General features: G+C 36.7%; 6 protein-coding genes across 15 annotated transcripts; 3 read left to right on the plus strand and 3 right to left on the minus strand.

The window, feature by feature from the left end:
- The first annotated feature begins 5,403 nt into the window (after window positions 1–5,403).
- LOC131437831 (ubiquitin carboxyl-terminal hydrolase 46) lies at window positions 5,404–7,450 on the plus strand. Its single transcript, XM_058607443.1, has 5 exons — window positions 5,404–5,610; window positions 5,704–5,784; window positions 5,844–6,620; window positions 6,687–6,830; window positions 6,891–7,450. The coding sequence occupies exons 1-5, from the start codon at window positions 5,608–5,610 to the stop codon at window positions 6,999–7,001; spliced, it is 1,116 nt and encodes a 371-aa protein (XP_058463426.1). The 5' UTR covers window positions 5,404–5,607; the 3' UTR covers window positions 7,002–7,450.
- A 456-nt stretch (window positions 7,451–7,906) lies between these two features.
- On the minus strand, window positions 7,907–8,997 carry LOC131437957 (large ribosomal subunit protein eL21). Of its 2 annotated transcripts, none has more exons than XM_058607661.1 (3): window positions 8,909–8,997; window positions 8,523–8,687; window positions 7,907–8,309 (listed from the first exon to the last, which is right to left on the minus strand). In XM_058607661.1, exons 2-3 carry the CDS (start codon window positions 8,649–8,651, stop codon window positions 7,953–7,955), a joined length of 486 nt encoding a protein of 161 aa, XP_058463644.1. In that variant the 5' UTR covers window positions 8,652–8,687; window positions 8,909–8,997; the 3' UTR covers window positions 7,907–7,952. The 2 variants fall into 2 exon arrangements, with proteins under 2 accessions (XP_058463644.1, XP_058463646.1); XM_058607663.1 differs by having other exon boundaries at window positions 8,915–8,978.
- Window positions 8,998–13,973: 4,976 nt separating this feature from the next.
- LOC131437596 (uncharacterized) lies at window positions 13,974–22,064 on the minus strand. Of its 5 annotated transcripts, none has more exons than XR_009230796.1 (3): window positions 21,653–22,064; window positions 14,680–21,513; window positions 13,974–14,540 (listed from the first exon to the last, which is right to left on the minus strand). XR_009230796.1 is itself a non-coding variant. In XM_058607051.1 (3 exons), exon 3 carries the CDS (start codon window positions 21,356–21,358, stop codon window positions 15,146–15,148), a length of 6,213 nt encoding a protein of 2,070 aa, XP_058463034.1. In that variant the 5' UTR covers window positions 21,359–21,513; window positions 21,653–21,787; window positions 21,848–22,064; the 3' UTR covers window positions 14,547–15,145. The 5 variants fall into 5 exon arrangements, 2 of the variants coding, with proteins under 2 accessions (XP_058463034.1, XP_058463035.1); XR_009230795.1 differs by lacking the exon at window positions 13,974–14,540 and having other exon boundaries at window positions 14,547–14,814; window positions 14,875–21,513; XR_009230797.1 differs by lacking the exon at window positions 13,974–14,540 and having other exon boundaries at window positions 14,547–14,814; window positions 14,867–21,513.
- Window positions 22,065–24,957: 2,893 nt separating this feature from the next.
- LOC131437763 (uncharacterized) lies at window positions 24,958–28,576 on the plus strand. 2 transcript variants are annotated; one of them, XM_058607321.1, is made up of 3 exons: window positions 25,414–25,647; window positions 25,727–26,864; window positions 26,971–28,575. In XM_058607321.1, exons 1-3 carry the CDS (start codon window positions 25,543–25,545, stop codon window positions 28,449–28,451), a joined length of 2,724 nt encoding a protein of 907 aa, XP_058463304.1. In that variant the 5' UTR covers window positions 25,414–25,542; the 3' UTR covers window positions 28,452–28,575. The 2 variants fall into 2 exon arrangements, with proteins under 2 accessions (XP_058463303.1, XP_058463304.1); XM_058607320.1 differs by having other exon boundaries at window positions 24,958–26,864; window positions 26,971–28,576.
- Window positions 28,577–47,340: 18,764 nt separating this feature from the next.
- Window positions 47,341–71,459, plus strand: LOC131437166 (calumenin). 2 transcript variants are annotated; one of them, XM_058606336.1, is made up of 4 exons: window positions 47,341–47,502; window positions 69,479–69,690; window positions 69,876–70,394; window positions 70,991–71,459. In XM_058606336.1, exons 2-4 carry the CDS (start codon window positions 69,506–69,508, stop codon window positions 71,214–71,216), a joined length of 930 nt encoding a protein of 309 aa, XP_058462319.1. In that variant the 5' UTR covers window positions 47,341–47,502; window positions 69,479–69,505; the 3' UTR covers window positions 71,217–71,459. The 2 variants fall into 2 exon arrangements, with proteins under 2 accessions (XP_058462319.1, XP_058462320.1); XM_058606337.1 differs by lacking the exon at window positions 47,341–47,502 and adding an exon at window positions 65,280–65,434.
- Window positions 71,460–73,514: 2,055 nt separating this feature from the next.
- Window positions 73,515–374,645, minus strand: LOC131437165 (LIM/homeobox protein Lhx9-like). 3 transcript variants are annotated; one of them, XM_058606334.1, is made up of 7 exons: window positions 374,114–374,642; window positions 348,605–349,397; window positions 348,259–348,544; window positions 232,368–232,492; window positions 139,843–140,305; window positions 122,846–122,987; window positions 73,515–78,796 (listed from the first exon to the last, which is right to left on the minus strand). In XM_058606334.1, exons 4-7 carry the CDS (start codon window positions 232,390–232,392, stop codon window positions 78,446–78,448), a joined length of 981 nt encoding a protein of 326 aa, XP_058462317.1. In that variant the 5' UTR covers window positions 232,393–232,492; window positions 348,259–348,544; window positions 348,605–349,397; window positions 374,114–374,642; the 3' UTR covers window positions 73,515–78,445. The 3 variants fall into 3 exon arrangements, with proteins under 3 accessions (XP_058462317.1, XP_058462318.1, XP_058462316.1); XM_058606335.1 differs by having other exon boundaries at window positions 122,861–122,987; window positions 348,259–349,397; window positions 374,114–374,645; XM_058606333.1 differs by having other exon boundaries at window positions 348,259–349,397.
- Window positions 374,646–576,716: the final 202,071 nt, after the last annotated feature.

Raw genomic sequence — 576,716 nt, forward strand, 5'->3', positions numbered from 1 at the left:
AAATTCAAATTCATGGATGTTGATTTAAATTTTTCGTCCTTGAATAAATGCCAGAGATTATTGATTCTAAAATATTTTCATTGAATCAAACATTTGTACTAGTTGATTTTGTGATTGTTATTGTTGTGTTATTTGATAATAGATAAAAATCTAAATAAAATTAGTCCAAAGATGACTTTGAAAATTAGTTTGAAAGAAATTTTTCCCCCTAATGACTAACAAATATGTATGATTTTAACAAACAAAGCGAATGTTGAAATACTAATCATTTTAGCTTTATATCTTACCATTCATTTCAACTGTCAATTTTATAAATTCAAATCACTGTAATTAATCTAGAGGTAGTTTATTTAGAAATAATTTATAAGTTAAATTTATTATGAAATTTTTTTGATAAGAAATTGACAGGAACGCACAAATAAAATATTTGTTATTTTTATGAAAATGATTATTGAAACAAAAATATAGTCCACTGTGAAAAATCAAATATTTAGTTTTATAATTGTAATAATCTCAATAAGTTGTAGTATGAAACCAAAATTTAGTAACTAACAAAAATTTTTTCTGCTTGTACGACCACATTGTAATATATAAATAAATCTTGGTTGATTTTTCAGAAGGCCGTAAGAGCAAGTATCTCTTTGTTTACCTTATCTTTCGATTACTGTGACGTGGTTATAAAGATTTTCCTAGTTATCACAGTTCTGTTTGATAGTCGAAAGTTTCGGGTATCATTTCAAGCAGAGTTGAGTCGACGACACGACCAGGCACTCCGAAGAAAAAATGGAATAAAAAGTGTCTGTGAGTGATTCTCCGTCAGTTACCACAAATATAGCGACCCCTTGATAATGATAAAATTAATCTTTTTATGCAACACTGTTTTCATTGTCAGATGCCACAGAAATTCAAGAAAAAAAGGATTAAGTTCGGAATAAAGCGACCTGTCATGTATTTCCAAATCTGTTGCAATAAAATGGACACAAAACGAAACTGAATTTACAATCATGTGTATTTGCTAATAATCATAATGGAGCAGGATGTTTATTTCGTCTATTATGCATTCAATTGAGACCTAAAACTTTATTTCGTAACAATGATTTAAACTTCTGTGTAAACTGCTGCGTTCTGTGATGTCGACTTGAAACATGTCATACTAAAACTATTCTAGGGTTAGCAAAAGTCATAAAACAAAAGTTTGTCTCAATGACGTGAAAAAATAATAATGCTGATGATACGATTTTAGAAGAAATTCTTAGTCGCATAATTTGAATATTTTATGGAAACTATGCAATAGTTTCAATTCACTATTGAATTTTTCTAATGGTGCGAGATGCTGATGTAGTTGATTGGTAACTGCTATGCTATCAAATTTCCGGTGCATACAATTACTGGTGGTGCAAATAAAATAATATAACATATACGTATCGCAAAAACATAGCGCTTCACAAAACTTGTAAGAGTCGATTCTTGTTATTACGCACAGTGGTAAAATGCGCGACTGGTATATCGATTCGAAGTTTGTTTTGTTTATCAACATAAACATGTCTTTGAATAACAGTGTCCAAGGTATCTGTTATTCGAAATCAGTCATTTATCAAATCGAGTTGCCAGTTTTAAACAATTTTCAAGCAATTTCGTTCTGACATTTCAAGTTACTGAGGGGTAATCAGATTTGCGACACAGTTTTAATAGACGAGTGGCAGGTCGTGTCGTCGATTGAGTGATAAACGTGGAGACCGCTTGGTAAATGATAGAAGAGAAAGTAAGCAAAGAGAAACTGTCACTTGCTTTTCTGACAAATCAACCGAGAAATGGAACAGGTTTTCTGAAAAATCAACCACTCAAAACTATACGAAAATTCATCCACTACCAGTCTCGAACCCACATATAGAAAAATAACATTAATTATTTTAGAAGATAATTGGTAAATTTGAGTGCTTTCGTTGGTTCTTATTTGCAGAGTAGACTCAATTTAAGAGCTGGAAAACTTATCTCGAAAGTGTCCCATCAGTAATTTTCCGAGAAGTGATATCACCGTGGTGCACAATGCTCATATCTGCTAAGTTAATCGATATGAACGCTGAAATGCATTTAGTCACTTTCGTTTACACTGTTCCGATTCAGTGTTGCATGGTTGTTCAAAAGTATTATCGCTGTTATTTCAAAAGCTTATACTCTTAAATTCAATTGTTTCAAAATCAGAAAAACATTCAACTGTAAATTTTTACACTTATTTTAAAAGTTTTTATGGTTGAAATTATGATTTTTTGAAGCCTTTAAAAGCAAAATCGTGCATTTTTATTGGCACAATAATATTTTTTGTTTGTATTGATTCTTCGACATACTTTATCATCTTCGAACGCATGAAAACAGCAATATTCCAATATTTTCAGTATTTATTCATTTCTGTAAAAGCACGTCGTAAACAGAGCAAGAAAACGTGTGTTACATCAAATCACACACGTTAATCGATTACCTGTTTGTTTATCTTTAAAAGGTATGTAAATCCGTCATTTTGCAAGATCACCCAACACGTTCTGTAAATCATAAATCTCTGGCCTTAAATAAAACCAATGATCGAATGACAGTATTTTCACGGTAGTTACTATACATCCAAACAAACGCTTGCTGTGATGATGTACGGATTAATAGCGGTCATCGAAGGTGTATGAATGAAGTTACGCCATCGCGCATATTTCGTGAAATTGGCTGGTTTCCGCGACTAAGACAAACCTGCTGGTAATTTTATCTCAATCTCAAATTTTATGGTACCTTTTCCTTTTTCCAGTAGAAATAGTTCGGAAACCATCTAAAATAACGAAAATAAACAGTTTCGTTCTTCCTTTCTAGTAATTGAAGTATCGCTCTGTTTATTGGCATGGAACAGAAAGGGTAAAACTTACTTATACCGTTTTCGTTTATTGATCAGAGCAGTCCGAATGCTGACCAACGTTTGATATGTTTGTTTTAGCAATCTGAGGTCGCGCTAGATCGAACTCCAATCGCGTAGTTTCGCTCTGAAAATTTTCTCTTTTTTTCTGAAACGCATCCAGCCGAATTTGTTTATTTTATCTTCTTTTCATGAGTTGTTGTTTAGGGCGCGTACGACGTGTTCGTTTTACTCGGAGTCAGAGTCGCCCGCGTCTAGGTTCAAAAACGAAAACGGTATTAAACAAATGAAATGATAGTTTGGCCTTGTATAGTTTTTTTAAAGAGGACGTATATTTTTTGTAAAATCCAGTGGCTTATCTACGGCAGGGGAGAAAGGGGGCATTCGCACAGGGCGCAACAATTTTAGGGGGGCGGCCAAGTAATCCTTTTTTTCTTGCTCGCCCAAGTCATCTTTCCGGAGATGGAGTTCAGTTTTGTTTGTTTTTTCCTCGGTACGCCACTGGTAGAATCCGAGGGGGATGACAGTAATTCATTTCCTAATTACCAATGAAAAATTTACTCCGCTTCGCATTGCTTGAGGCTCATATGTGTCATTTTCCTTCACTTAATGAGAATATGAAAAGTAAGCTTCACTTTTTAGATCAACGTGGGTTTATCATCAATTTATCTAGATTTTACAAGAATATTCATGAATAATTTGCTTGTGTTGCATAGTTACTGCTATGACAACACATACAACAATATCATTGATGACAAGCGGTGAAATAAATTCATGTTCGAAAGAATTGAATACGTGCAAGAAGACTGAATTTGTAAGTAATAAATGTAATGAGTGAATTGAATGCATATTAAATAAGGAAATATATTTCCAGCTTCAAGCTGCTAGTGCAGTTGCTCTAAAAATTTTTCGAATTAGTTCAATCCTAACAATCGTATTACTTCTTATGATAATGGTAGGTATAATAAAATTACGTAAGGATTACACAATACAAGTAGGTTTAGAATTTTCCCTACACAAAAATCTCAGAATTGCGGAAGCAAATAATGTCCTCATGGTATTAACCAAATCATATATATAATAGGGCTGAAAAGTCACCACTTGTGGCTGAACACCCAATGTAAATCTTAATAATTTAATTTTAACTCATATTCCAATAAAAAGTTATTAAAAAGAAAAAGTAAGGATTTAGAGATTTGGCGCACCGTCAACATGCAAACATTATCAATGCGCTTATTACTTTATTTTGTAATTAAAGTGAGCCGTTATATTTTTCTTTTCCATCTATTACCAATGCTATAATCTACTCCAACATTTTATTAATCGGTGCTAGAAATTTAACATCAATTCTTCGAGCTGGAGCCCCGAAAAATGGAAGAATTGTGTGTAACAATGCTTTATTTTATAGGAAAGATTTTGGATTGAAATGACTAAAATGACCGGTCCGATATCATTTAGAAAAGCCATCCATTTTTAATAGCTCACAAGTTTATGTTTATGATTGCAATTCAGCAAAGTACATTAATAAATTTGTTAGTAATAAGAAATAGTTCGATAAGCAACATTATGTAAATTAAAATTAACTGCGTTATAATGAAAAAAAATATATATATGATATGTTCTGTCCGATAAATAGTTTCTCTTATATATATATATATATATATATATATATATATATATATATATATATATATATATATATATATATATATATATATATATATATATATATATATATATATATATATATATATATATATATATATATATATATATCTGAATCTTGTGAGGTTTCAAGTTACTCATGATCGAAAACCTAATCGGTTAAAGCTGGTAACCATCTGGGAAAATTATTCGCGCTTTGAATTACCATCATCAATTATCGGTTGAATATGACCAATTATTTATAAACAACCATACTAGTCAGAATAACTTGTTTTTATCATAAATTGTTGATGTTGGTAGAAAGATACGTTTGTACATAAAAAATATTAAATTAGACAAATTATACTCTGTTACTGAACTGTCAATCATTTCTTTTAGCTAAGATGTGTGCTACTAACAAGTAGATGCATGTGGATATGTCGTCTCTTGTTTGCAATAATAAAGAATAAAAAGCATTTCGAAGAATTTCGACGCTATAGTAGTCCTTTGAAGTGAATTTCTCGTTGCTAGACTAACTTCTACTTCGAAATCAGAATTAATTCAATACTGTCATCCCCCTCGGTAGAATCCGAAGTTTTAGGTAAAACTGTAGAATTTGGAAACATCTATTCGTAAGAGAGAGGAACTCGAGTTGTTTATTTTTATAAGATTCGTCCTCCTTTCAAAATCAAGTGAGTGATCGAGGAAAATAAAACCAAAATATGAAGTTTACCTAAAACGACAAAACCGGTATTATAAAAAAAAACGCGACGATTCATCCGATGGGCGAAACTACTCGATTGGGGTATATCAATCTGAGCGTGTACATCTCCCGGTATCGTGTTTCACGTACTTTACACATATGTCAAACAACGGCCAATAAAAACTTCCCATCATAACACCATCAGGAAGTTGAGTGAAAATTTATTATCAGCTGTGGAGAAAATTCAGTCAAAAATGAATCAGACATTGGGCATACCATTGTTTTTGTATCGAACATTAGCCGATAGTCTTTAAGTTATTTATTAATTGTGATTAAATGGTTGGAATAATCTGTTGAATGCTACGGCGTAATGGTAGGGACAACTCGATGCATGTTTTGATGGCATAATGTTCTTTCATTATTTCTTTTATGCTAATTGAATGGTAATTATTAACTTCTATTTCAGGGTGCAAATATCTCTCAGCTTGAGCGTGACATTGGTGCTGATCAGTTTCCCCCAAATGAACACTACTTTGGTCTAGTTAATGTAGATTTTTTTTATTAGTATTAAATATTGATCCTAATATAAACATGTTTTTTTTCTAGTTCGGGAATACTTGCTACAGTAATTCAGTACTCCAAGCGCTTTACTTTTGTCGGCCTTTTCGAGAAAAAGTCCTCGAATATAAGGCCAAGAACAAACGCACTAAAGAAACATTGCTTTCTTGTTTGGCCGATTTGTTTTACAGCATCGCGACACAAAAGAAAAAAGTTGGCTCGATAGCACCGAAAAAATTTATAGCTCGGTTACGAAAAGAAAAGGAAGAATTCGACAACTACATGCAGCAAGACGCGCATGAATTTCTCAATTTTTTGATTAATCACATAAACGAAATCATTTTGGCGGAACGGAATCAAACGAAAGGAGGAAGTGGGACGAGTGCAAATAAAAATGGAACCTGTACTGGAACGGGACCTGGAAATAGCCTTAATGGAGACAATGCCCAACAGCCACAGGAACCGACCTGGGTACATGAAATATTCCAGGGTATTCTAACCAGTGAAACGAGATGTCTGAATTGCGAGACAGTTAGCAGCAAGGATGAGAATTTTTTCGACTTGCAAGTAGATGTCGACCAGAACACCAGCATCACGCACTGTTTGCGATGTTTCAGTAACACGGAAACCTTGTGTAGTGACAATAAGTTCAAGTGCGACAATTGCTGCAGCTACCAGGAAGCCCAGAAACGAATGCGAGTCAAAAAGCTACCGATGATTCTGGCGTTGCATTTGAAGAGATTCAAATATATGGAACAGTACAACAGGCATATAAAAGTGTCACATCGGGTTGTATTTCCATTGGAATTGAGGCTGTTCAATACGGTTATATATAGTTTTTTTTATTTTGTTGAATGAATTATATAGCTTTAACGAAAATTTTTCTTATAGTCCGACGATGCAGTGAATCCTGATAGACTGTACGATCTGATGGCCGTAGTTATCCATTGTGGTTCTGGGCCGAACCGAGGACACTACATTAGCATAGTGAAAAGTCATGGATTTTGGTTACTTTTCGACGATGACATGGTTGATGTATGCTTAGCTATTATTTGTTTACAGCAAGTTTATTAAAATTAATCCTGAATATTGCAGAAAATTGAGGCATCTACCATTGAAGACTTTTACGGACTTACCTCGGATATTCAAAAGTCGTCCGAAACGGGATACATTCTATTTTATCAGTCACGAGACGCCACGACCTAAGGCACGAAGTACAGTACTAAAGTATGCTAATTCAGTTGATGCTGAGATGGGAAATGATTGTAAAAATGCCCCTGCCCATTCCATCAATATGCAAAAAATGAATAGTTATCGTTGAACTTATTTATTTTCTGTTGAGCTTAAGCATTAGTGATAAAACTTGAACTATTTTAAGCATGCGTACGGCAGAGGCGCAGTCAATGTTTAGTTTTCAAACAGTATCAACCAACTGCAATGTTTTACTTCATATATAGTTGACTTTTGCAGATACGCCTTAAATGATTGCGTTAGTTTGTCCAAACATCCGCTATGGTTAGCTTACATACATGAATATGCATGCATTGTATAAAAGGTATAACTGGAGTTGTGAGACATTACTATTACTAGCAAATAGTATAGCCGTCATTTCGCCGAATGTAGAGAAATATGATAATAAAAACTGGTTTAAAAAATCGTTTTATTTTTAAATTTAGCTGACCATACCCATGACCAATATGGTTAGCCCAAATGAGAGGGTGGATCTAACTCTATTGGTTTTGGCATATGAGATGTATAAGAGTACCGTTACTCTTTTTATAAATATTATTACCGTGAAAAACAGTCGATTCTTGTCAAGATCGAAAAATCGATGGAAAACTTTTGAGACGTTGCAGCCGATTTTTGCCATTTTTTTCGTTCGAGGTCATTTACATACGATTGGTTTCTAACTAAGAACAGGACCTTGCGCTTCGAAAAATGTAGTCCTTCAACAAAACTGGGTAGTTATTGGATTACGAAAAGAACCAAAACATAAGCGAAGCTGAATAAATGTTTCTAAATGTTAATGAAATCAAAGTGTGTTGAAAATCTTTGCTTGTTATTTGAATTTCAAAAATTTTCGGGATAATTCACAGTAATGACAAGTCATATTATTTCCACTTGTTTTTGTATTAGCTTATAAAACTTTATTGTTTCTTATGCAATGAACTCGTACGGGATCGGAGCTAAGAAGACCGGTTCAGGAGGATTCACAATAACCTGCTCTCCTCGTGGGGGCGCTGGTTTACGTTTCAGGCAAATTTTGGCCTTTGGGTTCTTACTTTTCACTTCGTGACGAGCTTTGTCATTCTCCTTGACACGACGAAGGAAGTCTTCCCGGCAGCGTGATGGCTTGACGTGTTCCACGCGTACATTGATTCGCTTGGCCAGAATCTTTCCACGAACGCGTTTGTTTACAATGACACCCAGAGCATGTTTGGTCACATTGTACACACGACCAGTTTTACCGTGGTATGCCTTGTAGGGCATACCCTTGTGAACTGCACCATGACCCTAAAAATGCAAAAATCTATTAATAAATACATCCACTAGAAACACTGTTGTTTGTAATCCAAGTTATCCTGTTCGGAAAATAAAACCGAAGAGAAATCAACTCAGAAAACATTTTTTTCTGTTGGAAAACAAATAAGAGGTAAACAGAATTTGTCTGTCAACCCCTCCTGAATATTTCCGTGAAAACCGGCTTAGTGGAACAAAAATAAATACCTTAATATCGACGTAGTCTCCGGCTTTGTACACTTTCAAGTACGTTGACAGTGGAATTGTGCCATGTTTACGGAAGGGCCGAGAGAACATATCCCTGGTGCCGCGACGGTAGCCCTTGGAGTTGGTCATTTTGATGACTTGATAAGAATTTGAAAACTAACGTGACTGAAAAAGATAAAACAATAAGATCAATGCCACACAATTGCTATCCTGCATGCTAATTGAAATTTTTTTTTGTATGTCTAATTTCAGCAGTAGCACTTCTATTCTATTACACTACACTGCTATACAGAAAAATACGATATATTTTGATTGCAGTAATAATAATGTATCTCTAAAATATTGTAAAAATGAATTGTTTTACTGTAAACTACAAAAATACATACTGATACCTTCACGTATGATGTGAAAAAGGTTATTCCTAACTATAGTTGTCAAAACGAACGGTTGGTAACAATGATATCCGGACAACTGTCAAGCATGTACACTGGAACAAAAACCTATTCGCAATTCATACTTAGTTTTCATTCATAGAGAGCGTTCATGTGTGATTTAAAGCTTATTCATCAAAACAGACCACACGCATGGCTGCCAGATGGCTGACTAAACGCTGCCAGCTGGAAAAATATGGCTGGTAGACATTCTGGTGACCGACTGCCTCACCGCTGCCAGATATACAACTCAAACGATACTACCGTATCCACCAGGATTTTTCCACATTGAAATCTTTGACATTTTCAGCGAAGGTGAGAAGATGAAAACGCTCGGCTAACTTAGACACAGGCGACTTTGTTTTGTCAAATTGGATTTGACAACCGTCACTGAATCAATTTTGGTAGCCGTCTGGTGGCCATGGCTGCCCAGGTAACCAAAACGCTATCCGGGTTATACTTGATTAGACCCCTTCGAAAAAAATTATTTGCGCATTCCGTTTCCCGCAGTACATATATGCAAATAAGCCCAGTATATGAAAACTAGTGATGCCACATATGCAGATTTATCTCTAAATTTACAGATTTCTGATTAACGCTGCCAAAATTTAGAGATTATATTCACTATGTTGAATGGGGCTCTTTGAAATTTACATCCTTACAGCATTTGACTACGCAAAGTTAATACAACGTTTTCGTTCGGTACATTAGGAAAGACGTGGTACCACATACAAATATATATATATATATATATATATATATATATATATATATATATATATATATATATATATATATATATATATATATATATATATATATATATATATATATATATATATATTCTAGTTTTTCGGATATACAACACTACTAAATAACCAGTACTCATTAGAACTCCACCTTAAACTGTTGAAATGCGCTGGAAATAAACAAAAAGTGCTACCTTAGTCAACATCCATTCCTCTAGCTGGAGCATAATAAAATGGCGTAAGCTACCTAACTTTTACACTAACACATTCGTAAAATGAGCGAAAACTCAATGACATTTATACTGTCACTGTCAAAAAAGTCCTGGCATTACATTCCTTTCGTGGAATTTGGCCTTTCTGTTTCAACAGACTTCGCAGCCGAAATAACCAGTTCTTCTTACAATTCCAGCATAAACTGTTGAAACTCGTTGGAAATTAACAAAAAGGTCTATCTTAATCAGCATAATCCATTCCTCTAGCTAGAGGGTAATCAAGTGGCGTAAGGCGCTTAACTTTTACACTAACACATTCATAAAATGAGCGAAATATCAATGATATTTATAATGTCACTGTCAATCGGGTTGATCGAGCACCCAGAAACGAGCAATCGATTAAGAATTCATTACTCATTCCGTCAGTTCGATAGTGTGGGATCTTATTCGGAATCCATTTGTGAATACAGAATTCCGGGGGAGTTGACTGGTTGGTATCGCCAGAATCGCTACCTTTACACTATAATTATTAATGTCATTTTGAATGATTACTACCCTCTTAGATAAAAACGCTCGACAGTGGTCCAATACGTTGGATCGTTGGTCCAATGAAAGTCCAATCAATTGTTCAACGAGAGACCAACACGGGACCTTCGTTTGCCGATTTTGAAACAGACCGTTGAACCGAATGCCATTTTTTTCGTTCAACAATCCCGTTAGACAGAGGTCCATCGTTGAGCCATTTTTAATATGGGGAGTTCGAGCCCCGTTAGACTCGTTGTCTTTGACCGATACATACACTCAGAAAAATGTTATGGTACCAGTTACTATATCAGGGATCATTTTGACCATGCGAGTGGTTTTCAACCGACAATTCAATCAGGTGATTTCAACAATGGTCAAGTTCATTTTTACTATAAAAGGCTTTACCTCTTGTGCAGTAATATTGAACAGTATATTGTCTGAATAACTTTTACGAATGTGATGGTTAGCGTAACCACGATTGCATTTTTTTCATTATTCTTTTTGTTATAACCAGAGCCATGGTATGTTTGACTTTTCGTTTCTAGTTATTTTGAAACTAACAATAATGGTTGATTCGACAATATTGAATGTCGGAAAAATATGCGCCATGTTTAAAACTTAAATGAATTTAAAATCCTACTAAGTACTAGAAAAATAAGAAAATTTGTTAATGATCTGTTTTATTTTCGAATCAAATTTTATAATATTGTCCATGCTGAAGTAACGTGTTACTGCTTACGTGGACGCATCGGAGTGACATCGAGCATCGTAGTAGTCATGTTGAGGTGTGGATCGGAACGGATCGTCGTACCGCCACCGCACCGCTACTGATTCCACTGATAATGTTTTCCCAGTTCAGATAGCAAACTTCCAACGGGAATGGCGATATTTGACTCAGGGTCCTCATCAGGAAGGAATTCTCATGCTGCGATGGCAGGTACATCGAGTCGTAGTCGGAAACGGTGCGTTTTTACGTCCGCTGGTCGACATAAACCGTCTGGAACTGGGAACTATCACTTCAGCTCATGTGGTGACATCAGTTCAATGCTGCATCACTCATTACGCCGTTGTCTGTTGAAAGGTTGATGATTGACTAGAAGCATTACTGGTTGCAGTTTCTGATCCAGGAATCTGGACCACTATCCGGTGAAGTATTTCCCGGAACAAGAATGTGCACCTAGAACGAAATCAACAGCTGAGTCAACAAGTAAACCTCAACACCTGTTAGAATACCGCACTGAGATATCTTGCTACTTTTCCCGTCATAAAGAGCTTATGTTGTTCCCCGCGACTAATTTTTCGTATACAAGACGTACATTTACATAACGATTCGACTTGACTGAAAATAAGTCGAAAAGTTCAATTTCAACGACGGAAACGAGTATGACTATAAAACTTACCTTAATTAGCTTCAAGACAATCACAAAATACAAAAACTTTGCATCTATCACTCCAGTTATGTTATACACGTACGAAATTTTCAACCAAACCGAAACTTATTTATGCCCAATGAAAAGATATATGCGTTTATTGACAATTTGTATAGCCAGCCTCAATAAAATACATAGTCGGTTGAAGATACGATCATGTAGTTATTAAATGGATTCTGTTTATAAGAACAATATGAATACTGTTTTCAAACTTCACACTCTTCTAACTACCTACATATGAACTCATGGTAACATTTGTACATTGTAAAGAAGAACATACTGATATGGTAGCAATAACTATTTCGCTTCTCAAATTTATCATGAGCGATTTCACCTTCCTTGTGATGGTTATTTGTTCTTAGTTTTGAAATGACAACTATTGTTAGAATGACCATACCAGAAAAAGTCATAAATACAAATAGTCTTCCCAAGTTATACTCTTTGTTATCTAGTACTTTACAATACAGATTGTGAATAATCTCATATCATGGTCGTTGTAACTATTTAAGCATATAGTTGAAAAGATCATGACAAACAGGTTACGGCTACTAGAGTATTTTTCTCAGTGTAGTTGTTGATGCTTTTATTTAACAAACAAGTAATTCTTGCTGCTAGGTAATATTACCTTTTAAATCTTCAGTTGCCTTTAATCCATCAGACGATTTATTTCTCTATTCGCTCTAATTCTTGATATAAAAACCTGTTTTAATCCACCTAGTGGTGTAGTGATGCCTTTCTCATGTACATATAATATTGTGGTATTCCATTCAAAATTTATCTCTTCGATTTTTGAAACAAACCAAGAGATTGTTTGTGCATTAACTAGTATAACATACAGAATAAAACAATACTTTGATTACGTGAGTCATTCACATTTTCACAAACCAAAGTCGGTTCGTGCGGCCACCAACTAACATGACACACAAACTCTTCTAGTACGCACTCTTAATTACGATTTAAATGTTTGTTGTATCCGAAAATATTTTAAGTGACGCTGTACAATATTGAACACACTTTACCCTATACCTCCGGAACCGGAAGTCGGATCCGGATGAAATTCAGGAATTCCGTATGGGACCACGAGACCTTTCATTTGAATCTAAGTTTGTGGAAATCGGTCAAACCATCGCTGAGAAAAGTGAGTGAGATCTATTTTGGTATATATGACCACTATTTCCGGTACTTCCGGAACCGGATACCGGGAACCAGGATAGCCGAAATCGGTTTGTTTAGTTGCCTACTGATAATGACTTTCGATTTGTGTGGTTTTGAGACCAGTTTAGAAATTTTTTTACGTTTTTTGTTTCGCCGGTTTTCATTTGAATCCAAGTTTGTGGAAATCGGTCAAACCATCGCTGAGAAAAGTGAGTGAGATCTATTTTGGTATATATGACCACTATTTCCGGTACTTCCGGAACCGGATACCAGGAATCAGGATAGCCGGAATCGGTTTGTTTAGTTGCTCACTGATAATGACTTTCGATTTGTGTGGTTTTGAGACCAGTTTAGAAATTTTTTCACGTTTTTTGTTTCGCCGATTTAAGTGACGGTGTACAATATTGAACACACTTTACCCTATAATTCCGGAACCGGAAGTCGGATCCGGATGAAATTCAGGAATTTCGTATGGGACCACGAGACCTTTCATTTGAATACAAGTTTGTCAAAATCGGTTCAGCCATCTCCGAGAAAACTTAGTGAGATTATTTGACACATACACACACACACACACACACACACACACACACACACACAGACATTGCTCAGCTCGATGAACTGAGTCGAATGGTATATGAAACTTGGCCCTCCGGGCCAATTTTCACTAGTCGGTTTTCCAAGGGATTGCATAACCTTTCTATATGAGAAAGGCAAAACACTGCAAACTTCCCCACTTGTACGCGGTGGGGAGATTTCCCCCCAGACGGCTTACTATGTCTGTCAGTCAGCCTGGCAGAATTCCGGCAAAAGTCTGGCAACAATTCAACAACCGTTTCCGGCAGAGAATTTCGCTTAGCGGTTATTAACGGTTTTTTTCTGTCGGATTCATGTCATACAAGATAGGCAAAACCGTTTTGAATCGGTTCTACATTTTAAGCGTCTTGGTTTTATTTTTGTATTAAAAAGTTCATATGAAAGGCAATAAGTTATTGCCCTTCATATATACTAATCATGGAAAATGTTATTGCCAATAACATTGCTTTCTCACTACCAAACATACTCATAGTTCAATCTCATTTACCTCGTCTCAAGATTCGTTTTTTTTTGTATGTACATGCGGGGTTTTTTTGTATGTACATGCGGGGTCACTTTCTCTTTTGATTATTGTGATGTGACTAAAAAGTTATTCTTTGATATCACTATTCTGTTTGAAAGTCGAAAGTTTTGGGTATCATTTCATGCAGAGTTGAGTGATAAATGTGGAAACCGCTTGGTAATTAATAGAAGAGAAAGTAAACAAAGAGAAACCGACGACACGACCAGGCACTCCGAATAAAAATCGGAATAAAAAGTGTCCGTGAGTGATTTACCACCAGTTACCACAAATACAGTGACCCTGTTGCCTTTGGTCAACGGTTGGTGACAGCAATGGGTCAACGGTTTGACAGGATGTTTCCGGAAATTTAATCTCCAATAAAACGCAGGTGTTTCTTAACGGGAGATTATAATTTTCCTAATGAGAGAAATGATATAATATTATATTCACAATTCAATTCAATTCCAATTACTTCTACTTGAATAACGTGTAGTTTAGCTCTCATAATCAGTAATATTGAGATATATATTTTAGGTTCAATTCAGTGTTTACTCACGTTTAGTTCCTATTCTGTTTTCGCTTTCCGCTTAAAATGCAAAATTCTATTGCGATATAGTGGGGTTCGGGTTCCTGTAGGCGATATCGGCTCTAGTAAAGGGTTCCCGCTTGTGGGTGAGCTACTATTACTGACCTAATATTGAGAGTTGTTTTTAAGATACATTCTATTATTAAACTCTAGTTACCTTCGTACCAATCTAAGGTAGATATTTATTAGTAATGAGCACTATAATAGTTCGTTTTATGGCGGCTATTTAAAGGATTTAGTTTTAATAATATGTATTTGATACGCACTGTGAAACTGTGTTTTATTTGTTTACTCCCTGCGTTAAACTGTCACTCTCGTCTGTACCCTAGCTGACTGCATTCGTGTGCGTGGGCCAAGATATTGGATGAGAGGTGCGCGTGGTCCGAATAGGTTCGGACAACACTCCCCCCGGTACGCCAACCTGCGAGTTGGCTTACTATCTATCGCGGTGAACGTCCAATACCGCCAGCTTCGATACCGGTCGCTCGTAGACACCGACGGCTGTGCGTACTGTTGCAGATCGGATTTGGCCGTCCTTGCTAATGTGGGTATGGATGATTTTTCCCAACGGCCACAAATTCCGGGGTAACTTGTTGTCAGCGATGACAACTACGTCTCCAGTAGTTATTGGTCTAGTGTGGTCGAACCATTTCGATCTTCTGGTGATCTCAGGCAGGTAGTCGGAAAGCCATCTTCTCCAAAATTGATTTGCGAGAATCTGTGATGCACGCCAGTTTTGGCGGAGTATAGCCCCACTGTCGTTCGAGAAACAAAGCGGTTTTATTCCGTTCGACGAACCCAACAGAAAGTGATTGGGTGTGAGAGCCGGTGCGGAGTCATCATCGATCGGAACATGTGTTAAAGGGCGAGAGTTAATAATATGTTCAATTTCAGTGAGCAGGTTCCGGAAAACTTCATCGGTTGGCCTTCGAGATGGTCGTATGGCGAACAAATTGTTTTTCACTGTGCGTATAAGCCGTTCCCAACTACCACCCATGTGTGGTGCGGACGGCGGATTGAAAACCCACTCTGTGTCTGAACTCACGAACTCTCTCATAATAGTTACTTGGTCGATCTCTTGATATAGCTCCTTCAGCTTTTTGTTGGCACCAATAAAGTTAGTACCACGGTCGCTGTAGATTTTTCTCGGACAACCACGTCGTGCAAAGCAATTTCGAAGAGCCATAATGCATGAATCGGTCGTAAGAGAGTGCACAACTTCAAGGTGCACCGCACGAATGGTCATACAGGTAGCCAGCATGACCCATCTTTTTTCCACTCGCCGCCCGACGACGACTTCCATCGGTCCAAAGTAGTCAACACCTACGTGTGTGAAAGGTCGCGAAAATGCAGCTAGTCTAGCTGCTGGGAGCTCGGCCATGATCGGGATATGCGGTAACGAGGTTTCATTCTTGCAACGTTGGCATGTGTTGCGTACTTTTCGATAATTAACACGAATACGGGGAACATAGTACTTCTGCCGTATCTCATTGATTACAGTTTCGTGGTTTTGGTGATGATATTTGTGGTGGTAGTGTTTTAAGATTAGGGTGGTTAAATGGTGCTCACGCGGTAAAATTATGGGATATTTTGCATCCTCGGTGGCGAATGCGCAAGCTGCAATTCTACTACGCATCCGCATTATGCCTCGATTGTCCAGCCATGGAGTTAGCTGGCGAAGTTTGCTGGTCTTTGGCAGCACGTTGTGTGACTCTTGCTGTTGATGTGAGGAGTTCCTCAATAAATTGATTTCCTCTGGAAATGCTTCACGTTGAGCAAGACGCACGAGATAATCTTCGGCTCCACGTTGTTCTTCCATAGATAAGGTTTCGGTGAGAATTTGTTCGTGCTTGAGTTTTCGACGACAATTCGCTGGGAAGCGTTGAACACGTGCAACCAGATGTATCAACCGCTTCCAACACGAGAAGTTTGTAACGTCTACGATAGGAGAAGGCATCATGACATGGAATGACAATCGATGACGTAACTCAGTAGCCGTCGGATTTACTTTGACGGATGACTGTGGCCATTTAGCTTCTTGCATTTTCAAGAACTCTGGGCCACTGAACCATCTTGCTCTAGAAGTTAAGTCGGGTAGTCTTGTCCACTTCGTGCCATCATCTGCCACGTTAGACTTTGATGGAACCCAACGCCATTCATTAGTTTCCGTCGTTTCGAGAATCTCACTCACTCGACAGGCCACGAATTGAGTGTATTTACGATGGTCGGAGTTTATCCAGCACAATACGTCTCTGGAGTCCGACCAGAATATTTGCCGATGAACTGGAATAGAGAGTGTTTCTTGTACTGTTCGCGCTAGTCTAGATCCAATCACAGCAGCTTGAAGTTCTAGTCTGGGAATCGATTGGTGTTTCAGTGGGGCTACCTTTGTTTTCGCTGCGACAAGGATGCATTCTATTTCCCCAACATGCATGAAACGAATGTATACTGCGGCTGCCATGCCATTCTCGCTAGCGTCAACGAAGGTGTGGAGTTCTACATCGCTCTGTTTAGGTCGGGAGAAATAACTGTCAATTTTGATTGGACAACCAATTTTCAAAACTTGATTCGGATCACACGGTTCTAAGGGTTGGATAAGTGAAGTTGAAGAATCAATACGATTTATTGGTGGCGTCAATGATTGATAACAACGTGGGATCATAACTAACTCCACTTGCGGGAGAACTGTGAGCCACATTCTCCATTTATCATACAGCTCCTCGTTGATCTTCTCATCCCACTCAATTCCAGATCGCCAGATATCCTGTAGAAGAACTTTAAGGTGCATGAGGTAGTGAGCTATCAATCCGAGAGGGTCAAATATCGTCATGAGAACACGTAGAACCTCTCGTTTCGTTGGGCGTCGCAGGCCTTTGAGAAGAGCGTGGTCGTATCGATTCCAGCCAACTTTATACGTGAAGACATCCTTTTGTGTACACCACCACATTCCCAAAACTTTCTCGGTAGCCAGCTCAGTGGCTAGATCTAGATCTTTATCGTCGGTACTATCTTGACCCAGAGTGGTCAGAACGTATCTGGAATTACTAATCCAGTTACGAATTTCAAATCCGCCTTGAGAATGTATGTATTGCACGTCCTTTGCGAGACGAATCGCAGCCTGTTCAGAGTTTGTACTGAGCAGCATGTCGTCAACATAATGCAGCTTCAAGATTACTCTCGTTGCAGCTGGAAACTCTTTAGCGAAACGTTCGGCATTTAGGTTTTTGACATACTGTGCGCTACTTGGGGAGCAGCAAGCTCCAAAGGTCATGACGTTCATTACGTACACTGACAATTTCCCATCCTTGTCGGTCCAAAAAAAGCGTTGGCATTGCTGATCTTCATCACGGATGAGTATTTGATGAAACATCTCACGCACGTCTCCAGTTAGTCCTATCCGTCCTTCGCGAAATTGCAGCAAGATAGCAAACAGCGAACACAGTTGGTCTGGTCCCTTGAGTAGAGCAGAATTTAACGAGATACCGTGCGATTTTGCCGCTGCATCCCACACTAACCTCACTTTCCCAGGTTTGTTCGAGTTCATCACAGGGAATACGGGAAGGTACCAGACGCGCTGAAACGTTTGATTAAGCTCATCGTCATTGAGCTTTCTTGCGTAACCCTTTCGAATGTAGTCCGAAAGCTTTTGATGGAGTATCTCCGCCAACAATGGGTTCTTCTCCAATCGCTTAACAAGACTCAGGTGCCGTTGAAGGGCCATTTCACGGCTGTCTGGTAGACGAAAATCATCGTGACGCCATAGGAGTCCGGTTTCATAGCGATTTCCTCTCAGGTATGTACCAGACTTCAAAAGATCATGCGCACGTTGGTCCTCAGAGGAAAGAACGTTTTCAGATTTCGTTATGCCTTGGCTATCCAGCGCGAAGTAAGCCTTCACGATTTGGTGTAAATTCTCATCCGATTTCTCGGGAATCACACACACGTGGAACGAACATTGTCCAACCCCTTGCATTTTTTCCGCTTTCCACCCACCGCATACGGTCCATCCTAGTCGTGTTTTTACAGCTATCGGATCATCATATTTACCCTCTTTGGTTTTCAGAGCTACACTGACACCTACATGTTTCATTCCGATCAGGATACGTGGTCTAGCTTGGTAATATGATTCAATAGGCAGCCCACGAAGATGCGGGTAGAGCTGCGTCAGTTCATCTGTGTCGAGCGTTTGATCAGGAAGAAGCAGACTTTCCACGGTTCTTACGGTATTGAGTTTAAATCTCTTTGCGGTTTGCTGTATCCCCGATACATCCAGACTAACAATTCGTGAATTAGTTTCATTGCGCTGAGTGCCTCCGGTCCATCTGAGACACAACGGTTGTAAGGTTCCTTCTAACATCAATTGATCTGACAATTCCTTATCCAGTAATGTTAATTCTGATCCTTCGTCGAAAAAGGCATACGTGCGCACCGACCTATCTTTTCCATGCAATATGACTGGTAGATAACGGAACAGTACAGCACTGGAGCTGGAATGATGTAAGTTGTATCCATGAAGTTGCTGCGTTTGTGTATGGGAAGGTAATACGTCTTCCGTCAATGAGTCTGTGGGATTAACCTCGGTGTTCCGATCGTTATGTAGTAGTACATGATGCAGACGAGTGCAGCCGTCTTTCCCGCAAGGTTTGGTCCTGCAACTGTTGTTGATATGTTTACGAAGACATCTGCGACACAGTTCGAACTCTCGCACAGCAGCCCACCGTGAGTCTCTTGAGAGTTCGTGGAAACGTTTGCACTTCTCGACTGCTTTGCAGCTGCCTTTACAGATGGGACAGTTAACATCATCCACTTGCCTTATATTTGTCTCTAAATAAGGCGCGCTCGAGGGCATATAATCTAGTTGTTGTATTTCGGAGTGGGCGTTGAGAAAAGCATTTCCCTTCTTGACACCTTTAGTTTCGAACCGTACAGGCTTGGATTCTATCACTACCGGAGGGATGGTTATGGCGCTTGCTGCCTCAGCTAATGAATATACCCAATCCCCGAATGTCGCGAGATTAGTTGTCGAAAGGGTTTGTCGATATCTTGCCCAATCGAGCTTAATGATCGGCGGAAGTTTGCTAACAAGCTGATGCAGCAAAGAAATGTTGTACATATAATCCTCGATTCCACATGCATCGATCGTTGCACAAAAATTCTGTACTTGTACTGCAAAATCAACTATTGTCTCCAGCTTATCCTCTCGTAGTGGGGGAAGGGCGTTGATCTTTCCTACCAACGAGCTTATAATGGCTTCCGGTTGACCGTAGAGCATGCGAAGTGTTGAAATTATACCTGGGGCATTCGAAGGATACATCAGGCGGCTTTGTACCGCTTCGTATGCCTTTCCTTTCAGGCATCTCTGAAGCCGGATAATATTCTCTTCGTCTGAGAATCCGCACATGGCTGTCGTACTGTTGTAGACTGATAGAAAAATTGGCCATTCTTCCGGTTTCCCCGTAAAAGCTGGTAGGTCTGTCGAAATCGCTTGACGAGCAGCCAATTGCTTTCGACTAAACTGGCAGGGTTCATTATCAACCTCTTCCTCAGATGTACGTTGACGATTTTGTTGCGTCGTTCTTCTGAAAGGTGTATGCAGTTGATCATTGCTGGAGACTGCTGGAGCGGTATTAGAATGGATGCGGTCTGCCGGTGGCCTTGGAACATATTGAGACCTGAATTTGTTCTCGAACGTAGAATTTACGACCTGATTCTGAGTAGAATGCCGTTGAGGATTGAATTTAGCTTTGTTCTGAGGTACAAGCACTTCACTATGTTGTTGAGAATTCACATCACTGATCCAATCATCAACTCTACTTGACGCCTCGCTACGACTTGATCGAGATCGATTGGACATCTCCTCTAGTAAAGCATATTTCTTCTTGAGATAATCACGATGCTTCTCTGCCTCCAGCAATTCGAAATTACGTCGTCTTTCTGCTTCCTGTTTCTCGAAGGTTCGTTCTTCTTCTAGTTTCTGAAGTTCTAGTTTCAAAAGTGACTTTATCGAGCACGACTGTGAAGTTACTGAACGAGCTCTCGGTCCTACTGGAGTAATCTTCACGATTGGATCGGAATTTACCGGCAAATTAATAGACTGACTTGATTTGGTCTGCTTCAGTTCTAGTGCGGCAACCATTTTTGACACCGATTTGATGTTTGGGGCGAGGTTTTGTGCATCCAAAGCATCTTGAGTGTTTATTGCGGAATCTGAGACTGACGGTATTTTAATCAGTGGAATTTGAGTTACGGTTGAGACAATGTTAGTTCGATTTAGTTCACTCTGCATATCATTGAAATCTGCTGGATTTCCAGACGTTTTTGGTTTACGGATCACCAACTTCTCCGGTAAACAGTTTGGACATCTCCAACTCCGATTTGCAATATCATCTGTTACGCCCACACATTCATAATGGTGCCACTTGTCACACTTATCGCATTGCACCATGTCCTCAGTATCCGCATTCTGGCAGCTTTTGCACGACCATCCTGGAACGGTGCTCTCCAGATGCTTCTTAGTTTGGTGTCTATACATAACCGACTTACGATATTCACCACTACCACGCACATCATCACTTTCTAACACCCCACGTGATCTTGTTTTTGGCCGCGCGCCGTTTTCGAATTGTTTCGATTTACTCCGTCCCGACATACCCGAGAATGCAATAATCCGCGTAAACGAAAATTATAATGTTGCCTTTGGTCAACGGTTGGTGACAGCAATGGGTCAACGGTTTGACAGGATGTTTCCGGAAATTTAATCTCCAATAAAACGCAGGTGTTTCTTAACGGGAGATTATAATTTTCCTAATGAGAGAAATGATATAATATTATATTCACAATTCAATTCAATTCCAATTACTTCTACTTGAATAACGTGTAGTTTAGCTCTCATAATCAGTAATATTGAGATATATATTTTAGGTTCAATTCAGTGTTTACTCACGTTTAGTTCCTATTCTGTTTTCGCTTTCCGCTTAAAATGCAAAATTCTATTGCGATATAGTGGGGTTCGGGTTCCTGTAGGCGATATCGGCTCTAGTAAAGGGTTCCCGCTTGTGGGTGAGCTACTATTACTGACCTAATATTGAGAGTTGTTTTTAAGATACATTCTATTATTAAACTCTAGTTACCTTCGTACCAATCTAAGGTAGATATTTATTAGTAATGAGCACTATAATAGTTCGTTTTATGGCGGCTATTTAAAGGATTTAGTTTTAATAATATGTATTTGATACGCACTGTGAAACTGTGTTTTATTTGTTTACTCCCTGCGTTAAACTGTCACTCTCGTCTGTACCCTAGCTGACTGCATTCGTGTGCGTGGGCCAAGATATTGGATGAGAGGTGCGCGTGGTCCGAATAGGTTCGGACAACAGACCCCTTATTATTGATATAAATAAAATTCTTAAGCAACACTGTTTTGGTTGCTAATAAATAGTTACCGAGGTACCCCAGCAATATAAATAAACAAACAAATTGAAAAAGTTCGTCTAAATTAGGATATCTCAAGATTACTTCTGGGAAGTTTGAAGGATTTCTTGGATATTTTTCGCAACAGACTTATAATTCTCTGCTTCTAGCATATTTCTTTACGAGCGAAAACGAAACTGGAAGGTTTGTAACAATTCCAACGTATTTGAGTTTAACAAGAAGGTGGGTAACAGCATATGTTTTCGAAGAGCCAGCAAGTTCTTTAATTTGGTAAGCTTTTCAAATTGTATTGTCCAGGAGTTGGTTTTACTATTAATCTGTTCGAATACTTGGCGAAGTTATCAACTTGATAGTTGTTTCCTGGTGAGAAATGAAAAAAATGTGTGGAACGACACAAGGTAATTATCGATCCTACCATGATACGAGCGACCGCGGCAAAATGCCTGTTTCATTTCTTTCTCAATTATTGCAGCAATCGCCATCGGTAGGGCATTTCGCTAGACATCCTGTTCCTGAATGTTCTGAATGTAAATTTGTTAAAATACGGATGGATTATCTTAAGTATGACTCGCGAAACTTTTAGACCGCTGTGAAGCTATTATACGAAGACAAGAAGGAGTATGAAAATTATTTGTAGGAATATACAGATGATATAAGAAAGACCTTGTTATATTAACAAATACTTCATCACTAAGAATCTATCTTAGTGAAGTTTACCTAAGTTGTCTTAATCGTTTTTTTCCTCTTATTTTCTCCTACAAGTTGTTATTAATATTTTATCGAATCGTTATCCATATTCGATAGTATCAATTTCGATGATTTGTTTTAGTCTTGGTTTATCCTATAGTTGCATTTGCATGTCATTTTTCAAATCTGTTTTCTCCTTTTGATGCTGATCAAATTTATCATCTTCGAGTTTAGTGATCTCAATGGCTGGTTTCGGATGGCTTCAACATTTTTTTATTTACATTGTTTTTTGTATACTTGATCAGAATTTGCCAGTGGTACGAATTGAGATACTCTAACATGCTCAGCAGAATTTATGGTCTTAGTCTTTTTTTAAAAGAAGATTTTTTTTGTTTTAGTCGAACTAACTTATTGTTTATCTCCTTTTGTTGCTTTTACTATCTTAAAGGCCGTCCACTGGTTCATCATTCACTTAGATTCTTAAGCATTTGAATTGAAGTTAACCGAATTCTCATCAACATTTGAGGCCAAAACCTAAACCAATACGTCTTTATGTAGAATAAGGATGATCAGCAATTGCACACAAATTTGAAAACTCTAAAAAATTGTTAGGCGTTATATGAGCTAACCATTTCAACTATACCTATAATACATTTATACTTGAAATCTTTGCGACCTACGATAGAAGCGTGCTGAAATACTTATTACATATTGGTTCGTTTTGTTCTATTTACATTTTTCAATTGAACAACAAACGTAACCAAGGATATGGTAACCGTTTTCTAAAAACAACAGTTTATCAACCTGGGTTGCCAATTCCATATATATTTCGTACACGCTTAAAAATAGTTACTCAAAAATGAGTAAGATCTCACTCATCTACAAAAAAAGTGGAACAACTCTAATTTAGAGTAACTCCGAAGTTACTCAAATTTGAGTTCTTCTACTGGAAACGATATTTGGGTAAAATCTACTCATTTACTGAGTAATACTTTATTTGTACATGTACCAAAAATAGAGTAACTATCACTCAAATTTTGAGTGAAATTTGATTTCACATATACCAAATTTGCAAAAAAAATTGCTCCTTTTCTGAGTGTATTGTATTAAAATATTAAGTAATTGAACTCAATACTATATCAAGTGGTGGTTGCTTGGAGTAGTGTGTCAATCGCAAATTAACATACATGTCAGTTATGCTCAGGCACCAATCATACACTTATTCCTCAGAAATGACATTTGAGCATATTCGGTTTCATGCTAAAGCACAACACGGAGTTTATCATTCCGGTTTTTGCAGACACAACACCTTTTGTGTTGAGCGACTAACCCTCGAAATACGCGATCTCACTAACAAAATATACAACCTGTTGCTACAAATGGTTATTACAACTTTTAGACTGATCTTGCGAATAGTAACAAAGAAAACGAGTTATTGCGTTAAACTCAAATTTAGAGTAGGAGTTACTCAATATCATTGATGATAACTACTCAATTTTTGACGTTTCCATGTATCATTTTAAAATGAGTAACTAGTACTCAAACTTTGAGTAACTTTTTCTAAGCGTGTAGGATCTCATTTTGACATTACGAGTTACTGAGGGGTAGTTAAATTTACGATACAGTTTTTAAAGCGAGTGGCAGGTCGTGTCGTCGAAGAAACCGTCACTTGCTTATACGCCTTTTTGAAAAATTAACCGAGGTTTGTGCAACTGCGTCCAACTCGTGGGCAGAGATGCCAGGTAAAATTTTAACGTCTGCATTTTTACGCAGTTTTATAAGTCAGTGGACGACTGTATAATATAATATAATATAATATAATATAATATTATAATATTATTATAATTATATTATAATATATATAATATTATTATAATTATATTATAATATATATAATATTATTATATATATAATATATATAATATTATTATAATTATATTATAATATATATAATATAATATTATAAAAGTTTCAAAAACCTCTAAAAAGTCTGAAAAATTGCAGAGTCTGTTTACAAAAGAAATCGGCAAATTTACATGCAAATCCGCAACCTGGCACCTGTAATTCTGGCGCTAATTTTTTTGTTATTCTGCGGCGATTCCGTCGCATTCTATGCCACGCTGAAAACCACAATAGGACCATTTCTAATGTTTGTTTTAATTTCTGCCGGTTCCCGCGTAATCTGTTTTGTTATTATTTTGAAAGTACTACGTTATTTTTTTAAAAATGTTGTTTTAGTCGTTTATTCGTGATGTTACAGTGTAACAGAACATCTGCCTTAATTTCTCGTTTTGTGAAACAGGATATTATTGATTTTATACAAGTGGACAGATATATAGAGAATTGTTCTCAGTCTATATCGATAGATGAAGATGCCCCAGGCCGGTTGTTCGGAATTGAGTTCTATTATTTGGATGATGACTTGTTGCAGTGTTTGATATTGGCAGCAAGAGATGGAGTTGGAAAACTGGCCTTGGAAGAAGTTCGTCGAGATCTTGGCGATACGGAATGTAGCAAAATGCGGACTGAGATAAACCACATGTTTCGCTTAATTCTAGGGCAGTTCGACCAGTTTCGTAATGTACACGTTCTTGATGAAATATCCATTATCGACGATTGTCTACCGGATTTGGTTGAGGTGGCTGAAGACACAGGATCATACACAGCAGCGAATATGAGTTCGGTAGCGTACGAATATTTTCATGCTGTTTTAGAATGGCGATGGTTTGGATTGGTGCTGAATTTTGCAATTCAAAACAATACTATGAACAATTCAGCGTTCTGTACGTTATACCAGCGATTGCTAGAGAGTCTTGTTCGGTTAGCACTTTTCAAATACAACAAAATTGGAAAGAATAATTTGCCATATGAAACTCAATTTTTTTGTCCTTGTATACAGAAAATATGGATTGGATTGATGGCGTTTTCTGCGAATAAGGGCATTGACGTGGACTTTTGGAATTGTTTGCAAAAGGCTCTTGAGAAAATAGAGATAGAAGTACAAGATACTGGCAAACGATCAATGAGAGCAGTTTTGGCTGGAGCTAATGATTGTCTGTTTCAAACGTGGCTCATGAACGGAATTATATCGTTATATCAATTCAAAATAATGGATCCCAATTCACTCATGGAATCTCCCGTGATAACGTTAGATGCAGATCTGATGCTATTGAATCGAGCTAGTAAAAATGCTGTTTCAGGTGAAAAATCTGAAGAGCAAATGCGAATATTTTTACTCCTACTCAAACCGATATATACTGAATGGCTGTCAATCAGGCATGATTACCTTGTTCTTCTGTGGGAGTACTTTAGTAAAAGATTGAGTTCGCCATTTCAATTAGCGTCTGAGTCACTGAGCAATTTAGCATGCGTCAATCGTACTCTAAATGGGTTTATGGAGCAAGCACGAAATCGTGCAGGAGTAGAATCGTTTAAAAAGCTCAACGTTAAAGATTCCAGTTTCAAATGTTATCTGTCGCTTATTGGCTATGTATTGCGACAATATTCTGACACTGGTCAGAAAACTAAAGTATTAATACTTTTTAACCGAACAATATTGAAAATCACTCCACAAAAACTAGAAACAATGAATGAACAATCGATCTATAATTTTTCCCTCTTGATGTTCACCATGATTGAGGCAACTAGTTTTCAGGACGACTACTCGAGGCTTTCAAAACAGTTACTTCATTTCAAATTGGATCAACTGACACCTACATCGACAGTAGAAAGCTCAGTCCAGCGCATCACTATTATTACACTGGTTAACATGGCCTTGATTCTCATCTTCAATGAACGGGACTACGATAAAACTAACCATCTACATCAATTTCTAGACAGTTTAGAAAAAGCACGTCAAAAGTTCGGAGAAAGACTGCAGCCAACATTGCAGGTCCTAGCGGAAGGAATGTGTGCTGCACTCGGTAGGGCGATATCCAAAAGGTGTTTTGAGGAAGCAGATTCAGCTTTTTTTGGCGATTGGTTAGAGAAGTATCTGAAAGGATGCTCCGAATGTGAACGCGAAGGTGTTCTTGAAAGTAAGTTTTTGATTAGAAAATGTCAATAGGTGTATTTAGTGCCCTGCTGATGATTCTCTGTTTTGAAGGCTGATTTGTTTTTACATTTGAAAAAATTTTTTTACAGCAATTTGTGGAATCTTCGACTGTCTGCGTCAAAACTCCAAAAACAGCATGATCATTTTGCAGCCATTATATACGATTGTATTGCCATTCATCAAAGATATTTTCAGTAATGATACTGGGAATTCGAGGTTTGTCGCAGAATTGTCCGCACATTTCACGAATTATTCAACCGGTCAACCGTATGCTCCACCATTTTTGGCATTGTTTAGTTTTTTCACCGACAACCCCACAGCAAACATACACCTTCGATTACAGTATATCAAACTGATGGTCAATAGCGACCGATTAAATGAAATCGATGAAAAACTCATTATTCGTAGTTGGTTAAAATTCGCACTCTTGTATAGCCACGAACAGCTAGGAGATCTTTCTCGAGTGGTGTGTCGTATGCGAGAGTTTAATGCTCTATGCGAAATTCCAGAGTACGATTTATGCAATGGAGATGAAGAGCCAATCGGTTTATTTTTTAAATCTGTAGGTAAAAAGTACAAACAATACGAAGGAAAGGACAGTCGAGCGCAATACGAATTGACTATTAAAGTGCATGCGTTGTTCCAACACTTCGATAAATGGATTTTAAATCCAGGTGTAGTTGTACTAAGAAGAATAATGACAATTCTGGCATTAGCATTGAAAGAGTGTGGTGCAGTCATCTATATCAAGAGCAATTCAACGTGTTTGTACCACGTTGCTTTTAATCAATATTTTCTACCAATCAGTGTATTGACCGATAGAAACGTTCCGAACGATGCAATCCTATCTATGGGCAAAGTTTGGAGTCGGATTATGGATGCAATGGGTCTAATGAATTACACGACCGATCCGGTAATAAGTGATCACGTTACGAACATGATGGTTAAATGGGCACCGCAGTTTCTAAAATTCAAAGATAAAAACGACGCAGCAAGACCTTTCGTGAACTTTTTTTCGTCGCAAAATGAATCACTAGTTACATTCGCGTTCAACAGATATTTATATGCTTACGTTGAATTGCAAGGAACTACTCCCAAAGCTGGATCTGAACACGGCATGAAAATTCTTTTATATCTATTGGACACGCTTTGTAGCTCACAGGATAACAGCAAAATTGCACTATTCATACGATTGGCGGCCTCCTCGATTTTGGACCATGCCATGTTGGCCAACGAAGCGTTTCCCAGCAAAACGGTTGCTAACGAATTAGTTCAAAAATTGCTCCAATGCACCCGCAACAACTCTAACCTAATCAAGATGGAACTCAAGTTATGCCTGTCAACATTTACCAAGAAAAATCTGTCAATGGAATCAGCTATCTATTTTCGTTTTTTATACAAATTGGCAGACCGAGAACCTGAGTTTATTAAATCAACGATTTCAACAATCCAAATGGAATTGACTGAAACTGAACGACTTCGTGGTGGAGGAGAAGATAAACACCTCAGGCGACTACTGATGCAACTTGAAGGAGCTGTAGAAGCAAGTTTGAAAAAACATGTAAATTAGGAACCCAATAAAAATGTTTGTTTTATAAATTACACGTTTTTAATCAGGTTAAAACATTCGACTGATGCTTCCTATTTTTAATTTATAATACATTTGTCTCATTTTTTTTAAATAAAATTGTTTATTCAGGTCAATTCGCGTACAAGCTTTACGTGGCCGATTGATCCATGTTTTTGTTAGATAAAATAATTTTATAGAATAGCTTCCATTTTCATCCTGCGAAAATTGAGGGACACTCCGTCATCCATGGCCGCATCGGTGGTTTCCGTCTTCGTTTTCCTTGTAATTCGCAGTCTTTGGCTCGTTGCTAATTCATGTAGATGCGCCTTGTTGTACATTGATTGAAGTTGTTGATTGGTTTGATGGTGAACAGTTGATTGGTTTGATGTTGAAACGCTCACTACTTTCCGTTGTTGAACGGTTGACCTTGTCTTTGGTTGAAGATGTCCTTTTCGCAGTTCCTGTGCAAGGTTTGCTGTAGTGTGCAGCAGAGATGTCCATCTCCTCTGTGTGACGAAGAGCAAGCAAAATTTCTCCCCTCGCACTGACAACTTCAACGAGAGCTCTTCTCTTTCACATATATACACCACTGTTGTATAAAGTGTGCACGCATCATGAGTGCGTTTGTTTATTTCCTTTTACCTCTTCCACTGAATCGCACCAAAGTGCTAGAGCATTAGCCTAGGACCAGACCTGTCAACTGGCATCTTTTTCCAGAAAAAAACATTTTTTTCTTCATGAAAAGTTATGTGAATATTTCCCGCCCTACTTTGTTTATAACATATTTAATAAGACACACTGCTTTAGCTCTATCCCGCATACGCATGGCTGCCAGATGGCTGACTAAACGCTGCCAGCTGGAAAAATATGGCTGGCAGACATTCTGGTGACCGACTGCCTCACCGCTGCCAGGAATACAACTCAAACGATACAACCGTATCCACCAGAATTTTTCCACATTGAAATCTTTGACATTTTCAGCGAAGGTGAGAAGATGAAAACGCTCGGCTAACTTGGATACAGGCGACTTTGTTTGTCAAATTGGATTTGACAACCGTCACTGAATCAATTTTGGTAGCCTTCTGGTGGCCATGGCAGTCCAGGTAGCCAAAACGCTATGCGGGATGATGTTGCGGTCGGAATCTACTTTTCACGTAGGTTTTAATGGACTGCCATTTTAAAGCTGTTTAATGCACAATCCAGTAAAAATTATTTGATTCATATACTGCCCATACTCGCATATCAGTCTCATATCGATTTTCACCAATTTTGAGTTAGCTTGAGGAATGGAGTCTTTCCTCAATATACTCTCAGAAATTGCAATGAAAGTTGAGAGTTTGTTCAGTAAAATATAAAAAAATATCAACTCATTTCCCATATGCTAAAGTACCCGCATATCAGTCCCATTCGGTGCAAAATTTCAATAATTTCATTTGTTGCAATATTGGAACAGCAAAGGTGTATTACCGATATTTCATGTAATAATACCAAGATTTAGCATTAGGGAGCAAAGCAAAGTCTTGGCATTACATTCCTTTCGTGGAATTTGGCCTTTCTGTTTCAACGGACTTCGCAGCCGATTCTTAGCGTACAGAATCATTGCATGGCTAGTACTATGGATCCTACTGACACTAAGAATCCTTCCAGGTCGGGGCTCGAACATACGACAGCTGGCTTGTAAGACCAGCGTCCTATGCATTGAATCGCCAACCCGGGACCAGCATTAGGGAGCACAATAAATAAAAAAAATCGGAAATAAACTTTCTCAACATGCCGATTTGCCATATGGGACTGATATGCAAGTATGGGCAGTATATAAAATGTAGTATAGTACTCATATCACATTCAGATACCAGAAAACTGTTATTTTAAACATTTATTTCAGAAAATCTGCATAGAAGTTCTTCTTATTCTGCACTTCTGGGTGGTGTCACCAAATACAAATTATAATACGGAGTACTTCGACAAATTTTCAAGGACACATTTTGCATCGTGCGGTACACTGTCATGATACACTGTCAGAGTGACAATGTACTTTAACGAGTTTTCTTTAAAACTAGCAACACTGAAGGGTAAGAACAAGTTCACCATAGTTACTGTTTATTGTAGTGAAAAATAAACTTGAACTATGTTGTTGTTTATGAGATATGGTTATTCCATTTCGGATTTTGTTTTTTGTCCTCCTTGGCTTTTCAGAAATTTGCTCCTTGGCTTTTCGGAAATTGCTCAGTATTATATGTTAGAATGTCTCGGCACTGTTCACCGAATCGTTATGGTAGCCATCCGTTCTTCACATTGCAAATCACTCCCGTCAGAGGAGTAGGATTTTTTCCAACATCTGCTAAATGCGGGGAACCTTTACGTCATAGTACTAATAGAAAATAATTCAATTAATAAGTTTATCCATCATGAAAGAAAAACTGTTGTGTCTGCCACCGTTCGGGCTATAATCAATTTGTCTGGGTCACGCATATATGAGTGACTATTGGGAAAACGCATACACAGCTTGCATTTGTTTCTCTTTTAACTTTTATTTTATCGTGTAGAGCGCTAATCGCTGTTTCCGTGGTACGTATACGAATCGTACCCATGTTCCACACCAAGGCCCGTCAATGAAATAAAGTCCCATCACTGCCAAAAAATATCGCAATTCTTCATTCATCGATTAGCTGGAGTGTATCTTTGAATTTGTTGCAATACAACAACGGAAAACATAAACAAACAAACTTGTTTTGCGCCGTAGCAACTAGCATAAAGCGTTGCCAGAAACGATCTCCTTCCACATTTTCAAACTATCGCAACGAAAGGGAGTAATTTGCTAGGCTTACTTGTTCAGGCTGTGAACCAAACATTGGCGGTTCGTTTGTATGGGACTTAGGGGTATTATTATTTGTATTTGGTGTCACCTCACTTTAAATGACACCGATTGATGGCACAGCAAGTTGGGCTATATTGCCAGTTAATATTCGATGCATGACAACGTGGAGTCCCAAAAAAACGGGTGAAAATCTTTTCTCGCGAAATACTCAAATTTTTACCGGGTTCACTCGTTGAGGGTTCCACCGGTTCAATGGCTGTAAAAACCATCAGCTACACTCAAAATAATGATCATATTATAGTTACGTGAAAAGTTATGTGAATATTTTCCACCCTACTTTTCACGTAGGTTTTAATGAACTGGCATTTAAAAGCTGTTTAATGCATAATCCAGTAAAAGTTACGTGTTTCATAGGTCAAATGTAATGTACTGTTCATATCACATTTATCTATCAGTTCATATCAAATTTAGATACCAGAAATTTACTATTTTATATATTGGTTGAAGTCGAAAAGGAGATTCCAGATTTTGATATAAATCTGTGAAATGAAAAATGCCATGAAATATAAAACATTTATTTCAGGAAGTTGTCATATAATTCCAATGGCTTAAAAAGCAACTAATAACGTCGTGGTATCTCAAATCGACAAGCCTCCAGAAATCGTTTATGTTGTCACTGTCATCCAACCGAAGCCGAAGTCGAGATCCAAGAACTCCCACAACACTACCGATGCAGGTTGAAGTCGCATTACATGGTTCCAGTGTCTCTAGCTTCATACCGACGGCCTGTTTGAAGCATTCGGCAGGAGCGGGTAAACTTCCGGACTCACTCAGGCACTCGGTCCAGTTGAACACATGGAAACTTTCATACTGGAATGGTCCGGTCGATGGAGTAAAACATTGTAATTAAATAACTTTTTTCGCAAATATTTACACTACTTAAACTTCGAGGGCCACTGCTCGCCATTTTCAAAATCGAGTTTTTCACACTGGAAATTCACGTAGATTGTTTGACGTTTGGTCAATTCACGTAAACCTTATGTGATGACTATATTCATTTTAGGGGATGTTCGTATAACATTCATTTTCGTCACGTAAAATATTCAATTTGACATTTGAAACCATTCTACGTGATTTTTCAAGTGAATCGAACGTAAATTTTTATTTGAGTGTACCGATAACATCGTGGGTGTGGATTTGTGAGGCTTACAAAACGGGCATAGTTGTCAGATTAATTAAAATCAAAATCATAATTAATTTTGCTTTGTAGTAAAAAATTGGGTCTTTTTTCTTAGAAAATGAGGCAGGAGCCGCCGCCACGGTCAATGGCGAGCGGTACCGCGTCATCATTAGCGATTGGTTCTTCCCGTTACTTTAAGAGGAAGACTTGACCTTTTGATTCCAACAAGACGGCGCTCCGTGCCACACAGCCAATGCTACGATCGATCATCTGTGCACAGTCTTCGAAGATCGAATTATCAGTCGAAATTCTGATGTCGTTTGGCCGCCTCGGAGCTGTGATTTGACACCGTTAGACTATTATCTTTGAGCGACTGTCAAAGATAAGTGTTATGTGGACAAGCCAGAGACAATTCAAGCCTTGGAGGATAACATTCGTGCATCCATAGCTGAAATAAAGCTGCATACAATCGAAAATGTATTAAAAAGCTGGACCAACCGTATGGCGTACTGCAAGGCCAGCCGAGGCAGCCATTTGAATGAAATTATATTCCACAATTACCCGGAAGGATTGTACCTTAATATGAAAAAATAAATTTTGAATTCGGATGAACCGTTTGTTTTTTTTGTGCATGTTTAAAAAAAAGTTACATTACATTATTCATGCTTCACAGTGTATTTATATGTTTAAAAGTAAACAAGCATTTTAATGTATTTTTCTTACCAACTAGAGCCTGATACGGCTCGATATCTAAAACACTTTATTTTTTCCATACTGAATTTTGGTAAAATTTTTACTACTCATTCGGGTCGGGTACGGGTACAGGTAATTTTTAATCGGGTACGGGTCGGGTACGGGTAAAATTTTTTATTTTTGTTCGGGTACGAGTAATTTTTTTTTATTATTGATCGGGTACGGGTAATTTTTTAAATTTTCGATCGGGTACGGGTCGGGTACGGGTAAATTTTTTTGCTGATCACTCGGGTACGGGTCGGGCACAGACTAACAGACAGGACACTCAAATTTGATTCTTCAATCATTTTAACGGTCATTTCGAATATTCCATTATTTGGGACAGTACTCACATGTGTCATGATGGCGCCACGTTACCCTATCAAAAACATCATGTCTGTCATCTAGACCGTCTTTATTTTTTTCATTTACCAACAGAGTTGCCATTCATACAGAATTACCTGTAATGTATTGTTTTGTATACGTCCATGCGAATTTCATGCAGGATACAGATTTAATACATATTGCCAAAGATAAACTGAAGATTACAATGTTCCATACGTTTCATTGAAAAATGTTGGGTCAGTAATCGTGAACCAGTTGGTTCAGTAATAATGTAATTTTATTGACCCTCCGTTAACAAGCGTCGACTAGTTCCGACAAAATGCCATGGAAACAATACAAGTTAGAAAGGAAGCACACATATGTTTACATTCAGCATATAATGATTTCTTGCCACAACTGATGCTTCATGGGATGAGGCTATAACAAACTAAATAAATTCTAGACAATGGTTCTAAGTAGTTTTCACTTTCTTATTCTAAGAATCACTGATATAAAGCGAAATTTCTCAATATCGTTCATACTGTAACTTGATATTTTTCCAAACATAAACAATCATTGTCATAGTTACGACGCATCTAGTGATCAGACACTTGTTGTTTTGCTTCAAAATACTCAAATTGACAGTGAACCGAGCTCATCGAGGGGTCCTATTCAAATGATACCTAAGAAATCGCAGACTACTCTATCTTGAGTTTATCTTTGATATTGCCTAAACTATATACATAATTGCGCCTACTTCTCATCCTCCAACTCAATAAAAAATCGAACCCGTTTTGTTACAATATTTACTTGCTTCTGGTCTGCCGCCACTTAATTTCGGGTGAAAACTACCAACACAATAAAAAATAGTCTAGATGAACAAATTTGAGTCGAATAAATGGTTACCCTCCAACATCAAGAAAAAGTTAAATATATTATCAACGTAATCCAATAAATCATTGTGACGATTCATTTTCAAATATTTTGATGAAATCAGGCATCCCTGCAAGCAGCTGATCGGTGTTGACAAACGAGGGGAAACCAACTAGTAAAAAAACTTTTACATAACACAAGGGGTGTACAGATAGTAAATAGTTCGCGCAGTACAATATAGGTGGAACTAGTGCATCACGAAAAATAATTTTTATTAGAATTTACTCATACTGTCATGTCTGTTAGTCTGTGGGTCGGGTTCGGGTATAAGAATTTCTATACCCGACCATCTCTACACGCCGGTGAGCACTCTGGTGTATGGTTTGCGTAGAAGAAGCGTGGGGCACGCAAAATCAGCAAAATAAAACCATTTATCGTTAAATTTTTAGTTTTCATTGCAAATTTTTCATAGCAAGGCCAGATCTACTCTATATTAACTGAAGTTCACAGAAGTGTTCGTTCAACATCACGCGCCAGTGATCACTTGGGTGTATTTAGGCGAGAGCACGTGAGTGTGATTCGTGCGAAGAGAATGTTATTCTCTCGCACCAGCTTCTTATTGTACTATACCTTATGATCAAAAAAGAACCGGAATTTTATTAAAAAACGCAAAATTTCAATTTTTAATAAATTTCTTTATTATCGCCTTCAAAGTACTCTCCTCCTGCGGCAATACATGCATGCCAACGCTTGATCCAATTTTCCATACAAGTTTTATAGGCCGCCGAAGGTATGGCGTCGTCGGTATGGCCTTTAGTTCACGCAGCGAATTTTCTTTTATGGTCTCTATGGTCTCAATACGCGTTCCCCGCAATGGCAATTTGAGTCTGGGGAAGAGGAAAAAGTCACACGGGGCCATATCTGGAGAGTACGGTGCTTGGTTGATGATATTGGTTGAGTTTTTGGCCAAAAACTGCGACACAATCAACGCTGTGTGAGCCGGCGCATTATTATTTTTTGGCACCAGCCGAGAAGCGACGCGTTTCAAACCTAAAACATCAGTTAAAATGTATTCGGCTGATCCATAAGAGATGCCCAACAACATAGCAATCTCTCTAATCGGTACAGAACAATTTTGCAACACGATTTGCTTCGCAGATTCAATATTTTCTTCAGTAACAGATGTTGTTGGGCGGCCAGGGATCATCATCATGATCCAAGCCTGTACGACCACCTTTGAAGCGTTTATACCACTCGTATGCCTGTGTTTTTCCTAGACACGATTCACCAAAGGCCTTTTCTAACATTTCAACGTTTCGGAACACTTAAATCCATTTGCAACACAAAATTTGATGCACGCACGTTGTTCTAAATTTTCATCCATTATAAAAATCGCCACACGAAAATTTTTCAACTTCTTTGTATAGACGCCAAACAAAAACTAATCGTACGATATGCGTCAAAATTTGACAGAATGTGTATAAAAGTGTTGCCAGCGTTGAGAGAATAAAAGTTTACCGATTGGACAAGCGCGGGAATTTTAAAATGAAAATTCCGGTTCTTTTTTGATCATAAGGTATGTTGACTTAACCTTAGAAAGCTCTCTTGACTTTTGACGTGAATACGTTTTGCTTCTCTATGGGCTCCTTTTCAAAATTTGCGTTGTGGAAGAATGCATAGAACTGAATATCTCGAGTTGTTCTTAACGCAGCAACGTAAATTCTTCTCAATGCCATCAGAAATATGATAAAATTTTTCACACACTCAAATAAAAATTCACGTTCGATTCACTTGAAAAATCACGTAGAATGGTTTCAAATGTCAAATTGGATATTTTACGTGACGAAAATGAATGTTATACGAACATCCCCTAAAATGAATAGAGTCATCACATAAGGTTTACGTGAATTGACCAAACGTCAAACAATCTACGTGAATTTCCAGTGTGAAAAACTCGATTTTGAAAATGGCGAGCAGTGGCCCTCGAAGTGTAAGTAGTGTAAATATTTGCGGGAAAAGTTATTTAATTACAATTTTTTACTCCACCGACCGGACCATTGCAGTATGAAAGTTTCCATGTGTTCAACTGGACCGAGTGCCTGCGTGAGTCCGGAAGTTTCCCCGTTCCTGCCGAATGCTTCAAACAGGTCGTCGGTATGAAGTTAGAGACACTGGAACCATGTAATGCGACTTCAACCTGCATCGGTAGTGTTGTGGGAGTTCTTGGATCTCGACTTCGGCTTCGGTTGGATGGCAGTGACAACATAAACGATTTCTGGAGGCTTGTCGATTTGAGATACCACGTCGTTATTAGTTGCTTTTTAAGCCATTGGAATTATATGACAATTTTCTGAAATAAATATTTTATATTTCATGGCATTTTTCATTTCATAGATTTATATCAAAATCTGGAATCTCCCTTTTGACTCCAACCAATATAAAAAATAGTAGTTTTCTGCTATCTAAATTTGATATGAACTGATAGATAAATGTGATATGAACAGTACATTACATTTTACCTATGAAACACTTAACTTTTACTGGATTATGCATTAAACAGCTTTTAAATGCCAGTTCATTAAAACCTACGTGAAAAGTAGGGTGGAAAATATTTACATAACTTTTCACGTAACTATAATATGATTATTATTTTGAGTGCAGTTTGAGATAATTATAAACAAATCAAAAATTTAGTTTTCAGCACATTTTTTTTTTAACAAGGATGAAAAATCATCATGCTTGCTTGCCGACATTTTCGCAATCGGACGACGGTTTTGGGGTAGTCAGGCACATATCAGACCCGAAGTGTAATTGGAAGAGTATAAAAGATAAACCAAAGTCAAAAATCGATCATTTCTTTCAGACACCGTGAGGACCACCAACAGCAACAACAACAGACTTTCTGCGCTTCTGGAACTGGAATAAAGTTGAAGATACAAATTCTAGATCCAAGAGTGGCAAAAACTCGATCATGAGGCTCGATTTTTTCTATTCATCTGCTCACCTCATGATTACGGATGTCGTAATATCGGTCGATTAATCGAGTAATCGATTAATAACCCTGATAATCGAGTGATTATTATTTGATTAGTTTGAAACTAATATTCGATTACTAGACTAATCGAATAGTTTGAAAAAATCAATAACAATAATCGAATAATTATTCGAGTAATCGTTTAATAACTCAGATAATCGATTAAAATTTAATCGAATAGTTTGAAAAACATACTCGATCATTAAATAACCGAGTAATTCAAAAAATCTCTACTCATGATTTACGATGCAATCTATAAAATCATTTTATTAAAATGATGGTAAAGATGAAACTCATCGCTGATCTAAACAAACACATTCACCTATACAGAGCACCGCTGACATCAAATTATGATGGGATTGATGGTTCTCAGTTTTGATTTCATAGCATCTAACTCTCATTCCTAGTTTTAAAAAGTGAGTACTGAGTTTGGCATCACCGTACTGAGCTACACCGGTGAGTGTACACCCAGAAAAATAAGATGGTAACAGCTACCATATGGGAGGTTAGTTTAACAATACGAGTATAGTGGTTTTCAGCACAAAATAAAATCAGATGATGTTAACAATATGCAAGCTCACTTTTACTATGAATGGTTTTGGCTCTAGAATAGTAATATTGAACTGTATATAGTATGAATAACTACTACAATTGAAATGTTTAGCATAACCATGATAGCATCTTATTTTTACATTGTACTTATTGTTTTAACTAGTTCCATGGTATGTTTGACATTTCACTTCTTTCAAATTTACCTGCACTTGTTAGCGCTAGAGCTTGTTTATTAATCGCTTGTTGGTATTCAAAATCACCAACTCGTTGCTCTCTTTAACGTTTTAATGTTTCCTTTTTATTTCTGTTATAAAATCGATCATAAAGCTTCCATATCCGCTAGATACTTCAGTGATACGACGTCATGCCGAAAAACTTGACATATTTGAAGGATTTGCAATATTCTTCACATATCAAATGATTTGTTACATACGAACAATTTTGCTTCTAACGCAGAAGGCGAAAGGCACACATTCGACGCCGTTTTATTGACCAAATGCCATCATAGACACATGGGGAGGATTGAGATAGGAACTTGTGAGCACTCAGTCATCTCATCAGTTACTCAGAACTGAAATCTCTCTAAAATTATTAAATTTAATGCAAATGAATGGTACTGTTTTATTCCAAAACCTTTTGAGAAACAACTATAATAATATTTGAGTGTGATCAATTTTACTTCAACAAATTTACTAACTTTTATCTCCTCAAATTAACCAACGTTATTTTTTGTGTGTACAGAGAGCGTACCCGGTGGATGTTGTCGACCCGCATCGGCCCGATCATCGGGCCGATTATCGGACCGATTGAGCACGATATAGGGCCGATTGCAGCGCTTCGATCGGCCCGTCATCGGACAATTCTGCACCATTTGCATCAACCGCGTCTACCTAAGAAAGCTTTATGTTTACATTATGTATCGCTAGAGAAACAGAGCGAAGGAATATCAAACAAGGCATTTTCGAGCCGACGTCTCCCCGATAGGGTGTGAAAGAGTGTTAAAAAATCTTTTGATTCGATCATAGAGGCTTTAACCTTAAGGTCATTCGCCTCTTAGGGCCAGAAAGACTATGGCCCTATGTTCGGGGTTGGAAATCCAACCCCGATATATCCCATCCCCTGAGTATCAGACATCCGCTCTCTGCTTTGGTATATCTTCACTCTTTTGTTCTACCGATACACTATGTAAGCTCGAAACGCAATCAAAAGCTTTCGTGCACGATGCGTCCGATGTTCGGTTTTACTGGGTAAGAATCCGCTTGTGAGAAATTCTGACAGCCGGCAGAAGTCGGGCACCCCACTGCTATAGTCCAATCCACGTGCGAATGTGTTGGTGTGGCTATTCTCAGCAGTTGAAAGGTTAATGCTAGTGTGAGTGTGTCGAAATAACCCAGTGAATTTTGTCGAGCCGCATCGTGCCAATTATTGAAGATTTATATGCAATAAAAAACACTGCAATGCCAAGAGAACAGTTGAGAAAGACATAAAATCGTTCATGAAACTCTATATCACGTAATGGTACTGTCTTATACTTGGTTCATTAGTCCATAGCTTACGAAATTCTATATGCATTTTTCGCAGTGTATGATTATGAGTCAAAAATGTTTTTCCTCAGTGTAAAATTGAACCCACAACAAACTTTGACTTCGGCTCGCACACATTCCAATTTCGTATATGAATAGATCTGCGCACTCTGCATCGGTGTGAGTAACAGAGACGTCAAATTGCTCAATGGAAGCTGTTTCCTGAAACCAATATGTTAAGCAATGTTCATACCATACAATCAAACCAAACTTGTTTCAAAAGTTAATTTCTTCAAACCCAATATAAATATAACTCTAGTATTCTCTATAAAGTAATTTGACCTCTTTTTGAATAAGAAAAAGAAATTGTGGTTTATTACAGTTTGATTATATTCCATCGAAATCGTTTTCTTATGTTGGTACAACCGCATGAAGAAAAATGTGAACGTGTGAGCATTGCTTAAACACAGCATTTGACAGCGAACTAGAACCAAAGAACTAAAATTTTCGGCTTCAAGCCAATTGTATGCAGATGACAATCGTGCCACCGGGGTGGATTCCAGCAACTGTTAAAATTTTGCAGGCGAAATTGTGTCATTCACTTGACACGCACGTCTTGTAAGATAGCTCTTCTTTCTTTTTCTCTGTTTGACTTCAGTTGATATTTGTCAATCCTGCATGTACATCTAAATATGAGAATGAGTATTGTGACCAGGTAAATGAAACGAAAATACTGGTATATTGAGAGAAAAGGCATTGCATTCTGCCAGTTTTGTATGGAAAATATCCGGCAGAAACAGAACCGTAGTAATCGCTAGGCGAAATTCTCTGCCGGAAACGGTTGTTGCATTGTTGCCAGAAAACAAAATCTGCCAGGTACATGCAAGCGGGAAGAACTTAGAGAAGAACTTACTTCGTTTGACAATGTATTGAAACTTTTTATTGGGGAATTTTCTTAAAAAGTTCAAAAAGAAATTACACCGAAGAAAATTTTTACTAAAAGCGGCCCTTACACGAGAATTATTGTCATTTTTAATGATCACTAAGTGATGATATTCCAAATGTGCATGGAGAACTCGTCATTACTGTACCGTACACGTTCATCAAAATGGTATTATTTTTAGTAATCATGTAGGTCCGCTAAAGATCTGAAATTAGAATTATTTTCGCGAATTTGTTTTTCAGTGTCGGAAAACAACTGTCAAAAATAACCATGCTTTCGAGCAGGGTTATTTTTGACAACAACAAAACAACTGCTCGACTGTCAAATTTTAACTAAAAGCACAGAGAAGAGACATCCAAGCTCATACAAACTTTTTCAAAAAACCTGTGTAAAAGTAAAAATTCGTGGAAAATCATGGTTTATGATTTTGTACGTATGAATGATCAGTGTATGTAAGTTCGAACTCAAGAGCCCATAAGCGATTTGTTGGCTGATCAAACGCCTTATAGGCGAATTGCTACTTGATCATTTATCAAATAATCGTTATAACTTTATCAAATAATCGTTAAATTTCGTTTACACATTGAGATCTCTACGTGGATGTCTGTTCTCTGTGCTAAAAGAAAAATAATTCATGAGATGGGCCACAGCCTTAATTTATAACTTAATCTCAAAATCCAACCATTAGAACAAAGGTTGTCCCAGACATGCAAACAGTACCCAACCTCACTTCTTCGAATTCGATATTTCTTCTTACATTCCACGGAAAGTTACTGAATCTTTAATGATCGATTTTTGTTACCAAATTTTCACACGTTTTAAAATGTTAGTATTCGATTCAAAAGAAAAAAAAGTTCAAAGCTCGCCACTCGAGCAGCGCAGCGATCGCTGAAGAGTTGGTTTGATTCTTCAATAAAGATACACATAATTAAGTGTCGAGTTTTGTCAGTGTGTGAGAATATCTTTTTTTTTATAATTGCACTATTTATGTACCATTTAATTCCACTATTTCACTGTCACGTTATTACATTTTCACAAAGTCACTATACTTTAATGAAGCAAAGTCACTATACTTTAATGAAGCATAAAACCGATACACTGAAGAAGGATGTAAATAACATTCCGAAATACGCGTATCTGTATTGTAACGTTTGTTATGCTTCATTAAAGTATAGTGACTTTGTGTAAGTGTAATAACGTGACAGTGAAATAGTAGAATTAAATGGTACATAAATAGTGCAACTATTGAATATATTCCGCTAACAGTTCCAGGCAAGGGGCAAATCACTCTAAACTCTAGACAATCTCATACTAATAAACTCGTCATTCCAAAATAATTTTCTCTAATTTCATTTAATCCCAACTAGTCTAGATAAGTTTGGGTAATTTAAAACTAATCCAACCTAGTTTTGCCTAATCTTGTTTGAAGTGTATCTGTCATTCGAGCTCCCACGCAGAGATGCCATTTATACAGATTTATCTGCATTATAAAGATTTTTACATGCGCATACAGATTTAATACAGATTTCTCAAATTAAATACAGATTTATACAGATACCACAGAAAGTAAGAAAGAAATAATGAAACTTTTCCGTCTGAGCGTGTTTGATTGCCAATATTAAAATGAAATTTTTTTCGTGCAGCTGTTTAATGATGAACGCTGAAATACATTTATATCATAATTTGAAACCAATTTGAACTGATGTTCAAGGAAGTCATGGCGTCATGAAATTTTATTGTCAGACTGAAAAGTTGTATGACCTGACTTGACGTTCCGTATTGGGCGTTTGAATTCCATGTTCGAATTCCAAGTCATCATTTTCAAACGAAAAAAGTATATGGATTTGCAATTCAATTGTGATTGATAAGAAAAAAAATTAAATTTCGTCGTTGAATGTTCTTGTCAGTGCGGCAAGGACTTACGATATAAAGGAATGCTCCTTGCATCTGCCATTCTATAACAATAATCTAATGGAATAACATCTTTAAACATCATTTTATTTCCGAAATTTCCTTTCATTAGTGAATACAGATAAATACAGATTTTTTATACAAAGCAATATAGATTTTCTATGAAAATATCTGGCATCTCTGCTTCCACGTTTACAGATTCTTATGTCAAAATAATGCTTTTCCCGATCTCGGCTAAACCTAAGACAAGACCTGACAACTGGCTTCTTATTCTTCCTTCCGAATCATCCTTCTCGTCATTTTCGCCCTGTGGAATAAATACCAACGTATCGGCTACAGTGTAGCCACAGATAACAGATATACAGGCTCACATATGAACTGTGTGTAAAATTTGTTCAATCAGCGTGGCGAACACTTGCAGATGTCACCACGATCGACACGAGGTGTCACCACTATTTGGGTGCCGCTTTCACATGAGCAGAGATGGCATTTCACCAGAGAGATACACGCTAGAGTCAGAATTGTGCCACACCGATGATGAAAAAAACGAAGCACCGCACAAAGCGGAAAGCGCACTTCTTCTCAGTGTCAAATAGACAGCATTTGAGTGTGTGCTTGCGGTTAAAGCAGCTGGCGCGAGTGAAACACATTCTCTTCGCATGAATCGCTCACACGCGCTCTCGTCTAAATACACCCAAGTGACCACTGGCGCGTGATGTTGAGCGAACACTTCTGTGAACTTCAATTAATAGAGAGTAGACCTGGCCTTGCTATGAAAAATTTGCAAGGGAAACCGAAAATTTTACGATAAATTGTTTTCTTTTGCTGATTTTGCGTGTCCACGCTTCATCTACGCAAACCATACAGCAGAGTGCTCACCGGCGTGTACACCTCTGTGAAAGTATCTGCATCCACCTCAGATAATTTATTAGCTAATGCTCTAGCTCTTTGGTGCGATTCAGTGGAAGAGGTAAAAGGAAATAAACAAACGCACTCATGATGCGTGTACACTTTACACCAGGGATGCAAACTGCCTCCCCTTCTTTATTACTGTAGTCTGTTAACCCACATTTACATTTTTTATTATTCGTACTGTACCACGCTGCTGCATCCAAACTAAAATTCTATTACAGTAGGCATGCGAAGCAGTATCGCGTTAAAAACTACCGCCGAAATCACCGCCGCTTGATGTAGGTAGAAATTCTATCTTTCTAAATTTTACTGTCTCCTTGTTCGCGCTACTGTAGCACAAAAAATGTAGCTCGCTACGGTAGAAAAATGTACTCTGCGCTGTAGAAAAAAAGTACATTAGTGCGATAGAAAAATGTACTTTACCACGGTAGTTGACAGTTGTATCGAAGAACAGTAAGCGCCTATATTCTTCGCTATTTCAAAGATTTTCGCTTATTCAGAATGTTTATAAAGTAGTATTGCTAATATAATTTATTTAAACCCGGTTTTAAGCTTTTGATCGTTGCCAGGAGGTATTAATGGTTGGTTTTGCCAAAGGGTATTAATGAATTATTTTCCTCGAACAAAAAATGTTTTGAAGTAAAATTATTAAGTTGCAGAATTATTTATGTATTTCAAATAAATGAATTATGTAATCGCTGTGAGAATCAACTTTTGAATAGAGGCTCGTAGGGCCGAGAATCTTATACTGTTTGAATCAATTCACTTAGTTCGCACAGTGACTGTGTGATTAGTTCAATAAATTATTCATGTTTTCTGGACTTGTTAATTGATGGACAAGTAAACTCAATTCGACTTTACTGGTTCCGGAAAGTAGTGGGTGAAAGATATTTTTGAAATAGTTTGATCGATTCTCACTAACTTCGTATAAAATTTAAAGACTAGTTCCGAAATGACATATTTATACGTGTAAAATAATTCAAACCGTGATATGAACAAAACAATAAAATCAATTAGTATTTCGATCGAAATGAATGAAAAACTCACTCAGAATGGAAATACTCGAAACTGTCTGCCTGTTAGAAGATTTCGTTATTTTAAACACAGTACTAAAGAAACAAATTAGAATAGTAACTTAAACTGCCATAGTTAGATTCATTATACTCTATTTGTACTACCGTCAATCATATGTATTAAAAGAAGTTTTGTACTGTGTTATAATATGCAGATCATCCAAATTTATTTCCATTGGTATGATCACTGTCTTGCTATCCTCGTCAGCTGATTATTCATTTATATTATTTTTCCAAAGGTGTCGCATTAGAAAGAGAAAAGTTGGTGCTTCGTATATCGCGTTCTCTCTGACAGCAACCTAAGGACCACCTGAAAAGTGTTGACTTATGACCACTACCGTTTTTTACACTTTTCAATCTGTTACGCACTAAACACAGAATTGAGTCAAAATCGGTTATATCAATCGAAAGCTTCCCAAGAAACAAATGCACCTAGTGTTATGAAATATCTGTATATTTACATGCCTAGGGCCACTTCAGTAAACACGAAGAAAATTAAATCTCTGATACACAAATAATTTCAACTGCACTGACTCTGTCAAACGGAAACCTTTATGATAATTGTTAGTTTAGGTTAGGTAGAGCTAACACCCACGCTATATCTGAGAAACGCTAGAATGGCGACTTAGCCCACAGTGGGAAGTTTGGGCCACTCTCCTCTAATAAGAAAAAATATTGCTGACTTTCGAACAGCTCAACAATAAGATCAGTGAAAAGTATCATTTACCGATCGATCGGTAGAGCTGAGCTGAGACTTATTTCTTCATAATTTTATACTGAATTATTTTTCGCTCCATACTGAAGTTTGAGGACATTAACATAAAAATTGTAAATACACGAGATTGGTAAGCTATAGAGCATTACTGCTATTTTGGTCGGTTTGGATTGAAACCTGGTAAAATATCATCTTTGGTCCCACAAAATCGATTTATTCAAGTGTGCTCGAAAAAACATTAGACTTACTGCTCAAAATATGGAAAATATTCAGATTTCGAAGACTATATGTTTCTGAAATCATTATTAGCTTTTCAATTTCAGTAAATTATGCAATTATCCGAAATTTAATTTGTGCTGATGATGATCGCTAGAAAGCATTAAATTAGTATATTAGTAAAACAAAAGTTTACCATTTGTATTTTTTATCCTCATGTTTACCGGAATCAATTAAAATTCAACGCAGCTTCTATAGATTTTACGATGAATTATTCTTTTGCTTGGGATTAACCAAAAAAAAAATTTCTGACTAAAAATGATTTCCACTTCGAGTCACTAAAAGTCTAAACGTAGCGAAATACATTTCTTTAAATTCGACATTTGATTTTTCTAGTTGGGAAAGAGTTGTACAAGCAATTCTGATCGTTCAATAAAAATACATCTTCAAAGATAGTAACATCGACAAAAGGTTCGTAGAAGAATTCAAATTTCTTTTTGTCCTCATTTGATTAGCTTCTATTGGGTTGTAAACACAGCCTAAATATATTGTATGCATGGCTAGATTACAAGAAAAGGCACCTGTGTGTCCGTTCAAGAGACTTAAAAAAGTTCTTTGAAGAATCCCTTAGAAATGCATACGTTTGAAATAAAGATATAACTAGAAATAAAAATGCAAGGAAAAAATGAAATTGCCCGCTTCAGAAAACTTGATTTTTTTCTGAGTAGGGTAACGGTACCTTCATTCATTTCAGCTTCGTATCTCAATAAGCTGAAATATGGTGCATTCTGAGTGCATTCGTAATGATAATAACACCAGTATTATGCGCAATTATGCCGTAATCTGATTTTTCAGAGCCGAAACAAAGATATTTCATCCGATTTTCTCATAATTTGCATCGTTCAAAAAGATTAAAGAATAATATCAACGAATTCCTAGTTCAATAGAATATAATCAGTTGTTCAAATAGATGAATGTTCGACTTTACGCAAAAATAATACTTATGCATGTGAAAGATTAATTCAATCAACGCTTCACTACACACCTACTGAGCAAACACCGTAAAGTACAGCGGTAGAATACGTTTTCGTCCGCAGCTGTAAAGTACTTTTTCATCCGCAGTAGAAGTACATTTTTGTCCGCAGTAGAATACTTTTTTTTTGTTAGCGGTAGGAAGCTACAGTACATTTTTGAAATCTACGGGAGTTTCAAGCAGCAGTACAAGGCCGTACCATCAAGAAAAGGTAGAATGAAGTAGAGCAAAATGTGTTTCTACCTGTACCGTTCTGATCGTCGCTGGTACTCTCTCTGCGGTAAATGTAGCATCAAGCAGTTGTAGCAGGCTGTAGAATTTTGAATGTGTAGAATGTACAAGGATAAATGTATTCTACCGCTACCGTTTGCATCCCTGCTTTACACAACAGTGGTGTATAAATGTAAAAAAGAAGAGCTCTCGTTGAAGTTGTCAGTGCGAGGGGAGAAATTTTGCTTGCTCTTCGTCACACAGAGGAGATAGACATCTCTGCACATGAGCCACAATTTTGGGTGCAACATTCACTTTACGCTAGATTTTTGTTTTGCTGTTGGTTAAAATGACAAGTTTATTTTTGTTTGATTCCGATCGAATTCTCGTGTGATTTATGCGACATGGAAATAAAATTGTCTTCAACACGTAGGGAAATCGTGTGATAAGTGTTAAAATTGTTATAGTTGGAATTTTTCTACAACATGCAGGAGGATTTTGTTATCGTTCCGGAACGCAGTGGAACGTTTTGAAAGATCGCGGCGAACAGTCGAGTAGGTGGCAGTAGTGTTTCCAACGTACAGCAAATTTGAAATTTACACAGGATTTTGAAAAATTTTGTTCGAGCCTGTATATCTGTTATCTGTGATGGTACTTTTAATAATTCATTGAAGTTCGATTTTTTCCCGTCATGTCAATGCAGTTAGAACTACCGTGACATTCTTTTCAGTGTAGCAATAATAAACTTTTATTTTTCACATAGAGGTGGAGAGCTCTTGAAAAGAATTGTTTTAATTTTCTGGAGTAGTGAACTGGACGAGAAATTCACAGCAGTCTGTTAAACGGGAAGTTGATTTTTGTTTTGTTTGGTTATTTATTTGTCAAAATATCTAGAAACTTGCCGGTACGACAGTTTTGTTGAAATTTTTATCATGAAAATGTTTTCTTGAGTACTACAAAGAGTTACTCGTCAACTTTATATTCACTGACAACTCACGAAAGGTAAGGAAATTTTGTATTCGAATTTTAACCGTGTGGTAAACTATATCATTCTATGGTCTTAGCCAGTCTGAACGAAAGACAAGTACAAAAAAACTAACCTTTCCTATAGTTCAAATAAATATAAGGCCGTAGTAGTAATTATTTTGAATGATTTGATTTATTTGCTACATTTTTATACGCTAGAACTGTCCAACCAATTTAAAATAGTCTATTTGATTCTAGTTTTTCTCATATCATTCTCCGTATATTGTAAACAAACCAGCCTACACAAAACAAGAAAAAATGCTTCAAGACAGCTCAATTTCCAGTATGTTTCATTTAATTGATTACACCGATTCTGTATTTTGTTCCGATCGGATTATTTCGATCGATTACATTTTGAAATATGTATCTCGATCGAGTTTGGCACACAGAAACATGTATACAAAATCATCACAGAATGCAAATTTTCACATTCGATTGAAATAAACCGATTCGATTAAAGTACAGAATAGGTGTGAATTTGTCGGTAATAGCTGATGACCATATGATTGCACTACATTCTAAGAAATTACCTGTTTGCTACTTAGCAAACCAGCCATCTGGTTTATTAATAGAATGGCAGTTATAATTCTGATTCTATTGGATCTATTGGACCAATAACTGTCGTGCTTTCAGTTAGTTATAATTAGAACTGTGCTACGATTCTAATGTACAATTAATAGGGTAGAGAAAAGCATTAAAATTACCATTACTGAGTAATGACATTCCAATTTCACATGTAGATCTCATTATTACTGTCTGTGTAATTATACGAACCACAGAATCACCCAGCGCATTTAGTGAAAGACGATATGCTTTTAGCTTGACCGATAAATAAATGATCTTCAATCTCCCGCATTATGGATGCTGTGATGGAGATATACTGATTACGAGCTTTAATTAGACATTTGTTAAGCAACTGTCTTCGATCACCACCGAGTTCATATCTGATCCTCCAACGGAATTAGCTACAATTTTACTACAATCCAACGGAATGAGCTACATATTTTGCGGCCATTTTCCAATCAGAACAGCATCTTGGCCGTATCTGCGAACTATGGGATTTCAGTGCGCTATGAAGGCCATAGAAAGTCCTATTAGCAACCGCCAGACATCTTTATCTCGCGACTAACATCGTTATCACGTCACTAGTGTTCCGAAATGTATGAACTGGTGGACAACTTTGTATAGTATCTTACTTTTCCTTGAATTGTTGCACCACGTTCCGTCTTATTATTTATTAAAGTTATTATTAAGCAAACGAATACGAAGTCTTTAGTCTGCTCCTATTTCTGTCTGTATCATACAACTAATTAGGGATCAAAGCTAATCGAGTCGACAAATTGGAGAATCGAAATAGTTCAAATTCCACCAATTTGATTTGTAGAAGCAATCTTGGACTCAACTCAACGGATACCGGTTTCGGAAAAGGAAACGTACAAGTGACGTATCCAACAGATCACACTTTTGTTATAATCTCATTGTTCAAGCTCCGATCACTTACTGTTCTGGCGATATAATTTTAGGGGAAAGTTCGAACCACACTTTGATAATGACTTTTTACGTTTTTTGCATTATCGCTCTATATGACAGATTGCAATTTCATTTCCGGAACCGGAAGTCAGATCTGAATAAAACTCCACATCAACTTATGAAAACATAACATAATACCTTTAATTTACATCTGAGTTTGTCGTTTTTGAGAATAGTGATTTCCGGTTTGGAGCACTCGAATACTTCCTCATATTTGGTCATCAACTAACCATACCTACCTAATTGAAGAATTACAAGGCTATTTAAACGTATATGGCTTGATTTTCCCGTTTCATGTATAAAAACAAGCTCCTGAAAATGAATTTTTATACATATCAGCTTTGACTACCGAAACCGGTTGTCATATCCGGCAGAAATTCGGTAGAATTATGTGGGGTTGTAAGACGTTTCATTTGGATCTAAGCTTGTAAAAATTGGATGAGCGGTCACAGAGAAAATCGAGTCCCCTTTTTAGTTCATTTTGCACATTTCACACTGTAACTTCGGAACCGGAGGTCGGATCCAGATGAAATTCAATAGGAGGCTGTGGGACTATAAGGCCTTCAATTTGATCTAAATTGAAAAAAATCGGTTGCGCGGTCTCTGAGAAAATAGAATGCACTTTTTTATTTTCATGCATATTACTCTCTAACCGGAAGTTTGATCCGGGTAAAATTCAATAAAAATTTATGGAACCAAGAAACCTTTCCATTGAATCAAAGGTTTTGAAAATCGGTCTTGCCATCTCCGAGAAAATCGAGTCCTTACACATATACATACGCACACAGGCACGTACATACATTTTGAGTACTCGACGAACTCAGTCGAATGGTATAGAGATCTCCGAGGCTTCGTTCGAAGGGCGGTTTTCACAGTGATTTTATAAAAAAATAAAAAAAAATGAAAAAAGTAAATAAATATAAAATAAAATAAATTAAAAAAAGGGTAACAATGAGGTCCAGTAATATAAACAAATAGCCTTTCTATATAAGAAAGGTAAAAACCTCATGTTTTGCCTTTCTCTATAGAAAGGTATTAGAAATGCTGGAAACCGACTTTCGAATGGAGCCTCGGAGACCCATAGTGTTATATACCATTCGAATCAGTTCGACGAAATCGGAAATGTATGTGTGTGTGTTAGAGATGGTCGGGTATCGGGTATTTTAACCGAAACCCGACCCGTACCCCGTACCCGTACCCGACGGGTTTTTGGTCGGGTACGGGTAAAAAATTTTCTTTTCGTTCGGGTACGGGTCGGGTACGGGTAAAAAAAATTACTGCTCACTCGGATACGGGTAATATTTTTTTCTGATCGATTACCCGACCATTTGTACTTCACATAAATATGTTTACACGTTGACGAGTATTTTTGTCGTGAATACGACTTACTTTACTATGGGGCGCCTTTTCAAAATTATCCATATGGAAGAATGGGCAGAACTTAATCGTGAATATCTCGACTTGTATTAATGGCAGCAACATAATTCTTTCACTATTTCATCAAAAATATGATCAGGAATTTAGTATAATATTTTGAACAGTGTGAGATAACCACAAACAACTCAAAAATTATGTTTTCTGAAAATTTTAAAACAACGCGGAAAACTTCACTTTTGCTTGGGTTTTTCGTGCAAGGACGACGATTTTGAGGTAGTCAGGCACATATCTTCAACTTAACGTGCTGAACTATCAATTCGAATTCGAAAGTGTAAAGAAATCGTGTCAGTTTTATTCGTATTCACGACATATTCGTATTCACGACAGTTATGTCTCTGACATTACACAACCGTACTTTTTTATTGCAAAACAGTTCTTCCGAAAAATAAACAATTTGATTCAAGGGGTTTCCAGAAAAAAAACATTTCCTTTCTTCATTTAAAAAAACGATCAATCATAGTTACGTGAAAAGTTATGTGAATATTTTCCACCCTACTTTTTTGTAACATATTTAATAAGACTTAACATATTTAATAAGACCTTAGCTCTAAGATGTTGCGGTCAGACCCTATTTTTCACGTAAGTTTTAATGGACTGCCATTTTAAAGCTGTTTAATGCACAATCCAGTAAAAATTATTTGATTCATATATAAAATGTGTAGTACTCATATCACATTCAGATACCAGAAAACTGTTATATTAAATATTGGTTGGGGATTTTCAAAATTTTCATATAAATCATTAGGATTCTAACCATAAAAACATGAACATTTATTTCAGAAAATCTGCATAGAAGTTCTTCTTATTCTTCACTTCTGGGTGGTGTCACCTCACTTGAAATGACACCAATTGATGGCACAGCAAGTTGGGCTATATTGCCAGTTAATATTCGATGCATGACAACGTGGAGTCACAAAAAAACGGGTGAAAATTTTTTCTCGCGAAATACTCAGGTGGCAGGTGGAGGTGGCACAGAAGTTCATTGGCTGTAAAAACCACCAGCTACTGTTAACATCGTGGGTGTGGGTTTGTGAGGCTTATAAAACGGGCATATTTGACAGATTAGTTTAAATCAAAATCATAATCCATTTTTGCTTTGTAGTAAAAAATTCTAACCAAAAAAATTAAACTACTTACACTTGAAGGACTCACTGTTCACCATTTTCAAAATTGAATTTTTCACACCGGGAATACACGTACATTATTTGATGTTTGGTCAATCCACGTAAACGAACTGATGATACTCTATTCATTTTAGGGGATGTTCGCATTAACATTCATTTTCGTCACGTATAATATTCAATTTGACAATTGGAACCATCATTGTACGTGATTATTCAAGTAATTCGAATGTGAATTTTTATTTGTGTGTCAAGATAATGAGTACGCTTACTTGTGGTTCTAAAGAATTGAATCAAAAGTCGCACTATTTCGTAAAAATCATACCTACCCAAAATTGAAATTGGTATTACGGCATTTTGGGTAAATATGCTTCTCGAAAAATTTGAGTAGATGTTACCCCCTGTTGTTGACATTTGTAAATGAGTATAAAGTACCAAAGACATTGGAAATCTATTCCTGCTTCACAGTGTATTTATATGTTTAAATGTAAACAAGCATTTTAATGTATTTTACTTGCCAACTAGAGCCTGATACGGCTCGCTATTTAAAACACTTTATGTTTTCCATCCTGAATTTTGGTAAAATTTGTACTACTCATTCGTGTCGGGTACGGGTACAGGTAATTTTTAATCGGGTACGGGTCGGGTACGGGTAATTTTTTTTATTTTCCATCGGGTACGGGTAATTTTTTTATTATTGATCGGGTACGGGTCGGGTAAGGGTAATTTTTTAAATTTTTAATGGGGTACGGGTCGGGTACGGGTAAATTTTTTTGCTGATCACTCGGGTACGGGTCGGGTTCGGGTATAAGAATTTCTATACCCGACCATCTCTAGTGTGTGTGTGTGTGTTTTCGTTCCGAAGATATGATGAAATAAGTGGTGCAAGTTACTCGGAGATGGCTGAACCGATTTTAACAAGTCGTTTGAAAGCTACTTTTAGGCCATTCATCGATTTCGAAGACTTTTGGTTCCGGAGATATGATGATGTAAGTGACGTAACCGACCAAACGCGTTATTTTTTTCCGCGCAATTTTCTCAGAAATAGCTGAACCGATTATAACAAGCTTAGGGTCGTCTGAAAGCTACTTTTAGGCCATTGAACAAGTTCGAAGATCAAATGACTGCGACTTATGGTTCCGGAGATATGATGGTATAAGTGACGTAACCGACAAAACACGTTGTTTTTTACCGATCTAATATATAGAAGTGTGCCAATATTTTGGGATCACCTCTAATTTCGTAAAGCGGTAGTGCTCAAAAGTTTAAGCACCTCGAAAAAAGTCCCTATGCAAAATTTGAGCTAATCGGATATGGGTAATGGGTGCTGCCCGGCGATTGTTTGAAAATTTTCGATCTTGATTACAAATATTTTAGTTGAAATAACTGGTGTTGTTATTGAAACAAAATTCTCTTAGTTGAAAAATAAATCGGTTTTATTTGTTTTAGACATTGCAATAACATCAAACAATGTTATTGATTTGCGAAAATAATCAAAATATACTTACTGATACACGTCATGATCTATTTGAAATAAGTTCGGTATGTTGAGATTCATGAAATAAATATCGTTGTTAAAATATAAACAGTTTTTTATATTGACATGTAATATCATTAGGGCTAAGTGATTTTGATTTTTGTATGATCATGATTATGTCAAGTCAAGATCAGTAAAGGTCTAAATTCTAAAAAAATACTTCTGATTCGATTGGAAATGATTGATGTAGAAAAACGTTTTTAATCAGCAAAAGTGCCCAGAGGGGCGAGTAAATTAGCGAAATTATTAAATTTACCTGAAATGAGTATTGAAAGATGATGCCTGGAAGTAAATCAATGATCGAATTTGAACCATAAAATTTTTGCGCATACCTGAAAGATTACGAGATGATCATTCATTAATATTTTCTAATTTGTCACCAAATCTTTTTCATCTTAAACAAGGTTAACTTTATTACAACACCGCTGTTAGATAAACACTTGTTATGGAATCATAAATTTCTCAAATCGAATGAACACAATTTTACCAAACGCTTTAACCATCGATGTTGTTTTCATTGACATTTTGAAGCGACGCGAACAGATTTCAACGAAAAAAGTTGTTGATTTTGCATTGCGATTATTGTTTTGCTTTCAACTGTCTCCGGCATTTGACAGCATTCAAAACAACATATTTTTCAACTACTTGAATATATGCAAATCAAAAATCGTATTGGTTGAATCAAAAAGAAATTAGTTAAATCAACTATCCCAAAAATCAAAAACTGCGATATCGCAATTTTATGATCGAAGGGTTCTCCGTGCAGATGTCATACCAACCGAAAAAAAATTAGGCTCGCACTCACCAAATGCACCATTTATATCCTTACGCTCACTTCATACCGGTATATTTGGAAACTTCAGAAATTTTCCTAAAAATATCATAACCTTAAACATTCGCCTAAACAAACCGAAATCGAAAAAAAAAGATTTTTGTTGTGCTGATGACTTAGAAAAGCAGGAATCGTCAAGAATCGTGGAATCTGGGACATACAAATTGTCCAAGTTCCAGGAGTCGCAAAAAGTATATAATAAAAAGTCTCAGAGGTGTTTTTTTTGACATTTTTTTTTCGAGAAAACACAAAATCTTGACAAAAAACCTTTTCATCTTCTAATGGAAAATGAGAAATAAAACGACAACAGAAGTTTCGTATGCATCGATGTCTGATAACGATAAAAGGAATCCGTAGTCGGATTTTAATAAAATACATTTTCAGTTATTATACTACCCATATACTCTTTTTTATTTGTTTGCTGAAAAATTGTGTAATAGGAAAATTTGTTATTTCGTTTTGTAAAAGATAGCATAACCGTTCCCTTAACTCAACGATTTTCTCCATTTTCGAAGACTACACAGAAAAAAGTATGAAATTTACCGGTGACACAATTCCTAAGATCGTATTTCGTAAAAGGGGTAAATTTTACAAGAATATTTTAAATGTACAGTCTGTTACATACGAGCCTGGTCACGATTACTCGCGATCGGTAAAGTGGAATGGTTGTGATTTTTTTAACACAGAGAGCAGTAGCAATGCGAGAATAAATCTTCTGACTATTGTTAACAATTCGATATCAGCATTTTTCCAAAATGAATAGGGTAACATAGGTATTTTGGTCCCTTCATATATTTTGGCCCACCTAACAAACTTTATGGATTTAACCGATGTTAAGTAACCCATATTGCATCAATTTTGAAAGATATTAAAACATCTGATGGATATTTTCACAAAGTGAGCAGAAAAAAAATCCTAAAGTGGGCCAAAATACCTCTGTTACCCTACCGCGTAAGCTTCGTGCTTCGAAGTAATTTTTTTGTGCTCGCACCCGAAAGGTCCCAAAATGAACCAAGTTGGCGTGGCGAAATACATGCAAAAATCGAAACAGTTTGTGATTACAGTTTAGAGTACGATGGCAAAATCGTATAAAATCTTCAAAATTTCAATAAAAACTATTTGAGTTTGTACGTCATGTTAGTTGGTGGTCGTAAGAACCGACTTCGATTATACCGGTTCTCGGGTTCCGGTGCTGGAAGTAAATATAGTAGTGAACCCACTTCGTTTGCTTAAGGTTGACCTACGCGAGCAAAGCACTGTTTCATTCTGTATGCTATACTAGTTAATGCACAAACAATCCCTTGGTTTCTTTTAAAAATCGAAGAGAAACATTTTGAATAGAATACCACAGTATTATATATGAGAAAGGCATCATTACACCACTAGGTGAATTAAAACAGGTTTTTGTGCTTTTTTTGAAAGTCAAATTTTATACCTCTTAAAAATCACCCTCTATTATTAAATAAAGAAAACATTTGTGATCTCTCGCTACTCCAGGTCAGAAACTTTCTTGAATTTTGAATTAGGAATCGAACCCAGGTGGGCTGCGTGAAAGACGATGGTCCTACTCTTCACGATAGGGTTGACCCGAATCAATATTTGATTCGTGCATGCAGTAAAATTTAATAGCCAATTTTGAACAAGTAAGTTTTATCTTTAAATACTGTTTTGAATTTTTGAAACTCATAAACCTGTATTTCAGGACCAAATCTCACCAAAGGCCGATTGAACCATATAAACAGCAATATTTGGTAAAATCGGTCTATGTGAGTTCTATTTCGGAGTTATTTATATATAAAATAGTTAATATAATTTATATATGAAGTCAATGCAACCAATTGGTTTGTGGTTGGTTATATTTCGTCAAAACTTGCAAATCGAAACGATTACAGTACTTTGCGCCACCTTCTTTGCGTTGTTATTTATGGGGTTATTTTATATTTCGTCGTATTCAACAACCCGCCATTGCGGAACTGAAAATAGAATTGGAATAAAATGCAATGGCGTTCTATGATGCAGATTGTATGTTTGATTTTAAATCTTAAACAATAAGTGCACATTTTCGTGACCAAAACACACGGGCAGATTCCGTCACACACACTTTTTGCAAAATTTATTTTATTTTTTCTTGTCACCATCGCAAACTAAACTTGCTGATATGATGATAGTTAATATTAATTCAGCTTGGGTTATTGGATAGTTCTTCATAAAATATGTCATATATGGCTTCGATTCAATAACAATAACGATTCGCTATATTTATGCTTCATTTTTCATACTGAGAAACTACTGTCCTATAATGCAGCGCTATTCGTAGAGAGTAACTATACGAATTCCAGAATTTGTTTGAAAAAAATTCCATACATTCAAATTATATCTGTTGAATCAGAGAAAATAAATTAAATTTTTAGGTAATCTTAAGAAAAATTATTTATGAAAAATAAATATAATATATTTAACACTGCCTTAGCTCCTAAAATTGATTTAGATTCTATCCCGTTCGATATTCAAAGTGGACAAACGTTTAAATAATGCGTGATTACTGTAGCCAAAATGTATTTCCGACACGGGTTTAGAGTGTCGTAAATGATAAAAAACTTGTTTTGAGAAAACGTTAATTCCGAATGCAAATCCAATAGTGATTCGTCGAATGGTAGTTTATATTGTAGGAAACATCTGTTTAAATGTTATTCATCTGTAATTCAACATTATTTTATTATTAGCATTAGCATTAGAGACCGCCCGTGTGTTGCTACTCCGTTATTGATCTGGACCAATTGAGATTGCAAAATGATTTTTTGAAGTAACATGTTTGGGAATAACACATTGTTTCACACTGTGCAAACTGTATTGAACCATGCATGCTGATCAATACCGACACCGGCCACGTCCGAATGCAGATCTACTTGGGAGGGAAAGGATTGTTAGTTCGATGCATGTTGCTACTAGAAACCGAGGAATCCTCTGCATTCCCACATGCATCACAGGAGAGGATACTTTGTTAGTAAATGTTTTAATAATATTATCATGTGTTTATTGCTCTGGGTAGCCGGCTACCAAGAATGTTTTAAAGTATTATCGTTTTATGTGTTACTTTGTGCTGGGAATATAATGCACGAAACAGTCAATCTCCGAAATTGACAAAACTCCAGACAGCCGGCTGTCGAGTATGCAGTCACTCGTTTATGCATCTACCTTTCGCGTTTTTTTAGTCATGCAAAAAAAACACATTCGGATTGATAAAAAAAGGTATCATCTCACTGCTAGGTGGATTAAGCACGTTTTTATAAATGAAACTACGTGATACAAAATAAACGAGCGAATAGGATTTAGACAAAAAAGTTGATTCATTGCATTGAAATATTCTAAACAGTTATTATAAAATCATTTTAAATCACCAAACAAAGGTCAACAGATTTCACACGCGTCTTGATTCTTTATTATTTCCGCTTTATTATTTTAATTATTTATTAAAATTATTAATTGGTTATATTAGTTGATCTGGGCAGCCGGCTACCGAGAAAAATATTAATTTACTGTTTGAAATATTAATATCAAGTGTTTTTTACTATGTATTCAATATACCGATACATGTCATCTCTGTTATTAACTTTGTAATATAAACGGATTTGCGCAATGGTTGATTTTTATCATTCATTTTATAATCCTGAAAGACAATCAATAACATGGAAGAAGAAATCATTCCTAATAAAACTTTTCTACGAAGCTAGACGGAAATTGATAGGTTGAATAAAGAGATGATTTAGTAAAATAGAGTAATCAGAAGTAAAACATTGAAAATATCTGATAACTGAAAGGAAAAAGAAACTCCTGCAATTGTCGCCTTTTACGACATGGAAGCAGGAACCCAGTGGATCTATTCTTGGTTCATTTTTTTCCGCCGGATTCCACACGGCATCTAGGCTGGTATAGTCCGGAGAGAGCTAATAGGTACTATCAATCTCCTAGTGGACCCCAGCCCCTTGTAATTCAACATTATTTTATTATCATAATATACTAAACTCAGAATATGAAAAAAAAAAAAACTGCTCTTTTACCCTATATGTAACGTATTTGACGAATCACACTTTTTTACCCATTCAATTTTTTCGGATATAACTGAACTCTTCAATGCTCACAGATCACATTCAAATAGTTCTTGATGTTCCTCTCTCGTTTCAAAGAAATAATCTTTTAAGAGACGTAACCGCCAAGGCGTATTTTTCTATATCTGCACAATTTTCTCGATAGTAACACAACCGATTTAGACAATCCTTGGAAGCTACAATGTGACTACGTATCAAATGTAAATGGATCATGGCGGACACTGCCGGTTCCGGAGTAAGAATTGAATAAGGGACGTAACCGTCGATCCGCATTTTTTCTTTCCGCATCATTTCCTTGAAGATGGCTCAACCGATTTCGGCATATTTGAGCTCATTTGGAAGCTGCAGAAAGATCAATGAACGAGTTAAAATGTATTGTTGCTGATGCTTTCGGTTCCGGAGATGTTACCGAATAAGCGCTCAATCAGCTTACAATTACCCGAATCGATCCGGACAATATTGGATCCACCTATATTTGTGCCAAAAATTAACTCAATGAAGATAATGTTATTTGAACGATAAGGGAAAAAATCTCAGGTCTGGGTAAATTAACGAGCGATCATTTAAACTCCATTTTTAATTAGTTTTACGGCCATCCATGGAAGTTGATCATCAATGTTAACTTCCCTCTCTGAGCAGCCTAGATAGCCGTGTAGTGTCGGTAGCGGTTTCCCAACTGCTAAGAATAACGCTACGGTCCACCTGTACCGGTGGTATAAGTCCACCAAACAGGTAAGCCGTGTGGCATCCGGCGGAATTATTTTTTACCAAGAATTGATCCACTGGTTTCCTATTCCATGTCGTAAAAGGCCACAAAAATAGGAACTCCTAAGTCAAGGTGTATTTCCGTGCCGATGGCTGAATGGCTGCAGGAGGTTAAACATTGCAGTCGTGAACGGAATATCTTGGGTTTTTCCCTTACTGGATACACGCAATGCTTAGCAATCGACTTCTTTGTTCTTCGCTTCGGCAAGCAGAGATTAGAAAGCTGAGTGTCTGTGGGTGTCCTCAAGGTGGTGTACTATCCCCTCTTTTATGGAACCTAGTCGCTGATGGTTTGTTAAGGAAACTTAGTAACCTTGGATTTCCGACTTATGGTTTTGCCGACGACTATCATATATTGATGACCGGAATAAGCATTAACACTCTCTTTGATTTAATGCAGCAAGCCCTGCGATCTGTTGCACAATGGTGTTGTCAGGTTGGATTATCTGTGAATCCGGGCAAAACATCAATGGTGCTTTTCACTCATCGTAGGATAATTACAGGAGCTCGTCCGTTGCAGTTCTTTGGTTCAGAGGTCACTGTGGTCGATCAAGTTAAATACGTCGGGGTTATTCTTGACTCAAAACTGAATTGGTCTGCTCACATTGACTTCAGGATTGAAGGAGCTTGCATGGCTTTCGGCCAATGCAGACGAGCTTTTAGAAAATCATGGGGACTCAAACCCAGATATATTCATTGGATCTACACAACTATTGTTAGACCAATTTTAGCATATGGTTGTCTTGTATGGTGGCAGAAAGGAGAAGTCGCGACAGTTCAGTCAAAGCTAAATCATCTCCAAAGGATGGTCCTAATGGCGATGACAGGAGCATTCACGACAACTCCTACTGCTGCTCTAGAGGCGCTACTGTGCATTAAACCACTACATGTGTTCCTAAAACAAGAAGCATTATCTTGTGCATACTGTCTTAGGGTTACAGGGCTTTGGAACAGTAACCCATTAGATTATGCTACCAGCCACACTCGCTTGTGGTCTCAAATGGTTACATGGGATGAGTATTTACTCGCTCCTAGTGACCTAACTCTCACATGCAGTTTTCCTTTTAAAACATTCAAAGTGAGCTATCCTCTTCGTTAGGAATGATTGTCTGGTTGTCTGGAACGACAACTTGATGAACACATAGTTTGTTTTACGGACGGTTCTCTGTTGAATGGTCGTGCTGGTGCTGGTATCTACTGTCGTGAAATAGGCTGGAGCAGTCTCATTCACTTGGTAGATACTGTACTGTGTTCCAAGCAGAAATCTACGCAATTCTGTGTGGAGTACAATCGGCACTTCAGCAGAGGATCTGTGGTAAACGTATTTATTTTTGTTCCGACAGTCAGGCAGCCTTAAAAGCACTCAGTTCGAATGACTCACGGTCGAATCTAGTGATCGCATGTCGAACTCAAATTGAAGACCTCAGCATTTCAAATGCTGTTTACTTCTTATGGGTACCCGGCCATTCTGGTATTACTGGAAATGAATGGGCTGATGAGTTGGCTAGAGCTGGTGCAACGAATGATTTCGTTGGTCCTGAACCAGCTTTACCACTTTCAACTAGTAGGATAAAGCACAAGATACGTTCTTGGGCTGCATCCAAACATGCCAGCTACTGGCGCAGCTTGCAAACTTGCGCTCAGACAAAAGCATTTCTACCAGATTTAGATCTGAAAATGTCAAAGTGTCTACTGCATTTCTCCAAGTATCATTGAAGTGTTCTGGTCAGAGCTCTGACTGGACATTGCAAACTCAATTATCACATGGCTACTATTCAACGTGCTGAGTATTATTCGTGTGATTTGTGTGAATGCGATTGTGGTACTTCATATCATCTGATATGTAACTGTCCCGCATTGACGCAGCTACGTATCCGGGTTTTTGGTTCTCCATACTTGGTTGAGTCTGTGTATGCGGAGCTAAAATTGAAGGATATTCTCTCGTTTCTCACCCAATGTGGTAAGGAGCTATAGTCAGAAGAGTTCATCGTTCTTCCTGGAGTGAATGAATCCCTTCTGTATTCACCTTAAATAGGGTTTGGCAGATTGTTTGGCATCCTCTGGGGGGTACCGAATTTACTTCTGCTCGTACATACTGCGAGTCGTTCTGCATTCTTCCGGGAGTGCAGAATGGTGTCGCTTTTGTAAGATCTCTAAATCCTCTCGGGGGTTGGAGGTTTTATTAACAGCAGACTGTTCGGGACCTCGTAGAGGTTCAGAATTTCCTTCTGCTTCCACTAAATGTGATCCTCAGCAGATTGTTCAGCATCCCTTATGGGTGCAGAATTTACTTCTGCTTTTATGTGTTTTTGTGTCGTCAATTTTTCCCATCCTCCTAGTCCAACCCTTACCATTTCCTTTCAATCCTTCCCTCTTATATATCGGGAAAATGATGTTAAAAACAAATTGATGGCAAGGCACAAATCTCCAAATATCAAGGGGAACGTGCCATTTGAGCCAATTTGTTCTGATTCATGATTCCTGATTGTGCCAAAAATTAACTCAATGAAGATAATGTTATTTGAACGATAAGGGAAAAAATCTCAGGTCTGGGTGAATTAACGAGCGATCATTTAAACTCCATTTTTAATTAGTTTTACGTTTCGTCTTTGACTCATCAGTGCAGAGCAGTTCAAATTGAACTGCTTAGTGCTAAACTCGGCAGTTCAATTTGAACCGCTAAGCAGACGTAAAGTTTCTGCTACTTACAGAACACTTTGTTTTGCAACGGAGTGCAATGTCTTTTCTGACGTGCCGAACGAAAACGTGTTTTCGACTATTTCTGGCCGATGCAGGTATGGTCATTTAGGGGTTAGCCAAATTTTGTGCTAGGGCACATAACCGTTTTTATTAGTTTTACGTTTCGTCTTTGACTCATCAGTGCAGAGCAGTTCAAATTGAACTGCTTAGTGCTAAACTCGGCAGTTCAATTTGAACCGCTAAGCAGACGTAAAGTTTCTGCTACTTACAGAACACTTTTTGTTTTGCAACGGAGTGCAATGTCTTTTCTGACGTGCCGAACGAAAACGTGTTTTCGACTATTTCTGGCCGATGCAGGTATGGTCATTTAGGGGTTAGCCAAATTTTGTGCTAGGGCACATAACCGTTTTTATTAGTTTTACGTTTCGTCTTTGACTCATCAGTGCAGAGCAGTTCAAATTGAACTGCTTAGTGCTAAACTCGGCAGTTCAATTTGAACCGCTAAGCAGACGTAAAGTTTCTGCTACTTACAGAACACTTTTTGTTTTGCAACGGAGTGCAATGTCTTTTCTGACGTGCCGAACGAAAACGTGTTTTCGACTATTTCTGGCCGATGCAGGTAAGGTCATTTAGGGGTTAGCCAAATTTTGTGCTAGGGCACATAACCGTTTTTATTAGTTTTACGTTTCGTCTTTGACTCATCAGTGCAGAGCAGTTCAAATTGAACTGCTTAGTGCTAAACTCGGCAGTTCAATTTGAACCGCTAAGCAGACGTAAAGTTTCTGCTACTTACAGAACACTTTTTGTTTTGCAACGGAGTGCAATGTCTTTTCTGACGTGCCGAACGAAAACGTGTTTTCGACTATTTCTGGCCGATGCAGGTATGGTCATTTAGGGGTTAGCCAAATTTTGTGCTAGGGCACATAACCGTTTTTATTAGTTTTACGTTTCGTCTTTGACTCATCAGTGCAGAGCAGTTCAAATTGAACTGCTTAGTGCTAAACTCGGCAGTTCAATTTGAACCGCTAAGCAGACGTAAAGTTTCTGCTACTTACAGAACACTTTTTGTTTTGCAACGGAGTGCAATGTCTTTTCTGACGTGCCGAACGAAAACGTGTTTTCGACTATTTCTGGCCGATGCAGGTATGGTCATTTAGGGGTTAGCCAAATTTTGTGCTAGGGCACATAACCGTTTTTATTAGTTTTACGTTTCGTCTTTGACTCATCAGTGCAGAGCAGTTCAAATTGAACTGCTTAGTGCTAAACTCGGCAGTTCAATTTGAACCGCTAAGCAGACGTAAAGTTTCTGCTACTTACAGAACACTTTTTGTTTTGCAACGGAGTGCAATGTCTTTTCTGACGTGCCGAACGAAAACGTGTTTTCGACTATTTCTGGCCGATGCAGGTAAGGTCATTTAGGGGTTAGCCAAATTTTGTGCTAGGGCACATAACCGTTTTTATTAGTTTTACGTTTCGTCTTTGACTCATCAGTGCAGAGCAGTTCAAATTGAACTGCTTAGTGCTAAACTCGGCAGTTCAATTTGAACCGCTAAGCAGACGTAAAGTTTCTGCTACTTACAGAACACTTTTTGTTTTGCAACGGAGTGCAATGTCTTTTCTGACGTGCCGAACGAAAACGTGTTTTCGACTATTTCTGGCCGATGCAGGTATGGTCATTTAGGGGTTAGCCAAATTTTGTGCTAGGGCACATAACCGTTTTTATTAGTTTTACGTTTCGTCTTTGACTCATCAGTGCAGAGCAGTTCAAATTGAACTGCTTAGTGCTAAACTCGGCAGTTCAATTTGAACCGCTAAGCAGACGTAAAGTTTCTGCTACTTACAGAACACTTTTTGTTTTGCAACGGAGTGCAATGTCTTTTCTGACGTGCCGAACGAAAACGTGTTTTCGACTATTTCTGGCCGATGCAGGTAAGGTCATTTAGGGGTTAGCCAAATTTTGTGCTAGGGCACATAACCGTTTTTATTAGTTTTACGTTTCGTCTTTGACTCATCAGTGCAGAGCAGTTCAAATTGAACTGCTTAGTGCTAAACTCGGCAGTTCAATTTGAACCGCTAAGCAGACGTAAAGTTTCTGCTACTTACAGAACACTTTTTGTTTTGCAACGGAGTGCAATATCTTTTCTGACGTGCCGAACGAAAACGTGTTTTCGACTATTTCTGGCCGATGCAGGTAAGGTCATTTAGGGGTTAGCCAAATTTTGTGCTAGGGCACATAACCGTTTTTATTAGTTTTACGTTTCGTCTTTGACTCATCAGTGCAGAGCAGTTCAAATTGAACTGCTTAGTGCTAAACTCGGCAGTTCAATTTGAACCGCTAAGCAGACGTAAAGTTTCTGCTACTTACAGAACACTTTTTGTTTTGCAACGGAGTGCAATGTCTTTTCTGACGTGCCGAACGAAAACGTGTTTTCGACTATTTCTGGCCGATGCAGGTATGGTCATTTAGGGGTTAGCCAAATTTTGTGCTAGGGCACATAACCGTTTTTATTAGTTTTACGTTTCGTCTTTGACTCATCAGTGCAGAGCAGTTCAAATTGAACTGCTTAGTGCTAAACTCGGCAGTTCAATTTGAACCGCTAAGCAGACGTAAAGTTTCTGCTACTTACAGAACACTTTTTGTTTTGCAACGGAGTGCAATGTCTTTTCTGACGTGCCGAACGAAAACGTGTTTTCGACTATTTCTGGCCGATGCAGGTATGGTCATTTAGGGGTTAGCCAAATTTTGTGCTAGGGCACATAACCGTTTTTATTAGTTTTACGTTTCGTCTTTGACTCATCAGTGCAGAGCAGTTCAAATTGAACTGCTTAGTGCTAAACTCGGCAGTTCAATTTGAACCGCTAAGCAGACGTAAAGTTTCTGCTACTTACAGAACACTTTTTGTTTTGCAACGGAGTGCAATGTCTTTTCTGACGTGCCGAACGAAAACGTGTTTTCGACTATTTCTGGCCGATGCAGGTATGGTCATTTAAATTTTTAAATTTTTCAATTGATAATATTGAAATATGTAATAATGCGTTAATATTTGTGAAACATGATTTGCCTTCCCAAGCAGATAACTTATAAATATAGGATCATCCTGTTGAAATAAGGTAAAATTAATTAATTCATCTATTTGGCTTCTACTCAAAAGAAGTAGATTTTGGTAGGTCATTATACCGCAGAGTAAGTGTATCGTACATAAGTTTTCCATATGCCCCATAGTGCGCGGGATGAAAACTACAAATGCACATGTCGTTTATGTGACCGTATGTCTATAGGATGCAGAGCATAGCTGTTCATAGGAGATGCTGGAATTCTTATCTGTGGCAATTGTTTGTTTACTTTTCGGATGCAACTTCAAATACGCACATTTGTGTGTGAGTGTGTGTGTGTTCAGAAAACGGGATGAAAAAATAAAATAAAAATAACTTGTTGATGAAAGTGGTACATTTGGTAAACACGCACAGGAAGACTATGCTACTACAGTGCAATATATATAACTCGATTTCCCGATGATGGCATTGGCCTATATACACATATGGATGGTATAATCGACCCTTTATTTCTATACTTCATTCCTAACAAACATATTTGTTGCATACATAAACTCTTATTCTGACTTCGAGGAAGGAACGAGAGACTGTGCGATGCTTTCTTTATACATATCCCATTTTCTATGCGAACTAAATTGTGTGTGCACATTTTCTCCACTGTTTAGTTTAAATCTGAACGCCGGGTGGATTGTGTCGTTTGACATGATTTCGAAGTAAAATTGTTTTTGTTCTATGATCGTTCGAGCTGACGTGGCTTGAGAAACGTGGTGAATTGCGAATTGCTGGAATATTTAGTGTTGGCTGATGAAGTGTAGCAACAGTTAATGTGAGTTTAGCCGCATCATGACAGTACAGTTTGTTGATAATGTAGTTGATCATCCGACGCGTTCGATAATGTATAATCTTTCTATTAATTGATTCTGTGGCATATGTTTCTTTTGAACTGTCTCGATGGTAAATGACTTGTATTCATTACACTATGTATTGTTTTGTAAAGTGGTTTTATAGCAGTTACTAAACTTTAACCACAAAGAATAAATTCCCTGCTAAGATCATTATCGGTGGTCACTAGTTAGCCCAAATAGGAAAGTAAGCAAACTCGTCATCCATCTCGATATCGTCACCATCCATCAATATTCGAGGTGGGAGGCGCAGTGTTTCTTCTTTAGAGCCTCTTTCTCTCACGTATTTTGTTGTTGAGTCATTTATAACCCATCCGATGCGCCTAGCTACGGCATTCAGTCCTATGTATGTTTTCATTATCTTCCCAAAGTTACGTGTTCCAATATCAACGTCGTAGGCGAAGCCAAAAAGGTGCACGGGCTTTCGGAAGATCGTTCCACACGTGTCGATCCTAGCTTTTCGAATCACGCCTTCTACAGCAATATTAAACAAAAGACAAAGGAGTCCATCACCTTTCCGTAGCCCTCTCCGAGATTCGAAGATATACTCGGACGTAGTACATCTTTCCAACGTTGCTTTGGCAAATCGCGTCAGTTCTACATGATAGTTTCCGTTTTGCTATAAACATTTATTTAGACCCAATACACTTATAGCAATACGTGAATACAAGTACGAATAAAACTGACATGCTTCTTTCACACTTTCGAATATCGATAATCGTTTCTATAAGTTGATTGATTGCGTAAATTTTGACAGAATTACGGCATGCTATGATTGGATTTTTCAATGGTGTATCAAAGATAAATGTCCGGGTTGGCGGTTCAATGCATACGACACTGGTCTTACAAACCAGCTGTCGTATGTTCGAGCCCCGACCTGGAAGGATTCGTAGTGTCAATAGAATCATAGCACCAGCCATGCAATGGTTCTGTACACTCTGAATCGGCTGCGAAGTCTGTTGAAACAGAAGGTCAAATTCCACTACAGGAATGTAATGCTTTGCTTACCAAAGATAAATAATAGTGGCCTTAATATGACGGAGAACATTTGAAATAAATCTTGTACATTGTTGAGTGTAGCCGGAACTTTCTATAATGACAGAACTCACCACTAGGCGGTGCACGCGATTTGCTGAATTATGGTTTCGAATGTATTGTGAGTGCCGAAAACAAACGTCAATGCTGGGAAGCCAGATTTCTACATTCGGCAAGTATGCTTAACGATTTGTTGAAATGCACAGACTTTGAAAATACTTTTTTTCTGTGTTAACGAATTATAAATCATCTGTCAATTACTATTACTTGGTACACCAAATAATCAATTTCATCAGTTTATTAATCTATTCAGTTTCAACAAAGGAAAGTAAGCGAACATGATTCAAACTGGCAACATTAATCAATGTTGCCTTGGTAATAATAGTGTTATATTTGTTTTGTTTTGTGTGACTGTTTCTGCTGTACTTGCTATCGGTAGTTAAAAAAATGCAAGTCGCATAAATTGCCTGAAAAATATCGTAAAAGGTAGTGATAAGAAAGATAAATAATACATAATTTTCACTACTAAAATTTTGAACGATTTTTGACGTCGATTATATCAATTCGGATTTGCATATTTCATTGAAAGAAACTATCAAGATGCTGTACAGGATTCATTTCTGCCTTTTAGAAGGACCAAATTGTGAAATTCTCTACACGGGCAAAATTCCGATTCTAGAAATGAGCAAAATGAGTCATGATTTGGGGAAAATAATATATTTTCATGTTATGATAATACACCATGATTAAAATTTCTCGGATCATGATCCATTCGGACTGATTTCGATGAAATTTAAACGTAACGCACTTGAAGTTGTTGGGTATAACATCAGGCGTGTTTCTGGTACGATGGTAATTTTTGCAACATAAATTCAGGCGTTATGTGTGATTTTTCCAATGTCATTTTTGTAATATATATTCAGTGAAAATCACGACGAACTTCTTTTAAAATGAAAATATTCTGTTTTTGAAAAACGACGACGCAAGAGATAACGTGTTTACTTGCGTTCATTACTTCAGTTTTGATTTTGTGTTTCAGAATTTAAACACTTAAACGAACTGCATGAAAAACACGAATGAATCAAACCTCTTACAAAAAAAAACTGTATTTCGAATTCTTGCAAAAAGAATCGTCTTATTCATAATATTTAGGTGCTTGTGTGGTTATATCTATGAAACAAATTAATCAAAGTGGTCGAACAAAATATATTTCTGATTTTCGTTAGATGGTGTTCCAAATTCACAATCGAATTAAACGCTAGCTCTCGGAATATTATTCTAGCAACAACGATCACATCAAATATGTAAGAATACATTCGAACAAAATGTAACATTGATGTTTTTCAAATGAAAAATGTAGCCGTGGTTAGTCTCTTATGATGTCAATTTTCGGTTCATTATCTTTATTTTTATGTTATGTTTCATTCTCTACAGGCGGTGGGTAAAACAACCTCACCTCACTTGAGATGACGCCGATCGATGGCACAGCAACTTAGGTTATATTGCCAGTAACCAGTAAATTTTCGTTTATAGTCCAATCGATTTTGTTTTCACTGGACTGCAAGCGAAAATCTCGCTGTGTGGCTACGTCGAGTCGCCAAAGTATGAATAAAAATTCTTTCTTTCTTGCGAAATACTCGAATTTTCTTCGCACTAACACGACACAACGTGCTCACCCGTTGAGAGATTCCATTTCAAGAACTGCTAGTTCGGAAGCAGAGATGCCATGTAAAATTTTAAATATCTTCAGACAGAGTGGGAAAAGTCTATATCCGAAAAAAAATCTGCAGTCAATTTCTCTATAAAGTATGATAAGCTAAACTGATTTGGCGAGCAAAAAAAAAAGGTCGCAGTAATTTTTCAAAAGTCTGTAGTGGAAAAGCTCGGTTTTCAAAAGTCTGCAAAAGTCTTCTGCAGATCTGGCATTTCTGTTCGGAAGACCATCTTTTAGATCAACACCAGTTGTTTCATTTGACGTTTAGTAAATATTGTGGTGGGGACCAGCGTTGCCAGGTCATTTTTCCAAAAATCTCTATTCGGCACAAAAATCTATCTGTACCATATCGGTATCAGAATCCCGTAACATAAGTACCAGGAAAATGTTACCAAAGCTCATTTTGGCGAGCAAAAAAAAAGGTCTCACAGCAACCTTTTCTCATGTCTATCCAAACTAAAAACGAAAATCGGTATTTATCTGTATACGATCCGTGAATTATCGGTATTTTGGGAGTACATATCTGTATTGCGGTATAGAAGTCAGATATCTGTATAAATACCGAGAAATCGGTATACCTGGCAACGTTGGTGGGGACTGCCAGTTTTACATCACTGTTGCCAGTTTAACGGAGGACCGCGATGTGACTAAAAAAACTTCGTTACTGTCTAGTCTATATATTTGTTTGTGGGTGTACTATTGAAATACTAGAGCGACGTTGCATTATGGTTTTAAGTTGAAGATTTCCCAATTTATTGATAGTTGAATTATATAAATCTATCGAGAAACACTGAGTTATAGGTGCTCAAAATAAAATGACGATAGAAAAAGGCAAACACGCGTCATGAGTTCTCTTCTTTGACGCTCGTTCATACCAAACATGATAGAAAACGTTAATTTTGCGTTAATCATTATTATACTACTGAAAATCATAAATTGCTGAACATGTTTCCGATGGTGTGGAGAAAAGTTATGTTGCGTTAAGTACAACAAGAGATATTTACGTTTAAGTTCTACCTATTCTTGTACAGAATAAAGTAAGACGTATTCAAAAAGGGTTGCAATGTTTTATTTAAACTTTTGTCTATCAGAAACTACAACTTTTTTTCTATATTTCTGTTAATTTTAAACATGCTTTATATATTATCAAAATATTAGTAATTTCAATTAAAAGACAGGAATGTTTTAACATTTCATATTCTCTCTTTTCGTTTTGTAGCATATATAGATACATTCACCTTCTAAAATGTTCCTTCTGCTGGTAACATCCATAATTTGTTTGCTGTTCAATTGTGCAGCTTCGGCTATTCCTAAGACGGATCATTATCCGAAAGATGAGCACAACAAACAATACGACCACGAAGCTTTCCTCGGAGAAGATGCCAAATCTTTTGACCAGTTAGAACCGGAAGAAAGTAGACGGAGATTAGGGTGAGTAATTGTTTATATTTTCTAGGTTGACATGAGGCTCAACATCTCGAAAGTTGTTGATTATGCCTCAGTAACATAGTTTGAAACGGGAGCTAATTGCGGATGTCTCGGATTCAGTTTAGATTATCTGTGGTATTTACATTGCATCTCTTGGTTTATTATATGTGTTCTTGTTTTTTTTTCAGAATAATCGTAGATAAAATTGATACAGACAAAGATGGTTTTGTCAATTTAGCTGAACTGAAAGCGTGGGTTCAATATACGCAGCGGCGATACATAGACGATGACGTGGGTCGTCAATGGAAGCAGCATAATCCGAATAGTTCGGAGCGCATCCACTGGGACACCTACCGGAAAAATGTGTACGGTTTCTTGGATGAAATGGATTCAAAGGAATTGGAACAAGGCGACGAGCACTTTTCATACAAGTCTATGCTAACTAGAGATCGACGTCGGTGGAGTGTTGCGGATCGAGATGGGGATGATGAATTAACCAAAACAGAATTCACCGAGTTTCTGCACCCTGAGGAAAGTCCCTATATGCGAGATATTGTGGTACAGGAAACGATTGAAGACATAGACAAGGATCATGATGGTAAAGTGTCGGTAGAGGAATATATTGGTGACATGTATCGAAGCGCGGATGATAATGAAGAAGAACCAGAGTGGATAAGGCAGGAACGGGAAACGTTTGAACAATTTCGGTAAGATCGTATCCCATCAGTAAAAAAAAAGAAAGGTTTCACAATGTGAAAATAATGCCAAACGATTAGTACGTGCGTACGATAGTTTTGTTTAAAGATTTGTTATTAGCGGACCTTACACTATCATTAAAAGTGTCATTACTAAAAAATAATGTCATTTTTATGAACGTGTAATGGTGAAGTAATGACGAGATTTCTATCAAATTTGAAATACATCATTACTTAGACATCATTAAAAATGACAATAATAATGCTCGTGTAAGGGCCGCTATTGATTACACAAGACAAATATTAGAAATATCAACTTGCAATCAACATTACGAAACGTATAAAAACGCAACTAAATGTATTTCATTACGTGGGTATTAAGTTCAGCTTTTGAAGACTTCTGTAAATATAAGCTAGAACTGAAGTACAGTCATAACTTTATCAAAATGTCATTGAAATTAATACAGATTGTGATGCTATTAGTAAACCGACGGAAGTATCATGGACTAGATTCATTCCAATGAATGAAGCTGTAAAAGCAAATTGTTTAGGAGTTCATCGCTTTCGTAGCAAGCAACAAAGTATAACTTCAATCATTTTCGTTTCAGTGACCGAAATAAAGACGGATTCATGGACCATCAAGAGGTAAAAGATTGGATCGTGCCTGCCGATTTTGATCACGCAGAAGCAGAAGCTCACCATCTGATCTACGAAGCAGATTCGGATGCTGATGAAAAACTAACCAAAGAAGAAATTATCAACAAGTACGATTTGTTTGTGGGATCGCAAGCGACTGACTTTGGAGAAGCTTTAACCCGCCACGATGAATTTTAGGCCTAGTTTCGCTCGACTGACGATACATTCGAATAATTGATGACTTTAAGCTTATTTCATTGTATTTCAAGTAATACTCTAAAAATGGATCAAGAATGATATATTTTACTTTCGAATGTATTTTGTTTATAAAGCTAGTAACACAACTGTATTGTTCTGTTTGGATGTAATAAAAACTAGCAATTGTTTGATACACTATTTCTAGGAACAGTATTGCATTTAATAAAAAGTATACTATTTTCATCTCCATTTTTCATTATCCGAGGCTTTTTTCGCCATGTAACGTATACTCAAAATTGGCAAACTTACATGCAAGATGTAAAAGTGAGAAGAACTGAAAAACCTATTTGTTGTAGGATGAACAAAAACTAATCAAACGGAACCAATAGCAATTTTAATAAGTCGTCATTCTTTTGCGTCCGAAACGTCAGAAAGGATATTGTGCTCTGGTGCAATATATTTAAAGTGTTACATAATTAGTGTAAACCTTGCGTATGCTTAGCGGTTTAAATTGAACTGCTAGGCGGAGATGGCAGTTCAATTTAAAATGCTTTGTGCACTGATAAACCGGAGGCGAAATGTGAAGAAATGAGGTCAATGTTTTTGCTAAGGAATGTAAAATTGATGCTGAAAAATTTGAAATAATAATTGAAAAACGTATTCGTGACATCAGACATCAGGAACCTCAGCGTACAGTATTGGCTTTCGGATAGCTAAAATTTCTAACACTGTTAAGATTCAATATTGGTTTACTTTGCGTCAGCTTTTTTCAAGAAATTTATCATATTTACAAAGTTGTTCACGTACTAGTTATTGTATCCACAAATAATGTGTATTCGATTGTTTATATCCTCATGTTCGAGGCTAGACGAACACTCTTCGCAGCAAATGTGTCGATGTTTACTTCACCAAGCGAAACATTCGATAACATATGTTTAGGACGAGTGCAACATGCATTGGTACTCAACGAAAACGCGAATATGACAAAATGTATAACATAAAAGTGTCCTTTAAAGACTCGAATTGCTTGTGTCATTGACTAACCAAATCATTGACTTGTAATACATATGTTTCATAGCCAGTAGCTTACGCTTAGACTAGAATGTGTTTCTGTTTTGTAAAATGCAGTGAAACATAGATATGTCTTCGAAAATGTAGTTCTTTTTTATATAAAAAACGATTTCTGCTAGTAATTTTATCTTACAATACAGTAGCTAATACTTATATTCTACCGATTAATTACATTAATTCGTTTCTCTTGTTCGCCATTTCATTGTTTTTGGAGAATCCTAATGAATATTTCTGTTTCAATAAATTTGTCTATTGATGGCATTAATAGGTTATCCATTTATCTTCTCATTTGGTGCCGGTATTTACAGTGCGACAATAGAAATAAATCAACAACTTTCTCACTTAAATACTACAAGATAAACAGTAATTCGTTCATTTATTTGATTTTGGTACCATTATATACCAGATTTTTTCGACCTAGCCTAATGTAGTTTTGTTCCATTTCCTGTGGGCTTTGCGTTGCTGGAATTCAAATGAAATAATTGAGTCAATGTAAGTCACTTGAGAGATTCTTCGATGTATACGCTTCTGAACAATAAAATTTTTAATCGAAACATAACATAAACCAATTTCTCGTTTTATGCATCTTAAATTTCTATTTTATTTCTGACGTATTTAGTATGGCTTGCGATTAGGACAGATTAGTGCCTGACAGCCATTATTCATGGAAAGTTCAACTGTTTTTCATTTTACCCAGAAACAATCAAATTGAACAAATTATAAACGATAGAGAGCGGTTCCAATTGGACGGTATCACACTCGACACATTTTGTTACACATTGAAGTGTAACAAAATGAGCCAAAATTTTACCGCCAGTAAGTATTAAAATAAAAAAAGGAAATCATCTACAAAAAGTAAATCGCTGGAATTGATTTTTTTGAACGAAACAGAAATTTCATTTTGTATATGTGTTTTTAACTTATTCAAAACAATGCTCAAAAGTCATCATTTAAAATTGTCAAATTCTAAATATTTTTATTCTTTTCACACTTCGATTGTCAAGATAAGCCATTTTAGTTGAGAGCACGTAACTATTTTCGGTTTTCCTCAGTAGGGTAGGTCTCCTGTGCGATTCATTCTGAACTGCTATGGAGCGATTCTAGTTCCATTTGAACTGCTATAAGTGGGTAAAAAGAAAAAGACTTTTTTCTAGGTTGGTATGATCGTCAGTGACATCTGTGCCAAGTGTCAAGTCAAAATATTAATTAGTGTTTAGTATACGTCTGTCTTTCTGAAGTATTATATAAAAGCGGAATCGGCGATTTTTACAATGAATGAAATTATTGAACAAAGAAGTTCCACTAAATTTTGTGTGCGGAATCAAATTTCTGGTGCCGAAACGTTCAGAATGTTGCAAAAGGCCTTCAGTGAGAATTGTATGTAGCGAGCAAGTGTTTTTGATTGGGACAAGTTGTACAAAGAGGGTCGCGAACGCACCACGTCCAGGATGTAAAAAATCAAGGTAATGTTGACAGTTTTCTTTGATTGTCGATGTGTCGAGCACTCCGAATTCCTTCCGACCGGCCAAACTGTCAACAAGGAATACTATTTGTGTGTTATGCGTCATTTGCGCGAAGCTATTGGAAAAAAGAGATCAGAATTATGGGCCGACAACTCTTGGTTTTTGCACCACAATAATGCACCGTCGCATACTGCATTGATTCTTTGTGATTTTTTCACCAAAAATTCAACTAATATCGTTCCGCATCCACCGTATTCGCTCGATTTAGCTCCGTGTGACTTCTGGCTATTCAAACTGGAATATCCTTTAATTATCTCATCAATATTTAATATAATCGTATGCTCTTCTTTCCTTATATGCCCTCATATAAGGAGTGTATCGAAAATAAGCTATCCACATATATTTATGTTGTACGCATGTATTTGTGATGGTTTTTATGCTCAGATCACAGCATGCTGTGCGTTTGGCTGTCAGCTTTCGTTTGTTTACTTGTTTGTGCGGTTAAAATTCTGCATTTTCAAAATGTCGCGTATTGAAAAGGAAGTGAAAATTAAGGTTCTGGACACGTGGCTAAGTGAGAAGGGTATTACTATGCGAAAATTGGCGAAGCAGTTTGGAATTCATCATGCCGGTGTTAAAACCTTCATTAATAAGTTTGGGAACACTATTCTTTAGATGAGCTACCAGGAAGAGGCAGAAAACCCGGTTCTTCCAACCCGAAACTGGACCAGAAAGTGGTATCTCTAATCACGAAGAACAAATCAATGTCAATACGTGATTTGGCCAAAAAATCAGGAACGAGAGTCGGTCCAGAGTCCAGCGTATCAAGAGGCGAAATCACCTGAAGACCTACAAGAAGCAGAAAATTTCGAAATAAAGTGTAGAACAGAAGAAGCGAGCTGCAACAAGGGCCCGGAAATTGCCTTCGCGTCTTTTGCAGTGTACGGATGCATGCCTTTTGATGGACGATAAAAGGAGGACTCAAAAACCCTTCCAGGTCCACAATACTTTACTGTCGTCGTTGGGGAGGATATGAGCGATGCGGGCAGGTCGATTCAAATGAAGAACTTCGGTCGAAAGGTACTGGCATGGCAAGCAATATGTTCCTGTGGTTTGAAGTCAACCATTTTTTACACTATTGGAACTATAAATGCCGAAATCTATCGATCTGAGTGTCTCCAGAAGAGATTGCTGCCTTTATATAAGAATCATAGTACACCTTCACTGCTTTGGCCGGATTTAGTGTCGGCTCACTATGCCAAAACCACTCTCAATTGGCCTGCGGAAAAGGGTATAAATTTCGTTGAGAAAAATATTAATCCACCAAATTGCCCTCAGCTTCGACCCATCGAACGTTACTGGGCAATCGTGAAGAGAATTTTCAAGACGACTGGCAAGGCAGCTGGGAACATGCAGGAGTTCAAAAAAAATTTGGACTCAAGCGTCCAAAAAATGCGATGCAACACTTGTCCGGAACTAGATGAAGAGCGTTCGATTAAAAGTTCGATTATTCGTGAAGGATTAACTTAAATTTCATCCGGTTTTCATTATTCTCAAGTTTAACCTGGTACAATAAAGGATCAATTTTTAGTTTGAATAAAATATCGTTTTTTATCATAATTTGAGAGAAAAATTTGTGGATAGCTTATTTTCGATACACTCCTTACCCAATGAATTATATATCTTCGTTTTTAACGTTATTCCGATAGAAATATAGGACATAGTGAAATATGTATTACCTTATATTCGTATTGTATAATCGTACGAATTGCTAAGACAAGGTCGGTTCCATCATAAGAAATTTTGTTCACTATGAACCGAGCGCCTCTCAACTTCACATAAAAATGGTTTTCAATCTTCCTTGTATTACATTACACAACTGAACAATATATGACATTTAGCACGGTTTAAACCACGAATATCGAATTTGCTTCGAATAATCAGAAAAACAAGATTCGAGAATTCGTTAGTATCGCTAAAAATAGTACATAACAATTCAATATTCCAATTTATAATTTGAAACAAAACTAAAGTTTTACTTTCCATTTAAATTTCCTTAAAATGGAGTACTTCTGCTTTCATTCATATGATTAATTTGTCGATCTTTCTGCCCTAGAATCTATTGTCGTTTTCGTTTTTAAATTGCACTACACCGGTGTAGCGAAAGGTGCACTGAATCCGTTCGTTTTTGCCAATTGCACTACACCAGTGCTACACTTTTTCTGCACCGATACCACTGGTGTAGCACTCATCAAAAGTTTGGTGTAGCTCTGTGCAATGGAATCGTTTATTGTAGTCAATGGTTACTGTTTATGTTTTCGTCAGTTTTGTTCGTTTATTCATGCCTCAGTGTAGCACTGCACCGGTGTAGTGCAAATTAAAAACGAAAACGCCATATGGCATGCTGTGCACCAGAGCACTTCTTACAGTCTTTCTAGTAGGCCTCATAAAGTTGAAATTGAAAAGGTGTAAGACAAAAACGATTGGCATAAAACTGACTTCATTTGATTTTACCCTTGTAGCTAAGTCTGAAGTGCAAATATGACACAACCACCAGTGATGTTCCTCCATTGAAATTTCATCTGGTGGAAAATGCGTTTAAAAGGTGACAACATTTTGTTAGTTCCAACATTTGCAGCAACTCACTTCTAAGAAAATACGATGATGTACAGAGCATATAGAACAAAGTTTTAGAATTTAGTAGATATTCTAAAAATGTTTTTATCATTATGATTTTAACATAATTTTATTTTGATCAAGATATTTTGATTTTTCAAGGCATGTTGAAATAAACATTATTGAAATGAAGTACAACATACTGGCACAGACTAACAGACAGGAAACTCAAATTTGATTCTTCAATCATTTTAACGGTCATTTCGAATATTCCATTATTTGGGACAGTACTCACATGTGTCATGATGGCGCCACGTTACCCTATCAAAAACATCATGTCTGTCATCTAGACTGTCTTTATTTTTTTCATTTACCAACAGAGTTGCCATTCATACAGAATTACCTGTAATGTATTGATTTGTATACGTCCATGCGAATTTCATGCAGGATACAGATTTAATACATATTGCCAAAGATAAACTGAAGATTACAATGTTCCATACGTTTCATTGAAAAATGTTGGGTCAGTAATCGTGAACCAGTTGGTTCAGTAATAATGTAATTTTATTGACCCTCCGTTAACAAGCGTCGACTAGTTCCGACAAAATGCCATGGAAACAATACAAGTTAGAAAGGAAGCACACATATGTTTACATTCAACATATAATGATTTCTTGCCACAACTGATGCTTCATGGGATGAGGCTATAACAAACTAAATAAATTCTAGACAATGGTTCTAAGTAGTTTTCACTTTCTTATTCTAAGAATCACTGATATAAAGCGAAATTTCTCAATATCGTTCATACTGTAACTTGATATTTTTCCAAACATAAACAATCATTGTCATAGTTACGACGCATCTAGTGATCAGACACTTGTTGTTTTGCTTCAAAATACTCAAATTGACAGTGAACCGAGCTCATCGAGGGGTCCTATTCAAATGATACCTAAGAAATCGCAGACTACTCTATCTTGAGTTTATCTTTGATATTGCCTAAACTATATACATAATTGCGCCTACTTCTCATCCTCCAACTCAATAAAAAATCGAACCCGTTTTGTTACAATATTTACTTGCTTCTGGTCTGCCGCCACTTAATTTCGGGTGAAAACTACCAACACAATAAAAAATAGTCTAGATGAACAAATTTGAGTCGAATAAATGGTTACCCTCCAACATCAAGAAAAAGTTAAATATATTATCAACGTAATCCAATAAATCATTGTGACGATTCATTTTCAAATATTTTGATGAAATCAGGCATCCCTGCAAGCAGCTGATCGGTGTTGACAAACGAGGGGAAACCAACTAGTAAAAAAACTTTTACATAACACAAGGGGTGTACAGATAGTAAATAGTTCGCGCAGTACAATATAGGTGGAACTAGTGCATCACGAAAAATAATTTTTATTAGAATTTACTCATACTGTCATGTCTGTTAGTCTGTGATACTGGTTCACATTTAGGTTTCCTGGTTTGAAACATTCTGTCAATATTGCTATACATAGCAAATTATGTAAAACTTCCGACCTGATGAGAAATCAGAAATTCAAGGCCTAAATGTCTTCACTAAGCAGATTACCCTTCGCATGAATTTTATTTGCTAAGATCAGAATTAATCCACTAGAATCTGTTTTATTTTGTGAGCATTTGTTTGTGAGTATCCAAAATTCAGATGCACAACAACATCGTTCATAAAAATATACATTAGAATCTCCCCACATATTTGCGAAACCTATGAATTATTTGTGAATTGAAATGAAGTTTTACGTTGAAACGACGAGATTTCTTTTTTGTGAAAACTGGTTTGAATTTCACAATTCAAAATGATCATTGTGAATGATTCTAACGGTTGTTATGTTTAACGTCGATTTTGATCAAATATTCATCCGATACCATTGATTATAATATGCGAATTGATAATATTGAAGAATTGTTTCTGAGGATTGCAATTGTAAAAAATAAGTTTGTTTCAGGTTAGGTGCATCTCTCATCTGTCTGTTTTAATCAAGTGAAATAATGAAAAACGCGCAGCAAACGCTATTAGGTGGCCTCACAGAATCATGGTGCTGGGCGTCATTGGGAGGATGGGGTTTCAAATGTTTCGGAGTCGGGACTTCCGTAGCCGCTAGAGCCATCGTCTCTGTGGGGACCTAGATTACTGGGATGATGCTGTTGCTGTGCTGAATTTTGCGGATGGTTGGCGCTTGCAGGTTGCTGAGAATGTTGCGGTGATTGCTGGGGTTGTGGCTGATGGTGTGATTGGTGATTGGTTGGTGCTGATGGAGTCTGCGGCTGCGGGGGACCCTGTGGTAGTTGTTGCTGCTGTTGCCCGAGTCCCAATTTGTCTGCTACGTATGCAGATCGATTAATGGCTGGCGGCAGACGTCCGCTGCCAGTAGTACTGATGAGACTTTCTCCGGCTGGCTGCAGGGAAATGGATAGAAGAGAGAAAAAAAGAAAGAGAGTTAGATTAATTAATTGTGAAAAATGTCCCCAGCGGACAAGGGCGTGAAAGACAAGGAAAGCAACATGATTCAGAGGAAGAAGGTTGGATCGTAGGATGTTCAGAGTGAGTGAGCTTCAAACGAACAAGCAGGAAAAAAAGTTGAATATCTTTTTTCGCAAAAAATTAATTAACTTTAGCTAATTAAACATCGTAGAGGAGAAAAGTTTTTGTTTTTTAATTCGCAACTCGCTCTCGATGCTGCATGATGTCAGTGCGAGAGGATGTAGAGCCTTTCTTTCGGCGAGCACTTCTTTGCTTTTTTCGCGACCTCGAGTACACTCGGTTCGGTTTCATCTTGGACCCAGCCATAGTTTTTATGCCATCCTGCTACGGAAGGCTGTATTTTACGCGTTGTTGCAGATTTCATCAACTGGTCTAGAAATGAAAAATGAAAATAAGACCTTCCAATTATATCAAACCCTCGCCGAAACTGACGAGTCTGCGATCACGCTGAAAGTAAGACGGAAGTGCAAAAAAGCATATACGTGAAATTCACTCCTGTTGTTTTCGTTGCTTACTCCCGCGCTGCTATTTGCCGTGCCTCTAATTATAATTTTTTAATTATCTGGAAAAGATTAAAGATGCGGAGGCAAAGTTATTATCCTTTTTATAATTAATTTTCTTTGTTCCAGGCTTGATATTTTTCTTGACTTGTAGTGACTGTGCCTTGCGGATGCCGGCTGATGGACCGTGCTTGTTGCAACGAAATAAAAAAAGGTCTAATTAAATTTAACGCTATGCCGCGAATTACTCCCACGACCTCTGATGAACCATTTATCATTCACGCATGCTGGCGAAGTTTGTATCAGACAAATTAGTAAAATTTAAATGTGTTTTGTGACTTTTATTAAAATTTTGATTTTCGCATTTCTCATCCGAAGAAAAGTTTTTCAAATCTGTCACTTGGCACTTTTTTACAGTATATGGATTGTATGTGTCTGTATACGTGGAATAACTTCACTTATGTTGCTAAGACAAAAAAAAAGAAATCCGCAGATGTTTAGTCAATGACAATATGTATTCGAATTTCTGTGTAAGCTTTCTCTTGGCAAACGGTGTATTTTACTACAATCTTGCTTTCCTAGCTGCTTACTAGCACTAAAGACTGTCCCAGAAAGTATGGACGCACTTTGATTTCGCTGTAAATAATTCACAAGTGTTAATTTTCAAATTTTATTCGATATACTGATAATATTAGACTACAACAACAGAATATTATTCTCAACATTTGCTACTTAGCCATTGTAGACTAGCTGGCGCACCTTCTTGCGAACGTTCCTCATTAAATTCCGTACAGACTTCTTGGCGACAAGTGTTGACACTTTTTTCCAATCTTTTTCGAACTGTTGAATGGTTTCGGCTGCCGAGACATGTTTCCTAAGATGTGCCTTTGTTAATGCCCAAAATTCCTCAATTGGTCGAAGTTGTGGACAATTTGGTGAATTCATGTCTTTTGGGACGAAAGTGACATTTTTCGAGTAGCGGCAAGAAGCAAGATCTGATCAGAAGACAACAGGATCCTTGTGGCTTCGAATCATAGGTAGAAGTCGTTTTTGTAAACATTCCTTGATGTATATTTCGCTGTTCATTGAAGCAGTGGTGATGAAGGGTTTCGAAATCTTACCGCAGCTACAAATTGCTTGCCAGACCATAGCTTTCTTACCAAATTTATCGACTTCAATCGATGTCTCGGACTGGTTTAACACTTGCCCTTCTCGCACCGTATAATGTTGTGGTCCCGGCAAGGATTTGTAATCGAGTTTCACGTAGGTTTCGTCGTGCATGATTATGCAGTTCAAATTTCCAGTAAGAATCGTATTGTACAGCTTTCGAACCCTCGGCCTGATCGATGCTTCTTGTTTCGGACTACGTTTTGGTTGTTTCTGCTTCTTATAGGTTCGAAGATTCAAACGTTCTTTAACACGAAGAACATTTGACTTCGAAGTGCCCACTTTTTTGGCCACATCCCGAACTGAAACCTCCTTCTTTTGCTCGAACGCCTTCAGTATACGTTTATCCAGCTCACCGAACTTTATGATTGGCTTTTTCACTTACTCCTTCCATTTTTGCTATCTTTCTCAGTGATACTCCGCGTTCTGTGTACCATTTGTACACAATTTTTCTGCTGAAAGTCCATGCATTTCGAAACAAACTAATGAAAACGAATAAACAACTGCACAAGAGGTTAGAGAAGAGTGTAAACAACAGGACGCAGCCATAAAAATTGACAGATTCTGAACAAATGTGAAATGGCAGAGGTTTTTGGTTGCGTCCATACTTTCAAAGACAGTCTTTAAGAATCCATCCACGTCAGGACTCGAAGATACGACGACTGGCTTGCAAGTTCTGCGTCCTTCAAGGAAGACCGGGGCTGGCTGGCCGAGTTTCGAGTTTTACTTTCGAAATTTCTGTACTCATTTTGCTTAGACTTTTTGCCTTTCTCTAATAGAAAGGTTATGCAATCACTATGATAACCGACTTTTTAATCGTGGCCCGGAGGGCCCAGTGTCGTATATCATTCGACTCAGTTCGTCGAGTATTCAAAACGTCTGTGTGTGCGCACGCACGATTGTGTGTACGTAACGTGTTTTTGCACTAACTTTTCTCAGAGATGGATGAACTGATTTTCACAAACTTAGATTGAAATGAATGGTCTTGTGGTGTCATACAAAATTCCTGAATATTGTTTGAATCCGAATTCCGGAAAATGAAAATATGTGTATTAACTTTTCTCGGAGATGGCCTAATCGATTTCCACAAAATAAGATTGAAATGAAAGTTTCATAGACAATTCTTGATTATTTACTCATTTTTCTTGAAGATGGCGTAACCGATTTTTACAAACTTAGGTTCAAATGAATGGTCTCATGGTTCCATACAAAAATATGAATTTTAGCTGAATCCGAATTCCGGTTCCGGAATTACAGAACTAAGAGTGTTAAACATTTAAAGCGCAGTTATATAGATCAGTGATGCAAAACATGACACATGATAACTTGATGGGGGCTCAAATTAGTTCCGATCGATATGCTTTGTGAGTTGACGGCCAAACGTATCCCATCCGGCTATACCAGTCCCCAGCTTCCATGAGATGTGGAAGTGAGTTTCTCTTCAAAGTTTTTGTTATTAATTATGGTAATTCGGTATTCAGTGACCAGCATAACCAAAAATAATTCGTATGTCTATGGATTAGTATGCCGAATAAATTGAAATTGTTTTGAGCCCAACGTTGAAGATTTTTTGGTATCGTCATCTTCTATGACGGTTTGAATTTTGAAAACTCATCCCCCTGTAATTTCAAAATTAGAAGTCGGAATCAGTTAAAATTTACCAATTTTGTAAGGAACCACATGTTTATTTTAATTTGATTTTTTGTTTATTAAATGCGTTTTAGTCTTCTTTTGTTCATTTAATTTCATTATATATATCATTATGTAGTTCCGGAACCAGAAGTCGGATACAAATGAAATTCAGACACTTTATAAGGGAGCATAGGACTGTTTATATGAGTCTGAGTTTGTAGAAATTAGTTAGGCCATCTCTGAGAAAAAGAATGAATTTATATTTCGCACACAAATTTGCTTATCTCACCCAAATTAACTTCTTCGAATGGTATAAGGGTGTAAGAAGCTGTGTTATCTCAGCAATTATTGCTGCAAGCCTGGTCTTGTCTGTAGCTTTGGTTCCGGAGCTAGATGTTAGTTGAACGACCACATAAAATGTTTCTATTACATTATTATCCTAATGTTTCGTCTTCCACTTGTCAGTGCATAACAGATTCCGTTAAACTGTTTTGCCACCTAACAGTTCATGATAAACCGTAAAGACGTGAAGTTACTGTTACTTGCAGCACTCTTTTGGTGCTTGTACCGAACTGCAATGTTTTCGCAGATGTACCGAATGATCCCAAAATTCACAAATCTGTAGCATATGGTTTCATTTTAATGTTTCGTCTTCGATACCTTAATGCATAACAGTTTAAATTGAGTTTCCCCGCATAAAAATAACTTGAATGGATATTATTCTCACGGCATAGAAATAGTTTTTTTTAAATAACTATTTATTGGGATATGAGTTAAAATTAAATTATTAAGATTTAAATTGGGTGTTCAGCCACAAGTGATGACTTTTCAGCCCTATATATATATATATATATATATATATATATATATATATATATATATATATATATATATATATATATATATATATATATATATACAAGGTGAGATGAAAAAACTGCAACCAACTTCAGACTGCTGTCATTTCTAAACCGCTCGTCCCACAGCTGTCAGATTTATTCTAGTGACAGCTCATTATATTATTTACAAGCGCACAAAAGCATTTTGGTGGGAATTTTTCAGAAAAAAAGTTATTTGTGATGGAATTCAAGTGTGATAGTGTGATTGCTTTGCATTTGGCTGGAAAACCACAAGTGGCTATCGTTAGAGCCCTCCAGCATTTAAAAGTGAATAAATCTTTTGTGTCTCGTACCATCGCTCGTTACCGTGATACTGGTAGCGTAGCCCGACGTCAAGGAAGTGGACGAAAAAAAACAGCAACATCGGCAGAAATGGTTCGAAAAGTGAAGAAGCGAATTGAACGAAATCCGCGTCGCAGTGGACGAAAAATGGCTCGTGAGCTGAACATATCGCAATATGCCATTCGGCAAATATTGAAAAATGAGCTTGGACTAAAGCCATTGAAGTTCCAAAAAGTGCAAGATCTTACTGATGCGCAAAAAAAAGTTAGACTCGAAAAAGCTAAAGAGTTGCTTCGCTTGGCCGAAAGTGGTGAACTGCCGAATTTGGTTTTCTCCGATGAGAAACCATTCGTTATCCAGCAGTTTGTAAACAAACAAAATGATCGTGTTTACTTGCCAGAGAGGTCAGCTGAAAATTTGCAACTTCGGTTGGCCACCAGAACTCAAAAGCCGGCCATGGTGATGGTGTGGGCCGCCATAACAGCCGATGGTCGCTCGCCGCTCGTATTCATCGACCGTGGGGTCAAAATAAATGCGCAAATCTATCGCGAAAATATTTTGGAGGGAGTTCTGAAGCCCTGGGCACGCAAACATTTCGGCCGCAGACCTTGGACATTCCAACAGGACTCAGCACCATCGCACTCAGCACGCGCCACCCAAGAATGGTTAAGAAATGAGGTTCCTCGCTTCATTTCCACCGCACAATGGCCACCAAAATCTCCGGATGCCAATCCGTTGGACTATTGTGCCTGGGGTATTTTGGAAAGCAAGGTTGGCACTAAAAAATACCAAAGTGTCGATCATCTCAAGCAAGCGCTTCGCCGAGAATGGGACAAAATACCGCAGAGCCACTTTCGGGCAGCGTGTGACGGTTTCATTGGCCGTTTGAAGGCCATAGTTCGTGCCAAAGGTGGCCAATTCGAACAAATCTAAACCGATTCTCAAATTTGATGTTATTTCCGACATTTTTTGCTTTCATTCAATAAAATTTAAAAAAAAAATGAAAAAATTATGGCGTTTTACTTTGTTGCAGTTTTTTCATCTCACCTTGTATATATATATATATATATATATATATATATATATATATATATATATATATATATATATATATATATATATATATATATATATATATGTATATATATATATATGATTTGGTTGTTACCATGAGGACATCATTTGCTTCCGCATAGAAATAGTTAAACCTATCGTTACATTGGCATATTTATTATTTCAATGACTTTTCGGAGTGTTTGTTCTGATTACTATACCCTTGAGGGACATGGTGGTCACGTAAATAGAAGGAAAAAGCCGTAGTAACATTGGCGTAGTTCCATTTAAAATTTTAATGAAGTTTTCTTTTTATTCCTCAAACATTTTTTTGTTGGAGAAGAACAGTTCACCATTAAATTTGTCATGCTTGGCAATGCCTAGCAACTATGTGTCAGCTCTGATGCAAGTTAATTCAGTGTTTTCGCTATATCCGGATGGAATTTACATTGTTTCTGTTAGTACTTAAATGAGTGAATGTTTATATGACCTGTTTCAGTTTAATTATTATTCAGATCTTATCGCTACAAAGCCATTTATTCTTACATCCTCTTCTCAGTGTAACTGATTGGACTGGTTAAAACAACATTTTAATATTCTACAATTTGGAAGGAATTGGCTTTGACAGCATGATTAACAATGCAATGCCTTTTCTCATCAAAATGCTCAACATGGTGAGAATTGGGTACTATTAAATCTCTTGCTCTGGCCGGTGGTGTGGAAGGCATCAACAAAAGAATTTGTAATTAAATTTTTGGGTCAAGTAATTTCCCGTTTAAATTTTTATTGTCACTCGGGGTGAGAAGAGGATTGCGAAAGCTCTACGCATAGCAGTAGCACGAGTAGTCCCTTCGCAGTGGTAGTAAATCATTTCCAGCTGGTGACTTCTTGAATGGACCATTCTTCTACACTGTTTCACATATTTTTGGAGCCCGCAAGAAGTTTGACGCAAGAAACATTGAAACAAATTGAATGGCGTCGTCTCGCTTTCGTATCCAATCATGCTTCGGTTGTTCCACTGCTTCTTCCTTATTCAGCCTTCACCCACGACCCGTGTGCTTTGCCTGAGTTCCGTCTGGTGTAATGGAAGGATACGGCGAGTCGTAACGAGTGAAAATTCAACAACTTTCCTACACGTATAATAAAAAGAATGATTTCATGAACCCATTTTCTTGGAGCATAATGTTTGCTCCCTGTCGAGGTGGGTGGTAAACTGTTGATTTGCTTTATTGTAATTGATCTCGTGAATGGATTTAGTTAAAAAAAACTTATAGCAAACTTATGTATTATGAAATAATATGTTTTGAAACGAAATTGATAATGATGTAACATACTAGTACTCGAACTACTTGCTAATTGAAACGCATCATTTAAGTATAATATAGTAATTTCGAAAGCTAGTTATATCTATTGGTGATATTCTAGCCATTTTCGCATTTATTTTTACTAACTGATCATTCTAAGGTCATCTAAGGATTCGCTCTGGTTAATCCGCACATTATTAACGTGCCAAATCTTATTCTATTTCTTTAAAACTGTTGATGCATGTAGCGTAGAAGTTCCCTTTTCTGTACAGCATATTTTTCCAGAGATAAACTGATTTAATTTTACGCTTCATCTGCTCACAATCCTTAAAAATACTAATCAATAACAAATAATCTGGTCTCGATGAATGAACAGTCAAATCAATTTATTTTTCAAGACCCTTTTATGGTTATTCGGTGGGGCGGTATGGTATACGCACCCTTCCATCGCGAGTGGCCAGATGCTACAGGGAAAGCCTACTTCAGTATGCATTACTCTTTCTTTTGACTGCACAATATTGTATTCTCTGAAACTATAGGAGAGCTGTGTTTAATGTATTATAATGTACTCGCATTCCCGTGTAAATCTGATTTGTATAAATAATACAAAATGTTGTAGATAAGTGTTTTACCTTTCTCATAATGAGAGACTATAAAATCACTGTGAAAACCGACTTTTGAATCGTGACCCGGAAGGCTGAGTGTTATCATAAATAAAATAAACCTAGATTCCCCAGTGTAATAGTACTGTAGTTGAGCAACTCTTGACACCAAAAGCGCCGTCTAGTGTAGAATGGGTGCGTAAAGTTGCCTGCGCATTTAACACAACCGCAGTAGCTAATGGAAAAAAGTACACCCGTTTCTCACTTGAAGCGCTGTCAGTGTCACCGTACAGTAGGAAATCTATGTTTACTTAATTTATGGTGTTATATACCGTCGACATCAGCAAATGTCAGTGAGTGTGATAAATATTCGATTTCCGGTTCCAGAATTACAGGGTGATACAGGGTCCGCCATCTAACTTTTTTATTGAAATAGCGGTTATTTCGACATTGGTAACCTTAATGTCACTTCTGATTTGACAGCAACTTAGTATTATCCTTCCGCTGAACGAAAATGGTTGTGTATACGCTTGAGTAACGCGTGAAAATAGTGCAGTTTTACTTTGAAAATCAGCTTGAAGAAGACGCCGATTTTTGCCAAAAAATCATCTTCTCGGATGAGTCACATTTTCATCTCGGCGGGTATGTTAATGAGCAAAATTGTCGCATCTGGGGGACGGCAAACCCGCAAGTTATCATGGAGAAGCCGATGCATCCTCAGATAGTGACGGTTTGATGCGGATTTTGGTCTGGCGGCATCATTGGGCCATCTTCGAAAATGAGGGAAGACTTGGACAACATTTGGTTCCAACAAGACGGCGCTCCGTGCCACACAGCCAACGCTACGATCGATCTTCTGCGCACAGTCTTCGAAGATCGAATTATCAGTCGAAATTCGGATGCCGTTTGGCCGCCTCGGAGCTGTCTATTATCTTTGGGAGGCTGCCAAAGATAAGTGCTATGTGGACAAGCCAGAGACAATTCAAGCCTCGAATGACAACATTCGTGCAGCCATAGCTGAAATAAAGCTGCATACAATCGAAAATGTACTAAAAAACTGGACCGACCGTATGGCGTACTGTAAGGCCAGCCGAGGCAGCGTTTGAATGAAATTATATTCCACAATTAACCGGAAGGATTGTACTTTAATATGAAAAAATAAATTTTGAAATCGAATGAACCGTTTGTGTTTTATTGCATGTTTAAAAAGAGTTACATGGCGGACCCTGTATGTGTTAAATAATGAAAATGATGTCACACACTTTTCTTTAAGATGGCTGAACCGATTCCCACAATCTTAGATTAAACTAAAAGGCCCTAAGGTTTGTTTGTTTGTTTTATTTTATTATCGGCTTTGATCGTTTACGGTCATTCACTGCACAGTATGTCTTAAGGTAATTAGCATAAAAATGTCAATTTCAAGAGTTTTTTTTCTCATAAGTGACCAACTGATGAGTAGAGAATTTTTTTAAACTGGCCAACAAATTTCTGTTGTTTGCAGATCAAGACAGTCGACAGTCAAACAAACTCATATCAGTAACACCGGTACACTGAAACCTCAATTTACGCGCTAAGTCGTAAATTTTATTTCGCGTAAACTAAATAAAACTGATTCGAATGGTCATTGATCGCATTAGGTTTTAATAAATAAGGTCTCATAAATCAGAGTATGTTTAGTCTGATGAAGTTTCCTTCTGAAGCTTTCTGACCCTATGTGTGGGGTTGGGAATCGAACCCAGGCGGGCTGCGTGAAAGGCATCGACTTACCCATCACACTATACCCGTCCCCAGTTGTTTATTCGTTTTCATCAGTTTGTTTCGAAATGCGTAGACTTTCAGCAGAACAACGTCGAAAAATTGTGTAGAAATGGTGCACAGAACGCGGACTGTCACTGAGAAAGATAGCAAAAATGGAAGGAGTAAATAAAAAAGCTGTGCGAAATTCAATCAGGAAGTTCGGTGAGGATAACACCATTGAGGATAAACAGAAAACGGATCGAAAAAAAGGTTCTGCAAACCCTGAGTTGGATAAACGTATACTTAAGGCGTTCGAGCAAAGGAAGAAAGTTTCATTTCGGGATGTGGCCAAAAAAGTGGGCACTACGAAGTCAAATATTCTTCGTGCTAAAAAATGTTTGAATCTTCGAACCTATAAGAAGCAGAAACAACCAAAACGTAGTCCGAAACAATAAGCATCGATCAGGCCGAGGGTTCGAAAGCTGTACAATACGATGCTCGCTTGAAATTTGAACTGCATAATCATGGACGACGAAACCTCTGGCAAGCAATTTGTAGCTACGGTAAGAATTCGAAACCCTTCATCACCACTGCTTCAACGAACAGCGAAATATACATCAAGTAATATTTACAAAAACGACTTCTACCCAACTTATAACATTCGAAGCCACAAGGATCCTGTTGTCTTTTGGCCAGATCTTGCTTCTTGCCAGTACTCGAAATCAACGGTAGAATGGTATACTACCAAAATGTCACTTTCGTCCAAAAGACATGAATCCACCAAATTGCCCACAACTTCGACCAATTGAGGAATTTTGGGCATTAACGAAGGCACATCTTAGGAGACATGTCTCGGCAGCCAAAACCATTCAACAGTTCGAAAAAGATTGGAAAAAAATGTCAAAACCTGTCGCCAAGAAGTCTGTACGGAATTTAATGAGGAACGTTCGCAAGAAGGTGCGCCAGCTAGTCTACAATGGCTAAGTAGCAAATGTTGAGAATAATATTCTGTTGTTGTAGTCTAATATTATCAGTATATCGAATAAAATCTGAATATCTAACACTTGTGAATTATTTACAGCGAAATCAAAGTGCGTCCATACTTACTGGGACAGTATTTAAATAACATAAAAAATTTAACTATGCTGAAACGCAAAAGCATCTAGGACCATCTGAGTATATTCTGAGACTATGGAAATCTGTAAGCGATATTACAAGATCCAAGAACTTGTCCTTACGAACTACATTGTGCCACAGCAAAAACTACAACGACTAATGTCTATTTTTTGTTTTCTGTTCATATGTTTAGAGCTACACATTGCTTACTTGTCTGTTTAGAGCTATCCCAAGTAGCACATGTAACTTGTCCATAAAAAATAAAAATGAAACAGATGCTGCATAATGGTCGCATGACAAACACGACGAAACAAGTCGTATTATGATTGTTACAATGGAGTCGAAATGGTGTTACGAATTAACATCTCATCATACTAAGTTACTATAAGTTCCAACGTAACTAACTCTCACGACGTGCTCGCATTGACTGTTTTTAGTCGCCAAATGGTCACCGTAACAAAATGTGACCATGAAAAAGCGACACACTATAAGACAAAGTTAAGTAATGATTTCATATCGGTTACCGTATTCGTTGTGATGCAACAAAGAAATACAATTACAGTGTCGGTTGAAAGCTTTCGTACATTATCCCGGACAATAATATTAAAACAATAAGTAGAATAAGTAGAAAATTCCTTTAGTTAAAAAAATTGGCTAATGTTAAATCTGCGCTTACACGCAAATTTTTTGCCGGTACATGTGCGAAGCAAACTTGTTTCATTTTGGGAAGTACAATCGCACTAGCAGAGAGAATATTTCTACACTTTGTCACGGCAGAGTATGCATGGAAAAACTTATGCCAATGGCTACCATTATGACTAGGGAATGAAATATTCATTAAATTTGAAAAAAAGTGCAATTTTTAATTATTGCGATTGGTCAACTGGTTTAACTTTGGTATATGGAAAACTAATATTAATCACATAAAAGTTCTCACTGAACACAGCTGTAAATTACATATGACGAGAATAAAAATGTGAATATTATTTTGTAAGTCGATGTTCTGAAACCCAAAATATCGAAGGCGCGTACGTTTTCAATCAGTATAATGATCAACTTCACCATAAATATCGAATAGCACTAAGATTTTGAGTAGATACAGTGAGTTTAAAGAATATTGAATTCTATATTTTAGCTCTCATTATAGGATGCCAATTTTTGGTCGTAAATGTTGAATGGGAAAAACATCAACAAATTGTAACTTGACACAAACTTATATTTTCTGTTTCATTGTGACTGATGTGCGCGCTGAATCAAATCAAATATTCTCTAGTGAGAAGTTGTTTGGCAACCCTTGGTAAGTCGCACAAGCTCCGCCTCTTACGCTTTTCTGGTTACATAGCAGTTATAATGCACGCTGCAAAGTCTTCAACTTGTTCCATGAATTTGTGTCATATAAGTTACTGTCATTGAAGTGTAATAACGTGTGCTACTTGGGATATCCCAGGTATGTTCTCATCAGTGAAAAAGATCTTAATATCTACACGAGCAATCAGTAGATTATGAATAATTTTTCCAAGCAGTTTTCAGTCGTTCAAGAACTTCTGTGTAAACAGATTATAAGATGTGTAAGAGGTATACGCGGCTCCAGGAATATTTCAGTCATCCAAGGACTTCAGTGAATCACCATAGTTGTTCGTTAATACACATTTTGTTATTCTGGTATATTTTAAGGTCTGAACACCAGCAGGTTTTTGTATGGTGTAGATCAGGGGTTCCCAAACTATTTTGGGTCATGGACCCCTTTACTGAAATTAACTCAGACCTCAGACCCCCATCAACAAATTACATTGAAAATTCATTTTCTTGCTTTTTTAATATTGATGTAAAATACTTACCAATTTCTGCGAATGGTAAAAACATGGTGGTACTTTTTAGTGTCAATATTTCAAATAACAACTTATATCAAACAATAGGGGGTCAATTTCTAAACCTCGTCGACCCACATAGTCAGTTTTCGTTTACGTCGACCCCCGCAAAAAGGATATCGACCCCAAGGGGTCTATATCGACCACTTTGGGAGCCCCTGGTGTAGATCATTCATAATAAGCCTACTAATTGCATGTGGAATCACCAGTATGGACCGAAGACAATAAGTTTATTATGATGGTTTTTACACCAGTAGATCGTAAAGCTTAGAACATTCACAACAAGTTAATGATTTGCATGTGGTATCACGAGGATGGACCGTGTACAATGATCTTTTTAGTTCACTTGGGTACAGTGGTAGATCTTGAGGCCTTTACTCTAGGTAGTTTTTGGGTGAACAAGCACTTCTTCATAATTCCTCACAATGATCCCATTAATCGAATGTGATACCACAAGTGTGGAACACAAAAAAGAAACTCACTACTGTCATCGGTTACGTTGGTGGACCTTAAGGCCTATATTCAAAGGAGATTTCGGATCGGCAAGAACTTCCACAGACATCATCACAGTATGTCAATTTGCTGGATACCGCACTCAAAAGTCATGCAAAAGTCATCAGTCACGCGTTTAGAAACAGGTTTTTCTTTTCCAGAGAATTATTGGATACCCACGATCCTAACTAGTTTCTTTGAAATAAAACAATTCTGTAATGTACATTTCCTAATATTTAATTCCCTGAAGCATGTTGGATTTTTTGTTATTCGTAAAAATAAAATTTTTACGCGATTAGTAAGCTACTAGCTAGTCACATACTCCAAAATGGAGCTCACTCATTTTTCTCAGAGATTTTAACAAACTCAAATTCAAATATTCCTATACAAAATTGCTGAATTTTATCCGAGTACGGCTTTCAGCTCTGGATTTACATGGTGAAGAGTTTTTAAAATTTCAATGATGATTCCAAAAACCTATTTTTATCTATCTAGTGGGATAAAGACTCCTTTCTCATAATACTCATGAATATTACTAGAGGGATTTTTGAAAAAACCTTTTCCTTAAATTTTGAATATAAACAGAAAAGTTTGTTTGGGCATAAAATCTTTTTCAGTTTGTAATCATTTTTTTACATTGTCACGCTAAATGAAAGTTTGAAATTTCAACCACACTTCACTCTGTCGGTCCGAATTCGGAAATCGGATCCGAACAATATTCAACAGCAGCTTATGATACCATAAGACCTTTCATTTGAGTCTAAGTTTGCGAAAATCAGTTTAGGCGTCTTTGAGACAATTAAGAGAGTTCCGATTTTTTATGCTTTGGCCACTATTCTCGGTTCTTTCGTAACCGGGTACTAGGAACCGGTATAGCCGAAATCGGTTCTTTTGGCAAGCAACTAATAAAAACTATAATTTGAAACATCGGTACTGAACGAAATCTAATTGCAATCTGGCAAAACGAGACTGTAAGCCTTTTCATTTGAGCCTAACTTTGTGAAAAATTTGACCATCATTTTCGGTACTTCCGTAATCAGGAACTGGGAACTGATCCGAAATCATTTTTTTGGTCATCAACGAATAAAACACGATCAATTTAAGAAACATACGGCTAGTTCAAAGGGTCATTGTAGGTTTTACTTGTATGGAATCATACTCTTGAAATCAAAAGCGTTGTATGGAATTATGAGCTCCTTAATTTGAATCTGAGTTTGTTAAAATTGATAATTCTGGAACTTCTATGGGAAAGTAAGACCATTAATATAATTCTAAGTTGGAAAAAATTGATCCAACCATCTCCGAGAAAATCCAGTGCGTATTTTTTGCACTTACTCACTTAGACATTTTTCGATCTCGACGAACTGAATAGAATGGTACTCGATCGCATTATTGACAGTTGAAGGCTTGACAAAATAAATTTAAAATATTTGCGAGCCGTTTTTCTCAGTTTCATTCTATCTGTTAATTTTTTATGTTTCCAAAAGCACCATCTCAATTTTCGTATGACTGCGATATACACCGATTTGAGGAAAGTGCATACAGAAATAGATTCACTGTATTTAAAAACAAATAGGGCTTTAGTCGAATTCGTCGAAGTCTGATAACCCATGAATGGAATAGATCCAAAATCACTTACATTTTGGTTGGTTTGAGACCGCGGGGGTTTTTCTGCATCTGTTTGAAAGCTTAACTAATATTTTTGAGAATGTAGAAATACTTCGCTGGATAAATTGTACAACAAACATTTTTAATTCCATTTTTGGTATGTTGCTGATAAAACTACCGATAGTATGTTCACTTAAAACTGTATATTTGCTTAAAAAATCGAAATATTAGCAATTCACTTCAGCAGTAACCGAGTATCAAATGTTTTCATTTACATATGTTAGTTTTTAATTATCCGAATTTCTCTATTGGCAGCTTTTTATGCGACTTTTTATGCAAACTTTCCAAGTTTTGTGGCTTTTCTAATGCAAATTTCCAAAGTTATGCAGATTTTTTATGCGAATTTTCTAAATTAGGCGGTTTTCTTCTCTTGTCCCGAAATCTGATGTAATTTTGCAAAAAAAAAAATGTTGACTCTGGAGTTTTTGTTTCAAATAAAAATCTTTTCACGAGATAATACAGATTAACTCATAAGTCGTTGTGTACCTCACGAAGGTATATTTGAGTTTGAATTGAGTTCATTAGATATTTTTATAATAGGTGTATAAATAAGTCCGTACTGTTTTCTAACAGATGGTGTAACTTGAGTTTTATTCCAGTGATTTACCTTTCCAAATATGTATTAAAAAGCTACTGTCATACAGTTTCAGAACCAGTATGTTTCATTTAACTGAAGCGAATAAAGTTTTTTTTGCGGAGAGTTCATCCTCATTCTTTCAATATGAAGAAAACAACTGGTGAAAGTCATCGTATTTAAATGAAAGTGTATGCTCTAGCTGTCCGAATGTATCGGAAGTCGATTTAGAAGTGGCAACTTTGATTTGGAAGACGAAAGACAAGCCGAAGCGCCACCAAAGTTTAAGAGTGAAGAATTGCTGCGCAAGTCGTTTGCCAACATTTTAAAACAATGAGAATGACCCGGGTGGGGAATTGGGTGCCATATGAATTGAATACAATGGACGTCGAACGCCGTTTTTTCACGTGCGAACAACGATACAAAATAGACGGAATTTTTTGCATCGAATCGTTACTGGCAATGAAAAGCGGATCCATTACGGTAATCCAGACCGACGGACAACGTGTGGATACCCCGGCCATGCATCATCATCGACGGCGCACAGTGGTCCAAAACTGGAAAAATACGGTCAAAAGTCTGTACTGACTATCACTGATTTTTAAGAACTAACGTGTCTTCGAAGAATTTTTACAAGATTATATTACGCTTCTTTTGAAAGTGGCACCTTAATTTTTGTTAAGGGGGTAGCACCAATTTCGAAGAAAAATATTCTTTTTTCACATTTTTTTCTATCTCATTTTGAAGAAAAAAACATTTGAAATATTTTTGCTGAAGATATAAATAGTGTAAAAAAATTATTTATTGAGATATATTCACTTTATTTTAAAAACTATTTTTATGGATTTATCTACGTAGAATATTCCTCTATTACCTAAGTATCTACTACAAAGTGCGCGTAAACACGCATAAACATGCTTATGCTTGCACGCGAAACTTAAGCAAATTGTTGGAATTTTTATTTTGTTTACTTTTTGACAATTAACAATATTATAAAAAATCTAAGTGGAACTCGATGCAATTTTTTCAGGCCTTTTCAAAGTGATTTTTAAATATTGAAAATCCGAAAAATTATCAAAAGTTCAACACATATTAAAAAAATGGAAAAATGTTTTCCAATCAAAATATGAAAAAATATTGCAAAAGTACAAACCTTTACGAAGAGATTTCATTTTTAAACGTGTAAATAAATTGAGTTATCGTGAAGCGACACGTTTTTTAAGATGATACATTGATCGTGCGACGCTCACTTAGAGATGTGCGAAGCAGCTCATACCGGTGAGCAGCTCCGAACCGATCAGCTCACTAAAGGGAATCGATTCATTTAAACTGAACTGAAGGTTTGTTTTGAGAGCCGTTTTCTGCGCCGTTTTTCTTTCATATGCATGATCGAAATCATTGATGCACAAAGAACAATGCTATGCGAACTAACTTGTCTGCGAATTATTATTATTATGTCATATTTGAGAATATCTGCAAAAGTGGCATCCCTGAATGTACCTTAGCCTACTGAGTGAGATCTAAGATTTCTTATTGTCAATGGCTCATTCAATCTGTCAATAAATACACATTTGGAAAAACGAACAAAAGCTCATGCACACATTTCTTCTCATTTATAACTCGCTCTTCAAGAGCCGAAAATCCGTTCAGCTTGTAGCTTGTTTCCACCTTACCAGCAGGGATGCGAGGTCATTTTTAAAAAAATTCTGTGATCAAGCCAAAAACCTGTCTGTGCAAAATCTGTGCACGTTTACCCGTTTCCATAATAACTAATCGGAATCATTTTGGTAAGCAAAAAAAAGGTCTCACTATTTCCTAACGCTCTGTTTTTTTTGGTGCTAAACTGTGATCAATTGCAAAAATCTGTGATCGATTTCAGAATCTGTGTAAATCTGTGACCATTTTCAGAAATCTGTGAAAATCTGTGCCTTTTTTTAAATCTGTGCAAAAGGTTGAAAATCTGTGAAACACAAATTAATACGCTCACTGCAAAAGTGAGTTACAGAAATAGCAGACGCGTGACACCCTCCGTTTCTTAATCATGCATGGTTTCAGTACGGCCATATAGAAAATGAGTCACATGAATAGTACGCAGGATATTCTTATTATAAAATAAATTGGATTATAATTTCCTAAAAGCATTGTAAAAGTTTGCTGCATTAAGTTGCATATTTCGCTTCGGTACAAGGTTTCCTAGGTAAAAATAGGTAAAATGATGTATAACTTTTTCAGAAAAGAATAAACCTATGCATTATCTTCTACAAAATTATAGGATTTTATATTTTCTACAATTATTCCAAACAAAATATGTAAAAAAAATAAAAATGAATTATGATTAGAAAACTAGTTTTAAGGGGGTTGTCATAATTCAATAACTAAAACTAACTTTGGAATGTCCTAAAAAAAGTTCCATCGAGTTCCACTTAGATTTTTTTTATAGTATTGGGCATATGTTTTCCTATAAATTTTGTAAAAACAGCTGCATAAAGTTGCATATTTCGCTTCGGTGTAAGGTTTTATCATTGGTAAAAAAGGTAAAATGTTGTATAACTTTGCCAGGAAACAACAAACCTATGCACTATCTTCAACAAAAATGTGGGATTTTTTATTTTCTTCAATTATTCCAAACAAAGTATGCATAAAAAAATAACTTGAAACAGGTTATGAATAAAAAATTGATTTTAAGGGGGTTGCCACAAAAACGCTTTGTATATCCGAAACGGTGCGACCTACACTTTTGGTATGTTTGACAAAGTAAATTATTTTGAATAGTTCTAACAGTTTGTTGAAGAAAAAAATTTTCTTCAGAAAAAACAGTTATGGTTATATTTTTTGTCAAAGTAGGCCATGAACAATTAGGGATAGAATAAAATTACGCGGTATATATTTGTAAATAATTTCTTAAAAGCAACTATATGCATTTAAAGAACAGTTTGGCAGCAACTGATTTATGTCCACGTTTTGGTCGTCAAATGGTGAGATAACTAAGTCCTCACAAGTCCCTATCTCATGCCTCCCCGAGCGTCTATGATGACATTTGGTCAATAGAACGGCGTCGACTGGGTGCTATCGCCTTCTGCGTTAGTAGCAGAATGAGAGGGTGCGAAATGGCTTGTAGGTTGAAGCCCATCCTAAAGTGCAGTGTTTATCATAGTATATTACAACATATAATTGTGTTGTTTATTACATCATGTATTAATATTATTATTTTTATTATTATTATTATTATTAGAAGAGCGTAACTTACACTGCGACATTACCTGTTTTATTGTATCATAGCATATTATTTCATATATTATCGTCTTACACTATTTTATGTTATTATATACTATGTTGTATGGTATTATACTGCATTGCATTATATCATATTATATTGTATTATATTGTATTATATTTTATTATATTATATAATATTATATTATATTGTATTCTATTGTATTATGTTATATTGTATTGCATTATGTTGTATTATATTATATTATATTATAGGGTTTATTATGAGTAGTACTACGTACCTCTGCGCAAAATATGAATTTGTTTTCCTTGTAAGTTATCATTTTTAAAGTAATCTTTTAACTAAATATCAAGGTAGTCACAAGGTGAGCTTGGTCCTCACTGGTTCCTGTTTCATGCCTACACGTGTGTCTGTGGTGACAAATGGTCGATGGAATGCGTTGATGGCAGAATGAGAGGATGAGAAATGACATATAAATTCAAGTAATATAATATCATAGCATATCGCAACATATCATTTTATTCATTCTATTATTTATTATATAATTCATTGTACTATATTATGTTGTTTTTTATTATTATTTTCATTATTATATTTATTGTTATTATTATTAATTTGTCATCAATAATAATAACATATATTATTTTTATAGATGTGGATATTATTTTTATTATTAGAAGAGAAATATTCTACTTCGTGCAGTATTGCGAAGATAGAAGAGCATAACTGACACTACATTAACTGTTATTTTATATCATTGTATTATGTTATATTAAATTAAAATATATTATATTATATTATGTTATATTATATTATTTTGTAATCTATTATATCATTTTATGTTATATTAATTTCATTACACTATGTTTCATTGTATTTATCAATATAAAACATTTTGCACGGGGGCGTAAAGGGGAGGGAGCATCAGGGCATCGGACGAATTGATGACTGGACGAGGGATTGTGGATAGCCAGCCCAAGTCACTTGAAGGAAACTTGTTTCCTTCTGAAGGTTTGAAATGAGTCTGACGCGCCCTTCTCAAACAAACCATCAGGCGGGTTCAAGCATGTATAGCGAAATGCTTCATCCATGCACTGGATATTATGGTTGGAAGAGCATCTTTTATTCCCGCGGAATACGAGAAAGTGACTCTACTTACGTATCCGCCCAACCCTTTTTGTTCGCTTTTCGGTAACAGCTATAGTAAGAAGGTGAATGGATGAGTCATATCGGGGCTACTGTAAGTCTACCCGCATCCACTGGCAAGTCCTTGAACTGATGGTGGCTTCACTTCACATCACACAACTGATTTATGTCCACGTTTTTATTGATTCGAACCACTGTGCGGCGGTTCAGAATATTTATGGTCTAAAGGTTATGCTCTGGTTATGGTTATATATGGTGAAACCAGCTCAGTGTGGTGTACTATAAGCTACTGCATTTGAGTGAAAGGGTCGCGAGGGAGGTCTATCGACGACAATTGATGCATTTGTGCAAGACATTGCAAGAAAGACAGCCTCAATACACCGATAGGCACGACAAATTAATCTTACAACATGAAAATGTTCGCCTACATGTTGCAAAGCCGGTAAAAATATACTTGGAAACGCTCAAATGGGAAGTCCTACCTCATCCGCCATATTGTACAGATATTGTTCCTTCCTTTTAGTATTTGTTCCGGTCTTTGCTGCATGGCCTGGCTGGACAGCACTTCACCAATTGTGATTAAGTAAAAAAAATGGATCGATTAATGGATTGCGGCCAAACTGGTTGATTTGTTCAAAAAAGGTATCAGCGGATTTGTGACAATTTTTTGTCAACAAAGTTCCGAATTTCGAAAAATATGACACGAATTCATTTATACACCTAATATAAGAATACACACTTAGGAAAAATCCTATAAAAGTACGTCTTTTGAAACCGACATATTTACACACAAGATTCATGCATTTTAATTCATTTTCAAGTGATTTTTTTTTCATAAATACGTTTATTTCATAGGCAAATAAACATAAGTTTTTCTTCGCCGTGGCATCTACAATACATAGTACTTTAAACCTAATACATTTCGAATATCCTATTAGTATGTTGGTATTCATTAGTTAATCTAAACACTGTTTTTATCAAGAGAGTTGCTATTATAAATTACATTAAATGAAATACATTTATTTTGTACATGATCTTATAACTATTTCAGGTTTGTTTGTATCAGTTCATCACTTTTATTTAATATAAGATAGCTGGCTATTGGTTGAACTCATGGAAGAGAAAACAATCTAACATAAAATAAAATTTAAATTGGAACTCCAATGGACTTAATGAAATAATAAAGAAGTTTCATGTGAGGAACGTCACGACAAGCAAGAATGTCGCGAACTGGGACATTGGATAGTCTACCTTGGGTACGCAAGGAATTTATTAGTTGAGATCTGACATCACGATACTCCACGCATGTCCAAACAACATGGTTAATATCGCGGTAGCCTTCGCCACAAGCACAATGATTAGTCTCGGAAAGTCCAATTCGAAGGAGATGTGCATCTAACGTGTAGTGATTGGACATGAGTCTGGACATCACACGAATGAAATCTCTACTCACATTCAATCCCCTGAACCATGCCTTTGTCGATATTTTAGGAATAATTGAGTGCATCCACCGACCCAGATCATCTTTATCCCAAGAAGCTTGCCAACTGGCAAGTGTTCTTTGGCGAGACGCGCTATAGAATTCATTGAAAGCAATTGGTCTCTCATAAATTTCACCCTCAATAGCACCACGTTTGGCTAAAATATCGGCTCTTTCATTGCCTGGAATGGAGCAATGAGCCGGGACCCAAACTATTGTGATTTGATAATTTTTATTCAATTTGACGTTCAGGCACTGTTTTATTTTGCCCAAGAAAAAAGGTTCATTTTTGCCAGCAGCCTTTGAGCGAATGGCTTCAATTGCACTCAGACTATCTGTGAAAAGAAAATAATGGTTTGGAGATAATGTGACGATTATACTCAAACTATAATGAACTGCTGCTAACTCTGCTATATAAACAGATGCAGGTTCTTGAAGCCTAAAGGAGACCGAAACATTATTGTTGAACATACCAAACCCTGTCGCTTCTTCAATTCGCGATCCGTCCGTGTAAAACATTTTCTCAGAGTCGATATGCCTGAACTTACTTGTAAATATTTTTGGGATTTCCAACGAGCGTAGGTGTTCCGGAATTCCACGCACTTCGCGCTGCATGGATGTGTCGAAAAATAAAGTTGAGTCAGGGACATTTAGGAGGCTGACACGGATAGGAATATATCTTGAAGGGTTGATTTCCTGTGACATATGGTTAAAATATACAGTCATGAATCTTGTTTGAGATTGAAGCTCAACTAGCCTTTCGAAGTTATTAATAACTAGGGGATTCAGTACCTCGCATCTTATTAGCAGTCGCGACGAAAGCTCCCAAAAACGATCCTTCAATGGAAGAACTCCCGCCAGAACTTCAAGACTCATTGTATGTGTCGAATGCATGCACCCTAAAGCAATTCGCAAACAACGATATTGAATTCGCTCTAATTTGATAATATGAGAGTTTGCAGCGGAACGAAAGCAAACGCATCCATATTCCATCACTGAAAGTATCGTTGTCTGATACAATTTTATTAGATCTTCCGGATGAGCACCCCACCAAGATCCGGTTATTGTTCGAAGAAAATTTACTCTTTGTTGGCATTTTGTTATCAGAAACCTAATGTGTCCTCCCCACGTGCATTTGGAATCAAACCACACCCCGAGGTATTTGAAAGTCAAAACCTGTTGGATCATTCTTCCCATCATATGAAGCTGAAGCTGCGCGGGATCATGCTTTCTTGAAAAGACGACCAGCTCTGTTTTCTCCTCAGAGAATTCGATACCCAGATGGACAGCCCAAACGGACAAGTTATCTAAGGTATCTTGCAATGGTTTTTGCAGATCAATAGCTTTGGGTCCAGTAACTGAAACTACGCCATCATCTGCCAATTGTCTTAGTGTACATGGGGATACTAGACAGCTGTCAATGTCATTCACCTAAAAATTATAGAGGAGCGGACTGAGGCAAGAGCCTTGCGGTAGACCCATGTAGCTAATTCTGAATGTTACCGAATCGCCATGTGAAAAATGCATGCGTTTCTCTGACAAAAGGTTGTGCAAATAATTATTTATAACCGCTGGGAGTCCATGTTGGTGAAGCTTGTCTGAAAGAACATCAATGGAAACTGAATCAAATGCTCCTTTAATGTCTAAAAATACAGATGCCATTTGTTGCTTTTGAGCGAAGGCAATTTGGATGTCAGACGAAAGTAATGCAAGGCAATCATTCGTCCCTTTATTTCTACGGAAGCCAAACTGAGTATCTGACAACAAACCGTTCGTCTCGACCCAAGTGTCGAGACGTCGTAGAATAATTTTTTCGAACAATTTTCTGATGCAGGACAACATCGCGATGGGTCTATATGAGTTGTGATTGGAAGCTGGTTTCCCCGGCTTTTGAATGGCGATAACTTTCACTTGCCTCCAGTCAGGTGGAACAATATTTTGCTCAAGAAGCTTGATGAACAATTCCAACAAACGTCTTTTTGCGAGGTCGGGCAGATTCTTCACCAAGTTGAATTTAATTCTGTCCAACCCAGGAGCGTTATTGTTACAAGACATGAGTGCTATGGAAAATTCCATCATTGAAAAGGGGCTATCAATGGAACCATTATTTGAAAAAGATTCCCTAATAATGCTATGCGTAGGAACAGAATCTGGACAAACTTTCCTCGCAAAATCAAATATCCATCGGTTCGAGTATTCCTCACTCTCATTTCCTACGTTACGATTCCTCATTCGTCTGGCCGTATTCCAAAGAGTGCTCATTGAGGTTTCTCTTGACAAACCTTCGACAAAATGTCTCCAATAGCTACATTTCTTGGCCCGAAGTATGCTCTTGTACTTGGTTTCTAAAGTCAAGAATTTTTCAAAATTCTGAGGAGTTCCTCCTCCTCGTTTTAAAAACGTCTTGAAGGCATTTTGTTTCGCGTGCTTAGCATCTGAGCACTCTTTGTCCCACCATGGGTTTGGAGGCCTTCTGTTGGACGATGGACCAAGAAATCGTTTGGTTTGGGCTTGTTCTGCGGCCTCCAGAATCGCACAAACGAGGAAGTCATATTCTTCAAGTGGGGGGAGCTCTTCCATTGAAGTTAAGGCCCTTGAAATATTACTTTGGTATTTAATCCAGTCAATATTTTTTGTCAAATCATATGGAATATTAACTCAATTAGCAATGCCTTTGTTACTGCTAATTGAGATGATGATTGGTAAATGATCGCTACCGTGTAAATCAGGAAATACTTTCCAGGTGCAATCTAGTCGAATTGAAGTCGAGCAAAGAGATAAATCTAATGCACTTGGACGTGCAGGAGGTCTTGGGATCCGTGTCATGCTACCCATATTTAGTACCGTCATGCTAAAATTGTCGCAAATATTATATATTAAGGATGATCTGCTATCATTGTAAACGGAACCCCACATCATTCCGTGCGAATTGAAATCTCCTAAAATCAAACGTGGAGCAGGAAGGGCTTCGACAATTTCATTAAGCTGTCGTTGTCCAACTTGAGCTCTTGGAGGAATATATACTGAAGCAATGCAAATGTCCTTTCCTTTAATGTTTATTTGACAAGCAACAACTTCTATACTAGAAGTCGAAGGAATATTTAATCTATAAAAGGAATAACATTTCTTAATTCCTAAAAGCACTCCACCATACGGAGAGTCTCTATCGAGACGTATAATGTTAAAGTCATTAAAATTTAAGGCTATGTTTGATGTAAGCCATGTTTCGCACAAAGTAAATACATCACATTTTTGACTATGCAACAAAACTTTAAATGAATCAAGTTTTGGCATGATGCTTCGACAATTCCACTGCAGAACAGTGATTGAATCATTTGCGGCGGATGATAAATTATCCATCAAATGATACAAAACCTGAAAGAACTGGCCATTGAGCTGATAACTGTTTCAAAAAAGTTCTAGCTATTGGAAGGAATGCTGTTATGATGGTCTTTAGAGGTTCAGAAATATTGAATGCAGCGAAAATCCATTCTACAATTTCCGAAAATTTCAGTAATCCTGTTGGTGAATGTGAAATAGAGCCCACTGGATTATTGTCTTTTCTTGAGCTAGTTTCTGGATTGGTTTGTGAATTTGACAAACCAGGAGGCACAGTTTTTGGTTTTAAATTTGGCTTTTTAGCTTTAACACGGGGATCTTTTTTTGAAGATGTAATTTTAGGTGTCTTTTTAGGTATTTTGTGGTTTGTTAATCTCCTCTTAACAGACCCTTGAGGAGTGACAAACGAGGTATCTTCACTATTTCCGTCGGAGTCAGATTCCTCTGGCTCCATAAGATTTGAAAAACCGTTTTCGGTTTCCAAGGGGGAGACATGTATGACTGTTTTAAGCATTTCTGCATATGTGCGCTTAGACCGTGCTTTTAAAGAAAGCTTCATTTTGTCTTTACGCAACTTAAATGCAGCGCATACTGAAAGATCATCATGAGGTCTCTCCCCACAATAAACACATTTTTCAACATCTTTATCGCAAAGGTTATCCTTATGAGGCCCTTGACATTTGATACATTTGGACTTATTACTACAGTAAGTAGCTGTATGCCCGAATTTTTTACAGTTCGTGCAATTCTTAACATGCGGTACGAAAAGCCGAACAGGAAGACGAATTTTATCGATGTAGACATGGCTAGGCAACGCAGATCCGGCAAATGTTACACGAAACGAATCTGAGGGACGATACGACTTTTTTCCATCGACAATAGATGCTGAGTACAATTGTTTGCACTCGAGTATCTTAACTCCCTCAAGCATGGAGTTTTTAAAACGACCAACTCCATTTTTAAGTAAATCATCGGCCGTCAGACTTGCTTCAGTCACAACACCGTCAATTTCCACCTTCTTCGATGGAATGTAAACTCGATATTCAACAGAAAATAATTTACAGGTTACAATTTCGTTCGCCTGTTTCAAGTCATTGACAACAACTCGAATTTTATCTCTATTAACTTTACATATTTCTTTAACTTCAGAGAAATGTGATGTCAAATCCTTGGTAATTTGCATCAAATTTAAAATCTTTTCTTTTTTTTCGAAGATAGACTATCCATGGCCCAGTGGTACCCTGTGGATAATGTTTAGCCCTCGGAGTATTTAAACTCTTACTAGTATCCGGAATCGGATTCGGATGATCTTCCATGAGATCATCCATTACATTAAATTTTTTTGTAAATTAATAATACCAAAATAAAAACTTATGTTTAGTAAAATTTCAGATATAAGAAATAAAAAATAAATTAAATTAAATCTACCTTGTAGCTGATGTCTCTGTTCCTTTATCGTGAAGAACGACGTGAAGCTCTTCCAACGATTTCCAATTGGCAGTCTTCTGCTGTTTCCAATTGGCAGTCTCCTGTCGTTTACTGCTATCTCAGTTGCTCTGCCGTCGTTGTGAACACCACTGCACTTGCTGTGCTGCCTGTACCTGACCCCAGGTACAGTGCTTTTGCTCTTGGTGGCGATCAAATGCGATGCTTGCAGTGTAGCACCTCGCGATATATGCCGTCTCTTTTGATCCTACGCAGCGTACAAATTCTGGTACCTGGTAGATCAGCACTGGGTTGCTTTAGCACCTTTGTGCCTTTGCACCCCTTCGTCTTCGCACCTTTATGCGATGGCACCTCTGTGACTCGTCACTTCTATGCTCTCGCACCTCTGTGTTTCTACACCTCTGTGCGTATGAACGGGATGGCCTTCGTTGCTAGCTTTCCAGTCGGGAAACGCCCCGAATATTGCGTTTGCTATGGGCAGTTTAACTACCTGAAGCTTAGAATTGTCTCGGTAGCAGCCGTTAACTCACGAGCCAGTACAATCGAAACACAACCTCTTCGCTTGAATGGTTTTTACTGATTGAGTTTTTCAAGTGATGAAATATGTAATTTTATGTGTCTGCATGAAAGGCGGGGTGTATATGCCCCATATTTAAGTATTTCTTGTGTATTTTGGTCGTTTGATGAATTACGGAATGAATGTGATGCATCGTATGCTGATTTGCGTCACCTGCAAGTTTCTTAATTTTATGCTGTGTAATTTTATAAAATAGCGGGAGAAGAAAACAAGAAACTTTAAACTACGTATAAAAGTAACGTTTATGTTTCATATCATAGTATAGGCTTGAAAAGTTTTTAGAACAACCAAAAAATGTTCGTGTTTTGTTATTTTTATTCTCAACCGACTGACAGCATTGGACAACAACAATTTTGTAATTCAGTTGGTTATGAGAAAATTAACAGATATATAAGTTTTATCAATTATTCATAATATAAACAGTCAGAAACTATTGCACTTGTGGAATTGTGGATGTTCTACGAGAAGCACATAAAATTCTCCGATTTTATTAAAATAAGAACAAACTCATCGAATTTGCTTTGTACATGTCATCCATTATTCGAAAACATATGGAAACGAAATTGTTGGAAGTAGTAGATCATTAAAATGAAATAAAAACCTTTTATATTAGTCCAATAGAAATTAATTTAGGTACTGCACCAATAAGGATTTTGGTACCTAAGTCAATCTACAGTAATGCTGATAATGTATAAAATACTGACTTATTTTACTACAGCTTGTATCCTGGAAGGGATGTTTGGCCTCAGAGAAGACAGTTAATTTGAGTATCACATCATTTCAAGGTGTGCTGCATCGTGAAAGCCATCCACGTTCATTCAGTACAAGTTATCTATCCCGTTTAGAATATAAATTTGGAATATATCGACGTCTATTCCGTACCGTGAAAGCAATGAACAAAGCAAAAAAGAAAATAGTACTATTTTGCGCATTCTAAAGATAAATCAGAACAGACGAGCTCTCAGCACAACGTGTACTTAGTCGCGATGCACTGCTGCAACGCATCCAGCGATGATTTTATTTATCACATCCCCAAACAAAGTTTGTAATAACCGTCCTTTTTGGGAAGCGCAAACGTATTATGAAATCCTTAGGGTAATCGTATATCTTGCTGCAGTGATACGTTCTAGCTTTGCAGATATGCCGGAAAGAGTGGTACTAGTGACACATCCTTTTGCCTGTCGTCGGCTACAAATCGTCCTTTTTAGAGCTTTTGCGCTATTATCCAGTCACTTGCCTTCTGCATAAATGCTTGCGTCGACCCGAAACTATACTGTATGAAATAGTGTTTGATGATGGAAAGACTTATGCATGCCGCATTGTATTGCACTGCAGCCGTGAAAATCGTGAAAGACCCATGTGCGATGAAATCTCGAGCCAAATGGATAGCCAAGAGACGCTTCCTCTCTATACCCGCTGTCATATTGAATCTAGTAAATTTATTAAAATAACATCGCGACACTTTGTTTCGTTATCCATCGTCAACTTGGTGGTTCTGGTCGTAGTCGTTGCCGTCGTACTCGTCGTCCTCATCATTATCATCAAGCGAGCAAACGAGTGCGACTGACTATCGAACGCTAACGGAGAACGCATACTGGAAACTCTGGCTGGATTAGCTTTGGTAGCTGCCTGCCTTGCTGTTGACTTCATAGTGTGGCGTGCGGTGTAATGTTGAAGTTATTATCGTTATTATTATAAACAATCACGTTCAGCCAAAAAACTAATTTAGCATATTGTTTTTGCTCGCTGGCAGAATCTTCATCGTTTGCTACCACGTGGTTGCCGCTTAGCGGATGTTGGCGACAATCTGCTGTGGGCAAACACACATGCACACACTTACACTTGGTACACTGGCTAAAACTGGACCGCGGTAGATTACTTCCCAGTCAATTTTCATATGGCGTAGAAATAATGGACATCCGCAACTAAATCTAGATTCGGTGCGTGCGGAAAATTGAAATATCGAATATTAAAATGTGTTATTTTTTTTTGAGTTTCGAGAACGGACTAAAGGTTACGCGTAACATAGCAGTTGTTGAAAGAAATTGGAAGAGTGAACGATAAATTTGTTTTCATAACTCATTGAAAGGATATTTGACAGGGTTAGAAGAAACAATTCAATTTAATAAATACCAATACTTCGATCGTCTCATGGACAAAAGTAAGTATCATGAGCGAACCTTGGTTGCTGTCCTAAATGCGTGTTTTGGATGATCTGGCATCATCATTGAGCCAGTCAATAAAGTTTCATTAAGGTTCAGTTTCGTAATAGGGAATCTAAACAGAGATGTCCATCTCCTCTGTGTAAAGAAGAGCAAGCAAAATTTCTCCCCTCGCACTGACAACTTCAACGAGAGCTCTTCTCTTTCACATATATACACCACTGTTGTATAAAGTTTGCACGCATCATGAGTGCGTTTGTTTATTTCATTTTACCTCTTCCACTGAATCGCACCAAAGTGCTAGAGCATTAGCTAATAAATTCTCTGAGGTGGATGCAGATACTTTCACAGAGGTGTACACGCCGGTGAGCACTCTGCTGTATGGTTTGCGTAGAAAAAGCGTGGACACGCAAAATCAGCAAAAGAAAACAATTTATCGTAAAATTTTCGGTTTTCCTTGCAAATTTTTCATAGCAAGGCCAGATCTACTCTCTATTAATTGAAGTTCACAGAAGTGTTCGCTCACCATCACGCGCCAGTGGTCACTTGGGTGTATTTAGACGAGAGCGCGTGAGAGCGATTTATGCGAAGAGAATGTGTTTCACTCGCGCCAGCTGCTTTAACCACAAGCACACACTCAAATGCTGTCTATTCGACACTGAGAAGAAGTGCGCTTTCCTCTTTGTGCGATGCTTCGTTTTTTGCATCCTCGGTGTGGACAAGAATCTGACGCCAGCGTGTATCACTCTAGTGAAATGCCATCTCTGAATCTAAATGCTAAGAATTTCTCATAGAATAACCGGCAAAGTAAACAAAATGATCCACTACTTCATGATCAACTCTCTGTTTTTAATTTTCTGTTTCAGTTATTTCCAAATAGCCCAATTAGTTTTATTTCTGTAAATGTCACATTTGTATGGAACTGATTATTCATATAGGCTTTGACTTAAATCATCATCAAATAACATTTATATTTTCAAACAGAGCAAATTAACTGGCATCACTGCCGAGTTTTGCTTGAAGATTTTTAAAGCTCCTGTTTTACTGAATTTTAATTTGTTTTTGCATTGTGACGATTCTGAAATATTGTGCGTTTATTAGTTCATAACCGCCTGTTCCTGTATAAACCGTTTTCGCTACCGAGTTACTGATTCAACCGTGTATTAGACTATTTTTCGGGTATCGCATTTCTCACTTCGAGGGCCTATTGTGTGCTAACACTAAACAATAACATCTATCGCATTTGCGCTGTGCTATCAAATCGGCTGCTATCATGCAATCATCATGGAAAAGAATTGTGCCAAATGCAGCCAATCAATTACTGGCATTGAATATATCGCTTGTCGTGGTTACTGCGGAGGTTTTTTCCATATGACTTGCTCTGGTGTCTCGCGCGCTCTTATGGGCTATTTCACAACCCATCGTAAAAATTTGTTTTGGATGTGTGACAACTGTGCCGACTTATTTGATAATTCGCATCTCCGCTCTATAACCAAAATAGCTGATGAAAAGTCACCTCTAACTATGCTAACGGCTGCTATAAACAACCTACAAACTGAACTGAAACAGTTATCGAAACCAGATGCTCCTGATTCTACACCTGTTAACAATCGATGGCCTCGACTTATACCGCGCCGCGCTGCTAAGCGACCCCGCGGTCCTGAATCAGATAACAAAGTTGAAGAGTGTCTGACCGGCATGAAGCACTTGGGGACAAACGTAGTATCTGTTCCCAGCGTCAAACCGTCAAACAAATTTTGGCTGTACCTTTCGAGAATTCGCCCCGATGTATCCAATGAACAAATCTCTGCGATGGTTCGTGCCAATCTTGCGATGACCCAGGATCCTGATGTTGTAAAGTTGGTGGCAAAAGGAACCGATTTTAGCAATATGAGCTACATATCGTTTAAAGTCGGCCTAGATCCGGCTTCAAAATCGACTTGGCCTGAAGGGATTATGTTTCGCGAATTTCTCGATTACTCTATTCCAAAATTTCGAAAACGGACGGATGCCTCATCTCTAAGTACACCAATGCTTCAATAGACGACGTGGACCTAGAATCAACGAGCTCTTTAATGGACAGTGGGAACCATTTGGTTCCCATCACAGGCGAGTATTGTTCAACTATTTCGACAACCTCATCATTCCATCGTCCTGTATTGCAGCCTGATAGTCGCATTGCTTACCACAGTAGGCATTCTCATGATGATGACGTGGTTGCCCCCGTCGCTAGCACTGAGTATTTGAGATTGTACTACCAAAACGTTAGAGGAATAAACTCAAAAATCGACGATGTATATTTAGCTGCTATTGACGGTGACTACGATATATTTGTTCTCACCGAGACTTGGTTGGACTCTAGAACATCTTCGTTGCAACTTTTTGGAGCTGCTTTCTCGGTTTATCGTGCTGATCGCAATTCTACCAATAGCTCTCGCAGTCGTGGTGGTGGAGTTTTAATAGCTGCTTCCGCTACACTTACCTCTAGTGAGGTCATTCTGGACTGCTTAACGATTGAGTCTGTCTGGACTAAGATATCTGCACCAACTAAGAATTACTTCATTGGAGTTGTTTACATCCCTCCGGAAAAGCGTCATGATTGTGGTATTATGCAACAACTTCTCGATGCTATCGAACGTGTTTCGTCTCAGTCAAATGGTAACGATGTGATTATTGTTCTTGGGGATTTCAATCAACCCGGTCTCAGCTGGATATCGTCGGATTATGGTTACGCTTACCCTGACCCTATGGCCTCGACAACGACCACCGCCAGCCGAATTCTCTTAGATGGACTTGCCTTTAATGGACTTCATCAAATTAGTACGGTTTCGAATCACCAATCACGATTTCTTGATCTGGTGTTTGTTAACAACGATGGTTTACCCGAATGCACTGTCTCAGAAGCTTTGAATGCTATGGTTCCGTGTGATGCCTATCATCCGGCGCTAGATATCGATATTTCGATCAAAGGTTCGATACTATACGATGAATCGATTTCATTTGATCGCTTAAATTTTCGCAAAACAAATTTGTCTACATTGCGTGACTTGTTGCTGCAAATCGATTGGAGAACGTTACATGATTACGACGATATTGATGCTGCTGTCTTATACTACAATCGTTTGTTAAATAATTGTGTCGAGAGCTCAGTCCCTAAGTCTCAGCCACCGAGGAAACCGCCATGGACTAACGCTTTATTACGGAATCTTAAGCGTATTCGTGCTAAAGCCCTACGTAGTTATACAAATAGGCGATGTCCTATTTCTAAACGTCACTTTACAATAGCCAGCAACGAATACCGCAACTACAATAAGTTCTTATACAATCGCTATGTTAACCGTATGCAACATAACTTAAGGCGAAATCCGAAGAGCTTCTGGTCATTTGTCAATACGAAGAGGAAGGAAACTGGTCTCCCATCTACGATTTTCTACAACGGCGATCAAGCTACGACTGTAGTTGACAAATGTGGACTGTTTGCTAGATATTTCGCCAGTGTTTTTTCATCTCACTCACCATCTGCTATTGAGCTTGAAAACGCTGTCCGTGATGTTCCTGCTGATGTCATCGATATGGATGTTTTTGTTATCTCAGAACAAATGGTACTTTCTGCCATCCGGAATGTGAAATCCGTATTTACACCAGGTCGAAGCGCAATGCCTTCTGCAATTTTGAAAAAATGTTCGGATATTTTAGCAGTCCCACTAACATATATATTCAATTTGTCGCTTCAGCACCAAACATTCCCTACTGATTGGAAAAATTCCGTTATGTTCCCGGTTTATAAGAAAGGTGACAAGTGTAACGTTGTCAATTACCGAGGAATCACGTCGCTGTGCGTTGAATCTAAGATCTTTGAATCACTTATCAATGCAAATCTTTTGTCAACTTGTCGCCATTATATAAGCAATTGCCAGCATGGATTCTTTCCCGGTCGATCGGTTGAGACTAATCTAGTTAGTTTCACGTCTTATTGCACCGAGCAAATGTCTAAAAAATACCAGATTGATGTGATTTACACAGACCTTAAGGCTGCCTTCGACTTAGTTAACCACGAAATTTTACTTACTAAGCTTACTAAGCTAGGTTGCTCGATTCGATTTTGTCAATGGCTTCGATCATATCTCGTCAACCGTCAAGTTGTAGTACAAATTGGAAGCACGGTATCTAATTCATTTACCAACAGCTCCGGAGTTCCTCAAGGAAGCACACTTGGACCACTTCTTTTTTCGCTGTTTATTAACGATGTTGTCTTTGTCTTACGGCATGGTGAAAAGCTATTGTTCGCCGATGATTTGAAAATATTCCTCGTTATTCGCAAAGAAGCTGATTGCCAAGAATTGCAGCATCTTGTTGATATGTTTTTTGAATGGTGTATACGAAACATGATGGTTCTCTGTGTTACAAAAAGTTATGTTATCAGCTATTATCGTACGAGAAACAAACTTAGTTTCAATTATACTGTGGCTGGCACTGAACTGCAACGTGTGGACCACATCAAGGATTTAGGTGTTATTCTGGATGAGAAACTAACATATACTCGTCATCTTGCGGCTACGATTGACAAAGCAAATCGGTTACTCGGATTTATATTCAAAATCTCAAGAGAATTTCGTGATCCACTCTGTTTAAAGGCGCTATATTGTTCCTTGGTACGATCGCAGCTAGAATTTGCTAATGTTGTTTGGTGCCCTTACCACGTCACGTGGATTCAAAGACTTGAAGCTGTTCAACGAAAATTTGTACGTTATGCATTACGTGAACTGCCCTGGAGCAACCCGTTGAGTTTACCGCCGTACGAGGATCGTCGTCAATTATTAGGACTTAAATCTTTAGCCGATCGACGACATGCATCACAAGCGATTTTCATATCTAAGCTACTACTGGCTGAATATGATGCTCCTAATCTTTTATCCCAAGTGAGCTTGTATGCTCCTACACGTATTCTTCGACCGCGACCTTTACTACATACTGATCTACGCAATACCAGCTACGCTTCAAACAGCCCGATTTTGGCAATGATCCGCCGCTTTAACGAGTTCAGCGATTTGTTTGACTTCGTCACAACGTCATCTCAGCTTCGTCACCGGTTACTATGGCACTAAGTTGTTCATAATTATTTTTATTCCGTTAAGATAACTTGTTAGGTAGCTTTTAGTAGCTCATTAAGACTTATTGTCAGATGAGCATTATCAAATAATAAATAAATAAATAAATAAATAAATAAATTAATCCAACTAGGTCTATACTCAACCCCCATAGAGCTAACTTGTTGAGATACAGACCTCAAGTATCCGTTGTTTACCTTTTTACCTTTCTTTATAAATATAATAAATAGATATAGAATTCGCTCTGACTTTAGAAAAAAATTCCGAGGCCCGGAGTGTCGAGTGTTATATACATACCAATCGATTAAGCTCGACGAATTGAGAAAATTTCCGTGTGTGTTGTCAACAAAGAGGTCGGGATCTCAGAGATGACTGGACTGATTTTGATCAAACTAGTCGCAAATGATCTTCTTCTGATCTTTGAAACTAGTCGCAAAGGTCTTCTCGTTACGTCACCCTGAACGCTATTCAATGGTTTTGAGATTCGTAAATTTACAAGTCAATCGTGTAATTCAAGTGTGATTGGTTTGCAGCTAACCCATCCGCGAGTGTTTATTTTAATATTCAGTAGTGGTGTGTCATCTCGCGACATTTACAGCAATGCGAATAGGAGAGGCAGGATACTGGTGAGATCGTTCCTTAAAGATATTTCACATTTTTCGTTTTTACAATGTCTTATTATATTGCTCCCTACTAAAAATCGGACTAAACTAAACGCCGTCGATTATTCGGGGAACGTTTTAGCAATGAATCTATTTTTCTTCGGGTTAAACGATAAGTTTAAGACGCGCGCGTGAAGTTGCACCTTGCAGATATTTCTTGATACCGTGCTTAGATAGGACGTATGTAAATACAGTTTAGATTGCGATGAGGATCCATTTGATATTTTATTATTTTGGTTAGGAATTAGATATATTACTTCGTATTGCGTAAGACGTTGTTGTTCGATTGATGATGATCGAGTGATATCTTTTTTTTTTGTTTCGATTATAGAGGTTTTAACCTTGAGGTCATTCACCTCTTCGGGCCAGAAAAAGCTCCTGGCCCTATGTGCGGGGTTGGGAATCGAACCCAGGCGGACTGCGTGAAAGGCATCGAATTACCCATCACGCTATACCCGTCCCCCTAGTGAGTGGGACGTGAGTGAGTGACCTTATGATCAAAAAAGAACCGGAATTTTCATTTTAAAATTCCCGCGCTTGTCCAATCGGTAAACTTTTATTCTCTCAACGTTGGCAACACTTTTATACACATTCTGTCAAATTTTGACGCATATCGTACGATTAGTTTTTGTTTGGCGTCTATACAAAGAAGTTGAAAATTTTTCGTGTGGCGATTTTTATAATGGATGAAAATTTAGAACAACGTGCGTGCATCAAATTTTGTGTTGCAAATGGATTTAAGTGTTCCGAAACGTTGAAAATGTTAGAAAAGGCCTTTGGTGAATCGTGTCTAGGAAAAACACAGGCATACGAGTGGTATAAACGCTTCAAAGGTGGTCGTACAAGCTTGGATCATGATAAGATCCCTGGCCGCCCAACAACATCTGTTACTGAAGAAAACATGAAATCGGCGAAGCAAATCGTGTTGCAAAATCGTTCTGTATCGATTAGAGAGATTGCTGTGTTGTTGGGCATCTCTTATGGATCAGCCGAACACATTTTAACTGATGTTTTGAGTTTGAAACGCGTCGCTTCTCGGCTGGTGCCAAAAAACTGAATTTCACGATAATGCGCCGGCTCACACAGCGTTGGTTGTGTCGCAGTTTTTGGCCAAAAACTCAACCAATATCATCAACCAAGCACCCTACTCTCCAGATATGGCCCCGTGTGACTTTTTCCTCTTCCCCAGACTCAAATAGCCATGGGGGATGCGGGGAAATGCGTTTTGAGACCATAGAGACCATAAAAGAGAATTCGCTGCCTATAAAACTTGTATGGAAAATTGGATCGAACGTTGGCATGCATGTATTGCCGCAGGAGGAGAGTACTTGGAAGGCGATAATAAAGACATTTATTAAAAAATGAAATTTTGCGTTTTACCTTTTTTTTTATGTATATAAAAAATAGGTATAGAATTCGCTCAAACTTTAGAAAAATTTTCCGAGGCCCAGAGGGCCGAATGACATATACCAATCGATTCAGCTCGACGAACTGAGCAAATGTCCGTGTGTGTGTGTATGTGTGTGTCCGTGTGTGTGTGTGTGTGTGTGTGTGTGTGTGTGTGTGTGTGTGTGTGTGTGTGTGTGTGTGTGTGTGTGTGTGTGTGTGTGTGTGTGTGTATGTGTGTTGTCAACTAAGAGGTTGAGATCTCAGAGATGGCTGGACCGATTTTGATTAAACTAGTCGCAAATGAAAGGTCTCACCGTCACCCAAAACGCTATTGAATAGTTTTGAGATCGGTTGTTTACTTTTTGAGTTATACGAAGTTTTATGTCAAAATGTTCAGTTTTTTGACAGTATTTGTCACAATTGACCTTGAAAACAGAATATGTTTTCAGACTTAGATTTCGCACGGTAATAGCTTTCCAACAAGCCATAGATTGTTAAAATCCGTCCATTTTTAACAGAGATATCGAAATTTCTGTGTAAACGACTTTTCCCCCTATTCCAGCAGTAGAAGTTTTGAGCGCTGTTTGGCATAGAAATGCTTGGGAGCAACATAAAACACGATTTTTTATACTGTTACATACAATTGTTTCTAAGTACAGAAAAGACCGTGTACAGCATCGTTTTTCGTGACATTTAGCCTCGGACCGATTTTAGCACGGCTCGGTTTTGGCAACATAATCGTTCGAATATGACATACATAAACCAGATGATGGCAGATTTTTTTTAAATTATATTGTGTTAAGATACTTACAGCAATAAATGCTGGAAGAACATAACATCCATATACCATTCGAATCAGTTCGTCGAGATCAGCAAATGCGTGTGTGACAAATAATTTCACTCAATTTTCTCGGAAAATTTCTTTTCTACAAATTCAGATTCATGTGAAAAGTCGTATGCTCCCAAACAAAGTTCCTGAATTATGTTTGGTTCCGACCTCTGGTTCTGGCACTACAGGATGATATGTGAAACGAAATCAAAATTGTGTAACTCATTTTTCTCGTAAATGGCTGAACCGATCTAAGATTCAAATGAATTCTAAGAATCATCTAAGATTCAAATGAAAAGTTTCAAGATTCTATAAAACATCTTGCTTTTCAGTCAGATCCAACTCTGGTTTCGGAGATACAGGGTGATTATACTAATGTCTATTTAACATAAATTAATCAGGTTTATCGGGTTAGCAGATTTAGATAGTCGATAAAAAATAAACTTTTTTCAGTTTTAGTGGTATTCAGTTTTCGATTCAAAAGGCACATAGAAGTTTAATTCGTGCTATGATTTCTTAAAGATGTCTACACTGATTTTCATTGACATTTTGAAACAAATGTAAACTATACAGCTACACATGTGAATTCATCTGACTTCGACCATACCGATTTTTAAATTACGGTTCCAACTCAAAAATGTTGTAATTTATTCGTCATATGGCCATACGAATCGGTTTGGGTTATGCTGGTTCCTGAATACCGGCTCTGGAAGTACCTTAAATTACCGTAAATTCTAAAGTGGAACTTACTTCGACATATCACGGCATGTTTAATCGATTATCACACTTTTAGATTCAAATTTGATCCGATTTGCAGTTTCGACATTACAGAGTAATGAGTTATTAAAATCTCAAATTGTCGCTAAAAACGACGGTCATTAAAATAATGTCATGAAAACTTAAACATCGAAGAATATTCATGCAAAAAACACATGCGGATAGATAAAAATAAGGTATCATCTCACTGCTAGGTGGATTAAACACGTTTTTTAATAAAATTCCGGTTCTTTTTTTATCATAAGGTATGAATTAATAGCGAACCTTCAGTCGGCTGTCCGGAGTTTTACGAGTTTCAGAATCTTCGTATTCTACTAAATAGGAGGCACATATTAATACAAAACGCGATAAAATTGCAACGTAGTATCAGTAGCCGGCTACCCAAAGCAATAAACACATATCATATATTATGATAAATTTACTAACAAACAAGCTCTTCCTGTCATGCATGTGGAAATGCAGAGGATTCCTCGGTTTCTAGAAGGAACATGCATTGAACTAACAATCCTTCCTTCCCAAGAAGATCTGCATTCAGACGTGGCCGACGTCGGTATTGATCAGCATGTAGAGATCAATGCAGTTTACATAATGTGAAACTACGTTCTATTCCCAAGCAAGTTGTTTCAGAGAAACATTTCGCTGACTCAATTGGTTCTGATCAATAACGGAGTAGCAACACACGGGCGGTGTCTAGTGCTAATGCTATACGAAGTTTTATGTCATAATTTTCAGTTTTTTTACAATATCTGTATTTTGGCTATTATACAACTGAAGCATATTATGAATAAGTTGCCATTTCCATTTTTGTAGATTTTTCTTATAATTGTTCTTGATATTGCGCTTCGCGGTAGATTAGGGATTCGGTTGGCTGCAAATCGATTGAATACCGTTCTGAGAATTTGAATTGTATCTGATGCATGTTACTTCTAAATGAAAACATTACATAATTAAAATATCGCGAAGTTAGGTGCCGTCGTGAATCAGTATTTTTATTTTGACAAATAATTTATATATTTTATTCGTATATAAAAGAGATGATATTTTTAAATTTTTTTGTGAAATTTTAATTCTAGAAAAATATAGAAACTTTTTTTTTAGTGTTTTGTCTTTCTCACATAGAAAGGATATGAAAATAACGGTTAGAACCGACTTTTGAACCGAGGATCGGAGAGCCGAGTGTCATATACTATTCGATTGAGTTCGTCGAGCTCGCAAAATGTCTGTAGGGGGGCGAGTATAGCGTGATGATTATGTCTGTAGGAAGGCGAGTATAGCGTGATGATTGGATTCGATTCCCAACTCCGCACATAGGGTCAGAAAGTTTTTCTGGTCCGAAGCGGTGAATGACCTTAAGTTAAAAACTAAAAAAAAAAAATTCTGTGAGTATTTTCGTAAAGATGGCTGAGTCGATTTCACTAACTTCATATTCAAGTGCTTATGATCCCATACAACGATGTAAAATTTTATCCGGATCCAACTTCAGGTTCCGGAACTATAGGGTAAAGAGTGTTTAAAGTGTTTAAACCGTCATTAAGAGCGACGATGCGTAAAGGAAAAAAAATCTGCTAAATTCTGTTCAAAACTGATTCAATTTGTACGTTATGATAGTTGCTTACTAAACGAACATACTTCGGTTATACCGGCTCTTAGTTCAAAATTCCGGAAGTACCGGAAATAGAGGTCGAAACCCCCAAAACGAAACTCACGTGATTTTGCTGGGATGAAAAAACCGATTTTCTCATAATTGGGCTTAAATGAAAGGTTATTTTTTTAGAGGGCCCGCTTGATTTTATGAAACTTCTTCTAAGAAATCATTCTGAATAGAATTAATAATTAAGATACAGTGATTTGAAGAAAGCCCATATAAAACACATACGCTCTTTTTTAAAAATTAGTTTTAAGTCGAATCGGTTTCTATCTCCGAGAAAAAAAAACAACCACGGGCAAAATTCTGATTCTAGAAATGAGCAAAACGAGTAATGATTTGGGGAAAAAATATATTTTCATGTTATGATAATACACCATGATTAAGGGGAAACACTCCTTGCAAGCGTGTAGGTAACGTCAATAATATGTGCGTAAAAACAAGTGCATCATCTTTTTTCCGGATTTTATCAGATAAAACTATCATAGTTAAAAATGAAACAAATCAGTCGTTTCTGCTTCTAATGGCAATTCAAGAAATGTAAAACCTCTTTTTTATTTTACAGAAAACTGCTAGTGAATTGAATAATTTGGTTTCAGTTTCCTTGCACTAGCACACATTCCATCAGTAACTAACACATTTCTATATGGATTCTCGCTCGCAGATTTTGCTTCAAAATGAAGATGTATATATCTTTCATAAAAATTCCAGCGAAATAGAAACCTTTGCTCGAAGAAGCCGAAAGCAATATATACACGGAGAACCCGCAGATCACAAAATTACAATATTGCAATTGTTGTTTCACGCCCTGGTTGTTTCAACTAAAATGTTGTTGATTTAACTAACATAGCTGTTGATTTTGTCATAACCATTCAGGTAATCGAAATTGTTGTATTCAAAAAACAAAAAACCTCTTCATTTTACCAGAAGCGTTTCATATTGAAAATTTTCAATGGTAAATGAACGTCATTCATGTTAGTTACGTAGTGGTCGTTTTATGTAAGTGAAAGTATGCAGAAGAATATAACAGTTAATTGTAAAACAAGTTTTCCATGTGTTAAATAGATATTCCTACAGTATAAATGTTTTAATTTCATCTGAGAGTAATGTTTTCTAGGACTGTTCATGTCAATGTTATTAAAATCGCTTAACGCTTAAAAATTTGCTGCTAAAGTGAAGTGGTACTATTTGTATTTTCTTGAAAGTGTATCTGTAGCATTAGGTTTACCAGCGATCCATTCTGCAAGTGAAGGAAAAATTTCCTAATTTCCTGTGACCATTTTTGTGGTGAGTTTTTCTTTTGAGAATTGTAATCTTTTGGTTCATTTCTATATCCTTTGTGAGTTTAGTGATAAAGAGCAGTTAATTAGGTAAAACTTCGTTGTTCAAGCAGTGAACGATTAGCTGCCCCCCGAAGAGGCTAACAGAAAAAAATATTTATTGCAATTGGCGTCTTAAGTTCAAATAACTGAATAATTGGTTGAAACAACTGAGACATTTTTTTGCTTTCATGCATACAAGTAACTTTACTGGGATTGTGTCTTTGCTCTATTGCACGAGTGACATCTCATTGAAACGTTTCATTGTTCGCTCAGGGTGTTTGGCAATGCTCAACTGAAACGTTTCATTACTTGTTTGTGGTGCGTGTCTTTGTTGGGTGTCGTTGCTAAGCTGCCAGCACGATAAATCAAAAATGAAAGATTAGTTAAAATAACTGTCGGTTAGTTGTACCCGGCATGGCTCATTTAACATAGAATCGACACCAGTGCGAGAGCGAATTTCTCTCGATGACATTTCTGAGAATCAAAGGTTAGCATGCTGCTGTGGGGATCCTCTCTGAAGCAACAAATGGTCGCTTATTCTCGTTTCGCGATCTGATTCTATACAGGCAGTTGTTAGTTACGATAGAATCATTTTACTATTGCCGCTTATTATTAACTATGTGCATATAACCTTTGTATAAGTTGTGTCTATGAAAATGTATGTGAATGCTCCACACAAGGGTTTTGAAATATTGCAACCTAGTATGATAATCATCAAGTTGAATCATCGACTCGATTTTCTGCGATAAATATCAACTTGCGATTCTCTCTTGGGAAATTCCACACAGCAACGATCATTATCAGACTGTAATTATTTTTAAGGGCCGTGAAATACTCAGAGTATGAAGTGGAGCCAAGGAATGTAGAAAAATTCTCTCGCGGTTCAAGCATTGAGAGACTCGAGTTCTTGTAGCATCTTCTACCGGATTGAACATGTTGTATACAATATAGATAGCAATATAGCAGCTTCTGTCAAATTTTCGGCAATCACCAACACTGGTTGCAGCTAAACTTTCTAATATGTAACAACAAATCATATTTCCTGATTTTTGTTTTTCTTTTTCTGATATTCGTTAGATGATTTTTTTCTGATTTTCGTTAGATGGTGTTCCAAATTCACAATCGAGTTCCTTTTTTGGTTTACACTAGCTCTCGGAATATTAATCTAGCAACAACGGTCACATCAAATATGTAAAAATACATTCATACAAAATGTAAAGTTGATGTTTTGTCAAACGAAAAGCGTAGCCATGCTTAGTATTTTATGATGTAAATTTTCGGTTAATTATTTTTATGTTGTCAATTCTATATCAGCCGGTGGGTAAAACAACACTAATATTAAATGAATATGCTTCAGGATCAAGTAAACTTTTTCAGTAATTCTTGCTTTTCAATGTCTGCTTTTTGTCTTACCATTAATCTATAAAGCAACCTTGAGGTAGAGGGTTAAAAGCTTCAAAGCGAACTTTGAAAGAAATATATTCCTCAAGTAACGCATTTTCACCATGAATAATTTTCATTGGAGAAGAGTTATTGCTCATAATTTCATGAGAAGTGAAAATGATTGGTTTCATGATTTTCTAATCATGACAGCAGTAACGGATTTCTTTCCGTGTTGCTATACTGAAAAAGTGTGCGAAGTTCCAACCATAACGTAATATGAAAAATCTGATGACTTTTTATTAATTTCTGGAATTACGCAAAACTATAAATTGTAATAGAATCTACCTAAAATAAACACCGTCGGTCAATTAGCAAGTTATACTGGAACGTCGTTCAGCATGTTTATGAACTTCATTTTATGTTGTACGGAATGTTCTATACTTTCGTCTTTCGTTTTGCTTGTACTATAGTTTACTTATGGATGAAGTTCAACAACTCATAGTGAATAGGGATAGTGACTAAACGAGGCCTGAAGCGGGTGTCATTTTAGTGTGAAAATACCTTAGAAATGGGCTAAAATATATGATAAAATTTGATGTCTTAATAACATATGCCACATTGCCTACCATTGAAGAATTTAAAGATTCTGGGGAACATCTTGTTATATTGATATATGTTAAGTCTATTAATGACCAATGGAAGTTATCGATTTCGAAAACCAGGTGGAAAGGTTAACTTAAGAGAATCTATCGTATATTGATGTACCAAGATGACTAATGTCTAGTAAAAATCAACAACGGCATATATTATCGTCACCTGAAAGAAGTTGATCTCCTGGACATATTTTACACGGGCCAAAATCCAAACAAAATTTACGTCGACTTATTGAAGATAACTGAATCGATTTTTTATAACTGACTCTCAGCCTCATAATCTTTTTATTCGATACTTTCCACCGAGCAAGTAAATGTTGCCGGATTTTCAAATCGAGTATCCCTAATACGCAAATTCACGTGTAGCCTACCGAAAAACGTTGCGCGAGAAATCGGCGGGCGAACTGAAAAATATTTAAAATGTGTAACTGCAGCGTAATCTATGATTGGGATCAGTACGTACAGCGCTAAGCGAAAAAAAACACGCTAGAAACTTAGAACGGCAGTGATGGAGCTAGAAAAATAGCAGCATACCGACCCAGCCGGAGAATCTGCGCACCGCATAACCCAATATCATACATGGTCGCCATAATTTAATAGCTTCAATTTGTGCTTTGCATCGACCGTGAATGAATGCGGGCTTTCGGGGGAAAAGATATTTGTGCAATGATAACAAGTATCGAAACTTAATTTAATGGCGTTTGCCTCTACATCGTGTAATAAAGCGAGTGTTGGTAACTTAGAACGAAGTGAGAAAAGTAAGACTTGGTGCGATGATTTACTACATACGCTCTGTTTGATCAATATGGTACCTAAATTTGTGTGTTTCGTTCAAGATGAAGTTGTTATTACTCTTCGAACAGATTATATCTGTTTGTTAAAAGTAAGTTGTCCTGTATAATATAATTTACGAAAACTGTAATCCGATAGTCATTGTAGTCCTATCTAGTTATTTTTAATAATTTGATCCTTCTATCCTGTTAGATTATTGCTCAATATTATACAAAATATATATTTTGGTTAGAGGAAACATAATTTAATATTTCTAACTAATGATTTACCATATACCGGCTCAACTGCTCGATCTGAGTAAAATATCATTAGCTCTAGGAGTAGAATCATTTACGTACACTTAGATTTCTTTTCTCTAATAGCTCTTACATTTATTGTGAAAAAAAAAAACTCCTACAGTTGGTACTTATTTCACAGAAAAAGAAGCTCGTTATTTATATTCGCGATGCGTCATTTAATGTCACATGCGTGAGATTGAAGCTAACTGGATTTGAACGGTGCATTGACGAAGAATGTGTTTGTGTGCATGCTATTTTGCCACTCAGCGCGGGTGACCTACTGAAAAAGGACCGTCACCGACACGTTTAAAAGCATTCGCTACCCTTAAAAGCCACTGTCGGAATCATAAGCTGGAAGCGAGGGTGGCTAAACGGAGGCCGAAAGTCTGTTCCTTTTGTGTCAAGTTTACATGTATCCCTGGAACGTAAAACGATGATACGCGAGTACCAAAGAGGTGCGACTTTTTTCAATAAAAGGATCTTGATTGGATTTTCGTGCTTAGTAAAAAAGTGTTAATATACGCACATAAAAATGTGCTGCGTATCAATATTCCGCATAACCAATATATTTTATGGTGCTAAATGCATGATTTGATATTTATTTATCTATGTTTACTACCTTCAAGATCTGCCGAGGTTGGCGCATCTTTACGGTAAGGTTTCAATAAATGGCGAGCAAATATATTGATATGTAGGGTCATATAGCAAATATAGAACGCAGTATTGAGTGAGATTTTAGTGCATATAATTCAGATGATAGAAGCTAACAAGTGTCTTATGCTGCAACTAAAGTGATAGGATGGGTACTCGTGAAACAGAAAGCAAGATTCTAGGGACATGGTTTTACCTGTAAATTACTAACTTGCCTCCGTATATGAGCTAAACTAGATGGATTGCACGCCATACTAGCGAACACTAACCGTTCCTCGTAGTCGTATTCACATAAAATCTTATTATCACATAGATAGAATCGATCACCAACACAAAACCTGCAAAAGAAGAGAAAAGCAATAGTTTAGTGTATGTATAGACATGTCCATTAGTTATCAATATGAAATACCCGTAATCTCAAATAACATGATACTTTCGGTTTACTATAGATCATACTTGAAAAACATTAAACTCTTCAACGATTTGTTTTTTAGTCTTTGTTAGGACGTAGAGCCGTCTTGAGCTAGTTTTTATATGATCAGTATCTAACGGGGAAAACAGATTGAAAAATTTATCAAAACAGATTTAAAAAAAAAACCGCGAAAATATTACCGCAGAGACGGGGCTCGAACCCATAGCTAACTTTAACCGGGGAAATTGTTTTACCGAATAAACTACCCTGCATATGAAAACACATAAAGAGAAATTCAATTGACTAGACGAAACTAAGCATGTTTCGTTGTACTTAGTCACCACTGTATTCATTTACAGCCCCTACCAATTCCTACCTTTAAATGCGCAGTAGTAGTCGTTGGTGATATTTATTCCACGAAAAGTATGCCATGACAATCCCTTCAAACTGATGCAAAATTCTATCTAACCCATTGAGCCTCCATAGGACGCTTAGGTAAATTCGTGTCAGCTTCATGAAGTATTGCGTTCGGTGTAATTAAATCGTAGTAAATCGCACACTGGCACTCGTAACGTACTCTTCGGTGACAGGTAAGTAAATTGAATTTGGTAAGCTTTTTATTTCAGCGACGTGCACTTTTTATGGTTAAACTATAATGAGTTTACCTCTATAACTTTCCTGGATCACCCAGCAGAAAATTACGGTAGTAGTAGTGTGCAACGAAACAAAACAAATTCGAACGGGGTTACAGGTTAAACTCCACACTATAATTTCCATTAGGGAGTAATTCGCCCTATATGTTTGATAATTCTGCATCAGTATGACGAAACTAAAAGTATTGATATCGGTCAATCTATATACAAGAAAATTGAGCAGTAATGAGTTTTGACGTTTCTGTCACTTATGCCACCACCGGAACCGTAAGTGACAGCCATTCGAACTTCAAACCTGCTTAATGAACTAATAGTAGTTTCCAAATAAGCCTAACTTTGTTGAAACCGGTTCAGCCACCACGAGAAAATTGAGAGGAGAGAAAAAGCGCGTTTAGTCGGATACGTCACTTCGGCATTCTATATCCGGAATCAGAAGTGACAGCCATTTGATCTTCAAACTTGATCATTGACCCAAAACGAGCCTAAATTTCTTAAAATCAAACCATCTCTAAGAAAATGGAGTGGTAAGAAATAAAGTGTGTTTTGTCGGTTACGTCACTTATACCATTCTATATCCGGAATCGAAATTCACAGCCATTTGATCTTTGAATTTGATCAATGAATTAAAAGTAGATTTCAAACAAACCTAAGTTTTTAAAATCGCTAATTGCCTTTCTCTACAGAAAGGTATTAGAATTACTGGAAAAACTGACTTTCGAACGGAGCCTCGGAGACCCATAGTGTTATATACCATTCGACTCAGTTCGACGAGGAAAATGTCTGTGTGTGTATGTGTGTGCACTTTTCGAAGATATTTGAACGCGCTCAGTTTTTTCAGAGATGGCTGAACCGATTTTAACAAATTTGGACTCGTTTGAAAGCTACTGTCGGGTCATTGATCAAGTTCAAAGATCAAATGGCTGTGACTTATGGTTCCGGAGATATGATGGTATAAGTGACGTAACCGACAAAACACGTTGATTTTTACCGCTCTTATATATAAGGGTACCAATATTTTGGGATTACCTCTAATTTCGTAAAGCGTTAGTGCTCAAAAGTTTAAGCACCTCGAAAAATGTCCTCATGCAAAATTTGAGCTAAACCGGACATGCGTAAGGGCGGTTTGGGTTTGAAAATTTTCGATCTGAAAAAGCACCGTAGGGGGAGTACATGACCCAAGTAGCAAATGTAACTTATTGAAATTTCAAGAGGTTCTACAATTGTTTTAGAATTGTTTTTTATGTTAGATATGTTCAGAAAGATTTTTAAATATATTAAAATCGGTTGGGAAACTTATACCTGTTACGTTCTACGATAATACCGAAAAAAATCACTATAGAACAATTTTAAGTACATCTAACACAATTGTGCAGCAAATCACCAACTTGCTCACGTTGCACTAGTAGTTATATAAGCTCTGCAAAAATTTTCACATCGTCATGTAAAAACGAAGTAACTAAAACAATTGTTCAACTTATCAAAAAATTTCCAAATGGCTGTTATAATTGTATCGGACTCAATATATGCCGAAATGGCTGTATATCTCTTGTGAAGAAAAAAATAGTAAAATTATGCTCTCCGCAAGACAAAAACTGATAAGCCGAATTAAAAAACCTCGCAGTAAAAACTATTTTGCTGCCGAGTCCGCATTGTCTTGACTGCCTCATGAAATTTTAGGTAAGTGTGTGCAGTTTTCTTCATTTTTAGAAAAACAATTCGAAACTTGCAAATAAGTTGTACCAGATTTATCTGCTTGAAATAACCGTAAAACTTGCCGACAAGAGAATATTATCGTAAAAGTTTCAGAAATACAGCATTACATACGCAATGAAAACAAAAATCGAATCAGATAATTTGTATTCGGTTTTCATCTCGCGATAAAATGAACAGACCTGACATCACTTTTCAAAGATATTGAACGAAAAGTTTAGTTCATCATAGTTACTCTCATAGTTATGTATTATCGCTTGAGCAACTTGTTTTTGCAAGTAAAGCAAAAAAAAATACCTACAGTGCGTATCACAAACATCGGGTTCACTAAGATGAATGACTAAACTGTATTGTTGTTTAAGTCAACTAGTTTGATAAAAATAAAAACAAAAATTTCTGTTTTCAATATTTACATGTTTATATTCCCTTTTATTTAGGTAAAATAAATCATTATGTTACGTTGGGTGAACCATTTTCTTTTCAACACACTGTTATCCTCGATGCCATATTGGAAAATATTGAAGAAAAATTCATTTCAAGATTAATTGAAACATCAATATTATTAAAATCGTCTGAAAAGGTGTATGAATGTTTGATAACTTTCTCATACATATTTAAAACACTCTTCTGATCATATCCATTGAAAAGAATAGATTGTTATTTTTATAGAAATTGATGTGCAATCATCAAAACACGTACATTCAAAGGCGCTTGAAAATTTCAGGCGTACCAGGACATGTTTCACCATAAAAATGCAGTTCGTTGTCGATTTTCTATTTACTAAAACATAAAAAATCAATTCTGCAATATGTAGAATTACCATTTATTTTTGTTCAGAATATTTTTTAAGTTCCCTGTTTGTGTTTCGAGCAGTTGTATTGAAAATCACATGTGAAACTTATTCATTAGAAATTATGTTTGCTATGGTTTTGTAAACATCAATTCAATTCTTGTTTACATCACGTACTTCTACTACTACTTCACTACGTACTTCTACTACTACTTCAACTACTTCTACGAGTTTCACAATTGCTTTTTCGCCGATTTATTTGCTGCATTTGTAATTGGATCGATGCATGAGTTTTTGTATCAGTTGCCCAATAATTGTGAATAAATGTTCGTGACAACGGAGGAACTTAAAGATATGTTGCACAACACAGAAAACGCTTTTTCCATAACACAACAGTTACTACAATAGTAATATGAACTAATTTGATAAATGGCACAATCTGTATAAAAATACAGGACAGCAACCTAACGTGCTACTTGATTTTTTTTTATGCCGAAACTCTTAAAACTACATGAAACGTCGAGATTTAGTCTTATCTCAAAAAATTTTTTTTTGAAAAAATCAACTTTCTGGGACTTGAATTGTGATATTTCTCCTAAGTCCCAAAAAGTCGATTTTTTCAAAAAAATTTTTTTCGAGATGACACTAAATCTCGACATTTCATGCAATTCTAAGGATTTTGGCATCAAAATTTTTTTTCGATTTCGGAAATTCCATGGTGATTTTTCAAGATATATGAAAATTCCACTAAAGGGACTAAGAAGGGTTTTTTTATTTTTAGATTAACATAATTCTTCTCATGCAAATAAGCAACGCAAATGTAAGCACTAGTTTGGAAAAATGAAGCTGACTGTGTGATATAAACACTGAAGTATGCTTTTGTGAACTACTCGAATCAATATGAATCAATTGGTGTCAAAATTAGTATCTAAAATTATTTAGTAAAAGCATGAAATATATTTTCATGAGACTGTCACGATAGAAGATAAAGGCATTATCACACCACTAGGTGGATTAAGAAGGGTTTTTAATGTTGCAATCGGTTCACCCGAGGAAATTGAGCGCGACATACTTGCACACACATATTTAAATCAAGCAAGAACGAAGATTTTGATTGAGTGTATTCTTTCTTATTACCGGAGATATTTAAAGAAACATTGTTGTGACGCGCTCTGAACAAGAATAAACAATGATGATGAAAAGGACAGAAAGAGATAAATCTATTTGACATTTCCATTCATGTCATGTACAACTCACCGTTTGCATGTATTCATACATATTCGCTACATGTTGCCACTCTGACGGTTCGTATTGCGGCCTGTCGAAATTCGAGAAGTCAAAAATTTAAAATTTTATATTTATTTTCCGATGTGAAAACCACAGTTCATTTCAATGGAAGAAAACAGTAGGTGGTCCCATCTCGAACCTCCGATGTTTCTCAACTCACGTGTTACCATACTATATCAGCGAAAATTTGGACAATTTTTTCTCTCGTTTTAATATAACTTATGCTTTCCTAGCATTTTCAGTTTTGAAAGTCGCGAAATTCGAAGGTTTTTCCAATTTGTTATACCTTTGGCTTTGAAACGTGGCAATGCATTCAAGTGGCTTGCATCATTCTAAGTAAACGGCGAGTCATTTTTCTAAATACACATGATGATCCGAAGCCGACCCCTACGATTTCACACTTTGAAGATTTTCCATCGTGTCTAATATTTGATAATTTTTGATTGACTTCCAACACATCAATTTTCACATCGAACGCAGAGTTCCAAAGAATCAAGACGGAATGATCCCGGGTAGGCGGTTCAATGCATACGACACTGGTCTCACAGTTATCGTATGTTCGAGTCCCGACCTGGAATGATTCTTAGTGTAAGTCGGATCTTAGTGGTATCCATTAAATGATTCTGTACGCTAAGAATCGGCTGAGAAGTCTGTTGAAACCGAAATGACGAATTCCACAAAAGAAATGTAATGCCATGAGTTTGCTTTAAAGACGGAATGAAAGCGAAACAAGACAAACTAATGTCGTTTTCGCTTGATGATAAACTTAACCCAGTGTCCACCCTAACTGCTGTCAAGCCGTTTGTTTGAAGCCAGTTCCGATTCTAGTTTCACCGTTATTGAACTGAAAATCGAGTCAGTTTTGAACCTGATTTTTATATTAGGTTTATTCAAACTCCCGTTTCTAAGTGCGAACCCAAAACAGTTTCGTGAAAAGTATTTGTGTGATGAAACTACCCTGGCTCGGTTTCAGTTTTCTCAAGCGAGAACTACATAAGGGTCATTCAGTAAAAACCATTCAAGCGAAGAGGTTGTGTTTCGATTGTACTGGCTCGTGAGTTAACGGCTGCTACCGAGACAATTCTAAGCTTCAGGTAGTTAAACTGCCCATAGCAAACGCAATATTCGGGGCGTTTCCCGACTGGAAAGCTAGCAACGAAGGCCATCCCGTTCATACGCACAGAGGTGTAGAGACACAGAGGTGCGAGAGCATAGAAGTGACGAGTCACAGAGGTGCCATCGCATAAAGGTGCGAAGACGAAGGGGTGCAAAGGCACAGAGGTGCTAAAGCAACCCAGTGCTGATCTACCAGGTACCAGAATTTGTACGCTGCGTAGGATCAAAAGAGACGGCATATATCGCGAGGTGCTACACTGCAAGCATCGCATTTGATCGCCACCAAGAGCAAAAGCACTGTACCTGGGGTCAGGTACAGCAAGTGCAGTGGTGTTCACAACGACGGCAGAGCAACTGAGATAGCAGTAAACGACAGAAGACTGCCAATTGGAAACAGCAAAAGACTGCCAATTGGAAATCGTTGGAAGAGCTTCACGTCGTTCTTCACGATAAAGGAACAGAGACATCAGCTACAAGGTAGATTTAATTTAATTTATTTTTTATTTCTTATATCTGAAATTTTACTAAACATAAGTTTTTATTTTGGTATTATTAATTTACAAAAAAAATTTAATGTAATGGATGATCTCATGGAAGATCATCCGAATCCGATTCCGGATACTAGTAAAAGTTTAAATACTCCGAGGGCTAAACATTATCCACAGGGTACCACTGGGCCATGGATAGTCTATCTTCGAAAAAAAGAAAAGATTTTAAACTTGATGCAAATTACAAAGGATTTGACATCACATTTCTCTGAAGTTAAAGAAATCTGTAAGGTTAATAGAGATAAAATTCGAGTTGTAGTTAACGACTTGAAACAGGCAAACGATATTGTAACCTGTAAATTATTTGCTATTGAATATCGAGTTTACATTCCATCGAAGGAGGTAGAAATTGACGGTGTTGTGACTGAAGCAAGTCTGACAGCAGATGATTTACTTAAAAATGGAGTTGGCCGTTTTAAAAACTCCATGCTTGAGGGAGTTAAGATACTCGAGTGCAAACAATTGTACTCAGCATCTATTGTCGATGGAAAAAAGTCTTATCGTCCCTCAGATTCGTTTCGCGTAACATTTGCCGGATCTGCATTGCCTAGCCATGTCTATATCGATAAAATTCGTCTTCCTGTTCGGCTTTTCGTACCGCATGTTATGAATTGCACGAACTGTAAAAAATTCGGACATACAGCTACTTACTGTAGTAATAAGTCCAAATGTATCAAATGTCAAGGGCCTCATAAGGATAATCTTTGCGATAAAGATGTTGAAAAATGTGTTTATTGTGGGGAAAGCCCTCATGATGATCTTTCAGTGTGCGCTGCATTTAAGCTGCGTAAAGACAAAATGAAGCTTTCTTTAAAAGCACGGTCTAAGCGCACATATGCAGAAATGCTCAAAACGGTCATACATGTCTCCCCTTTGGAAACCGAAAACGGTTTTTCAAATCTTGCGGAGCCAGAGGAATCTGACTCTGACGGAAATAGTGAAGATACCTCGTTTGTCACTCCTCAAGGGTCTGTTAAGAGGAGATTAACAAACCACAAAATACCAAAAAAGACACCTAAAATTATACCTTCAAAAAAAGATCCCCGTGTTAAAGCTAAAAAGCCAAATTTAAAACCAAAAACTGTGCCTCCTGGTTTGTCAAATTCACAAACCAATCCAGGAACTAGCTCAAGAAAAGACAATAATCCAGTGGGCTCCATTTCACATTCACCAACAGGATTACTGAAATTTTCGGAAATTGTAGAATGGATTTTCGCTGCATTCAATATTTCTGAACCTCTAAAGACCATCATAACAGCATTCCTTCCAATAGCTAGAACTTTTTTGAAACAGTTATCAGCTCAATGGCCAGCTCTTTCAGGTTTTGTATCATTTGATGGATAATTTATCATCCGCCGCAAATGATTCAATCACTGTCCTGCAGTGGAATTGTCGAAGCATCATGCCAAAACTTGATTCATTTAAAGTTTTGTTGCATAGTCAAAAATGTGATGTATTTGCTTTGTGCGAAACATGGCTTACATCAAACATAGCCTTAAATTTTAATGACTTTAACATTATACGTCTCGACAGAGACTCCCCGTATGGTGGAGTGCTTTTAGGAATTAAGAAATGTTATTCCTTTTATAGATTAAACATTCCTTCGACTTCTAGTATAGAAGTTGTTGCTTGTCAAATAAACATTAAAGGAAAGGACATTTGCATTGCTTCGGTATATATTCCTCCAAGAGCTCAAGTTGGACAACGACAGCTTAATGAAATTGTCGAAGCCCTTCCTGCTCCACGTTTGATTTTAGGAGATTTCAATTCGCACGGAATGATGTGGGGTTCCGTTTACAATGATAGCAGATCATCTCTAATATATAATATTTGCGACAATTTTAGCATGACGGTACTAAATATGGGTAGCATGACACGGATCCCAAGACCTCCTGCACGTCCAAGTGCATTAGATTTATCTCTTTGTTCGACTTCAATTCGACTAGATTGCACCTGGAAAGTATTTCCTGATTTACATGGTAGCGATCATTTACCAATCATCATCTCAATTAGCAGTAACAAAGGCATTGCTAATTCAGTTAATATTCCATATGATTTGACAAAAAATATTGACTGGATTAAATACCAAAGTAATATTTCAAGTGTCTTAACTTCAATGGAAGAGCTTCCCCCACTTGAAGAATATGACTTCCTCGTTTGTTCGATTCTGGAGGCCGCAGAACAAGCCCAAACCAAACGATTTCTTGGTCCATCGTCTAACAGAAGACCTCCAAATCCTTGGTGGGACAAAGAGTGCTCAGATGCTAAACACGCGAAACAAAATGCTTTCAAGACGTTTTTAAAACGAGGAGGAGGAACTCCTCAGAATTTTGAAAAATTCTTGGTTTTAGAAACCAAGTACAAGAACATACTTCGGGTTAAGAAATGCAGCTATTGGAGACATTTTGTGGAAGGTTTGTCAAGAGAAACCTCAATGAGCACTCTTTGGAATACGGCCAGACGAATGAGGAATCGTAACGTAGGAAATGAGAGTGAGGAGTACTCGAATCGATGGATATTTGATTTTGCGAGGAAAGTTTGTCCAGATTCCGTTCCTACGCATAGCATTGTTAGGGAGTCTTCTTCAAATGATGATTCCATTGATAGCCCCTTTTCAATGATGGAATTTTCCATAGCACTCATGTCTTGTAACAATAACGCTCCTGGATTGGACAGAATTAAATTCAACTTGGTGAAGAATCTGCCCGACCTCGCAAAAAGACGTTTGTTGGAATTGTTCAACAAGTTTCTTGAGCAAAATATTGTTCCACCTGACTGGAGACAAGTGAAAGTTATCGCCATTCAAAAGCCGGGGAAACCAGCTTCCAATCACAACTCATATAGACCCATTGCGATGTTGTCCTGCATCAGAAAATTGTTCGAAAAAATTATTCTACGACGTCTCGACACTTGGGTCGAGACGAACGGTTTGTTGTCAGATACTCAGTTTGGCTTCCGTAGAAATAAAGGGACGAATGATTGCCTTGCATTACTTTCGTCTGACATCCAAATTGCCTTCGCTCAAAAGCAACAAATGGCATCTGTATTTTTAGACATTAAAGGAGCATTTGATTCAGTTTCCATTGATGTTCTTTCAGACAAGCTCCACCAACATGGACTCCCAGCGGTTATAAATAATTATTTGCACAACCTTTTGTCAGAGAAACGCATGCATTTTTCACATGGCGATTTGGCAACAATCAGAATTAGCTACATTGGTCTCCCGCAAGGCTTATGCCTCAGTCCGCTCCTCTATAATTTTTACGTGAATGACATTGACAGCTGTCTAGTAACCCCATGTACACTAAGACAATTGGCAGATGATGGCGTGGTTTCAGTTACTGGATCCAAAGCTATTGATCTGCAAAAACCATTGCAAGATACCTTAGATAAATTGTCCGTTTGGGCTGTTCATCTTGGTATCGAATTCTCTGCGGAGAAAACAGAGCTGGTCGTCTTTTCAAAAAAGCATGATCCCGCGCAGGCTTCCCAAATGTACCGCCGCGCGACATTATTATTGAGGATGTCATGCTACTCTTTCCATGACAGCCTTGTGATAGGTTTCATCACGACAGCCCTTAGACAAATAGTTCTGTACAGCCAACGTTGCCGTCATTCACTTCGTTCGACAGTTCATTCCATCGTAAGACATTTTGTCATGGTCCACGACAGCCGAAGAAGCATGAAGTTCTCGCTGTTGCGACAGTAAGCTTCGGGTATCAGTCACTGCGTTGTTTCTGTCGAGAGCAAAATATTACTCTCCCTTGACCAGGTCTGCGACAGTAACCGGTGCGGTTCAAATTTGTTGCTCTTGGTTTGCTATGAAGATTCGAGGCAAGCATGTGGGTTTTAGTTTTGCCTTTGGTGATTGCTTTGCGCAGCGGTTGATCATTGCGCATAGCAATCACCGTTGGTAGGGCATTGATAACAATATAATTGATAATTAATAATATACGAAACTCCTAATACGAAACGGATTGAAGAACGGACTTTGGTTTTAATGAAAGTTAATTTTTATATTTTGGTCGATCTTCTATGAATTGATAGATCGATTAATTAAAGAGCAATGTTTTTTAATAGCTGAGTCAGTTCGGCGTGCTCCTTTCAGGCAGTTTGCGGTCGGTTTGTGGGCTGTAACATTCATAGTGTATGCGCGTACTGATGTGCGTGGAGCATTATTTTCATCCTCTTTATCTCTTCCTTCAGGATAGTAAAGGCGCAATCGTTCCTTATATAAGAGTGTAAAAGCCAATTGAATCAGATTTTAGATTTATATGTTAACGGTAAATAAATGTTCGTAGCGAAAGATATGTTCAAATCAAAGATTCCGTATTCGATACTCGTTAGCGTTAGCTTTGCAGTCGACTTGTAAGTCTACGGGATTTTTGCATGGCCAGTGCTGCAATACTACGGACACTAAGAATTCTTTCAAGTCAGGAATGAAACATACAAAACCTGGCTCGTTAAGTTCGTTATACGTTGAACCACCAATCGAATAAAAACCTTGAGTGAAAAATTTGGAGTCGGAATTTGCAAGGCAAAAATCATCCAGAAACATCTTATTTTCAGGTACCGTACAACAAAGCTTTGAATGCAAAAACTGAATGAAAAATTCCGGTTCTTCAAAAAAATATGTTTCCAAGCGTGGAATGCAGCATGGTTGCCCGTAACAGATTCGAATGTTTATTTTGTTTTATTTAGAAAAAAAGTTTTAATTCCCCAAGTTATGTAATAATGTCTTTCTTGAGTAATGTGGTCTCAAGCTTTCCATACATATCAAGTTCTCTTCTATATATGAATAGTATGGTGTTTCTATTACCCTGGAATATATTCCAAAAAAAAATCGGATATAGTACGGTTACTTATATGATATAGGGTTGTGCTGATAATCTGCTGAATCATTTTCTTCCTGTTATGCATAGAATTATCTTATTTCCAGAAACAGCATATTAACTATTACATTATTTTGGTCATAGCTACCAGAAGTTCGCGACTTTTACACACGTTGAAACTGTCACTTTACATTGTAAAATTTAAAACTCGGTTAAAGCGTATCTTTCATCAAGTAGAAGCTTGTGTCAGTATATTTTGAATTCTTTAACTTAATGTCGTTGTTTACCACAAAACTTGCTATAAAAGTAACTGAGGCCCAAATTTATATCTACAGTTAAAAGGACAATTTCATGTAAACTTCTAGAAGTATCTCAATCATTTCCTTTATGTGCTTTTACGCTCAATCCAATTTTGGAAATGTAGATGTTGCAATCACGAGCCGCACGCAGAAGAAGATGCGGTGCATTGAAATTTCAAACAGCACATCCAGTTTATATGCGCTCGCTACAATTCTCGTACACATTTTTCGTTTTCTGTTTGAGTCGACTCTCACGCCCTCACGGAAAAGGAAAGTTATTCGTGAATAGCAAAGCGAACTATTGAATTTAATTCGGATCCGACTTCCGCAGTTAAAAGTCTAATAATGTCGAAAATTTTCTAAAATCTAATTGCCTTAGTAGCTTGTGTCTGCATTTAAAAAAAATCAAACGTTTGGAACTATAAATATTGTAACTAAATAGTCAAACTTTCTGAGAGCCGAGTTCTTTGCACATATTTAACAGTTTTCTTTCTAAAAAGAAATTATGTTCTGAAAAATGTAGGTGTAAATCCCCGGTGAACAATTAAGTTTGAAACCGGGAATAAATAAAAGATATAATGAAAATAATAATAATAATAATAATAATAATAATAATAATAATAATAATAATAATAATAATAATAATAATAATAATAATAATAATAATAATAATAATAATAATAATAATAATAATAATAATAATAATAATAATAATAATAATAATAATAATAATAATAATAATGATAATAATAATAATAATATTGTAGCAGTCATTTCCGACCCTAAGAAACTCATTGTTTTAGTTATCCTAGGAGAAACAGAATTTAAGAGCTGTATATGACACGAATTTGTCTTTCATTTATTTAAAATTCAAAAATTAAATTTTTAAATTCCCAGTTTTGGTACTGATCATCCCTTAATTTCGAAACAAGAAGTCGAATATGGATGAAACTAAATGGAAGGCTTTTAATTAAATGATTTGCGATGATTAAATGATTTGCGATGAAAATTTCTTCTTAACTTTTCTTCACATAAACAACCATCTGTTGAACTACTTTTTATCTGAGAGCTCCCCCAATCAACTTCATGGTTGCGGACCCTGTATTTGTGTAGATGGTACTAAAAGATCTACCACCTCAACGAAAAAGAGCTCAATTACAAGGTCCGGGGAGTACTTAGAAACTTGCAATGAGAGCAAAGGGAAAGTCAATTTAAGCCGCAATGAAGCTATATTAATAGGCACTGAATTCCATAAAAAAACTTATAAACTTATTTTTCTAGTTTTGTGATATTTATGAAAACAAAAGAGGTTTATTGAAGATCTGTTCTCAAAGGTAGTAACAAATTAAGAACTCAACGTTTTTTATATTCTCATTCCTTCAACTGCTGGCAAAACCTATGTGAATGTTAAATGAACAACTAAATTTAAGCTATTTTAAATAAATTTAAGCTATTAGTTGATTGATTCCTATGTGGAAAAGAACAATTGAGAATACTAAATTTGTAACAAAGTTTGGGGTAAACCAAAAAATTTGATGCTTTTGGGAAAAATAATGGTTTCATTATATTTTTCTTTTTAAAACACTTTTAGCGAAAATCTGAAAGCACATGTTCACATATAAACATAAAAGTTGCCCATTCAATTTTATGGTCGAAAACTATTCAAAGTGCACCAAACATCTTATTTGGGTTCAGAGTATCATATTCTATAGTTTCAACGAAATCGGTGAGGCACGGGTACCAAAGTGTGCCGACTATTGGTGGAGTAACGTTAAATACACTACATAATTAATTAGTTGTGAAAAGTAGCTACGATTCGATCCAAAAATCAAACGTCATTATTCAGAATAAGGGTGCATAAGACATTTTCGGAGTATTGTTAATGAATGGAAGTGTATCTGTTTCTTTAGGAATAAGAAGGAAGCAGTAAGGATCAATACTTTAGAAATTCATATATACATATGAGCCGTTACACAAAACTCAGTGTTTATCTTTTAATATTCGTTAGTTATTAAAATTCATTGCCTTCGCCGACAGTATATATAAATCTAAAACAATTTCTTTATTTCACAATGGTATTGTAATGAAACGTTACTAAAGTTTCCTGCAAAGGTAATCCCAACAACGCAATCGTATGTACTAGTACCATTTCATTGAGGCAGCCGAAATAGTGCGAGCGCACTATGACCCACGGCTCGTCTCCAGAAACAGCCGGTTCATTGCTTCAAGAGACATTGATGAGACAGCCGGCTTGCGACAGCCCTTCGTAACAGTAATGCCCTTAAAATCAAAGGATGTCTTCGATTTTCAAAGGCTGTCTCCGTAACATTTTATGCGAATGAGCGAACAGAAAGAAACAGGATACAAACAGCCCGTTCGGTTTGACTACTCTCCGGATAGAATACTCTCATCAATCTGGCGAGTACAAACTGTCTCAGTGACAGCATTCATTTAGGCATGCGAGCGCTGTTGCCATTACAGTTCGGCGTATGCTTCACACATATTGTAGACTGGGCTTTCGACTTTGCGCTCCGACAGTTCATGCTATCTCGTGGCGGATGTCATTGAAAAGCAGTACTGCTGGGAAGCCTGATCCCGCGCAACTTCAGCTTCATATGATGGGAAGAATAATCGAACAGGTTTTGACTTTCAAATACCTCGGGGTGTGGTTTGATTCCAAATGCACGTGGGGAGGACACATTAGGTATCTGATAACGAAATGCCAACAAAGAGTAAATTTTCTTCGAACAATAACAGGGTCTTGGTGGGGTGCTCATCCGCAAGATCTAATAAAATTGTATCAGACAACGATACTTTCAGTGATGGAATATGGATGCGTTTGTTTTCGTTCCGCTGCAAATTCTCATATTATCAAACTTGAGCGAATTCAGTACCGTTGTTTGCGAATTGCTTTAGGCTGCATGCATTCGACACATACAATGAGTCTTGAAGTTCTGGCGGGAGTTCTTCCATTAAAAGATCGATTTTGGGAGCTTTCATCACGCCTGCTAATAAGATGTGATGTGCTGAATCCCATGGTAATTAATAATTTCGAACGACTAGTCGAGCTTCGATCTCAAACAAAATTCATGACAGTATATTTTAACCATATGTCACAGGAAATCAACCCTTCAAGATATATTCCTATCCGTGTCAGCCTCCTAAATGTACCTGACTCAACTTTATTTTTCGACACATCCATGCAGCGCGAAGTGCGTGGAATCCCGGACCACCTACGCTCTATGGAAATCCCAAAAATATTTTCAAGTAAGTTCAGGCATATTAACTCTGAGAAAATGTTTTACACGGACGGATCGCGAATGGAAGAAGCGACAGGGTTTGGTATGTTCAACAATAATGTTTCGGCCTCATTCAAGCTTCAAGAACCTGCATCTGTTTATATAGCAGAGTTAGCAGCAGTTCATTATAGCTTGAATGTAATCGTCACATTATCTCCAAACCATTATTTCCTCTTCACAGATAGTCTGAGTGCAATTGAAGCCATTCGCTCAAACGCTGCTGGCAAAAATGAACCGTTTTTCTTGGGTAAAATAAAACAGTGTCTGAACGACATATTGAATAATAATTATCTAATCACAATAGTTTGGGTTCCGGCTCATTGCTCCATTCCAGGCAATGAAAGAGCCGATATTTTAGCCAAACGTGGTGCTATTGAGGGTGAAATTTATGAGAGACCGATTGCTTTCAACGAATTCTATAGCGCGTCTCGCCAAAGAACACTTGCCAGCTGGCAAGCTTCTTGGGATAAAGATGATCTGGGTCGGTGGATGCACTCAATTATTCCTAAAATATCGACAAAGGCATGGTTCAGGGGACTGGATGTGAGTAGAGATTTCATTCGTGTGATGTCCAGACTCATGTCCAATCACTACACGTTAGATGCACATCTCCTTCGAATTGGACTTTCCGAGACTAATCATTGTGCTTGCGGCGAAGGTTACCGCGATATTGACCATGTTGTTTGGACATGCGTGGAGTTTCGTGATGTCAGATCTCAACTAATAAATTCCTTGCGTACCCAAGGTAGACTATCCAATGTCCCAGTTCGCGACATTCTTGCTTGTCGTGACCTTCCATACATGAAACTTCTTTATCATTTCATTAAATCCATTGGAGTTCCAATTTAAATTTTATTTTATGTTAAACTGTTTTCTCTTCCATGAGTTCAACCAATAGCCAACTATAGGATATTGAATATAAGTGGTGAACTGATACAAACAATCCTGAAATAGTTATAAGATCATGTACAAAATAAATGTATTTTATTTAATGTAATTTAAAATAGCAACTCGCTTGATAAAAACAGTGTTTAGATTAACTAATGAGTACCAACATACTAATATGATATTCGAAATGTATTAGGTTTAAACTACTATGTATTGTGGATGCCACGGCGAAGAAAAACTTATGTATATTGCCTATGAAATAAACGTATTTATGAAAAAAAAAAACTACATAAGGGAAACCTAAGAAAAAGCGGAACAGGAAAAAACAAGAAAAACGAAGACATTAAGACATCCCGTCGATTATGTAGAAAGTCGACACCCGGCGAACAACCGAAAAGGTTGAAGCCGGAGATAAATGAACGACAATAATAATAATAATAATAATAATAATAATAATAATAATAATAATAATAATAATAATAATAATAATAATAATAATAATAATAATAATAATAATAATAATAATAATAATAATAATAAATTCAGTCCAAACTATAGATATAAAATTACAATTACTGTGTATACTTCAAACACGCAGGATGTCTTCAAAATTCAGGTTTGAATTGTAATTATTTTCATGGGAATAAATTAAAGGAAATTAATGAGTAAACTCTAATAATCAATTATTTAAAATTAAATTTTAAATTTTGTCTTCTTAGAAATCAGTGGAATACTAATCAAAACGAATATATAGGGTACAACAAATAGGTATACAATCAGGGGCGGTAAGTTCCATGAAATATTGGAGGGGCACAAAAAATTATTACTGCAGATCATTAAATTTTTTAATATATTAAACATTTTTATAAAGGGAACGGAGAGGTTAGAGCAAATAAAAAACAACCAAGTTTAGTTTCTCTTCAGAATGTTGTGATTCGATCACAAACATTTTGTTTACTATTCTACATAGTAATAACAAATATTCGAAAGTGGTAAAATATAGCACATTTCACATTGTAGTAAATAATTTTAAAAATTTTAGTAACTTAGTTAAGAAATATGAGCGATTACGAAGACGAATTTCTAACGGGATAACAGAAAAAGGGTTACATCAAAAGATATTTCTAGCAAATTTCCAAATATTTATTCCAGTTACTGAAATATTGGGAGGGCTCTCTAATAAATCTTTTGGAGGGGTAAAAAGTGCTTGGTCTCCCTCCCCCATAGTTGCCGCCCCTGTAAACAATGATTCAGAACACAGACAACATTATTCAGTAAACAATCACTCATTGTAGTGCGGTCACGACAATGGAACCAGATTTCTCTTCTAATTGAAACTAATTTAGCATTGATACCTACCGATGATTGCACTGCTGACAGGCAAAGCATTCCAAATGATACACGTTGTTTTTGGCACGCATCACCATCTCGAACGCCGGTATCACTTTGTTGCACGCTGCACAGTATCCGGTGGTTCCGAACAGTCTCAGATAGTCTCGCTTACACAGTATTAGGTTCGCTTTAGTATACAGGGTTGAGCCGACTTCGCCGAGCCGGCAATCACAGCAGCCGCACTTGAGGCAATCCTCGTGCCAGAATAGGTCCAGGGCTTTCAGCAGGAAGCGCTCGGTAATGCGTTTCCCGCAACCGGCGCAATCCTTGGCAAGGCCGGTATTGCCCATGAGGTTTGGGGCGGACGAAACCGATGATTGGATTGCCGGTGCGTTCGGTGTAACTGTCGTGTGTCCCATAGTTGTAACACTGGCGGTGTTGAGGGTTCGATTTGGTTGCACATTGATTGGGTGATCGTTGATCGGTTCCACTGGAAAAGATATAATTTGTTTGTAGATTACTTCTTTGTACTGTCGCTAGTGTATGCATCATATAACTTTCTGAGTGTTTACTAAGAATCCGACCGGTCAACATTAGTTGCGTTAGAGTCTGTAGTTTGTCCACAAAAAAAAAAACAACCTTCCTTCATATTCCTTCTGCAAAGCTCCCCTCTACATCCCACGCAAAAGATTTATCCACAATTTCAATCAACCAATTCTATTATTATTTGAATCATCCTAGTTACCCTTTCCCGTTAGACCGGTCATTCTCCAGCTGTGCTCTATGTTCTCGCTCGCCGTCAGTAAACTACATCAGCAAACTCATGCAAACGGAGCGGCGAGTCAGAAATAAATGTTTGGTTAATAATTATCGGGTCTGATTGTTCTCAAGTATTACAGTTATTTGTACCCTTCATGAAATCATTTATATTGACCCAAACTATAGGAAGATGCACACTAGGCAATCCCTAGAGAAAACAACAAATTTGTAGCTTCTATTTAGTGGTCTCAGGCTAGATTTTTTATAAATCTAGATTGGAAGTTTTGGCCAAATCATGTGGATGGGGATGTAGATATAGAACCCAATAATTTTTTTGTGAATTGTAGAAGTTAATGTAACTCAACTTTTAGACCAAAACCATTGACATCAATGCTTGATTAAAAATGATAATGACAGGTTCTTTGAAGAAAAATCCTGTGCTTTCAGACTAGAATTTTGTACCGATATTAAGGTTTACATTTAGCACATATATTGCTAGCACTCCAATATAAGCTGGTAGTAGTCAGTTTTCCTCACACTAATGCGTTTAGTTCTACAAATAATTTTTGTGGTACCAAATTTCATACCTCAAATACGTGCAAAGTTTTAATTGTTTTTACCAAACCGTACCCAGTCTTGATCTGCCGTGGACAGACGACCACATATCACGTCGCCGGCACATCCTTTTTTTGCTTTCTTCATTTCCGACTTTCAACTTCTTCCTCTTGTAGCTGATTGGGCTGTGTACAATTTTCCCTCACTTTCAATTTTCTCCATCATGTGTCGGCACATATGTGTACGCTGGCTGAGAAAAAAAAAATGCTTGGATTGGCTAGTCCTAGCATTTCTTTTTGTGTCCATTTTAGAATTGAGCATCATAAAGTGTTCGAAAATAGAAATATTCTCTTGATCTGGCAACCTGAGGATTTCGGTTTGACCATCGCCTCTAATAAACGGTAAAGCCATGGGTGTGGGTAAATATAGTGTTTGGGGTGGAGATGAAATTTTTTTTTGTTTCATAGATTTGAAAGAATATAGAATGTCAGTCATCAATTTTATAAATGATAGCTTCTTGAGACAATTTTCAGTGAGAGTATGTATAACAGCATAGATTTTTTGGAACTGATAATATTATTATTCTGCACCATCAAAAGATTATTCTACCTCATCCAAGAAAATGGAACTGGCTTATGACACCGTTTTAGTTTGGGTATGATTCATATCATTTAGTATCTTCGTACCGATGGTTGAATGGCTACAGGAGCTTGAACAGGGCAATCGTGCGCGGAATATTTTGGGTTTTGCAATTGCTTCGTTTTAGAAGGTTTTTTTTATCATTCCTCTTCTAATGTGACAAGGACTCAGAGGAATTCATCATTCTTCTTGGAGTGAATGAATCAATGCTGTACTTGACATCAAGGATGGCTTTTATCGTATCAAAGAACTCACTGGCAACTCTTCACACGATTGAATCAGTGCCATCAAAGAGAGACGGATATCATCGCAACAACAAAAACCCGGCATGGCTCATTTAACATAGAATCGACACCAGTGCGAGAGTGAATTTCTCTCGATGACATTTCTGAGAATCAAAGGTTAGCACGCTGCTGTGGGGATCCTCTCTGAAGCAACAGACGGTCGCTTATTCTCGTTTGGCGATCCGATTCTATACAGGCAGTTGATAATTGCGATAGAATCATTTTACTATTGCCGCTTATTCTAACTATGTGCATATAACCTTTGTATAAGTTTTGTCTATGAAAATTTCTGTGAATGCTCCACACAAGGGTTATGAAATATTGCAACCTAGTATGAGAATCATCAAGTTGAATCATCGATTCGATTTTCTGCGATAATTGTCAACTTGCGTTTCTCTTTTGGGAAATTCCACACAGCAACGATCATTATCAGACAGTAATTTTTTTTAAGGGCGTGAAACACTCAGAGTATGAAGTGGAGCAAAGAAATGTAGAAAAATTCTCTCACGGTTTATGCATTGAGAGACTCGAGTTCTTGTAGCATCTACTACCGGATTGAAAATGTTGTATACAATACAGATAGCAATATAGCAGCTTCTGTCAAATTTTCGGCAATCACCAACATAGCTTGACATTAAAAGGTTATTGCAGAAGGTTCAGTAACGCTTACAGGGTACCGTATTTACCGAACTTGCTGATTTGAATTTTCTTTACGTAACCTAACCTATAAATCTAAATCACTTTGTTGTAAAATCTATAAATCATTTCAGGAATGGTCAAACTAGTTGTCAGTACATTTAAACACACCGGTGCGGAATAGTTTTGTTCGTTTGTACTGTGATGTCTTCTCTTGTCACTCGTTTCACAGTTTTCTTCCAAATCCCTTTCTTTTGTTCATTTGGCAGAGCATCAATCTGACCATTTTTTTCTTTCTTGCGTATAGAAATTACATCCAACAGAGAACCGAACGTCCGAATATGACTTGGTTGTTACAAGCTGAGATTCAAATGAGGCCATTTATCGGTTGCTATTGAGTTTATTCAGTTTGCAAAATGTTCAGATTGTAGATGACTTTTCTCCTATACTGTTTCCTGGATCCATATTCAGAGAATTCTAGGATTTAGTCAACAAAAGACGCTAAAATATAGTTCCCAACGTTTATGTCTTTCTCATATAGAAAAGATATGCTATCACTGTGAAACCTGATTTTTGAACAGTGTCATATACTATTCGAATCAATTCGTCGAGATCGTACAATTTTTGTGAGGGTAATGCAAAAGTGCATTGAAATTCCTTGGAGATGACTGTACAAAATCTGAAAATTATTACCATTGCTTTGTTCAAAGTTCGCCACTTGAGCAGCGCAGCGATCGCAGATGAGTTGGCTGGATTCTTCAATTGACTCAGTAGAGAACTAAGCTAGAATTTCCACAAAGTGAAAATGTTGTGGTCAAAATCTCAGTGCATGTAAGGTATGCGCACAGTAAAATCTAGCCATAGAAAAAGTCGCAGTACATCTTAACATTCCTTGGATCTGACTCACAGATGGCGCTATCATTGTCAAATCCATATGACGTTTATGAAGTACCAAGTTTTCAAAAGACTATTTGTGGATTTTTATTATATTACGATTAATTAGAAAAAAGTGGCAGCCACTTCAGTTAAGCTACTTTTGTCATTTTCAAAACAATGGATTCAGAATAATTTCGTGTGTTAATATGCCATTACTTCTTGATGTAAAACAAAAACTTTCAAGCTCGGTAATGGACTTAAAAGTTTTATCCAGACTCTAAGTTTTATCCAGCAATGGATTGTCATTGGTTTGCTGAATTTAAACACGGTCGTATGGACATCGATGATCACGGGCGCTGAGAGGGAGAAGGAAAGGGGGAAATCCCTACGGTTCAGGACTTTTTCAGGTTGCCCGGAAATGCAAAGAATAAAATTGTTTCTTATTCTTCATAATTGAAAATAATATTAAAAATAAAAGCAGAAAACATAAATAAGTTGTTTATATTTAATTGTAAATTGAAATTGCGTGAGACAGCTGAGGCCGTAAAGATATCAGAAAGCAGTTCGTTTACGATTTTGCAGGAACATTTGACCATGAGAAAGCTCTTTTCAAAGTGGGTGTCGCGTTTACTCACAGTGGATCAAAAACATCAACATGTTGATGATTCAGAGCAGTGTTTGGCCCTGTTTACAAGTAATAAATCCGATTTTTTTGAGTCGACATGTGACAATGAACATAGGTCGCCGGAATCAAAACGATCACCATCTGAGTGGACTGCAGCCGGTGAACCACGTTCAAAGTATCCAAATGAACAACAGTCAGTTGGAAAGGTTATGTAGGTTCAGTATTTGGGATGCTCATGGGATAATCGTCATCGACTATTTTGAGAATTGAAAAACCCTCAATAGCGTTGTTAAATCGTTTTAATACATAAATCATGGAAAATATCCCTTATATGTCGGAGAAACAACTACTGACAATGAACCGATTCAATAGTCGATAGCAACGTTGATTGAATTGAACGAAGATCCATATCTGGTCCAGATCTGGCCCCCAGTGACTACGATTTTTTTTTCATTTTAAACGGGTACGGGTCGGGTTTGGGCTCAACAATTTTGTCGAGTTTCAGGTATTCGAACCCGAAGACCTGATTTTTTCCCGGTTCGGGTTGAGTATGGGTAAAGGTTTTAATTTTTTATCGGGTCCGAGTCTGGTTTTGGTTTAGAAAAAAAATTATTCTCGGGTTCGTGTCGGGTACGGATAAAAGTTTTTTACCTTCGATCGGGTACGGGTCGGTACACGACCACCTCTAATATCCACATGTCATTTACCTACTACTAAAGCTTGAGTCATTTAAAATCTGGACCAGAGTTGCAAATTGTCAGTCATGTCAAATGACCTTGACAGACTGATTAAAATCATCGTCAACTGTAATCGGTACGGTCAAAGTGCCTGTCGGATGAAATGAGATACTCGACAGTTCTATGACCAAGCAGAAGTATATTCAGTCAAAGACAGGTGACTTTTTTGTTCTTCTATCTCATTCTCCTATTCCCTGTTGAAGTAAAAAAAATCAATGAGAGTACTAACATAAACATAAATTGATAAAGTTCATTGTTCTTTGCAAAAAATCATCGGACTTCGGAGTTTATTGGTGTAAATAAATATAATTCAATGTTTATGCTGCTTGATTGATATTTAGTCACATCGTAATCAAGCAGTGACAGGAGAAATGAAGATAATATCAATCGCATCGGCAATCAATGAGCGTCCTTGTGACTGTAATATCAAGAGAATTTAAGTCATGACAGATCGGCTCTCAGACGCTCAATATATGATGATTGGTAAAGCCTGGTAGGCAGCAGTCCAGTGATATAAGCTTTCCAATCTGCATCGTGCAAAGTTGCTAGTTGATAGTGACATATAGCAGCTCTGATCTGGGCACACTATTTATTTCACTGTAGCACTCTTAGTTGCCGGATTTGGGATGTTTTCACCGCAGTTTGTTTTGAAAAGTTTCCTGTTTCAGTACAGAAAAATTTGGTTGCTATTTATTTTGTTTCAGCGGAGTTGTGCTTAATTAATACCGCGAAATTAAAATTAAAAACTCACTTAGAAACTCCGACTTAGTATGATTAAAAAATCTTGAAGTCGACCGTGTACAGTGTTCTCCGTGACCGACATACTGTCGATCGGCAGGATCACAACAAACATCGTAGTGGAACTAAGAATCTGAAGCTCTATCTGTAGGTTTTGGCAACGTTTGGAGTAAATCCTGGGCACTAGGATTAAGATATGGTAAAAAAAATCAATGCAAGCCAATTTACCGTCAAAAGGATTCGTCTGCGAGAAGGATTTCACCCTGTTTTAGCCCTAAAGACTGTCCCAGAAAGTATGGACGCCAGGCACGTACCCAGAGGAGGGGCCCTGGCCCCTCCCGAAATCAAAATAATAATGAATGACACGAAGAGAACAGTGTCAAAACTAAATGAACTGGATGTTAAATCCAGGGCACAATATACGACAATTATAAAAAGACACTAAATTGTACTGGGTGACCGGAAAGAGAAAGTTCGCGAGCTTACCATAGTTTTGCAAGATTCTGCAGATAAGGAAGTTATCCTGCAGCTGGATGCCGCATGTGCTTATTTAGGACTTAAAAGACGAACGCAAGTGCACTTCTAGTACATGTTTGGATGGATTCATTATTATACGCTAGAGAACAAAATGATTACTCGACAATGGACTAAAGTCGTGCTTCGAAGCGGCACGAGTGCATGGGTCGGAAAGATTACGATGCTGGGTTTCTGGGATTGTCATAGTATACTTTTGGAGGATTACCTCAACACAAGTATTAGCGTGTATTAAGGGGGCGATTAAAGACCGAAATTCTTCGAGCTATTATCTGTTCCAAAACCTCAAGTCAACTCTGAGAAATCGATGTGAGTTTCGTTTTGGAATTTTAGACCGTTACTTCCTCGACCTGATACCGAAACCTGTATAACCAGAGTAAGTTTCCCGTTCTCCACGAATCTGAGTAAGGGAGCAATCTCGGATCAATTCCCGAAATCTTTCACAAGTCTTGTGGATTTTTGTGCTCTAGAAATGGATATTTAGAAGATCTTATGTACATGATAACATGTGCGACTGAAATGGCATGATAGTAGATGTTAAGAAATGTAACACAACAACCTTCTCTCGGTCACAGTTACAAATTTAATTTAAATACTTAATAATGATAGTTCCAGTGTCTGTTGGAAACACCGGCACAAGGCGCACCGAAAATTATGTACATAAGCAATCCTCAGTAACATAATTATTTTATCTTTGGGCCTCTCCCGAAATGAAATCCTGGGTACGGGCCTGATGGACGCACTTTGATTTTGCTGTAAATAATTCACAAGTGTTAGATATTCAAATTTTATTTGATATACTGATGATATTAGACTACAACAACAGAATATTATTTTCAATATTTGCTACTTAGCCATTGTAGACTAGCTGGCGCACCTTCTTGCGAACGTTCCTCATTAAATTCCGTACAGACTTCTTGGCGACAAGTGTTGACACTTTTTTCCAATCTTTTTCGAACTGTTGAATGGTTTCGGCTGCCGAGACATGTTTCCTAAGATGTGCCTTCGTTAATGCCCAAAATTCCTCAATTGGTCGAAGTTGTGGGCAATTTGGTGGATTCATGAGTTTTGCGACGAAAGTGACATTTTTGGTAGTATACCATTCTACTGTTGATTCCGAGTAGTGGCAAGAAGCAAGATCTGGCCAGAATATTGTGGCTTCGAATCATGGGTAGAAGTCGTTTTTGTAAACATTCCTTGATGTATATTTCTCTGTTCATTGAAGCAGTGGTGATGAAGGGTTTCGAAATCTTACCGCAGCTACAAATTGCTTGCCAGACCATAGCTTCAAATTTTTCGACTTCAATCGATGTCTCGGACTGGTTTAACACTTGTCCTTCTCGCACCGTATAATATTGTGGTCCCGGCAAGGATTTGTAATCGAGTTTCATGTAGGTTTCGTCGTCCATGATTATGCAGTTCAAATTTCCAGGAAGAATCGTATTGTACAGCTTTCGAACCCTCGGCCTGATCGATGCTTCTTGTTTCGGACTACGTTTTGGTTGTTTCTGCTTGTTATAGGTTCGAAGATTCAAACGTTCTTTAGCACGAAGAACATTTGACTTCGTAGTGCCCACTTTTTTGGTCACATCCCGAACTGAAACCTCCTTCTTTTACTCGAACGCCTTCAGTATACGTTTATCCAACTGAGGGTTAGCAGGGTGAAGATTGATTGTGGATAGCTTCCTGGACAAAAGTTGAATAAAACTATGAGACGAGGTAATGTCCCTGGCAAGTTCAAACTCTTTTGGCCTTAAATTTGTTCGAAAGCTTCTGATCTGGCAAGATATTTGCAACTGTGAAAAAAACAGGTTCTCGTGACAAACAAAACTATGGAAACCAAAAACACAAGCCGAAGTGCATGGAAAATCATATTCTTCCGAACATTGCATCTCCCAATGGGCCTGGAATGTTTCGGCATGATTTGGCTAGATGCCACTAACGCAAAGAAGTGCTGAGGTGGAATCGAGATAACGGAGTGGATTTCTTCGATAAGGGCAATACATCCGTCTGCCCTCAATGTTTGTCAAGAAGAAGCTGATTAAAAGTGTAAATGTGACCTGGGATGCGATAGTGATGGTTGAACAAAATGTTCGCTCAGGTTAGCCAATAGAGTGTACAAATTTCGGTAATTTGTATTCGAAGAAAAGTTGAAGATTTAATCAAAACCATTGTACGTTTCGTTTGAGATGTATCCTCACAGCAGCGTGCCCTTGATGACCGCCAAATGATCTTTCGCTTCCTCGGTGATGCAGTGATGGTAATAATGGATTCCTTGCGATGGCATCCGTGGAGAATGCGCTTCCATGCGGTATTCGATAATCAAACACGAACTAGCATTTCACATTAAACACACATTTTATTCTTATCTAAATTAACACCACTTGAATTTTATTACTTAACTATATTTGATCTTAATCTAACAATTAAACTTCATGCACAGGGCATTGCCCTTACTCGACTGTCTCTGATCACGATTGCTTGGTAACTGTCGTTCAATCCAAAGATGATATGGTTGATAAGAGATGGCTGTTGATCTTCTCCCTCATCAATCCGAAGCTATGAGATAAAGCCGATCGCGGTACTCCGACAAATTGACAAGATTCTTCGTAGAATGGTTGCGTGCTCAGTTGATAGATCGGCGTGATCGTAGACAACCATTATATTTTTTTGTTCAATGAATGACTTTCATTTGAAGTACTTTACATTACTAGTTTATTAACATTGTTCCGCGAATAATCAGATTTTTTGCGTCCAGATATTAAATTTTAAAAATAATTTTTATAAAATTCCAAAAGTGTCATACCGCGTCTGCTTTTCCAGATTCCATGTCTGGCTCAAGCAGTCATTGGCTAATGTGACCCGATGCCGGAGGTAGTGCAGCGCTGGTTGATTTCTGTATACTCCCTGCTTGTCACTGGTTGAGGGTACTCTTAATTACAAAATTTGTTCTTCGCCGCTCTGCGTCTTGAGCTTGCACTCTTGCACTCAAAATTATTTAATTAAAATCGCGTCATGCAGATGTTGATTTTAGGATAATTCTTATTGAGCAAAGTAATTAGCATTAATTGCATCACGAGCAATGAATAAGTAATTAGATAGAGAATACCGTGGATTTATTCGTTAACATCTTGTATGATGATGCGGAAATTCGAACGTTGCTTGCTGTTTCGTTCAGTACAATGTTGGAAATTGCAGTTTTTTTGCTACTAAATTAATCTGCCGATTAGTGTCTAATACGAATCGCCTTTAGTCAAGGGTGAAATGAAATGATTTGCACACAGCGTTGTTGAATTTGAATGCATTAAAACTTAGTCTAGTCTAATCTCCATGTCAATTTTTCATTGAATCATTTCATTGACATTATAAATGACAGAAATGAATAGTTTATAACAATTTTGATTATTATAATAAAAATAGTATTAGTTAGAAAATGAAATTCAAACTTGAAAAATATGGTTCGACGATATTGATTCACCGATTGAGCAAAAAAAAATCAATGTGTAATCGAATAGAATCCAAAAGAAAAATTTCTCATATTGATAGTGTGGGTATATGTATTATCACTAAACCCAACACAATATCGCTCAACTAAGAAAAGTGTTCACCGAACGTGTATAGATGCCATCGTCAAATCGACTGTCCAGTTCATCATAACTTCTATCCAATCAGTTCCGGTTTGTTCAACTTTTCTGCTGACTGCATTGCTTCAATTTAGACGCGCTAGTTAGCTTTTATGACACCGACGAATAGCATCGATTTTCCTCACACATTTCCTCGGAAAGCGGCTGGAGGTAGCACGTCTATAATATGCACTTAACCCCTCTGCTCTTTCTCAGCGGTGACCAGAAGAAGAAAGCGGAAAAAGTCGCCAAAATAGAGTTGCCAACATTTCATCTAAAACAATATTAAATCATAAATTTTACAGCTGTACGTTAGTCTTATTGCTACTCTGCGGATCTTCGCCCATCCGTGGTGTATGTAGTGTAAATACTAAATAGAAATATGTCTGGATTTTGGCTTCAATTTGTTTCCTTCGGTGGTGAGCATTTTTTTATATCGATTCAGCAGATGTGGCAGCGGAACAGCTCCCAGTTCGGATGGATAGCGAGGCGGCAGTTTTGTGTTTTTTCAGCTGATTTGAGCTAACACATGATATCGCTTCTGCACGGGCGAAATCATGCTGCTGTACACAAGGATAATAAAAAGAGAGAAATAAATCAAACCAATATTTAATTTTATTTATTAAATTTTGTTGGACCAGAGCGTCATTTCCCCCGCCGGTTTCCTCCTCGTCGCACGAATCAGCATTCATATCTCACGTCACACATGGATCGCTGATTACAGTTCTCATCATTTGGTTTTTTCCTCGTTAGGTTCGATGATGTTTTTTATGATCTTTCCGGTCCATCAAGCTCTTTGGCCTGACTGCGGCTTTTGCAAACGACGTAAATAAAGTTCAAATAATATCTAGAAAATATATATATTAAAATCAAATAACGTATGTCATGCAGAAAAAAGTAAATTTAATAAATGAAGTACACTGCAAGTTCTGATTGCCATTGAGCATGCCGTTGTAACTTATTTCCGATACCTAAATGTCTGCTGGTAATATGAAATCCAAAATTGATGAATTAGTTTGCGGGATTTCGGTTCCATACACGTTTATTATTTTGCTACGAGTAATAAACAAATCATTGGGAGAGCAAATATGATATCTATGATAAAATGGTATTCTATATCGATGTTTGTTTATTTCTCTGGCTTCCAAAGTATCCAACTCTGTATAATTCCGATTTTGAATGCAGTCCGCCGTTTTGTCGATTGCTTTTTTGAGTCTTCTAGTATTAATGGGATGCAGTTTCTTGAGATTCTATAAATGGTAGTGAACATTTCATAAGAAAACTCTCTTCTAGGGATCAACAATTTTGACGTAGGACTACGTTTCTCCCTTTTTGCCTTTCTCGTATAAAAAGGCTATAATTTGTGTTGTATGCATGTATTTGTGATGGTTTTTATGCTCAGATCACAGCATGCTGTGCGTTTGGCTGTCAGCTTTCGTTTGTTTACTTGTTTGTGCGGTTGAAATTCTGCGTTTTCAAAATGTCGCGTATTGAAAGGAAGTGAAAATTAAGGTTCTGGACACATGGCTAAGTGAGAAGGGTATTACTATGCGAAAATAGGCGAAGCGGTTTGGAATTCATCATGCCAGTGTGAAAACCATCATTAACAAGTTTGGGGAACACTATTCTTGGCTGAGCTACCAGGAAGAGGTAGAAAATCCAGTTCTTCCAACCCGACTGGACCAGAAAGAGGTATCTCTAACCATGAAGAACAAATCAATTTCAATACGTGATTTGGCCAAAAAAGCAGGAACGAGTCTTGGAATGATCCAGCGTATCAAGAGGCGAAATCCCCTGAAGACCTACAAGAAGCAGAAAATCTCGAAACAAAGTGTAGAGCAGTAACAAGGGCCCGGAAATTGTGTTTGCGTCTTTTGCAGTGTCCGGATGCATGCGTTTTGATGGACGATGAGACTTATAAAGGGTGATTTTTTAAGAGCTTGAGAACTTTTTTAAACAATAAAACGCATAAAATTTGCAAAATCTCATCGGTTCTTTATTTTAAACGTTAGATTGGTACATGACATTTACTTTTTGAAGATAATTTCATTTAAATGTTGACCGCGGCTGCGTCTTAGGTGGTCCATTCGGAAAATCCGCTTTTTTATCGACAAATCTTGTTCAGCGATGAGGCTCATTTCTGGTTGAATGGCTACGTAAATAAGCAAAATTGCCGCATTTGGAGTGAAGAGCAACCAGAAGCCGTTCAAGAACTGCCCATGCATCCCAAAAAATGCACTGTTTGGTGTGGTTTGTACGCTGGTGGAATCGTTGGACCGTATTTTTTCAAAGATGCTGTTGGACGCAACGTTACAGTGAATGGCGATCGCTATCGTTCGATGCTAACAAACTTTTTGTTGCCAAAAATGGAAGAACTGAACTTGGTAGACATGTGGTTTCAACAAGATGGCGCTACATGCCACACAGCTCGCGATTCTATGGCCATTTTGAGGGAAAACTTCGGAGAACAATTCATCTCAAGAAATGGACCGGTAAGTTGGCCACCAAGATCATGCGATTTGACGCCTTTAGACTATTTTTTGTGGGGCTACGTCAAGTCTAAAGTCTACAGAAATAAGCCAGTAACTATTCCAGCTTTGGAAGACAACATTTCCGAAGAAATTCGGGCTATTCCGGCCGAAATGCTCGAAAAAGTTGCCCAAAATTGGACTTTCCGAATGGACCACCTAAGACGCAGCCGCGGTCAACATTTAAATGAAATTATCTTCAAAAAGTAAATGTCATGTACCAATCTAACGTTTAAAATAAAGAACCGATGAGATTTTGCAAATTTTATGCGTTTTATTGTTTAAAAAAGTTCTCAAGCTCTTAAAAAATCACCCTTTATAAAGAAGATTTAAAAACCCTTCCAGGCCCACAATACTTTACTGTCGTCGATGAGGAGGATGTGAGCGATGCAGCCAGGTAGATTCAAGTGGAGAAATTCGGTCGAAAGGTACTGGTATGGCAAGCAATATGTTCCTGTGGTTTGAAGTCAACCATTTTTTACACTACCAGAACTATAAATGCAGAAATCTATCGATCTGAGTGTCTCCAGAAGAGATTGCTGCCTTTATGTAAGAAGCATAGTATATCTTCACTGTTTTGGCCGTATTTAGCGTCGGCTAACTATGCCAAAACCACTCTTAATTGGCTTGCGAAAAAGGGGATAAATTTCGTTGAGAAAAATATCAATCCACCAAATTGCCCTCAGCGTCGACCCATCAAACGTTACTGGGCATTCGTGAAGAGGGTCTTTAAGAAGACTGGTAAGGCAGCTGGGAACATGCAGGAGTTCAAAAAAATTGGGGCTCAAGCGTCCAAAAAATGCGATGCAACACTTGTCCTGAGCTTGATGAAGAGCGTTCGATCAAAAGTTCGAAAATTCGTGAAGGAACAACTTAAATTTAATCCGGTTTTCATTATACTCAAGTTTAACCTCGTGCAATAAAGGATCAATTTTTAGTTTGCATAAAATATCGTTTTTTATCATAATTTGAAACAAAAATTTGTGGATAGCTTATTTTCGATACACTCCTTACAATCACTGCAAAAACCGACTTTTGAACCGAGGCCCGGAGGGCCGAGTGTCATATACCATTCGACTCAGCTCAACGAGCTGAGCAAATGTCTGTGTGTGTGACAAATATTGTCATTCACTTTTATTGGAGATGGCTGAACCGATTTTCACAAATTTGAATTCATATGAAAGGCCCTATGGTCCCATATAAAATTCCTGAATTTCATTTGGATCCGACTTCCGGTTCCGGAACTACAGGGTGATAGGCACCAAAAATGTGAAAATAATGTCACTCACTTTTCTCGGTGATGGCAGAACCGATATTCACAAACTTGAATTCATATGGAAGGTTTTATATAAAGTTCCTGAATTTCATTTGGATCCCACTTCCGGTTCCGGAACTACAGGGCGATAGGCACCAAAAATGTGAAAATAATGTCACTCACTTTTCTCGGTGATGGTAGAACCGATTTTCAAAAACTTAGATTCAAATGAAAGGTCTTGTGGTCACATACAAAGTTCCCGAATATCATTTGCATCCGACTTCCGCTTTCGGAATCACAGGATGATATGCACCAAAAATGTGAAATTAATGCAATAAAAATATGAAAAAATGTCACTCACTTTTCTCGAAGATGGCTAAACCGATTTTTACAAACTTAGATTCAAATAAAATTCATTATGGTCTCTACAAAGTTCCGGATCTTCGTTTGGTCCGACTTCCGGTTCCGGAATTACAGGGTGATGTGCACAAAAATGTGAAAATAGTGTTACTCACTTTTCTCGGAGATGGCTGAGCAGATTTTTATAAACTTAGATTCAAATCAAAGGCTTCGTGGTCTCATACAAAGTTCCGGAGTTTCATTTGGATCCGACTTCCAGTTTCGTAGTTACAGGGTGATATGCAACAAAATTGTGGAAATATTGCACCGAAACTGTGAAAATAATGCCACTCACTTTCCCAGGAGATAGCTGAATCTCAAACAAACTCAAATTCAAATGCAAGGCTTTACGGTCCCATACAAAGTTGCTGAATTTCAATTGAATCCGACTTCCGGTTCTAAAATAACAGATTGATATGCACCAAAAATGTGAAATAATGTCACTCACTTTTCTCGAAGATGGAAGAACCGATTTTCACAAACTTATATTCAAATGAAAGGTCTAATGGTCTTATACAAAGCTCCTGAATTTCATTTGATTCCGAATTCCGGTTCCGGAGCTGCACAAAAAATGTGAAATAATGTAACTCAAATTTCTCGAAAATGGCAGAACCGATTTTCACAAATTTCGATTTAAATTAAAGGTCTCAGGACCATAACAATATTTCAATTTTAATTCGGCTGAAACCCCTGCTTCCGGATTGAGGGTGCTTAGTGTAAAAATGCCAGTTTCCAGAATTTTTTTTTCATAAGCTAGCTTTTTATATTTGCTTCTTTGTTTTCTCTTGTTTGCAGACCATGAGAGTCTGTAATAAACCATTGATAATCCCATAAAAGATCTGCTGAATTTTATTCAAGTTAGACTACCGGGTCATTTTTTTTACAAAATTCAAACCTTCATAGAGAATCGTAAAAAAAATTGTAGGTTATATTAATGTATGGTTGAATGATCCGAATGTCACTATGCCGATATCCAGCATTTGGTTGCGAAATTACCAACAATAGTAATCAAATGTAATAGAGTAACAGATATTTTGGCCACTCCATATATTTTGGCCCACCTAACAATCTTAATAGATGTAAACGATGTTAAGTAACCCATGTGGCATTAGCGATGTTGAGTAACCCATGGAAGCTAATCACATGAAATTACCTATTGCGGAAGTGTTTTTCGAAGGTATTACAACATGTGATGGATAATTTTACAAAGTGGGCCAAAATACCTCTTATAATCAAATCGAGCGTATCCGTGGAAACCGATAAATACGGATACGAACATGTTTACGATTTGTTGATACGATGAATTGTTAATTCTATTCATTCTACAAACGAAGCTTACTTAGAACAGACATGTCTTCTCTAGACATGTCTGTCCTAAGTTGGGTTACGACAGTTAGGAATTCCCCGGTGTCAGGGATCATAAAACGGAACGCCTGCCTGTTGATCAAGTGGGAAGATCAAAATATCAATTCGCCAGGTCAATTAAAACGCTCTCAAACGTATAATTTGGGTCTTTCAACGGACTCCGAACGCCTAATTTCGAGATGTGGCTAAAAGTTGCTTAAGAGCATGATTTTGTACAGAATGCCAAACCGCGAAAGACGGGAAAATTTCCTGTCATGCTCAAAAAGCCGTGCTAGGAAGTTGCTCGACTAGAAGTTTACGAAACCACACTGCTGCGTAATGGATGACGAGACATGTGAAGGTGGTTTCCAAGAAACCTGTATGTTACCGCCAAGTATGAGTGTGATGTTCCCGAGAACCTTCGGACACAGAAGATGTTGAAGTTCACCAATTTGACAATCGATTTGTGCTTGCGTAAAGTGGACTGCACCTTTCGGTTTGTTTGCAAGTGTCTTCAAAAGCGGCTCATCCGTATCTAGAAGTAGCATGATGGTAGGACATTTTTTCTGGCTGGATTTGGCATCATACCTCTGCACAAAGGACTTTCAAGAGTGGCGAATGATTTAGATTTCGTGCTGGAAGATCTGTACACCCAAACACTTCAAAACTGCGTCTAATTGACAAATACTAGGAGCACCTTCTTCATAAACCTAAAGTAGTGAAGAATGTAGAAGAAATGAAGAAAGCATGGGATAATATACAAAAACAACCTTTAATTCTGATGTCGCGCCTGACTTTCTGACTGAGATTGAGGCAAGGTTTGTGCATTCTAATATAAAGGCGAAATAAATCAAGTGAATGGTACCGAGACTAGCTTTAAGTTTTAAGCTGGGTAATGTCAGAGACATAACCGGATTGACGATAATAATAATAATAATAAGTTCAATATCAAATATGATAACACACAACGAAAGTATAGGAAATATTATAAACAGTTCTTCACAATATCGCATGCACTATCCAATATAATAAAAAAATAAACTAGAGTTGTTTTACGAAGCAGTAGAAACGTTCTGTGAAGAATATTATTTTCTGTAACTAGAATCTACAATCGTGACCTCTACCGTTATTGCAATCGGATTAAGATGATCGCTTGGTGGATGTTAGCATCCTTCAGCATCTTATACATTAAAATTCGAAGCACGCAGGGTAGTTTCTATATTTCTATATAGATTATGTTGATCCGCGAGGTAGCATAAAGGGGCTGTCCATAAAAGACGTTACGCTATTTTGATGATTTTTGACTCCCCATCACCCCTTTGTCACAAATTGTCACAGAAGCAAAGATCCCCCCCCCCCCTATTTCACATGTCACGAATTCAAAATAAATAAAATTCATCTCAATATGTATGACAAACCAATATAAGGGAAAAATCGATTTATTACATGCTGTCATTAGATTAAAAAAATATCCCTAAAACTACAAAATCATCGGAATTATTTTATTAATATCAATTATATAAATTAACAAAAGTATTTGGTCGGAATTGATGAAACATTTAAATAATCTGTTTTATTCCTCCTAGGGATACACAGATAAATTATTGTTTTAGGTAAGGAATAATATTTCCTTAGTGTAGCATACAGAGCTGAGAAAATCAAGACCAAAACCTCATCAAAACGAGATCACTGCCGACGAATCTTTTCAAGATCAGTTGATCAGTGAATTTTAAATCACATCGATCAATATCGGTACTGATCTTCCGTCACACAATGGGTAGTGATTTTGAGCTAAAATTATTCTTGATTTATGTAAGTTCAATCATTGGATGATTCGATAAGCTTTGATGTTGGTGGAGGAAAATCACATATGATCAAGATAAGACATAACATGATCTACGTCTGAAATCGTTGATCTTCCGCCCTTTTTCAAATGGAGTACAATTGAATAAATTGCATCAGAATCAGATAAGAGAAATTCTTATGATATACTATTATCAATGCAAGAAAATCAAATTCCTGAAAAAATTGTCAGTGCATAACTTAAGTTAAACCGTTTGAAGGCATCTTTTTCTTTTTTACTCATATTAGGCAAAATTTATTAATTTCGCTAATTTATTCGCTCCTCCGTGCACTTTTGCTGATCACAACAGAAATGATTTCCTGCATCATTCATTCCCGAATGTATAAGACGAAGCTTTTACGTCAACAAATACACGGTTTCCTATAGAATATAAACGTTTATTGTGGAGATTTTTTCAGGAAATAGGGCGAAGCAGTAATATAATTAGGTATTTCAAAAATGCGCTTATTGAAAACATTGGACGTCACATTCCAAAAACCTCCCCCCCTTCCCCCTGTCACAAAAGGTCACGTTTTATGAAACACCCCCCTCCACCTTGCAGCGTGACGTCTTTTATGGACAGCCCCTAAGCAGTCCAACATAATTTTTTTTTCCAAATAAAATTTTTATTAGGCTCATTTGCTTTAGCTTAACGTGGCCGATTGTCTTGTTGTTAGGGAGAGAGGAAGGGATGCCGTATTACGGGGCGGCATACTCCCCAGTTAGTAAGGGGACATAGGGAGGGTGGGACCTACACAGTATTGAATTGAAATTTGAATACATCATTGGTTTGTGGCATACATCTTTTAGACACATTTTGAGTTCGATGAATCTTCATGTTTTTCAGCTTGTAGCAATGAAGAGATTATTCTGGATTGGGATGCTTCGTTGGTGTGTTCTGACGTTGATGTGACGTTTTTGGGTAGCTTCCAGCAACTCAGTCAGTTCAAGGCAGGTGCATGCTCCGAAGCATCGTTTACACAGGCCATACTTCCAGCAACGTAAAGAAGAGTGCGGTAGAGCTGTAGACGAGAAAGAGATAGGGAGAGCACTAAATTTGAGCATTGATAGTTTTCAAGAAGTTATAGATGAGAGTCATATAAGGAAGATTTCGAGTTGCCAAGACGTCGCGGACTGGTACGAAGGGTGGTATACCTCGGGCCCGAAGGGAACCTATGAGTTGGGACCTGGCATCACAATACTCGACACATGTCCAAACAACATGTTCGATGTCATGATAACCCTCACCGCAAACGCAGACACCACTCTCAGCGAGCCCCACACGACGGAGATGCGCGCTGAACATATAATGATTAGACATGAGCCTTGACATTACACGAATAAAGTCTCGGCTCACGTCTAACCCCCGGAACCAAGCTTTCGTCGATACCTGTGGGATTATTGAGTGTAACCATCGTCCCAGAGTTCCACTATTCCATGTATTCTGCCAGCTAGCTAGAGTTTTCTGACGACAGCAACTGAAAAATTCATTGAAGCAGATTGGTCTTTCATAGATATCACCTTCTAGTGCGCCCACCTTGGCTAACGAGTCCGCCCTCTCATTGCCCCGTATGGAACAATGTGAGGGGACCCAAACCAAGGTATGTGTTGATACATTCATCAATGTTATTTACGTAAAAGTTGTATAAAAGGGGGCTTAAGCATGAGCCCTGAGGAAGACCCATGTAACTGAATCGCTTTGTCGTCAAATCACCATGCTCAAAATGCATGTGTTTCTCGGACAATAGATTATATAAAAAGTTGTTCAAAACTGGTGAAAGACCATGCTGATGCAACTTCTCAGATAGAACGTTAATGGAAACTGAATCGAATGCCCCCTTGATGTCGAGGAAAACTGATGCCATTTGTTCTTTACGAGCAAATGCCATTTGAATTTCTGTTGAGAGCAACGCTAGACAATCGTTCGTTCCTTTGCCCCTGCGGAACCCAAATTGTGTACCTGAAAGCAATCCATTTGTTTCGACCCAATTGTCTAGACGGAAGAGAATCATTTTCTCCAACAATTTCCGAATACAGGAAAGCATAGCAATCGGCCGATACGAATTGTGATCGGAGGCTGGTTTTCCAGGTTTTTGAATAGTAATAACTCTCACTTCTCTCCATTCGTGTGGGACAATATTACCCTCGAGGAACTTGTTGAATAAATTCAACAAGCGCCTTTTGGCAGAGTCGGGCAGATTTTTCAACAAGTTGAATTTAATTCTGTCTAACCCCGGGGCTCTATTGTTACACGACAAGAGCGCAAGTGAGAACTCTACCATCGAAAACGGTGTTTTGTTTGTATTCAATGTCGCGACGCGGGATATCTTCCGTTCCGGAACAGAATCAGGACATACTTTCTTAGCGAAATCAAATATCCAGCGGTTAGAATATTCCTCGCTTTCGTTCGCGTGATTTCGATTGCGCATGCGACGGGCCGTATTCCAAAGAGTGCTCATTGCTGTTTCTCTCGTTAATCCGTCAACAAACCTTCGCCAGTAACCGCGTTTCTTAGCTTTAATCAGACTTTTCATTTGAAATTCTAACGCCGCGTATTTCCGATAATTATCTGGAGTTCCGTTCCTTCTAAACGAGATGAAGGCTGAAGCTTTTTTCGTTTTCAGCTCTGAGCACTCTTTGTCCCACCATGGGTTGGGAGAACGCATACTAGTTTGCGCGCTAGGTACTCGTTTCGTCTGAGCTTGAATTGCGGTGTCAAGAATCAAGCCAGCCAAAAATGTATACTCTTCCTCCGGAGGAAGCTCCTGTGATGTTTCTAGTTTCTCAGATATCGAGCTCGCGTAACGTTTCCAATCAATGTTTCGTGTGAAATCGTACGAAACATTGATTGTTTCCGATGGTCTTCCACGGTTGGTGATAGAAACTATGATCGGCAAGTGATCGCTACCGCGAGGATCACAGATTACCTTCCACTTGCAATCTAACTGTAGCGAAGTCGAGCAAAGGGATAAATCCAGCGCACTTGGTTGTGCTGGCGGTCTAGGGTTCCGTGTCATTTCTCCCGTGTTTAGAATTGTCAAATTGAAGTTGTCACACAGATCTTGGATTAACGAAGAACGATTATCATCATATAAGCAGCCCCATCCTGTACCATGCGAGTTAAAGTCCCCTAAAACCAGCCGCGGTGAAGGAAGAAGTTCTATGATGTCTGCAAGCCGACGATGCCCTATCGAGACTCTGGGAGGAATGTAGATAGAAGCTATACATAGATCTTTGCCTTTAATATTAATTTGGCAAGCAACAACTTCAATTCCCGGTGTCGAGGGGAGGTTAATACGATAAAATGAATAGCACTTTTTAATCCCTAAAAGTACCCCTCCATAAGAGTCTTCTCGGTCCAGGCGGATTATGTTAAAATTATGGAAGTCGAGGTTGATGTTAGAAGTAAGCCAAGTTTCACTCAAGGAGAATACATCGCAATTATGAGTATGTATTAAGTGTTTGAAAGAATCAAGTATTGGGATGATACTTCTGCAATTCCACTGAAGCACAATGATCATATCTTCGATTCTCAGTGGTAAATTATCCATCAAAAGATACGATCGCTGCAAGGAGGGGCCATTGTTCAGTCAACTGTTTTAAAAATGTCGTTACTGTTGGCAGTAGAGCAGTTAGGAAGCTTTTCAGAGGATCAGTAATATTGAAGGCTGTTAATATCCAGTCCACGATATCAGAAAATTTCAATAATCCAGCGTTTGTTGGATTTTCTGGTTGTGCTTTGGGGTCATTCGGGTTTTTTGATGCCCCAGGAAGTGCTGGGTACTCCTTATCATCCCTAAGTTTTTTGAACCCAGGAGGTGTTTGCTTCGGTTTTGAGTCAGCACTTTTTGTTTCCGTTTGGTTCTTTTGTGACGAAGAGGACAGTCTGAGGCCTTTACGAGGAAGCTTGGGAGAAGCCAGATTTTGTCTTTTCCTGCTTCCTTCAACCTGTGTGTAGGAAGGTCCTTCGCCTGGGTCGTCAGAGGTATCCTCTTCAACTGGCAAGATTGCAAACGGGTTCTCAGGGGTCGATGGAGTGGTTCTTTTTAAGATTTCCGCATAAAAACGTTTGGAACGTTCTTTCACGGATCGCTTCAATTTCTCCGCACGCTGTATGTACGTAGGGCACACCGAAAGATCATGAGGATTCTCCCCGCAGTAGCAACACTTTTCCACTGCTCTTCTGCAGAGATCGTCCTCATGGGCCTCTCCGCATTTGCCGCATCGCAGTTTGTTGCAACAATAGGTTGCCGTATGACCTAGCTGTTTGCAGCTTGTACAATGCATTACCCGCGGTACATACAGCCGAACAGGTAGACGAACTCCACTCACTACCAAATAATTTGAAAGTGCAGATCCGGAAAAAGTCACGCGAAATGAGTCCGATTGGTAAAATTTACCATCTATCGATTTGGAGTGCAATTGCTTGCACTCCAAAATTTTCACTGGTTGAAGGTCGGGGTTTTTGAAACGGCCTACCCCGTCCTTCATCAGATCTTCGATTGTCAGACTTTCGTCACGGACCACACCGTCGATCTCCACCACATGAGACGGGACGTACACGCGGTACTCCTTCGTGAACAACTCGCTGGTAGCAATCCCGTTTGCTTGCTTCAGGTCGGACACAACAACGCGTAACTTGTTTGGCGAAACCTTATCTATTGTTTTTATTGCCGAGTAATGTTTTTCCAGGTCCCGAGCAATATTTAAAACTCTGAGAGACTTTAATTTGGGCCGGAAGTATACCACCCACGGACCCCCCGAGCCATCGTCTTGGTAAACTTTTTGGCGAGCAGGCAATATCTTAGAGGGAGATGGAGGCATCGGAGAGGGAGATGGCATCGGAGAGGGAGATGGTATCGAAGGGGGAGATGGTATCGGAGGGGGAGATGGTATAGGAGGGGTAGATGGCATCTCGGAAGCAAACTCAGCCTCTAAATGTTCTTCGTTCATTCGTTCAGCTTCGCCCTCCTCCGAGACACCCCCACTGTCATCAATATTCATATTTAAAGTGCGGGAGTAAAGAAGTCTCCCGCACTTGAAATGAGAAAGAAAGAAATAAAATGAAAAGAAAATATATGAATAGTAAAAGTTGAAAGAAAAAGTTTGAGAAAATACTTAACAGTATGTCACGGTAAGCTGTTAGGTGAGTTGCTCCTTCACTCCTTCGTTGTGCTTCAGCGTGACCTTGACTCAGGATTTGGCTGCTGCGATGCGGGTAGCAAACAATAGAAATAACTGCTGCCCGAGGATAGCACAATAGCGTCTACTGTCGATACCGATACAAAACCGGTGCACAGACAGAACTCACTTGCGGGGATGCTACTTTTTATCACTTTTATTTAATGCCTATACTACAGCCTCTGCTGTGATAGGCACCTTCGTCTTACCGATGTCGATTGTTAAAAAAACGCGTGTGCTCACTTTGAACATTCGGTTACGAATGAGTTCAATTTCATGAAATTTACTGCTCTTTACATGATCCTTTAAATCGCTAAACTCTGGAATCCAGGAGGAAGTGACGATTTGATTCCAACTTATTCGTCCCTTTATTGCACACTTCACTTTTCGATAAATTATCTTAGTTGAACGTTGCAATTGAGTACAGTTTCAGCTGCTGAAAATATGACTGCTGTCCAACATAATCTGCTAATGCACTGATGAACTGAATGCGAAACGTAAAACAATCAAAGCTAACGAAGCCACTGTACATATACTAAAGAAACTGTATAAGTTTGAGCAGAATCAGTCAAATAATTTTCAAGATATCATGGCAGCAGTTTAAAAAACTCGTGTCTTGAGATAAACGTGTTTGAAAGTGAAACGGGCTTAGCACGCTCCGTCTAATGGCACGTATTCTAGCGCGTGTAATTTTTCAACCGTTTCAAATTTCAAAAAATCCTCTCACCCACGTCTTCTATACATATTTTAGATGTGATTTATGAAAAAATAAAAAATGCAATTTCTTTATCTGACACACTAGCTGACCCCCTTAATCGGTTTCGACAGTCTTAGGCTCGTTTGAAAGATACTAAAGGATCATTGATCAAGTTTGAAGGGTTAAAGGTGGACACTTCCGGTGTTAGAGATATTCGGACAGGTCGCAACTTTTTTTATTCGTTCAAATTTTTCGGACATGTCTGAACCGATTTCGAAACTTTTAGGCTCGGTTATTTTAACAGTTTAAATGGCTCATAACAAACACTTCTAGTTTCGTAAATACAATCGTAACACTTGAATAATTTAGTATCTGGGCACAAAAGGAATTGATTTATCTCTGAATGTTGATGAAATAACAATGAGAAGTACTCAAAATAAAGGTCATTTTTTGCACTTTAATGGAAAATGGACAACAAATTATTGCGAGTTTGCAATTATTAAATCTCGAATTTATTTTCGAACTAATACTCATCATATTTTGAACACTCTGTTGGTTAATCTGAGCGGTCATGTCCCGAGTAATCTTTTTACTCTTCTTCAACCTCTGTTTGCCAACTGTCCAACATTTCTCGATTGGGTGGAATCGAGAACGGACCAAATCAAGCCCTAACTTCATAGCACTTTTGTGAGCTTTAATGTATGGAAGAATACGCCTTTTGACACTCCTGGTTGAAGATTGGGTGAATCCTTGCCAAATCATAAAATTGATGCCCTTAAGTCCCTTCGAGTCACGGAGAGGTCTACGGAAAGGTGATGGACTCTCATGTCTTTTGAAGAAAATTGATTTGGAAGGACCGAATCGATAACTGAGCTCTATACAGCTATACTCTAATGACATATATTGTGACACGCAAGTTTGAGATGAAAAATACACCGGACGAAAAGCTGAAGCAGACTAACTATCAGAGATGCCAGGTCTGCAGATTAGTCTGTAAATCTTCAGATTTCGCATATAGTTTGTTTTTGTTTGACATTGTTTGTTTCCGACTTTTTTTGCAGACTTTTGAAAATCGAGTGCAAATCGAGTCGCAGACTTTCGTAAAAATTTGCAGACTTGAAATTTTCGCGTTTTATTTTTGTTCGCCAAGTCAGTTTAGTGTATCTTACTTTCTAGAGAAATTGAAGCCTGCAGCCATTTTTTTCGGATTTACTGACTTTGAGATATTTGATATTATTACCTGGCATCTCTACTGACTATTGATGTGTTGAAATCAAAATACAATCAAAAGAAATTTAATTTGTTAATTGGCCAAAATATTCCTACTCGCCAAGATAAATGAGCCTTTACTAAAAGCAGCAGTGAGGCTTCTAGTAATTTTTCTAAGGTATATTTTTTTCTAAAAATAGTAGATCTACGATCACATAAACTAGTAAACGTGCAAACTTCTCACGGTAATTAATTGAAACATTTTTCATAAATGAAAGCTTTTCTTCTGGAAGATGATCAATAGACTTGACGAAAGCGGTCATCACATCAATATTAGTAAACAAACACAGAAATGTAATATTTTTTATAGTTCCTATAAAAAAGATCACAGTTTTGTTTTTTGACTATTCAGGCATAATCCCAATCGAGTATTTTCCGTAGTCCATCGGTTGATTCGTTTTTATCATGTCAACATTAGAAGAATTCTCGCTGGAGCAACTCTCGCCATTTGCGACCTAACAGCTTTTATTTCACATATGCTAATTTAGAGACTCAGCTCGATAGTCAACCTCCTGTGTTGTTGGTTTCTGGTCCGAAAGAGCGTGTTGGTTAACAAATTGTGTTAATTAGGGATGTTTCGAGTACGACCGTGTACTTATGAAAACGTGAAGAAGTGCGACGCAGTGTGTTTTAATTGGCAAGAAAATGCGGTCCTTGGGAAGCAAAGTAACACCGAAGCGGTACGTACACTTCGGTATATGTGAATATATCAAGAAAAATAAATTAAGTCTACAAGGTCCCAGCTGACGGTGACTGTAATGAATGCTGATTATTTGAGTGGTATGTACTAATAAAGTTTTAATTAGACTAGAAAGAAAGATGATACATGACTGTTGGCAAGTAGTTTAGAAACGAGTCAATTCCACCAAAAATGTTGTTTAGAAAGTTAACCTGATTTAGGCTGAGCATTGCGTAAAATTCTAACGATTTTAATTTTTATGGAATACTCAAAGGAAACACTCTTGGAGACATTAGAATTGTAGGCTGTGCTTGATAAAGTTCTTATAATCATATGACCAAACATAGGTACCAAGCGATTTGATATGAAGTTACAGCGAGCCTTTAATGACAATAAAGCTACAAATGTGTAAAACGAGTAATTGTAATTCCGAATTAAAATACGAGAAAGTAAGGCATAATTTGCCTAAAACTGCAGAGGAGGTATTTTGAAGGCGTAAGAGAGAATGTAGATTACATCTGAGTAAAGGGAATGATTTTCTCTCTTGAATGATAGACTGGGACTTGAATGTGGAAAGTGGAAGATCATAAAGTTTTTCGCATTTCTAACATTTGAAAAGCCTTAAGGGCTGACAGTACGTTTAGGGTGGGTGTTAGTTTTTTTTAATTTTCCCGGTTCAAATCAAATTTTCTTTCCACCTGATGAAATTTAATTAAGAATATTTTGTGAATTTTCAGAATGATTCATGGAGTTCACAGTTCGAGTTATATATTTTAGCGACTGAAGAATCATTGAAAACTGCAGCGCTTGAAATGGTATAACTTCAATTGTTTATCAAATATCTCGATAATTCCATCCGTTTTAAAGCCATGTAATTTTCAGAACACACAAGTTTACATGTTCTTGAATATAAATTTGTGTGAAATATGACGCACCATTTATGTGCATCTGATAAGATCTAAAATCACAAGAATTTTTCGAACTGTGTATTAATTTCACATTTTTGTTGCATATAATCCTGTAATTCTGGAACCAGAATTCGGATCTAAATTATATTCAGGAACTTTATATGGGACCATAAGACCTTTCATTTGAATCGAAGTTTGAGAAAATCGGTTTAGTCATTTCCGAGAAAAGTGAGTGACATTATTTTCACATTTTTAATGCATTATTTTCACATTTTTGGTGCATATCACCCTGTGACTCCGGAACCGAAAATCGGTTCCAAATAAAATTCAGGAACTTTGTATAGGACCGTAAGTCCTTTCATTTGAATCCAATTTTGTGAAAATCGGTTTAGCCATCTCTGAAAAAAGTGAGTGACATTATTTTCACATTTTAATGCATAATTTCACATTTTTGGTGCATATCACCCGATAATTCCGGAACCGGAAGTTGGATCCAAATGAAATTCAGAAACTTCGTATGGGACCGTGAGACCTTTGAATTGAATCTAAGTTTGTGAAAATCGGTACAGCCATCTTCGAGAAAAGTGAGTGAAATCATTCTCACATTTTTGGTGCATATCACCCTGTAATTCGGGAACCGGAAGCCAGATCCAAATGAAATTCAGGAACTTTGTATGGAACCATGAGACCTTTCATTTGAAATTAAGTTTGTGGAAATCGGTTGAGCCATTTCCGAGAAAAGTGAGTGACATTATTTTCACATTTTTTATGCATATCATCCAGTAATTCCGGAACAGGAAGTTGGATCCAAATGAAATTCAGGAACTTTGTATGGGACCATGAGACCTTTTATTTGAAACTAAGTTTGTGAAATTCGGTTAAGCCATCTCCGAGAAAAGTGAGTGACATTATTTTCACATTTTTGGTGCATATCATCCAGTAATTCCGAAACTGGAAGTTGGATCCACATGAAATTCAGAAACTTTGTACCGTGAGACCTTTGAATTGAATCTATGTTTGTGAAAATCGGTACAGCCATCTCAGAGAAAAGTGAGTGAAATAATGTTCACAGTTTTGGTGCATATCACCCTGTATGAATGAAATGAAATTCAGGAACTTTGTATGGGACCATGAGACCTTTAATTTGAAACTAAGTTTGTGAAAATCGGTTAAGCAATCTTCGAGAAAAGTGAGTGAATATATGTTAGATACAAACACACACACACTCACACACACACACACACACACACACACACACACACACACACACACACACACAACAATCCATATGAGAAAGGCTATAAAAAGAAAATGGAAGACCCCGAATTGCTAGTAATATTGGGCGAAGATGATACTACTTGTCAAACGCTACAACAAACATTGTCTGGCCACTTAATAGCTATGGGGAAAGTCCAAAAGTTCAGAGAATGGGTGCTACATTAATTGCAACGAATTGTTACTGGTGCTGAAAAATGAATTTATTTCAAGAATTTTAAACGGAAAAAATCATAACATCGACTGCAAAACAAGATCGATTTGGTAAGAAGGTTATGTTTAGTGGGATAGGCGAAAGCTGATATTTCAAAATACATGAACTTTATATCGTTCTAAGTCGCGGTTAGATGAATAAATTAAGAAAATCTGGTATTTTAGTTTATTAGTAGTTCAACTTCAAAATATTCAAGAAACATGCTGTAATACAAATATGAACTATAATACTGTTATAATGTTAATTGAATTTGTTTTTTTAAAGAGAATTCCACTGCAGTACAGCCAGAATTCATTAGCTGCAACTTTGCATTTTTTTCATCGAAAAAGTTTTTTTATTCAAACTTATTCATGTACAATACGTTTGACAACAAACACAACAACACCGACGATGAAGCAAAGGATGATAAGACGAGCCACTAACAAAATGCCCCCCAATCCTCACTAGATGAAAATTGAATCTTCTCTCCCCCAAGAACAAGGGTGACAATTCTGTTTAACCATTGGTTGGTCGGTTGAGCCATTTTTGTTTTGTTTTTGTTGTCAAACGTATTGTTGTTGGTGGTTTCCGTTTTCTTTTCGTTTTCGTTGTGGTTAGTAGTCTTTTGCTCGTTGTTGGTTGCTGTAGATGCGTCTTGTTATACATTAATTGCAGTTGCTAGTTGCTTTGATGGTTAAGGCATTTTTGAAATAGAAATAATGGGTTCACAGGTTGTCGTTGTCTTTGGTTGAAGAAGTGCTTTCCAGTGCATGGTTTACCGTAGTGAGAGAATTATGCACAAAATGAACATTTAACCAATTGGTTCTCGTAAGTAACCAGCGATTAACAAAGATGCCTTTTGCCCTGACCTCTAGTTACGTAAGATGGAATTGCCGTATGTAGTCGTATACGTAACATTTGCAAATCATTCCGAATGGAAAAACCTGTTTTAATCCACCTAGTGGTGTAATGATGCTTTTCTCATATCAATCATACTATCATATATAATACTGTGATATTCTTCAAAATTATTTTTCTTCGATTCTTCAAAGAATAACCGAAAATGATTTGTTTGACCGTCTACTGATAAAAACTATCAATTGGAAAAGATTTGAGGTCGATTTAGAAAACTTTTTACGGTTTTTCGCTCTTTTCTGTGATGGTATAAAATTTTTAACACACTTTACCCTATATTTCCGCATCCGGAAGTCGGATCCTGATTAAATTCAGGAATTACGTATGGGACCACAGGACCATTCATTTGAACCTAACTTTGTGAAAATCGGTCACGCCATCTATGAGAAAAGTTAGAACACATATTTTCATTTTTTTTGCACATTTTACCCCATAACTCCGGAACTGGAAGTCACATACACACATACGCACATACACACACATACACACAGACATTTTGCGTACTCGACGAACTGAGTCGAATGGTATATGACACTCGGCCATCCGGGCCTCGGTTCAACAGTCAGTTTTCACCGGCCCCCTGTCACGACGCCATCTTGATGAGATCAAAATCGGAACTTCAAAATCAGCTGATTGCAACGTAAACAAACAAACAGTAATACATTTGTTTTACGCGTTTACCTTGTTTAGTGCACGAAAATTAGTGAATTTTTGGTCGATTCTCTCACAATAACTTGTCGGTTTACCTAAAATACAGCAGACAGTGTTTTGGGACATCAAGTGGAGATAATTTTCACAATTTGAGAGTCGCGATGAGTATCAAAACATCGCAGTGTTTGGGGCTCGAAACGCGAGGGGCTCAACGTAATCGGTATACTTTCAAATGGCTGGTGCTCACATACCGGTGTCAGATGGGTGGTTTTCACAGTGATTGCATAACCTTTCTTGTTATGAGAAAGGCAAAAAGGGTGTAATGATCGCTGACGTGCGGGGAAGGTCCTGTATGCACTCTTCTGTGACGCCGTCTATCACACAAGGATTTTGTATATATCGTTGTCATGCTATTTCTTTTATTTTTTTAGTATTCAACAAAAATCAGGCAGGAATAGGTTGATTAATGAAATAGCTGAAGTGGAAATCAGTGAACAAATTTCCTCAAAGGATTTTTGCAGATCCGAGGAAACTGATCTGCCAATTGAACTACTCTGAAAGAGTGCAAAACCACAATTCAGCAAGCAACGCAAATATGCAGAACTCCGTACATGTTAAGTAGCAAGACTCTTTGCAAGCGTATGAGTAATGTCAACAATGTGCTCGTAAAAACAAATTCTGGCGCTTCTCTTTTTGATTTTAATCAATAAATCTTCCATATGGTTGAAAAATGAACCAATCAGTTCATTATGCTTAAAATTGCAATTCAAGAAAAGCAAAAATCTTAGTAAAAAACTCTTCCGTTTTCATTAAATCAGCTCGAGAAAAATTATTTCAGTTTCAGCTTGCTTCCACTAACATATTTGATTAGCAACAAACACATTCCTATATGAATTTCCACTTGAAATTATTGCGATATACGTACCTTCTATAAGTAAACCCGTAAAATAGAAACCTTTAATTTTACACGCGAAAGGCAATGGATATGGAATGTTGTCGTAAAACTATTTATTTTTTTTCGAAAAATTACTTTTGTAACTCGTTCCCGGTACGGAAGTACCGAAAAAAAGATCGTGTACTCAAACCAAAAATCACTGTAATTTCTCAGAAACGGCTGGACCGATTTTCTCAAACATAGATTCAAATGAAAAGTATTATGTTCTCATAAGTAAATGTAGAATTTTGTCCGGATCCGACTTCTGGTTCCGCAACCACAGGGTAGAGTGTGTATGAAATTGAAACCCGTCATTTAGAGTGATAATGCAAAAAACGAAAAAAAAAATCTTCTAAAATTGGCTCGAAATCGTTTCAATTTGTAGGTTGAGTTGGTTGCTGGTCAAATGAACCGATTTCAGCTATGTCGGTTCCCAGTTCCCGGTTACGGAAGTGTGGTCGAGAACTCATTTTCTCATTGACGGCTGAGAAGATTTTCACAAATTTAGACTGCTTCTGACTTTTGTTCGGATGAGAATTCCAGTTCCAGAACAACAGGATGAAGTGTGTCATGTTGAGCACAAATGTAAATAAAAACGAAAAATTGTTATAAACTTGGCTTGGCACTTTTTATAAATTGGAAAGGTGATGCTAGTGTATGCTCAAACAATCTTTTTTGTTCCTTTTCAAGACACAAATAAAAGTTTTTTGGTTAATCACCATTACACCGCTAGGTTGATTAACAGGGTTTTTAACATCAATTCTGAAAATTATTTTCTTGGGGCTAGATTAATATGGGAAATCGTTTGTCACTTTTCTGTATTTCAGTGAATTTTTAAAAAATATGAACAATGAGGTATCAGAATACAGTGTGTTTACTTAAATTTGTACCAATTTTCCAACAAAGTAAGGCAATGAATTCCAAGGTTTCGAAAAGCATGACATGATATGTCCTTTCTTTTATCTTCTGGTGTATTTTGATGGTTAAATAAACCTGTAAACACTAAAAATGGCTGTAAAATAGACTAATATTCTCATAACTCTACATCTGCAATCTGAAATCTCATCTATTGTAACTCAATGAGAATTCAGCTATCTGAATGCACACTTAACTGGGTAATCATTATTAGAGTCTTTGACTAATCTATGCAATCAAACTCCGTTGTTGAGAAGTCTTGGATTTTTAATCAAAATTTTAATGAAAGTTTGCAATCGCGTGATTTTTGACCGGATTTAAAGGTTTCACTTTACTGCTCCTGTCATAGAATTACTGTTTCCAAAGATAAGTGTTTCTTAATATTATTAACAATATTTCAAGCGTTTCGCTTTGAAAACATTAATATCTTAGAATCTTTTACGTTGTAAATATGCTATGCAATTTCTTTGGATTCTTTCAGGTTTTTAATGCCTATGTATTTGACCCATACGTAGATCGAACTCATCTCTCTTTGATGGTTTCATCTCTGATAGCAGACAAATTCTAAGTATTTAATTAATTTATACCTGTGTAATAGCAGAATTGTGCAGAACTTATATTGCAAATGTTTGCTAAAATCTCTGTGCCTCAGCGTCCGAGGCAGCATCCCGCTCCCTTGTCTTACCTACAGGAAAGTTGATGACACATTCAAAGAAAATGCTTCGGGCCGGCCTCGATTGTTGTAGTAGTAGCTTGTAGTAGAAAGGATACAATCATGATAAAATTGTAAAGCTAGGCTGCATGGGAACACACCAGGTGTGCATGTGGCATAGTTGGTGGTACGAATGAAACCTTTTGCGTAGGAACTGGACAGGGGTGAAACGAAATAGCTCATCAAATGATTCATGGGACCATGCATAAACAAGCAAACTTCATTTAGAGACTGTCTGCAACGGAATGGAGCATACTTTATGCTAGAAGATTGGTGTGAGGTTTTCGTAACTTTATTAGAGCTTCCACAAATAGAGACAGCAAGGGAAAACTCTTAACAGAAGAACTCGGATTGTGATTGTGATATTAAGTCATATTTTCGATAGGCAATTTTCAAACTATTCCTTTCTTTTGTGATTGATACGAACGGACAGAGCGAAAACAGTGTGATTCAGTAAGTATAAAATGTTGTAACATATTTTTTATTTTAAATACAAAAAATTCAATTGCAAAAGCGTTTTTAAGTGACATTGAAAACTGAATCGAATTCTTCAAAACTGGTTCGCAAAATCTTCTATTTTGTCGATCTTGTTAGTTGATGGCCAAACAAACTCTTTTCTGTCATATTGGTTTACAGTTCCCGGTTATAAAAGTACCGAAATTACTGAATAAAAGTTCCAAAATGAAAGTGTTAGAAATTGCCAACCATCATTTGAGTGACTATGTGAAGAACGCACAAAATTTGCGAGGATGTGCTTAAAACTATTCCAAAATGTAGGTCTTGTTAGCTAATAGTCAAATGAGTCACAGACATTTTGTGATCTCGACGAAATGAGTCGAATGGTGTGGGTGTGTATGTGTGTGTGTTTATGTATATGTGTCAAATAATCTCACTAGGTTTTCTCGGAGATGACTGAACCGATTTTGACAAACTTAGATTCAAGGTATCATGGTCTCATGGTCCCATAAGGAATTCCCATACTTAGAAAGGTCTCATGGTCCCATACGGAATTCCTGAATTTCATCCGGATCCGACTTCCGGTTCCGGAGTTATAGGATGAAGTGTGTTCAATATTGTATACCATCACTTAAACCGGCGAATCAAAAAAACGTAAAAAAAAATCTAAACTGGTTTCAAAACTACACAAATCGATAGTCGTTATCAGTAGGGAACTAAACAAACCGATTCCGGCTATCCTGGTTTCCGGAATCCGGTTCCGGAAGCACCGGAAATAGTAGTGTAGTAGTATACACCAAAATGGATCTCACTCACTTTTCTCAGTGATGGTTTGACTGATTTCCACAACCTTAGGTTCAAATGAAAGGTCTCACGGTCCCATACGGAATTCCTGAATTTCATCTGGATTCGACTTCCGGTTCAGAAGTTATAGGGTAAAGTGTGTTTAATATTACACACCGTCACTTAAACTGGCCTCCAATCTTATGGTCAAATGAAAGGTCTTATGGTCCTACCAAAATTACTGCATATTTTCTTATTTATATTTTTGTTGTTCGGTTGGTTTTCAATTTTTTTCAAGGTGTATATTTTTTCAGAGTTCCCAATTGGTTTCCTACAACTTCTTGGACACCATTTTTGTTCAATTGACAGTTTCCGAGTTATCACGATTTGAAGAAAGTTAAAAAAAAAATTTAAAAACTGCGAAAAATAAATGTTTTGCCATACTGAAAACGTGTGCAAAGTTTCATCTGAATCAAAGGATGTAAATTTTAATGACTTGCTAATCATTTCTGGAATTGCTCATGTGGTAATTAAATTCAGCAAAATTTTTTTGGTCTCTTTGTATTATTGTGAAAGAGTTGAGTGGAAATTAAAGAGAAATGATTAGAAGCATGATGGTTCACACGACAACCGACACCAAAAAAAATCTCGAAATAAAAAATATGTTGCTTATCTGGTTGAGGTATCCGGGGAGAGCGTTTTGCAACTTTAAATAAGAGACATTTTGTGTGTACACTTCTTCAGAAATCGTTTCAACTTTCTGAAAAAAAATCGATATCAGAATGAAGAAACACTTAATTCAGGAAAGTTCGAAATCCAAAAATGCTCTTTAGCTATGACAAATTAAATCGACCGCTCCACGACAAAAGGGTTTAACTATAAATGAGCATTTCTCTTTGTTTACTTGTTCTTTCGCGAATTACTAGTTTGTTTTGTTTTTTTTTTTATTCATTTAACACTTAACTATTTGCATAACTTCCAAGTCACAAGCTTCCGATTGATATTGGATGTTTTTACAGGGAAAATTTTTCAACGGCTTCGTAATAATCGAAAGAAATAGCAAATGAAGAGAAGATTGCAGTTAGGCCCTTTTGTTGTGGGATTATTGAAATCTCCTAATTTGATTTTTAGAATACTTGGCAAATATGGGTAACCATTGCTAGAATATGAACTTATTTTATACTACACCTAAAGTTAGGGTATAATCCGATTTCTCAGTTATGATCTTGTCGGATAATCAGCGAAATATTGCGTCCCATCTGGCAAAGCAACATCTCGAACCGTTTCGGTATAGTTCTCTAGTAAACAGGAGATTTATTTTAATTTCATTCGGTTTACATTCGTAAGAAAATTGGTTTGTCTTCTAATGAAAATCCCCCCATTGCTGTAGCTTTTGTTCGGGGATCGCCGCCGGAGAAAGCAACGGTTGTTGGAGTATGAGAGTGCATAATCTACATCCATCTTCATTTTGCATATTTGTTCTTGAAAGTACTCTCGTGCTCTTTTCTTTCCCGTCGACGCCACTACTAAGGTTGTGTTCGTAGCGGCAGGTCCTTCCGGACAAACCGTGCGAGAGTGGTTCTTGCGGACGTGAATCAACCCCACACATGAGTTTGAGCTGGAAAGCGAAAAGGGCATTTTTAGATCCACTCAGAGTGCGGAGCGGGCTCGCATAATGTACTTTTCGTCTTCACCCACCGTGTTGTGCCGACTTAAACCGTCCTAGCACGAGAAAGATTTGGAAGCAAAGAGCGAAGTACATGGCCTTAGAGGTGGCATCCAGCTTCCAAATTAAAGACGAAATAATGAAGGAAGATGATGATGTGAGCGGATGCCGGTTCGCCTTCTGATGCAGGGACGAGCCAAGAGTGTTAGTCGTTGGTTGGTTGGCTGTATCTTGACATACATCCTAGCAGCGTCGCACGTGTGCCCGGTAGTTCCGGTTCGAGGTTAACGTGCTGGAAGGGGACCTGCTGTCATGTGTACCATTCTGGAACAGCATTCCCACCGACTGGTAGTGCCGGTTCAAACAGTCGTTGGGTACGTTGCTCAGGGTCGAGTTCTCTCGTGCATATAAGACATAGAAACTGGGAGAGCTGTTGCTAGTTCTGCGAAGCTCTGGAGCAGAAGTAAACAATTTTAATTAAAACAACGGATAATTAAACTAGACAAATTTTCTCTGGTAGCTTTTATGAAAATGATTTTATTTAGTTCTTTGCATCCCCCTGTGGGGGTGGTTGCCGAAGCGGCAGTCAGTAAATGAGCTTTTTGCGTTTTGGTACTCGTCTTGTGCAACTTCTTGATTTTCTTGGGAGAAATGGATGCACTAAATAAGGAAGGCGGCTGAATTGTAATGATGGACTCTGGACCGTAAGCTCATTGTTCTACTTCACTCTGTATATATGGTTCCGGCAGCAAATAGGATTTGTTTGGTTTGCAGAGGGATGTGTATTTTTCATTAAAATGTTAATCTCAGAGGTTTGAATGGCGTTCGTGTATCCTCGGTGTGTTCCACTTTAGAATGGTTTTAATTGTCTATTGGATATTTTCATATAAATTCATGAGCTAAGAACTTGTTGTGAAGTGAACGTTGGGTAGCCAATTAAAGATTTGAAATTCTCATGCAATTGTGATATTAATTGTATATCTTTGCACAATTTCGGGATATAATGCGGTCATGTTTTTCTGAACAGTTAAACATTTTTCAAAATTACTTTCGAACGGGCAACGAGAAAAATGTGTGAACTGCAATTTTAATTTGTGCATTTACTCGTCATCAAAACTTATAGCATTTCCATTTAGCGTTTCCAGTTTTTATACACCTAGTGATGTATTGGGACATTTATAATTTTCTTTATTTTCAGAAATTGATGTATTATTTTTGCCAATAATTCCGGGTATTCCGTACTTGCATGCACTGTATTGCAATGGTATCCATCGTATAGGCCAGAGTTGCCATTTTAAAACCTGTGTTTCAATTCGAAAAATCTTTGTACCATCCGCGTAGTATATTTTCGATCATAATCTGTGAAAATCTGTAAAAAACATTTTGAAAATTTGCCATTTTTATGAAATATTTTTAAAAATCTGTAGAAATCTGTGAGTTTTGATAAAATCTGTGTTCTGTGACACAGAATCTGTGTGGAAAAGTAGGAAAAAAATCTGTGGTTTTACAGAAAAATCTGTGAATATGGTAACTCTGGTATAGGCCGTGTGAACGAATACTTTACGTCATATCTTTATTTACAACAATTACTATTATTTATATCCGACTTCAACCTTTTCGGTTATTCACCGGGTGCTATCGATAACAAGATTGGACAACAGTGCACTTGTATCAGTAGTCTTTTCACTTGCCGCGCCACACCATTATTTAAGAGTTAGTGAATAAATGCATTGATTTTCACTTTCATCTATCTGCAGGTTGAAAATGGTTGGAAAATTTTGAGGATTTTCCGAGTGTTAGCAAAACTGCCATTGAAAAATGAATGTTTTTGTGATCCTTCATCATTATTTGGAATAATATTGCAATGATATGAAACGTTTTTTCAAATTAACCTTATGCTGGCTACAAGGATTACATTCAGACACATTTTTGGGAAAGCTTTTCACGCTTTTCAAGGAAAATCAACGCATTTCTTATAACCGATTTCGTTGTATCTTGACGATTTGGAAGTAGTAAATGAAATACAAATTATTTTGCAACGATGCGGATTTGGTTCAGTTATTTGGAAAATTGGTCTAATTCTGTGGCAAACTTAGAAAACTTTACAAAACTAACATTACTCCGTTTAAGGATTGAATTAGCATTGTTGTAAAATAATATGTATTTCCTTTAGTACTTCCAAATCGTGAAAATACTACGAAATCGGTTATATGAAATGCGTGACAAGTGTTTCCAAAAATGTGTGTAATCCTTGTAGCCAGCATAAGGTTTAATTGAAATAAAAATCATATCATCGCAATATTTTTCCAAATAATTATGAAGGATCACAAAAACACCCATTTTTCAGAGCTACTTTTGCTAACACTCGAAAAATCCTTCGGATTTTCCAGCCATTTTCACCCTGCAGATAGATAAAAGTTTTTCAAAGGTCTGTATAGTTTGGTTTTGGAAAATACTTCAAATTTTCCATTTCCTAAAACCACTCGCGCGCATGGTACTTGGACGATGGTCTTAAGGAGTAAATGCATCTTGATATTAAACGTGTACATTTACTTCAATATAACAAGACAAATAATGTTGTTTTCAACCAGTTCTATAAAGAGTTGGATGCAATTCAATTCGCTAAATACACTAAGAATGTGCACTATGTGGAGCATGAAAACATCAAGTACAACATACCAGTATATATGGAAGCAGTGGCGTACCGTGGAATCTTGGCGCCCGGGACAAAATAAGCGATTTGCCGCCCCCATCGTTAGTTTAATGAGCAAAAAAAGATGACTTGGGCGAGCAAAAAAAAGGTCCAAGGATTAGTTTGCCGCCCCCCTGAAAACGTTGCACCCGGGGCGAGTGCCTCTTCTCTTAGGAAAAAGATGACAACTAGATCCAGCCATAAGAAAAAATATTGTTTTTATTAGTGTTAAGAGGCCACGTTAAGCTTAGTGCATATGAACCGAAATAAAAAATCTCAATGACAAAAAAGCCTACCAATTCGTATAATGTTGAGAGCAGTTTTCCAAACTTCGTACCTGATTTAACATTTTGTAATTCCGGAACAGGAAGTCAAATTCGAATGAAATTCAATAGGAGTTGTTCAACAAAATACATTTCATTTGAACTAATTGTTGAGAAAATCGGTCCAGCCATCTCAGAAATTTGGTATACATTTCGTTTTGAAATTTTTGACTGCCATTTCTGGAGCTCCCGGAAGCAAATACCGGGTAAAGCCAGAAAGAGTTAAGAACAGAAAGGCTATGAAATTATTGTGAAAGCAAACTGTTCTACCTCGCTCAAGAAATCGTGTTTTGCTCAATTAACATTTTAAATAGTAATAGTAATATTAGTAATAATAATAATAATAATGGTAATAATAATAATAATAATAATAATAATAATAATAATAATAATAATAATAATAATAATAATAATAATAATAATAATAATAATAATAATAATAATAATAATAATAATAATAATAATAATAATAATAATAATAATAATAATAATAATAATAATAATATTCCCTGAAGGAAAAATCATGACCAGAAAAAGTTCATTTCATTATCACTTGTGAAAAAATCAGTTCAAGAGATTTTCTAAAAAACTCAGTGAATGAAAAAATCGCTTCCAATCGTGTACAAGTGATTTTTTGCGTCGGTGAAGTTTGATGACGAATTTGCTAAAGAAAGGAATATTGCTAATTTTCTACTGAATAAATTTGTAACTTAATTGCATCTGAGAAATAATGACTGCGATACTTTCGATGCACGTTGGGTGGTCAATATGAAAACAATATATTTTTGACACATTCCAAATGGCGATTATTGCGACCAAAGTATCGACGACGATGTTTTAATTCCAGCTGGTTAATTGAGCTGCTTTACATATTTAGATTGAACCCACTATTTAACATGAATTTGATTTATAAAAGTAACAGGAGTGCAGAATTGTGTCTGTCTCACATTCACAGCTGTCACAAATGGCGCGTTTGAATTGGCGTAGCGATAGCATGCGCTCCTGTTACTTCTGCATATGATATTCAAGCTAAATTGGTTAATTTGGCTTCGGGATGTTTTTATAATCATTATAACTATTATTCATCACAGCACTTGCTGCTTTTATTAATGATATTACTCCACCACCATGGTATTGCCAAGTAAATCCAAATACATCCTCACGATTGACGCACTTATCAACCACCCTACGCACACTGAACATTTTTCAGAAAGGTTCGGTTTTTGTTCGTCGACGAATTTATTCATCATGTATTGTATTTTGCAAAGAGTTGAGATATAACGGCCGTGAAAAATCCCAAAAATCTTCTGTTCGAGAATCATATCAAATATATTCAATGTGCGAACTCTTTGCTTGCGAAGAATTTTCGCTAGTGAACTTTTCACAACTGATTTTTTGCTGATAGAATCACGTTTGCACAAAATCAGTACTGAACTATTCTGCAGTGATTTTTCTGATCGATGAATTTTTTGTCGGAAAACCACTTGTGAAAAATTTCAGTCATGATTTTCGAATTGTTGATTTATTCCCAACACTGAATTAATAATAATTACTCAATTGTAGTGTTTTTCGTGAGCTTATTACATTGCACCATTTATCGATCTGTCGTATTCATAGTCATTAGCAGCTATAGTTTTTTCGTGGAGGGTTTGACTTGCGGAAATGACTTCTAGGAAGACTGTTAGTGTATTGCAATACAACGATTCTTCTCTCCATCACGTCGCTACTAACAATCATTAGCTAATGAAAAATAGATTTAGATGAAACTAGGGATCGTTGCACGGTTTTGAATAAATGGAAATAATTCGAATCGAATGATTTGAAATCGAAAACTTAAAAAAGATTTAATTCATTACATAAGTGAACCAGTATTAGAATGTTATAAAAATATAATTCCCGTAGCGTTTTCTGTCTTCCTGAATGATTGATCGGTTGATACGCGAGTGCGGTATTATACCAATCATCAATATTATCATCGCCATCATCACCACCGTCATTGTACATTAAACATGATAGTGGAGCAAGTCTGTGAAACCATAGTGAAAGCATCTCTGCCATTTATCCTGGAACATGCAGGGGGAACCTTTTCGAGCAAAATAAAAAAAAACTGAAAGTAAGGAGTGTTCAGCTGGCTGTTATGTTTCGTTTGAGTGGAATTGAGGCAAACTCGAGTGTCTGTGGAGAGGAAACTGCGGGATCTGGTAATAGTGCAAGAGGATATAAACGATGCCTGGGGTAGTACACGGAAGTACACTTTCTAAATTAGCGCACTCGAGTGCTAATGAGAAATGTATCCCTGGAGGAAAATGAAAGGATTATCTTTAATTAGTCAGATTATCATTTTCCATTAATTACTTCGATTGATTGTGAGTAAGCATTTTGTGGTATTGCAAGGATATGGGAGAGGTCTTCGCGGTGAGACGATGTTCAATTGACGCGCGATTAAACCTCTTATTGTAAAAGGTTTTATTCAATTGCTTGCTTTCATGGTTTAATCAGTGGCAATAACTAAAGATTTGTGACAAACTGGGAAACTTCACGGCTATGAAATTAATTCTACAAATTCCAATATTGTATCGCGAGAAATGCTTCAAATGGGCGTGTGATACGAGCAGCGCCAGTTGAGCTCGTTGTTCGACTAAACAATCAGATAGCTCCTGGCAGATCGTAGCGACTTCGGGGCATCCCAAGGGTCAAGCTCATTAGAAGACTTACTCACTGACGGCAGTGCAGAGTCATAATCCGAACGAACAACGAGGAATACATGGTAGTCACTACAAACATGCGAAGAGGTCGAGGCAGAAATCGGGGAGAAAAAAAAAAAAAAAAGAATTGCCAGAAGCACACTACTAATGAAGGCGCTGGCTGTTTCTGCCAGTCGGTGGTGCTGCAGCATGGGCCATTACACATATGCTACTGTTTGGTCTGGTCTTGATATCCTGATTGCACTAACTATCTCGAGTTCACCATTCTTTAGCACCCCGATACATGCCTTCATTAGGAAGTTGTATTTTATTTATGCACGCCTTCTTACCACCACCGGAGGACGTTCTTGATACTATGTCAATAAAAGTGTCGCGTTATGCTCAAAAGCGGAAAACTTCGTGGACTATCAGTCCACGTAGCGCAAAGACTGTGTGGCGTGCGTTTGGAGTTGGATGTTGAATGAATGTTTGGGCTAGCTGTGAGACATTTTTTAATTATTATTTATAAACGCCTTGCCATATTGAAATGCAATTTCAATAAACTATTACAACTAGGATAAAACTTACACATAAAATTGAAATATAATTCAGAGAGAGTTGAATAAAAAAGAAAAACTTATATTAACAAAAGGCCTAGGTTTTTTCATTAAGTGTGGAAAATTTCGTTACAATTTATGCACACAGTCAAACGTTATTAACAATAAAACGCGAAAGATGAGGAATAATTCATTACAATCACGTTAAAAATCCAACATGGTCAGGAGAAAAGATCGAAAATTTCTAAAATCGACAGTAAACACAATGTTAAAACGTTACCGTAAAACCGTAAACAATGGATCGGACAAAAGACCGCAACCGTAGAATGCGACATATGACCTGAAACTACGAATGAAGATTATTAGAACAAAAAACTAAACGAACCACACAATAGTCTCGTGAAGTTCGTGCCTGATTTAGCTAGCTGCCACTACAGTCGGGGTACCAACAAATGGTGTAAGTGGATTTTTTTTTATTCATAAAATTGTTTATATTCCAGTTCATTCGCTTTTCGGCTTGATGGGGCCGTTAAAAAAAATAAATTATTTTTTTATTTCTGGATCTTGAAGTCTTTTTCTTTTTTGGTGGAGAGGCGTTTTCATGGCTATCCAGCGAATGAAGGGGGACCAGTGGCTCGCTATTCACGCTCCCGTCCATTGGTTCGGTGTCACTGTTGTTGGCGGCATCGTCGTTATTGCTTACATTTGTCCATGCGTTGAGTGCGTTTTTAGTTGTAGTTGGGGTACCTTGTCCTACATAGGGTACAACTGGTTTCATAGAGGAGCAAACTCCATTGTCTCCGATGTGCTGGATGTGCATAGTTAACGGCTTTTTGGCAATATTGACATGTGGCCATCTGATTGTCATAGGAAACAAGTGATTTGCACGGAATTCTTGTATCTTGGCCGAAATTCACATAAGAAGGTATAGCCTTCTTCAAGCGCATGAGTAACAAACGTACGCCATTTAGAATACTTGGGGAAAAGTTTTTCCAGTTTTTCGAAAACATTTTTACGCGCTCAATTTTCGCTGGCTGAACCGACTTTAACAAACTTATGCTCGTTTGAAAGCTACTGGCGGGTCATTGATCAAGTTCAAAGATCAAATGGTTGTGACGTAACCGACAAAACGCGTTGTATTTTTACCGCGCAAGTTTCTCGGAGATTACCAAACAGATTTTAACAAGCTTAGGCCCGTTTGAAAACTATTGTTAGGCCATTGTTCAAGATCGAATACAAAATGCCTGTGATTTTTGATTCCGGATATATAATGGTATAAGTGATGTAACCGACAAAACACGTTGCTTTTTACCTCTTTAATGTATATAAAGGTGCCAATATTTTGGGATCACCTCTAATTTCGTAAAGCGCTATTGTTCAAAAGTTCAAGAGCACTTAGAAAAAAGTCCTCATGCAAAATTTGAGCTAAATTGGACATGGGTAAGGGGTGCTGCCCAGCGGTTAAAGTTTGAAAATTTTCGATCTTGAAAAAGCACCATAGGGGGGAGTACATGGAATTTCCGAAACGAAAACCAAAAATATCGATATCTCCGTTAAAAATGGACGGATTTTAACAATCTATGTCTTGTTGGATAGCTATCATTGTGCGGAATCTAGATCAAAAAACATATTCTGTTTTCAAGGTCAGTTGTGACAGATATTGTCAAAAAACTAAAATTTTTGACATAAAACTAAACACATACAGGCACACGCACACATACACACACACGGACATTTGCTCAGTTTGTCGAGCTAAATCGATTGGTATATGACATTCGGCCCTCCGGGCCTCGGCGAATTCTATACCTATTTTTTATATTTTTAAAAAAGGTAAAAATGAAGAAATGTGGAGAAACAATAAAAAATGGTAAAAAATATCTTCTACATAAGTAGACATTAACACTGTGCAAAAATGAAGGAAGGTATTTGTCGCAAAGTTTACCAATTTATCCAAAAAGCTGACTTGCTGGAAATTGCGAACAATTACGTTCGAAACAACCGGAATGCGATTGAACTAACACCTACCTAAGCCCAGGTTTGAAATTATTTACATGTATAAACAATACACGTGTACTGCTGAGTGGGGCTTGAGATACGATAAAAGTTCTAAAACTTTGTCGAAGACATCGTTTTTCTATCTCTTAAGGGAAAAAAGTTGTTGAAATGAACTTTTATCGTAGTAGGCTTTGCACATTTTTTACCTTTTTTTATATATAAAAAAATAGGTATAGAATTCGCTCAAACTTTCGAAAATTTTTCCGAGGCCCGGAGGGCCGAATGACATATACCAATCGATTCAGCTCGACGAACTGAGCAAATGTCTGTGTGTGTGTCTGTATATGTGTTGTCAACTAAGAGGTCGAGATCTCAGAGATGGCTGGGCCGATTTTGATCAAACTAGTTGTAAATGAAAGGTCTCCCAAAACGGTATTGAATGGTTTTGAGATAGGATGTTTACTTTTTGAGTTATACGAAGTTTTATGTCAAAATTTTCAGTTTTTTGACAGTATCTGTCACAATTGACCTTGAAAACTCCAACAAGCCATAGATTGTTAAAATCCGTCCATTTTTAACGGAGATATCGAAATTTTTGTGTAAACGACTTTTCCCCCTATTCCAGCAGTAGGAGTTTTGAGCGCTGTATGACAAAGCAATGCACAGTGGGGAAAAAACGATCAAAAACGCGACTTTGCTTAATAATTTCATAAAAACATAAGCAAATATTTTCAAAATGAGTATTTCTCATGCAAATTTTTCTGTAGAATCGATTTATGATTGTTAGAAGATCCGCAAAATTCACTATCATGCCCGTTTTGCTCCAATTCCTCTTTTTTCTGACTTTACTTTGAAAACTAACTGTGAAACTCAGGAAAAAATTCAATTCAACCAATCGGAAGGTATTCCTGACATGCTCATAAGTTAGATAAATGGATTGTTTTTAATAAGATTGACCGCAAACAACTGTATTCTGTTTTACCCCCAGTCATCTTTTTCCATGAATTTACAGAAAAATATGTTTTACTGATCGGTGTTTGGACCAATTTTGGTTCAACAAGACAGTTCTATGTTTCGCATATAACCTCAAATAATAATTCACAGATGATGTTCATGATCGCATGCTACGTGCTACATCGTTTTACCCCAATTTTCCCACTAATATAATTTTATGTTAAATTCAGATTTAAAATCCCGAAGCAGATCCAATATGACCTACCAATATTGGTTCATATTACGTGCAAAACATCTGTTATCCAATTCAACACAAAGGAAAGACAGTACTAGCCTGTTTAACCCGTTTTACCCCAATTTATTTCATAAGTCGTATTTCTGGTTAAACTTTCTTTCGCATACCGAAAGCAGGTTGATGAAAATCGATTGATATTCAGAAGAAAGACCTGAAAATAGGATTACAAATGAATTCATTGACCGCACGAATCTTGCTATACCGTTTTACCCCAATTTATTTCATAAGTCGTATTTCTGGTTAAACTTTCTTTCGCATACCGAAAGCAGGCTGATTGCGGTTGATGAAATACGATTGATATTACGAAGAAAGACCTTTCGAAAGAAGCTTTCGGTATGCGAAAGAAAGTTTAACCAGAAATACGACTTATGAAATAAATTGGGGTAAAACGGTATAGCAAGATTCGTGCGGTCATTGAACTCATTTGTAATCCTATTTTCACGTCTTTCTTAGTAATATCAATCGATTTTCATCAAACGCAATCAGCCTGCTTTCGGTATGCGAAAGAAATAAATAAATTGGGGTAAAACGGTATAGCAAGATTCGTGCGGTCATTGAATTCATTTGTAATCCTATTTTCAGGTCTTTCTTCGTAATATCAATTGATTTTCATCAACCGCAATCAGCCTGCTTTCGGTATGCGAAAGAAAGTTTAACCAGAAATACAACTTATGAAATAAATTGGGGTAAAACGGTATAGCAAGATTCGTGCGGTCATTGAATTCATTTGTAATCCTATTTTCAGGTCTTTCTTCGTAATATCAATTGATTTTTATCAACCGCAATCAGCCTGCTTTCGGTATGCGAAAGAAAGTTTAACCAGAAATACGACTTATGAAATAAATTGGGGTAAAACGGTATAGCAAGATTCGTGCGGTCATTGAATTCATTTGTAATCCTATTTTCAGGTCTTTCTTCGTAATATCAATTGATTTTCATCAACCGCAATCAGCCTGCTTTCGGTATGCGAAAGAAAGTTTAACCAGAAATACGACTTATGAAATAAATTGGGGTAAAACGGTATAGCAAGATTCGTGCGGTCATTGAATTCTTTTGTAATCCTATTTTCAGGTCTTTCTTCGTAATATCAATTGATTTTCATCAACCGCAATCAGCCTGCTTTCGGTATGCGAAAGAAAGTTTAACCAGAAATACAACTTATGAAATAAATTGGGGTAAAACGGTATAGCAAGATTCGTGCGGTCATTGAATTCATTTGTAATCCTATTTTCAGGTCTTTCTTCGTAATATCAATTGATTTTTATCAACCGCAATCAGCCTGCTTTCGGTATGCGAAAGAAAGTTTAACCAGAAATACGACTTATGAAATAAATTGGGGTAAAACGGTATAGCAAGATTCGTGCGGTCATTGAATTCATTTGTAATCCTATTTTCAGGTCTTTCTTCGTAATATCAATTGATTTTCATCAACCGCAATCAGCCTGCTTTCGGTATGCGAAAGAAAGTTTAACCAGAAATACGACTTATGAAATAAATTGGGGTAAAACGGTATAGCAAGATTCGTGCGGTCATTGAATTCTTTTGTAATCCTATTTTCAGGTCTTTCTTCGTAATATCAATTGATTTTCATCAACCGCAATCAGCCTGCTTTCGGTATGCGAGAGAAAGTTTAACCAGAAATACGACTTATGAAATAAATTGGGGTAAAACGGGTTAAACGGACTAGTACTGTCATTCCCATTGTGTTTTATTGGATCACAGATGTTTTGCACGTATTATGAATCAATATTGATAGATCGCATTGGATCTGCTTTTGGATTGTAGATCATAATTCAACTGAATATTATAACTAGAAAAGAAATGGGGTAAAACGGTGCAACGAGTTTTCTGCTGTCAATAAAACTATATGCAATCGATTTGTTAGACTTTTTTACATCGGAAACTCTCTATTCGCTCTTATACAAGTTCTTCGGTTTCATGTTATATAGTTAAGCTTGAATACAATGCAGTATCAAAAGGGAACTTGGGGTAACATGAACATGATAGCGTTTCGTGCGGTCCTTCTAAATACATGGAATCGATTTTACTGACCATTTTACACCAAAAAAGGGCTTTGTGGTCAGCTGTATCATGCCTCCAAAAAAATCGTCGCGTTTTTGGTCCATTTTTCCCCACTGTGCAATGCTTGGGAGCAACGGAAAGCACGATTTTTATACTGTGACATACAATTGTTTCTAAGTGCCCAAAAGACGGTGTACAGCATCCTTTTTCATGACAATTTGCCTTGGACCGATTTTAGCACGGTTCGTTTTTGGCAACATAATCGTTCGAATATGGCATTTATAAACCAGATGATATCAGCATTTTCGAGTTGAAAGTAATTCCATAATTATATTGATTTAAACTACTTACAGCAATAAAAGCTGGAAGAACATAACTTCCATATACCATACGACTCAGTTCGTCGAGATCAGCAAATGCGTGTGTGACAAATAATTTCACTCAATTTGGCTAAACCGTTTTCTACAAACTCAGATTCATATGAAAACTAGTATACTTAAAAATTTGGATCCGACCTCTGATTTCGGAACCACAGGATGACATGTGAAACGAAATTAAAATAATGCAATTCATTTTTCTCGTAGATGGCTGAACCGATCTAAGATTCAAATGAAATCTAAGAATCATCTATGATTCAAATGAGAGGTCTTAAAATCCTATAAAAATTAGTCAGATCCGATTTCTGGTTTAGGAGATACAGGTTGATTAGTATAAAAATGTCCATTTCACATCAATTAATCAGGTTTATCGGGTTTGCAAATTTGGATAGTCGATTACCAAATAAATTTATTTCAGTTTAAGCGGTATTCTTTTTTGGATTCGGAATGTACCCCCAAATTTTAATTCGCACTACAATTTCTCAAAGATCTACACACTCCTCAGGTGAATTTATCTGATTTCGGCTACACCGATCTTAGAACTCCGGATCCAGTTTCGAATCGTTTCTCAAAGTTTAATTATTTTTTCAAAAAGGCCAAATCGAACTTCAAAAACAAAAATTCAAATTAAAGGACTTAAGGTCCCATACAAAATTGGTGAATTTTATCCGATTCTGGAATTACAGATGATGAATTTTTAAAATTCATACCGATATAGAAGATGTAAATTGTTTGGCGTATTAATTTATGGCCATTCGAATCATTTTGGGTTATGCTAGTTCCTGAATACCAGCTCTGGAAGTACCATGAATAATGACGAAAAACTCTAAAGTGGAACTTACTTCGACATCTCATGGAATGTTCAATCGAATGTCACACGTTAAGATTGAAATTCGATACGATTTGCAGATTCGAAATTACAGGGTAATGAGTGATTAACATCTCAATTTGCCGTTTGAAACGACGATAATTAAAATAATGTCATGAGAACTAAAACACCTAAGAATATCCATACAAAAAAAAACACATGCGGATTGATAAAAAAGGTATCATCTCACTGCTAGGTGGATTAATCACGTTTTATTGTGATCAAATCACGAGGTATATTTTTGTAAATGAGTTCTTTAAAGAAACTATGTATATCAGATCAACGGTTTAGCAGCTAGAGAATTAAGTTCACGTTTTTGTCGATTCAAACCACTGTGCATTCGTGGCATTTGTTGTGCAGTATTCTTCATTGCAATACAAGACCCAATGTTTCGAAAATCGTGAAAATAAAATAGGAAATTTTTCCCCATCCGACATCCTTTCTGAACATTCGATCCATCCGATTACTATTTGTTCCGATCTATGGCACATGGTTTGGATCGATTCATTCATCGAATCAAAAGAAAAAAACAGCTTTCATCCACCTACAGTTGTAATGATGCCTTACTCATATCAATCATATTCTCTTATATAATACTGTGATTCAAAATGCTTTACATCGATTCTCGAAAGAAATGAAGGGATTGTTTGTGCATTAACTAGCATAACCTTCGGAATGAAACACGAGAGAAAGGAGTGACTTCCACTATTGTAGTTACTTCTGGCACCGGAGCCCGAGAACTGATATAATCGATGCCGGTTCGTATGGCCATCAACTAACATGACGTACAAACTCCACTAGTTTTACTTCAAGTTTTGAAGACTTTATACGATTTTGACATCGTACTCTAAACGACGGTGTAAAGTTTTGTTGTATCCAAAAATATGCAGTAGTTTTAGGACCATTGGCCCTACCATTTTACCCTAAGATTGGGAAGTGAGTAAGATCCATTTTTTGGCATACCTATTACCTTCGCCGTTAATAAAAAACCGGGAACCAGGATAACCGGAATTGATTTGCTTAGCTGCTTACTGATAATAGCTACCGACTGGTGTAGTTTAGAGTCCAGTTTAGAATTTTTTTACGGTTTTTGTTTCACTGCTTCACGACCACGAGACCTTTCATTTGAATCCTAGTTTGTCGATTAATCAGAGATGAGATTATTTGACACATACACACACATACATGCACACACAGCCGCGACCGCTAGCCGCATGCAACCGTAGTAGGCTCAAGAGGGACAGCGAATAAACGTCGGTCCGGGAGAACCTTCTTCGCCGGGAAGCTCTTCGTCGGAGTAGTCTAGATCCATCGTCGGGGACTAGACGAGTAGTACGTAAAACTGCTAGGATCGTCGGGGCGCCAGTGAACCGGAAGCTATCATCCAACCGGAATCACTGGATCGCCCCAGGCATCCTCTCGGTCGGGCGTTGACGGGTATCGAAAGCGTCGGTTTCGGGAGGGCCTCCTTCGTCGGGGAACTCTCCGTCGGTGTAGGCTAGATCCTTCGGCGGGGGCTAGTCGAGTAACCGCCACAACACCGATTCGAGTCGTCGAGGCGCCAGCGAACTGGAAGCCATGCTCCAACCGGAATCGCGGGACCGACCTCGGCACTCCATCGGGTGTCCCGTGTGGTGTAAGAGACTCGGTATCGGGAGATTCTCCTTCGCCGGGGAACTCTCCGTCGGAGTAGTCTGGATCCTTTGTCGGGGACTAGATGAGTAGATCGTCGCGTGGTTCCGCTAGGATCGTCTGAGCGCCAGTGAACCGGAAGTCACGCTCCAACCGGAATCATTGGATTAGGCATCCTTTCGGTCGGGTCCTAGACGCGTACCTTAAGCGTCGGTTCGGGAGGACTTCCCTCGTCGGGGAACCCTCCGTCGGTGTAGACTAGATCTTTTGGCGGAGACTAGTCGAATAGTTCCGCGACGTAGCATCAGTTTTGGGTCGTCGAGGCCCCAGTGAACCGGAAGTTACCCTCCAGCCGGCATCACTGGACCGACCTCGTCATCCAACTGATCGATCCCTCGAGAGCAGGATGCTGATCCTCATTCTGCATAAATCTGGGGAGGGTGCTGTGAGCACCAATAGCCTTCCACCCCGAAGTAATACCTAGCGGTGGTGCCGGGGAGGTAGGGTTGGAGATCCAAGGTGTTTTAGTGGGTAGTTCCAATCAACAGTTGGGTAGTCCTGTGGAGAGTCCCACACTCCGTGCGTAAATGCATTTCACCTTGTAAAAAAAAACATACATGCACACACACACAGCTCGACAAAAAAACCGAGTCGAATGGTATATGAGTTTTTTCAAATTTTTTGCAAAAATATGCTACGAATTAATTCTAATATACATTTTCCATGTTTTGCACATCTTACTGCATCACTATGAAACAGAAAATCGGATTGGGATAAAACTTAATATCAGGTTTTATTAGTGGAATATCTTTCATTCGAATATAATAATGTTGAAATCGGGTTGCATATTCGGCAATAAATTGATTGTTCTTCCTAATTTTTTATACATTAACCTCGCTGTTTCGGAGAATCTGGACACTGGCTAGAGCTCTACGGTCGCGAGATATGGACTATGCTCGTGAAGGACCGACGCGTCGTTGGTGTTTTGGAACGGACGGCTTGGCGTACCACCAGGAGGGGAGTGCAGATGGAAGATGGAACGTGGGGCATCGTGTCTACCGCAAAATTGCACGTTTGCGAGATGCAGGACACATCGTAAGGGTGTCCGATGACCATACGGTGAAGATGTTTCTTGAGAACGACTCTGCAGGAACAACCAAACGATGTACACAGCGAACACGATAGATTGATCAATTAGAGAGCGACCTGTGGACTAGAGATGGTCGGGTAACCAAATTCTTGAACCCGAACTTGACCCGTACCCGAACCGAACCAAAGAATAATTTTTATTCCAAACCCGAAACTTCGATAAAAAATAAATTTCTTAACCCGTACCCGATCTGCACCCCTTTTGAAATTAAAAAATCGTTACTCGAACACCCGTACCCATTGGACTTCGAGTTCGAGTGTACCGGCCACCTCTGAAGCAGCTTTTGACTGAGTGGAATAGAGACGGCTTCTACCTAAAACATGGGATAAAAGGGATCTAGTCTGACCGGTAAGCTAAGTAAGCATTAAACTGGTTTCCTTAAAAACGTTAAGGCGTCCAGAACGAAATAAATATTTTGAAATGCATCATTCGACCAAGAAACATCTTTCAATACAATCGGAAGTGGCCGTACTGAATTTCTTACACCAAGAACTAGTTTGAAATAATTTGAATAAATTGATAATTCTAAGTGATTTTGTCATTAATAAAATATTAGAACACATTTTACTCTCACTCAATGAGAACCACCCCAATTCCAACACAATGAAACTAAACCGGAAATTTTAAATATCTAAAACTAATGATTAGAACGAAAACATAGGTATCTTCCGAAACATTGCTCCGGTAGCATCATCGGATGCTGTTAGATGTAAATCTTGTGCATCTTGACAAACTGTATCGATTTGAGTGCAGTTTTCCGCACACCGATGTTTAACGAGATTTCGCTGGTGGGTGGAATAATTATAACGACTTAGGGAAACAATAACAATTACGAGACTTTAGCTTTTCCGGAGTCATAGGCAAGAAAACTGGACGAAGAAAAAAAAACAATGCAAATCATAATGAGCAAATGCAAAGAGTTTTAATAAATGAAATGAATAACTGCTGGAAGCATCTGAGGTATGTCGGGTTAAATCTCCTACTACTATTTTAACGTTGCGGTTTTATGTTCGGAGCTTTGGCTGAGAGGACTGTCTTTAAAAGTGAGATCTCGTAGTATAATTTGAACCCTCAATTAAAACCTATGATACATCAATACAGAGAAGAACAAATCCTCCCTGAATAACACAAACAATAACAAACAACTTAATCCCTTATAGAAGTAAGTTGTGTGCTACAAGCTTTCGCAGTTGTTTGCCGAAAAAGAGAATGAAAAGTGAGCATATTTAGTGTGCAAGTTTAGGATTAATTATAACATTGTGCAGTAGCGATAGAGACTTATGTTTCAGTGTGATGAAATTTAATTTGAAAAGTTGCTAATTAAAAAGTTGAAACACTATTCCGCTATCAATAGTGATTGAAATGACACAGAAAACGCTCTGTCTCCAATACTATGCTAGGTATAGATTTTATAGCATATTCATTCGACATCATTCTTGCTTTTCCGGTAAAAGTTTCGCTAACGACCACGAAATAATTGGGATACCCCAGCGGATGCGCCATAATTACTGAAAGTATACCTGAGCCGAGTCACGTGGTCCAGCTAGTCACACCAGGTTCTGGGAAGGGGGGTAAGGGGGATAAGGGGGGGGGGGGGTGGTGGATATACTGGAGGAGTCAGTTCCACGTCTACGATTCCAACATTCATCTCGTTAATTAAAATCCACCCTTTTTGCACAGAGCCAAACACTCGCACCCAATCAAGAGCACCCCAAATGTACGCAAACCCACGCCCAACGACTGATCCACCCAGGATTCTTATTTTTCCATTTTCCGAGTTCCATCGTCAGCGATGTCGGTGCTGTCATCGTTGCCTTTGCCGTCGTTGTCAGCGCTATTCCCATCGTGGCAGCTTGTAAACGAATTGCACACACATATCAATAATGATCTTCCACACAAATGACGCAAATTGCTAATTAATTTAATTAACTTCGTCTTCTAATTTTCAATCCAATTCGCTTGTTTCCAGCTCTCCCCTTCTTCGATTTGCGGTTGTTCCACGCAACGAGAAATGATACGACAACCGCAAGCAATCATGTAGGCTACCATTTGCTTCGGAACAGTCCTGCGACAATAATTTTTCAGGTTCGTATAATTTACTCTGGCGGGAAAAACAGTTTAGCTCCCGACACAAGTCACTTCAGATGCCAACGTTACAAGTCTATCTATTACTAATTTCAAATCACTCGAAATTCGCTGTTCATAACTTTTACATTGACGCAGTCTCTCTTTGCTACTCCTGGATGCTACCATCAGCGAAAATCCAATTAAAAGTATTGTGCCAGACTTGGTTAATTAGCTTTTATACCCCAAACCATAATTTAATTCATTAGTGGAAATTTTTGTGATACTTATTCCTCTGCTCCACGATGATCCACTAGCCTGTGGCGGCCGTCGTATTCCGATGTCGCAGTCCATCATCGTTATCATCACCATCATTGCGTCGGATGAAAGTCTGTAGAGATGTCTTATAGTACAACAGGATGTTCCAGAAGAAAGATTTTAGTCACTGGAATAATTTCAATAAAAAAGTAGACAAGGACCACAAAACATAATGAACCACGTAAGTTCTTCATTTATGTATAAAACTATACATTTTTAAACAGATTTCGATTGATACACCCTGTTTACCTTGCTTGGGTGACATGAAGGAAAATTGTGCCGTTGGTTTTTGCTGGAAAAGATGAAGTTCCAACAGTAAGCTCGTGCCAGTAAACAGCCAATGTCTTGAATCTGAATAGATAGGCAGCGAGAAGATTAAATATGACAATGGAAAATAGTATGCGGAGAGATAGTAATCGTTTCCTGAAAAAATAAGTCGAGTGGTCACCAATAACTCATGTAATTATTTCAATATGTGTACATAATAAGGTCAATAATTTCTCTTGATGTTTTAGTGGCATAATAGATTGTACATATTTGGTCGTCAAAAGTGAAGATAACTAAGTACTCACAAGTTCCTATCAAATGCCTCCTCGTAGGTCTAAGGATTGTTCGCGACAAAATTGGAACAGTAATAAATACTCATATCTCTAAATATATTTCATCATTGCGAAAAAATGTAAATTGATTGGAGTGGCCATGTACCCCCAAAATTTTGGCAACTGGAATACATATTTGACAATTTGCTAGAAATATCTTATTATATAACACTTTTTCTGTTATCCCCGTAGTTCGTATCCGTAATCGTTCATATTTCTCAGCGAAGTTACTATAATTTTCAAACAAATTTACTACAATGTGAAATGTGCTATTCTCTAACACTTTCGAATATTGCTTATTACTGGAATAGTAGGGAACATGTTTGTGATCGTGTCAAAACATTCAGAAGAGAATTGCTTTTTATTTTCTCTAACCTCTCCGCTTCCTTTATAAAAATGTTTTGTATATTGAAAAGTCGATCATAACAGCCGAACAAAAGCGGATCTCAGAAGTCACCAGAAGGCCGTGAAGGTGAAGCAAATATTGTAGAAGAGACCAGATCTTACGGTACGTTTTGTGACTAGAAAAATAAAAATTTTCCGCGTGATAATAGACGATAAAACTTATGTGCTGGAGGACTTTAAGCAGCTTCCTGGAATGTCTTTTTTCATCTGCCATGCAATAGAACGGCGTAGAGTAGCATTTCAGGAAAGGGTCAAATTTCCCAAAAAAATATTTGGTTTGGCAGGCAATTTGTAGTCGTGGTCGAGCAGACCAAAGCTTCATCACTACCGGAATGATTAGCTATGAATTCTACCGAGAAGAATGTCTAATGAAGCGTCTGGTACCATTCCTACGCAGCTATTAAGCTCACTCGCTATTCTGGCTTGCTTTGGTATCTTGTCACTAAGTCAAAGATGTTTGAATCCACCGAAAAGAGACTCTCGTGAAGAGAGATCTCTCGCAATATAAGCAACATGCTACAAATATAGAAAAAATTCGAATTTTTTGGCAAAAGCAGTTAAATCAGTTGAAGAGGTTGCTAATTTGGCTGATCCTAATAGTTTACTTAAAAGTTCTTAATTAAGTAACTGTAATTAGTTTTAAGATTACCAATAATGCAAATTTGATGTATTCTCAATTTAACCTGTCCAGATTTTGTCTTCTTCGTGTGTTATGTACAACTTTTGGGGCCCTCATTGTGTTCGGAGATAGCTGAATCGATTTTCACAAACTCAAATGAAAGATCTTGAAATCTCATAGAAAATTCTCAACTATATTTGGATCTGACTTCCAGCATTAAAGGGCATTAAAGGGTGATTAGTGTGAAAAATCTAGCGTATTTTTTCTAGAATAAGTATTCATGTCAAGAGAGGAAATTTCATTAAAATGGGTGATACATTTTTCTAGTTCGAGTTTGTAGTTTTTTTCTCAAAAGATAACTAAATAACCTCATTTAAAATGATGATTCAAAGTCGTCAGGGAAGTGCATGGGATGACGTGAATACAACTAGTATAAACACGCATAATTCACACGGCTGAATATCGAGAGCCGTTGTCATTAATTCAATGATTGTGTGAATTGGGTACATTTTCACATCTTCGCTTTCCGAATTGCAACGGCGCACATACGACTTACTCACATAACGTAACAATCATATTCTAACATAACATTAAATAAGGTGGAGCAAAGATCATGCACGAATACGGTTTCCCGGATAAACTGACGCGATGGATAGAGTGATGTGCTACGTCCGAGTATCTGGGACGCTCTCGAGTCCCTTTGAATCTCGAAGAGGGCTACGGCAAGGTGATGAACTCTCTTGTATCTTGTTCAATATTGCCTTGGAAGGTGTGATTCGAAGAGCGAGGATCGATACGAGTGGCACGATCTTCCAAAAGTCCGTACAAATTTTTGGTTTCGCTGACGATATTGATATTGTAACACGTAACCTTCAGAAGATGACGGAAACCTACATCGGACTGAAAGCTGAAGCTAGGCGTTTCGGACTGGCCATAAATGCGTCGAAAACAAAATACATGAGAGGAAGAGGCTCTAGAGAAGAAACACTACGCCTCCCACCACGAATATTGATAGACGGTGACGACATCGAGGTGGTTGACGAGTTTGTGTATTTGGGCTCACTGATGACCGCCGACAATGACACCAGCAGAGAAATACAGAGACGTATTTTGGCAGGGAATCGTGCTTACTTTGGACTCAGAAAAACACTCCGATCGAGAAAAGTACGCCACCGCACGAAATTGACCATCTACAAAACGCTCATTAGACCGGTTGTTCTCTATGGACACGAGACCTGGACTATGTTGGCAAAGGACCAACGCGTCCTTAGTGTTTTTGGAGGAAAGGTGCTGGCGGAAGGCAGATGGAAGACGGAACGTGGAGACGGCGTATGAATCACGAATTGCAACAGCTGCTAGTGGAACCACCCATCGTACGGACAGCTAAAATCGGACGTATACGATGAGCTGGGCATGTCATAAGGATGTCGGACGACAGCCCAGTGAAAATGGTTCTTGAATCTAATCCGACTGGAAGAAGAGAAGCGCAGTGAGCAAGATGGATCGATCAAGTGGAGGGTGATCTCAGAAGCGTCCGTGCCTTGAGTGGCTGTTAGGTAAGGTAAGGTAAAAGTCTTCTTGTTCGATTTAAGGCTCTTAGAAGAACCAAATTGATGTTTTACTTCTATTCGAAACGAAGTCCAATTTCATTTTTCTTGAATGCAAAACTTCTGCAGCTGAATATTCTTCATTTAGAGGTTACCCAAATCACATGACCGATTTTGATATCTTTACGTTTCGTCTTTGACTCATCAGTGCATAGTAACTCAAATTGGACTGCCTCATGCACAAACTCACTAGTTCAGTTAGCTAAGTAAACTACCCAAGTAGCAAACATTGTTCTTGTATTGTATTTCTTAACTGTTCTCGCAACGATTGTTAAATTGGAAAAGCGCACTTTTTTTTGTATGATGTGCAACAAGTTTCTTGTTTGATATGTTTCACTGCAGTAATATTTGTTAGGAGAATGAAACTGTTCAAATGAACATAGTGTACAGTCAGTTAATAAAACCGAGTTAAAACATAATCCTTACAGGTTTTTGAGTTGGTTTCACAAGCAGTAATACGAATGATTTTCACATTTGGTACAAAAATCACGTGAAATCTCTTGTGAACTAGTATTAATTTATTGTTTAAGAAACCAGGTAAAAATAGGAAAACCGGGAATTATAAATCAGAACGATCTCATTTAAAATTCGTTATTATAAGCCGTATTGTGAGATGCTGATTCTAAACTTGACAATTCAGTGAAATTTTGTTTTATCGTAAAAGGTGAATCGAAAAATAGTTAGGAACATCCAAACAGTAATTACTTACAGAAAGCATAAGACTTCTCATCATTTCAGGTCGGATTCGGCTTCTGGCCACTACGCCAAGTCGATTCTACAGTGGTTGGTAAACAATAATGTACAAATCGTAAAAAAAACCTTTTTTAATCCACCTATTGTTGTAATGATGTGTCATCCCGGGTTAGCGGTTCAATGCATAGTGCACTGGTTTTACAAACCAGTTGTCCTATGTTCGAGCCCCGAGCTGGAAGGGTTCGTAGTGTCAGTAGAATTGTAGCACCAGCCATGCAATGGTTCAGTACACTCTGAATCGGCTGCGAAGTCTGTTGAAACAGAAGGTCAAATTCCACTACAGGAATGTAATACCAAGGCTTTGCTTTGGTGTAATGATGCTATTCTCGTATTACTTATGTTTTCAAAAACATCACTAGAAGATTCTGTCAAGATTTTTTTACAAACTTGAATAAAATCAAAAACTTTCTTTGGTAGAAACTACCACCACCTTTTCGATTTGTAAACAGCTATGTCAAGTTGATATAGATTTAAATGTGACAGCCCTGCACGCTATACAAAATTGAACAAAGCACACTGTGTGCTAGGCAAGTGTGTTTTCTTCTTCTTCCGTACCAGCACGTACCGATGCATACCGATTTTGCATAATTTTGTATGACAGTTTGAAAGTTTTGATACTCATTGCTCCATAATTTCGGAACCGGAAGTCGGATCTGGATGAAATTGCACAGTGTTTTTTAAGACACTGAGAACTTTTATTTGAACCATGATTTGTGAAAATCGTTTTAACCGTTGCGAAGAAATTGAAGTGAGTTGCGGTTTTGGAGCTTTACTTCACTTACCGGTGCGTTTGGAAGCAGAAACCGGGTACTAGTAGTCCCGAAGTAGATTTATATATCCACCAACTGATGAATTTACTAGTAAATTTTATAAAAAATGTGCACATTGTTTCACCATCGCTTGTGAAAAAATACACATGAAATTGAACATTTTTATTAATCGCACTGTAATTCCGGAACCGGAAGTCGGATCTGGATAAACTTTCCGGGAACTTTTTAAAGAATTTTAAGACCTTTCATTTACATCTTAGTTTATAAAAATCGGTTACGAAATTTTCGAGAAAATTGAATGCGCATTTACTCATAGATTTGCATATATTGCCTTGTAATTCCGGAACCGGAGGTCGGATCGGAATAAAATTCAATACCGATCTATGCGACCATAAGACCTTTCGTTTAAATCTTAGTTTGTGGAAATCGATCACGCTATCTCTGAGAAAAGTAAGTGACAGTTTTTTTCATTTTTTTTGGTGCATATCACCCTGTAATTCCGGAACCGGAAGTTGGATCGGGATAAAATTCAATAGCAATCTACACACACATACATTTTCTCTGTTCGTCGAGCTGAGTCGAATGGTATATGACATTAGGCCCTTCGGGCCTCGGTTCAAAAGTCGGTTTTCACAGTGATTGTATAGCCTTTCTATATGAGAAAGGCAAAAAGGACATCAATCCAACGAACTGTCCATATCTTCTGCCAATTGAACGGTATTGAACGAATGTTAAGCGGGATTTTTTGTAAGGAGTGTACAGTGTCCCAAAATAGTTAGTTTTCTGTCGGCCGAAGGGTGATTCGTTTTTTTGGTCTCAAAATAGAACAAAAGATTATTTTACTTCAATGAATCGAAAACAGAAATCAAAATATGGTTTTCCACTCTTTTATTCAAAAAACAGTGCTGATGACTACATCTCGGTACACTATTTGTTGTTCTGACGTTGATGCAACTCCATCCTCCCAGACAAGAGCTAATAATGTGAATCCATTGAACTACTCGTATTGAAGATTCTTTCTAACTATCACCCTAACAAAAATGATCGAGCGTTTCTAATTAAACAATCAATTTCAGCATTGATTTGCACATTTTTTGCAAAAAATGCTTTGTGTATCATATTTTGGTGTCAATATTTGAAAAAAAGGCGTATAAAAGGCTGGGGTCCACCAGCCTAGAGGCCGTGTAGGTGGCAAAAAATGTACCCAAAGTAGATCCACTGGGTATCTGCTTCCATGTTGTGAAAGGCCACAATTGTTGGAGTTTATATTTTCCTACTTGCAGTTACCAGAACACTTTTTTACTTTACTATCACTTCGTTCAACAAAGGGCTTTTATTTCTTCTATGTTTCTATTCCTTAGAGCTTTTAAGAAGTGTTTTGCTTCTTTCGTGTTATTTCTCGTTTTTCAAAACTGTAGATTGTGGTGAGCTCAATTCATACTCTTTTCTCATCGCTTATTCTTATGCAGTGATTCGTTAGGGATTCTTTCATTGAAGGTGTTTCGCTTAGTTATTTGTAGTTTTCTCTATTTCACACGCTTCTTTCACTAACTTAAATTTTGTATTTAGTTTTCTAATGCTAAGCCGATCTAGACTATCTAGATGGTGGTGTGCCAAATTTGTCCGCGTTCTTTGTCTCTTTTTCGAATATGGCGATTCGTACGCAAAAGAATTGTTCTTCTAGAACAGTATGCGTAATTAGATTGATCCAGTACACATATCTTTTTACTAAACATGCTGTTTTAATTCTTAGTTAAATGTTATTATGACCAACTAGTAATCTGCCTGGGAGAAATACGAATTATATAGTCCGAGTAGGTCTCAGATCCTTCGAACGGCCAAGTCAAAATTCTTCTTGTTTCAGACTATTGGTTGTTAAAGTTTTTTTTCAATTTAATAACATATTTTAAGGCACACTGCGTAAAGTTATAAGATCCGAGGGCATCTTTTTTAAATACTAAAATTTAGAGTAATTTCTTCAATTTCATTATCTGATTTCGAGGAGATCAGCATTGGGAGATACAATCTCCAACTAGTCGGCGGAAGTGGCTGGTCGGTTGGAACTTGTATGTTGAATAAACTTGGTGACGTTGGCACGCATCGATGGTGTTCGTATTGGAACTGTTAGGATGAGAGTTGCTTAAGAGCATAATTAAATGGCACAACAATCAGATATAAACCCAAATAAGCTAACTATTGTTTCATTTTATTATTATCGCAGCACATCGGCTTAGGACTAATTTACTTTCAATTAAAATAACTGCATATTTTTCTCTCGGTAGCCGACTGCCTAGAGATTGAGGAATAAAAATTATGAGTTTTTAAAAACTAACATTTTGTTAGAAACTTACCAATGCAATTCGACTAGTTCAAATCATACGCCTATGTTATTATAAATGAATTGTCATTTACGTTTTTATAGATTGTTGTCCTTGATATCGCGTGTCGAGGTACGATTGAGAATTCGGTTGGTTTCAAATCGATTGACTACCGGCTTGATAATTTGAATTTTACCCCATGCTTTTAAATGGAAATATTACATCAATAAATACAAAATATCACGAAGCATAAATTAGGCGTCGTCGTAAAATGGTATCGCATGTAGGTTTTCAAATAATTAGATCATATCACGCCTTTTTTTTGAGAACGGCCAATAAGCCATCCATCAACATTCACTTTGAAGAGTTATTTCGAATGACTCGGCACTCGCTGAGAGTAAGTCATAATAGTAAACGGCAGAGAAAAGTTTTCTCTTTCGTCTGGTGTTAAATTTAATACTCTATCTTTCATAGCTCGCTTGCAATTTCTTTCGAAAGTGGAAGTTGACAGGTGGCTTATTGGGCGTTCTCAAAAATAACGCGTGATATTATCTATCGAGATAAATCCTAATTATTTCATCACCCGCGTGACATGACGCTTGTGATGATGCAGACACTTGTGGTGATACAGAAAATGCAAGAGTGTTGCACCAACCTTCCCTTTCTGCAGTAACTTGCATGGGCGTATGTTATTGATCATTTCATGCTCTAAGTCGGTTTAAGTTGCACGTTGAGCTTGATCGACTACTGCCAAGTGTCGTGCACTTGGTTCAATATGCAATTTCAACTGTATTTTTTTTATAAATCGCGGGAAACTTACGGGCGTGCAACGAAGCTGAGCTAAAGCTATTTCGGTGGTAACATTTTGAAAAGACTTATCGTGCGATAGGCCCTTTGAAAGTTACAAAAAGCTATGCTCATTACTCGGGTTTTTGGCATTGAATTCAAGCAAATTGTATATAATTTCGGAGATTGGGTTTCCATCTACGAGATCGTATCGATTATTGTGTACTTTCAGTTATAGAGTTATAGAGCAATGAAGCTTATATTTGGACCATTCACTAGTGTAAATAATGTAGCGCAAGGTCGATTTGTCGGTTACGTCACTTGTACCATTATATCTCAGATATTCGAACTGGCTGCCAATCAAATGATCTTCGAACTCGATCCACAATCCAATATAAGTCACGCAAAAGCAAAGCCTTGGTATTATTTTTTTTCGTAAAATTTGTCGTCTAAGTCACTTATACAATTTTATCTCCGGAACCGGAAGTGACAGTAAATTTTTCTTCGAACTTGATTCACAACCCAAAAGTAGCTTTCAAACGGGCCTAAGCTTGTTGAAATCGGTAACTTTCTATAGAGAAAGGCAAAAACTCTTCGTAATATACCTAGTGATGTAATAATGTCTTTATCTTGTCATGCAAACAGTCTCATCAAACATCTTTTCCGTAAAGATAATTTATGGTTCGATTTTAGGCTAATTTTGACATAAATTTAATCAGATATATTAGGTTAGTTCACAAAAGCTTGATTCTGCTCTTACGTCGTATACTCGATCACATTTCTTAAACCAAAAGTGAAACCAATAACACATTTGGTCTTGATCGTAGGTCACTTTCAGAATAATAAATGTGCGGATAGAAAAAAAAAAAGCGTTTTGTCGGTTACGTCATTTGTACCTTAATATCTACGGAACCAAAAGTTACAGCCATTTGATCTTCGAACTTGATTTATAACCCAAAAGTAACTTTCAAACGAGCCTAAGCTTGTTGAGATCGATTCAACCATCTCCAAGAAAATAGAAAATTAGGCGAAGAACAATTTTTTTTAAATTTTCACGCATATACAAACACATACAATTCCCGATCCCGTCGAGCTGAGCTTTCTATAGAGAAATGCAAAAATAAAAAAAAACTGAAATGTGAAGTCATCAACTGAAACAAACTGTGGAATTATGCAAAGATAAAGTGTAGCAAACGAAGCCTCAGTTTTACGGCATAGACACACGCATGACGCAGATAAATATAGCAACTAAAGTTATCAGTCTCTTTACTAGAAATTGTCGAGATTGCAGATGCGTACAGCTATTTTGGAAACAATTTACCACATCGTTCAGAATTCAATTTGACATCGAATCCGTCGGTCTGGGTTCAGCAACAAGCGAATTGACTGCACTTCCTTTCGATTACCACCGTCGTTTTACCTCACCCAACCGTGATCCTGCTTGCTTCGGATTATTGAAACAGCCACTAAATTTTCCAATACCGCTTGACAAAGTTATTTGCATCGGAAAAGTGAAGAAAAAGAAATTTCATTAAGCTCATTTATCGTTCATTTTCCGCTTGCCCACGCCCTTCCTCTTAGTGCTGAATTTAATTAAATATCAGTTTTCACAAGTTGGACAGGTGTTTGCTCGTGTGGCCAAATGAATGTGTGCGGTTTGTGTACACTGACAATAAGAGGGTGATGGGTGGAATGGTGATTCGTACATATGTATGTACGTTCGGATAATTCTTGTAACTGGACGGCAACTGGAAAGAACTTTCAAGACGTTTGTGGAAGAAGGCAAAAAACATTTACTGTTGTGTGGAGCTTGCGGTACAAAGAAAAGTTCTGCCGGACTGAGGAGTGTGTATTATTTATATACACCACTCATTGAGCTAGAGTCCAAGTTTAGTTAGTTCAAAAGTTGTTAAATGAAATCTGTACCCCGACCCGACGGACGTTTCTCGTGCTCTCGGAGATGGAAGCACCAGATTATAAGCCAAAGCAACTAAGATTTTTGAACTTTGCCATCAGAGGTTTATTTCTATGGATTCGTTGGATGCCTTCTATGAAGACCACCGGAGGACGACTGGAGAATAATCGCTAGTCTAATAGTGAAATTTTTAATCTTTGGATCTTTCGATTTAGCTTTCTCGTTCGCGGTTGAGAAGTTCATCCTGATATCGTGATTTTTTCAATGATTTATTGGTTGTAATGTTACCTACTGAACCTTACCTAAATTCATATACACACATTCTTTATTAGTGCAGATGATTTACACTGATGTCAACATTCAAATTTTTTCAGTTCGCTTTCACATCTCATCCAAGTCAGTGATAAAACAAAACCACTTACGTTCGGGACAGAAGAAACCAAGTATAGTATTGTGTAGTGAACAATAGAACGACCTCGAAATGAGTGAACCAAACGAACAAAAGCTACCGCCGACACGAAAGTATACAATTGTTGTTGACTTCAGACAGTGCAAAATTCGAGATTCTCTCTATCGAAAAAGAAAAGTGGAAGAACTTTTTCCCCGGTATTCAAAATGGCGTACATTTGTTACGCATGCGCTTGAAGAGGCCTATACTTTCTTATGTGACTTTCGGTCAAGATACAAGAATTCCGTGCAAATCACTTGTTACCTATGACAATCAGATGACCACATGTCACTATTGCCAAAAAGCTGTTCACAACGGTAAGCCATGTGATAAACTGGACAAGGAGATAACTAAAGGACCAAATGACAACGGTGCTTCCTTCACACCAACCCCAAGCAACCCCAGTACACCAGTGACAGCCACCAACAACAACGAAGCCTCCCCTTCAACGAATCCATCATCATCCCCTATAGAACAAAGTACACCAGCTGCAGTTAATAACTTACCCTCCAACCAACCAGCAATTGCTACCAATGTACACCAAGGTGCATCTACAGCAACTAGCAACGAAAAGAAGACGGAAATTGACAACAATACCATCGATGCGGCAATGGATGACGAGACGAACGAAGTGCCCCTCAATCCTCGCAGGAGGGAAATGGAAGCTCCTCTTGGCCTAGAAAAAGGGTGGCAACGAGATCCAACTAAAAAAAAATTATATAAAACATCGACTCAATCGACCACGTAAAGCTTGAATGCCAATAGGCCTAAATAAAAATATCTTTTAAATAAAAAAACCATTCAAATTTCATGACTTGAATATAGTTGAAAATTATGCCTTGCTGTTGAATGCGTGAAAACTAAAAATCAATTGGAGCAAGAGCACACGGATATTAGGGAATCGACGAACTTATGAAATGACGTATATGTCTAGTAATAAAATATGTTTTCGTATATTATATTATAATATATTATATTATATTATATTATATTACATTATATTATATTATGTTATATTATATAATATTATATTATATTATATTATATTATATTATATTATATTATATTATATTATATTATATTATATTATATTATATTATATTATACTGCTACTTATATTATTGAACTGCTTATTGCAAACTTAAACAGCTCAATTTGAACCGCTAAGCAGACATAAAGTTAATGCTATTTTCAAAACACTTATATATTTGGTACCATGTCTTTCCTGACGTGCCGAACGAAAACGTTGTTTTCGGCTTATTCTGACCGATACAGGTATGGTCATTTAGGGGTTAGCCTATGTTTGTGCTTAGGGCACATAACCGTTTTTACTGTTCTTTACGTTTCGTCTTAGACTCGTCAGTGCAGAGCAGTTCAAATACAAGTTCAAATATCATTAATTTAGATACAAATGAAAGGTCCTATTGGATCCGACTTCCGGTTCTGGAATTACAGAGTGATATGCACCAAAATTGTGCAAATTTTGCCACTTTTGTCGGAGATGGCTGAACGAATTTTCACAAAGTTAGATTCGAATTTTCACAAAGTTAGATTAGTGCCATAAAAATATCCTAATTTTCATTCGGATCAAACTCCTGGTTCCGTAAAAATTCGTGTAAAATGTCAATTTCAAGAATATTGTTTTCATTAGCTTCCTCTTTATATCGGCTAGTGAATTTTTCTAGTTTGCAGACCATGTAACCATGTAACCAAATAGACCATTGATAGTCCCATAAATGATTTGCTGAATTTTATCCAAGTCCGACTACCGGTACATTTTTTCCAAAATTCAAATCAGCATAGGGAATTTGTACGTAGGCCGCTAATTATATTTCGAGCTTAAAATCTGGCAACTCCAAAATGAAGTTTGACATTTTTCAACATAAACGTACTCAGAACGTTTCGATGTACAAGCAGCGTTGCCAGGTCCAGATTTGTATGCCAAATGCCAGATTTTTCTCGTTTCGCCAGACACTCAAACTAACCAGATCTTTTGCCAGATTTTCCAATTTTTCCTAGATTTTGTAGATTTTGTCAGATCTCGCAAGATCTTTACGGTTTTGGCCTCTATACGATAGGTGGAGAGACCTTTTTATTTTCGTTTTTTTGCTCACTGAAAATGAAGCCCGGCAAAAATTTCCTTGTATATAGTAGACCCAGAAAAATCCAAATAAAATTTTGAGCTTTGACAGAATTTTGAAAAAATAACCTGGCAACTCGGTGTACAAGTGCTGTTTGTGTTGTTTACAGTGAGGTAAAAAAATTAATTTGGCTAAAAAATGAAAATTTCAAGGGAAGGATTTCGTTGGATTATTTGGATTTGTGTGTCGATGAACTTAGTTCTTTGTATGGTGATGAAGCACCATAAAAAACACTGTAACAAATCGGCTGAAAAGTTCTTATCGTTTCTATGAGAGGGCGCCACTAGAATTAAATCCATACCATTTTCAGTTAGTACCAACCTTTAAAAGATACGTGTATAAATTTGACAGCTGTCTGATTATTAGTTTGTGAGATATTGCATTTTGAGTGAAGCTACTTGTGTTATTGTGAAAAAAATGGAAAAAAAGGAATTTCGTGTGTTGATGAAACACTACTTTTTGATGAAAAAAAGTGCCGCCGATACCAAAAAATGGCTTGATGAGTGTTATCCAGACTCTGCACCGGGCGAAGCAACAATTCGTAAGTGGTTTGCAAAATTTCGTACTGGTCATATGAGCACCGAAGACGATGAACGCAGTGGACGTCCAAAAGAGGCTGTTACCGATGAAAACGTGAAAAAATCCACAAAATGATTTTTAATGACCGTAAAGTGAAGTTGATCGAGATAGCTGACACCCTAAAGATATCAAAGGAACGTGTTAGACATATTATTCACGAATATTTGGATATGAGAAAGCTTTGTGCAAAATGGGTGCCGCGTGAGCTCACAATCGATCAAAAACAACAACGAAAAACCATGCTGAAATTGAACGAATTGGGCTTCGAATTGCTCCCTCATCCACCGTATTCTCCAGATTTGGCCCCCAGTGACTTTTCCTGTTCTCAGACCTCAAGAGAATGCTCGCTGGTAAAAAATTTAGAAGCAATGAAGAGGTAATCGCTGAAACTGAGGCCTATTTTGAGGCAAAGAACAAATAGTACTACAAAAATGGTATCGAAAAGTTGGAAGATCGCTATAATCGCTGTATCGCCTCTGATGGCAATTAGGTTGAATAATAAAAACGAATTTTGGTAAAAAAATGTGTGTTTCTATTAAACGATACGAACTTTTCAGCCGAACTGTTATATCGCGGATATAGTGAATTCGATCGTGGTCGTAGTTCGGTCGCCGACGAATTTCGAGAAGGTTGTCAAAAATCTGTTGTTTTGCCAAAACCATCGATGCTATGCTTGAACTGATAATGCAAGATCGTCATGTGACCTACCGTGAGATAGAGGCATCCTTGGGCATTAGTTCCACACGCGTGCATTCAATATTGCATGAACACCTGGCCGTAAAAAAGGGTTGTTCGCGGCCAGAAGATGCTGTTGAAGCACTCAAAAACCATGTTTTTGAGGTAAAAAGGTTTTTCTGATTGGTGGTAAAAAGGTTTTTCTGATTGGTTCGAACACATGCAAAAGTATATTGATCATCAAAGAATACTTTGAAAAGCAATGAAGCCATTTTCACTGGAAAATTTTTGTTCTTATTCGCTATTCCCGAAATATTAGTAGTGGCCCTCGTAGGTCATATTAGTGTATGGTTAAATGAACCGAATGTCACTATGGCGATATCCAGCTTTCCGGAAGTACCGCAATAGTAATCAAATGCAGTAAAATGGAGCTCATTTCACTTTCTCACAGATGATTGAATAGATTTTTACTAACTTAAATTCAAATATAGTATATCAATGTGGAAGTACTATGCAACAGAAACCATCGAAACTCTTTTCTAACCATTTTTGAATTGTAGTTATTCTGCTGTAGTATATAGGAGAAAAAGAATAATTTGAGAAAGGTATTATTACACCACTATGTGGATTAAAACAGGTTTTTACTAAGTAAATTCCAAAGGACGTAATTTTTTTCACGAACTGTTTTGATTAATAAACCCCACACTTTAGTTACAAACTAAAATTAAAAGTAAATCACTCACATCAACTGTTATTTTTATTCATTCATATTCAAGTTTCGGTTTTTGAGTAAGGGATAATTAGTGCGATTGCTTATGAAGTTTTCTTGTGCTACGATTCGTAAAAGGCACAAAATATAGGAAAAAAAATCTAATATTTCACTCATAGGACGAGCATCATATATCATTCGACTTCGACTGATTGAAATCATAAGATTTTTATTAGTGGCATTGAAATCATAGATTTAGTTTCGGAAAATCAGTGACAGTGACAGTATGATTATAGCTAAACTGAAGGAATTTGCATAAATATGATAAGCCATAAAAGCCCTGGAAAGTATTTATACCTAACCTTGGTGTTTTTTTTATATTAATTTAAACAAATTTAAGCTAACATCAAAATGAGCACATATATTGCCGCAACAGCAAACCACCGGACTGGATGGTTCCAACAATTCTTTAAGGTCCGCTTTGCTTCTTTCACTTTTCCGGCCTTATAACGTTTTGGCCGGAAATAAACTGGTGCTCGAATTGGCATGCCGCTACGTCCAAAGTACGTGGTGAGGATGTGGGTATCTCAAACGTCACTGTTCGGATGGTCGGTCTGCGTTATACGTACATAAATTAAGTTAGATTTTCAGCACCGGCATAGCCGTTGTAGCCAAAGTCACCATCCGACAGCGAAGAACGGGAAGAACGTGTCGGATGTGCTGGGCGCGAGAATCGAAAGCTTTAGTGTGTAAGAAATTAATTAAGAAAATTTTCTTGATTGCGGTGCTCCATTCCACTCTGCTTTGTCGAGTGGTGGAGCTTTTCGCCTCACTGAATGGCAGCACTGTTGGATGGAAGGGGATTCTTTGGAACACATGTAGCAACAGAGGGAAACTCGTTTCCAGTCGAACGTTGTATGCGTCTAGAGGTAACATATTTGGACCGAGCCACTATTCCGTGGCTGCTTGTTGTGAGTTGGAACGGGTAGAAATGGAACTGCATAGTCTTGAGATTGTGGGTGGTTGCGCGATTATTATTGAATAGTTCATTATAAAGCAGTTGCGGATCGAGTGGGACAAACGAGGTTGCTTATGTGGACTCCTGTTTGAGTTCAGGGCAGTGAGCCGAGGAGGCAGTAATTGAGTTTCAACGCAGCCCTACTGTGACGAGAAGTTTTTAATTGGAATTTTCGGGTGATATGTTGCCACGGTACTGCAGCCAGAGGCTTTTTGGTTCAGCACAGTGTATTTGTTTTCGGCGGGCGACGTGTTTTGGCAGCGTCTAAAGTTTTGTATTTTTCAAGGTGAGCATTACTTTGACACATCTGATCCAGTTCGAAGTGGTTGTGGTGTAAATATCCGACTTTGTGGCGAATCGAGCGAAATGTTCTAATGAATTCTCTTTCCCAAAATTGTTACCAAAATGGTGGATAAACAAACCTTCAGAAATTATATAAGGGAACGTCTCGCTAGGTCGAGGTAGCTAGTTGGGCAAGTTCGATCAATGTACAAGCAGTGCTAAGATTATTACCAGTAGTGTTACTTATATGTAGGTTTAATGATAATGATACAATATTCCAGTTAATTTTTGTTTTATAATTGGAATAAATTACGCTTGTTTTTCTCTTGTATGCTCGCTTCATATTGAGTCTGTAAATTTGAATACACAAAAAAATCTATTCTGTTTATATATCATTTATATGAAGTGAAAAATCGATAACTTGATACATCACATTACATTATGTATTGAAAAATTAAACTACACAAATAAACAGTCCAACTGCCAGTAATTCCACTCTCCGTTTGGCTGTTTTGAGATTTTGTTTTTGTTTCTTTTGCTGCCTCTGGATCCCCGGATAGGAGCTAGCTGCGGAACGAAAACGATCGGCACGTTAGTAGAGATTCAGGAATGGTGATTTAGGGGTTATCCTTTGTTTGTGCATAGGTTTCCAAATTCTTGCACAGAGTTGAAGCAATCTATACACGAAGCTTTTTATCAACATACTAGTGCAGGGTCATTGATTATGTGAATATCAAGCAGTCAAGTTATGAATATTTCCCCGATTTCCAATATTATCTAAGAATGATTGTTCGACTGGAGGAAAATCTTGAAATTCGCTTCGAATTTCTTATCAAACAGCTTCAAAAACGAAGATATTAACATATCTGAAAACGTTTTAAACATAGTACTATTCAAAACAGAACGTCTAAAAAAGTTGTTTTGGTATACAGTTTTGGTTTTGGTATACAGTCAATAATTCTAAGAAATCGATTCCAACCTTCATCAATGGTCACTTCTGTTTGACACCAATATAAAAAAGAAAAATTCAACTCGCTGTTGTTTCAACTCGCTATGTATTTAGTGAAATGTACAGAGCTGGCAAAAAGGAAATCGCGTTGTACGAGACCCCACAGTGCAAATTTAACCATTTCATGAAACACTATCGAATTCTGTGCAGTCACTTTTGAAACTGTAACGAAATTTTTCTTCTTTCTTTCATTATTCTTTCATTACGTCCATCAGCAACACGTAAAAAACTGACACCCGCTCTAGTTCTGGACTGCCGTAACCGAATTTCATATGTGTGATACTCGCGACGTTCATATATTACTACCATTCATATATGAACCACATACCAGTAAGTTCTTACTTTGTAGCTCCCTAGGTTGTACCCGTATGTATTATCGTGTATGTATTATGCAATGGTAGAAATCCATTTTCTCCTTTTCGTTACTTTGATTTCTAAGCCCTGCGCTTGAGTTGCATAAACTACTGCAACAAAGCACCATGCCTTTTCTTTCTAACAGAACTTGATGGGAACGCATGGTTGACTACTACTAGAAACTGCTGGAATAAAGCACCATGCGTTTCCTTCTCTTAGAATTTGATGGGGACGCATGGTCGACTGTTATTTATTTTTTTAGAAAAAATCTAATATTTTTGTCGTCCACATTTTTTTTAAATATGAAAACATATCACTTTAACATGTCCAAAAATTCTTTATTTATCACTAAAAAATCCGGGGTGGTGCAAAAATTGGAAGAGAGCAAAAATATGTTTCAAAACTTTCAAGTATTTTTTAATGGAAGAAATACATATTCAAAAAATTTGAAAAACAATGTAAACCTTTCCCATAATGCCTTAAATACACCTGTTTTTTTCAAATTTTTCGGAGGAGCGGTTTCTTCAAAAATCAAATAAAATAAAAATCATTAGAACCACCCTAGCTCCGTCAATATGACAGTTAAAGGGTTGAAACTTTGAGAAAATTGTTTTCATTTATGACCGTTTGAATGTAATATAACAATATGAATTCCCTATGGGGGCAGATTTCACATGCTTATCCTGCTATAGCCGTTGCGGAAATTTAGGATTCAATCCAATATCTATAGCCGCTTTACCAATCAACCTAAAGTGTTGCAACAATTACCCATTAGCCATACATTACTATCGTATTCTTTGAATTGATTCTTGTAATAAATCTAACAAAAACTGTTTTTTATTCCCACCACCCGCTTTCACACCAAAGAGCTTAAATTTCGAGCCTCCGGGTAGTCAATGTAACTAGTTCCAGTTACAAAATAAATAAAGGTAATAATCTAGTCAGAGTAATTTCGCCGGAAGCCATTTTGTCGAAAGGGTCATCTCACCGACAGCCGTTTTGCTGAAAGGGTCATTTCGCCGAAATAGTCATTTCGGTTAATCATACATTTGTGTTAATATTGTATTGAAATCGGTATGAATTAATCTGAACATGCGAAATTTTACCTTCTTGGGATAATGAATGTAATCATTTTCCCAAGTGAAAATATGATTTCTCCGCATTGTAGTCCGTTCGGACCTTCGCTATATAAAAAAAACTAGCTTTGAGTAGACCGATCAAACGAAGTGGTTACAGGTCTTTGTGCAAGTGGCACTTTGACTTCGATCATGGGACTGCTTCAAATGACGGTTTGAATTGTAATTTCGGAACCGGAAGTCGAAAATGGATAAAATTCAATAGCTTTCTATGGGACCATGAGATCTTTTATATAAGTCTAAGTTTGTGAAAAATGGTTCCGACATCTCCGAGAATATGAAGTCCATATTCCCGTCACATACATACACACACACACACACACACATATATATATATATATATATATATATATATATATATATATATATATATATATATATATATATATATATATATATATATATATATATATATATATATATATATATATGTATATATATATATATATATATATATATATATATATATATATATATATATATATATATATATATATATATATATATATATATATATATATATATATATATATACATTATATATACATACATACAGATATTTAGCGATCTCGTGATTCGGATGGTACATGGCACTCGACTCGCTGAGATTCGGTTCGATATGTGGTTCTCACAGTGATTGTATTGTCCTTCGTCATCAGCCATATTTATGCTGTGTTAGATATGTTCGGTTTAGACAATGAATTCGGCGAATCAGATTTCGATGAAACAACTTTCGGCGATCGGACCCGATCCCCAATAAACTATATATTTATTTGAATCAAGTTAAGAAGCGTCCCAGTGGAAAAAGATTTCTGTTTAGAGATTCATCAATTTATACGATATTTAATTATACTGAACTGATGGAATTATATTCGACAAAACTTAAAAATAAAGCAGGAAGCATAAAAAGGTTGCACGTTTTTCAAATCAATCGTAGAAATAAACCATTTTTTGTACACGTATATGAAGACCAATATTTATACATGACATATTTTCTTTTTTCACTTTATTAGAAGGCAAAATGTAATTGAAAAAAAAATTGAATCTAAGTCCCCATTATAAGTTTTAAGTATTGCAAAATTGAAAGACGAATGCTAGATGCTTTGGAGAAAATATTGTCCCTTAGAAATCACGAAGAAATTGTTGTGGTAGGATTGATTTATAGCAAAAGGAGTGAAATTGTGCCGAAGAATGACTTCAATCAAACATATCATTAATACAGAGATAATATATCTTTCTCATGAAGCACATAAATCGTATCGAATATTCTCTCTGAAGATGCTAACAGATGGTAATCCTGGCTTTATCCGAACTGTTGGCAATCCATACACTAGCATTTATAGTTTTGCAGCTATAAACAACAAAATTGTGCTCGAGTTTACATACATCTCAGCTCACGTTTACTTAGATATCAGAGAAGTCATTTTGCACCGGCATCCGCAGCAAACAGTTCTCGACTGCTAGAAGCTTGAACAGCTTCAATCATCGTCACGAAGAGCTATCGTTTTTCCCGGAAAATAAAATTAATTTAATAAATCTGAAATGTAAACATCGTCATAATAATGTTTTTCCGGAGCTCGAAAGAGAGAATAATTAAATGAAAACTTAATTAAATAATTTGTAGGAGTGCGGCGAGGCGAAACGCAACATGAGAAGTGCCGACGAACGAAATAACGCCGTTGTCGTTGTCGAAAGGCTCATAGAAAATGCTAAACTGCCAGGAGGATCAATCTCGTGGCTCTTTGTCTGTCTTGTGATCCGAATTTTCGTACAGTTGAGGAATGAATAAGACGGCATTATTTTTCTCATAGACAGTTCGGTACTTGAATTTTTTTTATATGCAATGCATTTCGGACATGATTTTTGATAAGGATTGTGTGGAATTTTTAGCATGCTATACAATTTGTCGCTTTTTCGAAGCAGCAGTGCATTGTAACGGAAACGAAAACATTAATTTAAATGTTCAATGTGGTCAACCGAAACCCGAAAAGAATTGTTATAATAATGACCCAATTTAATGCTCTCATGGAGGGGTAATATTCCGTTTAATATTTTTATTGGCTAATTGCAATCTCTTTGTTGTTCATATTGTGCATTCAAGTATGAGTTAATTAAATGTTGCAAAAGTATTTTTTAAATCAGAAGATACAGGGTTGCGCAAAGGAACCTGACACATTTTGTTCTTCGGTTACACTGGAACCAAACAAAGTCAAAGTCAAAGTCTTGGCATTACATTCCTTTTGTGGAATTTAGCCTTCTGTTACAACAGATTTCGCAGCCGATTCAAAGCGTACAGAATGCATAATATTGTGAAGCTTTGGATGATTTTTTTTTGTAAAAACAGGTTCTATGCCCAAAATAAAACCTTCGGGCCACGTCCGGACACCAAAGAATGTTTAACGAGTTCGATCTGCTCGAAAAGTTCATAAAGAAACAGAATGATTACAGAAATTTACATAAGAAAACTTGCTCTGATTTCGATGAAACTTTGCACACGTCTTGAGTATGGAAAACAAATGGTTTTGCACGAATTAAGCGACGAATTTGACTCAATACTAATTTTCTAAAAAGGTGAATGTATTTTGAGGATGTACTTTTGTCAAATCTTTGTTACTCGGATACTGTTGATTGTATGGAAATGGAGATCAAGAAGAAGTTGTAGGAAGTCACTAAAAATAAAAAGTTGAACTGAATATAAAGGTTGAATACTTTTTCAATAATCTGTTTTTTCTACTTCTTGTAGTGGTCTTTCATTAACTCCCATGCGAAATACCGATTTTTTTTAGCAATAGTGCGGTGCGGGAATCGTTAACGGAGAATTTTTGACATATCGTATCATTTTCGTGTTGTTGTTGAGAAAACGGTTTGAAATTGTAATGCCGGAAATAGTGTTCCAACGAAATTCAGCAGTAGTCGATCGGACAAAAAAAACTTCTATCTGAATTTCATTTTTTAAAAATCAGTGCACCCACATCTGGGATATCGATATTAGTTCCATTCCCGCGTCTGGTGCAACCAATGTGAGTTTATCTGGTCGTCAAATAACATGACTCACAAATCGGAAATCGGACTCAGATAAAATTCAATAACAATTATAATAACATATGAGCTTTGGCATGAGGCTAAGTTTACTATATACAAATCGGTTTTGTAATTGCTAAGAAATCGATATGAATTCAATTCCGGAATTTGTTGGAATGACGCAATATTCCATTCTTGCAGAATTTTACAGGCTCCAAGTGTAATTTGCACTCTGCTACCACGTGCCGCTGTATGGATTTATATGTATCAATTATTCATTAAGCACATATGTGCTTCTGTGGATTAGTCGATTTACTGACGTGCTTTGTGATCTAATGTTTCTCGAATCGAATCGCGCTCTTGCTATCGATCATTTGCTTTTTATTTCATTCGATTTGAAGTCACAATTTTACATGTTCTTGAATATAAATTTGTGTGAAATACGCTCCATTTATGTGCATTTTATAGGATGTAAAATTACAAGATTTTTTCGAGCTGTGCAGTTATTTATGAAAATACACTTTTGATAATGGCATTTTTTCCTCATATCATTATGTAAATCCTGATCCGAAATATGAGAACGTGCGTCTGTGACTGAATATCGATACCTACATTGAAGCATTTGCTTTCTTCGCTGACTGCTACTGTTCATAAAATTGAACGTAATTATGCAAAGAAAAATAAAATGTCCCATGCGAAATCCGGGGAACCTTTCATTTGAATCTGATTTTGTGAAAATTCCTTCTGCCTAATTCGAGCAAAATGGATGACACTATTTGTCACATACACACATACATTTTGTGATCTCGACGAACTGATTCGAACGATATGCAACACTCGCCCCTCCGTATCTTAGTTCAAAACTCGATTTTCACCGTGATTGCCTTTCTATACGAGAAAGACAGAAAACGCAACTTTAATTTTATTTGCAATATACCATTTGAACCAGGTAATAAAATCAACATTAAACGGTACTTTGATATATTCAAAATTTACAACTAAAATAATTAGAAAGATTTTCTAAAGTTCTTGATTAAAAATAGTCATTTTGACACAGTTATACAGATCAATAGAAAAACATTTGATCATCATCATTTTGTTGAATTGGGCAATTTTAACAAGTTGTTGGTAGCTCGATCAGATGTGATTATCAAAATTGTAGAAATGGTAAAATTTTGTCACGACCCCCTCGATTTACACAAAACTTTGAATGTGTCAGTGTGTTCGTTATAGCAAATGAAGTATTTTTCACTAGTCTAGAGATTTTTTCCCTCAAGACTAATTTTTGAAAAGGGCGTATGTGTTTTGAGACGCATTATTTCCAAACAATCATAACTAGAAATCTATAGCTTCTACAAAAAAAATATGTCTAAGCAGAAGTTGAAGGTAATCAATTGAACTTTAGAAAAAAAAATACACTGAAAAACAAAATCTTCCAATGTTTCGTGAAATCAAAAATAAAGTTCATTTATAATTAAAATATTATTTGCGAAAAATAATAAGACAATTGTCATTTTGCAAACCATTTTTATTATTTCCCATCGGCACCAATACTCATTATAGTTTTCACATTTTGAATATCTTAATAATAATAGACTTTAACTTTAACTAACCGTTAAGCTTGCAGATTTATATATAATATGATGATTTATATATAATATGATAGCTTTTCTCAAGAATTGAAGAGGTGGAGCATTTCTTACACTCGCGGGGATAACAATCATTTGTTCTTAAAAGTTTTTCCTCGGAAAACTTTTGTATTTTCATCTCTCCAACTTTTTATAACATTCATTAGTTTCTTTGTAATTTGACGTTTTTTGTGATATAAAATTTTAAAAAATCGTGCAGTAAAATACCTGAGAATTTCGAAAAATAAATTTTGTTTTCGATTAAACGAAAAATTGGAAGATATTTTTTGAATGAATATTTTATTATAAGTTCAATTGATTACCTTCAACTTCTTCTTCGCCATATTTTTTGTAGAAGCTATAGATTTCTAGTTATAATTGTTTAAAAATAATGTGGCTGAAACCCATACGCCATTTTCATAAATTAATCTTGAGTGAAAAAATATCTAGACCAGTGACAAATACTTCATTTGCTATAACGAACGTACATGCAAAGTTTCATGTAAATCGAAGGGAATCGTGCCAACACTTAGCCGATTCCGCATGGAAATGCTCTATTATAAAAAACATAAAACTTATCTGATTTTGCTATAAATTCACTATGAATACTTGTTAAAAAATCAATATGTTATGTCAAACATTTCATTGTATCTGATTATATCTAAAGTTATTTTTATGTAAAATAATATTGTCGCATTCTAATTTGTATAAAATTGTGTATTGTAAATTGTAGTCCATTTGCCTTTTCTTTCATTAAGGGAAAAACAATCATAATAATCATAGCGAATGATGTTTGAAACACAAAAATGTTTGATCAGAGTTTTAAATACCACTACTGATAAATAAAATTTTGGTACAATTTACATAGAATTATATCTGGACTGGAAAACCCTACATTTTGATTATATGTCTTTTTTTGGTATAAATATTAAAACGAGATACAATTTTAATGTAATTTTCATATGGTTTTTTGACCGGAAATTTCAAGCAACAATTTTTGTTACGGTAACTTATTTGTTAGTTTACAACAAGTAAATTTATTGCATCATGAAAATAACTTATTTTCAAGTAATTTTATTACAACTTGTCACCAACAAGAATGTAAATAATAGATTATTTAAACATGTTTTTCTAACCATGAAAGTAGCATGCTTTTCAAAATTACTAATATTTGTTATGGCTTCAAATCCCACCATGAAGAAAATATTTATGTTGTTGTGATCGATTTTCAATCCATATATTGCTGTCATTGGTATTATGTTCAGGAAAAATGAATATAAAGATTGTCCCAGAAAGTATGGACGTAACTAAAAACCGCTGCCATTTCGCAATGGTTCAGAATCTGTTAATTTTTATGGCTGCGTCCTGTTTTTTACACACTTCTCTAACCACTTGTGCAGTTTTTTATTCGCTTTCATTAGTTTGCATGCATGGACTTTCAGCAGAACAACGTCGAAAAATTGTGTACAAATGGTGCACAGAACGCGGACTGTCACTCAGAAAGATAGCAAAAATAGAAGGAGTAAGTGAAAAAGCCGTGCAAAATGCAATCAGGAAGTTCGGTGAGGATAACACCTTTGAGGATAAACCGAAAACGGGTCGAAAAAAGGTCCTGCTAACCCTCAGTTGGATAAACGTATACTGAAGGCGTTCGAGCAAAAGAAGGAGGTTTCAGTTTGGGATGTGGCCAAAAAAGTGGGAACTTCGAAGTCAAATGTTCTTCGTGCTAAAGAACGTTTGAATCTTCGAACCTATAAAAAGCAGAAACAACCAAAACGTAGTCCGAAACAAGAAGCATCGATCAGCCCGAGGGTTCGAAAGCTGTACAATACGATTCTTGCTGGAAATTTGAACTGCATAATCATGGACGACGAAAGTAACGTGAAACTCGATTACAAATCCTTGCCGGGACCACAATATTGTACGGTGCGAGAAGGGCAAGTGTTAAACCAGTCCGAGACATCGATTGAAGTCGAAAAATTTGGTAAGAAATCTATGGTCTGGCAAGCAATTTGTAGCTGCGGCAAGATTTCGAAACCCTTCATCACCACTGCTTCAATGAACAGCGAAATATACATCAAGGAATGTTTACAAAAACGACTTCTACCCATGATTCGAAGCCACAAGGATCATGTTGTCTTCTATTTATTTTTATTTATTTATTTTATTTCGTCAAGCAAATGTAGACTACATATAAATTGTTTACAATGTTCACTTACATACTACGCATTATTTCTACGACAAAGCTGAGATTTGATTTGATTTTTAGACATAGTAAGGTCAAGATGTTCGCAGTATTGATTGTAATGGCGCATTATTCGATTGACTGGACTGTATTTTGCATAATTTGTTCTAGCTTGTTTTTCTAAAAATAATTTCCTGGAACGTAATTGACGGCTAGGTATATAAAAATTTAATTGCGATAATAATGGAGCTGATTGAATGCGTTGAGAAATAATGTCGCTGATAAAATAAAGCATTGCAAAGTCGCGGCGTTCTTTAAGTGTTTGTATATTGATGAGCATGCAGCGTGCTTCATATGATGGTAGAGGAAATGCTGTCCAGTTTAATTTACGAAGTGCATGTAAAAGAAATTGTTTTTGAATAGATTCGATGCGTTCTTCGTGAATAATATTGTATGGATTCCATACTAGGCTGCAATATTCCAAAATAGGTCTGACATATGTAGTGTATAATAATTTAATTGTGTATGGGTCCTGAAAGTTATGACTGAAGCGTTTAATAAAGCCCAGCATGCTATTTGCTTTATTGATTATGGTATTGTAGTGTTCCACAAAAGTGAGCTTGGAGTCTAAGATTACGCCTAAATCTCTTACAATTTTACATTTTTCTACAAGTTGATTTCCTAGATGTATGTTTATAGGTATAGTTTCATTTTTCCTACTGAAAGTTATTGAGTTACATTTTTTACATTGAGTTGGAGTAGACTTTTGCAGCACCAAATGTGGAATAGATTGATTTCGTTCTGGAATATTACAGCGTCGTTAATATTTTTAATTTCCATGAAGAGTTTCATGTCGTCTGCATATATAAGCACTTTCAGATTTTTGAGTATGAAGGAAATGTCGTTTATATGTAAAATGAAAAGGAGAGGCCCTAAGTGAGAACCCTGAGGTACGCCAGAAGTTACATTAATTGGTTCAGACAGAATGTTTTGGAAGCGGACTACCTGTACACGATTCGTTAAGTATGATTTGAGCCATTCCAGAAGAGTATGTTTTATGCCATATTTTTGTAGTTTGTGAAGAAGTAATGGTATGTCAATACGGTCGAAGGCGTTGCTAAAGTCAGTGTAAAGAGTTTCTACGTAGTTTCCGGCGTCCATTGCATTCAGAGTGAATGTCATAAATTCTAAGAGATTTGTTGTAGTTGAGCGCCTTTAAAAAAGCCATGTTGTTTGTTTGTTATTACATTTTTAAGTTGATGAAAAAGTTTTTCATTTACAATTTTTTCAAATAATTTTGGAATGCATGAGATAATGGCTATTCCACGGTAGTTCCGAATGTTAGATTTTGCACCAGATTTAAATATTGGTACAAGAAAGGAAGATTTCCATGCTTTAGGAAAAGTACATTTATTAAGTGATAGGTTAAAAAGTAGTTGTAGTGGTAGTGTAAGTTCTTCAGCAAGATTTTTTAAAAATATTGGTGGTATACTGTCAGGTCCAGGCCCTTTTGAGGCGTCTAAGTTTTTCAGTGCTGTCGAAATGTCATGTTCTGATAGATAGTTTACAGAGATGGAGTTGGAAAATGCAGGTATGAAAGAGAAGTATTCACGGTACCGGTCAGTTTCTGAATAAGATGTATACACTTCTTGGAAAAAATTTGCAAAGTGATTGCAGATTCCTGTACTATTTTTCCCTACATGTTCGTCGAGGTGCATTTGAGATGGAAAATTGTTGCTTTTTAGTTTAGTTTTTGTGTAGTTAAAAAAGTTTTTAGGGCATGTCTTTATTTCGTTTTCAATTTTGCGGTTATATTCTTCATGTGCTGTGTTAATGGCTATTTTAAGTTGATTGCATAGATTTAAGTAATTTTGAAGATGAGCGTCACTTTTTTCTTGTTTGTAAGTTTTGTGTGCTTTTTGTTTCCTATTTTTCAAATGTTTTAGTTGTGAATTGAACCATACAGGTAATTTGCTGTTATGATTTTTTCTTCTTCTTTTCATAGGCAAAGTTTCGGCTAATATTTTGTTTATAATGTGATAAAATTTGTTTACTTCGACGTCGACATTTCCTTCTGTACTCAGTATGTTCCGCCAATTTATTATACTTAGTCTACACTTGACTACTTCAAAGTCAATTTTATTGTATTACGGCACTTCCTCATATTCCAAGTCGTAGGGAAGGGATGCATTGTGTGTAAATAATGAATATTCAATTGCGGTGTGAAATGTTTCATTTTTCCATAATGGCAGGTTTGATGCATTCACACAAAAGTCTTCTGTGCAATTTGTGAAAAGAAGGTCTAAATATGCGTTTTGTGGATTTTTTACGGAGTTTACTTGATGTAGGCCAAAATTAGAAATTTTGTCGAAAAAGTAGTGCAATGTTTCGTTTTCTCCTACGACTGGAAGTTAGATTGATTCATTTTCAATGTCAGAAATGAAGTCCGCATTACGTTGATTGAAGTCGCCAAAAATATGAAGCTTTACTTCAGGTTCCATATTCGAAATAATTGTGTCTAAAGATTGAAAGAATAATTCAAAGGAGAATTTGTTCGCATTTTCGGGTGGGAAGTAGACAGAGCAGTAAATATGTTCTTCTCCCAATATTGAGACTTTGGCCCATACATGCTCAAATTCTTTATATTTAGGAGTAATAATTTCTTCAGAAGTAAGGCAAGAGTTTATGGCTATGAGGACTCCACCTCCAGATTTTTTCTGACAGAGAGATAAATTTCGGTCGTGCCGGAATACGTTAAAATTATTTCCAAAAACTTCTTCGCTTCTAACACTTTCATCCCAGCTGCTTTCAGTTCCAAGGATTACGTCGAAAGATGAGGTTATTAAATTTTGATGAATTTCTTTCATTTTGGCCGGGCTTTTCATGCGGTTGAAATTTTGGCAATAGACCAAAATTTCAGTCACATTTTGTCTATGAAGCGAAGAAGTTTTTGAGAATTCTGGAATACTTACATTACTAATTCCTGTTTCTATTCCTTCGTCAAAGGGCGTCGTCATTTCCGAAAATCCGGCCTTGTAAAATTGTGTTCGGCTTCCCGGATTAGTTGGAGTCGGCGGGTACGTTCACTTGTCAAAAATTTCCCATAAGAGTCCAGGTCGGCCAGCGCTTCCTTAGGTTTAATTCCATATTCCTGATGCACTTCGATGAAGATTCGTAGGAGGTGGTCAGGTGTTGTTGGAAGGTCTTCTGATGCTAAAGCATTTTTATACTAGTTGGTGTCATACCCTCGATGCATACTGTAGGTTGTTGATTTTTCATGTATGACAAATACAGACGGACGACGTGCATTATTTTCGGGTCACGAAGCCTTGCTTTTAAGAAGCGTTCGTCGCCATTTGCAGATTGTGAAGTAAGACGTACAATTGGAGGACGCATTGGATCTTCTGGCAAGATCTTGCTTCTTGCCACTACTCGAAATCAACGGTAGAATGGTATACTACCAAAAATGTCACTTTCGTCCCAAAAGACATGAATCCACCAAATTGCCTACAACTTCGACCAATTGAGGAATTTTGGGCATAAACGAAGGCACATCTTAAAAAACATGTCTCGGCAGCCGAAACCATTCAACAGTTCGAAATGATTGGAAAAAGTGTCAAAACTTGTCGCCAAGAAGTCTGTACGGAATTTAATGAGGAACGTTCGCAAGAAGGTGCGCCAGCTAGTCTACAATGGCTAAGTAGCAAATGTTAAGAGTAATATTCTGTAGTTGTTGTCTAATATTATTTGTATATCGAATAAAATTTGAATATCTAACACTTGTGAATTATTTACAGCGAAATCAAAGTGTGTCCAAACTTTCTGGGACAGTCTTTATAATAACATATTATATTTTCAAAAGAACACATTAGAAGAAATGTTTAAAGGAACATGTGAGAAAAAATGTTTCATATTATATTTATGTCACATACACTTCTTGCGATGCCAGCGAATTTTATCTCTATTCAAACCAGCCTACTAGCCGTAACAAAAATTTGTTTAGAGTGCAAATTCAGATTAAATTTTCTATCTACAACTAGTTCCGAACATAATCAAACTTGTTATGAATGGTTACATAACCAACTATGTACAGTACTAACAGTACTTGTTATGATAAAGGTTTGATGTTACGTATTTCTAACCAGTGCAACAACACTAACTTGTTTGCGCTGTAGATTCAACAAAACCCATACAAATACTGATTGCTACTGGTCTTTCTCATAATTTTTCGTTTAGTGTAGCTGTTCTCGTATATGTAGATTTGTGAAAACGACGCGATTCAACAAAAAACTTAGTTGTTTGAATTTCATATCTAAATATCTCGAAAATAATTACTTCTAACTGACACGTGACTATGAGTAAATTGTGTTTATATGACTATTTTTCGTCAAGAACTTAATGATTTGCAAATGTCTATAGATTGCCTTCAAACTGTAGTTTTTTATTAGTTTTCTAATCCTTCGAAAAGCATTAAATTCATTTTTAGTGTTTGTGCCTCATAGTTTTAATCAAAAGATGTTGGCTTCCTTTCTTGGACCGGAAAGCATATAAAGGCTTAAATGATTGAAGCACATGAAATCTAAAAAACAAAAAACATGAAAAAGAGTTTCAATAATTTGGATACGTTAGGAATTTGGCCTCTGGACATGAATTATGGGAAAACTGAATGAGTGAACGCCGAACTGCAGATAAATCTATTTTAAATATGTGAACTTTCCCATTCGTTCGCAAGTAACAAATAACCACTGTGTCATCGCTGGTATTGAAGAAACGAGCGGAACAAAAAGTTAACGAAAGGAGACAGCAATCGCATAAGGATTGCATTTCCCACTTTTGTCCTGCGTCGTATGTGGTGTGCTTCATACCCAGAAATCCAGACGGTGCTGTTTCCTGTTCTGTCTTCACGTTCTCGCCAAGCGTCGTCGCTCTGGAAAGCGGAACTTCGGATGATTGAAAACAAAGTGCATGCAGGAAATTGGAGCAGGGGGCGTAAAACGATTGCATGTTTGTGTGCTGAGAGTGGAACGGAAATGGAAATTGGATCCGAAATGTACTTAACGAAACAATTCGTCGCTCTGTTCGAACGCTGGCCGTTGACCAGAGTAGTGGCGTGGTTAACCGAATACTGATTATAATATATTAATAAAAAAACTTGAATTTAGCTTAGGTCTGCTCGTACTGGTATTGCAATAAATTTTTTTTCGAAGAAAAACTTACACTAATTCAATTAGCTTTTACGTAGCGCTCATTTGTTGTCGAAGAGTAAAAGACAGAATTTTTGTGAATTTTTCTCAGAGTTTTCTATTAGAGCACATATTTTCGAAAGTGTGCTGAACTTTTTTCACGCTGGACATAAATTTACCAAATTTGGCAGGGTTTCTTTTAAAAAAAGTAGTATTCCCATTCTGTCAATTGCTTGGATGTGGGATTTGTTTTGACAAAGATTAAGGTGAATCGAGCGTAAAAATATATTGTACGATAAATTAGAAAATTTGTTATTTGGTAAATGAATTTACATATGTATTATTCATTCACAGAATTCAGTTCGCTTTTATACCTCGTCCAAGACAGTGGACAAAATAAACCTTTTGCGACCGTGATGTCAGAAACAAGGATCAGTATCGTGAACAATAAAGCGAAAGAAATTAGTAAAGCTATTTGTTCATTCACCGGTAATAATATGAGAAAATACTATATTATATTGACTTCAAAGCGCTCGTTCTTCTGTACAACAAGTTGAAGTTTTGTTTAGGAAACAAATTCATCTCGATCTGAATGGCATATATTGGCTACAATTGGATAGAATGAATAGTGTTATTAATGTACAAAATAATCTAGCGGTATTCACTATTACAACAGCAAAGCGCACAACGTGGAGTACTATAACGTCAAATTCTACATTCCAGGTTACATGAAGGGGACGGGTAAGTCAATGTCTTCCATGCAGTCAACCTGTGTTTGTTTCCCAAACCCGCAAATATGGTCCGTAAGTCCAACAGGGGAATGAAATTAAAACCTTTATAATCAAAAACAGATGTTCTTTTCATCGAAAGAGAAGTGTGTAAAAATTTTGCTCTTCGGCATTCTGAATGGCGTACGTTAGTTACGCATGCGTTATTCTATCAAATATGACTTTGGTTCGTCACCAACGAACATCAGCTAACCCCTTACAAATATTATCTGAAACCTGTTCGCTATGGTAAGCCATACGTTTCAGGTTTTTTGTTTCGTTTCTGACAACAATAGCGACACCGAATCAATGGACGAAAGCGAGAGTAGTGAACCAGTAGTAACAACTCCTATTCAATTCGCTGAATAGAAAAAGAACGCCTCTTCTTGAAGATAAAGGATGGAAACAAGATCCTGTAAAAAATATTAGCAAGATTTTCTCAATTTTTTGTTTTCAACAGAGTAAAATTGTCAGCGTTGAGTTTATCAGCAGATGAGCCGGAATAAAAACTTCTTTAAAAAATATGACATCGATTTGGTTGAAGGTTCGGTTTTATTGCTTTTCTAAACTTAATGCAGATGATCAATTGACCATTTACGTTGTGATAGAGCATCATTGGATTGACAGAATTATTTATTGGTGACAGCAAATAAAAGCAGGAAATAAGAAAATCAAAAATAAAACTCTAACGTGTCGGAATAACTATAACAGGATAAAACTTCAAGGGAGCTGTTCAGAGAACAGTATTGTACGATGTCGGTAGCTGGAGAAAACGATGTAAACCGCTAAAAATTATTTACGTTAGCTCATTGACTGTGCACTCGAATTTGAAAAAAATTTATAAATAACATGTTTCCCTTCATGGTAGCTTGCCTTGCTTAGAGTGAATCCCATACCTTATACCCATTTGTAACACCAACTACGCGAAACCCATGGAAGAAACTGAAGAGTCATCGTCCTTCCGTAAAGTAGGTGAACTATCAACACTTTCTCTCCTCATTATTCTTTATCCTTACCTGTGAACGATGGAGATGAGGATGACCGCCAATGTTGGCTATCATGCTGTCGAGTTATTCTGATTTAGTTGGAATAGTATATTAATTCCAAAATTCACTCGGCAGGAAACATCGTCACCGCGCATTGCAACGCATTTCATTTTAAACATATCTGTGCATAATGGATTTTAGGTGCTGAAGTTAGTATGTAACTTGTGTAAAATTTGGTAGTTTTTTAAACAATAATAGCATTCATTAGTTTTGCGCAAAAAAAAAAAACACTGGCAAAAATATGTGAGACCTATTTAGCCAGTGTCTAAAAAAATGCAAAGCACAAACTCATTTGCTGTCCTTTAATCCAAAAATAACTGAAAGCAGATCTACATATTTCTTTTTTAATCAATTTTTTGTGGACGATATTTCAGTCTTATACTCTCACATATAAATGAACACTAAAAAGCTTTCTGCGAACTTCCTTTTCGCCATCCAAACTGTCAGATCGCGTTTATATCCAAAAACAGACAGACCATTTTAATGGGATAAATTTCCTTTCTTTTCAATTCATACTGTATCGCATTCTTTTAGCTTTTTCCAGCATTTTTTTCTCTTCATTCACTTAGCTCCTTGGTAATGGCCTTTGACTAGGGGTCTATTTTCCGCATCCACTTCAGTGAGTGTTGTTTGTCCCCGACCAGCTCATTTTCAGATGTTGAAAACCGCAATCTATTCCATTCATTCGCCGGTGTCTTGCCTTCTCCTCTATGGCCGAATGTTTGGTCGGAACTGGACACATTATGCTAGACAAAGGAAAGAAAGGCGTCCTGAGACCGAGGCTTCCTTGCAGTCAAGCGTTATCTGGTAGTATCTAGTGGTATGAAAAGTGGTCCCTAATGATGGTTTGAAAGGGAGAAGAGTGATGGCCTGCAATTTCACTGAATGATTGCAATTAAAAGCTCTTTGTCTGTGACGGAGTAGTCCGAGAACGAACGTTGTTGTGTTTAGTGAGTTTTTTACGGTTAACATCAAAATCAAATCAAGGGATTATCTGCAGAGTCATTGGTCTCCTCAAGTGGCGAAAAACAATTACTGTTAATAAATCTTGAACTCTGAACCACAGACAAACAGACACTTTTGGCGAGAAATAAATCAACCAAATCTGGCTTCTCATGCCTTCAATATTTACTGACGATAGTGAATAAATAAAAAGAATAGTTTTTCGAAAAGCTATTATTTTTATTCATCCACTATTGTTTCCCTGATTGGAGTAGGATTTAAGAGCCCAAATTTAGGCAATTATCAGTATTCATTTGACTCAAATCATAATGGTTCTGAAGTAAACTTTTTTTTGTATAAACGTCAGCGAAAAATACGTCGAATATCCGTTTATCAGTGCCTGAGTCATTATTAGGCAAACTTGTGTGATATACGACCATCAGGTTAGAGAAACACAATCGAATTCTATCGCTAGCAGTGATTCTATCGAGTCGGAAAATTCAATTTGATATTGTAATTACACGGCTCATTTACTATGACAAAGGAAGAGAAATAAATGGCGATCCATTTCTTGGAATGTAGCTCAATAGCGTTACTTTAGCTTGTTTTTCGCAGAAACTCTGGCACCTGGTACTGGTTATTAATATACTAGAGTAGATTTTAAAGATTCCCATAGCGCGATTTCATTGCTAGAATTGCAAGTTTCAATCAATGTTTTCAATTATAAGGTTACATAAAGAATGTACTCGATGAAACAAAGAAATCAAAGCGAAAACAGATGAACGTTGATGTGGAAAACAATCACTAGCTATTATCCAATCTGGCAATACTTCAACAAACTAAGAATCTTCCAATATAATTCACTTTTCCGGTTCGGTGACAGTTTTGAATTGACTTTTCTTTTCCATCAGCACGCGTACCAGTCTGTCTCTGTTTCCACCCGAAACCGCTCATTCTCTACCGGATTCATCCGTCGGGCAGTCTGTCGAATGGAGCGAATCAGTTTGTACCGCCTGTCATTTGCCTCCGCCCCTCAAGCCATCAGCTCCTCCCTACCATTCGGGTTTTTTTCTACCCTGTGCGTTCATAGTTTTACCTTTCTCTCCGTACAGTAGCAGAAAAAAAGGCTAGACTTGTAAATTGACTCTGAAATAGATGGAAGACCACTTTTCTTCACAGTAACCCTTCCATTGCTGGACCGCTGGAAGAGCTAGCTGCCTATGGCTACCGTGAAGGCTACGAAAAAGAGTTGAAAACAATATCCAGTAGAATTCTCGAAGAGATAGATTGCTTGACAAACAATGATGAAGTATCAAAAAAGATTTCAATAAATAAAACAACATTTTTCAATATCCATTAGTCCTTCTTCGGAGATGTCGCTTTTCATGATTCTCTGTTAGCTGATATTCATTTTCTTGTCGAACTGATGGATGACAGGGTGAGCACATACTTTGAGAAAATGAAAGGTAATACATGTAAAAATAAAACTTTCATTGCAACATGAATGCTAGATGAAATTCCAAAGATTTTATAAGTGTTATGATTAATTCCATATCATTGTCCCTGAAACATGTCAATCAATAGGTTTCCGGTCAGACAGGCAGATGGTGACACTAATTAATAATCTCGTTCAAACTTCCATCAACATTACGGGACATTCGATTCATTGTAGAGTTAGTTATTGTGCTAGCTGTTAATCCGCAAATCAGACGATAGTTAACATCGTAAAGATAAAAAAAGAAAGTCACAAAGTCAGAAATTGCAAGATTTTTACAAACTTATGGTCGAATGAATGATCTTCTGGTCCTATACAATGCTTCTGAATTTCATCCAGATCCAACTTTTGGTTCTGGAATTACAGGATTATGAGTATTGAACATTTCAAGCAGTTATACAGAGCAGTGATGCGAAACACGGAAACACGTTTCATTATTTTCTTATAGTAAAACATTCCAATCAAAAATTTTCAAGCCGATGGGAACAAATCTCAATAAGTTATTGGTATTTATCTTTGCTTATCTCATACTGCGAAGAAGTAACAGCTCGGCGCACAGGCCCAAAGAAAAGTCTTTTTGAATCCACCTAGTGGTGTAATGATGCCTTTCTCATATAACTTATATTTTCAAAAATATCACTAGAAGATTCTGTGAAGAAATTTTTTTTCAATCTTGAATAAAATAATTAACTTTCCTTGGCTATAAACTTACATAACCTTTTCAATTTGTAAACAGTTATGTCAAAGTAATAAGAATTTTTCTTTATCTTGCATCGTCGCACTAAATGATTAAACACTCTTTACCCTATGACACTATAGGAACTTTTATTTGAGCCCAAGTTTGAGCCTGTTTGTGGAAATCGATCAAATCATCTCTGAGAAAATTGAGTTAGTTAGTAAGTAACTAATATAGCCTTCAAATTGAATCAGTTTTAAGCCAAATCTAGAAAAATTTTACCCTCTTTGGCATCGTCGCTCTAAATGACGGTGTGAAATTCAATAGCAACCTATGGGACTATGATATTTTTTACTTTATGAGTGACATTATTTGATACATACGCACACACACATACACGCACAGAAACATACATTGCTCTGCTTGATGAACTGTGCTTATTGGTAAAGAGCACTTAGCCCTCTGGCCAATTTACACTAGCCATAAACTTATGATCTTTTATAGAAAAGCATCGTTATCATGATTTTTAATAACACTAACGAGTAGGTACAAATTGAATAAAAGAATTAGAAATTTACATTTTTTTCACCTGATTTTTTTTTTAATATGGCAACCCTGTACGCTATACGAAAATGAACAAAGCACGCTGCGAACGGAGCAAAGCCGCACGTATCGTCGCGTACTAGTTGTGCGTCGTCATTTTGAATGACGATTTGAATGTTTTAACACTCATCGCTCTATAGTTTTGGAACCAGAAGTGGTATCAGGATGAAATTGCTCAGTATATTTCAAGATAATGAGAGCTTTAATTTGAATCATTGAATCGTGAAAATCGGCTTAACCGTTGCTGAGAAATCGAAGCGAGTTTCGTTTTGGGAGATTTTCTTCACTATTATCGGTGCTTTCGCAAGCGGAAACCGGAGACTAGTAGTTCCAAAGTAGTTTTATAGATTCACTAACTAACGAGATCTACCAACTAAATGAATTTAGCAGTAAGTTTTATGAAAATGTGCACCTCGTTTTGCTATCGCTACTAATGAAATTGAAAATTTTCACTAATCGCACTGTAATACCGAAATCGAAAGCCGGATCTGGATGAACTTTTCAGGGACTTTTTAAAGAATTTTAAGACCTTTCATTTGCTTCTTAGTTTGTGAAAATCGGTTAAGAAATTTCAGAGAAAATTGAGTCCCTATTTTTTAATAAGGTTGCACATGTTTCCTTGTAATTTCAGAACCGGAAGTCGGATCCAAATGAAACTGAAGAAAATTGTATAAGGTCATAAGACTTTTCATTTGAATCTTAGTTTGTGAAAATCGGTCACGCCATCTCTGAGAAACGTGTGTGACAATTTTTTCCTTGTTTTGGTGTTTATCACCTTGTAATTCCGGAACCGGAATTCGGATCCAAATGAAATTAAGAAACTTTGCATGAGCTCTTAAGACCTTTCATTTGAATCTAAGTTCGTGAAAATCAGAGTTTTCGAAATCGAAAAAAAAAATTTTGTTTTTTAAATATCGACTTTCTGGGACTTCAAAATAAAAAAATATCAAGAAAGTCAATTTTTTTCTAAAAAAAATTGTTTTGAGATAACACTAAATCTCGACGATGAAATGAAAATTTTAAGATTTTTGACACAAACAAAATTTTTCGATTTCGGAAATTTCATGTACTCCCCCCTATGGTGCTTTTTCAAACCTTAACCGCCGGACAGCACCCCTTACGCATGTCCGATTTAGCTCAAATTTTGCATGAGGACATTTTTCGAGGTGCTTAAACTTTTGAGCACTAGCGCTTTACGAAATTGGAGGTTATCCCAAAATAAGAGCGGTAAAAATCAACGTTTTTTGTCGGTTACGTCACTTATACCATCATATCTATGGAACCAAAAGTCACAGCCATTTGATTTTTGAACTTGATCAATGGCCCGACAGTAGCTTTCAAAAGAGCCCTAGTTTGTTAAGATCGGTTCAGCCATTTCTGAGAAAATTGAGCGCGTATAAATACACCGCGTTTTGTCGGTTACGTCACTTATACAATCATATCTCCGGAACCAAAAGTCACAGCCATTTGATCTTTGAACTTAATCAATGGCCCGACAGTAGCTTTCAAACGAGCCCAAGTTTGTTAAAGTCGGTTCAGCCATCTCTGAGAAAATTGATCGCGTAAAAATACAACGCGTTTTGTCGGTTACGTCACTTATACAATCATATCAGTAGCTTTCAAACGAGCCCAAGTTTGTTAAAGTCGGTTCAGCCATCTCTGAGAAAATTGAGCGCGTATAAAAGTGCACACACACACACACAAACACACACACATACATTTTCCGATCTCGTCGAACTGAGTCGAATGGTATATTACACTATGGGTCTCCGATGCTCCGTTCGAAAGTCGGTTTTTCCAGCAATTCTAATGCCTTTCTATAGAGAAAGGCAAAAACGTTACACGCGTTTTTCTCGAATGCAGGTTTTAAAATTCCGTGTCCTTTGCCATTCAAATTTTTTTTTAAATTTTGCACACATTTGATTATAGAGCTTTTAACTTTAAGGCAATTCGCCTCTTCGGGCCAGAAAAACTTTCTGATCATATGAGCGGAGTTGAGAATCGAACCCAGGAGGGCTGCGTGAAAACCATCGACTTATCCATCATGCTATACCCGTCCCCATGATGAAAGCTAAAAATGTCTAGCTTTCATATAACAGGTGTTCGCGGACCCACACGGACCGAAGAATGCGGCCAACATGAATATTCACCAACGCCATATGGAAGACTCTCATGAAATATTCAGATCACCGGCCGATCACCACATGAAGGCTGGATCTGCCAAAGTCAACCACTGCGACCCAAATATGACATTACTTAATGATACAACCCTAGTTTTAAGTTAGTCGTAAATTTTAAATTAGTAAAAGCCCTTGGCATCTTAGAGCTTAAGCAGTGTGCCTTAAACATTATATTCTTGAATAAAAAAAAAAAAATATAACAGGTGTTTTTCAGGAGGTTTGTTTTTTCAATAGGGATTACTCTATTGTCTGAAATTTGTTTTGACAGTGTAAAGTGACGTCTTTACTCAGTATTGTTTGGCAAATCATCATGGAAATTTATTTTCAAAATCAGTGATCAATTAAAACTGTTTATAGTGCAAAATTCTCTTCAGTGATTAGGCGCATGTCAATAAGAAAAACTATCATATTTGGAGCAAAGATAATCCCCACGCTGTTCAAGAATTACCGAAGCATCCCGATAAATATACTGTTTGGTGCGGTCTATGGGCTGAGGAAGGACGAAGCGTTACCGTGAATGGACATCGATACAGAACCAAGATCAATGATATTTTGTTGTCAAATCTTCAATATATGGATGTGGAAAAAATGTGGTTTCAAAAGGATGGTGCTATTTGTCATACTGCGGCCGAAACAATCGACTTTTTGGAGGAACATTCAACAACAATATTATTTCGACCGGTGAATTGGCCTCCGCGTTCGTGTGATTTGACGCCACTCGATTTTTTTTGTAGGGATACGTGAAGTCATTGATTTATGTGGATAAACTAGCAACGAGTGATGCTTTGGAAACCAATATTTGACATGTCATTGTTGAAATACACCCTCAAATGGTTGTGGTCAAAAATTGGACCTCCAGAATGACCTTTGTGAAAAATCATAATTAAATGTTAAATGCCAACAAATCGTCCACAAAAAAAAATTGTCATTTCATAATTTGGCATAAACACCGTTAGAACAATTGTATTGCTCTTCGAAAGGAATACATTGATGAATAAAATCTAAATATGCACAAAAAGTGTTATTTTCTCTCTCGAACCAAGGATTTTTTGACCGACGTATTTTTCAGATAATATTATATGGTGTTTTCGTATGACACAGATCTGTATTGGTTTAAATTTTATTGAACCTTATTATAGAATATACGCTTGTAAACTTCAAAAATCATTTTGAAATATCAGTGACTGAAGACGATCTTTTATCGAAAAATTATTCAAAAACCTAAATTTCTTGTATAGATCAAATTGCGCCATCTGAATATGAACGATGTTCGATTTGATACTGTGTTTTGTTGAGGCAACTGATGAGGAAGTACAAGTTTTAGCAATTTAACGTGATATAATTTGTGTATCACTCCTATTGTATGAAACGAATCCTTCGTAAATTTCACTCTCTATTCATTTGCGAATGAACAAAATGGATATTCTATCTATTCTTGGTGGCCTCTAATACAATTAAGCTCAGGTATCAAGTTTTCTCCATTACAGCAATACATCACCATATTTATCCGTTAAAATGTATCATCGATTACAAACATACTGCATGAAAATGCTTTTAAGAATATTACGAATATATGTAAGTGTGTGTGTGTGCGAACAGATAGCATGGGAAGAATCAGTGGTGCGGTGAGAAGCAGAAAAGTCCATGTGCAACTTTTTTTTGGGACATACCTGAGGGAAAACTATCGTAACGGATGGGTTGCTGTTACACCGGATAGAAGGTGATTTAGGAAAGGAATTTAGATGGTATGGACAGCTTTTCCACTCAATCTCGTACTTGGCCAACTCTTCCGTTAATGCAATTGTGGTTGCTTTCATGAATATGTATTCTCAGGGCAAAGTCCAATCCTAATGCTATCGATTCATCATTCGGTCTCTGGTAGATTACTTTTTGTTTGATTTGTTTGATTAACTGGCTGTTGCAGTTGGTTGTTGGTGAAGGGTTGATTCACAGGTGAGTAGAAAGATTCCAAACCAGTGGTTGGAGAGATTTGTGGATATATGATCCGACCAGCAATTAATAACAAGTTTATAATAGCAAGTTGTAGTATGAGTCTGGTCGCGTTAGAAGTCAAAGTAACAAAAAAAATCAATAAATATCAAAAATACATTACAACGCAATGCATGCATGTCACAACGCAAATTTCTACTCCATTCTACTTACCAGCAACATTTTCAGTGCTGTGCATTCCTGACACCGGACGCTTGACGTCACCGAAGGTTAAGGTTTTCACTGGATGCTCATGTCCAGCCCCTCGGCGTTTCGGTGTCCCATGGGTGCCCAGTTTGCTGAAAATAATGACACAAAAACAACACAATTTATTATTTGCTCGATGGATAATTGGAGCCGAAAAGCTCAACCCTCTTCCCGATTCGTTCGCTAATAGCGGTTCGCAAATATATATATTTTCATTGACCAATTAATGCTTGATGGGAGTGAAAATATGGTCGAGAAAGCATCAAATTAACATGTCGCTACCGATCTTTGGAATCTGGTGGAACAAAATTAATTAAAAATAATTATGACTTTTGTATCCATCGTATTGAATTAACAGCATTCCCGAAAAAGCCACATGATCGTGGCGAAATAATGCTTTTCTTTCGGGCGCGGTTAAGCATATTAATTTATACTTAGTGTGTGTGGGTTTTTTTATGTCGCATTCTTTCAGTACTTTGGTTTTTAACCAGGTTTAATTCGATCATAATATTTAACAGGGTTGTGTTTTATTCCTATCAATTGCTTTGTATAAAAGTGGTTTGTCCAACTTTGTCAATGTCAAGCATGACGTTTACAACAGTGCCGTTATGAGGGTGTGGTGATCCAATGTACACTTGGACCTACCAAAGATCTAATTCTTAGAGAGAATCTGCGAACCTCTTGTTAAAGAGCAAAAATTAGATTTTATAAAAGCCATTGGGAAGGTTTCCCTTCCTCTCAGAAAGGGATTACCATTCCCGAAAATTGGCTATTGAAAGACCCAAATTTAATCAAATATGCAAGTGTGTAGACATCTGTACTGCTATTCACTGCACTGATATCGCACGTTTTGACGACTACTATTTTAATTCTATATAGGAATGCGAATTTAAAATACGAAAAAAAGAATCATGCAAACAGTGGTCAGGTTGCATCGATTCGAGTAGATAAAACTATATATATATATATGAACCGTTTTTGAAAAACAAAAATATTTGAGATAATCTCATTGCATTGCGCATAGAATGGATGCGACTATTTAAACTGAGGTTCTTCACACAGTCGAAATCAGCTTACTCTCTGCCCTATCCAAGCTGTTTGAAAAGTCAATACAAAGGCGAATTCTTGCTTTCGCTGATGAACAGGATATATTACTGGAAGCACAGTTTGGGTTCCGGAAAGGAAGATCCACCATCCACCAACTCACAAGGGTTAACAACATCATCCAGCAAAACAAATCAGTGTCCAAAACAACTGCCATGGCAATATTGGATATTGAAAAGGCATTCGATAATGTATGGCACGATGGCCTGGTGTTCAAACTGCATCGGTATAATTTTCCCATGTATCTTATTAAAATTATCAAAAATTATCTTGCAGATAGAGCATTCCAGGTTTCTCTGAATAATGCACTTTCAGAAAGATTTACTATTCCCAGGGAAGTATCCTAGGTCCCATTCTATACAACATTTTTACATCAGACATCCCACCTCTGCCGGGTGGTGGTGTTCTGTCACAATTTGCTGATGATACTGCCATTCTTTACAAAGGTCGTGTCATTAATGCTTTGAAGAATAAACTACAGACAGGTCTGGGCGCTTTAACGGAATATTTTACAAGCTGGAAAATTGTGATCAATGCAGCAAAAACTCAGGTCATCTTGTTTCCACATTCAAGATCTCCAAAACTTGTTCCATCAGACGAATGCCGAATACGATTCGGTGATGAGGTCATTCAATGGTCCGATGAAGTTATCTATCTAGGACTCACCTTTGACAGACATCTGATATTCAGGTCACATGTTGACAAAATCGTTCAAAAATGCAGCATACTCATTAGGTCTCTGTATCCGCTGATTTGTAGAACATCTAAACTATGCCTGAAGAATCAGATGGCTGTCTATAAACAAATCATCTACCCCGCAATTGAATACGCAGTCCCTGTTTGGCGAGGCTGTGCACGAACACACAAACTTAGGCTTCAGCGCATTCAAAGTAAGATCTTAAAGATGATTCTAAATCTACCCCCTTGGACAAGGACTAGTGAAGTACATGAGATGGCTTCCCTGGATATACTAGAACAAAAATTCGAACAATACTGCACGAAATTTGAAGAGAGGTGCTCAATCTCTGAAATACAAATAATTCAAAATTTGTACGTATTAGGTTAGGCATAGTTATAAGTAGGTAGATATTTTATAAATAATTAAAATAAATATTATGATTTAACATTAGTATGTAAAACAAGAGTAACTAAAACACCTAATATTAATAACGAATCGTATGAACAACAAAGATGAAAGGCCAAAGGGTCAAAACACTTGTAATGTAAAATGTTGATGTAATACACAAAAAAATAAGATTCATAAACAGATATTTATGCAAAAAAAAATGTACACAGTCGAAATTAGTATTGAATCGACTTGCATTCTGTGCGGTTCGTTTGAGCCGTGGAAAAGGATTCTATACCCAACAGCCTTCTGTGGATTTTTATGTGCCGTTCGCCTTGCAAGAGAGGCAAAAGAGGATTTATCGGAGTTCTGCTGGTTTTTCACATTCGAGATACTGAACGACCTTGATCACTCGAGTGCTGGATGATTTTATCAGAAGTAACATTATGCATCCAATCGATTTGTCCGTACAAAGCAAAGCAAAAAGTCTTGGCATTAAATTCCTTTTGTGGAATTTGGCCTTTCTGTTTCAACTTCGCAGCCGATTCTTAGCGTTCAGAATCATTGCATGACAAGTACTACGATCTTACTGATACTTACTGAATCCTTCCAGGTCGGGTCTCAAACATACGACAGCTGGCTTGTAACACAAGCGCTCTATACATTGAACCGCCAACCCTTGTCCGTACAAGGACTCGTACAAAATGTGTTTCGTTTTTAATTGAATAATGTTGACACAACACCTCTCATCACCAACATAATCAAACTAACGGTACCCTTAAGGAAATTCAAAGTTCTGCAAAAATATCGAAAGTACATTGCACCGTGATATTAATAAGGATATGAGGAACCTAAAAGATAACTGCTTCCGAAATGTTCAAAACAGAAACTAACATTTGGCATCAAACATTTTATTTCGATATCGGAAATTTTAATGGACCCCCTCCTATGGTTTCATGACAGCTCTTTTTACAAGTAATATAATAGTTTTAGGTTCGTTTTTGAAGTTTTCATAAACAGTTGTTGGAAAGAAGTCACTCAGGGGCTATGGTTGAAACTTCAAATCACCATGTTACTACTTCTTACATTTCGTCTTCGAGTTGTTGAAGAATTATTGATCTGGCAGTCGTAGTAGTAACCTAATCTTATAAATGGTCTCTATCTGATGAAGACCAATAAGTTGCGACTTTGTTTCGTCCGAGACGTTAGTGAAGAAGCAGTATTTCAGCAAAAAAATAAAGTCAAAATCAGGTTACTACATTCCGATGCGGAACTTGACCTGGATAGACTGACCGCTTCGGCACAATTATTTAAACTATAATACTAAAAGTAGAGTAAGCTGCTTAGTGGTTTATTTTCAATTTGCAATTTGCAACTACTAAACGGAATCGGCCTAACATTATACATGTTGTATAATATGTATTTCTAATTAATTTTCGATTGTTTTTGGAAATAACAAAACATTTTTTCAATCGAAATATGGATGAGCCATTTTCGCAAAATTCAGAAAGAATCGAAGCACTGCGAAGTGTGTGACCCAACAATTGGTAGTCGGAAGGGGCCAGATATGGTGAGTAAGTCACATGATCAACTACCTGCTGGAGACTTTCTAGTGTATCGCGAACTCTTTTCGACTTGTTCGGTGGTGCATTATCGTGGAGCGAAATATCTCCTTTAGGGTTTCTCTATATAATTTTTCTGGTTGTTTTTTGCGCAATTACTCGGTTAAAATCGTCCATTTGTTGATGGTAGCAAACGCCGTTGACAGTTTAACCAGGTTCCAGAAGCTCGAAGCAGATCACACCGGTCTGATCCTTCTACACAACCAGCATGACTTTCGAGCAATACAGTTCTCCATTTGTATCTCGGTCAGTTCATACGGCACCTACTTTTCACACTTCTGAATCTTTCCCATGGATTGTAGATGTCTGGAAATTACTTGCTGTTGAACTCCTCGTGCTTATGCAAGGTGTCGTTGCGTTTTTGTGTCGTCTTCGTGCAATAATCCTTGCAATTCGGTGTCATCAAACATCTTTCGCATACTAGGATTCAAATGGAAGGTTCTATGATCCCATAGCATGCTTTTTTAAATAACTATTTATTGGAATATGAGTTAAAATTAAATTATTAAGATTTAAATTGGGTGTTCAGCCACAAGTGGTGACTTTTCAGCCCTATACATGATTTGGTTATTACAATGAAGACATCATTTGCTTCAGCAATTCTGTGGTTTTTGTGAAATTGAACAAAGCACGCTGTGAACGGATCAAGGCCGCACGTGCTGACGCGTACCAGTTCTGCATTGTCATTGTAAACCACTTGAACTTTTCAGTGACTTTAAAAAAAAATCAAATTCTCTTATTTGCCTCTAAGTTTGTGAAAATCGGTTAAGAAATTTCCTTGTATTTCCGAAACCGGAAGTCGGATCGAGATAAAATTCAATAGCGATCTATGGGACCATAAGACCTCTCGTTTGAATCTAAGTTTGTGAAAATCGGTCACGCCATCTTTGAGAAACGTGTTTTTTAAATTTTTTTGGTGCATATCACCCTATAATTCCCGAACTGGAAGTTAGATCGGGATAAAATTCAATCTATGGATCCATAAGACCTTTCAGTTCGTGAAAATAGGTTCAGTCATCTCTGAGAAAATCGAGTGACTTTATTTGTCACATACACACATACTTACACACACACACACACACACACACACACACACACACACACACACACACACACACACACACACACACACACACACACACACACACACACACACACACACACACACACACACACACACACACAAATAAATACATGCACATTTTGTGATCTCGACGAACTCTGTCGAATGGTATATGACACTCATACAGTGTGCACAAGAAGTTGAAATTATTGCATTATGTACTAATAAAAGATTTCGTGTTTTATTGTTCTCGATATGTTCTTCATTATATAATTTTCTATATCTTCAGATTTTACGAATTTTGAGACTGTTTTTTTTTTTACATTAGACAAAATTTAGTGGTATTCAAGTTATCTGTGAGTTTTAGTTAGGGTTAGTTTGTTCAAATTACTTATTGACAATACTTTTTGTATATGGAGCTGTATCCAATATCTTACATAAGATGCTTTCATCGGACCCTAAAAAGACGCGAAAATAGATTGTATGTTTCACAAAAGAACACATATACCACAAACATACATCATATTGATTTCAGGCATTTAAACGGAACCAGACACGCATAAAATGATCAGAAATGGTTATTGAAACCTTTCTCATTAATATATTTCCCTCCAGTCTGCTTACAGTCCTACTCTCACTAGCTAAGGGTCCTTTTGGTCAACCGTATCGGTGAACCGCTCACCTGTTCCCATATCACGTATCGACCATTGCTTAATTATTGCCTGGGTTACTCGCTATTCAAACACATCCAGGTGGTATTTTTCCCATCGGTTGCCATGTGCACAGTAACCAGATCCTTTTCCCACCCACGATACCAAGGGTACATCGACAAAAACCGCATCGAGTGTATAATCATCACTACACTCATCATTGCTATTATTATGGTTATTACTATTATTAAAAGTATTATTATTATTATTTTAATATATGCACGACACAACGGTAGTCATGTGGGAGGTACATGGACTGCATTTGCGCGGGTTAATTAATTTATGTTATAATTGCTTGTAAAATGTAATTAATATAATCACGTGCATACCTCGGTTCGAACTTCGCTCGAATTGATTTCTACTCGTTCGTCAGACTAGGCTGAAAAAAATGATCGAATGAGAAAATCTTTGCTCTGGTAGACGTCTGCTTCGAGAAGAAGTATAAACTAGTTGAAATCTCAACTGAATTGATTTAGGTTATAGAAAAAGTTGAGTATCATGTAAGTGGTGTGATTCGATGGAATTCGATAGAGGAAGACGAAAAAGAAGAAGAAGAAGAAGAAGAAGAAGAAGAAGAAGAAGACGAAGAAGAAAAAGAAGAAGAAGCGGAAGAAGAAGAAGAAGAAGTAGAAGAGGAGTAGATGTTTATAGTGTCAATAACTTAGATTTTCTTTCAAGGAAACGTAGGGTAACTGTACCCTTAATCATTTCAGCATCTTCATTCATCTCATATTTCAAAATCAGTGACTAGAGTGAGATTTGCTATCTTTGATCAATACATTAGTAATTTGAGATTTTTGACAGCTGTACTGATGAGATAACTTTTGCCACATTCACCTTATAAAGAAAGTATCCAGAAGCTGACCGGAAAAGACTGATGATGGCAATAGCATAAATGAAAATTTGGGAAAATATCACCGCATAGACGGAACTCAAACCCGTAACTTTTCCCTTCTGGGAGATCGTGTCAAGTTATTCTGAATGTGAAACACAACTCAGAAATCAGTCGAGGTAATCAGAATTATTTATTAAAATGTACAGAACCATTGCATGGCTGGTACTATGATCCTATTGATATTTCAAGACATTTTAAATAGTTCACAACTTCAGTTGGAACTTCACATTTTTTTTCCTAACGTATATCTTACTTTATACTTAAAGTATAAAGAGATTATCATGACTTAGGCAAATGTCAACACATTTTATATGAAGTGTAGAACTGTTCATACAGAATGTTTTGTATATAAGATGAAAGTATGTCACTTTATGACAAAGATCTTTTTGAAGCGTCGCCATATTGATGCATATGAGTCTTCTTAGAAATCTTTATATTCCTTTCCAATTGCGGTAATATTAAGTGTCAACCATAAACATATTCAAATAGTTTTGAACAGTATGGTGACATGAATCTTTGTGGAGCTGAATGAAGCAGGTTTTTGAACAACATATTTGAGAGTTTGTTGACAGTAAGTATAATCAAGTAAATTGTTGATGACTTAAAGAAAACGTATTAGCCAGCGGCAGTTCTTTTTGTGGGAACGGATATAGCGTGATGGGTAAATCGAAGCCTTTCGCGCAGCCTACCTAGGTTCGATTTCTAATCCCGAACATAGGGTCAGGAAGTTTTTCTGACCCAAAGAGGCGAATGACCTCAAGGTTAAAACCTAAAAAAAAAGTTCTTTGTTTACTGAACTATTACTTGCTATTGCATACTTTTGTGAAACTCTCCAAGGAAAATTTCAATTATGTTAAAATGATGATGTTTTTGTTTTCAGACAATGAAATCGTGGATCGCAAAATAACATCATTGCACGAAGACCAACGAAAGATTCCCCAGCCTGTATCATTGAGATTCTAATGTTTGAGTGTGTCAAATAACGTCACTCAATCAAAGCGACGGACAATGGTCGGAATCTGGAAAAAGGCGGTCAGAAGTGTGCACTGCTTTTCCGTGTATTATCACAGGATTATATTAACACATGTATCAATAAGTCCCGAGACTAACAATGAAAACAACATTTTTTTTGCAAAATTTTTTTTATTCATCAACATAATCACCTTTTAGGGTGATACAATGGTTCCAACGTTTTTTTTTTCTCGATAAACAGCTTTTTGAATCATCGACTCGTTGCTGTTTTTGTTCCATCGAAAGCAATCGCGGCACCCACTTGGAAAAAACCTTTTTCATGCTCAATTTTTCATGAAGGATAGTAAATACACTTCCATATGATATCTGTGTCATCTCAGCAATCTCACGGAGCTTCACTTTACGATCTTTCATTATAATTTTTGTCACTTCACTCACATTTTCCGGTGTAACGGCTTCCACAGGTCTACCCGAGCGTTCCGCGTCATTTGTGTCGGTACGACCACGTTTAAACTCGGCGAACCACCGACAAATCGTTGCTTTTGATGGACAAGAGTCCGGATAACATTTTTCAATCCATTGTTTCGCTTGCACGGTGTTTTTATCAATTTAAAAGCAGTGTTTTATCAAAACACGAAACTCGTTTTTTTCATTTTTTAAACAAACTACAAAACGACTTTACTCCAACCTCGATAACTCAGCTGTTTCTGGTCGGATCGACTAAAAATTTTGACCCGTTTCAAGCAAAGGTTAGTACTCTAGAAAGACGTGGTTACTGGTTTACTACGAGCGCCATCTCTGCTGTAGTCTCGGGACTTATTGATCCATGTGTTACACTGCAGTCGAAAGAGGTTCCTAAATTTTTGTTAAGGGGTAGTACAAATGTTGAACAAAAAAGATGAATAAATGTTTTAAGATTTCTATAGAATTTGATTTTTTAAGTATTTTTTTTTCTGAAGACATCATTTGTGCACAAATATTTTTTCCGAGAAACACTGTTTTATTGTAACAGTTTTATAAATTTCTCTTCAAAAATTTACTCGAATTAATAAATAAACCCAGCAAGCATGTGTTTTTCAAGATGAAAATGTGATAACTATTTTAAGCTCGCGAAAACGTCATACGAATCGTTCGGAAATATGAAAAACCTGTTTTAATTCACCTAGTGGTGTAGTGATACCTTTCTCATTTTCATTTTCTCCCGTATATTACAGCAGAAATTCCTCGAAATACTACAATTTAATAAGCTTAGAAAATAGTTTTGAAGACTTCTGCCATATCCGAGAAAAGGGAGTAACATGATTTTCACATGTTTGATGCATATCACCCTGTAATTCCATAACCAGAAGTCGGATCCAAATGAAATTCAGGTCCTTTATATGGGACTATAAGTCCTTTCATTTGAATTCAAGTTTGTGAATCGGCTCAGCCATCTCCGAGGAAAATGAATGACATTATTTTCACATTGTTGTTGCATATCATATTGTATATCCGGAACCGGTAGTCGGATTCAAATAAAATTCAGGAACTTTGTATGGGGCCATGAAGCCTTTCATTTGAATATAAGTTTGTGAATCGGCTCAGCGATCTCCGAGGAAAATGAGGGACATTATTTTTACATATTTGGTGCATATCACTCTGTAATTTCGGAACCGGAAGTCGGATTCAAATGAAATTCAGAAACTTTGTATAAGATGACTATACCTTTTATTTGAATTCAAGTTTGTGAAAATCGATTCAATCATCTCCGAGGAAAATGGGTGACATTATTTTCACAGTTGCGGTGCATTATTTTCACATTTTTTGTTGCATATCACCCTGTATATCCGGAACCGGAAGTCGGATTCAAATGAAATTCAAGAACGTTGTATGGGACCATAAGAACTTTCATTTGAACATAAGTTTGTGAACTTTGTATGGGACAAAAAATCGAGAAAAGTGAGTGACATTTGTCACACACATACGCACACACACAGACATTTGATCAGTTCGTCGAGCTGATTCGAATGATAGATGACATTCGGACCTCCGGGCCTCGGTTTAAAAGTCGGTTTTTGCAGTGATTGTATAGCCTTTCTACATGAGAAAGGCAAAAAAAGGTTTTTTTCATTCCTATTTTTTACTCCTTGGGGTAGTGCAGCCGAAAAGTACAGTAAAGTTGCCATTTATGCAGTGCAGTAAATTTATCCATCTGTGCAATGCGATGTTTTTCCCGTGAAACTGGCCATAATCAACCAAAACTTACTGTATTGAAAAATCTGAACAATCGATTGTTGAATCAATTCATAGTCATTAAGCGGCTTTGGTATCGGTTAATGCTAAGTGCACCTACTATTTTCTATTCGATTCTTCGACTAATCAGTTCGTTAACAGATTATAGTGAACTACTAACGCCACTCAACGGTTCATTTTTATTGACCTTGTAAAAGGAATTAGCTTTACCTAAATAGAAGGAAAATTAAGAAAGTTAAAGGCACATAAATTAAATCTAGAGATTTAAGTTTTCGGGTAGAATAAATATTAATATTTCTCGACTCACTCAGCAACAGACTAAATACTGTGAAAAATCAAAGACTAGTCCAAAAACTCGTTTCACGGTGCTATACACGCAAGATAGCAGCTGTTCATACTCTGTATTGAAACTCCCCATCTCATCTTCAATACGACTAATCAATATCGCGAATTATACATAACCTTGAGCATTTGCAAAATTTATAAAATTGCGTTCTGCATTTTCAGTTAATTTGATTTAATTTCGTCGAATCAAACTCGTGACAGCCGTAATTATGATCAGTCCCAGTTGTATTCATGACAAACCGGATCCTGCCGTCTGCCCCCGTCTCATGCAATTTGGCAAATTGTGAGCAGTGGACCTAATAATATAAATAACCAACGAAATGTGGACATGACTGATCGGGTGTGCATTGTAAAGTATTATGATATTTGAAAATCTATTCAATATGCACCACTTCATTTACGAAACAATCACGATCCAAAATGGTTTTAACTGTTGCATTCAACAAGCACATTATAAGCGTGGGTTGAGGTCTGGGCGACGTGTGTATTCAAACTGGCTACAAACTAAACGGCATTCCGAGGTGCTGTCTGTTTTCAAGTATTGTAGCGGGAAAACGATTCGTTTTGGAACACCGCGACGGCGAAGGGTAGGTGGCAATTTGGCTTTGATACGGATTCTCCCGTTTACTATTGTTTGGAAACTGGCCGAGGGCATCAATTTTCTGCGATGTACCGTTATGTCGGGAATCTCTCCGGGCAGGGATTGGGAAATTGCTGGATGAAGTAATCATGATATGGATTTTCCGCATAAACGCTTGTTCATCGACCGCGTCGAGATCATCATCCACATGAGTGGCTTGGCAACGGAGTCTGCCCACATACCGCGACGGTGGAACTGACGAAGGATACTCATCAAATGGTCAGATGAATAGGATACTGCTCGGACTGGGAGTTGAATGGAAACTTGCGTTATTTAATTTGTGTGCTGAAATAACCCAATTCGCAACGTGTCATGTGATGGTTTGCATTTTATGTGCGTAATGTGAAAATTATGTTCCATTTAATGTGAGTTTCGCGGGCTAATGTCAGTTGTTTTGGCCTGGTAGTTGAATGGTAAATTGAATTAAATTGGAGCGAGGAAGCATAATCTCTTTTTCTGGTTTCGAAACGAGGTAAAATTTCACCTAATTAGGAAAACTTTGGTTAGATAAACACTTTTACAACAACATTCGAGTGAATTGATTTGATTTTAAATAAATCAAGATTCTTGCACTACGTTACTTTTGCTTCAACTGATTTTGCAACCACTTGTTAGTGTGCAGCATTAATTGCGTGGCATAACATAACAAATGTGATGCCGTTGCTTACAAAACTTCTTTCCGGTCAGGGCGTGACGTGAAGTTAAAGCTGACTTATGACTCACGCGACTTACGTTCTAAACTATCAATCTAGGACGAGTTAACTAACATTCAAATTTGTACTTTGAAATTAATTATAACAGAATTCCTATGGCATTTCTCATAATAATTGAATTTCATGTGTAATAGAAACAATAAGGCTTGTTTTGCGACAAAATCTGGACCCACTTCAAATACATATATCTCTGGGAAATGTGTAAAAATTGTATAAAATCAATTTTTAGTGATACTACAAGGTTTCAGATCAAAGATGGCGTTAAAAGTAGAATAAGTGCAAAAAGCATTTGTGTGCGGCCGCCAAAATAATAATAACACATTTTACATTAATCAAGAAATTGTACAATATCTGTTTAGCATAAACATCAGTTATTATATCTTATGTCGTTATTGATGAGTTATTCCAATTTCATTATGTTTAATTGATCCAGTAGTTCTATCTTCAAATAAAATACTATTGAATAAACTTCATCAGAATCAGATGAAATATATGCCAATGATATTATTCTTTTCTGAATGCTACAATGTCAAATAATTTTAAAATTCGCCTTCTATAAATATTTTGTTGTTGCTTTAACATGACAGAATTTTACATTTTGTTGTTATTTTCTCACGCAGACTTTATAATTTTTTATATTTTAACTCTTATTTCAAACAAAATAATGTTCATTTCCGGTTTTATTAATACAATACAATAACGTTCTTAAGGGGTTACAAAACTTTAAGTTCGAGATTGGAATGAGTTTTACTTCGAAAATAATAATACATCGATGAATTAAAAAGCATCCAAAAGTACATGTTTTATTAGGTTTGTGAATTTTTCTTATTGTTATAGGTGCAAGATTGTGGCTTGTACGGCCCCTGTAGTAAACGCTTTTGCGCACGGAGAACCCGCAGATCACAAAATTACAATATTGCAATTGTTGTTTCACGCTCTGGTTGTTTCAACTAAAATGTTGTTGATTTAACTAACATATCTGTTCATTTTGTCATAACCATTCAGGTAATCGAAATTGTTGTATTCGAATGCTGTCACTTGGCGGAGAATGAAGACAGCAAAACGCAGAACAAAAAACCTGTTCATTTCACCAGAAGCGTTTCATATTGAAAATTTTCAATGGTAAATGAACGTCATTTATGTTAGTTACGTATTGGCCCTTTTATGTAAGTGAAAGTATGCAGAAGAATATAACAGTTAATTGTAAAACAAGTTTTCCATGTGTTAAATAGATATTCCTACAGTATAAATGTTTTAATTTCATCTGAGAGTAATGTTTTCTAGGGCAGTTCATGTCAATGTTATTAAAACCGCTTAACGCTTAAAAATTTGCTGCTAAAGTTAAGTGGTACTATTTGTATTTTCTTGAAAGTGTATCTGTAGCATTAGATTTACCAGCGATCCATTCTGTAAGTGAAGGAAAAATTTCCTAATTCCCTATGACAATTTTTGTGGTGAGTTTTCTTTTGAGAATTGTAATCTTTTGGTTCATTTCTATATCCTTTGTGAGTTTAGTGATAAAGAGCAGTTAATTAGGTTGCTAAGCTGCTAGCACGATAAATAAAAAACGACAGATTAGTTAAAACAACAGTCGATTAGTTGTACCAAATTTTAACCAATCAAAATCAGAAAAACAATCAATATTTTAGTTGTTTTGCGATCGCTGGCTTTTCCGTGCGGTCAGCACGATATCTCAAAAACTAATCAATCGATTCATTCCAAACTTTCAGGTATTGTTTCTATATTACTGTAGCTAGTACGAGAACGAAGGGTTTGATTTTTTCGCATGATTAGTAATGTTTTTCTCTTCAAATAAAAAGATAAATATCGATTTTTCTCTGAGAAAACCTTGCCAACACATTTTTTTCGAGAAACCCTTCGTTCACGAACTAGATATAGCAATTAGAAACAACACTTGAATATTTGAGATATCGCAGAAAAAAGTAAATAACTCATTTTTTTGTTTGGCAGGCAATACACAGCTGTGGTCGAGCAAGTCAAAGCTTCATCAGTACCGGAACGAGAAACAAGGAAACATATCGCGAAGAATGCCTATAGAAGCGATTGTTACCATTCATACGCAGCCATGACGCTTCCTAGCCATCGCGGCCTGATTTGATATCTTGATACCACGACAAAGATGTTTTGGAATGATATAAAGCGAATGGAGTTCACCGAAAGAAGCGGATTCACCTAACTGCTCGGAGATGCGACCTATCGAGCGATATTGAGCTCTCGTCAAGAGAGAACTCTCTCAATATAAACAACAACAAGCTACAATTATACAACAATTCGAAAGTATTGGACGAAAGCAGCTAAATCGGTTTCAGAGATGTCTGCACAGATCCCAATGGCTGACGTGAACTCGAAAGCTCGTAGTTTCTGCATGCAGCCTAATTAAGGAACTGTAATTAGTTCTAAGATGACTAATAATGCACAATTGAATGAATGAAAAATGCGACAAATGTGTTCTATTCCAAATTCAATCTTTCAGATTTCATCGCGAACAAACTTTACAATGTAATTAACAATACATAGCAATTAAAAATAAGACGATCTCGAGATGTGCAAACCTAAAGAACAAAAGCACCGATTACACGACCAAGATCGATTGTCATTGTCTTCAGGAACAGCAATATTCAGCACGTGAAATTGAAATCATGTTGAGAAGGACTGCGTTTCGGCATATAAAAAGTATTGGAGATGCAGTTGAACAAATCGGATACTGCAATAGACATACAGTTTTTTGCGAAACATGAACCAAAGGAATCCAAATATCCGGGGGGAAAACATTAACACTGCATTGAGCAGTTGTCAAGTATAACATACCCGTGTAGAGTCGGTGTTGAACAGTCGTTCGCACCGCACGCGTATAGCTCTTGGCTCCTGGAATTTTTTTCTGACTACCTAGAGTTTCATTGATTCAAGGCTTCAGTCTTTTTCAAGGCTACCTGAATCACTAACTAAGTGACTAAGTGATACAAAGAGTGATATTAGAGTGACTAAGTGATACAAAGAGTGATATTAGAGTGACTAAGAAATTAATCAGCCTTTTTTAAGGCTAGCTAGGAGTCTAATCGAAGACTAATTTAGCCTAGTTAATTTAATTTAAAATTTCATTAATTTCAAAAATGCCTGCGTCCAACCGGAAAGGCAACAAGCCTAAGGCTAAAAATAATTCTATACGGAATAAATCACAATCCGTTATTCAACATTTTTCTAATAACATTCACGATCTTATAGAATCTGAATGTAAAAATAAAAGACAACGGACGGATTTCCCTTCCGTTGATCCTATGCCGTCTAACAATATTTACGAGATTCTTCCTGAATCCGATTGTAGCGACATATAAGAAAATTTTTCAAAAATTCCCAAAATGGACGCTTGTCGTTCTGGGAAGAAACATCAATCTATGCCACCAGTGACGGTGATGATTTCCGACTTCAAAGGATTCCGTACTGAGCTTTCTACTTTTCTCCCGGAAGTAGTCTCATTTCAAATCGGACGAAGAGGAGAATGTCGAGTCTTGGTGGATGGATTGGAAGATTACGAACGTCTTATTCGATATTTGTCCGAGAAACTTCATAAATTTTATTCATATGATATAAAATCAGACAGACCCTTCAAGGCTGTCTTGAAAGGATTATCAAATGATCAAAGTATTGATGAAATTAAAAATGAATTAAAAGAATTGCTTGGTTTTGCCCCTTACCAAGTAATACTTATGAAAAAAGAGCCAATGGTACTTCTAAACCACGCTCTGGAATTTCTCATGAACTTTACCTAATACACTTCAATGGAAGTGATGTAAACAATTTGAAAACTTTAGAAAAAGTACGTTTCATTTCCCACATTAAAATTCATTGGGAACATTATAAACGGCATAATCGTATTGCAAACTTAACGCAATGTCGTCGTTGCCAAGGCTTCGGTCATGGAACCAAAAATTGTCATATGGATATACGGTGTTTGAATTGTGGTAAATCGCATTCGAAAGACGTTTGTCCAATGAATGAAACCACTGATAAATTTTCATGTTCAAATTGCAATGGAAATCATAAATCCAATTATTTGAAATGTCCTGTCAGGGAAAAAATTTTAAACGCTCGTTCGCTTCGACAACAAGTCAAATCAACGACCTTAAATTTACAGAACATACATGAAAATAAAAAAACCGTTACAAATGCCACGCCTAATTCTTTTAAGGCACTGATTTCTTCCAAACAAAAAACAGGTACGCCTGCCAATTCGTCTTCTAACGAAAACAATTTATTGACAGGTAGATCGACCTCGTCATCATCTTCTTCTAATGTCAGTTATGCTGGTATATTAGGTAGAAATCTACCACCTATTTCTTCTAATGTAAATAATCAAAACACAGGACCGCCTTGCAGTTCTTCTTTTAATGAAAACAATTTATTAATAGGTAGACCGGCCAAATCATCTTCTTCTAATGGCAGTCTACCTACAAATATTCCTTCAATGCCATTCGCTTCTTTAAATGTAGTCGATTTAGGCGATATAACTGAAAATAAAATGATCTACCTACAAGATCAACTTTTTCAAATGATCATCCAAATGAATTCGACTTCATCACTTTTTGAAGCATTTCAAATCGGATGGAAATTTGCAAATAATATTATAATGAATTTAAAATTTAACAGTGATGTTAAATAATTATTTGAATATTTTAAATTGGAATGCTCGATCTTTGAAATCGAGTGAAGATGAATTTTATAATTTTCTCAAAGTTCACAAAATTCATATTGCCATTGTGACAGAAACTTTTCTTAAACCAAATGTAAAATTGAAAAGTAATCCACATTATGTGGTTCATCGATTTGACAGGTTTACTGGAATGGGTGGTGGAGTTGCCATTTTTGTCCAACGGCAAATTAAACATCGAATTTTACCTTCTTTCAATACTAAAGTTATTGAAAGCTTGGGAATCGAAGTTGAAACCATTCATGGAATTTATTTCATCGCTGGAGCATATTTGCCATTCCAATGCACCGGCGAACAATTAAATTTCTTTAAAGGCGATTTGCAAAAACTTACAAGATATCGATCGAAATTTTTCGTAATAGGGAACTTAAATGCTAAGCATGTCCAGTGGAATTGTAGGCAAAATAACAGTAATGGTAAAATACTTCATAATCAACTCTCAGCTGGTTACTTCACAGTTCTTCATCCCAGTAATCCTACTTGTTTCTCTTCCGTGAAAAACCCGTCTACAATTGATCTGGTTCTAACAGATCAAAGTCACATTTGTAGTGAACCGATTACTCATGCTGACTTTGACTCAGATCATCTTCCTGTAACATTCAGACTTTCCAACGAAGCTATAATTAATCCAATTAGTTCTATTTTCAACTATCATAGAGCTAATTGGTTGGATTACAGATCTCACATTGAAAATCATGTGGATCATGAAACTATTTTAGAAAATTCTGCGGACATCGACACAGCAATTGATAATTTGAATCATTATATTATCGAAGCTAGAAATCTTTCAGTTCCCAAAGCTCAAACTAAATTAAATTCTCCTATCATCGATGACAATCTTCAACTGCTCATTCGGTTGAAGAATGTTCGTCGACGACAATATCAACGTTCTCGTGATCCTGCTTTGAAAAACATAGTTAAGGATTTACAAAAAGAAATTAAACATAGATTTACTCTTTTGCGAAATGAAAATTTCGCTAAAGAAGTTGAACAAATTAAACCATATTCTAAACCTTTCTGGAAACTTTCTAAGGTTCTTAAGAAACCTCAGAAACCAATTCCTGCTCTCAAGGAAGGAAATCAAATACTTCTTACAAATGGTGAAAAAGCTCAAAAACTTGCTCAGCAGTTCGAGAGTGTCCACAATTTTAATTTAAACGTTGTGAGTCCTATTGAAAATGAAGTCTCACTGAAATATGATCATATTTCAACCCAAGTGTTATCACACGATGAAATTATTGAGACGAATTTTGATGAAATTAAATCAATTATTAGGAAACTCAAAAACATGAAGGCTCCTGGTAATGATGGAATTTTTAATATTCTTATTAAAAATCTTCCCGATGTTGCCTTGAGACTCCTGGTTAAAATTTTCAACAAGTGTTTTTCATTAGCTTACTTCCCAAAAGGATGGAAAAACGCTAAAGTAATTCCTATCCTAAAACCTGATAAAAACCCAGCAGAAACATCAAGTTATCGCCCAATTAGCTTACTTTCTTCTATCAGTAAACTTTTTGAAAAAATTATCTTGTTGAGAATGATGACTCATATAAATGAGAATTCAATTTTTTTACCAGAGCAGTTTGGATTTCGTCATGAACATTCAACTACTCATCAACTTGTCAGAGTAACGAACATGATAAAATCAAATAAATCTTCTGGGTTATCCACTGGAGTTGCTCTTCTAGACATAGGAAAAGCATTCGACAGTGTTTGGCACAAAGGTTTAATAGCAAAAATGTCTGATTTCCAGTTTCCTATTTATTTGATCAAAATGATTCAAAATTATTTAACTGATCGTACTCTTCAGGTTAGCTATCAGAATTGTAAATCTGAATTGCTACCCGTACGAGCCGGTGTTCCGCAGGGTTCGAGTGTAGCTCCAATATTGTATAATATTTTCACTTCTGATCTTCCAAATCTACCCGTTGGTTGTCAGAAATCGCTATTCTGTGACGACACAAGTCTGTTAGCCACAGGTAGAAATCTAAGAGTGATCTGCAGTCGCCTACAAAGAAGTTTAAATATTTTCAGTGATTATCTGTCAAAATGGAAAATTAAACCAAATGCAGCAAAAACGCAATTAATTATCTTTCCTCACAAGCCAAGAGCTTCTTTTCTTAAACCAAACAATAATCACATTCTCAAATTGAATGGCTTGGAATTGACATGGTCTGATCAAGCTAAATACTTAGGTTTAACGTATGACAAAAAACTCACTTTCAAGGATCACATTGAAGGAATCCAGGCAAAGTGTAATAAATATATTAAATGTTTATATCCTCTTATAAACAGAAATTCTAAGCTCTGTCTAAAAAACAAATTGTTAATTTATAAACAAATTTTCAGACCAGCCATGCTTTATGCGGTACCAATTTGGTCAAGCTGTTGTTCCACCAGGAAGAAAACGCTTCAAAGGATTCAGAATAAAATTCTGAAAATGATTCTGAAGCGTCCTCCCTGGTTTAGTACAAATGAGTTACACAGACTCACAAATATAGAACCATTAGATGTAATGTCACATAATATTATAAGCAAATTCCGACAAAAATCGATGCAATCTTCAATTGAATCGATTCGCTCTCTGTATTAGTTAGTAAGTTAGTATATAAGTTCCTTTTCCCCATTACACAATACAAGTAGGTTTAGAATTTTCCCTACACAAAAATCTCAGAATTGCGGAAGCAAATGATGTCTTCATGGTAATAACCAAATCATATATATAACAGGGCTGAAAAGTCACCACTTGTGGCTGAACACCCAATTTAAATCTTAATAATTTAATTTTAACTCATATTCCAATAAATAGTTATTAAAAAAAAAAAAAAAAAAAAAAAAAAAACATACCCGTGTATGTTGAGAACAATGCCATTGAAGTGAGTGTGCATGAATTATTAATAAACAGTTGTAAAGAGTGATTTTTTTCTGGAATCTTTTTGGCAACACTAGTTTTGACAGATCACGTGTGAATCGTGTCTTGTGTCATTGTCAAACTTGTTCAGTTTGGTCTATAATTTAATCATGAATCGTCGTTATGTCTATAACTTGATCATGATAGGGCGCTGACAAAGGTGGAGGAAGATTCACTTTTTTATCGAAAAATTGTGTTTAGCGACGAAGCTCATTTCTGGTTGAATGGATACGTCAACAAGCAAAATTGTCGCATCTGGAGAGAAGACCAGCCAGAAGCATGGCAAGAGTTACCAATGCATCCCAAAAAAGTCACCTTTTGGTGTGGATTATGGACTGAATTATTCGTGAAATACCGGCCGATATGTTGGAGAGAGTGTGCCAAAATTGGATCGATGATCGCCTACGAGAACCAAAAAGTCAGTGCTTTCAAAAACCAACCCACTTTAATGAGTTTTACGAAAAATCTAGAGATAAACCTATACCGAAAAGCACAAAAAACTTTTCCATATCGGCTCTAAGTATTCCTAGCGCTTCTGAGACAAGAATTGACGTCCATAAAATACTTCAACAATGTATGCTACGGCTAACAACGATGCTGATTGTTAAAAAATAAGAAGAAAATAATACAAGAAAAATCTGTTTTAATCCACCTAGTGGTGTAATGATGCCTTTCTTATATTACTGATAACATCATAAATATTACTAAGGAATTCGCAAAAACAACTGTTCATTGAAGTTCGGACTTAATCTAATAAACTCTACAAATCCTGTTTACCCTGTAGTTCCGGAACCGGAAGCAGTATCCCCAACAGTAATAGCAGTAATACCGTATGAAACTGTAAGACTTTTCCTTTGAAGTTTGTGAAATTCGATTTGGCCATCTTAATGAAAAGTGAGTGAGATCCTTTTTTAATCACCGTTTCCAATTCTTCCGAAACCGGATTCAGATGAACGGAATAGCCGAAGTTGGTTCGTTTGCCAGTAAAGTAAATTATTTCACCCCGGATTTACATTCTTTTATTCTCTCGATCGCACTTATCATAGAATAGCTAGAATTTTTATCAACCGCAGCACCGTCTTTTACCAATATCACACACTAGCAGCAGACATCCGTAACCGTTTCGTTTTCTTTATAGCGTGTACGAAATAGAATAAAAACGCATCGTTCGTTTGTGTCTTTTTCTTCCACCGTACCACCACGTACCGATGTTGCATATATTGTCATTGTACATAGCGATTCGAAAACTTTGACACTCGTTGCCCTGTAACTGCGGAAGCTTTAAAAATAATATGAGCTTTATTTGAAGTCAAGATTTGTGAAAATCGATTCAAGCATCGCATTTCTTCATTACTTTCCGTGCTTCCGGAACAGAAAAAGGGGAACCAGTCGTACCGAATTAAGTTTTTAGGCCCACGAACTAACAAGCTCTGCAAACTAGAAGAATTTATCAGATAGTTTTTATGGGACTTGTACCTGTTTTTGACCATTGTTCGTGAAAAAATACTAATGAAATTGATAATTTTCCACTTATCACGCTTTAGTTCCGGAACCGGAAGTCGGATCCAAATGTCTTACGAATTTTCAGAAAACTATAAGACCTTTCATTTGAATCTTACGAAAATCGGTTGAGCTGTTTCAGAGATAATTAAGTGCAAACTTTTTCTCAAATTTTCACATATTACCATGTAATTCCGGAACCGGAAGTCGGATCCAAATGAAATTCAATAGCAGGTCATGGGACCATAAGAGCTTTTATTTGAATCTTAGATTGTGAAAACGGTTTAGCCATCTTCGGGAAAAGTGAGTGCATATTTTTTCCATTTTTTTGGTACATATCATCCTATATCTCCGGAACCGGAAGTCGGATCGGAATGAAATTCAATAGCAGACTATGGGACCATGAGACCTTTCATTTGAATCTTAGTTTGTGAAAATCGATAATGCCATCTCCGAAAAAAGTAAGAGCATATTTTTGTTACATACATACACACACAGCCTCAATTCGTCGAGCTGAGTCGAATGGTATATGACATTCGGCCCTCCGGGCTTCGGTTAAAAAGTCGGTTTTCACAGTGATTGCATAGCCTTTATGTATGAGAAAGGCACAAATAAAAAAAACGATGCTTCCAAACACCAACGATAACAACATCAATAACGAATGCAGCAACATTGACAACGAATCAATGGACACAAGTGTGATTAGCAAACCAATATTGCGTCTAGTCTCGTTAGATGGTAGAAAATTTGCCACAGTAGTTTTTTTTCAGTGCGCAATCGATGTCTTACAAATTATTCTTGGACACCATATTCGGAGCTTCCAAATTACAACGATTTGAAGAAAGTTCATCTCCAAAATAGATCTTCAAACCAACTTTACGTCGAATCTGTTGCGTAATCCCTGCCCTGCAAAATATATAACTTCTCATGCAGAAGACGTGTGCAAATTTTCGTACAAATCATTACTATCCAGCAAAAAATCGGAGGGCAGTTGGCTGACAAATCGCATTTTCGTCCATTTCTCCGTTTTCGTCATGTAATTATTGTTGTTTTTCGCATTGTCTCTTTAGTACTACTTGGAATATTAAAATCGATGTTGATTGTAGCGAGTTTTCTATGTTTTATATTAATTGCGAATAATGCTTTAGTAAATGAAGTCTGATCTAGATACCAGGGAAAAATTCTGCCACACTTCCCTGTAGACGGAGAAAATCTCTCTGTACATGTTTCTTCGAATGTAACAATAAGCTTTTCAACTAAACTGTCTTCTACGTTCACAGGGATTGGGATTGAACGTTATCATTTTCGATACTAGACAAATCAATGTTAACCAAAGCGAGTGTTATTGCATTATGTTCATGTATAAACTGGACACACTTTGAGCTACAAGATTTGTTGAATTGAGTAATCTATTAAAGTATCTCTAATACTTTAATTATTTTAATAAGATTTCAATTTCATTCACTGAAGGTCCAAAACTACAGCACTTGAGATCAATGCAGATTAAATTTTGTCGTGGAGGCTTTAGTCCAAAAGTCACCTTGTAAAAAATAAGCACAAATAAAAAAAAATCGATGGTAGTCATTGATTGATGCAAATTAAAGTCTTAAAGACGAGCAGGAATATAAAATGACAGAAAGAATTTTTCAAGATCAAACAATAGAAAAGTAAGAATTCTTTCGAAAAATTAAGAATACATATAAAAACAAAAATGGTTGGTTTAATGAAGTGATAGTTTAGAAAAAAGTGTCTCTAGATTTGAAACATTGAAATAATAATCTGATAATTGAAAGTAGGAAAAGAGTAGTGAATCTGTTTTTGGCTTTTTTCGTCTGATTACACACTGCCTCTAGGCTCATCTAGCTCAGAGACAGATAACAGGTACTATCAATCTCCAAAAGAACCTCAACCCCTTGTAGATTTGTTCAATAAAACTCTAAAACACTAACTAACTAACTAAGCAAAGTATTTCCATATCAGTCCCATTCAGTACCAATTTCTATAATTCAATGTATTGAAACATTAATAGTGTATCATAAATATTTCGTGAGCGTTTTGTAGCACAACAATTTTTTTTCCATAAATACGTTTATTTCTTAAGGCAGTTTACATAAGTTTTTCTTCGCCGTAGCATCACTTTTACATAATATTCTTATCCTAATTTAATTCTAACATAGTCACAACGTTTTGAATTTATTAAAACATATTCTCTTATAGCTTAAATATCATCTTAGGTAACTCGTCATTAATTATGAAATCTACTCGGAAATATTATTTGAACCAAACGATTAACTTCTATAAATTATAAAATAAGCTGTTATTTTCAGACATTTTGTTGATATTTTCATAAACTGTTTCGAGTTTGTTTGTATCATTACATAATTTTTATTCTAATTTAGCTATTGGTTGAACTCATGGACGCAGCTGGGATCAGAACTAAGTCTTAAAAGGGGCCTTTATTAAATTGAAACTCCAATTTTCTTTATGAAATGATAAATAAGTTTCATGTATGAAATGTCACGACAAGCAAGAATGTCTCGAACTGGGATATTGGATAGTTTACCTTGGGTACGCAAAGAATTTATTAGTTGAGATCTGACATCACGATACTCCACGCATGTCCAAACGACATGATCAATATCCCGATAACCTTCTCCGCAAGCACAATGATTAGTCTCGGAGAGCCCAATTCGAAGGAGATGTGCATCTAACGTGTAGTGATTGGACATGAGTCTGGACATCACACAACAACAATTTTAAGAAAACGGAAAAAAAGTTTAAATCGTCTTCTCCTCGACATACCGATTTTCCACATGGGACCGGAATATGGAAATTTTCCTCAATATTTTCCTACAGTGCACATACATGTTGGAATCAACCGTACGTTCAAATCACACTTACTTCCGGCTTCGATGCCGGTGCACGAGGACGAGCAAATTAGACATGGAGTACGTTTATAATTGGCAAAGTTTATTACGGAATCAGAAAATTAAATTAAACTCTGTGCATCATACGTGTTCTAACAATCATCACCGTACCTCATGGCTAGTTTCTACGATGATTTGACTTTATTCTCACACCTATTCGATTGGATGCATAATGCATCTACGTTGGAGAAGAGCGGATGACGTTCTGTGTGTGCACGAGGATTTTATTTCTGACTATTTGGTTTAGTTTACATTAGCATCACTTGTACGTAGTTCCGATTCATCTACAATTTACTCATGTAAACTTTTTGGGTGAGTAAAAGGAGCAAGCAACATGAAAATATATCTGGGAAGATTCGACCAATTAGGTAAACTTCAGTTATCTGTTAAGCAAGTAGGAGTGGTGCATCAAATGTTAGATTGTGGGATTGAAACACACAGTAATATGATACACAGACCATGTTTAACATTTAGGATCATGAGCCGTTTCCTAGAAATAAATATATAAAAAAAAAGTTTCCTATTGTCGACTTGAGGATGTCTCTTTACTCTCAAATAAACTGTTAAAATTGGTATGAAACATTTGAGGCAAGTAACTTTTGATCTTGGAAAACTCACATTCAGGAAACACTTTCTACTATTTAGGATCGTTCATAAGCCACTTGATTCGAAGTTTGGCCCTTTAAATCTACCTTGCTAGACTTTCTAAATGACCTGCCTTCTTCGCTTTTATGGACTTCTAATTTTTACTAATCTATACTTCGGAATAAGTATTATATAACAACTAGTGTAGTTATAGTTCAAAATAAGCGTTGGAAAGCTGCTGTCATAATGTTTCTTAATTAGAATGAGTCATTTAGATGTGGCGTCTAGTTGAGCGTACGTGTCGAAAGGGGGGTACACGGTTAGAAGTGGAAATTTTGATTTGAGAGACGAATAACGAGCCTGCTAAGTTTGAAGATGAAAAATTTGAGGGAGACCCTTCACAAGCGCAAGAAGAACTTGCAAAATCACTCGGAGTTACTTATCCAGCCATTTGCCAACGTCTAACAGTAATGGGAATGATCCGAAAGTGAACAATTGGGTACCGTATGAATTGAAGCCAAGAGACGTCGTACGCCGTTTCTTCATGTGCGAACCACTGCTTCAATGGCACAACAGCCGAGCATTGCAAGAGAAACGACCACGATCCTCCGATAGACACGACAAAGTAATTTTGCAACATGACAATGTTCGTCCATATATTTTTTCATTAAATAATATAATATAAGATAATTTTAGGAACACTGCTTAAGCTCTAAGATGCCAAGGATATTTTCTAATCTTAATTAACGACTATCTTAAAACTAGAATAGTATCATTAGGTAATGTCGTATCAGGGTCGCGGATTCTAGAGAATCCAGCTTTCAGCTGGCGATCGGCAGTGACCGGTGAATTGAATGTAGCATGAGAGTCTTCCAGAAGACGTTGGTAATGTTTGCCGCATCCTTTGGTCCGTGTGGGTCGGAGATCAAGAACACGCCGTTAAGCCCAGACAAAACAATCGCACAATTTGAAAAAAATAGTCCTTAAATAAATTCGACTCAAGGCTGTTTTTTTTAAATTGTGTGTTGTAACTCTAATAATTTTATAATTATTATAAAAATAGGTTCTAAAAAAGTTACAGGAAACTATTCGGGCACGATAACACAACATGCACTGCACAAAATTTTAACGATTTTTTAATCAAATAATACACCGAGGAAAAGACTTAATAATTAGGTTTCTTCCACATTTAAGGGATTCATGGTTTGTACGATAGGTACATATTTCGTTTAGATTTCTTCACATCTCATCTTCGGCTCATCAGCGCTTAAAACAGTTCCAATTGAACTGCCACATCCACCTAGCAGTTCAATTTAAACCACTAAGCAGACGCGAAATTTACACTGTATATAAAACACTTCAGGGCAGGATTTAAAACTTTTGAAAAATAATTATTTTTGTTTGTGTTTTATTATAGTAAAACAATTTGTTTTGCCAAACTTCCAAATCAATTTATCTCCTCTTATTTCATACTGCAAAGAGGCAATAACTCGATGCCAAGTTCCTGGAGCATGATATCGTGACGAAGAAAGAGAAAGAAAATAAGACAAAAAAACTTGAAAAAAAGGAGTGAAAGACAACGAAGTTGCTGCAGGGAATGTTCTTCATGGAACAGGAATCAATGACTCAGTGGGAGTTAAATAGATCAATTGTTTCCTTCGACTCGCGTTTTTCTCGAAAGCACGTTTTATCGTTCATTTAAAAACTATGCATCAATTCTTTTAAAGTTTCGTACACACTTTCTACATATAAAATACCCAACCCCAACGTTTACGGCGGATTTTTTTTCGTGAAAAATGGCTGTTTCAACTTGAAAAAAGCACCGAAAATTAGAAAAAATCAAAAAAAGATGAAATAGAAACATAGGGGTTTAAAGAAATCATTACTATGGGAGCGGGTCATTTCGCCGAAAGCCATTTCGCCGAAAGTCGTTTCGCCGAATGCCATTCCGCCGAAAGTCGTTTCGCCAAATAGGTCATTTCGCCGAAAAGGTCATTTCGCCGAAAGTCGTTTCGCCGAAAGGGTCATTTCGCCGAAAGGGTAATTTCGAATGCATCAAATTATTTTTTTGTGTGTGTTATTATGCCTCCTGTATAACTGAGCCACATAACCGACACCAAGATGGCTCGGCGGCATAAAGCTTGCATACAAACCTGTAACCGCCTCTTTTGCCCGGTCTACTCAAAGCTAGGTTTCTTTGCTTTAGTTAGGTCCGAACGAGCGGTAGCGAGGTCGGACAGCACACGAATCAAATCGATGTGGCGAAGCCGCATTAGATATTTTTTATGAAGTAAACGGAAAATACCACATACATTTGCTTGGTAGATACCTATGGACTTGCTTTGATGATTAAAGGGTAATAGTCAACAAGTTTCTTTGGGAACTCCGTTCTGAGGTTCACGAATCAATCTTTATTCAAGAAGTACAATTGTAGGTCAACAAAACGGGCGTTAACGTTATCATCTTCAATTTGTCTTTATTTTAAAACGATTCTCATTACGATTTTAAGACAATTGCAGGAATCGGCGAAATGACCCTTTCGGCGAAATGGCTTTCGGCGAAATGACATTCGGCGAAGTGGCCCATTCGGCGAAATGACATTCGGCGAAATGACCCTTTCGGCGAAATGACTTTCGGCGAAACGGCATTCGGCGAAATGGCTTTCGGCGAGATGACCCTGATCCCATTACTATAACTATATTCTTTACTGATAACAGATCATCAGCAGTTTGGTTTGCAGGTTTCGGTAAAGCATACAAATATATAGTCTGGCGCAATTCACACGGTAAGTATTCTACTTTCTTTTCCTATGCTTTCTTCCTATCCTATTTCTATTCTTTATCTCTTTTCCTTTCAGGTGTAGCTACAGGTAAGTTGGGAAGCGAATGTAATTGCAACGTATTTCCACTAATAAATATTTCATTTTTACTTACAGATATCAACTTTGCGTCTTTTCATCAATGCTTCGACTCAAATAACAACTTAATAATTCAATCTACTAAACTTCTTCTACCATCACGTAATAATATAATTGACACCGGCTAGCTTTACTGTTTATTCTTGTTTTTTTTTATTGTTTTTTCTCCACCTATCAACGAAGCATAAATGTCAGTCGCGATTAGCGTTTGGGCCAAAATACCTGCAAGTCACATTCGGCCAAACGAAGCAACTCCTTCGCTCTCTCAAGTCATCAAGTCAAGGCAAAAGGTGGTCATATCGAGCAAAAGTGAATTGATTCTGAATTTTGCATTATTTTTACACATTTTGTACTTTGAATTAGGTAAAAGTAATTTTCCAAACTGAATTTATGGCCTTTTTAATTGGTTACACTTCGAGTGCCGGACCCTGTATATAACTTTTGAATCGAAAAATAGCGCTAAAAATTGCAAAAATTGTATTTTTTTCATTTGTTAAACCTTACCGAGCCCTTTATGGATATTGCACTGATGTGGAATATCTTTTCTAATTTGTTGGACGTCAACGAGTCACGACTGACTACTGGTCGCCACATAATTTGAACATTTAGGGGATTCAAATTAAACTGCCATTTCGTTTTCGCTTGAGACTTGACCGAGGGTAATTTCATCAAACAAACGCTATTCACGAAACTGTGTTGGGTTGTTGTTGTAGGAGCTCGATGGGCACTTTAAAAACATAAACATATACTGAGAAAAAAAGTTGAAAGATCTGATGCTATCTCGACGTTTCAGGCAATTCTATAAAATAATCGGCAACAAAAATAAATTTTCGATTTCGGAAATCCCGGGTTCCTCGAGAATCGTTTTATTTTTCATAAAAAAAAAATTCGAGTTTGTTCACTTTGAACCTCCCGTATAAAGTGACTCAATAATGTAATCAATTGATGGGTACAATGGCAGACATTGGAATAAAAGTACTACTGAAATTGTGCACTTTATTCTGAGGAGGAATAAACAAATAACAGTTTAGAGAACCAAGTGAAAATGATTCAAAATATATGAATTCAAATTAATCTTTAGAAGAGACTCTCTACTTGGCTATTCGAAAGGATAGCATTCATAGCATTATTAAAGCCAAGATTTCTGGAAAAATTGGTCGAATGAAAAAATCGGTTAAGTTAAACTTAGTTTGGAAAACCCGTTTAAGTACTTTTGAATGCAAAAACCAGATAAAAACATTTGAAATCAAAAACCGGATGAAAACATTTGTTTTTGGAAGAACCGGCATTATTCGGTTTTTACAGTCAATATTGTTTTTTTCTCTAAACCCACACTTGATAAAAAATAAAAGTCTTTACCCAAGCCCGACCCGTCGCGCAGTGAAAAAAAAAACGATTAAAAACGCGACTTTGCACAATAATTTTATAAAAATCTAAGCAAATATTTTTAAAGTTAGTATTTCGTATGCAAATTTTTCCATAGAATCGATTTATGGTAGTTAGAAGATCCGAAATATTCACTATCATGCCCGTTTTGCTCCAATTCCTGTTTTTTCTGACTTTACTTCGAAAGCTAACTGTCAAACTCTGGAAAAAATTGAATTCGACCAATCGGAAGGTATCCCTGACATGTTCATAAGTAAGATAAATGGATTTTTTTTAAATAAAATTGATTGCAAATAACTGTATTCTGCTTTACCCCCAGTCACCTTCTTCCATTAATTTACAGAAAAAAATAGTTCCACTGATCGGTGTTTGGAAACATTAAGGTTAAACAAGACAGTTCTATGTTTCGCATATAACCTCAAAAAATAATTAACAGATAGTCTCCATGATCGCATGCTTCGCGCTACATCGTTTTACCCCAATTTTCCCACAAATATAATTTTATGTTGAATTCAGATTTACAATCTCGAATCAGATCCAACATGACCTACCATTATTGGTTCATATTACGTAGAAAACTTCAGTGATCCAAGTACACATAAGGGGAATGACAGTACTAGTCCGTTTAACCCTCTTTACCCCAATGTATGTCATAAGTTGTATCTATGGGTGAACTGTCTCTCGTATTTCGAAAGCAGGCTGATTTCGGTTGATGAAAAGCGATTGATATTACGAAGAAAGACCTAAAAATAAGATTACAAATGAATTTAATGACCGCACGAATCTTGTTATACTGTTTTACCCCAATTTATTTCGTAAGTCTTATTTCTGGCTAAACTTTCTTTGGCATACCGGAAGCAGGCAGATTACGGTTGATGAAAATCGATTGATATTACGAAGAAAGACAGAACATAAGATTACAAATGAATTTAATGACCGCACGAATCTTGTTATACCGTTTTACCCCATTTTTTTAAATTGAGCCTTAATATTTTTTTAATTCAGCCTTTTGATGTACCATTCGGAAGCAGATACAATACAAACTGTAAATATTAGTCCATATTAAGTAAAAAACTTCAACGATCCAAATACATTTTATAGTTTATAACTGTCATTGAAGGTTTTATAACAGTTTTGAGGTAAAATTTTTTATGAATCCTGAAAGGAGTCTGGTCGAATCGATTATTGATAAAACAGATTGGTTATATTATACTAACATTTTGTTAAAAACACGCATTGGCTTAAGCAGCTCTTTGAACATTTTCGCAGTAACATGATCAATGTACGTTGATTTGAAAAATTATTGGTAAAAATTAAAATTGCTTTTGGATTGTAGATCATATTTCAACTGAATATTATAACTAGAAAAGGAATGGGGTAAAATGGTGCAACGAGTTTGCTGCTGTCATTAAAACTATATGCAATCGATTTGTTAGACTTTTTTTTACATCAGAAAAACTCTTCGCTCTTCTGCAAGTTCTTCGGTTTTATGTCATATAGTTAAGGTTGAATACAAAGTAGTATAAAATAGGAATTTGGGGTAAAATGAACATTGTAGCGTTTCGTGCGCTCCTTCTAAATACATAGAAGCGATTTTACTGACCATTTTTCACCAAAAAAGTGCTTTGTGGTCAGCTGTATCATGCTTTAAAAATAATCGTCGCGTTTTTTGATCCATTTTTTCCCACTGTGCGTCGGATTCGAGTTCTGTTTTGAAACGAGTACGGGTTATGGTTCAAAAATTTGCATTTAGAGTCGTTTGGGTTCTGAGTAAACGGACCCAAAAACGAAGCCGATTGGTCTTTTTATCGGTTTCGGATCGGGTAAGGATTTTTTTTATTTTCAATGTTCATGAGATTGCATACCCGATCATCTCTACTGACTGGGTCTGACTAAACAAATAATTTTGATTGAAATAACTAATCACTTTTACGGCTAGATGAATGGTATGCGAAATAAACAGAAATCGGTTTACTTTTCGCATCGATGGTAATAACAATTATAAACTCAAAAACGAACATCAACTTCGCTAGGACAAAATAACTCTGAATCCAATAATGCCAAGGACACCATTTCACCTCACATTTTTGCCCGCCGGTTTAGCTCATTATTTTTCAATTTAATTTAATTTGATTTTTATTGTTAGTCGACGCATTCTAAAAAGTGATGCCATTTGGAGCATGACGCTGGTACCGGAGTGATGGCAATCAGTGGAAGGGTTCTGTGGCGACGACCGACTGGCGATGGAAGTATGTTCACATCGTTTGCCTGCTGTTCTCTTCACTGTGTTGCCGAGAGCAGCATTATGATAGAAAAAGAAGGGTTGAGGGTGGGTCGAGCACCAACACAAACGCAGTTTCCCGCCACCCAAGCCAGGCAGTAGAATAGCATTTTCCTCGCTATGGTTTTTATGGAAACGGGCGCGTTTTCAATTAATTTAATGAAATAAAATATTGATTCGATATTGGCTTTTAGATAAATGACACGAAGCCATGCTTGTTTTTATGAAAATCGAGAAATTAAAATTGGTTTTGGATGTTCGGTTGAGCAAAACTGAGTATTTTTTTTTGGTTTCATGTCTGTAACATGATAGCTATTCGAATATTATATCTTACACGGTTGGAAGGTGGAGTGAATTGCTAAGTAATTATTACAATGTCCTATGATTGAGTGCATGACTACAATCCTATTATGGGGATCCACCTACTCGGAAACTACATCACATGACATCCTTCCTCATCATGCTCGAGGATCGCTCGCCTCGTCATATTCAACCCTGAAAGGTTTATGAAGAGAAATTACCGCTTCTCTGTCACTTGGCTCGTATTTTTCGTCCATTTTTCCATCCATCCAGTCACTAGCTCGAACTCGCTCTTCTGCAGAATTTCTGCTCCACCACCACCATACCAGTAAGGAGCTACGTATATATTCGAAAACATTAAAATGCTCTTTAAAACATTTATATCGGCTACAAGCAAAACCCATTCTCCGTTAAAAGCATTGTTGTCGTTCTGCTTGTTAGGATATGCGGTATGGTAGAGCTTTCGCTATCCACTTGCAGTCGGACGTATGTGTGTTAGTGGGCTATTTTGATGCTTGAAATCACTTTGTATTAGCTAGTTTGAACTGAACATTCGCTATCACTCTACTCGATCGATGTTGACAAGCTTAACAAGACCGAACACATTGACCAAATTATGAGTATAGTGTCATTTTGGAACTATGTATTTCATTATTTTTTAACAAGCCGGATTTGAACATGTTTTTGAGTATATAGGTGGATGAAGAGAGGTTACAATAAAAAAACAAAAGAATACACTCCTCAGACACCGCTGGATTAATTTTCACAAACTTAGATTCAAATGAAAGGTATTTCAATACTAAAGTTATAGTTACAGGTTGATAGGCAAAAAAAAATCAATGTCTAAAGTGTGTCTATGCATGACACTACAAAATTAAGCGAAATTCCAATTCTACAAATGAGCATAACGAGTCATGATTTCGTTTTCGAAGAAAGAAAGTATTTTCATGCTATAATAAGATAATACTCCATGTTTAAAAGTTCTCGTATCACGAAGTATTTTACCTAATTTCGCTGAAATTTAAATGTATCGCAACCTACATTAATTGGTATAACTTTAGGCGTGTTTCTGTTACTGTGGTGATCTTTGCATCATGAACTCAGCGTTATGTTTTAAAATACAATAATTTCAAATATAAAAGGAATGCAATGGTTTTTACACGAATCTTATATTTTTACATTTTGTGACTCTAACGAATGTTTCGAATGATAGGCCTCCGAAAACCATACAGTTAAAAGCACATAACGAATCTCTCAAACATTAATTTCAATTCTATTGATCTGCATCTTTTTATTTTTATATTAGAACATTGCGATTTTCAACAACGATGCTTAAAATAACGTGTCCTCGAAACAGTTTTGCGTTCACTGATCCGGGTTTGACTTCGTATTTGAGAACTCACTCAAACGAACGGCGTGAAAAAACGTGTGAATCGATCGTCATAAAAACCAAATTCATAAATCGTTTGAAAAAAACATTATTTAGAATAATCAGGTGCGTCAATAAGGCCTAACTTAAACGAAGTGGTTAAATAAGGTAATTTTTATGACTTTCGTTAGATGGTGTTCCAAATATGTATTCAAATTTGACTTTCGCTTTACACTGGTTATCGGAATGTTATTCTAACAACAATAACATAATCAAGTATTAAAGAAACCATTCAGATGTAATCATACAAAACCTTACTTTGATATTTGACAAATGAAAAGAGTGACTGTGCCAGGTCCGTCCATTATCATTTTTAATATCAATTCTCCGTCAGTCGGTGGATAAAAAAGCACATTGATTTCTAATTATAAAATAAATATTTTTCAGATTCAAGGAAACATTTGAAGTAGATTTAATTTTTCAATGTCTGCCTTTTGCATTCTAATTATTCTATTACACAATCAATCACATTATCACTTGATTCATGATGTTCAATGTGATATCCGTGTAGAAAAAGTCATAAGTTTTGAATGAAACATATATTCCTCAAGTAGGGGAGACCGGGGTTAGTCCGGATAAGGGGCTAAATCGGACAGCTTAAATATCTTCTAAGCCAGTAATTATTTCGATCCATGGAATGACTTTGTAAACGCGCTTTTTTGTGACAAACAGACGTCAGTTAGTTGGATGACGCTAAGTCAACTCAGTTTGGCGTCAATCGTCCTCGTGTCAAAAGGTCTGAAATTCTTAACGGATTGTTGAAACATACCTGAATATTGATATCAATATTAAAATTTTACTTCCTGTCACTTATTAAAACTAGATTTACCATAAATTCAATCAAAACGTTCATTTTATGTAACGAAGCAATCAAATAGAAAATTCAAGAAAGACTCCAAAGTCAGTTTCAACATCAATAATTTGGTACTGCAGGGCGTGAAGTTTCGAGACAATACCTATATTCTGAGCGAGCAGGATTATGTCTTACGTACATTCTTTTGCACTCATTAAGTTATCTTGAATTTTGGCGCCCTACAGTATTTGTTCTTCATTTTTGTCTGAAACAATAAAGTCCTATAAACTATCACACTGAAGAAGAATATAAATTGTATTCGAAATGTGCATATGTGATGTGACGTTTATTATACAAGATTTATAGTGTCGTGAGATACATAGTGAATTTGTATAGTGACGTGATATACTTATAACAGAATTAAATGGTAATATTTAAAAATTTCTCCTTGTAAAATCATTCCGTTCAAACACTCAAACGAAAAGTTAATTAATAAATAAAGTCCGGTTTAGCCCCAATCGGGTTGGTCATTTCATGGTAACTTGGTTAAAAAACTAATGCTTGTTTTTCCAAGTCACAAATTGAAAATTATACTTAAAAATTGAAGCTACACAACTGTATACATAAATGGGTAAAAATCTAAATTTTTTAAATTTCCAAGAAATGACCGGTTTTGTCTCAAAGAGTGTCCGGTCTAATCCCGTAGCTTTTGAAATTTTTAATTTATGGTTGGTCACTTCACCACAAACCAATGCATATTTTGTTACACCACAAGTTGGGAATTGTAGTTTCAGGTTGAATCTACACAACGGTATAATTATTTTAACTTGGGTAAAAACCTAGTTGTAATGGATGCTTTCTGCAATTTTCTCAAAGGGTACGGCTTAGCCCCTCCAAACCAGAATTCATTTCACAGAAACTTCTAGATCGATTCTTACAAACTTAGATTCGAAGAAAGGGGTTTTGGTCCCATAAGTTTATGTAGAATTTCGTTCGGATTCGGCTTCCGGTTTTGGAATGAGAGGGTGAAGTGTGCATGAAACTGTTACCTGACATTTAAAGTGACGTTGCATAAAACGGAAAAAATCTTCTAAATTTGGTTATTGGCCAAACGAAGCGATTTCAGATATACCAGCTCCAATTTTCCGATTCCGGAAATAGTGGCCCAAAACCCGAGCACGGAATTCTCTTCGATTTCTTAGAGACGGCAGATTCAAATGGAAGGATCCGGTTTTCGATTCCGGAAGAACAGGGTGAGGTGCGTTTAAGATAAGAGCGAAAATACAAAAAACCGAAGAATTTTTCTAAACTTGGCTAAAAACTGTTAACAAAATGAAAAGATTATGCTAGTTTATGCCCCAATAACATTTCTTGTTCTTACTCAAGATTCAAAGCAAAGTTTTTTAAAAGAATCTTCTAGCAATATTTGTCAAAATATGAGTTATTTGAGAGAGGCTTCATTACTCGACTAGATGGACTGCAACAGTTTTTTTTATTACGCAGTTGTTTTAAATAAGTATTTGATTAAATTGTCTAAATTTGCACAGTGGTTCGAAACTCCGCGCTATTTTTAAAATGACGAAGGTGAGTATTTTTTTTCAAATTTTTAAATTCGTCAATCCTAATTCGTGGCATTTTGGTTCTAGTATAACCTTCGTTTTTCCAATTTGAAAAATAACGAAACTTTGCCCACGTTTTCAGAATGAGGCTAGTAGTAGAATAAATCGATAGGAAGAAATGATAATTATTTTGAGAATTGCAAAAAAAAATGCTTGTGGAGTTGAAGACTGACTAAAATTAAACTGTTACGCGCTAAAAGACCTGCATCAATAAGATGTAACTACATTTCTCTAGTTCAAACGAAATCCCGAGCATTTCTGAAACCCATCAGCTCCCGCACAGTGAAAACGGGAGGGCACGTTTTGCATAAAGTCGTTTGGCATAATACCGTTTGGCATAACGCTGTTTGGCATAATGGTTATTTGGCATAATGGTTGTTTGGCATAATGGTCATTTGGCATAATGGTCATTTGGCATAACAGATGAACATGCTGCTCAATAGAAATTGTTATAATTTAGTGCAATTTGGAAAGGTCTAATGCGGCTACGCCGCATCGTTTTTAATGACCTGCTGTCCGACCTCGCTGCCGCTCGTTCGCACTTAACTAAAGGAAAGCTCCTAGCTTTGGGTAATCCGGGCAAACGCCCGCAACTAGACAGAGGTGATTTCTGCGGGGGCGCTGCCCCCCCGCAGTGGCCGGCGCTTCCGACGGCGGATCGCCGGGGCACTCGCGGCCTTCGGCCGTCTCGACTTGAATCATCTATGACGAACAGAATATTGTGCTAGCACTAAGTGAGTTGCTTGTATAAAATGATAGGGTGCTATTTACCACAGAATTTTAAAAATAAAAAATAATAATGCTATTTCACCTAATATTATCGAAATATTTGGACCGGATATAAAATTCACACATTTTGTTCGAGTTTTCCTTGCACAACATCAATAGATCGAAACACAAACGAAAATTTTCATTAAATTAAATTATTGCAAATCCAATTATTACTATGCCAAATGGCATTATGCCAAATGGGATTATGCTAAATGACCATTACGTCAAAAGACCATTATGCCAAATAACCATTATGCCAAACAGCGTTATGCCAAACGGTATTATGCCAAATGACCTTATGCCAAACGGGCCGCCTCCGAAAACGGGCACGGAATCAGTGCATTTCTTCTATTTGCTCGAATTTGCTGAACGTCCTGTTTCGCCACTTCGTTGAAGTCGCTGCTTTGAAATTGCCTAGTATTTTTTTGATTGGTCGAAATTCCAAGCAATTCGGAGGATCAATTAGTTCTGGCACAAAATCGAAAAAAAAGAATAAAATGTTGACACTCCAGGATCACCTTAAAGATGTGGTGGCTGGCCGAATCGGACCAACGACGACTTGACACTTATGCTTGCGGATAAACGGCAATACACGCTTTTTCAGGCATACATCGAAGCGAATTTGGTATATTATCGTCAAGGACGTGACAAATGGTTCGGTTTTTAGGCCACAGCTATAAATTGCTTGCTAAACCATGGCCTTATTTTCAAATATGTCGGCCAACGCGAACTTGAATCTTTCCGGCACATCCCCACGTCCAGTCGCGATGTAAAACTTTTGACCGGGAAGCTACTTATAATTCAGTTTGAAAAATGTTTCCTCATCGATCAAAGAGTAGCCCCTTTTTTCGTCAAATCGCGATCGTACAAGAGCCTAGCACGTAAAAAGATTCATAACACACATCCATAGATGTCGCGTAGTTCAGATCATGATTTTTCTTTAAAAAACATTGTTTATCACACAATTTTTTTTTGTAAAATCTCTCGTTCACGAACTACCTATAGCAATTAGAAACAATACCTGCAAGTTTCTACACGCAAAGACCAAAATCAGTTTTTTGGTAAAAAAATTAGTTGATTTACTGATTTTAATTAGTTATTTCTTAGGACAGCTAAAAATTCTTACTATTTCTATTTTGGATTTGTTATTCTCTTTCCCTTGAAAAACTAGGATATTACTAGAAATGGCTGATTTTTAGTTGAACCGGCTATTAAAATGTTGTTTCAACCAATGTGAATGGTTGAATGCAATAGAAAGTATTCATAAATACAATAATATTTTTATTGATTTCCATGGATATTGACGGTTGATTCCAGCAAAAATATTTGTTGATTTTAGTCATTACACTCAATACAAAATGTTGAGTGTAACTAAAATCGTTATTGATTCCAACAAAAAATACCACAATTTGAACTAATATTGAAAGCTGACCAGCAATCACAATACTAGTTAATTACTGAAATCGCCTGGTAAAGGCTCAGTACAACTAATCAGTTGTTACTTTTCCTGCGCTGTCAGTTTTGTTTCTACATTAACCCAAATGATGGCTGAAACAACATATAATTTAGTTCAAACGCAATGCCGACAGTTTTTTTTTATTAATATAGACACATACAAATAGATTTAACAATAGTAATCATAGATGCAACCAACGTTATCATTAACAGCTGATGTCGATAGTTTCAAGAGGTTAGACATCTATCATTAATATTCAGTTCATATTGCTTCGAGTTTTTTTTCGAAAAACCTTTTTTTTTACTGTGGTAATTATTAGAAATTTTGTGTTAACTGAGCCGCATTTCCGGGAAATTTTAGAAAAATCGAGTCAAATGCAAGAAGAGCTTGCGGAATCATTGAAAGTGATTCGACAAGCAGTTTCTGTGCGATTAAAATCCATGAGCTGAAACCGAGAGACATTAAAAGTTGATTTTTAACTTGCGAGTAGCTGATTCAAAAGCAACAAAGAAAGGATTTTCTACATCGAATTGCTACTGGGATTACTCGAACCGATGGATATCTGACTTTGCTAGGAAAGTTTGTCCAGATTCTGTTCCTACGCAGAGCATTATTCGGGAGTCTACCCCAAATAATGGTTCCATTGATAGCCCCTTTTCAATGATGGAATTTTCTATAGCACTCTTGTCTTGTAACAATAACGCACCTGGGTTGGACAGAATTAAATTCAACTTGGTTAGAATTGTTCAACAAGCAAAATATTGTTCCACCTGACTGGAGGCAAGTGAAAGTTATCGCCATCCAAAAGCCGGGGAAACCAGCTTCCAACCACAACCCATTGAAATGTTGTCCTGCATCAGAAAATTTAAAAAAAAATTATTCTTCGACGTCTCGATATTTGGGTCGAGACGAACGTGCGTTTAAATTGCACTACACCGGCATTTTTTTTGCATAAATATCTGTTTATTAATCTTATTTTTGTGTATTACATCAACATTTTACAGTACAAGTGTTTTGACCCTTTGGCCTTTCATCTTTGTTGTTCGTACGATTCGTTATTAATAATAGGTGTTTTAGTTATTCTTGTTTTACATACTAAAGTTTAATCATAATATTTATTTTTGCACTACACCGGTGTAGCGAAAGCTGCACTGAATCAGATCGTTTTTACCAATTGCACTACACCAGTGCTATACTTTTTCTGCACCGATACCACTGGTGTAGCACTCATCAAAAGTTTGGAGTAGCTCTGTGCAATGGAATTTGTATTTATTGTAGTTTATTGTAGTCAAGGGTTACTGTTTATGTTCTCATTATTTTCGTTCGTTTATTCATGCCATGGTGTAGCACTGCACCGGTGTAGTGCAGTTTAAAAAAGAAAATGACATAAGATACCTTAAATAACTTGTCCGTTTTATGCTGTTAATCTGGGTATCGAATTCTCTACGGAGAAAACAGAGCTGGTCGTCTTTTCAAAAAAGCACGATCCCGCGCAGCTTCAGCTTCCTATGATGGGAAGAATTATTGCGCAGGTTTTGACTTTCAAATACCTCGGGGTGTGGTTTAATTCCAAATGCACGTGGGGAGGACACATTAGGTATCTGATAACAAAATGCCAACAAAGAGTAAATTTTCTTCGAACAATAACAGGATCTTGGTGGGGTGCTCACCCAAAAGATCGGATAAAATTGTATCAGACAACGATACTTTCAGTGATGGAATATGGATGCGTTTGTTTTCGTTACGCTGCAAACTCCCATATTATCAAATTAAAGCCAATTCAGTATCGTTGTTTGCGAATTCCCTTAGGCTGCATGCATTCGACACATACAATTAGTCTTGAAGTTCTGGCAGGAGTTCTCCCATTGAAAGACCACTTTTGGGAGCTTTCATCACGAATGCTAATAAGATGTCAAGTACTTAATTGGGATAGAGATGATCTGGGTCGGTGGATGCACTCCATTATTTCTAAAATATCGACAAAGGCATGGTTCAGGGGACTGGATGTGAGATTTCATTCGTGTGATGTCCAGACTCATGTCCAATCAATACACGTTAGATGCACATCTCCTTCGAATTTTACTTTCCGAGACTAATCATTGTGTTTGTGGCGAAGGTTTTCGCGACATTGATCATGTCGTTTGGACTTGCGTGGAGTATCGTGATGCCAGATCTCAACTAAAAAATTCCTTGCGTATACAAGGTAGATTATCCAATGTCCCAGTTCACGATATTCTTGCTTGTCGTGACCTTCCTTACATGAAACTTCTTTATCATTTCATTTAGTCCCTTGGAGTTCCAATTTAATTTTTATTTTATTTTTAGACTCCTTTCCCATGAGTTCAACCGCTAGCCAGCTATATTATATTCAATAAAAGAAATACAAACAAACCTGAAACAGTTATAAGATCGTGTACAAAATAAATGTATTTTATTTAATGTAATTTATAATAGCAAATCGTTTGATAAAAACAGTGTTTAGATTAACTAATGAATACCAACATACTAATATGATATTCGAAATGTATTAGGTTTAAATTATTGTGGATGCCACGGCTAAGAAAAACTTATGTATATTGCCTATGAAATAAAATGGATTTTTTTTATGACCCCAAGAAGCATAAATATTATGCTATGCTCGGTCAATTGTCCCGGGTTGGCGGTTCAATACATAGGACGCTGGTCTTACAAGCCAGTTGTCGTATGTTCGAGCCCCGACCTGGAAGGATTCTTAGTGTCAGTAGGATCCATAGTACTAGCCATGCAATGATTCTGTACACTAAGAATCGGCTGCGAAGTCTGTTGAAACCTTGGTTGAAACAGAAAGGCCAAATTTCACAAAAGGAGTGTAATGCCAAGACATTGCATCGGTCAATTGTTGCCATCAAACTCAATATCAACACCAAAGGCGAATATTCATGGTTCGAAGTTCATGTTGTGCATCTGGTGGGACCAAAAGGGTATTGTGTACAAAGAGCTGTCACAACCAGTCGATACTATCGATACGGGCGATCGGTATAGGTTGCAATTGATGCGTTTGAGCCGTGCATTACGAGAGGAATGGACGGAATACTAGCAAAGACATGATAAAGTTATTCTACTGCGTGACACCATACGGCATCGTGTCACAAATATCGTAAAAAAATATTTGGAAATGCATAAGTTGTCATTTTGCCACTACTGCCGTATTCTCTTGGCATTGCTCCTTCTGATTACTGGTTGTTCCAACGGATGCAGCACGATCTGGAAAGTCATCAGTTTACTTCTTCCGAAGAAATCGAAAATTGATTACAATCTCACCTGGATCACTTCAAAAGACGAGACATTTTTTGAGATGGAATTCGAAAATTGCCTGAGAGTTGGGAAAAAGTTACTAGTGACTGACGATACTTTGAATAATCTTCAAATTCCTTATATTTTGAAATAAATGCATTTTGACCGAAAAAAACGGACCGAATTGATTTGAACCTGATATCTCTGGCAGTGTATTGAAGAAATTTGGGTCTTGTTTTGAAATTCTTATCATATGTTATAATGCGTGAATATCATAGAACATATAAAAACACTTGACCTTGAACCAAAAAACTAGCCAACGAAAATTTGCCAGTTTGTGTAAAGGATTTTCGCCAACTAAACATATCATCTAAAACAAGAGTTGAATTGTGCAAGTTAAATTCTGAATATTAGCTACTACTACTGTAGAGACTACTGTTATCCAGTCCCCCTTCCCAAGTAGCATGTTAAGTTGCTGTCCTGTATTTTTCTACTGATTGTACAATTTATCAAGTTAGTTTATATTACTATTCTGATAACTGTTGTGTTATGGAAAAAGCACAATTGTTCTCATTATTTTTACGTTTCGTCTTTGACTCATCAGTGCAGAGCAGTTCAAATTGAACTGCTTAGTGCTAAACTCGGCAGTTCAATTTGAACCGCTAAGCAGACGTAAAGTTTCTGCTACTTACAGAACACTTTTTGTTTTGCAACGAAGTGCAATGTCTTTTCTGACGTGCCGAACGAAAACGTGTTTTCGACTATTTCTGGCCGATGCATGTATGGTCATTTAGGGGTTAGCCAAATGTTGTGCTAGGGCACATAACCGTTTTCATTATTTTTACGTTTCGTCTTTGACTCATCAGTGCAGAGCAGTTCAAATTGAACTGCTTAGTGCTAAACTCGGCAGTTCAATTTGAACCGCTAAGCAGACGTAAAGTTTCTGCTACTTACAGAACACTTTTTGTTTTGCAACGAAGTGCAATGTCTTTTCTGACGTGCCGAACGAAAACGTGTTTTCGACTATTTCTGGCCGAAACGTAAAAATAATGAAAACGGTTATGTGCCCTAGCACAAAATTTGGCTAACCCCTAAATGACCATACCTGCATCGGCCAGAAATAGTCGAAAACACGTTTTCGTTCGGCACGTCAGAAAAGACATTGCACTTCGTTGCAAAACAAAAAGTGTTCTGTAAGTAGCAGAAACTTTACGTCTGCTTAGCGGTTCAAATTGAACTGCCGAGTTTAGCACTAAGCAGTTCAATTTGAACTGCTCTGCACTGATGAGTCAAAGACGAAACGTAAAAATAATGAAAACGGTTATGTGCCCTAGCACAAAATTTGGCTAACCCCTAAATGACAATTGTTCTGTTTTGTGCAACATATCTTCAAGTTCATCCATTATTACGAACATTTATTCACAACGATTGTGCAACTGATACAAAAACTCATGCCTCGATCCCATCACAAAGGCAGTAATAAAATCAGTGATCAGTCGGTGTTGAACAGTCGTTCGCACCGCACGCGTATAGCTCTTGGCTCCTGGAATTTTTTTTTCTGGCTACCTAGAGTTTCATTGATTCAAGGCTTCAGTCTTTTTCAAGGCTACCTGAATCACTAACTAAGTGACTAAGTGATACAAAGAGTGATATTAGAGTGACTAAGTGATACAAAGAGTGATATTAGAGTGACTAAGAAATTAATCAGCCTTTTTTAAGGCTAGCTAGGAGTCTAATCGAAGACTAATTTAGCCTAGTTAATTTAATTTAAAATTTCATTAATTTCAAAAATGCCTGCGTCCAACCGGAAAGGCAACAAGCCTAAGGCTAAAAATAATTCAATACGGAATAAATCACAATCCGTTATTCAACATTTTTCTAATAACATTCACGATCTTATAGAATCTGAATGTAAAAATAAAAGACAACGGACGGATTTCCCTACCGTTGATCCTATGCCGTCTAACAATATTTACGAGATTCTTCCTGAATCCGATTGTAGCGACATAGAAGAAAATTCTTCAAAAATTCCCAAAATGGACGCTTGTCGTTCTGGGAAGAAACATCAATCTATGCCACCAGTGACGGTGATGATTTCCGACTTCAAAGCATTCCGTACTGAGCTTTCTACTTTTCTCCCGGAAGTAAAAGTCTCATTTCAAATCGGACGAAGAGGAGAATGTCGAGTCTTGGTGGATGGATTGGAAGATTACGAACGTCTTATTCGATATTTGTCCGAAAAACTTCATAAATTTTATTCATATGATATAAAATCAGACAGACCCTTCAAGGCTGTCTTGAAAGGATTATCAAATGATCAAAGTATTGATGAAATTAAAAATGAACTAAAAGAATTGCTTGGTTTTGCCCCTTCCCAAGTAATACTTATGAAAAAAAGAGCGAATGGTACTTCTAAACCACGCTCTGGAATTTCCCATGAACTTTACCTAATACACTTCAATCGAAGTGATGTAAACAATTTGAAAACTTTAGAAAAAGTACGTTTCATTTCCCACATTAAAATTCATTGGGAACATTATAAACGGCATAATCGTATTGCAAACTTAACGCAATGTCGTCGTTGCCAAGGCTTCGGTCATGGAACCAAAAATTGTCATATGGATATACGGTGTTTGAATTGTGGTAAATCGCATTCGAAAGACGCTTGTCCAATGAATGAAACCACTGATAAATTTTCATGTTCAAATTGCAATGGAAATCATAAATCCAATTATTTGAAATGTCCTGTCAGGGAAAAAATTTTAAACGCTCGTTCGCTTAGACAACAAGTCAAATCAACGACCTTAAATTTACAGAACATACCTGAAAATTCTTCTAAGGCACCTGCCAATTCGTCTTCTAACGAAAACAATTTATTGACAGGTAGATCGACCTCGTCATCATCTTCTTCTAATTTCACTTATGCTGGTATATTAGGTAGAAATCTATCTCCTATTTCTTCTAATGTAAATAATCAAAACACAGGACCGCCTTGCAGTTCTTCTTCTAACGAAAACAATTTATTAATAGGTAGACCGGCCAAATCATCTTCTTCTAATGGCAGTCTACCTACAAATATTCCTTCAATGCCATTCGCTTCTTTAAATGAAGTCGATTTAGGCGATATAACTGAAAATAAAATGATCTACCTACAAGATCAACTTTTTCAAATGATCATCCAAATGAATTCGACTTCATCACTTTTTGAAGCATTTCAAATCGGATGGAAATTTGCAAATAATATTATAATGAATTTAAAATTTAACAGTGATGTTAAATAATTATTTGAATATTTTAAATTGGAATGCTCGATCTTTGAAATCGAGTGAAGATGAATTTTATAATTTTCTCAAAGTTCACAAAATTCATATTGCCATTGTGACAGAAACTTTTCTTAAACCAAATGTAAAATTGAAAAGTAATCCACATTATGTGGTTCATCGATTTGACAGGTTTACTGGAATTGGTGGTGGAGTTGCCATTTTTGTCCAACGGCAAATTAAACATCGAATTTTACCTTCTTTCAATACTAAAGTTATTGAAAGCTTGGGAATCGAAGTTGAAACCATTCATGGAATTTATTTCATCGCTGGAGCATATTTGCCATTCCAATGCACCGGCGAACAATTAAATTTCTTTAAAGGCGATTTGCAAAAACTTACAAGATATCGATCGAAATTTTTCGTAATAGGGGACTTAAATGCTAAGCATGTCCAGTGGAATTGTAGGCAAAATAACAGTAATGGTAAAATACTTCATAATCAACTCTCAGCTGGTTACTTTACAGTTCTTCATCCCAGTAATCCTACTTGTTTCTCTTCCGTGAAAAACCCGTCTACAATTGATCTGGTTCTAACAGATCAAAGTCACATTTGTAGTGAACCGATTACTCATGCTGATTTTGACTCAGATCATCTTCCTGTAACATTCAGACTTTCCAACGAAGCTATAATTAATCCAATTAGTTCTATTTTCAACTATCATAGAGCAAATTGGTTGGATTACAGATCTCACATTGAAAATCATGTGGATCATGAAACTATTTTAGAAAATTCTGCGGATATCGACACAGCAATTGATAATTTGAATCATTATATTATCGAAGCTAGAAATCTTTCAGTTCCCAAAGCTCAAACTAAATTAAATTCTCCTATCATCGATGACAATCTTCAACTGCTCATTCGGTTGAAGAATGTTCGTCGACGACAATATCAACGTTCTCGTGATCCTGCTATGAAAAACATAGTTAAGGATTTACAAAAAGAAATTAAACATAGATTTACTCTTTTGCGAAATGAAAATTTCGCTAAAGAAGTTGAACAAATTAAACCATATTCTAAACCTTTCTGGAAACTTACTAAGGTTCTTAAGAAACCTCAGAAACCAATTCCTGCTCTCAAGGAAGGAAATCAAATACTTCTTACAAATGGTGAAAAAGCTCAAAAGCTAGCTCAGCAGTTTGAGAGTGTCCACAATTTTAATTTAAACGTTGTGAGTCCTATTGAAAATGAAGTCTCACTGAAGTATGATCATATTTCAACCCAAGTGTTATCACACGATGACATTATTGAGACGAATTTTGATGAAATTAAATCAATTATTAGGAAACTCAAAAACATGAAGGCTCCTGGTAATGATGGAATTTTTAATATTCTTATTAAAAATCTTCCCGATGTTGCCTTGAGACTCCTGGTTAAAATTTTCAACAAGTGTTTTTCATTAGCTTACTTCCCAAAAAGATGGAAAAACGCTAAAGTAATTCCTATCCTAAAACCTGATAAAAACCCAGCAGAAACATCAAGTTATCGCCCAATTAGCTTACTTTCTTCTATCAGTAAACTTTTTGAAAAAATTATCTTGTTAAGAATGATGACTCATATAAATGAGAATTCAATTTTTTTACCAGAGCAGTTTGGATTTCGTCATGAACATTCAACTACTCATCAACTTGTAAGAGTTACGAACATGATAAAAACAAATAAATCTTCTGGGTTATCCACTGGAGTTGCTCTTCTAGACATAGAAAAAGCATTCGACAGTGTTTGGCACAAAGGTTTAATAGCAAAAATGTCTGATTTCCAGTTTCCTATTTATTTGATCAAAATGATTCAAAATTATTTAACTGATCGTACTCTTCAGGTTAGCTATCAGAATTGTAAATCTGAATTGCTACCCGTACGAGCCGGTGTTCCGCAGGGTTCGAGTGTAGCTCCAATCTTGTATAATATTTTCACTTCTGATCTTCCAAATCTACCCGTTGGTTGTCAGAAATCGCTATTCTGTGACGACACAAGTCTGTTAGCCACAGGTAGAAATCTAAGAGTGATCTGCAGTCGCCTACAAAGAAGTTTAAATATTTTCAGTGATTATCTGTCAAAATGGAAAATTAAACCAAATGCAGCAAAAACGCAATTAATTATCTTTCCTCACAAGCCAAGAGCTTCTTTTCTTAAACCAAACAATAATCACATTCTCAAATTGAATGGCTTGGAATTGACATGGTCTGATCAAGCTAAATACTTAGGTTTAACGTATGACAAAAAACTCACTTTCAAGGATCACATTGAAGGAATCCAGGCAAAGTGTAATAAATATATTAAATGTTTATATCCTCTTATTAACAGAAATTCTAAGCTCTGTCTAAAAAACAAATTGTTAATTTATAAACAAATTTTCAGACCAGCCATGCTTTATGCGGTACCAATTTGGTCAAGCTGTTGTTCCACCAGGAAGAAAACGCTTCAAAGGATTCAGAATAAAATTCTGAAAATGATTCTGAAGCGTCCTCCCTGGTTTAGCACAAATGAGTTACACAGACTCACAAATATAGAACCATTAGATGTAATGTCACATAATATTATAAGCAAATTCCGACAAAAATCGATGCAATCTTCAATTGAATCGATTCGCTCTCTGTATTAGTTAGTAAGTTAGTATATAAGTTCCTTTTCCCCATTACACAATACAAGTAGGTTTAGAATTTTCCCTACACAAAAATCTCAGAATTGCGGAAGCAAATGATGTCTTCATGGTAATAACCAAATCATATATATATTTAACAGGGCTGAAAAGTCACCACTTGTGGCTGAACACCCAATTTAAATCTTAATAATTTAATTTTAACTCATATTCCAATAAATAGTTATTTAAAAAAAAAAAAAAAAAAAAAAATCAGTGAAAAAACAATTGCGAAACTCGTGAGAACTACTACGTAATGTGAACAAAAAATGGAATGACGTTTACAAAAACATGCAAACTTAATTTCTAATGAATAAGTTTCACATTTGATTCTCATTACAACTGCTCTTAACACAAACATGGATCTTGAAAAAAAAAAATCTGCGCATGAAAAATGATAATGCTACATATTGTAGAATTGATCTTTTGTGTTTTTGTAATTGAAAAATCGACAACGAACTGCATTTTTATGGTGAAACATGTATTCGTACGGTCAAAATTTTCAAGCGCCTTTGAATTAACGCGTTTTTAATGATTGTGCACCAATTACTGTGAAAGTAACAGTCTATTATTTTCGATGAGAATCATCGGAATGGTATTTAAACTACGTGTATTGAAACATTTTTAAAATTTTCAGACGATTTTGATCAAACTAATGTGTAATTAAACCTGAAAAATCTCGAAATGAATTTTGCTTGAATATTTTCCAATATGGCATCGATGGTAACAGTGAGTTGGATAGATTCATCTAATTAACAGGAAACATTAACATGTTACTATTTCGGAAAAAATGCTCTACGTTTTGTATTTTTTTTATCAGTAATCTTCTTGTTGAATTAAACAACAATATAGTATAATCATTCATCCTAGCGGACCCGACTTTTGTGATACGCACTGTAGGTATTATATTGGTAAGTCCATGTGCTTACATATCTTCAAAAAAAAACAAGTTCCACAAGTTCGGTAATATATAACTATGAGAGTAACTATGATGAATTAACTTTTCGTTCAATATCTTTGAAAAGTGATGTCAGGTCTGCTTATTTTTTTCGTGAAATGAAAACCGAATACAATTTATCTGATTGATTTTTGTTTTCATTGCTTATGTAATGCTGTGTTCCTGCAACTTTTATGATATTAATCTCATGTCTGCAAGTTTTGCGTTCAATTCAAACAGATAAATCTTGCACAACTTTTTTGCAAGTTTTGAATTTTATATCATTGTTTTTCTAAAACTGAAGAAAACTGCACACACTGACCTTAAAATTCATGAGGCAGCCAAAACTATGCGGACTGAGCAGAAACATATTTTTTACAGCAACGTTATCAATTCGGCTAATCATTTTTGCCTTGCGGAGAGCATCAATCATTTCACTAATTTTTCTTCCACAAGAGATTTAAAGAAATTTCGACGTATATTGTGTCCGGTACAATTATGACAGCCGTTTGGAAAGTTTTTGATAAGTTGCACAATTGTTATAGTTACTCCCGTTTCACATGACGATGTGAATTTTTTTGCAGAACTTTAGTGAAACATAAACAAGTTGATGATTTACTGCACAATTGTTTTAGATGTACTTAAAGTTGTTCTACAGTGATTTTTCGGTAGTATTGTGAAACTTAACAGTGAAAAGTTCTGAACATATCTAACATAAATAACATGTCTAAATCAATTGTCAAACATCTTGAAAGTTCAATAAGTTACATTTGCTACTTGGGTTAACTACTGTTACCCTGAATAACATTTGGAATCATTTTTTATGTCAGAGTCAGTTTATGTAGAGTTTGAGTTTGCTAGCATGGACCTAGATTTGTGAATAGAAATGATTCTATAAGTATGGATCTCTCAGGGTATGAGAGAAATACGTTTCAGGGAGGTGAGGGTGAGCTCACCATATAGATCAGAAGTAATTCCAAGAACAATATTTCGACCAAAAAACTAGCAGACATTACGAAGAAATAAATCTTCCGTATACATCAACATATTGAAAAACTCATCCAGCTATCACATAGTCTTACCTACAAACTTTCGGGACTCCTTTGAAACTCGCACTCAGAAAAAAAGCAACCCCAGAATCGAATGTTGTGCAGCTATCACGTCAGATTTACATAATCAACTGCGGAACAATTGACGTCTCAATTATCAATTTAAGCACTCTCATTAGAATGTTTAGTTTGGATTAGTTGAATGTTTCATCCATCCTTCCATTCATCTTTTCGGTCTCCCGAGGTAAAACGACCAGGCCAAAGCAGCCACTTCCGCTTACTGTGCCAATCGTGGAACAGAAACAACCACCGAAGCAGTAACAAACTAACGAGACGCAGACGGAACAACACAGACTACCACCCCGCCGTATCAGTATCACAAACATGCTCTTCCTATCTCTTTCGTCTTTCTTTCATGGCAGTGTGGCGCACACAATAATATCTTGCACCAGACAGCCGAATACTGCTGAACACGCTGCAAATCACACTCCCCAACAAGAAAGTTTAAATGGAAAGAAAACATCATTAAAGAATTTATTCAGACCTCGTTAGAGAAGTTTAAATTCAAAAGTTATTATAATTTAATGGTGGCAAATCAGGGCTGCATTATTATAATTTTCTGTATGACATTAATGATGACGACGCCGGCACACGACCGTCAGGACTACTCGGCATGGCGACAAACGACGGTAACGAAGATTATCCATTCGATTTTTGGCTGAACCGGAAGCCCTGGAAAGTCCTGCAAGGCGCCGGAGACTGTACGGACAAAATGATGATCCTTATGTATGACAATTACAGTGTTCAGTTTGTTGCCTGGACGGCTCTGCCCAGTCCTATTCTGGCCTGTCGGGTGACATGTACATAGAAACGAAAAGTATAATAATGATAACCGACACGATTCGTCAGTGGAGCGGGCTGCGGTCGCCGCACGAGAAACCGTACCGTTCCTTCCAGAGAGTGGTTTCACTGGAAGGACAAGTGCTGGCCATCTCGGGCAACAGTGTAAATGAGAGCGGAAAAGATGGAAACTTTTTCTGAGGAAATGCAATTCTTCAGGAAATCGAGAAACGGGTTGTTAGAGTTTCGGCATCGGGTTAAATCTTCCTTTTTCCGCAATTATTTCTGATCCATGTCTAACTATTGTCATTTCCTTTGCGGGTTCGTTATAGTTATAATTATTGTAATGATTTTTTTTGGGAGAAATTAGTTTTATTTTAATGGTTTGCAGATATTTATAACTAAAAAAGTTTCACTAGGAGAAAGGAAAGAGTTGCTGAAGCAATTTGTCACTCGGCATCGTGTTTAATTTGTTGTCGTTTGATTCCGTTTTCTCCTAAAATGACTCCCCGCAGAGAACAGTAATATTTACACCTTTAAGGTTTAGGGCCACAAAACCGAGACAAAGTTAATTACATTTTGTATGCACAGCTCAAATTACTAACGCCCAACTTTGTGCTCAACTCTGAAAAGCAAACTCCGTCGCACGCGCTTTCTTGAGTATGATACGTAAATACCATATAGAAATGGATCCTCCGGTTCTCGGTGTACCTTAATCGATTTTAATTAATAGATTAATTAATTAAATAGATATGCGAGTGTGGGTAATGATGGAGCCATAAAATGGCGTTTCAAGGCTGTACAGTGATGAGCTTCTTCGCCGCAATGGTATCTAATCTGCCAGAGGATGGGAAAGGATAAGTGTATTATGTGAAATGTACCATCTTATGCACTGCGTGGTTGCGGTTACGGCTTCGGTTCCGCGGTTTCAAGATTCAACTAGAACGATCAATTTAATGAACGAACTGTACTGACCAAGATAGCATTATTTCATTATCGGGTGCATTGTGGGCATATTTACGTTAGTAACAGACGATACGTTCGGGATACTGTGCGTGTTCGTGAATTTGAATTTTGATCGAGACGCTAGGTGTACTATTTATTTAAAAATCATGAAACATGAATAATACGATAACAACAATAAATAATAATATAAAATCAAAGTAAAGTCAAGTCGCTACATTTCGATGTGAACCTCGACCTTCTGTTTCAACAGACTTCGCTGTCGATTGATGTTACTGTCAGCACACTAACATACGACATCTGACATCTGATAGACAGAATGAATGAAAATGCACAATGAACCAGCAAATTATGCTTGGGAAAAGCAAATCATTTTCTCTTTGCATACCCACTCAAAGTCATTAATGACACTGGTCACGACCACAGGCTGTGCTACTGACGAAGGGAAAGAATGTTAGTCCGATAATCGTTGTTTTTAGAGACCGTGGGTACTACTGAATCTCCACGAGTAGGATAGGATACGTATTAGTAGTTCGCTGAGGTTCTATTTATTCATGCTTTGATGTGCAATTTAATATTAAATAACGTCCTAGTGGAAAAGATTTCCTTTTAGGGGTTCCACAGTTTTATTACCACGCTATGTTGGGAGGGAAGTACAAATATAGTAAGAAATTAATTCCTAAAATGAAATACAATTGACAAAAAAATTACATTAACTAAATATCTCGTTGATTCAGTGCTTAAAATGGTACTCTAGTCTAGACGCAAATGTTACACGGTTGTTTAGTATTTGTATATCCGTCTTTGACCAAGGTCGAACACGAAACAAGTTGTTTTCTATTAGTCAAGTAGCTACGGATAATTGAATTAGCAATGCCCCTGATATCATAGCAACCGAGTTTGTCCAAAAGTATACTAGGATCTAATGTGTCAAAAGCTATCTTAAGGTCGAAAAATAAGACACCAACTAAATTTTTTTTATAGATTTCGCTGATAATTTCGTTAATTGATTCAATTCAGCGTTATGACTTTAGCCAACTTGAGCAGTCAAGGTAGTAACAAGTCTGAATAATTGCAATGAAGCAATTATTCTTTTTTTTATTATCCAAATCTTATATCAGCAGGATCACTTTATTTATAGATGAAGGGCGTAAAAATATAGATTCACAAACACAGCGAATATTACTTAAGGGACAAATGGATGACCTTAATAGTAATAGTTTTAGCTGATTCGTTACCAATATTTGAAAAGAATTTGATGAAAATCTCACAGCTTCCTTTTTGTCATTAATTCTACTGCCCATATCGATCAAATGTATCCTACCCTTTGTTTTGTAAATCCGAACGTATGTTTTAGATTTGCCCAAAGTTTTGATTGAGGTGCGTGCGGTTATCAGGAGTAATCATAATCATATCAAATATTTCCCTTTTATTTTTTAGGAATAGTTTGAAAACAGAAAACAGATAAAACTATTCTTAGAAGCTAGAAGTAATTGAAAAAATTTTCTCCGAAAATTCGAAAACAAATATGTCTTGCCTTTCTCTATAAAAAGGTAATTGAATTGTTGAAAAAATCGATTTTCGAACGGATCATCGGAGACTCATAGTGTTATAAAGACTGTCCCAGAAAGTATGGACGCTGCCATTTCGCAATGGTTCAGAATCTGTCAATTTTTATGGCTGCGTCCTGTTGTTTACACTCTTCTCTAACTACTTGTACAGTTATTTATTCGTTTTCATTAGGTTGTTTCGAAATGCGTGGCAGCAGAACAACGTCGAAAAATTGTGTACAAATGGTGCACAGAACGCGGACTGTCACTGAGAAAGATAGCAAAAATGGAAGGAGTAAATGAAAATGCCGTGCGAAATGCAATCAGGAAGTTCGGTGAGGATAACACCTTTGTGGATAAACCGAAAACGGGTCGAAAAAAAGGTTCTGCTAACCCTCAGTTGGATAAACCTATACTGAAGGCGTTCGAACAAAAGAAGGAGGTTTCAGTTCGGGATATGGTAAAAAAAGTGGCACTTCGAAGTCAAATGTTCTTCGAGCTAAAGAGCGTTTGAATCTTCGAACCTATAAGAACCAGAAACAACCAAAACGTAGTTCGAAACAAGAAGCATCGATCAGGCCGATAGTTCGAAAGCTGTACAATACGATTTTTGCTGGAAATTTGCACTGCATAATCATGGACGACGAAACCTACGTGAAACTCGATTACAAATCCTTGCCGGGACCACAATATTATACTGTGCGAAAAGGGCAAGTGTTAAACCAGTCCGAGACATCGATTGAAGTCGGAAAATTTGGTAAGAAAGCTATGGTCTGGCAAGCAATTTGTAGCTGCGGTAAGATTTCGAAACCCTTCATCACCACTGCTTCAATGAACAGCGAAATATACATCAAGGAATGTTTACAAAAACGACTTCTACCCATGATTCGAAACCACAAGGATCCTGTTGCCTTCTGGCCAGATCTTGCTTCTTGCCACTACTCGAAATCAACGGTAAATTGGTATACTACCAAAAATGTCACTTTCGTCCCAAAAGACATGAATCCACCAAATTGCCCACAACTTCGACCAATTGAGAAATTTTGGGCATTAACGAAGGCACATCTTAGGAAACATGTCTCGGCAGCCGAAACCATTCAACAGTTCGAAAAATATTGGAAAAAAGTGTCAAAACTTGTCGCCAAGAAGTCTGTACGGAATTTAATGAGGTGCGCCAGCTAGTCTACAATGGCTAAGTAGCAAATGTTGAGAATAATATTTTGTTGTTGTAGTCTAATATTATCAGTATATCGAATAAAATTTGAATATCTAACACTTGCGAATTATTTACAGCGAAATCAAAGTGCGTCCATACTTTCTGGGACAGTCTTTATACGTTATGTTCTATTTTTTTCGCGCTCCATTTTCTCAGCGATGGCTGAACCGATTTCAACAAACTTAGGCTCGTTTGAAAGCTACTATTGAGCCACTGACTAAGTTTGAAGATCAAATGGCAGTCGCTTTTGTTTCCGAGCATGACATTAAGTTTATTAGTATGTTAGTTATTGTGCTTTCAGTGACACAACTTTTGTAAAATTTGAAACAACGGAAAAAGTATTTCTTAATAAAACACCATGAACCAAATTAAAAAAAAAACTTTTTTTTTGTCTCGTCGCTTTAAAAAACGGTTTGAGATTTAAACCACATTTCCCCTTGTAGTACCGGAGCCGAAAGTTAGATCAGAATGAGGTTCAATAACAGATTGTGAGATCATAAGACCTTTCAGAGTCTAACTTTGTAAAAATCAGTTCTAAGTTTGAAGAAATCAGTTCTGCCAATAGACAGGGACGACTCGTACCCGATCGAAAATAAAAACCTTTCTCTCATACCTGATCCGAAATATTTTTCACTTGTATAATGATATGATATGAACTTCGCAAACTAGATATTTTTAGTGAATATGGTACAATGCAATTCCATTTTATTAGAAAACAAAACATGTCGTAAGTCCAATGCATTCAATCACTGAAAATATTCCGTATTTCTGTGTGTGATTTTGCACGGTACGCTTTGTGCGATGATTCGTTCAATTCATGCGGTTGAAATTTCACGCGCCTCATTTTGGCACTAATATGCCACCTTAATGCTCGTTCATACCAAACATTTTAAAATACTTAAGATTCAAGTTATTTGTGGTTATTTTATACTACTAAAAATCTTATCATGATGTACTGAACATATTTCCGATGATACAGATAAAAAATTATGTTGCTGTGTTCAATACAAGAGATATTCGCGATTATGTTCAACCCATTCTTGTACAGAGTAAATAAGGCTACCCATAGTAAAGTAAGACGTATTCACGTCAAAATAAAAATCTTTACCCGTATCGCCCCAGCGTTATTTTTCGAGTCTAGTGTCGGATTGGAATACATTTTCAAACTTTTGAACCCGAATGTTTAAATTATAATAAATCGTCATCCGTACGCGACTTGGGTACAAATACCCGAAATCCAATCATCTCTAATGGTCATTTACGAAAAATGTCCTGGAAATCATAATTTCTACACTAACCAAACGGAGTCAGAAGTCGAATCGATATGAAGTTCAGTAATTTTGCTCAAAAAATTCAACATGCATAGGTTTTTCTAAAATTTCTTGAAGTAGAACTCGCAAAACTTTTGGCCTTTTTCATAAAGCTATGCTTTTTTTAATGTTGCTTCAGCAGATCCGGGATGAAACAAATCTTTATTCAGTATACTGGATACATACTATAAAACGAAAAATAAAATGGTAATTCAGGTGTATGATTGTTATGTTTACTTTTAAAGAAAGCTATACCTTCTTATGTGACTCCCGGTACCAAGGACACAAGAATTCCGAATAAATCATCTGTTACCTACGACAATCAGCTGGCTACATGTCAATATTTCCAAAACGCTGTTCATTACGGTAATCCCTGTGATAAACTGGAGGACATCTTCTCCGAAGGACAACGGTACTTTCTCTACTCCACCTCTAAATAACTCCAATATGTCGCCATAATGCATGTTGAACTATCACATCACTCAGCAGACTACTAGTTAAAACTAACCAGTATAGATTTACCTATTTACGTTCAGGGCATCATCAGTAAAGACATTGTGCTTAGAAAAAAAATTAGGAGTCTCAAGTAGATATAATTTTACTTTTGCTAATTTAAAAGACATTTTTATTCAGGCCTATTTGGGTAGAAGCTTTATGTGGCCGATGGAGCCTATTTTTTAAATAAAAATTTTGTTGTATTCGATCTCGTTGTCACCCTTTTTCTAGGGGGAGAGGAGCTTCCATTTCCCTCCTGCGAGGATTGAGGAACACTTTTTTCGTGGCTCGTCTAGTCATCCATTGACGCATCGGTGGTATTGTTGATTTCCGTCTTCTTTTCGTTTTCCTTGTTATTCGCAGTCTTGATCTCGTTGCTAGTTACTGTAGAAGCGCCCTGTTGTACATTGGTTGCAGTTGCTTGTTGATTAAATGGTGAATGTGTTTTTGAAACAGGAGCACTGCATTCACTAGTTTCCGTTGTTGAGCGGATGTTCTTGTTTTTGTTTGTTTTCGCAGTTTCAGTGCAAGGTTTGCCATAGTGTGCAGGTTGTTCTCAAAACTGACATGTAACCAGTTGATTTTCATACGTAATCAGCGTTTTACACGGATGTATTCCGTCTTGATCACAAATGATGCTTTACGTAGTTGCATACGTAGTACTCGTACGCCATTCCGGATACCCAAGAATAAATTCCGCCATACTTCCCTTTTGATGGAAAGAACTTCACCGTACTGCGACATACTTTCCCGAACATACCCATCGCTGGTCTGCGGAAGAAGGTCATGCACGCGTACTTCTATGGCATTGTCCACCAAGTACACAGGGATTTTATATTTAACATTGTCATGATCAACACTGTGCACCCCATTATTACCCGAAGCAAATGCAATTACATCTCTTTCACGTTTGAACATAATGTACACACAATTAGACGCCTTGCTGAATTGAATCTCACTTACATCATTAACGTTAAGATGCATTCGTTCCTTAAGCAAGATTTCAAGGTTGCTGCTGGTCTAACTTTGCAGTGCTTGAAATCAATACATACTGAATTTGGCCTTGTAGGCCAAGTTTCTGTCTTTGTTAAATCGTATTTGACCATTCCGTACACTCTATTGTTCACTGTACTGTATTGTCTTTGTTTCTGTTGTTTCGACCGTAAACGACTGTGTCGGATGAGATGCGAGCACGAACTGTATAATTTTACTTCTGCTTTGCGGTTTACGCTGAACTGCTTAATGACGTGGTAGTTTAACATGAACTGCTATGCACTGATGAGTCAAAAACGAAGTTCAACAAAAACTGCCAACCAGACACAAAGTTTCTGCTATTTACAGAACACTTTTTAGTTTGCACCAAAGTATAATGTCTTGGCTGACGTGTCGAATTATTAAATATAGTAATATGAGTTTAGCACAATCCCTAAATGTATGCCTGATAGGATATTTGAGCGAAATAGTAAAAAAATACAGTTGAGAGAAGATCGTGCAACTAAATGAAATGTATGTTCGTTAATAACAAGATACCGTTTTGAGGACTACCGTGGTAGTAACACTCCTTTGCGAGAAACGAGCTGTTCTGGTGAAATGATGTGAAAAAGTTTAAATATTGATTTCGTGTTTTACCTTTTTTGCGAACCTTGAGGTGAATGTTATCTTGATATAATTGATTATCAATTATTCTTACCTGAAATGAAAACGAAAAGAAAAAAAGTTCTCGTGAAAACGGGTTTTATTGGAAGCGATTACGTTTGGCCACATAATTGTAAATTAAAATTTTTGATTCAATAGGACCGCTCCTGGTCTGACCAAAGTGGTCACATATGGGTTTAACTGCTGTGTGTGCTCATAACCAAAGCATTATTAGCTCAACTACGCGCATGCCTCCACCACCTCTTGGATCCACGCAAAAAACAGTTGCAACGCAGTTTGTAGGAACACAATGTAGGAAAATAATTTGTATGTGGAAAAAGTTTTATTTACTCCCCGCTATTCAAATGTTTACTCATTGAGTTAATGACTACGACGACACGCCATCCAATTAAAACTGCAGAAAACAGCAGCAGTGGAGCCGCGTAAGCATAGAAAAATATACGTTCGTCGTGTTTTCCCTTACGTTTCCCTGCTGGACTCTGCTCTACTCTACTTTGCTTTTCTACCGTCCTAAGGATGCAAAAACTGCGAGAAATTACTTTCGGCGGGGAACAGGCTGCTTGTAAGGGGTTTACACTGCGATGGTAGGAAAAAGTATGTACTGTAATAATAACCCTTCTCATAGCCCCTTTCCATTCATGAGGAAAAGTGATGCTACACCGAGCGGGAAAACCACCATCTCTGAATAGCTAAAACACCGTAATGAAGAAAGTTAGTTTTTGCTACGGTAACAATTTTTAAACGTGTTTTAAAATTGCTCCTGCAACGAAAGCCGCGAAGATGATGAGGGTTTGACCATGAGAGTATCGTCGTAACTGTGAGTGAGACAAATTGAACCAATTTTACCTACATTGGAATTATGTTTTCACATGCTAATTGGGGAATGCATCGCAATGGTGTCGAGATACTTTTTTAGGAGATTCAAAATGGATATTACCTGGATTTCAGGTATGGATCGATGATGAATTTGATTGTGCTGGAAGGATGGTCTTGTTAGATCAATTGTTTCCACAGTCTTCATGTGATACATTAACGTTTGCAGTTTTCTTTTCCCAATCACCCCATCTTGCTTTCATGGGACTTATTTATCATGGGCAACTCCACCCAAACTTTTTGAGACATGTTTTGGCGAACAACAAGGTATCGCCTTTCTGACGATATCCTGTTTCTATTTGCATATCCCTGTCTAGCTGGTTCGTATGCGAGAACAGATAATATCTTTTGGCAAGAACGTTGAACACGTTTGTCCACTTTACACACAGCACTCGTACTGACCTCTCACATCATTTCGTTTTCAATATCGCTATTTATTGTCCATCCAATCTAGAATCGTATCTGGTTTACTTTATACTTTCTTCCTTCTTCAACCCATACTTTGACAACAATAATCGAGAAATGCACAGAAACTGGCTTGGTTATTCAATCGGTTTAATCAGTGTAGGGATGTTTATAAATGCTATGAAGCTAGTCATAAAACTTTTCTTTAGTGTTTGTATAAAAACTACACAGTTTTAAAATCTCATCATCCTACAATCCCGGAACCGGAAGTAGGATTCGGATAAAATTCATTTGTTTGTTCTACCTACTGGACCAAAAGATTCTCCATTTTAATCTGCGTTTGTGCAGCAATCTCTCCGAAAATAAATAGGGTTCCTTATTTTAGAGTTTTTGACCAATAAATATATATAAAAAAATTATCATTTCATTGGTCGTCAAATGGTGATATAACTAAGTCCTCACAAGTTCCTATCTCATGCCTCCCCGAGCGTCTATAATGATATTTGGTCAATAGAACGGCGTCGACTGGGTGCTATCACCTTCTGCGTTAGTAGCAGAATGAGAGGGTGCGAAATGGCTTGCAGGTTTAAGCCCATCCTAAAGTGCAATATATATCATAGTATATTGCAACATGTGGTTATTGTTATCATTATTATGATAATAATAATAATAATAATAATAATAATAATAATAATAATAATAATAATAATAATAATAATAATAATAATAATAATAATAATAATAATAATAATAATAATAATAATAATAATAATAATAATAATAATAATAATAATAAAAATAATAATAATGATAATAATAATAATAATAATAATTGGGGAACGGGTATAGCATGATGGGTAAGTCGATGCCTTTCACGCAGCCCACATGGGTTCGATTCCCAACCCCGCACATAGGGTCAGAAGGTTTTTCTGACCCGAAGAGGTGAATGACCTTAAGGTTAAAACCTCTATAAGCAAAAAAAAAATAATAATAATAATATTAAATAAGAAATATTATATTTCCCGCAGTACTGCGACGAAAGAAGAGCATAACTTACACTGCGACATCAACTGTTATATATTGTATCATAGCATATTACTTCATATATTATTGTCTTATATTATATTTTGTTATGTTATATTATGTTGTATGGTATTATACTGCATTGCATTATATCATAATATATTGTTAGAATATATTGTATTATATTATATTATATTATATTATATTATATTATATTATATTATATTATATTATATTATTTCATAGTATGGTATATCACACAGAACAGATATCCAACAGACATTCGTGCGTGCAAAGTCGTGTGCAACGGTGATTTTTAACGGATTTTCACATGTATGCTTTACACAGCTTTTTTAAAAAGATTGTACTAGCTTGGATGTCTATTCTCTGTAGTTATATTAAATTATGTTACATTGTATTGTATGATATTATACTGTATTATGCTCAATTATATCGACAACGGGGAGGGACAGGAAGTGCATCAGGATATCTTACAAGTAAATGACTGGATGATGAAGTGGATTGCCAACCTGAGTCACGTGGGGGAAGCTTTGTGTTTCTCCCTGAAGGTCTGAAATGAGTAAGACGCGCCCTTCTAACAAACAAACCATCAGGCGGGTTTAAGCTGGTATAGCGAAATTCTCTACTATATGGCTGGATGTTCTTGCTGGAAGGCACCGGGTCCTCAAAACCCATTTTGGGGCTTCTTAACAGCAGTTATATGAAAGCTATCTGATATTAAAATTCGGATCTACTGTAAGTCTACCCGCATACACTGGTAATGCCTTGAAATGATGGTGGCTTCAAACATACATACATACATACATACATATACACATACTGACATTTTCTAATAGTCGGTGTGACAGTGATTGCATAGGCTTTTCATATAAGACGCCCCCCCAAACACAAAACTAAAATTGCGATTATGTTTTAAATTGTGATAAATGAAATTGAAGACCTTTTTAAATTTTAAGTAAAACCAAAGTTTATCTTATCAAAAATCATTCATTTCAAAATTCATTATAATATCTACAATAAATATGTTATATGAAATGATAATACTGACTATTTTTATTTACTGTGAACCAAAAAATAGCTTTATCACTAAACTCACATATGATATACAAATACAACCAGTCAAATGTTCTCAGGGCCCTTAACTCCACTTGCAGAGTGGCCCGCTGGAAGAGCATTTTCATTCCGTTTTCAAAAATGGTGCTGATAAGCCTAATGTTAGAGATGCACTTTCAAGAGAATACAAATACTATCACTTCTCTTTAGCAGCAGTTTTTAAGCACTAAATGTTTTTAATTACATTGACATGAACTGTCCAAAAATACATTACTAAAATATTTATACTGTAAGAATATCTATTCAGTACAAAGAAAACTTGTTTTACAATTTAAACTGCTTTAAGCACTGACGAGCCGAAGGCGAAACGCAAAGAAAGTTGGAATTAATTCTTATGTTCTTGTGCATATTTTCACTTGCTTGAAACGGCAACTACGTAACCGGCATAAATGACATTCAATTGTCATTTAAAATTTGCAACATGAAACGTTTCTGGCAAAATGAAGTCTACACGTAGATGTTTGCTTTAGACAGTAATTTTGCACCAGGATTTCCTTATCGACAGCAATCTTCTGTACATTGGAAAACCATAGCGAAGTCTGATAAAAGAGAATAATCAAATTTCACGAAAGAAATGTATTAATAAGAACCTCCATTGCCTCTGCAAAGAAAGCCAATGTTTCCGAAAGCATAGAATTTCAAACAGCGGATTTGACATTAATCAGACAGGAATTAGCCTCAATATCAGATCAATTTTTGTCATTTCATCTAAAGGCTGTTTACTGCAGGCTTCCTCTCGGTTTTATCTTATCGCTTCTCCAACTCTTGCTTGATAAGGAGTGTGATTATGTGTTACGAGACATCATTAGAAATTCATTAATCTATTTTCTGGGACCATCAAAAACCGAGCAAAAAAAACTAAAATTGCGATTATGTTTTAAATTGTGGGAAATGAAATTGAAGACCTGTTTAAATTCTAAGTAAAACCAAAGTTTATCTTATCAAAAATCATTCATTTCAAAATTCATTATAATATCTACAATAAATATGTGATATGAAATGATAATACTGACTATTTTTATTTACTGTGAATAAAAAAAATTGCTTATTTCCACCCCTGGCTCAAACTGACACTGAAAATCGAATTTACTTATTTTTTGAGAAGAAATCATTCATCGTTGTGTTCTTATATGAGCTACCCAAAATTAGGTCGTTATCTACTCAAACCTTTATTTGATCGTGAAACATAGGTAGCGAACATTACCAAAGTTGCAATGACAACACTTTGGGCAATCTTACATTTACCTAAATATTGAGGTCATTACTCGTTACCAAAAAATGCGGAGATGCACTTTAATTGATTTTGGGTAGGTTTCGATCCAAAATTAGGTAGCGTCTGGTACTATAAAATTTGGTACTATATTCACTGCTAAACTAAATTTTCTACTCTTTACTAGCCAAATGTACAGTTCAGATATAAGAACATTTGTACTTATGTTGAAGTTTCTACGTTAAATAAAGTTTCTATAAATAGAAGTGGATAGTTAACTCTTCAGTTCTATTTATAGAAACTTTATTTAACGTAAGTACAAACGTTCTTATTAGTTAACCGTCGTCGCCTAAACTGTATATTTAGTCAGTAAAGAGTAGAAAATTTAAGTAATCCTAAACCGAATGTGTTTACCTTGAGCATTGAAAACTGATCAAATATGAAAAAGTTTACATAAACTACACTACACAACTACACTACATCGTTCATTTTTCTAAATAACTGTCGTTTATAATGCTAGTGATGTCCAAGTCTGTTGAGTTCAATGCATTGGTTTTGGAGTTTGCTCTTTTTGTTTCAACAGACTTCGCAGCCGATTCATAGCATAGCTTCGATAACATAGCTAGACCCTATTAACACAAAGAAAAAGTAATAATATAACCACTTTCTACTTATTCGAAAATGACAATGAAAGTCAATTAGAATGGAATATATTGGCAGTAATTTCAGTCCAGTAATTTATTTTAACAGTGTTTTATTCGATATGTTAGTCAATCATAATTACTCATGATGTGTAATAGTAAAAACTGATAATAACGATTGAATTAGGATACATTCAAAATGTGAAGGATTCAAAAACCCATTACGAATCAATGAGTCTTTTTTACAAACCAACAAAACGAGTGGTAAGCCCACTGCGCTCGATCACTGAAAATATTTCTAGTTTCTATGTGTCGGTTTTTCTTGTTATGCATTGTGCGACGATTCGGTCAACTCAAGTGGTTAAAATTTGGCGCACATTTTTTGAGACTACATTTCACCTTCAGTGTTTACGTAAGTTTGTCGAAATCCGTTGAGCCATCTCCGTTGAGCGAATGTTTACTATGGCGATTTATTGGTTACGTCACTTCTACGATTATATCTCCGAAGCCAAAGGTATCAGTCATTGATTCACCGACAGCTTTCAAACGAGCCTAATACAGTTTTCGTTTTAGAACCCACACGCGGGCGACTCTGTCTCCGAGTAAAACGAACAGGTGGTACGCGCCCTAAACAACAATTCATATGAAAAAGAAAAATTAAACAAACTCGCATGGATGCGTGGTGCGACCCGAGAAAATTTCCAGAGCGAAACTACGCGACGCGGTTGGAGTCCGATTTAGAGTGACCCCAGATTTCTAAAACAAACTCATCAAACTCATGTTTTGGCTCTCGAGCTGCTGTGATCAATAAACAAAAACGGTATAAGATTATTCAAATCGATTCATCCTTATCCTTATCCGAGTAAACTGTTGCTATACTTCTACGGTTATATTTCCGAAACCTGAAGTGTTAACCATTTGATTTTCGAACTTGATCAACAACTCAATAGTAACTCCATCTCCGAGAGAACTGCGCATTTTATTAATACTCTTTATGACATATTTTTTATATTGTGTTTCCATCACTAACATTTTTCCTTTATTTGAACTCGAACCCATATTGACCGTTACTCTCTGGTTTCGAGGCTCTCACTTCTCACCTGAAACTGTAAATAAACTTGATACTTGACATGGTTTATTCGTAAATATGAATGGTACTCTAATAGCACATGTTTCCACATTTCACTTATCAATTAAACAATAGCGAAACATAAAACACAAGTTGTTTTCAAAAACTTCAACTGCATGACCGAGTAAATTTGGCGCCCATTTTGCTCACAAAACCCCCTCATCGTTGGTTCAGTGAGCAAAAAAAAACAAAGCTGAACTTCATCTCCGGCAAAAAGGTCCCAAGGATTCCAAATATTGGTAAATAAAATTAAATTTCGAATTTAGCGTTGAATTATAGAACCAATCTACTTTTTATCAACACCAAGGCATTGATTTAATGCAGTTATTCAGTTATTCCCTTGCACTGTTATCATTATAGTTTCGTTTTATCCAAATATAGTATTGAATGCCGATATATAGCACTTGCTGTTTGATATTGCTTCATTACATTTTGAATGCAGATTGCTTTAAAGTATGTTGAATTGATGTTATTGTCAAAATCCGTTCGTTTCCATCTCCGAGAAAATTTTATTATTCGACACATACACATTCTTACACTTTTGTCATTCATGTTTATAAAGGTCATTTATACAAAAAAAAATATCTTATATTTAGCTATCAACTAATAATACCTACACAAAAGAAGAATTTTATGTCTTATTCGAAGGATTTTATTCGTTTTTTACATCGTCTAGTATAGAAACACGGTCTTTAAAATAAAATATCCGCTGAAATTCCGGTATTGAAAGTCGGATCTTGATCAAGTTCAATAGTGTTCTGATTTCATAAGACTTTTCCATGGAATCTAAGTTTTTTCAGCCACCTCTGAGAAAATTGATTGTATATACTGGTCACCCTTGGACCTCCAGATAGCATTTTAGCAGATATTAGTTGAATTCCGAAGACCTGATAAAGAGCAAATCGCATTCCGAAATTATCATTCCATCGAGCAACCCCCGAGTCTCAATGCAATGTTTGCATCAAATGAATTTTAACATTTCAGAGATCTTATCAATAATACAGATTGCAACCAATCACATCCAAACCTTCAGTCGACAAAATCAGCCAATTATAACATCTAAATATAGTGTGACATATCATACATCGGAATTTTTGGGACCGTCTACCTATTTTAAGAAATAATAATATGAATAGTGAGATTATTTATAACTAAACAATATTCTGCAATACGCAGGAAAGCAAACTGTGACCTGATCTAAGCACCTAATAATTAGGTTTTGTGTTGAATGAGTTACAAAATACAAACCAATTCGCACACCGTCGATACCGTTTTATTGATCAAATATCTTAGACACACGGAAGGCGTGAGATAGGCACTTGTATGTTTTTAGTTATTATTATATATACAATCATTTGTAATCACAGCATGTATGTAAATATTATTAACTGTTCTAGACTCACGGTTGCAGAAATGTCATATACATCGCGGAGCATAAGATTCCAATGCATCCCTTTTCAACTGAACTTTAATCCATTAAAATTCTTTCATTGTTTCTGCCACACTACCGTTTTCTTTTCCACAAAAAAGTATGAAAATTGAGTGATTTCTTCATATAAAAAGAAAATGTGTTGTTCTTCTACACGAAGTATATTTAAAAAATAGGTAATTGGAAACTTCCAAAATTCTACCATAAAACTAGTCCAACAGGGCTCCAACTCCTCATATTAAAAAAAAAGGCTCAACAATGGACCTCTGTCTGTCGGGTTTGTTGAATGTAAAAAATGGCGCTCTGTGCAATGGTCTGTTTCAAAATCGGTAAACGAAGGTCCCGAATCGACCTCCCGTTGGACGATTCATTGGACATTCATCGGACCAACGGTTTATCGTATTGGACCAACGGAGGACTTCCATTGGACCTTTTTTGTGAGAGAGGTTTCGAAAACGTTTTCGTTCTCCTGTATACTCTATATGAAATTGAACAAAGCACGGTGTGTGATTCCTTCCTAAGGACGGTGGTGTTTTCTTCTTCCGTACCAGCACGTACCAGATTTGCATAGTCGTTTTGTATGATGGTTTGACGCTTTTGACGCACATCACTCTATAACTTCGGAACCGGAAGTCGGATCAAGATGAAATTTGCTCAGTACCTTTTAAGACAATGAGGGCTTTAATTTGAATTCAGATTTGTGAAAATCTGTTGATTGTTGCTGAGAAATCAAAGTGTAGGTTTACATATTCACCAACTAACAAGATCAGCCAACTAGATTAATTTACAATAAACAAAATTTTAAGGCCTTCTATTTGCATCTTAGTTTGTGAAAATCGGTTAAGTAATTTCCGAGAAAATGGATAGCGCTTTTTTCATAAATTTCACATATTACCTTGTAATTCAGCCGGTTGAGCCATCTCTGAGAAAAGTTTGTGACTTTTATCCCATTTGTTGGTGCATATCATCCTGTAATTCCGGAACCGGATGTCGGGTCGGCAAATTAAATAGCAGTTCATGGGACCATAAGACCTTTCATGGGTCTAAAAATAGGGCATGAGGCTATACACATATACACACATAGAGAATTGGCGGGCACTACAAACTAAGTCAAATGATAGGGGAGACCGAGCCTAAACCGGGCTTTTTGGGAAATTGAAAAAACACCAATTACAACTGGGTTTTGACCCAAGTGTTCTATACCAGTGTGTAGTTTCAACCTTCACCTCACCTTGTTTCATATACATCTTATATCCTCCGATCATTGCAAGCACAACATCGAGTTGATACTATCTATATGGATTTATCTGCTGCATTCGATAAGATTAACCATTAACCTTTCTCAATTGGACTGAATCATATCTGATTGTTCGCAGTATGACGGTGAAAATGGACGACTGCGTTACCTCATCATTCATCGTGGGCTCTGACGTTCGTCAGGGAAGCCATCTAGAACCGTTCATATTTCTTCTATATTTGAATGATTTGATTTTCTCTTTGCAAAGAATGAAGCTATCATTTGCCGATGATTTCATTTCATCGGAGATCTGAAAGGCTTAGTTTTCTTGAAGTCACAGTGGAATGTATTTTCTCATTGGTGCACTGGTTAACAGAATGGTACTGAATGCATCGAATCTTCTCTAGTGAACGAACCACGATCCCGTATGATTACACTATTTCGTCAGCGTTACTAAAACGGGAGACTTCAATCGAGGATGTAGGAGTTTAGTTTTAGCAATGACTGAGTGGAAGCATACATAAAAAGTCAAAGTCCTGGCATTACATTCCTTTTGTGGAATTTGGCCTTTCTGTTACAACAGACTTCGCAGCCGATTCTTAGTGTACAGAATCATTGCATGGCTAGTACTATGGATCCTACTGACACTAAGAATCCTTCCAGGTCGAACACATACGACAACTGGCTTGTAAGACCAACGTCCTATGCATTGAACCGCCAACCCGGGACGAAGCATACATTGGGGTAGCCAAATGAATAAGAAACTTACAGACAGGATGATTTTTTTAAAAAAAGATGCGCTCAGAGGCGGGACTGTGGTGGACACGGCTCTACCACAAGACTGAATCTTGAAGTTCATTCGTTTTGCTTTGCGTCGCCTGCACTGGACAGATTCATTGAATCTTCCAAGCTACGAAAATCGATGTAGGCTCAATCACCTCAATTTGCTATCTGTCCGCCGAGATACACTAAAAGCTGTTTTCGTCGCGGACTTAATCCAATCTCGAATTGATTGTACGGATTCCCTACAACAGCTAAGATTTGACAGTCATCGACGTAATTTTCGGTTCAATCCCTTTCTCAGAATTCTTCGGGCTAGAACTAACCGTGGATTTAATTAACCGTTTTCCAGTATGTGTAGCGTAATGTTTTCTCTAATGAATTTGATTTCAATTTATCTCGTTATACTATTAAACACTGTCTTCTACAAATCTTTTCCCGCTTGTTTTTTTTAATAATTAGTCGATTTAAATAGTTGTTATGTAGCTCTTAATAGCTTAAATAGAGGTAATTAAAAGATTTGGTAATGTATCTTTTGGACAAATGTTATCAATAGATTACAATATACAACATGGTTGATAGGATATTTAAACTGTTTGGTTTAGCCCGGTGGTCCCTATGCGATGCTCGACCCTGTGGTCTTCGATTCAAAAATACGTTTTCACGGTGGTTGCGTAGCCTTTCCATATGAGAAAGGCAAAAACATATTTTACCTAAAGGAACTCCCGATCCTAATTGATGATCATCACCAACGTTCAAAACAAACATTATAAAAGGATGTTGTCACTTGCTTTATTTCGATAGAGTTAGGGGCATTCGAGAGTGCAATTCTTGTAGAATTGAACTTGTGGAATAGAGTCGTAAAACTATAACAATCAGATTACTTTCGATTTGAAAAATATTGTTTCATCTACAGGACGGAGGGTTCAAAAAGTGAATTCAGTGACATAAATGCAACTCTGAGCCTAATTCGTATTACTGTTTTTGAATTAGTTGATTTTAACTACAAAATTTTCAAAATAACTATAAAATTAGTTAAAATTAAGAATTTACTTTGCTGAAAAAACCCCTTATTTTTAGAGAATGTGTTTAGTTCGCGAATATCCTGGACACGAACCAGCAATATTTCAATCCAACACGAAATTCTCATTGACAGCTAATTTTGTTATTAATAATCAGAAAATTTGTTTCTATTTATCTATCACCATCATTACTGAAGGACAGCACAAAGAAAACAAAAATGAAATTGGTTTTATTAACGAGTTTATTAGCCAAAAATTGATAAGAAGCAAAACAATCCATTAAAAAGCAAAATAACAGCCTTGTTGAAACTGCTTGCAAATTGTTTTGATGTTTTTCACATGTGTTACAATATATCCATATATAAATTTCTAAACCGATATGTAAAAATGACGTAAACTCTTAGTGGAAAGTGTATTTATTCAGAATTTGTGCGCATCTGAAGCTATTGTGCATAATAATGATTTTACGCGGAACAGTGAAGTGAGTTTCAAATGTTGCACTCTAATTGTATATGTCAAATGATTTTTTTGTATCTTCAAACCTTCCGGGCTACGCCGTCCGGTGTACTACTTATATTCGGTTTTTGTTCCCGAGTGCTCAAAGTTTTCAATGAGAGAGTCGATTACGCGAAGTCAAATGAAGAAAACAGCGATTTAGAAGAAAAATTTTCAAAGAGAAGTTTATGTTTCGTTTATGTACTTTTCTCCAATACAACGTCGTATTTATACCTGCCAATATAGAAAAGACAACCGCGACTGAATTTTTTTCGGTAGTAATGTGCCATCTAGTGGCTAGTAGTCATTACGGTGTTAACGTTTTTTCGGTGACAGAGCGCCATATAGCTGCAAATTGCAGAAACCAATTCAACCATTTATGTTGGTTGAAAGCAACGTTTTATTTCTCTAATTCAACTAAAAAATTAGTTGAATGGAAATGAAGTCTGCCATAGCTAAGAAATGACAGCACGTTTATTGGTGAATTCAACTAAAAAATAGCCAATTCAACAAATATTCTCTTATTATTAAGGGAATGAGAATTAAAAAATCTAAACTAGCATAAGTAAGAATTTTTAGTTATCTCAAAAAATAACTAACTAAAATCAGAAAATCAACTAATTTTTTCGCTAAAATGCTGATTTAGGTCTTTCCGTGTGTGTATGCTTTGATTAATGTCCTCCACTTATTGTGATAAAATGTAGGCGACATAAAATTAAAAAAAAAACGTTACATAAAATTTAAAAAAAAACTTAATCTCAAAAGATGATATGATATGGTTAAAGTTAAAATCGTATAATTTGATTATAGTCGTGACAACTGCTTAACAATTTTGCGATCATTAATCGTGACAAGTAGTGAGTTGTCCTTTGCACCTCCCTAGGATACCACGTGCATGAATATGTCCGTGCGAATATGTGGCACAACGTGACAATTCCAGGCCGATTGCACACAACGACGCTTTGTGTGTGTATGTGTGTGTGCCGACAAGAAGAAATCAATTTAATATTTTTTTCTATTTTCAATTTTCTTCCCACTACTTCGAAATCAGCTTCCACAACGGCGAGTCAGGAAGGGTTGGATGGTAAAAGATTTTCATTTTATCGCTCTTGCGAAGAAGAAGAGGTTATCGTTGTTGCTCCCTTCGCTCGTGTATGCCAATAATCGTTGAGCGATGGAGACGAAGGTAGTTTTCAGCTCTATTCTTTCGGTTATTAGTTTCGAAAAAATATCAGTAAGTAGATTTTATGTGTCGATGTAGCCCGCTAGGCAAATTCAACCTACCAAACTAGAATCCGAAGCAGTTCCTGTGCTGATATGTTTAAAGGTAAAAGTTTCAGTATAAGCACTTTCCATATCGGCAAATGATTCGGTGCAAGTTTCGGTATGTATGTATTTCTAGTTGTGAGGCAAATTTGTTTGTAATTTGAGACGATTCATTATTCACATCATTGAAAGTTACCTAATTGTGATATTTTAGGACAACAGTTATCCTATTTCAATTATAATTACAAAAACCCTTCTTAATTCACCTTAGTGGTGTGATAATGCCTTTCTCTTCCTTCATAACAGTCTCAAGGAAATATTTTTTATTCTTTTATTAAATAAATTCGGACACTAATTTTGACACCAATTGATTCAAATTGATTCGAGTAGTTCACAAAACGCATGCTTCAGTGTTTATGTCACATAGTCGGCAGCACTTCTCCATTTTCATATATCTTGAAAAATCACCTTAGGGGGTGGTGGGGGGTATGTGGTCATGTGTTCGAAATCGAAAAAAAAAATTTTATGCCAAAAGTCTTAGAGTTGCATGAAATGTCGAGATTTAGTGTCATCTCGAAAAAACTTTTACCATCACTTATACCATCATATCTCCGGAACCAGAAGTCATAGCCACTTAATCTTCGAAGCGTAAAAAAATATATTTTGACATCAGTTTTCGATATCTTGTAGATAAATTACATTTTTATGCATTTCACTGATTATATTGAAGAAAATCCTAGCTTCTGTGAAACGCTCGCACTTTGGACTTGACATTTATCATTAAATTCTGCACAGTCACATTTGTGACTTTCCTGGTGGCAGCTGTCCAGTTTTTTTTAACTCCTGCATGTTGTGGGACACTGTACCTTCCTTCCGAAAGTGCCGCTTGACAATTGCCCAATACCTTTCAATTGGCCGAAGATCCGGGCAGTTCGGTGGGTTGATGTCCTTTTCCAAGAATTGTACATTATTTTTTGACAACCACTGTTGAACGGAGTTGGCGTAGTGGGCTGAAGCCAAATCCGGCCAGAAGAGAGGAGGAGCCTTATGCTTTCTGTACAATGGCAGCATTCTCTTCTTCAAACATTCTTCCTCGTACACCTTGGCGTTAATTGTGCCCTTCGTGAAGAAAATCGACGACCGCAAACCACAAGTACAAATTGCTTGCCAGACCAACAACCTCTGCCCAAACTTTTCCATCGCCACCGTGGTGTCAGCGTCGTCCAGGTCCTGGTACACCGATTTCGTATAATATTGCGGTCCGGGCAGCGCTCGAGAGTCTTTCTTGGCGTAGGTTTCGTCGTCGATCAGGATGCATCCGTCTTTATTCTGTAGAATCCGGTTATACAGTTTTCGCGCTCTTGTTTTGGCCTAAACTTGCTGTAGCAGGGACTTTTTTGGCACCTTCTGTTTCTACGTTTTCAGGGAGTTCCGAACTTTGATCCGTTGAATCATCCCGATGCTGGTGTTGAACTGCTTGGCCAAATCCCGCGTCGACGCCGATTGGTTTTTCCTGATGTACTCAACCACTTTTAAGTCCCGGCCGGGCTGGCTGGGACCCTTTTTTCTACCGGATCGGGGCAAATCCTTCATGGAAAAGATCTTACTGAACTTCTCGATAATATTTTTGACACTGGTGTGGTGCACTTTCACCCGTTTTGCAATTTCGTTGTACGTGACACCACTTTCTGAGCACCAAGTGTGCAGAATTTTCTTTCGCGTTTCCGGATCAATTCGACTCATCATTGAAACGATAAACCGTACCGAAACCAATCGATTGCGTAGCTGTTATTGACATGTAAACAAACATGTCACCTCAAAACACGCTGCAAAAAATTAAGCCATTTGAGAGTAATAACTGTTTGAATGTTGCTAACTACTTATCGATACACTCCTTACTAGCTTTCAAATGAGCCTAAGCTTGTTGAAATCGGGTAAGCCATCTCTGAGAAAATTGCGTGTTAATAAATTCATTAGAAGGTGCACATACACGAACACACACAGGCATTTTCAGATCTCGTCGAGCTGAGTCGATTATATAACACTATGGGTCTCCGAGGCTCCGTCGGTTCTTCCAGCAATTCTAATACCCTTATATAGAGAATGGCAAAACGTTCACCTCTCAGAATAAAGAGACATTGGTAATCGAACCCAGCCAGATTGCGTGCGAGGCAATCGTTCTGTCTAATTAGTGATTTCAATAGTTTAATACTCGTCAAGTATGAACATTTCTACCAAACAATTCAATTATTGCAATTTCCATACCGCACCCACTTCTCACCATCATCTCATTCGCAATTTATTCCTTTCCACTCCCATTATTCGTTCGTAAATTATTGTCGTTTTCAACGGCTATCCAGATATTGGAATTGAAATGAAAACCCCAAAAAAGTCATCTAGGAACCATATTCTGTTGCTTTTGGATTCCTATTCGGATGTCCAATTTTCATCACACGGCTCACCGGGATAGAAAAGGATAGCATGATAGGGGTAAAGCGAGGTCAGCTTCGTTGGCAAAATTGTCGGATGACGATATGACGAGAAGTGTGGATATTTCGGCGCCATCGGGAAAGATAGACAGAGGAAGGTTTCATCGTTGACGTTCGAATGTCTCGACTGCATGCCAGCTAAGCCTGGCCGGGGTTGGGAAAACATGGCAAGTGCTATCATCCATCGAGACAACACTGCTGCGGTAAGTCGAAGTTAGAGGTTTTGGGGGTTGGTGCGTTTGTACAAGTTCGATGGTAATTTCACAAAAAGTGGCGTTATGCCAGCTAGCTGGTGGGCGAAGGGATCTAGTGAGACGGTGGATGAACCGGAGAGTTGCCATGAATTGCCGGTAGATTGCTGTTGAATGTGCTGTGACTTCGTTTTGCGGATGGTCCTTTCTTGTCACACTTCGTATAGCTACCAGGAGGAACAATGGAAGAATTTTGTTTATGTTTGGCCACGATTATGGATCTACAATGGAACGAATTGGAATAAAATTGTAGCAATTGTTTACTCTATTTCGAGCGAATGAAGTAGGAATAGAAAGGACTGTTAATCAAATACTTGTTTTCAATAAAGATTGTTCCAGTAAGTATGGGTGCGCCTTGTTTTCAGTGGAAATAAGACAAAAGTATTCAATTTTGTTTGGATATATGTGCTGTTTTTGTTAGACTAGCTCATCAGATTTGTATTCTCAACATTTGCTATCTGGCGATTGTAGGTAAGCTGGTGTAGCTTCTTGTGAACAATCTTCATTAGATCCAGCACTGACTTTTTGATGATAAGTTTTAACACTATTTTTCAATTTTCTTAAAACTAAAGAATGCTTTCGACTGGCGAGACATGTTTATTTTTAAGATGTGCTCTTATTAATGCCCAAAATTCTTCAATTGGTAGAATTTGCTGGCAATTTTGTGTTTTCATTTCAAGTAGCTTGCCAGACTATAGCTGTCTAGCAAAATCGACTCGATACGATGTCTCGGACTTTTCTCACCGTATAATATTGTGACTTCAGTAAGGATTTGCAATCGAAATTTTTCGTCCATGGTTATACAGTTGGAATTCCCTGTAATCTTCACATCATACAACTTTCGAATTCTGGGCTTGATCGATGCTTCTGTTGGACTGCAATTTAACTGCTTCTGCTTCTTGTAGGCTCAAAGATTCAATCGTTTTTAGCACATCCAAACGAGAGTTAGCAGTACCTAATTTTAAATATTTTTTCGATTTATCCTTGAAGGTTTTATCTTCACCGAACTTTCTGATCGCTCTCTGCACAGCTTTCTTATTTCTCCTTCCATGTTCCCTACCTCTCTTGGTGAAAATTCGGCTGCATTTGTGCATAATATTTCGACGTAGTTCTGTGGAAAGTCCACACATTTTGAAACAAACACAGTGGAATCAAACAAACGGCACACTAGTGGCGAGAGAAAATTGTAAACAACAGAACGCAGGCATAAAAATTGACAGACTTTCAATTACTGCGGAAGGTTTGCGGTTTTCAACTGAGTCCATCCCCGGTGAACGACCACAATTAAGGTAACACCGAGGAAAACCATTAAAAACTGCGTCCGTACTTTCTGGGACAAACGTAATAAGTGTCACAGGAGAAGGTTCTTTAGTAGTATAAACTTCAGTAATGGCAGTATTTGCATGCGATGTATTGCTCCATAAAACTTTTTAGAAGCCTTTACACGATCATTAAAAGCGTCATTATTAAAAAGTAACATCATTTTAATGAAGACACTTGAGTAACAATTCTTATAAATTGAAACCGAATTCACGGGTACTAAATTTAGGCTCAAAAACATGTTAAATGCTATCACGGAACGATCAATTTTCTAAGAGTAATCGACTTCATCAGTGGAGTCGAGTAATTACGAGCCTTTCCGTGTTGAAGTTCGGACACTTTACCCTCAGTGTACACATTGAAATATTTCACGGATAGCGGAAACGTTTCACTTATATGACAGCTGCAACTCTAAACCTTTCTCCTTAGTACAACATATCTACATTCTTGTAACATTTAGTAAATAAAGTAGAATTAAATGGAAGTGCGCAAACGTAGTTTGTCTGAACGGTAGCAAAATCCGAATTTATCGGGACGTGATCAGGCCAAGAAACTCAAACTACCGAAATGTACAGTATTTTGGGTCTGTAAATCATTTGACCAGCACTTGACAGTGGACCGCAAGGTTGGAAATAGAATAAATCGAAAAGCCTTTATTGAGAAAATCCCAATCGGGCGTATCTGAGAATACTGTACGGAACTCAAAGGAGGGAATACAACAAAAATTTCAAGAAAAAGGGATTGACATTTTAATCAACTGTCTCTAATGTATATATAACTCTGCTATTCTGAAATATGATCAGCAATTTATGATAAAATTATCTGTAGTATTAAATAATCACAAATAACTCAAAATTATAGTTTTCTAAAATGTTTGGTCTCAACGAGTATTAAAGAGAAAAACTCATGATGCTTGTTTGTCTTTTTTGTGCTTGGACGACGGTTTTGATGCAGTAAGCGGCGGATTTTACGAATTCTTACGCATTATTGATAAGTTCTTATGTAAATTGACGCATAGTTGGAACCAGTTAGATAAAGATTTTCATCATGCCAAAAATTTTGGTCTGTAACAAAGAATGAACAATTTCGTTGTTGGCGCACTGAAAATATTTCGTATTTCTATGTGTCGGTTTTGCACGATACGCTTTGTGTGATGAATTTCACCTTAAATCTCGTTCATATCAAACATTTTAGAAAATTTCATTTTTGGGTTATTTGTGGTTATCTCATACCACTGAAAATTTTATTATAAATTGCTGACCATATTTCCGATGATATGGAGAAAAATTATGTTTCTGAGTTGAATAATACAAGAGATATTCATGATATGGTTCTACCCATGCTAGTGCAGTGTAAAATCTAAAAAGGTCGTATTCACGACAAAAAAAAACTAACACTCGTCATGAGTTTTGTTTTGTTGGTGCTCGTTTTAGAAAACTGCAATCTTGAGCTATTTCCATACTACTTTACATTTCTTTCGGGCAGATGGGGTCACTAATAAAAAATCCTTCTTGAATTCAATAGAGACATCTTTCAGATGTCATCTGTCAAACATATATTGACACCCGATTTATAAGTGTGTTAGTTATTATACTTTTTTGTGATGCTGCTTTTGGAAAATTGAAAACAATTGAGCGAATAGAATTTTGTATCGATGATGCACCACTCTATTGTCTTCTAAATGAGGCTGTTGTTCTGGGAATCGTTTAAAAGGAATCGTTACGGAAAAATCGAAATGCGAAGTTATACGAGATAGCTGACATCGTGAAGATATTAAGAGAAAGTGTAATCACAGTTTTGCATAAGCACTTGAATATGAAAAAAATGTTTGCAATGTGGATGCCAAGTTTTCACACAGCTATCGCTGGTTTACAAGTGTTTGGCTATGTTTAAGCGTAATGAGTCAGAATCTTTGCGTCAGCACGTTACAATGGATGAGACATGGATCCATCATTATATGCGTGAGTCAAATCGACAGTCAGTCGAATGAACAGCAGACAGTCAGTCGAATGCACAGCAGATCACGAACAAAGCATCCGAAGATTCGAATATCGGCAGGCAAGATTTTATGGCTGCCGTTTTTAGAGACGCGAATGAAATTTTGTTCATTTAATACATTGAAAAGGGTAAAACAGAAAATAGTGAATATTACACAGCACTTTTGAATCGTTTGAAAGTCGAAATTGAGTTCAAACTGCTCGAAATGAAGATGAAAAATGTGCTTTTTATCAGAATAACTCACCGTGTCATTAGTCGATCATAACGATGGTTAAATGTAATGAATTGAAATTTAAATTGCTACTGCAGCCACCGTATTCGTCAGATTTAGCCCCCAGAGACTATTGTTTGTTCTCAGATTAAAAAAAAACGAAGCTTATCAGAAATAGATTTGCATCGAATGATGAGGTATTTGCCGAGATTGTAGCGCTTTTGAGGTTAAGGAGAAATCTTGGTATAAAAGTGGTATAGAATTGTCGGTACACTGTTTGAACAATTGTGTTGCTCTTGTTGTATTGCACGTTGGTGATCACGTTGCTGCGTTCTTTGTCAGACCTAGAACTTTTCTAACCAACGCGTTAGAGTAACCAATGGAACATTGAAAAAATCTGGTAATTGTAAGTACGAAACTTCTTCAATTGTGCTATTATTTAGCTAGCTATTACTATTATCTATAATTTTGTGACCGAACTCCTCACTACCTCTAGACTGGTCCTGTCCGGAGATCAATAATATGTACTATCAATCTTCTAATTAACTCAAGATCCTCAATATTAATCAAATCCTTGAGTAAGAATTGCAATGAAAAGCAATGGTTTGATTTCGACTAAACTGAACTACCCAATAATTGTCCTATTTTTTCTTGCCCGGTTCTCACAGTGCTCCTCTCTAGTCTCAGTTCAAAATGCGAAAGATAGTGCCAACAGTGATTGTTATAGCAAGCTTTCACTTCGTCTATGTGAGGATGAATCGGTCGCCTGTGTATTTCTGCTTAGATAGAAGTTTTCTCCAAGTTGCCTTTCAGCGTGATGCGACGGCAAAGCGCTACAAGCGATCATGATAATATCTGTTATGTGTAGCAACAGTTTAATATTATTATTATTATTGAAATGTTTCATTTTGATTCCAAATATTATTTTATAACTTTTTCTTTCTCTGTCGATGATCGGATTTCAGGATCTCAGCGAATCATTTCATGGCAGTTTCTGTAAGAAAATGTGAGTCGAAGAAGTGATGTAGGCGTATATAAATATGATGAATGTTAGCACTAGATATCATGCTATAAAGACCTTGATTGTAGCACCCTCGGTGTCTGGCTAGAATCAAATAGGGAACAACATTTAATTACCGTTTCTGGTTGAATGTGTGTGTGTGTGCTGTTTACCTGCACATAATTGAACGAACGATAAAAATCGTACCATTTAAACCTAATTTATTTTAGCAGTATTTATCAGATAATTAAATACATTTTTGTTATATACACCCCACTGCACAGAAAGCGCACCTACCACTCAGTGCATTACCGAAAAGTTGGAGTCTGTTGGGAAATTGCAGAAAAGCAAGTCAGAAAAGCTACTGCTGCAGTCGATGTGTGTGCTACTTTTTCATTTGTTTTCTCTGGCCCGTCGCATTGTAAGTCCAACCATACTTTTCCTCTAACTATGCTCAACCCGTACGATGTTGAGGGCAGAGTTCAACTGGCACATGTTTCAGTGGGTATTTTATGCCTGTTGTTAGCCAGTTAGTTAGTTCTCATTCGTATGCTTCAGTTTGCTGCAATTGACGACGGTAGGTGGGGGGTAGAGCGATCAAATGGAAGGAAAATGAGGATGAGTAGTTTTTGCTGTTGCTGACTTCGGCCTATTACTGTTCGGTTCGTACATGCTGCTTATTAGTGATGTTTGCTTATGGGAATTCAGAACGTATCTTCGCGAGAGACACCATTTGTCTAAACGAAAAACGTAAATTTTCCACACTACATGAATTCATCACACTCATTCAACCCAGGATAATATACCAATAGAGGCATATAGGAACGGAATAAAAAAAACTGATTCTATCCACCTAGTGGTGTGACGATGCCTTTTTCATATTACTCATATTTTCATAAATATTACTTGGGGATTATTCAAAAACCTTTTCATTGCATCATTCATGTACTCTTTATAAATCAAGAAGACTTTGCCTGTTTTTCGTATCGTCTCTCTTAATTGATGGTTTGCAAGTTTAAGCCCTCTTCGGTTGGGGTTTTGTTTTGGGGATTTTTCAACATTTAATTCCATGAACAGTAGAGTACAATTCCAAATGTCTACCAAATGCTTCTCGTTTTGGCAGTTTTGCCGGTAACAACGGTGACAAATGAACGGTGTTTTTCAACATTGCGTCATCCCAAAACATACCTCGGACCGACTAAATGCCTAGCCTCGCTCAATATTCATCGCGATGTCAAGGTGGATACGCAAAGAGTTTTGGTAAAGTTTTTTTTCGGTACCACGTTGCTAAGGAAATATTACGTTAATACAATAGAATGTCTCCATTTGAACAAAAAATGTCTTTTTTATCAACTTATAAACAGACATAATTTATGAAAGTTTGAACCCCCCCTTGAATGACTCCTGCGCACGATCTCTACATAAAGCTTGTTTCATTTAGAATTGGAACAAACTTTTGCTCATATTGTGGCGCTCCTGGTGGACGGATTTGGAAGTTCTTGACGCCCACGTGTCGGGAATTTTGTCAGCTTCATGTATGATTTTTGACATTCCGCAAATCGACTGTACTTTGTAAACAATCAACATGGAAGCCGAAAGAAAGGAAAAAATTGTGCACAGTTATTTGGAAAATCCTATGTGGTCTGCATCTAGGCTAGCTAAACAGCTGAAATTACCCAGAAATACCGTACGGCGCGTTATCAAACGGTATAAGGAAACATTGACGACGATTCGGAAGCCTCAAGCCAATCGTCGGAGTGGTACTGTCGTCCGGAAACTGCGTGGTAAGATTTTGAAGACGATTAAGAGGAATCCTAATCTGTCGGACCGTGATTTGGCCAGAAAATTCGGTGGTGTCCACAGTATTGTGAGGAGAACTCGACTCCGGCAAGGAATCAAGTCGTATCGAGCTAGCAAACAGCCAAATCGTACCATAAAACAGAATAGTGTGGTCAAAATTCGTGCTCAGAATCTGTATGACCAGGTGCTGACCAAGTTCGACGGGTGTCTTCTGATGGACGATGAATCCTATGTCGAGGCTGACTTCGGGCAAATCCCAGGTCAAAAATTTTACTTGGCCACGGCTCCGAGGGATGTTCCAGCCTAATTTAAATTTGTTTTCGCCGACAAATTTGCAAGAAAATTTATGATTTGGCAGGGCATTTGCAGCTGTGGCAAAAAAAAAAACGAAAGTTTTCGTTACAAATAAGACAATGACATCGGAACTATACCAAATAGAGTGTCTCCAAAAACGAATTTTGCCGTTCATTCGATCCCACGACCATCCCGTAATGTTTTGGCCAGATTTGGCAAGCTGCCATTACAGCAAAGTAGTTCAAGGATGGTATGCAGAGAAAGGGATCCAGTTTGTTCCGAAAAACCTTAACCCACCCAACTGCCCCCAGTTTCGCCCTATTGAGAAATACTGAGCAATCATGAAGAAGAGACTCAAGGCAAAGGAAAAGGTTGTCAAAGACATCAATCAGATGACGACCTGGTGGAAAAAGATAGCTAAAACGATGGACGAAGAAGGTGTGCACCGCCTAATGAGCCGTGTTACAGGAAAAATTCGAGAATTCCTTCGAAACCGTGACGAATAATTTTATCCGTATTTTTTCTTAAAAGTATGAAGAAAACGCTACATTTGTATAAAAAAATCTTGAATTCAATAATAAATAACTGAAATACAGGCAATTGTCGTTGTTCAAATTCTATTTGAAACAAACTTCAGATGTTTACACTGGTAAACAAAATAAAGTTTTCACCTCGTATTTTTTTGATTCGAATCAAAATTAACATGCGGTAGTTTTTAACTCCGGCATTTTATTTTTTATCTTTTTCAAGTCTTACGAAATAATGGAAAAAACTGCTTCTTGATCCTCCTAATGGTATGATAATATTATTTTCATTCAAATGGTTTCTCCTTAACATGTTCTTCATTAAGCTAATTTTTAACAAAAACTTTGAATTAAGTTATTCCAAGATTAATTCGGGCATTTCACCAAAGTGTGGTTGCACGTCTACGTCGCATATTCGATAACACTTCCGGTACCAAAAGCGGACAGCTCTCAGCAGAAATTCTTCTGAAGCCATGAAAGCTCCAAAGTCGACCCCTGAAGCAACGACAAAAAAACGCGTGTTTATAAAGGGTGGTTTTCTAAGAGGTATTGGATTCGATTTTCAGAAAAAAATTGAGAAATTGATGAAATCTTTATTGGAGTCTATAGAACGAACAATATAATTTTATGTTTGAAGATGATTTAATGCAAATGTTGGCCGCGGCTCCGCTTTAGATTGCTAAGCAAGGTCCAATTTTGGCACACACTCTGCAACACCAGCCGTTGTATTTCACGAATAATGCCACCAAACAGTAACTTTGTGGGAAACATTGGTAGCTCTTGCAATCAGGTACGTACTCAGAGGGGGGGGGGGCCAAGGGGCCCAGGCCCCTCCCAAAATCAAAATAATAATGAATGACACGAAGAGATCAGTGTCAAAACTAAATGAACTGAAAGTTAAATCCAGGGCACAATATACGACAATTATAAAAAAGACACTAAATTGTACTGGGTGACCGGAAAGAGAAAGTTCGCGAACTTACCATAGTTTTGCAAGATTTTGCAGATAAGGAAGTTATCCTGCAGCTGGATGCCGCATATGCATATTTAGGACTCGGTCACAGTTACAAATTTAATTTAAATACTTAATAATGATAGTCTGTTGGAAACATCGGTAAAAGGCGCACCGAAAATTATGTAACACATGGATCAATAAGTCCCGAGACTAACAATGGAAATAACATTTTTTTTGCAAAATTTTTTTTATTCATCAACCTTTCAGGGTGATACAATGGTTCCAACGTTTTTCCAATTTTTCAATACCATGTTCATAAAAAAATTTATCTTTCGATTCAAAATAAGCTTCAGTTTCAGCGATGACCTCCTCATTTGAGCCAAATCTTTTTCCCTTCAGCATTATTTTTAGATCAGGAAATGATGAAAAAGGATTTTTTCGCTGCATGTGCGGTCGTTTTTTTTGCGATTTCCTCCTTCAACACACCAAGTCAATATAATAATCACTGTTGATCGATTTACCTTTTTCGAGGTAGTTAATGAAAATCACGCCATGCGTATCCCAAAAAAACTGACGCCATGACTTTGCCAGCTGACAGCTGCGTTTTCGGACGCTTCGGACGGCTTTCGCCAGCTGTGCGCCACTCAGATGACTGCCGCTTCGACTCTGGAGTGTAGTGATGTATCCATGTTTCGTCCATGGTCACGTAACGACGCAAGAAATCTTTTTTGTTGCGAGTAAATAGCGATAAACTGCTTTCTGAATCATCGACTCGTTGCTGTTTTTGTTCCATCGAAAGCAATCGCGGCACCCACTTGGAAAAAACCATATGATATCTGTGTCATCTCAGCAATCTCACGGAGCTTCACTTTACGATCTTTCATTATAATTTTTGTCACTTCACTCACATTTTCCGGTGTAACGGCTTCCACAGGTCTATCCGAGCGTTCCGCGTCATTTGAGTAGGTACGACCACGTTTAAATCCGGCGAACCACCGACAAATCGTTGCTTTTGATGGACAAGAGTCCGGATAACATTTTTCAATCCATTGTTTCGCTTGCACGGTGTTTTTACCCATTAAAAAACAATGTTTTATCAAAACACGAAACTCGGTTTTTTTTAAACAAACTACAAAACGACTTTACTCCAACCTCGATAACTCAGCTGTTTTTGGTCGGATCGACTCAAAATTTTGACCCATTTCAAGCAAAGGTTAGTACTTTAGAAAGATGTGGTTACTGGTTTACTACAAGTGCCATCTCTGCTTTAGTCTCGGGACTTATTGATCCATGTGTTACATAAGCAATCCTCAGTAACATATTTTTTTAAATCTTTGGGCCCCTCCCGAAATGAAATCCTGGGTACGGGCCTGCTTGCAATGCTTCTGGCTGGTCTTCACTCCAGATGCGACAATTTTGTTTGTTCACGTATCCATTCAACCAGAAATGAGCTTCGTCGCTTCGATAAAAACTTTGCCAGTGCCCATTCTTGATTAAATTATAGACCAAACTGAACAAGTTTGACAATGACACAAGACTCGATTCACGCTTGATCTGTCACAAACAGTGTTGTCAAAAGATATCAGAAAAAAAATCACCCTTTATATGATTGGGACCACTGTGCATTCGAAATAAATTACATCAAAATTGTCAAGCCTCGAAGAAGTTGAATTAATCGATTCTTTTTAGAGCCAGTAAAACTTTTCTAAAGATTTTACTATTAAAAATTAGGATATACTGCATTTTGAAGTATTTTTTCCTATAAATTGATTTTTATAGGGGCACCACTTCCAATTCTGACAAGCAAAAAGGGGAAAGCTATTATGGTGCATACCTTATGATAAAAAAAGAACCGGAATTTTCATTTTAAAATTCCCGCGCTTGTCCAATCGGTAAACTTTTATTCTCTCAAGATTGGCAACACTTCTATACACATTCTGTCAAATTTTGACGCATATCGTACCATTAGTTTTTGTTTGGCGTCTATACAAAGAAGTTGAAAAATTTTCGTGAGGCGATTTTTATTATGGATGAAAACTTAGAACAACGTGCGTGCATCAAATTTTGTGTTGCAAATGGATTTAAGTGTTCCGAAACGTTGAAAATGTTAGAAAAGGCCTTTGGTGAATCGTGTCTAGGAAAAGCACAGGCATACGAGTGGTATAAACGCTTCAAAGGTGGCCGTACAAGCTTGGATCATGATGAGATCCCTGGCCGCCCATCAACATCTGTTACTGAAGAAAACATTGAATCGGCGAAGCAAATCGTGTTGCAAAATCGTTCTGTACCGATTAGAGAGATTGCTGTGTTGTTGGGCATCTCTTATGGATCAGCCAAATACATTTTAACTGATGTTTTGGGGTTGAAACGCGTCGCTTCTCGGCTGGTGCCAAAAAAGCTGCATTTCATTTAAAAACAGCGTCGTGTTGATGTGGCCAAAGAGATGATTTCCAACGCAGATAGTGACCCACATTCATCGAATGCATCATAACTGGTGATGAGGTGTGGATCTATGAATATGACGTCGAAACCGCACAACAATCAACCGAATGGCGCTTCGAAGGCGAGCCGTTGTACTAAATTTTCATCCATTATAAAAATCGCCACACGAAAATTTTCAACTTCTTTGTAAACTAATCGTACGATATGCGTCAAAATTTGACAGAATGTGTATAAAAGTGTTGCCAACGTTGAGAGAACAAAAGTTTACCGATCGGACAAGCGCGGGAATTTTAAAATGAAAATTCCGGTTTTTTTTATCATAAGGTACAAATGAAAGCTGACTAAAAATAGTGCAGTGCAGTGGTGCAAGTTTAACTACAGTAGTCGAACGTGTTCAGAAATAATGTCAAATGGAGCTCGAAAAAAACTTTATGCAGAACTATCTGGAAAATCCGGAGTGGTCCGATCCAACAGTTTGTCGAGTGTTCAAAACTTACAAGGTAATCTTGAGTGAGGAAAGTAATCAGTGGTGGCTTCCCGGTAAAAAAAAATTACTTCACGGCACATTCTGCAAGATACTGGCTGTTGTGACCAGGAAATGGAACCATTCGTCACATCCTCGACGACGACATCCCAAGTTTACATCGAAGAAGCGTAGATTGCCACCTTATCACAAGCATTGGGGCAAAGTCATCTTTTGGGTACGATTGGGACTTCTAGGATGGTTTCGAAGTAATATGCTACCAACAAGATCGATTTTGTCCTCAAGCTAATGAATTTTTCGAATTACCTGCAGTTTCGACGAATCGAAAAATACTAGGTAATTTCAAATTGCGGAATTCAGGAAACGCGCTGATTTCGTATCTGCTTCCACTGTTGAGATCCTGAAGGGCTCTTTCGAGAAACCGTGATTTCATTCGAACTGGGGAAATGTTACCATTCAATACTGTAACTTACTTACCTTATCTAACAGCTATAGTCCTGGGGTGTACTTTGTTGTATCAAGAGTACGTCTCCACAAATATCGGTCTATGGATGCTCGTCGCCAGCCGCTCAAGGCATGGATGCTTCGTAGATAACTCTCCACTGTCGTTCGACATCCTTATGACATGTCCAGACACTCGTAGACGTCCGATTTTAGCTGTGCGTACGATGGGTGGTTCTCCTAGTAGCTGTTACAATTCGTGATTCATCCGCCGTCTCCACGTTCCATCTTCCATCTGCACTCCGCCATAGATGGTCCTCAGTACCTTTCTTTCGAAATCACTGAGGGCGCATTGGTCCTCTGCCAACATAGTCCAGGTCTCGTGGGTCTAATGAGCGTTTTGTAGATGATCAATTTCGTGCGGTGGCTTACTTTTCTCGATCGAAGGTCCAAAGTTCAAACGATTTTCTGCCAAATTTGAATTTCTTTGCTGGTGTCATTATCGGCGGTCACCAGTGAGCCCAAATATACGAACTCGTCAACCACCTCGATATCGTCACCGTCTATCAATATTCGTGGTGGGAGGCGTAGTGATTCTTATCTAGAGCCTCTTAATCTCATGTATTTATGGTTAGTCCGATACACCTAGCTTCAGCTTTCAGTCCGATGTATGTTTCCGTCATCTTCTCAAGGTTACGTGTAACAATTTGAATATCGTCAGCAAAGCCAAAAAGTTGTACGGACTTTCGGAAGATCGTGTCACTCGTCAAAAATATATTATCATACGTAATTAGCGTCGTTATGAAAAGAAGGTGATCAATATTCAATTTTTTTGTCGTGAATACGACTTACTCTACTATGGGGTGCTTTTTCAAAACTAGCCATATGGAAGAATGGGCAGAACTTAATCGTGAATATCTCGACTTGTATTAACGGCACAAACATAATTCTTTCACCATTTCATCAAAAATATGATCAGGAATTTAGGATAATATTTTGAACAGTGTGAGATAACCACAAACAACTCAAAAATTAAGTTTTCTAACACTTTGAAAACAACGCGGAAAACTTTTTACTTTTGCTTGCCTTTCCGCGCAAGAACGACGATTTTGAGGTAGTCAGGCACATATCTTCGTCTGAATGCGTATAAAAGAAGAAACGGGGTCGAAAATCGATCATTTCTTCTAGTGTGTTGGATGGAAGCAGACGTCGTGAGAATGATTTATCATTTGCTTTCCGGTCGTCTTCGGGAGTGATGTCATCAACCGTCGTCGAGGGAGTGATGTCATCAACCAGTAGCGACGGAGAGTGCACCTTCTGCGTGGTTAAAACCTCACCCGCTCAGGTAGCAACTCTCATTCGCATTCTGAAACTGGATTCTGGAACTATATTCCGGAACTGATTTCAGTTATGAAATTGTAGTTCTAGAATTGCAACTGAACTCTGAGTCTGCTCTTAGTTCTTGAACTTAGGTCCAGTTTCTTGTTCCAGAATGCTTCTATTCGGTTCTTTTAAGAATCATAATAATACTCCCAAAGAATTATGCAATATTTGACTGTACTCTATGCAACCCATTTTGGTAGTCGTGGCGAGAAATCGTCTTTAAGTTTCAGAGCTTAATTCCGGAATATGGGTTTAGAATTCTGAGCCTGCGTGCTGAACTGAATTCCGGAATCGATTTCAGTTTCGAAAAATTCTACTAAAATCCAACTGAATTCTGAGTCTATTCTAAGTTCTGAATCTAGTTCTTGAGCTCAGGTCCAGTTCCTAGTTTCAGAATTTTTCAAATCGGTTCTATTGGTTTTGAATACGACTTACTTTACTGTGGGGTGCCTTTTCAAAATTTACCCTGTACAAGAATGGGCAGAACTTTACCACGAATATCTTTTGTTGTACTTAACCCAACAACATATTTTTTTTCTACAAGCTATCGGAAATATAATCAGGAATTCGTGATTAAATTTTCAGCAGCGTGAAAAAATAATTGAAAAACAAAGTTTTCTAAAACTTTTGGAAATAATAAGGAAAATTCATCACGCTTGCTTGCCTTTTTCGCATCCGGATGACGGTTTTGAGGTAGTCATGCACATATCAGAATCTACTGAACAAATAGAAAAGATAATCTTTGAATAAAAACTGTTCATTTCTATTATTGCTACAGACGGAACTGGATGTCGAGGTGAGGTTCTCCCATCAACATAAGTAAGAACAAACCAAATATAAAGCGTAAAACGCTCAGGTCGTCCTCTCATTTGGACTTCGTTCGTCAGGAGGAGCAGTCGGCAATGAAAGTAGACCAAGGGGAGGACGCCCAGAACAATGTGCGAATCACACATTAACACAATGTGTTGGCGCATTTATCAATATTGGTACTTTCGTTTTCATACAGTTGCACAGTTTCGGCACACAAAGGGCTCAGTTTTGACAAGTAGGGTAACAGAGGTATTTTGGCCCGCTTTAGGATCGATTTTATTTTGGCCCACTTTGTAAAAATATCCACCAAATGTTTTAATATCTTTGAAAAATCCTTCCGCAATAGGTAATTTAATGTGATTAGCTTCAAATTGATGCAACATGGGTTACCTAAGATCGATTGAATCCATATAGTTTGTTAGGTGGGCCAAAATATATGAAGTGTCCAAAATACCTCTGTTACCCTAGCTGTTTCATGGAGAACAGCGTGGCACACTTAGACTCACAGTATATCATGTGTTTTTTTAGAGGCACAATATAGTTTGTGTTAAGCGACTCTCCCCTTGAAGTAGACCTTTTGCGTGGTCTCAAACGCTCTGGTCACAGAACTAGTTTTCAGGATAATTTTATTAGCTTTGTGCAATTTTCGCAGCGCAAAATTCGCAACACTGTTTAATATCTTAGAGAATTACACAATTTGGCCCTTCTGAATGCCAGAAATTTATCTCGTACGGCATTTTGATAACTTTTTTCACTGAAATATTTAAATCCGGAACGAAATAATTGACATCAAAATTCTGTATGTTTCCATTTAGAACAATAATTGTATACCCAAAGAATTATGCGAAATTTCCTTCACTATACTGTATACGGCCCATATTTCAACCACTTGTAGTTTGTAGTAGAACTTACTGCTGATTTGCTTTTTAAATGCATAACACCGACTTAGAAGCCATTAATGAAAGGTTCCTTTCAGAACCACCATTATTTTATTTATGATAAAATTATTATTTTATTTATGATGAACTATACTGGTTATTTCGTAATATTTAATTGTGTGTCAGAATCTTTAATGTAACTAATCTGTACTTTAGTTTAGGAGTATCGTTTCAAATTCTAGTAGTAAAAAAGAGGAAATCTTGCACAATTCACACAATCGATCAACTAATTGATATTAGAAAGTATAAAGAAAAAGTGTCAGTTTTATTCGTATTCACGACATCCAGTTATGTCTTTGACATTACACACCCGTACTTTTTCTGTAAAAGTTTTCATAACATCGTAATGTTTGCAATTCAAGTAAGAGGCGAAAAGAAAGCAAAAAATCTAATTTGGACTTACGAGCTACTACTTTGAATACAGGTGCAATCTTCCGTAGCCGAATAGATCTAGACAGATATTTAGAAGAACTTATCTAGGAAATTCAGAATATCCTCTGTTTATGTACTTATTCTGAAATTTTCGAGTCATGACGGAATGTCCCAAATAAATCAGAAAACAGTCGAATAAAGTAAAATGCTTTCAAGCTTTGCTTGTCGATTTGACGATTGATATACTATTTGATTTTATCATGATTACACTATAGTCAAGAAGGATTCGGTCGATCCAACAGGCATTTTAGTTGTGACCATAAACATTCCATTCTCTGTAATTATTAGCGTGAATGCACGAGACAGCAGTAAGCATCAGCACATATTCATCAATATATGTGTGCAATTTCCTTTATTGAAAATTCCTATCACATAGCAGACGGAACGCGAACACATGCAATATAGTGCCAGTGTTATAGCACCAAAGAAGCAACAATATGCAGTAGAGATAAAGGCAGAGTGCTTGCTGCTGCCTGGTGGAAAGTTTATGCCGACGAAATATCAAGAAAAATTTCCCATATGAGTACACACGATCGCTCCGGAACTGCATAGACATAAAAAAGTGACCAAAACCTTTTTTATTGCAAAAATATCTTTCATTTCCGATGGTCGAACACAACAGAAAACAATATCGACCAAGAATGGAATTCAGTTTTCTCTAGCAATCAAACAGTTCAATTAATTAAATAAACTCGACCATAATGGGAAATATAATTGTGTGTCGTTAAACAAGCACAGAAAAACTGAATCAATTACTTTCGATAGCAAGTCTCATTCACCAAACAAGTTCGATAGCTCATTCTGTCCGTATTTTACTTAATGACATGCGAGTAGTCCTATTCTTCCTATTATTCAGGAAACCATCGTACTATTCGAGAAAAGCTCGATTACCCTCCGTCTTTCTGTGAGCGCAGCCATATTTAATTCTATTTAATTAATCTAATTGGCTGAATTCTTGCTTCGCTCCTCGGCTGCAGTAGAACTGCTCCTATCGCCACGCCATGCCGTGGAGAACCTCTAGAACCCTGCATCATAGAGTGAAAACAAACATCGTGGCAACGAGGCCTGGCATCGCACATGCATACTCGTTCTGCACATTTACACATATCCTTTTCCACTATTTTTCTCAAATGTAGTACCAACAACTCGCACCAGCTTCCCGCACCAGACTAATTATATTCGTCAGGCCACATTAGGTCGAGCTTTGTTTTTGCTTCAACCCATCTTAATCCCGCCCGCTCAACTAGCGTTATTCTGTGGTTTCATCGCACTCCAGATATGCTATAAAGAAGTGAAGAAGATTTTCATTTCACTAGGTACACTTACATATCTGTACGTCGAAGATTTGCTAAGCCATAGCAAAAGGACGAAAGAGAGACGAACGTTTTTGGAAAATCTTTAACATAAGAATTGACAGTTTGCATTCTGATTACCTTGTGTTAGTGGCTTTTGGAATCATGATAGTGGTAATTTACCACAACGTTATGCAACAGTGTTCCAGAAGTACTTTTCTGAACAATTGTGCACGACCTTGTAGTATGACATTCTTATTCACTTCTCTTTCTTTTCTCTTTTGGTTAAAATTTGACATTTTGATAGTTATTTATTATCGAGTAGGTACTAAAACAACGCACAGTGGGGAAAAAGGAGAAAAAACACGACCCTATATACTCAATACGCATTGAAATCCATTAAAATATTTTCAGAGTAGGTTTTTCTTATGCCTCTTTGGGTCAGAAAAACTACTAACCCTATGTGCGGGATTGGAAATCGAACCCAGGTGGGCAGCATCTAGTAACCGACCCCTGAAAAATTGAATGTGTTTAATCAAAAGATATTACTGACATGTGAACAACTCCAATTAACGGATTTCTGTTAATCAAAAAGACCGGAGATAACTCTACCCTATATTACCCCACATCATTTTCTTACATAAATTTATGGAAAACAAGTTCTAGTAATGGGTATTTGGGTAAACCATAACGTAGAGATCGATAAACAGCAGATTACAAATAGATTGAATGACCGCACGAATCATTTTTACTATTTTATCTCAATTCTTTTCAGAAGTGATTTTTCCAGTTAATTTTTTTTCGCATTCCGAATGAAGGCTGATTGCAGTTGACTTAAACTGATTTATATAACGTAAAAAACGTTAAAAAGACTACAAATAGATTCAAGGACTACACAAATCATGTTAATCCGTATTACTCCAAGATTTCCTCTCACTGGACTTTTTGATGAATACTGATCTACAATCTTAAAGGTCGTAAAATGGTAAGATAACTAGGTCATCACAAGTTCCTATCTCATACCTCCACGTGTGTCTATGATGTGACAAAACCCATCTTGGCCTTCTTAACAGCAGTTATATGGAAGGTATCTGATAATCAAATACGGATCTACTAATCTACTAGAATACTAGAAATGACAGCACTAGATCTTTTAACCCGACTTTCGACAAAGAAGTCGGTATAATTTGATTCGTGCAGTCTATTTGTAAGCTACTTTCTTTCGATTTCTTTTTTATCGACATTGATTTTGGTCAATCGTAATCTTCCTCCTTTCGGAGCGCGGACAAAATCTTGTGCGAAGATATGGAGAATGAAAATAGTTGAGGTCAAACGGGTTAAACAGTCTAGCTCAGTAATTCCTGCTGTATGTACTCGGATCGTTGAAGTTTTCTATGTGATATGGACTATATTTGATGGGACGTATTGTACCTACTTCAGGATAATAGAAAAAGAATCTTTTTAAACTTCAGTTGAATGACAAAATGGGACGAAACGGAATAACTCGACTCGTGCAGTCATTGAAACTGTATTTTATTTACGTTTTAGGGTTTACTACATAGGGGTAGATGGGGTAAAACGCACCCCCTAAGAAAATGAAGTTATATCTTAACTATAGAGAATAACACGGAAGAGTTTCATGCATTACTATCTTCCGTAATCATTATTTTTCAAAATTACGTACAAATACTCGCTGAATGCATTTAAAAATACATGAAATATCTTATTTTCCATAATCCTTAAAAATTGTCTATTGAAATATATGCGGGGACTGACGCCCGATCGTGGAAAACATGAAAAATAACATTTTAAATTACGCGAAGTGACGATTGTCTGAACATGAATCAAACATCCATCAAAATAACGGATTAAAGCTCATGACAACCACGGGGCAGTATGCACCCTCATAAAGCTTCTTTTTATTATTTAAAAAAAACTTTAGACTTTTCGTTGACGAAATATTTGCCAGGTGGAAAATTGTTCACTATTATTCATTAAATTGATAATTTTTGTAAGCGACTACTTGAGCATTTTGCCTCACACAATTCGGGCCATTTTGCCCCCAAAAATATGAGACGATAAATTCGACGATATTTCTATAAAATTGCAAATACATCGTCTGTATTAGAACTAATTATAAAAGCCCGAATGATTGGCAAAGAAGTTCACTGGTTACATAATTAAAATCGTTCTCCTCACCCTAGAAAATTTTAGTTTTTTATATTTTTTTCAGATATGATAGAACCATCGCTACCGAAGTTTTATAGTAATCTGTTGTTATGACGGGCTTTCAGTTTCATTAAAATTTCGGTGAAAAAAATTGGTAACTTTTGAGAAAAGCAACCCCTAATATAAAGAGATTTTTGTCAATTGTAAACAGCCTCTTTCTCATTTGAATATGCGAATAGTGAAAAGAATTGAGGTAAAATGGACATAATTGTCTAGAGCTGTCATCCCAACTTTACATACTTGGGTTGCTGGAGTTTTTTTTTCATAATATGAACTCATATTGATAGGTCGTATTTGAAACTGATGAACAAGCTTAGTATGACCATTGAAACTATATGCAATCGATTTGTCTATGTTTTATATATATAAAAAATATATAATTTAGGCTGTGGATAATCTCACGAATTATTTTAACGTTTTGTAAAAAATTCGACAGTCGAGCTATTATTTTGACGGTGTCAGAAATAGCCTTGCTCGGAAGCATGGTTATTTTAACAGTTAATTGGCGGCACTGAAAAAAAACTTGCAAAAAATTCTAATTTCAGATCTTTAGTAAAAATGTCTTCTGTGTATTTTCTTTTTATACTTTCAGTCAAAGAAAATACCCCAATCAAAAGTTTCAATACACTGTCAAACGACGTAAGTTTTGCTCAAAGTTTATCTTACGTTATCAGTATAGTAATTATTATATAACTATATAACTTGATATCATTTTATTTTCAGTGAACAAAAAACACAAACTCTGTTATATAGTCTAGTTTGACTGAAATCGAGTACAAAAAGGGAACATGGGGTAGAATTAGATGGAATTATGATTCCGTCACCGATTATAATTGTTTCTATATCAAGAAAAAAAAACTCTCTTGGTAAACAGATTTATTTACTTCATATCCCGATCAAAATATCTTATTTAAACTATTTCCCTTTCGACATTTCAGCTACTAACGAGACCAAACTTATATCAGAACTTGCTATGAAATCAGCTTTTCGTCATGAACTTGTTTCGGTTGGATAAACCGGAAGTCGTCATATTGGAATTCAGAACCACTTCAAATATCGTTTTCTGACATCTACTCATCAAACCCGTTCCGAAAATACCCATATTCTGATGGTTTGTAGCGAATATCGATGAACCGGAAGTCGCCATCTTGGAAATTGATGCTTCTTAGAGCATCCTTTTTCTGCAAAATTTATTTTCGTTTCATAATTATTTAATATATTATACATATCCAATAATACATTTACATGAGGAAAAAATTTTTTCGTTGAAAATTCCAAATAACGTAAACTTTTTTTACGTCATAATTCGATTTACGAACCCCCGATTATTAAAAAATTTCAAAAAATATTTCCAGTGAAAAAACGGTTGACGTCAAAGTGAATTGACTCAGCGTTATCCAGCCAACTGACGTCTGTTTGTCACATGAAAGCGCGTTTACAAAGTCAATCCATGGATCGAAATAATTGCTGGTTTAGAAGATATTTAAGCTGTCCGGTTTAGCCCCGTGTCCGGACTAACCCCGGTCTCCCCGGGGACGATTGATTGTATTTCGACAATCTTAGGCTTGTTCGAAAATTACTATTACGTCATTAACCAAGTTCGTAGGAGGACGCTAACGGTTCCAAGAATATAATGGTATAAGTGACGTAACCGACAAAGCGCATTTTTATTCATTCAATTTTATTATCGATCTACAAATAAACTATAATTTTGACTAAATTTTGTCCCAAGAATTCTTGTTCGAAAATTTGATTGATTTTGGGAATATCACTGACCCAACAAATTTTTTATGGATTTGTCATTTTTGACTATAATCATTTAAAAAAAATAGTAAAACAAGTTTGGCACTTTTCAAAAGACAGTCAGGATCAATTTTGGAGAAACAAAGTGACGTTTTGCGAAAATAAAAAATTTCATTCAAATCAGAGTAAATGTTCCCGAATGAATTTATTAAATCAATAATAAGGACCATGCAAAATGTCTAGAAATACGGAGAACGTGTAATTTTGCCAACTTTTTAACAACAGTAATTTCAGGAATTCCTCCACAACCACAGTAAGATGGCAGAAGTTCGAAATTTCATCATTCTGGCATATCTTTTTTTAATAACTATTTGTATGTCTATATAGACAAACAAAATTTCTTTACAACTCATAATTAATCCTTTTTTGTAAGATAATTCAGAAGAAAGGATAGTCTCAACGTGAAGTCTCATCTAGGCTACTACCAATGAACGATTCAACCGTGGATAACCCTGCCCACGTGATATCTTGCTTAGGAAGTATGACGAATGGCAAATGCAAAAATGATCATTATATATTTCTCTGGAGGAATTTTTCCCATTACAGATATGTGCAATATAATTTAACTTACACCGAGTGCAGGAAACATCGGCTGCCGGTATTCCAGATGTGCTCATAACTAAACAGAACTGACTGAAACTGACAAGGGGTGACGGAAATGTTATTTGCGATTACGACGGATCCCTTCCCGACTAGTTGTGCTTTGTCGTACGAACGCACATAATATCGAAATACCAACATATCGATAAATAATAGATTTCTTCTTGCCTCGCTAGCTCCGGCTTCGCTACACACTTCCTTTTGTGCCGTTTCCTCCTTCCTCGCAAGCGGGATAATAATTCATTTTCTCCATGTTATTAAAAAAAGAAATAGATCACGTTTTCGCTTTGCCATTTTTACTACATACATCCGGGTTTTATTGTATTTTATTGTTATTTTCCATTCCAACAGTGGGCGTCCTTCCTAAACAACGCGCTTTAGATGTCGCCAGAGTCACCAGTATACCCGTTCGGTGTGCACCAGCCGGGCTGAATGCGATCTTAACCTAAATACCCCACGCGGTTGCCGGCCTGCCAAGACGTTGCCCGCCAGGACGAACGAAACGGCTGCCGTGCTCCGTTTGTTCGCCGAAGCTAGGGTCAGACAGAGAATGCGAGGAAAAGAATTTTGCGTGCACAAACGAGCTGTTACAAGTAATTAGACAACTTTTAATTGATTTTCCTCTCGAGAGTGTCTTGAAATTGCTTTTATAAAGCTGTTGACTAACGACATAAAAGTGGTGTTCCGTTCTTGGGTCGTTGGATCTGTCGTCAAGATGGAAAAGGCCGTAAGCTGGGAGGAAGTGGCGTTGGTGTGGGCAGAGGCAGGGTTTAGGTTGGATTTAAGTGGTTACGCCCGGACTGAATTTAAATTGGGAAAATTGATCATTAGTTGGCATGATTTCGTTAGAGGAGATGCACTGATAAGGGTTTTGGAAATTATTAACAGATCGAATTGGTTGGTTGTGGTAGATTAAAGTACTCAATTATCATAACGATTGTATCTCTGGTGGAACATTGATATAGCGTTATTCAGTAACAATATGCTCAGCTAAGATTAGTAACAGATCAATACTAAAGAGAAAAAACTTTGTTTTGGGTATATTTAGTATCTGCCCGACATCACTTTAATTCCATAATAATTCAGTTTATAATTCATGACATTTTTGCAAATAGTATTATATTTGAGACGTGCAAAATCTCCATTTACCTGAAAATTTACAATGTATACAAAGTTGAGGAAAAAAGTAATCTACATTGGGGATTTTAAAGGGTTTTACGAATTTTTTTGAGCGAGAAACAATTTGTTGGTAATATTAGTCAAGAAAAACAACTTTTTCGACTTAAATTTACATCTCAAAGCAAGTAAAAATGAATTCACAGCTAATTTAGCTGAAGTTGACATCGAAACAGACACGATATTTACTTTTACATGTTAAAAGATGTAATACTCTTGATAGTTGTATATGAAAAAGGGATCGAGCACCGCAAACGACTGTCATTTGAAATTCATTGCTTTAATCTGGTTGAAATTTTATACAGGTATCCACTTTCAGAATATGCACTTTGGTGGTGGTGAACTCAGTTGGTCCACGTCCTTTGTCGCCATTTTTTTTCAAGTAGCGATTCGTCAGCAATACTATCGTTTTTCATCAGTTCATGCTTCATTGCAAACTTAAATTGTGTTGTAATTCTGACACCAATTGAATCCACACATTTTCTTGCTAAGCAGACAGTTTTGCTGCTTGGTTTATTGTTTATATGATCAACTAGGGGTTTTTCCAATTAAATGAAAATGTGAAAAGAGAGAACGAATTAGTCAGTCTGATGTATATAATATATAAAAAATTAACGCAGTTTCATACTTCGTACTGCAGTAATTGGAGAAGCTTCTCTTGCCCTAATTCCAAATCCCATATTTTTTTAGTGTTTCAACTTTAGTAGTTTTGTTTTTACTAAATTATCCCTTTGTTCAACATACATGGTAAAAAATATTTTTTCTTACTCTTTCTTATCAATTTCTATAAACTTCTAAGAATAGTTTTATCCGACTAAGCTAGTTTCCTTTTTTCATATTATTTCTAATCTTTAGGACTACAATTCGATCGATAAAAATCATCCCTCGTGAAAATCCATTAAAATTACTATATTAATAATGCAGATAAATCTACCTCCATGCTTTTTGTGATATATTAAATGAATGAAAGGAAAAAATTTGATATGATTAATCATCTCACCCTTGAAACCCGATAGTAGATCATTAGTTAGGTTACGACAATTCGAACTATTACAAGAGAAGCCTATGATTTTTCCCGATAGCCGGCTTACCCGATGAACATATTTTAAATTCATTTTTTTGTGCTATAACAGTTTAATCGGTCGATGGATTATGAATTACCTATTCATCATGAAGACAAGAGCGGGAAAATTGTTAAATGAATAATTTGATAGGTCTCCTGTCAGCCGGCTGTCTGGAGTTTGACGAATTCCGGAATTGTATCGTTTCATACACCATATTTCCCATAGAGATCGTATTTAATAATTTATTTATTTATTTATTTATTTATTTGAGAGCAGGGAAAAGCCCGGTGGAGATAAAATTTGACAATCTCTCTCCAGCCGGCATAAAACCTCCTCATCTTTTGTATCAACAGATTATAATGATCCAACAGATACATTTAGGCTTAACACTACAATTAAAACTAACAGTTAAAACTAAATTTATAACACTATAACTAGTTGATGGCACCAAGCATAACAAGTCAGTAATATTGTTCTTTCTTAAAAGGTGAGAAAAGTGGATAGGTAAATGGAATACAAGGGTTGGTGGAGGGGGTACTAAACGAATGACAGGGTTAGAATCAGCATGTGGATCTAATAAGTTATAAAACAGATGGTGGAAGACAGAAAAAACGACGGGATTAGAATCGGTATGTAGGTCTAGTTAGTGATAAAAAAATGAATAGTAGAAGACAGAAAGAAAGAGGAAAGGACGACCGGGTTAATTTAGGCGAGCGAATCTAGTTAGTTTCAAATGAAGATGATAGAGAGACGGAATATTGTTTACCAAGACATCTTTCTTTATCCCTACCAGTGCGGTAAAATATCATTTTCAATCGAATAATATAAGATGAAAATGAAATTTATGGCCATTGACCGTCAGCATATCCCTACTAATTCATTTGACTTTTGCTGCCATTTCTAAGTGAAGCTCTCAGAATTCATCGTCAGTTGAATAATCGTACCTAGTCATTTGAAGCTTTGCTTGCTCAGTTTCAAGTGCCAAGTAGTCTAGCTGCTTCATTGTCTTCGCTCTTGGTAGTAAGCAATTTCGAACGAATAGAATTATAAATGCAGTAAAGTGTTAAAAATGAAAAATTTCAGGAGGAAACAATTAATTTATGTGTATTCTGTGATTGATATTTCAGCTATCTGATTAGTCTTTCATCTATTATCTTGAACCAATTCGAATGTTAACATGAACCTCATTTGAAGGCCGCTCTCACACTATTGAAAGAGATATTTTGTTACTTCTGACTGACGGTGGTTAAACTGAGCCTCGATTGAAGAGAAACGAGTGATGAACTGAATGCTGCTCGTTCGGGCCGTCAGCATACATTGTGTGTGTCAGAGAGTGAAGTTTACTGCAGTGGAGAGGTCGTCAATGTGTTCCACATTCAGTTTCAATTGAATTGAATGTAGTTTTACTGCACTGATCCCTACTAATACTTCTCCTGTGTTGTAATACTCGTGGAGATGCAGTGGTACTCACGGTCCAACGGACTAACATTCCTTTCTTTCTTCAGTAGCTTGTTGGTTTGTTTGTTAGAAGGGTGCGTCCTTTAGGGAGAAACACAAAGCTTCCTCCGCGTGACTCAGGTTGGCAATCCACTCCATCATCCAGTCATTCACTTGCAAGATACCCTGATGCACTCCCTGCCCCTCCCCGTTGTCGATATACTTGAGCATAATACAATATAATATAATATAATATAATATAATATAATATAATATAATATAATATAATATAATATAATATAATATAATATAATATAATATAATATAATATATTATAATATAATATAATATAATATAATATAATATAATATAATATAATATAATATAATATGCAAGGATGGCTTTCAAAGAAGAATATCAAAGAACGTTCACTGGCAACTCTTCAACGATTGAAACAGTTCCATCAAAGAGAGTTGGAAATCATCGCAACAACAAAAACCCGGCATGGCTCATTTAACATAGAATCGACACCAGTGCGAGAGCGAATTTCTCTCGATGACATTTCTGAGAATCAAAGGTTAGCACGCTGCTGTGGGGATCTTCTCTGAAGCAACAAACGGTCGCTTATTCTCGTTTCGCGATCCGATTCTATACATGCAGTTGATAATTGCGATAGAATCATTTTACTATTGCCGCTTATTCTAACTATGTGCATATAATCTTTGTATAAGTTGTGTCTATGAAAATGTATGTGAATGCTCCACACAAGGGTTTTGAAATATTGCAACCTAGTATGAGAATTATCAAGTTGAATCATCGACTCGATTTTCTGCGATAATTGTCAACTTGCGATTTTCTCTTGGGAAATTCCACACAGCAACGATCATTATCAGACTGTAATTTTTTAAGGGCCGTGAAATACTCAGAGTATGAAGTGGAGCGAAGGAATGTAGAAAAATTCTCTCGCGGTTCATGCATTGAGAGACTCGAGTTCTTGTAGCATCTTCTACCGGATTGAAAATGTTGCATACAATATAGATAGCAATATAACAGCTTCTGTCAAATTTTCGGCAATCACCAACACTGATAATATGATATAATGCAATGCAGTATAATACCATACAACATAAAATAACATAACAGAAGATAATATATGAAATAATATGCTATGATACAATGTATAGCAGTTGATGTCGCAGTGTAAGTTATGCTCTTCTTCCGTCGCAGTACTGCAGGAAATATAATATTTCTTTTTAAATAATAATAATAATTATAATAATAGTAATAGTAATAATAATAATAATAATAATAATAATAATAATAATAATAATAATAATAATAATAATAATAATAATAATAATAATAATAATAATAATAATAATAATAATAATAATAATAATAATAATAATAATAATAATAAAAATAACAATAATAATAATGATTATAATAATAATAATAACAACAATATATAATACAATGTAATATAATTCAATTCAATGTATAACAAATAATGCACCAAACAACAGAACCACATGTTGCAATATATTATGATAAATATTGCACTTTAGGATGTGCTTCAAACTACAAGCCTTTTCGCACCCTCTCATTCTGCTACTAACGCCGAAGGCGATAGCACCCAGTAGACGCCGTTCTATTGACCAAATGTCATCATAGACGCTCGGGGAGGCATGAGATAGGAACTTGTGAGGACTTAGTTATCTCACCATTTGACGACCCACGGGAGAAGGATATTTGTTAGTTTCAAGATGCTCGGATGCAACACTAAACTCACTGACTTCCCGAGTGAACGTTTCAACAATATCCTATATTGAAGTCCCGGAAAGTCTTGATTCACAGCTCTTATTCGAAATTGCACAGCTCTTTATAAATGAAATTACGTGATACAAAATCAACGAGTGAATAGGATTTAGACAAAAAGTTGATTTCGAGACATTCTTGCTTGTCGTGACCTTTCATACATGAAACTTATTTATCATTTCATAAAGAAAACTGGAGTTTCAATTTAATAAAGGCCCCTTTCAAGACTTAGTTCTGATCCCAGCTGCGTCCATGAGTTCAACCAATAGCTAAATTAGAATAAAAATAATGTAATGATACAAACAAACTCGAAACAGTTTATGAAATTATTAACAAAATGTCTGAAAATAACAGCTAAGTTAATCGTTTGGTTCAAATAATATTTCCGAGTAGATTTCATAATTAATGACGAGTTACCTAAGATGATATTTAAGTAATAAGAGAATATGTTTTAATAAATGCAAAACGTTGTGACTATGTTAGAATTAAATTAGGATAAGAATATTATGTAAAAGTGATGCTACGGCGACGAAAAACTTATGTAAACTGCCTTAAGAAATAAACGTATTTTTGAAAAAAAAAAAGTTGATTCATTGCATTGACATATTCTAAAAAGTTGTTATAAAATCATATTACATCTCCAAATAAAGGTCACCAGATTTCACGCGCGCCTTGATGCTGTATTATTTCCGCTTTATTTAAATTATTTATTAACATTATTTTTGGTTTTATTGGTTGATCTGGGCAGCCGGCTATCGAGAAAAATATTAATTTATTGTTTGAAATATTAATATCAAGTGTGTCTTTACTATGTATTCAATATAACAATATATGTTATGGGAGCGGGTCATTTCACCGAAAGCCACCGAGCCGAAAGTTGTTTCGACGAATGCCATTTCGCCGAAAGTCGTTTCGCCGAAAGGCTAATTTCGCCGGATGAGTCATTTCACCGAAAGGGTCGTTTTGCCGAAAGGGTCATTTCGCCGAAAGGGTCATGGCTCCTGTATGTTATTTCTCCTGAATAACTGATGTGGCGCAGCCTCATAACCGAAGCCGGAAGCGACGGCTCCTTGCACACAAACCTGTAACCGCCTCGTTCGCCCGGTCTACTCAAAGCTAGGTTTCTTTGCTTTAGTTAAGTCGAGCGGTAGCGAGGTCGGACAGCACGTGAACCAAAACGATGTGACGTAGCCGCATTAGATTTTATTTTCATTTTCACTTAATAAACGAAAAATACCACATACATTTGCCTAGTAAATATACCTATATCATTGCTTTGATACTTAGTAGCTAATAGTCAACAAGTTTTCTTGGGAACTCCGGATCTGAGGTTCACGAATCAATCTTTATTCAAGAAACAATTGTAGGTCAATAAAACGGGCGATAACGCTATCATCTTTCATTTGTCTTTATTTTAAATCAATTCTAATTACGATTTTAAGACGATTTCAGGATTCGGCGAAATGATCCTTTCGGCGAAATGATTTTCGGCGAAATGGCATTCGGCGAAGTGGCCCATTCGGCGAAATGTAATTCGACGAAATAACCCTTTCGACGAAATGGCTTTCGGCGAAACGGATTTTTCATGCATGACGCAAAGCCTACACTGGGCGAAGCAGAACTGCTACTGAATGAAATGCCTGGTTGCCCTGTTTGAATTGAATGTCTCCGAATCGTTTTATGGTTAAATTATGAATTTCTTTAACGTTTCGCCTTCAGCTCATCAGTGCATTAGAAAATGGACTAACAGATAAAAAATAAGCACAATGCAGAACAAACCGAGTCTCTAGTTGATAAATCGTTCGGATGTGAGGCTCTAGGGATCAAAGTAATATTGCAAATAATTTAGATCTTTGAGGTAGTTACAATTAAGTGTGATTGCACTGCGGCCACACCTTCTAATTTCATACAGATCGTAATTGCAAAACTCCAACCATTTCCTGGTCCATCCCTGAACATTCCGATCGATGATTCCATTCAAATTACAAATGGACACTAATTTCCACCCCGTTGTTATTCAATTATAGACATTTTATTCCCCACCTCTTTTGGCTACCTCATCTGATTGATACAAAGCTAAGGTACTTCAGAGCAAGCGCGATTATGGAACATTCCACGAACATTTCACCAGACTCACACATTTATTTAATTAATTTCCTGCCCATCGGAGAAACTGAAACCACCATCGGAGAGAATTCCAGTGGTGAAGAGTGGCACAAGGTTGCTACCACCACGAGAAGCCAGATGCGCACCACCGAAAATTACTTCATTTCATAAATCACTCACATTTATTCAATCAACTCGTTTTATTTCAGCACTATTCGGCCCTCCTCCGTATAAACAGGGCAAACAGTAAACTGACATTCTCTACGCCGGCCATGTGAGCTTGATTCCCTCGAAAGTTGTTTTACTTAGAAGGAGACGTCACAACATTCAGTTTGCGATTTTTTCCTTCGGAAGGTGGGGGAATGTGGAAAGAGCAGTAAGTCTGAGTAGGACGAGGGTAAGTCAAATAGCAATCAAGTGATTGAAAAGCGAGCTCTGAAATGTTATTACACTCTTTTTTCCTGATCGGTCCCTTCGTTTGAAGAAGCAGTCTGCGTTTACTGTACAACGTCTTAGTGGAACGGTTCTGATTCACTCCCGTCATTCATAAGGGGCGAGTTTGACTCCAAGTATTACAGTTGGCATTATGATTGAACTGGTAGTAAACATTCAATGTAGTTTTATTTCAATTTCAATAACCATGAATGACACTCAAAGCGTGCTTCCTTTTGTTCTGGAGGAAGCTGATGCCAGTGACGTATGAGCCTAATATCAAGGCATGAATTCTATCTCTTCTTATGAGCCTTGCTGTTGATAACTAATTTACAGAATTCGCGGATAACTCAAAGACCGAAGTCTAGTCCATACAACAACATTCGGCGATAGGAAAATCATTTGGTAACACTTTATATTTCATACCACACTATTGATAATAGAAGCAGCTAGATTCATAAAGACAGGCTAAATCCACATGCATCTATTTTCCGAAACCATTTCCTTTATTATTATTACTTAATTTAATCCTCTTTCCCTCTGCGCTATCAGTCGAATTCCATCGATAGGGGTTGGCCAACAGGGATGCGTAGCGGAAACAACGACGATGTCATGTGTCGTTATAAGGTATTAACTGCGAACGGGCTATTTGCGGGAAGCGAATTTGGGACGCGCGCGACACACAAACAGATCCTTCTTGATTCATCCTTACCAGCGTGGTATTTCAGTCTGAAATTCGGCTCCATAACAAAGATTTCCAGCTGAGAGTAGTGGAAAAAAATAACGAATCGATATGGTGCTGTTTTGAGCGGTGCTACATTCAGCTGGTCGAAATAAATGCCGATACAATCAATTTCCATTATTATGTGTTTTTCAACGTCACTCCACATGTCCTACGTGTATAGTTCTATTGAATTCTCCGCCCGAGCTTTGATGTAGAAAAGCGAAGCAAACTGAGAAACATAACATCCGGGACGTAGCAGTGATCGGGAGAGAGAGGAGGATTATATGGATCTAACAATAAACCTTTCAGTTTGTAAATTTTTCCATTCAAGAGATTACAAAGTCGGGCACATAGTTTTATTGTAAAGATATTGATTTTTATCATCGTATGCTACTTGAAAGATTTCGCTTTCAGGTGAATTCAGCTCGTTGTTTTACCTTCTATTGCAAATTTGAAAAATATATAGAATTCGCTCATCTTCTAACCATTGTTTAAATTGTATAAAATGTTCTAAATTTGACTAAACACTGATAGAATTTGTAGGTCGTGTTAGTTGATGACCTTATCAACCTACTTGGTTTATACCGCTTCCCGGATTCCGATTCCGGAACTACCTGCAATAGTAGAACTCACTTCGTTTTTTCAGACATGGTATAACCGATCTGAGAGTAGTTTCATTTAGTTGACAAACTATTTTGCTCTCTTCAAGAATATGACATATGTATATTTATTTATTATTAAATTCATTCATCTAACAATACAATTGTCTTAGTGAGTTCATTAAAACCAAAAGATGTTCAACAGTACCAAATGTCCTTAAGCATGAGGGTACCGGTTCGTAATACTCGAACGTCGTTCGATGAAATCTCGGCTGATGTAAGCTGGAGCGCAACGATCGTTGTAAGGCTCGACGAGTCAAGTTGAGACAAAATCTTCGGTGGGTCGATATCACCGTTGATCAGATTTGTCACAAAAGTAGCTAGCTGAAATTTCCTGTGTCGTTCCAATTAGTCAAGTCCGATCACAACCGGTAGCGAAAGGGATACGGTAGAAGCACCAGCGGGCTCCGCCAGGGAAGGTTTTTTAGAGTAAGAAGAACAAATCTTTTCTGTACATTCATCGACGTAATATACGTTTCCACCCCTTTCTCATATTACCTATTGCAAGAACAAATTATGGTTATAATGAACCATTCTCTTGTATATGCCGAACTTTCAACAACTGTTCCAATGTTTTCGACTTCCATTTATCTCGAAATATGATTAAACGATTGTTTCGTAGTCACTTGTCAGATTAGGCTAACGATCAATATTTATTTTGTAATTGACAATATCGTATTTTCTTTCAACCCCCACTTCGTCTCTCTGCTACCTTCATTGGAAACTAACTAGATTTGAATCCCTTCCTTATTTTCTCTGTCTTCCACCATGAATTCTTCGATCACTAATTAGATCTACATGTCGGTTCTAACTCCGTCGTTTTCTCTTCCTGCCACCATCTTTTTGGTCACTATTAAGATCTACATGCCGATTCTAAGATCGACGTTAGCCCACGCTCGTTTACCACCTCCTAATTAACCTTTATACTCCTTTCGCCTACCCACTTTTTTCTTCTCTATCACCTTTTAACCCCCTCAACGCTCAAGGGAAATATGTTTCCCTTCTATACAAATGGTTATAGATTCTTCAATTACTACATCCACAAGTACATGAAATCGTTTCGTAGAATGCTATATTTATTTTACTATTCTGATAATTAAAGCAATAAATTAAGTTACAATATAATAAACACAACTCTTCTTTTATTTATTTCTAAGAATCATAGGGAAAAATATTACCCCTGAAATTATAGGAAACTCATGCACCCTGTTATATTTTTCTGGTGATATTCTCTTAATTTACACCCATAATAGCTAAAATATTGTCATGTACTGACATATTTCGTCCTGCACATCTTATGGTCATGAAAGGGTTAAGATAGAACACTATTACTGCCATGTAATGCTTGGTGGCATCAACTAGTTATAGGGTTATAGATTTAGTTTTAATTGTTAGTTTTGATTGTTATTGCTAAGTCCAAATGTATCTGTTGGATCATTGAAATCTGTTGATACAAATGATGAGGAGGTTTTATGCCTGCAGGAGAAAGAGATTGCCTAATTTCATTTTCATCATACTTTTCCCTGCTCCCCAAATAAATAAATAAATAAATGTTTGTATTAGCGATGTTTTCAACATGCACCATTAGAAGGAATTTCAAGCGCTACATTATAAACTGATGTTTGGAAGCAATATTAGGAAACACTTTCAATGCTGTTGTAAAGTCAACCAATACCTTTACGCATTTCCAATGTCCCAGTTCACACCGTACATTAACATACTTTATCATTTCATAAAGAGAATTTGAGTTTCAATTTATTTGTCTTTTCAGTCCCTTTTCAGTCTTATGATTGATCGATATTTCCACGGGTTCAACCATCGTTACATCTCTTCATCTTTGTTTGACAACTAAGCAACTCCAGATATGTGAGGCAGGTTATCAAATAGTATGACAAACCATTTATTTTTCACCAATGGATAGACCAATCTGACTCAAGACGGGAGAATGATTGCTTGTATGCACTTTTTTCAAATCACTGTAGCTCGAAAACTTTCAATTGTACAAAAATGGTATCGAAGAAATTATAGAAAATCGATTGAGCACTCTAAAATCACATTGAACAATTGTATTTTTTGATTAGTATCAGTTGAAAAGTTACAGCTGAACAATTTTTGGATTTTTTTCCATCTATAAGTTTCTGATGGAAAATAGCCATTTAAACAATAGAATAACATACCCCCTACTTTTTTTAACATTCAAACCAAGAGTCGTTCCACTGTGCGTTGTTTTGATAACACTGCACCACTATTTCGCTGTAGTGACAGCTACCCAAACCTTTCGGGTCTATTATGAGCTTCAATTGAAGGAAAAATACGTTTTTTATGCTAAGTGCATAAAGTTTTGTGGTTTTTCCAATTATTTGCAATCCATAATTTTGTTTGTCACAAAAATCTGCATTTTTTTGTCCGTAACAGCAAATACCTTACCAAATCATAAGTTTTCTTGCGAGTTAATCGGTCAAATTGATTTTGAACTTGCTAAAGTCATCATCTCAACTGAAGGCTTGATACAACTTTTGTACGGAAAGTTATCCATAATCCGTTCTTACATACATTTCGTCGTCCTTAAGAATGGATCCCTCGTGTTTTGTTAGAACTTCATTACGTGGCCGATTGGCTTATATTTCTGTTACTTAACAATTTTTTTTTGCTATTGGATCTCGTTGTCACCCTTTTTCTAAGGGGAGATGAGTTTCCATTTTCATCCAACGAGGATCGGGGGTCACTTTGTCCGCAGCTTATCTCATCATTCATTGCTTCATCGTCGGTGTTGTGTGTGATTTCCATTTTCTTTTCGTTTTCCTTGTTGATCGTAGTCTTGGGCTCGTTGAGAGTTGCTGTAGATGCGCCTTGTTCTACATTGATGTCAGTTGGTGGTTGGTTGGAGGGTGAATTGTTAACTGCAGCTGGTGTACTTTGTTCTATAGGGGATATTGATGGTTTCGTTGAAGGGGATGCTTCATTGATGTTGGTGGCTGTCACAGGTTTACTGGGGTTGCTTGGAGTTGGTGTGAAGGAAGCACCGTTGTTCTTTGGTGTGGTTGTCTCCTTGTCCAGTTTATCACATGGCTTACCGTAGTGAACAGCTTTTTGGCAATATTGACATGTGGCCATCTGATTGTCATAGGTAACAAGTGATTTGCACGGAATTCCTGTATCTTGACCGAAAGTCACATAAGAATGTATAGCCTTCTTCAAGCGCATGTGTAACAAACGTACGCCATTAAGGATACCGGGGAAAAAGTTCTTCCATTTTTCTTTTTCGATAGAGAGAATCTCCCTTCGTATTGGGACATAGTTTTACGAATATAAGAATCGCTGACGCTTGAGGGAAGATCATGCACACGCACTTCTATAGCACTATCTTTCATATATACTGGAATGTTGTACTTAGTGTTCTCGTGCTCCACATAGTGCACATTGTTATTGTCTTTTGCGAATTGAATTGCATCCAACTGTTTATAAAACTGGATGTAAACAACATTATTTGTCTTATTGCATTGAAGTAAATGCACACGTTTAATGTCAAGATGCATTTGCTCCTTAAGCAAACCTTCAAGTTCTCGTATCGAAGGTCGAATTTTGCACTGCCTGAAGTCAACAACAATTGAATTCTTTCGTGTCGGCGGTAGCTTTTGTTCGCTTGGTTCACTCATTTCGAGGTCGTTCTATTGTTCACTACACAATACTGTACTTGGTTTCTTCTGTCCCGAACGTAAGCGGTTTTGTTATATCGACTGACTTGGATGAGATGTGAAAGCGAACTGTCTTTTGCCCCTTGGATTCTGTTATGATATTTCAACTTTAATTGTAGATGTTTCAGAAATAAACAGCCGAAAAGGTAGCAAACACAGAATCAACTTACTTCAGCTTTGCTCATATTTTCAGTATGGTAAGCCATTTGATTTGCACGAATGTTCTACAAAATGGTCTCTGGTTAGATGAATATCGGAATATGAAAAATAGAAAAATAATCTTATATTTTATTGTTTTCTTTATTTTGATTCTAAGTTTTATTTGAAAATTAATTTTAGACGCTAATGCGATCAGTTCCTTTTCGAAAATAAAAAAGTTTAACCTTGAACAATTTACAGACATTTAAAAAACTTTATGATTTTGATGAAAAAAAGTCGTGGAAATATTAGAATATGATTTTACTGAAAAACAACAAGTTTCCTCATTATGATTCATGAATGACATGAATGTAAAAAATAACAAAATTTTGTTCTAATAGTTTATCTGAAATTTCCGACATTGAAGTTTTTTTTCGATGGAAGATGTCTTTGGAATGCATTGAACGTGGAACTGAGATGTCCTCTCGAAACAATAAAATTGAAAAATTCTACTCAGGGATGTAGAAAAATCTTCAAATAAGATGCGACTGGAGTTTGAAAATCACTATCGGTTTAGAAAATTCGAGATAATTTTTTTTGGCACTCTACCGAACATTCAACATAACGTCCATAACATTAAATTATATCATAATCCAATTAATAACATTGACAAATGATCAACTTTGTGATCCGGAACCGAAAGTTGAATCCGGATAAAGCTTAATAGCAATGCGATCGTAAAATTTTTCAAATCAAACTAACCAGAAAAACCAGTTTTAAGGATTTCTCTCATAAAAACTCAAATCGTAAATCGTTACTCATAATAACACATTTTTGAGATTGAAACTTACTTTGAATTTTCTGGAATCAGGTGTTAAATCTGAATGAACGACCTTATATCTTTTTTCATCGTCTATGGCCCTGTAATTTCGGAATTTCGAATCCTAATAAATTTCCGGAGTTTGCGGAAAATGAGTGATATCATTGATCACATAGACGCATACGTTTTGCGATCTCGACGAACTGATTCAAATGCCGATTTTTGCCGATGAGTGTATAACATTTCCACATAATAACGGCAAAACGGATTCCGTGCACCTTACTGATGGCGTTATACCTGTACATTTTTGTAAATTGCTTCGATATTGCTCGAGAAACGATTGTTTCATCAATTCAATACTGGCTGAAAGATGTCAGGAGAAGGAAAATCTAAACACATTAGGAAATTAAACAAGCATGAAACTGTTTTCACTTTGATTTCCTCCTGCTGGAAAGCTGGAATTAGTCACTTCAACAGACAGTGTTTATTTATAAATCGTATACATCAATTTTCCACGTTCAAAGATAATCGAGTGGAAAAGTGATATAAATTTCTTGCCATTTTCACTCAACTTCTCTTCCGGTATCTCAGGCTCGCCGTGCTGATTTTCCACTTATTTTCATTTTGTTCATTTCAATTCTTGCTTTCTACACTTTTCCTTCTTCCCAAGACAACACATTGTGATTCGATTGTTGCATTGTTGCCTTTTGCACGGGCTCTGGTTGATTGTTACTGCACATTATCGCAAGCGCATTTAGAGTGCACGTGCCACGAAGATATTATTTGCATTAGTATTTTCGAAAGCAATGCATTGTCACTTTTTGTTACATAATTGAATCAATTTTAATTGCAAACATATCCGAGTGGATTTCTTGTGTGGATCAGTAGAATACACTTAAACGAAATACATATTTTGATGAATACAAACTCAGGTCAACCCTATGTATTCCGTTTAAACTTTTGATCTTCCTATTTTTCTTTGGATCAAGAACTCAATTAAAAATAATGACAAGATGAGGGAATTTGGTTTTCAGATTGTGAATCCAAGATTAAGGGAATATTTCAGTAATTTGTGAGGAATTGGTTTTACTTTGATTTTGAATTTTTGTTTTCAGCACTTACTCTATAAGTCTTCTACGTTTTGTTTTAGAATTTGGATTTTTCTACATAACATAAATGTTGAGCAATTTGAAACTATTTCGATTCTGTTCAACATTACTATTTTAGATCCTCTTAGTCAATTGTCGGGAATTTGAAACACTCCGCCACCAGTACGACTTTCCGTCTCCCATTCGGGACATCCTCTCAAATGACCCCGTCCGAAAGGAGGTGCTATTACCTTTTCTGCGAGACGCCAAGATACTTGACGCCCTCTAGAACAGTGAAAATCTGTAAACAACTGAACCAAACAACGAAGAACAAGATGACTCATCGAAACCCGTAACCATGGACCGAATCAACACTCACCCGGAACGCGTTTTTTTTGCCTATTCTCTAAGAATTCGAAATGTACACACCGTTTTCCTCTCGTTCCCTCAGGGCTGAATGACCCTAGTGGTTAAAGGCCAAATAAATAAATAAATAAATATATATTTTAGATCCCCCATTTTGAAAAAAAAACTACCATGTGACTCCATTAATTCATGACGGCTGAAACATGGCCCAGTTTCGAAAATTTGTTAAAGTTTTCAAATATTATTAATTCAACATAAAACATGCTTAACAATAGGTACTTTCACGAATTCACAGAATGTTCTTATTAACTTTTTGTTTGCTAGCTAAATCGCCTTTCGATGACCTGTTTCATATCCATCGAGCGTCCCCTCTTCAAAGTAATGTTTGCATCAGATTGAAATCAAAATCAAACTTTTACAGATAGACTATCGATATCTTGCAAATGAAGTTATCGACGAGTGTTTATATATACACCAGTTTGCCTCCAATGTCCTTTTTTTACCAATCGTTTCCGAATCTAAAGTCTTCAAAATTAACCAATTATAACCTCTGAATATAGTACGATATTACACACATCATTCTTATACACGATCCTGTATAAAAGAGCTATAATAATATAAATAAATATAAATTTATTTTTTACTCAAGCAGAAATCTTCACTCATATGACGTAACTAGTGGTATTTCGAGATTTTGAGTTCTCTAGGGAAGGAATTCAAAAAATACTTGCCTGAGGTCGCTTGAATCTTCTATGTATATTATAACAATGGCTAGAGCCGATGTTTGGGGAAAATGTGTGTGTATGTAACGTTTTTTGTTCTAACTTTTCTCGGAGATGGCTGAACCGAACACGGAAAAACGAGGTCAATTCCGATCGATAGGCTTTGTCAGGTGACGATCAAACCATTCCGACTGAATTTCATCCGGATCCGACTTCCGATTCCGGAATTACAAGGTGATGAGTCTTCAACCAAAACCAACTAACCGTGACTGAACTGATTTAAATAAAAGCCATATTTCGTCCGACACGTCAGTTGTAATAGCCAAAAGACTTCGGTGTAATAGCAAAAAGTGTTTTGCAAATAGCATTAACTTTACGTCTGCCAAGCGGTTTATGTTGAGCCGCCAGGTTGCACTAGCAGCTCAACATAAGCTGCTACGCACTGATGAGTCAAAGACGAAACGTAGAATAACCGTATTATCCTATTTAATGAGGTTGAATTTTATCCGGATTCGGCTTCCAGGATAATGAAAGGTAAAATTTTCTAACCTTCATATAGTTGACGACACAAAAAAGTACGAAATTTTCGAAGCCAATTGTAAAACTATTCGAACTTGTAGGCTATTTAATGGACCTAAATACTTATTGCAACCGTGACAGTCCCCCGATTTCGGTTCCGGAAAGACTTATATAAAATGTCTAATATGAAACTTGTATCGATTTCTCGTGAAATGTTAATGAGGAAGGCACCATTATCATTTCATTTATTGAGGAACAGCTGCGTTACGGACAGTTAACACACTTTTATATTGAAATGATCTACTACTACAAATATTGTAGTATGATTATAAGTAGATGCATCTAGACAGAACCTATTAAAATGTTGAACAAACTCCGCCATCCGAATGTTGAATAAACTCCGCCATCCGATTTTGACAAATCATTCATATTCAAAAACGTCTGTACCACAACGTCGGAATTTCAACGACGTACATTGAAAGCAATCGTTCAGCTGTAAAAACTGTGCGTACTTATCGTAAAAAAAATATGAAAATCTGTGACTGCATTTGTTGTCACCTCCGGCGTTCCTCAGGGTAGTCATCTAGGATCATTCTTATTTTTGCTCTACCTAAATGATTTGACCGTTTTACTAAACTTTTATGAAATTAACCTTTCCTAACGATTTCTAACTCTTCCATCCTATCGAAACCACCGATGATGCTAGATTTTTGCAATCCCAGTTGGACATTGTAGCATACACTACGGTGCCACGGAACAGTTTGCCGTATCGTTTCCCGGACTCACGAACAAGTGGCTTACGCACCACCTCTTACGAGGATCACTTGTCAAGTCTAAAGGCTGCCCGACCAGAAACTCCGCCTCAGGGCAGGTCCAATTATTTGAAGCATGGGAAAATGACGCGCAAGACACAAACGTCAAATGGTCACCCAACAAGTACGCCTGCAATGTACCTAATCTCTCCACCAGTTTCCTCACAGGTAGATTCTCCTAAATATATTTAAATAAACCACACACCGAACAATTCCTAAATCAATCGAAACTATTTTCGAGCATCAATTCGACATAATTATAACCTTTATGCGATATTTGACGAATTGAAGTTATTCAACATAAATTTGTTCGTTTCACACTTCACCAACTTTCATGGAAAGAACTTCCGAGTCTTCCGACTTAGCAAGATCATTTTAAGCTCATAGACTTAGGTCAGCTGTCCGTTTGCAGAGATTTGGTGAACACAACTTTCAACTGTAATTTCGGAACCGGATGGAATATTCGGACGAAATTCAGGAATTCAATATGAAACTACAAGGCCTTTGAATCTAAGTTTGTAAAAATCGGTCAAGCCATCTCGGATGGTGATCCATTTTGGAATATATGACCATTATTTACGGTACTTCCGGAATCGGAAGAATTAATTTGTTGGGTTGTCTATTGATAGTGGCTACCGATTGGAGTATTTTCGAGGCTTGTTTAGATTTTTTTGCATATTTTGTTTCGCCGCTTTTAGTGGTGGTATCAAATTTTTACCCTATAATTCCGAAATCGGAATCGGAAGTTGGATCCGGATGAAAATAATTTGAAATAGTATTTTTTATACTAATCACCCTGTATATCTGGAACCGGAAGTCGGATCGAAATAAAATCCATGAATTTTAAATGGAACAATTGTACCATTCATTTGAATCTAAGATTATGAGAATCGGTTTAGCCACCTCTGAAAAAAATTAGTGCACTTGTTTTCTTTTTTTTGCACATATCACACTGTAATTCCGGAGCCGGAGGTCGAATTCGAATAAAATTCAGGAATTTTGTATGGGCCTGCAAGATCTTTCCTTTGAATCTAAGTTCATGAAGTAGCACGTTCCTCTAGTTATTTGGAGATTTGTGCCTTTGAATCGAATGGCATATGACACTCGGCCCTCCGGCCCTTGATTCAAAAATCGGTTTTCGCAATGTTTGCATAACCTTTTTATATGAATACGGCATAAAAAATTACGTTATTTGACATTTACTTCATAAGAAATGTTTTGTGTAGTAAATGTAGAAAAACCCCAGTCACATGGATATTTTCGGAATGGATGTTAAGAGTAGGTCCAAGAAAATAATTTTTGGAGTCGTTTCAAAACACAATATTCCTGAAAAACCTTTACAATCAGAGATTTCAGGTAAAAATTGCAAAAAATATTCAGATATGGATGCAAAAGTATGTAAACCCGAAAAAATGTCTTCGGCATCTATAAAGTATGATACACAAAATTGGCTTGGCGTGCAAAAAAAAAACATCGCAGCCATTTCAAAAGTCTGTAAATTTAGATGAAAGTCTGCGAAATATTAGATTTTCAAGAGTCTGCAAAAAAGTCTGCAGCAAAAAATGTCTGCAGCACTTTACAAGAAATCTGGAGATTTGTAGATGAAGCTGTAAACCTGGCATCTCTGATAACAATATGCGTATTTTAGAAAGGGATTTGATGAGTAGATGTCGGAAAACGATGTTCGAGATGATTCCGAAATCCATGATAGCGACTTCGGTTAATTGATATTTTATGAAACCACCCAGAAGATGCGTATTTTTGGAACGGGTTTGATGAGTTTGTAACGGAGCACGATGTTTGAGATTCTTTTAAGATTCAAGATGGTGGCTTCCGGTTTATTGGTAGTTCTTGAAACTGTTTGAGGTCGTTACGAAATTCATAATGGTGATATCCGGTTCATTGAAATTTTCGCACCTAAATTACGCACATTGGAAGGTATTGAAAAAATGTCACTAAATATTAAACCACCACCTTGGATTTCGGAACCACCCTTAACATCGCTTTCCTGCATCTACTCATCAAACTTGTGAAAATACCCATGCTGTGGAGGTTTGAAAATATATCAGTAAACAGGAGCTCGCCATCTTGGATTTCTGAACCAGATCAAATATCGTTTTCTGGCATGTATTCATAAATAGGCATACCGTTCCGGAAACCCTCCTTTTGGATTTTGGAACCACCTCCAGCATCGTTATCCGAAACCTGCTCATTAAAATCGTTCCGAAAATACCCAGATTGTAAAGGGTTTAAGGAATATTAATAAACCTAAAATCGCCATCTTTGAATGGTGTTACGGGGAGTCTTTGAATGGAGTTGTTGTTCATTGCACAGCTACCTACTAGCTTAGGAAAATGGAACTTGGAGTTGCAAATACGCTAATAGTAGTTTTCAAACGAGTCTAAGTCTTTTGAAATAAATTCTCCCATCTATAAGGAATTTTGTTTTATTGAAAAATACTGGGAGTTGTCGGTTGGGTCACTTATAAGATTACATCTCCCGAATCGGAAATGTTCGTCACAACCCTTCCAAATCTGATTGACATTGTTAGCTTCCAAATACGCCAAAGTTTATCGAAATTTGTTGAGTCAGCTTCGAGAAAATTCTACCGGTAAATAATGTGCGGTCTGTCGGTTGTGTCACTTATACTATTATATTTTCAGAACCGAAATCGACAACCATGTGATGTTCGAATTTCATCCAAAATTCAATAGCAGCTTTCAAACGACTTTGGCCTGGAAAAATCGGCTTAGCCATCTCTGAGAAACTTTGCGGTAGAAAAATAACACCGCTGTCGGTTACGTCACTTATACCATTATATCTCCGGAACTAGAAGTGAAAGCCAAGATCTTCGAACTTGATCAATAGTCCAACAATAGCTTTCTAATGAGCTTAAATTTGTTGATATCGGTCAAACCATCTTCAAGAATGTTTAAGCAGTAAAAATATCTTTGAAAAGGGAATACACACATTTTTGGTCTCGTCGAACGGTATATAACATTAATGGGTTTCCGATGCTCCGATCGAAAGTTTTTTTTCAGCATTTCTATTACCTTTCTACAGAGAAAAGTAAAAATAAAGAGGTGTAGCTACACTGCCAATTAAGATTACATTTAAGGTAGCGCTTCGCCGTGGTCAGGTCGAAGCGAGACAATTCAATGCTTCCTCTTGCTTTGTCGCCGAAATTGCTAATTTCTCAAAAACTAACCCGATTCATGAAAAATAAAAAACATACGATTGTAGATAAAAGATTTTACTATGCATTTGACGGAAAATATCAGTTAGAAAGCATTTCTTTCGCGAGATTTCGTGCGACTTTTGTTTTCTTGTGCGAAAGACTAAGGAAAAACTCATTTATTTTTACAACTCACACGTTTATCGGGCACAATTTATATACGAATCGATAGAAAATTTAATTATCTAGAATCGTATGTTCTTGGAATTTCCGTTTTCTTCCCCGCTCTCGCAATTTTGAGTAAAGTGCGTGAAGCCCCGGGATAGACAGCGAACTTCATCTGACCACGGCGAAGCGCTACCTTAATGTTTTCAATTCATACTTATTTAATTTAATTTTATGGCAAATAGTTAAATTAGTGGATCAAACCTAATGTAAGATTTTTGAGAATTACACAAAGACTTTATCTTGGATTTGAAAACGACTTAAAACATTTCCAAAACTACAAATATTGTAAGAATTCAAAATCATCTCGATAGAGTGGAAGTCGCCATCTTGGGTTCACCTGAAACTTCAATTGTACTCGTCGAAACCGTACGAAAATGCTCACATATGGAACTATGAAACTTTAACGACAAACCGGAGCCAAGTAACCTAAAATATTTTCTTTTTGATGTTTAGGTACCATTAATCCGTTTTGAATTTGAAGAAGATGACAAACTAAGCAAGTTGACGTGTTCTGATTAACACGTTCAATCACCAGTAAATTTAAGAATAGTACTTTTTATTATGAGGTGTACAACTTTGCTTCCGCCGTTTTCCGATAGGTGGATGTACCGGTTGAGGCTGGTCCAAATACATAGATGATAATGCCTTTAAAGTGAGTGTGTACAGTGCCTAACGAATTGTCATCGCCGTTACAGTGACAGTTGTTCTTGTTTTCGTATTATTTACATTCGAAAAGTCTGTTTATGTGCCCAATTCTCGCCATTTGCGGGAAGTTTTACTTTTCTGTTACAATTCGAAAAAAGTGCAGCTGAAGTGCATCGAATGCTTTCAGAAACTTACGGTGATGCTGCTCTGACGAAGAACGTGTCCGGAGTGCTTTCAACGTTTTACAAATGGTGATTCCGATGTCGAAGACAAACATGGTGGTGGAAGAGAAAAAACCTTCAAAGATGAACAACTAGAAGCATTGCTTGATGAAGATTCGTGCCAAACCCAAGAAGAGCTTGCCGAATCGTTGGGAGCGAGTCAGCAAGCCATTTCAAAACGTCTCGCTAAAAGAAAAGCGGCCACAATATCAAGAGCGACATGACAAAGTCATCCTCTACCACAACAATGTTCGACCTCACGTCGCAAAAGTGGTCAAAAAGTACCTGGAAACGCTGAAATGAGAAGTCTTGTCCTACCCGCCGTATTCTCCAAATGTCGCTCCTTCTGATATCCGCCTATTCCGTTCGATGGCACACGGCCTGACAGATCAACATTTTCAATCCTTCGAAAAGTTTGTAAAATGGATTGCTTCATGGATAGCGTCAAAAGAGGACTCCTTTTTACGAGCCGGGGTCCGCAAAATTGCGGGAAAGATGGGAGAAATTTGTCGCTAACGACAAATTTTACTTTGAACAATACATCTGTAAGCACTTTTTCGTAATAAAGCTTTTAATTTAGGAAAAAACGGCGGAAGCAAAGTTGTACACCTGATAATATACTTGCTATACACGTTTGAGTTAAATGTTTTTTCAAGCCTATTGTTGTAAAATAATAACCTAAGCTACTAGTATACGTTTTATTGATCAGAATGATCCTATTGAAAATAGTTGTGTTATTTAACAAATGTACTATTTGGATGTTCGTAATTTGTTAGTATAAAAGATGAGGTAGGTAGCCTACTGGAGACAAAGTTGAAAGTTTGATAGTAGTTTATCTTTTTTGACAAGAAAATTAATAAAAATCACAGATAAATAAAATATTTCATTATTCTTGTTTGTGTGGTTCGGTTCTGTGTAGCCCTACGATATAGTTTAGCTTTCTGAAGCATAATAAATACAAAATCGCAACAGTGCGGAGATTTTATTCATGTGAATGACATGGTGAAAGAAACATGAAGTTTGATAAGCGAAGCCAATAGTAGTATGAGTAGTGCATAAATGTACGCTTTTAGAAGTATGAACAGAGCAGGATATAATTAAATAACGTTCAAGATTGGAGTACATTTTTAGGAATTTATTAGAGCATAGACTGCTGGTATAGATTATGAAAATACACTCCTCTTCACCGATTATAACATGATACACATTGAAAAATTTTCCGCATAGACTGCAGCTACAAACTGCTACAAAGAAACGGTTGTTTGTACCACTATGAAAACAAAATAAATAACCCTATTCAGAATCACGAGCAATGCTCTCTATTTCTTTTTATTTCACATTCCAGGCCTTCCCCCGTGCTCATAGGATCCGTTCAACATGCAGCCTGCACCGCTTTACTGGCATTCATTAAAATCCGTTAAATTAAATTACTTTTATATTACGATATTGAAACGTGCACTTACCCAATTGATTATACGAGCTCGGTGTGCCTCTGTATTGCCGATTCGCTCTCTTTTTTTGCTCGCAAAGTGAAACCCGCTCGTTAATTCCACTCTCTTTCCTGTGTTATTTAACTTCAGTTTTTTGCTGCGTATTTTCGCTTGGATTTAATGGAGTTCTGCTACACCGTCGGCCCTTTGCCTCTTTTCGTGCTTGATCTCACTCTCCCACTCTCTTGCCTCTATCTCTTGCGTCACGGCTCTCGGGTTCGGCAGGGAAATGTCCTTTCCGTAGCAGTCGCTCTATCGGCTGGAAAAACAACGAATGAGTGCGGAAAGCGGAAGCAAAAAGGTGCTGACGGTTACACACCGGGGCAAACCGACGACGGAAGCCGGCGTGCGCGCTTTTCACCTAAAAACACAATTCACTGTCGGTGAAACGAGACTAGCTCGCTGGGTGGGTGGGTGTTGAATTCACCTCTCTTACTGCTCAGCCACACGGCTTAACGTGTCGTGTGCCGCTTCATAGGGGCACCTTCAGTTGCTCTCACGGATTCGTTCGGCACAGCTTCTGACTTCCGTCGGAGCAAAAACGACAGCACGCGGTATGTGATGTTATTACTCCGTTTATAGAGCAAAGTGTGTAAAGTGATTTTATTTGATTGTATGGGATATGTTATGATATTTTTTTATCCTTTGCTATTCTGCACTTGAATACAGCCTGGCTGTCGGAGCCGGGGTATGAAAACACTCTCAGTATCGTACGTAACACAAGTCTATTCTTCTATTTTCCCGTTTCAGTTGGAAAATGTAGCGTGTGCCTTACAGAAACATTATTGAGAGTGAAGAAAATGGAGCAAATTTTCCGGTAGATTCCAGCACTGCAGTCGGTGTAAGTTCGCTTGTTGCGTGCATCAACAAAATGTTAGTTGGTTGAATGACACTGTATTTTAATTATCGTAGAATTTCTGTTATTCTCTCGCTACTTTTTACTAAATGTTTAAGAGTATCACTAACAGTCTTTTTTTTTATTTTTATTATTACAATATTTCACTGAACTTTTTCTTCCGTTATGAATCGGAATGCTGTATTAATTTCCGGGTGATAAAATGACGTTTATTTTAATGCCCTATCAATACTACAATTTAGAAATCAGTTGGTATCTGGAAAGTAAGAGAAAGAAATATTAATCGTTAATGATAGTATAACATTTATAATTATTCAGACATAGTGATTGTGAGGTAGAAAATATTAAATTACAGCAACAAATAGCATTTGTTTGGATATTAAGATGAATTGTATTGTTACTAAAATCACTACAGTTTACGAATAAAATATATTCGTTATAAAATTGTTATTATATGAAACGTGAATTAAATCCTTTATGTAGGACCAAATAATCATGAGGATAAATATGGTTATCCTATTATTATTGCACCTGAAAGACTTTTTTTTCGTAAATACGCCTTACTGTACTATGCGTCGCATTTTTCAAATCAGCTCTGCGGAAACAAATTTCTTGGGCCAGAATTTGATTCCAATTTCCCAGAAGTCAGGTTCCGAATACAGTTTTTTTTAAATTGCGATATTAAAATCCAGAATTATATTCCATGATTCAGGTCCAGAATTCAGATCAAGGTCCCGAATCCCGGTTCAGGTTTTAAGTTCAGGCCAGATCCAGAATTCTGGTGAATCCTGAAGCTAAGCCTGGGCTTACAATATTGTCGAGATCCTGGTCCAGAATTATATTTAAGTCCTGAGCATATAATATGCCTAGTCCAGTTCCAGACCTAATCCAGAACCAGATAGTGGCAAACAGTCACGTACCCAGAGGGAGGGGCGTGGGGCCCTGGCTCTTTCTAAAATCAAAAACAGATATATAATTATTTAGAAGGTCTCAGACATGTGTTACAGAAATAACAGGACAGTAAACCTGAAGAAATGTAATCAAATAACAGTTCCAGTGGAAAAGTTTAAAGTGTCTGGTAAAAACACTCGTAAAACGCACACCGATAATTATGTACATCAGCAATCTTCAGTAACATTATTTTTGTATCTTTAGGCCCCTCCCGAAACGAAATCCTGGGTACGGGTCTGAAGGCAAAGGCTAATCATCCAGCTCCAGATCCTACCATATTACCATATGGCGGGACAATCATCAAAACACGTTAATTAAAAGGTGCTTGAAAATTTCGGACCTACGAATACATGCTTCACCATATAAATATTGTTCGTTGTTTATTTTTCATTTACAAAAACACAAAAGATCAATTCTACAATATGAAGCATTATCATTTTTCATGTGCAGATTATTTTACAAGACCCATGTTCATGTTAAGAGCAGTTGTATTGAACATCAAATGTGAAACTTATTGATTAGGAATTATGTTTGTTACATTTTTGTAAACGTCATTCCATGTATTGTTTTCATCAAGTAGTAGTTTACACGAGTTTCACAATTGTTTTTTCGCTGATTTTATTATTGCCTTTGTGATGGGATCGACGCATGAGTTTTTGTATTAGTTGCACAATCGTTGTGAATAAATATTCGTAACAACGAAAGAACTTAAAGATATGTTGCACAACACAGAAAAATTGCGCTTTTTCCATAACACAACAGTTATTAGAATAGTAAAAATAAACTAACATGCTACTTAGGCAGGATCTGGATCTAGACCAGCAATATATTAAGACCAGATCCAGTTCCAGAATCAGGATCTGAACTAGAAACTCGATATGACTATGGTAATATGTTGAGTTTAGATCCAACTTTCAAGTTAGGTGTACTCGTCCGTGATTAATATCGAAGAACTTAAACTAAACTTATGACCCGGTAGGGTAACGGCTCCCTATTTCATCTGAGCTCCTATTTCCATCTCATCCCGTCACCTCATTACTTTGAACATGAATAATATTTTACAACCTACCTGAACAAAACTGTGAAATGTTTTAAAATGATTATAAAAGCTATTGTCAAACTTTCCCATTGAAAGAAATGGTTTTAAATTCATCAGTGATCTTTTTTTTTCATTTAAAATAAACTCACTTTTCAATTTAGGTCACATTTTCGTCTCAAGATTTACAGTTCGTCATGTTTCTGATTATCTACTAATCGATTCGTCTCAAAACATGATCACTATTTCGCAAAATTACACTACCATTGAATGCTGGATGACTTCATAATTAGTAATGTTCACTTGCCACTTGTTTAGTTAACGATCAAAAACTTCAAAAATTACCCGACAAGCAAAAAAAGTCTTCAAAAATATGAGATGAAAGTTTTTCACTTAGTTCACTTGATTGCGCTTTGTTTTCATCTCATTTGGTTTCGCAAAGTTGCCAAGTTATCTCATAATGTTACAAAACAAAAATTGTTTTTCTTCTTCAAATTATCATCAAAAGGTATGTTTTTGGTATCCGTGAAATTAGTTTAATTATATTGTTGATATTAATATTGCAATAAAATTGTTTCGGCTTCGAATATTACCAGAAAGAGCGTGTTAAATACTATTGAAATAACCATTGTGGTAAATCTAGTAGCACTGGTTTCATTCCACTATACGTCAACATAACGCTGTGAAGTGTGTGTGTTTCATCGGCTGTGCACAGCGATGCCAGATATTTTCATAGAAAATATGTATTACTTTGCATAGAAAGTCTATATCTGCTCTATCTGTTTTCACTAATAAAATGGTGTTAATCATAATCAATTATCTGCATAAAAGATTTCTACTTTAACGTTGATTAATTAACTTTTCAAGAATCACTGCCATCAAATACTAATAGACACTCAGAGAGAAAAGTCAAATTTTTACTTCTCACTTTTTATGAACCTGTACAAATCTGTATTAAATTTAGGAAATCTGTATAAAATCTGTACATTGATTTAAATCAGTATGCGAACGCAAAAATCTATACAATACAGATAAATCTGTATAAATGGCATCTCTTACACTGTTACTCTGTTACTTTTGTTTTTTGTTGTTGTTTTAAGAAGGGCTAATGTCTAAATAGTAACAATTCCGTTTTTGGTTTTATTTAAAGTTCACCAAATTAACTTTGCAATAAAATTTTAAATTTAAAACGAAAAGTAACGCAAACGACCGAAAAATTTTTAAACGTTGAAATGATTTCAAACTGGTTCTAAAAATATCGTGTGTTGTCTCATAGTTTGCATAAGGCCGTTTTTAAGAAGAATATTTTGTTTTGATTGCTGTCGGCAATTGTTAGTGTCATTGTTAGCCGTTGCAGACGTAGACTGTTGTAGTGTTCAATTTTTGTCAGTTATTGGCACACAGGTGTTGCCTGGGATGGTGGTGAGCTCAATTCGTCCGCGTTCCTCATTGTAAATTTCATATGACGATGCGTCAGCAATGCTATCATTGAATGTTTCGTTCAAATCTTTCCAGCCGGTTGTACTGCATCCTTGATAACCAGAAGAAGTGCATCTGTTATTTGAACTGCAATTCGCTAACAACCGCGTGTCGCTTTTTCTTGAGTTTGCACTTGTCCCAATATTTTTCGATTAGGCGTAGCTCTGGCGTCTTGGGAGAAGGGTTGTTTTCCGTAGTTCGTGGAATACCATTACATGATCAGAACTAATTAACCCAAGTGGCGCATTTTCCTAGTTATTTGGAGATTTGAAAAATAAATCTGACTAAAACTAAGGTTGATGTCAGAGTGCAATGTACTGTTATCGCATCGCGTTCACTCTGACAGGTTTGCTTTGATCAAATGCAACTAGCTCGCACGCGTACCTAGACGCTTCGCGTTACGCTTTCACTCTGATGGCAACCTAAGCCTCGTGATAACTAATTTTTCATAACAAATTATAATTTTTTTATACTTAATTAATTCTTAATAATTAAGAACATCAATAGACCACGAGGAAATGCACTCGCAAATCATTGGCATTGTCATCCACACACACGGGTATGTTATATTTGACATTTTTATGGTAAACGCAATAGACTTTGTTATTTTCCGGAACGATTTTTTTCTACTAAGATTCAATTTGGCTTACCGAATGCCAAATACTACTCTTTCTAAAGTCGATAACAATTGACCTTACTAGTGCAATTGGCAGTGCCGTTGCTTTTTGTTCTTTAAAATTTTTCATTTCTGCCACTGCTCATCAACGCCTAGAAATAGATTAACATCTAAAATAGTAAATACTTAATTTATAATTTCACTTATTGGATAGGTCAATTAATCTTATTCGCCTGTCTTTTTGCGAAAGTAAACTTTGCCCTTAAAGAGGAACGGACTGAACTTCGATCATTTTTCGAAACCCTATTTTAAATAGAAATATATCGTCTTGAAATTAAGCATGTTTATTAATTATGTCTCCAATTACAAGACATCGTTTTTTTTCCTTTTTTATTCAAAATGTCAAAATGGATTATAAAGGGAAATGGAAATGTCAAAATGGGTTATAAATGGAAATTATTGTGAATGTTTTGGCTTTTTTGATGTTCAACTGGATGATAATGCTAGAGAGAAGATTTACACGAAGGTAGAATCGGTTAAGAAATTTTTGAGTTATCACGCCCGCCAATTTGAAAACGCGTTCAAAGTTTTGACACACATAATCTCTATGATTACAGTGACTTACCAGTTAGTCTGCAACTCCAAGGCAATACATAACTGCTTCGGTGCATTCGTGGAAATAATTCTTCTTCCTTTTCTGGAAAAGTAAAAAAAACTTTCTTCTTCTTTTTCTTGAAAAACATGTAGCAAAAGTAGACGCTTGTATAGTGAATAGAGATCGAGCACTTAAATGAGTTTTTAGGTAATAATAATGTGAATCTCAATAGTAGTGTCGCCATATTATTTTACCTATTACTCGACATGCAATATCTTTGCTTCGGCTCTAAGAAGCAATACCGTTCGAGAATTGTTTAACACTGCTGTTACAGCGACGCGAAAACTCGAAGCAAATGTTCCTATTTTCATCTTTCCCTCAAAAACAATCTATCGAACAGAGACAGTAGATCTCCCTCTAACTAGTGGTTTCCGTATACGAGACTACTACTGGAGTTCAAAATAGAAGAGCTAAGCTTACTATCATCTGATCAAATGTTCAAGTCCTTAAACCTTGAAGTATTGGGTATGTTACGATTTCACTTAAATTTGAGATATTTGATTATCTGGTTAGATTTTTTATCAAATATGTGACAAATCTTACCCGTTTGGAGAGCCGGTTTTCATGTGATATTGATTAGTTTGTTTATATCAGTCCGAATACATATATAATAAATAACAATAAAAAAATAATGAATAAATGAATGCAAATAAACAAATAAAATAATGAAACAAAATATATTAAAAGACATTGTTATCCGAAACATGATTATGAAACATAATAATTTCATTTATATTATATTAGTCATTAATATTTTCAACGATTGTCGGACTAACAATTGTTCCACCCCTCAGTATCATCTTTTGGTTTTTGTCTTAACCATCATTATGATCCAAAATTTGAGTTTTCAATTTGATACAGATTGTTCGAATTCTGCTCATGATGTTACTGTGGTGCACTTACACTTAGGCCTTAGCAAAATTTGTCTTTTAGATGCAGGATAAGTTTTTTATCGTGAATATCTCTTGTTATACTCATCGAAACAAAATAATTCTTGCCATCCTAAATGTGATCAGCAAATTGTGGTATAAATGTTAATAGTAAGAGATAATCCCATATAATTTAAAATTGAAATTTTTTTAAAATTTTCATATCGGGGCTACCACGTTTGGCATAATGGTCATTTGGCATAACAGTGATTTGGCATAACAGATGAACATGCTACTCAATTGAAATTGTTATAATTCACTGCAATTTTGAAAGGTCTAATGCTGCTACGTCTCATTGTTTTTAATGTCCTGCTGCCTTACTTACTTGACATAACTGAGGGATTGCTCCTAGCTTTGGGTAAACTGGAAAGAGGTGATCTCTGCGCATTCGTGACCTTCGGCCGCCTCGACCTGAATCATCTATGACGAACATAATATTGTGCTTGCACTAAGTGAGTTGCTTATGAGCAATTCCAGGAATGAGTAGACGAAAAAGTGACAAAATCAGAATCGACCTTCTCCGATTTGGATGAAACTTTGTACATGGCTTCAGTATGGCAAACCATAAGTTTTGAACCGATGGAGAGGTCAATCCTACTCACGACTGATTTTTAAAAAGGTCGTCTGTATTTTTGCATATCACGATAATTGCCTTTTTCAAATCGTTGTAACTCGGAAACCGTTAATTGTACAAAAATGGCGTTCAGGAAGAAGTTGTAGGGAATCGATTGGGCACCCTAAAACAAAAACACTGAAAAAAATTTTTGGTTTTTTTCTCTCAATAATTACAAAATAATCCGAGAAAGTTAAATAAAAAAAAGCATGGGTTTAATTTCAAAAACCTGATTTTTTTTTAATTTAATTTTTTTGGTTCATTTCGAAATTATTGAGAAAAAATATCAAATTTTTTTCAGTGTATATTTTTTTTAGAATGCCCTATTGAATCCCTACAACTTCTTCCTGGACGCCATTTTTGTACGATGAACGGTTTCCGAATTACAACGAGACCCGTAAACTGTTTTAGCTGTAACTTCTTCATTTTTCAAAAGGCACGGATGGGATAGCCATCAATTTGTAGGTTTTAATAACAGCTTCAAAATAAAAATTATCAAAAAAAATTAAAACCATGCTTTTTTTTATTTAATTTTTTCGGATTATTTTGTAAGTATAGAGAAAATTTTATTTTCAGTGTATATTTTTTTAAAGTGCCCGATCGATTCCCTACAACTTCTTCCTGAACGCCATTTTTGTACAATTAACGGTTTATTAATTATTATTATGACAAATGGCATTATGCAAAATTATCAGTATGCCAAAAGACCATTTGATAAATAACTGTTATGCCAAATAACCATTATGCCAAACGGGCTACCCCCTTTTTCTAGAAGTACCAGTTTTACAAAGAATTCACTAATTTCTATAATTTTGTTGCGAGTTACAATACCTGATGTCGTACATTATAAGACACTGTTTCATAATCTACCAAGTGAGGAGGTAAACGCTAGTATAATTTACACATTCAATAAACTAATGAGATCATCAATATTGGGATAAGTTGAAGAAACATGTCAGTTTTGTTCGTATTCATGGCAATCTTGCTTTGCCTCTGACATTAAGCACTCACCTTTTTCAGTATAATTGAAATTTCAGTGGAGTGATAAATTTCTTTTTTCTACGGTTACCTAGTACTTTGGTTTTGCCTGTAAAACGTTTATTTTACATCGGACCAAGTCGTTATATATACCAAATACAATGTTAGGATTCCGTGCACTTTTCTATGCATAGCATTTCATTCATATCTTGACTAGCAAGCGGTTTACGAAAAAGTTTAGTGGTTTGCCTATGATAAATCAATAGGTGCTATGTTATTTAATGAGAGATAGTAGGATTATGGAAAAATGGAAATAGCAAAATAATTAATCAGAGATATTCGATTCAATGCTCAAAAAGCATGGCAATGTTTTTGGTTCGAACTGAACACCTGGTGTTTGTGTGCCTTTCGTTTGTAATTACTAACAATTGTGAAAAAAACTGATTTTAATTTTACAAATAAACAATTCCATAGCAAGATGGCATTTAAAAGTGGTCGGATTTACCCCACTATTTAGAGGTTGCATTTTTCATTACGACATAGGTAATTAAAACGAAATTTAAAAAAAAAATGAACAAAATTCCATCCATTTTGTAGGATTTTAATCAAAGAATCTAAATCTACTTACCTCTTTATGTGATCCTTCTAACATAAACGAATATCCGGTAGTCGGTCAAGAATAAAAATTAAATTCAAAAATGAAAAACCACACTTGTTGTCATTTAAGCATCTCAATGTTCATTACTAAAATGCTGTCATGTCACCGTTTTGATTATTAGTGATACTATGTTTACGGGATTGTCGTCTCTAGTAGGAGAGGTCACGATAATGGCTTGGGAAACAGGAAAAAGAGGACATATTTCGTGATCATTTGAAGTCTCGACCACTAATTATCTAAATTATATAGTTTTATCTACTCGAATTGATTCGTAGAGAATTCTTCAAGTAATATCTGCTGTTTGTATGAATATATTTTCAGTATTTTGAATGCTCAACCCTATATAGAAAACAGAGACGTAACAGTTCGGCTGAAAAGTTCGTATCGTTTAATAGAAACACACATTTTTTTGCCAAAATTCGTTTTTATTATTCAACATAATTGCCATCAGAGGCGATACAGCGATTATAGCGATCTTCCAACTTTTCGATACCATTTTTGTAGTACGATTTGTCCTTTGCCTCAAAATAGGCCTCAGTTTCAGCGATTACCTCTTCATTGCTTCTAAATTTTTTACCAGCGAGCATTCTCTTGAGGTCTGAGAACAGGAAAAAGTCACTGGGGGCGAAATCTGGAGAATACGGTGAATGAGGGAGCAATTCGAAGCCCAATTCGTTCAATTGCAGCATGGTTTTCATCGACTTGTGACACGGTGCATTGTCTTGATGAAACAAAACATTTTTCTTCTTCAAATGAGGCCGTTTTTTGAAATTTCGTCCTTCAAACGCTCTAATAACGCTATATAATAGTCACTGTTAATGGTTTTTCCCTTTTCAAGGTAGTCGATGAAAATTATACCATGCGAATCCCAAAATACAGACGCCATAACCTTACCGGCCGATTGTTGAGTCTTTCCACGCTTTGGGTTCGGTTCATCGCGTGCAGTCCACTCAGCTGACTGTCGATCGGACTCCGGAGTGAAGTGATGGAGCCATGTTTCGTCCATTGTTATATATCGACGAAAAAATCGGTTTTATTTCGATATAACAGCTCCAAACACTGCTCAGAATCATCAATTCGTTGTTGTTTTTGATCGATTGTGAGCTCACGCGGCACCGATTTTGCACAAAATTTTCTCATATCCAAATATTCGTGAATAATATGTCCAACACGTTCCTTTGATATCTTTAGGGTGTCAGCTATCTCGATCAACTTCACTTTACGGTCATTGAAAATCATTTTGTGGATTTTTTTCACGTTTTCATCGGTAACAGCCTCTTTTGGACGTCCACTGCGTTCATCGTCTTCGGTGCTCATATGACCCGTACGAAATTTGGCAAACCACTTACGCATTGTTGCTTCGCCCGGTGCAGAGTCTGGATAACACTCATCAAGCCATTTTTTGGTATCGGCGGCACTTTTTTTCATCAAAAAGTAGTGTTTCATCAACACACGAAATTCCTTTTTTTTCCATTTTTTTCACAATAACAAAAGTAGCTTCACTCAGAATGCAATATCTCACAAACTAATAATCAGACAGCTGTCAAATTTATACAAGTATCTTTGAAGGTTGATACTAACTGAAAATGGTATGGATTTAATTCTAGTGGCGCCCTCTCATAGAAACGATACGAACTTTTCAGCCGATCTGTTAAATTTCTGTTCAGTATAGGCATTCATAAACAAAAATAAAGATTGCACAAACACAATGATTTGATTTGATCATCCTGATGGAAGAAAATATCGTAATCAGTTTTTTTGGATTGATCGATTTTTGGTCTGATCAATGAAATTTTATTGATGTTTAAAAGAGTTGGAATTTTATTCAAGGCGACTCGACTTTAAAAAAACAATAGGGAAGAATGGGGCAAAAAGGTAAATTGTCGAAATTAACAATCAACATTATCTCTCGATCGATAACAGTTACTGCCGTAAAATTCCTATTGTAGGTAGCTTTCATTACCAAGAACAGTTGACGACAGTAGTGAATTGTTCCAGAGAAAATTGAGGGTTACCATAAACCAAAGCGTAATTTCACCTGTAGACCACATTTTGCAGACAGATTTCACTAACAGTAAGCTGAGCTTCTAAGCTAATTTGCGGATGGTAAACACAAATATAATGGAACTATTTCTGTATTTGTATGCATATTGTATTTATTTGCCATAGTGGCTAATTTCAATGGAATGGGTATATTATTTGAGACACCTTTCAACTATTCCATATTTCAGTTTTGCAATGACTTTGTGGAAACATATATTGAAGAAGCCAAATGAATGAAGAGCTTACAGAAAAGATGGTTTTTTGGAAAAAGATACGCTCAGAGGCAGGATTCGAACATGAGTACTTATGCAATCCGTGCATACGCGTTTACCATTTCCGCCACCCTGAGCTGTTTATGGCGAGCTGAACTTAGTTATGGCGACTTTACGCTAAACCAACTAAACATTAATTAATCGTTATTCTATATTTATTAATTTATAATTAATATTATAATTTTTTTTGGAGGGCTGCTAACTTGATTTTCCATTTGGTCCCACCTCGGTGAAAAAAAAATCCACCACATTTTTAGCGCAAAGCTTCACGTTCTTTTTTAAGATATTACAAATAAAATATTCAACGACTTGTGTTTTGGTCTTTGTTAAGACGTAGAGTCGTCTTGACCTAGTTTTGAATATGATCAAAATCTCACGGGGAAAATAGATCGGAAAATTGACATGCGAATTTGAAATGGTCGTGTAAGCATTTTTTCAAACACGAACCCGGTCCGTACCCGATTGAAAATAAAACCCGACCAGAACCCGAAAAAAGTCCCCAAACACGAAAAAAAACCTGAAGCCCAAAATAATTATTCAACCCGAACGCGACCTGTACCAGTAGGAAATGAAAAAATCTCCACTCATTCCCGACAAACATATTTTTTTCTGTACCCGAACCCGACCAATACTCGTCGGATACGGACTCGGGTCAGGTTTCGGTTATTTTTACCCAGTATCAGGTATCGACATCTAACGGGGAAAACAGATTAGAAAATTGACATGAGCGCAGGGCTGTTTAATTGGTAAAACAATTTTCCCGGTTAGGGATTAGCAACGGGTTCGAGTCCCGTATCTGCGGTAATATTTTCGCGGTTTCCATTGTTTTCCCCGTCAGGTATTGATCATATTTAAATAAAATATTTCTTTTATCATAATCTTGAAAACATCTACGGAAGCTTCAACCTTTACTTTACAACAACCTCAAATGAACGGTTACAATAATTTTTCTACTTACGAGCATGAAAGCCATAAAAAGGTCATGTTTTGTATAATGCACAAAATGAATTTTCCGTAAATCTCGAGTCTTTGCAGAAATAAAAAAATATTTTTCAAATCATTGGATGGAAACGAATCAACTCTTGGACACGTTTCATATACATATTTTGTTGTATGAGTTGACCATAATAAGCAAATTTGAACAAATTAAGATCAATTTATCAATCAAACCATTATTTACGAAAAAAGAACAATGATCTGTTATAATACACATTTTAAACTTACGATAACGTTCCGATTGACGTATATGCCCACACACACTACAATTTTTTCTTGTAAGATTGTGAAAAACACTTTCCAATTTGCAATTTGACTCGAAGCTATTCGAAAGAAAACATTCGACAACAATATGCATCGTCCGTACTTGTACACGCAAAGAAAAACATTGTTAAACTAACTAAAGTTTGGCTTATCACAACGGTGATATGAAAATGAAATAGTGACACTAGAAAATCTCGTTCGATACTGTAGCTATTGTTTCTTGAAACAACAAAAAAAAACATGTTTTTTATTCCTTAATGGGTTAGTTTGTTTCGATAAATTTTTCGATTTCAACTGTTTGAATTCGCACTGTTTAAAAAAATGACATTATGATTTTTAATTGCGATTATAATTTGAAGCAGAGGTGGAAATAAGCCCATTTTGCGCACGAAAATGTTAATCAAGATTTCCGATTGTGAATCAAAAAACCGAACACCGTGAATTTAAAAATTGGGTAACAAAACTTCAATTATTACGAAATTGTTACTCTTTTTATTGCGTTGAGACAAAGGCTATAGCAGGATAAGCATGTGAAATCTGCCCCCAAAGGGAATTCGTATTGTTATACCACATTCGAAAGGTCATAGACTGGAAACAATTTTCTCACAGTTTCAACCCTTTAACTGCCATATTGACGGAGCTAGGGTGGTTCTATTGATTTTTATTTTATTTGATTTTTGAAGAAACTGCTTCTCCGAAAAATTTGAAAAAAATCAGGCATGTTTAAGGCATTATGAGGATGCTTTACAATTTTTTTCAAAATTTTTGAAAATGTATTTCTTTTATTAAAAAATACTAGAAAATTTTGAAACATATTTTTTCCCTCTTCCAATTTTTGCACCACCCTGGATTTTTCAGTGATAAATAAAGAATTTTTGGACATGTTAAAATGGTATGTTTTCATATTTTTTAAAAATGTGGACGACCAAAATATTTAATTTTTTCTAAAAAATCAATAACAGTCGACCATGCGTTCCCATCAAATTCTGAGAGAAGGAAACGCATGGTGCTTTATCTTTGCAGTTTCTAGTAGTAGTCGACCATGCGTTCCCATAAAGTTCTCTTAAAACGGAAACGCATGGTGCTTTGTTCTAGTAGTTTATGATGCAACTCAAGCGCAGGGCTTAGAAATCAAAGTAACGAAAAGAAGGAAATGAGTATCAACCTTTGCATAATACATACACGATCATACTTCGGGTACAACCTAGAAAGCTACAAAGCGAAAACTTACTGGTATGTGGTTTATATATGAATGGTAGTAATATATGAACGTTGCGAGTATCATACATATGCAGTTCGGTTACGGCAGTCAAGAACTACAGCGAGTGACTGTATATAATTCGATGATTCGATAGTGTTTCATGAAATGGTCAAATCGTTTTGCACTGTTGGGTCTCGTACAACGCGGTTTTCTTTTTGCCAGCTCTGTACATTTCACTGAATACATAGCGAGTTGAAACAGCAGTGAATTTATTTTTTTCTTTTTTATATTGGTGTCAAACAAAAGTGGCCACTGATGAAGGTTGGAATCGATTTCTTAGAATTGTTTTTCCATAAATACGTAGCACCACTTTCACATAGAATTCTTATCCTAATATAATACTAATTATAGTCACATCAATTTGAGTTTAATAAAGCATATTCCTCTTATTTTTTAAATATCATATTATTTAAACCAAACGATGAACTGCTATAAATTTTAAAATAAGCTGAAATTTTTATACATTTTGTGGTTGATTTCATAACCCACTTGGAGTTTTTTTCATCAGCACATCATTTTTAATAAAATTTTGCTATTGGATGAACTAATGGACGCAGTAGGAGTCAGAACTAAGACTCAAAAGGGTCAATTATTAAATTGAAACTTCAATTGTCTTTATGAAATGATTAAGAAGTTTCATGTAAGAAAGGTCACGAAAAAATTTCTGAAAATTATTGACTGTATTTTTCATTTAAATAGGAGATGGGATAAAAATATTATAAAAATACATTGCTGTTTCAATGCACACATTTTCTCTCTGATTCTTTTCGTTTATTCTATAGAATTATCATCGTCACTTGGTAGCTGTTCTGATTTAAGCATTTCTGACAATATTTTCGCCGGTCTCACAATTCTGGATAAAAACCGAACATAAGGAAAGGTAGTGAATAATGGCGGCCTCGTGTGAACAGCAACCAACAGTTCTATTGCCAATAACGCATTCACAGCAACGGCGCTGGATTCCCAAATATCCAGTCGAATTTGTAGTGTACTCGATATAGTACTTGTAAGCTTTTAAAATTGAGACTTATTACCGGCCCGAATAGCTTTTTTGTGATCTGTGTGTCTCAATTGGGTCATCTCGTGATAAAGCTTTAAATCCAAAATTACTTGGCAGAACATCCTTTTCAAAAGCTTCTGTTCCAGAGCTACTATATTCCGATACTTGTTGCACTCGTTCCAATCCAAGGATTGATAATATTATCTTATTAGAACTTCCCGTTCGCAATTTGAACAAAAATACGAATAAATCTTTCTCATTTACACCAGCATATCACGAAGCTCAATGATATTTGACCATATTAAACCTGTAAAAACCTGGAAGCGTTCCTCTGAGAGTGAAAATCACTTACTGAGTTAATTATGTATTCTCAGATATTTTCTGGAAAATATGGAGCTTTCTACACAATATACCCAAAAATTAAAGAGATCGATTCTCGAGTTTTTTAATAGACATGGTCGATAAATGCTTGATTTGAAATTATGCAAAGGTTATAACTCAAAAATGAAAAATAACGCATCACTATTTTTTTATATCTGTTGTTGTTTCAAATTTTAGAATAAATAAAAAAATATACAGCGCTCTCAGTCTACAAACCATGAAAACCATCATAAAGATATTCGATCGAAGTTTTCAAACACAAAACTCCAACTTTATCTTTATTATACATTTTTCCAGAAAACTGTACACATCCCTCGATAACATATCTTTATGATAACTTTTGACACTGTAATGAAATTTTCATTCTTTCTTTCATTATTCTTTCTTTACATCCATCAGCAACACGTAAAAAACTGACACTCGCTCTAGTTCTTGACTGCCATAACCGAATTTCATATGTGTGATACTCGCGACGTTCATGTATTACTACCATTCATATATGAACCACATACCAGTAAGTTCTCGCTTTGTAGCTTTCTAGGTTGTACCCGAAGTATGATCGTGTATGTATTATGCGAAGGTTGATACTCATTTCCTTCTTTTCGTTACTTTGATTTCTAAGCCTTGCGCTTGAGTTGCATCATAAACTACTAGAACAAAGCACCATGCGTTTCCGTTTTAAGAGAACTTTATGGGAACGCATGGTCGACTACTACTAGAAACTGCTAAGATAAAGCACCATGCGTTTCCTTCTCTTAGAATTTAATGGGAACGCATGGTCGACTGTTATTAAATTTTTAGAAAAAATCAAATATTTTGGTCGTCCACATTTTTAAAAAATATGGAAACATACCACTTGAACATGTTAAAAAATTCTTTATTTATCACTAAAAAATCCAGGGTGGTGCAAAAATTGGAAGAGAGAAAAAAAACCTGTTTTAATCCACCTAGTGGTGTAATGATGCCTTTCTCATATCAATCATACTATCGTATATAATACTGTAGTATTCTTCACAATAATTTTCTTCGATTCTTAAAAGAATAACCGAAATCGGTTTGTTTGACCGTCTACTGATAAAAACTATCAATTGGAAAAGATTTGAGGTCGATTTAGAAAATTGTTTAAGATTTTTCCCCATTTTCAGAGATGGTATACAATTTTAACCCACTTTACTCTATATTTCCGGATCCGGAAGTCGGATCCGCATGAAATTCAGGAATTGCGCATGTTACCACAGGACCTTTCATTTGAACCTAAGTTTGTAAAAATCGGTCGCGCCATCTATGAGAAATGTTTGAAAACATGTTTTCTTATTTTTGCTCATTTTACCCCATAACTCCCGAACCGGAAGTCGGATCCAAATAATATTCAGGAATTTTTTATGGGACCTCAAGACCTTTCATTTGAATCTGCGTTTGTGAAAATCGGTTCAGCCATCTCTGAGGAAAAAAATAATGCATTAATTTTCACAATTGTTTGCACATTTTACCCCATAATTCCGGATCCGGAAGTCGGATTCGCATGAAATTCAGGAATTATGCATGAGACCACAGGACCTTTCATTTGAATCTGAGTTTGTGAAAATCGGTCGCTCCATTCATGAGGAAAATTAGAACACATATTTTCTTTTTTTGCACATTTTACCCCATAAATCCCGAACCGGAAGTCGGATCCAAATAATATTCAGGAATTTTGTATGAGACCACAAGACCTTTCATTTGAACCTAAGTTTGTGAAAATCGGTTCAGCCATCTCTGAGAAAAGTTAGGGCACTTATTTTCACATTTTTTGCACATTTTACCCCATAATTCCGGAACCGGAAGTCGGATCCAAATAATATTCAGGAATTTTGTATGGGACCACAAGACCTTTCATTTGAATCTAAGTTTGTGAAAATCGGTTCAGCCATCTCCGAGAAAAGTTAGTGCAAAAAAACGTTACATACACACATACGCACATACACACACACTAGAGATGGTCGGGTATCGGGTATTTTACCCGAAACCCGACCCGTACCCGTACCCGACGGGTTTTTGGTCGGGTACGGGTAAAAATTTTTATTTTCGATCGGGTACGGGTCGGGTACGGGTAAAAAAAATTTACTGCTTACTCGGGTACGGGTCGGGTCGGGTAAAAAATGTTTACTTTCTCTTTTGTGAATATCTCCTTAATTTTCACGTGTACCTACAAAGTACCTACAAATGTTCAAACTACTTACACTTGAAGGACTCACAGTTCACTATTTTCAAAATTGAATTTTTCACACCGGGAATACACGTGAATTATTCGATGTTTGGTCAATTCACGTAAACGAACCGATGATACTCTATCAATTTTAGGGGATGTTCGTGATTTTTCAAGTGATTCTAATGTGAATTTTTATTTGTGTGTCAAGATAATGAGCACGCTTACTTGTGGTTCTAAAGAATTGGATCAAAAGTCGCACTGTTTCGTAAAAACCATACCTACCAAAAATTGAATAGAATGGGTATTACGACATTTTGGATAAATATGCTTCTTGAAAAATTTGAGTAGATATTACTCCCTTTTGTTGACATTTGTAAATGAGTATAAAGTACCAAAGACATTGGAAATCTATTTATGCTTCACAGTGTATTTATATCACAAACGAATTTCCAGACATGACAGTCACGATCTTTTTTTGGCGCACATCTACGGTCCTCCGTGAAACTGGCACCAATGGTGATAAATTGGTTGCACTGCTGAGTTCCCATCATCGCATTCATAATGCCAATGTCAAACCGTGAGAACCCTTTCGATACGTTAGCTCATTTGTATATATTGAGATTTCATGGCACACTTTGGTCGAAATGATAACAATGCAATTAATCTCGCGCTCCACCAAGCGGTGAGTGCGGTCATTTCAGAAGACCGGGAACGGACCAGATTTTTATTTAATACTAGCTGAATTACCCGGCGTTGCTCGGAAATGTTTCGTGAAGGGAAGACCGAAAAAACTTCTCGAAGTTGTCCTGCTTAGTGAAATACTCTTGTAGTGAAACATAACTTAGACGGAAACCCGATCGAACAATACTCCGTTCATGTTCAAATTGCGAATGATCAGTGCCCCATCTCAGATCTCTCAATAATCATAAATTTCATTTCTCGACAAACCTCATTTAGTTGCTAGAAATTTGTCAGTGAACGTACTACAGATCTCCTTCATGATTACCCTGAGTAGTGTAGTAAGTATCTATGCTTTTCAAAAAATATCGATTCCCACCTTTGGTACATGTGCCAAACTTGATGGCAATTCGTTTAGTTGTTTTGTAGTTATGCTGAGATTTGAATAAACTCACGTTCATAAACAGACAAAGACTATTTTCCCTTAGTTCTTTGAATTCCCCGCAAAATGGAACCAGAACTTTTAAAATTATTTAAAGAAAAATACGACCTTGAAATTCTTGCCACTCTCTTGTTTTATAAAAAATGGGAGAATAAAATTTATTTTCAAAAACCCTCCTTCTAGTCTAAATGTCGATTCTCTAAGTTGCGCAAAAAGTATCTATGGTCTTCAAAAAGTATCGATTCTCGTCAAATTAAATAAATTTTTTCATGACCCCTGTTAAGGATAGTTGCTACGCTCTCTCCCTTAAAAATACCCTTAAAACTATCTCTGAAGAACAAAAAGCACCTATGCCAAGTGTGATAGCAATCCGTTCAGTAGTGTCGGAGCTATGCCGTTACATCCCCCTTTTTAAATGCACTTGCTACATCCACTCCCCATATCTATCATATCTAAGGTATTGAAAATGTTTGCATGATCTTCAAAAATTATCGATTCTTGTCAAATTTTTGAATTTTTTTTCATGCCTCCTCCTGTTAATGATAATTGCTACGCTTCCTCCCCTATAATAATACCTTTATGACTATTTCTGAAGAGCAAGAAATAACTGTACCAAATTTTATAGCAATTCGTGCAATAGTTCCGGAATTATGCCGTTACAAACATTACACTCCTTTTTAGAGGCACTTACTACAGCCTCTCTCCACAGAATATCATTATAATCTTATCTAAGTTGTGCAAAAGTGTCTTCAAAAAGTACCGATTTTTGTCAAATTAGATAATATTTTAATGACCACCTTTGTTAAGGACACTTCCCACGCTCCCTTCCCCCATGGAAATATTTTTATGACCATCTTTGAAGAGCAAGAAGTACATGTACCAGGTTTGATAGCAATCCGTTAAATAGTTTTGAAGTTATGCCATTACAAACATTACAGCCTTCTTTTAAAGGCACTTGCTGCATCCATCCCTCATTAAATTATATCTACGGTATTCAAAATGTTTCTAAGATCTTCAAAAAATATCGGTTTTCATCAAGTTACATGAATTTTTTCATGACCCCTCCTTAGTTATGACACTTGCTACGCTCCATCTCCCCATAAAAATACGCTTATGACCATCTCTGAAGAGCAAGAAGTACATGTGCCAAGTTTGATAGCAATCCGTTCAGTAATTCCAGAGTTATGTCATTACAAACATTACACCCCCCTTTTTAAAGGCACTTACTACATCCACCCCCCATATAATCATATCTAATACATGCAAAATGTTTCTATGGTCTTAAAAAAGTATCTATTCTCGTCAAATTAGTCAATTTTTTTCATGACCTCCCCCTGTTAAGAACACTTAATACGCTCCCTCCCCCATTAAAATATCCTTATGGCCATCACAGAAGAGCAAGAAGTATCTGTGCCACGTTTGGTGGCAATCCGTTCAGTAGTTTCGGAATTATGCCGTTTTAAACACTACACCCCCCTATTTAAAGACACTTGCTACATCCACCCCCCATATAGTCATATCTAAGGTATGCAAAATGTTTCTACGGTCTTCAAAACGTATCGACTCTTGTCAAGTTATATGAATTTTTTCATGACCCCCCCTTGGTAATGACACGTGCTACGCTCCCTCCCATATAAATATACTCCCTAAACCATCTCTGAAATACAAGAAGTACCTGTGCCAAGTTTGGTGGCAATCCGTTCAGTAGTTCCGAAGTTATCGCGTTACAAACATACAAACTTACATCCATTTTTATATATATAGATTTGTAAGCACATACATGTCTTTATTATTTGTCTTTGTTTATATGTTTAAATGTAAACAAGCATTTTAATGTATTTTACTGACAAACTAGAGCCTGATACGCTCTATCTAGCTCGCTATCTAAAACACTTTATTTTTTCCATCCTGAATTTTGGTAAACTTTTTACTACTCATTCGGGACGGGTACGGGTACAGGTAATTTTTAATCGGGTACGGGTCGGGTACGGGTAAAATTTTTTATTTTTTATCGGGTACGGGTCGGGTACGGGTAATTATTATTATTGATCGGGTACGGGTAATTTTTTAAATTTTTAATCGGGTACGGGTCGGGTACGGATAATTTTTTTTGCTGATCACTCGGGTACGGGTCGGGTTCGGGTATAAGAATTTCTATACCCGACCATCTCTAACACACACATACACACACACAGACATTTTGCGTACTCGACGAACTGAGTCGAATGGTATATGACACTCGGCCCTCCGGGCCTCGGTTCAAAAGTCGGTTTTCACAGTGATTGCATAACCTTTCTATATGAGAAAGGCAAAAATGTTTCAAAATTTTCTAGTATTTTTTAATAAAAGAAATACATTTTCAAAAATTTTGAAAAAAGTTGTAAAGCATCCCCATAATGCCTTAAACATGCCTGATTTTTTTCAAATTTTTCGGAGAAGCAGTTTCTTCAAAAATCAAATAAAATAAAAATCAATAGAACCACCCTAGCTCCGTCAATATGGCAGTAAAAGGGTTGAAACTTTGAGAAAATAGTTTACAGTCTATGACCTTTCGAATGTTATATAACAATATGAATTCCCTTTGGAGACAGATTTTACATGCTTATCCTGCTATAGCCTTTGCTTTCATTCTCAGAAGCCAATCATGCGAAGGCGAAGAGCTTTAGATGCTCTCACAAAAACTCGTTCGCGCATTCATGTACCGCGGCAGAAGTGAGTGTACAACTAATCTTTTTGAGATCAGTTGATCAGTGATTTTTGAAACACAGCAATCAAAATCAATGCTGATCTTCCGTCACACGTAATCGGTAGTGATTTTGAGCTACTATTATCACCGATTACTATAAGATCAAATAGACGATTCGATCAACTGGTTAATATTGCCCTATTTAGCTTGAATATTATACACAGAAGTAACAGGAGCGCCGCAGTAGGCGCAGTGTTGGAATTGGCGTAGCAAAATCCTGAGCTCCTGTTACTTCTGTGTATAATATTCAAGCTAAATAGGGTAATATTAACCAGCTGCGTAGCACGCTTTGTGATTGAACATGTTTTTCTTATCATTATAATTATTATTCATCGCAGCATGTATGTCAATATTAGTAGCTGTACTCCACCACGATGGTAATACTGAATAAATTTAAAATATGTCACGAAGCATGGAATTTCGATGCGACCGATGAAATAAACTCACCTAACTCACCTAAACCTAAAATTATTGATATCGGATAATCCATATTCGAGAAAATTGAGCGGTAGTCAGTTTTGATGTTTACGTCACTTATACCATTATATCACCGGAACCGTAAGTGATAGCCATTTGAGCTTCAAACCTGTTTAATGAACAGAGAGTAGCATTAAAACGAACCTAAATTTGTTGGAATGTTGATTCCGAATCGGACAGTAATACTGATTACGATGAAGACATTTTTAAATTCTTAGTAAAACCAAAATTTATCCAATAAAAAATCATTCGTTTCAAAATTCATTATAATATTTACAATATATATGTGATATGATAAGATAATACTATGATCCAAAAACGCTAAGAGAATGACAGTTTTGCCTTTCCCATATAGAAAGGTTATAATATCACTGTGAAAACCAACTTTGAACCGAGGCCCAGAGGGCCGAGTGTCATATACCATTCGACTCAGTTCGACGAGTACGCAAAATGTCTGTGTGTGCGTGTGAGCGTATATAACGTTTTTTTGCACTAACTTTTCTCGGAGATGGCTGAACCGATTTTCCCAAACTTAGATTCAAATGAAAGGCCTTGTGGTCTCATATAAAATTCCTGAATATTATTAGAATCCGACTTCCGGTTCCGGAGTTATGGGGTAAAATGTGCAAAAAATGAAAATATATGTTCTAACTTTTCTCATAAATGGCGCGACCGATTTTCACAAACTTAGGTTCAAATGAAAGGTCCTGTGGTCCCATACATAATTCCTGAATTTCATCCGAATCCGACTTTCGGTACGGAAATATAGGGTAAAGTGTGTTAAATATTTCATACCATCACTGAAAAGGGCGAAAACCCGTAAAAAGTTTTCTAAATCGACCTCAAATCTTCTCCAATTGATAGTTTTTATCAGTAGACGGTCAAACAAACCGATTTCGGGTTTTCTTTTAAGAATTGAAGAAAATTATTCAGAAGAATACCACAGTATTATATATGATAATATGATTGACATGAGAAAGGTTTTTATATCTATCTATTGATATGAAATTAACAGTGAAGGTGAAATGTAGCCGAAGTAAGTTAATAGGACAAAATCTCAATATTTATCGCAAAAGAATAGTAATGAAAATTAACAGGCCCTCACAATTAGATTCACACTATTATGTACCGTGCACTTTTATTCGTTTTATCCTTGAATTGACTTAAAAAACAGTACAAAATCCTTGTCGAACATATCCGTTTAACTAAAATAACAAAAAAAAAAAAAGATTGCAAAGTTTTGCGCTAAAAATGTGGCCGCTAAGATGATGAAAATGAATCATGATATGATTACTTTCTTTTGTTTTTATTCACTATTTAATTTAATAATTTTTTTAAAATACCTACTGTAATTTTATTTTTAATCACCATTTTTAAATAAAATACATACTGTAATTTTATTTAAAAATAGTGAATAAAAACAAAAGAAATAAATCATACCATGATTCATTTTCATCATCTTAGCGGCCACATTTTTAGCGCAAAACTTTGCATTCTTTTTTTGTTTTTGTTATTTTAGTTAAACGGATATGTTCGACAAAGATTTTGGTTCAGCGTGATTTTTCTTTTTGGTGGAGACAGTTTGTTGGTTATTGTTTCAAACGAATAAATGTTATCGAAACTCTCTAATCAAGATTGAACAATGAAAATTCCATGGTGAAAATGAGGAAAAGAATATTTATATTCGCTACATGTTGCCACAGTTCTCTCTGACGTTTTGTATTTCGGAAAATCGTAATTCGATGCGACATAAATTTGTATTTATTTTTCGATGTAAAAATTCCATGCATTTCAATCGGAAAATATAGTACAAACTAAGAAACATAACATTTCATTGAAAAGGCGAGTATTGTAACAGATATAACTGAAGAACGTGAATACAAATAAAACTGTAATGGTTTTTTCACACTTACGAATATTGAATTGTTCGTGATAGTTGTTTGATTGTGTAAGTTTAGTCAATTTTAGTGCTTTCAGAATCGTAGCGATTCATGAATTCTAAAGTGCGACATTTTGATGATAAACATATTCTGCCACCTATTTAATAACGCATATCAAATGGGAGCAAAACATTCAAGGAACAATTTTATACTAGTAGTAGTTATATTCAGTGGAGAAAAACTGGACAGTTTTTGCGTATATTGTAAGGTTTCTAAAAAAGAAATGAATGGAATGGAATTTATCCGATGTTTTCACTTTTTTACTTTCATTTATTTATCTACACCAGCACCCAAATTCTGGACCAGGATTCAGGAACTGTAACTGAATTCAAGAACTTAATTCGTATCCTAGATCAATCTCAGAATTCAGTTTTCAAATCCAGATCAACAATTCAGTTCATGAATTTAGCTCTAAAATTTTGGAACTGATATGTGTCTGATTACCTCAAAACCTTGGTCCGGGTGCGAAAAAAACAAGCGAGCGCGATGAGTTTTTATGTGGAACACATCTTTATTTTCTATATAGGGGTGCACATCAGAAACTCAAGGAAAAATACATGTAGAAATGTGGTCAGGTTTTAAACTCTTACAGCTCAGTCTATTTGGATCAATTACTGATATTATTTCATCGTTTGAATGGAAATATTTTTAGGTTTCGATTAGAATGTATCCAGTCACGTATTTTCAATTATAAATGATTGAAATTTTGATTAGTAGCGAACAGTGTCCTTTTTGTTTGCTAAAAATCTCCGGCATATCGGATTTCCCTGCCATAGACGACGGTTTTGAAGGAGTAAGCGATATATCTATGGGAAAGTATCGCTCTGATTGGTCAATCGATGCAAAAGCGAAGCTGTTGGAAGCACGCGAATCTATAAATAGAAGTTAAATTATAGCTAACGTTTCAGTCCTACGCGTAGCATGTTAGAGGTAGGTTGTTGCTAGATAGCAAGACAAAAAGTGCCATAAAACGATTTGAAGCTTTAATTGATATGCTCTGATCTTGTGTCATGCAATCTCGGATGAAATTCCATGTTATGTCGTTTCGCCTGAGAAATTGACAACCCAGAGTAAATTTTGAGTGCTTAAGATTGATTTCTAAATTATATAAGATGAACTCGATTGATAATGAGGAAAAGTTTATCGCTTCAATCGAAATCGCAGAAACTTGGCGAAGAGAAGCTTGAATATCAAAACCCGTATTGCAAGTATGAACAAAGATATGATTGCATACATTTGGAATATTGGTGTAATTTCGTTGGTATAAAAAAAATACAAATCAAGACAAGCAATGTTCGGTGTTGGTTCCTAATCAAGATCTATCTAAGCAGACTCTCAAAAGTGTGACGATTGATTGAACTGTTTGATTGTAAATCATTAGAAATTTTGGTTGCCTTGTTCCACATCAATAGCTCGAACAACCCCATGGAGCTGATCCTTGTAGTTTTTCTCATTGTTTACGAAAGTTTAAAAAGACTCAATTTTTGTGCTGTTTATGGTTATCGCCCACCATTGAAGATTCAATAATAAATTGTTGATCATATTTCTGAAGACATGAATAAAGAATTATGTTTTTGCGATTAATACAACTCGAGATACTCACGATTAATTCATTCACAAGGTGAATTTTGAAAAGGCGTTCCATAATTCCGTATTCACGTCAAAAACAACATTACATAGCATTTGGGTCGAAAATACAGTACGGATACAAGCGTTATTTATGCAGTGTAAACTCATCTGGTGAACATCTTTTTGGAGGATTTTACCCGAAAGTAGAACGGTTTCTGATGTTTCTGGCACGCAACTAATAGCGTCAAAACACTGTTCAAAGGTTCAGTTCTGTCAAATCCACAAACGCGACCATATTTCATCCTTTACAGTGTCGTACTGGATCTAGAAACGTAAATACGCATCATGTTTTTGCTTTGACTCTGATTAAACTTAAACTGTGACTTATGTCCGTATTATGCAAAATTTTATCATAAATTGCTGAACATATTTTCTATGGCATGCAGCAAAAATGAAGCTTTTACGTTTATTTTTAAAAGGCACTCCTATCTACGCAAAAAAACCACCTAAGTATAAACATTTAGAGTTTTGACCGGTTCCTTTCTACGGTACCAAGGAAATTGCTTGGTTTTGCATGAACGAATTTCACAGCTCAAACACGTTTGTCTTGAGAAATAAACTGTTCTGTTTGGATTGATATTATTTGTTTCTGGTCTGGAGAAAATCTTTTCTCTACGGCAATTCAATGTATTCTTAGGTTTTCAAACATTTCGGATGAAACCAGGAGTGAACGATAAGTAGTTTTTATTCTTTGTTACATATTTACCAATGCTTTTGAAACAAATATTAATTATACTTACACGCTTAACCAGTACAGGATGTTTGAAATCTCACAAAAATATCTGTTCACAACAATTTGTCCGAATCACCAGCAGAGCACAGTGCAGCTTTCTGATCCACTAACTTATTTACACAATTAGTACGCATCACATGTACAAAATAACAATCAGTAAGAATTCCCTCTATCGAATCGCGATTCTTCCTCTCACTCGATTGATTCCGATATCCGCCGAACGTCTACGAAATCTTCAATTTCATGCCAATTTTCCACTCTTCCACTTAATACCAATCAAGCGGTTCAATCCACCAAAAGCGACCATCTATCACACCGCACTAATATCACTTAGTTTATTATGCTCTCCCGCTTTCTTCTGTGTCTGACAACGTCCTTCCCATTGACTCTGCACTGCAGCAAGGCAGACACAAATCACTTTCTGAGTCCACCGCCTCAAACACTCCAACAACAGACTGAAGGTGAACGCCGCGAAACAGTAGCAAAATGCAAACACATCCTTTCAACTCGTAGCCCGCACTTTAAGTGACGGGACGAATTTTGGTCCGCGAGCATCAGACACTCGTCACCGTCGGATTGAGAAACCGAGCATTCCGAGATGAAGCATACTCCAGCCGAAGCAATTCCTTCGGTTGCGCAGAATGTCCGTTCTCTCCGGAATGCTCATACGGATGCGAATGAAAAAATCAAAACAGAGAGCAAAAGCCCGAATACAACATCCGCTCTCTGCTCTGACTTGTACGGATAGAACAAAAATTGATGAGATCCTGCCTCAATCATTTCACTCCCACGCCTCGCTCCCATCCCTTTTACAGACCATAACCATCGACATAATCGTAATTGGATGAATATTGCCGTGTTTATGCCTTCCCGCCCGATCGTTGTTCGCCCCTCTCTGGCGAACCTCCTTCGTCTGAATGGAGGCGGTGGGTGGCAAACGAACGTTCACGTGCTGCTCTCTCAGGGATTGATAGTGGTTTTCACGCCAGGTACTCTCGCTTGGGTGGGGTTGTGTACTTCGTGGGTGCTGCAGCACATAAGTGAGAAGCGAAGAACAGGGATCAAAACAAAAATGCATATAGTGTTGCTAACATAAGCAGAGAGCTGAGCTGTTGCGTAGTGGTTGTATTTGAGAGTTTACTTTTCGACGGTCAATAGCTACATGTTAGAATGTGAACTGTGCCATCCAGAGTTGGCAGATTTCAGTTATATCGTTGAGTTCGGTGATTGCCGTTCGCTTGTCGGTAGGATGGGTTTTCACGACAATTATACATTTCGTCATTCAATGAATCGATATTCTATTCTTCCAAAAAATGTTTTTCTGTGTTAATATTCTGCTCCATTGGCTGCCGAAACAAGCAGATTGATTAGAAAATCATGAAACCAATCATTTTAACTTCTCATGAAACCATGAGCAAAAAGTCTTCTCCCATGAAAATTAATCATGATCCGAAAATGCGTTACTTGAGAAATGTATTTCTTTTAAAGCTCGTAACTCCAATTTTCTATCTGGATATCACTTTGAACCCTCTGTCTCAAGTGATGTGATGGATTGTTTAATAGATTAATGGTAAGACAAAAAGCAGACATTGAAAAGCATGAATTACTGAGAATTTTTACTTGATCCAGAGGCATATTCAGTTTATAATTGTGTTCGTTTACTCACCGGCTGACAGAGAATTGACAACATAAAGATAATGAACCGAAAATTAACATCATAAGTTTTACATTTTGTATGAATTTATCTGAATGTATTCTTACATATTCGATATGACTGTTGTTAAAATAATATTCCGAGAGATAACGTAAACCGAAAAATAATTTCGACTGTAAATTAGGAGCACCATCTAACGAAAATAAGTTTATTTTTGTTCAACAAGTTTGATTAATTTGTTTCATAGATATAAGAACACAAGCTGTGTTAATTCACCTAAATATTTCAAATAAGACGATTTTGCAAACGATGTTTTAAAAAAAACAAAAAAGGAAAAATCGATCCGCGGTATTTGCAAGAATTCAACATAGAGTATCTTTTTAAGAGGTTTGATTCACACGTGTATTTTCATGCAGTTCGTTTATGTTTTCCAAATTCTGAAACAAAAAATCAAATATGGAGCAATGAACGCAAGTAAACACGTTATTTTAGGTTTCGTGGTTGTTCAAAAACATATTCAAATTGTTGATGCTTCAGATTAAAAGAAATTCGTTGTGCTTTTCACTGTTTTGCTATTCAAATGTACATTATTTGAGACATTAGTTGAATTGGATAAACAATACGCCACACACTTTCACACCATTCCATTTAATTCATACTTAAAATCTTCATATTTGAAAACATAACGCCTGAACAACGTCAAATGCGTTACGCTAAATTTCAACGAAATCAGTCCAAATGGATCATGATCCGAGAACTTTTAATCATGGTGTATTATCGTAACATGAAAATATACTATTTTCCCCAAATCATGACTCGTTTTGCTCATTTCTTGAAGCGGTATTTTGCCCGTGTAGTGGTCGAAGGGATGGAAAGAAACCCGATCATCAAGCAGTAACAAGTTTATAACAAAAAAACTTTTTTCGTATATAGTACTAATATAAGTCTGGTTTTGTTAGTAATCAAATTAACAAAATTTTCTAACAAGTATTAAAAAGAGAAATAATTTAGATACGATATATTGATCGGGAAACAACGTTAGCAGCTTCAAATTACTGGTGAGAATACACCAAATGACCAAAATGGCTTTTGAGATATATAACGAGTTTAGTTGAGATGCCTAGAACAAACCAATTTATCTTTTTCTAGAACAATCCAAAGTTTTATTGATTGTTGATTGTTGTTCAAAGTCCACGTAGTCTTATAATTTTTTTATTAAAAATATTAACTGCGAAGTTCAGTCGATCCAACCGGAAAATAATTTCATTAGCTTAGCATTATCAAAGGCAAGATAGATACAAAAACCTGTTTTAATCCACCTAGTGGTATAATGATGTCTTTCTCATACTATTGTGGTATTCTGTTCAAAATGTTTTTCTTCGATTTTTAGAAGTAACCAAAGGATTGTTTGTGCATTACCTTGTATAACATACAGAATGAAACAGTACTTTGCTCGCGTAGGTTACTCTAAAGAAAGCGATGTTGGTTCACTATTATATGCACTTCCATTACCCGAACCCGAGAACCGGTATAATCGAAGTCGGTTCATAGGGCCACCAACTAACATGACGTACAAACTCTAATAGTTTTTATTCATTTTATTGTTGATTATTTAATACGATTTTGCCATCGTACTCTAAACGACGATTTAAATTTTTGTTGTATCCGAAAATACGCATTAATTTTCAGTTGGACCATAAGACTTTGACCCTAAGATTTGGAATAACGGTTTTGGGTCCAGTTTAGAAATTTTTTTATGGTTTTTGTTTCGCCAGTTTAGTCGGATTCAGGAATTCCATATGAGACCATCAGACTTTTGATATGAATTTAAGTTTGTAAATATCGGTCACACCATCGCTGAGAAAAGGGTAGCCGGAATCGGTTTGTTCAGTTGCCTACTGAAAATGGCTCTCGATTTGTGTTGTTTTGAGATTAGTTTAGAACTTTTTTTTACGTATTTTGTTTCGCCGGTTTAAGTGACGGTGTACAACATTTTACACACTGTACCCTATAACTCCGGAACCGGAATTCGGATCTGGATGAAATTCAAGAATTTTATATGAGACCGCAAGACCTTCTTGGTTTGTCAAAATCGGTTCAGCCATCTCCGAGAAAACCTAGTGAGATAATTTGACACACACCCACACACACACACACACACACACACACACACACACACACACACACACACACACACACACACACACACACACACACACACACACACACACACACACACACACACACACACACACACACACACACACACACACACACACACACACACACACACACACACACACACACACACACACACACACACACACACACACACGCATACACACACACATTAAATGGAATGGTGTGTTTAATGTCTCAAATGATGTACATTTGAATAGCAAAACAATGAAAAGCACTTCTTCAAATCAGAATCATTAACAATCAAAATATTATTTTTTTGAAAAACGGCAACGTCTAAAATAACGTGTTTACTTGAGATCATTGCTCCAGTTTTGATTTTGTGTTTCAGAATTTAAGCACTTAAACGAACTGCCTGAAAAAACACGTGTGAATCGAGTCTCTTAAAAATGAACTGTATGTCGAATTCTTGCTTGTTTTGTTATATCTATGAAACAAATTAAAGTGGTTTTGTTAGATGGTGTTACAAACTAACAATCGAGTTTATTTTTTGGTTTACGCATGCTCTCGGAATAATAATATAACTACAACGGTCACCTCAAATATGTAAGAATACATTCAAACAAAATGTAACATTGATGTTTGTCAAATGGAAAACGTAGTCGTACTTAGTCTCATATGATGTCAATTTTCGGTTCATTATCTTTATGTTGTCAATTCTCTATCACCCGGTGGGTAAAACAACACGATTGTTAAATGAATATGCTTCAGAATCAAGTAAACATTTTCAGTAGTTCTAGCTTTTCAATGTCTGCTTTTTGCCTTATCATTGGTCTATTAAGCAATCAATCACATCACTTGAGGCAGAGGGTTTAAAGTGATATCCGGGTAGAAAATTGGAGTTACGAGCTTTGAAAGAAATACATTCCTCAAGTAACGCATTTTCGAACCATGATTAATTTTCATGGGAGAAGAGCTATTGTTCATGGTTTCATGAGAAGTTAAAATTATTGGTTTCATGATTTTTCAATCATGACAGCAGTAACGGATTTCTTTCCGTGTAAGTGTTTCGTAAATCAATGTTAGCAGTCGAGAGCGATATCTAGATGATACCCTTTTTGTTGGAACGGTGTTCATAGGATATTCAAAAACAATTGGAGATCATACTTGTATAAAAGTGATGGCGTCAAATTTTCCAATGTTTCACTCTCATACCGCTTATGAGGCACCAAGTTATGATTCTTTCGATATCAATCTGTAGAGTACAAAAGACCACTATACACGACTTTAGAAGATCTAAGTCTGTCACAGAGATCGTTGAAGAAAAGTACAACAGCCTGTCATTTTACGAGTTTTCGAAGGATGGATTATTCAAATGTTTTTATTGAAAGAATAGAACCAGTTGAAGTTTTACGGTAAAATATTCTTTTTGATTCTGATCAAAACCAATGAAGGTGTAAAATGGCGATCTCTTGCATACAAATCGTATTAGATTAGATGTTAGGACAAATGTATGATTCGGTGAAATGGCATTCGGGATTTGAGTGTCCTAAGAATGGAAGGGTGTGATTATAAAAAGGGGTCCAATAAACAGTAAAACTGCCAGAAAAGTTCCAGAAGCGTCCAAACATGGCAATGTTGCTAAACAGTTCACGGGGGCAGTGCAGAAATCCATGAAGCGCGCCCGGGAACTTTACACGATGTTGCGTACTAAGTCGAGATGGACAACAAAGCTTACGTCAAGGACGACTTCCGTTCACTACCGTTGCCAACTTACATCGTTGTCAAGTATAGTTTCGAATTCCGATGGATGTTCGAGAGAACAAATTATCGAAATTTGGATACAAGTTCCTTGTCTGGCATGCGATTTGTCACTTCCAAAACAATTAAAGCTGTGATTTACACGGAAGAGTGTCTTAAAAAGTCTCTTTCCATTCTTGGGCTAATCCAGCCTTCACTCGAAACATTTTGGAGAGGTATCGAGCTAATGGAGACAATTTTGTGCCCAAAAATAAGAACCCACAAAGTTCATCGAAACTTTGCCAATATCCCAACACCATCAAAATAGAACTAAAACTGAACAAAATTTAGGTAAAACAACAAAAATACTGATAAATTTTATGGGCGGAATGAAAAGGAAGGTGCGGATATTCGGATTGTGAAGCCGAATTACTTCAGCAACTTTTGAAAATTATAAATACTGTCCCAGAAAGTATTGACGCAACCAAAAACCGCTGCCATTTCGCAATGGTTCAGAATCTGTCAATTTTTATGGCTGCGTCCTGTTGTTTACACTTTTCTCTAACCACTGTGCAGTTGTTTATTCGTTTTCATTAGTTTGTTTCGAAATGCGTGGACTTTCAACAGAACAACGTCGCAAAATTGTGTACAAATGGTGCACAGAACGCGGACTGCCACTGAGAAAGATAGCAAAAATGGAAGGAGTAAGTGAAAAAGCCGTGCGAAATGCAATCAGGAAGTTCGGTGAGGATAACACCTTCTGTTGTCTTCTGGCAAGATCTTGCTTCTTTGTCACTTTCGTCCCAAAAGACATGAATCCACCAAATTGCCCACAACTTCGACCAATTGAGGAATTTTGAGCATTAACGGAGCATCTTAGGAAACATGTCTCGGCAGCCGAAACCATTCAACAGTTCGAAAAAGATTGGAAAAAAGTGTCAAAACTTGTCGCCAAGAAGTCTGTACGGAATTTAACGAGGAACGTTTGCAAGAAGGTGCGCCAGCTAGTCTACAATGGCTAAGTAGCGAATGTTGAGAATAATATTCTGTTGTTGTAGTATAATATTATCAGTATATCGAATAAAATGTTAATATCAAACACTTGTGAATTATTTACAGCAAAATCAAATTGCGTCTATTCTTTCTGGGACAGTCTTTAGTTCATTAGAAGTTTTTTAATTCACTGAAAATCACTGAAAATGAGTAGTGAGTTCCATTTTCATCGAACACACACTTTAAGTGTCTTGGAAAAACGAATTTCATATGTCACATGGACACAGCGTTACAGTTTCAACAAAATAACACATTTGAAACAGTCGCCAGAATTTCTTTGAAACTAAACTGAAACAAACAAACCGCTTTTCGAGTAGACTCTATCGTGTCCAAACATGGCAACACTTCTTGTCATATCTAGACACTACGCTCCCGTTTCTCGTCCTGCATCTCACATACACATGTCCGCATTACTAGCATCAATTTTCCGCTATCCAACAATTACTTCACCAGACTGCCGAGAATACCGAAACGAGTAGCACCAAACATTCCATGAAGTGATAGAATGCAAGAGAACGACAAAGAAGATAATAATTGCGCACTTTATTTACTCTTTACCAACCCAAATGCCAACTACACCTGCCATATTCCACTCAGCTACCAACTTTGCCTAGCCTATCCAAACGGATGTGATGAGAGAAAGAGCGAACGAGAGAGAGAGAGAGAGAGATAGAGCGGTAGCGGTTTTTACCGAGAGTATATCCGAACGATTGAACAACGAATGCCACACGAACCGAATAAGAAAACCGACCACATTTGATGCTGCGTATCATTGTAACTGTTATTGTTATTTTATTTCATCATCCACCGGCAATGGAAAATGATGCTTATTTAATATCAATTTGATGCAAAGAGGAAGTATTCTCTCATCGTGCAGACCACCCTCCAACCCAGGCAATCACAGCCAACTAGCCAGGAAGAGACTGGCACAATAGTCCTGTTTTTGCCGTATTTTGAGTTTTCTGTTTGTTTTTCTGCGTTGGAAGGAAATCGAAGACGAACCGGCCCCCGTTTCCTGGATTCGCGAGTCTGAGAATCTGGTTCGTTTCTATTTCTGCTTTGTTATTTATTTCATTATTGAAATTGTGTGATCTTATCAAACGCGTATGCTATTTCCATGCTTCCCCTAAGGCTGAGTTCGTCTGTTTTGTTTTTATGCGACTGTCGTTCGTCTGTTTCTCACCAGAAAGCACTTTTTCAGCTGTGATTGACTTTTGTTGCGAATAATCCGGAGGCAAAGTGATTATGATCATATCAATTCAATTACCACCATGAAGTGAATTTGCTAATAGAATTAATTGCATTTAAAGCAAATGACAGATTCTGTGTTTTGAACAGCTAGTATGAACTTTTTTGTTTTCAATTACCGGAATATTTTGCATAATGGTTTGATGAAATTATAAACAGTTAGCAAAAAATTTTGTTACAATAACAATTATTCTAGCACATAAAATCGTTTGTGAAACCGATTAAAAACCTGTTCTAATCCACCTAGTGGTGTCATGATGCCTTTCGAATATTGATCACATTATCATATATAATAAGGTGGTAGTCTTTAAAATAATTTTCTTCGATTCTTGAAAGAATAACCGAAATCGGTTTGTTTGCCCGTCTACTGATAAAAACTATCAATTGGAGAAGATTTGAGGTCGATTTATACATTTTTTTACGGTGATTCGCCCTTTTCAGTGATGGTATAAAACTTTTAACACACTTTACCCAATATTTCCAAATCCGGAACTCGGATTCAGATGAAATTTAAGAATTGCATATGTGACCATAGGACCTTTCATTTGAACTTAAGTTTGTGAAAATCGGTCGCGTCATCTATGAGAAAAGCTAGATAACATATTTTAATTTTTTTGCACATTTTACCTCATAACTCCGGAACCATAAGTCAAATCTAAGTTTGTGAAAATCGGTTCAGTCATCTCCGAAAAAAGTCGGTAAACTTTTATCCACAATTTTTTGCACATTTTACCCCATCATTCTGGAACTAGAAGTCGGATCCAAATATTATTCAGGAATTTTGTATGGGACCACAAAACCTTTCATTTAAATCTAAGTTTGTAAAAATCGGTTCAGCTATCTCCGAGAAAAGTTAGTGCAAAAAACGTTACATACACACATACATACACAGACATTTTGCGTACTCGACGAACTTAGTCGAATGGTATATGACACTCAGCCCTCCGGGTCTCGGTTCAAAATTCGGTTTTCACAGTGATTGCATAACCTTCCTATATGAGAAAGGAAAAAACAAAACTCTCAAAAAGTTGTGTCTGCTTATACAAAATGATTGTAAACCACATAAAAAAATTTGCATCGATCATATTGTAAAGGTTTTAATAAATCCGGTTTTAATCCACATAGTGGTGTAATGATGCCTTGCTATAATACTGTGGTGTTCTATACAAAATGTTTCTCTTAGATTTATGAAAGAAACCAAGGGACTGTTTGTGCATTAACTAGTATAACATAGAGAATGAAACAGTTCTCTGATCGGTTAGGCCATCCATTAGAAAACGAAGTGGGTTCACTATTATATGTACTTCCAGCACCGGAACCCGAGAACCGGTATAATCGTAGTCGGTTCGTACGGCCACCAACTAATATTTAAATTTAAATGATTTAAATTTTTGTTGTACCCGAAAATATGCAGTAATTTTTGGTAGGACCATAAGACCTTTCATTTGACCCTAAGATTGGAAATAACGGTTTTGAGTTCAGTTTAGAAAAATTTTTACGGTTTTTGTTTCATCGGTTTAAATGACGGTGTACAATATTTAACACACTTTACCCTAGAACTACAAAACCAGAATTCGAATCCGAATGAAATTCAGGAACTCCGTACCTTTTACTTGAATATAAGTTTGTGGAAATCGGTCAAACTATCGCTGAGAAAAGTGAGTAAGATCCATTTTGAATGATGACTACTATTTCCGGTGCTTCTGGAACCGGAGACCGAGACCAGGATAGCCGGAATCGGTTTGTTTAGTTGCCTACTGATAATGGCAATCAATTTGTGTAGTTTTGAGACCAATATAGATTTCTTTGTTCCACCGCTTTTAGTGACTGTGTACAATAGTTAACACATTTTACCCTGTAACTCCGGAACTACAAGTTAGATCCGGATGAAATTCAGAAATTTCGTATGGGACCGTAAGATTTTCATTTTAATCAAATTTTGTCAAAATTTTGCCATCTCCGGGAAAACCTAGTGGGATTATTTGACTCTCTCACTCTCTCTCTCACTCTCTCTCTCTCTCTCTCTCTCACACACACAGTACTCAGGCTGGAAGCTTATGTTGGTCCACTGATTGAAGCTCAAAGATCTAATATCTGTCACTTTTGGTTTCGAAGATATAATGGTATAAGTGACGTAAGCCGACAAAAGGCGGTGTTTTTTACCGCCCAATTTTCTCATTGATGACTGAATCGACTTACAAACTTAGGCACGTTTAAAAGCTACCATTGGATGAAGTTTGAAAAGTTTAAAGAACAAATGGCTGTTACTTCTAGTTCCGGAGATATAATTGTACAAACAACGCAACCGACAAAACGCAACAATTTTCTCGGACATGGCTGAACGGATTTTAACAAGCTTAGGCTCGTTTGAATGCAACTATTGTTAAGTTTTAATATCAAACAAATATCACTTCTAATTCCGGATACGAAATAGTATAAATGACATAATCGACAACACGCATTGTTTTCTTAACGCCTAATTTACTCGGACATGACTCAAACGATTTGAACAAACTTAGGCTCGTTTGAAAGCTACTATTGGGTCATTGACCAAATTCAAAGCTCAAATGGCTGTGACTTACGTTTCCGATGATATAATGACATAAGTAACGTAGCCGTTAAAACTCGTCACCGCTCAATTTTCTTGTATATAATAGATTAACCAATATTAGTAATTTTAGACTTATTCGTAACTGCAATAGGGCTGTGGGACGAATGTCATAACGATGACACTTCAAGTTTTTGAGATATAATCGTACAAGTGACGTAAGCAAAAAGATTTTTTTTTTTGATCCTTATAATTATTTCTAAGAATGACCTATGGGTCCGGGCGGCGGCGCGAGGAGAATTGGAACGGGGTTTCTTTCGGCGAAATTATAATTTCCTTTTTCTTCTTTAAACCTTTTGTTTTTATTACTGTACACTTAGCAGCGCGGTTCTAGTTTCAAACTTTTTCCAATACAGTAGTAAACGCGAATACACTGTTCTAGATCAAGCTTTTCTTCCCTTTTACACTATAGTAGCAAACCTGATCGCATATTCAAATCCACTTCTTTTTCTTATCATATTATTCTATTTTGACTACACGGCTCTATGATAAGATTTAGACGTCTCTGTTATTTCACTAACTATTCTTCAGTATTACCTTCCTCGGTATACTGCACTACTTGATTACCTTTTTCGTCATAGTATATTGCACTACTGCAGGAAAATATTTCATTAGAACGATTCTAAAACTCCGCCTTCACGGCATCCGCGGCTTACGTTTAACTTTCACGAACTCTCTGAAACTGACTAACTGACTGATCCGGGCGTCTATGGCGACATTCCGCGTTACTATCTGAGAATCTGACTGAATTTTCTACGGGTCGACACCCGATACTCACGGATATTTTCCGTGACTAATGCTCGAAAATGGCCATGCTTGTATAACAACGTTTATACATCAAGGTGGCGATTACGCTGATATGGGAGTTCGCTTGACGTGTTTCCTCCACAACTTCATACTTTTCTATAATATTGGCAAATTCAAAGGAAAATTTGTTGAGGGCGCTGCAACAGTGTCACCATGATCTTTATATTGGTTCCTTCTTTAATACACTTAAAGCACACAAAGATCATTTCTTATATTTTCAAATTTCAGACAAACGGACTCAGCAGGTTATTTCCGAAAGTGTCGACGGATGCCATTCGTATTTTTCTTTAAAAATATTACTTAGGAAGATGTGAAAAACGAGCTAAATAGCGTTACGATAAAAAATTATTCGACTAAACATGACGCATTTTTTGGTATATTTAAAAAAACTGCACACCCCTCATTTTAAAGGGAGTAGCATACCTACTATTTGATTTTGTCATTTTGATATTTGCTGGAGCGTAACGGCTCCAGTAGTCCTCTCATATACGAAAATCATTATTTAAAGTGAGATCTGCTGTCTATGTTCGATAGATTGACTTTAAGGGTAGGATGAAAATAGATGCATTCGTTGAGTTTTCACGTTGCAGTATTAAAAAAACTCCGAACTATTTTTCCACTGGTACTGCTTCCTTCAGCCGAGGCAGATATATTGTATCCGATTTTATAACAATTAGTTAATTGGAAGTCGAGCAATAATATAACAACCATAGCCCCAGTTGTGAAAACGAAATAAAAGTAAGAGAAACCACGCATCACAATTTTTCTCGCGCATCGCTTGCTTACTACTCGCACGTCAAGTGTGCGAAAATGTTGAACGTAGCCAAACCAACTGTCGCCAATACAATAAAAGTTTTGAGCAAATCCAGAAATGTGTAGTAATATTACATATTTGACCAGATGACCAGATTTTACATAATCCAGTTGAAATGAACTGTACACACGTGATCAGCTTGACAAATTATTCTATGTATAATCTAAACCATACGAGGTTTGTTCAAAAAGTATTGCTAATTTTAAATTCTCGCGGGATACGTATGTTACTTTTTGATCTTCTGATGTCGTTATGTTGGTCCTCATGAGCTTAGCTTCGTCGTATGGAACAGCCAACATTCTGAATGCATTCGCGCACTTCAAATTGTTCTTCACACAAAACGGTGTAACCGGGTTTGCATATAAAAACTTCCCTTAAACATATATTAAACTGATATAATCTGTTTGATAGGGTTAATATTGGAGATGAATTTCTCATAATTTTAACCTTATTAACTACCCTATTTATGGAGTTAGAGTGGTTCTTCTGATTTTCATTTTATTTAAATTTTTCAAAATCTCTAGCAAAAAACGTGTTTAATCCACTTAGCAGTGAGATGATACCTTTTTTATCAATCCGCATGTGTTTTTTGCGTGAATATTCTTCGGTGTTTAAGTTTTCATGACATTATTTTAATGACCGTCGTTTTAAGCGACAATTTGAGATTTTAATCACTCATCACTCTGTAATGTCGAAACTGCAAATCGGATCGAATTTGAATCTAAAAGTGTGATAATCGATTAAACATGCCATGATATGTAAGTTCCACTTTAGAGTTTACGGTAATTTAAGGTACTTCCAGAGCCGGTATTCAGGAACCAGCGTAACCCAAACCGATTCGTATGGCCATATGACGAATAAATTACAACAGTTATGTGGAATACACATTTTTATACTAATCACCCTGTATCCCCGAAACTGGAAGTTGGATCTGACTGAAGAGCAAGATGTTTTATAGAATTTTGATTTCGTTTCACATATCATCCTGTAGTTCCGGAACCAGAGGTCGGAACCAAACAAAATTCAGGAACTTTGTTTGGGAGCAAACGACTTTTCGTATGAATCTGAATTTGTAGAAAAGAAATTTTCCGAGAAAATTGAGTGAAATTATTTGTCACATACGCATTTGCTGATCTCGACGAACTGATTCGAATGGTATATGGATGTTATGTTCTTCCAGCATTTATTGTTGTAAGTAGTTTAAAACAATATAATTAAAAAAAATTCTGCCATCATCTGGTTTATATATGTCATATTCGAACGATTATGTTGCCAAAAACGAGCCGTGCTAAAATCGGTCCGAGGCTAACTGTCATGGAAAAGGATGCTGTACACAATCTTTTTGGTACATAGAAACAATTGTATGTAACAGTATAAAAAATCGTGTTTTCCGTAGCTCCCAACCATTTCTTTGTCAGACAGCGCTCAGAACTTCTACTGCTGGAGTAGGGGGAAATGTCGTTTACACAAAAATTTCGATATCTCCGTTAAAAATGGACGGATTTCAACAATATATGGCTTGTTGGATAGCTATTACCGTGCCGAATCTAAGTATGAATACATATTCTGAAACTGAAACTGAAAATTTTGACATAAAACTTCGTCTAACTCAAAAAGTAAACATCCGATCTCAAAATCATTCAACAGCATTTTGGGTGATGGGGAGACCTTTCATTTGCGACTAGTTTGATCAAAATCGGTCCATCCATCTCTGAGATCTCGACCTCTTAGTTGACAACACACATACAGACACACACACACACACACACACACACACACACACACACACACACACACACACACACACACACACACACACACACACACACACACACACACACACACACACACACACACACACACACGGACATTTTCTCAGTTCGTCGAGCTGAATCGATTGGTATATGTCTTTCGGCCCTCCGGGCCTCGGGAAAATTTTCTAAAGTTTGAGCGAATTCTATACCTATTTTTTATATATATATATATATATATAAAGAAAAGGTAAAAAATAGAAAAAAAAACAGGAACATTCTAGATATTATAGTGAACCTTTCTGATTGTTTTCAGATTTTTTAAAAATGTATTTCATGTAGAAAAAATATTCAAAATTTTCGATTTGTTTTATTCGCACTAAACATTTTCATACAAGTCTAGATTTTACATCAAAAATAAATCATTTATAAATAAAATAGGATGTATTACTTTCAGTTTTTTTTAAATGTGAACGAGTATTATATCAGACTTTTAAAATATTAATCAATCGGAAAACCATGCGTCTCCATCAAATTACCATCAGATGGAGACGCATAGTATTTAGTTCTAAAATCATATATCACATGCCCTTAGAACTAAATACCATGCGTTTCCATCTACAACTTGAGTTTAGGGCTTGGGTATTGAAGTAATTAATAATGAAAAATGAATTTCAATTCTAATGTTATTTACACATGCCAGTGAGAAGGAAACATGAATCAGAACTAATAAATTGTCAAAGATTAATTTAGTGAACTGATAAGTAATTTATCTAACATTTATTGTATTCAAATCAATATACACAGTAGTTAAGTTTATTCACTTATTGATGCTATATTTAGTGAAAGCTCTAAAGAATATTAAAAGTACAGTTCTTTTGCAGAAAAAAGTATTCACCAGACACCTTGACCTTGTGCAAAGTCAACAGAAATCAAAAACCAAACGAAATCCAAAAAAACTGTTCAGCTAGCAGTTTTAAGGGTAACTGTTCGTCGACGTTGTGGGATGCCTTGTGAAAATCTACGGAAAAATTATGACATTTTCTAACTTCAACATCTTGCGGGATAATCTGTATCGAAGCGTCTGCAGCAAGTCCTGAAGACCCGAAAAAAGAACGTATTGATTCGCATTGTCGATTTTCTATACAAACAATATGTTCTGCTTAACTCAATATTTTCAGTTTCTTGCTATTTCCTCAAGAGAACCCTCCTATTAAACATTTTCGGAAAATCCTACTGTTTTATTGCTAGAATCAAAATATAACTAAAAATTTGATTGATGTGTATAAATGGGTGAGATGATGTGTGAGTGGAATGTAAGAGTAAGCGTATGCAAGAACGGTAATAAAGGCCACCGTTTCAGCTCAGGACTAACGATCGACCAATAGAAGAGGTAGAAATTGGGTAACGGTATCCCCATTCATCTCAAATCCGTTAGTCAATTCATATACGAGAACCATTAGTTAGTGTGAGATCTGTTATTTCTGTTTGATAGATTAACTTCAAGAGTAACATGAAATTTGGAGCATTTTGTGTCGCTATAACAGTAGTATTGAACAATATCCGAACTACTTTTATGCGTTATTGCTTCTTAGATACGAGGCAAAGATTTTGTATTCGATTTTATCACAATTCATTTATTAAAAGTCGAGAAATCGGTGAAATAACTTGGTGACTCTACTAATGAGATGACTATTGGCACACTAATCTTAGTTAGAATCTATTAAAATAGAAATAGTAACTCAATGTTATGATGCTTGCTTGTGGAATACATGTAGGTATGTGTGTGTGCCTGTGTGTATGTATGTATGTATGTGTGCCTGTGTGTACAATATACATTATATCGTGCCCTTGGGTGCTTTGTATCAAATCGGTCGTGATACACTTCGATTGTGAGTCAGTTTACACCAGATGTTCAAAAGTGCCTGAGCGGATGGTAACACTGTCAAGGATCAACCGAAGATAACGAAATGTGAACATGCTGTAGTAATACTAATAAAACCCAAGTGTTAATATCATTTAAATAAAAACGCATGTCCTCAGTTCTTATCCGTCAAACCATGATGAGCGGCCTTACAAAGATGTCATTAAAAAAACACTAATCTTTTTTTATGGAGATGAATGACTGAGCACATGAAACAGGATGAAAAAACAATATACAAAAAGTACTACAAACAACAAGGAATAAGAAATTCAATACTAGGCAAAACAATACGAAAATATTATGGATGTGGAGATGAAAAATTAGAAAATAATTTAATTAACACTATCTAAGACACGAAATGGAATATTAGTAAGAAAAAAACACCCCTGCATACAATTAACTTTTACATTTAGGGAAACAAAATAACATGTCAGCAAAAGTACGGAGTGGAAAAAATTAGAATAACTACAAAAGACACTTACGTACCAGTTGAATAGAACCACTGTAATTAAGGTAAAACAGAATATAAACTATGACAAAAAGTGAGAAAACCAACATAAATAAATAATAAAAACTGTTGGGTAAAAATAAAATTTCCTCATATTGAAAGAGGCGTTTATGTGGCGCTCAAGCGCTAATTCGGCCTGATACAAACTAACGGGAGGGAACATACATTTTGGACAGGGCTGTAAAGCCGATTGGAACCCTTTCCTCACCAAAATGTAATATAAGGAAACTAAAGGGTGATTTTTTAAGAGCTTGAGAACTTTTTTAAACAATAAAACGCATAAAATTTGCAAAATCTCATCGGTTCTTTATTTTAAACGTTAGATTGACATTGACATTTACTTTTTGAAGATAATTTCATTTAAATGTTGACCGCGGCTGCGTCTTAGGTGGTCCATTCGGAAAGTCCAATTTTGGGCAACTTTTTCGAGCATTTCGGCCGGAATAGCCCGAATTTCTTCGGAAATGTTGTCTTCCAAAGCTGGAATAGTTACTGGCTTATTTCTGTAGACTTTAGACTTGACGTAGCCCCACAAAAAATAGTCTAAAGGCGTCAAATCGCATGATCTTGGTGGCCAACTTACCGGTCCATTTCTTGAGATGAATTGTTCTCCGAAGTTTTCCCTCAAAATGGCCATAGAATCGCGAGCTGTGTGGCATGTAGCGCCATCTTGTTGAAACCACATGTCTACCAAGTTCAGTTCTTCCATTTTTGGCAACAAAAAGTTTGTTAGCATCGAACGATAGCGATCGCCATTCACTGTAACGTTGCGTCCAACAGCATCTTTGAAAAAATACGGTCCAATGATTCCACCAGCGTACAAACCACACCAAACAGTGCATTTTTCGGGATGCATGGGCAGTTCTTGAACGGCTTCTGGTTGCTCTTCACTCCAAATGCGGCAATTTTGCTTATTTACGTAGCCATTCAACCAGAAATGAGCCTCATCGCTGAACAAAATTTGTCGATAAAAAAGCGGATTTTCCGAATGGACCACCTAAGACGCAGCCGCGGTCAACATTTAAATGAAATTATCTTCAAAAAGTAAATGTCATGTACCAATCTAACGTTTAAAATAAAGAACCGATGAGATTTTGCAAATTTTATGCGTTTTATTGTTTAAAAAAGTTCTCAAGCTCTTAAAAAATCACCCTTTATAAGGATATAAGAAGAGGTGAAGAGATTAGTAAACTCGACTAGTTCTTCAACTCTACGGTATGCAATGACGATGCTGACAATATCTCATACACCACAACTGGGTGAAGGAGACTTTATCGTGTAATTTACGACAGGGATTGAAGATCTGAAAACTGATTAATTATTTTATGGAACGAAAGTCAATACTCCCATGAATTGTGGAATAAAAGATTTTTGTTTACTTTCAGACTTTAAATTATACCGTTTTCGTTTATTGATCAGAGCAGCCCGAAAGCTGACCCAGAGTCAATTCGAAATATACAAAAAAGAGTTCATACTACTGTGCAAAGCGATTGCTATTTTAAGGCTTGTCCAATACCTAGTCTTTCTTATTTTCAAAGTTCAATTTTTTATGCGGATCCATTTTTGTTTACTAAGAAGGGCTACACATTTAATATTCAAAGAAAGTAGTATATAGAAATGTGTTCAAGTTTTGAACACTTACGGCTTAGTCAATTTTGATTCGATTAATAACATTATTACTTTCTATTGCTAGAAAATATTTCTATGCATCGATTTAAGTGGCTTAAAAATATGTGGTTTAGTATTGTCGAACATATATATTATTATAAATCCGAAACGCTTCAATTCAAAGGATTTCACAAACAGAAACGATGATTTTGAAGAGATTGGATAGCATCTAATTGGTGATTTGAATCAGAGCCAAAACAGAAAAAAATATTCGAAGTTGTAACTATAATCAACATTTGGTTCACTGCTTTAGTCTTTCATGAAATCCAATGGAGTAAGGGTCGGGTGTGCTTGAAACAGGCTTTGGTTCGGAATGTCAGAAACAACTTATAATTATTGCATGCGATGTTCAGATACAGGTAGAGTTTGAGCACAAAATGCTGAATTTTATTGTCAACTGTCCCAACAACCCTCATAGTTTCTTACCGTTTTTTTTTTCATTTAATCCGACTGCTTCAATAAAACTTTTCACAAAAATCGTATAAATGATCAACATGCTCAGTATCACTATTAATTGCGTTGTCTCTTTCGTCGAACAATCTAATTGATACATTCCGATTACGCTTGGTAACAAAGATTCCATTTTTCGGTTGCATTCCTTATAAGCAAATGTGCTGCATGCTAGCCATCCGGTTTTCAATTTCGGTTCCGATTCCGATTCCGATTCACAGGCTGGCATATCTGGATCACGAAGAGTCCAACCGGGGCACATCCCCTGAGCGTAATCCGTGACAACCTCTCCGTTGCTTATAGTGTTATATGGCTATCCCGATATACACAGCCGCATACATCTCTCCAATAGTTTAGGTTTGTCCACTTCCTTTAGCATCACAATCTGCTCAAAGAAGCAATTCTCGATCTTGGACTCTTTCCAGTCAAGGCTGGCATCAGCAAAGCAGGCAAAGCCTCAACTGGATACGGGGGTCTGCAAGCCCTACAACTGCCGAACAATGTACGAAAGAAGACTTTGAGAATAAAAAATCCTAAAAAGTTATCTCAAATAAATTGAATTTGTTGTGTTATTTGACTGGACAGTTCCACCCGTCCGCAGTCTCCGCTGCTAGCCCGTGGGTGGACTCGCCGAATGCTTTCTATGGATTTGGCTTCCAATTCAGCGGCCGGAGTGGGGGTCAGTGTATGAGAGCGTGTGCAAGTGTTTGTATGTAAATGCACATTTTTATCGTTCTTTCTGGTATGTGTTCCACGGAGGAGTTTTTCCTCATAGACAGAGGGAATGGAAAATGAATTATGCAAAAATGAATTATGTCCAGTGATGCGAACAATGGACATAGAAGTGCAGCTCTGGGTACAACCGGGCACCGTTAGTAGCGGGAAGGATAAGGATCAGCTGAAGTGCTCGGAGACAAATCGTTTGGTCATCATAAGGACTTCTCTTCGCTTCTCGAACTGCCAACGGTTTGTCCGAAGGGCTGTGGAGCGAGTGTGCCTTTTGTATTGGGCGAAGGATAAGATAAATTTCGTTGAGTGCATTTTCTATTATTTCAACTAAATCTCTTGCGATAAAATTTATTTTCGATTTCGGTTGGTATTTGAGTATTCCTTCGGCGATCCCCGCTTGAGAATAGTGCAATGTGACACTCGTGAAATGTGGAAAAGTTGTTGGAAGAATAAATCTACTCCGACAGAGTGTGCAATCCGATTCGGACCAGTGAACAACTCTGACTGAAAGAGAATTATAAAAAAGCAAAGGAATAGAATCTTCATTCATGCCAGATCACATTGAATACTCTGTTGCCTCTCTCGCTCTTTCTTCTTCTTTTGTAATGTAATTAGAACTAACATGCGATTTCCCAAAAGCATGTCTGTTTTCACTGCGGATGCGATTATGTCAAGGATACTACCGTGCGCCGAAATGGAAATTTGGGATCTGCTCGTCTTGAATGGAACACATCAGCATACTCCTAAACTACTTATGTTATTGTTCAATCGCACTAAATCAGCGAGAGCTAGCAGTATTCTTTTGAAATGTTCGATCGATTCGAAACCGAACGCTGGATCACAGCAATACAACTCGAATGGTGCTGACGTTCGATATGTTCCCGACGTGAAATGAATACTAGAAAATATTTTTAAAAAATAGAAATATTTTAAAAATTCACTACAGTATTCAAAACGAACAATCAAGTTCATATCACTTCATTTCAGTGACTAACAATATTATTTAACATGGAGATATAACTACACTTTTAGAAAAAGTCATATGCATTTTTATGTTCTCAGACCTACATATTAGAGCGTGAAAAATAATGTACTTTTACAGTTAATTCAACACATGATTCATATATTCCAAAATATTTATAATTTTAGATAAATATGGGGGGAAGTTGTTTTATGAATTTTGTTGTATTTGCATTGCAGATTTGCATCTTCTGTAAATTTAAAATGAGTGTGTGTGTTTCATCTATCCCAAGGCCCACTGTCTGCAGCGAAAAAAAAGATGTTGCCATGTGTTTCATCCCGGGTTGGCGGTTCAATGCATAGGGCGCTGGTCTTACAAACCAGCATACGACAACTATGCTCGAGCCCCGATCTGGAAGGATTCGTAGTTTGCATCTAACGGATTCAAGCATTACAGAAAGACTTTCGATCCCTTGCAAATGGCAAGCAGTTTTATAAAAACAATTAACACTTTCCGTGGTTAAATAAAAGATATAAATAATAAATGATACATTCCGATCTTAGCAATATTCCAGTATGCATCCAATGCCCTATTTCTTATCAATCGTATTCAAACCATCAGTCTTCGAAACCAACCAATTACACACATCCTACAGAAAACCGTTAAACAGAGTTAGTTTTGGATTTCATCAGCATCTAACGAGGGAAACAGATAAGAAAAATGACATGAGAATGCAACTATGTAATGAAAATCGCGAAAATGATACCGCAGAAACGCAGATATCCGAACCCGTAGCTAGAAGAACCAAGCATGCTTCGCTGTACTTGGCCGCCACAGTGTTTAATTCCTGTCTGAATTCAACACACACCGCATGACAAGCCAATCTTCACTTTGTGCTTTGCCGGCAGACGCTGATTTTCGATTTTGTTTTTGTCTATTCAATTTTTTTTTTTCATAAATACGTTTATTTCTTAAGGCAGTTTACATAAGTTTTTCTTCGCCGTAGCATCACTTTTACATAATATTCTTATCCTAATTTAATTCTAACATAGTCACAACGTTTTGCATTTATTAAAACATATTCTCTTATTACTTAAATATCATCTTAGGTAACTCGTCATTAATTATGAAATCTACTCGGAAATATTATTTGAACCAAACGATTAACTTCTATAAATTATAAAATAAGCTGTTATTTTCAGACATTTTGTTAATAATTTCACAAACTGTTTCGAGTTTGTTTGTATCATTACATTATTTTTATTCTAATTTAGCTATTGGTTGAACTCATGGACGCAGCTGGGATCAGAACTAAGTCTTGAAAGGGGCCTTTATTAAATTGAAACTCCAGTTTTCTTTATGAAATGATAAATAAGTTTCATGTATGAAAGGTCACGACAAGCAAGAATGTCTCGAACTGGGATATTGGATAGTTTACCTTGGGTACGCAAAGAATTTATTAGTTGAGATCTGACATCACGATACTCCACGCATGTCCAAACGACATGATCAATATCTCGATAACCTTCGCCACAAGCACAATGATTAGTCTCGGAGAGCCCAATTCGAAGGAGATGTGCATCTAACGTGTAGTGATTGGACATGAGTCTAGACATCACACGAATGAAATCTCTACTCACATCCAGTCCCCTGAACCATGCCTTTGTCGATATTTTCGGAATAATTGAGTGCATCCACCGACCCAGATCATCTTTATCCCAAGAAGCTTGCCAGCTGGCAAGTGTTCTTTGGCGAGACGAGCTATAGAATTCGTTGAAAGCAATTGGTCTCTCATAAATTTCTTCCTCAATAGCACCACGTTTGGCTAAAATATCGGCTCTTTCATTGCCAGGAATGGAGCAATGAGCCGGGACCCAGACTATAGTGATTAGATAATTATTGTTCAATATGTCGTTCAGGCACTGTTTTATTTTGCCCAGGAAAAACGGTTCAGTCTTGCCAGTCATGTTTGAGCGAATGGCTTCAATTGCACTCAGACTATCTGTGAAGAGGAAATAATGGTTTGGAATTAATGTGACGATTACACTCAAACTATATTGAACTGCTGCTAGCTCTGCTATATAAACAGATGCAGGTTCTTGAAGCCTAAATGAGGCCGAAACATTATTGTTGAACATACCAAACCCTGTCGCTTCTTCAATTCGCGATCCGTCCGTGTAAAACATTTTCTCAGAGTCAATATGCCTGAACTTACTTGAAAATATTTTTGGGATTTCCGTCGAACGTAGATGATCCGGGATTCCACGCACTTCGCGCTGCATGGATGTATCGAAAAATAAAGTTGAGTCAGGGACATTTAGGAGGCTGACACGGATAGGAATATATCTTGAAGGGTTGATTTCCTGTGACATATGGTTAAAATATACTGTCATGAATTTTGTTTGAGATCGAAGCTCGACTAGTCGTTCGAAATTATTAATTACCATGGGATTCAGCACCTCACATCTTATTAGCAGGCGTGATGAAAGCTCCCAAAATCGATCTTTTAATGGAAGAACTCCCGCCAGAACTTCAAGACTCATTGTATGTGTCGAATGCATGCACCCTAAAGCAATTCGCAAACAACGATACTGAATTCGCTCCAGTTTGATAATATGAGAGTTTGCAGCGGAACGAAAGCAAACGCATCCATATTCCATCACTGAAAGTAACGTTGTCTGATACAATTTTATTAGATCTTCCGGATGAGCACCCCACCAAGATCCTGTTATTGTTCGAAGAAAATTTACTCTTTGTTGGCATTTTGTTATCAGAAACCTAATGTGTCCTCCCCACGTGCATTTGGAATCGAACCACACCCCGAGGTATTTAAAAGTTAAAACCTGTTGGATCATTCTTCCCATCATATGGAGCTGAAGCTGCGCGGGATCATGCTTTCTTGAAAAGACGACTAACTCTGTTTTCTCCGCAGAGAATTCGATACCAAGATGAACAGCCCAATCGGACAAGTTATCTAAGGTATCTTGCAATGGTTTATGCAGATCAATAGCTTTGGGTCCAGTAACTGAAACCACGCCATCATCTGCCAATTGTCTTAGTGTACATGGGGTTACTAGACAGCTGTCAATGTCATTTACGTAAAATTATAGAGGAGCGGACTGAGGCATGAGCCTTGCGGGAGACCCATGTAACTATTTCTGAGTGTTGCCAAATCGCCATGTGAAAAATGCATGTGTTTCTCTGACAAAAGGTTGTGCAAATAATTATTTATAACCGCTGGGAGTCCATTTTGGTGAAGCTTGTCTGAAAGAACATCAATGGAAACTGAATCAAATGCTCCTTTAATGTCTAAAAATACAGATGCCATTTGTTGCTTTTGAGCGAAGGCAATTTGGATGTCAGACGAAAGTAATGCAAGGCAATCATTCGTCCCTTTATTTCTACGGAAGCCAAACTGAGTATCTGACAACAAACCGTTCGTCTCGACCCAAGTGTCGAGACGTCGTAGAATAATTTTTTCGAACAATTTTCTGATGCAGGACAACATCGCAATGGGTCTATATGAGTTGTGATTGGAAGCTGGTTTCCCCGGTTTTTGAATGGCGATAACTTTCACTTGTCTCCAGTCAGGTGGAACAATATTTTGCTCAAGAAACTTGTTGAACAATTCCAACAAACGTCTTTTTGCGAGGTTGGGCAGATTCTTCACCAAGTTGAATTTAATTCTGTCCAACCCTGGAGCGTTATTGTTACAAGACAAGAGTGCTATAGAAAATTCCATCATTGAAAATGGGTTATTAATAAAACCATTATTTGGAGGAGATTCCCGTATAATGCTCTGCGTAGGAACAGAATCTGGGCAAACTTTCCTAGCAAAGTCAAATATCCATCGGTTCGAGTATTCATCACTCTCATTGCCCACGGTACGATTCCTCATTCGTCTGGCCGTGTTCCAAAGAGTGCTCATTGAGGTATCTCTTGACAAACCTTCGACAAAATGTCTCCAATAGCTACATTTTTTGGCTCGAAGTATGCTCTTGTACTTGGTTTCTAAAACCATAAGTTTTTCAAAATTCTGAGGAGTTCCTCCTCCCCGTTTTAGAAACGTCTTGCAAGCATTTTGTTTTGCGAGTTTAGCCTCTGAGCACTCTTTGTCCCACCAGGGGTTGGGAGGCCTTCTGTTAGTCGTTGGCCCAGGAAAGCGTTTAGTTTGGGATTGTTCTGCTGCCTCCAGAATCGAACAAATGAGGAAGTCATATTCTTCAAGTGGGGGGAGCTCTTCCATTGAATTCAAAATACTAGAGATACTACTTTGGTATTTAATCCAGTCGATATTTTTTGTCAAATCATATGGAATACTAGCGGAAGTAGCAATGCAATTGCTACTGCTTATTGAGATGATGATTGGTAAATGATCGCTACCGTGTAAATCAGGCAGTATTTTCCAGGTGCAATCTAGTCGAATTGATGTTGAGCAAAGAGATAGATCTAATGCACTTGGGCGTGCCGGAGGTCTTGGGATCCGTGTCATGCTACCCATATTTAATACCGTCATGCTAAAATTGTCACAAATGTTTTGTATTAAAGATGATCTGCTATCATTGTAAACGGAACCCCACATCATTCCGTGCGAATTTAAATCCCCCAGAATCAATCGTGGAGCAGGAAGGGCTTCAACCATTTCATTAAGCTGTCGCTGTCCAACTTGTGCTTTTGGAGGAATATAAACCGAAGCTATGCAAATATCTTTGCCTTTAATGTTTATTTGGCAAGCAACAACTTCTATACTAGAAGTTGAAGGGATGTTTAATCTATAAAAGGAACAGCATTTCTTAATTCCCAAAAGCACTCCACCATACGGAGAGTCTCTATCGAGACGTATAATGTTAAAATCATTAAAATTTAAAGCTATGTTTGAAGTAAGCCATGTTTCGCATAAAGCAAATACATCACATTTTTGACTATGCAATAATATTTTAAATGAATCAAGTTTTGGCATGATGCTTCGACAATTCCACTGCAGGACAGTGATTGTATCATTTGCGACGGGTGATAAATTATCCATCAAAAGATACAAAACCTGAGACAATTGGCCATTGAGCTGATAACTGCTTCAAAAAGGTTCTAGCTATTGGAAGGAATGCCATTATGAGGGTCTTTAAGGGTTCAGATATATTGAATGCTGAGAAAATCCATTCAACAATTTCCGAAAACTTCAGTAATCCTGTTGGTGGCTGTGAAATGGAGCCCACTGGATTATTATCTTTTTCTGTACTAGATCCTGGATTGGTTTGTGAATTTGACAAACCAGGAGGCACAGTCTTTGGTTTTGACTTTTTTTGTTTAACACGGGGATCTTTTTTTGAAGATGAAATTTTAGGTGTCTTTTTTGGTAATTTGGAGGAAGACTTCTTTCTCTTAACTGACCCTTGGGTAGTGATAAACGAATTACCTTCACTATTTTCGTCAGAGTCAGAGTCCTCTGGTTCCTCTAGATTTGAAAACCCGTTTTCGGTTTCCAAAGGGGGGACATCAATGACCGTTTTAAGCATTTCTGCATATGTGCGCTTAGACCGTGCTTTTAAAGAAAGCTTAATTTTGTCTTTATGCACTTTAAATGCAGTGCATACTGAAATATCATCATGAGGACTATTCCCACAATAAATACATTTTTCAATTTCCTTGTTGCAATCATTATCTTTATGAGGCCCTTCACACTTAATACATTTTGGTTTATTACTACAGTAAGTAGCTGTGTGGCCGAATTTTTTGCAGTTCGTACAATTCATTACATTTGGAACAAAAAGCCGAACAGGGAGGCGAATTTTATCGACATAGACATGGGACGGCAACGCAGACCCGGCAAATGTCACTCGAAACGAGTCTGATGGGCGATAAACTTTTTTTTCCTCTTCAAGAACTACTGAGTACAGTTGTTTGCACTCCAGTATTTTCACACCCTCAAGCATAGAGTTCTTGAAACGACCAACACCATGCTTGAGTAAATCATCTACCGAAAGACTCGCTTCGGTAACAACACCGTCAATTTCGACATCTTTGGAGGGTATGTAAACTTTATACTCTTTATTGAAATGTTCCGAAGAGACAATATCATTCGCGTGTTTCAAATTATTTACCACAACACGAATTTTATCGTTATTTACTTTTATGATCTCTTTGATTGAAGAGTATCGTGATGTCAAACCTTTATTAATTTGAAAAATGTTTAATGGCTTTGATATACGTCTAAAAAAGACTATCCAAGGCCCAGAAGAGCTCTCCTGATATTTTTTCGTTCGTGGGGGTATCGGATTCATGCTAGGATTTACGTCCATGGATTCATCCATTACATTAAAATTTTTAACTAAACTTTAAAATAAAATTTGAAACCAACACTACACAGTACTCAATCAAAAGGAAAAGAAAAAACTTCTACCTTGAAATTGTTGTCTATCTCCGTTGCACTGCCGTGTAGATCCTCGTTGCTCTAGATGTTCTTGTTGGATGTATCTGGACGTTGATACAATGCTGAAGCTCACTGTAGCGATAGAATATGATGTGATGCTACTGCTACCTGACATCCAGCACCACTCGAATTCCGATTTGCTTTCGTCTTCGCCAGCTGTAACCAGCGCAGGTCACCGGTGTATACCTGCGTGTTGTATGGCAGTGGAAAGACCGAGTTGTCTTGTCTCCTTCTTCCTAGTGCTCCGCACCGATATGCTTCTGCACCGAAGTGCCTTCGCACCGGTGTGCCTTTGCACTCTCCTGCTTCTATGTGCCTTTGCACTCTTCCTCTTCGATGTGCCTTTGCACTCTCCTGCTCAGCACTTGTGGCTGTATATTGCGGCCTGGGTAGAGTTTGGGAAACGCCCTTTGTTGTTTCCTTCACCAGCTTGGCCCAGCACTAGGGCTCTCTTATGCAGCACGACTATACGTTTTAACGGCTGCTGCCAACAGGTTTCTACCTGTAGTTCAACCGTTGTCGTATTTAACGCGTGTAAACCAACCAGCGTTATTAAACTGTACGCTTCTATACACAACCTTCTCGGTTGAACGGCTATTACTGAATGATGTCTATTCAATTGTTGCGGTTTTCATTACATAGTTGCATTCGCATGTCATTTTTCTAATCTGTTTTCTTCGTTACATACTGATCACATTTGAAACTCTGGCTGTCGTGCGGCACCACTTACCCATGTCCAAGTTAGCTCAAATTTCGCATTGAAACTTTTTTCTGAAGTGCTGAAGTAGACACTACTGCTTTATGATATTAGAGATGAACCTATGATATTGACATCTTAAACTACACTATAGTAACTAAAGGCTTTCAAAAATCGGTGTTCTAAAGTCTAAATACAATATAGTGTAGTCGGAGTCACCGCAAAGATATACTATTGCTGTTGACTTAAAATAGTATCGTATTCGAGCTTTGGTACAAAAATTTCAAACATTTCTTAGTAAACAAATGCATCTCGATCTAAAGCAGTGATTCCCAAACTCACCCTACCACTGCGGCAGCGAAGCGAAATGTCTTAGGCGCTACCGTGTGTTGCCGCTCACTGAGGGTCGATATCGATGCCTTTGGGAATTACTGACCTAAAGCAAGAGCATGTACTTCTACTAAACAAAACTAATAGTATTGTATTCATTCAATTCTATCATAAGTGCCAAAAACAGCTAAAATATGCACTATATAAAGCATGGAAACATAAAGTCCAACATACCAGTGTGTATAAAGGATTGTGCTGTAAAAGCATGTTATTGCATAAAGTTGGACTTAGAAACAACACGTTGTTTTCACTGTTACTAACGTCTGATTAGTCGTAATTTACAAACAAACTCACAGTCTGAAAACACCAATATTCATACTGTTGATTCTAGTCAAAAAAGGTCGCTAATTTTCATTCAATTGAAATAAGACTATAGAAGAATTGATCCCCAGTATCTAGAAATCGTACTTTTGTTGGGTATACGCTTGATGAAAGTTATACCTTCTTATGTGGCTTAATATTGAGAAATAAATCGGTAAAGAGGTATTTTTGAACGCTTTGAACGATTCTTAAAAATCATAATTTGCGGTGTCCACTGTATCTCAGCGTAAACTAATCAGAAATGAACAAATGAACGCAGCATAGTTAGAGAAGAAGATTTTCTAGACCCCAACGTTTCTGTTTGATTTTTTTTTAATTTTTTCAATTTTTGGATGTTGTTCAAAGTCAAAACTACGATTTTTCACGAATAAATCCCCCATTTTGTAGCTGTTAAACCTCCGCAAAGTAACAAACAACGAAAAGGAAAACGTTGGGGTTTGGTTTTTTATATGTAGAAAGTGTGTGCAGAATTTGAAAAAAAAAATGGTGCAGTAGTTTTTGAATGACGATGGACACGGACTTTCAAACCCTGCTTTCGAGAAAAACTCGTTTAAAGTTTTTTGTCTATAAAAATCAATGAAAACAATTTATTACTCAAGGGAGCCCGTAGGGTCTATCATTTTCAAGAAATCATATTTTTTCTTTTATAATTTATTATAAGGAAACATTTCAAGAATGTTTTGTCAAGTTTTGAAGTTAATCGAAGTAGAAATCTTGGGCATGTGCGCCGAGCTCTTACTTCTTCGCAGAATGAGATAGCCATAGATAAAAGTTCATAACTTCGAGAGTTTCGTTCCAATAGGCTTGAAAATTTCACAGAAAATTCTTTAAATGTTTTAATATAAAAAAATATAAAGCAAATATTAAATGATTTTTCAAAAGTGTTAAACCCTACCCGCCTCTCAAAAAACAAATGAAACTCAACGCAAAGGAGAAATACAAAATTTAACAAAAGTAACAGCGCAGCGTACATTCAGTTAAAACATTTTACAATCTCTTCTTTAAATACTTCTGCATTCATGCCAAGGAACGTTAAGTTCGAAAAAATATATCGCAGTACGAGATATTCTTTTCATCGAGAAGGAAATGATGTTCGAAATAGTGTGCGTTTATAACACATACAGTTACAAAGGGTTATTCCTTCTTGCGTGGTTTTTTAATCAGAGTGGAGGATATTATTATTATTATTTTTTGAATCACTTGTAACCTACGAAGACCAATTACTTACTTATAAATTTTGTAAACAGTCGACTCACTACGGTAAACCTAGCTTTAAAACTACCTAGAAATCATCTATTAACAAAGACAAGAAAAATCATTCAACACCGGCATTATTATTATTGATTGGAGCTGTGTCCTCTACAACAATAACAATAGTAGCAACAATAAGAACAACGAAAAAAAGACCACATGGATTCTATTTGCGACTTAGGCGTGATATTCGACAGCATTTGCAACTTTGGGATTTCAGAAACGGGATATCACTGATTTTAATGATTTCTGCACACTAAAAGTTCTCTACTGCGAAGTATTTTAGGATAAGTACATTTCTAGGCGTCGCATCACGACGTTCAAAGCTACCGGTTGGAGCGCATCCGAAAATGTTTTGATCAATTCGAAAATGTTTTGTTTCAAAATAACCCGCTGGACAGATGCAGTAGAAAATTTAACGAAACTTTTCATCTTTTAGATTTTAATTTAACGAGTCGAGAAGTGAGCAGTAAGATACTGTTAATTAGTTCAGACAAACATTTTACGTACAAGTACCTGTACAGTACGTACCGCAGCTTGAATAAGTGAAGTAATAGTGCTCTCAGACATTCCGACTAGTAAAAGGATTTACAACGTAAGCAACAAGGAAATCTCAGCCATCATTTTGTGTCCGAGTATCTCTTCCTGGACGGGTACCCAATTGAAATTGTATGCATTGGCCAAATCGAAAATCCGAAAGCTGTTGCATTATGTTTCATTTACACCTGAGAACATGTCGATTCTAAGTGATGTATGTATCCGTAGGGTATTAAACGTCTACTGCTTTACTCCAGTTTATATTTATGTTGTATGCCTGGCTAAGATTACGGGTTCCCAGTTCGGAATGGAAAAGCGTTTGCTTGTTTCCAGATCGACGCCAGTGTCACCAAACAAGAGTCTCTTTCGGTTTATTTATTTTTTTGAAGTACACATGTTAAAAGGATTATAATTCCATTTTCACAGTTGTCATCTTATGTTTAATTTACACTGGTTCAAACTTCAACTCATCATTATACTATAACTATAAATCAGTATTATAAATTCCATAAAGTCATTAGTGCAATTGAGTTCAAACGCAGTCATTAGTGCAATTGAGTTCAAACGTTTATAAGTTTAGGAGTTTATTCACTGCTTTGTTACTACCGTGGTAGAATACAGTCCAGTAACATTTGGAGGTGTATAATTCAAAACAAATGATTTTAAAATTGTTCGTTCCGATTGTTGCCTTTGTAACAGACGTGATCTATTTCGTGAAGTGGGGAGAGATGTCGCATTTTTCTTCAAATTAAGATAAAATGAATAAAAAGTAATGTTCCTTAAGTAATTATCATAATAAATTATAAGCAACAAAAAATTTTTTTCTGGAAGAGACGCCGTTTTGCAGGTTGAAATGCCACTTACTGTGAATTAATCCGAGGTGGGTAGGGCAAGAAAGAAGTTGTTGATTGAAAAAAGACGGCTGTGAATGTATTTTTGTTGTTCGTTAACCATTTTCATAGAATGTAGGATCGAACATTGAGAAGAAAAAAAAATTAGTATTTCTACTGTTCTTCTTTGACACATTTCATGAATGCCGCTAAATTTTCGGGCGACCGCAGATTTCGCATTACATTAGCCTTCCTTTTATATTGAGTAGGTATTCTGCATGCTGTAAATAAGAAACAAAGCATTCTTCGATCAAGAATAGGCGCATTATACTTCACGCGTATCATATCGAAAAGGCGGCATCTCTCCCATAGTTTTTTGTGCGGCGTCTCAACCGATTTGTAGGTATAGGCTGCCTAATTCCGAATGATGCAGGAGAAAAAAATCTTTGCCTGCGATTGATAAATATCTTCGACAACGTCTTATCTGTCACGAAGATAGATTATGTAAATATTTTAAGATGAGTTTCGAATGAAGTGCCATCTTTTATGCGACGCGAAATAAATATTTCGATCACTGCAACTGAGCTCACAATATACCTTCGGTTATAAACATTTGCGGATAAAATATACTTTTAAAGACTGTGCCAGAAAGTATGGACCCAACAAAAACCGCTGCCATTTCGCAATGGTTTAGAATCTGTCAATTTTTATGGCTGCGTCTTGTTGTTTACACTCTTCTCTAACCACTTGTGCAGTTGTTTATTCGTTTTCATTAGTTTGTTTCGAAATGCGTGGACTTTCAGCAGAACAACGTCGAAAAATTGTGTACAAATGGTGTACAGAACGCGAACTGTCACTGAGAAAGATAGCAAAAATGGAAGGAGTAAGTGAAAAAGCCGTGCGAAATGCAATCAGGAAGTTCGGTGAGGATAACACATTTTAGGATAAACCGAAAATGGGTCGAATAAAAGGTCCTGCTAACCCTCAGTTGGATAAACGTATACTGAAGGCGTTCGAGCAAAAGAAGGAGGTTTCAGTTCGGGATGTGTCCAAAAAAGTGGACACTTCGAAGTCACATGTTCTTCGTGCTAAAGAACGTTTGAATCTTCGAACCTATAAGAAGCAGAAACAACCAGAACGTAGTCAGAAGCATCGATCAGGCCGAGGGTTCGAAAGCTGTACAGTACGATTCTTGCTGGAAATTTGAACTGCATAATCATAGACGACGAAATCTACGTGAAACTCGATTACAAATCCTTGCCGGAACCACAATACTATACGGTGCGAGAAGGGCAAGTGTTAAACCAGTCCGAGACATCGATTGAAGTTGAAAATTTTGGTAAGAAAGCTATGGTCTGGCAAGCAATTTGTAACTGCGGTAAGATTTCGAAACCCTTCATCACAAAATGTTTACAAAAACGACTTCTACCTATGATTCGAAGCCACAAGGATCCTGTTGTGCTCTGGCCAGATCTTGCTTCTTTCCACTACTCGAAATCAACGGTAGAATGATATACTATCAAAAATGTCACTTTCGTCCCAAAAGACATGAATCCACCAAATTGCCCACAACTTCGACCAATTGAGGAATTTTGGGCATTAACGAAGTCACATCTTAGGAACCATGTCTTAGGAACATGTCTCGACAGCCGAAACTATTCAACAGTTCGAAAAAGATTGGAAAAAAGTGTCAAAACTTGTCGCCAAGAAGTATGTACGGAATTTAATGAGGAACGTTCGCAAGAAGGTGCGCCAGCTAGTCTACAATGGCTAAGTAGCAAATGTTGAGAATAATATTCTGTTGTTGTAGTCTGATATTATCAGTATATCGAATAAAATTTGAATATCTAACACTTGTGAATTATTTACAGCGAAATCAAAATGCGTCCATACTTTCTGGGACAGTCTTCAGTTTTAAGATCTGTTGAGTGGTCTACACGAAAAACTAGTGTACTAATTTTCAGTTTTTTTATGTTGCCCCGTTACTTGGATCAGTCAAACTAAGGGCTAACTACAAAGTATTCGTGCTTTGAGTGCCTGGTGACGACAACCGCCGAAAGTTAGCGTATTTTGGTGAAAGTGTGTGGTGAGCATACTTTAGCTGAGCAAACGTGTCGGTAGAGTTTGCTCGGTTTAAAAGTGACAGTTTTGATTTGAGCGCGAAGGACGAGCCGGAGCACCACCAACGTTCTAAGATTAAGAATTGGAGGAATAACTCGTTAATGACCGACCGCAAACGCAAGAAAAACTTACTAAATAACTCGAAGTTATTAAGCCAGCCATTTGCCAACGTTTAAAAACAATGGGAATAATCCAAGAGGTAGGCAATTGGGTGTCATATGAATTGTAACCAAGGGACGTCGAACGCCGTAGCAAGTGAAGAGCGAAAAACTGCTCCAACGGTACAAAAAAAGTTTTTTGCTTTGATTTGTAACTGACGATTTGGGCAACGTATGAATACTCCAATCACGCACAATCATCGACGGCCGTGAGGGTTATCCTTTGTATATGGTAGAACCAGCTGGGTGTGATGTATTATGCGCAACTGCAGCCAAGTGAAAAGATTTACCGATGACAATTAATGTGTTTGAGCCGAGTATTGCAAAAACACGGCAGCAATACTCCAAATGACACGACAAAGTAACTTTGCAGTACGACAATGCTCGCCCCCATGTAGCACAGCCTGTAAAAACATACTTGGAAACACTTAAATGGGAAGTCCTACTCTCCTCGCCGAATAGCCCAGACATTGCTATTTTCGATTACTATTTGTTCCGGTCGAAACAAAATGGCATAGCTTACCAGCACTTTTCCAATTATGATGAAGTCAAAAGAGGAATCGATTCAAACCGGTCGAATTTTTCAAAAGAGATATCCGTGAAATACAGTGTTTGCCTAACAAGTCTCAAATTTAGAATGAAACGTCACGAACTTATTTATACCTGTAATACATCCAACCTACATAGAGTAACTGCTCCTTTAAGCATCTTGGCTCCACTATTCATCTCATATAGAAATATCATTGGTTAGAGTGAGACATGCCATCTCTGCACGATACGCTCAAAGGATAAGATGAAAATTGTTGAAATCGCATAGAACTTCCGAAACAGAAGTATTGCACATTTTTTCCTTAGTTTTCCAGTAATATTGCTTCTTCGGACCGAAGTAAATATTTATAGTCCGATTGCAACTCAATCTGTTAATTTTAAGGGGCGGGTAGGGTCTAACACTTTTGAAAAAGCATTAATTTTTTTATTTGTATTTTCTTATAGTAAAACATTTCAGCAAGTTATGAGTCTCTATCTTTGCTCATCTTGTACTGCGAAGAAGTAAAAGCTCGGTGTACAGGCCCAAGATTTCTGCTTCGATTGACTTAAAAACTTGACAAAGCATTCGTGAAATGTTTCTTTATGACAAATTAAAAAGCAAAAATATGATTTTTTTGAAAATGTTAGACCCTTGAGTAATAAATTGTTTCCATTTATTTTATAGACAAAAAACTTTAAACGCGTTTTTCTCGACAGCAGCTTTTGAAAGTCCGTGTCCATCGTCATTCAAAAACTGCTGCACCAATTTTTTTCAAATTTTGCACACTTTTTACATATACACCCAAACCTCCGTTTACGAACACTTTTTATACGTAACCTCTTTTTACGAACCAAATCCCAAATAACGTAAACTTTTTTTACGAACCTACTTCGAAAAAGAGGTTTTGGCATATAATCGAAAGCGATTTCCGACTCCATGGAAACTACTACAATATGGATATTTTTGGAACGGGTTTAAAAAGTATATTCCGGAAAATGATGTTTGAGGTATTTTGGAAATCCAAGATGGCGACTTCCGGTTGATTGATATTCCTTGAAACCCCTTGCAATATGGGTATTTTTGGAAAGGAATTGATGAGTAGATGTCAGAAAATCATGTTTGAGGTGGTTCTGAATTCAAGATGGAGACTTCCGGTTGATTGATGTTCCTCGAAAACCTATACAATCTGGGTATTTTTGGAACAAGATTAATGAGTAGATGTCGGAAAACGACATTTGAGGTGGTTCTTAAATCCAAGATAGCGACTTCCGGTTGATTGATATTCCCTGAAAACCCTTACAATATGGGTATTTTCGGAACGGGATTGATGAGTAGATGTCGGAAAACGATGTTTGAGGTGGTTCTAAAATACAAGATGGCGACTTCCGGTTTATCGATATTCCTTGAAAACCTTAACGATATGGGTATTTTTGGAAAGTATTTATTAAACAGATGCCGCAAAACTATGTTTGGTGTCGTCTCGATTTCCAATATAACATCCTCCGGTTTATCGATATGCCTATTTAAGGGTTTATAACCCTTGAATCAAAGAAATCCGAAACATATTGGATACCAATGAACAATGTTTGAGCTCATTTCAAAATTCAATGAGGTGACTTCCGGTATAGTGTTTTAAAGAAATACCAAGTTCAAGGAAAATGGCAAAAACTTTCAAAAAATACTAATAAACCGGAAGTCACTGTTTTGTATTTCAAAACCACCTCAAATAACATTTTCCGACATCTACTTTTCAATTTCTTTCCGAAAGTACCCATATTATAAGAGGTTTCAAGGAATATCAACAAATCAGAAGTCGCCATCTTGGATTTCAGAACCACCTCAAACATCGTTTTCTCACATCTACTCATCAATCCCGTTCCGAAAATATCCATATTGTAAGGGTTTTCAAGGAATATCAACAAACCGGAAGTCGCCATCTTGGATTTTGAAACGAGCTCAAACATCATTTTCTTGCACTTACTCTTCACATCCGTTCCGAAAATAATTATATGATGCGCGGTTTCCTCATTAATTACACAAAACTTTTTTTACGAAATAAATCCCAAATAACGTAAACTTTTTTTACGAACTACCTCTTTGTACGAACCCCCGTTTAGTTCGTAAATGGAGGTTTCGATGTAAAAAACCACACCCCAACGTTTTCCTTTTCGTTGTTTGTTACTTTGGGGAGGTTTTACAGCTGACGGATGGCGAACTTTTTCATGAAAAATCGTAGTTCAAACTTAAAACAACCACCAAAAGTTGAAACAATTAAAATAAAAATCAAACAGAAACGTTGGGTTCTACTCTAACTATGCTGCGTTTATTTGTTCACTTCTGATTAGTCTGTGTTGAGATACAGTGGACATCGCAAACCATGATTTTTAAGAACACACTTAAAAAAACCCTGTGATTTTACATCTTATTAGATGCACATAAATGTAGCGTCGCAGTTCACGCAAATTTACGTCGAAGAACATTTAATATTGTGTCTAAAACTCCATGCATGAAATTCGTTTAAATAAAACAAGAATACTGATAGCAACCGCCGCGACTTGAACCAAGAAGCATTGGATCGCAAGTACGTCTGTTAATCGACTGAGCCACAGAAGCATGCATCTGCTTGGCTGGTAAAAGGAGCATTTAAATTCATACAGTCACACCTGCTAGCAGAATGCAAGTTACAGTCGAAACCAGTAAAATTCAAGCTATTCTAACATTAAGTCAGTACAAATAAAATTTTCCGTTGTTTGACAAATTAGGTCTTTATGAATTACATCGTATGAGGAATGAAGTCACCTGTAAAATTCAAAATTTTTTAGAGTGAAGCGTCCTCAAAAATACCTCCTGACCGACTTATTTCTAAATATTTTTCCACGAACAAATTACAAAATGTTGTTCGAATGATGCTTTTTTTCATGCAAAGCATATGAATTTATTTTGTTGAACGATAATTCTGAAAAAATCGCAAAAACGATGATTTTTTTCATCATTTAGACCCTACCCTACCCTTAAGCCGAGTGATAAACCAAATAATATGCTGACTAGATTAATTATATGACTATTGGTACGATTTTCCTTGTTATGGTCAATATTTTTGCAGCCTAAATAAATCATCTATTGTTCAAAATATCCTGTTTGAAAAACAAATGCATTGTAATATTAGACAGTCATGTTTCAACTCAAAATTCGAACAATTTAATATCAGCTAACATTACTCTAGCAATCGGTCGATAATTTAACTAAGCTGTTGTTTATAAGAAACGAAGAGAACTGGTTAGATTCTAGATTGTCATATCTTATTTCTCAATCGGAGCCAATTCAATCACTTAGAGTTCTGTTACGAAGCAGAAAACGGAATTCCATCAGAAAAATTAAATCAATTTAAAAAATTAGGAGAACGAAAATAGTAGTTCCCAAAGAAAATCTCACTCCACCGAAAGTCGATTCTTGGTGGCGACCAACGAAAAAGTCCAATTGCAAATTCTTAAATCCAGCAACGGATAAAGAAGGCACCGATCCGAAGAAGGAGGAAAATCCAATCTCCTTTCAATTTTTAAATGATTACAAATGCATCCCCGAGCGTTTGTTGGATGGCTGAAAATAAATCCAAATTCGAATGCTTCGTATGGCATGCAGGTGGTGGTGGCACGAGAATTCGTTGTCGGTTAAAGAATTCGCATACAAGCCATGATGCCTTGTGATATCTATTACAGTAACTGTTTGGTGCTCATACTAGTAGATAAACAGAACAGAACAGAACTCGATGATTGGTAATAATTATCATTTTTGTTGACAACAGAATACTCTCGCGTTCCCGAAAATTGTTGTGGCGACGAAACACCCTGAAGTACCAGTACGACGAACCTAACGGGCTCCTGAGAGAGAGAGAGAGAGAGAGAGAGAGAGAGCCAAACTGTCATCATGAAGAGATACGTCAAAACAATGAAACAACAAAATCGAGTTTCACATTCTTGGATGGCTCATTCTAGTATAGTGCTAATCTAGTAAAATTTTATGCAAAGTAATGATTTCTTTAAATACAAGTGAAACTAAGTATCGCTCATTACAGTGCAAACGCCATAAGTGAACTAACGCTTTTTACACTTATACTGAGGGATCAGGGTCATTTCGCCGAAAGCCGTTTCGCCGAAAGGGCCATTTCACCGAAGTCATATACTGAGGGATCAGGGTCATTTCGCCGGAAGCCATTTCGCCGAAAGCCATTTCACCGAAAGCCGTTTCGCCGAAAGGGCCATTTCACCGAATGGCATTTAGTCGAACGGGCCACTTCGCCGAATGTCATTTCGCCGAAAGGGTCATTTCGCCGATTCCTGCAATTGTCTTAATATTATAATTGGAATTGATTTAACATAAACACAAATGAATGATAATAAGTTAACGCCCGTTTTGTTGACCTGCAATTGTATTTCTTGAAAATTTTTCACGGTTTTTCGCCTATTTCAGTGATGGTATACAATTTTTAACACACTTCACACTATATATCCGGATCCAGAAGTCGGATCCGAATGAAATTCAGGAATTACGTATGGGACCACAGGACCTCTCATTTGAACCTGAGTTTTTGAACATCGGTCGCGCCATCTATGAGAAAAGTTAGAACACATATTTTCATTTTTTTTGCACATTTTACCCCATAACTCCGGAACCAGAAGTCGGATCCAAATAATATTCGGGAATTTTGTATGGGACCACAAAACCTTTCATTTGAATCTAAGTTTGTGAAATTTAGTTCAGCCATCTCCGAGAAAAGTTAGTGCAAAAAACGTTACATACATACATACGCACATACACACACAGACATTTTGCGTACTCGACGAACTGAGTCGAATGGTATATGACACTCTGCCCTCCGGGCCTCGGTTCAAAAGTCGGTTTTCACAGTGATTGCATAACCTTTCTATATGAGAAAGGCAAAAATATCTAATGCGGCTTCGCCACATCGATTTGATTCGTGTGCTGCCAGACCTAGCTACCGCTCGTTCGGACCTAACTAAAGCAAAGAAACCTAGCTTTGAGTAGACCGGGCAAACGAGACGGTTACAGGTTTGTATGCAAGAGGCCACCGCTTCCGACGGCGGGTCGGCGGCCAACTCAGCCGGCGTCGCCTCGGCGGCTTTATGCTGCCGTGCCATCTTGGCTTCCGGTATATGGCTGCGTCACATCAGTTATACAGGACGCAAAATGTCACACAAAAAATTATATGATGTATTCGAGATTACCCTATCGGCGAAAAGTCCCTTTCGGCGAAATGACCCTTTCGGCGAAACGACTTTCGGCGAAATGACCCGCTCCCATACTGAGTAAAGTTTTATAATAGGATGAAATTAAATTTAATCTAGTTCAAACTATTTATTTATTTATTTACTAGCTGAATTACCCGGCGTTGTTCGGAAATGTTTCGTGAAGGCAAGGCCACAGAAAGATTCTAAAAATTATCCTGTCTATTGAAATACTCTGAATGTAGTGAAACATGTCCACCCGATTGAACAATACTCCGTACATGTTCAGATTGCGCACGAGCAGTGTCCCATCTCACGGCAATTTTCACGGCATTGTCGTCAAATCGGGTCAGTTTTATGTTTTTCCCAAAAACAGATCAATTTTACCTTACACTTCCCATGTTTAGGACACTTGCTACACTACCCTCATGTTTAGGACACTTGCTACACTCCCTCTGCTCTCTTGAAATAACGTAATAATCTCCTTTGATATAAAATAGTATCTGCATATGTGAAGTTCGTTCTCATCGAATAAATTTTATACTGAACTATTTTTAGTGAACTTACTACAGCTCTCCTCCATAGTTATTCTTATAACCACACCTGAGTAGTATCTGAGCTCGGCTTGAAGTATCGATTTTCACATTTTATACATGTGCCAAAATTTTGCGTTGCATTCAAATAATAGTACGATCTTGAAATTCTTGTTCCTCTCTAGTTTTACAAAACATGGCAGATGGAAATTGGTTTTCAAAATCCCCTCTTTGCCGTCTTAACGTCTTAACAAAGACTAAAAAACAAATCGTTAAAAGAATTATATTTAAGGACATTGTTCAAATAGGTTTCCACAAAAACAAGAAAGAATCCTAAAACTACAGTTATATTCTACAATTTATTGCTTCGATGTTTGATTTCATCATTTTTCCGTGTTAGTAAAGTACGGAATTCAAAAATTTATTAGAAAAATATTTCAAAAAGCTCAATAGCGTTTTTTTTAATTCCAGAATAGCATTACAGAAAAAAAAACAAAATTTTCTCTTTTGCCTACAAATTGCACTGATTTATATTGGGATTCAAATAAAATTCAAAATCGACAAATTTTGATATATTTCAGGTTCGTCATACTCAGCCTTAAAAAAACAACTTTGGTGTTGTTAAGAGAAGTACAAATTTGTTCTTTATTTTACAGGACTGCGAGGAAATACATGTTTTAATCAATTTCCAAACTACTTTGCCATTTTCCCGTTAATCGAAAATATCTTCGCTTTGGCTAACAGAAGCAATAACTCTCAATCAAATTAAATAAATAATGCATCGATTGGCAGCCACCGGAGGGTGCAGAGTATAAATCAAAATAATCACATTACCCAAGATGAAACATTTGGTACCTTGTTTTATTACTACTTCTCCCGTTACCTTCTCCGTATATCTGATTTGATCGGTGCATCGGAATCCGAACGTCGACTGAGAAAAGTGTCCAAAAAAAAAAAAAAGAAAACAAACCACAAGAACCCATAAAAGGATAAATTATTTCTCCCCTAAAACTGATCCTTCTTCGGTCACATGCCACGACTACCAATAGCTAACCGACTTGAACGGCTGTGAGGTGTAGATGTTACTCAACCGTTGGAGCCGGCATTAGGTATTTGCACAAATAGGTGAAATTTTTCACACTACTCTCGGGTTAGCCCAGAGTATCAGTGCAAGACAGATAAGGGCCTTGATCTTGTAAAATACCCTTCCCCGTCATCATTGGTTGGACACCGGGACTGGACGACATAAAAATCAAGAGATAGAAAGAAAGGGATGACTTCAAACGTGGGCCACCCGCTGGGCATAGGCAGCCAGCAGAGGTAGCAAGGAACACCCAATCACATTTAATGCTTTTAATATAAATTCAATGCATTTGCGAGATTGCGAAACTATCGTTTTATGTGTGGTGTCGGTTTCCTGTGATCGGAAAAAGGAATGGAATTTTACTCCTCGGATTGGCGTTCTTTGCCAATTGAATTCGAACTCAGCTGAGTAAGACGGGGACGGTTTTCTGGTACAAACTATACATCACGTGAACGTCGATTTGTGTCCCATTTGAATAGGGAATAATCAGAAAATGGGACACTCATGCGAATAAAATCACAGCATAAACGAATTTGTTTTCTGAAAATGTTTTTAGAAAAAATGCAAAAGCATACATTGTCGAGCACTTTTTACATTTAATAATAACTTATTATCAGCATTCTAGCACATTTGCATGAAAATATGACGGCATCGATTTGTACTATATGGAAAACATTTCCGAGTAGGTATCGAAAAAGTTATGCTCAAACTTACCACAAAAATCGTGAGCATTTTTCGCATATCGTCTTTCACATGCACCGCATTTGTATCTCTTTTTAAAAATAACTATTTATTGGAATATGAGTTAAAATTAAATTATTAAGATTTAAACTGGGTGTTCAGCCACAAGTGGAAACATTTCAGCACTATTATATACATGATTTGGTTATTACCATGAAGATATCATTTGCTTCTGCAATTCTGTGATTTTTGTGTATGGAAAATTCTAAACCTACTTGTATTGTGTAATGGGGAAAAGGAACTTATATATTAACTTACTAACTAATACAGAGAGCAATTCGATTCAATTGAAGATTGCATCGATTTTTGTCAGAATTTGCTTATAATATTATGTGACACTACATCTAATGATTCTATATTTGTGAGCCCGTGTTACTCATTTGTACTAAACCAGGGAGGACGTTTCAAAATCATTTTCAGAATTTTATTCTGAATCCTTTGAAGCGTTTTCTTCCTGGTGGAACAACAACTTGAACAAATTGATACTGCATAAAGCATGGCTGGTCTGAAAATTTGTTTATAAATTAATAATTTATTTTTTAGACAGAGCTTAGAATTTCTGTTTATAAGAGGATACAAACATTTAATATGTTTATTACACTTTGCCTGAATTCCTTCAGTGTGATCCTTGAAAGTGAGTTTTTTGTCATACGTTAAACCTAAGTATTTTGCTTGATCAGACCATGCCAATTCCAAGCCATTCAATTTGAGAATGTGATTATTGTTTGGTTTAAGAAAAGAAGCTCTTGGCTTATGAGGAAAGATAATTAATTGCGTTTTTGCAGCATTTGGTTTAATTTTCAATTTTGACAGATAATCACTGAAAATATTTAAGCTTCTTTGTAGGCGACAGCAGATCACTCTTAAATTTCTACCTGTGCCTAACAGACTTGTGTCGTCACAGAATAGAATCCCATTTTCTACTTCTTCGTAGGAATTGAAATGGAGCAAAGTCAATGCGTGGCTATTCGATAAAAACAAATGGTAGTCATTTTATTTAAATTCATATTTGTTTTCCTTCCTTTTTTATCTCTGAATGATTTACATTTCAAGTGATTCTATAATAAAATATTTCATCTTTGTTACAGTACTTTGGTTGTTCTGTTTCTTATTTCCTATCTGTATCTTGGTTTTCACTGATTTAGTGTCATTTGATACAAATAGTATTCGGAAATAAATGAACACGACGGTGAGGGAAAAGCTCCCAGTTAAGAGCTTTTATTGTATCCTTCCTGAACTTTGAAACTGATTTTGATTTGACTCTGCAGTATTTTTCTTCAAATGCAATCATAATTCTAATCATCTTTTTCTAATACAAAATTCGCCAATTTTTAAATGATGAAAATATACGATGTTGTTTGTTCTATGACTGTGATGTATATTTGATATGTTTAGCAGATGTTATAACAACAACAAAACATTGAGATTCTTTCACATCACATGTTCATTATCTACACGTTTTTGTCTTAACGCTCGCTTCATACGGGTATATCTGTTATTACTGAAAAAAAACCAGAGTGGCACCGAGATCGAAAGCGTGAAAAAATATGTTTCGCAATTGCAATTGGTTGGTAAACGACTGGACAATGCGCAATTCAGTCCCCAATGTGGTTCTTAGCCTCTTGTCCAGTAACTCCTATCCCTACTTCCCCGCGGTGCCGGCTGGGGTACGAGCAACCATAGGAAAGATCGGGTAACCAATCCCGGTGGGACCTTGGTCGTATGCTGACAGGGAAAGGGGGGGCTTGCCTTCTCTTTACAGAGAGCGAGCCTACCCGAGCGTCTGTTCCCCATGTTGGGGCGGCTCGAAACAGCGTCTGTTCTCCATATTAGGAGCGTCCTTGTGTCAGTGTGGGACTCTAAACAGTGCTGACACGATGGCCCTCCGGTGAGACAGGAGGTTGGTGCAGGCCTAACAAGCCGCCCGGAAAACATATGTTACGAACGATCCAGAAGGAAATACGACTCGGAAAAATCGGCAAAGACCTACGCAACGAACAAAGGACTACGATTGGAAGCTAGGCACATGGAACTACAAATCGCTTGGCTTCCCAGGATACGACCGAATGCTGCATGATGAGCTTCAAATCCGCGGCTTCGATGTCGTAGCACTGCAGGAACTTTGTTGGACGGGACGCCAACAAGATGCGCCAGCGCGTGATTGAGTGGCAGCCAATCAGTGATAGAATGTGCGTATTGAAGATCAAGGGCTGTTTCTTCAATTACAGCATCATCAACGTGCACTGCCCACATGAGACGAGACCCAATGACGAGAAGGAAGCATTCTACGCACAGCTGGAACGAACCTACGACAGCTGTCCACGGCGGGATGTAAAACTCGTCATCGGCGACATGAATGCTCAGGTAGGCCGGGAGGCAATGTACAGGCCCGTGATCGGGCTGGAGAGCCTGCACGCGGTAACAAACGACAACGGTCAACGATGTGTAAACTTTGCAGCCTCCCGAGGAATGGTAGTTCGAAGCACCTTCTTCCCCCGCAAAGATATCCACAAACCCACCTGGAGATCACCTGATCAACATACGGAAAATCAAATCGACCACGTTCTCATCGACGGGCGATTCTTCTCCGACGTCATCATGTCCGCACTTACCGGAAAAAGCGCCACCAGGAAGACCAAGATCGCGAAGCGATGGAACAACTGTACCGCGCAAATGACACACGGAAGTTCTATGACAAGGTGAACCGCTCACGTAAAGGCTACACGCCACAGGCCGAAATGTGCAGAGATACCAGTGGTAACCTTCTCACGAACGAACGTAAGGTGATCGACAGGTGGAAGCAGTACTATGACGAGCATCTGAATGGCGAAGCACAAGACACAGAAAACGAAACAGGAATCAATCTGGGTGCACGCTCAGCCGACGACAGATTCCCAGCCCCTGATCTGTCGGAGATAAGTGAGGAGATCGGCAAGCTGAGGAACAACAAAGCCGCGGGCAATGACCAGTTGCCAGGCGAGCTGCTCAAACATGGAGGAGAACCACTGGCTAGAGCGCTGGACTGGATGATTTCTAGGATATGGGAGGAGGAGATTCTACCGCAGGAATGGATGGATGGAGTGGTATGTCCCGTCTACAAAAAGGGCGGTAAGCTAGACTGTTGCAATTACTGCGCAATCACATTGCTGAACGCCGCCTACAAGGTACTCTGCCAAATCCTTAGCCGTCGTCTATCACCAATAGCTAACGAATTCGTAGGGCCATACCAAGCGGGATTTACTGGAGCCCGCGCCACTACGCGATAAGACAAGTACTCCAGAAGTGTCGTGAATACAACGTACCCACGCATCATCTATTCATTGACTTCAAAGCGGCATACGACACAATCGATCGAGAACAGCTATGGCAGATAATGCACGAATACGGTTTCCCGGATAAACTGACGCGATTGGTCAAAGCAACGATGGATATAGTGATGTGCTACGTCCGAGTATCTGGGACGCTCGCGAGGGCTACGTCAAGGTGATGGACTTTCCTGTATCTTGTTCAATATTGACCTGGAAGATGTCATTCGAAGAGCGAGGATCGACACGAGTGGCACGATCTTCCGAAAGTCCGTACAACTTTTTGGCTTCGCTGACGATATTGATATTGTGACACGTAACCTTGAGAAGATGACGGAAACCTACATCGGACTGAAAGCTGAAGCTTGGCGTATCGGACTGGCCATAAATGCGTCGAAAACAAAATACATGAGAAGAAGAGGCTCTAGAGAAGAAACACTCGATAATTTCGATAATTTATTTACGCCTCCCACCACGAATATTGATAGACGGTGACGATATCGAGGTGGTTGACGAGCTCGTGTATTTGGGCTCACTGGTGACCGCCGATAATGACACCAGCAGAGAAATTCATAGACGTATTTTGGCAGGGAATCGTGCGTACTTTGGACTCAGAAAAACCCTCCGATCGAGAAAAGTACGCCACCGCACGAAATTGACCATCTAAAAAACGCTAATTAGACCGGTTGTTCTCTATGGCCAAGAGACCTGGACTATGTTGGCAGAGAACCAACGCGCCCTCAGTGTTTTCGAAAGAAAGGTACTGAGGACCATCTATGGCGGAGTGCAGATGGAAGACGGAACGTGGAGACGGCGTATGAATCACGAATTGCAACAGCTGCTAGGAGAACCACCTATCGTACGCACAGCTAAAATCGGACGTCTACGATGGGCTGGGCATGTCATAAGGATGTCGGACGACAGCCCAGTGAAAATGGTTCTTGAATCTAATCCGACTGGTACAAGAAGAAGAGGAGCGCAGCGAGCAAGGTGGATCGATCAAGTGGAGATCAAGTGGTGATCTCAGAAGCATCCGTGCCTTGAGTGGCTGGCGACGAGCAGCCATGGACCGAGTTTGTGGAGACGTATGCTTGATACAGCAAAGGACACCCCAGGCCTATAGCTGTTAGGTAAGGTAAGTAATTGTTAAGTATTTTTCACGCAACAAATACATTTTCAATAGATTGTAAATGAAGTGGTAGATTCAAAAGTCAAATGCAATGAAAATCCATAGAATCATCCTACCTCCGTAAATATAACAATTAAAAAGTTGAAATTTTGGGAAGGTTGTCTCCAGTCCAAACTCTTTCAAATATGGTATAACGGTATGAATTCGCTTTGGGTCAGAGTTCAGGTTTTGATAGATCCACAATTTTATTACTAAACACTTTGCAATTAATTCAATTATTGAACTAATGAACGAATTATAAGCTATTGGAAATTCGGTAAATATTTACAAAATCTAAAATAAAAATTCCAAATAAGTACATTTTCTGTTACCGCTCAACATTTTTTTAATTTGGAGTAGTAAATACTTTTTTCATTAATTCATTATTTAATTTTTCATAATTATTTCATCCAAGTACAAAGCAAAACGTTCCAATACCATGCTTCTGGAGATCCATTGCACTTTATCGTGAAGGAGGAGCTCGGAAAATTCAGTAGTAATTTCTATTAGGAATTCTACGAAATATGCGATAAGCTTCATTATTTCGACTGGAAATGACGACATTGACAACGCGGTTCGGTGAGAAGTTAGTACACGTGGTTGAGAGATAAAAGTGGGGTCTAATACTCGTTAATCGATTTTGATCGATTTTAAGTACTTTTTTGTAAAATAAACAATATTTGTGTATATAACTAAAGAGCCGTAACATCGTATCCAAAGAGCTTTGGATATTCCCGGCTTTCTGTTCCTGAAATAGTGGTCATATACTCAAAAATGGTACTCACTCACTTTTCGTAGAGGTTGCTTGACCGATATTCACAAATTTAGGTTCAAATAAAAGGCCAAAAATCCTGAGCTTTTGAACTTTACGCGGATGCAAGTGTTTAAAATTTCATTTTTGCCATTTCTGAAATTATAAGTATTTAAAATTTAAACCGTCGTTTAAAGTACGATTGCCGAATCATATAAAGTTTACTAAAATCAATACAGTTTGTAAGTCATGTTAACAGATGGTCATTTGAACCGACTCCAGTTCCACCAGTTGCAGAAGTACCTGCAATAGCAAAACTGTTTCATTTTGTTGGTTGTTGGTTGTGCTAATTGATTTTTTTTTGTTTTCTTTCAAGAAGCAATAAGAATTTTTTCGAAAAATACCACATATATGAGAATGATATGAGTAATACTAGAAAGCCATCAATACACCACCAGGTGGATTAAAACAGGTTTTTTATTACTATCTGGTTTCTACACATTAGAAAAAAAATGATCACGAAACCAACCCTCTTGGGGCAAACCACGTGTACTCACTTCTCACACTGGTGCTGGGACGTTTTGCTTTGTGTTTGGATGAAATAAACAAGTTTTTGGTTGTCATAGAATCTGTGGCAGACAACTTCTGCACAACAGTTTCAGAAACAGTCAAATTTGGCTGTACAGTCATCAACTGTTTGTCTGTCGACTATGATCACACTGTGATTACATTGTCACAGATAATCTGCACACTTTGACTGCATACAGATGGACAGTCAAGCCGATTTTGACTGCTTGCAGACAACTGCAAACCGATTACACTATGATACAGTCAAACTGTACAAATTTGTGCAGATAAACTGGCTAATGGAATCGGCTGCGAAGTCTGTTGAAACAGAAAGGCCAAATTCTACAAAAGGAATGTAATGCCAAGACTTTGCTTTCTCATTTTCAGGAAAAGAATTCTGGCAGTACGTACGTATATCTAACAAATTGTGGAAAAATGTCACTTTCACTATCTGCTCTATTTACCAATGGAAATATTCTATAACCTGGAACGAATCACGAAGACATTATTCGACTGAAATTGTTTCGATCATATATTTCGAAGCATATATCTGATTTCACAAACAATACATTACCGTTGTAGAACGAACCGTACTTCCGAATGTTAACAATTCACTTCTAGATTGCAAAAGCTAAGGCTGTTTGCACTCTTCGTAAATTAACCCAATTCGATTGCTCTGCATTATTGATCAAAAGAACCGCAAATTCAGACCGTTTGTAATGGTGAAATTTTCGTATACGCCAATACCGAAGGCTTCCATGCTCAACAATTCTACGCTGAATCGGTCGTTTCGCTAGTATCAATGCATTCATTAGTAATTTAGGCTGTTTTGTTCTACATGCTAGTAATGAAACGGATGCAATAGCGAGCTTTCCGTGCAATCAAACAACGGCTAAGTACGTTCCTGACCAGGCTGGAAACATCTCCGCTTGCATGACTCACTTCGGCACAACTCCCATCAAACTCATTAAACTGATAGGCCCCAATGGTATTGGCTACAATCGGAATCGTTTAATTAAAATGCTGCAAACGGCATAGAGATGTATCGTTATGCTCCTTTAGTGAATCAGATTTAGATACCCTGTTGTGCCAATCTGTCCGATCCTACACAGGGCTCACGTTGCAATGTTGCACGACTAGTAACTAGTTGTATTTAATCGGAAACTAGTAATTGGAAGCCATCTGACTACAACCTGCAAGACAAACAGCTGCGGAACGAGAACTAAGCTGGTGATCCATCGAAAGTCAATATCAGCTAAATAATCCCCGGATTCTGATGCTCCATGGGATAGTTAATTAATTATTCTTATTCATCTTAATCTCTGAAGCACGAAATCCTGAAATTGAAGTTTCGTTCCATTGAATCTTCTCTTCCGATCGGCGCTAGGTGCTCTATATTTTTACTCCAATTGCAACCACCGTACAGCCGAGCCAACTACCGAGGTCTAGCAAATCTAGAAAGCCAATCTGCTGCCATCACCAGAAAGCAATCAAAATTCAAAATATCATCTTGCTCGCATGCCTTTTTAGCTTTCGCGCACTGTCCACCGCTTCATGTTCCACTGGAGCAGAGATGAATTTTTCTCCATATTGTCCGGGTTTTTTTTTTGCAACAGACGACAACGGCGGTCGTCCAACGGAACCTGCATGCGACGTGAGAAAAGCCACACAATCAATAGCGGATGAATATCCACAATTTAGGCGGGCGAGTGCAACGATTCATATTCTTATACTTTTACCAACACCAGCAAAGAGGATGTCACTACTGCTTTCCCCCCACTAAACGATGGAAACAGTTCGGTTTAATTGGATTTTGACAGTGGCCGGCATCTACGCTACTCGTACATCGAAGCGACGGATCAGTCGCCGAGGTGAAAAGCGGAACAATGAATGGAAAACTTCGGCACAATTGAAAATATGAAACGGTGTCACCACGAATATTGAATTTACTAGCAAAAATTTGTGGAGTGGGAAGGATAATTTGATTGAGTGAATTATAGATTTGTGCTCTTGAAGTGCATAGTACTGTTTTTTTCTAAATATTTAATGATATTATTTTTAAGGCACACTGCGTCAGCTCTAAGACACCGAAAGCAGAAATTTAGTGTTAAGGGTTGGTCACGACAACATCTCAACATATGGAGCAGAACAAAGGGTGTAAGCCGGGTTTTCATATAAAAACTGCCCCAAAGAGAAAGAAAATTGATATAGGATGTTTGAAAGGGTTTATATTGGAGATGATTTTCCCAAAATTTCAACCCTTTAACTGCCATATTGTTGGAGTTAGGGTGGTTCTTCTGATTTTCATTTAATTCAAATTTTTCAAAAACCTCTTTAGCAAAAAAAATTGAAAAAAATCAGGAATATTTTAGGAATTATGGGAAACCTTTCTGATTTTTTCAAAATTTTTCTAAATGTATTTCATGTGAAAAAAAATGTTCGAAAAAATTTTCGAATTTTTTTTAATCGCACTTCCAATTTTGGTATCACTCTAGATTTTACATCAAAAATAAATCATTTATGAGTACATTACGCTGTAATTTTTTCAGATTTTTCAAAAATATGGACGGGTATAATATCAGACTTTAAAAAAAAATCATTCGGAAAAGCATGCGTCTCCATCAAATTGTCATCATCCGATGAAGACGCATAGTATTTAGTTCTAAGATCTTATATCACATGCCCTTAGAACTAAATACCATGCGTTCCCAACTACAACTTGAGCTCATGGCTTGAGTATTGACGTAATTAATAATAATAAAAGAATTTTATTCCTTATGTTATTTACACACTAATTTACATTTCTAACTTCAACATCTTGCGGGATAGTCTGGAGGTTTCAAGGTTAGCTATTAGCAGTCCTAAGAAATACTATGAACCAGATAGAAATCAAATCGAAGCGCCTGCAGCAAGTCCCTAAGGCTTTAAAAGAACGTAATAATTCAACTAAAAGAACCTTGAAGCCCTAAAAGAACGTATGTGTAACGTAACGTAACAACATGTTCTTTTAAACTCAATATTTTAATTTTTTTGCTATTTCATGAAAAGGACCCCTTGATTAAACAGTTTCGGAAAATCGTATTGTTTTATTGCTTAAATCGAAATATGTGTTAACTAAGAATGAATGAAAAACTGAGCTATGTATAAAAATTGAATTTCAAACGCTTTCGCATATATAGTTCATCGAATTTACTTGCACTTGGTGGTCTTTTTCTGGTGTTTCGTGCAGTACTTTTCTCACGTATCAGCTCAAACCCGTTTATTATGCATCTAGAAGTTGTCTCCACACAGCTCAGACTATGATCACTCTTTGCCTCCATTTGATCGATTCACCTTGATCGCTATGCTTCCCTATTTCTTGAACCTTCCGAATCACATTCAAGAACAATTTTCAAATGTTTGCCGTCTGTTATCTCGATGACATACAGATCGCAGCTGTCCAATTTCAGCTGTACGTATGATAGGTGAATCTCCAAGCAGCTGTTGAAAACCGTGGTTTATACGCCGTTGATTAATTTCTTATGGTGTCGTATTACTTTTTATGTATCCTCATCCGCGGTCATAAATGAATGAATACACGAATTCATGAACCACCACAATATCGTCGCCACGCACCATTACTCGAGTGGGAAGGTGTTATATTTTAAAGCCTTTCCCTCTCATACATTTTGTTTCGACGGATTTACTGTCAGTCCGATCCCAGTTTCATAATTTGATTAATCCGTCTTTATGAGCTTAAGCCGTTTGACATTAGCTGTCTTGTTTACCAATTTCAGGCAACTTGTCTATTCATACCATGTGATACAGAACGTCGATGAACATTTTACCTTAAAATTAATAGTTTTTTAAATTTCGCTTCGATTCGAATTTTCCTTGTTTTTGCGCTTGGTATCTAAGAATGCTTTTTTCTGCAAAAGAACTATAATTTAAGTGTCCTTTAGAATTTTTAGTCCCGGGTTGGCGGTTCAATACATAGGGCACTGGTCTAACAAACCAGTAGTCGTATGTTCGAGCCCCGACCTGGAAGGATTCGTAGTCTCAGTAGAATCGTAGCACTAGCCATGCAATGGTTCTGTACACTCTGAATCGGCGGCGAAGTCTGTTGAAACAGAAGGTCATATTCTATTACAGGAATGTAATACCAAGCCTTTGCTTTTTTTAGAATTTTTACTAAATATTGTTATTATCTGATTTGAATAAAATAAATGTAAAATGATTAATCAGTTCATAAATAAAAACTTTAAACCGTATATTAAAACCTAAATATTTGTCAATTCATTGGTTCTGATTCATGTTTCTTTAGCTGGTCCTTTCTTATGAAAATTCTTTCTTAAGCCCTGAACTCAAGTTGTAGTTGGAAACACATGGTATTTAGTTATAAGGGCATGTGATATATGAATTTAGAACAAAATACCATGCGTCTCCATCGTATGATGACAATTTGATGGAGACGCATGGTTTTTCGAATGATTTAAGTTTTTAAAGTCTGATATTCTAACCGTCTAATCTTAAAATTCGAAAACTTTGTTAATTTTTTTTACATGAAATACAATTTGAACAATTCTGAAAAAAATCAGAAAGGTTTTCCATAATTCCTAAAATATTCCTGATTTTTATTTTTTTATTTTTTTGCTAAAGAGGTTTTTGAAAAATTTAAATAAAATGAAAATCAGACCTCAACTCCACCAATATGGCAGTTGAAGTGTTGAAATTTTGGGAAAATCATCTCCAATATAAACCCTTTCAAACAGCGTATATCCATTTTGTTCTCTTTGGGGCAGTTTTTATATGCAAACCCGGCTACACCCTTTGCTGTTAGTTCAATCTAAAATGCATTCTACATCAATTGTGCATTATTAGTCATCTTAAAACAAATTACAATTACTTAATTAGGCTGCACGAATAAGAAACTACGAACTCGGGTTTAATCCAGCTAGTAGGGTCTGTGTAGAGTACTCTAAAACCGATTTAGATGCTTTTATCCCAGATTTTCTAAAGTTTTTTGTAATTGCAGTTTGTTGTTTATATAGAGAAAGTTCCTCACGAGAACCCAATACTGCTCGATAGGTCGCAACTGCGGGCAGTTAGGTGGATTCCCCTCTTTCGGTACAACATGGGCTCCATTCGCCTTTTACCGTTCCCAAAACATCTTTGGTGTAGTGACAAAATGCCAAATCAGAACAGAATAGCGAGGGAGCGTCATGACTGCGTAGGAATGGTAACAATCGCTTCTTTAGGCATTCTTCAGAGTATATTTCCTTGTTCACTGCTCCGGTAGTGATGTACCTTTGACTTTCTCAACCACAGCTGCATATTGCCTGCCAAACCAAACAATTTTTGGGAAACTTGACATTTTTCTTCGCCCCGAAATGCTCCTCTATGCCGTTCCGTTGCATGGCAGCATAGAAAGACATTGCGAGAATCATTCATTATCCCACAGGAATGCTTCGTCCAAAATTCTCGATACAACTTACGAGCTTGCGTTTTAGCCATCACATTCAGTTTATCATTACGGTTCGGTACAGTTTTCAGTACAGTGCTTGGAAGTGTGCGCGTAAGTTGGAGAGTTTTTTATTTTTCTAGCCACAGTACGTACCTAAAGACCTTCTGCAATATTTTATTCACCTTCGCATCCTTCTGATGGTTCCTGAAATCCGTTTTTGTTCCGTTCCCAGCCTTCCTGGCTGTCGTCAAACGTGTTTCGAAATTTTTAATATTTTAATATAAAAATATTTATCATAGTATATTGCAACATGTGGTTCTGTTGTTTGTTGCATTATTTCTTATACATTGAATTGAATTATATAACATTGTATTATATATTGTTATTATTACTATTATTATTATTATTATTATTATTATTATTATTATTATTATTATTATTATATTATTAAAATATTTCCGTGAAGCGTTGCCACGATAATTATTTGCGGAACGTACAACGTAAACTAAAGTCGGATCCCAAAAAATTCTGGAGCTATGTCAACGAGCAAAGGAAAGAATCTGAGCTACCTTCATCAATGCGTTACGGAGAATTCACTGGTTCAAGTCCGCAGGAGATTTGTCAATTATTTTCTCAGAAGTTTGCTAGTGTTTTTTCTGATGAAAAATTGTTACCACATCAAGTATCCCTTGCGGTGCAAAATGTGCCATTTCTTTAATAGTCCTTAAATGCGATCATTTTGGATGAAAACACTGTTCTGTTGGCAATCCGTAAAACAAAGGCTAGCACCTCTTTAGGGCCAGATGGTATACCGGCGATTGTTCTGCGAAAATGCTCTGCTAGTTTAGCAGCACCTCTTACGTCTTTGTTCCTCAAATCGCTAACTGCCGGAATATTTCCCGATCTGTGGAAGTCCTCTTTTATGTTTCCAGTTCATAAAAAAGGAAATAAAAAACTAGTTGACAACTACCGTGGGATTGCATTTCTCAGCGCCATTCCAAAGCTTTTTGAAAAGATCGTTCTTGAGCCAATTTTCAACCATTGTAAGCAGTATATTGTACACACTCAGCATGGATTTATGCCAAAACGTTCTACTGCTACAAATCTGCTTTTGCTTACGAATTATGTTACAAATTCTATGTCCGTTGGTTATCAAACAGACGTCATTTACACGGATCTGTCGGCAGCCTTCGATAAAATAAATCACGCTATCGCCATTGCTAAACTAGACAAACTCGGTTTTGGCTCGAACGTACTTCGCTGGATTAATTCATACCTAAGCGATCGACGTCTTGCCGTAAGAATCGGTGACTGTGTATCTGATGAGTTTTGCGCTTCCTCCGGAATTCCACAAGGCAGTCATCTAGGACCACTGATATTCTTGCTGTACTTTAACGATGTGAATTTTGTCCTGAAAGGTCCGCGGCTTTCATTTGCTGATGATCTAAAAATGTATAACTTAATCCGGAAAATAGATGATGCTGTATTCCTGCAACGCCAACTGTTAATTTTTGCTGACTGGTGTGAGATCAATCGAATGATTCTAAATCCCCAGAAATGTTCGATCATAACATTCACACGAACGAAAAATCCAGTTCGATTTGAATACTGCATTGGTGACACTCCAATTGAAAGGACGACATGTGTGAAAGATCTTGGCATCTTCCTCGATGAGCAACTGACGTTTAAGCAACATGTTAGCTACATAGTTGCAAAAGCTTCCCGATGCTTGGGATTTGTAATACGGATAACCAAAAATTTCAATGATATTTACTGCCTGAAAACTGTTTACTGTTCGCTGGTACGCTCTATTCTTGAATATTGCTCAGTGGTATGGAACCCTTACTACCTCAACGGTGTCAATCGGATCGAATCGATACAACGCAGATTTATTCGCTTTGCACTGCGCCGGTTGCCTTGGAATAATCCTCAACAGCTCCCGAGTTATGAAAGTCGAGCGATGTTAATTGGAATTGACACACTGCATGTTCGACGTGATTTATCACGAGCAATGACAATATCTGATATTTTAACTGATAGGATCGATTGCCCCGCACTTCTTAGCGAAATCAACCTCAACGTTCGATCACGTGTTCTTCGTAACAATTTGTTCCTTCGCTTACCATTTCGTCGTACTAATTATGGAAATAACGGTGCTATTACAGGAATGCAGCGGTTCTTCAACAGAGTTTCATCAGGATTTGATTTCCATCTGCCACGCTGTGCCATACGATCTAATTTTTTATATATACTAAGAAATAATCATTTGGACTAAATTATGTCTGTTGATTTAAATAAAAAAATAAATATATATTAAATTTCCTGCAGTACTGCGACGAAAGAAGAGCATAACTTTCACTGCGACATCATAGCATATTACTTCATATATTATCGTCTTATATTATATTATATTATATTATATTATATTATATTATATTATATTATATTATATTATATTATATTATATTATATTATATTATATTATATCATATTATATTATATTATATTATATTATATTATATTATATTATATTATTTTATATTATGTTATATCACAGAGAACAGATATCCAACAGGCATTCATGCGTGCAAAGTTGTGTGCAACGGTGATTTTTAACGGATTTTAACATGTATGCTTTACACAGCTTTTTAAAAAGGTTGTACTAGCTTGAATCTCTGTAGTTATATTATATTATATTATATCATGTTATATTGCATTATATTATGTTATATTGTATTGTATTATATTGAATTGTGTTTCATTGTATTGTATGATATTATATTATATTCTATTATATTGTATTGTATTACATTATATTTTTTATATTAATCTATATTATATTATATTATATTGTTATATTGTATTATGCTCAATTATATCGACAACAAGGAGGGGAAGGGAGTGCATCAGTGTATCTTACAAGTGATTGAATGGATGATGGAGTGGATTGCCGACCTGAGTCACGTGGGGGAAGCTTTGTGTTTCTCCCTGAAGGTCTGAAATGACGCACCCTTCTAACAAACAAACCATCAGGCGGGTTTAAGCTGGTATAGCGACATTCTTTATTATATGGCTGGATGTTCTTGCTGGAAGGCGCCGGGTCCTCAAAACCCATTTTGGCCTTCTTAACAGCAGTTATATGAAAACTATCTGATAATCAAACTCGGATCTACTGTAAGTCTACCCGCAAACACTGGTAATGCCTTGAATTGATGGAGGCTTCACACATACATACAAACATACATACATACATACATACAACAAGCCTTAGAAAACGATTCATTGATTTTCATTCAAAGTATTCTCCATAACTAGACAATACTTCTTTCGATTTTTCATCTTTGGTGACTATCCACGTATCAACTTTTGATTTCATCATAGGATTTTAAAATTAAAGAAGCGCTCCCCGGTGAACAACCAAAATGGTTAAAGCCGGGGTAAAATAAATGATATAAAAATAGAGTGAGATATGCCATCTCTGTGCAATACATTGGCTCAAAGAATAAAATGAAAACATGAGCAATCGCATCGGACTTTCGTGTCTCTATAACAATAGTATTGAACATTTTAACGTAAATACGTCTTACGTTACTATGGGGCACCTTCTCAAAATTGGTCCTGTGGAAGAATGGGTAGAACATAATCGTGAATATCTCGAGTTGTACTAAACACATCAACATAATTCATTCTCCGCGCCATCAGAAATATATTCAGCAAATTATGATTAAATATTCATCAGTGTGTGATAACCAACTTGGAACTGGTTTCTTGATTAAATTTTTGAACTGAATTTAGTTTCTTGATTTATGTTCGGAACTCGAATCCAGAATTCTGGGACAAAACTCATAATATGACTTTTAGATCAGGATTCTGGAACTAGATTTTACATCTGAACCTTGATTTGGAAACTGACCTCTGATCCCAAAGTTGATTCCTGCGTTCTGTTTTAGAATTTACTTCCTAAAATCAGATTTTAGAACCTGCAAGCAGGAAACAAATTCGGAACTTGAATTCTGGAACTATATTTTGGAACTGAATTCCGTTTCTTAACTCAGATTTGGAATTCAAGTTCTAGAATTAAATTTAAAACCTGGATTTGAAAAATGATTTCAGTTCCAGAGCTCCAGCACTAAATTACAAAACTAAATTATTGATTTAGAATCCTAACCTGGATTTTGCAACTGAATACTAAGCATGTCCCAGATGTTTTGAATATTCAGGCTGCATTTTTTGCCTTTCTCATATAGAAAGCTTATGCAACCACTGTTAAAACCGACTTTTTAACCGAAGCCCGGAGGGCCGAATGCCATATACCATTCGACTCAGCTCGACAAACTGAGCAAATGTCTGTGTGTGTCTGTAAATGTGCACTCGATTTTCTCAGAGATAGCTGGACCGATTTTCAAAAACTTAGATTCAAATGAAAGGTCTCTTGGTCCTATTGAATTTTACCCGGATTGGACTTCCGGTCCGGGAGTAAAGGGTTAAAATGTGAAAAAAATGAAGAAGAAGTGCACTCGAATTTCTCAAAGACCCCTCAATCGATTTTCTTCAACTAAGATTCAAATTTAAGGCCTTGGAATCTCATAGGTTAGTATTGAATTACATTTGGATCCGACTTCCGGTCCGGGAGTTATGGAGTAAAATGTGCAAAATGAACTAAAAACGTGCAATCGATTTTCTCATAGACCGCTCATCCAAGTTTTATAAATTTAGATTCAAATGAAAGGTCTCACGATGCCATACAGAGATCCTGAATTTCATTCGGATCCGACTTCCGGTTCCGGAGTTATAGGGTAAAGTGTGTTCAATATTGTACACCGTCACTTAAACCGGCGAAACAAAAACCGCAAAAAATTTTCTAAACTGGACTCAAAACTCCACAAATCGATAGCCATTATCAGTAAGCAACTAAATAAACTGATTTCGGCTATCCTGGTTCCCGATCTTCGGTTCCGGAAGCACCGGAAATAAAGGTCATATATTCCAAAATGGATCTCACTCACTTTTCTCAGCGATGGTTTGACCGATTTCCACAAACTTAGATACAAATGAAAGGTCTCACGGTGCCATACATAATTCCTGAATTTCATCCGGACCCGGTTCTGGTTCCGGAGTTATAGGGTAAAGTGTGTTAAATATTTTACACCGTCACTTAAACCGGTGAAGCAAAATACGCAAAAAAATTCTAAACTGGACTCAAAACTCCACAAATTGATAGTAGGCAGCTAAACAAACTGATTCTGGATATCCTGGTTCCCGGTTTTCGGTTTCGATCTTAAAGTCAAATGAATGGTTACGTCTTATGGTCCTACCAAAAATTACTGCATATTTTCGGATTCAACGAAAATTTAAACTGTCGTTTAGAGTACGATGTAGAAATCGTATTAAAACTTCAAAATTTGAATAAAAAACTAGTAGAGTTTGTACGACATGTTAGTTGGTGGCCGTACGAACCGACTTCGATACTGGTTCTCGGGTTCTGGTGCTGGAATTACATATAATAGTGAACCCACTTCGTTTTCTTAAGGGGCGGGTAGGGTCTAACACTTTTGAAAAATTATTTATTATTTTCTTTCTATTTTCTGATAGTGAAACATTTCAAAAATATTCTGTGAAATTTTCAAGCCTATCGGAACAAAACTCAGCAAGTTATGGGCCTTTATCTTTGCCGATCTCATGCTACGAAGAAATAAGAGCTGCGCATACAGGCCCAAGATTTCTGCTTCGATTGACTTAAAAACTTGACAAAACATTCTCGAAATGTTTCATTATAACATTATACAAAAGAAAAAATATGGCTTTTTTGAGAATGTTAGAGCCTACGTGCTCCCTTGAGTAATAAATTGTTTTCTTCGATTTTATAGACAATAAACTTTAAACGTGTTTTTCTCGAAAGCAGGTTTTGAAACTCCGTGTCTTTTTTTTCAAACTTTGCACACACTTTCTACATATAAAAAAACCAGACCCCGAGTTTTCCTTTTCGTTGTTTGTTACTATGAGAAGGTTTTACAGCTACAAAATGGCCGTTTTTTTCGTGAAAAATAGTACTTTTGTATTTAAACAATTACCAAAAATAAAAAATATTTTAAAAAAATCAAACAGAAACGTTGGGTTCTAGACAAACTTCTCCTCTAATTATGCTGCTATGACACCGCAAATCATGATTTTTAAGAAGCGTCCTCAAAAATGCCTCTTCGCCGACTTATGTCTCAAATTTTTCCACGAAAAAATTACAAAGTGTTGTTAGAATGATGCTGTTTATTATACAAAATATTTGAATTTATTTTGTTGAACGATAGTTCTGAAAAAAATTCACAAAAATGATGATTTTTTTCATCATTTAGACCCTACCCCCCTTTAAGGATGACCTACGCGAGCAAAGCACTGTTTCATTCTGTATGTTATACTAGTTAATGCACAAACAATCCCTTGGTTTCTTTCAAAAATCGAATCTTTCTTTGCCCCAGGCGCTCATTATCCTAGGTACACTACTGGATCTATCACTTACCTAGGTACGATAGGAAATCTATTACTCTCTTTTAAGTGCTGAAACATGTAATTTTAAACGCCTGCTCGAAAAGCCTGATACGTTTGACACATATTCGAATCACTCTTATAAAATTGAGCCATTTTACAAAGTTTTTAAGTTCTTTAAAATTTAATAATATTTTACTGTGCGCATATCTTGCCAAATACTGCAATCAAGTCATTTTAAAAGCAACAAAAAGACAGATTAGTTATTAAATGGTAATGTAGCATTAACCCGTGCTTATCGAGGTAATGGCAGCATCCATGGTAGCATTGACAAAGCTATTTTTAGTCTTTCTATTTTGTCAGTGTACTTTTAAGTATAATCTCTGCCATTAGCTAGTTCACTTTGAAAGCAAACAAAAATGTAGTTTGGAGAGAAAAACATCGATCGATTAGTAGTATACAAATTTAGTTATGGTGGGATCCCTGATATTCTATTTGAATCTGTTTAGAGTGATTAATCTCAATCACTCCTCGATAATCAAATCCTCTAGAGTGACATATGAAATACAGAAGACAACATTATCGTTTTTCTAATAAATATCTAAACGATGCCTTTTGTTTTATGACTTGACTAATACCCATTTCACCTCATTTAGTGTTCAGTTCATATGTATTCCAAAATTTGGCTGATTTTTATCAATACACTTTTAGATTTTTGTAATTAAATTACGTCGTTGATTACTGTAAGTTTTGTGAACAGCGCTTCCAACACTTATTCTACCGTACCACCAAGCCGACAGAAGCGGCCAATTGTATTACCTTTACTCGTACCTTTTATCCTGACACAGTCTCAAATGTGCAATCAATCGGAGTGACATTTATATTTTGTATGCGTTCCCGTTAAAATTGAATTCTATTCCAATCGTTCACGTTCAACACCATCACATGCTACGGTTTATGCGAGATAGAGAGAAAAAAAACTCGGGGGAATGCTATGCTGAGCATTTGCAAAGCATTTGCTCCCCCTGTGGTCTTGAATATTGGCGTCGGTTATTTCCCTCCCGGAAAATAAAGTGATTTTTAATTAAAAAATATCCATTCAAAGAATATAGTTAAAATAATATGGAGCGAGTGAAAAACACGAACGTTTATGTTACTCTGATGAGAAACAGAGGGGGTGGAAATTATATAGATCTAGCAAACGAGATGCATCGAGTTCTGGTTGCGCTTTCTGTGTTGTATCCTGAGCGGCAACAGCACACACAATGTGAATGTTTGTCGCTGAGAGTGAAGCTATTGTGATGTATTGTGAGATTGGGATTTGCGACTTTCGAGTGCTGCCGGTGAATCATGTAATTGAATGAGATGGAAATTTTTACCTTGGGTGACCGTATCAGAATCGTTTTAATTAACTTTTTTTATAGTTTCTCGATTACGTCCAGGGTACATCCAAACTTACTATTAGGCACATTATGTATAACTCCGTTAACGATAAATCATTGTTAGGGCTTAGAAAAAGTATGTTATGAATGAATAACTGGAGCATTGCATTTAAAGGGTGTTACGATCTTGAATTGGCATGTGTAAGTGAAATGTACACGGAACGACCGAAATTAGCTCTGCGCCTAATTCGTATTACTGTTTTTAAATTACATAAATGATTTTAACGATTTGTTTCTATTTATCTATCACCATCATTTCTGAAAGACAGCATAAAAAAACACAAATGAAAATAGATTTATTAACAAGTTTATTAGCTAAAAACTCATGAGAAGTGTCAAAGCAAAACAATCCATTAAAAAGCTAAAAAGGAGAGTCTTGTTGAAACTGCTTGCAAATTGTTTTGATGTTTTTCGCATGTGTTACGATATATCCATATATAATTTATATATATTTCTAAACCGATATGTAAAAATGACGTAAACTCTTAGTGGAAAGAGTATTTATTCAGAATTTGTGCGAATTTGAAGCGATTGTGCGTAATAATGTTTTTACACGAAGCAGTGAAGTGACTTTCGAATATTGCACTCTAATTGTATATGTCAAATAATGTTTTTTGTGTCTTCTAACCTTTTTTATGCTTATCAGACAAGACTAGTTCCCGTAGTTCTCCGTTGATAAATTCAAATTTCCCTAGATTTCCTTAGGAAAAATTAAAATTTCCGTAGATTTTGTCTACGTATCCGTAGGTCCGTAGAATATCGTCGAATCCGTAGATCTACGGGAATTTCCGTAGATCTGACATCGCTGCTTGTATTCGGTTTTTGTTTCCCGAGTGCTCAAAGTATTCGATGAAAGAATCGATTTCGCGAAGTCGAATGAAGAAAACGGCGATTTAGAAGAAAAATTTTCAAAAAGAAGTTTAAAAAGAACTAAAAAATAGCAATAGATATTTTGTTATTATTAAAGGAATGAGAATTAAAAAATCTAAATCAGCAAAAGTAAGATTTTTTTAGTAGTCTCAAAAAATAACTAACTAAAATCATAAAATCAAGTTTTTCGCCAAAATGCTGATTTCGGTCTTTCCGCGTGTAAGTAAATCGGTCCAACTTTTCATCACATGAAAAGATTAATGGTAAGGTAAGAAGCAGACATCGAAAAGGAAAAACTACTGAAAATGTTTACATAAAGATGATGAACCAACAACATAAAGATAATGAACCGAAAATTGATATTATAAGAGACTAGAAACGACCACGCTTTTCATTTGGCAAAATCAACGTTACATTTTGTATGAATTTTATCTGAATGTATTCTATCAGATTTCAACCATTTTGATTAATTTGTTTCATAGATATAACAACACAAGCTGTATTGATTTACCTAAATATTTAAAAGAACACGATTTGGCAAATGATGTTTAGAATAAAAAGCAAAACCATTCCGCGGTATTTGCAAGAATTCGACATAGAGTTTGTTTTTAAGAAGTTTCTTTCACCCGTGTTGCTTTTTCATACAGTTCGTTTAAGTGTTTAATTTCTGGAACAAAAAATCAAAACTGAAGCAATGAACGCAAGAAAACACGTTATTTTAGGCGTCGCCGCATTTCAAAAACATAATGTTTTAATTGATAAAAAAATCAGATTAAAAAATTCGTCGTGCTAATCACTGTTTGGCTCTTTAATTGTATATCATTTGAGACCAGTGCGAGAACGAATTTCTCTCGATGACATTTCTGAGAATCAAAGGTTAGCACGCTGCTGTGGGGATCCTCTCTGAAGCAACAAACAATCGCTTATTCTCGTTTCGCGATCCGATTCTATACAGGCAGTTGATAATTGCGATAGAATCATTTTACTATTGCCGCTTATTCTAACTATGTGCATATAACCTTTGTATAAGTTGTGTCTATGAAAATGTATGTGAATGCTCCACACAAGGGTTTTAAAATATTGCAACCTAGTATGAGAATCATCAAGTTGAATCATCGACTCGATTTTCTGCGATAATTGTCAACTTGCGATTCTCTCTTGGGAAATTCCACACAGCAACGATCATTATCAGACTGTAATTTTTTTTATGGGCGTGAAATACTCAGAGTATGAAGTGGAGCGAAGAAATGTAGCAAAACTCTCTCACGGTTCATGCATTGAGAGACTCGAGTTCTTGTAGCATCTTCTACCGGATTGAAAATGTTGTATACAATATAGATAGCAATATAGCAGCTTCTGTCAAATTTTCGGCAATCACCAACACTGTTCATCACATCATTCCATTTAATTCATATTTGAAATTTTCATATTTAAAACATAACACCTGAATTTATGTAATTTATACAAAGATTACCGTAACACGCCTGAAGTCATACCCATCAACATCAAGTGTATGACGCTTAAATTTCAGCAAAATCAATCCAAATGGATCATGATTCTAGAACTTTTAATCATGGTGTATTATCATAACATGAACATATACTATAAACCAGGGGTGGAAATAAGATATTTTTTTGATTTACAGTAAATAAAAATAGTCAGTATTATTTTTTCGTATCACATATTTATTGTAGATATTATAATGAATTTTGAAACGATTGATTTTTGATAAGATAAATTTTGGTTTCACTTATTATTAAACAAGTTTGAATTTCAAATGGCTGTCACTTACGGTTCCGGTGACAAAAGTGACAAAAATGTCAAAACAGATTACCGCTCAGTTTTCTCGGATATGGATTATCCGATATTAATAATTTTAGGCTCGTTATGTGAGTTTATTTCGTCGGTCGCATCGAAATTCCATGTTTCGTGATGTATTTGAAATTTACTTAATGATACCGTCGTAATGGAGTAATACCATCAACAAAAGCAGCTAATAATATTAACATACATGCTGCAATGAATAATAATTATAATGATAAGAAAAACATGTCCATTCACAAAGTGCTTGAAGCTTGAAAATCATACACAGAAGTAACAGAAGTGCAGGATTTTGCTATGCTAATTCAAACGCACCATTCAAATGCTGCGCCAAATGCTGCGCTCTTGTTACTTTTATAATAATCTAATTCATATCAAATAGCGTTTTATTAAATTTAACCTAATTAGTACATGACAGACATAAACCATCTGCCTCATATGGTTTAAAAGATATGGATGATTTCATTTAATACTATGAAAAAACATTGATTCCAAGTTTTTCTGTTTCTTATTTTTCTATCGTCCATATCTTCTACACCTTATGAGACAGATGGTTTATGTCTTCGACGAAGTTATAGTATTTGAGTTCATCAACAATATTGTGGAAAACTTCAAAATTGTATTTCTTCAAATAAAAAAGTTAGTTTTTTGTGTGTCTTTACAGTGAGTTTTGGAACATGGTTTTTAAGTTTAAAAAAATCTTCAAACTACACCGAGCAACTATTGTGAAGACATCCAACAACTCAGATCAACCGTTGTAGCATAATAAAAGAAAGCAAACTCATATTACCACCACTAACAGCAGTGGTGCTAGATACATTAAGGAATGAGCCATCGTTCGGACCTTGTGTCGGTTTTTCTTTAATAACATTTTTTACAGATGTCGGATTATGTTACAGTCTTCGAAGGTTTTCTTCCTCATTAAATTTCCTATAAAAATTACATGCCCGCTGATTTTTTGAGTATATAGGGTGACCTTCAGATGATTTTTTTGTTAAAAGTTAGTTTTTCCATACTAAATCCCATATAAACTTTGAACCGCGGGCGCGAAAATATAGTTTCTCCTATCGAGATAAAATTCTGCATGGTGCTTATGGGACCCAAAAGGAACACGAAAAGTTTAGTGGAGCTGAAATCAATATTTTGTCCCACCCTAATGTACATGCTCCTTTAATATACCTTATCACCCGTCACTAAACTTTCCAAAGATACAAAATTGGCAATTTTTCTATGGTTTTTAAAGTCTTATTGAAACGCGTCATCCATAGTTAAAAATTTCTGTAGGACCCCTCATCGGGATCAACGATTTTAGACGTAAATCAATCGACACTCATGTCCGATCTTGCTCATATGTGATTTTCTTCCACAATGCTCAAAGCTGATCGAAAATCAAAGCCCTGGCATTACATTCCTTTCGTGGAATTTAGCCTTTCTGTTTCAACAGACTTCGCAGCCGATTCATAGCGTACAGAATCATTGCATGGCTAGTGCTACGATCCTACTGACACTAAGAATCCTACCAGGTTGAGGCTCGATCATACGACAACTGGCTTGTGAGACCAGTGTCCTATGCAGTGACCCTCCAACCCGGGCTATCTTCCAATGATTTGATCTTATGGCAATCAGTGAAATAGTAGCCCAAAATCACTACCGATTATGTGTGACGGAAGATCGATGTGATTCAAAGATCACTGATCAACTGATCTTAAAAGGATTAGATCAGTAGTGATCTTTATTGGTAAAGATCACAAGCGATCATCTTCGCTAGTGATTATGATTGGATGATTTTTTATCTTGATTTTTCCCGACCTGATTCACTGTCTGTTAAGTTCAAGAATTCAACTGCAGGATCTTTTACATATGGGTATGATTGAGCGTTATATGAACGACTGATAAGTGCAACTTATCGTTGAAATCCCTTTTAATTAGTTTTGAATACGAAAACAGAATTAATACTTTGTATGCCAAAATCGGACTTGAACTTTCCAGAGCAGTAAACGTTTAGAGCCTTTTTAGTGCAAGAACCGGCAAAAAGTTTTGAATAGGATAACCAGATAAAAACTTAGCCGGTACTTTCAGAGCAAATGTGTTGATTTTTACATGGAAACTTTCTACGATTTTTGAATACGGGATATTGATGACGAACCTTTCATTTCAATCTAATTGTATAGAAATCAGATATTTTCATTTTGATCCTATTCGATAATATATGTACATTAAAATGTTTTTCGGAATCATAATTCATTAAAGTTAATTATTGTTATTATTATTATTACATTGTTATTTTAATTCACCCCGGATTTAACCATTAATGGTCATTCTCCGGGTGGTTAAAGTGTAAAAAAATTCTCCAACTATCGATATTATCAGGTTTAAGAAGTAGTTTAATATAACCAAAATTACTAACGTGATTACTATCTCTTCATTTTTTTTTTTTTTTTTTTTTCAAATAAAATTTTTATTAGACTCATTTGCTTTAGCTTAACGTGGCCGATTGTCTTGTTGTTAGGGAGAGAGAAAGGGATGCCGTATTACGGGGCGGCATACTCCCCAGTTAGTAAGGGGACATAGGGAGGGTGGGACCTACACAGTATTGAATTGAAATTTGAATACATCATTGGTTTGTGGCATACATCTTTTAGACACATTTTGCGTTCGATGAATCTTCATGTTTTTCAGCTTGTAGCAATGAAGAGATTATTCTGGATTGGGATGCTTCGTTGGTGTGTTCTGACGTTGATGTGACGTTTTTGGGTAGCTTCCAGCAACTCAGTCAGTTCAAGGCAGGTGCATGCTCCGAAGCATCGTTTACACAGGCCATACTTCCAGCAACGTAAAGAAGAGTGCGGTAGAGCTGTAGACGAGAAAGAGATAGGGAGAGCACTAAATTTGAGCATTGATAGTTTTCAAGAAGTTATAGATGAGAGTCATATAAGGAAGATTTCGAGTTGCCAAGACGTCGCGGACTGGTACGAAGGGTGGTATACCTCGGGCCCGAAGGGAACCTATGAGTTGGGACCTGGCATCACAATACTCGACACATGTCCAAACAACATGTTCGATGTCATGATAACCCTCACCGCAAACGCAGACACCACTCTCAGCGAGCCCCACACGACGGAGATGCGCGCTGAACATATAATGATTAGACATGAGCCTTGACATTACACGAATAAAGTCTCGGCTCACGTCCAACCCCCGGAACCAAGCTTTCGTCGATACCTGTGGGATTATTGAGTGTAACCATCGTCCCAGAGTTCCACTATTCCATGTATTCTGCCAGCTAGCTAGAGTTTTCTGACGACAGCAACTGAAAAATTCATTGAAGCAGATTGGTCTTTCATAGATATCACCTTCTAGTGCGCCCACCTTGGCTAACGAGTCCGCCCTCTCATTGCCCCGTATGGAACAATGTGAGGGGACCCAAACCAAGGTAATCTGGTATGATTTTGCAGATAAAGCACTCAATTGTTCCCGTATTTTCCCCAGGAAATACGGTGAGTGCTTTCCAGGCTTCACTGAACGGAGAGCCTCAATGGAACTGAGACTGTCCGATACAATGAAGTAGTGATCTGTGGGCAGAGTGTCAATGATCTCAAGGGTATACTGAATTGCAGCTAGTTCTGCGACGTAAACTGAAGCTGGATCACTGAGTTTATAGGAAGCGGTGAAATTTACATTGAATATACCGAAGCCAGTGGACCCGTCTAGATATGATCCGTCAGTGTAAAACATTTTATTACAGTCGACTTCTTTAAATTTATTATTAAAAATTTTTGGGATCTCTTGAGGGCGTACAGGATCCGGGATTCCACGAATTTCTTCTTTCATGGATGTGTCGAAAAACACAGTAGAATTAGAAGTATCCACAAAATGAACACGATTGGGAACAAACGAAGAAGGATTTATATTCTGAACCATGTAGTCAAAATACAAGGACATAAAACGGGTTTGTGAATTAAGCTCGACGAGCTTTTCAAAGTTTTCTATCACCATCGGATTCAAAATGTCGCATCGGATTAGCAGTCGATATGAGAGATCCCAGAACCTGTTTTTCAACGGTAAGACGCCCGCCAGCACTTCAAGACTCATCGTATGGGTTGATTGCATGCAACCCAAGGCATACGTAAACAACGATACTGAATTCTTTCCAGTTTAATGAAATGAATATTCGTAGCGGAGCGGAAACAGAAACATCCATATTCCATTACTGACAATATCGTCGTTTTGTACAACCTGATCAGGTCTCCTGGGTGAGAGCCCCACCAAGTTCCGGTTATTGTACGAAGGAAATTGATTCTCTGTAGGCATTTTCGTTTCAAATACCTAATGTGACATCCCCAGGTACCTTTGGAATCGAACCAGACCCCGAGATATTTAAATGTGAAAACCTGAGCTATGGTTTCACCCCCTAGTTGAAGCTGTAATTGCGCAGGTTCTCGCTTCCTTGAAAATACAACCAGCTCAGTTTTCTCCGTAGAGAACTCGATACCCATTTGAAAAGCCCATGTCGACAAGTTGTCGAGGGTATCTTGCAATGGTCCTTGGAGATCGGCAGCTTTGGGTCCTATAATAGACACAACACTGTCGTCGGCAAGTTGTCTTAGCGTGCAAGATGTGTTGATACATTCATCAATGTTATTTACGTAAAAGTTGTATAAAAGGGGGCTTAAGCATGAGCCCTGAGAAAGACCCATGTAACTGAATCGCTTTGTCGTCAAATCACCATGCTCAAAATGCATGTGTTTCTCGGACAATAGATTATATAAAAAGTTGTTCAAAACTGGTGAAAGACCATGCTGATGCAACTTCTCAGATAGAACGTTAATGGAAACTGAATCGAATGCCCCCTTGATGTCGAGGAAAACTGATGCCATTTGTTCTTTACGAGCAAATGCCATTTGAATTTCTGTTGAGAGCAACGCTAGACAATCGTTCGTTCCTTTGCCCCTGCGGAACCCAAATTGTGTACCTGAAAGCAATCCATTTGTTTCGACCCAATTGTTTAGACGGAAGAGAATCATTTTCTCCAACAATTTCCGAATACAGGAAAGCATAGCAATCGGCCGATACGAATTGTGATCGGAGGCTGGTTTTCCAGGTTTTTGAATAGTAATAACTCTCACTTCTCTCCATTCGTGTGGGACAATATTACCCTCGAGGAACTTGTTGAATAAATTCAACAAGCGCCTTTTGGCAGAGTCGGGCAGATTTTTCAACAAGTTGAATTTAATTCTGTCTAACCCCGGGGCTCTATTGTTACACGACAAGAGCGCAAGTGAGAACTCTACCATCGAAAACGGTGTTTCGTTTGTATTCAATGTCGCGACGCGGGATATCTTCTGTTCCGGAACAGAATCAGGACATACTTTCTTAGCGAAATCAAATATCCAGCGGTTAGAATATTCCTCGCTTTCGTTCGCGTGATTTCGATTGCGCATGCGACGGGCCGTATTCCAAAGAGTGCTCATTGCTGTTTCTCTCGTTAATCCGTCAACAAACCTTCGCCAGTAACCGCGTTTCTTAGCTTTAATCAGACTTTTCATTTGAAATTCTAACGCCGCGTATTTCCGATAATTATCTGGAGTTCCGTTCCTTCTAAACGAGATGAAGGCTGAAGCTTTTTTCGTTTTCAGCTCTGAGCACTCTTTGTCCCACCATGGGTTGGGAGAACGCATACTAGTTTGCGCGCTAGGTACTCGTTTCGTCTGAGCTTGAATTGCGGTGTCAAGAATCAACCCAGCCAAAAATGTATACTCTTCCTCCGGAGGAAGCTCCTGTGATGTTTCCAGTTTCTCAGACATCGAGCTCGCGTAACGTTTCCAATCAATGTTTCGTGTGAAATCGTACGAAACATTGATTGTTTCCGATGGTCTTCCACGGTTGGTGATAGAAACTATGATCGGCAAGTGATCGCTACCGTGAGGATCACAGATTACCTTCCACTTGCAATCTAACTGTAGCGAAGTCGAGCAAAGGGATAAATCCAGCGCACTTGGTTGTGCTGGTGGTCTAGGGTTCCGTGTCATTTCTCCCGTGTTTAGAATTGTCAAATTGAAGTTGTCACACAGATCTTGAATTAACGAAGAACGATTATCATCATATAAGCAGCCCCATCCTGTACCATGCGAGTTAAAGTCCCCTAAAACCAGCCGCGGTGAAGGAAGAAGTTCTATGATGTCTGCAAGCCGACGATGCCCTATCGAGACTCTGGGAGGAATGTAGATAGAAGCTATACATAGATCTTTGCCTTTAATATTAATTTGGCAAGCAACAACTTCAATTCCCGGTGTCGAGGGGAGGTTAATACGATAAAATGAATAGCACTTTTTAATCCCTAAAAGTACCCCTCCATAAGAGTCTTCTCGGTCCAGGCGGATTATGTTAAAATTATGGAAGTCGAGGTTGATGTTAGAAGTAAGCCAAGTTTCACTCAAGGAGAATACATCGCAATTATGAGTATGTATTAAGTGTTTGAAAGAATCAAGTTTTGGGATGATACTTCTGCAATTCCACTGAAGCACAATGATCATATCTTCGATTCTCAGTGGTAAATTATCCATCAAAAGATACGATCGCTGCAAGGAGGGGCCATTGTTCAGTCAACTGTTTTAAAAATGTCCTTACTGTTGGCAGTAGAGCAGTTAGGAAGCTTTTCAGAGGATCAGTAATATTGAAGGCTGTTAATATCCAGTCCACGATATCAGAAAATTTCAATAATCCAGCGTTTGTTGGATTTTCTGGTTGTGCTTTGGGGTCATTCGGGTTTTTTGATGCCCCAGGAAGTGCTGGGTACTCCTTATCATCCCTAAGTTTTTTGAACCCAGGAGGTGTTTGCTTCGGTTTTGAGTCAGCACTTTTTGTTTCCGTTTGGTTCTTTTGTGACGAAGAGGACAGTCTGAGGCCTTTACGAGGAAGCTTGGGAGAAGCCAGATTTTGTCTTTTCCTGCTTCCTTCAACCTGTGTGTAGGAAGGTCCTTCGCCTGGGTCGTCAGAGGTATCCTCTTCAACTGGCAAGATTGCAAACGGGTTCTCAGGGGTCGATGGAGTGGTTCTTTTTAAGATTTCCGCATAAGAACGTTTGGAACGTTCTTTCACGGATCGCTTCAATTTCTCCGCACGCTGTATGTACGTAGGGCACACCGAAAGATCATGAGGATTCTCCCCGCAGTAGCAACACTTTTCCACTGCTCTTCTGCAGAGATCGTCCTCATGGGCCTCTCCGCATTTGCCGCATCGCAGTTTGTTGCAACAATAGGTTGCCGTATGACCTAGCTGTTTGCAGCTTGTACAATGCATTACCCGCGGTACATACAGCCGAACAGGTAGACGAACTCCACTCACTACCAAATAATTTGGAAGTGCAGATCCGGCAAAAGTCACGCGAAATGAGTCCGATTGGTAAAATTTACCATCTATCGATTTGGAGTGCAATTGCTTGCACTCCAAAATTTTCACTGGTTGAAGGTCGGGGTTTTTGAAACGGCCTACCCCGTCCTTCATCAGATCTTCGATTGTCAGACTTTCGTCACGGACCACACCGTCGATCTCCACCACATGAGACGGGACGTACACGCGGTACTCCTTCGTGAACAACTCGTTGGTAGCAATCCCGTTTGCTTGCTTCAGGTCGGACACAACAACGCGTAACTTGTTTTGCGAAACCTTATCTATTGTTTTTATTGCCGAGTAATGTTTTTCCAGGTCCCGAGCAATATTTAAAACTCTGAGAGACTTTAATTTGGGCCGGAAGTATACCACCCACGGACCCCCCGAGCCATCGTCTTGGTAAACTTTTTGGCGAGCAGGCAATATCTTAAAGGGAGATGGAGGCATCGGAGAGGGAAATGGCATCGGAGAGGGAGATGGTATCGGAGGGGGAGATGGTATCGGAGGGGGAGATGGTATAGGAGGGGTAGATGGCATCTCGGAAGCAAACTCAGCCTCTAAATGTTCTTCGCTCATTCGTTCAGCTTCGCCCTCCTCCGAGACACCCCCACTGTCATCAATATTCATATTTAAAGTGCGGGAGTAAAGAAGTCTCCCGCACTTGAAATGAAAAAGAAAGAAATAAAATGAAAAGAAAATATATGAATAGTAAAAGTTGAAAGAAAAAGTTTGAGAAAATACTTAACAGTATGTCACGGTAAGCTGTTAGGTGAGTTGCTCCTTCACTCCTTCGTTGTGCTTCAGCGTGACCTTGACTCAGGATTTGGCTGCTGTGATGCGGGTAGCAAACAATAGAAATAACTGCTGCCCGAGGATAGCACAATAGCGTCTACTGTCGATACTGATACAAAACCGGTGCACAGACAGAACTCACTTGCGGGGATGCTACTTTTTATCACTTTTATTTAATGCCTATACTACAGCCTCTGCTGTGATAGGCACCTTCGTCTTACCGATGTCGATTGTTAAAAAACGCGTGTGCTCACTTCGAACATTCGGTTACGAATGATCTCTTCATTTTAGATCATAAGTTGGATGTGCTTTTTTATGTATGACCACGCAAACAATTTTAAATAAATTTAAGGTTGTGTTGAGCAAGATCGCATCAAGATTTTCAAGAAATAGATAAAAGAGAACTTTCGAATGATTGAATAGTTACAGATACTTTTTCCCGCTTCTGAAAACCTAATTATTAGCAATATTGTGCCGCACGCCAAGGAAAGTAATTAAACAAATCACAACTGCCGAAATATGTAGGGTTTAATATTCTTATAATATAGCATAAATGTTATTAAACTGGACCACTCGAACCTCGATCTTGGCTAAATGCGCTGAGAACGTACGAAGCGTTGTAGGTACATTCATTTCTGCCGCGGTACAAAAATGCGCGAACGAGTTTTTGTGAGGCTCTTCGCCTGCGCATGGTTGTCTTCTAAGAATGAGAACAAATTTGTCTCAGCGCAATAAAAAGAGCGCGTATGCATAGGTCTGCTGCTACTCTGTGTAATATACAGTTCCCACATTTTGAAAAATAATCGAAATTTTTTAATTCACGGTGTTCGGTTTTTTTATTCACAATCGAAAATCTTGATTCACATTTTCATGCGCAAAATGGGCTTATTTCTACCTCTGCTATAAACCATGACTCGGTTTGTAGTATATGTAGTATATGTCGGTACCTAAGTAAAGGTGTTCTGATATCCTCACATTAATAGGTATATAGTAACGTTGTATACTGTCAACCTTTAACACCTTTAACTTGTTTGCTAATAATTGCGTGCCCGTTCAGTGGAAAGCACATACACGTGTGTAATAATAATGCGATACATTTTTGTGTTTTACATCTCTAAGTCTGCACAAATAAACGCTCATATGATTCAGCATATCTCCGTATCGATCCAACAGATTTCAACCAAACTTGGATATTGATTGCACTTGGAAAGCAGTCATAAGGGTAATTTCATTTGAAAGGAATGAGAAGTAAGTGTCCTTAGTATGAGAATCTTAGGTGAAACTAATAGAATTTGACGAGAATTAAAGCTTCTTGGCCAGTACAGATAATACTCTCGTCTCAGAGGAGGTTTAAGAGGTATTTTGAAGTAAAGATGTACCAAGTATACCTAACAAGAAGTCTCCAATTGATCTGATTTCCGTAAAACGAGCATCAGCGAGTTGGGTGTTTTCATTACAGGGCAGGAATGTAGGAAAGAAGTGGAATGTGGCTGGGCTATCTGAGGTAAAAGTTATCGAATTTGGTATGGAACGGAAAGAATGGGTTTTTGGACTGATTTTTAATTATTCCGGTAGAAGTGATGAGAATTGATTAATATGCCCCAGCAACCGTATAATATGCCTCACAACAAATTAAACAATTGGAAACCAACATTTTTTATCCTCCCAACGCTACATTTTGTTTTAATAACCGTTATAAATCTTTGGAACAATATTTTAACTCGAAGCATACTGTTGAATCGAAAGTGGGACATAATGTCCGTTGTGTGACTGTTATAAGAAAATTCGTATATCAAAGGAATGGCTTCGTTTCTATGAGATTTTATATCGTACATATAAACAATAGCAGTGCTAAAAGTTAATTACTAAGTAGCAACTGACCATTAGACGTTGTATACGGTTAAAATGCTTGTTTAGTCGAAGGCAAATCTTACATCGAAAAGCTGATTAATGATATTTTCAGTATTTTCATATTTTCCAGCAAACGACAACTGTCAAACTTGCCTAGCCGAAAGATCTTACGAAAAGATAGTGTTAGTGAGCCAGCAGGAGCGCTTTATAATACTTTCCCCTAGTTGTAGAATTCTAGGTAGAGGATGAATACTGTGCATGTAATGACCAATTTGTAACTCCTTTAAGTACATTACACATAAGATTTCCAGATCAAACTATCTGTGGCCAGTGGATAAATTTGATAATATGTTGCAAGTTTCTGTATTCCATACATTTGGTAAATTTGATTCTCTCAGTCTATTATAGAGACAAATAGAATTCATCCACCTGTATCAAATCCAATTTAAGTAGAAAAGAAAATCCAATATTGTAAAGGATTTTAAAAAAATCTCATATTGTTGTTTTTGGTATGAATTCAGTTTGTTCCGCTGCCATGTAAATTGATGCATAATATACTTTGTGTTACAATTTTTGAGGCACGGATGCGGGGATTTGATGCAGGTTTTCATCATCCTGTACCATGCCATCGAACATCGTCTGAATCTTCAAATACAGCTTCTGCGATTGTACTTTAGCCGACGTGTAAATCGCAGCCCGGCGCGTATTTGAGATCGATGCATGTTTGTATGCAGCACTTGTAACTTGCATTGCAAAATTTAGGACGGAACTGCTGGACTTCCGTTAGAAACAGGTGGCCAGTCATTCCGAAATTTTTGCGGCCTGCTGCTTTCGAGTTCCCTTCGGTACAGAATTCTTATCACATTTTATTTAAGAATTTATTTTAATTTTTAATTTTTCAATAAAACCCTTTTGAAAAAATTTCCTCATTTCAAATTTTGAGTTTATGCTAGGAATTTTAAGTATATAAAATGTATAAAATATTCCGGCAGAACGCCAGATAAACACTGAAAAAAGTTTGAAGGTAGAATAATAGAATACTGAAAGCATGATTTTTGTAATCTAATAAACCTCATTATTTTTGGGTTTAGCTGTCAACAGATTTCAAAATTTTCAAATCTAATTACCACATTTTCTTACTCTCATAAATGTCTCTCTGATTACCTCATTTGAAACTAGTAACATTCAAGACATATTTATTAGAACAAGTGATAATGGTACGCATTGATTCAATGTAAGTTTCGGCTTTTTATATTTTTGTATCGACTTGTTTCGCGTCAATTCGAGCAAATTCTGGCAAAACTTCTTCAGATTTCAATAAAACTTTGTGGACATGTAGACTTTGTCCCGAAAAACTACTTTGCATACTTCGTTTTACAAAGTTGATCTAGGCTGTCTTTTGAAAGGGTTAAACTTTTTGATCGATTTTATTCAAGTGGAAATAATCGAAAAATAACAAACCCAACGAAAATGTACTGAACAGGTGACTATCTCAAGTAGTCAAATCTTCAAATAAAAATATTTAAAAAAAATCTAAATTGAATTTTACTCTGACATAATCGTGTTCTTGTTCGATTTTTTCCAGTGTTTTTTTATCGGAAACAAAACTAGTGAAGGAATGAGAATATTTTGTGAATTTTATTAACTTAGTATACTTTTTGCCTTTCTCTATAGAAAAGAAATAGACATGCTGGAGAAACCGACTTCTGATCGCAGCTTTGCAGACCTCTTTGTTATATACTATTCGACTCAGCTCGACGAGATCGGAAAATGTATGTGCTCGTGTGCATATTTTTTGAAGATTATCTCTCGGCACAATTTTCTCGGAGATCTCACAACCGATTTTAACAAACTTATGCTCGTTTGAAAGCTATTACTGAGTTGTGAATCAAGTTCGAAAATCAAGTGGCTGTCACTTCTGATTCCGGAGATATACTGGTACGAGTTACGTAACCGACAAAACATGCTTTTTTCTATGCGCACTGTTTCCAGGAAGTAACTAAAATCAAATGTTTTATTACTGATACTTTTGGTTTCGAGAATGTTGTCGAATATGCGACGTAAGCGTTGAGTCACGCTTTAATAAACTAACCGAAACAATCTGAATGAGGAAAACAGATTGGAAAATTGACATATGTCAATATTCCAATCTGTTTTCTCCGTTAGATACTGATCATATTAGAACTAGCTCAAGACGGCTCTACGTCTTAACAAAGACTAAAAACAAATCGTTGAATCTGAATGCATTTGTGTTCAAAATCGTGGGAGGAATTATCCTTTCGAAAAAAAAGTTTCTAATAAGACTGTTTGAATGACAAGAGAAGCTTCGATTTATCAATTGGGCAAAGTTTTAGGATTTCATATAGAAAGGTTATGCAATCACTTGAAAAACCGACTAGTAAAAATTTCATATACCATTCGACTCAGTTCATCGAACTGAGCAATGTCTCTCTGTGTTTGTGTGTGCTTGTGTGTGTGTGTGTGAGAGAGAGAGAGAGAGAGAGAGAGAGAGAGAAAGAGAGTATGTGTGTGTATGTGTATGTGTCAAATAATCTCACTAGGTTATCTCGAAAATGGCTGAACCGATTTTGACAAACTTAGATTCAAATGAAAGGTCTCACGGTCCCATACGGAATTCCTGAATTGGTAAAGTGTGTTAAGTATTGCACACCGTCATTTGAACTGGCGCAACAAAAACCGTGAAAAATGTTGGAAACTAAACTCAAACCGTCAATCTTAGGGTCAAATGAAAGGTCCTATGGTCCTACCAAAAATTACTGCATATTTTCGGATACAACAAACATTTAAATCGTAATTTAGAGTGCGTACTAGTAGAGTTTGTACGTCATGTTAGTTGGTGGCCGTACGAACCGACTTCGATTATACCGGTTCTCGGGTTCCGGTGCATAGTGCATATAATAGTGAACCCACTTCGTTTTCTTAAGGATGACCTACGCGAGAAAAGCAATGTTTCATTCTGTATGTTATACTAGTAAATGCAGAAGCAATTCCTTGGTTTCTTTCAACAATCGAAGAGAAAATTTTTGAATAGAATACCACAATATTATACATCGGAAAGGCATCATTACACCACTAGGTGGATTGAAACAGGTTTTTCGTTAAAGTTCGCAAACCTGGAAATAGTGAAGTTACCCTTTTGGTGATATGATCTATCCTGTAAAACAGATTTCGACAAAATGACTGTCGGCAAAGTAATAGGCCAGGGTTATTTTACCGAAAGAATCTTCTCTCCGAATGCCATCTTACCAAAAAAATAATTTCGCCGAACAACATCTCGCAGAGATGTTCATCCCACCGAACGCCATATTGGCTTTTTCTCTTTTTTAGGATTCTACGCCATGGAAAAGGAGTGACAGTAAATGGCGTAACAGTATCGTAACATCTTCAATTGTCGGGCAATTCTTCGATAAAGTAATACATTTCTATCGCCGAGAAGTGCAAAAATGTGTGGCGAAAGTCAAGACATAACCCAAGAGGCTAGTTTTACTCTACTACTTCTGTTCCGATTTCCACAATCTAGCACAAGAAATCTGTACTCCAACTAACTTTTGATGCTGAGTTAGCTCATAAATGCATTTACCCTCTCATGAAAAACACACACATGCATACATACATACAAAAAAGCAAGGCGAAGTGAGAGCTCAAACTGACGGTTTCACAAATGATGAAAAACTTAAATGAAGTAAATAAATTTTCTTATTTTGAAAATTCTGAACCTTTTTGCCTTTCTCTAAAGAAAGGTATTAGAATTGCTGGAAAAACCGGCTATCAAACGGAGCCTCGGAGACCCATAGTGTTATATACCAATCGACACGGCTCGACGAGATCGGAAAATGTCTGTGGGTGTGTATGTCTATGCACCTTTTAATGAATTTTTTAAACGCGCAATTTTCTCAGAGATGGCTAAACCGATTTCAACAATCTTTGACTCATTTGAAAGTTACTGTTGAGTCATTGATCAAGTTCAAAGGTCAAAAGGCTGTGACGTGAAGCGGTAGTGTTCAAAAGTTTCAGCACCGCGAAAAAGTCTCCATACAAAATTGGAGCTAAATCGGATATGGGTAAGGGGTGTTACCGGGCGGTAAAAGTCGGTTAAGCCAAATATCTTAGAATTGCATGGAAATTTGGTGTTAAAAATGAGCCCGAGTTATTGTCAAAAATTATCTTAAAAAACCTGTTTAAATCCACCTAGTGGTGTAATGATGCCTTTCTCATATCAATCATACTATCATATATCTTCTAAATAATTTTCTTCGATTCTTAAAAGAATAACCGAAATCGGTTTGTTTGACCGTCTATTGATAAAAACAATCAATTGGAAAACATTTGAGGTTGATTTAGAAATTTTTTTAAGGTTTTTCCCCATTTTCAGTGATGGTATACAATTTTTAACCCACTTTATCCTATATTTTTAGATCCGGAAGTCGGATCCGCATGAAATTCAGGAATTACGTATGAGACCACAGGACCTTTCATTTGAACCTAAGTTTGTGAAAATCGGTCGCGCCATCTATGAGAAAAATTAGAACATATATTTTCTTTTTTTTTTGCACATTTTACCCCATAACTCCCGAACCGGAAGTCGAATATCGGATCAGCCATCTCCGAGAAAAGTTAGTGCAAAAATACGTTACATACACACATACGCACATAGACACACACACACACATACACACAGACATTTTGCGTACTCGACGAACTGAGTCGAATAGTATATGACACTCGGCCCCCCGGGCCGCAAAAGTTTTGAGTTTTGAGACTGATTCGATGAAAGAGAAAGGCATTATCACACAACTAGGTGGATTATGTGTTTCTGGATAGTTCTATCTTGACTGGACTAATGGAACACCGAACCATTCGGTAATAGAAAAATTGATGAGGTTTATTCGATCCCGGTGATGTCAAGTGAACAGGGGCGGCAAGTTCCATGAAATATAGGGTGGGCACAAAAATTATTACTACAGATCATTGAACATTGCAATATATAAAAAAATTGTATAAAGGAAACAGAGATGTTAGAGTAAATAAAAAGTAATCAAGTAAAAATCACAAACACTATTCCAGTAATAACCAATATTCGAAAGTGGTAAAGTATAGCACATTCCACATTGCAGTAAATTAGTTTAAAAAGTTTTAGTAAGTTAGTTCAGAAATAAGAAAGATTACGGAGACGAACTACAGGGATAACAAAAAAAGTGTTATTTCATATGGCAAAAAGTGTTTTGAACATATGGGGTTTTTTTTTGGCTTGTGTAAAAAAAGCAAATATTTGGTTTCAACTTTCTTTGCGTTTCGCCTTCGGCTCGTCAGTGCGTAAAGCAGTTCAAATTGAACTGCCATTTCCGCCTAGCAGTTCAATTTAAACCGGGTATCACATCACGCTGAAAATCGAGTGAAGTGAATTTATTACGGAAGCCGCTTCAAAGACAAAAGTAATCACTTGGATGAACTTGATGTTATTATGAACATCACGCCACCAACATTATATCGAAAAAAATTGTTTTTCCAACAACAGTGATCGCTTCACAATGCGTGATACTGGTAATAGGTAAAATCCAGTGAAGTGACATGTAAGTGAAGTGAATGTTAAAAATGAATTAATTATATTAATTATTGTGAAATGGTTTTCAAGGAAATCGACAGACAAGTTCATCTACAATTATTACAATTTGAATTGAAATATTTGTCAAACAAATCAAGAAAGGACAAATATCTTGTTTTTAAGTAGCAATGTACATAGTATCAAAAAAAATTCGAATCATTTCAATCAAATAACTTGTAATTTCAAAACAATATTTGATATTTTTCTGTATGTGATTAATCCCTTCCTATTTTAAATAGTATGATTATTCTTACGCTTCGTCGTCTCAAAAATTTCCTATTGATGCAATCGTTAATCATTGTTGTATAATTTCCTACCAGAATTTCACTGAACGCTAACCAAGGAATGCAGTCGCTCATTCCACAAATGCGAATTCTTGATATGTAGACAACAAATAATTGCAATGTCCGTAATTAGAAAATTCCTTTCGATGATTGATAGTCTGCTATTAAACAGGACTGCGAATCGAATGCATTCCCACTTCAATAGTGCCGTTTCCGTCAACAGCAATAACAACGTTCTAGTTTCGTGGGCCTTCGGTGAACAAAAACTACAAGATGGATGCGGTGCAAATCGCATTCATTCACACACTCTACCAGATGACCATTAAACTAAATTCAATTAAACAGTCTCATTGTATGGTCACCAACAGACGGGAGAAGAAACCTGTCAGATGTGTGCTCGAAACTTAGTCCTACAAGTTTTTATGTACGCGTTGGTATAGAATTCTAACGAGGGAAAAGTTTGCAATATTTGTGCCCTCACCCAAAACAAATTATACTCTTCAGCGGTTACTGGAGGATTGGAATTCTTGAGCTTAATTCGAATGTTTCTTCTCTGCAGGCATCAACTTAGAAAGTTCTTAGCCACAGACGTAACTTGAAACGATTAGAATACAAATCTGAAAGTGACAAGCTAGTCTTGAGTGGTTATGTTTTGAAATTTGCACGATACCCGTCCTGACGGAATTGCAACTGTTTGCGAAAATGTTCAACTTCGTTTCAAATTTTCATGTCTATCAACTATCGCGCTAAGAGTACTGAAAAATTGTGCACAATCACGTTATTATTCCGAATGCATGAATTCCGGCATAAACAATATAATCAACCGTGTTGGTCATCGACGTGCGTCTATGAGGACATTAGGTCAAAAAAACCGCCACGACTGGGTGCTATTTGCTTCTGCGTTTGTAGCAGAATGAGAGGGTGCAAATTGGTTTGTATATAATAACTCATTTGAAATTGCGAAAATAATTAAAAATCCTTTAAATAGATCAAGTATTTTAGATTGATGTACTATTGCTATCAAAGGGATTTAGGCGAGGTTAAACACACACAAAAATAAACTCCCAATTGAATCAAAATCCTGTGCAAAAATCAGTGAATAAATCAACATTGAAGCAGTTTTACATTACAGCAAACACATTCTCGAATACCTACCAGAGCTCCTCTCCTAATGTGCCATAAAGAAGTGTACAATATTTATAGCATCTGCAATTTCATTTTCTTACAGAATACCACACATTTGTTATGCTGCTTCATCTGGATTCGGCAAGTCGCCACAGGCCGCAATGTTTTCCCCTTTGAATCGGCTATCTTCTTCGACCGGCAGGCGAATGATGGTACCGTCACTGCGCTGCATGGAACAAAAATCATTGCAAAATAATCTTACGAAGTTCGTGATCTTCTTACCACTGAGACGAAGCGTTGGGTCCGTTTGAAGATTTTCCGTTTAAAAGCATCCTTATACGTACCGTTCAACCTGAAGTGCTGTATTGAACCTACTAATGCTTCGGGTTTTTTATTCATTCACTGTTTGACTCGGCTTAAAACTCAAAAGGCTGAATATCAATGAGTCAATCAATAAGTAATTTTTGCCATTCTCTTGTAAGTAGAAAAGAAATTTGTCATCATTTAAAAACTCGACTAGTAAAAGTGACATAAACCAAGAAACTCAGTTCATCGAGTTGAGCAATGTATCAGAGGTAGAAATAAGCCCATTTTGCGCAGAAAAATGTGAATCAAGATTTCCGATTGTGAATCAGAAATCCGAACACCGTGAATTAAAAAATTGGGTAGTAAAACTAAAATGGCGATTAGTTTTTAAACGGTGGGAACTGTATATTACACAGAGTAATGGCAGAACTCATCCATACGCGCTCTTTTTATTGCGAGACAAATTTGTTCTCATTCTCAGAAGACAACCATGCGCAGGCGAAGACAAGCTCAAGCTCAAGCTGCTCTCAAAAACACGTTCGCGCCTTGAAGTACCGCGGCAGAAATGGATGAACAACGCTTCGTTCGTTCTCAGCGCATTTGACCGAGAACGGAGTTTCAAAATCGAGAACAGGTTTTCAAAATCGGGGGAAAATATCTGTAACTATTCAATCATTCTAAAGTTTTTTTATCTACTTCTTGAAAATATAATATCGAATTGTGATATATCCCAATAAAGATCACTACTGATCTAATTTTTTTTAAGATCAGTTGATCAGTGATCTTTGAATCACACCAGTGATCTTTGAATTGACACCAGTACTGCCCATACTCGCATATCAGTCCCATATCGATTTTTTCATATTTTGAGTTTGCTTGAGGAATGAAATCTATCCTCAATATACTCTCAGAAATTGCAATACGAGTTCAGTAAAATGTGAAAAAAATATCAACTCATGTCTGTCCCATATGCAAAGTACCCGCATATCAGTCCCATTCAGTGCAAATTTCAATAATCTCATTTGTTGCAATACAGGAATAGCAATATTATTACCGATATTTCATATAATAATACCATGACAAGATAGCACAATTAATCAAAAAATTCGGAAATAAAATTTGATCTTCTTTTTCTCGACATGCTGATTTTCCTTATGGAGCTGATATGCAAGTATGGGCAGAGTAATCCTACAGTAATTTTTAACTAAGGATAACTCGTGTCAATCAGACTGGAAAATTCAAATTTTGCATCTTTGGGAAGTTTAGTGATGGGTGATAAGGAATATTAAAGGAGTTTGTACATCAGCTCGTTTAAGTCTTTATCACCAGAGTTGGAAACATGCCGGTTTCGTTACGGCACGGTTCACGAAGTTTCAACACATGTTCTCCTTTGATACAACCCGTATTCTATTTCGCAACCTGTTGTTTAATTGCAATAAAATGAATACTAAATGAAAATAATCAGATTGGATCGGATAATGTTAATTTTACAGCTTTCGCTGCGCCTCACCAAATAGTGATTATAGAGTCAAAAGACTTTGTTTTATCTCCAGATGGTTGATGCTAATGATGATGATGCTAATGCACTATCAAGATTAAACCCAATGAAACGCTATTTGACATGAATTTGATTTAAAGAGGTAACTGAAGCGCAGCATTTGACGTAGCGTTTCAATTACGGTAGTCAAATCCTGCATTCCTGTTACTGCTGTGTATGATATTCAAGCTAAATAGGATAATATTATCAACCCCATAGCACGCTTTGACATGTTTTTATTATAGTTATAATTATTATTCATCGCAGCATGTATGTTAATATTATTAGCTGTTTTACCTTTTTTATATACTTAAAAAATAGGTACAGAATTCGCTCAAAATTTATAAAATTTTTCCGAGGTCCGGAGGGCCGAATGACATATACCAATCGATTCAGCTCGACGAACTGAGCAAATGTCCGTGTGTGTGTGTGTGTGTGTGTGTGTAAGTGTGTGTGTCTGTATGTGTGTTGTCAACTAAGAGGTCGAGATCTCAGAGATGGCTGGACCGATTTTGATCAAACTAGTCGCAAATGAAAGGTCTCCCCGTCACCCAAAACGCTATTGAATGGTTTTGAGATCGGATGTTTACTTTTTGAGTTATACGAAGTTTTATGTCAAAATGTTTTTTGACAGTATCTGTCACACTTGAAAACAGAATTTGATAAAACAGAATATGTTTTCAGACTTACATTCCGCACGGTAATAGCTATCCAACAAGCCATAGATTGTTAAAATCCGTCCATTTTTAACGGACATATCGAAATTTTTGTGTAAACGACTTTTCCCCTTATTCCAGCAGTAGAAGTTTTGAGCGCTGTATGACAAAAAAATGCTTGGGAGCAACGGAAAACACGATTTTTCATACTGTGACATACAATTGTTTCTAAGTACCAAAAAGACTGTGTACAGCATCCTTTTTCATGACAATTTGCCTTGTACCGATTTTAGCACGGTTCGTTTTTGGCAACATAATCGTTCGAATATGGCATATGTAAACCAGATGATATCAGCATTTTCGAGTTGAAAGTAATTCCATAATTATATTGATTTAAACTACTTACAGCAATAAAAGCTGGAAGAACATAACTTCCATATACCATACGACTCAGTTCGTCGAGATCAGCAAATGCGTGTGTGACAAATAATTTCACTCAACTTTCTCGGAGATGGCTAAACAGTTTTCTACAAACTCAGATTCATATGAAAAGTAGTATACTGCCAAACAAGGTTCCTGAATTACGTTTGGATCCGACTTCTGATTGCGGAACCACATGATGATATATGAAACGAAATTAAAATAATGCAATTAATTTTTCTCGTAGATGGCTGAACGGATCTAAGATTCAAATGAAATCTAAGAATCATCTATTATTCAAATGAGAGGTCTTAAAATCCTATAAAATTTAGTCAGATCCGATTTCAGGTTTAGGAGATACAGGATGATTAGTATAAAAATGTCCATTTCACATAAATTAATCAGGTTTATCGGGTTTACTGATTTGGATAGTCGATTACGAAATAAATTTATTTCAGTTTAAGCGGTATTCAGTTTTCGATTCGGAATGTACCCCCAAATTTTAATTCGCACTACAATTTCTTAAAGATGTCTACACACTCCTCAGGTGAATTTAACTGATTTCGGCTACACTGATTTTAGAACTTCGGTTCCAGTATCGAATCGTTTCTCAAAGCTCAATCATTTTTTCAAAAAGGCCAAATCGAACTTCTAAAACAAAAAATCAAATAAAAGGACTTAAGGTCCCATACAAAATTGGTGAATTAAATCCGATTCTGGAATTAAGTTTTAAAAATGCATACCGATATAGAAGATGTAAACTGTTTGGCGTATTAATTTATGGCCATCCGAATCATTTTGGGTTATGCTAGCTCCTGAATACCGGCTCTGGACCATAAATAACGACGAAAAACTCTAAATTTTAAAGTACTTCGACATCTCATGGAATGTTCAATCGATTGTCATACGTTAAGATTGAAATTCGATACGATTTGCAGTTTCGAAATTACAGGGTAATGCATGATTAAAATCTCAATTTGCTGTTAAAACGACGATAATTAAAATAATGTCATAAGAACTTAAACACCTAAGAATATCCATGCAAAAAAACACATGCGGATTGATAAAAAATGGTATCATCTCACTGCTAGGTGGATTAATCACGTTTTTATTGGTGATATTACTCCACCACGACGGTATTGCTGAATAAATTTCAAATACATTACGAAACATGGAATTTCGATGCGACCGACGAAATAAACTCACTTAACGAGCCTAAAATTATTGATATCGGATAATCCATATCCGATAAAATAGAGCGGTAATCAGTTTTGACATTACCGTGACTTATACCACTACATCAAAGGAACTGTAAGTGACAGCCATTAGAACTTCAAACCTGTTTAATGAACACAGAGTAGCATTAAAACGAACCGAACTTTGTTGAAATGTTGATTCCGAATCGGACAGTAATACTGATAACGATGAAGACATTTATAAATTCTAATTAAAATAAAAATTTATCTTATCAAAAATCATTCGTTGCAGAATTCTTTATAATACCTACAATAAATATCTGTTATGAAATAATAATACTAGCTATTTTTATTTACTGTGAATCAAAAACTTTGCTTATTTCCACCCCTGCAATGTATGCATGTTTATGTATGTGTGTAAGTGTCGAATATTAGAAGGTACAATTTAAAATAGTTCATTTTTATGAGTCAAGTGATTACATCACTTTTCTATATGAGAAAGGCAAAACATCAGTTTATTTGGAACAATGTATCAAGCAAAGTGATATGTTTCTTTTGAATTTCCGCACAACAACAGCGACGATGAGGCAATGGATGATAAGACGAGCCACGAACAAAGTGCCCCTCAATCCTTGTTCGATGGAAATGGAAGCTCCTCTCCCCCAAGAAAAAGTGTGACAACGATATCCAATGATCAAAAAATATATAGACAAACATAAAAAAAAAAGTGACTCAATTAGTCACGTTAAGTTTGTGTGCTAATAGGCCTGCATAAAAACTTTTATAAAAAAATAAGAAATAACCTGTCTGATACTTCCGTTTCCCGAGGTATAATCCTATAAGTGACCTAACCGCATTTTTGTTTTCAATTAGCACATTAGCACTCTATAATTGCTGATACTTTTGATAATATGTTGTGAACTAACCGAATCATTCTGAATGAATGTTAGTCAGAAATTATCAGCTCTTGTTATGAAAATTGCCGAAAAACTTGTTACTGCATGCTGATGCGTTCAGAGAGATCTATTCGTTCTTTTTGGCAGTCGGAAGCAAACTTCCCGATTTAAATCAGACAATCCTACACTCATCTTCAAGGACATCGAAGATATTTCTATACCGGCTCTAAGCATTCTCTGCACTTCTGAAAAAAATTGACAATATTAAAATATTACAACAATGTAATTCTTCCACGACAAACAATGACACCAACAACAAATAAAACATCTAAAGCAGCGACAATAAATCAACGGACGAAAGCGCGATAGGTGAATCAATCATCCTCAAACCTCACTGGATGGAAAAGGGATCTCTCTCCCTAAAAGAAACGATGCCGTGATTTTATTCACACTTGAACGATAAAATAAAAAAATGAATATAAATAAATGAATAGAAAGCAACAACAAAACGTTTTTCCACAATTTTCACACTTATGATACATCGCTAATAAAATGAATCTTGTATACAAAACACCACAACCCGCAGAACAAGCTGAGCAATCACACTCCATCTGAAAAACAAACACCAGCCAGTCAGGCTGAACCGCTCGTTTGGGATGGCCTTGCGAACCTACTCTCCATTCGCACACTCTTTGATCAAACGGAAGCATAAAACACATAACTCTTGATGCATTTTTAGGATTTTTGATTATTTATTTATGATACGGGAAAAGATTACTTGACTATAACGACAAACTAAAACGAGTAGTCGGTGCAGAATGAAACATCTTCACGGTGAGCTTGGTCACAGTTGCCTTGGTTTAGCCAACACGTGGTTTACAAATCGGTGAGCCTGAAGATGGTGCACCACTTGGGAACGAAAATGTCTTAGGTCTTACCAAACCAAATATCGGTTTCGAAAAGGCTAATTTATAATATGTAAATATACAATATCCAAGACCAAACTAGTGTTAAAACAAGCAAACAAGGTAATATTAAGGGACGGGTATAGCGTGATGATTAAGTCAATGCCTTTCACACAACTCACCTGGGTTCGATTCCCAACCCGGAACGTTGCGTCGGAAAGTTTTTTCTGTTCCCGAAAAAGGTGAACGACCTTAAGGTTAAAACCTCTATATTTGGAATAACACCAAAAAGGTCTCATATTACTTACAACCTAGGAAAAATCTTGGGAATGAAAGTTGCACATTCAGATTGATATAAAGAATAAGTCAAATCAGACGTTGGTTCAGATCCGATTCAAACAAGGTTATTGTAGGCGCTGAAACTACTGAGCCAAAAGTTTTTTTTCGTGTTCCAGAATCCTCTATAGAAGAGGAAATCTTATTTTACCGCAACAGTCAGCAAACAGAGCTTGCAGCTATAAAGAAACCAAAAACTGGCAAACTATGCAAAATTCTGCACTGTTCGACCAGTATAGGCTAAAGGTGCCTCCAAATGGTAGAGACCTGACTATAAAACACTTGATAATATGCCGGTCACATGTAAACACATTTAGAGACGACGAAAGTCTGCTCGTTCTCCGCAAAATGCTGCATTCTACCCAAGGATACAATCGTTCTGTTGTTAAAATGTCTTGAGAAAAGGTTAAGAGACTAGCAAGAGCTGCTGGCCTCCGCAAATGGAACATTATTTAGTGAGAAATTTCGTTATAATTAATGTATAAACTAGCAAACAACGGCACCGGAAAGGACTGCCAAACACACAGGGCTTCTTTTCCTCTCTAGTAGAAAACTCCCTCCGGGCGAGTCGCTCGAGCAAAACTAATGACAATGCATATTTAGAATAGGGTGCGGCTACGTGTGTCGTACAGAACCCCAATAGATGGCAAAGAAATTGTTTCCAGAAAATGGTCCTGAAAGTTTAACAAAGAATACGAAATGAGCAAATAATGCAATTTGAAAATTTATAAAACAAACTTTGCAGTATAGTTCAAGCACACTTGAGGTTGCACCTTTCTAGTGTTGGAAACTAGCAAATAAACACACTTGTTGGCCAACGGCAAATAGAATTTCCACAATTTTCATAACGTCTCTACGGGGTACCGCAACAATAAGAAACTGACCAATTCTCCTGAAGTTTGCAGGCTTTTCAAAATAAATAACTTCCCATACCTTCGTAGAAGACCACACTAACTTAATTTTTACGATCAACGACGAAATAAACTATTCTAGAGGTAATTATTTTTTTGAGACAGTTGAGAAGGTAGACTCAAATAGACAATGTCATATCTTTTCCGAATGCGTCTTTTTCATTGGTGCAGTAGACGTGTTTTGACATTAATACGTCTTACTTTACTATTGGGCGCCTTTCCAAAATTTACCCTGTACAAGAATGGGTACAACCTGATCGCGAATATCTCATGCTGTATTTAACGCAGTAACATATTTTTTCTCTATATCTCTCTATATTGTAGTATCAGATAACCACAAATAACTCAAAAATTGAGTTTTCTAAAATGTTTGGTATGAACGAGAATTAAGGTGAAATTCAGTGCCAAAATAAGGCGCGTAAATTTTCAACCGAATGAATTGAACGAATTATCGCACAAAGCGTATCGTGCAAAACCGGTACAAAGAAATACGGTATATTTTTAATGGTTGAATACAGTGGGCTTACTATATGTTTTGTTCGCTAGTAAAACAGTCATTAGCTATGTTCGCTTATGAACCATGAGTATTTTTAATTGACTAATATGAGGAAAACCCATTTGTGCAAGTTGTTTTAGAAGGTCAATTTAGTCATTAACATTATAATTAAAATGCTAACCTAACTAATTATTGTATTATTGTATCATTTTATGAAAGAACTAAATAATGTGAAAAAAGATCAATTTTATATGAAATTACAACTGGCTTGTAAGATGTTTACTAAAAATATCTAGTTTGTAAAGTGCATATCATAACAGTATACAATTGAAATATACATTACCACTTCTCATGAACTTTTGAAGGAATTCTAGATACATTTTGCCAACGTTTGTCGAGTGGCTATTAATAATTTATATTTCGGAATTTTTAAATTCGGTTTGTGGATATTCTATCAATTGGCCATAAAGTTTATATATCGAGACGTGTTTGACAGATAAGTTATTGATATTAATGTCATATTACTTCTTAACTTAAATTCAGAAATCCTAAATGGCAAAATCGATCTGTTGCAGATTTTTCAATTTATGAATGAATTTTTACATTGCATTTTTGATTTAATCGGTCTTATCCCCTACACAACCCAGTAATGTTTTGCTGACTTGTGTTACGCCATATAAATGTAGGTTACAGTTATGTAAGTGACGCAGTGAAAGTTTGCAAAACTCACAAAATTAATCAATCAGACCGTGCGATTATCGATATTCGAAGGTGTGGAAAAAGCATGTCAATTTTATTCGTATTCACTTCAACCAGTTATCCTAAGTTTGTGCTTTGGGCATATAACCCTTTTTTACTTTTCTTTACGTTTCGTCTTAGACTCGTCAGTGCAGAGCAGTTCAAATTGAATTACTTAGTACAAACTTAAACAGTTCAATTTGAACCGTAAATATTAATTTATGGCCATACGAATCGGTTTGGGTTATGCTGGTTCCTGAATACCGGCTCTGGAAGTACCGTAAATAATGACGAAAAACTCGAAGTGGAATTTACTTCGACATCTCATGGAATGTTCATTAGATTGTCACACGTTTAGATTCAAATTCGATCCGATTTGACACTACAGGGTAATGAGTGATTAAAATCTCAAGTTGCCGTTTAAAACGACGGCCATTAAAATAATATCATGAGAACTAAACTTTTCCCCACTCATACCATTTAGACTGTAATGTCCGATGATAATAAAATAATAAATAAATAAAGGAAAACTTCTTAGTTTGACCTTAGCGCTTCTACAGCACAATCTTTTCATTGATTAATTCAAAAACTTTCTAATTTATTAAACTCACGCTCACAATGACTAATATTATTTATCTGCCTCCATTACACACAATCCATCAACTGGTTATCAGAACAATTCGCATGTCAATTTTCCAAACTATTTTCCCCGTTAGATTCTGATCATATTTCAAACAGTAATTGTTTCACACAATGCTCTTTCAACCCCACACCTCAAATGATTGGATCACAATGGTGATAAAGTGATTTAATTTTTCAGAAGACTTATTGATAATTGAAATTTGTTGGGATAAATGCAATCAAATGCATCCTAATTCCCGGTAACGAAAAAAAGAGCGCAACTTCATGATAATGAAAAACAATCTCATTCCTCCCATAATAAAATCTGACTCGTTTCGAAACAAGCCACACAAGTACCAGAAAAAAATGTTATACCACGAATCATCATTTCAAAATTTCCACTATTAAAAATGAAATCAATCTGTTTTCGCAAATGAAATGAAAATGAAAAACAATCTCATTCCTCTCATAATAAAATCTGACTCGTTTGGCAATAAGCCACACAAGTACCAGAATAAAATATTATTCCACAAACCATACTTTCAAAATTTCCACAATTAAAAATGAAATCAATCTGTTTTCGCAAATGAAGTTGTTCTCTCTCACTCTCTCCATGCAACTTACTTACTTACAAAGTCGTGCTGAAATAAAGTGAGCAGAAATCCGCGAAAACGATTATATCAATTAAAGAATGTGAAATACTTCTGTTAGGCAAAAATTGAGCAAATGCACAAATGAACAGAGATCCCTCTCAAATGGCTTCGACTTAATAGGCGTTTTCTTTTCCAGATGTGATTCTTGTTTCCGGTAATCGCTAACCAGAATTTTGTATTGATAAACTTAACAAAATGTGTAAAAGTTCCTCTTCAATAGTTGATCATTCAGTAGAGCAGGATATATCTATTTAGCCCAAATAACCAAAAGTTCGTAAAAAATGATTTGGTTTAAGCTGCATACAAAGTATTCTGAACAGTCCGTTTTTAAGGAATTTCTTATACTTGAATGTCGTCGGTGAACATTCAAGTATAGCAAAACAGAACAAACATTGAAGCAGTTCCTTGCACAGATATGAGGCAGCGGTAAAGTTTTCTCTGAACTTTTTCTATACATTCAAATTGCAAAAAAGTGCCACGCGTACTTTAGAGCTCTAATAAAGTGAATATTTTTTAGGTACTGTAGAACTAATGGTTGCATGGAAAGACGACGCTTAAATTTAAATTTGATATTGATTATGGACTAAATTTCATTCTATCACTCATCCAGATCCGACTTTCGGTTGCAGAATTACTGGATGAAGAGAAATTTCAAACGGTTATATGGAGTGGTGATGCGAAACACGGAATACATTTTTTAGCTGTTTCTTTTCTTTTATTTTATTTGGAGCAGCACTCAAATCAATTATGATCAATAGGCCTTATCAACTTTTTTTTTATTTAAAAGATATTTTATTCAGGCCTATTTGCGTACAAGCTTTACGTGGCCGATTGAGCCGATTTTTTGAATAATTGTTTTTTTTTTGAGTTGGATCTCGTTGTCACCCTTTTTCTACGGGGAGAGGAGCTTCCATTTCCCTCCTGGGAGGATTGAGGGGCACTTCGTTCGTGGTTCGTCTCGTCATCCATTGCCGCATCGATGGCATTGTTGTCGATTTCCGTCTTCTTTTCATTGCTAGTTGCTGTAGATGCACCTTGTTGTACATTGGTTGCAATTGCTGGTTGGTTGGAGGGTAAGTTGTTAACTGCAGCTAGTGTACTTTGTTCTATGGGGGATACGTTGGATGGTTTCGTTGAAGGGGATGCTTCCCTATTGTTGGTGACTGTCACAGGTGTACTGGGGTTGCTTGGAGTTGGTGTGAAGGAAACACCGTTCTCCTTGTCCAGTTTATCACATGGCTTACCGTAGTGAACAGCTTTTTGGCAATATTGACATGCTATCTGATTATCATAGGTAACAAGTGATTTGCACGGGATTCTTGTATCCTGACCGAATGTCACATAAGAAGGTATAGGCCTCCTCAAGCGCATGCGTAACCAACGTACGCCATTTTGAATACCGGGGAAAAAATTCTTCCACTTTTCTTTTTCGATAGAGATAATCTCTCCGTAAGGATCGATGACGCTTGAGGGAAAATCATGCACACGCACTTCTATAGCATTATCTTCCATATATGCTGGAAAGTTGTACTTGGTATTTTCATGCTCCATATAGTGCACAATATTATTGTCTTTAGAGAATTGAATTGCATCCAACTCTTTATAGAACTGGATGTAAACAACATTATTGGTCTTATTGCATCAAAGTTAATGCACACGTTTAATGTCAAGATGCATTTGCTCCTTAAGCAAACCTTCAAGTTCTCGTATCGAAGGTCGAATTTTTCACTGTTTGAAGTCAACAACAATTGTATTCTTTCGTGTCGGCGGTAGCTTTTGTTCATTTGGTTCACTCATTTCGAGGTCGTTCTATTGTTCACTACACAATACTGTACTTGGATTCTTCTGTCCCGAACGTAAGCGGTTTTGTTATATCGACTGACTTGGATGAGATGAGAAAGCGAACTGCCTTATCAACTTTTATCTATGATCTTTGTTATAACTTTAATATGACTATTTTCAATACGGGAGAAATGACACGGATTCCTTCACCACCAGTGAGACCAAGTGCACAGGATCTTTCCATTTGTTCGACATCGCTACAGTTGGAATAAAAGTGGAAGGTAACCTCTGATCCCCACGGTAGCGATTCTTTGCACATCGTAATTTCAATCGCCAGCAGATTGAGATCATTGGAGACAATCAATGTTTTGTATGATCTCGCACATTCGATATTTGAGAAACTAACAACAACTAGATACCGCGATTCAATCTCAGACCAAACATGTACCCGGCTTTAAAACTTACATCCGTCCTTCCAACCCGTGGTGGGACAAAGAGTGCTCAGAACTGAAAGTAGAAAAAGCTTCAGCTTTCATTGCGTTTAGACCAAATGGAACACCAGATAACTATCGAAAATACGCATCGTTAGATTTTAAAATGAAAAGCTAAGAAACGCGGCTGTTGACGTCAATTCGAAGATGATTATCGAGAGAAACATCAATGAGCACTCTTAGGAATACGGCCCGACGAATGCGCAACCGTAACAAAAGGAACGAAAGTGAGAAATATTCAAACCGCCGGACATTCGATTTCACTATACCCTAGTATGTCCTTACTCTGTTCTGGAACAGAAGATCACCCGCGTCACGTCATCAAACAGGAACGAAATACCGTTTTCAATGGTAGACTTATCATTTGCACTTTTGTCATGTAAAAATAAAGCCCCGGGGCTAGACAGAATCAAAAATGGCTTGCTTTCAGATACACAGTTTGGTTTTCGCAGGGGCGAAGGAACGAACGTCTTGTCTTGTGTTGTTCTCAACAGAAATACAAATGGCATTTGCTCGTAAAGAACAAATGGCATCAGTTTTTCTTGACATCAAGGAGCTTTTGATTCACTTTCAATAACTATCCTATCTGAGAAGCTGCATCAGCATGGTCCTTTGCCAGTTTTGAACATCTTTTTATATAATATATTGTCTGAGAAACACTTATATATCGCACATGGTGTTTTGTCGACAATACGATTCAGTTACATGGGTCTTCATCAGGGCTCTTGCTTAAGACCTCTTTTATACAATTTTTACGGGAGCCACATTGATGAATGTATCAACACATCTTGCACGCTAAGACAGCTTGCCGATGACAGCGTTGTGTCTATGATAGGACCCAAAGCTGGCGAACTGCAAGGGCAGTTACAAAATACTCTCGACAACTTATCAACATGTTCTCTTCAACTTGGTATCGAGTTCTCTACGGAGAAAACTGAGCTGGTTGTATTTTCAAGGAAGCGAGAACCAGCACAACCCCAGCTTCAGCTAAGAGGTGAAACTATAGCTCAAGTCTGCACATTCAAATATCACGGGGTCTGGTTCGACTGTAAAGGCACCTGGGAATGTCACATTAGGTATCTGAAACAAAAATGGCTACAGAGAATCAACTTTCTTCATACAATAACCGGATCATGGTGGGGTGCCCACCCAGGAGACCTGATCAGGTTGTACCGATATTGTCCGTAATGGAATATGAATGCGTGATTGGGTGGCAGCCAATCAGCGATAGAATGTGCGTATTGAAAATCCAGGGCCGTTTCTTCAATTGCAGCATCATCAACGTGCACTGCCCACATGAGACGAGACACGATGACGAGAAGGAAGCTGGAACGAACCTACGACAGCTGTCCACTGCGGGATGTAAAACTCGTCATCGGCGACATGAATGCTCAGGTAGGCCGGGAGGCAATGTACAGGCCCGTGATCGGGCTGGTGAGCCTGCACGCGGTAACAAACGACTACGGTCAACGATGCGTAAACTTTGCAGCCTCCCGAGGAATGGTAGTTCGAAGCATCTTCTTGCCCCCGCAAAGATATTCACAAAGCCACCTGTAGATCACCTGATCAACATACGGAAAATCAAATCGACCACGTTCTCATCGACGGGCGATTCTCCTCCGACGTCATCAATGTCCGCACCTACCGCAGTGCCAACATTGATTCCGACCACAACCTTGTTGCAGTTTGTATGCGCTCAAAACTATCGACGGTGCACAACACTCGTCGCACAGGAACGCCGGGATTCAATCTCGAGCAGCTACGTAGCGTTCGTACTGCAGAGGAATACGCGCAACAACTGGAGCTAGTGCTACCAACGGAAGAGCAGCTTGGCGCGGCGACTCTTGAAGACGGCTGGAGGAACATAAGATCCGCCGTGAATAGCACTGCTGCAACCGTTCTCGGTACGAGGTTATCGAATCGAGGAAATGACTGGTTTGACGGCGAATGTTCAGCAGTTGGTCGAAGAGAAGAATGCAGCAAGGGCGAGGATGCTGCAACACCGCACTAGAGCGAACGAGGAACGATACAGACAGAACACGGTTCTCCGGGGGAAAAAGCGCCACCAAGAAGACCAAGATCGCGAAGCAATGGGACAGCTGTACCGCGTAAATGATACACGGAAATTCTATGAGAAGGTAAACCGCTCACGTAGAGGCTACACGCCACAGGCCGAAATGTGCAGATATACCAGTGGTAACCTTCTCACGAACGAACGTGAGGTGATCGACAGGTGGAAGCAGTACTATGACGAGCATCTGAATGGCGAAGTACAAGACACAGAGAACGACACAGGAATCAATCTGGGTGCACGTTCAGCCGACGACAGATTCCCAGCACCTGATCTGACGGAAATAAGTGAGGAGATCGGCAAGCTGAGGAAAAACAAAGCCGCGGGCAATGACACAGTTACTAGGCGAGCTGTTCAAACATGGAGGAGAGGCACTGGCTAGAGCGCTGCACTGGATGATTTCTAAGATTTGGGAGGAGGAGATTCTACCGCAAGGATGGATGGAAAGAGTGTTATGTCCCGTCTACAAAAAGGGCGATAAGCTAGATTGTTGCAATTACCGCGCAATCACATTGCTCAACGCCGCCTACAAGGTACTCTCCTAAATCCTTTGCCGTCGTCTATCACCAATAGCTAAGGAATTCGTAGGGCCGTACCAAGCGGGATTTACTGGAGCCCGCGCCACTACGGATCACATATTCGCGATACGAACAGTACTCCAGAAGTGTCGTGAATACAACGTACCCACGCATCATCTATTCATTGACTTCAAAGCGGCATACGACACAATCGATCGAGAACAGCTATGGCAGATCATGCACGAATACGGTTTCCCGGATAAACTGACGCGATTGGTCAAAGCAACGATGGATAGGTCCGAGTATCTGGGACGCTCTCGAGTCCCTTCGAATCTCGGAGAGGGCTACGTTAAGGTGATGGACTTTATTGTATCTTGTCCAATATTGCCCTGGAAGGTGTGATTCGAAGAGCGAGGATCGACAAGAATGGCACGATCTTCCGAAAGTCCGTACAACTTTTTGGCTTCGCTGACGATATTGATATTGTAACACGTAACCTTGAGAAGATGACGGAAACCTACATCGGACTGAAAGCTGAAGCTAGGCGTATCGGACTGGCCATAAATGCGTCGAAAACATAATACATGAGAGGAAGAGGCTCTAGAGAAGAAACACTACGCCTCCCACCACGAATATTGATAGACGGTGACGATATCGAGGTGGTTGACGAGTTTGTGTATTTGGGCTCACTGGTGACCGCCGACAATGACACCAGCAGAGAAATACAGAGACGAATTTTGGCAGGGAATCGTGCGTACTTTGGACTCAGAAAAACCCTTCGATCGAGAAAAGTACGCCTCCGCACGAAATTGACCATCTACAAAACGCTCATTAGACCGGTTGTTCTCTATGGCCACGAGACCTGGACTATGTTGGCAGAGGACCAACGCGCCCTCAGTGTTTTCGAACGAAAGGTACTGAGGACCATCTACGGCGGAGTGCAGATGGAAGACAGAACGTGGAGACGGCGTATGAATCACGAATTGCAACAGCTGCTAGGAGAACCACCTATCGCACGGACAGCTAAAATCGGACGTCTACGATGGGCTGGGCATGTCATAAGAATGTCGGACGACAGCCCAGTGAAAATTGTTCTTGAATCTAATCCGACTGGTACAAGAAGAAGAGGAGCGCAGCGAGCAAGGTGGAGGGTGATCTCAGAAGCATCCGTGCCTTGAGTGGCTGGCGACGAGCAGCCATGGACCGAGTTATGTGGAGACGTATTCTTGATACAGCAAAGGACACCCCAGGTCTATAGCTGTTAGGTAAGGTAAGGTAAGTATGCTTCTGCTTCCGATCCGCCGCGAACACCCATTTCATTAAACTGGAAATTTAAAAAAAAATATTTAATATACTTATTTTATATACTTAGACCCATCGTATTGTTCCATTCCAAGCAATGAAAAGGCAGACTCGTTGGCTAAGATGATATTTATGAAAGGCCAATCTGCTTCAATGAATTTTTCAGTATTTCTCGTCAGAAAACTCTCGAAAGTTGGCAAACTTCATGGAGCAATGGCTAAATTCCATTATCCCTAGGGTATCGACAAAACCTTGGTTCAGGGGGATGAACGTGAGTCGCGATTTCATTCGTGTTATGTCACGGCTAATGTCAAATCCCTACACTTTCAACGCACATCTCCGGCGTGTTGGGCGTACAGAAAGCGGTCTCTACATCTGTGGTTACCAGGACATCGAGCATGTCGTGTGGTAGTTAATTTTCTACAAATAAAATAATGATGTAATTTTTCCATAAATCAATCATATTGAAAGCTTTTCACAAACTTTCATTAAAGACATGTTGAATCAAAACTAAAAAAAAACATTTCTGTGATTATACCTCCGAAATTGAAATCGGCTCAGCCATCTCCGAGAAAATTGAGCGTATAGAAAATCGATGAAAAGGTGCACGTACATACACACACATATAACACTAGGGGTCTCCGGAGCTCCGATCAAAAATTGGGGTTGCCAGCAATTCTGTTACCTCTCAATAAAGAAAGGCAAAACGGATTACTTTATTATTACTGGATTATTTTGAGATTTTTCATGATCTTGGATTGTTTGAATAAACAATCATACTTGGATTGTTTGAATAAATAAGCGATTACCTGGATTACTTAAAATACTAATGATTACTTTGGAATGTAATTCACCGATCATAGGATTACTTGCAAAAAATTAGAGTAATCCTGGAAACTTTGACACCTTTGTGGCTCATTGGAAACCCTTGGGTAAAAGCTTTAAATGAAAAAAAATCGACATTGATTTGAAAGAGCCAGATAAATTTTTGTCCGGTTTTGCATTCAAAGTTTATTGAACGGCTTATTCAGAAGTTGGAACTTGGACGTTGGTCCGATGTATGTCCAATAAATAGTCCAACGGGATTTTCGTTTGCGATTTTGAAACAGACCATTGAACCGTGCGCCATTTTTTCCGTTCAAAGAACTTGCAGACAGAGGTTCATTGTTGACCCATTTTTTAATGTGAGGGGATGAAGTCTCGATGGACTAGTTTTACTGGAGAATCGGGAGTTACTCACAACTCATTTTTTTAATAAACACCAAATACCTATAGAATACTTCTACTTCAGGAAGAATAATTACACATTTATGTAGAAAACACTCAATTTTCAAATTATTTTTGTAGGAAAAATACAAATGCCAAGCGTACCACCAAATCTAATCGCTTTATACATACCCAGTAGGGCGGAACAAGGTTGTGTGGAAAATAAAAAAAATAAAAGGGTTTCCTCGCTCCACTAAACTTTTCGTAATCATGTTGAACTAGGGGGAAGCTGTTTAGTTTAATTTTACCGAAAAATCGTCTAGAGATCATCCTGTTGACTCTAAAATCAAAAAACCCCAAAAAGATCCGAAGTTTGTAGAAAAAGTGTTTGAAAGAAGACCGGTGCTTGGGCTGTACAAAACATAATTATCTCATGTATCTGGCATCACTGAGGCTAGTGACCGTAATATGATTCGATATTCTTCCATTGTGCTAATATATAACGGTTGATCTAAATTGTTTTATGTCTTCACAACAGTTATTCAGCATAGTGTGAAGTTTATTTTTAAGTGAAAAGCTATGTTCCAAAACTTACTGAAAAGATACTGCAAAACCTAACGTTTTAATTTGAAGAAATTTATGTGTTAGATTAGAAACATAATAATAACTTTGTCGAAGATATAAATCTACATGTTGTGCTATTTAAAAAACGTTGACTATCTCATTTCTATGGTGAAAATATTAATTTAAAAATTAGAAATAAATTCCATTAAATCAGCTCTACCAAAAAGCATCCATTGTATATAACAGAACTTTTCGTGCGGATTTAGATTACATGGCTAAAAAATGAAAAAAATACAAAACGGATTGGCAAAAACTGTAATTTGAACCGAGAATAAATGGATTACAAAGATTATCCATGTATCGATTGAGCCACAGAAACGAAAGTGTGCTTGGTAGATAAAAGGTATATATGAAAATAAATTTTATCAGATTCGCGTTATTTCCAAATCTACTACTGTCGACTTAGCTCCGTCGTATCAACATCAACACATCGAAGCAATTCAGCATAAATTTCTTCGATTTGCCCTTTGTAGTCTTCCTAAAACCTTCCCAAAGATCAAAAGTATTTTAAACTGATTAATCTCGATTAGTTATTTGTTCGCCGAGACGTCTTCAGCACATTTTCTGGGTATATTTGTCATTGGCTCAAACAGATTGCTCTGAATTGTTTAGATATTTGTTCTTGTAACATCCGAATCCATCCATTTTCATCCATACTGATAAAAAATCAGGATGTTTTATGCCTGAATGAGAATGAGACTACGAAATTTCAGCTTCATTGGACTTTTCCATCTCTCCTAAATAAAATATATACATTAGAACCCTTATTTAAGCGAATTTACTTTCTTACTTTCTAATTTGAAATAACACGATTTTCAATAATGATTTTAATTTACGCGATAATTACGTTTGTTTTTATATAATAGAAGAATTTTTTTTTATAGAGGAAGGTATTCGGGTACCGGCACCTTTTTATTTGTGGTTTATAACTTTTGTCTCAATGCACATTATGTAGACATTTATATAGCAATGGAAAGCTAAAGTCCTTAAGGAACAACTAATTAAGGAATCAAATTGATTCCAGCGATTGATATTTCTAATTAATTTTTGATTTTTTAGTATAGTGATCATTTAAGATCAGTCAAAAAAAAATGTGTTCGGTTATTTGCACGCCTAAAAATCTGCTAGAAATAAAAGTAAAAATATAAGTAAAAACAACCATGATTTGAAAAATAAGTTTATTCATTTCGGAGACGTTTTAGACAAAAGTCTTGATTATCGAATCGTTTTGGAGTCGCCATGTCTGACAGTGAAGAATGTTTTTACTTATATAACGAATTTATGGAAGTAGTCAAGTTTCCCACGTCTATATCTATCTATATGTATAGCTATCTACCAATTTATAGACAACTTTGCAGACCTGGCATCTCAGCATCTCACGATTTGTCGAAAAAAGTTGGGTGCCGGTAACCGAATTCTGTAGACATTTTGAATGTAATGAAAAAACTTTGGTTGCCAATATTTTGATAGCAACTGGTATTGAATCACGGAATAGATTGAATTCACTTTATAAATATTCCATTCAATTTCTTTCGATTTATGTTCTGCAATTTATGGCACTAAAAACCTGTTTTAATCCACCTAGTGGTGTAATGATGCCTTTCTCATATCAATCATACTATCATATATAATACTGTGGTATTCTTCAAAATAATTTTCTTCGATTCTTGAAAGAATAACCGTCTACTGATAAAAACTATCAATTGGAGAAGATTTGAGGTCGATTTAGAAGTTCTTTTACGGTTGTTCGCCCTTTCCAGTGATAGTATAAAATTTCTAACACACTTCACCTTATACTTCCGGATCCGGATGAAATTCAGGAATTCCGTATGAGACCACAGGACCTTTCATTTGAATTTGAAGTTAGTGAAAATCGGTCGCGCCATTTATAAAAAAGAGAGAAAACATATTTTCATTTTTTTTTTGTACATTTTACCCTATAACTCCGGAACCGGAAGTCTGATCTAAATGAAATTTATGAATTTAGTATCTGACCTAATGAGCTTTCATTTGAACTTTCACATGAACTTAGATTTAAATGAAAGGTAAACCCACACAAAGTTCCTGAATTTTCTTTCGATCCGACTTCCGGTTCCGGAGTTACAGAGTGTTTAGTGAAAAAATTCTCATTTCAAATTACTTCCTCACTTTTCTCAGAGATGGCGTGATCGATTTCAACAAACTTAGATCCAAATGAAAGGTCTTGTGGTCTCATACAAAACTTCCGAGCTTCATCTGGATCCAACTTCGGTTCCGGAGTTATAGGGTGGTGTGTGTTTGAAATTCTATACCGTCCCTTGAAGCGGCGAAACAAAACACGTGAACAAATTTCTTAACTTGCCGCGAAACAATTCCAATCGGTAGCCAGAGATGTCCATCTCCTCTGTGTGACGAAGAGCAAGAAAAATTTCTCCCCTCGCACTGACAACTTCAACGAGAGCTCTTCTCTTTCACATATATATACCACTGTTGTATAAAGTGTGCACGCATCATGAGTGCGTTTGTTTATTTCCTTTTACCTCCTCCACTGAATCGCACCAAAGTGCTAGAGCAGAGCTAGTAAATTATGTGATGTGGATACAGATACTTTCACAGAGGTGTACCCGCCGGTGAGCACTCTGGTGTATAGTTTGCGTAGAAGAAGCGTGGGGCACGCAAAATCAGCAAAATAAAACAATTTATCGTTAAATTTTCGGTTTTCATTGCAAATTTTTCATAGCAAGGCCAGATCTACTCTCTATTAATTGAAGTTCACAGAAGTGTTCGCTCACCATCACGCGCCAGTGATCACTTGGGTGTATTTAGGCGAGAGCACGTGAGAGCGATTCGTGTGAAGAGAATGTTATTCTCTCGCACCAGCTTCTTTCAACACAAGCACGCACTCAAAGTCTGTCTGTCTGGACACTGAGAAGAAGTGCGCTTGCCTCTTTGTGTGGAGCGCAGCAAATGTATCCGCAGTGTATAATTGAAACCTACACCCTGGTGTATCACTCTAGTGAAATGCCATCTCTGTCGGTAGCCATTGTCAATAGACAACCAAACATTAATTTTCCTTTCCTTGTTCTTGGGTTTTTGATGAATGGCCGAAGATTGTAACCATACACTCAAAAAATGGAACCAACTTCGATTATACCAGTTCCCAGAGTCCGGTTTCGGAAGTACCTCTTTTCGTTCCTCAGAGATGGCCTAACCGACCTGAGTACTGTTTCACTCTGTAGGTTATACTAGTTTATGAACAAACTTTCTTGTTTTTTAAGGATCAAAGAAAATTATTTTGAAGAATACCACACATTTATATATGAGAATATGTGAGATATGAGAAAGACATCAAAACATCACTAGGTGGATTAAAACAGGTTTTTTATATTGTATTGTATTATATTATATTATATTATGTTATAACATATTATATTCTGGTATATTGAATAAGATTATATCATATTGTATTATGCTCAATTATATCGACAACGGGGAGGGGCTAGAAGTGCATCAGGGTAAGCAGTGTATCGAAAATAAGCTATCCACAAATTTTTCTTTCAAATTATGATAAAAACGATATGTTATTCAAACTAAAAATTGATCCTTTATTGTACGAGGTTAAACTTGAGCATAATGAAAACCGGATGTAATTTAAGTTATTCCTTCACGAATTTTCGAACTTTTGATCGAACACTGGCATGATGAATTCAAAAACCACTTCGCAAATTTTCGCATAGTAATACCCTTCTCACTTAGCCATTTGTCCAGAACCTTAATTTTCACTTCCTTTTCAATACGCGACATTTTGAAAACGCAGAATTTCAACCGCACAAACAAGTAAACAAACGATAGCTAACAGCCAAACGCATAGCATGCTGTGATCTGAGCATAGAAAACCATCACAAATACATGCGTACAATACAAATGTATGTGGATAGCTTATTTTCGATACACTCCTTATCTAACAAGTGAATAACTAGATGATGGAGTGTATTTCCAACCTGAGTCACGTGGGGGAAGCTTTGGAAGTTTCGTCTTGAAAGTCTGAAATGTGTAAGACTTCTAACAAATAAACCATCAGGCGGGTTTGAAGTGTTAGAGCGAAATTCTTTTTTATATGGCCGGATGTTTTTGCTTGAAGGTATATTTGTGGTATTACAATCATTTTTATGAATTTTTCGAAAGGGCACGGTTTATCCAAAAACTACCTGGAATATAGGCATTAAGATCTATTAGCGTAACCAAGTGAACTAACAAGAGTCTTGTAAACGGTCCATGCTCGTATTATCTCAAGAAAATCATAAACTTATTGCGAATGTTCTAGGTCATCGAAAAACTACCTGGAGTTCAGGCCTCTAGACCTGCCGGTGTAACCGATGACGAAAGGAGGATTCTTGTATACGATCAATGTTCGTGATACCACATGTAATTCATAAGTTAGTTGTAAATATTCTAGGCCATCCAAAAACTACCTGAAGTTTAGATCTTAAGATCTACCTGCATAATCGAAGACAAAAGCAAGATGCGGATATACGTCCTTTACTCGCGATACCACATGCATATGCTATCTAGGTCACCCAAAACCAGTCTGAAATAGATCAAAGTACACAAGTAAGCCACCACGACTATGAACAGCATTGAAAAATTAAACATAAGCTGCTAATTGCTCGTAGATATATTAAGACCTGTTTTCACTGAAGTTCTCGAACGACTGAGAACATCCCTGGAACAGATCCAAATAGAGATATAAGCAACTATAACTCTAAAAGTATGAACAGTGAACAAAAAATAGACATAAACTGTAATAGTTCTTACGGTGGCACATTGTAGTGCATAATGACAATATTCCAAGCAGTTATTGGATCTGAACATCTCTTACGGATTTTCCTAGTCTCAGAACATATTGAGATGACCCTAAATACTTTTGCGTATGGGCGTAGCTACATTTTGTATGCTATTTATTTAACCAAAGGGAACACAAAACTCATTTCTCGAATAAAAATTCAAATAACGCGATATTTTATTTAATTTACACAAAACCAAATTTACACGCGCCCGACTTTGAGCGTAAATAGAGGTGAAATGTGTAAAATAAAAATAAAATAACTTTAAATGAATTTCTCACACACAGCCATAGAGAGCAGTTCATTAAATACCTACGTGATCTCGTTAGATAAATAAGTAATTTTCATTGGAGGTAAATTCGTTTTTATCAATTTGCTAAAATCAAATGTGTACCAAATAAAACATTATTAATTTTCAGCATCCTGGTGTGCTAATTGACGGATACCCGTACCCTGGAGGGTAGCGCTGCATGAAACGCTAGAAAAACTGGTCATTTTGTTTTTTATTTTTTCATTGTACAGAATCAATAAAACGGCTGGAAATTTTCGTTTGAAATATATGCAGATATGAGTTTGATGATGAATTCTATGTAAAAGTCGGCAGTAGCATCGGCGAAGTAAAACTTATATGAACTGCCTTAAGAAATAAACGTATTTATGGAAAAGTTTGATGAGGTTGTTATTCGATTCAGGAGAATTGCATACAAATAGTTTTACAATTTACATATGTATGCATAAATTGTTATTTGGTGCTCACAACAATATTATTTTTACATCAAATAAAATCTTTCCAGTTTTGATGCAAGGAACAGTGTTTATTATTTTTTTGTACAAAAAAGTCAATAGTCTTTCTTCAAGAATAGAATTTTGATTATCACGAATCACGAATAACAACAATAGAAATATTCTCTAACTTAACAAACACAACTCTCTGGAGGCTATCAATTTTGCTCAAATTAGAAACTTTGCAGGAAAGTTCGCTCCCACTGGAAGGCAAAACAGCAGCTTAGTCTTTCATGGACTAGCACCAGTTAAGCTACAAAAGGAGAGACTGAGGTCAATTTACACTGAGCTAAAAAGTGTTGCTATCTGTTATGTTGTACTCTCAATCCTACAAATCGGATTTTTTAAATAACATGAAAATCTTCAAAGTCTTCGTGATGACTTTAAAGGTGTTATAGTTCGGTAGTTAGATAATATACTAGACAAGCGAAAGCACCATAAATTGCACATTCCCCTACAATTTGGAATAGGCAACTGGCAGGACACCTCCGTATCCTGACTTGCGAGCCACCGCTTTTCATCCACTGCAGGAGATATAGGCAGGTCAGGAAGCACCCTGTCACATTATGCGAAACGAGCAGCTCAGATTTGCTTGTATTTGACTACTATTCCCACAACAACAACTTGTTCACATTTCAGCATAATTATTCAACTTTTATTTAATTAAGCTTTGAAACAATTATAATTAAATACCTTCTTTCCAGACCGATCATCTGGTTGCTCTGTTTGGTTGCAGATAGCCAACTCTAGAGTGGTTCTTGATGGAATTTTCGGCACAAACTTTTAATGAATTACTAAAATACTGACAGTGGGAGGCACGGCTTCATCCATCGTGCCATGTCCTGTAAAAAAAATATATGCAGAGCGTAACAGTACCCGGGAAAAAGTTTGATATCAATTGCACAATCGAACCACAACAATAAACAGGAACAAGCACATCTGAATGAAAACCCAACCAGAAAATTGTTTATTAAAATAAATACATAAATACTCCACTCTACTGGGATGCATCGTCCAATTGCACAAAAACATTGTCCGCGAAAAGAGGAAAAACGTTGAACGTGCAGATTATTTGCTCCGCCATTCACCGCACTTTTCTCCAGCGTACAGGTTGAATACTAGATGTCAAGATAAAAAATGCGGAAGGTGCTGTGCTCGGCATTAATCAACATATCTAGTGTTGGTATACGCATAACTTTAATCATAGTTTTAAAATCTATATGTAAGCAAAATAGACACGTTTTACACGCACTACAAATAAAAAATGAATGAAATGTTCTGCCATTATATCAAAACTGGAGTCAAAATATTATCACCTCTGTTCGTTCAACTTGGTTGCAATATAGTCCATGCTATAACCAGCCATGGCAGTTATAGATTCGCTGGGTAGCGAAGTGGAGTTTCTTTTTTTTGCACTGAACCGATCACCACAACGTGCCGCAAAACTCTTTCTGCGTGTTTTCCGTTCCTTCAATGCTACCTACCGCTACGCTGCCAGCCTCCGGGAATGGCAATTCAACCGCGTTAGAGGGTTTATATATTTAACCATTTTCACTTGTCGCTTTTCCCCGGCGCGCGCCAGCACTCGTTTGTGCTGTTTACCCGCCACCAAAAATGCCAGTTTCCATTTCCAGTTTTCCGCTTCGCCAACACTCTATTATTTGGGGTTTTCAGCAGTGATTTTATCACGTGGTTTATGTAAATTAGGCGAATACGTACACAGAAAATGTGCTGTCACTGGATCCAGCGTGGTGCATTTGGTAGCACAGAGTGTTGCTGAGGCGTCTCATGAGCGCTACAGGTTGGCGGATGGGCACGTGCCAGATGATTTGTATGATTTGTATGATTTGTATGATTTGGATGCGACGTTCTAGTTGCACTCTGAGAACTTACATGGCCAAGTCATGTTTCGCTAGAATTTTATTATTTGAAAAGCTTATAAAACGACAGTTTTGCGATTGAAACACAACTTTGGCTACTGATTCAATTATTTATTTATTCGACGAACCAATGTAGACTAAGCATATTTAAGACTGTCCCAGAAAGTATGGACGCACTTTGATTTCGCTATAAATAATTCACAAGTGTTAGATATTCAAATTTTATTCGATATACTGATAATATTAGACTACAAAAACAGAATATTATTCTCAACATTTGCTACTTAGCCATTGTAGACTCGCTGGCGCACCTTCTTGCGAACGTTTCTCATAAAATTCCGTACAGACTTCTTGGCGACATGTTTTGACACTTTTTTCCAATCTTTTTCGAACTGTTGAATGGTTTCGGCTGCCGAGACATGTTTCCTAAGATGTGCCTTCGTTAATGCCCAAAAATCCTCAATTGGTCGAAATTGTGGGCAATTTGGTGGATTCATGTCTTTTGGGACGAAAGTGACATTTTTGGTAGTATACCATTCTACCGTTGATTTCGAGTAGTGGCAAGAAGCAAGATCTGGCCAAAAGACAACGGGATCCTTGTGACTTTGAATCATGAGTAGAAGTCGTTTTTGTAAACATTCCTTGATGTATATTTCGCTGTTCATTAAAGCAGTGATGATGAAAGGTTTCGAAATCTTACCGCAGCTACAAATTGCTTGCCAGACCATAGCTTTTTTACCAAATTTTTCGACTTCAATCGATGTCTCGGACTGGTTTAACACTTTCCCTTCTCGCACCGTATAATATTGTGATCCCGGCAAGGATTTGTAATCGAGTTCCACGTAGGTTTCGTCGTCCATGATTATGCACTTCAAATTTCCAGCAAGAATCGTATTGTACAGTTTTCGAACCCTCGGCCTGGTCAATGCTTCTTGTTTCGGACTACGTTTTGGATGTTTCTGCTTCTTATAGGTTCGAAGATTCAAACGTTCTTTAGCACGAAGAACATTTGACTTCGAAGTGCCCACTTTTTTGGCCGAATGCCTTCAGTATACGTTTATCCAACTGAGGGTTAGCAGGACCTTTTTTTCGACCCGTTTTCGGTTTATCCTCAAAGGGTTTATCCTCACCAAACTTCCTGATTGCATTTCGCACGGTTTTACCTTTTTACCTTTTTTAATAAATATAAAAAATAGGTATAGAATTCGCTCAAACTTTCGAAAAATTTTCCGAGGCCCGGAGGGCCGAATGTCATATACCAATCGATTCAGCTCGACGAACTGAGCAAATGTCTGTGTGTGTGTATGTGTGTGTGTGTGTGTCTGTATGTGTGTTGTCAACTAAGAGGTCGAGATCTCAGAGATGGCTGGACCGATTTTGATCAAACTAGTCGCAAATGAAAGGTCTCCCCGTCACCCAGAACGCTATTGAATGGTTTTGAGATCGGATGTTTACTTTTTGAGTTATACGAAGTTTTATGTCAAAATTTTCAGTTTTTTGACAGTATCTGTCACAATTGACCTCGAAAACAGAATATGTTTCCAGACTTAGATTTCGCTCGATAATACTTATCCAACAAGCCATAGATTGTTAAAATCCGTCCATTTTTAACGGAGATATCGATATTTTTGTGTAAGCCTTATTCCAGTAGAAGGAATTTTGAGCGCTGTATGAAAAAGCAATGCTTGGGAGCAACATGAAACACGATTTTTATACTGTTACATATAATTGTTTCTAAGTACCAAACAGACTGTGTACAGCATCCTTTTTTATGACAATTTGCCTCGGACCAATTTTAGCACGGTTCATTTTTGGCAACATAATCTTTCGAATATGGCATATGTAAACCAGATGATACCAGCATTATCGAGTTTGAAGTAATTCCATAATTATATTGATTTAAACTATTTACAGCAATAAATGCTGGAAGAACATGACTTCCATATACCATACGACTCAGTTCGTCGAGATCAGCAAATGCGTGTGTGACAAATAATTTCACTCAATTTTCTCGGAGATGGTTAAACCGTTTTCTACAAAATCAGATTCATATGAAAAGTCGTATACTCCCAAACAAGGTTCCTGAATTACGTTTGGATCCGACTTCTGATTGCGTAACCACAGGATGATATGTGAAACGAAATTAAAATAATGCAATTAATTTTTCTCGTAGATGGCTGAACCAATCTAAGATTCAAATGAAATCTAAGAATCATCTATGATTCAAATGAGAGGTCTTAAAATCCTATAAAACCTCTTACTTTTTAGTCAGATCCGACTTCTGGTTTAGAAAATGCAGGGTGATTAGTATAAAAATGTTCATTTCACATAAATTAATCAGGTTTATCGGGTTTGCAGATTTGGATAGTCGATTACCAAATAAATTTATTTCAGTTTGAGCGGTATTCGTTTTTGGATTCGGAATGTACCCCCAAATTTAAATTCGCACTACAATTTCTCAAAGATGTCTACACACTCCTCAGGTGAATTTAACTGATTTCGGCTGCACCGATTTTAGAATTCCGGTTCCAGTATCGAATCGATTCTCAAAGCTCAATCATTTTCTCAAAAAAGACCAAATCGAACTTCAAAAACAAATATTACAGGACTTAAGGTCCCATACAAAATTGGTGAATTTTATCCGATTCTGGAATTACAGATGATGAGTTTATAAATTTCATGTAAATTGTTTGGCGTAATAATTTATGGCCATTCGAATCATTTTGGGCTATGCTAATTCCTGAGTACCGGCTCTGGAAGTACCATAAATAATGACGAAAAACTCTAAAGTGGAACTTACTTCGACATCTCAAGGAATGTTCAATCGATTGTCACACGCTAAGATTGGAATTCGATATGTTTTGCAGTTTCGTCATTACAGGGTAATGAGTGATTAAAATCTCAATTTGCCGCTTTAAACGACGATAATTAAAATAATGTCATGAGAACTAAAACACCTAAGAATATCCATGCAAAAACACATGCGTATTGATAAAAAAAGGTATCATCTCACTGCTAGGTGGATTAATCACGTTTTTTATATATATAAAAAATAGGTATAGAATTCGCTCAAACTTTCGAAAAATTGTCCGAGTCCCGGAGGGCCGAATGACATATACCAATCGATTCAGCTCGACGAACTGAGCAAATGTCTGTGTGTGTGTGTGTATGTGTGTGTGTCTGTATGTGTGTTGTCAACTAAGAGGTCGAGATCTCAGAGATGGCTGGGCCGATTTTGATCAAACTAGTCGCAAATGAAAGGTCTCCCCGTCACCCAAAACGCTATTGAATAGTTTTGAGATCGGATGTTTACTTTTTGAGTTATTCGAAGTTTTATGTCAAAAGTTTTATGTTTTTTGACAGTATCTGTCACAATTGACCTTGAAAACAGAATATGTTTTCAGACTTAGATTCCGCACGATAATACCTATTCAACAAGCCATAGATTGTTAAAATCCGTCCATTTTTAACGGAGATATCGAAATTTTTGTGTAAACGACTTTTCCCCCTATTCCAGCAGTAGGAGTTTTGAGCGCTGTATGACAAAGAAATGCTTGGGAGCAACGGAAAACACGATTTTTTATTCTGTTACATACAATTGTTTTTAAGTACCAAAAAGACTGTATACAGCATACTTTTTCATGACAATTTGCCACGGACCGATTTTAGCACGGCTCGTTTTTGGAAACATAATCGTTCGAATATGACATATATAAACCAGATGAAGGCAGATTTTTTTAAATTATATTGTTTTAAACTACTTACAGCAATAAATGCTGGAAGAACATAACATCCATATACCATTCGAATCAGTTCATCGAGATCAGCAAATGCGTGTGTGACAATTAATTTCACTCAATTTTCTCTGAAAATTTCTTTTCTACAAATTCAGATTCATACGAAAATTCGTATGCTCCCAAACAAAGTTCCTGAATTATGTTTGGTTCCGACCTCTGGTTCCGGAACTACAGGATGATATATAAAATGAAATCAAAATTGTGTAACTCATTCTTCTCGTAGATGGCTGAACCGATCTAAGATTCAAATGAAATCAAAGAATCATCTAAGATGCAAATGAAAAGTTTCAAGATTCTTTAAAACATCTTGCTCTTCAGTCAGATCCAACTTCCGGTTTCGGGGATACAGGGTGATTAGTATAAAAATGTCTATTCCACATAAATTAATCAGGTTTATCGGGTTAGCAGATTTGGATAGTCGATAAAAAAAATTAACTTTTTTCAGTTTTAGTGGTATTCAGTTGTCGATTCAGAAGGCACCTAAAAATTTAATTCGTGCTATGATGTTCTATGTTCTTCACTGATTTTCAAATATTTTGAAACAAATGTAAACTATACAGCTATTCAGGTGAATTTATCTGACTTCGGCCATATCGATTTTAGAATTCCGGTTCCAGTATAAAATCGTTTCTCAAAGCTCAATCGTTTTCTCAAAAAAGCCTAATCAAATTTCAGAAACAAAAATTCAAATTGAATTAAACTTATATACAAAATTAATTAGTTTTATACATACATACATACAAAAATTAATGAATTTTATCCAATTAAGCTTCAAAGTTGTACTCAAAACTGTAATTTATTCGTCATATGGCCATACGAATCAGTTTGGGTTATGCTGGTTCCTGAATACCGGCTCTGGAAGTACCTTAAATTACCGTAAACTCTAAAGTGGAACTTACATATCATGGCATGTTTAATCGATTACCACACTTCTAGATTTAAATTCGATTGTATTTGCAGTTTCGACATTACAGAGTAATGAGTGATTACAATCTCAAATTGTCGCTTAAAACGACGGTCATTAAAATAATGTAATGAAAACTTAAACACCGAAGAATATTCATGCAAAAAACACATGCGGATTGATAAAAAAAAAGGTATTATCTCACTGATTGGTGGATTAATCACGTTTTTTCACTTACTACTTCCATTTTTGCTATCTTTCTCAGTGACAGTCCACCAGTCTGTGCACCATTTGTACACAATTTTTCGACGTTGTTCGGCTGAAAGTCCACGCATTTCAAAACACACTAATGAAAACGAATGAACAACTGCACAAGTGGTTAGAGAAGAGTGTAAACAACAGAACGCAGACATAAAAATTGACAGATTCTGAACCATTGCGAAATGGCAGCGGTTTTTGATTGTGTCCATACTTTCTGGGACAGTCTTTGTCATGTTAAGTTAGGAACCTCTAAAATTAATCAAAGCAATATACGAATATTCATGCAGCGATCATCGTCAAAACCTTATTCGCGATGATCGTTCGTCCTGTCTTTGAAACAAGCAAATTAAGGATCAAGAGTAAACCAAGTTAACTTGTGTTGGTAATTTGTGTATTACGTACATTTTATTGGGTACGTAGGTCATAGATCTATGTATTCATATATGCAGTGCAACCAGTCTATCGAAGTGGCTTGCACGATTGAGTTCTTGTTCCTTAATTATGGGCACCTCTGCTTGAATATTTTCCATTATTTCGGCTTCGGAGGCACTTCTTTCGCGAAATATATAATTTCATTTTTGTATTACCATTATTTCATTCAAAATTTATCATTTGATTGCTAATCTCTTTTACATTCGTAAAGAAATTTTTCCAATGTATTCGAACGGTTGATTCGCAACATTAAGAATCAAGAGTAAACTAAGTTAACTTGTGTTGGTTATTTCTGTATCAGTTTATCAAAGTGGTTGGCACGATTGAGTTTTAAACAATATTGTTCAACAATAATTTATTCTCAACTGAATGCTAAGCCTGATTTTTTGGATGAAATATCAGTTTTGATCGATTTTTCACCAATGTTTGATGGAAACTTGCGTACATTTTATGAATGTATATTTTAATTCCCTAATAAAAAAATTAGCAACACTGCTTCAATGCTTTTGTATTAGATTGCGTTACCCAAAATGAATAAAATAGTTTTACGACAACATTCCATATCCATTGCCTTTCGTGTTTTAAATTAAGGGCTGAGGACAGTACCGTAAAGTGGTAGGTTTTTTGCTATTTTCCCGTTTCAAATTAAATTTTCTTGGAAACGGTGCAGAATATAGAAAAACCCACCTGACAATGTCTTCGAAATTTAGTTGCGCCATTCTGTGAAATTTTCAGAATGATTCATTGAGTTTAGCGGTTTTTCTGACTGAAGAACTGCTGAAAATTGGAACGCTCGGGAATGCATACCTCTACTTGTTCATCTAATATCTCGGCTTTGAAGGCTTGTATCATAAATCTACCGTGACGAAGTCTAGATAATTTAGTTTAGATTCGATTAGCACATAAAAACATATATGTTATCGCGATAAAAATAAAGTCTTGTATTTTTCTGTGAAAGAAAGTCAGTTTCAATGCATCCGCCATTTTTTTTCGCTTTGGTTTCCTGATAGCATTCTGAAAAGGGAGAGAAATAAAATTGGCTCGACAAGGCTGCCAAACACACAGACATTCAATCTTTGTGAAAGTTGAATATTTTTTCATTGTTCATTGGAATCCATGTAATGTCCAACCCATACGATAGATTAATGTGATAAAACTTCTCATCAACGAGAGAGTAAAAGAGAAATACGATGCGCAAAGGGAACTGAGCGAGCCACGTGGTCGATTTGAAACTCAACACGTGGCCCTCTGTCCTCAGACCTTAAAGGTTCCTATTTTGCGGGTTTGCTAATAATCCATATAGGAATGTGTTTGTTGCTAATCAAATGTGGAAGTAAGCTGAAACTAAAATAGTTTTTCTCGAGCAGTTTGAAGGAAAACGAGAGAGTTTTAGACTAAGATTTTCGCTTTTCTTGAATTGAAATTTTTTCCGAGATGTGACCAGAAGGTACAACGTTACCTTTTAAACGGTGCGGAACATCCTCGCCAGGGAAGGATACTAGTCGCATAACACATGAAACAGAATTGCGTGGTCAAAATGCGTGCAAAACTCTTTTTTTTTTCATAAATAAAATACATTTGGGTTTGTTTGTATCGGTTCATCACTTTTTTTCAATATAATATAGTTGGATATTGTTTGAACTCATGGAAGAGAAAGGAGTCTAACATAAAATAAAATTTAAATTGGAACTCCAATGGATAAAGATAGTTCATGTAAGGAAGGTCACGACTAACAAGAATGTCACGAAATTGGATAGTCTATTATAGAATTTATTAGTTGAGATCTGACATCACGACATTCCACGCATGTCCAAACGACATGATCAATATCGCACACTGATTAGTCTCGGAAAGTTCAATTTGAAGGAGATGTGCATCTAACGTGTAGTGATTGGACATGAGCCTGGACATTACACGAATGAAATCCCTACTCACATCCAATCCCCTGAACCATGCCTTTGTCGATATTTTAGGAATAATTGAGTGCATCCACCGACCCAGATCATCTCTATTCCAAGAAGCTTGCCAGCTGGCAAGTGTTCCTTGCCGAGACACGCTATAGAATTCGTTGAAAGCAATCGGTCTCTCATAAATTTCAATCTAAATAGCACCACGGCTAAACTATCGGCTCTCTCATTGCCTGGAATGAAGCAATGAGCCGGGACCCAGACTATGTCGTTCAGGTATTGTTTTATTTTGCCCAAGAAAAACGGTTCATTTTAGCCAGCAGCGTTTGAGCGAATTGCTTCAATTGCACTCAGACTATCTGTGAAGAGTAAATAATGGTTTGGAGAAAATGTAACGATTACACTCAAGCTATAAATAACTGCTGCTAACTCTGCTATATACAGATGGAGGTTCTTGAAGCCTTAATGAAGCCGAAACATTTTTGTTGAATATAACAAACCCAGTAGCCTCTTTAATTCATGATCCGTTCGTGTTAAACAGTTTCTCAGAGTCAATATGCCTAAACTTACTTGTAAATATATTTGGGATTTCCATCGAGCGTAGGTGTTCCGGGATTCCACGCACTTCGCACTGCATGGATGTGTCGAAAAATAACGTTGAGTCAGGAACATTTAGGAAGCTAACACGGATAGGAATATATCTTGAAGGGTTGATTTTCTGAGACATATATATGGTTAAAATATATTGCCATGAATCTTGTACGAGATTGAAGCTCAACTAGCCTTTCGAAGTTATTAATAACCAGGGTATTCAGCACCTCACATCTTATCAGCAGATCCCATAAGCGATCTTTCAATAGAACAGCTCCTGCCAGACTTCATTGTATGTGTCGAGTGCATGCAGCCTAAGGCAATTCACAAACAACGATACTGAATTCGCTCTAATTTATGGGAGTTTGCAGCGGAACAAAAACAATCGCATCCATATTCCATCACTGAAAGTATTGTTGTCTGATACAATTTTATTAGATCTTCCGGGTGAGTACCCCACCAAGATCTTGTTATTGTTCGAAGAAAATTTACTCTTTGTTGGCATTTGGCCCGGGTTGGTGGTTCAATTCATAGGGCGCTGGTCTTACAAGCCTGTTGTCGTATGTTCGATCCCCGACCTGGAAGGATTCTTAGTGTCAGTAGGATCCATAGTACTAGCCATGCAATGATTCTGTACACTAAAAATCGGCTGCGAAGTCTGTTGAAACAGAAAGGCCAAATTCCACAAAAGGAATGTATTGCCAGGACTTTGCTTTTGGCATTCTTTATCAGATACCTAATGTGTCCTCCCCACGTGTATTTGGAATCAAACCACATCCCGAGGTATTTAAAAGTCAAAACCTGCGCAATATTTCTTCCCATCAGATGAAGCTGAAGCTGCGCAGCCAAACTCTTGTACGACCGTTTTTTTGTACGTACCAATTTACTTTTAGTCATCCTTTATTGATAAACATGCGTCGAGCTTTAGATGGCGGAAGTGGAAATGTGGTCCAGTTTAGTCTACGAGGTGCGTTTAAAACAAATTTTGTTTGGACTGATGCTATGCTTTTTCGAGTGTGACATGTATGGATTCCATACTAAACTACGATATAGCCGAAATGGCTTGAGGTGCGTGATACACAAGGATTACAGAATGGGTCATTTAATAAACCCTACTATACTATTTGCTTAACTAATCAGACTGTAGTCTTCGAAGAGTTTAAAGTCTAATGTGACATTTGGGACTAACATTATTAGTCTAGTCTCTACGATCGGTCCAGCGCCTCTCTAACATTTCAACAATCATTCTTGTAGAATGATTTATCTTCTATCTCGAAAAAAGCGTTTGTTTGAACGATGACTTTCTTATTGGAGTAGAATCTCCTGTTTTGAAGCATTTTGCTTGAATGTTGCAAACACATATGAATCGTTTCGGGCCATATCCGGTGAATAAGGTGTGTGCGACAGCAATTCGGAGGCCAATTCATGCGCTGGGAATCAACGCCACGTTGTCATTCTTGCTTCACCGTGAGCAAAAGTAATACCCACTTTGACAATAGCTTTCTCATAGGTAAATGTTCATGTAAAAGAGTGTACACATGTTTTGTGTCGTTTGCATCAACAAGTACTTTTACGTACTCGAATATGAAGGAAGTATCTTATAACATACAAAACAAAGAGAAGAAGATCTAAATAGGAACCTTGCGAAACATCAGAAGTGACATGAATTGGTTCAGAAAATTTACTTTGAAATGGAACAGGCTTGCAATTCAAGAGATATGATTTCAGTTATTGCAGTAGAATTGAATTGAGAATAATTCAATTATAATCATATCGTATAATTTTTGAATGAAAAAAATGTCCTAAACTAAAATGTCATTTTTTGGAAGTTACTCTTAGAATCTATGTGTATTGTAATGTTTAGTTGTCATTTTATAATGAATCTCGACAAACCGTAGTTGATTGGATGTGAACAAGCCTTCATACAATAATCACTGATATCTACTCATCAAGCTAATTGAAGTTGAGCATTAGAGTCCATTCTATTAAAATTACTTATTCTGAATAACAAATACTTTTTCTATCCTCATTTGAGTTAAATGTTTTCGAACCTACTGATTGTTAAATCTCGATGAACATTAGATTAGAACAGTTTCTCTCATTTTCTGTAAATAGTTAGAGAAAAGAGTTGCTTAGAGTACCGTAATAATCGAAAGAGAAAGTAAACAGAGAATCGATCTTTTGCAATTGGGACCTAATCTAATGTTCGTCGAGAAATAATATGAATCCGTCTTCAAATCACCAAGTTAGAAGCGTTTAAAATTGCGTTAATTCTGAGCGCACTTTGTTAGTACAGCATTGTTTGAAATACCGTCGTTCACCGTCGTTAATAACGAACTGCAGTGCGGTGAACACCCACACAAATGAACACGGTGTTCAGTAAATGAGAACATGCTTGACATTTTTGGCATACCCGTATACAGTTGACATATTTGGCGCAGCGACCAGTTGACTATTTGCAAACCCTGTCAGCTTAGAGAGAAATCAATCTTCAGTCAATTGTATGGTGTGCTATTTTGGGGCGCACGAACTTGACATTTCGCTCAGCTACTACGGACTCGTTCGAGGGCATTATGCTCGCAAAAAAGTATGTCACTTATGATTTGTTCGTAGAATGTGAGAGCCGGATATCTTGATAATACAGGGTGATTTTTTAAGAGCTTGAGAACTTTTTTAAACAATAAAACGCATAAAATTTGTAAAATCTCATCGGTTCTTTATTTTAAACGTTAGATTGGTACATGACATTTACTTTTTGAAGATAATTTCATTTAAATGTTGACCGCGGCTGCGTCTTAGGTGGTCCATTCGGAAAATCCGCTTTTTTATCGACAAATTTTGTTCAGCGATGAGGCTCATTTCTGGTTGAATGGCTACGTAAATAAGCAAAATTGCCGCATTTGGAGTGAAGAGCAACCAGAAGCCGTTCAAGAACTGCCCATGCATCCCGAAAAATGCACTGTTTGGTGTGGTTTGTACGCTGGTGGAATCATTGGACCGTATTTTTTCAAAGATGCTGTTGGACGCAACGTTACAGTGAATGGCGATCGCTATCGTTCGATGCTAACAAACTTTTTGTTGCCAAAAATGGAAGAACTGAACTTGGTTGACATGTGGTTTCAACAAGATGGCGCTACATGCCACACAGCTCGCGATTCTATGGCCATTTTGAGGGAAAACTTCGGAGAACAATTCATCTCAAGAAATGGACCGGTAAGTTGGCCACCAAGATCATGCGATTTGACGCCTTTAGACTATATTTTGTGGGGCTACGTCAAGTCTAAAGTCTACAGAAATAAGCCAGTAACTATTCCAGCTTTGGAAGACAACATTTACGAAGAAATTCGGGCTATTCCGGCCGAAATGCTCGAAAAAGTTGCCCAAAATTGGACTTTCCGAATGGACCACCTAAGACGCAGCCGCGGTCAACATTTAAATGAAATTATCTTCAAAAAGTAAATGTCATGTACCAATCTAACGTTTAAAATAAAGAACCGATGAGATTTTGCAAATTTTATGCGTTTTATTGTTTAAAAAAGTTCTCAAGCTCTTAAAAAATCACCCGTTATAATGTCTTTGATACTTGCTGAGCGAACGGTGAAACGAGTTTCAAGCATCTGCTTCGCATAAAGGCAGTCACCGATTGAGCTAGAAAATGTGACTGAGCATATATTTATAGATTCCGTTTTGTGCAAAAATCGTGTTGTGCAGAGCGATACGGTATTTTTTCATGCATGACGCAAAGCCTCCGGATTCAAATTTCATCTGCTAACGAGACCAGACATTGATTTAAGTCTGATGCACTTGCTATGAAACATCTTTTTGTTATAAACTTGTTTACGGCTTGTTTATCGGGATAGTGTAGACTAAAGCATTTTTCATGTCAAAAGGCGTAGAATCACACGGAAATTTTATTTGGATCTAACCTTCGGTTTCGGAATAACATGACGATAAGTGCTAAAAATTCAATTTCAAGAGTGTTCTTCTATAAGTGACCATGTAAAAAGAAGTGAATTCCTTAAAACTAATTAGTAAAAACTTCTAATTTGCCGATCTTGGTTCCGGAAATACCGAAAGTAGTGGTTAAAAACTCCAAAATGGAATTATTTGAAAGATCGTTTGGTCCCATAGATAACTGTGAAATTTTATTCGGATCCGACATCCGGCTTAAAATGAAAAGGTGATAAATATTGCAAATTTCCAATCGTCATTTGAGTTACTATGCAAAGATGTATGTATAAACACTAATTCAATATTTTTCTTTACGATTCGTCTTAGACTCGTCAAGTGCAGAGCAGTTCAAATTGAACTGCTTAGTGCAAACTTAAACAGTTCAACTTGAACCGCTAAGCAGACCTAAAGTTAATGCTATTTACAAAACACTTATTAATTGGCACCGAAGTACCATGTCTTTGCTGATGTGCCGAACGAAAACGTTATTTTCGGCTCATACTGGCCGATTCAGGTATGGTCATTTAGGGGTTAACCTAAGTTTGTGCTAAGGGCACATAACCGTTTTTACTTTTCTTTACGTTTCGTCTTGAACTCGTCAGTGCAGAGCAGTTCAAATTGACGAGTCTAAGACGAAACGTAAAGGAAAGTAAAAACGGTTATGTGCCCTAAGCACAAACTTAGGTTAACCCCTAAATAATTCAATATGCATAACCCAACAAAATGTATTTGGCTTTCCTTATTCCCGGTTTCCGATTCCAGAAGTGCCGAAAGTAGTGGTCAAACATCCAGACCAAACGGAACACATATCAATTTCTGAGGGATAATTAAACCCATTTTCACAAAACTAATAAATTTTATGTTACCACAATCAAACATAGCAAATTCCGCACTCCCGTTGAGTGGAAACCCTTTAAAAGAAAATATTAGTTCATTTAGTAAAATGTTAAGTATGGAATGAATGAACTAGCGAAGAAAATTGCTTTTTCATTAATCAAAATATATTGTTTTTCAAAGAAACGTAAAACATAACGTAAGATTGTTTGCTTTGATATTCGGGGAGTCGTAGGTAAGTAGGGCTATTCAAGTCAGTGCAGCTTAATAACTCGGGGACAGATAGAGAATGTCAGTTGAAAGTGTTTACCCTCAAGAAAAGCTTAATGTCACCATAAACTATATATACTTCGAGCTCCATCTAAATATTTAATAAGTGACAAAACGGGCTATTACTAAGTAAAGTTTAAGAAATGTGTAACCAAAAATATAGAATTTTTAATGCATTGTTGAGCATGCTTAATCACATGTTATTTCGAACCATCAGAGTCCCCTTAAAGTCATTGACTTCAGTTATGGGTTAGAATTTCACAATATGAGCGGCGTTGATTTGTTGTCATTTTGCGTACAACGTGATTTGACTTCACCGTTTTTACCGAACATGACGCAATGACATTCACTTCCCCTGTTTGGTTCAAAGAATCGACAAAAACATCTAACATCTCGCGTACCCGACTATAAACAGCAGGCGTCACAACCAGCATTCATGCAGCATAAGGATAATAATTTATGTTCAAAACACTTCACTCATTCCTCATTCTAGCAGAAAGTGGTTCCTTTCAACAGCGTTTGCATGTTCCCTTCAATGCACGCTGAACGTGTAAAATAACGTGATATGGAGAAGTATATCGACTCAAGAAAATCCGACAGAACCAGTCAACCGAAATTTCATTTAGACAGTCCCTCCCATACGTTATACCGGATATTAGAAAGCGATAAACCTCTACCGTAATAATACTTTCTGGTGTAGCAGTTTCTTCGTCATCAGTCAAAGAATGACGGATATTCAAAATAACCCGTTGGCGTCCGACTAGTTTAAAATGTAACACAATCATTAATTATCATAGAGCATCACAAGCGAAATGCAGTTGAAAACAATTATTTAGGGTTAGAAAAGGTTTAAAATTAACGTTGTATCCTGAAAAATAATCCTGATTTAAAAAAAACACAAATTGTACTAGATTGAATTATGACAGACACGAATAGGTATAGGTATGTGCATGTAAATCATGCACTTAAAATTAAGGCCATATTTTTACATAGCTTTTTTGATGTTTCATACCAGTAACAATTCAATTACGTAATGCTTCTTTCATTGTTCTCACAAAGATAAGAAAGTGTCCGCAAGACGTATGAGTTTTATGATTTAAAAAAAGTCCTCTACCAAGTGCGCTAGTTTTAAATGCCTTTTTTCCATCAAAATTCATCGAGTTTTGGTGAAATATTTAAAACTAAAAGCATTGTCTCCAGTTTCCAACACACTTTGCTTATCTCTTTGGCAATTGATTGATACCATCCCAGAAAAAATCTTCACATTTTATTAGCATTCATCCATTGAGCCATTTTCGTATCTCCTCGAATGTTTGGAAGTGTTTCTCAGCCAGTAGATACACTCACTGGATGATAAGAGGTGATAATTAGAAGGTGTTAGATTTGGTGAATACAGCGGGTGCGATAGAAACTCACAAACAAGCATCGAAATGATTTCCTAGACCACTTTGGCTGGTTGTTGAGATGTGTTTGCCATGTCTTATACCGTTTTCGTTTTTGAACCTAGACGCGGGCGAGTCTGACTCCGAGTAAAACGAACACGTGGTACACGCCCTAAACAACAACTCATAAAAAAAAAGAAAAAATAAACAAACTTGCATGGATGCGTGGTGCGAACTGAGACAATTTTTGAAGCGAAACTACGCGATTGGAGTCCGATCTAGAGCGACCTCAGGTTGCTAAAACAAACATATCAAACGTTGTTTGGGCGACTCTGGGTCAGCTTTCGGGTGCTGTGATCAATAAACGAAAACGGTATTAGAACCCATTCTGGTGCAGTTTTCGATTAATGTGTTTTTTAAATTGATCATTTGTTGTTAGTAGCGGACAATATTCAATATTAACTGTGACGCCGGGTTCAAGAATCCCATCATACAATGCTCTCTCCTGATTTCACCACACACGTAGTATGTACAGTCTTTTTCACAAAACTATTCGGTCTTGCACTCGATGTTGATGATTGTCCTAGTGTTACCCATGATTCGTTGCGTTTCGGATTATCATAATAAATCCTTTTTTCGTCGTCAGTTGCAATTCTACAAGTTAACATCGAATGGCCCTAATTTTGGATGAATGAAAAGAATGGGAAGGTATGAAAAAGTAATTATATGCCGTTGCAGGCCCACTGGAATCTCGCCTAGTTACAATATTGTTGGAACTTAAAACATCGGAAATTAAAATACCTAACTCTGCGCACTATTAGAAAATCATGTAAATTCTCGTTTCTATTGATGCACATGAAATGAGTAACGCAAATCACTTAAATTTGCAGTTTCAAGCCTGTAAAATTGAATAAAATTCACAGATGAGCAATACCAGAGATGCTTAGCATATCATCAGACTCGACCTTCTCCGATTTGGATGAAACTTTGCACATGACTTCAGTATTAAGAGGTCAATCCGACTCACAACTGATTTTTAAGAAGGGCGTATGCATTTTTGCATTTCACAAAAATTGCCTTTTTCAAATCGTTGTATCGCGGAAACCATTAATTGTACACAAATGGCGTTCAGGAAGAAGTTGTAGGGAATCGATTGGGCACTCTAAAAAAATATACACTGAAAAAATTTGGATTTTTTTTCTCAATAAATACAAAATAATCCGAAAAAGTTTAATAAAACAAAACGCATGGTTTTAATTTTTTTGATAATTTTTATTTTAAAGCTGTCATTAAAACCTATAGATTGATGGCTATCCCTTCCGTGCCTTTTGAAAAATGAAGAAGTTACAGCTTAAACAGTTTACGGGTCTAGTTGTAATTCGTGCTTTTTGAAAAATTAAGAAGTTACAGCTAAAACAATTTACAGATATATTCGAAATTTCAAATTCTCGTTGAAAGATAATCTTTTTTTTTATTCTACAGATTAAAGGCAGTAAATTTGTTCATGATATCCTTTCTTCTAAAAGTAGCTGTTCTTGAGATACTTGGATATTTAATTATAACACAATTTTTTATATTTCCATGAATTATTTATTTGCTTGCTACAAACAAAATACCTAACTCTGCGCACTATTAGAAAATCATGTAAATTTTCGTTTCTATTGATGCACATAAAATAAGCAACGCAAATCACTTAAATTTGCAGTTTCAAGCCTGTAAAATTGAATAAAATTCACTGATGAGCAATTCCAAAAATGCTTAGCAGATCATCAGACTCGACCTTTTCCGATTTGGATGAAACTTTGAACATGGCTTCAGTATTGAGAGGTCAATTCGACTCACGACAGATTTTTAAAAAGGGCGTATGTATTTTTGCATTTCACAAAAATTGCCTTTTTCAAATCGTTGTAACTCGGAAACCGTTAATTGTAGAGAAATGGCGTTCAGGAAGAAGTTGTAGGGAATCAATTGGGCACTCGAAAAAATATACACTGAAAAAAATTGGATTTTTTTTCTCAATAAATACAAAATAATCCGAAAAAGTTAAATAAAAATCGTGTTTAATCCATCTAGCAGTGAGATGATACTTTTTTTTATCAATCCGCATGTGTTTTTTGCATGAATATTCTTCGGTGTTTAAGTTTTAATGACATAATTTTAATGACCGTCGTTTTAAGCGACAATTTGAGATTTTATTCACTCATTACTCTGTAATGTCGAAACTGCAAATCGGATCGAATTTGAATCTAGAAGTGTGATAATCGATTAAACATGCCATGATATGTAAGTTCCACTTTAAAGTTTACGGTAATTTAAGGTACTTCCAGAGCCGGTATTCAGGAACCAGCATTACCGAAACCGATTCGTATGGCCATATGACGAATAAATTACAACAGTTTTGAGTCCAACTTTGAAGCTTTTCGGGATTGTCATCTTCTATATCGGTTTGAATTTTAAAAATTCATCATCATGTAATTCGAGAACCGGAAGTCATAACTGGATAAAATTAATTATTTTTTGTATGTATGTATAAAATTAATTAATTTTGTATATAAGATTATTTTAATTTGAATTTTTGTTTCTGAAATTTGATTAGGCTTTTTTGAGAAAACGATTGAGCTTTGAGAAACGATTTTATACTGGAACCGGAATTCTAAAATCGAAGTCAGATAAATTCTAGAATCGAAGTCAAATAAATTCACCTGAGTAACTGTATAGTTTACATTTGTTTCAAAATATTTGAAAATCAGTGAAGACATCTTTGAGAAATCATAGCACGAATTAAATTTTCAGGTGCCTTCTGAATCGACAACTGTATACCACTAAAACAGAAAAAAGTTAATTTTTTTTATCGACTATTCAAATCTGCTAACCCGATAAACCTGATTAATTTATGTGGAATAGACATTTTTATACCAATCACCCTGTACTCCCGAAACCGGATGTTGGATCTGACTGAAGAGCAAGATGTTTTATAGAATCTTGAAACTTTTCATTTGAATCTTAGATGATTCTTAGATTTTATTTGAATCTAAGATCGGTTCCGCCATCTACGAGAAGAATGAGTTACACAATTTTGCTTTCGTTTCACATATCATCCTGTAGTTCCGGAACCAGAGGTCGGAACCAAACATAATTCAGGAACTTTGTTTGGGAGCATACGACTTTTCGTATGAATCTGAATTTGTAGAAAAGAAATTTTCCGAGAAAATTGAGTGAAATTATTTGTCACACACGCATTTGCTGATAATTAATTTTATCCAGTTATAACTCGACGAACTGATTCGAATGGTATATGGATGATATGTTCTTCCAGCATTTATTGCTGTAAATAGTTTAAAACAATATAATTAAAAAAAATCTATCATCATCTGGCTTATATATGTCATATTCGAACGATTATGTTGCCAAAAACGAGCCGTGCTAAAATCGGTCCTAGGCTAAATGTCATGAAAAAGGATGCTGTACACAGTCTTTTTGGTACTTAGAAACAAATGTATGTAACAGTATAAAAATCGTGTTTTCCGTTGTTCCCAAGCCTTTCTTTGCCATACAGTGCTCAGAACTTCTACTGCTGGAATATGGGGGAAAAGTCGCTTACACAAAAAAATCGATATCTCCGTTAAAAATGGACGGATTTTAACAATCTATGGCTTGTTGGATAGGTATTACCGTGTGGAATCTAAGTCTGAAAACATATTCTGTTTTCAAGGTCAATTGTGACAGATACTGTCAAAAAACTGAAAATTTTGACATAAAACTTCGTATAACTCAAAAAGTAAACATCAGATCTCAAAACCATTCAATAGCGTTTTGGGTGACGGGGAGACCTTTCATTTGCGACTAGTTTGATCAAAATCGGTCCAGCCATCTCAGACATCTCGACCTCATAGTTGACAACACACACACGGACATTTGCTCAGTTCGTCGAGCTGAATCGATTGGTATATGTCATTCGGCCCTCCGGGCCTCGGAAAAATTTTCTAAAGTGTGAGCGAATTCTATACCTATTTTTTATGTATATAAAAAAAGGTGAAAACGCATGGTTTTAATTTTTTTTGATAATTTTTATTTTAAAGCTGTCATTAAAACCTACAGATTGATGACTATCCCATCCGTGCCTTTTGAAAAATGAAGAAGTTACATCTAAAACAGTTTACGGGTCTCGTTGTAATTCGGAAACCGTTCATCGTACAAAAATGGCGTCCAGGAACAAGTTGTAGGGAAACTTTTTAATTTATCACTTGATAAATGTACTTTTTCTAAAACAAGGAAATCATGTTTTCTTGCACAAATATTTAAATCTGGTTCAAAATCTAACATTCGGAACTACCGTGGAATAGCCATTATCTCTTGCATTCCAAAATTATTTGAAAAAATTGTAAACGAAAATTTTTTTCAACAACTGAAGAACGTAATAACTAACAAACAGCATGGCTTTTTCAAGGACGCTCAACTACAACAAATCTCCTTGAATTTGTGACATTCACTTTGAACGCAATGGACGCTGGCAACCACGTAGAAATTCTTTACACCGACTTTAGTTAGGTTTTCGACTGTACTGACACACCATTACTTCTACACAAACTACAGGAATATGGCATAGAACATAGTCTTCTGGAGTGGCTTGAATCATACTTAACGAATCGTGTACAGGTAGTCCGCTTCCAAAACATAAACTCTGAGCCAATTAATGTAACATCTGGCGTACCTCAGGGCTCTCATCTAGGGCCTCTACTTTTCATTTTAAATATAAACGACATTTCCTTCATACTCAAAAATCTAAAAGTGCTTATATATGCAGACGACATGAAACTCTTCATGGAAATGCTATATAGTACATATGTCAGACTTGAAATATTGCAGCCTAGTACGGAATCCATATAACATTATTTACGAAGAACGCATTGAATCGATACAAAAACAATTTCTTTTATATGCACTCCATCAATTAAACTGGACAGCATTTCCTCTACCAACATATGAAGCACGCTTCATGCTCATCAATATACAAACACTTAAAGAACGCCGCGATCTTGCAATGCTTTATTTTATCAGCGACATTATTTCTCAACGCATTCAATCAGCTCCATTATCATCACAATTAAATTTTTATATACCTAGCCGTCAACTACGTCCCAGGAAATTATTTTTAGAAAGACATGCTAGAACAAATTATGCAAAATACAGTCCAGTCAATCGAATAATGCGCCATTGAAATCAATACTGCGAACATCTTGACCTTAACAACTATGTCAAAAAATCAAATAAAATCTCAACTTTGTCGTAGAAATAATGCGTAGTAACACATGGATCAATAAGTCCCGAGACTAACAATGGAAACAACATTTTTTTTGCAAATTTTTTATTTATTCATCAACATAATCACCTTTTAGGGTGATACAATGGTTCCAACGTTAATTTAAAAAAAAATATCTTTCGCTTCAAAATAAGCTTCAGTTTCAGCGATGACCTCCTCATTTGAGCCAAATCTTTTTCCCTGGTGCATTTTTTTAAGATCAGTAAAGAGCCAGTAGTCACTGGGGGCTAAATCTGGCGAGTATGGGGGGTGGGGAAGCAGATCAAAGGCTAATTCGTTCAATTTTGCCATTGTTTTCATCGACTTGTGGCAGGCTGTTTTTGTTCCATCGAAAGCAATCGCGGCACCCACTTGGAAAAAAACCTTTTTCATGCTCAATTTGTCATGAAGGATAGTAAATACACTTCCATATGATATCTGTGTCATCTCAGCAATCTCACGGAGCTTCACTTTACGATCTTTCATTATAATTTTTGTCACTTCATTCACATTTTCCGTTGTAACGGCTTCCACAGGTCTACCCGAGCGTTCCGCGTCATTTGTGTCGGTACGACCACGTTTAAACTCGGCGAACCACCGACAAATCGTTGCTTTTGATGGACAAGAGTCCGGATAACATTTTTCAATCCATTGTTTCGCTTGCACGGTGTTTTTATCCATTGAAAAATAATGTTTTATCAAAACACGAAACTTGGTTTTTTTTCCATTTTTTAAACAAACTTCAAAACGACTTTACTCCAACCTCGATAACTCAGCTGTTTCTGGTCGGATCGACTTAAAATTTTGACCCGTTTCAAGCAAAAGTTAGTACTCTAGAAAGACGTGGTTACTGGTTTACTACGAGCGCCATCTCTACTTTAGTCTCGGGACTTATTGATCCATGTGTTATATAAGTGAGCATTATAAACAATTTATATGTAGTCTACATTTGCTTGACGAAATAAATAAATAAATAAATAAATTTAGGATTGCCGAGATTCTTAGTAATTATATAGTTACCGAGCACTTGTCTGTAAATCCCGGCATTTTTTTTGCCGAAATTAAACAATAGTATTTAAGTGTGTAAACTGAAACAATTTGATCTTTCAATTTTGTTGTTATTTTCAAACTTGGCGCGTCTTTTTCATATTTCGTATCTGTCAATGTGACAGTGTGTCCTCAATGGGGAATATGGGCGATAAGTTGATAAGTAAATGCAAATTCCCCACGTGAACACTACAAAGAACTTGATATTATAACTTTCCATGTTGAGATAAAATATCCTATGTAGTTCGGGACTCTTCCCATAATGAGGGATATAATCAGCATGATTACCAGCGCGATGGTAACGCTTTTATTATTTTCCATAGAATTTGATTTTTTTCTGAACATGTTTCATTACAAAAACATTGTGGAATTATTTCAGCTTGACAGAGACAGAGAGGAGACAAATAAAACAGCCTTCGATCACGTTACAGTTTCATTCTGACTATCTGTTCAAAGGATCCAACGGAAAACTAACACTATTTCACAATCAGTTCAAAAGATCCAACAAAAATTAACACCATTTCAGCTATCAATCTAAGAAAGTGCCATAATTGAAAGTACATTAGTACATATATTTCGCGATTGTTGGTAATTTTCATATCAGCTACATGCCATTTCACTCCATATTTGTGACACTCTATCTCCGTAGCTAATTATTACGTTTATTAAGTTTAGTTCTAAATATTACCTCCAGCCTCCCGAATGAGGTACATTCCATTCGATCGTATTCTTAAATTGTTTTCTTTCCCATTTGTTGCATCCAGCGGTCGTACCTCGAGTACACTAAGCCGTTCTGTAATCTGTAACGTCTGACAATTTCTTCCAAACAGCTTCGAAACTAGCTTAAAACTCTAAGGCATGTGTGAGAACACTGCTCGACCCTGTAAAACACCGACACTTGTAAATACTAATAGAACTGATGACTGCTGACAATGGTGCCTCTTCCGGTCCCACAGCTCAACCTCGAGTCACCGAAGGCATTCCACACAATATCGTTACGGAGTAAAGCAGAGTACTGTTTTGTTAACCTCTGGTGCTACTGCTGGTATAGTTCAAGCCACTGACTTTTCCTCGAACCTGTTCAAGACTCTGGAAGCAAGTTAGCACTGGCATCGTCAAGCTTTTGCCTCTTCACCATGCCCGGCACAAGTGGAAAGGCAGATTCCAAAAATGGATCTACATACAGCACACAGAACTTAATTAAATTCTAAGATGAATTGTTTGAGTAAATTACATAAATAAATAGATTATTTTAATTACATTCTTCTTAAAATTAATGAAATAAATTACAATGGAAAGTGCTGTTCATCCGAAGAAACATAAACACAATCAACACATGCCAGCCAGTGCTCCGGAAATTGAGTGAGGCTGCTGAGGTGTACAATTAATAATAGCGAATTGGTGTTTTTCATTAATGACTAATTGCCAACAGTGGGCTTTGTCCACATTTGGTTTCGAAAAAACACATTTGGTTTCGAAAAAAAATGAACTTTGCACGTCCTTTGTTAAAAGAGGAAATAGTTTAATCCACCTTGTGATGTAAACGTGCCTTTCTCATTATCGCCAATATGAGAGATTTTTTACATTTTTTCTGAGCTGACAAGGCCAATATATTGGATCAGTTGAATGAATATTCACTTATTTTTCTTCGTCATTTTAAAGTAAGGCTTAAAATTCTGGAACCGATAGTCAGATCCGAATAAAATTTGACACCAGACTAGGGATGTTAGAACTATTAACGCAACTATTGTCGAAATCACAGCTAAAATTTGTTTCACATATTTAGTCATCCGTGTTTTGTGTTCAATACAAACTAAGTTGTATCTAAGTGAACGGCACATAAAATAAACCCGCAAAAGGTCCCATCGCTGACGTGCATAGCAACCTTCTCTATGGCTCTAACGAGTGCGAGTCGGTTCGATTGTGATTCTTGTTTTGTAACGGGGGTTTTCTTAAATGCGAACTCACTCTTTGAAGAATGGAATTTTTATGAAAACCCTATCTCTGTCGTCTTTGTTAGGGGAAGTCACGATGAAGAATTGAAAAATAGCGAAGATTATGCATTGATATGTAGAAATATTTCCAAGCCGCAGGTGATAGCAAAAACCTATTAAAAATCCGTTGAACTGAAGATGTTCAAAACATGACCACTGTTTGATGTAGGACGTCACAATCGGATCAGTGGTGTCTTTGAAAATCGGATGAAACTTCATAGTAGACTTTGAATGTAGAGGACATTTCATTTGAGTTTAACTTTATGAAAATTTGTCCGTCGGTTTCTAAGAACGAGAAGTTGAGTTTTTCAAAATTTATTTGCTTATTTTGCCCCGTTACTCCGGGACCGGACAAAATTTTATAGCAGACTATGGGGCTCGATGAATTTCTATTTATGAAACGGTAAGACCTTTCATTTGTATTTAAGTTAATGGAAATCGGTTAAGTAGTCTATTGGCAAATTGAGTGCATTTATTTTTGTTTTTTCATTTTGTAGCATGAAACTACGAAACTTTTTATTGAAATCTAAACCATCTCCGAGAAACTCGAGCGCACATTTGAGTTATATATGTTACAAACAGATTTTGTGTAATTCGACGAACTGAATCGATTGGAGTATGACATTTGGCATTTGGATCTTGGTGCGAGAGTCGATTTTCACTATGTTTGCACAAGCTTTCTCTATGTAAAAGGTAATACAAAACCTATTTTAATCCACCTAGTGGTGTAATGATGCCTTTCTCATATTACTCATTACATCATAAATATAACCGTGAAATTCGCAAAAACAACTGTTTATAGAATAGAAATATGAAAATTTGTTCGGACCTAATTTCACAAACTTTATTAATCCTGTTTATTCTGTAGTTCCGGAACCGAAAGTAGTATCCACAAAAATGAGGAATTCCGTATGAGATTGTAAGGCTTCTCTTTTGAACCTATAAGTTTGTGAAAATCGATTTGGCCATCTCCAAGAAAAGTGAGTGAGATCCTTTTTGCAGTTTTTAATCACTATTTCCAATTCTTCCGAAACCGGATTCAGATGAACGGAATAGCCGAAGTTGGTTCGTTTGCTACCATCAAATATGACCTACAAATTGGAACAGTTTATATTATTATTGTTATTATTATTATTATTATTATTAAATTTCTGTTTGAGCTGTTAGTAGAATGTTGTCACTAATAGTACTGTTGTTGTACCGTTGAATTCCACTATGTTATATCACGTCATTACACTCTCACAAAGTCACTATTTTCACAGTCACTATTTTTTCGAAGGTGTATCAAACGTTATAATACAGATACGTATTTCGGAATGCTATTTGCATCCTTCTTCAGTGTATCGGTTTTATAAGTTTATTGAAAGAATGCTGCAATGAAGTTCCTTTTATACAAACTTAAGTAGGTAGAAACGTAAGTAGGTAAACCACAAAATGAAAGGTAAAAACAGGTAACAGAAAACTGGAAGAGTTAAGTGTTTTCTATGTTTGTTTTTATCTTGGATATGGGTAGTAACTGGAAAAGCCAAGAAGATCTATTCCCTTGGTCTCGGTTTAATAAAGAGATGGAGTTATTTTTGAAAATTTCTAAACTTTCTGCTGAATCTAATTTCCATGGATTGGAAATTTGTCTTAAGATTTTTATGTCATTAGTAGAGAGTTCATGATCTTCAAAAAAGGCATGTTCTGCTACTTTTGACTTGAAGTGATGTGGTAGTCCCTTTTCCAATTCTTTGGATGCTTTCGCTATTTCTGAGATATGTTCCTTGAAACGAATGTCCAGTGTTCTCTTTGTTTGTCCGATGTATATTTTATCGCAATGAGGACACGAGATTTTGTATACCCCAGACTTTTTCAAATTCTCTGTAGGATCTTTTGTAGATCCTAGTAGAGTTTTCAATTGGTAGTTCATACTGCTGAACACTAAATCTAAACCAAATTTTCTTAGTTTTGATTTTAGTGGGTGTGAAATGTTTTGATTGAAGTCCACTGATATTCTTTTAAAATTTTCAGAAGGGGGGGTCAAAGTTGTAAGTGATTGTTTTTTCAACAGTCTTAATTTTTTATCGAAGATGGTTTGAATTGTATGCTCTGGATATCCATTGAACTTTCCAATTTCGAAAATAAAGTTTTTCTCTTTTATCGCAGCATCTTTTCTAAGGGGCAAGGATAGCATTCTGTGAATCATATGGTGGAATGCTGCCATTTTGTGTTGATGGGGATGATTAGAAGTATTTGGTATGACACGGTCCGTATTGGTTGGCTTCCTATATATTTCGAAAGTTAAGGATTTTGCCTCCCGGACAATAAGAATATCCAAGAAAGGTAAACTGTTGTCTTTCTCTTCCTCATAGGTGAATTTAATATTTTTATGTAAATTATTAATTATTTCTAAAAAGTTCGATAAATCGTTGCGTTTGATGATGCAAAATATATCATCTACGTATCTCCACCAGCGATTAGGTAATAATCCCTGCTTATTTAGAAGTTCTTCAAGGTTTGCCATGAATAATTCACATAAAAACGGGGAGAGTGGATTGCCCATTGGTGCCCCTTGTAATTGTTTATAAAATTCCCCTCTGAATTTGAAATAATTTACATCCATACAAAGCCGGGTTAGAGTAAGATAAGACCGTACTTTGCATTTCCATAAACTACTACTATTTTGTTGAAGTAACCAATCTTCCAACAGATTGATTGAGTCCTTCACTGGGACACTTGGGAATAAGGCGGTTACATCGAAAGATACCATCATTTCGTCATCTTTGATATCGCCTGAATTCTGAAGTTGAGTAACGAATGTCTGTGTGTTAGGAACTGATTTACTGAAGAATTTTTTTGGCATAGATTGGAATTCTTTTACTAGCCATTTGGATATTTTTTGAGTTGGGACCCCTACTGAAGAAATGATTTCCCTTATTTCGTTACCAGGTTTATGAACCTTTGGTAGTCCTTTTATTTTGGATAAAGAAGGGTTAGAAACTTTGAGACTACTGAGATTGATATCGAAGTTTGGGTTGCATTCATGAAGAGTTTTATCTACTTTTTTAATAATATCTGGAAGGGGGTCGGCTCTTTGTTTCCTATAAGGGCCGTCATTGATTTTTTTAATTATCAGATTATCATAATCTTCTTTGTCCATAATTACCACTTTGTTTCCCTTATCAGCCTTAACATAAAATACAGGCTTTTCCCGCAATTGTTTCACTATTTCTTTATCACCCATATTTTGTTGATTTTTCAGTGAGGTATTTTTAATGATATCAGCTACAATAGTTCTGGCATCATTAATTTGAGAAAAAGAAAGATTACAGTTATTTAGGCCTGTTTCTACGTCTATAATAACTTGTTCGAGATTTACTTTAGAAGAAATTGCATAATTTAACCCAAGATTGAGAAGTTTTGTTTGTTCGTTGGTAAAATTCTGAGATGACCGATTGATTAGGAAGTCTTCTGAAAACTGTATTGGAGGTTTTGGGGGGCGGCGTGCGGAATTTTTGAAACGTAAATTTTCGAATTTCTTGTGAAGGAGAATTCGTTTTCGCTCAGATTCGCAGTGTTCTGCAAATTTAACTTTGCTTAGGAAAATTTCGAAACCTTGGGGATATTGTTTCGCTAATTTTAAATGAAGATTATAACATTCCAAAGTTTTCACGTTCAGAATGCTAAACAATTTTTTAGTTTTCTCTTTCAGAATTTCGTGTTGAATTTTATTTTGAATATTTTTAGAAAAAGATCTCCCACCCTTTACCTTGCAGCATGTGGGAGTTAATCCAAATCTACTGCATTTTTTCAAAAATGCAATGTCTCTCGATATTCCCACAATTTTCTTTCTTAACTTAATTATTATTATTATTATTAGTATTATTATTATTATTATTATTATTATTATTATTATTATTATTATTATTATTATTATTATTATTATTATTATTATTATTATTATTATTATTATTATTATTATTATTATTATTATTATTATTATTATTATTATTATTATTATTATTATTATTATTGACATCACTACACAACGTGTACGAAATAGAACAAAGCACGCCTTGTTCGTTTTGTGTTTTCTTCTTCTTTCGGTGTTGTACATATTGTCACTCCATATAGCGATTTGAAAACTTTGACACTCATCGCCCTGTAACTGCGGAACCGGAAGTCGGATCAGCATGAAATTTCATAGTAGCTTTAAAGACAGTATGAGCTTTAATTCAAATCAAGATTTGTGAAAATCGGTTCAAGAATCGCAGAGAAATCGAAGTGAATTTAGTTTTAGGAGTTTTTCTTCTCCACTTTCGGTGCTCTCGGAACAGAAAAAGAGGGGACCAGTAGTACCGAATTAAGTTTTCATGCCTACAATATAACAAGCTCTGCAAACTAGAAGAATTTATCAGACAGTTTTATGGTATTTGTACCTATTTTTAACCATCGTTCGTGGAAAAATACTAAAAAAATTGGTAATTTTCGACTTATCACGCTTTAGTTCCGGAACCGGAAGTCGGATTCAGATAAAATGTTCTACAAATTTGTAGGATATTGTAAGACCTTTCATTTGAATCCCACTTTTGTGGAAATCGGTTGAGTTGTTCCAGAGATAATTGAGTGTAAACTTTTTCTCAAATTTTTACATATTATCATATAACTCCGGAACCGTAAGTCACATTCAAATGAAATTCAATAGCAAGCTATGAGACCATAATACCTTTTATTTGAATCTTAGTTTGTGAAAACTAGTTCAGCCATCTCTGAAAAAAGTGAGTGCATATTTTTTTAAATTTTTTTTTTGTACATATCATCCTATATCTCCGGAACCGGAAGTCGGATCGGAATGAAATTCAATAGCAGGCTATAGGACTATGAGACCTTTCATTTGAATCCTTGTTTGTGAAAATCGGTTTAGCTATCTTTGAGAAAAGTGAGTGCATATTTTTGTTACATACACACGGACACATACACACACACACACTTCCTTAGTTCGTCGAGCTGAGTCGAGCGGGCCTCGGTTAAAAAGTCGATTTTCACAGTGATCGCATAGCCTTTCTATATGAGAAAGGCAAAACATCACAGAAGCGTTTTTCATCATTTTTTGCCTAAATATTTTTCTAATTCTTGAACAAAAATTCAATTCTTTCTGGAGTTATACAACAGCTTTTTGATTCACGATGTCAAACTCAACTAATTAATTAGAAACTGGCTTTGAAGTAATTTTGATCAGAATAGGAGACCAGAAACAAGTCCGTAATGATTCATCGCGACAATGATCGGCCTCATGATTAGAGAACAGTGAAAAAGATTTTTTTTCTTACACGGCTCATAGTCCAAACTTGACACCACTAAATTCGACAGATGGAGAATGTTCTTACCGTATTCGGTTGAAGAAGTAATCAATTCGCTTATTTTTTGTAAGCCTCGAAAATAAACCGTATCAACTATTTGCTTAAGAGAGTGTAGAGTCTAACGGATGAAAAGAATACTGTTTTTGTACTATCCTTCAAAAAATTGTTTCAAATGTTTGGCAAAATACAAAGCATCATTCAAACAACATTATGAAATTTATTCGTGAAAAAAAAATCAAAAAATATGCCGATGAGGGAGTGTTTTTGAGCACGCTTCTTAGAAATCATGATTTGCGGTATCCACTGTAGCTCTGCACAGACTCATCAAAAGTCAACAAATCAAAATAGAATAGTTGTAGTAGATGTTTTTCTATACTTCTAAGTTTTTGTTTGACTTTTCAAAAATTTATTTAATTTTTTGTAGCTGTTTTAAGTAAAAAGTACGATTTTTCACTAAAAAAATCACCATTTTGTACTTTTTAAACCTCCCCAAAGTAACAAAAAAAAGGATTTTATATGTACAAAAAGGAAATACAAAGAAAAAATAAATGATTTTTCAACAGTGTTAGACCTTACCCGTCACTTAAACATAATGGGACCACGACTATGTTTTTATTCGGCATTTGCATTAATAATGTTTATTATTACATTCTTACCCTGCAGATGCTTTTGAACGAATAAACAACGCTGAAAACTTCAACTTTAGTTTTCGAACTTATTTCTGGGTGTTGAACTTAAAAGTATTCAAATGGGTTTTGTAAAGTAAGTCGTTCATTTGAAGAAAAAACAAGCATTTAAAATGCTTCGGAAAATGACAACTTTTGCAATTCATTCTTGCCTTTCTCTATAACTTCCAACCAGCTTAGGCTCGTTTGAAAGCCACTGTTGGGTTATGAATTAATTCGAATATCAATTAGCTAATCGTATAAATGACGTAACCGACAAATCGTGTTTTTTTCTTTATTCGCACAATTTTTAGAAAACTACAAATGATCAAATTCAAATGTATTATTGCTGATACATTTGGTTTAGAAAATTTTATCAGATATGCGACGTAGCTGCATAGCCAATAAATCGAAATCGTTTCGAGCCAAAATTAGAAGATTTTTTTAAAAATTTTTGCAGCCTCGATCTAAATGGCGGTTTGAAATTTTAAACACACTTCTTCCTGTAGTTTTTTATTGCCTTTTATTTGGGCCTTTTGTTAATGAAAATCGGTTCAGCCAACTTGGAGAAAAGTCAATGGGCTCCATTTTGAAGATTTCGATTCCTATTTCCGGTACTTCCGAAAGCGTATTCTGTGTACCGAAGTCGGTTCGTGTGGACAGCAACTTACTTGACTTATACATTGGAACAGTTTTTAGTCCACTGTAATTCCGGAACCGCTGGAACCTCATCACACTGTAACTGTAATGACCTGGCGTTGTCCTGATGAAACACGACATCTCTTCTGTTGACCAATTTTGGACAATGTTGTCATGACCCACTTCTCATCCTCAGTCACTTTCGGTTTAGGAAACGGGTCGATTTCATTTCTTTTCAAAATTTCGAGCGTGGAAATTCGATACATAATGTTTTTTCTTTTCATTTCTCTTATAAAAAATATGCAATTGCTGGGAAACCCGACCAATGTTGCACATATTCTTCGTGTAACTAATTCATTAATCCATCCTCGCCGAAAATATACTTCTTTTACTTCCGCCCGTCTAGAACAACGTTGAACTATTCACTGCAAGAAAGAAAGAAGTGTGAAAATTAATAAGCAACAATCGTAGAGAACCCGAATCTACTAATACATTCGTCGCTGCTGGTATACATCGTACATGTTCGTTTTATACATTCGTTTGTCATTCGTTCATTTACTTTACTCTTCGAATTGGTTCGAATAGCGTCACTGCGATGATCGTTGGTTTCCATTCTTTGTGAAGCATTCTTTATCTAATAAATTCATCTTATCTCGTGAGGTAGCAGCAATGCGGAAGTGCTGGGATATGGTTAATCACACACACACATAAGACTATGGTACTAATGCAGGGGGAATCGTCTTAATTTGCTTGTTTCAAAGAAAGCACGAACGATCATCGCGAATAAGGTTTTGACGATGATCGCTGCATGAATATTCGTTCCACATTCGCGTTAAGTAATTTGGGGGTATGTTCAATGCGAATAACAACTGCAAGGAATAGATCTTCATGCGAGCAACGAAACAGCGTCGGCTTTGTTCGCACCCGAATATACGGGCAAGTCCGAATATCAGATCGATTATCGAACAAAGGCGAAGGGAAGCGAACGATGATCATTGGCGTTCGTTACATTTTTTTATATTCGAGCAACATTGAACCCGACCTTTGATCGAAGTCCTCTTCTACGATCCGGACAAGAATCAATAACAGTCATAAGACATTTCATTTGGACATAAGTTAGTGATAACCGGTTAAGCCAGCTCAGAGAAAATGCAGTAAGTTCTATTTTGGAGCTCTGGCCACTATTTCCTGTTCTTCCGGAACAGGAAACTGGGAACCGATATATCCGAAATCAAATGTTTTGGCCATTAACTAACAAGATGTACACAATATAAGTATTATATGGCTAGTTCAACGGATTTCCTATGTATAGAAACAAGCTCTTGAAGTTTGATTTCTTTTCCTTATCACTCTGGTAATTCTGGAACCGAAAGTCACACCCAAAAAACTCAATAACGTTAAATGGAATTGTAAGACCTTTTATCTAAACTCAAGTTCATTTAAATCCTTAAACTGATATGAAAACAATGAGTGAATTTTTTCTGCATTTTTTGCACATATCACCCGGTAATTCCGGAACCTGATGTACGGGCCTCGGTTCTAAATTTCTTTTTCACATTTATTGCATATTCTTTCTGTATGAGAAAGGCAACTAATTTAAATTCTTGTTTATGGCTTAGAACACATTTTGAACCAAAAAAATAGTTCTTAGGCCACCGATATTTTAAAGCTGTAGCAATAAAATGAAATTCTTATTCAAATTAGGTTAACGGAGATATTTTGTCCTCTCTAATATATTTTGGTCCGGCATACATATTTCCGGATGTAATTGAAACTAAGTACATTGTGTCTCAGAATTTTAAAAATTATTCCATTGTTTAATATATCAGGTATGAATATGGACTTCAATTTTATTACAACAAAAAATATGAACGTCGGGCCAAAATATATTAGAGTGGCAAAAATGCCTCCGTTACTCTACAAGGTGAATAAAATCCGCATTTTGAATGGCTTACGGTGAAATGCCCCTTCATGTGTGGATGACGGAATTAAACTAATAAGCATCTCTCTATATCTGCACTACAACAAACTTCGAAGATGACCAGAAGTATTTATCGAAATTTATAAAGGAGAAAAAAATTTTCCGTCTCATTTCTCCAGCCCGAATGAGGAGTTAGTGTGAACTCCTGGCAACAACAAAGTCACGCCTGTCTCGACTAGTGGCAGAAGAGTAGTCGAGCCAACGCGTGAATGGTCATTTGTGTAGAAAATGAGCAGAAAGTAAACCTGCCACCAAGCAAGAAAAGAAAACCGGTGACAACAAAAAATGTAATTTAATATGATTTATTGTCTCGCTTCCGCATATAATAAATCCCTACATATTATTCGCGGGGGTAATACATTTCATACTTATGTCAGCTTATGTATGTTTTAAAAAGTTTCCCGCTGTACACTGCGAGAGTGTGCCCGAAACTAATATGAAAATATTTTTCCACGACATCTGGAGCCAAATATTGGGCTGCAGTTGGTGTTCGAGAACGATTATGGTTGTCCGGAACAGTTTTTGTCGTAATTCGCACGAATTGCCTTTTTGTCAACATACAAACCTTGCATGACTCCGTGCGTTTTCTTCTAGACGATGAGAGCATACTTTTGTTCCAATTTTTTATATTTGATTATTGTGCTGTGCTTTTTATTAATTATGTGTAATAACAGTGTTGAGACTTGCAACGCAAGTATAATCCACCTTCCACCATGAATGAACAGATTAATAATCGTAATTACTAAAGCAGTTCATGGATGTGTGTAAAATGTCATTCTCCTTTAATGCGAACACACGGATAATGAAATATCACAGCGACGTAAATCCAATTATGCCCCGAGCTGTTATTTGTTTGTTTTAATTAGTGATCATTTGATACAAACCAAACCGCTACATTTGTGTGCAGTAAAATGGTAACTGTAGCATTAGTACATACAATTTGAACGACAAGTTGGTATTGTCATAAGCGTTACAATCGTTTCCTCCATGGCACGTTGGCGCAAAGTCACATCCTTCCGGATTGGCAGTTCACATGTCGTAAGACGAACCGCACTGCTTCTTGGAAACATTTGTTGTTGCATTCACCACCAATGCATGTAGGTATTGGGATTCTCGTTGCAAGTTTATAGCAAAACCGGTAGGCTATGCGGTGGTAATCTCTGGAGAACTATAATCATAAAACACTGCTTGCATTGAATTTGCATCAAACTTTGATCACCTCTGGACTTCTGGATTACGGAATTGATTTAATGAAATTTTAATCATGTATGCAGAAATCCGTATGAACCAAAACCAATAAGTAAATTATGTGTTGAATGATAATTATTACTAACTGGTTGAGCGATTGAGTCGTGATTGTGTTTATAGACCTTGTGCTTTTATGTTAGTTATTAAAACAAATCAGTTAGGAGATATTTTCTTTAGACTAAATGAAATAAATAATTGTATTTATTTACCTTCACAATGGTTTATATTACAAACTATTTTCTATGCTATATAGAAGAACCAAAGAAAAAAACACATGCAAATACCAAAGTCCTGCCTCAGTGGTAGCATAAGTACCATATGTTGCTGGAGCTGTTCAGTGCTTCCCTTTTGCTTCTATAAAGCTCTACGACGTTTGCCGGAGTGGTCGGTACGAGGCTTGATTGTCGGGCGCGAAATCTACGTGCCGTTTGAAGCTGCCATTTATTGGTACTCGCCAAAACTTTTGTCGGTGATCAATCATGGCAAAATTGATTTCATATTATATGAGTCGCTATACCGGCACAGCAGCGCCAAGCCGGGCTCCCCTATGCCATTATGACCTTTTGTTTGGCAAATTATATCGTAAAATAGATTTATGAAGAAATCGCTAAAGCCTATTTAAATTGGATTTTATGTTTGCTCGTATTGGAACATGCAGAATCGCCGGTGTACAGTTGATATAAAACTAAATAAGGGAGATCTCTGCACGTTACTAGATATGAACGCGGAATAAAAACGCTTCAAAATCATTGTAAATTGACTTCTTTCTCTGTCTGTGTATGTGTATGGGTCGAGATCATAAAATGTATGAGTGTATGTATGTATGTATAGCTGTGTGTTGTGACAAATAATTTGACTTAATTTTCTCAGAGGTGGCTGAAATGAGTACCAAAACTTTCAAACCGTTATACAAAATGACGATATAAAACCGGTACGCATCGGTACATGGTGGTATAGAAAAAGAAAACACCACCACTTTTGCGAACGATGCACACAGTGTGATTTATTCAATTTAGTATAGCGTGTACGAGAGAACGAAAACTTACAACATTTTCAAAACACAACCGTATTCATCGGCTTGTGTGTGTATGTGTGAAGTCACCATCAGTTCAAGACATTACCAATGTATACGGGTAGACTTACAGTAAATTCGAATTTGATTATCAGATAGCTTTCATATAAGACCAAAATAGGTTTGAGGACCCGGTGCCTTCCCGCAAGAACATCCGGCCATATAATAAAGAATTTCGCTATACCAGCTTCAACCCGCCTGATGGTTTGTTTGTTGGAAGGGCGCGACTTACTCATTTCAGACCTTCAGGGAGAAACAAGAAGCTTTCCCCACGTTACTTAGGTTGGCAATCCACTCCATCATCCAGTCATTCAAATGTAAGATACCCTGATGCACTCCCTGACCCTCTCCGTTGTCGATATAATTGAGCATAACACAATACAATATAATATAATATAATATAATATAATATAATATAATATAATATAATATAATATAATATAATATAATATAATATAATATAATATAATATAATATAATATAATATAATATAATATAATATAATATAATATATTATATTATAATATAATATAATATAACATAATATAATCTAATATATACCTGGTTTAACACACATAGTGGTGTAACGATGCCTTTCTCATATATAATACTGTGGTATTCTGTTCAAAATGTTTCTTTTCGATTTTTGAAAGAAACCAAGGGATTGTTTGTGTATCAACTAGTATAACATAGAGAATTAAAAAGTTCTCTGATCGGTTGGGCCATCCATTAGGAAACGGAGTGGGTTTACTATTATAGGTACTAAGAGCACCGGAACCCGAGAACCGGTATAAACGAAGTCGATTCGACGGCCACCAACTAACATGACGTACAAACTCTACTAGTTTGTATTAAAATTTTGAATATTTTATACGATTTTGCCATCGTACTCTAAACGACGATTTAAATTTTCTTTAATTAAATTTAAATTTTCTTTAATTTAATTTAAATAAATTTAAATCCGACAATACGCAGTAATTTTTGGTAGGACAATAAGACCTTTCATTTGACCCTGAGATTGGGAATAACGGTTTTGAGTCCAGTTTAGAAATTTTTTTACGGTTTTTGTTTCGCCGGTTTATGTGACGGTGTACTATATTTAACACACTATACAATATAACTCCGGAATTGGAAGTCGGATCTGGATGAAATTCAGGAATTCGGCATGGGACCATGAGACCTTTCATTTGAATTTAAGTTTGTGGAAGTCGGTCAAAACATTGCTGAGAAAAGTGAGTGAGATCCATTTTGGAATATATGACCACTATTTCCGGTACTACTGGAACCAAAGACTGGGACCCAGTATAGCCCGAATCGGTTTGTTTAGTTGCCTAATGATAATAGTTTTTTTTTCTTTAGAGACCAGTTTAGAATATTTTTACGGTTTTTGTTTCACCGGTTTAAGTGACGGCGTACAATATTTAACACACTTTACCTTATAACTCCGGAACCGGAAGTCGGATACGGATGAAATTCAGGAATTCCGTATGGGAAGTCGGTTACGGATGAAATTCAGGAATTCCGTATGGGACCGTAAGACCTTTCATTTGAATTTAAGTTTATCGAAATCAGTTCAGACATCTCCGAAAAAACCTAGTGAAATTATTTGACACATTCCCACGCATACACACCCACACCCACACCCACCCACACACACACACACACACACACACACACACACACACACACACACACACACACACACACACACACACACACACACACACACACACACACACACACACACACACACACACACACACACACACACACACACACACACACACACACACACACACACACACACACACACACACACACACACACACACACACACACACACACACACACACACATACACACACACACACAAGAGAATTATATGTTGCAATATATCATTATAAATTAGTTTTTATCGGTTTTTTTAACGATATCAAACTAACTGGAGATTATAAGAGGAGAAAGAATATGAAATCATAGAGCCATAGTACTCAAGGAAGAGCAAGGATGTGAAGAATAAAGTGCGGAAAAGTGAGACGTGACAAGGGTCATTTAAGTAAGCAGAAGGCTTCTCGTATCTAAACTTTTACCTTCTACCAGAGGAGTCGAACTTAGGCATCTTAGCGATACGAGTCATCCGAGTCTCTGATATGTAAGAAAGTAAAGGCAAAGGTCGTTTGCTATTTACTGTCCGAACCGGCCGAACTTACAACATTCTCAAAATTCTTAGGATGGGCTTTAACTTATAAGCCATTTCGAACCCTCTCATTCAGCTACTAACGCAGATGGCGATAGCACCCAGTCGACGCCGTTCTGTTGACAAATGTCACCATAGACACACGGGGAGGCATGACATAGGAACTTCTGAGGACTTAGTTATCTCACCATTTGACGACCCGGCTGTTTTACAAATAATTATATTGATAAAAGAATCATAAATAAAAATCCAATAAATAAGAATGTTTTATGGTGCTACTTGAAAAATATTACTCTCCATTTTTCATGAATGACATCTACAGCAGTAACAGTAACACAGATTTTTGTTTCCGTTCAGTAGGCTCAATCGAAAAAATGCATTAAAAGTAAATCAGTCATTGTCTGAACGGAATAGTTTTTCGCTGAACTTATTATATGTTGGTCAAAATTAGACACGTCATAAAATTCAGATAGACCAAGGTTCTTGATGGTCGCAAAAACTGTTTTATGACTGTAACTGTCTCCGGGTCAGTCAGTCGTGTGGCAGTCGAGCAGTTATTTTGTCATTGTCAAACATAACCCTCCCCAGATGCATGATTACTTTTGACACTTCGATAGTAATTTTCTGACACTGAAAAAAACTCCCGCAAGGTAATTCTAATTTGAGATCTTTAAAAAATTTGTAATTACTTTTTATGCTTCCAGTCAAAGAAAATGACCCAATGAAAAGTATCAATACATTGTTAAATGAAGTAAGCGCCATGTTTTTCTTACGTTCTTCGTATTGCAATTAATATACCACTTGATGTCATTTTATTTTCAGTGCAAAATTAACCTAAATAACTTTCCATTCGTCAAACTTCGAAATAGTTGACTTTAATTACTCGATGAAAAATGTCTGTTAAATTTTAAGTACAAGTTCAAATAATTTGTGAGATAGTCAATGGCGTAAGATACGGGTAAGACTCAAATAAATCATTTCTACGCTGCACATTACATGAACAATGGTTTATGGAAGGTTAAAACCGGGTTTAAATAAACGATATATAATAATAATGGTGTATGGAATGTGAAGAAAATTATTTGAAGAGTGCAAATTAGTTTCTAATTAGGAACGGCGAAACTCTCCAATGACTTTGATATTGTATAATCATCAGACGTGACAGTTTGTTTCGAAAAGCGCAGTTGTGATGACGTTAAAGTAATTCAAGTTATATTTTCATATGATATTCTTATCCGATAGTGAGCTTGAGTAACTTAAATAATATATTTTGCCCACCACACTTCCCCACACCAAAAAGCTTCAGTTTGGAGCCCCCTGGTAGTGGACGCAACTAGTCTCAGTGGGAAACAAGTATACACTTACAATAATAATACTAGAAACACAAATTTAATTTTAAACAAAATCCGCTGAGATTCTATTTATTCAAGCTTTGATGTGCGATTTATTAAGATTTCCTTTTAATTACTACGCTATGTTGGGAAGAAAAACAAAAATATTAGGAAATTAGTTATTAATATGAAATACTGTTGACGATAAATACATTATAAAACAAAAAACTACATTAGCTAAATATCTCGTTCAGTCTGTGCCTAAAATGGTACTTTAGTCTAGCCGCAAATGTGTCACGTTTTTTTATTCCTTGTATATCAGGTGGAAGTGCATTATATTTAGTTGGAGCAACAAATAGGATCCGTCTTTGACCAAGGCTTGTAACTGCTCGAACACGAAACAAATTGTTACTACGGCGCGTTGTTCGAGAATGGGATATAGTTGGGAACTGTAGATTATGGTGAACTGTGGAGTTATGCAGATTATCATGGATGAATAGTCTCTAAATAAGGCAAAACAAAGTTATGTTTTTAAATTCCTTTTATGGAATTCGTCAATTCTGTTTCTCAGCATATAATCTATGAAAACAAACGATAGTCAGAAGGGACCAAGTCTGGTGAATACGGCGGGTGGGGAAGCAGCTCTCAGCTTTTACTTTGCCAAGTTTTGCTTTATGTGCAGGTGGATTATCGTGTAACAAAATTACTTTGCCGTGTCTTCTTCTGGCCAATTCTGGTTGTTTTCTGATCAATTCATGGTTCATACAGATCATTTGTATTCTGTAACCCTAACTAATCCCATTAGTTTAAGTAGTTATCTTAACTTTAAAGTTTGTGTGACACAACCCAAGTTTTTTTATATTTAGGAATCATAAAATAAATCCATTTTTCATCGCCAGTATTTATTCAATGCAAAATTGACTTTCTTTCGTATATTTGAAGCAAAATTTGTGTTTCAGGTGTTTTCAATCTACTCATGTGGCATCCATTTTCCAAACTATTGCACTTTACCCAAAGCTTCTAGACGCTTGGAAATTGTTTGTTATGCAACATTTAACATTGCTGCCTTTAGCTTTTGACCAGAATCTACATCCAACATTGCGTGCAATTCGGCGTCTTCAAACTTTTTGGATGGTCTTTCGCGTTCTTCAGTTCTCACATCAAAATCATTATTTCTGAACCGTTTAAATAATTTTTTGAGTGCTGCTGATCGAACATAATCACCATATGCCTCAACAAGCATTCCATGCGACTCTGCAGCACTTTTCTTCAAAGGAAAACCAAAAGATTATTGCGTTCCCCAAATCAAAAATTCGACTTTTTCAATGCGATCAAAATATATGATGTTGTTTGTACAATGACTTGTATATTAAATATGTTTGGCTGATGTCATACCAACCAAACAAAACCAAAATTTAAGGCTCGTTCACACCAAATACACAATGATTCAAAAACTAGTGCCAAAAAGTGACAAATTTCTATTCTGCATCTTATTTAATAAATATTCAACCAGTTAGTTTTTTACGTTCATGAGTAAAGCAGTAAAAAGCGGGTGAGTAATAACAGAGGTGGACGTGAATACGAATAATAATTAAATAATAAAAATAATTCTTTCACACTTCCGAATATCAATAATCGATCGTATTAGTGTGAGAATTTGGCTTTACTGGAACTTTTACTGTTTTGCTTCCAGAATTGTAACGGTGCATCTATACTAGAGTATGATTTATTAATGACAACCAGAATTCTATCACCCAAATAACGCTGAACAAGTATAAATACAGATACATTGATCTCCTCGATCAAAATTGTTTAAGGAGGGGGTAGGGTCTAAATGATTATCATTTTTGCAAACTTTTTCATGAATTATCGTTCAACAAAATAAATTCAAATGTTTTGCATCCTAAAAAGTATTATTCGAACAACATTTTGTAATTTTTTCGTGGAAAAATATTGAGAAATAACTCGGTGAAGAGGTATTTTTGAAGACGCTTCTTAGAAATCACGATTTGCGGTGTCCACTGTATCTCAGCGGAGACTAATCAGAAATGAACAAATCAACAGGATAGGAAGAGCCGACTTCGAAGCCACGTCGCTATGAACGGTTGGCGGCCCTGTGGTAACTTTTCTTGCTAAAAACTTTTTAAACCAAAAGGATCGTGAGGCCTAGCTTTCGCTGTCTCAATATGTACTGAACATCGAGATCAAGCCAGCTTTTGTCCTTATGCTGAGCGTGTGGTTTCTGCCACACTAAGCATCATAAAAAACAGTAGAAGGTTTTCTAGATCCCAACGTTTCTGTTTGATTTTGATGTGAAACACATCTTTATTTTCTATATAGGGGTGCAAATCAGAAACTCAAGGAAAAATACACGTAGAAATGTTGTCAGGTTTTAAACACTTACAGCTCAGTATATTTTGTATCAATCATTTAAATTATTTCATTATTTGATTAGAAATATTTCTAAGATTCGATTTGAATGTATCAAGCCACGTATTTTCAATTATAAATGATTGAAATTTTTATTAGTAGCGAGCAGTGTCTTATTTTGTCTGCTAAAAATCTCCATATCGAATTTCCCTGCCATAGATGACGGTTTTGAAGCAGTAAGCGATATATCAATGGGAAAACATCGTTCTGATTGGTCAATCGATGCAAAAGCGAAGTTGTTGGAAGCACGCGAATCTATAAATAGAAGCAAAATTATAGCTAACGTTTCAGTCCTACGCGTAGCATGCTAGAGATAGGTTGTTGCTAGACAGCAAGACAAAAAGCGCCATAAAACGATTTGAAGCTTTAATTGGTATGCTCTGATCTTGTGTCATGCAAGCTCGGATGAAATTCCATGTGATGTCGTTTCGCCTGAGAAATTGACAACTACCCAGGGTAAATTTAGAGTGCCTAAGATTAATTTCTAATTTATATAAGATGAACTTGATTGATAATGGGAAAAAGTTAATCGCTTCAAACGAAACCGCAGAATGTTAGAGAAACTTAACGCTATAAAAATAACTGCTTGCATACAAAACTTGAACACAGCCTTGCTGAAGAGAAGCATAAATATCAAAATCGTATCGCAAGTATGTACAAAGATATAATTGCATACATTTGGGATATTGGTGTAATTTCGTCAGCCATAAAACAAACAATGTTAGGTGTTGGTTCCTAATCAAGATCAATCTAAGCAGACTCTCGTGCAATTGCGGATTCAAAAGTGTGACGATTGATTTAACTGTTTGATTGTAGATGATTAGAAAGTTGTTCCACATCAACGGTTCGAACAACTCCATGGGGCTGATCCTTCTAGTTTTTTTTTGTAATTTTAGGATTTTAGGAACTATGATTTTTCACGAAAAAATCCGCCGTTTTGAAGCTGTAAAACTTCGCCAAGGTGACAAACAACAAGAAGGAAAACGTTGGGGCCTGGTTTTTATATGTATGCGCAAAATTTGAAAAAAATTGGTGCAGTAGTTTTTTAATGACGATGGATACAGACTTTCAAAACCTGCGTTCGAGAAAAACGCGTTTTAAGTTTTTTGTCCATAAAATCAAAGGAAGCAATTAATTACTCAAGGAAATCCGAAGGCTCTAGCTCTTCTCAAAACCATATCTTTTCTTTTGTATTTTGTTAAAATGAAACATTTGGGCCTGTGCGCCGAACTCATACTTCTTCGTAGCATGAGATAAGCGAAGATAAAGATCCATAACTTGAATTCCGAAACAATGTTCTAAACCTTAAATTAGGTTTAGAATTCAGGAGAAACAGAATGCAGGTTCTGAAGCCAGTTCTAAAAATTCAATTTTATAATTCAGCTCCAGAATTCAATCCAAATGAGGCTTTACACCACACAAACGGTCTGTTTTTGCTCTTGATAATAATACGAGGTCTGTTCAAAAAGTACCCGGAATTCTCATTTTTCTAAAAAAAAATATTTATTTATTCGTCTACATCTATATGGTCCCCTTCAAAGTAATCCCCCCTAGAAATAATACACTTATGCCAGCGTTTTTTCCAGTCTTCGAAACACCCCTGATAGTCACTTTTTGTAATGCTCTGTAGCACTCTCAGCGATTCTGCCTTTATCTCTTCAATCGATGAAAAACGCTGTCCTTTCATGGGTCTCTTCAACTTTGGGAACAGAAAAAAATCACACGGAGCGATATCTGGTGAATAAGGAGGTTGGGGCATGATTAAAGTCTTGTTTTTAGCCAAAAAATCACGAATAAGCAACGATGACTCTCTGGACGCGCGCAATTAAAAAATTCCGGGAACTTTTTGAACAGACCTCGTAATATGCACCGAATAAAGCCGCAAACAGCGTCACAACGATTCGCCGCCGATGAAACGCGATCTAATGCCACCGATTTTGTTATTTTGGATCGACCGCGCAGTCATAGAACCTTTTTTTTTTTATAAATACGTTTATTTCTTAAGGCAGTTTACATAAGTTTTTCTTCGCCGTAGCATCACTTTTACATAATATTCTTATCCTAATTTAATTCTAACATAGTCACAACGTTTTGAATTTATTAAAACATATTCTCTTATAGCTTAAATATCATCTTAGGTAACTCGTCATTAATTATGAAATCTACTCGGAAATATTATTTGAACCAAACGATTAACTTCTATAAATTATAAAATAAGCTGTTATTTTCAGACATTTTGTTGATAATTTCATAAACTGTTTCGAGTTTGTTTGTATCATAATTTTACATTTTTTTTATTCTAATTTAGCTATTGGTTGAACTCATGGACGCAGCTGGGATCAGAACTAAGTCTTAAAAGGGGCCTTTATTAAATTGAAACTCCAATTTTCTTTATGAAATGATAAATAAGTTTCATGTATGAAAGGTCACGACAAGCAAGAATGTCTCGAACTGGGATATTGGATAGTCTACCTTGGGTACGCAAAGAATTTATTAGTTGAGATCTGACATCACGATACTCCACGCATGTCCAAACGACATGATCAATATCCCGATAACCTCCGCAAGCACAATGATTAGTCTCGGAGAGCCCAATTCGAAGGAGATGTGCATCTAACGTGTAGTGATTGGACATGAGTCTGGACATCACACGAATGAAATCCCTACTCACATCCAGTCCCCTGAACCATGCCTTTGTCGATATTTTCGGAATAATTGAGTGCATCCACCGACCCAGATCATCTCTATCCCAAGATGCTTGCCAGCTGGCAAGTGTTCTTTGGCGAGACGAACTATAGAATTCGTTGAAAGCAATCGGTCGCTCATAAATTTCACCCTCAATAGCACCACGTTTGGCTAAAATATCGGCTCTTTCATTGCCAGGAATGGAGCAATGAGCCGGGAGCCAGACTATAGTGATTAGATAATTATTGTTCAATATGTCGTTCAGGCACTGTTTTATTTTGCCCAGGAAAAACGGTTCATTTTTGCCAGCAGCGTTTGAGCGAATGGCTTCAATTGCACTCAGACTATCTGTGAAGAGGAAATAATGGTTTGGAGATAATGTGACGATTACACTCAAACTATAATGAACTGCTGCTAGCTCTGCTATATAAACAGATGCAGGTTCTTGAAGCCTAAATGAGGCCGAAACATTATTGTTGAACATACCAAACCCTGTCGCTTCTTCAATTCGCGATCCGTCCGTGTAAAACATTTTCTCAGAGTCAATATGCCTGAACTTACTTGAAAATATTTTTGGGATTTCCGTCGAGCGTAGATGATCCGGGATTCCACGCACTTCACGCTGCATGGATGTATCAAAAAATAAAGTTGAGTCAGGGGCACTTAGGATGCTGACACGGATAGGAATATATCTTGAAGGGTTGATTTCCTGTGACATATGGTTAAAATATACTGTCATAAATTTTGTTTGAGATCGAAGCTCGACTAGTCGTTCGAAATTATTAATTACCATGGGATTCAGCACCTCACATCTTATTAGCAGGCGTGATGAAAGCTCCCAAAATCGATCTTTTAATGGAAGAACTCCCGCCAGAACTTCAAGACTCATTGTATGTGTCGAGTGCATGCAGCCTAAGGCAATTCGCAAACAACGGTACTGAATTCGCTCAAGTTTGATAAAATGAGAGTTTGCAGCGGAACGAAAACAAACGCATCCATATTCCATCACTGAAAGTATCGTTGTTTGATACAATTTTATTAGATCTTGCGGATGAGAACCCCACCAAGATCCTGTTATTGTTCGAAGAAAATTTACTCTTTGTTGGCATTTCGTTATCAGATACCTAATGTGTCCTCCCCACGTGCATTTGGAATCGAACCACACCCCGAGGTATTTAAAAGTTAAAACCTGTTGGATCATTCTTCCCATCATATGGAGCTGAAGCTGCGCGGGGTCATGCTTTCTTGAAAAGACGACTAACTCTGTTTTCTCCGCAGAGAATTCGATACCAAGATGAACAGCCCAAACGGACAAGTTATCTAAGGTATCTTGCAATGGTTTATGCAGATCAATAGCTTTGGGCCCAGTAACTGAAACCACGCCATCATCTGCCAATTGTCTTAGTGTACATGGGGTTACTAGACAGCTGTCAATGTCATTCACGTAAAAATTATAGAGGAGCGGACTGAGGCATGAGCCTTGCGGGAGACCCATGTAGCTAATTCTGAATGTTGCCAAATCGCCATGTGAAAAATACATGCACTTCTCTGACAAAAGGTTGTGCAAATATTTATTTATAACCGCTGGAAGTCCATGTTGGTGGAGCTTGTCTGAAAGAACATCAATGGAAACTGAATCAAATGCTCCTTTAATGTCTAAAAATACAGATGCCATTTGTTGCTTTTGAGCGAAGGCAATTTGGATGTCAGACGAAAGTAATGCAAGGCAATCATTCGTCCCTTTATTTCTACGGAAGCCAAACTGAGTATCTGACAACAAACCGTTCGTCTCGACCCAAGTGTCGAGACGTCGCAGAATAATTTTTTCGAACAATTTTCTGATGCAGGACAACATCGCAATGGGTCTATATGAGTTGTGATTGGAAGCTGGTTTCCCCGGCTTTTGAATGGCGATAACTTTCACTTGTCTGCAGTCAGGTGGAACAATATTTTGCTCAAGAAACTTGTTGAACAATTCCAACAAACGTCTTTTTGCGAGGTCGGGCAGATTCTTCACCAAGTTGAATTTAATTCTGTCCAACCCAGGGGCGTTATTGTTACAAGACAAGAGTGCTATAGAAAATTCCATCATTGAAAATGGGTTATTAATAAAACCATTATTTGGAGGAGATTCACGTATAATGCTCTGCGTAGGAACAGAATTTGGGCAAACTTTCCTAGCAAAGTCAAATATCCATCGGTTCGAGTATTCATCACTCTCATTGCCCACGTTACGATTCCTCATTCGTCTGGCCGTATTCCAAAGAGTGCTCATTGAGGTTTCTCTTGACAAACCTTCGACAAAATGTCTCCAATAGCTACATTTTTTGGTTCGAAGTATGCTCTTGTACTTGGTTTCTAAAACCATAAGTTTTTCAAAATTCTGAGGAGTTCCTCCTCCCCGTTTTAGAAACGTCTTGCAAGCATTTGGTTTTGCGAGTTTAGCCTCTGAGCACTCTTTGTCCCACCAGGGGTTGGGAGGCCTTCTGTTAGTCGTTGGCCCAGGAAAGCGTTTAGTTTGGGATTGTTCTGCGGCCTCCAGAATCGAACAAACGAGGAAGTCATATTCTTCAAGTGGAGGGAGCTCTTCCATTGAATTCAAAATACTAGAGATTCTACTTTGGTATTTAATCCAGTCGATATTTTTTGTCAAATCATATGGAATACTAGCTGAATTAGCAATACATTTGTTACAGCTAATTGAGATGATGATTGGTAAATGATCGCTACCGTGTAAATCAGGCAATATTTTCCTGGTGCAATCTAGTCGAATTGATGTTGAGCAAAGAGATAGATCTAATGCACTTGGGCGTGCAGGAGGTCTTGGGATCCGTGTCATGCTACCCATATTTAATACCGTCATGCTAAAATTGTCACAAATGTTTTGTATTAAAGATGATCTGCTATCATTGTAAACGGAACCCCACATCATTCCGTGCGAATTTAAATCCCCCAGAATCAATCGTGGAGCAGGAAATCATAGAACCTTTTGTTTGAATCTAAGTTTGGGGAAACCGTCTTAGCCATCCCGAAGAAAAATGAAAGCATATTGTTTTCATTGTTTGCATCCTGTTTCTTGTAGATCTGGAACCGGAAGTCGAATTCAGATGAAAATCAATTTTTATGGGATAAGTAGACTTTTCATTTGAATCTGATTTTCTTTAAATCGGTCCCATCATCCCATCCCGGTTGTTACACATTGTGCTTTCTCGACAAACTGATTCGAATGGTATATCATTTGAGTATGGAGGATCTCGAGCTTACCTGAAGATTCGAACGGTAAGAAGTGTGAAAAGACATGCAAATTATATCCAAATCATTATTTTTCGAAAAAAAAGCTCATTTCAGTGGTGATGTTTCATTAAGAAGCTAAACAACAATGATTTGATATTTATACATTGAATGTTTAATATTCCATTCCATAATTACTAACAACTGATATATATTTTATTATCATTTACGTAGTAATTCCTGACGGTCATGGTTAACCGACTTACGAGTGAGTCTTTAACTCCTCTTGTGCTGTACATATGTAAGGCAATTAAACACAAATCAAACTCCGATTTTTATACATTAACCAATTGTGAATCAGAATATTACTTTGTGCGTCTTACTTGAGGAAGAGCTTAAACCATATTAATGAACAGCTTATCAATTATCGTACTAATAATTAATGATATCAGCAATTTGACGGAACACCCGTGAATGTTCCGGTTTGTGTGGTTATTCTGACTAAATAGCGGTTAAGGTAGTTTGGGTGATTATGAGACGAATCGAACATATTATCTGATTGAGTTTAACTCGTTTCTCACGTGATTCACTTGACTAACACTCGGCTAGCTAGTGCAAATGTACAAACTTATATGGTTCATCTGTCTATCTAGAAAATATTTGGTTCTGTGGCGCAGTCGAAAAAGGACGATCGTTATAATCTAATGATTCCCACTTCAAGGCTAAGATTTTCTGACGCGAATGCGTCTTACTTTACTTTCACTCTATGGAAGAATGGGTAGAACTTAATCGTGAATATCTCGTGTTATACTGAACGCAACAACATAATTCTGTCCTCATGTCATGTCATTTTTTATTAGATTTTCAACAAAGTGAGAAACAACGAACAAAACTCATCACACATGCTTACCTTTTTCGCACTCGGACGACGGTTTTGAGGTAGTCAAGCACATATCAGCCCTGATGTTTAGTTGGAGTTGGAGTATAAAAGGTAAATTGTAGCTGAAAACCGGCATTTCGATTCACTTTCATTCTGAACTTATTCAGGGTTTAGAGTTTAATCTCAGAATTCTTCAGGAGCTGAATTCTGAGATAAAATTCTAAAAATTTAAAACTTGGATTCTATAACTAGATTTAAGGAACTGGTTTCTTGATTGTGGAGCTGAATTGAGATCGAAGTACGAATCCAGAATTTCAATTCAGGAACTGAATTTCAAAATCTGCATGCTGGAATTACAATCAGAACTTGGCACTTGATTAATAGAAGTTCAGAATTTCTGAATATGAGTTCAGTTCCAGACTTCTAGAGCTGAATTAATGAACTCAATTCTTGATATGGATTCGGATCCTGAATTTTGCACTGAGTCAGTTCCTGAATCCTTATCCAGAATTTAGGTTCTGATGTAGATGAATCAATGATGGCAAAATATACTCAACAGTCGTAAACATCGGATAATTTCCATAAATAACGGTTTTTAACGACCCATGTAAATATTCCCAAACAACTATGTGAATTTTTGTTCCACTGAGTATGTAAATCTATGAAGAAAAAACCTGTTTAATCCACCTAGTGGTGTAATGATGCCTTTCTCATATCTCACATATTCTCATATATAAATGTGTAACATTCGTCAAAATAATTTTCTTTGATTCTTAAAAGAAACAAAAAGGTTTGTCCATAAACTAGTATAACCTACAGAAAGAAACAGTACTCAAGTCGGTTAGGCCATTTTTGAGGAAACGAAAAGAGGTACTTCTAAAACCGGAATCACTAATCACCCTGTAACTTCGGAACCGGAAGTCGGATCAAGATAAAATTCAAGAACTTTGTATAGGACAATTGTATATTTGAAGGTAGTTTGTGAAAATCGGTTCATCCGTCTCTGAGAAAAGTAAGTGCAATTATTTTAATTTTTTTGCACATATCACCCTGTAATTCCGGAACCGGAAGTCGGATTCGAAAAAACTTCAGGAACTTTGTGTGAGATTACAAGACCTTTCATTTGAATCTAAGTTCATGAAAATCGGTTCTGGCATCTCCGAGAAAAGTGAGTGCAAAAAGAGGTTATATACATACATACACACACATAAACACATACCGACATTTTGCGTACTCGACAAACTGAGTCGAATGGTATATGACACTCGGCCCTCAAAAGTCGGTTTTCACAGTGATTGCATAACCTTTCTATATGAGAAAGGCAAAACATGCTTAATATTATGATTAATTTATTAAAATTTTGGAACTACAAGACGAATAGAAGATAGAAATTGTATGCAACCTTAGAATTATTGCTTTCAATATAAACGTGTAACAATCGATTAAGCATTCCATGAGATGTAGAAGTGAGTTCCTCTTCAAAGTTTTTGTCCTTATTTATGGTATTCCCAGAAACCAGCATAACCAAAAATAATTCGTATGTCCATGAATTCGTATAACGAATAAATTGAAACAGTTTTGAGCCCAACTGTGAAGATTTTTTGGTACCGTCATCTTCTGTAACGGTTTGGATTTTAAAAACTCGTCACCCTGTAATTTCAAAATTGAAAGTAGGAATCGGATAAAATTCACCAATTTTGTTTGAGGACATAAGTTTATTTTAATTTGAATTGTTTATCAAATTCGTTTGGCCTTCTTTTAGCTTCTTTATTCACGATACTTTCGGAAACGGAATTCAGAAATCAGTGTAGCCGAAGTCAATTGAATTCGCCTAACGGATTGTTAACAATTTCATTAGATTCGAAATTTTTGGAAAATCAGTTTAGACATCTTAGAGAAATTCTAGTACGTTCCACATAAAAGTTTTGGATGATCAAAAAACAAGCAGTTCCTATGAGACCTTAAGACTTTTTATTTGAATGTTAGACGAAATCGGTTCAGCCATCTACTAGCAAAACGAATAAAATTATTTTAATTTCATTACACATATCATCCTGTAGTTCCGAAACCAGAAGTCGGATCCAAATTAAAATCGAATCATTGGAAGACAGAAAAAAACGACGAGGTTAGAATAGGCATGTAGATATAATTAATGATAAAAATGGATGGTGGAAGACAGAAAAAAGAGTAAATAACGACCAGGTTAATTTAGGCGAGCGAATCTAGTTAGTTTCAAATGAAGATGATGAAGAGACGAAATGGGGGTTGAATGTAAATAAAATATTAACGGTTCCAGACAAATCCTATTCTGACAAATGACTATGAAACAATCGTTTAATCATGTTTCGAGATAAATGAAAGTCGAAGACATTGGAACAGTTGTTACTAGAGAACGGCTCATTATAACCATAATTTGTTCTTGCAACAGGTAATCTCAAAAAGAGGTGGGAACGAAAATTACGTCGATGAATGTCGAGATTAATCAACTGAAGGAGTTCGGGAGAATCGATACGTGATTGAAGCAAATCAGCAACGAAAGTTGCTTTGGAGACATTCCGACGAACGAATAAGCGATCAAGATCAATAAGCTTACAGCGATCTATGTAACTATGAAGATTAGTATCTCTCCATGGTAGGTTACGCAGAGCAAATCTAATAAATTTATTAAATTTCTGTTTGAGCTGTTAGTAGAATGTTGTCACTAATAGTACTGTTGTTGTACCGTTGAATTCCACTATGTTATATCACGTCATTACACTCTCACAAAGTCACTATTTTCACAGTCACTATTTTTCCGAAAGTGTATAAAACGTTATAATACAGATACGTATTTCGGAGTGCTATTTGCATCCTTCTTCAGTGTATCGGTTTTATAAGTTTATTGAAAGAATGCTGCAATGAAGTTCCTTTTATACAAACGTAAGTAGGTAGAAACGTAAGTAGGTAAACCACAAAATGAAAGGTAAAAACAGGTAACAGAAAACTGGAAGAGTTAAGTGTTTTCTATGTTTGTTTGATACGTATTTCGGAGTGCTATTTGCATCCTTCTTCAGTGTATCGGTTTTATAAGTACTATTAGTAATAAATTTATGTTGAATAGCTTCGATCCGATCTATGTCGATTTGATAATGGGATGACCAGACAACAGCTGAATATTCAAGCGTCGAGCGGACTAGAGCACAATACAATGCTTTGAGACAATGTACATTGACAAAGCTCTTAGTAATGCGAAAGACGAAACCTAAAAGCTTGGAGGCCTTAGAGATCACATAATCAATATGACTTTTGAAATTCAACTAGGTATCAAGAATGATACCTAAATCTTTAACGATAGACTCTCGTTTCAGTCCAATCTGCGAAATGTTACAGTCGTAGCTAAATAGCGAGTGTTTGTGAGTAAACGACGTAACGGAACATTTCGAGGCATTTAAGACAATTCTATTGTCGTTACACCAGTTCACGAATGACTCAAGCTGTTACTGTAAAAATATAGTGTCGTCGGGCGATTTTACTAGATGATATAGCTTAAAATCATCTGCGAAAGATAGTTTGTGACATTTCAATAGAAAGTTGAGATCATTGAGGTAGAGCAAGAATAAGAATGGTCCCAAGTGACTGCCTTGAGGGACTCCAGAGCCTACAGCAAACGGTGTTGTAGTGCATTCACCGATTTTCACTAACATTTCCCGACCAATAAGATATGATTGAAGCCAGTCGAGTAAAGATCCTCTGAATCCAAGTTTTTCGAGTTTAGCAACTGCAATTTGGTGGTTTATCTTGTCGAAGGTAGCGGAGAAATCCGTATAGATAGCGTCAACTTGAAGGCGCGCTTGTAGGGATCGAATTATAAAGGATGTATAAGACAATAAGTTCGTTGTAGTTGATTCGTGAGTATGTAACAAATATGAGCACTCGATTTTCTCGGAGACTACTGAACTTATTTTCACAATCTTAGATTCAAACGAAAAGTCTCTTAGTCCCATAGCCTTCTATGGAATTTTATCTGAATCGAACTTCCGGTTCGGGAGTAATTGGATAAAATATGCAATTTAAAAAAAATGCACTCGATTTCTCAGGGACCGCATAACTGATTTTCTTTAAATGAGATTTAAACTAAAGACCTTATAGTCCATAGCCTGCTATTAAATTTCGACTTCCGGCTCCGGAATTGTGGGTTAAAGCGGGCAATTTTTTTTTTAATATACAGAATTGTAAACATGAAACGGCTAAGCACAATGACATTAAAAATTACACAATTCTTAGGTTCACTTTATTAATACAAATTTTTTATGATGGTGAACGCAATTAACTAAAAACTCATTCTCATCTCGTTTCCGGAATTTCTCATTTTCAAACATTTTTATAAAAAATCCTCTAACAGAAAGTCATAATATATGAATTTTTTTGTCATTTATTGGTTCAATTTCAGATTAGAACAACCCCTATTTACCAATAACTGAAGAAGTGAAATGATTTAATATTTAACCAATCATATATTGATTCAAGAAACAAATATTGCAAAAAATCGTCATAGGGTTCGTTCACAAGTGATGATCTTTCCAATTCTATTATTTACTTGATTTAGGAATGACCATAAAGAAATCATTCGCTTTCGCGATACTGTGATTTTTGTTGTTGACAAAATTGTACACCTAATCGTCTTTTGATCGAGAATAAGGAAACATACAAACGTGAGTCTATGCAAATCATTCATAATGAACCTGGGAGGCCAATAATTAAACAATTTTATTCTGAATCTTTTGAAGCAATTTATTCCTTCTGTGTGATCCCTGAAAGTAAGATTTTTATCAAATATTAGACATTATTTTTCTTGATCAGACCATGTCAATTAGGTTACATGATTATGCTTCAGCTTAATAAAAATAACTAAGGTCTTATGCTGAAAGTAAGTTAATTGTGTTTTGTCACATTTAATGGAAAAGTAGTATCTATAATTATTTTAATATAACAATCTTGAACCGAATCCATTTACGAACCATTGTTTCATTCGTAGCTAAAGATTTCGGTGTACATGAGCCCGGTAACTAATGAATCCATTTTCAAGCGTATAATATTGAAGTAGTGTTTTCGAATCAAGTTAAATGTGGCAATTCCATCATCAGATCACCGACATTCAAGCGCTCCAAATTAGGTACGAAAAAGCTATCGCAGATAGTTTTAAATTAGCCAGCTAGCCACCGGAGAGTCAAAATCAATAGCTAATTGGTATTTCTTACACTCAAGCGAACACGGTGTGCAGCAAAACGGAAATATCCAGCATGCAAATGGATGTAATTTTGAGTTTTGTCATTCTCTCACTAGACAAGCTACCTGTTTCGTTCTCAGGCAACCACCGACTGAACTGGAAATTGTGACAGAGCATATATTTATAAATTCTGTTTTGTGCGACGGTTCATATTGTGCAGATCGGAGCGATACTTTTTCATGCATGGCGTGAATTCTACTGCTACTGAATAAAATCCGTTTGCTTGTGGCTTCAAATCGAAACCGTCCACCGTTCTAGAGAAATCAGGTGGATGACATAATTATGACATGCTGTTAATGGTTCGTAAAAACAACTTGCATATGCTATTGAAATACTGGAACAACGTTGCTGTACGTGTTTAAGTTAAATATTTCCGAATCGGTTGGTTGTTAAATTATATCAATCTATCAACAAACGACTGAGTTTCATTATCGTTCAAAATTATGACAGAAAAATGTAACGCGGCTCGTTTTGCTTTTTAAATTGACAGTCGACCCCGTGTAGTGAAGAGTGAAGCATGTGTAATGCAAAAACTGTGCTCGATTTTCTCAGAGACCGTACGAACAATTTTCACAAATTGTTCAGGTTCAAATGAAAGCTCGAATTTCATCCGGTTCCAGAATTACAGGCTGATGGACATAAAAATTTAAACTATAACACGATTTGATAAAAAATCAATAAAATCTTAAATTAAATCAAATCATAAGCGAATCGTTCGAAACTACCTCGTGTGTACTAGTACAATATCATCAGAAAATTTGAAGCAATCAAAGCATAACCACAATTAGAAACATTACCTTCACTATAGTTATCCACAGGCGAAACATGACAGCACTATGCACGTCTTCGAAAATGGATATGTGTGATGTCATGCTATCGGCAGCGTATGAATGCGACGTGAATATAATTATTGTTACAAAGCCTCTCGATGTCAGTTTTCTTCCACTGATATTTCCGGTTTTGGAGCTGTTTCTTGTTTTTGGTCTTCTTGACATGCATGTTCCGCTTATTCATCCGCCAGTGCGTCGACCCAGTGGTGCCCTCATATCTAGCTCTCCTAGGATGACAAGGCATGTGTTATTGATATTGTTTAATTATATGAATGATTAGTTCCAGCTGAAACAAAGGAGTTAATTAGATTAAATTATCCCAGAGGCAGAGTTTTGATTTATATATACAGCACTCGCCGGATGCAATGTATGTCCGTTTATAACTATCGCAAGTTATGTATGACACTGTATACACATGCCATTCTCAATTATTGATAGTGATACGGTTCGATTGAAAGACAAACAAGCAAGAGTCGAGAGCCAGATTGCCCCAAGCGATTGGTGAGGACAGGAGACGTTTCAATAATTTGCACGTCTGAAGGATGTGTTCTTGTTCTTCTTCTTGATTGTGCCTTCTTGACAGGTACACTAATTAGTTTTGAGCAGGTGCATGTGAAAGATGCTAAATACATCAATCATTTGAGCACACGTCAAATCGCAGTTGTGATATTAGGAAAAAGTCTATTCATATATGAGTCAACATATGACCGCTGATGTTATAAGGGTCAGGAACTTTTTTTATTCATGAGATTTTTTGCGAGGATATCGATCTACTGAAGAATACTGCAATTATTCTAGATTATTCTCAACAACTGGATATTATAAATCTTCCCCTCTGTCGAATCGATGCCGCAGTTTGTGTTTGAATTAATGTGATTAATTTTACTTCCTCGAAGTGAAAGGATTTTAATTTTTCTCAAATGCAACACTGAATTTTAAATTCTTGTGATCTTAAAACTAAGATCACGAGAATTTAAAATTCAGTGTTCACTAATCAGTTAATAATTATGCTTTCAGTGACACTTCTTTTGGAAAATAAGCAACAATGGACAAAAAAGCGTACGCCCGGTAGTACAAATGAGGCTTTTATTTCGGAAAACGTCTCATAAGTTCATTTAATCGTTATGGATCTAAAAGTGAAGCTGCAGGATATAGCTGTCATCGTAGAGATATTAGAATGAAGTGTATAGGTCGACCCGGGTTGGCGATTTAATGCATACGGCGCTGGTCTTACAAACCAGTGGTCATATGTTCGAGCCGCGACCTGGAAGGATTCATCATAGTGTCAGTAAATCACCAGCCATGCAATAATTCTGTACGCTAAGAATCAGCTGCGAACTCTGTTGAAACAGAAAGGCAACATTCCACAAAAAGAAATGTAATGCCAAGACTTTACTTTGCTTTGTTTAGGCACACAATTTTGCATGAGCACTAGAATTTACGGACTCGAATTTCATCACAAGAAAATATTCGGCAAAAATCACTCATTCAACCTATCATCTCCAAGCTTTCAGAGATACAAATCAAAAATAGGGGGAACCGGGGCGAAAATGGCCCCACACTAAATATCACATCCCTCTTTAGGTGGCCCGAACATTAGCTACAATTGGCTTATGTTCATTTGACATATACCGTCCACTCAGTTGAGCCTCAGTAGTCGGTGAGTGCGAAAGTGTCGATGAAAAACATCAAAAGTAAAATTATTTAGTTCCATAATTTTTAGGTTGTAGAATATATTTCCCAGGGACAAATTATATCCGATGAGTGTGTTTAGCTAATTAGGATGCGCTGAATTTAATCATACTAGTGATTTTTAGGATAAAATAATTTTTGTTTGTGTTATGACTTCACAAAAACGAACCGAAGCTGTGACGAAAATGGCCGATTTTTTGGTGGAGTCGAAATGACCACTATACTCGGTCAGAGTACTAAATTTATTGTAGTTTTTTACAAAACCCTTGCTAATTTCATGAATCTCAACACTAGTTTCGACTACGTATCAACAAAATTCTCTAAAAATCTCCTAATGTCGGGTATCACAAATACGATATTACCGACGAAGTGTACGTTTTTTTCCTGAGCCAGACAGTGAATCAGATTTCGTGGAAAACGTTTTTTTAATTAATCATTGAAATTTTGGTCCAAACTCTGAAAACAACTTTATCTCACTTATTTTTTCTTATTTCCTCAACAAAATCAGTATTTTTACAATGAAATGATATTTTTCATGAACAAAAAAGTTGTGAGATTTCAAAAAATCCGAAAAAAAAATATTTAAAGACTGTCCCAGAAAGTATGGACGCAACCAAAAACCGCTGCCATTTCGCAATGATGCAGAATCTGTCAATTTTTATGGCTGCGTCCTGTTGTTTACATACTTTTCTAACCACTTGTGCAGTTGTTTCTTCGTTTTCATTCGTTTGTTTCGAAATGCGTGGACTTTCAGCAGAACAACGTCGAAAAAATGTGTACACTGAGAAAGATAGCAAAAATGGAAGTAGTAAGTGAAAAAGCCGTGCAAAATGCAATCAGGAAGTTCGGTGAGGATAACACCTTTGAGGATAAACCGAAAACGGGTCGAAAAAAAGGTCCTGTTAACCCTCAGTTGGATAAACGTATAGTAAAGGCGTTCGAGCAAAATAAGGAGGTTTCAGTTCGTGATGTGGCCAAAAAAGTGGGCACTTCGTGGTCAAATGTTCTTCGTGCTAAAGAACGTTTGAATCTTCGTACCTATGAAAAACAGAAATAACCAAAACGTAGTACGAAACAAGAAGCATCGATCAGGCCGAGGGTTCGAAAGCTGTACAATACGATTCTTGCTGGAAATTTGAACTGCATAATCGTGGACGACGAAACCTACGTGAAACTCGATTACAAATCCTTGCCGGGACCACGAGAAGGGAAAGTGTTAACCCAATCCGAGACATCGATTGAAGTCGAAAAATTTGGTAAAAAAGCTATGGTCTGGTAAGCATTTTGTAGCTGCGGTAAGATTTCGAAACCCTTCATCACCACTGCTTCAATGAACAGCGAAATATACATCAAGGAATGTTTACAAAAACGCCTTCTACCCATGATTCGAAGCCACAAGGATCCTGTTGTCTTCTGGCCAGAACTTGCTTCTTGGCACTACTCGAAATCAACGGTAGAATGATATACTACCAAAAATGTCACTTTTGTTCCAAAAGACAGGAATCCACCAAATTGCCCACAACTTCGACCAATTGAGGAATTTTGGACTTTAACGAAGGCACATCTTAGGAAACATGTCTCGGCAGCCGAAACAATTCAACAGTTCGAAAAAGATCGGAAAAGAGTGTCAAAATTTGTCGCCAAGATGTCTGTACGGAATTTAATGAGGAACATTCGCAAGAAGGTGCGCCAGCTAGACTGCAATGGCTAAGTAGCAAATGTTGAGAATAATATTCTGTTGTTGTAGTCTAGTATTATCAGTATATCGAATATATTTTGAATATCTAACACTTGTGGATTATTTACAGCGAAATCAAAGTACGTCCATACTTTCTGGAACAGTCTTTGCAAACAATATTTGGTCATTTCTGATTGTTTCCTGCGTTCAAATGTGGCTGGCCATTCTCGGCCAATTTGAGATTTTCGATTTCGAGGATGGTGCACTCCGAGCCAGAATTCGCCCGTATAAGTGAGGATATGTACCTCAAACCAAATGTGTCTTCTAACTGAAGGTTGTAGCTTTCCAACAGTATAGCATACCGAATGAAAAAATTACTTTCTGCACTATTTTTGCGCAAAACCAGAAGTAATAATTTTCGCCCCGGTTTCCCCTATTATTTTACTTTTTCCATCTACGTTTTATTCAATTTCAATACCACACCCAAATGAACGAACATTCCACTTTACACTTTTCATAAGGTCTTATATAACGTTTGGACCAACATTTTTGCGTGAAAACCCATTTTTTTCCCTTATATCTTCTTGTGATTTTAGTTCCTTTGAATATTTCCGAAGCGCCTGTTTCATGATGCCCCAGTACTTACTGTGCGTTCGGTGCGAAATTGACTTCCTTAGCCTCCTACACTCTTTCGAGTAATGGCATGAAGCTAATTCCGACCAGAAATGCACATCACCTTCGTATCACATTAGAATTGAGAGTAGACACGTTTGGGGGTATTCCTTTATGTTTCTGGGATATCAAATTTATGCTGGGCAGTGAAAAACAGGAGTCTTCCGGAAGTTTTGTCATCTATAATGAGACAATGCGATTTTGTCAACTTTGGAGCCCCCATGCACGTAATTATCCCACCGTATTATACCGTTAAATGCGATTCGTGCCTTTGTACTTCGTGCTTGTGTGAAGTCCATCACGTTTTAATTGCGGCTTGCACGAAAGTTTTACTCAAATGCAGTTTGTTAATCACTTCTCTTATGGAACTTTTTGGATTTCTCTTAAACGCTTGAACTACTCGCTTTTTGACACTGTTTTGCTTCCGATCAGCAGGTAAACTTTCGATATACCGATTTAAAACACGAGCTATCATAGGTTGTGCAATTCTCAGCTGCCTGCCGATAACTCGATGAAATAGATTCGGATTTTCACGGCGCAAAGCAATTTTATGCCGCTACTGTTCTTCCGACTCCATCTTCGCAACGATTGCAAAACTACTACTGTCACTTACACAAAGTAAACATTTCACATTGAACTAGTTGGACCCTAAATTCTAATTAAAAATGACCAATGGGTAAAAGGTTACAACCATTTGAAAGTGATGCAATTTAAGTGCGTACAGCTGCCGTGACTATTTTTTGCGCTCATATTTAAAACAGATAAATTTAAAAAAAAAAAACATGGATAAAAAGAGATTTTCATCGATCGATGAGGTCATCACTGAGACTGGAGCGGTTTTAGGTTAAGGAGAAATCATGATTTAATAGTAGTGTAGAACTGTTGGAATGACATTGTAACAATTGTATTGCTTTTCAAGAAGCATTCATTCGGAAATAAAATCATAAATTGGAAAAATAGGCCAGTATACCTTATGATAAAAAAAGAACGGGAATTTTCATTTTAAAAATTCCCGCGCTTGTCCAATCGGTAAACTTTTATTCTCTCAACGTTGGCAACACTTTTATACACATTCTGTCAAATTTTGATGCATGTCGCACGATTAGTTTTTGTTTAGCGTCTATACAAAGAAGTTGAAAAATTTTCGTGTGGCAATATTTTTAATGGATGAAATTTTAGAACAACGTGCGTGCATCAAATTTTGTGTTGCAAATGGATTTAAGTGTTCCGAAACGTTGAAAATGTTAGAAACGGCCTCTGGTGAATGGTCTAGGAAAAACACAGGCTTACGAGTGGTATAAACGCTTCAAAGGTGGTCGTACAAGCTTGGATCATGATGAGATCCCTGGCCGCCCAACAACATCTGTTACTGAAGAAAACATTGAATCGGCAAAACAAATCGTGTTGTAAAATCGTTCTGTACCGATTAGGGAGATTGCTGTGTTGTTGGGCATCTCTTATGGATCAGCCGAACACATTGTAACTGATGTTTTGGGTTTGAAACGCGTCGCTTCTCGGCTGGTGCCAAAAAAGCTGAATGCGCCGGCTCACACAGCGTTGGCATGCATGTATTGCCGCAGGAGGAGAGTACTTTGAAGGCGATAATAAAGAAATTTATTAAACATTGAAATTTTGCGTTTTTTAATAAAATTCCGGTTCTTTTTTTATCATAAGGTAAGTCAAAAAACAGTTTATATTCGGCCCATCACCTGAGACATTGAACTTCAATACAGAAAAAAAATGTTCTGCAAATATCAGAAACTTTACGTCTGCTTAGCGGTTAATATTGAACTGCTTGGTGTCATGACGGTTCAACACTAACTGTTGATGAGTCGAAGACAAAACGTAAACAAAATTTAGAAAAATTCCGTTTTCTTAGTCAGACCGGGGACCGACGTATTTACATTACCATTTATCTATTTTTGAGCAAAGATTGCCATAATTATAACGAAGTTTCAACTATACGACTATCGCCATTATGACATCTCTAATTCCATATTGCTTCCTTTTTATGCAAACAGTTGTTTCCTAAGTTATGAACTTCAGTCCTTTCTTCGTATCAATTTTGATTTTGATACAAATCAAGTTATTACTTATTTCATTAATTAGAAGAGTTACAAATTCCCCTTCATAATCTAAAGTTTGCCCTTCTCGACAGAAACACAAACAGACTTTTCACAACTATGTCACGCAATTACCGCGGCTTACGGCAGATCCCGCAGTTGATTGCTATTATTCGGTCAATTAAACGAATCGAACCGCTTTCTTTCAAGTGCAGTTCTTTAGGATATTGCTTGCTCTCGGTTTCTTTCCGCTCTCAGCTATTTGAATATATACATCATCCACCCATGACGACCCGGAGGCCACAGGTTTCGGTCGTCCTTGCCTCAGTTGCTCTTCAGTTAACAAGCAGAATCAAAAAGCATTTCAACGAAACGCAAAAGGCAACAACGCGAAGCAAATTGAACGCTATCCTAATGCTCGGGACGAATCAAATCGATCCGATGGAGAGTGAAGGAAAAGCTAAGTGAAAAACCGTTTGATCTGTTTGCTTTTCGTTATGCGGATATGAAGAAAGGTAGTGTAACCACTTCCGTTATTTGATGGAGATATGGTAGATTTCATATAACTTCTGGTGTAGTTCGCCGATAATAGAAGCTGACTGTCTGAATGTTTATTTGTCTAGATTGTCACTTGAACTGTTAAACTGTCGAAGGTTTGGTAGTCTTCATATCTCCTCGATAGTAAAAAGGTAACGCATCTTACTAGTGGACTGGGGTAACACAGGTTCAAATCTTATTCGAGAACATATTTTCTTTTCGATGTCGTGTATGCATTTTAAGAAAGCTTTTCGTTCTCTGTTCCTCAAGATAGAATTAGATAGAATAAAGTGGCTAAATTTGAAAAAGAAACAAATATAAATATTGACTCGAGCATTTGTAATATAACTCCTAATTGATAATATTGTTTATTTTATTTTGTTTTTCAAAATGTCTGGCCTTGTCGAGTTTAGTTTATCTCTTATCAGCACTTGAGCTTTGGTGTTGATGTTGAGGTCAATGGCAACAATTGACCGGGCATAGCGTAGTATTTTTTATTTTTTGGGATTATCATAGACTATCCATTTTTCATCCCTAGTAACAATTCGATGTGAAAAGCCCTTTCTTTATTGCCATTGAATCAGCTGCTCACAAGCGAAAAATCGTCTTTCAATGTTTGTCGGCTTCAGTTCATAAGGCGCCCAACTGCCTTGCTTGAGAAACGGTATCTCCTTTCGATATTTGTATGAATTTAGCTTACTTTACTTTAGCTACTAATGAGAACAATCTTAATATTAGAGTTTGTTACCAACAACTTTAAAAAAATAAATCATTCGGAAAAGCATGTGTCTCCATCAAATTGTCATCATCCGATGGAGACGCATGGTATTTAGTTCTAAAATCATATATCACATGCCCTTAGAACCCAAATATCATGCGTTTCCATCTACAACTTGAGCTCAGGGCTTAAGAAAGAATTTTCATAAGGAAGGATCGGTGAGAGAAACATGAATCAGAACTAATGAATTGACAAATATTTAGGTTTTAATATACGGTTTAAAGTTTTTATTCATGACCTAATAGGTTATTTTACATTTATTTTACGTTTATTGTATTCAAATCAAATAATAACTATGTTAAGTAAAAATTCTAAAGGCCAATGAAATTATAGTTCTTTTGCAAAAAGAAGTATTCCTAGATACCAAGCGCAAAATCAAGGAAAATTCGAAACCAAGCGAAATCTAAAAAACTATCAGTTTTAAGGTAAAATGTTCGTCGACGTTCTGTATCACATGGTATGAATAGCCAAGTTGCCTGAAACTGCTCAACAAAACAGCTAAAGTCAAACGGCTTAAGCTCATAAAGACGGATTGATCAAACTGAGATCGGACTGACAGTAAATCTGTCGAAACAAAATGTATGAGAGGGAAAAGCTTTAAAATATAACATCTTCACACTCGAATAATGGTGCGTGGCGACGATATCGTGGAGGTTCATGAATTTGTGTATTCATTCATTTATGAACGCGGATAAGGATACAAGAAAAGTAATATGTCACCATTAGAAATTAATCAACGGCGTATAAACCAAGGTTTCCAACAGCTCCACCTATCATACGTACGGCTGGAATTGGACAGCTACGATCGGTAGGGCATGTCATCAGGATAACAGACAGCAAACATTTGAAAGTGGTTCTTGAATGTGATTCGGAAGGCTCAAGAAAGAGAAGCAAGGTGGATCGATCAAATGGAGGCAAAAAGTTGTCATAGTCTGAGCTGTATGGAGACGACTTCTGGATACATAATAGACGGGCTTGAGCTGATACGTGAGAAAAGTACTCCACGAAACACCAGAAAAAGACCACTAAGTGCTAGTAAATTCGATGAACTATATTTGCAAAAGCGTTTGAAATTCAATTTTTACACATCGACTTGATAAATCGACCCAGGCGTGCGGGTGTGTGTAAATAACAAAAGGAATAAAACTTTGTCATTATTAATTACGTCAATACTCAAGCCCTGAGCTCAAGTTGTAGATGGAAATGCATGGTATTTAGTTCTAAGAGCATGTGATATATAATTTTAGAACTAAATACCATGCGTCTCCATCGGATGATGACAATTTGATGGAGACGCATGCTTTTCCGAATGATTTATTTTTTTAAGGTCTGTTATTATACCCGTCCACATTTTTTAAAAATAATGTACTCATAAATGATTTATTTTTGATGTAAAATCTAGAGTGGTACCAAAATTGTGAGTGCGATTTAAAAAAATCGAAAATTTTGAACATTTTTTTCACATGCAATACATATTGAAAAATTAAGAAAAAAATGAGAAAGGTTTCCCATAATTCCTAAAATATTCCTGATTTTTTTTCAATTTTTTTGCTAAAGAGGTTTTTGAAAAATTTAAATAAAATGAAAATCAGAAGAACCACCCCAACTCCACCAATATGGCAAAGGGTTAAAATTTTGGGAAAATCATCTCCAATATAAACCCTTTCACACAGCGTATATCAATTTTTGTTCTGTTTGGGGGCAGTTTTTATATGAAAACCCGGCTACACCCTTTCTCATTATATTATGTCTTACAGATACTCCGACGAAGAAAATTTAATGCATATCGCCTAAATGAATACGCTTATTTATGAAGAAATAATGGTACTGCTAGGTGGATTATTGTGATTTATTTTTCTCATTTCGAATTATGTACCATTCACTCATCCGCTGTCCGTTTGCAGATTTGCTTTTTTTTCTAAAGGAAGTGAGCGGCAGAACTATCACCCTTGCAGATGTTTGAATTCAGCACATAGGATAATTTAAAGAGTTTTGTTGCAAGGATTCGATAATCAATATTTTTCGACTTCATAATCAATATTCTTCGACTTTATTTGAAAGTTTAACAAAAAAAAGTCTATTTTTACTAGATTTTCGAGCATTTTAATAATAATAATAATAATTGCAGGTTTGTTTACTAAACTAAGAAAAAATATTTACTCTTGCATGTCCTGTATGTAAAGTACCCAAAAATCAATCCCAAATAGTACACAATTTGTTGAAATAGCATTGAAATATTTTTTGTGTATTACGATAATCTTGCAAAACAGTGCCAAGCTTTAGTATTCAATAGCAAAAAAATCAAAAAGTTCTTTCTGCTCAACTTGTCAATTTTGCATATTGAAATAATATGCAATAGGAGCAACCTAGTTTTTAAGACTGATCGAAAAATTATGTCTTCACAGTCAAACAAATTTAAACGAAAACTGTGTGATGCGATATCGACCATTTTTTTCGATTTCGATATACTTTCCCAGTGAGTTCTGTCGACCCGCGTTGGTCCGATCGTAGCGCTGCGATCGGGCCGTCATCGGAAAATTCCGAGCTATTATCGAATAAGCAAATTTTGAATCCCACTTTTGGGAATTACCCGAATTCATCTGTAAAATATTGGTTTAACGTTTAATGAAGAAAATGTTACTTGAACGAATGGAAATTTTAGAAAATGCGATTTGTCGGGCCTTCCGTTCGACAGTCTTCTTGGTAACTTCCTTCACCGCTGAATGCCAGTTCATCTCACTGAACCACTGTCTTTCGCCTCTTGTTGGTATTCTACTTAACAATGACCCTAAATTTGTCTATTGCTCGGAGCTCTTGCAAATTGTGAGAATTCATTCATTTTCCTGCACATTGTTCTCGACATACCACTCCATTGTCCCTGAAATATAAATTTTGACCACATACGGTCACGCAGCTAATAGCGCTCTTCAAGTTACAGAAATAAATAGCCTGTCACACGAGATATTTATCCGTCAACTTTACCAGCTTAAAAGTTTAGAACCCCCTGCCAACTTTCCTTTTCCAGTTGCCATATGATACTACTGCACAAAAAGCTATTTCAAATCAATCTGGATTTGGTTTTCAGAATTCCGTATCAAGCAATCAAACTTGGTCAGCATCTTCATGTACAGATTCCGTGATCCTCCAAATGACTTGTTTTGCTTACCATTACAATTCGGAGTCACCATCTCCGGATCTCGACTTAATTATCCACAGCAAATCTCCTATAATATATTATAAAAACTACGAAATTATTGCAACACAACTGGCAATTAACTATTTGTTCGTTTATTTGAAAAATCTGTAATTCGACAATCTGAAGAGTACTAAAATGGCTCAGGCTCAAGGATATCGGGAGTAGCAAGTAGAAAAACCCCTTCTTAATCCACCTAGTGGTGTGATAATGCCTTTCTCTTCTTTCATAACAGTCTCATGAAAATATGTTTCATACTTTTATTAAATAATTTTGGACACTAATTTTGACAACAATTGATGCAGATTGATTCGAATAGTTCACAAAAGCATGCTTCAGTGTTTATGTCACACAGTCAGCATCATTTTTCCAAACTAGTGCTTGACATTTGCGTTGCCTATTTGTAATCAGTGATGCTAATCTAAAAAACCCCTTCTTAATCCACCTAGTGGTGTGATAATGCCTTTCTCTTCTTTCATAACAGTCTCATGAAAATATGTTTCATACTTTTATTAAATAATTTTGGACACTAATTTTGACAACAATTGATGCAGATTGATTCGAATAGTTCACAAAAGCATGCTTCAGTGTTTATGTCACACAGTCAGCATCATTTTTCCAAACTAGTGCTTGACATTTGCGTTGCCTATTTGTAATCAGTGATGCTAATCTAAAAAAGCCTTCTTAGTCCACTTAGTGGAGTTTTCATATATCTTGAAAAAATCACCATAGGGGGGAGTACATGAAATTTTCGAAATCGAAAAAAAAAATTTTGATGCCAAAAGGCTTAGAATTGCATGAAACGTCGAGATTTAGTGTCATCTCGAAAAAATTTTTTTTTGAAAAAGTCGACTTTTTGGGACTTGGAAAATATATGAAAATTTTTCTAAGTCCCAGAAAGTTGATTTTTTCAAAAAAAATTTTTTTTTAGGGGACACTAAATTTCGATGTTTCATGCAGTTTTAAGAGTTTCGGCATCAACAAAAATTTTCGATTTTGGAAATTTCATGTACTCCCCCCTATGGTGCTTTTTCAAGATCGAAAATTGTCAAACCTTTACCACCGGGCAGCACCCCTTAAGCATGTCCGATTTAGGTCAAATTTTGCATGAAGGCTTTCTTCGAGGTGCTTAAACTTTTGAGAACTAGAACTTAACGAAAATAGAGGTGATCCCAAAATTTTGGCACCCTTATATTTATAAGAGCGGTAAAAATCAAAGTGTTTTGTCGGTTACGTCACTTATACAATCATATATCTGGAACCAAAAGTCACAACCATTTGATCTTCGAACTTGATCAATGGCACGATAGTAGCTTTCAAACGAGCCCAAGTTTGTTGAAATCCGATCAGCCATCTCTGAGAAAATTGAGCACGTTCAAATACAACGCTTTTTGTCGGTTACGTCACTTATACAATCATATCTCTGGAACCAAAAGTCACAGCCATTTGATCTTCGAACTTGATCAATGATCCGATAGTAGCTTTCAAACGAGCCCAAGTTTGTTACAATCGGTTCAGCCATCTTTGAGAAAATTGAGCGCGTTCAAATACAACGCTTTTTGTCGGTTACGTCACTTATACAATCATATCTCCGGAACCAAAAGTCACAGCCATTTGATCTTTGAACTTGATCAATGGCCCGACAGTAGCTTTCAAACGAGCCCAAGTTTGTTAAAATCGGTTCAGCCATCTCTGAGAAAATTGAGCGCGTTCAAAAATCTTCTAAAAGTGCACACACACACATACACACACACACACACACACACACACACATACACACAGACATTTTCCGATCTCGTCGAACTGAGTCGAATGGTATATAACACTATGGGTCTCCGAGGCTCCGTTCGAAAGTCGGTTTTTCCAGCAATTCTAATACCTTTCTATAGAGAAAGGCAAAAAGCCTTCTTAGTCCACTTAGTGGAGTTTTCATATATCTTGAAAAAATCACCATAGGGGGGAGTACATGAAATTTTCGAAATCGAAAAAAAAAATTTTGATGCCAAAAGGCTTAGAATTGCATGAAACGTCGAGATTTAGTGTCATCTCGAAAAAAAAATTTTTTGAAAAAGTCGACTTTTTGGGACTTGGAATATATATGAAAAAAAACCCTTCTTAATCCACCTAGTGGTGTGATAATGCCTTTCTCTTCTTTCATAACAGTCTCATGAAAATATGTTTCATACATTTATTAAATAATTTTAGACGCCCATTGATTCAGATTGACTCGAGTAGTTCACAAAAGCATGCTTCAGTGTTTATGTCACACAGTCAGCATCATTTTTCCAAACTAGTGCTTGACATTTGCGTTGCCTATTTGTATGAGAACAATGATGCTAATCTAAAAAAAGCCTTCTTAGTCCACTTAGTGAAATTTTCATATATCTTGAAAAATCACCATAGGGGGGAGTACATGAAATTTTCAAAATCGAAAAAAAAATTTTGATGCCAAAAGGCTTAGAATTGCATGAAACGTCGAGATTTAGTGTCATCTCGAAAAAAAATTTTTTGGAAAAAATCGACTTTTTGGGACTTAGAAAAAATATGAAAATTTTTCTAAGTCCCAGAAAGTTGATTTTTTCAAAAAAATTTTTTTTTGAGATGACACTAAATTTCGATGTTTTATGCAGTTTTAAGAGTTTTGGCATCAAAAAAAATTTTCGATTTTGGAAATTTCATGTACTCCCCCCTATGGTGCTTTTTCAAGATCGATAATTGTCAAACCTTTACCACCGGGCAGCACCCCTTAAGCATGTCCGATTTAGGTCAAATTTTGCATGAAGGCTTTTTTCGAGGTGCTTAAACTTTTGAGCACTAGAACTTTACGAAAATAGAGTTGATCCCAAAATTTTGGCACCCTTATATATACAAGAGCGGTAAAAATCAACGTGTTTTGTCGGTTACGTCACTTATACCATCATATATCTGGAACCAAAAGTCACAACCATTTGATCTTCGAACTTGATCAACGGCCCGACAGTAGCTTTCAAACGAGCCCAAGTTTGTTAAAATCGGATCAGCCATCTCTGAGAAAATTGAGCGCGTTCAAATACAACGCTTTTTGTCGATTACGTCACTTATACAATCATATCTCCGGAACCAAAAGTCACAGCCATTTGATCTTCGAACTTGATCAATGGCCCGCCAGTAGCTTTCAAACGAGTCCAAGTTTGTTCAAATCGGTTCAGCCATCTCTGAGAAAATTGAGCGCGTTCAAATACAACGCTTTTTGTCGGTTACGTCACTTATACAATCATATCTCCGGAACCAAAAGTCACAGCCATTTTATCTTCGAACTTGATCAATGCCCCGATAGTAGCTTTCAAACGAGCCTAAGTTTGTTAAAATCGGTTGAGCCATCTCTGAGAAAATTGAGCGCGTTCAAATATCTTCGAAAAGTGCACACACATACACACACACACACACATACACACACACACATACACACACACACACACACACACACACACACACACAGACATTTTCCGATCTCGTCGAGCTGAGTCGAATGGTATATAACACTATGGGTCTCCGAGGCTCCGTTCGAAAGTCGGTTTTTCCAGCAATTCTAATACCTTTCTATAGAGAAAGGCAAAAAGTCCCAGAAAGTTGATTTTTTCAAAAAAAATTTTTTTTTAGGGGACACTAAATTTCGATGTTTCATGCAGTTTTAAGAGTTTCGGCATCAACAAAAATTTTCGATTTTGGAAATTTCATGTACTCCCCCCTATGGTGCTTTTTCAAGATCGAAAATTGTCAAACCTTTACCACCGGGCAGCACCCCTTAAGCATGTCCGATTTAGGTCAAATTTTGCATGAAGGCTTTCTTCGAGGTGCTTAAACTTTTGAGAACTAGAACTTAACGAAAATAGAGGTGATCCCAAAATTTTGGCACCCTTATATATATAAGAGCGGTAAAAATCAACGTGTTTTGTCGTTTACGTCACTTATACAATCATATATCTGGAACCAAAAGTCACAACCATTTGATCTTCGAACTTGATCAATGGCACGATAGTAGCTTTCAAACGAGCCCAAGTTTGTTCAAATCGGATCAGCCATCTCTGAGAAAATTGAGCACGTTCAAATACAACGCTTTTTGTCGGTTACGTCACTTATACAATCATATCTCTGGAACCAAAAGCCACAGCCATTTGATCTTCGAACTTGATCAATGATCCGATAGTAGCTTTCAAACGAGCCCAAGTTTGTTAAAATCGGTTCAGCCATCTTTGAGAAAATTGAGCGCGTTCAAATACAACGCTTTTTGTCGGTTACGTCACTTATACAATCATATCTCCGGAACCAAAAGTCACAGCCATTTGATCTTTGAACTTGATCAATGGCCCGACAGTAGCTTTCAAACGAGCCCAAGTTTGTTAAAATCGGTTCAGCCATCTCTGAGAAAATTGAGCGCGTTCAAATATCTTCTAAAAGTGCACACACACACATACACACACACACACACACACACACACACACACACACACACACACACACACACACACACACACACACACACACACACACACACACACACACACACACACACACACACACACACACACACACACACACACACACACACACACACACACATACACACAGACATTTTCCGATCTCGTCGAACTGAGTCGAATGGTATATAACACTATGGGTCTCCGAGGCTCCGTTCGAAAGTCGGTTTTTCCAGCAATTCTAATACCTTTCTATAGAGAAAGGCAAAACGAAAGGGAAAGATAAAGGTGGGAGCCTTGTGACTTCGAATTATTGGTAAAAGTCCTTTTTGTAAACATTTTTTAAATTTATATTACGTTGTTCATTGAAGCAGTTGTGATGAAGGGTTTCGAAATGTTACTGAAACCAAAAATAGCTTGCCAATCCATAGCTTTCTTACCAACTGTTTAAGCTTGAATCGATGTCTTGGATTGGTTCCTAACTTGCCATTCTCGCACCATAATATAGTAACACCGGTTTCGTCGTCCACGATTAAAAAAGCATTTCTAGAACCATTTTTAAAAATCATGAAATCATGACACAAGTCCTTTCATGAAATTCATGAAAAAATGATTGATATCATGAAAATCTTCATGAGAGATGAGTTATTGTTTATGATATTCATGTTTTGTTTATGAAATCATGCCTTATTATTCATGTCAGACATGTTTCATGATTTCATGCTTTTTACTCACTTTTATTGGCAATATATTTTTCTCCGTATAAAGTTATTCCTAGCAGCATTGCATCGTATAACTTCAGAACTCTAGGCATGATGTATGCCAGTGTTGGTGATTGCCGAAAATTTGACAGAAGCTGCTATATTGCTATCTACCCCGATTATTTTAATGCATGAACCGCGAGAGAATTTTTCTACATTTCTTCGCTCCACTTCATACTCTGAGTATTTCACGACCCTTAAAAAAATTTACAGTCTGATAATGTTCGTTGCTGTGTGGAATTTCCCAAAAGAAAATCGCAAGTTGACAATTATCGCAGAAAATCGAGTCGATGATTCAACTTGATGATTCTCATACTAGGTTGCAATATTTCAAAACCCTTGTGTGGAGCATTCACAGACATTTTCATAGACACAACTTATACAAAGGTTATATGCACATAGTTAGAATAAGTGGCAACAATAAAATGATTCTATTGCAATTATCAACTGCCTGTATAGAATCGGATCGCGAAACGAGAATAAGCGACTGTTTGTTACTTCAGATAGGATCCCCACAGCAGCGTGCTAACCTTTGATTCTCAGAAATGTCATCGACAGAAATTCGCTCTCGCACTGGTGTCTATTGTATGTTAAATGAGCCATGCCGGGTTTTTGTTGTTGCGATGATATCCGTCTCTCTTTGAAGGCACTGATTCAATCGTGTGAAGAGTTGCTGGTGAACGTTCTTTGATACGATAAAAGCCATCCTTGAATTGGATGCTTCTCGTTTCGAACTGCGTATAGGCTGCTTCTGCTTTCAATAGATTTAAAAATTCGAACAACATTTAAATTCGAAGTGTCAGGGACTCAGGGACAGCCCGAAACCTCTGCCATCTGCTCCAACGTATTTAGTTTATCCAAACGAAGGTTGGCTGGACCTTGTCTGATCCGTTCGATTTATGCTCAAACGTATTATCTTCACCGAGCTTCCTGACCGCTCTTCATCCGGTTTACTCATTTACTCCAATCATTTGTGCTATCACTCAATAAGCGGGTAAGTAATGTCACAGTAATAACTGGTTGACGTGAATACGAGTAAAGCTGACATGTTTCTTTTATACTTCTGAATATCGATAAACGTTCGTATAAGTTGATTGATTGAGTAACTTTTACTCTTTCGCTTCAAGAATTGTTGCTCCTTAAACATCTCAGTTTCAGTTCAATAGTATCGAATTCTCACGTCACTATAACACAATTAATGCAATTTTTTTCCAGTAATATTGGCTTCTTACGACCAATACTAAATATTCTCTTCTTCTATTTTACTACATATTGATCCGCTTTCGCCCGGACAATCGCAACAGGCTGATTTCGCTATTCGGCCTCTGTTCTGTCGCCTACTAAGTTCCGCTGAAGAGAATAAGTTATAAGTTGCATCAAATCGATTAGTGGGTACCAGTGCAAATTTACTTATTCAACACCCGCTCTGTTGCATGTCCTGGCCTCGACTGAGCAAAAGAATGCAACAACTTATATAATTATCTGCTAGTCGGTGAAACATGAAATCTACGGATTTAGCATAATTTTTCCAGAAATTTTCTGATTTTGCTTTATTTCTCTAAAATCAACGGAAAATAATTAAATATTATTACATTATTTTCATATTTTTCGGCATGTTCAATTAGATAAGTAATCAAACAGCTATTCGCCACCGATCGCACAATTCTGGAAGCCTGTGTGAATTAGAACTTCAAGCAGTTAATTTTATGTAAATAGACGAGTACACTTGAAACCAAATCTACGGATTTAAGCTCAGGGAAAATTGACACTACTGTGTAGTGTGCAGAAAACTGCGGTATTTTTCATACATGACTCAAAGCTTCTCTATGCCGACCGAAACAAAACTGCTTATGAAATGCAATGTGAGGTGTGAAGTAAAGATTGAAACCGTCGACCATGTTAAAAGGATCAAATGGGCCTGCTGTGATTGGCTCGTGAAAACAAAGATCAATTTAAGCAGATGTTTCAATGATGTACAATCGAAATTCTACACGGGTAAAAATCCATTGCCGGTAGCATGATTAAATATCATGAAAATGAATATAGATTTTTATCCGTGTAAAATGTCGCTTCAGTATGTGTTTGAGTTGAATGTTTTCCAATCGATTAGTAGTTACTTTATATAAATCCACAAATAACTGAATGCTAGGTACAGAAAATTATGAAAAAAATAATAGAAACTCGTCAACAAAACAATTCTCTATGAAACATTTTAGAATACTTGAACTTTGAGTTGTTTGTGATTATCTCATGCTACGGAAAATTTTATCATAAAATGCTGATCAAATGTTTTCATAAAATGCTGATTGTATATTTTTGAACTATCGTTTAGTATCGCTTCTAAAGAATAGTGAAAAAATAAAGAACTGTGAAGTCCCGGGTTGACGGTTCAATGCATCAGTTGCAATATTATTATTATATCGTTTATTTATACCCGGTTTTAACCTAGTTGCGGTCATTCACCGGGTAGTTGTAACATGTTCGAAGGATTCTTAGTGTCAGTAGAACCGTAGTGCTAGCCATGCATTGATTCTGTGCGCTAAGAATCGACGGCGAAGTCTGTTGAAACAGAAAAGTCAAATTCCACACAAGGAATTTAATGCCAAGACATTTTTTTATATATTTAGTCATATATTTAATTTTATGTTCAATATTCTGCTTCATATACCTTATGATCAAAAACGAACCGGAATTTTCATTTTAAAATTCCCGCGCTTGTCCAAACGGTAAACTTTTATTCTCTCAACGTTGGCAACACTTTTATACACATTCTGTCAAATTTTGACGCATATCGTACGATTAGTTTTTGTTTGGCGTCTATACAAAGAAGTTGAAAATTTTCGTCAAAACGAACCGGAATTTTTATTTTAAAATTCCCGCGCTTGTCCAATCGATAAAATTTTATTCTCTCAACGTTGGCAACACTTTTATACACATTCTGTCAAATTTTGACGCATATCGTACGATTAGTTTTTGTTTGGCGTCTATACAAAGAAGTTGAAAAATTTTCGTGTGGCGATTTTTATGATGGATGAAAATTTAGAACAACGGCTCGCCTTTGAAGCGCCATTCGGTCGATTGTTGTGCGGTTTCGACGTCATATTCATAGATCCACACCTCATCACCAGTTATGATGCATTCGATGAATGTGGGTTCACTATCTGCAAGTCAATATGTGAAAATCTATGAGAAAATGCGCACTCAATTTTCTTGGAAATTTCTTAACCGATTTTCACAAACTAAGATGCAAATGAAAGCTCTTGAAATAAAAAGTCCCCGAAAGGCTGATCCAGAAAAATGTTCAATTTCATGAGGATTTTTTCAAAAGTGAAACGAGGTGCAAATTGTTATAAAATTTGCTGGTGAATTAATCTAGTTGGCAGACCTTGTTAGTTAGTGGATATATAAATCTACTTTTGGACAATTGGTCCTCTGTTTCCACTTCCGAACGCACCGGTAATAGTGAAGAAAATCTCCAAAAATGGAACTCCCTTCGATTTCTCAGCAACGGTTGAACCAATATTCACAAATCATGATTCAAATTAAAGCTCTCAGTGTCTTAAAAGATCCTGTGGAATTTCCTCCAGAGTTTCGATTCCGAAATTATAGGGCAATGAATATCAAAACACTCAAACAGTCATACAAAATGATGCGAAATCGGTACGTGGTGTTACGGAAGACGAAGAAACGCCACACAGCGTGCTTCGTTCAATTTTGTAGGGTAAAGCGTTATAATATGCTTCCCTTAAGAAAACATTGAGATATTTCTAAATGTACTGATATATTTTCTTCGAGAATGTAGGTATTTCTTTGCAATACGCATGAGGAACATAGTTTTCAATGATTCCAGTAGAAATTATGAGAATTGATTGATACAAACATTTTCAGAGACCACTCCATTCTCAGTTTTTTCACTTATCGTAGACATAATGCCCCTGCAACTGTATAATATGTTTCACTACAAATCAGTGGTATGTCCCACAACAAGAGACATTACGCCCCACAACAGTGATGCAATATCCCCCTTGAAATGGCGATATAGAAGAAAAACAGAAAAAGAAGATATTCTTTGCATCAGAAATCAATTGCATAATCAATTAATTACAATTGTAAACCAACAATTTTGATCCTCCCAACTCTACATTTTGTTTTAATAATCGTAATAATTCTTTTAAACAATATTTTAACTCGAAGCCTACTGTTGAATCGAATGTGCACAGAAAGAAATAATGAAATTTAAACGACATGTAAATCATTAGTAACTTGTAATAGACATGGAATGAATCGAAAGATTGATTGAAAAGCATCATCGATGCGAAACTAGATTGGATTACATTGAATTTTCAATAAATGGTACTGTATCTTTCAATTAGCGCTTAATATTACGATTGAATTATATTGAAACGTACAGAATTGTTAAGTTTATGTTTAATTGCCTGCCTCAAATATCTGCATGAAAATAGATGTAAATTCACAAAATATTTTTTTCTGTGTGGGGCATGACTGTTATGAGAAAATTCGTATATGAATGAAATGGCTTTATTGTTCTGGACTTACATACTGCAAATAGAGATATTAGCACTGCTAAAAGTTAATTGCTAAATAGAAACCGATCATTAGACGTTTTATACGGTTAAAATTCTTGTTTAGTCAAAGCAAAACCTAACTGAATAACTGAAAGATCTTACGAAAAGATAGTGCTAGTGATAAAACTTTTGTTTAGAAAAAATGAATACTTAAAAAAGAAAGTTTTGGCCAGCAGAGGTACTTTACAATTACACCACTAGGTGGATTAAAAAGGTTTTTTTCTGTGCAATACGTGTTCTGCGCACCACATGTGCAAAATATTTCGATGTTGCTCTGCTAAAAGTCTAATTTTGAATAAAACTGATGAAAATAAACAAAAGGCCACACAACACGGGTACAAGTGATTTTCAAACCAATGACAAATTTTATTATTAAAATCAAACAGCTCATTGATGCAAATTAATATTGTTTAGTTTGAAATAAGAGTGAAAATATCAAAAATCATAACAATGTCGGCATGAGAAAATAGCAAAAAAGATAAAACTCCGGCATCGTAATATCAAACCAAGAACAAAAGATTTATAAAAGATGAATTTTTCATTTATTTTATATTCTAGTATTCAAAATCGATTTTTTTTTCATAATTTTTTTTTTTATTCGGTTCCTTTACACTTAAGCTCAACGCGGCCAATATACAATATTAAGAGTTTATTTTTATTGCTGGATCTCGTTGTTATTTTCTTCATTGAAGGAGAGACGCTTTCATCGCTGTCCAGCGGATGAAGGGGGAGCAGTGGTTCGCTATTCACACTCCCATCCATTGGTTCGGCATCACTGTTGTTGGCGGAATAATCGTTGCTTTTTGTCCAGACTTTTGGTAAGTTGTTAGCTGCAGCTGGTGTACCTTGTTCTATAGAGGATACTGATGGTTTCGTTGAGGAGAATGCTTCATTGTTGTTAATGACTATCACCGATGTACTGGGGTTATTTGAGGTTGTTGTGGAGGAAGCGCCGTAGTCTTTTGGTGTAGGTGTCTTCTTGTCCAGTTTATCACATGGCTTACCATAGTAAACAGCTTTTTGACATTATTGACATGTAGCCATGTGATTGTTATAGGTAACAAGTGATTTGCACAGAACCTTTGTATTCGAACCGAAAATCACATAAGAAGGTATGGCCTTCTCAAAGCGCATGCGTAACAAGCGTACGCCATTAAGAATATCAGGGAAAAAGTTCTTACACACTTCCTTTTCGATGGAAAGAATCTCTTCCTACTGGGACATAGTTTTTCGAATAAAAGGATCGGAGACGCTCGAGGGTAGATCATACACACGCACGTCTCTAGCACTATCTTCCATATACACTGGTATGTTGTACTTGATGTTTTCATGTTCCACATAGTGCACATTGTTATTTTCTTTAGCGAATCGAATTGCAATTGCGTTCAACTCTATAAAACTAGATGGAAATAACATTATTTGTCTTATTGCATTGAAGTAAATGCACGCGTTTAATATCAAGATTCATTTGCTCCTTAATTTTGCACTGTCTGAAGTCAACAACAATTGTATTCTTTCGTATTGGCTGCGGTAGCTTTTGTTCATTTGGCTCACTCATTTCGAAATCGTTCTATTGTTCACTATACAATACTCTACTTGGTTTCTGCCGTTCCGAACGTGAGCGGTTTTGTTTTATCGACTGACTTGGATAAAATGTGACGCCGAACTGAGAATAGAATAATATCATATCTGATTCTGATGCAGTTTATTCAATAGTATTTTATTTCAAGATAGAACTGCTTGATTATTTGTACTTAATCAAATTGGAATAACTCATCAATTACGAAATAAGATATAATAACTAATTTTGATACTACACAGTTATTATACACTTTCTTGATTTCTTAGATGAAATTTCAACAAAATATCGTGTATTACTACGACAACACAGAAAAATCAAGATAAGATATGATCGTAAAATTGCTTGCTATTTGTTTGCTATTTGCATCCAGCCGGGAAGTGTATGTGTCAACAACAGGACGCAAGCATAAAAACTGACAATTACTCAATTATTGCGCAATGAAAGCGTTTTTCGACTGTGTCCATACTTTATGAGGCAGATTTTATAGCAATCAGTCCAATCACATCAAATCACGATTGTTAATAAAAAAAATTATTCTCCTGAAAACACTATCTATTAACAATACTATGACAACTAAAATAATTATCAATTCAACAATTCTATGACAACTACAATAATTAGGCATCATTTGAATATTTTTTGCATTTTAAGCTAAAACGATACTTTTCCAAATTCAAATAATATTCACTCGAAAGTAGGATATCAGTTGGGGTAACTGTTGTGTTCGCACATATAAAACTTTGTAGCGCTGTAGAAAAAAAAGATATCTCATCCTTCAATTAAACTATCCTATGATACATGCATACACAGAGCATCCATCCTCTACAGGTCGTAGTCATATATCTACAACCAGCAACCATCACATGTTCAACATGTGACCTGCTTATTCGAAGCAGTTATTTCCGCCGGAAGGAAACAATCTGGTATGACTTTTATTTGAATGATTGATATCATTATTGTAATTGGTATTACGGGCCGAACCTCTGTTTTGCTCTTCTTCACATCGGTAACTTGGTAAATGGGAGAGAAGGGGGTTCAGTTATGCATGCAAAAATATCCTTTCTGCAATACACAGTACACAACAGCGACGAGTGTAAGGAACAGTGCAAAGTTTCAAATGGGGGCTGCGGAGCAAGCTACATAACGAGCATTTTCCCCACATCAATTATTTAGTCGGGGCGCAGAGAAAGAGAACTTCGAGTCTGAGGGACGATCTTGGAGCCTTTCTTTATTCATGCTTTCGAAAAAATTCATTCCTTTCGTCTTTGGCGTACTGCAGCACTCTCTTTGATTATGGATATCACTTTTGCAAAAGACTTTCCGTTAAATTTGATTGCCAATTATGGGTAAACCATTTTCATTTTTCCTTCCGGTTCGGTTGTTTCAACTAACAAGCGATAGATTCTGAATGAACTCAGTGGTTTAATTTGTCGGCTAATTGATTATGCGCAATTTTATTTGTTCGATCTAGCGTTTAATTTTCGCAAAAATATTTACTAGCATGCTGAGTTGCAAAAATGACACCCTTCGTGGGATACCACGTTCACTATCAGCCATCAATAAATTTGGGTGCTGCTCAAGCATTATTATGAACGTCGATTTCCGATTGAAAATGAGCGATAATTGCAAATGAAAAATTATCACGTAACCACAAACAGTGCTGTGAAATTAAATTTTGACACGCCCGATAAGCATTGGTCTTTCATTCTCAAAGCGACAAGTTCCCATCAATAATGACGCTCGAAAAAATGTAAAATCAACAGCATAAGCATCATTAATTTTCCCAATCTGAACCCCTCATCGTTGACTCTGAATATACATTTAAGGCTAGTGTGTGGTGGAAGCACAAAATGAGTTATAAATTATTGAACATGCTTGAAATTGGAAAATCCTTTCAGGCATAGATAAGAGGACCAAATCTTCTTTCAATTAATCTTCATTATTCCTAAAAGCTTGTGTTCGTTTTAGCTAATAAACTCTGGACCATAACTGCTGTGCATACTATTCTATATGAGAAATTGGTTCTCTACAGAGAATCATCTTGCTTTCGCCGAAAGAAATGGTAAGGTGCACCCTAAATCTTTCCTGTTAGGTTCTTAAGACCGTTTAGGACTACACATGCCGGCATCTAGCAACATCAGCAGATACGGTGTAGAACGTCAGCAGAAAAGACTTTATCATAATTATCTATCAAGGAGTAGAATGGGTACTTCTTTCAGTTTATAGTTTATGCAAATTCAACTGAGATTGTTCTCAGTATAAACGTGTACACGATTTAAACGTTTTCTGAAAGGTGTATGAAGCCGTTGTAAAAGTAAGGTTTTGTACCGACAGCAAACTTTGCGACATTTTCTCTGCAATTCGTGAATAACATATTTCATAATTTGCCGAATTTATTGTCAACTCAATTGTTACAAAAATCATCCATGATAATTCGCCGAATGGTCCACAGCACATAAAAGTTCTATCTTCCCATCTAAACAACATAGTTGACGCATAATTATGTTTTTGTGAACAAGATGAGTATCGATTCTTTACTGCAATGTGGACTTGACATTCTCTGTCAAAGGCGATGCCACTGATTTACCTTTACATGTACAAGATAATTGCATAACTAGTTGCTAAACCGATTTTTACAAACTTGGATTCAAACGAAAGGGCTCGTGGTCCCCTACGGAATTCCTTAATTTCATCCGGGTCCAATTTCCGATTCCGGTGTGTTAAAAATTTTGTACCGTCACTTAAAGCGGCGAAACAAAACACATCAAAAATTTTCTATATTGACCGTAAAACTACTCTATTCGGTGACCATTAGCAGTAGGCAGCCACACATACCTAGTTCCAAGTTCCCGATTTCGGAAGCACCGGAGATAATGGTCATACAGTCTGTTACATAAGAGCGTGGTCACTGAGAAAATGAAAAGACTCAACATGAAAATTGTTTTATTAGATCAAAAACTTGCTGCAAATACACCCAAACCTCCGTTTACGAACACTTTTTATACGTTACCTCTTTTCACGTAACTCTTTTTACGAACCAAATCCCAAATAATGTAAACTTTTTTTACGAACCTACTTCGTAAAAAGAGGTTTTGGCATACATCGAAAGCGATTTCCGACTCCTTGGAAACTACTACAAGATGGGTATTTTTGGAACGGGTTTAAAGAGTAGATTCCGGAAAATGATGTTTGAGGTATTTTGGAAATCCAAGATGGCGACTTCCAGTTGATTGATATTCCTCGAAAACCCTGGCAATATGGGTATTTTCGGAACGGGGTTAATGAGTAGATGTCGGAAAACGATATTTGAGGTGGTTCATAAATCCAAGATGGCGACTTCCGGTTGATTGATATTCCTTGGAAACCCTTGCAATATGGGTATTTTCGGAACGGAATTGATGGGTAGATGTCGGAAAATGATTTTTGAGGTGGTTCTGAAATCCAAGATGGCGTTCAATCGATTCCGTATTGTGTTTCAGAACCACCTCAAACATCGTTTTCTGACATATACTCATAAATCCCGTTCCAAAAAAAACCATATTGTAATGGTTTTCAAGGAATATCAACAAACCGGAGGTCGCCATCTTGAATTTCAAAACTACCTCAAACATCGTTTTCCGACATCTACTCATCAATTCCGTTCCGAAGACACCCATATTGTTAGGGGTTTTAAGCAATCTCAATAAACCGGAAGCCGCCATCTTGAATTTTTAAACGGACCCAAACATCATTTCCTTGCACTCACTCTTCACATCCTTTCCAATAATAACCATATGATGCGCGGTTTCCAAACTAATTACACAAAACTTTTTTTTGCGAAGCAAATTCCAAATAACGTAAACTTTTTTTACGAACCAAATCCCAAATAACGTAAACTTTTTTTACGAACTAACTCTTTTTACGAGCCCCCGTTTAGTTCGTAAATGGAGGTTTCGGTGTACATTAATAGCAAGTCCAATCCCCATCAGCGTTAATAATGGCTTGACATGTTCGAGCGTTCCTTTGAGCGAGATTTTGCGCGCATTCTTCTGAAAACGACCTCCAAATTTGTGAATTCGGCGAGCAAGCTGTTTCAAATTGTGTGGTCGGTTTTTCCCAAGCTTCAGCTTCTTTGAGCCCAAACATTCTCAATTGGATTGGCATCGGGTGGCTGAGAGGGCAAATCAAAGGTCACGACACTGTTTTGCTCTTCTGCCCATTCAATATGTTTTTGCACATGTTTTTCATGCAATATCGGGTTTTGCAAAGTATTTCGAAATTTCAAATTATTTGCGATCAAATGTCTGCGAACAGCTCCGTACGATATATTTATAACTTTTTTGGTCAATTTTGAAGCACCTTCGCGTAAAGTTAATGTCGGATTCTTCAAAAACAGGTCACAAATCACTCTTTCGTCTTTTTCCGACAATACACCGACAGAGCCGCGATTTGGAAAGTCGTCGACATTTTTCACCTCTTCAAAATGATTCACCCACTTACTTACAAACTGTTTCGATTTTTTCATGTATTTCGCTGCGGCAGCTTGGGTCATTTTAAGACCTTTCGGGTGCAAGCACAAAAAAAACTGCTTCGAAGTGCGTACCGTACCGTACGGTATTCATTTTGGAAAAAAAAGGCTGAAATCGAATTGTAAACAATAGTCAGTTGATTTATTCTAGCATTGCATCAAGGACTGTCCCTCTGTGTTAAAAAATATATCACACTATTCCACTTTACTCGCGAATAATCGTGACCACGCTCTTCTGTAATAGACTGTAATCGACTCCTCTGGTAGAAGGTAAAAGTTTAGATACGAGAAGCCTACAACTCCAGGCACTCAAGCAATAGTTTCGGACAAATCTTCCATTCTGGTGTAATAACTAGCTATATAGAGATGAGAAAATATCAACACAATGAAACACATTGTGTGAGAAACCGTCGTGGGCAGAATGTGACAACTTCTCGTAACTTCACGTTTGCCGGCTCGGATAGTAAATGACAAACGACCTTTGCCTTTACTTTCTGACATATCAGAGACTCGGATGATTCGTATCGCTAAGATGCCTAAGCTCGATTCCTCTGGTAGAAGGTAAAAGTTTAGATACGAGAATCCTTCTCCTTACTTAAATTACCCTTGTCACTTAAACCGGCGAAACAAAACACGTAAAAAAGTTCTAAACTTGTTTCAAAACTACACAAGTCGATAGTCATGATCAGTAGGTAACTAAACAAACCGATTCCAGCTATCCTGGTTTCCGGAATCCGGTTCCAGAAGCACCGGAAATAGTGGTCATATATACCAAAACGGATCTCACTCATTTTTCTCAGGGATGGTTTGACCGATTTCCATCAACTTAGATTCAAATGAAAGGTCTCATGGTCCCATACTAAATTCCAGAATTGCAACCGGATCCGACTTCCGGTTCCGGAGTTTTAGGGTAAAGTGTGTTCAATATTATACACCGTCACTTAAACCGGCGAAACAAAACACGTAAAAAAATTTCTAAACTCTTCTCAAAACTACACAAACTGATAGTCATTATCAGTAGGCAACTAAACAAACCGATTCCGGCTACCCTGGCTCCCGATATCCGGTTTCGGAAGCACCGGAAATAGTCATATATACCAAAACGGATCTCACTAACTTTTCTCAACGATGGTCTGACCAATTTCCACAAACTCAGATTCAAATGGAAGGTCTCACGGTCCCATACAGAATTCATAGTGAACCATAGTGAACCCACTTAGTTTTCTTAAGGATGACTTACGCGAGCAAAACACTGTTTCATTCTGTATGTTCTACTAGTTAATGCACAAACAATCTCTTGGTTTCTTTAAAAAATCGAAGAGAAAAACTTTGATTAGAATACCACAATATTATACATGAGAAAAGTATTATTACACCACTAATTGAATTAAAACAGGTTTTATACTATGCATTAAGTATAAATTGTTAAGATTCAAGTTGAGTTGTCAGTTACAAGTGGTGACTTTTCACCCCAATCAATCATTGGTTCACACGCTTTCTCACGCAATTCGTTTGAGTAAATTCTAAAATTCGAAAACAAACTCGGAACGATGAACGGCAAACCGTAGAGAACAAGTTACTTTAAGTGTTGTCCTTCGGAATTTGTTTTATACATTAAAATGATTTAGATAAATTGAATTGAAATTGTGAATTCAATATGTGCTATTCACTATTATGCAATTTAAAGGAACATCATTTGAAACATTAGTTGAAGTCGAAAAATCCAAAAATGAAAGAATCAAGTAGAAACGTACTTATTTCACCTAGCAGTGAGATGATACCAAAACGAATTCGTATAGCCATAAATTAATATGACGAATGAACTGCAATAGTTTTGAGTCCAACTGTAAAGCTTATTTGGGTTGGTAATCTTCTATATCCTGTAATTCCAGAATCAGAAGTCAGAATTGGATCAAATTCATTAATTTTGTATGGGACCATAAATTCTTCTAATTGAATTTTTGTTTTTGAAATTCGATTTGACCTTTTTTGAGAAAACGATTGAGCTTTGAGAAACAATTCGATACTGGAACCGGAATTCGAAAATCGGTGTAGCCGAAGTCAGTTAAATTCACCTGAGGAGCTGTAAAGTTTACATTTGATTCAAAATGTTCGAAAGTCAGTGTGGACAACTTTGAGAAATCGTTGTGCGAATTAAACCTTTCGTATCGAAAACTGAATACCACTAAAACTGAAATAAGTTTATTTGGGTATCGACTATCCAAATCTGCAAACCCGATATACCCGATTAATTTATTTGAAATTGACATTTTTATACCATTAACCCTGTATCCCCTAAACCGGAAGTTGGATCTGACTAAAAAACAAGATGTTTTATATAATCTTAAGACTTTTTATTTGAATCTTAGATCGATTCAGCCATCTACGAGAAAAATGAGTTACATTATTTTAATTTCGTTTCACATATCATCCTGTGGTTCTGCAATCAAAAGTCGGATCCAAACGTAATTCAGGAACCTTGTTTGGAAGAATACGATTTTTCATATGAATCTGAGTTTGTAGAAAACGGTTGAGTTATGTCCGAAATTATTTGTCACACATGCATTTGCGGATCTCGACGAACTGATTCGAATGGTATATGGGTGTTATGTTCTTCCAGTATTTATTGCTGTAAGTAGTTGAAATAAATATAATTATGGAATTACTTTCAACGTAAAAATGCTGCCATCATCTTGTCATATTTACATTACTGTTCACATGTCATATTCGAACGATTATGTTGCCAAAAATGAACCATGCTAAAATCAGTCCGAGGCAAAAAGTCATGAAAAAAGATGCTGTACACAGTCTTTTTGATACTCAGAAACAATTGTATGTTACAGTATAAAAAATCGTGTTTCGCGTTGCTCCCAAGCAAAGCCTTGTCATACAGCACTCAAAGCTCCTACTGCTGGAATAGGGGGAAAAGTCGTTTACACAATAATATCGATATTTTCGTTAAAAATGGACGGATTTCAACAATCTATGGCTTCGACATAAATTTCGTATAACTCAAAAAGTAAATATCCGATCTCAAAACCATTCAATAGCGTTCAGGGTGACGGGGGGACCTTTCATTTGCGACTAGTTTGATCAAAATCGGTCCAACCATCTCTGAGATCTTGACCTCTTTGTTGACAACACACATACACACACACACACACACACGCACACACACACACACACACACACGCACACACACACACAGTAGACGGCACAACACCGATTCGAGTCGTCGGGGCATCAGCTAACCGGAAGCCATGCTCCAACCGGAATCGCAGAGCAGACCTCGGCACTCCTTCGGGTGTCCCGCGTGGCGTAAAAGGGGAAACTCTCAGTCGATGTAGGCTAGATCCATCGTCGAGGATCAGTCGAGTAGTGTGGCGCGACGTAGCGGCATTGGGTCGTCGAGGCGCCAAAGGTGGATCGAGATATATAAAGAGAGAAACTCAGGAGCTCATTTTCTCAAAAACGAAGAAGTGCATGAGCACAGCCGAGATGGATAAAGAGAGCAGGAGCTCATTTTCTCCCAATCGAAGAAGTGCATGAGCACAGCCTCCCCCGAAGTATTGAGCTTAGCTTAGTTCCGGGGGGCTCGAGGCAAGATGTCCAAGGTGTTTTAGTAGGTAAGGTTCAACCAGTCCCACTCGCTGGTTCACAATAGCGGTAGCTTGACAACTACCGAGCGCGTGAGCTGGGAAAGTACATAAGGTATTTCACCTTGAAAAAAAAAAAACACACACACACACGGACAATTGCTCAGTTCGTCGAGCTGAATCGAATAGTATATAACATTCGGCCCTTCGGACCTCGCAAAATTTTTCTACAGTTTGAGCGAATTCTATACCTATTTTTTATATTTATTAAAAAAGGTAAAAATATGTTCTTCATACCATTCCTTTAATTCATTTTATTCATAATGTCCGAATGTATTTTGCGAAGAAGACCATCGTTACAGAAATGAGCCAGAAGTTAACTACCATCGGAATAAAATGCAAATAGTTTAAGGTCCAAGAACTTTTAATTGAGGTTTATTATCATAACATGAAAACATACTCTTTTCTAGAATCATGATTTGTTTTCTTCATTTATAAAATATGAACTCTGGCCGTGTAAAAGATGAATTGAGAAACTAAGACGATCATGGGTACGATTACTCAACAACACATCTTAAATTAAAACAAAGCAAATAATAAAAATTCGGTTCTGATTGGACAAATTCATACTAATTTTTCTAGGCTTCCTTCTATGTTTTATAGCATTTTGACATTTTATATTCTCATTTTCTTATATGTATTCAACACCTGTTTATACGAAACTCGGAAAAAAATTAATTTGTTCATTGCTTCATTGAATAATGGTATAAAAGTTCATACAATTCTATAAACAATTGTTTAACAAGTAATTTCATACTAAAAGTTAAACGCTTTCACTTTGAAGAGTCCAATCAAAAATAGTCTAAAATACGATGAATCGAATAACCGTTTTTAAGAATAGCACGGCATATGCTCAGTATAGTACCCTAATACGGTCGGCGTAAAATCATCACGTCTCGTCATCAGAACATTGCGGCAGTTTGTATAAATATCGGACCCGGTGGAGATATAAGGTGACCGCCTCCGGAAAATCTTCGACTCCTAATGGCTTCCCTCTGGGTGATGTGATGAGGAGTTGGAAGAGCTTCCCATCAACACACCAAGCATCTCCACTAGGACAAGAGGTAAGTGAAGTGAAAACACATAAACTAAAAGTTGTGAAACAAAACAGTTCGGGCGAACGGCTGAGGAAAACGAATGGAGTGCATTAATGCACATTTCCTGTAATATAGCAAATTGATCCTCGTGAGTATTCTCTCTGTGCCTTGCTAGCAGTGTATTTTTTTGTATCATGAATGAACGGAACATGGTATCACACTCTCACGACCAAAACTGTTCCTGATAGAAACTCAAACTCGTAAGATGAAGTTTATGGAAGACCATGTGATATTTATGTATTTTGAATGGATATTATAGTTATCATTGTGCTTTAGTGACTGAGTAGCTGATTATGTTCGAAAATAACTTGAAGCCAATTCTAACTAAAACATAAAAAAGTGAAAAAAAAACTGTTCTAATCTTCTCATTGGTGTAATGAAGCCTTTCAAAGACACAATAATGACTGTATTTAGATAAATTTACCCAACTTCAATAACGTCCATGAATCCGTCGCTTGTTTACCCATTGCCGACTCAAAAACAGCAGTTTATCGAAAAGAGTTCCACGTACGCGACAAAACGTTTTGAGACTGTCGTTCTGTCCACTCATGCAAAATAACCGATATGTTTATTTTATTCTATTTATTAAAAACTATTATTTTATTTTATTTGTTGCAATCCTTTCGGTGATAAAACAAGAACGGTGTCCAGAACACACGACAAAATGATAGCGCAAATATGTGGAAATAGCTCTAAACTGCGCCTGTTTGAAAACATGGTCAGACTTGCCACAAAAGGGATTTATTTTAATATTTCTATTACAGAGTTTTTAACCTTATGGTCACTTGCCTCTTGGTTCAGAAAGGCTTCCTGACCCTATGCATGGGAGTTGGGAATTGAACCCAGGTTGGCTGCGTGAAAAGGAAGTCATACTAACCTCAATGCGATCAGGCGACGTTTAGTTAAAGCTATAATACCATTCCACAAGCTCGAAGCCTCTGCTTAACGTAACCACGTAGTTTTTCCCGCCTAAACTGGGCAGAAAGCAAGTAAAATCGCGATATATCAATACGGTTTTGTCGTATAAAGTAGTTTACTATGCATGGGTGAAATGTACCTGGTTGGGAAACAGTACCGAATGCACTGTCAAACATCCAATAAAAGTAAATGTTTGTGATGCGAATGATTATAATTTGGTTGTTTGGAGTTTTCCATGTAGAATTTAAATGCAGAGAAGGACTCGCTATTCACAATCGAAATCTTGAGAAGTCTGCTTGGAACATGTTTGATGTTTATAACATAAATTGAGTTCTTCAATAGCACAATGACCCGAATCCTCGATTGCTGCACATATCGGACCTCGGAGCAGGCATATTGCATCACAAAACGTCCAAATTGAACTGACATCGATTTCACAGAGACCGCTGTATCGATTTTCGTAAAGTGTGGTTCAAATCTAAGGCCGTGCTTTCGGATTGAATTGTTTCGAATAAGACTTCTGTTTTTCAGAATTACGAAGTGAAGAGAGTTAAAGTTTCGAAACCGGAACGACTCAAAAGAATTGCGTAATTTGAAACTTTAGTTAGTTAATGCGGCAACTAAATTCCCTACGGCCATACCGGTCCCCAGTTTACGATTCCGAAAGCACCCGAGGTAGTGATCAAACAGCACATAGGGACCTCAGGATGAACTGCCCAAGTAGCAAAATGTAACTTATATAAATTTCAAGATGTTATACAATTGTTTTAGAATTTATATTTATGTTAGATATGTTTAGAAAGATTTTTTGCATATTAGAATCGGTTGTGCAACTTATCACTGTTAATTTTCACAATACTACCGAAAAAATCATAGTAAGACAACTTTGAGTACATCTAAAACAATTGTGCAGCAAATCACCAGCTTGCTTATGTTGCACTAGCAGTTATAGAAGTACTCCAAAGATTTTCACATCGTCATGTGAAAAGTAAGTAACTATAATAATTGTGCAACTTACTAAAAATGTTACGAAATGCTACGTGCCGAAATGGCAATAAATCTCTTGTGGAAGTAAAATATAAGAGCGAAACGATACTCTCCGCAAAGTATAAAAAATGATAATCCAGCTTAAGAACCTTGCTGTAAAGAACATTTTTCTGCTAAATCTGCAGTTTTCTTCATTTTTAGAAAAAAATGACAATAAATTCAAAACTTTTAATTCAAATAAAATTGTCCATAATCTGTTTAATATGAGCTCACAACCAGAAATGGCAGGTTACTTATTGAGTGCTGCAAACATGTTTTGTTGCAGACTTTTGAAAATCAAGTTTTTCGTGGACTTTCATCAAAATTTACAGAATTTACATTTTTTTTTTTGCTCGCTGAATCTGTTTTGTGAATCATACTTCATAGATAAATTTACAGACTTTTGCAACACGGATGAAATTTTTACCTAGCATCCTTGCTCACAACTTACAGACTTGAAAACAGTATCATAAAAGTAATAGGAATACAACTTTAAATACACAATGAAAACAAACTCAATCAGAAAACTTATATATGGTTTACTTTTTACTAAATAATGAGCAGATCTGACATCACCTTTGAAAGATATTGACCGTATTATTGATATGATATATTATACTTTAATTTAACTAGTTCGATAAATTATAAAACGTAAAGCATTTCTTATTGCGAGCTTTTTTTTCATGAAATATTATTTATATTAAATACAATACTAAGAATTATCATTTATTCATATATGAGAAGTTTCTCATAATACAAGTTTGAGAAATTAGCAGTTGTTCTGTGAATCAAAGAGAAACTTATTCATTGGAAATGATTGCTTTTTATTTATTTATTTATTTCCGTTTATGTCCATCGGATAAACGAATCTAAATGAACAGATAAGGTGGGAAAAGCCCATTTGAGTTAAATCTTGTTTGTCATTCTCATACAGGCTTTAAAACCACCATCTTTATGATTTTGTAAACATCAATTCAATACTTTTATTTCATGGTATAGTTATTTCCTTTAGTTTGACAATTGTTTTTTCATTGTTTATATTGCTGCATTTGTAATATGACGGATGCATGAGTTTCACAACTGATTTTAAAAGTTCATATAAACGTTTGGAAAAACACACACATATAGGATATAGGAGTAGATGGGGTAAAATGTACCCCCTAAGGAAATGGAACTATATCTTAACTATAGAGAATAACACGGAAGAGTTTCATGCATGACTATCTTCCGTAATCATTATTTCTTAAAATTACGTACAAATACTCGCTGAACACATCGAAAAATACATGAAATATCTTATTTTCTAAAACCCTTAAAAATTGTCTATTGAAATATATTCGGGGCATGACGCCCGTTCGTGGAAAACATGAAAAATATACATTCTAAATTACGCGAAGTGACGATTATCTGAACATAGAGGCAGGATGATCTGAAACAACGCACAGTGGGGAAAAAACTATCAAAAACGCGACTTTGCTCAATAATTTTATAAAAACATGAGCACACATTTTCAAAATTAGTATTTCTTATGCAAATTTCTCTGTGGAATCGATTTATGATAGTTAGAATATCCGTAAAATTCACTATCATGCCCGTTTTGTTCCAATTCCTCTTTTATCTGACTTTACTTTGAAAACTAACTGTGAAACTCAGAAAAAATTCAATTCCACCAATCGGAAAGTATTCCTGACATGCTCATAAGTTAGATAAATGGATTGTTTTTAATAAGATTGACCGTAAACAACTATATTCTGTTTTACCCCCAGTCATCTTCTTCCATGAATTTACAGAAAAAAAGTTCTACTGATCGGTGTTTGGACCAATTTTGGTTAAACAAGACAGTTCTATGTTTCGCATATAACCTCAAATAATAATTTACAGATAGTGTTCATGATCGCATGCCTCGTGCTACATCGTTTTACCCCAATTTTCCGACAAATATAATTTTATGTTGAATTCAGATTTACAATCCCGAAGCAGATCCGATATGACCTACCAATATTGGTTCATATCACGTACAAAACATCTGTAATCCAATCAAACACAATGAAAATGACAGTACTAACCTGTTTAACCCGTTTTACCCCAATTTTTTTCATAAGTCGTATTTCTGGTTAAACTTTCTTTCGCATGCCGAAAGCAAGCTGATTGTGGTTGATGAAAATCAATTGATATTACGAAGAAATATCTTAAAAATATCTTAAGACTCAGTTAAAGGATAAATTGGGCGTAGATATAAGGGCTTTGCCCTAAAAGTTAACGACAACTTCACATCCAACTCGGTCATCATAGCTGATCATCTTGGTCAATACTTCAAATCCTTGTCCGACGACACGGCACTACCAAAGGCATTCCTTAACTCACTTCGGTACGCCCAGTGCCCCCCTGTGTCCATCCAACCAGGATCTAACGAAATCTGGAACAGCCTATTTTCCGCGGAGGAACTTAACTTCGCCCTACACTCCGCTAAAGGTAAATCTACTGGCCCGGACAATATCAGCTACGATATGCTCCGGCATCTTCCGCCAACCGGTCGCAGAGCCCTTCTGAACCTATTCAATGAAATTTGGCTATCCGGAAAAATTCCAGCAAGCTGGAAAACTGCACATATTGTTCCCATACCCAAGGGTTGCGCGGACTTGCACTCTGCCAAGAACTTCAGACCCATCAGCCTCCTCTCGTGCGTTGGTAAAACGCTCGAGCGGCTAGTAAACCGCCGCCTCGTCACATTTCTTGAAGAGCACGATCTACTAGATCACAGGCAATTTGGTTTCCGACAAGGAAAGGGAACAGGAACCCACCTCGCATCACTGATTAACTCTATACACGAAGCGATCAGCGAAGGGTTACACGTGGACGCCTTATCGATCGATTTGGCCTAGGCCTATAACACAGTTAACCGGGAAGGGGTCCTTCGACAACTGGTTAACTGGGGCATTAAGGGGCGAATGGGTGCCTATTTACAGGACTTTCTAGCTAACAGAAACTTCCAAGTCCGTATAGGTGGATCCCTATCCAGGACATTCGCTGAACAAAACGGAGTCCCACAAGGTTCGGTACTCGCCGTTACCTTATTTCTGGTAGGAATTAACTCCATCTTCCAACACGTTCCGAAAGGGGTACGAATCTATGTGTACGCCGATGACATTATCATCCTAGTCACCGGCAAATCCAGAAAAAGAATCCGTAACAAAATCCAACAGGCGGCGAACGCTATCAGTAAATGGGCAGATAGCGTAGGCTTCAATATCGCCCCCAATAAATGTACCATCTCACATTTCTGTTGGAAAAAACATTTGGACACAGACCATCCGGTAAAAATCGGAGAAATCACAGTGCCATTCAAGAAGTCTCCCAAAATCATCGGCGTAACCTTCGACCGAAACTTAAACTTCTCGAACCACTTTGGCCAAATTAAGAAAGATTGCGAGTCCAGATTGAACCTTATTCGGTCCATCTGCTCCGGTCATCCCAAATGGAATCGTCACCAGGGAATTAACATAGCCAAGGCCCTAATATGGAGTAGGCTATTTTACGGATTAGAGGCAACGGCCATAGGCAGAGCCAACCTCACAAAACTTCTCAGTCCTACCTACAACAGGGCCGTTAGACTAACCTCAAACCTACTCCCAAGTACCCCAGCAATGGCGGCGTGCGTAGAGTCGGGCCAATTACCTTTCAGATGGCACTTGGCCTGGACAATCGTACGCAGAGCCATGGGTTACCTGGAGAGAACATCAGGAAACAACTGCACATTACTGGAAATAACCAAATCTTTGTACCAAGAATTCACCGGACAAAGACTTCCTAAACTGGCTCGCCTTCACCGAGTCTGGAAGAAACCCTGGTACCAACAGGATCTCCCCAGAATCGACACTTCATTGGCACTCTCCCTAGGAGCCAAACCACTACCAGCAGTTGCAAAACGATGTTTCAACCAAATCACATCCGACAAGTTCAAAGGTTCAGCCTTATTCTACACGGACGGCTCACGGACAAACTCACCAACCACTTTGTACAACACTGGAGAGCGTCCGACGGCCTGCTGCCCAAGATAAAGGGCGATCTGGAAAAATGGACAGATCGCCCTGACCGCCGGGAACAGCGAGTACTGTCTCGGCTACGGACGGGTCATACTCGCATCACCCACATTCACTATATCACGAGGCAACCCCCACCAATGTGCTCCTCCTGTAACATCCAGCTTACAGTAGAGCACATCTTAACTAACTGTCCGGAATTTAAAAACCTCCGAGTACAGCATAACATGAGCACCTCCATCAGAAACATCCTCTCGAATGATTCCGTAGCAGAGACATCCCTAATCCTCCTTCTCAAAAAAGGCAATATCTTCAACTCCATATAACCCATCGAACAACCCCTATCATAACTCTTCCATGACAACCACACACATCAGTTCAACAGGATAGCAACCCGGACTCTTGCCCGACAGATCTCCTCCCAAACACCTATTACCTCTCGTATCACAAACCCATTGCCTTAACCCAAAACCCTATTCCCACCGCCTAACCAAACTCCCCCCGCAACCTAACCCAAAACTACCCCCCTCCACCACCAATCACCAAAAAACGATTCCTGTCCTAAATTCGGCCACAAATAGACACCGCCTCCGCAACTCCAAATTTACGCCAGATCTCTAACATCCGCCCGGTCTTCAAGGTACGGTTCCACCATCTATGACGCAGAACTAATAAGATCTTAACCCAGGACAGCGCACTAACATCTGCCGAGGAACACCTCTCCTCACCCCCATCCACCACCAGATACACCCACCCCCACCAAAATTAACCATCCCTCCTATATTTCTAAATTACAAATTCTAATATTACTGTATCATCTATATCATTTCACGAACAACGCCAAAACCAAAAAGCGGCCATCCTCCGGGGCGGGCCCCGGGGATGTTCCCCGCGGCCGACAGCCGGAGCAACGCAGAGAGTCACCACGAACCAAACGGATCCAGTCTGCGGTTTTTATAACACTAGTGCTTCCACACCTCGACCCATATCGCGCCACCATAAGACATAACCTAAACATGATATGTATTTTAAAGATTTGTTAAGACATACACCACCTCCAATTCCCCCCAAACCATTTTCCCCCTCACCCCACTGAGACCCCCCCCCCTCCCATTACGATACAAACCCGGTGAACGACCGCAACTAGGTTAAAACCGGGTATAAATAAACGATATAAAAAAAAAAAAATAAATAAATAAATTGAGGTAAAACGGTATAACAAGATTCGTGCGATCATTGAATTCATTTGTAATCCTATTTTCAGGTTTTTTTTGTAATATCAATCGATTTTCATCAACCACAATCAGCTTGCTTTCGTTATGCGAAAGAAAGTTTAACCAGAAATACGACTTATGAAATAAATTGGGGTAAAACGGTATAGCAAGATTCGTGCGGTCATTGAATTCATTTGTAATCCTATTTTCAGGTCTTTCTTCGTAATATCAATCGATTTTCATCAACCACAATCAACTTGCTTTCGTTATGCGAAAGAAAGTTTAACCAGAAATACGACTTATGATATAAATTGGGGTAAAACGGTATAACGAGATTCGTGCGGTCATTGAATTCATTTGTAATCCTATTTTCAGGTCTTTCTTCGTAATATCAATCGATTTTCATCAACCACAATCAACTTGCTTTCGTTATGCGAAAGAAAGTTTAACCAGAAATACGACTTATGATATAAATTGGGGTAAAACGGTATAACGAGATTCGTGCGGTCATTGAATTCATTTGTAATCCTATTTTCAGGTCTTTCTTCGTAATATCAATCGATTTTCATCGACCGCAATCAGCCTGCTTTCGGTATGCGAGAGAAAGTTTAACCACAAATACGACTTTTGATATAAATTAGGGGTAAAACGGGTTAAACAGGCTAGTACTGTCATTTCCATTGTGTTTAATTAGATCACAGTTAATTTGCACGTATTATGAACCAATATTGATAGATCGCATTGGATCTGCTTTTGGATTGTAGATCATATTTCAACTGAATATTATAACAAGAAAAGAAATGGGGTAAAACGGTGCAACGAGTTTTCTGCTGTCAGTAAAACTATATGCAATCGATTTGTTAGACTTTTTTACATCGGAAACACTCTAGTCGCTCTTCTGCAAGTTTTTCGGTTTCACGTTATATAGTTAAGCTTGAATACAATGCAGTATAAAAAGGGAACTTGGGGTAAAATGAACATGATAGCGTTTCGTGCGGTCCTTCTAAATACATGGAGTCGATTTTACTGACCATTTTACACCAAAAAAGTGCTTTGTGGTCAGCTGTATCATGCCTCCAAAAAAATCGTCGCGTTTTTGGTCCATTTTTCCCCACTGTGCAACGGGTAAACATCCTTCAAAATAATGATTTAAAGCTCATGACAACCACGGGGTAATATGCACCCTCATAAAGCTTCTTCTTCTTCTTCAAAGAAAGCTTTAGACTTTTCGTTGACGAAATATTTGCCAGGTGGAAAATTGTTCACTATTATTCATTAAATTGATAACTTCTGGACAATTGTTGTAGGAGAATTCTTGAGCATTTTGCCTCACACAATTCGGGTTGTTTTGCCAACAAAATTATGAGACGATAAATTTGACGATTTTTCCATAAAATTGCAAATACATCGTCTGTATTAGAACTAATTTTAGAAACCCGAATGATTGGCAAAGAAGTTCACTGGTTACAAAATTAAAATCTTCCTCATCCTAGAAAATTACTTTGGAATCAAAAATGACTTATATCAGAGACATAATTGGTTTTTTATAATTTTTTCAGATAAGATTGAACCATCGCCACCAAAGTTTTATATAATTCTGTTGTTATGGCCGACTTTCAGTTTCATTCGAATTTCAGTGAAAAAAATTGGTAACTTTTGAGAAAAGCGAAAGGTGCTTTATGCCTCGGGGGTACGTTTTACCCCTTCTTCCCCTATAAACTAACTTGATAAGTTGCCGCAGCCACAAATAGCTTTTTAGACCATAGCTTTCTTACCAAATTTTTCGAGTTATACCAATGTCTCGGATTAGTTCAATGCTTGCCCTTCTCGCTCCGCATAATATTAAGGTTCCGGCAAGGATTTGTATTCCAAATTCACGTAAATTCCGTCGTCCATGATTACACAATTCATATTCGCAACAAATATCGCATCATACAACTTTCAAACTATTTGCTTGAACGATGCTTCTTTTTTTGAACTACTTTTTGTTCACTTCTTCTAATAGGTTCAAAGATTCAAACGTTTTTTAGCACGAATTACATTTGACTTCGGAGTGTCAACTTACTAGAGCACTTCCCACACTAAAACCTCGCTCTTCTGTTTGGAAGCCTCCAATATACATTTATCCAAACGAGGGTTAACCGAAAGTTTTGTCGACCCATTTTCGGGCTATCTTTTTCCCCAAAATCATTCATTCGCTCTTCGTTCGACTTTCTCACTTATCCCTTCAAGTTTTGCTACCTTTCTCAGAGACAGTCCGGGTTCTGTGCACCATTTGTTCAGCAAATGGTCTAAAATAAATAAACAACCACACAAGGGATGTGAAAAAAGAGGGGTGGCTAATGTCATAACTGGATGTCGTGAAAAAATCACACGGAGCTAAATCTGGCAAATAAGGTGGTTGCGGAACGATATTGGATGATTTTTTCGCGACAAAAAACACGAGGAATCAATGCAGTATACGACGGTGCATTATCGTGATGCAAAAAAACAAGAGTTGTCGACCCATAATTCCGGCCTCTTTTCACGAATAGCTTCGCGCAAATGACGCATAACACTCAAATAGTATTCCTTGTTGATAGTTTGGCCAGTCGGAAGGAATTCGGAGTCCACCACACTTCGATAATGAAAGAAAACTGTCAACATTAACTTGATTTTGACGTGGTTCGTCGTCAACGCGTTCTCGACTCTTTTTGAACGACTTGTACCAATCAAAATCACTTGCTCGCGACATACAATTATCACCGAAGACCTTTTGCAACATTCTGAACGTTTCGGCACCAGAAATTTGAGTTCTGATGAATGCCGCTGACTTCTGTCATCTATTTCCAGGCTGACCTGTGGATACGATACTGATACGCTTGGCGTAGGTATAGCGTTCATAACCGATTATAATCTTCCAGTGAAGAAAACATTAATTCGGCATCTATATTGAAATCCCTCACAACTATCATCGGTGTATTTTCATGAGAATATAAAAAAGTCCGATGAAAGTATGTGAATTTTTTTTAATTAGAATCTATAAGACTGTAAACATTGAATAAACTGATTAGTTTCATTTCCAATTGGCATATTTTGACAGATAATTAATTCTACTAGTTCTTTAGTTATCTATCATTTGGAGCCCTTCGAAGACATTTTTTCCATTGTTGTTCACTTTGCGTTGTATTTTGCTCCAATGCAAACGACCAGCTGCTGGACGACGCAGCTGTTTGAAGCGAAATGCGTACTGCGAACGTCCCGCAGCAAAACTGCTTCCTGCGAGGATTGATTCAATACTGAACTGAATTCTTGATACTGGAATTGGAACGGAGCTCTGGGCCTTAACCAACCGGAAGGATGACTTGTTTTACTTCCTGCTCAGTCAACTGCGCAGGCTAGAATGAACGAAATATATTAAGTGTTAACCTTTTGTACATACCCAGTAGGTAACGCAGAAATGAAATGTCACTTACTACATCAAAACCGTCAGCTCGGATACGCGGAAGGCGTCATGAGTTGTCTTCTTTGATACTCGTTGATATCAAATATTTTAGAAAACTTCAATTCTGAATTATTTGTGATCATGACAACTGAAAATGTTTGAATATATCCGATGGCATTTGGCCAAAATTATGTTGACACGTTTGGTACAAGACGCACTCTCTCAGGGTGTGATTTATGAAAAGACGCCCCATACAAATATACTAATTTTCAATTAATACGAAATGGTAGCGGTTTACGACTGCGTCGATACATTCTGGGACAGTTTATAACATGATTTCAAATGGATCGTATTACGATCTCATCGATTGCTATTAAGTTTTATCCGAATCCGACTGCCAGTACCCGATGAGTTAAAAAATTGAGTTGAATGTGTTTCACATGCAGTACAAAGTAGATGAGGGTAGAAAGAAATTAGCTACGGGTTTGAGTCCCGTTTCTGCGATATCAGTTTACATTTCATTGTTGTATTCGCATGTAATTTTTCCAATCTATGTTCCTCTGATACTGATACTGATACTGATACTGATCAAATTTAAAACTAGCAAATCGTTCTATAGTGATGAAAGTATAAAATTTCAGACTGTCAAAAAATGGCAATGTACTACACTTACGGAATCTTCGAAAGATCTTGTTAGTCGGTGGCAAAACAAAATATCTTTGTTTGTTTCGGTCATCGGCCCCCGGTTCCGGATTTCTCGTTACTCCAAGATAATTCACAAATTTTTATTTTTTTCTTTCATTAATTCGAAACAGTACGCACACTTTGTCGATTTATTTACATGAAATAAGATTTGTTTATTTTAATAACAGTAATAATTCATATAAATCTATATAAATATTGTACCTGTATTTCATTCCGCTGAAAACATTTTACACATATTTGTATCGCTTTTGATATTAGTTTGCCTATTTGAATAAACAAACCACGAACTTACATCGAAAAAATGTCGCAGCGCTCTCATGGGAAAGTTCGCTACAAACACCTTCGACATCTGTTGCATTCTAAATTAAAAGTAAACCCATTTCATCCAGCTAATGTAAATCAATCTCATTTATTAGTCGCCTGCTCTCATCTCGGACACGCCACCAACTGACTACCCATACAACACTACACCGTATCATATCCATCTGTTCATCATCAACTCCCAGCGCCATATACGGCAATGTAATAGCATTTCACTCTTGCTTCGTCTGAGTCTCTGGGATGGATCATTGAAACGAGTACAAACACCAAAAATCAACATGTTCCTGAAACCAGTAACTTTTTCCGTATATTCACAAATGCCAGAATAGGGAGTAACATGATCATCACAAACGGAACCAAAATGAAACAAAGTAATAAATAATGAAACATTTTTACATTAAATATATTAAAAAGCTGTATACGGTTACAGATTCCAGACCTGAGAATTTCCCACTCCCATCGGTCAGGATAGCACACCTCTCCAATACAATAATGGTGGCATTCTACGAAGTTTTCCGCCACTCGTTCGCTCTTGCCAGGCCCTGATAACAGTAACGACTGACGGTGGAGCGTAATAATAATGGAAAAAGCTTTTAAGTTCCTCACCTAGACTATACCCCATGCCATGCCGGAATGCTTGCCAAGGACGAGATGGATGAGTATTTTTCAATATCAAAACCACGGTTTTGTGAGCGAAAGCACATCAGCCTCCACAAATCAGCTCTCTTCCATCCCACGTGCGAAATCTCACATACATACACACAACTATATTCCACAAAGGCAACGAACAGCTGTTTAGTCATGAAATAACACCTTCGAACAAGGATGGCAACGGAGAGTACATTCACTTTACAACCACGAAATCCGAGTCCCTTACCTCCTGTGCAGCACGCACCTTATCCGAAGATCCCATAGGTTCCCATAGCCGTAGCTACCTGATGTCTAAGGTATTTGGCACACCAGAACGCAACGCACCTTTGCTTTCGGGATAAGAAGTCGATACAATGTAACAACCATCAGTGGCTCACTTTCGAGACTAAATTTTACCACGTGGCACGCAAGTCAATTTACCCGCTCACACCCCAACACCTGCACCAGCGGGATGAAGAATGAGTGGCAACTAGTGGTATGTCGGTCCCACGCCATGGCTAGAACGTTGGGTTCGCCATCACTCACACTTTTCAGGCGCATTTTCAATTTCCTGAATGAGTTTTTTAATGAAAAAAGTTGCCGGAATAAGTTCTTCATTAGCTTGATTCTTATGGAAAACTTCCCAGCGTATCTTTCTGCCGTATGCATGCTCGATACTCATAATCAATAAGCGTCAAGAGTGGTGATGTGTTCTGCAACTTCATTATAATAGAGAATGGTTTAACAGTTTTATTCTCATTTGCGGTAACAACAAAAATTCGATTTATGTTATTGTATTAATATCTTTAGAACTTGTTCATATTTAACTGCTGGTGTAGTTTAGTAGCCCTACTTAAAGTGCTGTGTAGCTCAAAACATCAAATTTTCTTGACTAACACTTTCGCTTGTTGTGTCGATATGCAATATTTTAGTTGTCCTAAATTAAGTTTACTATTTGATACTGAGGATAAATATTATTGGGCCCGGGGGCAAGATTTATTTGTGTGCCCCCAACTGACTGAATGACCTTTTTCTGTTTTTCTCGGTGGATCCCGTCAAAAGCACCCTGAAACCGTGGGCCCGGGGCACGTGCCCTCAATGCCCCTCTGTGAAAGCAGTCCTGGTGTAGAATCATATTCTAATATTTTATATAATGATTACTTTTAATCGTAAATTTAAAGGTGTAAAAAATCTTAAAAGTTATTTCATCTGCATTTTTTTTTAATTCTCAATTCACACTAAAACATCAACATCGATCGTGTGGTTTAAATTTAAGTTTAAAATATTTTTTGTTTTCATGGAAGAGTTTTTTTTAATTAGATTTTTTCGTTTGATTTTTTTATTATTGAATGAAGTGTTCTAGTGATTAATCGGCTATTTTTAATTAAGAACATAAATTCATGAAAATCAGTAAATAAGCGACACTTCTTTTAACTTGATTTTTTCAGTAAATTTTTGAATTCTTGGAAAAATGTTACTTTTTTTCAGTGTATATATTTTTTAGATTGTTCAATCGCTATAATGATCCGCTTCCGATATGAATTACCTAATTTAAGTAAAGAAATTGGCGCGGAGAAAAGATGCATTTCATAATTTAAAACAACATGATAAACATGATAAACAATGGCAGCA

The sequence above is a fragment of the Malaya genurostris genome, chromosome 3 (assembly GCF_030247185.1).
Source record: "Malaya genurostris strain Urasoe2022 chromosome 3, Malgen_1.1, whole genome shotgun sequence".
Lineage (NCBI taxonomy): Eukaryota > Metazoa > Arthropoda > Insecta > Diptera > Culicidae > Malaya > Malaya genurostris.

What these genes read in the sequence shown, in the direction of transcription:
- LOC131437957 (XM_058607661.1), bottom strand. Translation starts at nt 8,651, where the DNA reads ATGACCAACTCCAAGGGCTACCGTCGCGGCACCAGGGATATGTTCTCT. An exon ending in GAGACTACGTCGATATTAAG is followed by an intron (nt 8,310 to 8,522) that starts GTATTTATTTTT and finishes TTGCATTTTTAG; the next exon opens with GGTCATGGTGCAGTTCACAA.
- LOC131437763 (XM_058607320.1), top strand. Translation starts at nt 25,079, where the DNA reads ATGTTACAGTGTAACAGAACATCTGCCTTAATTTCTCGTTTTGTGAAA. An exon ending in ACGCGAAGGTGTTCTTGAAA is followed by an intron (nt 26,865 to 26,970) that starts GTAAGTTTTTGA and finishes ATTTTTTTACAG; the next exon opens with CAATTTGTGGAATCTTCGAC.
- LOC131437596 (XM_058607051.1), bottom strand. Translation starts at nt 21,358, where the DNA reads ATGTCGGGACGGAGTAAATCGAAACAATTCGAAAACGGCGCGCGGCCA.
- LOC131437831 (XM_058607443.1), top strand. An exon ending in ACTACTTTGGTCTAGTTAAT is followed by an intron (nt 5,785 to 5,843) that starts GTAGATTTTTTT and finishes TTTTTTTTCTAG; the next exon opens with TTCGGGAATACTTGCTACAG. An exon ending in AATTGAGGCTGTTCAATACG is followed by an intron (nt 6,621 to 6,686) that starts GTTATATATAGT and finishes TTTTTCTTATAG; the next exon opens with TCCGACGATGCAGTGAATCC.
- LOC131437165 (XM_058606334.1), bottom strand. Translation starts at nt 232,392, where the DNA reads ATGCACAGCACTGAAAATGTTGCTG. An exon ending in TGTCAGCAGTGCAATCATCG is followed by an intron (nt 122,988 to 139,842) that starts GTAGGTATCAAT and finishes CTTCTTTTGCAG; the next exon opens with GTTTTGTGTTGGTGATCGAT. An exon ending in GGCAAGTTAGTAATTTACAG is followed by an intron (nt 78,797 to 122,845) that starts GTAAAACCATGT and finishes ATTTCCCTGCAG; the next exon opens with CCAGCCGGAGAAAGTCTCAT.
- LOC131437166 (XM_058606336.1), top strand. Translation starts at nt 69,506, where the DNA reads ATGTTCCTTCTGCTGGTAACATCCATAATTTGTTTGCTGTTCAATTGT. An exon ending in GAAAGTAGACGGAGATTAGG is followed by an intron (nt 69,691 to 69,875) that starts GTGAGTAATTGT and finishes TTTTTTTTTCAG; the next exon opens with AATAATCGTAGATAAAATTG. An exon ending in GAAACGTTTGAACAATTTCG is followed by an intron (nt 70,395 to 70,990) that starts GTAAGATCGTAT and finishes TTTTCGTTTCAG; the next exon opens with TGACCGAAATAAAGACGGAT.